The 551,670-nt window shown below is 43.4% G+C and overlaps 17 protein-coding genes and 2 long non-coding RNA genes across 47 annotated transcripts; 10 read left to right on the forward strand and 9 right to left on the reverse strand.

Annotated features, from left to right (window-relative positions):
• Positions 1–15,257: 15,257 nt before the first annotated feature.
• On the forward strand, positions 15,258–20,070 carry LOC309691742. Its single transcript, XR_014272104.1, has 3 exons — positions 15,258–15,393; positions 18,697–18,782; positions 18,918–20,070. It is a non-coding gene; the product is annotated as an uncharacterized lncRNA (long non-coding RNA).
• A 26,793-nt stretch (positions 20,071–46,863) lies between these two features.
• LOC309691956 (uncharacterized protein) lies at positions 46,864–53,211 on the forward strand. The gene is made up of 4 exons (XM_082510035.1): positions 46,864–46,964; positions 50,534–51,436; positions 51,986–52,080; positions 52,197–53,211. Exons 1-2 carry the CDS (start codon positions 46,927–46,929, stop codon positions 51,381–51,383), a joined length of 888 nt encoding a protein of 295 aa, XP_082366161.1. The 5' UTR covers positions 46,864–46,926; the 3' UTR covers positions 51,384–51,436; positions 51,986–52,080; positions 52,197–53,211.
• Positions 53,212–53,302: 91 nt separating this feature from the next.
• LOC309692709 (uncharacterized protein) lies at positions 53,303–65,384 on the reverse strand. Its single transcript, XM_082511472.1, has 15 exons — positions 65,024–65,384; positions 63,064–63,222; positions 62,804–62,845; positions 62,192–62,310; positions 61,820–61,994; positions 61,605–61,730; positions 61,240–61,283; positions 61,042–61,111; positions 60,684–60,898; positions 59,912–60,092; positions 59,659–59,742; positions 54,732–54,877; positions 54,369–54,610; positions 54,174–54,283; positions 53,303–53,966 (listed from the first exon to the last, which is right to left on the reverse strand). The coding sequence occupies exons 1-15, from the start codon at positions 65,150–65,152 to the stop codon at positions 53,817–53,819; spliced, it is 1,992 nt and encodes a 663-aa protein (XP_082367598.1). The 5' UTR covers positions 65,153–65,384; the 3' UTR covers positions 53,303–53,816.
• Positions 65,385–71,421: 6,037 nt separating this feature from the next.
• On the reverse strand, positions 71,422–94,622 carry hps3 (HPS3 biogenesis of lysosomal organelles complex 2 subunit 1). Of its 5 annotated transcripts, none has more exons than XM_082511460.1 (25): positions 94,538–94,622; positions 88,176–88,250; positions 88,012–88,083; positions 87,597–87,690; positions 87,333–87,406; positions 86,216–86,428; positions 85,468–85,528; positions 85,161–85,249; positions 84,828–84,942; positions 84,347–84,500; positions 84,184–84,266; positions 83,563–83,737; positions 83,229–83,310; positions 82,862–83,019; positions 82,572–82,673; positions 80,108–80,216; positions 79,787–80,004; positions 79,438–79,615; positions 78,939–79,172; positions 78,548–78,745; positions 78,226–78,414; positions 77,994–78,098; positions 74,367–74,573; positions 74,166–74,253; positions 71,422–73,265 (listed from the first exon to the last, which is right to left on the reverse strand). In XM_082511460.1, the coding sequence occupies exons 1-25, from the start codon at positions 94,607–94,609 to the stop codon at positions 73,138–73,140; spliced, it is 3,273 nt and encodes a 1,090-aa protein (XP_082367586.1). In that variant the 5' UTR covers positions 94,610–94,622; the 3' UTR covers positions 71,422–73,137. The 5 variants fall into 5 exon arrangements, with proteins under 5 accessions (XP_082367586.1, XP_082367585.1, XP_082367584.1 ...); XM_082511459.1 differs by having other exon boundaries at positions 84,347–84,497; positions 85,468–85,537; positions 94,538–94,621; XM_082511458.1 differs by having other exon boundaries at positions 85,468–85,537; positions 94,538–94,621.
• On the forward strand, positions 91,176–188,172 carry bcar3 (BCAR3 adaptor protein, NSP family member). 6 transcript variants are annotated; one of them, XM_082511467.1, is made up of 20 exons: positions 91,176–91,883; positions 92,003–92,208; positions 105,373–105,511; positions 121,661–121,775; positions 138,468–138,663; positions 138,770–139,024; positions 147,886–147,928; positions 172,023–172,151; positions 173,761–173,886; positions 173,983–174,099; positions 174,344–174,576; positions 175,234–175,334; positions 176,275–176,409; positions 177,906–178,130; positions 178,273–178,895; positions 180,979–181,094; positions 181,720–181,891; positions 182,167–182,278; positions 183,465–183,668; positions 183,772–188,172. In XM_082511467.1, exons 3-20 carry the CDS (start codon positions 105,422–105,424, stop codon positions 183,948–183,950), a joined length of 3,171 nt encoding a protein of 1,056 aa, XP_082367593.1. In that variant the 5' UTR covers positions 91,176–91,883; positions 92,003–92,208; positions 105,373–105,421; the 3' UTR covers positions 183,951–188,172. The 6 variants fall into 6 exon arrangements, with proteins under 6 accessions (XP_082367593.1, XP_082367592.1, XP_082367594.1 ...); XM_082511466.1 differs by having other exon boundaries at positions 91,176–92,208; XM_082511468.1 differs by lacking the exon at positions 92,003–92,208.
• LOC309692714 lies at positions 109,936–111,872 on the forward strand. Of its 3 annotated transcripts, none has more exons than XR_014272406.1 (4): positions 109,936–109,993; positions 110,077–110,239; positions 110,353–110,545; positions 111,858–111,872. It is a non-coding gene; the product is annotated as an uncharacterized lncRNA (long non-coding RNA). The 3 variants fall into 3 exon arrangements; XR_014272407.1 differs by lacking the exon at positions 111,858–111,872 and adding an exon at positions 110,832–111,006 and having other exon boundaries at positions 110,353–110,751; XR_014272408.1 differs by lacking the exon at positions 111,858–111,872 and having other exon boundaries at positions 110,353–110,822.
• LOC309692713 (uncharacterized protein) lies at positions 111,908–119,678 on the forward strand. The gene is made up of 13 exons (XM_082511486.1): positions 111,908–111,957; positions 112,852–112,923; positions 113,092–113,193; positions 114,069–114,140; positions 114,309–114,410; positions 115,299–115,370; positions 115,539–115,640; positions 116,526–116,597; positions 116,766–116,867; positions 117,080–117,185; positions 117,989–118,147; positions 118,229–118,282; positions 118,715–119,678. The coding sequence occupies exons 2-13, from the start codon at positions 112,867–112,869 to the stop codon at positions 118,960–118,962; spliced, it is 1,248 nt and encodes a 415-aa protein (XP_082367612.1). The 5' UTR covers positions 111,908–111,957; positions 112,852–112,866; the 3' UTR covers positions 118,963–119,678.
• fnbp1l (formin binding protein 1-like) lies at positions 185,789–238,759 on the reverse strand. 3 transcript variants are annotated; one of them, XM_082511475.1, is made up of 16 exons: positions 238,560–238,757; positions 207,918–208,033; positions 206,639–206,689; positions 201,387–201,534; positions 200,325–200,387; positions 199,183–199,287; positions 198,781–198,909; positions 198,025–198,171; positions 197,668–197,901; positions 195,988–196,155; positions 192,369–192,478; positions 192,045–192,177; positions 191,858–191,952; positions 191,136–191,311; positions 191,013–191,050; positions 185,789–190,914 (listed from the first exon to the last, which is right to left on the reverse strand). In XM_082511475.1, exons 1-16 carry the CDS (start codon positions 238,581–238,583, stop codon positions 190,774–190,776), a joined length of 1,878 nt encoding a protein of 625 aa, XP_082367601.1. In that variant the 5' UTR covers positions 238,584–238,757; the 3' UTR covers positions 185,789–190,773. The 3 variants fall into 3 exon arrangements, with proteins under 3 accessions (XP_082367601.1, XP_082367600.1, XP_082367599.1); XM_082511474.1 differs by lacking the exon at positions 195,988–196,155 and having other exon boundaries at positions 185,789–189,392; positions 190,794–190,914; positions 238,560–238,755; XM_082511473.1 differs by lacking the exon at positions 195,988–196,155 and having other exon boundaries at positions 238,560–238,759.
• LOC309692711 (putative methylcrotonoyl-CoA carboxylase beta chain, mitochondrial) lies at positions 238,046–249,451 on the forward strand. Of its 8 annotated transcripts, none has more exons than XM_082511479.1 (12): positions 238,046–238,156; positions 242,584–242,751; positions 242,975–243,171; positions 243,324–243,502; positions 243,628–243,708; positions 244,050–244,228; positions 244,314–244,521; positions 244,636–244,727; positions 245,328–245,484; positions 245,620–245,742; positions 247,308–247,538; positions 247,650–249,451. In XM_082511479.1, exons 2-12 carry the CDS (start codon positions 242,624–242,626, stop codon positions 247,734–247,736), a joined length of 1,662 nt encoding a protein of 553 aa, XP_082367605.1. In that variant the 5' UTR covers positions 238,046–238,156; positions 242,584–242,623; the 3' UTR covers positions 247,737–249,451. The 8 variants fall into 8 exon arrangements, with proteins under 8 accessions (XP_082367605.1, XP_082367607.1, XP_082367602.1 ...); XM_082511481.1 differs by having other exon boundaries at positions 242,587–242,751; XM_082511476.1 differs by lacking the exon at positions 238,046–238,156 and adding an exon at positions 241,212–241,371.
• On the reverse strand, positions 248,462–258,959 carry LOC309692712 (retinal Mueller cells isomerohydrolase-like). 2 transcript variants are annotated; one of them, XM_082511485.1, is made up of 15 exons: positions 258,842–258,959; positions 257,927–258,009; positions 255,781–255,931; positions 255,263–255,370; positions 254,202–254,343; positions 253,825–253,972; positions 253,327–253,408; positions 253,055–253,187; positions 252,635–252,777; positions 252,415–252,544; positions 250,962–251,076; positions 250,728–250,822; positions 250,511–250,622; positions 249,678–249,844; positions 248,462–248,622 (listed from the first exon to the last, which is right to left on the reverse strand). In XM_082511485.1, exons 1-14 carry the CDS (start codon positions 258,850–258,852, stop codon positions 249,699–249,701), a joined length of 1,599 nt encoding a protein of 532 aa, XP_082367611.1. In that variant the 5' UTR covers positions 258,853–258,959; the 3' UTR covers positions 248,462–248,622; positions 249,678–249,698. The 2 variants fall into 2 exon arrangements, with proteins under 2 accessions (XP_082367611.1, XP_082367610.1); XM_082511484.1 differs by having other exon boundaries at positions 248,462–249,844.
• A 2,060-nt stretch (positions 258,960–261,019) lies between these two features.
• On the reverse strand, positions 261,020–271,386 carry depdc1a (DEP domain containing 1a). Of its 2 annotated transcripts, XM_082509876.1 has the most exons (12): positions 271,092–271,386; positions 267,211–267,476; positions 266,939–267,083; positions 266,659–266,789; positions 266,419–266,549; positions 266,040–266,087; positions 265,731–265,868; positions 264,369–265,370; positions 263,651–263,823; positions 263,315–263,491; positions 262,887–263,093; positions 261,020–262,444 (listed from the first exon to the last, which is right to left on the reverse strand). In XM_082509876.1, the coding sequence occupies exons 1-12, from the start codon at positions 271,137–271,139 to the stop codon at positions 262,307–262,309; spliced, it is 2,604 nt and encodes an 867-aa protein (XP_082366002.1). In that variant the 5' UTR covers positions 271,140–271,386; the 3' UTR covers positions 261,020–262,306. The 2 variants fall into 2 exon arrangements, with proteins under 2 accessions (XP_082366002.1, XP_082366003.1); XM_082509877.1 differs by lacking the exon at positions 264,369–265,370 and having other exon boundaries at positions 271,092–271,376.
• A 3,464-nt stretch (positions 271,387–274,850) lies between these two features.
• aspm (assembly factor for spindle microtubules) lies at positions 274,851–306,151 on the forward strand. Its single transcript, XM_082510568.1, has 26 exons — positions 274,851–275,699; positions 275,832–275,975; positions 276,731–278,276; positions 278,989–279,084; positions 280,080–280,181; positions 280,285–280,431; positions 280,530–280,769; positions 280,844–280,911; positions 281,018–281,159; positions 282,151–282,281; positions 282,960–283,135; positions 283,808–283,953; positions 284,203–284,288; positions 284,381–284,593; positions 285,560–285,764; positions 286,118–286,266; positions 286,759–286,887; positions 288,565–288,759; positions 289,081–295,017; positions 295,186–295,335; positions 295,433–295,624; positions 299,476–299,668; positions 300,630–300,784; positions 304,270–304,446; positions 304,557–304,729; positions 304,816–306,151. Exons 1-26 carry the CDS (start codon positions 275,424–275,426, stop codon positions 304,916–304,918), a joined length of 11,271 nt encoding a protein of 3,756 aa, XP_082366694.1. The 5' UTR covers positions 274,851–275,423; the 3' UTR covers positions 304,919–306,151.
• An 843-nt stretch (positions 306,152–306,994) lies between these two features.
• LOC309692857 (complement factor H-related protein 1-like) lies at positions 306,995–311,691 on the reverse strand. Its single transcript, XM_082511698.1, has 5 exons — positions 311,527–311,691; positions 311,000–311,191; positions 310,723–310,908; positions 307,292–307,471; positions 306,995–307,197 (listed from the first exon to the last, which is right to left on the reverse strand). The coding sequence occupies exons 2-5, from the start codon at positions 311,103–311,105 to the stop codon at positions 307,010–307,012; spliced, it is 660 nt and encodes a 219-aa protein (XP_082367824.1). The 5' UTR covers positions 311,106–311,191; positions 311,527–311,691; the 3' UTR covers positions 306,995–307,009.
• Positions 311,692–316,334: 4,643 nt separating this feature from the next.
• LOC309692852 (complement factor H-like) lies at positions 316,335–335,506 on the reverse strand. Of its 6 annotated transcripts, XR_014272490.1 has the most exons (16): positions 335,228–335,506; positions 334,843–335,022; positions 334,309–334,414; positions 332,911–332,987; positions 331,501–331,680; positions 331,030–331,218; positions 330,633–330,818; positions 329,985–330,164; positions 328,378–329,534; positions 327,538–327,717; positions 324,807–324,986; positions 322,991–323,170; positions 320,799–320,996; positions 320,378–320,566; positions 316,958–320,270; positions 316,335–316,534 (listed from the first exon to the last, which is right to left on the reverse strand). XR_014272490.1 is itself a non-coding variant. In XM_082511692.1 (9 exons), exons 1-9 carry the CDS (start codon positions 335,295–335,297, stop codon positions 329,344–329,346), a joined length of 1,359 nt encoding a protein of 452 aa, XP_082367818.1. In that variant the 5' UTR covers positions 335,298–335,506; the 3' UTR covers positions 328,081–329,343. The 6 variants fall into 6 exon arrangements, 1 of the variants encoding a protein (XP_082367818.1); XR_014272489.1 differs by having other exon boundaries at positions 316,958–320,566; positions 330,015–330,164; XR_014272491.1 differs by having other exon boundaries at positions 316,958–320,566.
• Positions 335,507–379,637: 44,131 nt separating this feature from the next.
• LOC309692859 (uncharacterized protein) lies at positions 379,638–386,863 on the forward strand. Its single transcript, XM_082511700.1, has 2 exons — positions 379,638–381,546; positions 381,862–386,863. Exons 1-2 carry the CDS (start codon positions 381,465–381,467, stop codon positions 382,251–382,253), a joined length of 474 nt encoding a protein of 157 aa, XP_082367826.1. The 5' UTR covers positions 379,638–381,464; the 3' UTR covers positions 382,254–386,863.
• A 10,208-nt stretch (positions 386,864–397,071) lies between these two features.
• LOC309692849 (uncharacterized protein) lies at positions 397,072–404,822 on the forward strand. The gene is made up of 2 exons (XM_082511686.1): positions 397,072–398,444; positions 398,559–404,822. Exons 1-2 carry the CDS (start codon positions 397,793–397,795, stop codon positions 399,428–399,430), a joined length of 1,524 nt encoding a protein of 507 aa, XP_082367812.1. The 5' UTR covers positions 397,072–397,792; the 3' UTR covers positions 399,431–404,822.
• Positions 404,823–408,734: 3,912 nt separating this feature from the next.
• LOC309692842 (complement factor H-like) lies at positions 408,735–418,342 on the reverse strand. 2 transcript variants are annotated; one of them, XM_082511670.1, is made up of 17 exons: positions 418,151–418,342; positions 417,840–418,034; positions 417,461–417,566; positions 417,231–417,307; positions 416,919–417,110; positions 416,047–416,229; positions 415,713–415,907; positions 415,404–415,586; positions 414,672–414,839; positions 413,740–413,907; positions 413,213–413,404; positions 412,936–413,121; positions 412,391–412,552; positions 411,884–412,069; positions 411,281–411,460; positions 410,075–410,254; positions 408,735–409,057 (listed from the first exon to the last, which is right to left on the reverse strand). In XM_082511670.1, exons 1-17 carry the CDS (start codon positions 418,218–418,220, stop codon positions 408,867–408,869), a joined length of 2,814 nt encoding a protein of 937 aa, XP_082367796.1. In that variant the 5' UTR covers positions 418,221–418,342; the 3' UTR covers positions 408,735–408,866. The 2 variants fall into 2 exon arrangements, with proteins under 2 accessions (XP_082367796.1, XP_082367797.1); XM_082511671.1 differs by lacking the exon at positions 408,735–409,057 and having other exon boundaries at positions 410,169–410,254; positions 411,884–411,963.
• Positions 418,343–433,227: 14,885 nt separating this feature from the next.
• On the reverse strand, positions 433,228–436,604 carry LOC309693074 (uncharacterized protein; the record flags this gene model as incomplete). Its single annotated transcript, XM_082512050.1, has 2 exons — positions 433,228–434,399; positions 434,885–436,604. The coding sequence occupies 2 exons, from the start codon at positions 436,602–436,604 to the stop codon at positions 433,228–433,230; spliced, it is 2,892 nt and encodes a 963-aa protein (XP_082368176.1).
• Positions 436,605–496,467: 59,863 nt separating this feature from the next.
• On the forward strand, positions 496,468–497,382 carry LOC309693075 (cyclin-dependent kinase 3-like; the record flags this gene model as incomplete). Its single annotated transcript, XM_082512051.1, has 1 exon — positions 496,468–497,382. The coding sequence occupies one exon, from the start codon at positions 496,468–496,470 to the stop codon at positions 497,380–497,382; it is 915 nt and encodes a 304-aa protein (XP_082368177.1).
• Positions 497,383–551,670: the final 54,288 nt, after the last annotated feature.

Raw genomic sequence — 551,670 nt, forward strand, 5'->3', positions numbered from 1 at the left:
ATTAGGTGGCGCTTGGACCTGCATTGCTGTGTTGATGGCTTCAGCCAAACTATTATATACTTACTTAAAAGACTAAACTCAGAGTTGTATGAAGACACATAAATATTTTTAACTTTTTGGATTCACTGAATGAGCTACATTATAGATTATACATTATGTTTATTTGACAAGGAACTTGACTGAGGCAGGCGAATTTGGAAATATTAAAACCTTGACAAGTTAATGCGCAATTTCAGGCAGCAATACACAGTAAGGAAAAGTATGGTCATGCATTTTTATTTTTCCAAGCGAGACTAAGACAAAAGAGAAACACGAAAAACTCATACAGCATAATGTGTTCATACTCTGTCAGACCTGGAAGTGTTACGTAATGCAATAATGAAAGGTCACTGGCAACCTAATGCAGTTAACAAACGTGTCGCCAAGAGGGAAACTACTGTAGAAAAGCAGTCATCTCCTCTATGAATAACTCAATGGAGCGTGCTGGGAAAAAGTCAGTAGGTGGCACCATAGTTGCTCTTGTTGCAAAGGCCAATATCTTCCGTAATCTGGAAAGTCCTTCTTATTCTGCAAAACAGAAAATGAAAACAATATGCTTTAAGGTATCTTTATATTATCTCACTTGGCCTAAATAAATTGCCAATGTGTCATGTCTGAGTTGTTTTCCTGAATGGACACAAAATGCAGACACGATGTCTAAGTTCATTGTGTTTATTTATAGTGAATGATTTGCAAATAAAGACAATTGAAACTTCAGAACGTTAGTGGTAGCAGGCAACTCCAAGACGTCTGATCCTCAACCTCCCAGTTACAAAAGATACCCGTCAACACAATTGCTTCTTCCTTTCACTTTAGTAACTCATGCGTTTCATCTTTCAACAGTCTCAAGGAACTATGTAAAAATGTTATTACAACTGAGAGGATACTTAAGGAGCAATGGAAGCTGTGTAGTCACTGTTATACAAGTATGTTATGTAATATAAAAAATTCAGAAATGTGTTTATTGTAAACTAAATTGCCAATTACTTTCTGCATCCTGGAAAAAAAATCTCTCCAGAAGGTAACAACCATCTGCTCAGCAGCTCTTCTGTTGCTAGATGAGATAGATGAAAAGATCATCCACCTAAATCAACATCTTCCTCATTTTTGCCTAATTTACCTGAGAATTGTATACAGATCATCAAGTTGTGATCATAAGATATCCTTTGGAGACATGCAAGGCTTCCTTCTGCACAGCAGCGTGTTTTATATTAAATTTGCACTGCTGTTTTTTTTGCTAATTTTGCTCCAGCAGTATCTGTTGAACTTGCACTTTTTCTGCACTAAAAACTGAAAATAAAACACAAAATTAAATACATCAACCACGTAATCATGTTACAGAATTTGAGAAACCGGTCATGGATAACCAGTTAATGTAATTTATGTGTCATACTCATCACAGAGGTTTAAAGCCAAAGTTTTATGTTGATTTGACATTTCTGGAAAGCTATAATCAAACTCAAATTCTGTGGGTTTGCTGCTCACATGTGACTCTCCAAGCTCACAATAATAGCTTGATTAAAATGCTTATCATCTGAAGAACTGCCAGAAAGAGATGCCATTAGAGTTAAATATGAAGAGTAATCTTCATCATTAACACTCATGGTTAACCCTTTAAGACCTACCATAGAACCAAGTCCGCCAGAGCTTATATTATATTTTTACATGTTGTAGTGCCATTTTTGGGAGCATTTCAAGTTGCTATACATCAATACAACAATTATAGCCCAGATTTTAATAATATGTATTCATTAAGTGCATAGTAATTACATAAATTGCAAAAAAGTGCAATAAACTACAAAAAAACTGAAAATCGTTTTTGCTTTTTTAACATATATTTCTAGTTAGAGAAATTTAAGAGGCTTATCCCTCAAAACTGTAAATACAAGAAAGTTGCACAAAATAGTTTCCTACCACAGGAAATTTATTTTGAGTGTCTTCATAGTTCTATTTTTGAAATATACCAATTTTTATATACTGCAGGAAAAACGAAAATAAATATTATACTGCAAATTTGCAAAAAAAGCAGCATATGCATCAAAATAAACTATTTCTAGCAGTGCAATATGAGTCCTAAGCATCCCAGAAACGACACAGAAAGTCATAAAGTCAAAGATAACTCTTAAAAAGACCAGTATAGGCCCTCAGGCCCTGATGGTAAAAAGAACTACATTTCCGCGAAAATGACGTCACTTCCGGTTTCGGGCAGGTAATGGCGGACATGCAAAAGTTCGCACTGACGTCTATTCCAACGTAGGAAGTGTTATGAACAGCTGATCGGATCGGCAAAGCGTGTTTCTGGAATATTATGTTTTTGTTGCTGCAAGTGCTTTTTATGCAGTTTTTGCAAAGCTTTAAGTGGAAGGAAACCGTGACCGAGGACAAGCTGATGGCATAAGATGTAAGTACAACTCCTCCGGTTTCATATGCAAAAGAAATTATTGCGCTAGCTTACGTGGTTGCAGAGCTACCGGGATTTAAAAATAGTTACGCAAAACAGAGCGTGCCCGCTCCGACCGGCTCTAAAGGGTTAAAGGGCAGGGATAGCTCAGTAGGTAGAGTGGTGGCCCCATGATCGAAAGGTCAGGGTTTCGACTCCACTGAACGGCTACCCTGAGGTACCCCTGAGCAAGGTACCGTCCCTACACACTGCTCCTCGGGCGCTGCACTGGTGGTTGCCCACTGCTTCACTGGGTGAATGGGTTAAATGCAGAGAAACTATTTCACTATGGGGACTAACACATAACACATACACACATGGTAGGGATGTAATCACTTCTTGCCATGTAGGCTTGATCACAAATGCTGCTCCCATCACTTCCTTGCTTTGCTCTTCACCTTTTACCAACACTCCTGGCAATCCACTTGTTGCCAGTATCATTTTATTCATCACTGCTTGTGCCAGGGTCGTCACCTTTAACGTGACTTCTTCTGTTCAGTGTATCACAGACCTTAAAACGCTACTGGTGTATTTCATGTTTTAAATAATAATGATTTATATCTTTGGCTTCTTCATTTTGTAACACTCATTACACGAATACACACAGTATCAATAAACAATAGTATTTTGCTTGACATCCTCTCAAATGGGTTTAGCAAAGCTATCTTTGATGTGTTTCACGACAGTTTGGTTGTCCCAGGTCTTATGGAATTCAAAAGCACTGAGGATGTGCCCATGTTTGTGTAACCATGATTTTGAACCTTGTTTGCACACTACTTCCCATGATTGATTTGGAAATAGTGTTGTAAGTAAGCATTCTTGTTGAAATGGTCATGCTGCTGTTCCCTAGTTCTGAAATATAACTATTAGATATCATAAACAACACCAAGTGTCAACTAATAATGCTGAAATGCAGACAGCAGAACACTATCCAACCCTCTGCATGCAACACTTCCATAGACCAAATTGTTAGTTAGGTAAACAGAAGGGGTCATTTATGTATATAATTAAAAAAAGATTCCTCCCACAGTCCAAAGACATGCACTTTGTGGGGATAGGTTAATTGAACAATCTAAATTGCCCATAGGTGTGAATGCGGGAGTGAATGTGAGTGCGAATGGTTGTCTGTCTCTGTGTGTTAGCCCTGCGACAGACTGCCGACCTGTCCAGGGTGTACCCCGCCTCTCGCCCTATGACAGCTGAGATAGGCTCCAGCGCCCCCCGCGACCCTGAAAAGGATAAGCGGAAGCAAATGGATGGATGGATGGATGGATGGAAGATATATTCCCCTCTTACCCCTGCGGGCAGTCTATCCTTCAGGCTCAGGTCCTCTATCAGAGGCCTGGGAGCTTGAGCGTCCTGCACACTATCTTTACTGTTCCTAGGACTGCACTTTTCTGGACTGACAGCTCGGATGTTGTTTCCGGGATGTGCTGCAGCTACTTGCCTAGCTTGGGAGTCACTCCACCTAGTGCTCCAATTCATGTAACCTGTTCTGCTGGGGCTACTTGCCTAGTAGCATTCCAACAGCACCCTATTTTCGTCCCTTTGTCACAGCCCGTGGCTCGGCATCCAGGGAGCCGTGGGAGGCTGCGGTGGCCACACCCTTGGGCTGGGCCGCCTCCTAACCACCTGCGTCTCATCTGAGGCAATCACCGGAGGACTACTTCAGCCAGCTCTGACGGCTTCTCCTCGCCAGTCCGTAAGTCTCCTCCCAGTGTGACCAGCATTCGGCGTGGAAGCCTGTGGCCTGTCTGTCCTCCTGCCTGACTGCCTCCCTCCCTAGGATTCCCTTCACGGGCGCCTCTCCCCTCCAAGCTCCACGGTCCTGCTCTACCTGTAAGCCTCGGCAACTTATGAAGTCTAGCTGTTCATTTCTTGACAACCTGCGTGCTGTTAACTGTGTCTCCCCTTTCTGTTGCAGTTTCCCCACAGTCCCGATTACGGCGCTCCTGGGCTCCACGCTCCTCGTTTACCCCCGTGGCATGAGCCTTAGTTTTTCATTTCCTTAGCTATGTTAAAAATATTCCTCAGTTAAATAAAACTTGTACATAGTTCTGAGCTGCGGTGTGCTGAGTCCGCTTTTGGGGTCCTGTTACCTGAACACTCCGTGTTCTGTGACACTCTTCCCCATCTTGTTCCAGTAGTCCACTTCTCATCAGGGTGCCTTGGTTCCTCAACACCTGACATGAACCTTGTTAATCCGGGTGACGTCCGAGCCAGTATGGCTTCTTATTTATTTTAACATATTTACTATATGATGTAACCATGACATACAGTCTATTACTTGAATTGTTGCGGCAAGCGGATCAGACTCAGGCACAGACTAGAATCACAAGTTAAAAGTTCTTTTATTTACACAAAAACACCAGGTGCAGAACATAGGTGGGGGAAAGCCAGGGGTTCCAGTGGTCCACAGGAAAGATTCGAGGAAGAGAAACCGATCCTTCTCACTCGTTCGCTCTGTTTGAGAGATCCCACACATGCCACTTCAAACTGCCCAAATCCACGCTTAAGGTTCCAAGGTTCGGGGAGTCTAAGCACAGAGTCATGAATAGGTACACACATGAACATACTAGAATTCACCAAGCTGGATTTACACTAACGTATCAAAACTCAAAGTCCAGCTCAGAGCCAGTGCCTTAAGAAGTTGCCCGAGAACATGATGTATCACCGGTGTGTGATTATGAGCAGGAGCATGGGCCAAAGAAGCAGAAGATAACAGTGAGCACCACCCAGGCAGAGCAATGAGAGAGAGAGAGCAAAAACAAAACAAAACATGTAGCCTTGCAGAGCCACCCGGGTAGACACGGGGGCCATGACATAAAACATATGTTTACTTTTTCTTTACCGTCAACACATGTTCCACCATTTTGATTTCAGCCTATAAATCTACACTGTATCCTAAATATTAATATATGTTCTAACATGAATTATCAGTCCAATTTATTATTTACTTACAGTAAATTAATAAAATGAGTATTAGAAAAACAAGTTTAGAAACATTCATATAATTTGAGAAATAAGCACACCAGTTCACCAACTTTGTTTCAACTTCACATCGTGGATCAAACGCGAGTTTGATAAGACTGAAGTTGTCCCTGTCTGACCTTTCTCATCATAGCTGAGAGCCTTATGTGAATAAAAATGATCAAAGTGCTAAAACAGAGATTTTCCCTATTTTCCAATAATAAAGCATTTTTATTCTTAATGAAACGTGTATGTGTAACTGAAGTAAGAGTATTTAAACTAAATGAAACATGTAGTAAATTATTATCACGTCTGACCAAATGTTTAAATGTGGTGGAATTTTCTCTCTGTTATAGAAAAGATGCAACTTTAAAAAGTGAAGTGATTTTAAAGTTCAAGGTTTAAACTCTGTTTTAAATCACGTATGTGGAAAAAAGCTTTCTCTTCCCTTTTGTCTTCTGCGAAATCAGCAGTTCTGAAGCTTGGACTCAAGACATTGAAGGTTCCAGAGACACTAGACGGACTGACCCAGCCTGACCTTTGAACCTGCAAATTGGTTGCATGTTTTTCATTGTCCTCCCTGCTCATTTTTGCCATGTTAGATGGGGTTAACTCAGAAAGATTTACATTGTACTTTCACTGAATGCCCAGGGGATGCTGCTTTCCTGTTCTGTGATTGTAATCAACACAGTACATGGGGATAAGTGCATCTTCTGATCCAGTTGTGGTCATCCTTCCTCCGACCTCTCCTTACCAAAGATGAGAACAGAATCAGCATTAACTCAGAGTAGGTTAGTTAGATAAGTATAATTGAGGTGATTTGATCATTGTTTGTAGTTGAAGAGTCTGGGTGCTAAACTGGTTCACCAACTGAACACACTTGGCACATCACGGAATGAATGTAGCTATAAATAAAAGAAAACAGATAGAATTAACAAAGTTGATTGTAACAAACTTTCTATTTGATTAAAAGTCATTATGAAAGGAAAAATCCCAGCACACAATGAAAAACCTGTTTGACTGCCACACGAATAGCTTTAGTTGCTAACTGCAATGGCATTTTAGTTGGCTGACAGCACTAACACATTAACCCAGTTGTGCTTTCAAAATTCTGGGTTTAGGAATTAGCTTTAGCTGCATACTTTCAGTTTCATTTTATACCCACCCACCAGCAGTAAGGTCAAAATAAAACAACTAATTTGACTGCATGTACACAAACTGTTGGGATTTCTTAAATCTAATCTACAATTCACAATTTATATTCTTTTTTGTGTTACTAATTGTGTCTTTGTTAAATTCAAATACAACCCTTTGCCTATGACTCATAAACACTAAGTGATGTACTCCTACAGAGTGCTTCCATTCATAGCCTACAATAAGAATGAGAATTTTACTTAATAAGATCATGAAGACGCTACAAATCAGACACTACCAGATACGGCAAACTAAGTTAAACTTGTAGAGATTGTAGTGACATTAACTGTTGAAACTGGACTGCCACCCTGTGATGCTGCAAGGCCTATAGTGTAAGTGTGTGATAATATTAATAAATAATTAAAAAGTAAAAATGAATTTGTCCTACATTACACAGATATGTATTTTCCCGTGCACATACCTATTGTTTTCGGTTTCTATGAACGTTGTCTCTGTCACAAATCCTTAAACATTCCTTTGAATAGTGGAGGGAGGAGCATTTCATGATCTAAGTACAATGCACAATCAGACATAAAAACAGTCTGTGCTGAGAGCAGTGAGAAGTAACTACAACCATCATGGAAAGAAAAATTATTTGCTGGATAATACTGCTTGGACATTTTCATGCAGCACAGAGTAAGTAGTTATTACAAGTCATATCTGTATCATTGTTTGTGGGATAGTAAGAACTAAATTATATTTATTTTAAAGTAAATAAATGTTCCAGGATAACTGCATGCTTTCAGTGCATCCTCAAAAAATAATTAATATTCTCATAAAAACAAAATGTCAACTGTCCAGACGACTTCCATATTTATTCCATATTTCCACAAATAAGCTCAAACCTGGACTGAATTGTTGTTTAGCTGTTAGCCATTTCAAAGTACTGAGTAACGACAGGGTAAGTACATGCACTAGAGCTAGAAGAAAGTATCATACCCAATGCACATTTAGGTTACATGTATAAAATAATACAGTACCTTAGTAAATTGGGTCGGAGATGGATGGATCAACAGCTCTAGATTGCATTCTGGATAATACATTTTGGACAATATCCATGGAGACGAAAGGGAAGTGCAAAGAAAACCAAAAGATTCCATATAAATAAAATGGTAAAAAGACTGATCAGCATTGTTTAATATGACTGGTAGACAATTTCTTGTGGCATTTATACATTAAAATAAAATAAAGGAAGTAGTTAAAATTATACATGGAGCAAACATATCAAATTATAATATAGAGGGTATTATTAACCTTTTCACGCATAGTGGTCACTACCGTGAACAGCTATTCAAAGACTGTTTCCTTGTATTTGTGTTAGTGTTGAATGTATACATGCACATAAACTACTACATTGGACACTCATGTGTCACTCTATACCCTGCCACCCACTGGTCTTTCAACGTTATTTTCATTGCAATTATTGTTATTTAACCCTGTCATGGATGAATTATGACAACCTCCAGTAGCGGGTTGGCAGGGGATTTACTGGCTGGCTGGAGCAGCATCTAATAACCAACTCGCAAAATAAAACAAAATAAAAACAAACCAACAAACACGAAAACACCAGACATTATGATACAGACTTATAATTTGCACCGATGTTTTTTCGAAACTCTACAAAGTGAGCGCGAGAGCCCTCGGTGCGCCTGCTTGCTGCTGTGCTGAAGTCAAAGTAAACTTTATTGTCATCTCCGCTATAAACAGTACAGTATAAAGAGAGACAAGACGACGAGGCTCCAGTTACAACAGTGCGAGTAAATGTCACACAGTGGAAATCTGTGTTTTTATGTTTTATCAATCTGTGTACTGGTACATAGTGTTGATTTCATTTGCATGATTTGATTGTGATATTTATATTGCATGGTTTTATCCTCATATTTATATTATGTATTTTAGTGTTGTTGCACAATATTCTTCTAATCCACTGTGGACTAAGCAGACAATTGTAGGCACCTGTGAGGTGGGGGCGTTCCCCGAGGTGGCCTATCAGCCGCCAGGCTTACCTGTTAAAGGGGATAGTGAGTGCAGAGACAAAAGAACGACGCACAAAAGGTGAGCAGGAGAAAAAGAAACGTGTGTAAGCCCACACCTCACAGGTGCCTACAATTGTCTGCTTAGTCCACAGTTGGAGGAACTGCTGCCTGACTGTGGGGTGCAACGAGCCTTCGGTGATCCAGTCCCAGCGGCATACTATGCATACTCTCTCTCTTCATATATATATATATATATATATATATATATATATATATATATATATATATATATATATATATTAGGGGTGCAACGATACACAAAATTCACGCTTCGGTTCGGTTCGATACTTTGGTGTCACGGTTCGATATTTTTTCGATACAAAATAAAATGTTCATGCCTTTTTAATTTGTCATTTATTAAAATTATAAATATATATTTTAACTCAAAAGTACAGTTTTTAAATTTAACCCTAACCCTTGTGCGTGTTTTTTATTTTGACAGCGAATGCGCACCTGCGGACCACTTATGTGCACCCCTGGTTATTTAGCTCATCATATCGCAGCCACAGAAATTCTTTTGTCCATGAAACCATAAAGCTGCACTTTCTTTTTGCCTTATAGTCTGATTTGTCATAACTTTTCCGTTTTGTGGTAAGCTTTTCTTTGGCTGTCACTTCTTCACCCTGACCTGTCTTATTTGGCTCAGCATAACTGAAATATATATCCTGCTGCTTTTACACACGCACTCACATAAGCTCAGCGATTCTCTGCGCGATCAACCTCTCACATGTTTAAGCTTGCTGCGGGAGATTTCACTTGTCATATTTGCATAGTAAGCTAACGATTAATAAGATGATGTCAGAGGAATTGGTGCACAAATTATCATCACTCACCAATCAGTGCTGTCGCTCTCTATACACAGTTCACGCGATTGCAAAGTGAAAGCAAAAAAACAAGCGCAAATTCAAACGCGATTTCTATATGTCACATATTGACAGTGGCTCACCGATGCCAATGACATAGTTACCCAGCTGCATTTCTGAAAGAATGCAAAAGCATTGACATATATTTTTCCTTCCTACAATAGCCCGACGGGCAGGGCAGAGATAGATTTTGGTACCCGACTGGAAAAAATCGCTAGCCCCTGGACGTCGGGCTAGCGATATTGCGAGCCCTGTATCTGATTGAGGAATCACTCATCTTTGGAAAAGAGAGTTTATTACAGAGAAATGGCTCTTTCTAAAATAAAAGCTATACTATCCGCTTCTTCTGGGCTATATTCTCAGCAGCATATTAAACATATCAGGTCCCCATAAGGAGAATCATGTGCTAACGGCTGTCTAAATGACTCGGGTAAAGTTTGTAGCATGCTTGCTTGTTGTTTTTGTCTTTGCACTAGGATGATGTCGGCGTAAATGTGCAGTCATATTCGTTGTGTTCTCACTAGTGCTTTCAGGTTCACCTCGTTAAAATGACCTTAACGCCACAACACGGCAAATCTCCGTTAACGAGCTACCCCTGATAGCCCCGTGCATGGGGCTAGACGGCCAACACGTTAACGAGCTAACTGCGCTAACACACTAGCTCCCACCCATGTAATTGAGCATTGCGTGGCACATCCAACATACTGTTTTACTTTAGTCCATGACGCGCTTACCTTCAGGGTCATACGTCACATGAAAACCAAAATAATTCCAAACGCCAGATCTGAATGAGGGTGGGGGAGGTTCAATTTGCCATGTTGCAAGGAGAGCTTAACTTCTGTCTCGCTAGCTTGCCCTGCGCTCTTCCTTCTGACTATGCTGTCTGTGTGGAGCGCTCAGTGGATCTGCGCTCGACAGTGCAGCCTAGGCGGAGTAGTCGAATGCAGATTCACTGAGCGCTCCACACAGACAGCATCGTCAGAAGGAAAGTTGATAAAATAAATTACAAATGTTGTATTGTTCGAAACATATGCGTACCGAACCGAAAGCACTGTATTGAACGGTTCAATATCGATACGAATATCGTTGCACCCGTAATATATATGTATGTATATATATGTATGTGTGTGTGTGTGTGTGTATTTATGTTTATCTAGTTAAATTCAGTATGGTTCCAACCAAGGTTTTTACAGTAAAATATATTTTATATGTATGTGCAATCCTTAATATACATATATGGAGGTTGTCAGAATTAATGCATGAAAGGGATAATTAGTAAAGCGGTTCCATTGCTTTAGTCTACTATAATACGCACAGTACAACATGAAAACTGTAGTGATGAAGTAAAAGTTTGTGTTAGGGCTGGGAAGTCAAACTAATTTATGGCGCTCTTCAAAACTATTTAAAAAATAAGAATAAACTTTTGCATCAACAGTCATGACGACAGCACAAAGCACAACGCCAGCAACCACCACTACAACAGGAGCAACAAACACCACAACGGCACTACCAACAACTGCAAGTGGACATCCGACATCCACAACAACAACACCTCCAACTATGACAACAGAACTACCAACCACTACAACAGCATCGCCGACCACCACAACAACACCACCAACCACTACAACAGAACCTTCGACGACCACAACCACACCACAAACCACCACAACAGCCCCACAAACCACCACAACAGCACCACTGACCACCACAACAACACCATCAACTACAAACACAGGGCCTCTGACCACAACAACAGCACCACCAACCACCACAAAAGCACCAACAAGCACTACAACAGCATCACCGACCACCACAACGGCAGAACCAACTACAAACACAGAGCCTCTGACCACAACAACAGCACCACCAACCACTACATCAGCACCACCAACCACTACAACCAAAGCACCAACTACCACAACAGGACCTATGACCAGCACAACAACACCACCAACCACTACAACGGCACCTGCGACTACCACAGCGGCACCACAAATAACCATAACAGTACCTCTGACAACCACAATGACTACCCCAACCACTACAACTGTACCTCCAACCACTACAACAGCACCTCTGACCATTACAACAGCACCACAGACAACCACATTCACAACACCAACCACTACAACAACAGCTCCAACCGCCACGACACCACCACCAACTACAACAGCACCTCCGACCACCACAACAGCTCCACCAACCACAACAACAGCACCACTGACAACCACACTCACAACACCAAACACTACAACAGCAGTTCCGGCCACCACAACAGCACCACCAACAAGCACTACAACAGCACCACCGACCACCACAACCACAGCACAAACTACCACAACAGCACCTTTGACCAGCACAACAGCACCAATAACCACTACAACAGCACCTCCGACTACCACAGTGGCACCACAAACCACCACAACAACAACCACAACAACTGTACCTCCAACCACTACTACAGTACCTCCAGCCACTACAACAGCACTACCAACCACTACAACAGCACCACCGACAACGACAACAGCTCCACCAACCACTGCAACAGCATCTCCAACCACCACAACAGCACCTCCGACCACTACAACAGCACCACCAACAACCACACTCACAACACCAACCACTACAACAGCACCTCCAACCACCACAAAAGCACCAACAAGCACTACAACAGCATCACCGACCACCACAACGGCAGAACCAACTACAAACACAGAGCCTCTGACCACAACAACAGCACCACCAACCACTACATCAGCACCACCAACCACTACAACCAAAGCACCAACTACCACAACAGGACCTATGACCAGCACAACAACACCACCAACCACTACAACGGCACCTGCGACTACCACAGCGGCACCACAAATAACCATAACAGTACCTCTGACAACCACAATGACTACCCCAACCACTACAACTGTACCTCCAACCACTACAACAGCACCTCTGACCATTACAACAGCACCACAGACAACCACATTCACAACACCAACCACTACAACAACAGCTCCAACCGCCACGACACCACCACCAACTACAACAGCACCTCCGACCACCACAACAGCTCCACCAACCACAACAACAGCACCACTGACAACCACACTCACAACACCAAACACTACAACAGCAGTTCCGGCCACCACAACAGCACCACCAACAAGCACTACAACAGCACCACCGACCACCACAACCACAGCACAAACTACCACAACAGCACCTTTGACCAGCACAACAGCACCAATAACCACTACAACAGCACCTCCGACTACCACAGTGGCACCACAAACCACCACAACAACAACCACAACAACTGTACCTCCAACCACTACTACAGTACCTCCAGCCACTACAACAGCACTACCAACCACTACAACAGCACCACCGACAACGACAACAGCTCCACCAACCACTGCAACAGCATCTCCAACCACCACAACAGCACCTCCGACCACTACAACAGCACCACCAACAACCACACTCACAACACCAACCACTACAACAGCACCTCCAACCACCACAAAAGCACCAACAAGCACTACAACAGCATCACCGACCACCACAACGGCAGAACCAACTACAAACACAGAGCCTCTGACCACAACAACAGCACCACCAACCACTACATCAGCACCACCAACCACTACAACCAAAGCACCAACTACCACAACAGGACCTATGACCAGCACAACAACACCACCAACCACTACAACGGCACCTGCGACTACCACAGCGGCACCACAAATAACCATAACAGTACCTCTGACAACCACAATGACTACCCCAACCACTACAACTGTACCTCCAACCACTACAACAGCACCTCTGACCATTACAACAGCACCACAGACAACCACATTCACAACACCAACCACTACAACAACAGCTCCAACCGCCACGACACCACCACCAACTACAACAGCACCTCCGACCACCACAACAGCTCCACCAACCACAACAACAGCACCACTGACAACCACACTCACAACACCAAACACTACAACAGCAGTTCCGGCCACCACAACAGCACCACCAACAAGCACTACAACAGCACCACCGACCACCACAACCACAGCACAAACTACCACAACAGCACCTTTGACCAGCACAACAGCACCAATAACCACTACAACAGCACCTCCGACTACCACAGTGGCACCACAAACCACCACAACAACAACCACAACAACTGTACCTCCAACCACTACTACAGTACCTCCAGCCACTACAACAGCACTACCAACCACTACAACAGCACCACCGACAACGACAACAGCTCCACCAACCACTGCAACAGCATCTCCAACCACCACAACAGCACCTCCGACCACTACAACAGCACCACCAACAACCACACTCACAACACCAACCACTACAACAGCACCTTTGACCAGCACAAAAGCACCTCTGACTACCACAGTGGCACCACAAACCACCACAACAACCCCAACCACAACAACTGTACCTTCAACCACTACTACAGTACCTCCGGCCACTACAACAGCACTACCAACCACTACAACAGCACCACCGACAATGACAATAGCTCCACCAACCACTGCAACAGCATCTCCAACCACCACAACAGCACCTCCAACCACTACAACAGCACCACCAACAACCACACTCACAACACCAACCACTACAACAGCACCTCCAACCACCACAAAAGCACCAACAAGCACTACAACAGTGTCACTGAATACAACAACAACACCAGCAACCACTACAACAGCAACTCCACTCATCACTACAAATACACCACTAACCACTACTACAACACCAACCACTACAACATTAACAAACAACACTATAACAACACCACCAACCACTATAACACCACCAACAACCACTACAACCACCACTACAACCACCACTACAACAGCACCTCCAACCACTACAACAGCACCTTTGACCACGACAACGACATCACTAACCATTACAACAGCACCCCCAATCACCACTACAACAGCACCTCCAGCCACAACAACAACACCAACACCAACCACCACTATAACAACACCAACAACCAATAGAACAGCACCTCCAGCCACAACAACACCACCAACCACTACAACAACACCAACCACCATTACAACAACCAAGACAACAGCTCCACCAACCGCTACAACAACACCACCAACTACTACAAAATTACCAACCACCACTATAACAACACCACCAACCACGACAACAGCACCTCCAACCACCATTACAAGAACACCACCAACCACTACAACACCACCAACAACCACTACAACAGCACGTCCAACCACCACTACAACACAACCACCAACCGCTACAACAACACCAACAACCACTACAACAGCACCTCCAACCACCACTACAACAACACCCCCAACCACAACACCTGTACCACCAACCACTACAACAGCTCCTTCGACCACAACAACAACAACACAAACCATTATAACAGTACCTCCAACCACAACAAAACCACCAACCACTACAACACCACCACCAACCACCACTATAACAACACCACCAACCACTACAACACCACCACCAACCACTACAACAACACCAACCACCATTACAACAACTCCAACAACCACTATGACAACATCACCAACCACTACACCAGCACCACCAACCACCACTATAACACCACCACCAACCGCTACAACAGCACCTCCGACCACGACAACAACACCAACCACTACAACAACACCAACCACCAATACAACAACTCCAACAACCGCTACAACAGCACCTCCGACCACGACAACAACAACACCAACCACTACAACAGCACCTCCAACCACCGCTACAACAACACCACCAAGCACTACAACAGCACCATCAACCATTACAACAGCGAAAGGTGAGTCTAATTTCTTGGAAAAATATATAGCATATGATAATACACTGAGACTTAAACAGATACCATATGGCTGATTAGATCCTAATGTGTGTTAACACCATGCTTGTTAAATAAATGTCTAACATACCACACAGAGTGAATGGGTTAAATGCAGAGAGGAATTTCCCCACGGGGATCAATAAAGTATACATTATTATCATTATTAGAATTTCGATCCATAATCAAAGGAGCTTGCAAAGAAAAGCATCTGGACTTCTTTAAGTTACTTGAAGACGTTTCACCTCTTATCCTAGAAGCTTCTTCAGTTCTAAGGTCAAATGGTGGAGAGTCCCAGATATAAACCTAGTGGGAGTATCCCCCCACAGAGGGACAAAAGGACCCCCTGATGATCCTCTAATTGCCTGAGCCAAGGTGTGAAACTGGGTGTGGGTCCCAATCAGCCAGAGTTTCGGGTGAGTTCATTGTGAAACCTGGCCCCACCTTATCATGCGAATTCCTGAGATCAGATGGCCCAGGATGTGAGTGGGCGTTCAGGCGTCTGGGAAGGGAACTCAAAACTGGATTATAGATGGCAGAGAGTTGGTGTCGTAAACCACCGCCTCTGTTCAAAGATGGTCGCTCACAGTGGACATAGATGGCTTCTTTCACTCCTCTTTCAAACCATCTGTCCTCTCTGTCCAAAATGTGAACATTGGCATCCTCGAAAGAGTGTCCTTTATCCTTAAGATGCAGATGGACAGCTGAGTCTTGTCCTGTGGAGGTGGCTCTTCTTCTATGTTGTGCCATGCGCTTGTGAAGTGGCTGTTTGGTCTCTCCAATGTAGAGGTCTGGGCATTCCTCGCTGCACTGTACAGCATACACCACATTGTTAAGTCTGTGTTTTGGCGTTTTGTCTTTTGGGTGAACCAGTTTTTGTCTGAGCGTGTTGCTGGGTCTGAAATGCACAGGGATGTCATGCTTGGAGAAAACCCTCCTGAGTTTTTCTGATACACCGGCTACATAGGGGATGACAATGTTGTTGCATCAGTCCTTCTTATCCTCCCTCGCTGGTGTCTGATCTTCTTTTCTGTGCCTCTTTGGTGACTTTAAGAACGCCCATTTAGGATAGCCGCAAGTTTTGAGTGCTTCCTTTACATGTGTGTGTTCCTTCTTTTTTTCCTTCAGGCTTAGAGGGAACATGTTCTGCCCGGTGGTGTAGGGTCCTAATTACTCCAAGTTTGTGTTCCAGAGGGTGATGGGAGTCAAACAGGAGGTACTGGTCCATGTGTGTGGGCTTCCGGTAAACTTCGATGTTGAGGTTGCCATTCTCTTCAATGTGCACGGCGCAGTCCAGGAAAGGCAAACAGTTGTCCTTTGTGTCTTCCCTGGTGAACTTGATGTTTTTATCCACAGCGTTAATGTGCGCAATGAAGGATTCCACTTCTTGTGTCTTGATTTTGACCCAGGTGTCGTCTACATATCTGTACCAGTGGCTGGGTACTCTTCCTTTGAAAGAGCCAAGAGCCTTCCTGTCCACCACCTCCATGTAAAGGTTGGCTACAATAGGTGACACGGGGGAGTCCATGGCACAGCCATGTTTTTGTCTGTAAAAGCCTTCATTGTCTCCCTGGATTTTGAGGGGGACTGAGAAACATGGAGAAGCACTGCTTACTTCACATGTCCAAAGAAAGCTGTTAGTTGCAGCCTACCTCAATCTATAGCTACCACACTCGTGTCAGAGGCAGACCACTTTCAGACTGCCGTAACTGAAAGTCACTATGAAGTGGCAGCTGTAGTGGTAAGGGCATTAATGTGTTTACTTCATGTTCGCTGCTATAAAGTAATCAGTAACTAATTACTGATTACTTATTTTCAAAAGTAATTAATTACTTAGTTAGTTACTTTTTAAAAACACGATTTACAACCTGAAGAGGTGATAAAGTGGTAGATCTTTCAGCCCAATTCTACTTTTTCTGCATAATCCATTATACAAAATGTAACCAAATGGAAAAGTATCTTTTTTTAACTTGTTTTATCAGTTTTAATCTTTTAACTTTATGCATCAAGCAAAAATTAAATTATATGCACCATTCTTTGACTTGAATAAATTAGTTTAACATTTAAACCTATTTTCTGCACATTCCAGCCCATAAAATAAAATATTTTTTGTGTTTACACTCAGTCTTTCAAATAGATGCAAGTATAACACAGCAGAAAATAAATAAAGTCAAAGACTAACGGTCCTTTTGCTCTATTTTCACCTGTAAAGCAGGAGTGGGGTAGGCGGAGGTTTACCCTGGTGCAGGTGTGCTGCAGCGGTCAGTGGAAGAATCCGCGAGTTTCTCTGTGAATTTCCCATTACGGCGTAGCGCACGTGGTGCTTGTTTAGGGTTTTTTTTTTCGCTGTAAAAATAAGTTTTCTTCCCACGCACAACGAACACTAATGTTTTTGTCACTTTTTATGGAATCAAACTCAAAGTAAGGTCAGTACTTCCACACTTTAAACGCTGCACGCTTATACTCTCTCCCGCACTGATATATCCATTGTTGATCTGCACACAGCTGATCAACAATGGATCACGAACGTTGCACTCGCTTACGTCACTGTCATGAGACATTCTCGCAAAAAAATCACGGTTTTAGTAACGCAGTAACGCAGCGTTCCTATGGGAAAGTAACAGTAATCTAATTACCGTTGTTGCAATAGTAATCCCTTACTTTACTCGTTACTTGAAAAAAGTAATCAGATTACAGTAACAAGTAACGCATTACTGCCCATCTCTGGTGACTATAATGCAGCTGCTGGTCTATTTTTCTGTTGTATTACTGTTATATTGGTAACCAGGCTTACAGTACACAAGCTACTTAAGGTGTGTTGTTCTGCTAAGGTCGTTCCACTCACCAGCTAGTTAGAATTGGTGGAATGAGACAAATGTTTGTGAGGAAAACACAGGGAGGTGCATCCCATAGTGAGACGTCTCACTTATGCTACTCTGACAACTGAGGTTATGCAAGTAACATAAAGTTTTTACCAGTTTCAGCAACAGATTGAATGAGATTTTTAAAATGAAATTGTTACAAAAAAATACTTTATCTTTACATTGTCCTTTTGCCAATGGCAACACATTTGTTTCTTAAAATACAAAAATATATATGGGTTTCAGCTGTAAATTAAATCAGTACTTTCAGGTTATTAATTAATCATATTGTCCTAAAAGAACCAGAAGTGTGTCACAAAGTGAGACTGAATTGCATTTTAAAAATGTATATTCTTTATATTATTTTATTATTGACTTCTAAATGCAATGTTTTCAAACTCTAAAGCCCTGCAAGCACTGGCACATATGAAGATGAGGATAACTACCTACGGAGAGGTCAGCAATGCAACCATCATTAAACTTATTGAAGAGGTATGCCTATAAAATTATATTATTATATTCATATAATATATTTAAAATTTGTTTTCTTTGTGGATTATTTAAACTTGCTTTTGAAACTGAAGTAAATATTTAGATGTTTAGTCTTTGTGTTTTCTCTCTTTTTAGTTTTTTAGCAACCAGATCCTGAATGGAACAGCCCACAGTCTCTCTGTGACAAATATTCAACAAGTGAGAGTTGGCCCATAAAAGCTTTGCATGGACAGAAGTCAAAAGTGACTGAATAAAGACAACAATTCAAGGATGTATTTGGTTTAACATAATGTGAAGCAGCAGTATGACTGAACTGTCATACTGCCTCTTCACATGTCTTGAAATAAAGCAAGCCATCAATTTACAATTCAAGAAAAGAATTTCTGAGTAAAAAAGAAGATTAAATTACAACCAGCTTTGTAATTCCACACCTTTGCCTGTATTTTACATAAATATGAGAATTGGAAATGTGCTCTTGGTGTGAGTGTCAACTTGAAAAGTATAATAGAAATCTCAAACCAGGAAATTTGATTTGTCACAGATTTGTAAGAGGCGTTATCAGTTCTTCAGCTCGAGAAGCAGAGGTCACTCTGACAAGCCTGGTAACCAAAAACTGTAAAGCTGGCTTCTTGCTTATATAGACAAAGAAAAGTGAGTGAAGCATACCAAGTGCATGAATACTGTCCCTCAAATCGGGAAAATCAATTGTCTGTCAGATATTACTGGCAGAACTTGTTATTATGAGTGATTCTGTTGTACTCAAGGTCACCTTTCCAGTTCATTGGCAAGACAGAATTTGAAAGCATTCCTTTGTATTTTACTTTAAAGAATAACTAAAATTTGGAGGATGTACAACATACTGTGTGTTCAGAGAAACTCTGAGAAAGTTTCTGTCACAAGCATCAGGGATCACTGCAGTCTGGAGAGAATGGTCAAGAAAAATCCATCCTTCTTTTGATATAGGATAAATTTGAATAAAAATGAACTAATGCCTATGCGTGTGAGTAACTCCTCTTAGCTACAAAACCTCACGTTTAGTATAACTTATGAGAGGTTCACTCTGGGTATTCAGGATACAAAGTGCTGGCAACCTAATGCAGTTAACAAACGTGTCGCCAAGAGGGAAACTACTCGCTTGGCGACACAAAGCAGTCATCTCCTCTGTGAATAACTCAATGGAGGGTGCTGGGAAAAAGTCAGTAGGTGGCACCATAGTTGCTCTTGTTGCAAAGGCCAATATCTTCTGTAATTTGGAAAGTCCTTCTTATTCTGCAAAACAGAAAATGAAAACAATATGCTTTAAGGTATCTTTATATTATCTCATTTGGCCTAAATAAATTGCCAATGTGTCATGTCTGAGTTGTTTTCCTGAATGGACACAAAATGCAGACACGATGTCTAAGTTCATTGTGTTTATTTATAGTGAATGATTTGCAAATAAAGACAATTGAAACTTCAGAACGTTAGTGGTAGCAGGCAACTCCAAGCCGTCTGATCCTCAACCTCCCAGTTACAAAAGATACCCGTCAACACAATTGCTTCTTCCTTTCACTTTAGTAACTCATGCGTTTCATCTTTCAACAGTCTCAAGGAACTATGTAAAAATGTTATTACAACTGAGAGGATACTTAAGGAGCAATGGAAGCTGTGTAGTCACTGTTATACAAGTATGTTATGTAATATAAAAAATTCAGAAATGTGTTTATTGTAAACTAAATTGCCAATTACTTTCTGCATCCTGGAAAAAAAATCTCTCCAGAAGGTAACAACCATCTGCTCAGCAGCTCTTCTGTTGCTAGATGAGATAGATGAAAAGATCATCCACCTAAATCAACATCTTCCTCATTTTTGCCTATTTTATCTGAGAATTGTATACAGATCATCAAGTTGTGATCATAAGATATCCTTTGGAGACATGCAAGGCTTCCTTCTGCACAGCAGCGTGTTTTATACAGGGAGTGCAGAATTATTAGGCAAGTTGTATTTTTGAGGAATAATTTTATTATTGAACAACAACCATATTCTCAATGAACCCAAAAAAACTCATTAATATCAAAGCTGAATGTTTTTGGAAGTAGTTTTTAGTTTGTTTTTAGTTTTAGCTATTTTAGGGGGATATCTGTGTGTGCAGGTGACTATTACCGTGCATAATTATTAGGCAACTTAACAAAAAACAAATATATACCCATTTCAATTATTTATTTTTACCAGTGACACCAATATAACATTTCCACATTCACAAATATACATTTCTGACATTCAAAAATAAAACAAATCAGCGACCAATATAGCCACCTTTCTTTGCAAGGACACTCAAAAGCCTGCCATCCATGGATTCTGTCAGTGTTTTGATCTGTTCACCATCGTTCCACCACTTGACCTCCGTCAGACTCTCAGCCAGGTTCCCCATAGCACTCCTTTTATTGTGGTTACATGAATATGCATAGGGTCATTAACATATAACATCTTACATAGGTATACATGTGAACAAAGAATACTGTGTGTGTGTGTGTGTGTGGGGGGGGGGGGGGGGGGTGTCTGTGTGTGGGGGGGGGGGGGGGGGGGGTGTCAGAGTGTGGCCCCATAAACGACTTCCCTTAACCTGCTGGTCTGGAAAATCCAACAGTTCATCTATATGTAAAAAGGCGCTTAGACTAAAACTGACATAGCTACGTTAATCCTACCGTAAAACAATAAAACAAGGTACGACCTCTTCCCATGCTCCCAGGGTGTAGGTGTGCATTCCAGAGTGGAATGCACACAAAGTTTGCAGACTATTAAGGATCAAACCTCTACCAATCTAAAACTAATCATAAAACTCTAAGCATATATAAGTAGATATTTCTAAGCATAAATGACAATCGACAATACAAAACCTAACAGAAGGTGTCTTCCAGAAACTGGCAGTAGGACTGGGAGTTGAGCTTGACTCCATCCTCAACCCAAAAAGGCCCAACAAGCTCATCTTTGATGATACCAGCCCAAACCAGTACTCCACCTCCACCTTGCTGGCGTCTGAGTCGGACTGGAGCTCTCTGCCTTTACCAATCCAGCCACGGGCCCATCCATCTGGCCCATCAAGACTCACTCTCATGTCATCAGTCCATAAAACCTTAGAAAAACCAGTCTTGAGATATTTCTTGGCCCAGTCTTGACGTTTCAGCTTGTGTGTCTTGTTCAGTGGTGGTCGTCTTTCAGCCTTTCTTACCTTGGCCATGTCTCTGAGTATTGCACACCTTGTGCTTTTGGGCACTCCAGTGATGTTGCAGCTCTGAAATATGGCCAAACTGGTGGCAAGTGGCATCTTGGCAGCTGCACGCTTGACTTTTCTCAGTTCATGGGCAGTTATTTTGCACCTTGGTTTTTCCACACGCTTCCTGCGACCCTGTTGACTATTTTGAATGAAACACTTGATTGTTCGATGATCACGCTTCAGAAGCTTTGCAATTTTGAGACTGCTGCATCCCTCTGCAAGATATCTCACTATCTTTGACTTTTCTGTGCCTGTCAAGTCCTTCTTTTGACCCATTTTGCCAAGGGAAAGGAAGTTGCCTAAAAATTATGCACACCTGATATAGGGTGTTGATGTCATTAGACCACACCCCTTCTCATTACAGAGATGCACATCACCTAATATGCTTAATTGGTAGTAGGCTTTCGAGCCTATACAGCTTGGAGTAAGACAACATGCATGAAGAGGATGATGTGGACAAAATACTCATTTGCCTAATAATTCTGCACTTCCTGTATTAAATTTGCACTGCTGTTTTTTTGCTAATTTTGCTCCAGCAGTATCTGTTGAACTTGCACTTTTTCTGCACTAAAACCTGAAAATAAAACACAAAATTAAATACATCAACCACGTAATCATGTTACAGAATTTGAGAAACCGGTCATGGATAACCAGTTAATGCAATTTATGTGTCATACTCATCACAGAGGTTTAAAGCCAAAGTTTTATGTTGATTTGACATTTCTGGAAAGCTATAATCAAACTCAAATTCTGTGGGTTTGCTGCTCACATGTGACTCTCCAAGCTCACAATAATAGCTTGATTAAAATGCTTATCATCTGAATAACTGCCAGAAAGAGATGCCATTAGAGTTAAATATGAAGAGTAATCTTCATCATTAACACACATGGTAGGGATGTAATCACTTCTTGCCATGGCTTGATCACAAATGCTGCTCCCATCACTTCCTTGCTTTGCTCTTCACCTTTTACCAACACTCCTGGCAATCCACTTGGTGCCAGTATCATTTTATTCATCACTGCTTGTGCCAGGGTCGTCACCTTTAACGTGACTTCTTCTGTTCAGTGTATCACAGACCTTAAAACGCTACTGGTGTATTTCATGTTTTAAATAATAATGATTTATATCTTTGGCTTCTTCATTTTGTAACACTCATTACACGAATACACACAGTATCAATAAACAATAGTATTTTGCTTGACATCCTCTGGAATGGGTTCAGCAAAGCTATCCTTGATGTGTTTCACGACAGTTTGATTGTCCCAGGTCTTCTGGAATTCTTCCCCATCTTGTTCCAGTAGTCCACTTCTAATCAGGGTGCCTTGGTTCCTCAACACCTGACGTGGACCTTGTTAATCCAGGTGACGTCCAAGCCAGTATGGCTTCTTATTTATTTTAACATATTTACAATATGATGTAACCATGACATACAGTCTATTACTTGAATTGTTATGGCAAGTGGATCAGACTCAGGCACAGACTAGAATCACAAGTTAAAAGTCCTTTTATTTACACAAAAACACCAGGTGCAGAACATAGGTGGGGGAAAGCCAGGGGTTCCAGTGGTCCACAGGAAAGATTCAAGGAAGAGAAGAGTTCAAGGTTTAAACTCTGTTTTAAATCACGTATGTGGAAAAAAGCTTTCTCTTCCCTTTTGTCTTCTGTGAAATCAGCAGTTCTGAAGCTTGGACTCAAGACATTGAAAGTTCCAGAGACACTAGACGGACTGACCCAGCCTGACCTGTGAACCTGCAAATTGGTTGCATGTTTTTCATTGTCCTCTCTGCTCATTTTTACCATGTTAGATGGGGTTAACTCAGAAAGATTTACATTGTACTTTCACTGAATGCCCAGGGGATGCTGCTTTCCTGTTCTGTGATTGTAATCAACACAGTACATGGGGATAAGTGCATCTTCTGATCCAGTTGTGGTCATCCTTCCTCCGACCTCTCCTTACCAAAGATGAGAACAAAATCAGCATTAACTCAGAGTAGGTTAGTTAGATAAGTATAATTGAGTTTATTTGATCATTGTTTGTAGTTGAAGAGTCTGGGTGCTAAACTGGTCTGCATGCAGTCTACACCGTTCACCAACTGAACACACTTGGCACATCACGGAATGAATGTAGCTATAAATAAAAGAAAACAGATAGAATTAACAAAGTTGATTGTAACAAACTTTCTATTTGAGTAAAAATTATTATGAAGGGAGAAACTTCAGCACACAATGAAAAACCTGTTTGACTGCCACACGAATAGCTTTAGTTGCTAACTGCAATAGCATTTTAGTTGGCTGACAGCACTAACACATTAACCCAGTTGTGCTTTCAAAATTCTGGGTTTAGGAATTAGCTTTAGCTGCATACTTTCAGTTTCATTTTATACCCACCCACCAGCAGTAAGGTCAAAATAAAACAACTAATTTGACTGTATGTACACAAACTGTTGGCATTTCTTAAATCTAATCTACAATTCACAATTTATATTCTATGTTTTGTGTTACTAATTGTGTCTTTGTTAAATTCAAATACAACCCTTTTCCTATGACTCATAAACACTAAGTGATGTACTCCTACAGAGTGCTTCCATTCATAGCCTGCAATGAGAATAAGAATTTTACTTATTAAGATCACAAAGACATTACAAATCAGACACTACCAGATACGCTAAACTAAGTTAAACTTGTAGAGAGTGTAGTGATATTAACTGTTAAAAGTGAAAGGATGCCAATGTTTCTAAAGTGTGATGCATTTTACTATTAATAACAAAAAACAAAAAATTATTTGTTGTACATTACAAATACATGTATTTTCCCGTGCACATGCTTAGTTGTTTCAATCTAAATGAAACTGGTCTCTGATAATAATTGTTTAACTCTCCCTTTGAATAGTGGAGGGTGGAGCATTTCATGATCTAAGTACAATGCACAGTCACACCTAAAAACAGTCTGCGCTGAGAGTAACTACAACCACCATGGAAAGAAAAATGATTTGCTGGATAATACTGCTTGGACATTTTCATGCAGCACAGAGTAAGTATTTATTACAATGTGGGATTAATAATGAGCAAGAATAAATATTCAAAAGATAAAAAACACAGCTCTTTCAAATTGAACTGCGCTTTAGTTTCCTTTTTAGATACTGCTATCTTTTAAAAGATTATTTTACGTTCCATACAACAGCAGTTCCGACCACCACAAGTGCAATAACTATACCAACCACAATCAACATGACCTTTGCTACAAACATTATAGGAGAAAATATTTAACACTGTTATATACTAACAAAATGCATATTTACAGTACAAGAGAAACTTGTAGGCAAAGTGAGAATGATACAATAAATAATCATGTAAGGGTTGGAAAGTCAAACTGCTTAATAGTTATCTTCAAAACTGTATCAACAGTCATGACAACAGCACAAAGCACAAGTGGAGCATCAACCACCACAACTGCACCTCCAACAACAACTAATGCAGCTGCGACTACCACATCAGCAGCACCAACAATAGCTACAGCAACACCAAATAACGTGACCGCAGCACCAACCACCAAAACTGCAGTACCATTTATTACAACAACACCTCCGTCCATCACAACAGCAGCTCCAACCATCACAACTGCAGCTCCAACCACCACAACTGCTTTTTAACTTTATTGACAAACAACAGTAGCAGCGCAACGGAGGCTAGACCGTCCCATTACACAAGCCTCGCACTTCCGGCCTTAGCGGTCTTTGAGTACGCGGCCCTTGAGGATCGTTGAGGCTGTGTACTTTAAGGCTGCAGACCCTGAATTGGGATACAGCCTCTGTGTTTCATGTAGTCTGTGTTGCGTCGTCTGTGTTCCTACCCTCCATGTCCATCTCCCGGTCAGTCTGTACATCATCGTCATGGTTTTCTGAGTCTCCTTAGTTTATCAGTATCTGTTTCCCAGTTTAGTTTAGGTTCAGTTTAGTCACGGTGTTTCTGCTTTGTGTTGAGACCTGTCATCAGCCACAATAAAGGCTCGCTTTCAGTTTAAGTTTACTCCGGTCTACTCTCTTGTGTTCGCAGCTGGGTCCACCACACACACCCCCACAAGGTCTGTCCCCTCAGATCGTGACACCTCCGACCACCACAACTGCAGCACCAACCAATACAACTGCAATAACACTCATTACAGCATCAACTTCAGTTATCACAACTTCAGCACCACCAACAAAAACAACAGCCACAGAAGGTGATTCCAATATATTTGAAAAAACTATAGAGAGCATATTTATATATTAATATACATATTAATTAGAAAATTACTAGCAGCAGCCAGTAGTACGCCTCAGCCTAGCAGATGCAACTATGACATTAATTTCAAAATCCTACATTTTCTTGTTCTCGCGTTAATGGATTGACAAGGTTTTTAGAAAACTTGACCTCTGAACTCTAACCTTGAGGTTGAGGTAACTGAGATTTATACTCATGAGACTTTTAGTAGACACACCTGTGGCAATTTGCATCTCCTACATCCTACAAAATGGACGGAGGCACATCCCATAGTGAGACATCTCAGGCATGTTACTCTGAGAACTGGGGTTACGTAGGTAACCTAAACTTTGCATTTGTGTTAGCAATTGGTTGAATGAGGATTTTTAAAATGAAATTTTTACAAAAACATTTTTATCTTTAAGTTGTCCTATTGCCACTAGCAACAAGTTTGTTCTTGAAAACCAAAAGAAATATTCATCAGTTTCAGTTGCAAACTGAAAAATAACCATAAGTATGTGACAAAGGGAGACTAAATTGCATTTACAATATATTATATAGATAATTTGGCCACATGTTGTTGTAGTTTTTAAAGTGCAGGGCTCAAATACAAAGGCAAACCTCAAATTGATAGAAGTTTTCACTTGTAGATTTTGTTGTCTTTTCATATGTGAAAAGGGTTAGATATCAATTAAAAGTTCCACAATTATATGTTCTTTTATTCACTCCTAATTGTAGTGTTTTAAATCCTAAAGCCCTGCAAGCACTAGCACATATGAAGATGAGGACAACTTCCTATGGAGAGGTCAGCAATGCAACAATCATTAAACTTCTTGAAAAGGTATAACTATATAGAATTATCTCTTATTTACAAGTGAGTTTGGTTTCTGGATTCTTTAAACTTACTTTTAAGATAAAAATTATTTGTATTTTCTTTCTCTTCAGTTTTTTAGCAACCAGATCCTGCATGGAACAGCCCACAGTCTCTCTGTGACAAACATTCAACAAGTGAGAGTTGGCCCATAAATGCCTTGCATGGATCAAAGTCCATATGAAGACATAACATGTTTAGCTGCATGTTCCATAGCACGTTTAGCTGACCTTTCTTACTAAATTGTTGGCTGTCTGAGTGGAGTCCAAAGAACAATGTGGGCTTTATAGATGCTTGGTAAACTTTCTGGGGGAAAATGGGTCTTGTTAAAAGAGATGGTATCCATCTCACTTTGCATGGAGCAGCTCTCATTTCTATAAATCTGGCAAAATTTAATAAACCCTCAAAACGTGACTATCCAGAGTTGGGACCAGAAAGCAGAGTTGCAGTCTTACACACCTCATTGCAGCTTCTCTCCTCCCATTATTCCCCCAAAACCATAGCCTCTTAGAAACTATGCCAGCTCCCAAATAGACAAAAATAAAGTAAAAATCTGCAAAAAATGACTTAAACATAAAAGAATCACAAAGAAAGAACATCACAGTATCCACATCTGCACCAAATAGTAAAACAGCAAAATGTAGATTATTAAACTTTAGGTCTCTGTCTTATAAGTCCCAGTTAGTACATGAATTAATAATTCAACAAACTGCTTTACTCTACAGGAAACCTACAAATACCTGATAACAGCAGGATAATTATATTAGTTTAAATGAATCAACACCTCAAAATACAAAATCCCCGAAGTACAGGCCGAGGGTGTGTGTGCTAACAATCGTCTCACTAATCTAGAAGATCATCATTTACCTTGGAAAAATAGTTTGCTGCTTTATGAAAATAAGGCCTTTGGTGAAGCTAGAACATCTTACTATTTATTCATGAATTTCTTCACAAATAAAATTTTAACTATTAGAGCAACAATTACTCATAAACAGGCGTAACATTATGTTCAGCTACTTTCAGTAACATTAATATTCATGTAGAATCTTTTTCTCCAACTGATATTTCTGACTTACTAATTACTTCCTCCAAACCATCAACGTGTCTTTTAGACCCCATTCCTACAAAACTGCACAAAGAAGTCCTGCCATTAATTAATGCTTCAGTTGTAAATGTTATCAACCTATCTCTAATAATCGGCTATGTACCACAGGCCTTCAAGCTGGCTGTAGTTAAACCTTTACTAAAGCCATCTCTACACCCAGTGGTCTTAGCTAATTATAGGCCAGTCTCCAACATTCCTTTCATATCAAAAATGTGGACTCATCTCATCTCTGTGTTTATCCTGCTAGACCTCAGTGCAGCGTTCGATACTGTTGACCATTATATTATACTATTAGAATGATTAGAACATGCTTTAGTTATTACAGGTACTGCACTGCAGTGATTTGAATCGTATCTATCCTAGAGATTCCAATTTGTTCATGTAAATGGAGAGTCCTCTTCACACTCTAAGGCTTATTATGATGTTCCACTGAAAAGCCATCAGCTGATCCAAAATGCTGCAGCTACAGTACTGTCAGAGACTAGAAAGAGAAAGCATATTTCTCCCATACTGGTTTCCCTTCATTAGCTCAATCCAGAATCGCATTTAAAATACTGGTCCTCACATACAAGGTCTTTAATAATCAGGGCCATCTTATCTTAATGTCTTTATAGTAGCTACCGTATCACTCCATTACAATACTCTCAGACTGCTGGCTTAATTATGGTTTGCAGAGTATAAAAGTAGAATGGGAGGCAGAGCCTTCAGTTTGGATTCGGGAGACAGACACCCTCTCTGCTTCTAAGATTAGGCTTAAAACTTTCCTTTTTGAGTAAGCATACAGTTAGGACTCAATCAGGTGACCCTTAGTTATGCTGCAATAGCCCGAGGCTACTTGGGGATTCCCATGATGCATTGAGTGTTTCTTTTTCAGTCACCTTTTCTTTTGTTTCTTTTTTCTTTTTGTGGCGTGTCCCGTTTGGCTCTTTTGCCATCAGAATTATTGTCTAAAGGCGAAGAAAGATGCCCAACGGATTTACTTTACCAAATGGATCATCCCAGCCTTGCCATAATGGTCTATTTGATTCACCTTTTATTTTTTATTGTATTTTATTTTCACTTGCTAAATACGGGACAGACTTGACTGGGGAAAAGAAAGGGGAGAAAGAAAGAGGGAAAGAAAAACAGCGGAGAAGAGGGACAGGGATAAGGGGCAAAAAACAAAAACCAACAAAATAAGCAGACAAAAAATACATATATCAATCACCTGGATCACCTGTTGAGAAAGAAAAAAAGAGAAAACAAGCAGAAGAAAAAGAGAGCAATATAATAAACAACATCACGATGATCTATGGAAATATAACAGTAAATACTAAATATTAAACATTCAGTCACCTTTTCCACTCACATTTTTTGTTTGGTAACATATGTGTTCATACACCTCTCTGCATTTTATTATTAGTTATTACCTTTACCTTACCTAACAATTTAAAACGCTTTGAGACATCTTTTGTTGTGATTTTTTGCTAAATAAATAAAATAAATACATAAATAAAATGTGCTTTTTGGTTTGGTTTTGGATCTAAGACCAGGAAATTAGATCTGTCACAGATTTGTAAAAAGGTGTTTTTGGTTCTTCAGCTCGAGAAAAGCATGCTTCTTGCTCCCTCTTCTTTTTGTATAAACATGGAAATCACAGTGAGTGAAGTGTACCAACTGCATGAATATTGTCCCTCAAATTGGGGAAAACAATTGTCTGTAAGGTATCACTGACAAAACCTGTTATTATGAGTGATTCTGTTGTACTCATTAGCAAGACATTACTTTAAAGTACATGTATAACTAAAATTTGGATGAGGTCCAACACACTGTGTGTGCAGAAGAACTTGGAGGAAGTTTCTGTCATGATTGTTTAAACATCCTTTTTCAAACTTGCCTATCTTGCTATTCAAATATCAATTACATATTTATGTTGGGAAAACAGCTCCCTCTGCAGCTGGATCCTTAGCTTCCTGTCTGACAGACGCCAGGTGGTAAGACTGGGCAGCATCACCTCATCCCCCATCACACTGAACACTGGTGCTCCACAGGGGTGTGTACTGAGCCCTCTCCTGTACTCACTCTACACCAGGGGTGCCCAATCCCGGTCCTCGAGAGCTACTGTCCTGCAGCTTTTAGATGCATCCTTGTTCCCACACACCTGAATCAAATGAATGGCTTGTTATCAGGCCTTTGCCAAACATGATGGCATGCTGAAGAGATCAAACCATTTGATTCAGCTGTGTTGGAGTAGGGATGCATCTAAAAGCTGCAGGATAGTAGCTCTCGAGGACCGGGATTGGGCACCCCTGCTCTACACCTACGACTGCACAGCCACTAACAGCTCCAACATCATTGTGAAGTTTGCGGACGACACTACAGTGGTGGGTCTTATCACCAACGGTGATGAGACGGCTTACAGGGAGGAGGTCAGCACCCTGACCCACTGGTGTCAAGACAACCATCTCACCCTCAACGTCGCAAAGACAAAGGAGTTGATAGTGGACTTCCGGAGGTGCAGAGAAGTACACACCCCCATCACCATCAACGGCGCTGCTGTGGAGAGAGTGAGCAGCTTCCGGTTCCTTGGTGTACATCTGGCTGAGGATCTTACGTGGTCAGTACACACAAACAAAACAGTGAAGAAGGCGCAGCAGCGCCTCTTCTTTCTCAGGAGACTGAAAAGATTCGGCATGAGCCCCCGCATCCTCAGGACCTTCTATCACTGTGCCATTGAGAGCATCCTCACTGGATGCATCACCACGTGGTATGGCAACAGCACCGCCTACAACTGCAAAGCTCTCCAGAGAGTAGTGCGGTGCTCTGAACGGATAATTGGAGGTGAGCTTCCCTCCCTCCAAGACATCTACAGGAAGCGCTGCCTGAGGAAAGCGGGGAGGATCATCAAGGACTTCAGTCACCCCAGCCATAAACTGTTCAGACTGCTTCCATCAGGAAGGAGGTTCTGCAGCATCCGGTCCCGTACCAGCAGACTGAGAGACAGCTTCTTCCACCAGGCCATCAGACTGCTGAACACGTCATAGACACCTCAGCTTCACTACTGGAACTTTAACATTATGCACTCCACACTGTATATAAATGCCACTTGTTTTGCACATATTCAACTCTGTATATTTTATATATTTTATTATTATTATTATTATTATTATTATTATTATTATTTTTATTTTTTTTACTATTTAATTTGTAAAAATGTGTATACACACACACACACACACACACACACACACACACACACACACACGTAGGAAAATATTTAGTATACACATCCAGAAATGCATACACTATTATATATTGTACATATATTTATTAGTTTCAGGTTGGCCATTCTTGTATTTTGCTCGTTTGTGTTGTTGTGTTTGCACATCTCTGTTGCTTGTGGGGCTCGCACACAAGAATTTCACTCGCATGTGCTGTGCCAGTGTGCCTGCACATGTGATGTGACAATAAAAGTGATTTGATTTGATTTGATTTGTTGTTCTTCTTGTTTTATAGCTATAAGCCTATGCAATGTATATATTTTCTATTTAACCAAATTACTTTTATTCCTAATAATTTATGGAAGAAGATTTTATGGTTTAGTGTAAGTAACCCAAAACTGTCTTTAACATGTTCCCAAGTAATGTTTTACTGTAATCACATTACACTTTTCAGTAACATGGTCATACAATGTGTTACTGTGCTAAATTCAATAATCACAGTTACAATTGTGCCATTATTTGTGCTGCAAAGGTTCTTCCATTGTCTGCTTGAAGGACATATAAATAGAAAGCATCAAACATGGCTTTTTCTTCCCGTGCACTTGCACTGCCGTCACCTGATGTCAGTTAATGTGGCTGAAGGTATAATGAGATGACAGCCACTGACATCTCCTCAAAGAGAGTAAGCCACAGAAGGTCATTTTTAGGAAAGATGCCTGTTCACAGAGTGCTGTATCAAAGAATATGGAACCTTGACATCAACAATGGCTGCAGTCTGGAGAGGATTGTCAAGAAAAATCCATTCAAGAAGTGGATCTGAGGCCCATGTCAGTGCCACTGAACATAGATGCCACCAGGAAAGGACCTACAACTGTCACAATCCTAAGACCAAGCAACTCCTGAACCAGAGACAACACCTCAGCCCACATAAAAAATTAATATTCTGCAGAAAAATGTTCTCTCTAAGTGTTAAATGGATTAAGGTCGAGCTCATTTTAATACTTTCTATTCTGTTTAATTGGAGTAATATCTGTGTCCCTGAAATCACCTCATATCAGTTCAGTTGGCCTAGATTTATTTAGTTAAATTTATAGAGCAGCTGATTTAAAGTTTCAAGTTTTATTGTCATGTACAGATAAACAGTGTAGCCACATTTTAATTCTTTGGCTCGTGCTCCTCAGTTTTACATGAGCATACTGAAAGTGTGAAGATATATTAAGAAGAAAATAGCAGTAATAATAATGATAAAAGAGAAAAATAAATAAATATTTAGAGAATTTAAGACAAGTTGTGCAAGACGTGTGCAATGAGCACTTAAGTGGCATCTGTTGAGTGAGTCCTGTAATTGTAATGAGTGTGTAATAGTGTGTATGGAATGTCAGCAATTCAAAAGCCTGATGGCTTGTGGGTAAAAACTGTCTCTGTGTCTGGTAGTGCAGGGTTTAATGCTCCTGAACTGCCTGCCGGATGGCAGGAGTGTGAAAAGTCTGTGGCTGGGATCAAAGAGGATCCGCTGCGTCTTTCTCACACAGTGCTGTCTGTAGAGATCCTGCATGGCTGGTAGTTCGGTCCTGGTGACACGCTGTTCTGATCTCCCCACCCTCTGAAGAGCTTTGCGGTCCAGAACATTACAGCTGCTGTACCAGGTGGTAATGCAGCCAGTCAGAATACTCTCAATGGTGCATCGATAGAAGTTTCAAAATGGGACTGGAACTCAAAACACAGCTTTATTGCTGGCAAAACTTTTTCACAAAAGCAAAACTCAGAACAGAGGTGCTGGAAGACTGGACATAACAAACACACAGCATGTTGAGGATACAACACAACAGAGGGTAAAGGCAAACACAGGGCTTATATACACAGGGGAGTAATCAGGGAATGGGAAACAGGAGGGAGACACAGCTGGGAGAGATTAGGACTAACGAGACAGGGGCAGGTAAAACTGAATACACTGACATAGGACTAGGACTATCAAAATAAAACAGGAAATAAGAAACAAATCACAAAAATGCAAACTCGACACTGAGAGACAGACAGAAAGAATATAACACATAAAACAGAGAAGACAGTGACTTAACGTAAAGAGAACAAAACCAAGAATAACCCTTAATACAAAATCAAACCAGCACAACTCAAACCCCAAACAAATCATAATTTAGAAAAACACCAAAACAGAAACAGAAAAAGCTGGGTCAAGATGAGCCAGAACCGTGACAGCCAGATGGAAATGAAGGAATATAGTGTATAATCTGAGTTTGTTGTGAACTACATGTTTGAAAAACTGTTTGGCGACTTCACTAAGTGGCTTCCTGTTAAAGGCTTTTTACTAGGTACCATGACTTTTAAGCAGTGTTGGGACTGACGCGTTATTAAGTACAGTAACTACGTTATTATTATGGTAACGATCACGGTAACTAGTTATTATGCGAAAACCAGGAACGCGTTACTCGTTACTGGGATTTACATTGTTATTCGTTACTTTGTGTGGTGGTTATCGTGGAGCTTCCACAGATTCAATAACATTAGCAAGTGGTGGAGGCCAGCAGGTGGATGAGGGAAAGGGGAGGCAGGAGGGGGAGAGACCCGAGGCGGCCGCAGGTCCAAGTGTCAGGTGAACTGAACTTCAGGTAATAAGTTATGACCTGCAGTCTATCTGGGTCAGTTATAAACCAAGTTTAGGTGGAGTTTATTTTCGTTGTTCTGACTTTTTCGTACTGCGTACTAGCTAGCATAACGGAGTTTCTATACAGTTGGGTGGGTGCTATGTTACTGATCTTGAACTTTATTTTGTTCATAAGGTTAATTATTAGTGTTGCCAACCGTCCCGTAAAAAACGGAATCGTCTCGTATTCAAAGAAAATATTTCGCGTTTCGTATTGAGGTGAAAAGGAACACAGTTTGTTCAGCTACAATGAAAAAGACACAAAGCTGTAGTTATTCTGTGTTCACGCTGCACAGCTGCCTCTTCTCCTCTCATTCTCTCCTCCTCTCTCTCCTGTTTCTACTTCAATCATTAAACTGATCAATGATCAGCTGATCGGCTTTTCTCTCTTGTTTGTTTATCGCCCACTTTGCGCCAGAAAGAGGAAACCAGTCGCGCTAAACAACAGCAGCATGTTTAAGCTTGATCAGCTGTTGTTAGAATTTATTTAATATTAATTTCTAGTATCAGCTGATGTTTGCTGGAGCCACAGCTGTAAACCTGCTGGTCTTGATGTCGGTTTGGATATGTGGTGAGAGGGAAACATGAAGATGAAACCAGGAGACGTCCTTACTGAATCATCAGAGCTGAACAGTTGATGGAGAAACAGGTTTACCTTTTAGGTGACATGAATGAGTTGAAGGGAAGTTATGAACTGTTTCTGAGAGACAAATAACACCAGGATCCTTTTCTAAGTAGCTGACAGCTGGTAACTGTGCAGGGGTGGATCTAGGAAAGTTTTGCCAGGGGGGCAGGTAGGGCATTAACAGGGAAAGGTGGGGCACAAAGACATACTTTTCTTTCTTATTCTCATTTAAAATATCTAGCTTTTATTAAATAATTATCTAAATCTTACAACCAAAGTTTTTATCTGACGTAAAATGTATAGAAATCATACATATACCAACAAGACTGTGTACATATGGAAAAGATATATATAAATCTTATAAAGTTTGTATCTGTCTTGTGTGAAACTTGTATGAAAAGCATACAAGAGTAAAAACAGATATAAGATCCCTTGGAAAAATTATATAATGAAACTTGTATGTTTTGGATACTTACTAAAACAATATATCCCCTCGACTACAATTCGGACCTTTCCCAATCAAAAACCTTGGGTTGACTCTACTGTCAGGAGAGCTCTCAAAGCACGGACCACGGCCTACAATATGGGGCTCACATCGGGCGATATGACCAACTATAAAGCAGCTTCTTATGGTTTAAGGAAGACTGTGAAAGCGGCTAAAAGGCGTTACAAGGACAAGGTGGAGTCGCATTTCCAATATGGCGACTCCCGACATATATGGGACGGGCTACGAACAATCACAGATTATAAACCCAGCACTGTGAGATGTACGAAACCGGAATTAGCTGACGAACTCAATGCTTTTTTTGCGCGTTTTGAGGCGCCTCAGTTTCAATCTCAGAGCCCTGCACCCGCCCCCGCTGCTGAACCAGCACCACTGATACTCTCTGAGCATGATGTGAGGAAAGCTCTGAGGGCAACCAACTGCAGGAAGGCAGCGGGACCAGATAGCATACCGGGACGTGTGCTAAGAGTATGTGCAGATCAGCTAACTACAGTTTTCACTAACATCTTCAATGCCTCCCTGGCCCAGCAGGTAGTCCCCACCTGCTTTAAAACATCAGTGATTGTTCCGATCCCTAAGAACACCCGCCCAGCCAGCCTAGATGATTATCGCCCAGTGGCCCTAACATCTGTAGTGATGAAATGTTTTGAGAGGCTCATGAAACCCTTTATTAGTTCTTTCCTCCCTCCCGACTTGGACTCATTGCAGTTTGCATACCGGACAAATAGATCCACTGGAGATGCTGTAGCACAGGTCCTGCACACCACACTGAGCCATCTAGATGAGGGACGTGGGAACTATGTGAGAATGCTATTTATAGACTACAGCTCAGCGTTCAACACCATAGTGCCCCACATCCTTACGGATAAGCTCCGGGATCTGGGATTCAGCACATCCTTGTGCAGGTGGATTCACAGCTTTTTGACTGCGAGACCACAGTCGGTGAGAATAGGGGATGTGTACTCTCATACCCTTTCACTGAACATAGGGGCCCCCCAGGGATGTGTGCTTAGCCCTCTTCTTTATTCCCTCTACACCGCGGACTGCACGGCCAGATACCCCACTAACTCCATTGTGAAGTTCGCTGACGACACAGTGGTGGTAGGACTCATCTCCGGGAATGACGAGAGGGCCTACCGAAGCGAGGTGGACGGATTAGCAAAGTGGTGTGTGGCAAACCACCTCTCCATGAATATCAGCAAAACAAAGGAGATGGTGATTGATTTTAGGAGACAGAGAGGCGAGAAAACTCACACCCCAATTCAGATCAATGGAAACCCTGTGGAGAAAGTCTCTAATTTTAAATACCTCGGTGTTTATATCAACGAGGACCTTATTTGGAACACACATACGGACTTCCTCATCAGCAAAGGCAGACAGCGCCTCTATCATCTGAGGCGTTTAAAGAGGTTTAAGATCTCCAAGAACATCCAGAGGAGATTCTACACCGGGGTCATTGAGAGCATCCTGTGTAATAACATCACGGTGTGGTACGGGAACTGCACAGTACAGCAACAGAAAGCCCTGCAGAGGGTCGTGCGCACAGCTGAACGCACTATGGGAACATCTTTACCAACACTGCAGGACATCTACGCTGAAAGGTGCAGATCCCGGGCCATCAGGATCACTAACGACTCCAGCCATCCCGCTTACAAACTGTTCAGGCCACTGAAGTCAGGGAAACGCCTCTGTAGCCTGAAAACAAGAACTGAAAGGTTCAGGAGGAGTTTTTACCCACAAACAGTGAGACTCCTCAATCAAAACACAAATCGGACAACATGATGGACAATTCCATACACAGTATATAATTTTCCTTTGAGTTTTATCCTTATTTTTATTTGTATTTTATCATATACATCTGTATTTATGTAAATACGTACACTATAGCTCTTAACTATTACAGCGTAATATTTTGCACGATATTATACATTTTTATACTTTTATATAGATATTTTTTATTATAAGTTTAGTAAGATGCACAGTCGGGGGGGGAGTACTTTTTAGCCGGAAAAAACATTTCACTGTGTGTTGTACTAGTTATAACTACATGTGACAAATAAATAAAGAATTGAATTGAATTGAATTGAATATATGAAAGTAATGAGAAAGTGGCCACTTTCATGAGTAAATCATATAAGTTTTTACTATTTCTTTTCCATATGGGCACTGTCACAACAGCATTTGTTTTCATTCAAAGGCTTTATGGCTTTAATACCTGGTGGGCCGGTCTGTAGTCAAAATGCCCGATTTTCTGTCCCAGTCCAGCCCTGCAGGTTAATACTGGCAGTGTCACCATGCCAGCTGACTGTATTTCATCATCAGCCAGTGTTGTTCTTTATCAATATTACCAAAGTTTACCATAAGTCAGCATAGAAAGTATTTACTTGCTTTCAGGTTTTATTCAAATGTTAGTCTTTTCAGTTGTTTCCCCACTTTTTTCCTGTTTTAAAATCAAACACCAGTTTGTGAGAAGATTATCTTCTTTTTTTAACAGGCAGATAAAGTTTTACATTGGAACTGGCTAATTTGTCAATTGTTTGTTACAAATGTTCGTATTTTAATATTCAAAAATGCTTTTGCCCAAAACATATGTGCACTATATGTCAGTAAAAATACTATGCAAATATTGCTGTCCTTGAATGCTGAGAAAACACTGACAAAGCACTGATTGTATCTCTTGTACTTTATCAACGCAGTATCTAAAAACTTTGCACCGTAGTGGTTAAAATCTCATTCTAATAAGAGTTAAAAGCGCATTCGGTTATTAGGTTTATAGGATTATTGAATTATGGTTAACGGTTGGTAGAATTTTTTTTTAAACATTATCTGCCAATTACATCTGCCACCCTTCTCCAAATCTGTGCCCCTACCTGGCCCCCCCAACAAAGATTTTCTAGACACGCCACTGCTGGTGAGAGGGAAACATGAAGATGAAACCAGGAGATGTCCTTACTGAATCATCAGAGCTGAACAGGTGATGGAGAAACAGGTTTACCTTTTAGGTGACATGAATGAGTTGAAGGGAAGTTATGAACTGTTTCTGAGAGACAAATAACCCCAGGATCCTTTTTTAGGTAGCTGACAGCTGGTAACTGTGCAGGGGTGGGTCTAGCAAAGTGTTGCCAGGGGGCAGGTAGGTCATTAACAGGGAAAGGGGGGCACAAAGAAATACTTTTCTTTCTTATTCTCATTTAAAATGTCTAGCTTTTAAAAAATAATTATCTGAATCTTACAACAAACGATTGATAGATTGATGCATATATACCATCAAAACAGTGTACATCACTGTCACAACAGTGTTTATTTTCATTCAAAGGCTTCATGATTTTTCCTATAATGGTGGGCCGGTCTCTAGTCAAAATGCCCAGGACGATTTTTCGTCCCAGTCCAGCCCTGTATGCAGCTCATCTGCAGTCTGGTGTTGCCTACATCTTCCTATTCAAAAGGCAGAATTTCCGAGTTCTGAGTACAATCGAAAACACGACGACTGCAGTTTTTGTGTTGGATGTAAAAGGCACACATGACGCTGTGACGTAGGCTAGAATCATGGCAGCAGTCAATGACGGTCCAGGCGTGGGATTTCTCTCGTGAAAATATGCACATTATCTTTTCCTTTCTATTGGTAGGTGGCACAGTGCACTTGTGGCAAGTAAGCAAGCTAGAAGCCTGGCAAAGTTATGGAAGAAACACATTAACAAGAGAATTCTGAGTAAAACCAAAGTTACTTTCCCTAGTAACTAGTTACTTTGAAAGTAACGAGTAACTTGAAGTAACTGAGTTACTTTTGAGAGAAGTAACTAGTAATGTAAATAAGTTACTATTTTAAAGTAACTAACCCAACACTGTTGGTACCATAACGAGCGGCCCAACCTGTTCTATAGCCCCAACTACTGCAGCACCAACCACAACAACTGCAGCACCAACCACAACTACTGCAGCACCAACCACAACTACCGCAGCACCAACCACAACTACCACAGCACCAACCACAACTACTGCAGCACCAACCACAACTACCGCAGCACCAACCACAACAACTGCAGCACCAATCACAATAACTGCAGCACCAACCACAACAACAGCAGTTCCAACCGCTATAACAACAACAACAACCACAGAAGGTGATTACAAATTATTTGAAAAACATATAGCTAATGATTAACTACAGAGACTTAAAAAGATGCCTTAAATCTGAATAGATTCTTCGGTGGGTCAACACAAGTAAATCTAAAATTCACCCGGAGTCAGAAATCTTTTAAATAGTAGAAACTGGTGCTGCAGCTGACTGTGTAAAATAAAAATGAATAAAAGATTCTGTCATGGGTGTTGTTTAATCCAAAATTACACCAATTACTTTGCTTTTTCTTATATTTATCGACCCCCTGTGTATTCCTTAGAAGCAGTTTGCACTACTATGCAGTCATTATTCACACACCTCGTCTCACTTGGGGGCATTTCTCAGCCAGATATGGCTAGCTAGTCCAACTGTCCACTGGCAGGAGTGTTTAGCTAAGCTCTGTTGTCGGACACTACATGCTTTTTCTCATCTGAGCCTGAGTCTTCATCATAGATTGATGCATTGTACCATTAACCCTCCAGTAAGGTTTTTTTATTTGTACAGTTTAGGAGTTTATGTAGCACTTCCCTGTGGTCACTCCGGCAACCAAACTGACCTGTTGGGAACAGTTCTGCCCTCTGTTCCTCTTTCACCTCTTGTCCCAATGTGCTGCTCCAGTAGGGGAGGAGTAAACCAATGATGATCTCAGGCTGTGTTTCTCAGCCTCCCCTGGCACTGTCACCTGAACACAATGCACCACCTCCTCTGTAGCTGACCCACAAACCGCATACTCCTACTGCTTGACTAGCGAAGGCAAAGGGCCATTCCAACCTGATCTGAAAAAAGCAGCAGTGGTCCTCTGGAACAAGCCAAAGTTGGCCCCTCGCTGCCACCAGAAGGCTCAGCGCCTCTCCAAATAGAAGTAGCAGCCGCATATAAAAATATTGGAGAGCTCAAATGCAAACTTCTGTAGTTTTGAAAGACATGTAACACTTTTCACATGGAAGACTAACAACAAAATTCAGTTTTAAAATCGTATGCTCTTTTATTCACTTCTGATTGTAATGTTTTTAAAATCTAAAGCCCTGCAAGCACTAGCCCACATAGAGATGAGGATAACTACCTATGGAGAGGTCATCAATGCAACCATCATCAAAGTTCTTGAAAAGGTATGCCTATATAAAATTATATCTCATTTAAAATAAGTTTGCTTTGTGGATTCTTTAAACTTACTTTGAATAATAAGAAAGTGAGATAAACATTTAGATGTTTAGTCTTTGTGTTTTCTCTCTGTTTAGTTTTTTTAGAACCAGATCATGAATGGAACAGCCCACAGTCTCTCTGTGACAAACATTCAACGAAAGAGAGTTGGCCCATAAAAGCTCCACGTGGACAGAAGTCAAAAGTGTCTGAATGAAGACAACAATTCAAGGATGTCTTTGTTTTAACATAATGTGAAGCAGCAGTATGCCTCAGCTGTTTTATCAAATCTTGAAACAAGACAGTTGTAGACACCGGCTGTTTCCACAAGCCATCAGATTTACAAGTCAAGACAGTAATTTCTGAATGAAAAGAAATAACAAACAGTTTTGTAATTACAGACTTTTGGTTGTATTTTACATAAATGTGAGAACTGGAAATGTGCTTTGATCTGTCAGAGATTTGTAAGAGGCGTTTTTTTTTTTTCAGTTCTCCAGCTTGAGAAGCAGAGGTCCCTCTGACAACCCTGGTAACCAGAAAACGTTAAAGTTGGCTTCTTGCTTCCTCCTCCTTTCTATATTAAAAATAAGTAAAATTACAGTGAGTGAAGCATGCCAAGTGAACGAATACTGAACCTCAAAATGGGAAAATCAATTGTCTGTTAGGTATTACTGTTATTGTGACTGATTCTGTTATACTCAAGGTCACCTTTCCAGTTCATTGGCAAGAAAGAATTTGAAATCACCCCTTGTTTGCTGAAGGTTGTGTATTTTTACTTTAAAGTATAAATAAAATTTGGAGGAAGTCCAAAACATTGTGTGTGCAGAAGAAGTCTCAGGAAGCATCTCTTGCTATTGAAATGTCAGGTAGATATTAACTATAAGTCTCATGGGACCACCACTCTACCTACTGAGCTATCCCTGCCCCCAAAACTAAATACCAAACGAAATTTGTTTCTAAATATTTTTGCACTTTGTGGTGTAATATATACTGTATAATATAATGTATAATGCACTTTTGTATAACAATTTTGGGATTATAGTAGCAACATTCACTAAAAATGTCCTCTTCAACATGTCATTTGGGCCACTGTGGCCAGCCCACCTGGGCCCGACTGGGCAAGCCTCACATGTGCTTTTATTTGAGCCACCAAGTGGCTACTTTCGGCTACTTTCTTTTTCACATGGGATCACACCACAGTTGATGTGGTGACACCAAATGCCCTTCTTCACACAACCCACGATAGATTTATGTTTTATGGGGCGATCGTGGCTCAAGAGATGGGAGTTTGCCTTGTAATCGGAAGGTTGCCGGTTCGAGCCCCGGCTTGGACAGTCTCGGTCGTTGTGTCCTTGGGCAAGACACTTCACCCGTTGCCTACTGGTGGTGGTCAGAGGGCCCGGTGGCACCAGTGTCCGGCAGCCTCGCCTCTGTCAGTGCGCCCCAGGGTGGCTGTGGCTACAATGTAGCTTGCCATCACCAGTGTGTAACTGTGTGTGGAGTCATGTGTGGAGGTATTTCACCTCCACAAACACCCAAGACATGGTTTGCGATACATGTGGCAAGACAGTGAGGTGTTGTGGCAACACCACTAACCTCGTCAAAAACCTCAGAGTAAGTCATATCACAGAATATGACGAGCGTATGTTGAGGCGAACTGAAGAGGAGGAGAGGGACAGGTGCTGCTAGGGGGAGAGAGACGTCTCTTGCAGAGTCCTTCAGTGCGGCAGGCAACATGCTTCAACTTCAGGAGTTTTTATTCTATATGATTATTCTGCATTATTAAGCAATAAGAACAAGTCGTCTGATGTCCTGTAATCATTATGAAGCTATATTATTATATTATTATGACAATTACATAATACAATTATATATTGTATTATTTTGGTATCGATCTGATACCAAGTAAATACAGGAACAGTAATGACAATGACAATACTTTTATGTAATAAATTTATGTAGGGAAGAGCCGTGTATCATGACTCATGAGATTAATTATTAATTTACAAATTTCTAACACAATAACTAAATCACTGTTAATTAAACAAAACACACCTTTCAGCTTTTCGCGTAATTTGAAACTGGCTTTTTTGAAGACCTGGAAAGTAAATGTGTCTGTCTCTGAAGCTCTTTTGGTCAGCTCCTGTTCTTTTAATATGTTATACGCTATAAATAACATTGATGTGACAGTCAACACAAAAAGCTGACAAAAAGATTTTTCATTGTGCATGTTTGAGGTTCAAAAAAGTGATTCAACACAATTCAATATTGAACGTAGAAGAGAGAAACAAAGTATCAACCCTATTGTGCTAGTATAATGTCGATATCATTGATATTTGGATCGATTTGCTCAGCTTAAGCCAGGGCTCAAAGTCCAGTAAAGTGTCGGAATTGTAGATCAGAATTAATAATCACAAAATATATTAATAAATAAATGCAAAATACTAAAACACACTAGAAGTGACAACATGTTACAAGCATACATAAAATAATATTTACAATAACTATAATTGTTGGTCCATAAAACCTCATGTGCACAGAAGACTAAAGTAAAAGTATGAAAGCAACAATTCATGAGTGTGTTGGTGGATTTGTTTTAGCAAATGCGGAGCACCCGCTCACTTTATCACATCATGACATATATGTTTCATGTTGTGGCAATACAAGACATCAGCTGTGTTGCAGGGATCACAAAGTAACATCCACAACACACCAGATTGGTAGACTTAGTTTCCAAGTGTAAGAAAGTATTCCGACTACACAGAACATTAGATGATCTGATAAGTTTTATGATCATTTTGTGAAATTAACTTATGTTGGCTTATTATGGTTGTTTGTCATTTAAGTGTCAGCTTGCACAGTACATCAAGGATATTAAACCAGACAATCTGATCAAAGACCATTTGAAAGAGGTGTCATTAATACCATTGTTTTACTGCTATAAACGCACATCTCACTCTGAGAAGCCTGTCGACTAGGAAAATAAACTTCTCACTCACTCCTCGTCTAAACAAGGAAATTGACGGCTGTAATTTTAGTGTGGGGAGCATACCAAGTGTTTGAGTGTTGTATCTTGTACCTGTTGTATGACAAAAGGCCTCTGGAAATTTCATCCTGAACTATTATTCTACTATTCATCTTTCCAGTTCACTTGATGAACTTTAAAGCTCTCCCTGTTTGTTATTGTGTACTGTTTGTATTGTGCTTTGAAACACTATAACTAAATTTAGAGCTGGTCCAAGACATTGTGTGTGCAGGGGAACCTTTTATTATGCATCATTAGTTATAATTATAATTCTTATTTACATTTGTAGATACACTGGCACAGATATCCATATGACAATTTAAATCTGGCACACAAAAAACAAACACACAAAAAATAAAGAAAAATGCAAGTATAGCATTTTTCACACTTTTAAGTTATTGTTGAAATATTTATTCATGTTTCAAAGTTCCCTAGTTTTATAGTATAAATTATTTTAATTGTTCTGGCATAGAGCAAAATAAAAAATGTCATGCAGTTTGGGAAAATGGAGCAACAATTGCATATTTTTAGGAAAGTCGATGAGAATTTGTGATTTTTGTCCACAATTTGATACATGAGTAAATAAATCTTAATCTTTACCACAGTTGTCACATGACTGTAGGAACAGTAATGACAAAGCACAAGAGCAATGAATCCAGTCCAGGTGTGTATCCTTCTCAATGCTGCCACCTCCTGATGGAGCTGAGGAGGTGCAGGCTGAAGCCCTGGAAGGTTTCTTTGGACAGAGGCTCCAAAAAAAAAAACACGACAGATGGAGCTGACAGCAGAGACTGCACACAGGACCAGGAGCAAAACCATTTACAGAACAATGACTAAAAAAAAATAAACTAAAATTATATTTTTGTCAAACATCAACAAGTTTTTTTTAACTTTCCAAAAGCTAAATTAATAACTAACACAAACTCCTATGTTTAATGTTTTTTATTATTATTATTTCATTCATTTAGCAGCAGACTGGGTGCATTTCTGCTTTATTCAGTGCATGCTCATACTAAAAGACTACATTTGTCTAGTAATTACACTTTCATAACAAATACATTTTCATCGCTGCTTGCTTTTATACTTTTCTCAATTAAACTATTAAAAGCTCTTTTAATCAAAGGTGGGTGCCTTAACATGACTAAACATTTTAGCCAAGATATCTGTGCCTGTGTTACTCACTCTCACAGTTTACTGGTGCATTTTGCTAAGCAGGCTAACTAACATTAGAAAGAACTGAACTTGCATCACTTGAATACAGAGTTGTTACTCAAACTTTTTGGTGATAAGACTTAGATGAGGCATCATAGCAGAGCAAAGTTTAACGATGGTAGGAAGCTCATAATAACAGATGACGCACATGAACGCTTATAGACACGGATCTTTGAAGCCTACATGATAACATTATTCCAGCAACAATGTGGAGATCAACTTGTTTTTAGATCCAATTAAAATAAATTAACGTCGCACTTGCTTACGTCACTGTCGTGAGACATTCTCGCAAAAAAAATCACGGTTTTAGTAACGCAGTAACGCAGCGTTCCTACGGGAAAGTAATGGTAATCTAATTACTGTTTTTGCAATAGTAATCCCTTACTTTACTCGTTACTTGAAAAAAGTAATCGGATTACAGTAACGCGTTAATGCCCATCTCTGGTGGTGATGATGGTGAATTGGAGTCATGGCAGACATCCTGGCAGCTTTATGAGACCATAGATTGACATGCTTGATCTTTTCCAGATTGCCTGGTAGAGAACCATTGGTCATATCATCCCGTAAAAGTGCTGACATGGTAAGGAAAGTCTTCTGATGTTGTCCTGTTGGGATGCCAGCTTCGCCTTCATCATACTGTGTCTGACATGCCCTGTTATATGGAACTTGGCCTTTAATTTTGGAATAGAACTTGAGTCTTATTCCTTAATATCGCTGCAACTTGATTTTGTAGAACACCAGCTTGAAGATGTTCTATGCCATCTGTCAAATGTGGCACGCTTGGTGCAGACACCAACTGACAGCTGTAGCAGGGTCCATGCTTACAGATGCTGCTAATCAGACAACAGTCAGGCACCTGATTATCAGCACCTGGCGTACCAGAAACTCAGCACATACTTCACATGCAATTCAAGTAAATAAATTTGAGACTGGCACTATGCATAAATTTAGTCAATAAATACATACAAGTGGCAGCCCCTACAAACAAACAAATATGTCAAGCGATATATATGAAGTTTATTATACCAAGTGATAAGCAGCACACAGGAAAACTTAAATAAGAGTGTAAGATTGCCATACATCTCATAGGAAGAGTAATAGCATTTTAATATAATTACAAATGCTTTGAACCTGGCAACTGCTCTGCCAGGAAAAACAAAGTGACTGAATGAATTAAACTGTAAAGTGTTCAGTAATTACAGAGATTAGTGGTGGCTAAGGTGAAAAGCAGGATGACCAGAATAAAAGGTGAGCTACATTTTATAAAAAACTGGTTTGCCAACTTCTGTGACGATTTCCAGTAAGTCATACTATGACATAGGTTGACGTTTTTTAGTTTAGGTGAACTCACATGGCTGAAAGCACTGTACTTCCCTCTTGACCTCGGAAAGTTGCTTTTATATCCACTGTGTTGTTTGTGTGTGCTGTTTTTCTACAATTGTTAAACAATAAAAAGAAAGTGCAAGCTACACCTGTTGAAAACAAATGAATGGCAAGTACTGAGCAAATATATATAAATATCTTTTTGAAAACCCAATGTATTTCAGTTAATTCCACAGGAAGGAAAATAAGTTCATACTGAGCAGTTAACCATCAGGGTGCAATCAAGGATCTGGCTATTTGTTCTATTATGATGATTTGTAGTTCCTTTGAAGCTTTAAAGTGTTAGTCCTTACATACTGCATCAGTATTGTCATAACTCAGTCACTCAGATTTGGAGATTGGCAAAGCTGAAGAGAATTTCACAGCAAATCTATAGTAGAATATTAAAAAAAGAATACTTCAGTTCTCAAGCACTTCCAATATTAACTTGAAGTAAAACTAATTTCATCTATGCTTCCCCTGTTACTACACTTAACATACTTTTAATGAGGAAAAGCTCTCAGTATATGTACCAGTACTCCTATCATGCAATTAAACATTTAGTGACATTTACTCATTTTGAACTTTGTGGAGCATTTTTACTATTTAACTTGACCTGCATTATATAAAGATGTAAGTTTCAGTGCACATACCTTTGGTTTGTGGTTTTTCAGGTCATGTGACACTCTTTAATATTGGAGGGAGGAGCAAATCATGTCATCTAAGTAAAGTGTGCAGACACAGAAAACAAACAGTCAGAGTCTGAGACAATCTGGGAGTAGTGAGTAGTAGCAGAGTTCATCATGGATAAAAGAATACTTTGCTGGATATGTCTGCTGGCATATTTTCAGACATCTTTGGCACAAAGTAAGTGTTTATTGCAAGTTATAGCATTGTTTGTACTTTTTATATTAGACAGCTTTAGAGTGATTCAACAACAACAAATGTAGTACAATACTAAAACAAAATGATAATAGCACAGACTCCACAAAATATTAATAATCAGCTTTTTTTAAACTGTAGTACTGTGAGCAAAATTTTGGTTACCTCCAAGAACATACATCCTGGGATCACCGGAATGCACAAACTCCTGGAGAATGAAGACTTCAGTGATCCCATGTAACAATATGACTAGAGCATCCAAGGTGCTCTAGTCATATTGTTACAATTTAATAAACACAAATAAGTTGGGGAATTTGTGTTTATTAAATTGTAACAATATGACTAGAGCACCTTGGATGAGTAGGTTTAATGACAGTTTATTAAACTGTAACATTGGATTGGGTGTATGATATATGTAATGATATGGCATATAAAACCCATTTTCAGTTCATGTTTTTTATAAATCAAATTTTCTGTCTACAGATGGCTTCTTTGAAACTAAGTGAAGTTGAATATTTTCATGCTCTGCTGACCACACAGCACATATTCAAGATAAAGCTTAACATGTTCAATAAAGCTTACCTTAAGTTAGTGCTTCTAAGCTTATACAGTGGGTCAAAAAAGTATTTAGTCAGCCACCGATTGTGCAAGTTCCCCCACCTAAAATGATGACAGAAGTCAGTAATTTGCACTCTCAACTGTGAGAGACAGAATGTGAAAAAAAAAATCCATGAATCCACATGGTAGGATTTGTAAAGAATTTATTCGTAAATCAGGGTGGAAAATAAGTATTTGGTCAATAACAAAAATACAACTCAATACTTTGTAACATAACCTTTGTTGGCAATAACAGAGGTCAAACGTTTACTATAGGTCTTTACCAGGTTTGCACACACAGTAGCTGGTATTTTGGCCCATTCCTCCATGCAGATCTTCTCGAGAGCAGTGATGTTTTGGGGCTGTCGCCGAGCAACACGGACTTTCAACTCCCGCCACAGATTTTCTATGGGGTTGAGGTCTGGAGACTGGCTAGGCCACTCCAGGACTTTCAAATGCTTCTTACGGAGCCACTCCTTTGTTGCCCGGGCGGTGTGTTTTGGATCATTGTCATGTTGGAAGAGGGTGCATGGGAGTTTGCCCAACCAGTCTACATGTGTTTTGTGGACTTGGAGAAGGCATTCGACCGTGTCCCTCGGGGTGTCCTGTGGGAGGTGTTGCGGGAATATGGGGTGTCTGGCCCATTGCTACGGGCCATTCGATCCCTATACAACCGTTGCAAGAGCTTGGTTCGCATTGCCGGCAATAAGTCGGACTCATTCCCGGTGGGTGATGGGCTTCGCCAGGGCTGCCCTTTGTCTCCGGTTCTGTTCATAATTTTTATGGAGAGGATTTCTAGGCGCAGCCAAGTGGCGGAGGGCTTTCGCTTTGGTGGCCTCAGAATCTCATCTCTGATTTTTGCAGATGATGTGGTTCTGTTGGCTTCATCGGGTGAAGGCCTCCAGCTCGCACTGGAACGGTTCGGAGCCGAGTGTGAAGCAGCGGGAATGAGGATCAGCACCTCCAAATCTGAGGCCATGGTTCTCAGCCGGAAAAGGGTGGAGTGCCCACTCTGGGTCGGGGAGGAGTTCCTGCCCCAAGTGGAGGAGTTCAATTATCTCGGGGTCTTGTTCGCGAGTGATGGGAGAAGGGAGCCGGAGATCGACAGACGGATTGGGGCTGCAGCTGCAGTAATGCGGACGCTGCACCGGTCCGTCGTGGTGAAGAGGGAGCTGAGTGTAAAAGCGAAGCTCTCAATTTACCGGTCGATCTACGTCCCTACCCTCACCTATGGCCACGAGCTGTGGGTAGTGACCGAAAGAACGAGATCGCGGATACAAGCGGCAGAAATGAGCTTCCTCCGAAGGGTGGCTGGCCTCTCCCTTAGAGATAGGGTGAGAGGTTCGGCCATCCGGGAGGGGCTCAGAGTAGAGCAGCTGCTGCTCCACATCGAAAGGAGCCAGCTGAGGTGGTTCGGGCATCTGACAAGGATGCCCCCTGGGCGCCTCCTGGGTGAGGTGTTCCAGGCATGTCCCACCGGGAGGAGGTCCCGGGGCAGACCCAGGACACGCTGGAGAGATTATATCTCTCGGCTGGCCTGGGAACGCCTTGGTATTCCCCCGGACAAGATGGAGGAGGTGGCTGGGGAGAGGGAGGTCTGGGCCTCTTTGCTTAGGCTGCTGCCCCCGCGACCCGGCCCCGGACAAAGCGGAAGAAGATGGATGGATGGTCATGTTGGAAGACCCAGCCTCATTTCATCTTCAAAGTTCTCACTGATGGTAGGAGGTTTTGGCTCAAAATCTCACGATACATGGCCCCATTCATTCTGTCCTTAACACGGATCAGTCGTCCTGTCCCCTTGGCAGAAAAACAGCCCCATAGCATGATGTTTCCACCCCCATGCTTCACAGTAGGTATGGTGTTCTTGGGATGCAACTCAGTATTCTTCTTCCTCCAAACACGACGAGTTGAGTTTATACCAAAAAGTTCTACTTTGGTTTCATCTGACCACATGACATTCTCCCAATCCTCTGCTGTATCATCCATGTGCTCTCTGGCAAACTTCAGACGGGCCTGGACATGCACTGGCTTCAGCAGCGGAACACGTCTGGCACTGCGGGATTTGATTCCCTGCCGTTGTAGTGTGTTACTGATGGTGACCTTTGTTACTTTGGTCCCAGCTCTCTGCAGGTCATTCACCAGGTCCCCCCGTGTGGTTCTGGGATCTTTGCTCACCGTTCTCATGATCATTTTGACCCCACGGGATGAGATCTTGCGTGGAGCCCCAGATCGAGGGAGATTATCAGTGGTCTTGTATGTCTTCCATTTTCTGATGATTGCTCCCACAGTTGATTTTTTCACACCAAGCTGCTTGCCTATTGTAGATTCACTCTTCCCAGTCTGGTGCAGGTCTACAATACTTTTCCTGGTGTCCTTCGAAAGCTCTTTGGTCTTGGCCATGGCGGAGTTTGGAGTCCGACTGTTTGAGGCTGTGGACAGGTGTCTTTTATACAGATGATGAGTTTAAACAGGTGCCATTCATACAGGTAACGAGTGGGGGACAGAAAAGCTTCTTACAGAAGACGTTACAGGTCTGTGAGAGCCAGAGATTTTCCTTGTTTGAGGTGACCAAATACTTATTTTCCACCCTGATTTACGAATAAATTCTTTACAAATCCTACCATGTGGATTCATGGATTTTTTTTTCACATTCTGTCTCTCACAGTTGAAGTGTACCTCTGGTGCAAATTACTGACCTCTGTCATCATTTTAGGTGGGGGAACTTGCACAATCGGTGGCTGACTAAATACTTTTTTGCCCCACTGTACTTGAAACTCCTGTCAATATCAAATGATTGCATGGAATGACTTTGAGTTGCTACTAAGATTAGTAGACAGATTATTTTCTGTCGAGTTATTTGGAGAGGGGCCAGCAGTCTGTGGCTGTTACTGAAATTATGAATGAAAGTTTCATCGTGTTAAGTCATTCTAATCTGCGCTTAACTCACTGTCTTTAAGCAACCACAACTGCAGCACCAACCACAACAACTACAACTGCAGCACCAGCAACCATAACTGCAGCGCCAACCACTACAACTGCACCAACAACCACTACAACTGCAACGCTAACCGCAACTGCAGCACCAACCACACCTGCGTCACCAACAACCACTGCAGCACCAACAACCACTACAACTGCAGCACCAGCAACCATAACTGCAGCACCAACCACTACAACTGCACCAACAACCACTACAACTGCAACGCTAACCGCAACTGCAGCACCAACCACACCTGCATCACCAACAACCACTGCAGCACCAACAACCACTACAACTGCAGCACCAGCAACCATAACTGCAGCGCCATTCACTACAACTGCACCACCAACAACAACCACTACAGCTGCAGCACCGGCAACCATAACTGCAACAGTAACCACAACTACTGCACCAACAACCACAACACTAACCACCACTACAACTGCAGCACCAGCAACCATAACTGCAGCGCCATTCACTACAACTGCACCACCAACAACAACCACTACAGCTGCAGCACCGGCAACCATAACTGCAACAGTAACCACAACTACTGCACCAACAACCACAACACTAACCACCACTACAACTGCAGCACCAACCACCACTACAACTATAACACCAACCACAACTGCAGCACCGGCAACCACAACTGCAGCACCAACGAATACAACTACAGCAACAACCACAACTGCACTACCAACCACCACTACAACTACAGCACCAACCAACACAACTACAACACCAACCATAACTGCAGCACAAACCACTACAACTACAGCACCAACAACCACAACTGCAGCGCCAACTACTACAACTACAACTAAAACTGCAGCACAAAGCACCACAACCCCTACAGAAGGGTCAACCACCATTCAAAGTATGTGATTTAAATTAAAAGTACTTAATGTGTGCAACAGTTTCTCTTCCTACCTTCTGTTGTCCTTCCAACATTCACACTCTAATACTAGGGTGGGAAACTCCAGGCCTCAAGGGTTGAAGTCCTGCAGGTTTTAGATCTCACCCTGGGTCAACACACTGGAATCAAATGATTAGTTCATTACCAGGCCACTGCAGAATTTCAAGACATGGTGAGGAGGTAATTTAGCCATTTAAATTAGCTGCGGTGGTTCTAAAACCCGCAGGACACCAGCACTTGAGGCCTGGAGTTCCCCCACCCAGGGTTGGACTGGGACAAAAAAACGGCCTAAGCATTTTGACTAGAGACCAGCCCACAAAGTACTATAGGAAAAGCCATAAAGGCTCAAATGCTGTTGTGACTCCTGGTTTCATCTAAAAATCTAAAAATGTTATAGTGTAATTGTTTCAGTATTGAGGGAAATGTGCCTTATAGCAATAATCAAATGCATTTTATGATGTATAATTACTTTACACTTACCAATTATACTTTTATAATTCTTTTTTTCAGTTCCAACAGGCCCACAAGCACTTGCACATCTAAAGATAAAGATGACTACATACGGGCAGGTTAGCAATGCAACCATCATTGCCCTTCTTGAACAGGTATAGCTATATCTTAAAGTTTGCTTCATACATTCTTGACTTATCAGTAATTTCACACACACAAATCATGTGTTAAAAATTCAAATGTTTAATCTCTGTGTTTTCTTTCCATTTAGTTTAACACCAAGGTCCTGAATGGAATACCCCACATTCTCTCTGTGACAAACATTAAAAAAGTTGGAGCATAAAAATTGAATGTGGACACAAGTCAAAAATAAAAATATAAAGGCAAGAATTTAACAGTGAGTTAGTAGATTTGTTTCAACATGATCCGGAGCGGCAGTTTGCCTCAGTCGCTTCATCATATCCTGAATGATTAGTACGTTGGTGTGAGAAGGAGACATCAGCTGTGCTGCAGTGGTCGACAGCCAGATGGGCTTGGATTGCTCTGTGAATGTATGAAACCTAAACCTGGGTGAAAGCAGATCATATTTAAATATCAATCCCCTTACATGATCATTTCTGAAATTAAATCAAACTGCAGAAACACAATGCTGTAGTTCCCATGAATTACAAATGCGCTTTTGGTTTATCATCTTGAAAAGTACAATAGGCATCTCAAACCAGGCAGCTGGCTAATAATGTCAATACTTACTCACTCTGACAAAATGGTGACTAGGAAATCAAATAATTTATATGCTTTGAAACAAAAAAAATATTTTATTTATTGGTTACGTGTTTTAGTAATATCACTTTTGAGTCATTTAAAAGTACAGATCCGGAAAAGCATTAATTGTACTGCACACACAGCTAGGCCTCTGAGAAAGTGGGTGACACTCAGTGGGTGAGAATTCCACAGGTGTTAACTTACTGCTCACCGTGTCAATAGATTTTAATTAAATTTCCGTAACAGATTCTTGTTAACTCGGCTTTTCCACATGGAAAACAAGGAAAATTATTACTGTTGGTGCATAAATACTGCACCCTAATGAAGAAAATAAATCAGTTTTCAGATATTACTGACCAACAACACACTTTTTCCCCCTTTGTGGTATTAGAATCAAATCTGTTTTTCAGAATTTGTTTTTGTATGTCTGCTGATTTGTACTGTACTTTAAACTGTGACTAAATTTTACAAACTTGTCACTCCTGCTACTAAAGTCTCATATACACAGAAATATATCTGATTCTGATTATTCTGAATAAAGAGATATAACCATTTGTAATGGCCATTCTTTGTATCATTTATTCTTTCAGAATTCTTTTTAAATGAAACTTTATTCAACTTGTGAATTTAAAGCAGATTTATACCCATATACAGAATATCAAGAACAACAGCTGTTAGAAAATACAAGAGAAAGTGAAAACATAGATTGCTATTCAATGTTAAATGTGCTCTTCGTAAGTGCCATTTTAATAATTAATGAAAGAAAACACACACCTTATCTGCATCAACAAATAAACTCAACATGGATCCATCAACTCTGACTTGGCCCTGCCAAAAACATCTAAGACCTTGTGTGTTGAGTACCATTCCTTCCCGTTCTTTTAAAATACATGATTCTACTTATCAAAAAATGCGCACAGGTTCTATTATAAACACTACACGGTTTAAAACCATCAGACTGAGGTCTTTACAAAATACAAACACTGGTCTAATCTACAGCATCGTGTCACCAGCACCAAAGTGCACACAGAGCAAATTGCGTCCTTTTAGTCATGTTGTTAACATCACACAGAAACGTTTAATCTCCAGTGAGAGGGAATTCTCTTCATAATCTCATCATCACTTCTCTTCAGTTGTCCTCTCCGTCTCGCAGCACCTTGTGCACAGCTCTGTTTAACAGGGCCAGCAGGTCCACAGCCCCAGCCACTCCCCTTGGCAGGTAGAGCTCCAGAGAAGAGGAGGCGGCATGAGGCAGGCGCAAATCTTGCATGCTGGCATCCTGAGAGGGGAGGGGAGGGGAGGAGAAAAAAAAAAAAAAAAAAAAAAAAAAGGGAATAGTGAGGGAAATGTGACAAAGATTCATCTCTTGACAAAGGAAAAGGAGCTATATTTTATCACCTTGGATAGTTGATGCTGGTGGTGATTCTTGTGAATTTGAATCACAATTAAAGGCAGGATTTTAAGGATTTTTATGTTAAACACCAACCTGAGAGTAAAAACACAGAGAAATGAATCTGGGGAAGCCAAGAGGAGGCAAACGGTCAGCTCCTGTGATGAAGGTGAGGAGGTCTTCAAAGGAAAACTCTGCCTTGCCGTCTGATTGTGCAAACAGAGACATATTTTATCTAACCTGAAACACTAGAAGCATCTTTATTCTTTCCATCACACCCTCCAACCTTACCACGCACTAAAGTGAGGATTGTTTCCCAGTGTCCAGCTGTGGCCTCCTCATCTGCCCTCAGTTGGGCATCTGAAGTGCTAAAGCTGATGGTAAAAAGCTGCTTGAACTCTTCCAGACTCAGAGGCTGCTGCGGTGCACTCGTCATAACTGGGGCAAAAATTTCCCAGTGGGACTGAACCATGTTCCACAGCCCACCACAGCTATTCAGCCCCTCAGTAAACTGGGAGATCATTTTAGTCACCCTGAAGGACAGCAAGTGGATTAAATTTAACTTTTGTGTTTAGAAAGGGCAACATTTGCATGTAGCTCAAGTTGAAACTGTCGACACCATGTGTATGACGTATGCTTCTGTGTGTGCACTACCTGTCGTAGATGTAGTGTTTTACCAGGCGACTATAAATGGCTGGCATTTCATCAGAGTTGGCTGAACAGATCTCAGGGATCCCACAGCGTGACACCCAGTCGCACAGACTGGGAGACAGCAGCTTTACATCAGTACAACTATGTAGCTGTGAGAGCAGAGGAACATCATTTGTGTGCGGCACACAGAAGGCAATTATGTACACAGGACTGAGGGTTTAATACAGAGAAGAGTTTAAAGGTGAGGGGGGAAAAACTGCCATACAAACAGTTCATCATTCTACAGCTGAAGGCAGAAACAAGATGATGTTATTCAGCACTGTAATTATGCTACAGTCACATTAGGAAACCACTACAATTGCCATGGTATATGCAGTGATCTCACAATCTCATCGAAATGGTTACTTAAGACAGGGACCAGGTCTGTGACCTGTGTTCAAAGGGACTATCACACATCAGGAGGGTGATTGAATGGCAGTAAGATGCAGTCTGCTATCAGACTGTATTGAATAGGGTCATTTGGCAGTTACAAAGTCTTTTGTCATCCGTTGCTTTCTCTACTACACAGAAACTCACAGTTCCCAGTTATTTTTAGTGTCCAAGCAGAACCTCACAAATATGAAAAAGAAATTCCTTCACAAGTTGTTGCACAACCAACTTCTGGGCAACCAGTGGGTTGGTGCAGCTATGAGCAGTGCCGTAGCTCCGCAAACGCACATAACGCACACTGCGTAGGGCACCAAATGGCCGGTAGGGCACCAAAAAAATCAGGGTCGTAAAAAAAAAAGTAAACCATATTAATACTATAAATATCATATGCATTAATATGGTTAAACAATACAAAAGCAACATAAAACAATTTTCCCGAGAAAAGGGGTGAATCTGCTTTGTGCCCTGTCTCCAGTCTCCTCCTGGTGCCCCCCCACTCCCAGTGGTCTGTTCTATAATTGGTAAACACCTGTTTGAACATGGCCTCGAAACGGCAACAGGAGTCGGGAGCGGAGAAAAGAAAGAAGAAGAGGAAGCGTGATGAAACTCAGGCGTCGCTTGCCAGTAAGGCAATGTTTAAATAATAATAATAAAAAAAGTTCATTATTGTAGCCCTTGCTTGCACGCTCATGTCCGTCAACTCTGTGATAGCTCCTGTTAGCAGTGTTCATACTGTGTTAACAAATGTTGCAAATGATTGATGTTGGGTAGTTTGTTTACGTTGTGGATATGAATATAGAATGGACTACTAAAAGCAACTCATCATGGTCACTCAATTGACGGTTTTCAGATAACGTTAGCAATCGTGAGTCACGATTGCTAACGTTATCGTGATTCGTGAGACTAGCATTTCCCTCCTCAGGTTGCTAGCTGGCTAACGTCATGCATGCTACTGATTAACCTTAACTTTGGGATAGGTCAGTGATGCAGTCAAGTATTATTATCAGATTAGACAAGATTACTTTGTATGTTGCTGCATTTCAGGATATCTATAAAGACGCATATCTTATTTATGCCATTGACGTCTGAACACATAAATAGTTCTCGTCTTTCTTTAGGTTCATAGATCAAGGGCGACACCTGTTGGTGAAACTGTAATATGAAACCTATATCTTCCAGTAATATAGATTTCCTACTTGCGCATTTATATCAAATTATGTACAGCATGTTTATATTGCCATTTGCCATTATGAAAATCTATACATGTAAAATATAGTTAGTAATTTTTAAATGTACCAGTGACTTACTTAATTTATTAGTCTTATAATGCAATCTTTCGTAGGCCTACTGTAGATTCAAAATTGTATTTCTGTAAAATCCCTGAATATTTTCTCTTGTATGCAGGGTCAATGCTTAAATATGTTCAAGGAGGATCTCAAGGACAGGATGAACCATCCAGTAGTAGTGCCATCCCTGGACATCAACCACCAGCCATTGTAGACCCTGCAACAATCCCTAGCCAAGAAGAACAAGAACCATCAACCACCAGTTCAGGTACAGTTCCATACACAAGTACCACTGAGAGTCCTGTCACTGAGAGACTATCAGAAAGTGACACTGTGGAGACATGTGTGCCCCCTTCAACCGATCCTGCTCTTTGGCCAGCTCACATTGTAGATGCTGATCGTATTGAAATTGTGCGGAGAGGTCCTTTTAATGTCAGCTCTGATTTTAATTTTCCAAAGGGGCCTGATGGAAGAGCATTTCACACTAGCCTTAAGTTCAAAATTCTTCCCAATGGAGAAAAGGTTCACCGGAGCTGGTTAGTGTACTCACCGCAGAACAATGCTGTGTTCTGCTTTGCATGTAAGCTTTTCAGTGTGAAGGATATAAAGCTGAGTACAGAGGGCTTCAGTGACTGGTCGAACATCAACATCCGTTTGAGGGGTCATGAGTGTAGCCAAGACCACATACAGTGCATGCTTAAGTGGAGAGAACTGGACACACGGCTAAAGAAAAGCATGGCAATAGATCAACAGGAGTTGACCTTACTAGAGGCAGAAAGGAAAAAGTGGCGAGAGATTCTCAAACGATTACTCTCAATAACTCTCTCACTGGCTTCCAGAAATTTGTCTTTTAGGGGCTCTTCTGACTGTCTTTATGAGCCGGACAATGGCAACTTCTTGAAGGAAGTAGAGCTTATGGCAACATATGACCTTGTAATGGCAAATCACTTGGCCAACATAAAAGATGAAGGTTCCCACACACATTACCTCAGCCCTGAGACACAGAACGAACTAATTCAGATTATCTCTTCAGAAACATTTCGCGCCATTGTGAAGCAAATCCAGTTGGCAAAATACTTCTCCATCATTCTTGACTGTACTCCAGATGTGAGTCACACTGAACAAATGTCAGTCATAGTACGCATTGTTTGTTTCCAAGCACAACCAGATATTAAAGAATACTTTCTTGGCTATATAAATGTGGAGCAAACAACTGGCCTTAACCTGTCCAATGTTGTCCTTGACAAGTTGAAGGAGCTTGGCATTCCATTTGAAAACTGTCGAGGACAGGCCTATGACAATGGGGCCAACATGAAGGGGAAGAAGCAAGGTGTTCAGGCCAGACTGCTACAATTAAACCCGAGAGCATTGTTTGTGCCTTGTGGAGCTCACACGATGAATCTGGTCATAGCTGATGCTGCCAAGTCCTCTCCAGATGCAACTGGCTACTTTGGGTATTTGCAGAAGTTGTTCAATTTCTTTTCCAGTGCCACCCAGCGATGGGCCATTTTAACAAAACATGTGAAATTGACACTTAAATCTTGGAGTGACGTTAGATGGGAAAGCAGGCTTCAAAGTGTAACTGCTGTCCGGAGTCAGACAAAAGAAGTGAGGGATGCTCCCCTGGAGGCCAGAGAAGCTGTAAGTGATGCAGTCGCAAAGGTGGAGGCTCAAGTGCTTGCTGAGGAAGTAGCCTCATTTCGATTTTTGATTTGCTCCATCGTGTGGTGTGAACTTCTTACAATCACAAACCAGGTGAACAAGTTACTACAGTCCAGCTCCATGCAGCTCGATGTTGCTGTCAGGCTCATTGACACTGCCAAAAGTAACCTCTCTAAATACAGACAGTCTGGGTTTGATGAGGCTGTGTCAGCTGCCAAAGAACTCTGTGAGGCCCTGAACATAGAACCACAGTTGAAGGAGAAAAGGCTCAGGAGCACAAAAAGGCAGTTTGCATATGAAGCTGTTGATGAGCCCCTCCATGATGCCCTTAAAAAGCTTGAGGTCACATTTTTCAATTGTGTTGTGGACTCTGCTTTAATCTCCCTACAGGAGAGGTTTGAGACCATGAATCAAGTGAAGGAGAAATATGGAGTGCTGCTTGATTTCAGCAAAGTGAATGGGATGTCCAAGGAGGATTTAAAAAAACACTGCACTGAAGTACAGAAGACACTGACAGATAAGGGAGTAGCTGACATTGATGGACCTGAGATGATGCAGGAAATCATCAACCTTCCTCAGCTGCCACCACAGACGTCTGCTTTGGAAATGCTGTCATTTTTACATGACAATCAGCTTCAAGAGGTATATCCCAATCTGTGGATTGTTCTGCGTATTGCACTGACCCTGCCTGTCACAGTTGCCTCTGCTGAGCGAAGCTTTTCAAAGCTCAAACTCATTAAAACGTACCTGCGTTCATCAATGGGGCAGGAACGTTTAAGTGGTCTGGCTGTTATCAGCATCAATGGTGACGTGGCTCAGAAGCTATCATATGATGACCTTATAGCTGATTTTGCAACCAGAAAATGCAGGCGTGTGCCTCTCTAGGCCCTAGAGAGGCACACGCCTGCATTTTCTGGTTGTCAGAGTATGCCCTAGACTCTAGGGCATACTCTGACAACGAATTGTAAAAATGTTTAACATAGTTACTTAAGGAATGTGGCTTTTGTGTTCAAATTCTTATTTTTCTTATTTAAGTTTCTTATTTAAATTCTATTGTGAAACTATTTGTAAATATATTAATAATAATACTATTATATTATATATATTATTTTTTTATAAAAAAAATTACACATTATTGCCAGGCTCTTTGTTCTTGTTCCAATGTTCAATTTTTGTTCCAGTATTTATTTGTAACAGTATTTTTAACCTCCTTTAACCTTATTTATTTGTTTAACTGTCATGTTTGTTGTTATTTAATTAAACAAATTCCACTGAGAAATTCAAAAGTATTAATGTTTTTTTTTTTTTTTCAGTGGCGGGGGGGCACCATAAAGCATTTGTGCTTAGGGCACCCAAATGGCTAGCAACGGCCCTGGCTATGAGGTTACCATCCTATTTTTACTCCAGTGTGACCGATCCATCAATAAAATAACTGGTTTATATTAAGATCACCGTTATCCAAACTAACCATGTATAATAACACAGGTACAGCAGTATATCAAGTTTTTAAATATGTTACAATTAGAGTTGTGAGTTTTCTTCTTGTGTGCTACCTCTTTCAGTTGGATTTGGACTTCGGTATCAATAATGTCCCGCCAGTTGAAGTCTTCTAATGTTATACTGTGGCAACACATCACCTGTGACAGTAAAATAAGCCATACAGACAAAGATTGTGCTGGTAATACCTGACACAGCTACAGGGCATCAGAAAAAGTAATCTAATATCACATTCGCAAAGAATAGGCAATACTGTATGACAAATTCTTGTAGTGCCTACACTAGCACACATTCAGTTAAGGACTCTACCTGATACAATGCAGGGTGAAGGCAACAAAGTCCAGGCCCACCCTGAGCCAGCGACCAGCCAATGAGAACCCCAGCTTCATAGTACTTCCTCTCCTCAAGAGCTGTGAAGTTGCAGGTCATGAACAGACTTCCTGGAAGACCCTCAAACACACAGCTGTGCTGCAGCTCCAGCAGCATCAGCCTGCATGAGAAGAAATGTAGACATGAATTAACAAATGACACCTTTATGCTTTGGTGTTTTGGCAGAAACCTCTTTCAGAAGAACTGAACATTTCTCTCAGAATGGTGGAGCACCAAAACAAACAAAACAAAACGAAAACGAAACCTAGATGCCATTATTATGTCATTCATCAAAGAAAAAAAGAAAAATCAGCTGCTACCTTTCCATTTTGTATTGCTGTAAATACCATCTGTTCACATATTTGGGGTTTTGGACGGTTGATCAAACAACACAATCAGTTTTATTACCACACCGTCTTCTGGGATCCTGAACTATCATGATGAGCATTTGACACAATTTTCACATTGTTTACTGCAGCCCCAAAATGTATAGAATATGATCCTATTATAGACTACATGCTACCATGTGGAAATCTTTTTGTGAGCCAGTTTTCCAATTACAAAAAAAAGTGAATATTAAATCTTGATGAAATTCATACAGTCATGTTGGATCAGAGTTTGAATAAATTAGCTTCAGTATAGAAAACCATACAACTTATTTTATGCCTGAAGCCATCAGCTCCAGCAATAATTTCAGGGAAATGATGAGGACCTGAAAAACTCCCTGACAGGGGCCTCGTGGCTGTCGGGCTCTTCTCCACTGAAGGAGATAACAGGCGTCGCCCTGAAGCAGAAGTCGGGCCTCCTCACCACCTCCAGAGCGCCGTGGAGTAGATCTGTCCGCCTCACCTGGATGTGAGTTTTCAATCCTGGATCTACGTTCTCCTGTCTGAACGCTCTCAGGATGGTGTCCAGGTCAACAGTGGACTGCGCACAAAAGATGGAAGTTTAACAGGAGACAAAGATGATGATGATAATAATAATAATAATAATAATAATAATAATAATAATAATAATAAAACAAACTGAATTTAGGATTGACTTTTTTATCTTTTATCCTCCAAACTCACCTTCTTTGTATCCCTGCAGATGCTAGGCTTGATTATTAGCTCACTTTTACCATCTTGGCAGCTGTCTGTGCTGCTCCCCCCCCAAAAAAAAAAACAAAAAAAAAAAAAAAAAAAAAACCACACAAATTCAGATAATGCAGCTATTTAGTTTGTCACTAATCATTTCTAAATGTGTATTCACAGGAAATGTTTTCTTGCCTTTTTACCACAAGTGTCTCACTTGCTGACCCTTCAGATTCTGTCTGTAAGGAGAAGAGAACTTTATAAACTACAGACAAAATGGAGGCAGACTGAGCAAAGCTAAAGCAGATTGGAGAAATAAACGAAATAATTAAAGATCCCGTGTTCCCCGGTTCACAGGAACAAGGCGTCCAGGGGTCCATGAGCCATTTTAAACACTTGCTGTCGTTTCTGTTTTTTCACAGAAGCCAAATTATCTTTAAACTGAATCTTAACACACAAAGTTGTCTTTATGGCTTTTGAAATATAAAAATGTATCAGATCCAAGTCCTACTTTTATAATGATCACATCAGGGTATTAGTAATGAAGCAGCAGTAGTTACCTCTGAGTAGTCGTGGTGGCTCAGGATATATAAAGCACCATGTTCAGAGATCCTGAGGACCTGCTCTCCAGTCCAGCCCTCTGAAGGGGTGTCAGGGACAAACAGCACTCTGGAGCTCTGCACACACTGGAAACAACCACCACATTCAGCAATGTTCTGTGTACTAAAATGAACAGACTTTAAGACACCTCAGGCAGAACACATCTCACACCCACCTGCAGATATGTAAATGAAAACTTTTGTCCTGCCTGTTTTACAAAGTGCCCCTGAAAGAGCATCGCCAGTCGACCCTTCACCTGAGTGGCTGACCAGCTGCGGTCAATGGTGATGCGAGCAGTCATCATCATGGCTTCCAGAGCTGCTTGGTCTTTATTCTTTGGAACTATTTGTCTGGAAGAACAGAAAATAACATTTACTTCACTGAAAAATGTTATGAACAGTAGAGTAGATTCAAACAGAGCTATGTAAACACCTTTTATTGCCACAATCATCACTTTAGAAACAGTGGGAGCTACTCAAACATTCACTGACCTAAAATGGCATTTTGAATAAGATTTTATGGTATTCTTTCCTACATAAACACTCACCTGTCCAGCTGTGACATAGAGTGTCCTCTGGGTAAACAGACCACGTCTTTAACCACCAGGCTTTTCTTCTGAGGAATCAGTCTCTTCCATTTGAGATGACCAGCTTTGTTAGAATATGGCTGAAATACACAGAATAAACCCTCAGTGTTACATGTTGGATTCACGAACAGGAGAATATCCTAAAGTTATAATGGGGCAAAACTGTGCAGGAAATGGGAAATATGGTTTCCATTTTGGCAGAAAATAAAGTTTGAAAAAACTGATTGAACTTTGATTAAAAAGCTTAAATCGTTGATGATAAATAATGTGCTGGAGACTGAAGTCAACATTTTTCTGACACTGTGGAAGAAAGATGAACAGATTCATCAATATTAAGGTCAAGCCTACAATAAAAATATAAAGTAGTAGTAGTAATGTAGAAAGAAAAAGTTAATTCCAGTAGGGGAACTGGACCACTGCACCATATAGTTATATACTGTTTGCACTGCTCTCACTGTTTGTATGCAGCATCCCTGCTCTAGAGTCCAGGCTGCAAATCAAATGCCTGAGTCGGTGATATGTTATGAAGAGTCATGACATATCAGTAATGAATAAAGGATTCCCTGACTTTACCATTGCTGGATGACTCTTTGACTTTCTGATAGAAGGAATCACCTACAGGAAGGAAAAACAAGAAGGGTGAATAAAAACAAGAAATGTGAACTAAAAAAAAGGAATACAAATAAGATGAACATTGTAGAGAAGCAATAAAGTAAAGTAAAAACCCATTCCTGGAGGTCCTGACCAGCTATTTAGCATGGGATGTCTTTTTTTCTACTACAAATTTCTTACTTTCTTACCAAGTGGTTTATAACTTCTGCCTTATTACTAACCTCCAGCTCTATCTCTACTTCTTGTTTGCAGACCACAGCAGAGCAGTGAGGTTCTTCCTGGTCTGGGGAATCTGTTTCAGCCTGGTGTCTGGGTTGAGTTTGGACCTGCTGCTCAGGGGCTTCCTCGGAGTTGGAGAACAGAGGACTCGCCATGTATCGCTGTGTACAAGAGGAGGACAAGGAGCTGGCTTGTTATGTATGAGCACACGAATGATGCAACAAAAGAATATGTGAGTCCGCATCATTAACCATCAGGCAGCAAAACACCATTGTTGTTTTGAATACATGAGTTGTAGTTTCAACATTGTGGATCCACTACAACATCAGAACAATTCTACTCACTGCAATGATGAGAGCTGATTAATCACAGTGTTTTGAAATTATGGCTTTGGCTCTGGTTCAGTTGTCCTTTTGCTTGATTGAACAGTTTCAGTGATGTATCTGAAGCAACACTGATTGTTGGAATAACAACAATCAGTGATATTAGATCATGTTGTGGCTTGTAGTCTAACTTGGTGCTTTTTGCTTGACAGGTTTGACAGCAGATTGTTATTTAGCTGTACCAACAGAATTTCATCAATTTTATATCAGAAATTCTTGCGAGAGTAGTAGTAAAGCTAATCATCTACAGAGAAATGACTTATCTGAAGAGTTTCGGTCAGGTTTCAGAGCTCAGAGTACAGAAACAGCCTAAGCAATGGTTACAAATGGTGGCCTCTGACAGTGGCCTCATCTCTGTGCTTGTCCGGCTAGAACAGATTGATACTGTTGACCATAAGATTTTATTACACCAATGAGAACATGCAGTGGGTATTAAAGGTACTGCACTGCAGTGGAATCATATCTTTCTAACAAACTCAAATTTGTTCATTCCATTTACATTATACATGTTTCCTTTAGGCCAGAGGGCCACTTGCGTCTCACGTCATCCCTATATCGGCGTAAAGAAATATAATGCAGTTTGGCTCTTTAAGTTTTTGGTTTTTTTTGTTCAAGAGGATTTCTTTGTTGTTGAATGCAACATTAAAATAAGTTCTTTAAAAAGCAAAGAAATTATTTAATGATGGCAAACGCGTCGAGTGATTGTCTGTGTTAGTTCAGTGAGAGTTATTCGCAAAGAAAACAATTTTCACTTGCAGTCAATAACTAATGTTTGCATTATTATTTTGATAGATTCAAACAAAGTTATAGCAGAAGTGCTGCCATGTGTCTGGCCAGAAAGACAGTACCAATTTGTTTATTTGGCAGTTCAATGAAAGTCTTCAGTTTGTTAAGAGTGATTTTGCTCTGTATAAATAAAATTGAAGATGTCTTGTTGATGCTAGAGGTGAGAAAGCATATGGGCTACAGGAGCAAAAGTCCACACCAGGTGCCACTCTTATCAGCTAAGACCAGGAAACTGAGGCCACAATTTCCATGGTCTCAGAAAGATTCATGAACAGAAGATTGGAAAAATGTATGCATGTATGATGTAGGAGACATCTTCTAACACATTTGGTGCACTTGGTACCAACTGAGAAAATGCCACCAACTGGGATGTGGTAGAACAAGAGAGTGTAGCTGACAAATCTGCAGCAATTATGTTGTTGAAAAATGCCATGAAAGCAGTTCTAAATTGAAAAAGGGTTTCCATCCCAGTACCAGCAAGGTGCAAGTGAAAGTAAAGTCTGAATGGAAACGCAGAACAATATCTATACATCTACAGTTCTACATACAAAGTAAAACCAAACAGGTTTGGTGAGTATCTAAAGCAATACCTCTCTGTACTGTCTAGAAGTAGGACATCAACCCTTTAAGGTGTATTTATATGTTAGTTCTGAGGTTAGTCAAAAGATATTGGATCTGATTATGATATACCACCACTCTGCTCATCATGAGCTTCAAAAAGTTTCCTGATGGGGTCAGCACTATTTTTAAATCACACATAATGTCTTGCAGTGAAGTATTTAAAAAGACACACCTGGTGAACGCTGTATTCCTCCTCTTCCTCCTGTGTTATCAAGACCTTACAGGGCTCCTTGGAAGAAAACACTTTCATTTCAATGTTTTCTTTAATGACCAGTGACACTGGTTTCTTCCCACACGCCATCCTTCCTAAAATGACACCGTTTACGGTATCTAACCTTTGCTTGTTCTTTATTTTGTCCTTATTCTTATTACCTCTTTTTTGCAGGCTTCTTGTGACTCAAAGCTGATTTCATGCTAATTAAGTGTTCTCTTGCTTAGCTGAGAGGGAACCACCAAACATCTAAACAGGTGAAGTTTCATTACCTCAAGCTGCAACCTATCAGTCTAAAGCTGTAGTTGGCTCACAGTTGTGCTCTCAGGCTGTGATTGGTCGTGTGGATAATCTAGAAGCTGATATTTATGGGAGTTCTGTTCAAAAACAGTGTGACTTTTGAAAGGACGGTTTGTGTATAGGAAATGAATTACTGCTGTACCACGTGTGAAACAAAATAAAAAATGAAATGAAAAAAGCTCTGCCTGATTCAAAAGTAGCTTTAGAAGTACAACATGTGGCCCAATCAATGCAACTTTGTCTCTGTAGAGCTTGAAGGAGACTTGTCCTCAAGTTATAGACACTGTCATGAGAAAAGGTCACTAATCATGCTATCCTAAGAATTTCTTTCATCATAAGGCTGATTATTAAAATACTGCTCTTAAAGCTATCATACCATTATTAACAAAAACATTCATTTACCTTATTAAAATATGGACTGCAAGGAGAAAGTCTGTAACACATTATTTCAGAATCCATATTTTTATTTCCTTCTTTAAAATTATTATTCAGGCTTAATTTTCATTCACTTCAACTTTCCTGTTAAAAGTACTGCAAAAATTAATTGTTACAACATGTAAGTTTACAAGGAAGACATTTCAGGACCTTTGATTTGAAACAGTGTAAAATAACAGCTAAAAAATGATAAAGAAATGACTTAGGCTTAAGCGTGAGCTTTGGTAGCAGGTACTAGGAAACAATGATTCCATATCTAATTATGTTTATTCATTTCACTGAGACTGTGGCGAATAATAAAACCCCACACTGAACAGTCTTTAATCAGCAGGATCAAAAACTGAAAATTTACCATTTAATATCCTTCATGAGGTTCAAATGGATCCGATGAAATGTCACATGGATAAATCGAGTTAGTATCTTTGTGTATTTCTTAAAACTTAAATCAGGAAATTTATTTTTACATGGAAAGACCTGGTGTTGGATGCTTTCACCAACACCACCTTCTTTACGCTTTCCCCCTGATTCCTTCAATAATGTTTCACAGGGTCAGACAGTCAGAGCTCAGGGTCCTCTTGGTGGCACCCAAGTGTCCATCAACAGTCTGGTTCCCTACTCCCTGCAGGGTCTTGAACAGGGACCTGTGGCAGCTCAAAAGGAGAATGGACCTTAGCTGTAGAAATATTGGTATGGCATTCATCTCCAGGTTTTTTCCAGCCTTACAAATGCACTTGAAGGGAATCTGTCATTCTTGACTGACCTCAAGCCCTTAGTTTATCATACCATGCAGAATTTAAGTTCTTCTCCAACAAGGAGACCATGTCAGAGGCTCTGGGCTGCATTATCTTTGCAGTACAGAAACTGTGATTTGGATTTGCTATATCCACTCCAGTCATTGCATCTGAAAGTACAAGGGATAAGGCTCTGTTCAGACAGTGACTTTCTCACTGGCTTGGTGACACAATAAAACAAGAGTATGAAGCAGCACGTGTGCCTGCCCCCCAGGGGAAATCTGTGCAGTGGCATCCCAGACAACATTTTACATATTCACTAGGTTCTACTGTCTTAATGTGGCCTTTGGGTCCATGCTGTGATCAAGTGTTCTGCCATTAGCATTTCTTCCTATTGACACTGCTTTGTCCCATCATCACCTTTCAATTCTAAGGTTTTACATATAAAAATATAATAAAAATTGTCTGGTCTTTTTTTTTTTTTTTTTTTTTTTTAAACAATTGGGTAGATATAACCTCAGGTGAACAACATATGAATTAATGCGCTGTCATTATTTAAGAAAAGCTAAGCCAAATGCAGAAGGTGTAAGTGAATCGCTAAAAACACCTTACTGCTGCCATTAAAAAGGAAAGCAGCAGCCAGGTGCTTCTATTCGAATGCTTTTGGTTAACCGACTAATTTTCTAACTATTTAAAGTCCATGCTTGTGTAGTGAGATTCATTAGTGGAAAGACTTGCTAGTCCTCTCTGGAGTAGATCATCATTAGACTCAACCAGCTAAACATGTTAAATGTTTATTTTATTTTGCATTTTTGTTAAATAAACAATTAAACAGTGGAATCTGTTGTGTGCAATTTTACACCTGAGGTTATATTTAAATTATTTTAGAAGCTGCTAAAGACCAGATTATTTTTAAAAACCATGTTCTGATATTAAAAGAAAACTTTTAACTATGACTGCAAGCTATCCACTTTGTTTACTGCCACTTGCAATCAGGAGAGAAGGGAACAGAAATTATGATGGTGGTCCTGTGTTTCCTGATAATGGTGATTCGCGGCAGTCACTCCAAATGTCTTGGACAAGATTCTGAGAAGCCGGGTGTGAGCTACGACTTGGTATTTCTAATGTTACCTTTGTTTATCACATTATCTAACTTCCAAGAAGTCTTGTGCATTTCCTTTTCACTGTCATGGAATGCATACTGCTCCATGCACCATCGTTTTCCCTGAGATGACTGGAGGCTGATGTGTGTCACAAGTTTGTCCCAAAAAATTGATTCTGTTCATCTGGACGTAGCATTTTCAGTCGGAGAAACGTTTCGTAACTTTTCCAAGTTCTTCAGTCTCAGTTAACTGCAGGTTTTTCTTATAAACAGTACATTTGCATAATGACTGAAACTAGCACCACTGAATGAACAATGGGCTGTGAGGTCAGTTTCCTTGATGCAAATTGTCATGACCATTGAGCAACAACTACTGATCAATGGCCATGAGTACAATTCACAGAGAGTTGGGGAATGGCTGCAATCACAGCCTTGTAAGATGGCAAAAGATGGACCCTTTGGCCCCCTCCTCGATTGCCAGAGATGGTCTTTCCCTTTTCACATAAATGGCCTCCTTGACTCCCCATTCAAACCAGCGTTCCTCCCTGTCCAGGATGTGTACATCCTCATCATGGAAAGAGTGTCCACTGGCCTGTAGGTGTAAATAGACTGCAGAGTCCTGGCCTGACGAGGTAGCTCTTCTGTGTTGTGCCATCCGCTTCGCCAGAGGTTGTTTGGTTTCCCTGATGTATAAATCCTGGCAATCCCCATGCACTTAACAGCGTACACTATATTACTCTGTTTGTGTCAGGGGACCCGATCCTTGGGGTGGACCAATTTTTGGTGCAGTGTGTTTTGGGGTTTAAAGGCTACAAAGACACGGTGTTTAGAAAAAATGTGTCTCAACTGCTCTGATACTCCTGATACATACAGGATCACTACAGGTCTTCGCTTAGTCAGCGGTTGTCCTTCTCTCCTGGATCGGCTGGAGCTTTCTTTAGGTGCCTTTCCAGCTTTGACAAATGTCCAGATGGGATAACCACATTTACTCAGGACTTTCTTGATGCGATGTTCTTCTGCCTCCCGAACCGTTGTGTCCGATCTGTATGCGTAGGTTTACAGTACACGTCAGCTTTTAGATGTCCCCCATTACTGATGGAAATCTCACAGTCTAAGAAGGCTAACCTGCCACTTTTCATATCCTCCCTGGTGAATTTGATGTGTTGGTCCACTGAGTTAATGTGATCCGTGAAATGTGGTACGTCCTGAGATTTGACTTTCACACAGGTGTCATCCACATACCTGAACCAATGGCTTGGTGGTGTTCCAGGGTAGGATAGCAAGCCCTCTTTTCCACTTCTTCCATGTACAAATTGGACACGGTGGGTGAAACTGGGGAGCCCATGGCACACCCATGTTTCTGCCTGTAGAAATGACCCTTGAATGTGAAGTAGGTGGAATGAAGACACAGTTCCAAAAGCAAACACACTTGGTCGATGCTGAGAGTGGTCTTGTTGCTGAGGTTGGGGTCATCCTGTAATCTCTTAAGGACTACCTCCAACGCTTCTGTGACTGGGATGCAAGTGAAGAGAGATGTAACATCGTACAAGACCACGGTTTCATCTGCCTCCATAATGACATCTCTCACTTTCTCAACAAAATCCAGGGTGTTCTGGATGCAGTGTTCAGAGCTGCCTACCGAGGGGTTGAGGATCGAAGACCTCCTATCCCAGTGTTCCCTCAGTGGTGCTGGTTTCAGCCATTCTGCAAAAGTACTGTTTATAAGATTGGGGAAACCTGCAGTCAGCTGAGACTGAAGAAATCACTTGGATGAGTGACGAAATGTTTCTCCCACTGAAAACACTACATCCAGATGAACAGAATCAACTTTTTGGGGGATTTACTTACCAGGGTTATGATAATAATAATAATGGATTGCTTTTCGGGGCCCTCAAAGCGCTTTACAATTCCACTAGTCATTCATTCTCACATTCACACACTGGTGGAGGCAAGCTACAGTTGTAGCCACAGCTGCCCTGGGGCAGAAGCGAGGCTGCCATATCGCGCCATCGGCCCCTCTGGCCATCAGGTGAAGGCCAGTAGGTGAAGTGTCTTGCCCAAGGACACAACGACCGAGACTGTTCGAGCCGGGGCTCGAACCGGCAACCTTCCAGACACAAGACGAACTGTAACCGATAACGATCGCCCCGGGTTATGAGGAATCAGCTGTGTGAAGACAGATTCCTCATAACCCTCACTTGACTGCATTCCTCTGCTCAACATTTCCTCTTCCTTAACCTCCTAGGACCTGGTGTCCACATATGTGGACATCACATTTTGGGACGTCTAGACCAAAATACTTAATTTTAAAAAAAAAAAATTTCTACAAGGGCCTGATATTCACTTACGAGGACATTATACTGCCACTGTTCTATCAAAATTTGATACAAATGTCCTCATATGTGGATCTCATTTTTCTCAAAAACAAAAATTAGGTGTAAAAAAAAAAAAAAAAAATCTGGTAATTCTTTGTTTTTACATTCTTTAGGTCCCAATCAACCCAAATAGCAAAGAAAAATTAAAAATGCATGCAATGAAGGAGTTCGGGTCTTAGTTGTTGATTTACACGATGAAATATTCAAATAAGTTTTAAAAGGCGTTCAATGGAGAAGATGTAATTGATTATGATAAATGATTTTGTTCACAAAACCAATATTTGTTCTACTGTGCTTATTGTTTACCTGAATCCTAAAGTGTTTGCAGAACCCAACTACTTCACAAACACTTTCTGGCCGCTTCAGCTGTTCATGGAAAGTTAGCTGCTGCAATGGTAGACTGGTTGGCAGCTGCTTGGATACAGTATCTCTATATCTGCTGCATACTCAGATGATATGTAACACTTGTTTGTGACAAACAGGTTTAAACTTTCTGTGGCCAAAACTAAACTTTCACACTCTGTGACAATCCGATTGTTCAGTCTGACGTCACTAGCCTGTCTGGGTCTAAACTCCGCTGCAGGTCCATATATCAAACGATCACTATGGCATTACTGAGAGTTGAAAAACTGTCTAAAGTCTTTCATCTTTAATAAAATGATCAGCGTTCTGCTCTACCAGGTGTAACAATTGAGTTTAACATCCAGGCATCCATGAAAACGGAATTTATGACATTTAACGGAGTTAGAAGTTAGCAGGAAGTTAGCTCGCTAGCTTCTATCTAAATACAATATAACATGTCCTGACTGCGGGGTTTTGGAAACAAATTAAAACGTACAGCTCTGCTATCACTTCCAGCATAAATGAAGACAGAAAACTAAACAGCAGTGACGTTTGTAGGGTTACTGAAGTTGGGCTAGCTGGTATATAATGATGTGCTACGTGACCGCTAGCGACACAGCTATGTTAGCATAATATAAACAAGCTAACTTTTTTTCCACTCGATAAAAGTTAACGTGAGTGTTCTCGGTGGTCAGGAACAAATGTAATCGCATGGCAAGATGCTGTAAAAGGACCAAACTTCAGCCAGGAGAACAACTGAGATAATCCATCCACAATACGAGGTTAGTCATTCATATACTGCTGCATGGGCTGGGCTGTAGTTACATCCTAAGGTTTTAAAAACTGAGCTTAAATAAATGATTAGCGGTAATAAAAGCCGAGGGAGGTCAACAGTGATCACTGACTGTTTTAGGAGCTTTTTGAGATTAAATAGAAGAAAATACATAACATTAAACATGTTAACAACACAAAAGCCATATTAAACGCAGACTACTTTAGACCCGGAAGTAGGATTCGTCGCGTCATCACTGAACAACCAGATACACAGTAAATACAGCAGGAAGAAGACGCCGGTATGTGTTGAGGTATGTATTTACCGTTTATCTGAACAGCATTATCACTTAACAGACATCCATGCAATTGTTTAAAAAAAAAAAAAAAAATCAGTGGACAAATCAGTGCTCTAAGGTCACTCACTTCTAAATCTCCACACTTAAGAACTTTAGTTTTAAAAAAATAAATAAATTGAATGTTCCTCTGCAGTTCTAACAGTATTTTAAAGTGTTTCATAAACACATAGACTCAACAGCCACTTTGTTAGGTACACCTGTTCAATGCTAAGTACACTCTGATGAGAGAAGTAGCTCCAACTCAGTACTAGCAAGGTGTACCTAACAACGTGGCCAGTGATAGTAGATTATGAACGGGAAAACAAAACGATATCTACATATCGACAGTTCTGCAAACAACCCCACCCCGACTCCATAAAACCAGATAAACAGGCTTCAGCCCTGAGGAGGGACATTGCTAAAAGCTCTCCATGACCTAAAGGGGATACTATGAAGCAACTTCAGTGTAGGAAGGCTTTCTTTGCGTCGCTCAGACATATGAGATTGTTGATAACCTCTGTTACTAACAGAGCTTGATGTAGAAAACCTAGTGCAGCTTCACTAGTAATCTGGGCTTTCCACTTCAGGGTTGAGAAACTTTAATAACATACAAGAAAATATCATGCCAAAAAGCAAAATGAGTGAGGTGGAACAAATCCAGCAAAAGAGAAACCGTGCAGGAAAGTGTCTTAATGCCTGCTCAATCATCCAGGTACGTAAATCTCCAAAAGTTGATTCTGTTCATCTGGACGTAGCATTTTCAGTGGGAGAAACGTTTCGCCACTCATACCAGGACTGTGCAGTCTTTTTATACCTACAGGCCAGTGGATACTCTTTCCATGATGAGGATGTACACATCCTGATGAGGAAGGGATGCTGGTTTGAACGGGGAGTCAAGGAGGCCATTTACGTGAAAAGGGAAAGACCATCTCTGAATCGAGGAAGGGTACATCTTACAAATGCTGTGATTGCACCCATTCCCCAAATCTGAATTGTACTCATGGCCTTTGATCAGTGGTTGTTGAAGAAGCCTGACGAAACGTTTCTCCCACTGAAAACGAACAGAATCAACTTTTGCAGAGTGCAGAAAAGTGTTCTTTTCTTGTGAATTTATAACTGATTATCGGCAATTAAAAAAAACAACTGGTAAGTGACCAAACATAAAAGAATACCGTATGTGAACATTTGCTGCATCAGTAACCAAACACCTGTAAATTCCAGTGACAATGTGAGAGAGAAAGCATGAGTAACCTAACTGCATGGTTTAGGTTAAGTGGCGTTACTAACGTACCAACCAACAGGTCTGCATATATAAAGTTCTCTTGGGTAGTGATCTAACCATGGTGCGTGCTTTCATTAACAGAATTTATGATAATGGAACTGGTTTTAAACCTAAACTCTAAACACACCTCACTAAGCCATTAATCTCACATAGTACACCCCCGGCAGGCCTGTTCCTGTATTTGTTCAATCACATCAAATAGGAGATATGTCCACCATAGTACTCTAAAGCCTTTGAGTTTAGTTGCACAGTGCTTATAATACATGATTGCTTGATATCAAACAAATAGTTTAAATACTGCAAGTTGAGTCATCCACAGTGGCTGGCCAAAAAACACAACTCTGAGGACTCTTCTGAAATGTTTTCTCAGTATTCAGTGTGTGTGTGTGTATGCACACTTCAGGCCAGCACTTGTCTCTGGCTGCACGTCAACAGGTGTGGCAAGAAGTATGATGCTGTGCCATCATCAGGGATGAGCTCCAGGAATTCTGCGGGGCTCATCTCCATAGCAACTACGACAAGCGTCTCTGTTGACAAAAAACAAGTCTCATTAAACTCAAGTACACACACACAGGAGATGTTACTTCCTCATACTTCTAGTTTCTTTGCCAGTATCAGTAAGTAATTTCCTGATATTTCTTTAATTCCCATCATAATATATCCACTTAGAGAAGTGGCTTGGGGTGTGCCCAGTCTACCCAACCCTGCTACACCCTCAGAGTTCACTTTGTTTAATCATATTGTAATGAATTGCTATTCATTCCCCAGCACAGATATCCAACACTTTCCCAATGACAGCAATTTAGTTGCTGAAGTTACAATTTACTGATGTTCCCTGAACACATTTCATGCAGGCAGTCAATTTTGCTTTTGAAAAGAGGACGATTGACGGTGTCTGTTCAAAACATGACTACACAGAACAGACAGACAGGGGGTTTGGGCTTTCTTGAGAACCACTTTTTCAACCAAGATGAATGACTGAATGAAGTCGCTTGGCACACAAAAACAAAGACCAAATGGTAAAATAAAATTACATCCAGCTATTTTTTTAAGAACCAGTTTAAGTTTTAGACCATTAAACTGATTAAACTGTTGAAACTGTTTGAAGATCTGGACTAAGATGACTTCATTGCTTGTCATTTTAATATTGTATTCTACAGTTTAAATGATTCAAATCTGTTCCCTGAGCACGGAATCCATTATTAATTACAGGGTTCTGAATAGCTGAGGATGTGACTTAAAGTAGGGATTTAATGTGAATTCATTTCATGTCAAAAAAATTTTCAAACCTGCCAGACGGCTTTGCCGCGTAATAAAATTATAAGTCTGAACAATACAAGGTCATTAGTGAGTCATGACTGACGAAAGCACAGCAAATCCTAATTGTTTTAAACGAAAGTGAAAGCTCTTTGGAAAAATACCTCTACCTTTGAGAGCAGCCAGGAGGATGCTGTTGTCTGAGGCTGCTCTTGTGCGATCACAAAGCTCTGGGAGGAGCTTTTGCCACCAAAGTGCCTGCGGAGATTAGACATGTGATTGAGACGGGAGTTGAATTAGGTGCGAAATTAAAAATAAACTAAAAAGTGTAGCTACAGACTTCAAATGTAAGCCCCGTGATCAGTACAGACCATGTTTTTCTCCTGTAACTGGTGATTGGCGTAGGGTATGATCGCTTGAGGACATCTGTCCAGCAACTTCTCAATGCTCCTATCATACTGCCCCCTTCTGGTAGCGCAAAGGAGGTGCAGGCTGAAGCCCCATAAGGTTTCGTCTGACAGGCGCTCCAACAAAGGCACGACGGAGCCCACAGACAGAGATGGACCACACAGCAGAGACTGCACACACAAACAGGAACACTTAAAAATACAATTACAGAATAACAGCAGCTAGATTTTAAATTAAAGTCCACGAGAAGAAAAAGAAACATAAATAAACTGCTATATGTCACCAAGTCCACTACTGATAGCACAGATAAAATGTTTTCTCTTCAAATGTCACTGACCTACATATTTATTGCAACAAGTTCACAAGCCATGGAATGCATGATGGCCCCGTATTACTATAAGTTCCAGTAATGACCGTGAATAGGGCATCACCCTACGTGGAATGCAGCCATCAATTGTACACCTGTGCTTTGCCAGCTGAGACAAGTCAAACGTTTGTCACAAACAAAATGTATTTGTCACTGTGGCGGGGTGTTGTCTGCAGTGCCTCTGCAGGTGAGATGGACACACCTACGCGGCATTGGCAATCATGCCTCGCCGGCATAAAAGCAGTTCCTGACTGTCTTGTTGTAGTCGGTATGTAGTTGGCTGGTGGCTGAAAAGCTGCAGCTGTGTGTGTTTCAGAACAGCAACCGTGTGTGTTAGTAATAAAGATACTGAAAACCATTAAACTGTCAAAATTGTCACACACTGAAAGTCCCCGGGGGCTGAAAAGCGCAGTTACTTCAATGGCCAGTTGAAGATGGCTCCAAAAAACAGCTCCCAAATTTATAGCAGAAGGAAACATTTACAGCAACAAACAAAATAGATTTCCCTCTTCATAATGAATGCACTGGGGATATTTGTTTTGTTTTATAAAAAGGCATAAACCACAACTATCAGCACTTTCTCAACAGGAGTTTCATTTACTGCTGTAGGAGTACTGAGGGTTTTATTGTAAAAGCATTTAAGGGTTTTATTGTGAACAGGAAAAAAAGGGGTCTCTTCACAACCGAGTAGAAGAAATTGTGTTTCCTGCACAGGTTGGGCAGCAATTCAGTGATGTCTCAGTGGCTGCATTAGTCTGTTATACACTAAGGTCCAACTATATTTGGACAATGACAAAGTGTTTTTTCTTATTTTACCTGTTTACTGAAATATCTTCCAATTATAATTATATAATGGAGATCAATGGATTGCATTTGAGGATATCCACATTAAGATTGGATGAAGGGTTGAGGAGTTTTAGCTTGTTAACATGTTCCACCCTCTTTTTAAAGTAACCGGACAGTTAACTCAAATGCCATTTCATGGGCAGGTGTGGGCATTTTCTTTGTTATGTCATTATCAATTAAGCAGATCAAAGGCCTGGAGTTGATAGACCTGTTTTTTTTGCTGTAAACCGACAACATGCGGTCACAGGAGCTCTCTGTGCAGGTGAAACAAACCATCCTTAAGCTGCGTAAACAGAAAAAACCCATCTGAGAAAGTGGTACTATAGTAGTGATGGTGTGATGAAGCCCCGTGAATGTGTCAAATCTTTCCGGCCAATCGGTTCACCAAAAGGCAGATCACACAAAGCAACGTTTAACAGCTCATTTGGATGTGCTGACATCTGCTGGTCATTCCATGTACAGCAGCCCTACTGTGATAATGCAAGGGGCTGACATAACAGTCGATATATAAATGTAAAGATGTATCAATTGGAGAATACCGATATGAGGTCCTGTATAATATAAATATATACATACATACACACACACCTCTTACTAACTATCCTCTCTGAGACTGATTTAAGACTTATTATTGGGCTATAGCATGTCAAAATGCCCCCTAACTGCTAATATTATTTGACCTTTTCGGTTGCTCCATAATTCGCTAACAATCTCCGTGCGCTCTCGTGATGATCCTCGGAATCACCTCAGATCCAGTTCATGCAAAAAACTAATTTTCACCTCTTTTCAGCAGCTCCAATCACATAACAGGACACATCATTTCAGAGAGTCATTGGTCATTCGTCACGTGATATTCTGAAGAACCATACAGGCCTTGACATGGGCTTCATTTGGACACGTCCCCTTTACTCGGCAGTGCCGAGTGAGCTGTCAATGGCCATGAGTACCATTCACAGAGAGTTGGGGAATGGCTGCAATCATAGCATTGTAAGATGGTGAAAGATGGTGAATGGTACTCATGGCCATTGGTGGTCTTTGATCAGCGGGCCTTGATCAGTAGTTGTTGATCAATGATCATGAGAATTTGCATAATTATGATGAAGGAACTGACCTCACAGCCCATTGTTCCTACAGTGGTGCTAGTTTCAGTCATTATGCAAACGTACTATTTATAAGATTGGGGAAACCTGCAATTAACTGAGACTGAAGAAGTCACTTGGATGAGTGACGAAATGTTCCTCCCACTGAAAACGCTACATCCAGATGAACAGAATCAACTTTTGGAGAAAGAAAGCACTGCTGAACTCAGCAACGCTAAAAGACCTGAACACCCACAGGAGACAACAGTAGTGGATGATCACAGAATCATTTCCATGGTGATGAGAAAACCCTTTCACAACAGCCAACCAAGTGAACAACACTCTCCAGGAGGTCGGCGTATCGATGTCCAAGTCTACAGTAAAGAGAAGACTGCATGAAAGTAAATACAGAGGATTCACTGCGAGGTGCAAGCCACTCATAATCCTCAAAAATAGAAAGGCTACATTGGACTTTGATTTAAAAAAAAAAAACATCTAGAAAAGCCAGCCCAGTTCAGGAAAAACACTGTTTGGAAAACTGAAACCAAGATTAACCTCTACCAAAATGATGGAAAGAAAAATGTATGGAGAAGGTGTGAAACAGCTCATCATCCGAGGTAGTGTGATGGCTTGGACATGCATGGGTGTTAATGGGACAGTGACACTGGTGTTTATTGATGATGTGGCAAAGGACAGAAACAGCCAAATTAATTCTGAGGTATTCAGATACACACTGTCTGCTCCAATCCAAAAAAAAAAAATACAGCCAAAGCAACCCAGGAGTTCATTAAAGCAAAGAAGTGGAATATTCTTGAATGGAAAAGTCAGTTACTTAACCCAAGTGATCATGCATTTTACTTCTTGAAGACTAAACTTGGGACAGAAATCCCACAAACAAACAGCAGCTGCAGGGAAGGCCTGGAAGAGCATTAAAAAGGAGGAAACCCAGCATCTGGTGAAGTCCATGAATTCAAGACTGTCATTGACAGCAAAGGGTTTTCAAAAGGTTTTCAACCAAGTATTAGAAATTAACATTTTATTTTCAGTAACCTTTGAGCACCTGAAATGAAGGGATTGTGTTAAAAAACACTTTAGTTCCTCACATTTTTATACAATCTTTTTGTTCAACCCACTGAATTAAAGCTGAGAGTCTGCACTCCAGCTGCATCTGAGTTGTTTCATTTAAAATATATTGTTGTAACATAGAAGCAAAATTAGAAAAAAAGTTGCCTCTGTCTAAAAATTTATGGACTTAACTGTATTGAATCCATGCAGTCAAAGCAGACTTTAGAAAATACCTGCAGTTTGTGCAGCGCCTCCAAGTGTTGGGAACTGGTAATGTCTGTTGGACTTAGAAGAATGAGCCATGGATACAAAGCACCGTAATGAGAGCACGAGTTGACCTGGAACAGACACAAACATGGGAGCAGCTGATTGCATGAAACTCGTGTCTTTATAATCTGGTTATTGAACAAATTAAAAGAATTGGGGGGGGGTGGTTACTAAACAGAGACCACCAAGTAGCCGTACCAGGTCATCAGCACTTTTCAGTGACTTGCGCTTTGGAGCTGTGTGCTTTTCTGACTTTGTATTTGTTAGACGGTCGATGTAGACAGAAGCCAGCCGAAACAGAAGCTCCTGAATGACAGCGTCATTTGATGATGCCATGAGCATCGCCTCCCAGAAGTCGACCTGCAGGCTGTTTTCACAACGCAGCTCCTAAAAGCGTAGAAAGCATCAGATTCTGCAAAACTGAAATTAATTCTACATCCAAGTGTAGAAAGGCAGTAATACAAATCAGCGGGTTGATATACTATCCTCCAGGCACTGCACTTCCAGGTGCCAATAGTACCTTGAATATGTGATCAGCCTCTTCCAGCTTAACTTTGCTGTTCTCATGTAAAGCCACCATGGCAGCCACCAGCAGTCCAGGCTGAGAGTCGGCCATCTGGCGGGTTAAAGCTGTGGGATAAACACGTCTATGCTGGTTTGCACATCCACCATAGAGCAGCAGCCTCGGCTCCTCGATAAACCCGTACACTAGCAGCATCTACGCACAGAATGGAAAGGGACCAACTTTCTTTATTTTGGTCCATTTTGTGTGGAAAAGTATATAATATAAAAAAAAAAATATGGACATACAATTTAAAAAAAAAAAAAGAAGCAATATCATGTAGCAAACTTTGACCTTGCACTGCACCTTGAGCAGTTAGTACACCAAAGAAAACAAGTGAAATCCTGACCTCAGCGTGTCTCTCCATCAGCTGTGTGTACTGCTGCAGGTCACCCAAACGCAGCATCATGGTAGCCATGGTGATTGTCAGTGAAACCGACACGCCCACCGAGTCCTCCAGATTTTGTAAAATTTGCAGCGTCCGAGCAGGACTGACATTTATCATGCAGGGGCTGGTGCACATGCTTATGAGCATTACAGGCTCTGATTGGCTGAAAATGTCAATGACCTGATCAGCTGCTTCCTGCAGGGAAAGAAAGATTAAAAAGGTTCCCCGTCTCTTTTGATTCAATATTTTGTATTTTTTTGTTCCCTTACTAATTTCTTAAGGTTTGTTGTGCATATTTGTCATGTTTAAAACAAATTTTAATATTTGACAAAGACATTCTAAGTAATTACAAAATGGTTTAAAATCATTATTTAAATTATTAAGGGAAAAAAGCTGACCAGCTGTGTGAAAAAGTAATCTCCTCAACTTGTTAAATCATGCTCATTTAGATCTTGTGTACCTGACTGAGGGTCTGCTCTGAGTCTTCTAACAGGAAATGTTTCAGGTAAAACAGGAAGCCAGGGCCATAGGAGGAAGGGCTGCCCGGAAATGGCCGATTCCTGGACATGACCTCTGTGAGTGACAGACCAGACATCCTGTAGTACGGCAGAGCAAGGTGACACTCCCTCTGACCGCCCCTTAGAGAAAAGAAGAGATTAAAAGTTTTGCTGAAACAAATTTTAATAAAATAGCCAGAAAATACAAAAACTGAAGGTAAAGGTGTCCAACAGAGTAAAATCTCATTGACTGAACACATTTAAAAACCCATAAAATGTTATTATCAATACAGAATGTTGGTTGTGTGTTACCTGCTGAAACTGTCTCCCAGCTGGGCACAGTTCTCCCTCAGCGCCTCCTCCAGCACTTGTCGATCTGTCCTGTGATCTGCTGGGCCACCTGGGCCCGTCTGTTGCTCGTCTGATGCGTGTAGTAGAGCAGCACGCAGGAGGAGGTGAGCTTCGCTGAGGAGGTGTCGCAGACTCTGGGCCTGTGGGTTGGTCTCTGCATAACGCTGACTGTACTCAACCTGAAAAACACACAAATCACACACAGCAGATCTGTATTTGTTTACTTTTTCATATTCATCATCAACAGTTGCGCAACACACAATTTGGGCAAATGAGAGTTACCATCTCCTGGTAGAGAGTAAAGGGGGGGACGGTGTCCACAACATAGAGGTTCCATCCATGTCCCGCTGCACTGCTTTCTTTGGTAGAAGACACTGTCCACCTCCTGCTCCTGAGATCAAACATTACACAGCAACATATAGAAAAATTAGCAAAGATTTTGACCATTGAGTCACAACATACACAGGAAGAATCCTGTACTTATACCCACCTTTGTTGTGATCTGTTGTAGATATTTTAACTATTAAAAAAAAATTGCCTTTACAGGACATCAACAAGACAGTACAGACACAATTTTACAAATTCAAACAAACTGTTAAACTGGGCACACACTAAACAACTGTCAGAATGATCATGAGGACATAATCTAGCCTATAAGATCTGCTTCATTTGCTCTCAGTTTTTAGAACCAATTATTGCCTGTTCATCTTTAAACAGGTTTATCATTTGACACCAACGAGTACAATGGTAGCCTGTGAGACTGTAAGTGCCCCTGGCTCCTCGCTTAGTAACACTGCAGTAGGTCTAGATTGATACACCACTTTCCATTTAATTATTAGTTATTAATGATGTTTTTGTCCTGTCTTCCTCCCCTGCCATCTGGTAAACTGCAGATTATACCTAATTTTTTGGCACATTTAGATCACGTGAAGCTACAGATAGACAACTATGATCGTTTAGCTCTCTACATGCGCTGTGCTACATCAGTGGCTAACACTTCACAGCATAATTCAGCTGTTTGTTAAGTGTCTGCCCAGCTTTAACAAACAGTTAGTGAACAGGGTAACAGGAGCTTCATACCAAGGGTATGTTGAGGTGTTTGTTACACGGTGAGGGGCTTGTGTGTGTGCATCCGTGTCAGTCAAAGAGAAAGAGTTACAGGAATCCAGGAACCTCAGTGATAAAATTGTCTTTTTAGGTCAATTCTAACACGATTAGTTTGTGAGAAAAAAAAGACACAAACACACACCGAGGGCAGTTAGGCAGGTTACCATGGCTAGGTTTAGAAACTAAAACAGGAAGTGCTGTCTCTTTTAGACCAAGCTGCAAAACTCACACAAACACTTTAATCATTTGGTTTTTTGGGGCGATCGTGGCTCAAGAGTTGGGCGTTCGTCTTGTAATCGGAAGGTTGCCGGTTCGAGCCCCAGCTCCGACAGTCTCGGTCGTTGTGTCCTTGGGCGAGACATTTCACCCGTTGCCTACTGGTGGTGGTCAGAGGGCCCGGTGGCGTCAGTGTCCGGCAGCCTCGCCTCTGTCAGTGTGCCCCAGGGCGGCTGTGGCTACAATGTAGTTTGCCATCACCAGTGTGTGAATGGGTGGATGATTGTGTATAGTGTAAAGCGCTTTGGGGTCCTTAGGACCAAGTAAAGCGCTATACAAATACAGACCATTTACCATTTTTTAAACAGAAATGACTGACTGCATACTGTCACAGGGTTTCTGAACTTCTTCACAAAACATGCAACTTACTTGCTTAAGACCTTTTCTGCTAGTTCTTTATTTCTTATGAATCCAAAAAAAAGCGATTTTAAATTTTTATATAATTTTATATTTGCCTTTCTTTATTTTCTATATCAAACGGCATGATCACTAAGTTCTTATCAATGAAATAATATGTTGTCTGTGATTTTAGGTTATGCTTTTGGTATATTTGCATTTCTTTCTGTCTGTCAACACGATAGCTGGACAAGTTTTGAATGGATGCTGATAAAAGTTAGTAGAGTCGGGTCATGTTAACAATACGTTCAAATTCTGCCTTACATCCACCAAGGTCCTTAAAATCAACACCATGATTTATTGGTTGACAAAAAGCTTATAACTAAGAAACTATGATTCTTACAAGTGTGGTGTGTATTGTCAACATAAAGAAAGTACCGTATAAGTATTTAAAATATGTAAAATTTGACCTCTGACCTCTCTTCAATCAATAGATTGATCTGAAGGTTGCACGGCTTTAAAAAACTATGTTTCTTAAATAAACTTGTGATCAAAAATTAATTTTACTAAAAAATGAATTGAATCCCACACATGTCCTATATTAACATAAAAAAATAGGTTTCAGCAGGGCAAATAACAAACACCTTCACGCTTTGCTTATTTTTGCTGCACTGCAAACTCCTTAAAGTACGTTTAAAAAGAACAGAGATATACAAATGTACCGAAAATACAACACTATTACCTTAAAGAGTAAATACTGCTTAGAAAGTGACCTCCCTTGGTGGAGGTTTGTGTTCTTGGAGTCCTTTTAGTTTTTTAAAATGTTTTTAATGGAGTTCCTCTAACCTCTACACAGAAGCAAAGAAGAATCATTTAGTCTTGTAACATAAGATTAACAAGGGTTACAGAAGGGGACTTTATAAAGATTTCATTTGAGAACGAGAGTGTTTTGAGGGTCTCATCATTGCAGCTTGGCCTGAAAGTGAAAACAAGGACGGGGGTTGGATGGGTTTTGGGTTTGTCTTACAGTAAGGGGCGTGATAGAAGGCTCTCCAGAGCTGGCGTGGTTGCGGGATCAATTCCCACCGCCAGGAAAATACCAGTCAGCATGTTGTGTTCTTTCAACTCGCTATAATAACAACAACACACACGTACACACATACAGTAAACAGGCTCATAAATGTTCAAATGTTTGTGCGTACATGCATGCACATGCAAGTAACTGCAGGGAAGTATCTGAGGTCAAACCTGAAAAAGCCTTTAAAAATCAAAAGGTGTACAAATCAACATGGCGGCGTGTTTGTGCGTACAACTTACAGGCCCCTGCGCTGTGTGCCGCGTTCGGTCTCCTCCGGTGTCTCTGCGTCGGCGGCAGAGAGCAGGATGACATGGCGCCCGTACACGCACATCGACCGCAGGCCGATGAAGAGCTGCATCCTGAGCGCACAGACCTCCAGGCTGCAGGGTGGGCAGGCCTTACACACACACACACACACACACACACACACACACACACACACACACACACACACACATAAATGTTAAATGTGTTCTCATTTACGGACATGTAATAACAATCCATACAGATATTAGCGCCACCAACTGGATCTCTGCAGTGAGGGGAGCACTGAGGCTGAACTTTCTTTTAAATTAGCTTCGCTTATTGTAAATGCCAGGCTCATACCTTCATGGTCGTATCGATGTAGGGGTCTTCAATCCTGGCTGCTAGAGCTGCACATCGTACTGTAAAACACTGCAATGCACTCCTACCAGCCACACAGAGAAATGTACTTGTAATCCACAAAGAAAGTAAGAACCACAGATTAAAAAATACACACCAACTTTTCTATATTTGGGTATAATTGGAATATCATGGAAATAAGGCTTGATGGGTTTGATGAAAAAGGTAATCTATCTGATGTTTGGTGAACTGTTGAATTTAGAGCCCTATTTTTTTTAAACCCGTGTAAAATGTAAATACACACAGAATGCAGGCTCCTTCAAGGCTGCAGACATACTTTGTTATAACGTGCAACAGGTGGTCTGTTAGCGCCGCCTCCAGGACCTTCTCTGGATACTGATATGCTGACAGGAGCTCAACTCCACCCTTCAGACTGTACAGGTAGCCCGTGGTGGGGAGGGAGAAGAAGCAGAACACACATGTCGCTTCATCGGGAGACACTGACTGGTTACCTGGGGAGAGAGTAACAATCCCTCAAAAACAATGATTGGGCAAAAACGCACACAAGGACAAAAAGAAAAAGGATTATTTTTTACAACATGAGCAAACTGCACCGAAATGTGAAGGTGCTGTAGAAATACCACAGAGATATCTCTATAGCAATGAAGCTTTACATGCACTCATCACGGGCATGAATGTCATGGTATGACACTTCACTGAAATGCAATGTTTTTTTAAAGTCATTAAGGATGCGTGCTGTGCAGTCATTTCACACTAGAGCAAAACAAAGAGTTCAAAACATCATTAAAAGTCCAAAATTACCATGAAATTCATGCCTGTGATGACTGAATGTAAACTCCTGAACATACTACAAAGTCTCAGAAAAAAAAATTCCATTTCTCCTCATTTCAAAACAGATCATCTTCCACTGTTAACTCGACACTGATGTTGTACTCACCAGTGAAGAACGGGTAAAGCTGCAGGGAGTGAAGCTGCATCTCATCCATGCTGCATCCTTGGAAGAACTCTGGAGAAAAGTGCCTGCAGGACCGGAGGGAGTTCAGTCAAACCTCAGCTGGGAGAAATATTCTTAAGGAACAAACTCAGAAGTGCAGACACACCTGAAAAGAACGTAAGAAAGTGCATACTGCCTTCCTTCTTCCAGCCCGGTTTTTTCAATGCTAACTGGGATGTCGCAGTCTTTAGCTCGATCGCCAAGTAACTCCTGGTGTCTCGGAACAACCAGAAAGTCAGCCTGGTCTTCCAGATATTCTGCTGTGCATGCAGAAAGATCACAGATTGCATATCACAGGTCACTCCTACATTTGATAAAATGTCTCATGCTCTGCTGCATGTGGACAATTTCAAAGTATGAGCTTGAATGCATTTTTTATGTTGTTTTCTTAGTATTAAATCTGTAGAATAAAACCAAAAAGAATGCTTGAGAACTCTGTAAAAATGTCTAATTGACAGCTTCAGTAATGTAAGTCATATTCATAAAGGTCTCTGTACTCATCCCTTTCTAGTTAAATAGAAAAAAAAAAATCACCCCAAAGCCACGACTTAAAACACATTATAGAGCATTTACATGTGTGCCGTTACCGTTATTTGTGTCCAGTGGTTCCTCCAGGGTTTGGGGTTCAGAGGTTTCATCCAGTTTTAATATCAAGACTTCCAGCTCTCCTTGCACAGCCACATATGTGTCGCACAGTGCCACCTAGCGGTCAAAATATTTAGGAAAAAAAAAAAAACAAGGAAAAATGCTTAAGTTAGAAATTTCCCAGTACGACAGAAATTGTTCTCTTTCTCTCATTATGTAAATGCAAGCTATCCACTCAGAAAAGGCTTACATTTTTAAATATAAATAGGTGCAGTGAACATGGTTGATATAACAGTTTGACACAGTCACAGATAAAAATAAGTGAAGAAAAGCACCTGCTTAGGTGTGATTTTTGGAAGGTGCAGGATGACGGAGCGTTCAAAATCCAGGACGGAAAGATTCTGGCTGGAACTTGAAGACTGAGCTGTTGGTAGAAAACAGGCCTATTGAACAGAAGCTTTTTAGTCCTAATTCACATCTAATGTAAACTCTTTGCCATATGAAATAAAATACACACGGCTCATTGTAAGACATCCTTCTCTGATCAATGATCAGATGATGATTTGTAGATAGTTGTGATACAAAATGAGTGTTTGACTGAAAATATCTTAATAAATTAATAAATGTGTGTTTTTTAGTTACCTTGACTCTGACCGCAGCGCTGCCGAGTGTTTGGCCAGCTGCTCTGAAGACTCTGATTCTCCTGATTTTCCTCCCAAAGAAACAAACATTATTCCAGTGTAACATAGTGTGTAGGTTATCAGTGAGTCTGCTCATTTTCGATGAGAGACGTTACCACAACATTTGATCTTTTTACAGCCAGCTATTAAAATAAATGGTGTTAAGCTGCCACCTTAACAAAACCTTGTAAAGGTACTCATCATATTTGGAAAATACTTTAAAATCTTCTAAAAAAAGAGTGCAAGTTACCAACAGTATGTGCGGGAAAAAAATCTTTATGTCCAAGACGTCATATTATATTGAAGAGATATTATTTAAAGCAGGGATGTTAAACATAAGGCGTGGGGGCCTGAATTGGCCCATTAAAGACTCCCATCTGGCACACAAAGCACCATATCACAAATCAGTACCACAAAATGGTGTATTGAATAAATGCAGCATCCATTCTGTCCTGAGTCCAGCATGAGAGGAAGACCAAAGCCCAACGGAGATGCTTAAGAAGCACTGAAATTAATGTGGGAGGTATTGTGGAGCAGCAGACAAAGGTTGAAGCACCTTGAAATCGACCCTTATCACAAAAAAAGTAACAAAAACTTAAATAAACAGTCTTTAACAAATTAAAGACATTATTGAATTGTAAATTTAAATGCAGATAAACCCCATAACGTCAATAAAGCAGGTAAACTTTGATTAAGAATTGAGTTCTTACCAGGTTCTGCTGGTTGTGTTGTCTCAACGTAAAGAGAACCAGAGTGTTCTCAGAGCCAACCAGCAGGTCTCCTCTAACCGGGCAGCAAGACACGGCAATGGGCCGCTCTGACAGAGGGATCTCAATAATCTCCATCTGCACTCCACCCCACACAGATGCTCCACCCAGCAAGTGGCCCAACAAACGAACCCCAACGCGGGCTTTCTCCTCTGCCTGAACAGAGGGCAAATAAGGCATTAACATATTTCCCAGTGTGTAATTAGAAAACAGCAATATACATGACAGCTGCAGACTGCCTTTGGTGGAATATAATTTGCTTATTTCTTCTTGCTCTCAGCATAATTTATCCATAACTATGCACATGTTTAAACGCCCTTTATACCATTTGCTTTGACAGTCTGTCTCTAACATAGGTAAGCTTGGACATATGACCATTGAGACTAATTGAGGGTGCTCGTGACCTCAATTTGAAGGTTTGGTATAGTATACCGTGATATGAAGATAACAGGATGTACAGTTCAAATGAAGACAGCTAGCTAGAGAGCTAGAACAATCTGACAACAACATCTGACTACCAGTTTCAAAAAATTCACAGTTTAAATCTGAGAGATAGTTTTTTCTTACAAAAGCTTATTATATTCCTTAGTTTAATCACATTAAAGCAACATAAGATTTATGCATAGAACCATAATTAAACTAATTCACAATGAGCCGAGTCAAGTTTGCCATTCCAATGAAACACATTGGAGATGATCTGCATCCATTAGAGCAGACTGATAGACTGACTGACTGATTATGTGTTAGCATCTATCTGCATTCGTAATCTAGATGCTAGTTATTTACAAACCTTTGTGAGCTACGCTTTGTGAGACTGACCGCAGTCATTTCTAGGTGGACTGCAACTGCTTGGAGACAGGTTGCATACCACCAGAGTGAGGTAATCCTAGTTAAAGGTGGTGTGCATTCAACCTCTGGCCAACCAGTTGGTCACTGCAACTACTTGCAATCTGCCGCCGAATGAAAAATCACCTCGCAACCACTTTTTCCCCTAACCACAAGGAGGTTTCTGTCCTATTTTTACTCTTGGTGATTTGGACTCGAGATGGTTCTTGTGTACCTGGTAACGCCAGTTGGTGTATGCTCTCAGGTAGGTGGCATTGTTCTTTTCCTCAATGGTCACCAGGTAGTCTCCTAGAAGTGAGTGAGCACAGAGGAGGCAGTGATAAAACCCAAGATTTTTCAGTGTCTAGAGTCTTTATTTTTGATGCCTTTCCAGTTTACACTGTCATCACTTGAAGCCATTTTGCTCACATATGGGAGACAGACAGCAAAAAAGTGAATGTCAGTACAGAGGGTAGAGGAAGACAGGAAATGTCTTTACCTATCTTGCTATGCTGGATGCTCCTCACAGCGCCCATGGTGGAAAAGCGGCAGATGAGGGGGCAGCCCTCCACCTCCACATTGTACGCCTCCACCTGGATTCAGTTCAGCACAACAGTGTCAGGCTACTACAAAGGGTTAGTTACTAAATGCTTAAGTAAGATGAGGAAGACAAAGCATCAATAATAACCTTTGAGCATGATGTAATTCAAGTGGTCTGGAGCGAAATTAACTCGTCCCAGTGGAGTTAACGGGACTGATATGCCCTCAAATACCTTTGCACATCTGGTGGGAGAGGCTTAACACAAAGCTGACTATTTTATCTTATTTTTGCCTCGCTACCACCAAAGTCATTACTAAAATAAATACATTTTTAAAAAGGTCACAAACTGTAAACATAAGCACATTAAAGCAACCTTGCATCCTCCAGTCGCCACCACAAAAATAGCTCCACCTCCACAGCAGACCAGTCCGGGTTCCTTCTCCACCTGAGCCACAGAGTGGGAAAGCAGTGAAGACAAGAGCGTAGGTAATAAAACACGGCTGACACGGGATCAGCGTCAGTCAGGTTTCACTTTACCTGCACAATCTGCTGAGAGGAGAAAGGATGGCAGTTGTAGACGTGCACCATGTTTGGTCTTCTGGCAAAAGGACTCTGTACAAGGTGGAAATTTAAAACAAGAAAAAAAAAAACCAAAACATTAGTTAAGGTGCTTCATTCTTACTTTATCTGTGTTTCTCAGAGGCTTCATCCATCAGGGTAAACAGGACTACTACAAGAAAAGGGATGCACTTAGTCTCAGGCGCTGGATTGTTTATCGATGAGGACTGATGCCATCTGGAAAGTTTTTCCTTTATTTGACACATTGGGCTAATTTGCATACTTGCACATATAATTCTCGTGCAGTTTTTTTTTTTTTTTACTTTTTACACATAAACATCATATCACACACACATGAATTTCACACGAAAGTGTACTTCCTCCATTTCTTTGGTAGATATTTGTTGGCGTTTACTAGGAAAAGTTGTTGTTTTTTTACTGATCTGCAGGTCTGCGTCACAATTCAACTTACTTTTGACCAGTGAATTAGGCTAAAAACTCTTTCTGCAGACTTTCTCTCAAACTTTAACATCAGTCAGGGGGGGAAAGGCGAAACTATCGCAATTAAATCTCAGAGACCTGCGGGAACAACACGGTTGTAATAAAGGTAAAAAGAAAAAACACACTACAAACCTCTGCATTCAAGCCTGAATTTCTAGCCGTCCATGTGGGCCCGAAGCAGGGCTGTGGTCATCCCTGTGACTTATTTCTGTAATCGATATCACATGCAGCAGTCTTGTGAGCAGCAGCAGCCCCCGATTGTCTCACTTCACATCACATGAGCTCTTCGACCGACTATTTTCGTTCTTCTTACTTTTTTGACTTTCTACATAAAACATGCGACAGACGTTTTCCTTCGTGAAGTCGCTTTTCTCGCGGATTCTCCTCTCTTCCTACTTGAGCTTCGCTGCTGCAGTTTATTGATTTCACGCCGCAAAGAAAGAGGAAGTAAAACGTCAACCACAACAATCCAGCGCCCGCCCTTTTCTGGTTTTGATTGGCTTACGAGCCTGCTTGTATTGGTTCAATTTTTTTATTGGTTATCGAGCTGTCATAAAGTAAAGGGCTGGTTCTGTTTTGTCTTTTGTCTTAAATATTTGTTGACATTTTTCATATACTTTCGTGACTTCTTGTAACCCATTACCATTTTGCAGATAGTATGATATATCATAGTATCGCAGAGCAGTTTGCCTCCTCCATCCAGCTTAGAGTATGAGTCCTGAGAGACAGGGCACCACTAAGGAGGGCCAGGGGGGGCCACTGGCCACCCCTCAAAATTTGAGGGTCGCCCCGGTAAGATTGTCTTATGTTGGTAATAATTTTAATAAACGTGAGCACAAGAGAGAGGAAGGCACCCTGCAATGAGTTGAAACATTAACTTGTTATTTATTCCTGATTATACAATTTTTGTCATTCGGATTGTGTCACTTTGCATGTTCCTCACAATTTCCAGGCGTCACCCCCTCCCCTCTGCTGCACCCCTGCACTCTTCTGTTTTTGGTGTGCCAACCCAATATTTTTAGTGACCCCCCATATGGCCACCCCATTAAAAAAAATCTGGAGGCTGCCCTGCTGAGAGAGACATCTTACTTCAATAAAAGTAACAACTAAACGATTAAAGTAAAATAACAAATTAAAAATTAAAATTAAACTTTAACACTGCAGATTAGTCTTCACAAGTGATCCCTACTATTTTAACGTATCAAATACAGCACCTTCACCAAAGCTGGAATGTCGCTGTCTAAAGTGAGTCTAATTATACTGCGAATGTCACATCAGCACCAATTCACCCATCAGTCAAATGTGAAGCAACACTGGGGCTGATTTATGTGAAATTGTAACTCAGACCACTGGTTGAAAGAACATTACAAATGACACACTTTGTAATTATCAAGGATTTATTTTTACATTGGTGACAGAATTATTTTATTATGTATTTATTTTGTAACTTGTCAGATCAGATCAGTTTTATGTTGCCGTTTTAGGTGAATGGAAAGAATAAGGTGATGTTATATTTTATAGAATCAATAATCAACTTCCAAAGGATGAAAATTAAATAAAAGAAAACATTTAACAGATTTGAACATGACAGCAGATATCCAAAGGGGGGCTACCATCATATCTGCCCTCTAACCTCTGTATCTGTAGATAACCTACAAAGGGGCACCAGATATAGTGAATCAGTGATTGATTACCTCTGTGAAATAGTGACTGTATCTCTAAAGGGACAGCTGAAAATATTTCAGAAGTCTTTTGGCACCATTTTACCTGATAATACATACATTTTTCTATTTCCTCTCTGCCTACTCTTGAGAACTACTCGTGGTACACTATTAACTATTTATTCAAATTTCATCAGTTCAAAAGACTCAGAACAAAATAATTTCCACATATTTGGAAAAGCAGTTTTCCAGATGAAATACATAACATACAGTGCAGATTAGGACTGTATACCAATAATGTTTCTATAGCCATTTAAATATATGACTTTCAAAGCTCAACGTTAGTGGAGTAAAGGTAGTGCTACTTTGGAAAGAACCATTTCAATTTGTGGCTTTCCATTTTCCTCCACAAGATGGCATCGTCCCTTCTTAAATACTACACGATTATTCCCAGTTGTTGCCCAGTAATACCAGTACTTAGATGTTGTGATGCAAAGAGCCGTATGCGTTTTGGGATCAGCCCCTCTTGAGGGATTGTTGCTGATTCGCTTACGTTTCTTGATGAATTGATTTGCTATATTTTGTAACTTAAAAACCGTCAGATTTAGTTTCAATCAAAAAGTGTAACGTGAGGTGACAAATACAACAAACAAACAACAACGCAGAACAAAAACTCACGTATAAAGTTAAGTGGTTTTAGGTTTTAGTTCAGTCTTTATTTTGAAGACGGAAGTCTTTTATTTTGAAAGGAAGACAATTTCGCCAGAAAGTAGCAGACGAAACATGAAAGTTAGGGAGACCAGGTGGAAACGTACATTTAATTAAGTTATTAATTCTATTTTTCTTAAAAAAAAATAAAGTCTACAATGTGAACAAGGTATATACAACTTTAGAGTTGGCTAATGACTATTTGTGGGTTGATTTTGTTTCACCTTTTTTGTCCAGGTTTAAACCAATGACTATAGAAAACAGTTTTCTACAGTCATTGGTTTAAACTTAATTTGAAAAGGCGCCCGGTTGATTAGCATGTAAATTATCAGGATGTCTAAGCCGGAATGCTAACTAGCTACTGCGTTCGAAAGTTTTGTATCCGTTTAAATATTTTACTTTTAATTTTGCTTACCTTTGCTCTTGAAAATAAATACATCGCAAATGGTGCTAACTGTACCACCTGCAAGTGACTCAGTAATCAAGTCTGCAACCCAATGGCCATAATTAGATTTAACTTACACTCAAAACCCCGAAAAGTCTCGTGTAACCTAAACGTTTGATGATATTTTAATCGGGGGTTTATTTAGATCATAATTTAAAAGAAATGACGGTGCAGAGAAACAGAAACGCCTCTAGCCTTCACAGCGGATAACACGCAGACTCAGCACACGGGCTCCTTTTCTGACAGAGCAGGACACCCTTTAAGTCCTGCTCCTCCACCCTCCAAAGACAGTGCTGCCGGAGGGCTTTTCCAGCCAATTAGCACCACCTTGATTTGCATTTGCCCCGCCTGGTCCTGCCACAGCATCAGAAGGTAACTGTAAGGTAGCCAACGAAGCGCCACTTTTACATGCCTTTTAATTGGCACTAGAGAAATAAAACGAAGACGCGTACTGTAGTTCAATTTTTCGTTGTCTGCTGCGGTCCTGACAGATACTCCGGGGTCGGGGCTTTTCTCTGACTGTAGTAACTGAAATGGATGATACCATCTGCCCGCTAAGACTACACCGTCCCAAAACCAGGGTGCTGTAATCAGTACTCTGGCAGTGGGGGTCTCCTATCAGCTTTGCATTACATCCCCAGCAGATGTGCAGGCTGCAGGCAGCAGCCCGTCTGTGTCGCTCTGCAACTCTCTCAAGGTAAGACTGGTGTATGGGCACTTTTACCTTTAGGATTATTTGTTGCAAAAAAGCGAGAGAAATACGGTAAAGCTCCGGAGAGTCTTAACCATTTAAATCCCTTCTAATCGCTGCACTGAACTAGTGTGCATGTTTGAACTGCTAGGAGTTAAGACTTTGTGTGCTTGGAGGTGAAAGTGAAGCAGAACTGTTTTGCACTCACTTCTTTAACTTCTTTTACTGTTTTTCTAAATTGGCTTTTTAATGTAACTATTAAGTTACAATTATTGCAGGACACATTCAAGTTACATGGCATAAAAACTTCCTCACAAATATCCCTCAGACACTGGATGGTTTTGTTTTTTTAATAACATGCTGAGGACATTTTGCTGTATTTAGCAAGAAAGATGAAACTGCAGAACTGCTAAATTCCACACAAGTAATAACTAGCTGTAAATTATCCTGGGTACATATCTGCAGTCATGTTTTATAGGCTAGAAATCTGTTGGCTCAGAGCTCATGAAAGCATTTCAGAGATTCAACCAGGGGTGTAAAATTAAACCCAACACACACCTTTAAGCGTGAAACAACTCTTTATGATATTAATTCAAATCACATATCAATTGTTGTCAGTCAAGCTGTTATAAGTATTGTCTTTGAGGGAAAGAGTGCAGTGTAGGTGATCCTTTACTGGAAATTGTGTACTTTTATGGGCTTAAATTACACTAAGTATTTTCCTCTTTCCCTTGAGGGTTGTAAAGATGCTTGTATTTAAATACTCTAATAAATCAGTGTAAATTTGCATCCCATAAAACGCTGAAATCATCTTGGGAGAAGAGAATGAAAACTTTGAATGAAATGTAACTTTTGGAGGCAAAAATCCAAACCAAATGAAAGTTGCTGGTATTGTGGTGCAGTGTGATAGTAACTTTTCTCTTTGGACCAGGAGGACAGTGAAAGTCTTTCAGCGTTTCGTACAAATAAGATGTTTGCTGTTGTGTGGCTACTTAGCTGCAAGCCTGGCCTTGCTCGATATGCAGGTGTGTGTGATAACTTGATGACGTTGTTAAATTCACATATCCCCTTGGGCAGTGGTTTAGCGTCGGCACACATATACGCGTTCACAAAATCCTGGCAGCTGCCAAGCAGATTTAATTCTGTTTCTTTGAGACGGAACTGTAGAGCAAATGGATAGAAATGCATAGATGATGGTAGGGAGGACAGCTGGAAATGAAAAGGATGCACAAACATGACGTGAGGAGGATGAGGAAAACACAGATGATGAAAGAAAATGAAGAGAGGGGAAGTAGATGGAAAACAAGAAGTTTTTCTAAAAGAAAATAAAGTGAAAGGGGAGAGACTCAAAAGTATTTTTGCAGACTAAGAGGAGAACAAGCAACAAGAAAGCTTTTTTGATTTTGTCCTACTATGGTAACTCATTGACTTCTCCTCATCTGTTATATTTCTTCTGCTTCTATAGTTACTGTAACCTACAGATAAACATGTTTTGAAGGCGGCTTCAGACTTGTTCTTAAGGCGAGCACCCGACCACAGGGAGAAAATGATATTCCACATCATTCACATATTTATTTTCACACCTCTGAAGAGGTCGGGGAGTTTTTTGACTAACTATAATGTTGCCTGCATTTCAGTGCACAGTTCAAGTTTCAGTGAACACATTCAAAGCGAGTAAATTGGTGTTTATGGTGCTCACATTATAGATGTATGGTTTTTCTACTTGGTTTTTGATGTGCTGCAGACATTTATGCCAGGTAAGCCCTGCAAAGCCCAAGTATTGCAAATGTACCCTGCATTGAGCTGCAGTGATGCAAAGCAATGCTGGCAAGCAGCTGAGATCAGTAATGAAAAGATGCATGCGTGGTGTGTAATTTGAAATGGGGGGAATCAGTTCTGTTAGATGGCTGGATCTGCCATCTGTGATAATTTCCAGTTGCAAATGACTGCATGTTTGAGTTTACAATAAATACTGAAAGATGGGAGCTGCCTGGGTCCAACTGTTTGTCTTCCAGTAACGCATTACCATAACTAAGGGTAGGTGTTTTACAAATAGCACACCATATAGAAACAATATAAAAAATAAGGTTTTCTTTTCCTTTTTATAATAGCAAAAGTTTGTTTTAATACCTCATTATTATGATTATGTCTCTTGCTATGTATTGCTTCTATAAGTGGCCCCACCCTTTTTAAAAAAAACTAAAATTCCCCCAGTTGTTTTTGCATTTTTCCAGCTAATAGCATAGTAGCATAAAGAGTATGACATTTGAAAAATGTGCAAAGTGAGCTGAAATTGGTGGATGCGTTTCAGCAGACAAACGTGAAGAAACCTTACCTGCCACCTGGAATGTTGGCCTTTTGTTCTATGTGAGGGGAAAGCATCTTCTCTCTGCCCAGTGCCCTTCATTTAAAATAATCAAACACTTTGCTGCGATGCTGAGTAACAGGAGCTGGAATTGCCTTGGTGATGATGCTGATGTTATTTTTGCAGCTTAATTCAATTGGTTGGATTGTGTCAGTCTAATGTGATTGGCAAAATGGATGCCCTTGGAGTATAAAAGGCAGCCAATACAGGCTTTAGACAGTGGCTGGGGGGGAAAGGGAAATTGTCCTCTAATGCTGTCTTGGCTTCTCTGGCCTTTGAATTTGTTGTTTGCCATAGCTGCTTTGGTATTCGGTAAGTATCTATCAAATAGCCTGGCCTCTTTAGATCATACAGCAAGGGAGACTATTTATATGCTATAGTAAAAATGCATGCTGTGACAGCGCCCCAGAGAAATGTGGTCATGGGAAACAGCTGAGGTCAAACCAACAGGAAGTGGAGAGGAGAGGAAGAAGAACTCTCAAGGGACAGAGTGTAGTTTTCTTGATGGTGAACTTGTTGCCTGGTTCTACTGGAAATTCCAGTATGATTCTTTACTGCTCACTTTATTTGTACTCATGTGCTGGTTTCTTCTGAGCTTTTATGTTCTGGCAGCTCTATTGGGAATATGCTAGCAGATCCCATTCTTTGTATATTAAAGAAAAATGTAGAAAAGACATCCCAGAAATTTCTGATGAGACCTTTCTCTTTGCCCAGTTGTTGTCATCTCTATCGAACTGCCTTATGAAGGCAAGAAGGGCATGCAATATATGACGTTTTTCCCCAACTTATCCAACTCCCTTAAACCTCCACCACAGTTTTCAGATTTGTTCCTAGATTTTGGGATCATCTGGAAAGACTCTGTTATCTTCCAGCAGCCATGTGGAGCCTTGTAAAATCTTTATGAGATAAACCACTCGCAATATCTGGGAGAAGCCTCAACACTTTAAAATGATATACAGCTGTTCAATAGTCTACGCTACTCAGTTGTTACACGAAGCATCTGGCTGAAAGATGCAGTGAAAAGGTCTTGATATCAGTAGTAGACGGGGTGTGGCCAACACTGGTTCACTAGCATCCTTGTACTGCACAAGCTCCGTTAACCCAGTCATTAAATTTCCAAGACTGGATGGCAAATTTTTATAGTAACCACGTTACGTCGACCTTTCTCGATCTGTTAACAAGCGAAAGTGAAATGGACAGTTTGTGAACCTCACTTAGATCAATTTCTGTTTGTTCTTGCGAGTTGCTTCACATAAAGCATGCTAGAAAAGTAGATTAAAATTGAGAACAAATTTAAAAAGCTTATGCTAGTGATCTCATAATGTGGTTTTAGAAAAAAACCTCTCAACGAGTTTTAAGCCTCTGGATTGTCTGCTAATGTATCATAAACTGGATGACTGGACAGTAGTAATATACCTATAGCTTTTTTGCCCCCACCCCCACGGGCATTTCCCCCCCTCCCCTATCCCCCGCCGCGTCCATGTGCGTGTGCACGTGCGCGAGAACGGACTTTTTGCACGTGCATGTGGGTCCAGGGGTCATATGAGTTCACATGTGTTTAATAGCATATTATTTAATGAAACCATTATGTGTTTTAATTAAACTCTTTTTAAAGGATTGTATAGGTCTCAGAGTTCTGTTATTTAGACATAGATGATTTAATTGAACTACTTTAGGGGTATTTTAACTAGTTAGGAGCCTTTTGCATTTTCTTCAGTGCTATTTAGGAGCAAATAGTTTTCAAACAGAGGGCCGCAAATAACAGGTATCCCTTTAGAAATAAACAGTGATACTTCTAAAAACCGGGTATTCCCACACAGCATTTAATTTAGCTAGTTTAGGAAGATTTCACTTTTCTAATAGTTTCACAGGCTAGTAGTTTTTAAATAGAGCACCACAAACAACATGTATCCCTTTAGAAATAAACTGTGATACTTCTAAAAGTACATATTCACACTAGCGCTGTATCAACCTCAATGTGGCTTTAATGCAACTAGTCTTATAATTATCTACTAGTCTGCAACAGTTAGACTCGATGATTACACATAGATGATTTAACTACTTTAGAGGCATTTCACTTTTCTAAAAGTTTCACAGGCCAATAGTTTTAAATAGAGCACCGCAAACAACATGTATTCTTTTAGAAATAAACTGTGATACTTCTAAAAACACATATTCACACCTAGGCGCACTCTGTAACAGTTAGACAGAGGGGGTACAGTTAGGCTCCCAACAGTCTGTAAAAAGGGATGAAGCAACAAAAGAGGAGCCCTTATCAAGAGTATCCCAGCCCAAAGGTGTTTCTTCACAAACAGTTAATGGCTTTAATGCAACTAGTCTTATAATTATCTACTAGTCTGCAACAGTTAGACTCGATGATTACACATAGCTAATCAGAGGGGGTGCAGTTAGGTGCCCAACAGTCTACAAAGCAACAAAAGATGCTCCTTATCAAGAGCATCTCAGCCCAAAGATGTTTCTTAACAAACAGTTAATGGCTTTAATGCAACTAGTCTTATCATGTCAGAGGCCAACAGAAACCATGTCCAACAGAGTCTCCAAAGGCCTGCCACCTTTCTTCCTTACATCATGCTCTTTTATCTCTACATCTCAGAGGTCAACTGAAAGTAGCCCCACCTATATAAAAACACCCCATCAGACACACAGTATCTTCCACACTACTTCACAACTGCCGCAAGGTATATCATTTTAACTTTTTATTTTTTCACTCGAACGTGCGTTGGAGCCGACTTTGCTAACCACACAGAGCGTTTCTGGCAGTCGGGCGCTGCTTATACAATAGAGAAAAGCAACAATACAGAGTGTTTCTCTGCTCCAAGAAATCCGAGGGCCTTTCACAAGGTAAGCATGTCTGTTATACCCAGGACATAAATGTCTGTATGTCAGTGCTAATTATTCAAAACCTGTTTTAAAACGTGACACATATGTTGTCCGAAAACATTTCCTCTAAATTTGCAAAGTTACTGATTTAAAAAATATATATTTTCGAATTTTTAGTTCCATGTCAAACATATGATAGACTCTTGAGCATATTCGTATAGCTAAATTCACAATGGTATAACCGTGCTAAATAAAAGAGGCCCAAGCACCAATGCACTCTAATCCACTCCGCTAAACTGTATGTTGATAAGTACATGAAGCGTACCTCTACCTCTACAGCTGAAAACAGTTTGTATCCGCACTCTGAGGGTCTGCTGAATTGTTTTTAATACGAACAGCAGATGATGAAATCCTGTTTATTGTAGAAACTGTCCCTAAGCTATTGTTGCTCATACTTACTGAGGTCCCTAGCTACTTCCTTACTATGTCAGTAAACTTTTTTGAAAAGGAAGCTGTTGTAGATTTAAAGAAACATCTTAATTGAAGCAAAGGCAAAAAAAAAAACTGGAATGAATTTTATGTGACTGTTCATATTAAAGCCAACAACAAGTGAAAATCCCCCCCCCCCCTCTCTCTCTCTGTCTCTCTCTGTCTCTCTCTCTCTCTCTCTCTGTCTCTCTCTCTCTCTCTCTCTCTCTCTGTCTCTCTGTCTCTCTCTCTCTCTGTCTCTCTCTCTCTCTCTCTCTCTCTGTCTCTCTCTGTCTCTCTGTCTCTCTCTCTCTCTCTCTCTCTCTGTCTCTCTCTCTCTCTGTCTCTCTCTGTCTCTCTGTCTCTCTCTCTCTCTCTCTCTCTGTCTCTCTCTCTCTCTCTGTCTCTCTCTCTCTCTCTGTCTCTCTCTCTCTCTCTCTGTCTCTCACTCTCTCTGTCTCTCTCTCTCTCTCTGTCTCTCTCTCTCTCTGTCTCTCTCTGTCTCTCTGTCTCTCTCTCTCTCTCTCTCTCTCTCTCTCTCTCTGTCTCTCTCTCTCTCTCTCTCTCTCTCTGTCTCTCACTCTCTCTGTCTCTCTCTCTCTCTCTCTCTCTCTCTCTCTCTCTCTGTGTGTGAGTGTGAGTGAGTGTGTGCCCTCACAGAAGGAAGGTCACAGCAGGAGCTTTTCTCTAACGCATTACCAATCAGTTTTTCACAAGAAGTGTAGCTCATACAATGGTATAAGTGTATTCTTTGCGATACTTTATAAATATGAAGCTAAAGATTTTGAGTTCGTGCACATTGTGAAGCAAGAATCTAAATATCTGTGTCACAATGATTTCTATAAAAGCGTGTTGTTTATGGGGATAATGCAACAAATCTTTTGTGCGTCCTATTAATGATCAATGGTAATTGAAGAGGAACCCTGACTCAGGACATTTTCATGACAAGTGACAGCGCAGACAACTACTAACGAGAGAACATGTTTTATCATCATAAACACGATCATATGAAGCATCGTTAAAGTGTCACTTCAGTAATGTTGACTCATGCTTTTAATAATGACTTTAAAACACTAAACTCTAATTTCTGTGGTTTATTTTAAGTTTACAGAATATAACATGTGGTAAGACGACGAGTTTTACTTCTCACTGTCCGTGTTATGTGTATCTATTTATCATGTGTGCTACTTTGCTCTGTGGACTGTAAAATGTTTCATTGTGTTCATGAAATAAACCAGACTTTCACCGTCTGCATCTTTTACTGTTTTTCTGCTTTTGTTCACTCCAAGTTTGACAAAACCTACAGATATCCAGAGTTAACTCACTAACAATGTGGAGCAGTCACAGTGTATTTAGCTGCTTTTTCCCTGAACACAACCAACTGAGAGAAACGCCTGTAGGCCTCACTTTGGTCATTTGAACGCTGAAGGAGATTTGTTCCATAGACACATACTAGTGTTTCCTGCACTACTATGTTCTATTTAAATCCAGATTCCTTTTATAGTTTGCAGTGAAATTTGTTAAACCATTGCTTAATGGGACAGAAGTACAAGTCACTCTTTACTAACACATTTGTAGATACGTTTATTGCTGAACAACGCAGCTAGCAGTCTCACACACTCTTTAGGTTTTTCAAGTTATGTGTGTAAGGGTTTAGTCTATCAAACATTACCCTTTTTCCCCAGTATCACAACAGTATGACTCCCAAAGTACGGCTCAGTAAACAACCAATGATTCTAAAGCCAGAACAGAAAGATACAGTTGGAAGATGAATGATTGCGTTTTTATGATGCGTAGTAAAACGACCCCCTCTTCTTCTTCTCCGTGTTGTGTGTGTGTGTGTGTGTGTGTGTGTGTGTGTGTGTGTGGGCCTTAGAAGTCAAATAATACATTAGCCATACTTAAAAAAAACATCTGAATTTCATTTAGAACTGAGATTGTAAGTTGTAAGCAAAAATCCACAACCCCCAACAAATGGTTTGTTACACGCGGGTGTGAAGGGCAAGCTTTACTTACACAGCCTCACACACAGTAGATTTTTAAAGTTTTTGGGTACAGGGGTTTAGCCACAGATGCAACATCCACTTTTGATAAAGATCACTCCACCTGTTTATTTCTTAAGAAATTAAGCATCTTTATTAAGCTCTTATTTATAAATGTCTACACATTAATAGACACCGTGTGCTCTGTGACATTATAGTCTTCTACTTCTGCTTCCATCGGTTTGCATTTTAAACTCCCAGCCTTTCAGTTTGTTATGAACGACTTATATTTCTAACATTTTGTGATATAAAAGTGAACCATGCGACTTTTGTTATTTGGCATGACTTAAGACACGAGTTATTTAAACAATTCTAAATGACAGTGTGGTGGCCATAGTACTTTATGTGGGCCAAATGTGTTAAGGATAATGTTTATCAATGTAAAATTGCAAAGAATTTGTGGATAGAATATAACATTTTGTAAACAGTTACCTCAGAAGCTGTACTGGCAGTTCTATGTATGTAAGGTAAAACTGTCCACAGTACTTCCACTTAAGTAACTAAACACATAAAGTCACCTTTACCAGTAATCCGCTGCTCCTTGAAAAAAGTAGCACAAACAGACAACTGACTGAGCAATGATAAGTAGAACTACCCGAGGCCGATACTCAAGCAGAAGAAAATTAAAAGTTGTTGTTTTTGTGGCTCGAAAAATTAAAGAAAGTATGTTTAATAATTCAACAAGACCCGCACCTTCAACACATGTACATTCAAATTCTGGTACAGGCTCATCATTGCTGTTGTTCAATAGTTTTTATCCGTTCGAAAAAGTCATTTTACGGCTTTAATGTTTCCAGCTGATAAGGAGAATGAGCGCATTTCAAATGAGCGTCCAAAGGCTTTAAACATCCGCTTTGTCTGTAACGCCAGTATCAAACTACAGAGCATTGTTTTTACTAAAATTCAACATTTTCAGATGAAAATTTGGCTGCTTTTTGTTTTTTCACTGTAACACCCACCTCAACGCCGTTTTTAGGATATTCTTGGTGATCCCACCTTTTTCATATTTATGCTTTTGGCACTGAGGGTATCTAATACGCATGTTGTCACTGTGTTTTTGTACTACCAGCTGCGAGGGCTCTGCTTTGAGCAGTCTGTTTTTATTTTGTCTCGTGACTGTGTGGTTTTTTTTCAAACGAGATCCTCCTCAGTTTGATTTTGTTACCACAAACTTTGTGTGAAGTTCACAACAGAGGTAAAGAGATTTAAACACCCCAGTTTAAGGAGGCAGGCAGGGGTTGGACCACCTGCACAGGACAGGTGAAGCAGAGAGTGTCGGGGGAGATGTGCAACAGAAGCAGAGGGAACATTTTACAAGATGAGAAATGGCACATTTAGGTGATTAAGGACTGTTGACAAGATTAAAAGACACGTCCGTCAGAGTTCAACAACATTACAGTTTGATTAAATAAAAAGTTTTTAAACTACACAAGGGTCATTTTCTCCTCTGATAGTAAGCATATTAAACATCAAGAAAGAAAGAGTATAAAGAAAAATAGTAAATGTGTGTCTAATTAAACTCTTCCTATGAACCTTATATCATCCTTTAATATGTTTGGTGTTACAAACTTGAAGAAGCACAGAAAAGATCATCAGACATTAATCTAATCAGTTTTCAGCCTTCATTCATATTGAAATGTTGAAATCTTCCCTGCTAGACCCAAGTGCAGCGTTTAACACCGTTGGCCATAACATGTTATTACAGCTATTATTAAATGGAGAGTCCTCTTCACACACTGAGGTTAATTATGAAGCTCCACAGGCTTCTGTGCAAAGACCAGTTTTGTTTACATTATACGTGCTTTAGAAGGCATAGCATAGCATACATTTTCACTGCTATGCATATGATACCCGCTTTTATTGGTTAAACCGCCGGGATGTCTTAGACACATAATGAGCTTTAATTTTCTGCTTCTAAGTTCAGATAGAACTGAGGTTATTGTAACGGGGCGTAAAAATCTTAGAAACACTGTGGCTAACAAGATCCTTACTCTGGATGGCATCGTCTTGAGCCGCCTGTTGTAGTGATTTGGTACATTATAAGTAAAATTGAAACATACAATCCCATAGCACAACATCAACATTTATTTATATACAAAAATAAAAATGCTTTTCCAGAAAAGAATTGTAACTTCACAATTCATCACCGGTTACGTGGGTACATTTTCTTTTTAAATGCACTAAATGTAGAATACATGGTTTGGTAAAATGTTGGTTACACGTTCTAAGAATGAAAAAATCAGTCTTTCAGAGAAAAAATTAGCAGCCACCTTTGTAACACTCTGCGACCAACCGTAGCTGTCTGATTTTCACCATGTCCAACCCTACCAGTTTGGTGTATGCCTCGGCGATGGCGTCAAAGACTTTCCTTTCCAATTTCAGTTCGTGCAAGAGAGTTTCCGCCACCATGCAGACTTTGACGTCGTCAATTTTGATGTTGCGAGCAATCAGCAGCCGTTGAATGGATGGAATGAAACGAGGGGTGAGGAGTCTTTTTCTGATGCTGTAATAATTTTCAGCGTAAAAGTCATCCTCCAACACTCGCGTACACTCGTGCTGTTTCTGGCGGGGTTGATCGGACATACAACCGTTGCATTCGTCAGTGAGGTACTTGTTGATTACTAGGTTGACAAGATGATACACCGCGGTTTTCACGGTATCGATGAACAAAGAAGATGCCCAACCGTCAAGCTCGTCCGCTTGCTGCGGCTTTTCTAAGGGGCGATAGGAACCGCGCGTGTCAGGTAATATTGTGCCCTCGTCCGCAGAACTTTCCTCCTCCTCCGCAGGGTGGCGCAGGGCTGTAGAGGCCATACTTCTCTCTGTTGTTGAGCTAAAAAAAAAAGGTTTGAAGGAATGAGACGGCGGTCTTCTTTTTAAAATAACAGAAGGGGGGCGTGATCTGCAAGTGGGTTGATCTTAAAGGGTGCGGGTAGGTGTGGCAGCAATTTTCAAAAACCGTAGAGTGGGCCACTGTGTCTCTAGCAGCTGCAACTTTGGAAAAGAACGGTAATTCCCATCTGTTGGGCTTGAAATTCTCCATGAAAATGGCATCTTCCAGCCCTTCTGCTCAATCAACCATCAGAGTGACAGAACTTGGTACATATTTGGTACTTGGTACCAGGGATACTGAGCAATCTTTAGTCTCTGAAGATCCAGCCACGAACCCTACATTTGAAGATTGGAGTGAAGACGCACCGTATTCACCAGTGTCAGAGTGGAGCACACCCCCCTCACCACCACAACTGTGGACTATGGACACTGACAACGAGGAAGCTCTGCCATTTAGATAATTTGTTTGCTGTGTCTGTAGATGCTATAGGGCTACTTTGTGATACAAGTCCTTTACTGACTTTAATCATCATTAGTGTCTTGTTGCATTGTGTGGCACAGTTGTACTCATAAAATTGACTTGGAGTAATGTTTAGGAAAACAATACAGCTTGATGGATCAACTCACAAATAATGTACGGAGATTAGTTATATTAGTGTGTGTGTTTGCAGCGGCAGTATAATACCATAATGAAATTGGACAGTAAAGTGAATGACTGTGCATTTGTGTATGTATGTGCACTCACACACAGAGAGAGAATAGGTGAGCTTGCACAGAAATGCTTTCACTGTAAGTTAATGGCCATATAGAGAATTTTATATCCGGATCAAATAAGTATCGGCTAGTTTTATTGACAGCATTTTTTTTTATATGATGTTTGCACAAATGAAAAAATATACTCAGTGTTAACGTTTGCTGACGTATCCAAAAAGCCTTAAACGTACAATCAGTTGTTTTTGGAGTTTATTACCGTATTTTTGGACCATAAGGCGCATTAAGCGAATTAAAACAGTCAGATAAGTCAAACTTAAGTCAAACAGATAAGTCACATTCAAATAAACATAAATATTCTTGACATTGTTACTTACAGTTAATTACTGGTTGTCAGCAGATTAGAAATGCAACCCTCCTGTCTCCAGATAGCTGAATGAAGGTGAGGCAAATGTTTCTGAGCGTTAAATGTAGTGTTTATTTTTTTCTATCCCTTCAGTAGTTAACTTCCTTCAGTATCCAGATTAAGGAGGAGTGAATATTTTTTCTGATGCCTATAATATACACTGTGTAGAGTATGTACTGTATATATGCTGGTGAGTAATATACAGAGATTACTCTCTCAAATGACCTCTATTGGGCTGAACTGGAAATGGTGTTAGACACTGAATGGAGTCCCTATACTGCGTGACTGACTCTTATTCTCTAATCTATATAATGGCACACACAGGTTAGATTAATATGGATGATGGATCCCAGCATTGGTTGATGTTGGTAGGTTCTGACAACCTTTGGGGATGTCACTGATAAAATGTAAATCCTCATAACGTCACTTAATGTGATTGGTTGGGGTGGGTGGGGGTCGCTGCGTGTGCTCAGTCACTCCGTCGTTGCTTGACAAGCTGTTAGATGTTCTGTCTTTATATGTGACATGCCACCACTCACACACACAGACATGCATGAAACACAATACCACCCCATATGTACTCTGCCACCTACATGACACAATATATAAATAATATGATCACACAGATGATACACAATGATACTAGCTTTCAAAAAGAAAAAGCGTAATGATGTGCAGCAAAGAGAGCGATTACAGATTTGTTCATCAGTCAAATGTTTCCTATTGAGCTCTTGAGTTATTCTGAATTGAGTGATTCTGAACACAGGTTACCAAAAATGCTCCAAAATAAGAAAATGTGAAATCCAAGGGAAGCGAATACTTTCTGAATGCATTTTATTATGTTTGACTATATGTTTGACTTGTGCTCATGTGTGAATGTTAGCTTGGGCTTCCAGATAAAATGATGTGTGGTGGTAATCGGTAAGGGCGTTTTGGTTATATCAGCGTTATTCCCCAGTATCATGTTCATTTTTAAAAATGATTTCAGGGTGTATCTTGGCCCTGGCAGCACAGGCACAGACAGTTTGATTTGCATTATCAGTATCAGTTAAGATTGAGACATCATCGCTCTGGGGTGTCCTGTAGCGATACTGCTAACAGCTCATTAGACCGATAAAGAGTAAGACTGAAGAAAAGTTGTCAGTTTAATATCATACAGATACAGACGGATATCATCCAGGCACACACAGAAATTAGTCTGGGAAATATTTATCATAGTTTGCGAGTCTTTTGCACCATTCAGTCCAGCTCATAATTAACTGGCAAATTCCAGAGCCATTAGTTACACAAGGTCACTAAGCAGAGAAACACTGATTAATCTTAGTGTATGTGTGAGAAACTGCATACAGCACCAAATCCGACACTGAAATAGGCAACTTGTAGTGTTAAAATTTGCAACTTAATTGTATTATTGTATTATATGTTTAACTGCTCATTAAACACATATTCTCTCTCTCTCTCTCTCCCTCTCTCTCGATCTTTTTAAAAAAAAAATTGTGTTTCAGTCTCCGAAAGAGTCAACTCTGCCTGCATCTGTGTGGTTGATCTGTCACCATGAAGCATCAGTCTATTTCCCGATGGTTGAGTCAGCTGGGACTGCCACAGTACTGCACAGCACTGGAGCAGGAATATGATGGCGTAGAGGTAATACAAGTACATGTGCGCACACAGCAGCACAACCCACATGTTTTTTAGCATCCGAGTTTTTAAATGACTCGTGAAGCTGTTGTAAATTATATAAAACAACAAGCTTAGAGGAAAACCTCTTGAGGAAAATGATGTTTACTGGAAAGTAAACATCATTTTCTAGCGCTCAAGAAAAGGTTTTCTGTGGGTAGTTAACCTGCCAACGCTTTAGAAGTGTTTTAGTGTTGATTGTTAATCATTTTAACTATGGTATTCAGACATGGTATAAAAATGCCAAAAATGACTGAAATTGCTACCAATGAGAGCGCGGGATACCGCTGATTAGAGATCCGAATCGGTTACCTAGGCAACCAAATGGCAATCGGCTTCAAAGTAATGTGTGACAAGTGAATCCATTCCAGTATGAGCCAGCTTAAAGGACATATAATACTTTTATCATTTTTACGTATATATTTTTAGTTTTGGTAGGTCTTGTCCTAAGTTGGGTGAAAAAACAAACAAACAAATCAAATACAAGAAGAACCACAAAAGGACACCACTGATGATTTGGATAAACATTTTGAACTACAGAGGACATTTAAAAAAAAATTAAAAACAGTTGTTTGAGCAGATAATGAGATTTGCATGATCATATATCAGATGTTGAGTTAATTTAAGTTGGAAGATCTATACAGACCTATACAGAGGGCACAACATCTTTGTTTCTCTAGAGAAAGTGACATGATTGATAGTAATAATATAAAAGGTGTTTTATTGTCCCCGTGAGCTGTAAGTGATAAATACATTGTAATTTGAATGAACTGACCTTTTTAAGTAGTCACACAATGTTTGCATTCCAACAACTGAAATAGTGGTTGTTATTAAGGCAGTTTCCCACGACTGACTACTAAAGCAGCCTTATAAAACTTCATCACCGGCCTGAATGGACAGCGATGTGGAGGCTGTTCAGCCATTACCCAACTTCATGCTGAATGGTACACAGCCTTTGGCTAGGGGACAAGATTCATGAGCCAATAAGACATGAATTATTGCGTTACCTCTAGCTAATGTTTACCCAGAATGCATCTGTGCACAGTGAAGGCATAATAGAGAAAATACAAGAAAGCTTGCGCAAGAAAAGGCTATTCTAGTCACGTTTAAATGAAAGAGTGTAGATATAAGTTGTTATGTGAAATATTTTCTCAATATTAAATGGATGAAATTCTGAGCGTAGATCTACATGTAGCTAATGCTTTAGGATGTACACTGTGTATTTTTTTTTCAGTGTAAAGGAAAGTCTCTGTAAGGTCTGACATATATACTTAAGGTGATGGTGAGGAGTTGTTTGCACTTCTTGTTACACTGTAATTGCTGTTATGGGAGGATAAAACTAAGAACTATCCCCTACCTCTTTCTTGACCATCCTCCATTCATAATGAAGTCAGTGCAGTGTTGCTAACCTTCCTATTCATATTAGAACAACAACATGAGGTTCAGTGCCTCTGAGCCATCCATGCTTGTGAAAACAAACCTAACTAAACTAACATCATTAACACAGCCTTTGCCAGTGTTGGGGTCATTATTCCAAAAAAGTAATGTATTACATGCTACTTCTTACTGTTCTTGCAGTATGTTACTTAAAGAGAAAGTAATTTGTTACACTACTAGTTACATTACTTTCTCGTTACTCCGTGAATTGACCTAAAATGCATCGTCATGTAATTACCAGCTAATAACATAAAGGTTGGGTTACAGTTCCACACACCAACACAAATCTCTCTGCTAATGTAGACGCACATAGAGCTTTCTTTTAGGGTTTACATAAGAAGAAAGCTGACAACACAACATGAAAACATCCCTAATAGACTTTAAAGCCATTGTGATTCTACTTTAGAAACATGCACAGGTAGAAATGGAGAATGGAAGTCTGGCTGTATGTCAATGCCTTTGTTGAAGTTCAGCGTCTGGGTGCTGGACTGCGATTAGCATGAACTCAGCTTTATCGTCTTTCTGGGTTCTTTGCTATCTTTGTGTTAGCAATATAATGTGGTTGTTTCTGTACTTGATGTTGTTAGCACTTAACCGTCACACTCTTATCCTTTCTAAGTATGTACTTTGATTATAGTAACACGTTAAACCCAAAACTTCTTGCTGCAGTAATGTTTTTTTAAATATCTGCCTGGATGTTGGATGTTTGCTTGGGTTCTCACAGTCCAAAGACATGCAGTTAGTGGGGTTAGATTAACAGGTCATTCTAAATTGTCCATAGGTGTGAATGTGAGTGTGGATGGTTGTCTGTCTCTGTGTTGAGAGGATAAGAGGAAGAGAATGGATGCATGTATTATAGATTTTGAGGTGATGATGATTCTTGATTTCTCTTGATTATCCACAAAACTACAGTTAACAGTTAACGTACAGCATTTAGTTAGAGAACATGGATGTTGTCTTTCTCAGCCCCACCTTATAATTTAACCTGTGTCTCCACTGGAGATAGAAGTGCTGCTTTTTTAAAATTTTCTGCCACGTGATTCAAATGTCAAAGAGTTTGACATTTAAATTCAACAGGCCATTTTATTACCAAAAATATCGATTCATGCAGTATTTAAAAAAAATTCCAGATCACTGCGCCACAGTGAGATGTTTAATGTCTGGAAACATCCCCACGTCTCTGCTTGCCTTTTCATTTACTTGCACCTTCATTGTTGAAATAACATTTACGCTGGCAAAACCAACATCCACAAGTGCTATGTCAACTCTCCACAGGACTGGTATGGGAGTTCATATTGTTGTTCAGCTCTGCGTGATGTGGACAACAGAGAAAAAAGAAAACATGTCAACTTGCTGTTCCATGCAGACGGAGATGAGAAAGACAGGAGAGGGAGGGAGAGATTCTGAGATAGAGAGAGACAGACAGAAAGACTTATCTCTCTCTCTCGCTCCCCCTCATGCACACACCTTGAACTGTGTGTGTGTGTGATGAGCTGAACAAATGTAGTATCTTTCTTGACTTGCCAACATGTTATTATTGAGCTGTTTAGGCATGTTGAGCCCAGTGACCATCTGTCACATGTGTTGTACGCACCTTGATAAATTCAGGTTCATGTCTTGTAATTTTCTTTTATTCCCTTTTGTTTTTCGTGTGTGTGTGTGTGTGTGTGTGTGTGTGTGTGTGTGTGTGAGTGCGTCTATGTGGTATGGATTGACATTTGACCTGCGCTGTACCTGGGCTCCGGGGACATTTCGACTTTTTGCTGTGTATTCATGTGTCCCCCTAAAACATGACTTGTAAATGCATTTTTAAGTGTCTAAATAATAATTTTTTCTACTTCTTATGAGGTCATTATTTATCTTTTGACCTGTATTTGCTTAAACTGTAGTGTAAATTCATTTATTAAACTATAATTAAAAGATTTTCTGATTTTCTTAAAAGTCCACCTATACCCCCTCACCTGATTTTTGTGTATTCCAGTGTATTGCACAGCGACGTTTCGAGTTAGAGTGGATGTGTGTAGGTACTGCAATTTAATACACATTTTCAATACACACGGCCGGAAGTCATTGTGATTGGTAGGCTATATATATAGGCGGTACCTACAGGAAACGGCGCCACAACTTTCGCGCGCGTGCCCTTTAACAAGTGTATGTCGACGGCAATACGAAGACGGATTAAAAACACAAAGGTAAGCCTTTTTTAATGTAAAATGCACCATGACTTTAATACTATATGAAATTATAGGTGCACAGGCCTATATTAAACTGGTTTAATTTATGCTTTATGGACTGTTAGTGAGTCTTTGAAGAAGTAAAACGGCCCCAGCGTTTGTCATTGAGTAAATAAAATAGGGCTGACGACTAACCGCGTCAACGCGATAAAGCGGGCTAACCCGTGTTAGGATTTACTCGGTGTTAAAGCATTATTGTGGCTTAAACGTGTTAATGCCGACATCGCGACTAACGCGATTAACAATTAAACCAGCGCAGTCTGAGTCAAAATCCCTGATGTCGCTGTTAGCTAATTTCGGGCAGTTTGTCCAATGTCTGTCCATTCTGCTGACAGCCCTAAAATAAAAGCAAGGGTATAAGTGTATTTAGTCGTGTATTTATTTATATGCCTGAAGAAAAAACTTCTTACAGTTTTGATGCCTAAGCTTTCTCAGTACTTGTATCACTCTCTGCAGTCGCCATTACAGAAATGTCACATGTCGCCATTTTGAGTACTAGGCCTTTAACATTTTAAAAGAAGGCATAAATTAGCACTATGAATAAGTCAGCTGTGTTTATGCTGTAAACTACACTACTGCTAGTTCTGCTACTACTGATGATGATGACAATGATGACGATAATCGTAATACTTTATATGCTTTGGTAATACAGCCAATCAAAACGTACAGGAGAACATGCGAAGGAGACGCATTCCTCCACGGGAGGATGCAGTCTGCCATGTTTCTGCTGGAAGGGACAAACTGGGACTTGATATCCACTACATAAATGCCTTCAAAGGTAAGTTGGTCTTTAGTTTGGATTAGATTTGGAGTTTGTCACTTTGTCTTTTGTCACTCACTTGGTATGCCTCTGCAATTCAGGTCGGGGCATTTTCACGACTGTTCCATTCCAAAAAGGAGACTTTCTTTTGGAATACAGAGGTAAACTCATAACAAAAGAAGAATGTGAGCGGAGACACAGAGTTTATCATGACAGCCTGAAGGTGTTCATGTTTGAATTCAAGTTTGATGGAAAACTCTGGTGGTGCGTATTATATCAGTGTAGTTTGATTAAGATTAAATTACACATTGCTTTTGATTTATGAAAAAAAAGCTTCCTAACTAGTTAAGCTAATACTTTTTTGCCTAACCCCACAGTGTGGATGCATCTCAAGAAGATGGGTCATTAGGCAGACTTGTCAACGACAACCACATCAGTCCAAGTGCTAAGATGAAAATATTAAATATCAATGGAAAGCCCCATCTATGCTTATTTGCAAGCAGAGACATAAGTCCAGGTGAAGAAATAGACTATAATTATGGTGACTCGGATTGGCTCTGGAGATGCAAGGTATTTCTACAATTGTACTTTTTGGAACTGATAAATTGCATACCCTAAGCCATTTTTACATTTGTACCTACTCAAATTGGCTTAACGTGACTTACGGCATCTAGTTTTTCACTGAAATTGAGTATCACCTACTGTGCCTGGGGTAACTATAGCAATGCAGCCGAGCATCCAGTGATATAAATGCCACAGCAAGCATGGACGTCAAGGTGACAAAATGCCTGCTGCTCAGTCTATACTTTAGTGTTCAATTCAGGGATCACGCTGTTAATTTTGGTCGCTATTTCAGAGTTTCAAAAATGATGGCTTGGATTTTCACGAAGGAGGCGCACTCATAACTTATCGAGTGACACCATTGACCAGCCACCTGGTGGCATTCAGTCTATGTCAAATTTTCTGATCACTTTGGATCACTTGGAACCTTGGTGCAGTAGTTACTGAAAAACTACATGGTACTATAACCTACTGGAAAAACAGGGGTATGTACTAATGGAAAACAGGCAATTTTGATGGCTGCCACATCAAAGCCCTCTAAAAGCACTAAAAAAATATCAGCAGGTATGCAGAAATAAAAAATGGCTTTCGGTTTCTAAATTTTAACAGTGATTGATGTTTAATGTGATTCTACACAGCAAAATCTCCAGTGTTAAATTAACACTGGAGAGTGTCTATAAGGGTCCACACCTCTGAGTGTTAAATACAACACTGTTGAGTGTTAAATTAACACTTTTGACAGTGTTATATGTTTAAAAGTAACCTAGTCAGTTTTGAAGATTAACAATGGCTAACACTGAGCAGTGCTGATTTTCTAACACTGGAAAATAACTCAAAATGTTAGAAATATTCCAGTGTTAGAAAATCAGCACTGCTCAGTGTTAGTCTTTGTTAATCTTCAAAACTGACTAGGTTACTTTTAAACATATAACACTGTCAAAAGTGTTAATTCAACACTCAACAGTGTTGTGTGGACCCATATAGACACTCTCTAGTGTTAATTTAACACTGGAGATTTTGCTGTGTAGCCTCTTTAGTTAGATTCATTTTAAATTTTGTCCCTCGAAGATAAATGGGCCCTAGTGACAGTTCGTTGCTGCTACAGGTGATTGTTTTACTCCTTTAGCAATGGCTTAAAAAATAAAGAAATCACACTGACTATTTGTCTCTTAATCATAGGGCCTTAAATTCTCTATACATGACAGTGAATATTTTAAAGACAATAGCTTGAAACTTATCTTTCTCATACAGTTTATTTAATGTTTCAAAATCCTCTTCAAAAATGCACTGTATATTCATTTTCTATCTGTTACACACGAAGACGGAGACCAGCCAGATTCAGAAGACTGAGCTGCCTAAAGCCGCAACCAAACAGCTTTCCAAACAATGATCTGGACCTGAAACATCCAGAGCCTGAAAGGGTAAATATAATCCAGTGTACCACTTAATGAACTAATAATTTAATCTATCATCATTCCTTATGGATGCTGTGTGTGTGTGTGTTTGGCTGTCACCTGGGTGTGATGTGATTTACATGGACCGTGGCTTGTAGGTCCTTTTCATTGTTTCAAAGTGCAAGTCTGGATAACATCTGAGTGTGTGTGTGTGTGTGTGTTAACCACCCAAATGTGACTTAGGAGGACCACACTGTTATTGGGGGACTCCGTCAAAGTTTGCTTCATGGTGACATCACTCTGGTTTTAGGAGGGGTCTTCTCGTATGTCTTGACAGTTTGACCTACAGCATGCAGAACTGACTGCATGTGCTTTGTTTCTATGTTGAAATTTTTTGAAACTCAGGCTTGAACATTAAGATAGATAGTACTATACAACTTCTTAACTTGTTTTAGGCACTTTTTACTGCTTTAGTGCATGGGCTCTCTCTGGCTGTGTACTCTGGCTTCTTCCCACAGTCCAAAGATGTAGCTTATGGGGTTAGGTTAACTGGTGATTCAAAACTGCCCTTTGGTGTGAATGCAAATGCTTGTCCTTCCATGTTAGACTGGTGATCTGTCCAGGTTGTACTGCCCTATGGTAGCTGGTATAGGCCCCAAAACTGCTACCCCACAATCCTGATAAGGATAAGTGGAAGAGGATGGATGATTGCAAAGGAATCAGTTGTTAATTATTGTAGCCAGTATTTTTTTCAGAAGAAAACATTTCTTGAGTGGAAAGCCCCCCCCCCCCCCCCCCCCCCCCCACACACACACACACACACACACACATGCAAATTAAAAACAGAAGCACAGGCCTGCCCAGTACAGTTGCAAGAAGAGCACTTGGTCTAATCTTTGTGCCATCTTTTCTTTGTTGCAGGATCTTGATGAAGAAATGCCTCAGCAAGGCTCAGAAGCCATGCATTCTTCTTCAGTGCAAGATTTTGAAGAGGTAACATTGACCTAGGACAGATTTTAATGAATGTTTCTCATGCACGATGTGTACCTTACGCTATTTGCCGATAGTGAAATGGTTTATTCATCCTCTTGAGTGATGCATTTTTAGTAACTGTCAGATTACTGTTCTTTTGTCTTCATTCTCTATCTGTTACACACGAAGACTGAGACCAGCCAGATTCAGAAGACTGTGAGCTGCCTAAAGCTGCAACCAAACAGCTTTCCAAACAATGATCTGGACCTGAAACATCCAGAGCCTGAAAGGGTAAATATAATCCAGTGTACCACTTAATGAACTAATAATTTAATCTATCATCATTCTTTATGGATGCTGTGTGTGTGTGTGTTTGGCAGTCACCTGGGTGTGATGTGATTTACATGGACCGTGGCTTGTAGGTCCTTTTCATTGTTTCAAAGTGCAAGTCTGGATAACATCTGAGTGTGTGTGTGTTAACCACCCAAATGTGACTTAGGAGGACCACACTGTTATTGGGGGACTCCGTCAAAGTTTGCTTCATGGTGACATCACTCTGGTTTTAGGAGGGGTCTTCTCGTATGTCTTGACAGTTTGACCTACAGCATGCAGAGCTGACTGCATGTGCTTTGTTTCTATGTTGAAATTTTTTGAAACTCAGGCTTGAACATTAAGATAGATAGTACTATACAACTTCTTAACTTGTTTTAGGCACTTTTTACTGCTTTAGTGCATGGGCTCTCTCTGGCTGTGTACTCTGGCTTCTTCCCACAGTCCAAAGATGTAGCTTATGGGGTTAGGTTAACTGGTGATTCAAAACTGCCCTTTGGTGTGAATGCAAATGCTTGTCCTTCCATGTTAGACTGGTGATCTGTCCAGGTTGTACTGCCCTATGGTAGCTGGTATAGGCCCCAAAACTGCTACCCCACAATCCTGATAAGGATAAGTGGAAGAGGATGGATGATTGCAAAGGAATCAGTTGTTAATTATTGTAGCCAGTATTTTTTTCAGAAGAAAACATTTCTTGAGTGGAAAGCCCCCCCCCCCCCCCCACACACACACACACACACACACATGCAAATTAAAAACAGAAGCACAGGCCTGCCCAGTACAGTTGCAAGAAGAGCACTTGGTCTAATCTTTGTGCCATCTTTTCTTTGTTGCAGGATCTTGATGAAGAAATGCCTCAGCAAGGCTCAGAAGCCATGCATTCTTCTTCAGTGCAAGATTTTGAAGAGGTAACATTGACCTAGGACAGATTTTAATGAATGTTTCTCATGCACGATGTGTACCTTACGCTATTTGCCGATAGTGAAATGGTCTATTCATCCTCTTGAGTGATGCATTTTTAGTAACTGTCAGATTACTGTTCTTTTGTCTTCATTCTCTATCTGTTACACACGAAGACTGAGACCAGCCAGATTCAGAAGACTGTGAGCTGCCTAAAGCCGCAACCAAACAGCTTTCCAAACAATGATCTGGACCTGAAACATCCAGAGCCTGAAAGGGTAAATATAATCCAGTGTACCACTTAATGAACTAATAATTTAATCTATCATCATTCTTTATGGATGCTGTGTGTGTGTGTGTTTGGCTGTCACCTGGGTGTGATGTGATTTACATGGACCGTGGCTTGTAGGTCCTTTTCATTGTTTCAAAGTGCAAGTCTGGATAACATCTGAGTGTGTGTGTGTGTGTGTGTTAACCACCCAAATGTGACTTAGGAGGACCACACTGTTATTGGGGGACTCCGTCAAAGTTTGCTTCATGGTGACATCACTCTGGTTTTAGGAGGGGTCTTCTCGTATGTCTTGACAGTTTGACCTACAGCATGCAGAACTGACTGCATGTGCTTTGTTTCTATGTTGAAATTTTTTGAAACTCAGGCTTGAACATTAAGATAGATAGTACTATACAACTTCTTAACTTGTTTTAGGCACTTTTTACTGCTTTAGTGCATGGGCTCTCTCTGGCTGTGTACTCTGGCTTCTTCCCACAGTCCAAAGATGTAGCTTATGGGGTTAGGTTAACTGGTGATTCAAAACTGCCCTTTGGTGTGAATGCAAATGCTCGTCCTTCCATGTTAGACTGGTGATCTGTCCAGGTTGTACTGCCCTATGGTAGCTGGTATAGGCCCCAAAACTGCTACCCCACAATCCTGATAAGGATAAGTGGAAGAGGATGGATGATTGCAAAGGAATCAGTTGTTAATTATTGTAGCCAGTATTTTTTTCAGAAGAAAACATTTCTTGAGTGGAAAGCCCCCCCCCCCCCACACACACACACACACACACACACACACACATGCAAATTAAAAACAGAAGCACAGGCCTGCCCAGTACAGTTGCAAGAAGAGCACTTGGTCTAATCTTTGTGCCATCTTTTCTTTGTTGCAGGATCTTGATGAAGAAATGCCTCAGCAAGGCTCAGAAGCCATGCATTCTTCTTCAGTACAAGATTTTGAAGAGGTAACATTGACCTAGGACAGATTTTAATGAATGTTTCTCATGCACGATGTGTACCTTACGCTATTTGCCGATAGTGAAATGGTTTATTCATCCTCTTGAGTGATGCATTTTTAGTAACTGTCAGATTACTGTTCTTTTGTCTTCATTCTCTATCTGTTACACACGAAGACTGAGACCAGCCAGATTCAGAAGACTGTGAGCTGCCTAAAGCCGCAACCAAACAGCTTTCCAAACAATGATCTGGACCTGAAACATCCAGAGCCTGAAAGGGTAAATATAATCCAGTGTACCACTTAATGAACTAATAATTTAATCTATCATCATTCTTTATGGATGCTGTGTGTGTGTGTGTTTGGCTGTCACCTGGGTGTGATGTGATTTACATGGACCGTGGCTTGTAGGTCCTTTTCATTGTTTCAAAGTGCAAGTCTGGATAACATCTGAGTGTGTGTGTGTGTGTGTGTTAACCACCCAAATGTGACTTAGGAGGACCACACTGTTATTGGGGGACTCCGTCAAAGTTTGCTTCATGGTGACATCACTCTGGTTTTAGGAGGGGTCTTCTCGTATGTCTTGACAGTTTGACCTACAGCATGCAGAACTGACTGCATGTGCTTTGTTTCTATGTTGAAATTTTTTGAAACTCAGGCTTGAACATTAAGATAGATAGTACTATACAACTTCTTAACTTGTTTTAGGCACTTTTTACTGCTTTAGTGCATGGGCTCTCTCTGGCTGTGTACTCTGGCTTCTTCCCACAGTCCAAAGATGTAGCTTATGGGGTTAGGTTAACTGGTGATTCAAAACTGCCCTTTGGTGTGAATGCAAATGCTTGTCCTTCCATGTTAGACTGGTGATCTGTCCAGGTTGTACTGCCCTATGGTAGCTGGTATAGGCCCCAAAACTGCTACCCCACAATCCTGATAAGGATAAGTGGAAGAGGATGGATGATTGCAAAGGAATCAGTTGTTAATTATTGTAGCCAGTATTTTTTTCAGAAGAAAACATTTCTTGAGTGGAAAGCCCCCCCCCCCCCCCCCCCCCCCCACACACACACACACACATGCAAATTAAAAACAGAAGCACAGGCCTGCCCAGTACAGTTGCAAGAAGAGCACTTGGTCTAATCTTTGTGCCATCTTTTCTTTGTTGCAGGATCTTGATGAAGAAATGCCTCAGCAAGGCTCAGAAGCCATGCATTCTTCTTCAGTGCAAGATTTTGAAGAGGTAACATTGACCTAGGACAGATTTTAATGAATGTTTCTCATGCACGATGTGTACCTTACGCTATTTGCCGATAGTGAAATGGTTTATTCATCCTCTTGAGTGATGCATTTTTAGTAACTGTCAGATTACTGTTCTTTTGTCTTCATTCTCTATCTGTTACACACGAAGACTGAGACCAGCCAGATTCAGAAGACTGTGAGCTGCCTAAAGCCGCAACCAAACAGCTTTCCAAACAATGATCTGGACCTGAAACATCCAGAGCCTGAAAGGGTAAATATAATCCAGTGTACCACTTAATGAACTAATAATTTAATCTATCATCATTCTTTATGGATGCTGTGTGTGTGTGTGTTTGGCAGTCACCTGGGTGTGATGTGATTTACATGGACGAAGTTTATTAGTTGATATCTGCAACTGAATTGAAAACACCTCACCTTTCCAACTGTCCAAAACAAATAAATGTTGCAATATTTTGCTAACAGTGTCACAATCATCGTCTGGTGTGCACAACAATATCATCTTTGGACAAGTGCATTCAGTGTGTGGGACTGGTTTCCTCCCTCAAGTGGCTTGGCTATAAGTGCAAAGGTGAGACATTTAGTGAATAGGTACATTATATAGTAAAAAGCATTAATGGAGTTCAACAAGTTAAGACTAGCTGAAATGAACACTGCTCCCTTTTTAATTAATGGGTGGTCACGTCTAATTAAAGAAATGTAGTATTACCTCATTGGTGCAGGACCTTGTAAAAATGGTATACTTGGGATTGTCCTCAATTCCCCATTCCATAACATAAACTGCTCAAAATAATAAAGGGAACACTTAAACAATGCGATGTTACTCCAAGTCAGTCACACTTCTGTTATATCAAACTGTTCACTTAGGAAGTAACACTGACAACCAGTTTCACATGCTGTTTTGCAAATAGAGTAGACAACAAGTGGAAATTATAGTCAATTCACCATAATAAAGGACTGGTTCTGCAGGTGGTGACCACAGACCACTTCTCAGCACTTATTCTTTCTGGCTGATGTTATGGTCACTTTTGAATGCTGGCGGTGATTTCATTTTAGTGGTAGCATGAGACAGTCTACAACCCACACAAGTGGCTCAGGTAGTGCAGCTCATCTAGCGTAGCACATCAATGTGAGCTGTGGCAAGAAGGTTTGCTGTGTCTGTTAGTGTAGTGTCCAGAGCATGGAGGTGCTACCTGGATGTGGAGTAGGCCATAGGAGGGCAACAACCCAGCAGCAGGCCTTAAATAGTAAAACTATGTACTATAATTTCCAGTATTTGCTCTGTTTTTTGTCATATCTCGTTGTTAATGTGAGGTTTTTGGGGGGGTTGTATGTGTTTGGTTTTTTTGGTTTTTTTCCCCCACAATTTCTCAGATGAAATTGCATTAAGTGATGCTGAAACAAAGGACAGTGAGAGTGAATCAGATGATGATGACACATCACTCACAATGTCGGCGTGTGGCACCAGTGAGCCTGTACATGCAGTAGCTGATTCCACAAACACAGCGCAGCCCCAAGACACTGTAGATTGTGGTAAGTTACCACTAGCTTGGTTTCTGTGGATAAAATGTTTGTTACAAATATTAAAACTTAATCAAATTGTGTAATCAGCAGATGAAGGACTACTCACAATGCCTGCAGCAAGTGAGACTGCTGCTCCCTCTGAAGGTAAGGGGTGCAGTTGGTTCTCGAAGCTTATTATTGTTTCATCACTTTGCAACATATGGCAAACTGCAGAGTGGTGGCAAAAAGTCACTTGGATGAGTGACAAAATGTTTCTCCCACTGAAAACGCTACGTCCAGATTAACAGAATCAACGTTTTGGGATTTACTTACCTGGATGATTGAGCATGCATCAAGAGACTTTTATTCAACTTTTTATTCAGTCTTTTATTCACAGCGGAACACTAAATGTTGTCTCATTTTAGAAATTTGATAAATTTTCAAACAGAATTTTAGCTCGTTTTGATATTGATGGTAGCAACACATTTCAGAAGTTAGTACAGGGTAGCATCCATTCTTTTAACAAGCAAATGTTTTTTGTTTTTTTTGTTTGGTTTTTTGTTTGTTTTAACTACTACTACTTTATATATCTTCCAGAGAAAAATGCTGCTCAATCCCACAATTCCCGAAGAGCTCCCAAAAACATGTGGTCCAAGGCTGAGGTTGCTGCAGTGATGAGGCATTTGAAAGACCACATAAACGAAGGGAAACTAGCCACCAAAAATGAATGCAGTCATTGCAAATTGGTAGAAGATCCGGTGTTGGCAGGAAGAACAGTTCAAAACATAAGAGATTTTGTAAGAAACAGAGGATTAACTGCAAAAAGGCAGAAAAAAATGAACTAAAATAACTGTTTAGAGAGCTGTGGTTTTACATCTTGGTCAGATTGCCAATTGTTGTTAACACTGATGTTCTGTTTAAAGAAAAAAAAGTTCTTGTTAAATACAGAAGTAGTTTGTATTTCATAATTTTTACATTTAATTTATTTAGGGTTTTTTTTGACGGGTTATATTTAAAATAAAAAATTATAAATGCATATTTTCTCCCCTTAATATTTACCTTTAAACTATTAAAATTCATTTTAAATGTTTTTAATTTTTCTGTTTTCTATATTTTTATATTTCTGTGGGAAGCGTGGGCATTTTTGTCCATAGATTTCTTTTTTTATTTATGGTTAAAATTAATGTTCAGATCCAAGAACACTAATAAAATGATGTTCCAGTAATCCTGTGTCCTGTCAGATGTGTATTCATGGTAATGATGAGCTATTTAAATATTACATCATTGTCCCTTTAAAGACCCAATATTGCTTTTTTTGGACCTCATAAAACACATTGTTGTCAAGTGGACAATGTCTCCAGAAAACACAATAGAGTCTGGTTGGTGTGTATCAGTGTATCTAGACTTCTATAGGGAGTGTATGAGGTCTGAAGTGACCCAAATTTTTTTCAGATTTTTTCGAACACTTTAACCTCGCTCCCTTGGCTCTAAGTCCTTTCAAAAGGGTAGTCCACTTAAACCACCACCGGGCGGATTGACGTAGTATAGTCCCGCCATACCACATAGACCCGTGTGTGTGTGTGTGTGTGTGTGTGTGTGTTTTTTCCCATTCAGGGTTATTTTTTTTAAACCGTTTCCTCCTTTGTGTGCACTTTTGTGCACGGATGAGGCAGAGTTTGTTTGTGTGCATGTATTTGGCTACTTGTGGATGCAGGTGAGCAGTTTCTTACTTGCAGTGTGCTTGTGCGCCCTTTCACTGTGATTTTAATTTGTCTGTGTGTGTTTACATTCATGGGTGCCCACTGCATGCTCAGAGTCTAAATAGAGCAGTGTTTGTCATGAGCCATGAGAATAGTCATATTGTTGAGCAATCAGAACAAAAAGCCCTTGGTCTGAGTCAGCAGCGTGTGATGACACACTGTGTCACATGTACATGTCTGTGTGTGTTGTGGGGGTTTTTTGGGTGGGTTTCTTTTTTCCGTTTGGTTACAAGCGTACTATAGAAGGTTGGGTTATGGTTCAAAGATTTGGTAGGTCTCTACTTCAAAGGTCATGTAAGTTAATAACACAGCGAGTGTGGAAGTGTGGCAGGGTGTGTGTTAAGACAGTGTAATGACAGCAGCAGGATGAGAGGTGGAGATGACACTTTGGAAGATAAGAGGTCACTTGTGGTCTCAGCCTTTTTATTATGCACTGCTTTCTGAAAATCTTGTGAATGCCATAACTCAAGATGGAAGTCATCTAGGATCTTCAAATATATATCATACGTGCATCTATTAGTAGGCTGAGGGGCAGCACTGGTGCCTGCCAGTATTTTTGTATTTATTGCTCTTGATGTGTTTTATTCTTGTTGTTGGGCTTAACAAGCACCTGAGTGCAAAATACAATTTCACCTCATGCGAATATTTGCTGGAATGACAATAAGAGCCTTTAAATAAGTATTGGAATAGTTAAAATCCAGTTAAAAGTGGCAGAAATGGTTTTGCTTTTTGACTTTTCTCTAACAGACAAAAGGATCAAAATATTACAGACTGTAAAAATACTGCTGCTCAGTACCCCAGCACCACCCACTATGACCTCAGTAAAACCACAAGTAGAATTGTTGCGGCAGGGAAGGCGGACGCACCTGCACGGCATCACAGTCACGCCTCGCCAGCTTGGTGTAGGGTCCTGTCATGTTGTCTTTGTGGGTATGTGTGGCTGGCAGCTAGGGAGCTGCAGCCGTGGAAGTGTGTTAGAACGCAACCGTAAAAAAAATATGTTGGAGAATGCAGAATTGTGGTCACGCCATGCCTCATTCCTGCCACAGTTGCCTTTTTCACAATGTTGACCAAAAAAATGACAATGTAGGAGATTCATTTCAGAATTGACGGCAGGTCTGTTAGATTGGTTTGGATGCATTAACTGGGAATTATATTTTTGCGTTAATGGTATGCTGCAGGTATGTTGTAGCCCAACCCAGCAAAAACCATGTTTGTCTTCTATCTGAAAATGAAACTCTGTTCAAACTGAGATGAAATTTTAGTTGTGTGAGGGTCCAATGAGTCCTCTAGACTCAGTTTATGCAAAACCTGTGTTTTAAAAAGTGTAAATATCAGTAAAACCATAAGTCAATGCTTTACTGTAGGCTGGGACACAGCTTATTTGAACCCAATATGTAACTGATACGATACAGGGACAACATAGTATATTTTTAAACTGTTATTTTTATTTGAAAAAATGAATTCACATCTATGATCCAGACATCATCTCACAGTAAAACATGCAGACTATTTAACTTCACGATGGTTAAATGCAGCTTTGTTTGTTTTGTACACCTTGAATTAAAGGATGCAGTTTCTAGGGTTAATTTGCCCCAACAACAAACTGAAACGCTGAGCAGAAAGTTGCTGAAAGCTGTCGACTGCTCCACAGAACTTCGTAGCCTGTGGTAGTTTGAAACATTTCAGCGGTTTAGTATTTATTTTTAAGATACAGTATCCAACACTATTTCTAGAGCAGGTTGATTTTACATGCACGTTTTTGTTTGCTTATATTTTCCAGGATCTGCTTCACCTCACAGAGTATGACCTCTTGGTGCTTGGAGTCCACAATCACCTCCACCGCCTGCACCTTCTTACTTCTCTACGCCTCCTTCAAGAGCGAGAGAGGAGGAGAGGTACTCTTGCACTCCAACACGCTGCCGGATGCCTAAACACTTTTTATCTTACCTGATCTTTTCCATCAAGTTGTTGATTCTGGATCTGTGTTTGATTTGATTCCTGGTGTGCCCAGCGACTAGACAGAGACAGAAGCATTAGTGTCATGTAAAGACTTGCTTGTGCCTGGGGGTCGCTGGTGGAGGGGGTTATCTTACTCAGGATAATGCTGTCTCTCTCTCTCGCACACACACACACACACACACACACACACACACACACACACACACACACACACACACAAAGCATGTGAACCAAAACTGTCAGCAACTAGGGAGAAGAGTGCTGAGGCCTGCACTCCTGCTGGGTTTAATCACTTTTGGAGGTGTGCATGTATGCATGCGTGGATGTGCTTTTTAGTGTGTTCGTGACAGACTGCTTTGTTTGCTCTGGTTCCCATGCATTATAAAGTGAAATCTAGCTGTTGTCTTGGTGACTGCTGTATAAGTAAAGTCACTAAATAATTGTAGTGGATCTTGTTGGCTGTTGCTACATGTTATCATACATGCACAACAGCAGGCATAATCAGAAGATGCAAACTTGGGGCAAAATAGCCACTTTGTGATCAACACACTGCGCCCGCTGCATCACTTACAAAAAAAAAAACAACCCACAGTGTCTTTCTTGGCTGAACTTCTGAACATTTTTCAGGAGCCAGACTTTCTGAAGTTGTTAAGAGGAAGCAGGGACTATAAAGAGTCTCCTCCTGTCTCATAGTAAACCTAGCAATTTGCAAACCCATCTGGTATGAAGTGTCTAAAAAACAAAACACGCAAACAAAGAGACCTCAAGTTACAGTAAGTATAAAAACATTTGACTTTCTGCATCTGGTTTGGCATAATTTAGGTTTTGTGGAAGTTTGGTTTTACTGCTGGTCATTTAGCAGTAAGGTATTTCTTTTTCCTTTTTCAGTATGTTTTACTATGCATATCTGTTGTGTTGCCTGGGTTTATTTTGAAAATGTGCATGAATGAGGATGGATGACCTACTAACTGCAGACCAAATCTACAAACGGGTACAAAGAAAGTAACTTGAAACTGGACTCTGTACAGTCCTGTGAAATGTGCTTCCACAGGAATTAAGAGGGAATCTAGCAGCCAGGTGCCTTATGAAGACAGAGGCTTTGGTAGTTTGCTGGTCTGGACCATATAACTGTGTGTTAACACAATGTTCAGGTCAAAACATGAAATGCTCAGAGAAATTGCAAAAAACCCAAGAGCAACATTTCAGACTGTGAGGCCTCAGTTAACATGTTAAAGTTCATGATGGCACAGTTGGAAAAAGACTGAAAAAGTCTGGCTTGTTTGAAAGTGTGTCCATCAGAAAACCTCTTCTTTCTAAAAGAAACATGGCAGCATCGTATAGGTTTTCAAAATGAACCACAAGACTGAAACAATGGGCCTCATTTACTAACAGCGCGTGGGCACAAATCTGTGTATAATTCATGCCTATGAAAAATTAATGTACAAATCAGTGATTTACCAAAACATCTGTACCTGAATTTATGTGTACTTACAAACAAACATGACAAACAATATGACTAATAAACAACAACAAAACAGTACCTCTCACCATGTGCATGAATAGTAATAACACCAATAATAAGGATATTTCCTTTTTGTCATCATTCGTTTTCCCAAAAATATTATAAGCCACAAAATGCTCAGGATCACTGAATTACAAATAAATACATTTTTAAAAGTTAAATTGCAACGAAAGAAAACGAAATACTGATGGAAAAGCTGTGGACTTTAATGTTTTAATTTAAACATATTCCAGTATTCCTTACCTCATTATATGAATTATAACTATCATTGCTAGATTTCATGACTTATATTTACAAATAGTGGAAACTCTTTTTTTTTATTATCATTATTATTATTATTTTATTTTATTCATTGACAAGTTGTCATTACCTGTGAGTGAAACTGGAGCACTGATGCCAGATATGTAGACGAGGCATATAATGAGCAGTTTACCTATCATTACAGCTCACCCCTTATAAAAACATTTATTTTCACATTCCTGGGATCACTGCGTGACCACTGTTGGAGACCTGGCCTACAGGCTGACGACTGCTGCTGAGATAAATGGCCTCTGGTGGAAATCACTCAGTCACCAACTACTGTGGTATTATTTGTCTGCCTGGCAGGCTGCCAAGCTTATCATTATCACAGAGTCCAGTTTTGTTCAGCTAATAGCATCTCTCTTACACACACAGACACACACACACTGCGTTTTCATATCTTAGTGGGACATCTAATTGACATAGTGCCTTCCTTAGCCGCTTACTCTAACCCTTAGGTTACGGTCAGGTTTAGCCTAACTGTAACCTTGACACTAAAACTACATTTTGGGTCTCAAAAATGCCTTTAAATTCGTGGGCACGAGCATTTTGTCCTCATAAGGGCTGTTAGTTGGTATAGCAACATTCCAATTTTTGGTCCCAACAGAGATACATAATTTTTTTTTCTTAAGAATATAACGTGAACTCACAGACTGCATTCAGGCATATATTAATTTCATCATATTACTTTTTTATTGGTGTGTGTGTGTGTGTGTGTGTGTGTGTGTGTGTGTGTGTGTGTGTGTGTGTGTGTGTGTGTGTGTGTGTGTGTGTGCACCCACCCACAGGCATGTGTGCAGCAGGTACTTTCCTTAACAGCAGGTATTAAAAAGCAGTGGAGAAGAAGAGATGTTCTAATTAGAGCATTTAGAGGGTGAAATAGGAGGCATCAGTAAAACCCCCACATGCATGCTCATGCCTCACATATTTGAGGCATTTTATTTTGAGGCACTGTTTTGTTACAGCTGTTTGTGTCATTGAGGCTATTCTGTGTATGCTGTGTTAAAATTCCATGTTTAAATACCTGAGCTCGGTAGTTGCTTGAGAGGTTTTTTGGGGTTTTGTTTTTTTCTTTGCATATAGGTTTAATTTCAGTTTATAACCACATTCATTAGCATTATGTGATAATACCGTGGCATCAGCATGGGAAGCATCAAGGTGTACATAAGCACATATTAATGAATACTTTTATATTCCTTTCAGGACTGTGGTTTACAGCACTCAGGTTTATCGAATCAGCGCTGTACTCTGAAAGTAACAGGACTGTGTGTGCTCTTTTCATCTTTCAAGTTCAAATTCCAGTCATGTGCTAAATATTTTCAAGGTGATGCACTTGAACACGCTCAATGTGTACCTAGCTGCATGGATGGTTTTACATAATGAGTCGCCATCTTTGAGCTTCCTCGCCCTACCTGGTCACTACTTGCCAAATAAGCAGCAACAAAAGTAGAGGCTGTACTGTAAACACTACAACCAAATATTTGAAATGTGACTGTTGATGCAGCAGTGTCTGACAGTAGATCTATTACGTCCTCTGAATCAGGCTGTTTTTTCGTGTGCCTCACCTCGCTGTTCACTCCTGTCAGGACTACCTGTCTTGGACTATTTGTCATGTTCCTCTGTGCATTTATAAGCAACTTTAGTTGTGTTGCAGACACTGTCTTGTTTTGGGAGGCTGCTGAAGGGAGCATTGATGCTTCAGGGGTTAGTTTGGACAGCAACGTATGCAGCTGGTGTGCATCAAAGTAACATCCTCATGGTAAGAGACATAGTTCTAGACGGACATGTAATGTTAGCGTAAATGAGATTTCACTTTGTTTGCTGCTGCTTTTTGTATTTGATCACAATGAGAGAGAGGAAGGGACAGCATGAATGTGACTTAATGAGACTTGACCTCGATTTACAATTTGGAAGAAACTGTGACTTTGTTACGAACAGCAGGGAGTAGAACAAGAACCAAATCAAGTCTTTTTAAACAGAATCTGGCGCAGTTCGCAGTGGAGACCTGCAGATTCTCAGTGCACATCACATACAGTTTATGTAAAAACACAAGATGCGTGCACTGAGTTTACCTCACAGACATTCTTCGTACTAAATATTAGATAATTCTCGGTGCCGGGCTTCAGGCTGGTTAATCTCCCTTGTGAAGGTGATAGACTCATCAACATGACCTTCAGTTAATACTAAGTGTACTATAAACATCTTCCTGTTTCTGTCTGCATGTGTCAGTAACACAAACTCAGCTGTCAACAATTCTGCTCTTATCTCACAAATGTCAAAACAGGGAATATCTAGCTCCCAGATTTATCCAAATGGTCGAATTCTTGGAGAAAAAGTAAACTTTAAAATGTTCCTTATGTACTTCTGGAATCTGTCCAACACTGCTGCTATATGCTTCCATGTCAGTGTCACGTTGTGAAAACCGCTCGAGGTCCTGTGAAATTAAACATTCACTATTTTAACCATCTTAACAAATGACCATGTTTGTCCTTTTCTGAAAAACAAAGCCACTCTTCATTTCTTTATATTTTGCGAGGAGAACTAGGATTTATTCTGCAAACTTTTTTGGAATTGCACTATATAAAGGAAAAAATGGCGTTTGTACAGCTAGATCAGTGTTTGGTATGAACATCTTTATTCAACTCTGCCCGAACTTTCTTAGGCAAGCTTTCTCCTAATTTCTGTATTTACTCTTCAGGAATAGTTCTCCAGGCTTCTTGAAGGGCATTTCAAAGTTCCTCTTTGGGTGTTGGCTCCCTCCTCTGTGTATGTTCGTGACGATTTGAACTAAACATTTTAAATGTGGATCCATCACTACATAAGGGCTGTTGAAACTGAGTTTCAGTCCAGTTCTTGTGTAATTTGGCATACCTCAGCCTTTTCTCTCCATTTCCCTTCCTCAGTAATGGCTTCTTGACAGCCACCCTTCCACTGAGACTGTTTCTGATGAGGTGAGTAGCAGGGGAATGGAAAGAGCACATGCATCGCTCAGGTCCTGTGTCAGGTCTTTGCTGGATTATTTCCTGTTTTTTAAGGACATGATGTTCAGATACTGTTCATTTCATGTAGATGGTTTTTAGGTCTGTCACTTCTCCTTTTGCCATTTTTGTAGCTTCAACTAAAGGATTTGTTTTATTTATTTGTTTGTTTGTTTTTTCTTTTGTGATAGCCTGCTCGTAACACAGTACACAAAGATGGCCCTATATACAATTTAACATAAGTTCTTTAAGTTGTCTGTTATGTATAGACGGCACTGGTTTATTCTTTGAGTTAGGTGTGTTTTATTATGATTGAATGAATCATAGATCAATGTCATTGTAACTATGACAGTGTGAATAACACTGTATTTGGTCCTTTTTTATGAACACATTCAATAAATGACTAAAGATTGCACGTAGCAATCTTTATGGAACACATTATACATAAATGTGTTTGCAGATGACACCACTGTCATTGGCCACATTCAGGATGGTGATGAGTCCACATACCAGCAGGAAGTTGAGCGGCTGGTACTCTGGTGCAGTCAGCACAATCTGAAGCTGAACACTCTTAAGACTGTAGAGATGACAGTGGACTTCAGGAGACATCCCTCAACTCTGCGCCCCCTCACCATATCAGACAGCCCTGTGTCGACTGTGAAGATCTTCAAGTTCCTGGGTACAACCATCTCCCAGGACCTGAAGTGGGAGACCAACATCAACTCCATCCTCAGAAAGACCCAGAAGAGGATTTACTTCCTGAGACAACCCCTAACCCTACAGTCTTCCAAAGGAGCTGCTAATCCAGTTCTACACTGTGGTCATTGAGTCCGTCCTGTGCTCCTCCATCACAGTCTGGTATGGAGCAGCCACTAAACAGGACAGGAGCAGACTGCAGCGGACTGTACGGGCAGCAGAAAGGATCATCGGCGCCCCCCTGCCCTCCGTCCAGGATCTGTACCTCTCAAGAACCAGGAAACGGGCAGGGAAAATCATCACAGACCCCTCACACCCTGGACAGAGACTTTTTGATCTGCTGCCCTCTGGCAGACGGTATAGAAGACTGCAGTCCAGGACCACCCAACAGTTTCTTTCCCCTCGCCATCTCCCTCCTAAACAGTTGACCTGTCACACTGCTCCCACTGCCAGACTACAACTGCACCTTATGTACATTCTGTAGTATTCATTCCACCTCATTTCATTTCTGTCATCCTGTATTCTATGTATATAAGTTTAGATTGGTTATTTATGGTTGGTTTACACAGTTTGTGTGTGTGTGTGTGTGTGTGTGTGTGTGTGTGTGTGTGTGTGTGTGTGTGTGTGTGTGTGTGTGCGTAATTTACATTGCTGTGCTTGAGAGTCACCATCTACCGGAACCAAATTCCTTGTATGTGTCTGCACATATACATGGCCAATAAACACGATTCTGATTCTGATGAGCTGCTGTAATTGACGTATTGACTGACGTAGCTGTTCCACAGAAACCATGACTGCATAAGTCAGAAACCAGCAGATTTAATTCTACCTGAACTGATTCTTCAGCCAAAGACCTGCCTTTTCTTTTTTCCTTCTTTTTTTTTTTTTTTTTTTTAAGACCCTGAGGCTGCAACGGAGGAATGAGGAGTGGCATTAACAGAGAAATGTTTACTGATCAGAAATACACACATGGAAAGACAAGCATCTGTAAACAGAGCTATAAGAAAAATAAAGGAGCAGCAAGGAATAAGGAGCTGATGGAGAGAAAAGTAAAAATGGAACAAAGGTTGAAATCTATGCTTGATTTTTCTTTACTTCAGAGCTTCCTATTGAGAAGCAAGAGGAATACCACAGAATGAGGGACGTGACTGTAATAAACTTGTAATAGCAGATCCTGTTCTTTGCAGGAAGCAGCTTCAGTTGGGAGTGACGCCAAGCCCATCTACTTAATGGTTTACTTGCACCCTGGTGTGTATGGGTGGAAAAACGGTGCCAACCTCAAAGTGCCAGCAAGGCTTTGTTCCAGTGTGCTACCTTAGTGTCCATGTGTCAAAGGAGGGTTTGGGCTAAGGACTAACACCAACAGGAAGTGCAGGAAATGGCTGTTATGGTGTGGTAATCTCCAAACATTTTTTTTAAAAAAATCTAGTTATGTAAACAGTTTGTTTCTCCACTTTTCTAAAAGATAAAGCTTTGATGTTGCACGCTTCCTAATATTTAAGCAATCAAAAACAAGAAGAAACAGCAAATTCAATCAAACTTCAAACAGCAGGAAATCACTGGTGCTTTGTAGACATTGTAGTGCTAATTTAATCTGTTTTGCTTTAGAGTGACATTTCAGCCCCAAACTCCAAGTATGTCGTGGTGTTTCAAATTGGTAAAACAACTTTACCTCATCAAAGTTTACAAGACTTGTGACTCTTTTTTTTCCATTGCATTATTGCCACATACTCATTTACCGTAAACTATAGATGCACCTCTGTGTGGGCTTAGATGAAAGGGTGGTTGCGTTTTCATCACAAAGACATGTGCCACTCAGTTTGGAAGGATAATGCTTCTGCTCCTCACTCCAGGCCCTCACATTTTGGGAAGCTCAGGTGATTCAGGAGATGATGACAGATTATACTTCTGACTCACCGTGCTGCTTTCTGGAAATACCACCCTTGCGTACAACATGCCAAGAATTTTTACATGCCTTTGTGAAAAGGCACTTTAAAACAAAATCTGCTTCAGATGCATTTAGCTTTTACTTCCAAATAGCACTCCACGCAGGCAGGAGTCCAGGAGCAGCTTCTAGGCTTTGGCCTCTAACATTCACAGTGTGCTCTCTGTTCATCGTCAAGAAGAGGCCAAGAAGTAAGTTTCGTTTCTTTTTTTTAATTTAAGGAGATAATTTGTTAGTGACCAGATTTACTCAATATTTGTGGTGTTTTTTTTAAGAAATGCAAATCTTTAACTAGTTGTGCTGCCTCACTGCAAATACTGCTAACAGGCAAAATCAAAATAGAGGATAAAATGCAAATGTAATTTGGCTTGGTCTTTCAGTTTCTCTATAGCTCCTTCCCCAGGTTATAGAAATCACTTGATCCCTTTATAGTAAAGGAGTCACAGAGCTAAATGTAAAAATGTTCATTGTTTTGTTTATCATTCTTATGGTTTATGACCAAATTTTACTAGAAGGCATGATCAGACACAGACAGGAACAAATTATTTAAATCACTTAGAAATCAAACCAGAAGATTTGGTACCTGAAATTTTTGTGTGTGTCCTCGTTTTTATTTCAAACCTGAAAAGTCAGGCGCAACTTCTTATAAAAGTACAAACTGAAAGTTAGTGCCTTTCTTCCTGCTGGGCGATAATGTCGTGTCCCCAAATGTTGGAACATTAATGAATACCTAAAACCTCTGAACTGCAGGTAAAAGAGAAATTAAAAACAATATTCAGGTTCCTCAGTTTTGACAAATGTAGTGTGAACAACTTGAGATCAAAACACATGCATGTATGTAGCATTTTTGTGTGTGTGTCTAATGTGGGTCATCTGATCATCCTGGCTTTCACCGCAGCAGGATGGGCTTATTGTATTGTCTGACAGGAAACGCACACACTCACACATAAACATGCATGTGTGCACGTGTCTGTGTGTTATCACCTCTAGACAATACAGAGGAACAGGAGCACAAAGACAGGAGAGTGTTGTCCTGAGGGCTGGCGAGCAGAGCCGCACACACATTCAAACAACACGGGCTAAAAATGAGCTCATACCTGATGTAATGACACAAGGAGAGCTCTTCTTCTTGCTTCTTCTCTTTCACAGATGAAATTTAATCATTCTTGCCAGCATTCCTGTTAAAAGAATGCACCAAAGTAGACTCTAAACTCGACTCAGTGTCAGCTGAAACATAAATCAGTAAAGTGCTTAAAGTCCATGAGGCTTGAGAGCGCCTTAGGTTGCTCAAACGTGCAACATTCATGCCAAGACCACATTTTTCAGCCTCTCTGCAAATAGCAACATTAGGTCACCTCTAAATCTTCTTTAAGTACCAGACTAGTTGGTGGTGTTGGTGTCAGAGGTACCAAAGAAAAAGGTTGAGAGCATGAAATATGAGGCTGTGAAGGCAATACGGAGGAGGGGGAGATGGAGGAGAGGAGGGTATGTGGGAGTTTTCTTCTGTGCTGGGGGGTAGAAGACAACTCTGCTAAAAGAGAAAGAAAACTCCTCCCAAACACAGAAGTGCATGAAAGGCGGGGCTGAGAGCTCACAAATCACTCCCCAAAGAGAGGAGGAGGAGGGCAGAGTTTGTGACAATGCTGCGCTACTTGTTGTTGCCCATCCAAAGGAGCCGGTCAGCAATTTTTAGCTAGTCAGTCATTCAAATTATGAAAGTCAATAAGTTTGTGAAGTGAGAGAAAAGAGCAGCGATCACACACTGAGGAGGAGCTCACACTTGCAGGTAGGAATGAGAAGTTTGTAGGAGCACACTTGTATGCAGTGGGGTGTAGGAATGTGTATGTGGGGAAGTTGACAGCAGAGGAGACGGAGCTGAGGCAGCTATCTTTATGATCGTCTTCTGAATGCAATTTTTTTCCCCCGTTTGTCTGTTTTTCTACTTGTTACTTTCTTTCTCTGGCTGCTGTTTATCTCCCTACGCCGCTGTGCTTTCCCTTCATCTCACAGCTGTCTGTCCGTCCATCCCTCTTGGTTTGCTTGTTTACAGCTCCCAGTGAGTAAAATTTACTCTGGGATTTTTTTTTTTGAGCAATAAGTTGCCATCCCAAGGCGCTGGGTGTAACTGCGGTTGCTGGGATTGGTGGTGTTAGCTGTGGAAAACCCAGCAGGAAATAATTACACGAAATATGAAAGATAAGACCAACGGCATTTCTTTCATCATTTTCTTTTTCTTGTTAGGCTCGCTCACTTAAGCATTTGCTTATCCTGACTCGATGTGATAAATGACTCAAAAATCTGGCTGCTTGTCAGAGATGGCGTTGCTTAACACTTTACAACACCTAAAATTAGTCGTTGCTAAATACGAAGATGATGAATATGTGTTTGTGACATATGACTTAAAAGATTTGTGAGTTTAAAACAAAACTGTAAATTAAAAGCTCTTATCAGACAGCGCTTTGCTGTTTTGCTCACGATCACTTTGACAGGTCGAGGCTGAAACTCGTGATCTCATAACTGAGAGGTCAATCTTTAAACAGCAAGCCACCAACTAAATGATGACAGAGTCAGGCATGTGTGTCTGTGTGGTGTTGATGTTGGGGGGGGAACACATGTATGCAGCAGGTTGCTTCAGACATTAGTCAGTGTCATGTCTGAACTTCTCAGTGGAGTTGGAGTAAACCAATGAGATTCAGCCTTTAATGCTAAAATGTGTCTGTGTCAGATGCAAGGAGCACAGATTTGTGACGGTTGTGTGTTTCCAGGGTCAGTATTGTATGTGTAGTGTTGTGTTACTTGGATTCCTTGTGGTGTCAGTTGTTTGGTATTCCAGTAAGCCATCAGCACTATACAACCTACTAATCTTTGCAAAGACAGAGACCCTGCATAGCTGGAAAAGGGGGAAAAACAGATATTTATGGTCTTCATTTAAGTACATTGCTGCATTACTTGGTCATCACCAATATGTGGTACTTTAAATCTGAAGAAAATATTGTACATTTTCTTCTAATGCTTGCATCCGATGCCCAGAAGACTTTAGAGAGACACAAACATGTGACAAATACAGAGAGTACGATCCAGATTTATCCATCCAGCAGTATACTAAATAATATAGTTGGGAACTTTGAAGCATCTGGGCTAGACACAGCATCTTCAACATCAGTGATGTGGATTGTGTCAAAGAGGCTAAGTATTTTTGAATTAAACTTAGAACCTGCAATTTTTCTTTATTAAAGCAGTAAGACAGATGACGTGGAAATATGGACAAAAACAGCACAATGGTACCTTTCTACTATGCACATTACATGATGTTTAATGACATTTTAAAAAAGCTTTACAAGATTTGAAATGGTGTTACAGGTACCCCTCGTCCTTATGCTAAGCTCACATCATTATCCTCTAGCTCTGACCTTTCCTTATTGTTGTACAGACAAGTATGAAAAGGCTTGAAGTGGGATCAGTCTTGCCATCGAACTGTCAGAGAGAAGGCAAATGGGTCTGTTACCCAAAATGTCAAACACTGATTTAGTCATTTATGTGAAGAAGTGTTGGGTGGCTGCGCTTCAGGAGGTAGAGGAGATCATCTACTAATCAGAAGCTTGGTGGTTTGATCACTGGCTTTTTGGCAAGAGACTGAATGTCGAGTTGCTCCGATACAACCATTGGAGTGTGAATGCTAGGTGTGAAACACTTGGACACAGAAATAAGCCCTTGTATGAATGTGCGTGTAAATGGGTAATTGGGGCTTGTTGTAAGAAGCGGTTGGGGTGATCAAATTAAGTATGTAAGTACCAATCAATTTACATTTAGAGTAACATATTTAGCAGGTTTTTTGTTTGTTTTTTCCTGCTTCATATCGATCCATTTGGGATCCTTTTGAGTCCACATGTAGTTAATGTAGTGGGTATGTGCTACCTTACCTTACTTAACCTGTTTCCTGTTTTTGTTCTGCCTGTTTTCTCAACAAAAGCTTGAGTAAATGAAACCAATCACTGTCCTGGTGATTTTCCTTTTGGAGATAAGCCAGAATTTGTTATACAGCCTGGCTTGCACTATCCGTGCTTCCTTGTAAGTAGCATAGCTTTAGTTGTGAAATAACAATAAGATGACAGTGATAACACTAACCAATGCTTCAGGCATATATAGCCTTTAATTTGATCAATTTAACAAATAATTAAATATATCAGCTTTTTAATTCAATTGTTTACACATGAGAAGATGTCAGAAGTGCATCCCACAATGCAGTGCAATCTTTGTAGTTCAAACATCATTTGAAACTTGGTTTCAGATTTAAGGTTGCAGGTTCTTCCTGACAGTTCACTCTGCATCTTTTACTGAAGTGAAAATCTACAAGCTCCATTCATCACCTACTCAGCTGCCACTTCGTGCAACTGTCTGACAGTGTGGTGTACAGTGACTGTACAGTTAAGACTGATGCGTAAATGTACAAAATGAGTGCACATGCTGAGGGGAAGTTAGGTGTGACTGTCTGACAGAGTGAGAGATGTGCACAAAGGTTTAGAAGTATGAAATGGCAGCTACTGCTGTGGGATTTAATAAGAGCCTCATTAATATGTTAAACACATCTCTCACACACACACACACTCTTTCACACACACACACACACACACACACACACACTGGTGAGCCCACGCACTGAAGAGCGCAGTAGGACACCTCTCCCTCTCTCTAACAAAGACTGGCTCTACACAGTGGTCATGTGACAGTTGTTCCCATTGTTCACTTCTGGCCAGGGGTGGTTTTCCTAATGTGTGTGTGTGTGCATGCGCATGAGTATTTGCGTGCATGTTAAAGCAGGAAGACACTTTAAGCCAGCCAGAGGAAATCCCTCATTCCCAAGCATGTTGATGTTTGCGCTCGTCCTCCCGGTTGTGTGTATGCTCGTGTGTAATGACAGACCACCTCTGCAGCATCTGAAGCTTAATGTTAAAACCCTACTTTATTTTTGAAGCATTTTATCGAGTGTGTTTTTTAATCTAGACGCTCGGTTTGTGTTTTGTAAACCATCTGTCCATGGTACCAAAGGACTAAAAGAGATTCGCGGAACTCTCTTAAAGACTCCTGATGTTCCCCAAAAAGGCCAATATTTTAAAACCACTACTTGAGTGGATTAGCCAAAGAGCTCTCTGCCTCCTGGCTGATGTGTTGGGTTGGCTGGAGAGATGCTGAGAGAGCTCACCATCAAAACATTTGACTAAATTGAATTGAACCGATTGCAAAAGTAGTGTCCTTCAGATGGAAATGGCTCAAGAGATACTCTGTGAAAAGGAGGAAGGCATATTTGTTTTATTGATAGTAATTCTTTATAATGAACTGCTGTCCTCTAAATGTTTATACTGCCATTTCCTCTTCCCGTTAACCTACACGTCCCCCCCCCCCCCCCCCCCCCCCCCCCTCCAAGGTCTTGTGCACAAATGTTATTGTTCCAAACCCAAGGCCTTCACTAGTGTTGGTGACAAACCAAATCTCACTTGAGGATGTTTTGTCTGTTACATGGCTAAAGAATAAAACTTTTTATTGGCTGGCAGACCTTTATGAACATGTGAAACTGTGTGAATTTCCCTTTTAACCATTTATTTTGGAATTGTCTAGCTACCCAATCTTACTGGGTTGAGGTAATAACAAAAATTTTACTTGTACTCAGCTTTGGGCTACCATATGTTTAGGTAAGATAGCATAAATACCTTCTTAAAATATTCCTCATAACCAGTTTAAATACAATAACAATGTGACAGTTGAATAAGGATCCACCAATTGCAGGGGAATGATTGGGCATTTTGAAGGATATTTATTAAATGAACCTGAGGAATAAAAACTGAAACTTTATGACTGTTTTTCCTCTTTGTAACCGTCTACATTGCACTGTTAGTATATGAACATGAGTACGTTTGTAAACATGAAATATGTAAACATAGTTATTTCTTGTTGTTTCTGAAGGTAAGACTGCATCAAGTTTCTGATATGTTGATTTTTCTTACTGCTGTTTCATTTTAGTTTAGTTTTGATTTAAAAAATAATAATAAATTTATAAGCAAAAACTTTTTTTTCCCTCCAGCTCTTAGAATGAATAATTTATCATTATCTTGAAATGTTCATTCCTGTGTGTTTGTACGAAAGCACATTATTTAAAACAAACAGTTTTTCTGTAAAACAACAAGCGAAAATTGATACCAGTTGAAATGTGGGTCAAAATTGTAGAAATAATGACTCAGCATTCTTGATATTTTTTTTGTTGATACCCCTATCTTTTCTGCCGTATACTGATTATATTGTCACTTGTGCTTCTGAGGGATTATGTTATGAGCGCTAGTATTAACCGTTACGATACTGATTTTAAGAAGTTTTTACGTTACTTAACGTGCACACACCTTGTACATGAAAAAAAGGCACTAGCAAGTGTCACTCAAACCTAATGTGAAGTTAAAACTTGCTGGTATAAAACACAAATTCTTTGGCATGGATGTCTTTTCAAATCTGTCTGACCCACTATAGCGTATACTGTCCATACATAGGAAATAATAGACTTGGTATAGGAAGCACTTGCACTCATTTGCAGAGTTATAACTACTGGTTGAACAGCTGTGGAGAAGAGAGGGTGAACCAGGGACAAAGATAAAAGTGGTGGGGAACTAGACGAGTCCATTATTATAAGAGGTAAAAGGATAAAGAAAAGGGAGAAGGACAAGTCTGGGAGCTGCCATGATGGACAGGCAGGGAGGAAGGGAGGGAGGGCATGTCTGTGTGGAGGAGGGTGTGAGACTACAAGAGAAAGGGGGAAGATGGATGAGTAGGGACCAGTGAGAGAAGAGTGAAATAATGCAGAAAAAAATAAATGGTTGGAAAAGAATAGGCAAATGTACAGGACAAGAGTGTAGCTGTAGCTCTCAGAATCAATTGTTTATGTATTAGTTAAACGGACCCAGTATACGGGAGTAAGTGCTAAATGTTTGTGTTTTCAATCAGTGAGAGTCAGTCAATTCTCTTCTGCAGGAGAGTGTGTGTCTGTGTCTGGCAGATGGTCAGGGCCACACACACACAAATACACATACAGCTGACCGTCCCCAAGGGTCGTATAATAGCTTCTCCTGTTGTAGTCGTTCTACCCTTCAGAGGAATCCACTCTCTCTGACCCGGCATGCCTTAGAAGGACTTTTACTGTGTACACTGAAGAGTCCTGAACCAGCCAGCTGTTCCTTTCTCTAAACCATTATTTGCATTTTTATTGATATTCATGATTACAAGCTGGTGGCTCAGTGACCCCCTGCTGGAGTTAAGTTTTAGCATTTAGTTCCAGTTTAAGGCGGTCCTGGTTTATTTATAGGAGTGACCAAACTCCAAGAACCTACTGAAAGGTTGTGTCCTCTCGTTTGTAGCCTTCTCCTTTGAGCTGGTGTTAACTCTAGCGTTTGCCATTTAATGTGACAGCAAACAACAGCCGTAGATGAGAAACTATGCGAGTATTTTTGCCAAAAGACCAAAAAAGTGCTACTAAACACAAATCTTGGAGACATCACACAGGGTATCAATCATCTCAGTCATTGAGCATACTTTAGCACAGCCCTGGAAGCGGGGAAATTGACTTCTGTGGCTGTAATGCTGCTCCAACAAGTGCTCCAATTTATGCTTTCACATATTTTTAAGCGCTAGTTCTGTTCGCATTGGCAGAAGTCTAAACAAAAATGCTACAAAGACATTTTATCATTTCGGCTTGCTATCAAAGTATTAAATGTAAGACAGTTTGCTGCTAGGAGGCACGTTTCTGTACTGTACACATGGTCTGAAATGATGTCCGTCTGAGCTGTTAGTTTTTGTTGTTTGTTGCGGATCATCTTTTTTGTTATTATCATGCACATGTAAAAGTGGTCCAGCAGCATTTTTCTGCAGTTACTGCAGGTCAGTTGAACACCGGTCAGTTTGATTATGTTCCTTCAGCTTGTGTTCTCTGATCATAATCAGGCTGTTTAACAATAGCAAACACGGGCTCAGTTGTTCAGATCAGATTCTTAGGTTTGAGATTAGAGAGCGGGTCAGTTGAATCCAGTCTGCTACCGTGTTATTTTAGTTTGTACAGTATGACTAACTGCTGTGCTGTGAGTGATTCAGAGCGGATAAAGCTGTGCTGTTCACTCATCGTCACACAGCAGGGGAATTTCTCTGTCCTGTGTTTTAGTTCCCTGTCATCCTATCGGTCATGTTCATCATGCTGTATTTATAACTGTGTCTGTCTGTTCATTACACAAGATCTAGCTAATGGGCAAAAATAAAGTTGGGTGCAGTGCTGCTCTCTTTTCTTTTTTTCTGTTTTCCCTTTTTTTAAGTATCTGGTGTATGAATCAGTTTTTAAGGAGATTACTGGAATACAAAGTATTTTGAAAATGTCCTAGTGTTATACTGATACTGATACTCAGAGGTTGTTGCTAAAAATATCACATAACACTGAGGCACACAGGGTCAGACCTCTATTCTGTTCTCATATCCACTAACAGAGGGCTGAAGTCAGCCTTCAGTCTGGTGTGGGAGAAAAGAAAACGTGGCTCCGATCCAACTATTGTATAAAAATTGGCTCAGGCGAAATTCTCAAACACATCTACTTTACTTTAATCTTCCCCTCTTCAGTGGAAATATTAAATTGTTATCCATTTGCTAACTTATGTGGATTTTATTGGCTTCGTTTTCAGACACAGTGTAGCTACAGATTTTGTTTCAGAGTGTGCACATGAAATTTTTTGTTTTTTAAAAAAAAAGGGGGGGGGGGAATCCATTAAATAGAGATGGGGTGTTATTCAGAGGTCAGATTAACTTGCTGCATCTACTAAACATTAGCGAAAAGTGCTAGTAAGTATTTCTGTATGTATGAACACTTGAAAGAGAGTGAGAATGATGGCTTTGTGTCTCCATTAAAGAGAGACAACTACTGTATACTGGCTGTGTGCGCCATTTCATCTCAGTCAGTGCTTCATGTCAGCCATTGTTACACAAATGTATAGCTGAGATTACTGTTCGTTATAACACACCTGAAGACAGCTAATTTGTTTGATTCATTCACTTAGTTTCCTTTATATTTGCAGGAACTCAGTAAAGTTCTTAATCTTTATTAAGTAATCCAAAGTCATGGTGTATGTCATTACTGTTTAACAGTAAATGTCTGTATGTGTTTTGTTTCCAGAGTTGAGGATGATGGCAGAGGGGCGTTTTGCTAGTCTGCCCAGGTCTCTTCAAGCACACCACACCCTGGGAGGAGGCACAGGCCACTCTGGAGTACCCAGCAGCCCTCTTGGTGCCCCAAGCAATAATACCTGCTCCTCCAGGAGGCACCAGGCCTCTCTCACATCCTCCATGGATCTTCTCAGCTCCAGACCTGGGTAAGCTGTGTAACCATCATAAGCTCACTGCTGTTGAGTCATTTATTAGAAATCAGCAATAGTAACATTTCCCAGTGTGAGTAACTGTTTGCTTTTTGTCCTGCAGTCTCCATCCAGGCCAGTGTGGCAGCCTATCAGAAAAGCCAGCTGCCACCTACCAGCCAATCTCTATTCATGGGACTCTGCCTCGGCGCAAAAGAGGAGGGGTCAACCTCACACATGGAAACTACACCTGGGACCCCAAAGCCAATCACACAGAGCCTTTAATTTATGAGAATGCATTACTGACTGCTGAGTACCCTCATCAGTCCATGACCTCTTCACTGGTCCAAAATATCGCTGATGACTTCCATGGTTACAGGTAAACATGTTCACAAACACAGACAAACATGGATAATGCTTCTGGATGTTTATAGTTTCATTTTCATTCTGCGGTTTGTTCTTGCACATTCTGGGCAAATGACAGTCTTCATCACAAGTACGACTGTTGCTTATCTTTATATCTGTCAGATGTTTGTGTAGGGAAACCATCTTTCAGAAGAAGCACCTTTTGTTCAGTACTATCATGATAAAAGGTGATTGTTGCAGGGGTGTCTTGTCATTCTGAAGGCTGGCAATGTTTGATGATCAGAGACTGTTAGTGCTCTCGAGAAAACACTGCTCCTCTTCAGACTGGAGAGTGAGACAGTGTGGAGTTGGATGGAGAAAAGTGAGGTTGTATAGAGACCCCTGAGGGGGTGTAGTGATTAGCTCAACTTCAGAGGGAGCACACACACACACACACACAAACCCACACACATCTCATCCCTCATCATGTCCTCCACCTTTCTATCTCTAGTGTAGAGTTACAACAGACTGTATCTGATGTAGCCAGCTTTGTGTGTGCATGTGATGTGCGTCTGTGGGCGCATTCGTGTAGCCCCCAGCAGTTGGGTTACCTTTGTTGGTCAGGGTGTGGCGTGGCAGATCAGAGACTACTGTGAAGTCTTTGTCTCTACTTTTTATCTGTCTGCCTCCATGCCGGATAGATTTCATAGACCGCTGACATACAGTGGGACAATTTGTCCAGGTCAAATTCAGCCTGTACAGGTGGCAAAATAATGAGTAGCATATTGTTCTTTTTTTTGTGTTCTTTCACAACGTTAGTACAACTTCATGGGTATTTTCTTGTTCTTTTAAACAGCTAGCACAGAAAGTGCCAGCTTTTACACCTTTCATGCATAAATGAGCCTTTTGACTGATTAAAGTTCATGAAAATTCAGCCATTACCTGATGATAAAGTTCATCAAGAAAGCATATTTCTAAAGTTTTGGCATGTCGGTTCTCATCCACCCAGGGGCGTAATTTCCAGGGGGGTTAAGGGGGTTATGACCCCCCCCCCCCCCCCCCCCCCCCCTCAATAATCAGACCCAGCCAATATAACCCCCCCAGTAAAATTATGAATTATCTTGCATAAATAGGCTGCTAATTGTCTTTACTCATTTTGAATGTGAAATAGTTGCATGTTTAATCATCTGGGAATTTACCCAGATTTATTTATTTATTTAGACAGAGATCTTGACACCCACCCCCACCCCCCACCCCCCCACCCCCAGCCTTACTTCAAGTTAAGACTGTGAGAATCAGGCAAAAGTTGCTTTTGATTATTCCTTCAGATTACCTGTGCAGGTTTGAACCATTCAGATGTTGAGTCCAAATATCGAGACTACAGATAATTAAACATATCTTTTTAAAATATCTACATACTCAGGAAACAAATACGATTATTAGGTTACTGGGTAAAGAGGGAACGGAAGGAAAGTGAGCATGCTGTTGTGTAGAAAAACACGAAAACACAGTCTTATCTTTTGCTCAGCATGAAACTGGAGATAAACAAACCACCAGGGACCTGCTGTGATAGCTTGATAACCTGGTCGTTTCAGTGATGAATCAGCGCAGTTGAGTTTTTAAACTTATCCATCTACTGACTCAAATCCAGAGTATTTCCAAATAAGGCTCAGTTAGTATATTTGTCTCTCTCATGTTGTGAACTCTCTGTCGTCATTACCACTCAGTTGTTGAATTATTCCAGGCCAAAACTCACAGCCCCACTGGGGCGAGGCACCTTGAGGAGACTGTTGTTGTGATTTGGCGTTATACAAATAAAATTGAGCTGAATAACTTCAGGTGATATAACACAGTTTTGCATTCTGAGCTACTTTTCATTTTTTAAAAACGTGTCTAATTTGATTTAGATTGTTTGCCATTAACTCCACTTTAGGCTGACAGCAAAGAATGTCAATAGTGTTCCCTTTAAGCAGTCAGAGCAGATCCAAAATTATTGCAACTTTAAGTAATAAACTTTGGATCTCGATGCCTTTGAAATGGTTGCTTCAAAGACGAGGACCAGGTTTGCACCCACTCAGTCAATTGCTGTCGTCAGATTGATTACAGTGTGTTGGCAAGCTGCAAGTCTGCATTTATGAATTAGACTGCAATAATTTGCTTGCGCACTCCAATCTGTCGCAGTGTGGTCGCAGTCAAGCCAAGTTGGGCCACAGTTTTTGTAGCCATGTGCTTTCTGCACCCAGGCAAACCTTGTGATTGAAAGTGATCACCCTGAGGTTGAGGACATGTGCAACCATGACAACCACCTAGTCACACGCTCTTCTATTTTGACTCTAGGGTGACTGAGCCATAATGTAAGGATGGCAGCTAATGACCTGACAGAAAGGAAAGTATCTTATTCAAGTCCACATCCTCAAATTTAAAGTTTCCTGTTCAATTATGCTGGTTCTTCTTAGTTTTTATGAGTTGACACAAATTCTTTTTCCTATTCAAACTAAAACATTCAAACTTTTTATTTTTCTAGTGCACATATAGATTGCTCTTAACACTCCCAGAAATTTTCCAAATTCCAGAGTTTCCTCCCACCTCTGGTCATTTGGTTTCAAACTACAAACAATTCACAGCAGAGATTTCTATAAAATGATGAGTATGTCTTTATGGAATGTAACCACTGACTGTCCATTGCTGGCCTATGACCCCTAACCTTATGTCACACTATCTTCCCATTGGTCCATGTGTCTTTGTGTTGACCTTTGAGGGCAGCTCTAGGACCACCAAGAAAGGAGGGGGAGGAGGAAACTGAGCAGACAGAGTTCAGAGTTGGAGGGAGTATAGATGGACAATAACAGTCTGGTGATATCTGAAACTTTTCTTTTTATTTGTATAGTGTAAATGAAATTCTGAATTCCCCACCCGCTAACAATAACTCACTAACAAGTACTTTATGTAAGGTTTGTTCATATAGTGCTTTTTAAGAGCCAGAAAGTGCTTTACTGTATAAAATAAGATGCAACAAATTGTATAAATGGATAAAACGAAGCAAACGCAATCGTGCACGGATCTCAAGTCCAAGGAAAGCAAATTCTACACAAACAGATATCAAACATTTCTTTAGAACAATAGTTCAGTGTTTAATTTTAAACATTATGCTACCTTGGATACCTTGGATGCACTATAAAATGCATACCAGTAAACAGATCATCATTGATCATCAAGAACAAAATGGACTTCCTTTTTCCAAATGCACTCAATATTATTGTTTTTTTTTTTTTGTAGTTTTGTGAAAGCTGAATCATTACAAAAGGTTCACTAAAAATGTCCTTTTGTAGGCTAAACTCAACAGATTGTCCTGGAAAGGGGATGATTCAGAGTAAATCTGCTATCTACAGCAGTGCAAATGACATTTAGCCTTGTATTTTACCTGTTTGTACTGAAAAGATGTTGTATCTGAAAAGATGCCAGGTGTCAGAGCCGTTCTTATTCTAATTTATTCTAATTTATCAGTTTATTTAGTTTTTGTTACTCCGTTTCATTTCTGCTTTGCATTGTAGGACAACTGTCTGCCAACAGAGCTAGTGTGTTTTTCAGCATATTGTACGAAACTAAGATCAAATGCCTTTTGGGAATTAATTAATGCCATTTATTTTAGAATAACTGTTCAGCCTGTGGTATTAAAACTAGAATGCATAGAAATCAGCTAAGATAAACACAAACTGACAGTAAATTGAGACTTTTCACTTTCTAATGGAAGCACACTGACCTCTGTAGGCTGCCTTCAGACTCTGCATGCTGCCATCAACTTTTTCCATTTCTCCCTATCCTTGTCTGTCTCTCTCTCTCTCTCTGTCTTAGCCTCCCTTCAACACACTCTCTCTCCCACACACACAAATATAGTGTAGTTCCTAACTTAAGCCAGTTGTGGCCTTGCTGAGTATTGTGCGGTGAAGCGCAAAGAACAACAGTAGCCAGAAAAAGATTGTGGCGAGTGCTGCCTCGCAGTGGTCAGCTCGTGTCCCCTGGAATGCTTCGCTATCGCACATCCATCATGCTCTGTTTAAATTCTTTTAACGCTGTAGCCAGGATGAGTAAACATTGCTAACCTAGCACACAAGGAGTGACACCGAATCTCTGTTTGCTCCGGGGCTATCACTCTGTTTGTGAGCCTGACCTTTGACCTGCCTGAGGGGAATTTTCAAAAAAGGGAATTTCCCTCCCTCAATTTTGGCACTTTTAACCCAGGAGGATGTAGATGGGTGTTGTCTGTCTGCATTGAACCCACCTAATCCTGGAGATCCAGGCTGAGGTTACAAGGGGCAAGTGGTTGGAGTGGTAAAAAACTTTGGTCCCATCAAAGGTCCAGCAAACCACTGACCTCGGAGAAGCAACACACATGGATACAGAAAATGTTCAGTGAGTTTCTGATTTTAGTTCAGATTTCAAACCACAGAAATTCCTCTACTGCTTCTATGTCCTTTATCTTCAGCGTTGAATATCAAGCACTAATCAGTGTATGCCAAACATAATGCATTACCTGCAGCAGGTGCTTTTATAACATAGGACAGAGGCTCTGCAGCCACTCACAGCTCTTTTCCCATTGGTAGAAGCTTCCCATTGCTTTGATATAGAGTATCACCAGCAGTTCACATTTTAAATTTTGTCAGCATGTCAGCAGTGCAGTGGTTAGCACTGTCATCTCACGGCAAGAAGGTCTCTGGCTATTTATAGCTTCCTCCCACAATCCAAAGACATGTGTTAGATTAACTGGTGACTTTTAAAATTGAATTTAGGTACAAATGTAAGCATAAATGTTTGTGTCTCTATTACCCTGCAGTAGACTGGTGACCTGTCCAGGGTGTACACAACCTATCAGACAGCTGGGATAGGCGCCATCCCCACTGTGACCCCTATATTGGATAAGTGAAAGAGGATGGATGGAGTAAAAGAAAGCTATATCTATCGCTTGGTGCTTCATCCTGTAATTTTGGAATAGCGGGGGAGAGCATGGATGCATACACATACCCATCTAGTTTTTTATTCCTCATAGTTGTATATTTTACTTTTTTTTAAAAAAAAGCAAAGGAAAATTGAGAATTTAACAGCAGGCAAACAGATTCGTTTGCTGTCTCTGCTAATACCTGAAACTTGTCTTGTCTTACTTCTGTAAATGGTCTACAGTGAAAAAAAAATAACCCCAAAAATGTGAAAAGACGTTTCAGGAATGAGCACACGGCATCTGTATGGGAATGAATGAAAGGGAGCAATTTCGGAAATGCTGTGGAAAGTAGAGTAGATCGAAAGCACTTGATCACATCTTCAAACTCGATGCTGCTGCTAGTTTTGTGGCAGTTTAGGAGGTGAGGCAAGGGGGCGGTTCAGAGCGTGAATTCCTGAAAGAGCGCCCCATTCTTAGGCTTCAAAAAACTTTCACAACATTACATTCGATACTGTTGACCATAATATCCTATTAGAGCGATTAGAACATGCTGTAGGTATTACAGGTACTGCACTGCAGTGGTTTGTATCATATCTATCTAATAGACTCCAGTTTGTTCATGTAAATGGAGAGTCCTCTTCACACACTGAGGTTAATTATGGAGTTCCACAGGGTTCAGTGCTAGGACCAATTCTGTTTACATTATACATGCTTCCCTTGGGCAGCATCATTAGAAGACATAGCATACAGTTTCACTGCTATGCAGATGACACCCAGCTCTCTGTCCATGAAGCCAGATAACACACACCAATTAGTTAAACTGCAGGAATGTCTTAAAGACATAAAGACCTGGATGGCCGCTAACTTTCTGCTTCTTAATTCAGATAAAACTGAGGTTATTGTACTCGGCCCTGAAAAGCCTAGAAATATGGTATCTAACCAGATTCTTACTCTGGATGGCATTACCTTGGCCTCCAGTAACACTGTGAGGAACCTTGGAGTCATTTTTGACCAGGACATGTCCTTCAATGCACATATTAAACAAATATGTAAGACTGCGTTCTTCCATTTGCGCAACATCTCTAAAATTAGAAATATCCTGTCTCAGAGTGACGCTGAAAAACTAGTTCATGCATTTATTACTTCCAGGCTGGACTACTGCAATTCATTATTATCAGGATGTCCAAAAAACTCACTGAAAAGCCTTCAGCTGATCCAAAATGCTGCAGCAAGAGTCCTGACAGGGACTAGAAAGAGAGAGCATATTTCTCCTGTTTTCAGGCCCCTCTTCTGTGGAACCAGCTTCCAGTTTGGATTCAGGAGACAGACACTATCTCTACTTTCAAGATTAGGCTTAAAACTTTCCTTTTTGCTAAAGCATATAGTTAGGGCTGGACCAGGTGATCCTGAATCCTCCCTTAGTTATGCTGCAATAGACATAGGCTGCCGGGGGATTCCCATGATGGTAATGGCCTGCATTTGTATAGCGCTTTTCTAGTCCATAGGACCCCAAAGCGCTTTACACTACATTCAGTCATTCACCCATTCACACACACATTCACACACTGGCGATAGCAAGCTACATTGTAGCCACAGCTGCCCTGGGGCGCACTGACAGAGGCGAGGCTGCGGGACACTGGCGCCACCGGGCCCTCTGACCACCACCAGTAGGCAAACACGGGGTTAGTATCTTGCCCAAGGATATTTGGCATGCAGCCAGGATGCAGCCTGGGATCGACCCACCGACCTTCTGATTAGTGGCTGACCTGCTCTGCCACCTGAGCTACAGCCACCCCTTTGAGTTTTTCCTTTCCAGTCACCTTTCTCGCTCACTATGTATTAACAGACCTCTCTGCATTGAATCATATCTGTTATTAACCTCTGTCTCTCTTCCACAGCATGTCTTTTATCCTGTCTTCCTTCTCTCACCCCAACCGGTCGCAGCAGATGGCCGCCCCTCCCTGAGCCTGGTTCTGCCGGAGGTTTCTTCCTGTTAAAAGGGAGTTTTTCCTTCCCACTGTTGCCAAAGTGCTTGCTCATAGGGGGTCATATGATTGTTGGGTTTTTCTCTGTATCTATGAAGCGCCTTGAGGCGACTTATGTTGTGATTTGGCGCTATATAAATAAAATTGAATTGAATTGAATTTATGGCGCTTTTTCCAAATACAGTGATGGACTGAGTCATACAATCGTCAAATAAACCTCACAAAGAAATTAGTTCAGCTCCAGTATAGTCAAGTGCTTTAAGTTTTACTTTATAATACATTTAATTTGATTTATTTTGTACTCAGGTATGCATGCATACATTTATAGATCTGTTTCTAAATAGGACTACACATGCTAATGGATGTTGTTTTCATCTGTTTGGCAATTTTGAAGTTTTGTTGGTAATCATTCTGTCATAATGTCATAAATGCAACACACACATATACGGTATTATTGCAATGGCTGAATGTTTAGTGTATAGTATAGGGGTTTACACTGGTGAAGGATGCCCAGTTTGATTTTAGGTGACAATACAAAACAAAACAAAAAATCAACCTGGCGGAGCGACCTACTGTAGCGACTCCTTGTGGTGCAGCTGAAAGTTCTTTCTCTCAGCACCTTCAGGAAGTTCCTGATTGTGTCAGACACAGCCACTGAGAGGAAACCTCGGTGCAGATTTCATCTGTAAGCCCTGACAATCTGCCAGATGACTGATCTGTGCACCTAAAATAGAATCAGGTTTAATATGCTGCATTTCATCGGTTCTGCAAACTCATTAAGGGTAAGAGTGATCTGAACACCTTCCATGAATGATGACTATACATTGTTGTGAATGGGGGCTTCTGTTCAGTTACATAACTAAATCCCACTCATTATTTGGGGCCATGTTTAAACTGCGAGGGCTTAGAGCTGCACATATTTGGTTTGGTAAGTAATGGACTGTGCTAATATTCCCGTGGGAAAACCAATGCAGGCCTAAGGGATTTAAACTACCAACCTTGGTAATGTAGCCACGGATTTGAGCTAATTACCCCTTTCACTGAGCCCCTGGTTGTAAGCCTCCTGTCGAGACTGAGCTGCAACTCGAGTACCAATGTTCAACGCAGAGATGGAGAGCACAGAAAGAGTTTTGTTAAGGGATAAAATGTGACAAGCTAACATTGGCGGAAAAAACAAACGGAGAACAAAAATACGAAGACTGAAAATGAGTAATCTGATCTTTAAACAATTGATAAACAAAAGTGATTAAAAAAGCAGATAAAACTGCAGCGCGTGTAAGCTGAGATTAGGAAGATGGACAAAAGCATTTTTTTGTGAATAAGAGAATTACAGAAAAATGCAAAAAGAGGAAATTAGAAAAGTGTGTGTTTGTGTGTGTGCTCTAACCTCTCTGTGAAATTGTCAGTGGACTCTGAATGGCAGGCGTGTGGCTGTGATGTGTTATGATGGGGGAGGAGAGAGAGAGAGAAAGAGAGAGAGAGGCCAAGTCAGACAGGCAGTAAGGGAACATGTTTACCACTAAAAGAAAGGGAGTGAAAGTCAGGCAGCGAAACCGGGAAAACAGGAGACTTAAGGCAGTGTAGTGCAAACTTTGGTTCCACTTGATTCTTTTTTCTTTTCTTTGAGAAACCCACTCCCAAGTGGGACCTACAGTAGTAGATGTGGATTAACTCTGCGTTGCCACAAGAATCAGCCCTCTGCTTTAGAGCGCAGGTTTGGCTTCTTATCATACAGGCACTTGTTTGGATCACCCTGTTAGACCTTTAAAGAAAAAGTGCCACACCTCCACACCTATAATTCATCTCCTACGGAGTGACGAGGGCTGAATACCCATCTTCAGCACTAGTCAGCAAGCGGCCTTGACTGTGCAGTTTATTTGTAATAGGAGCTATAAGGAGGACCTAAAGGTCCCATCTGGGTCCTTTTGGCAGGATGTGTTCTCTAAATCGGACCTTGTCTCTGTCTGTGTTCCCCAGGGAGCCTGCAGCCGGGCCCGACGCCACAGTGGACTACGTTAAGGTAGGAAAAGCAGTGGTGCTATATTGTTTGTCTGCTGTTGCTGAAAATAAGCGGTTCCATGATAATCAATGTAAATATTTTGTTTACTGAAAATATGGCTGCTTATTACTGCCTATAACGCATAAAACAGTATTTAAAAAGACTGATTGTAAAATGGTAAAACACACAGAAGTAAAATAAGATGTACGACCCCGCCAGGCTTAATTTAGTTTAGCAGACTAAAGTGGAAGCTTGTTGTGTGTATTATAGTAGGAAGGAAAAAGTTATACTAGCAGTTATGTAAAACCTCAGACCTCCCACCCTGCTGTGAAAATACTGCAGTACTAAAGTAAAGACATTTTGCAAGGGGGAATAAAAGTAAAACATTTAGTAAAGCCCACCAATAAAGGATTACATCTAACGGGACACATCTGCCACTGGATATGAAACACCAGCTGTTTCTGCAGACTGAGGTGTAAACATCACTCTTAGGTGAGGTTAATCTAATTGCACCTCGACTACTTGGATAATGTGCCTTTAAATCATACGCTCAGTTTTGTTGCTGTCACACAGCATTAAATCATTTTCGTACCACCTGCACCGCAGTTTTCAGTCAAAGACAGATGACGACCGAGATGCGATGGCTCTGTTAACACAGTTCTTTGCCTTTCTTATTTTTGGCTCCTGTCTGCTCGGTTGTTAAGAAATTTGTATTATTAAGACCATCAAACAAAATACAAACCTTCTGTACTGCACATTTAGTGGAGAAAAGGCAGGGTATCTAATCTAAATACATTTTGAGCAGCAACCAAATTGAGTGCTGAAGCTGACATTGCCTTATTTAAATCATAATTATGCCTGTATTTTTGCAGGTTTCTTAGAACAACAGTGTTAAACAGACACTGACATGATTGCATTACTGGGAAAGAGTCTGTATTTTTATGTTTTGTTTTGGTTTTAAATCAATGAATGAAATTAAACAGGAACGATTTTCCGATTCCCACGCTTGCAACTGTGTGGCTAGAGAAGAGACAAGTAAACAAATAAACCAGCAAAAATTAAATTGTATTATGAGGCAAAGGCGTGGGAGGAAAAAGCGCAGCAGATAATCAGGCCTGTAGTCACAGACAGCTGTTCATATATCAGCACAGCTCATCGTAGACGGCTCGTCTGTACCTTCTGTTCATAAAGAAATGCGCAGGTTTGTGGACGATTTACACTCAACTTCATTATTTATCAAAATAAATAATTCTGTCATTTTCCTAAATGATATTTGTTTGTGTGAAAATGGTAAACTTTCTTTCCTTGAATGGGGGAAAAAACTGTTTTTATACCTCACAATAAAAAACAAACAAATTACTCAATCCCTGCATCTCTGTCATAGATTGTAGACGTAGGCAAGAAACAGTGGAAATCAGAGAGAGGAGGGTGGCATGCAAATATGTCCTGAGCTGGAGTCATGCATGAAGTTTGCATTATGTGGTGTCCACACCGACGCTTTGGCCCTCATGACACTGACCTATGTGATCTAATTTTGTCCTGTGAACAGCGACATCATTAGTTTCTTTCAGATCTTTGCAGATGTCATAACATTTACTGCAAACTACTAGATTTTACTGTAAATAAAGCCTGTCATTACATACAAACCCGCAGTGGTTTCTCCACTTTTCTTTTTCCCAACATTTTCTTTCAAATCAGTTCTTTTTCTCTGCGTACGACCACGTCCCAACTACTCCTCTCTCCTCCATCTGTTGGCTCATATGTTTGGATGCTAACACCCCATTGTAAAAAGCAAACTCTGTCCTTCCCATGCGAGCGGGTCACACATGTGGGAGCTAACCTCACAGAACACTTATGGGCTCAAAATGTGGTCATAAATATTTTGTACTTGTAAATCAGGATTTGTATGTGTAAACAGAATTTGTGTGTGTGTAAAAAAAGATTTGTGTGTGTAAAAGAAGATTTGTGTGTGGACTTAGCCAAAAAGAACCCTGCAAGTTACAAGTACAAATTTTGACCCTATTTTTCTTCCTTTCATCTGATTGGCCAATGTCATGTCAATCACAAATGTAACTATCCAATCAGAGAACAGATGGGTTTGGCTGTCGGAGGGGTGCTTTTTTGGACTGCAGGTCCTTGAAGGGTAATACAGTTTGAAGCTGGAGGATCTCTATATAAATATCTGATAGCAGTTAGGTGCCCTAACTTTCAGCAGCTGTTGAAAGGATAAAGTTGTGGTATATCAGTGGTTAGAAATACCATTATTACTTTAGGATTAGTTTAACGCAAAGTCAGGGCTGACCCGGGACCATGGCTGTGAGTCACAGTGCGCAGCATAAAGGTCCTTTCACATCGGATGCAGGGGAAAGCGCATCAAATCCGACTTCTTTGACCCTCTGCGACTCATCTATCCGATCATGGTGTGACGGTGTGAACGACACAAATTCAATATTTTCAAATCCGATCTGGGTCACTTTCGTATGTGGTGCTGAATCCGATACATATCTGATTTTTTAGAAAGCGACTGCTGTTTGATGGTCATGTTGCATTAAATCCGTCTTCTACGTCACTGACACAAGACAGACGCCAACTATCAGCGCCCGACATGGTGAACGCTCCTATCCAGTGAAACTGTTGGGAAGACAACGTTGGAGAAACGTGAACATTTTATTTGTACTGTATAATCTGCAGATTCTGACAGAAATCTGCAGCTAGAAGCAGCGCTCCTCTAAAACAGCAGTAAGGATCATTATTAGGCCAAATGTAAATAACAAAACTTTATAACTTAAAGCAAAACTGGGAAACGTAAAGTCTGAAGTCTTTACATTAAGGGCCATCAGTCACACAATACTGCTTGCTCTGGGTCTAAACAGAGCGCGTTGTGTGTGACGTCTTCTTTTGCGCATGCGGCCGCTCTGAGCGTTCACACTAGAGCGCGTTTGCTGTCGCATTTTAATTGTAGTGTGAACAAGCAGACAAAAAAATCTGATTTGATCAAAAAATCGGAATTGAGCATCAAGACCTGCAGAGTGAACGTAGCCTAAGACTGTTTTTTGATTTTTACAGTTAGGAATATGGCTCTCTGTCTACAATGTGCCGTCTCTCAAGACAGTCAAAACCCTTTAACTGGAACTTGATCAGTCAGGCTAAAATCAAAAGTACTGATATCATCAGGACATTTTCACACTGAGCCAACACCTCTCTGTTACAGAGCTGAGGATGCCTTTGTGCCAAATATCTAGAATAAATATCTACATTTAACCTACAATGACAAAACCAACTCAAAGTGCTCTGACTAAATAGTTTGTGCGATTGTCTCTACATTGTGATTGATGAGACTACAAACCATTATACACATTTAACAATTAAATGTTCTGACAAACACATTTGTTTCGTTTTCTGCTCATTTTATTTCCAAATTAAGAAGCAAATTATGTGAGTGATTTAGAGTGTCCGATCAAAGTGCATGTCTGCACTGTGAGAGGCCCCACAGAGCCGCTGCTGCTCACTCTGTCACTCTGTTTCTGATTCGCTGCTCATGCAGCAACTGAACAGCCTCCTCAAAGATCTACAAAAAGAAGCGAGGGCCCTAACGATACAGTTTCTCGGCCTGTCTTTCTGGGAACCTGTGGATCCATATTGTACCTTGTCCTCACTAGCAGATTGTTGCGTTTTGTTCTCACTGGCTGGAGAAATGCTTTTGTCACTTTCTAAACGTCTCGGCGCGTGACTGGAGCCACTCAATGCTTTTAGCTCCGCTTTTAATAGCTCCACAACGGCTGCTACAAAAGTCGCGTAACCCTTTTCCATCACAAACTGAAGCACGTATTTGGATCCAAATTTGCGACACAGGTCTTTGTACATTATGATGTACAAGTTTTTTACAGTTTTTAGAGGAGTCAAGTCTCCCCCAATCTTCTCTCTTATATCAGTCACTATCTGCTGAAAATTCAGCTTTACAGCAGTTGTTTGTGTTTTCTCAGAAACGTGAGCGACTAAATTTGCAAGACACAAAGTGAGAAAGGTATCGGTCTCTGCAGGCGTAGGAAGCGTCCCAGACGAACACTGCGGGGCGTCGCTACATTTTTCTTCACTCTCTGAACTCTCACGGTCAAGATTTTGGACATCGGTGATTTGAAATATATCACTGTTGACCTCGCTACCCAAATCTCCCTCACCTACACAAGCTTGAGTCTGTGTGCTTTTACAAGTCTCTACAGACTCTGGTTTAAAGTCGTCATCTTCCTCAGTTTGGCGATTCAACAATGCTGTAGCTGCGACTCTCACCATCTACAAAAGCGGGAGCTAAGGTCTTTGCACAGTCCTTTAAAATGTTCACTACACTGTAAACCATCCCAACAAAGTTTGTTGGGGATGTGGATCTATCTGATTGCAAGGATGTGGACCCTGTGATACGACTCAGGGCTGAGTTTACGTTCTTTGCAATCGACACTGAAAATAAAGTCAGTAGTTTGTCAGTAGACCGCCGTTGCCCAAAACCCAAGACCCAACCGAAGCAGTAATGAAAGATGTTTCTGAGGCTGGCCTGAATATCATCCTCTGTCACCCTGCAGTAACTGCACCCATCAAGCAGAGGTTCAACGTTCATCCTGAAAAGGGAGAGAAGAGAAATGTAATAATAATAATAATAATAATGGATACTTTATTGATCCCCATGGGGAAATTACTTGTTTTTCTCTGCATTTGACCCATTCACTCAGTGAAGCAGTGGGCAGCCCACTAAGCAGGCGCCCGGGGAGCAGTGTGTAGGGACGGTACCTTGCTCAGGGGTACCTCAGGGTAGCCGTTAAGTGGATTCGAACCGCCGACCTTCCGATCATGGGGCGACCACTTTACCTACTGAGCTATCGTTGCCCCCAGTCAGTCATTTTCCAACACTATCACTGTTTTGTCCAAATCTACAGGCGTCATTAAAATAAACCACATTGATGACTTCACACGTGATGTAAACGAAGCAATGCTGTGTCCTCTGAAAAACCCCTCCGTCACCAGGATTACCCGATGAACCATCTCACGTAAAACGTCTAAGAAGAAGAAAGACTGAATGAAACTGTTTAATAAAGCAAGCTTTAGATTTACCGGTCAGCGGAGCTTTCTTTGTCTCCACGATCATGATTATGTGGGCAGCATGAAACCTGTCGGCGTATGACTTTATACACTACGGTGCTAATGTGCCCTATGAGTGCTCGGCACATCTCGGTCAGCAGATCGACGACATCCGAGGAGATGTCATCAGTGGCTAATGCCGTCCACTGTCTGAAAGAAAAACATTGAGAATGGTTGAGCGAAACAAACCTGTAACCAGTGAATATGTCTGTATATGCTGATAACTGTCTCGCTGACTTTGAGCTTGTGACTTACCTGAGCGATAAATCGTCTAAATAGTTTCTGAGGCATCGTTCAATGTCTCCAAATCTGAACAGAGGCACGCTGAGATGACTGCACCTCGGTTCAGCATGTTCATCTAATGGGATCTAGAAAGAACAGACAGATGTCAGTGAGCAGGCTTTACACATCCAAAATAATAAGAATTAGACCAGCAGCCAATGTAAGGTTTTTGTCACAGCTGCACTAAATAAACAGTATTGGTGCCTCATTTTGGATGTTTCTGTAACAGTTAGTCCACCAGTACCACTAAGCTTCTCACATTTTGCCGGTCCAAGCCCGGATAAAGGTGCAGGGTTGGAATTGTGACATTCCCCCCTCCAGGGGCGGGGGCACCTAGACCCGGTTTGTAGAGTACGCTTGGGGAGTGTGATCGTGTGTACAGTGTCTCTTTATGTCTGTCTCCACGTTGGTTGAGTGTGGAGTAAGTGCATATGAGAGCATGAGGGTGGGAATGGATGTTTGTATCTGTGTGTGCCTGTATGTCTGTGTCTATATGTCAGGTTGGGTGTCAGGCGCCACCTCTCTGGGGACATCTCAGGCCCTCCAAGGTTTGGAGGCCTATCTCCCCCTACCACCACTTCCCCTGCCAGTGGCGGACTCCCTCAGACATCGGTGCGTTGGTGGTTCTTTGTGTCCGGGGATGGGCGGGCGTCCAGGTACACACCGGCTCACTCCTTGGCGGCCGCTTATCAGGGCCTGGAGCCTGGGGCTCGCTCGGGCCACTTCGGAGGTGGGGTGCCCCTGGCCTCTCGGCCTGGGGCTCGGTCACTCAGGCACAGCTGGCTGCCGGCGGAGCTCACGGGCGCGTCACTGCAACTCCCCCTGGCTTCTGCTCCGCGGCTGCTGAGTGAGCCCTCATCTGGGACTCTCCTCAGCTCTTTCTGGGACAGTGGCGCGGCTGCCCCTCTGTTGGTCTTCCTTGGTCTCTTGTGTTCTGGGGGCCTCTGGATGTCTGGAGTTTTGATCTCCTCCACACCTGCTTCACGCCCTGGAGGACAGGGCTGTGGCCCCCCCACACCCTCTAGCAGATTATTACATGAAGGAACCTTTTAAAAAACAAAAAACAAGCGCGTCCATGCTCACAGGTGTACACACGGGTGATCACACCCACAAACTACACCCTTTTTGGCTCCTACCTCAAAGCACACTGTGTTCTGTTGATCTTACGTGCTGCACAATAATGTTTAACATTTAGTATTTACTGTCATATTCCCATATATCATTGTGATGTTGTTTATTCTATTACTCTTGTTCTCTTCTGCTTGCTTTCTTTTTTCTTTCTCAGCAGGTGATCCAGGTGATCGATATATGCATTTTTTTTTCTGCCCGTTCTGTTGGTTTTTGTCTTTTGCCCTTCTCCCCCGTCCCTCTTCTCAGCTGTTTCTCTTTCCCTCTTTCTTTCTCCCCTTCTTTCCCCCAGTCAAGTCTGTCCCGTATTCAGTAAGTGAAAATAAAATAAACAATAAAAGGTGAATCAAATGGACCATTACGGCAAGGCTGGGATGGTCAGTTTGGTAAAGTAAATCCGTTGGGCATCTTTCTTTGCCTTTAGACAACAATTCTGATGGCAAAAGAGCCAAACGGGACAGGCAAAAAAAAAAAAAGAAAAAAAAGAAAAAAAAGAAAAAAAGAAATAAAGAACATGTTAACTTAAAAAAAAAAAAAAAAAAAAAAAAAAAGGAATTGTGACATTAAAAAAAAATTGCTAAAAATTTAATTTGTAGTTCTAAATAAATTCTAAATGCATTTAGGAAAATTTTTTACTCAATTTATGTCTCTTCCACGGTTTTATTTCTCTCTCCAACAACGTAGGTTACAATTACATTAGCATGACCAATTATGCAAATTAGGCGATGACATCATTTGGCGACTTCTAGCGACTTTTAGGACAACCAATAGCGATTTTCCTTACTGAGGAGTTGGCAACACTGCATGGAGGCAGCATATGCCGCTAATGCTAACTGCTAGCTAAAGGCCAAGGATCCAGAATTTGTTGCGCTGGCTGCTGAGCTCTGTGGGGTTTTGCGGCAGCTCTACCTGTACTAGATTCACCTGCTCCTTGTAGTTTCTATCTCTGACTTTATGTCCTCTACAAGAGTTTCTGTTTTTTTATCTTCAAATGTTCAATAAAAACGTATTGCTAATTCAAAATGAAGAAGGCTTTGTAACTATCCCCACTAGTGAAGACTGTGCCATTTCCACAACACTGCCCCCTCTCCCGAGGTCCGCAGCGCTGTTGAAAAGGCTCTGGAGGTCCCTGTATTAAGCACGTAAACCTGTGACACAAAAATCACCAAACTCGGGCCACCACAGACTGTTTTTCTTCGTGGTGATGAAGGAAAACGCTGGGTTGGCATGTAAAAGGGCATTTATTCCCTTCAAAGACCTGCAGTTCAAAAAAGCGCCCCTCCGACAGCCAAACCCATCTGTTCTGATTGGATTGTTACATTTGTGATTGACATGACATTGACCAATCAGATGAAAGGAAGAAAAATAGGGTCAGAATTCGTACTTGTAACTTGCAGGTTTTTTTTGGCTAAGTCCACACACAAATCTTTTTACACATACAAATCCTGATTTACAAGTACAAAATATTTATGACCACATTTTGAGCCCATAAACACTCTCAAACCTGTGAGCCCACATGCACAAATAGTACTTTGTGTGCATTTCTTTGGTCACACACATGGTGTATCAACAGAGTGCGTAGCCTATTTTGTGTGTGTCTGCGTGCTGACCGCATATGTGGCCTACTGTATTCCAGGTATTATATAATATGTGTGAAAGCCTAGCTGTCAGCTCTGCTTCTGTGCTGCTCCAGGTGTGTTTGCATTTCCACTGTGGATGAAAACACACACATAGACCGTACAGGTACAGTACAGGTGTTGTGTGGCATATGCTTTGGAAACTGTTTTTTTACAAACAGTTGTCAGTACAGTGAGTGTTGCATTGTTCTCTGTGATTATGTCAAGTAGATGTGAGCAGAATGGGTGTTTGTTGGGAAGGAAGTCTCTGTGGAAAACAATAGTTTTAATATATTCTCAACTTCACCACCTTATGGCCAGTTTCTCTTCTCGTTGACAGCCTCTGTTTGATGTTCGTCACTAAGCATCCAATCAGCTTGTTTCCTTCTCTAGAAATAGACATAACATGAAGAAGAAGTCTAGTACCCTGTCTTCCAAATTTAAAGACAATGGAACCTGATTTTGCTAAATGTACTAGGTTCTTCCTTTAATCATGCTCCACCTATTGACCAGATTAAAAGAAAACCAACAAGGTGTTGTTTAGTAATCGTGCTGACAAAGAGGCAAAAGCACTGGTGAAGGAATGAAGTCAAATTGAAGTGTCTCTTTCTCACAGAAAGTAAAATTTACTGAGGATTATAAAGTAGGTATCAAGATAAGTACTGTATAACTTTACTGAGTAGAAAGTAATAGGAGCAGATTGTTGATTTTACTATGACTTGGCCAGACTTAATAGTATAATACAGCACGATCTCTGTATTATTTGATGACAAATTAAATGATAGAGAGGAAAAGAAAGACCCTCAGTGATTCAGTGTGAACACAACTCTTCTTCTACTAAGCCTTTGCTAAAAGACTCTTTTGCACTCTTTTATTCCCACACAATGAGTTGAAAGTTGCTGTAAACCCTCATGAGAGAGCTTTAGGAAACAATAATGCTCTGTGTGTGTGTGCGTGCGTGTGTGCGTGTGTGTGTGTGTGTGTGTGTGTGGTCTTGGGTTGCAGTAGCTATTAACTCTGTGTGGATGACACTTGTATAGAGCACACACACATACTGAAGGCACCAGTTTAAAACTGTGCTTTGCTAATAATAAAGATAAAAGAGCAGTAACTGTTTGAATTCACTTACAAACAGCTATTCATGCATTTGTTGAGTTTTAGAGGAGTGCACCATCTGCTGGCCAAACTGAGGAAAGGGACTGTCAGACCCGAAAGTAGAAATGTCGCTGTAGATGGATGTTGTTGTGAATGTTTGTTAATTAGAAGTCCAAACAATAGTGTGACTTTCATACCAGTCTGTCAGTGAGCCAGCATGACTTCAACAGCAAGCAGCCAGCCACGCTCGGCACCCCACCAACCATCTTGGTTTGTCTCTCTGCTCGTCCATGAACTGGACACCCAGTCAGTTATTCAGTTTGTCAGCCTATAAGTGGAACAGGCAGCTGGCCAGTAACCCCCACCAGCTTGCTACAGAATATCATCAGTAATAATTTTCCTGTTAATTCATCAGTGGCTGTTCAGTCTCCAGATTTTCTCAGTGATGATTTTGAGCAAGTGTGGTCAGGTTACAGAAATCGTGATCATACGCTCTATGCTCAAGGGAAAAAGCAAGTAACATCAAGGTTTGTCTTTGTCATCTTATATTCAGATTTACCTAAAAAAACATTAAAACTTTTGGGTAATAATCTAGACACGGATATTTTTTTTCTCCTTTATTGAAGCTATCGCCCGTTTTTAAACAGTTGTAGCTCAAGCTGAGTAATTGTCTGTTTTTAGATTTGGGTCAAACCATATGAGCCAGTTTCTCAGACATGGATTTAATCTAAATCTGGGCTAAAGAGAGAGTCACAGAAGAATCGTACTGAAGAAAATAGTCTAGAACCAGTCTTCGTGTCATGAAAATGGAAGTCACGTTGCTCATATGTATGGATGTATTAATGTTAAAATACTTGTCTTTCATGTTATATTAAATTGTCTGCACTGTAAATAAAAGATGAAAAATTTTCCAGTGTTCAAACCAAATATCAGATGCTTCTTGCATTAACTGTGAAGCTGATCTTCTCTTTGTAAAATTGTTATGTTTGTATTCTTGTTTTTCAAGTATACAATAAAGTAAATAAGTATGAGTAGTAGTTTGTATTTTTAATTGTAGTTTATGGAACTTTGGTGCTCCAGTGTACTTTACAAAAGCAAATACACCAACAAATTAGTTTCTCTTTTGACCCACATAAGATGTATTGTAGCCTCTTACTGCATGCGCTTTCACTGACTATATAAGGATCACGTTGAACCAATCAGTACGGCTCGACACCAGTCTATTATATTATTGATCACTCAGTCACCAACACCTCATATACGCACACAGTCTGCACATGTGTGCATGTGACAGACTCACCCAGAGGGTGAATAGAAGTGTCACTGATTTTATTGATGCATTAGGGGATGAGGAAGCGTGATGAATGCTGCCTAACTGGTACAGAAGGACAGTGAAGCTTCGATTGTGGTGTGATATCATACTGCACCGTAGAATCCAATTTCTGCCAACCAAGCTTGCAGCCACTGTCAGGAAATGTAAAACCTGTACCTACTGCATGTCTCCTTTACTGTATTTATCATTGAGACTGTTGGGAATCGTGACCTTGTAAATGGATGTGTAGTACATTTGGACATGAATTCTTTATTAGGTTTACTACCTAATGCAATTTGATGCAGATTGTATGAGATGTGTTTATAGAACAAATGCAAACTGAAAGATGAATCACTTGTATTTGTTCGTTCTCGTAGAAAGCACTTCTCATCTTTATATTTTGCTACTGTTCTGATCAGTTTTGTATATTGGTGGCAGTTCAGGCTTACATTAGCATCCCATTGTCCTATTGTACTTTGGCCAGTTAAGCTGCATTATGGGAAATTTAGGGGCCTTGTATGTCTTTAGGTACTTCAATTCAGGCTTTGACAATAGAAGTTAAAATAAATCCTAGGATGAGTGGAATATTCTGTTAACACATCATGAAAAGAGAAAAGATCCTTTACTTTCAACATCATTGACTGCATATAGTTTCTCTCAGTCCCCCCGGACAGTAAAATATACATCCTGAAATAAAACTACATATTTAAGCCAATTTTTACATAGAAAATAGCCCTCTTTCATCCCCAATTTTCCATTTTATTATATTTCATGTAATTAGCTTAGGTTGCTGAAACAGCACAGTCTCTCGTATTTGACAGAACCAACAAACAGATAGAAATAGAAAACATAGAACCTCAGCGCCCCAATTTCTGTCCTTCACTGTTTTTCCAAAGCATTCCTGGAGCGACGGATGTGTGTATTTTAAGGTGGACGTTTAGCCTAGCTGGTGATTTGGGGCTTCTGTGGTCGCCAGTCGTGTGTGTGTGTGTGTGTGTGCGTGTGTTTGTGTGGGAGTGTGTGCGCCTCTATGTGGTGCCTTAGGGAATGTTCTACATGTATTTCCTTCATGGGTCCTCATGAGAGTTCACACTGTAATTAGTGGCTCAGTTTCCTGCGACCGAATATTCCCTTCAACTTGTTGCTGCTGGCGTGTCACCCTCAGTGTGTGTCTAGTCTTTGTGTGCATGTGGCTGTTCTTATGGTAAATGGCCTGTATTTGTATAGCGCTTTTCTAGTCCCTAAGGACCCCAAAGCGCTTTACACAACCAGTCATCCACCCATTCGCACACACATTCACACAATGGTGATGGCAAGCTACATTGTAGATGGTAGTGTTTGTGCTGTATACTCATGGTTATTTCTTTATTTTCTGTCTTTGTACGCTGCCATGTACACTCTGGATCTAGTTACGTTTGTCCAACCGTTTTCCTCACTTTCTTCCCTGAAGAAGTTGATAAGTTTTACTGGCCTGAAACATGCCAATATACTTTTTTCACTTTCCTGCTTTGGGGCCAGTTTCCTTATGTCAGATGTCAGTATGGGTCTGTGTGTGAACTGGTGTGAAAGCTAAGAGTTTCACCAGTGTGTGGGCGTAATTGCTCAACAAGCATTAAGTAACACAAGTGGCCAGCATCAGTCCACAGCACACATGCGCACTCACTCTTAGCAGACCCTTCCCTTTGTCTCCAAGTGGATTATTTAGTACACAACACTGGTTGAACAGCAGCTATTTCCTATTGAAACTTTCTTTGTGACTCATAGCTGTTTTCTTAAAATACTTACTGCCAACTGTGGAAGTGATATACTTTTAGGTTTTTTTGTTTTTTTTCTGTGATGTGTTTTCTGTTCTCAAACTGCTGGTTTGAGCAGTTGGAAGAGCCACAATTCCAACCATGGCTTTACACCAAAAAAGAGCATCTCTTATGGAAACGTTAACATCGTCTATATGAGACTGAAAGACAGTCGCACAAGGGCTGGACATTGTTTTTGATAGGCAGATAAACCTAAAGTAGTAATGCAGAAACTCCACAGCTGTGAGTACTCAGAAAGAAAAGGCATACATAATTATTTGGCCAGTATTTTGGTCAAACTGTCACTTTAGAGACTAAATTGAGTAACAAACCAATCAGCACAATCAGTGCAAACTCTGAAAAAATGATTTTGAGTCAGAGGGAAACAATAGCAACAGTTTAGGTTTGAAGTGTCATACTGAATGCATGCAGAGGATGCAAAGCCGATGTACACAGCTTTCTTTCCATTGCCCATGTGTTTGCAGTGAGAGCAGGCGGGAGACTCTGCCTTTGGGTCACTCCTAGTTTATCAACACTTGATTGGTGCAAACCACCTCACATGGGTCTTTCTCTCTCCCATATATGGAGCTTAGGGGGGCAGGGCAAAAGGGAAATTTAAAGAAAAAATGTGTGAGAAAGTGGAGGGCTCACTCTGCGGGGACTGTGGAGGAGAGAGGCAGAGACGACAGAATGTTAGTAACAGTTATCCCAGGGGAGATGTTCACTCCTTAGTCTGAGAGACTGGAAAAATTCTGACTTGTGATATTGATCCAGCTGCAGAGTTAGTACTCGACCATCTGTGTAACTCTTAATGAAGGTTTTACTGGAAGAGGCAAATGGGAATCATTGGGAACTTGTCGTTCAAGTTGTTCTTCAGTCACCTTGACCGCAGATCTAACTGAGCTGGCCGAAGGCAGCATTTGTTACCCCGTTAGTGTCGGCAGATAGAGTCGATAATGTCGGAGAGATGCAACCTCAAAGCCCTGACAGCAGCTCTGTGTTGCTTCTACCACAAGAATTCTGTCATCGGCGCAAAGGTGAGGAAACACAGGAGAGTGTGTGTGAGAATGTGTCCATGTTACCTATTTTATCATTGAATTCATCTTCATGTTTTGTACTTTTGCTTTGTGTAAAATTCATCATACAAGGTGTTACTGTAAGTGCCCATGTGCAGGTGTTTTGTGAATGCTTGCATGCTACAGACTTTATGCTGGTGTTGTCCATCATGAGATGATCTTAGTCCAGGGGTAGATTAAAAAGTAAGAGGTTTGTTTGCCTTTAAAGTATTAATAGCATGCAACTTCAGAAACATTCTTTAATGCAAGCGTGCTTTTCAAGGCTCGTTTCATCCTGTTGTTTCAAGGAGATGGTGGAAAGAAAACAACATATTGCCCTGCAGAAAACAGTCTGAAAAGTGCGTGGTAACACTTCCAGCCTGAGCAAAATCTAATCAGCCTAAATAGTCCTTCTCTTTCCCATCGCTCTCACTGTGAACACTGGGCTTTTATTAGTCAGACCAGACACTCTCATAAATGGCCAACTGTGCGACTGTCTGTCTGAGGGTGTGATTGTGAGATATATGCTGGCTTCATCCATAACTAGTGCTGGCAGACAGATAAGGCTGTGTGTGAAGGAAGTGGTGAGATGGTTAGACAGTTAACAGGACAGGGGTAGTAGTCCTCATGTGAATGATAAATTACCAGCTTGTGCTAGTTTGTCTTCTTTATGACATCAGTAAATTGTATGAATGTCATTACTTGATTGGATGCAGCGAGCAGCAGTGGGGCAGGAGGCTGAGGTGGGGTGGTGTGTCCCTCTGTGGATCAGCCTGTACATTTCCATCTGCTGCTAAAATGCACTTTGTGCCTGGATAAAGTCTGTTTACAGGTCTTTATATGTATCTTCTAAGAGCACACACTGATCTCACCACAAAGTATGCCAAGAAGTTGTTCTGAAGTTTTCAGCATATTGCATCTTCATCAGACTATATTTTTGTGTGCATTTTCTCCGGTCAACTCTCAACCTTGCCGTGCTGATGTTGCAGCGTGCTGTCATCAGCACGCTGCAACACTTAAAATCCATTTCTCTTCAAATGGAAAGCTGTCAAAGAGGGGGAAAAGTATTACTCTGTGCTCTCAAACCAATCCAAACCATCCAGGAAAACTTGGATTCCTACTTAATGCATATGGCAGTTCATCAGCACTTCCTCTCACTAAGAGTTGCCTCTAATGGCTGTTGTTGTTGTGTGCAGTCTATCCAGACCTTCTGTTTCAGAGAGAAAATAAATGACCAATAGTTACATTACTGCTCATTTAGAAATTGAATGAATAAAACCTGAGATGTTCTGTCTGTCACTCTCTTGGTTATTTTAAGAATCCTCCAGTCTGTTCATTTAAATGATGCTTCGATGCAATGTGAACTTGTTATCCTTATTTGATATCTTTGTTGTTTTCTCAAGAACCAGAACTGCACAGCACCGCTCCCATCCATCTCATGCTCTTCTGTCTCTTTTGTGAGTTTTCCCCCAGCTCATCCTCATCCTCTTCATTAGTGCTTTTCTATTTTCTCTCTGTCTCTCTGTGTCTTTACTTTTGACTCCATATTGCCTGGGGTTTTGTTCCATTCCCCTTTTCATTCTCCCCTCCATCTGTTTCTCTGGGAGGTCGCCATTTATCCACAGAGGCCCTGCTTCCTGTTTCTGTGCCTGCTGAGATTCAGGCTTACTTGTGCTGGTATCCTTAGCTATTAGATCACATCATTGACACTTTTTCGTTTTTTTTTTTGTTTGCATTAGCTGCCATGATCCAACATAGCTGGGTTGTATGCATAGTTAGATTGCTTCTGTGCGTACATTTGCTGTAAAACGATGCATTAAAAAGTTCTTTTTATCTTAATCCCGTTGCATGATAAGGTTCTTTCTCTATCGTTGTATAGCAGAAACCATTATTCATCTTTAGCTCTTAAAACATGATGCTCTAAAACTTAAAAACCCTCAGTTGCTGTTTCAGGCTTAGCTCATTGGTGGAGATCAATCCTTTCTACTGTTTCTAAAAAATCTTTTTACATCACTAAGCATGAATCTCATCTGTATCTTTGAGGCAGTCGACCTCAGTTATCGCTGTAGGATTTGAATCTGGAAGCAATCCTCTTTTGACTTTCACAGTATATGACGAACAGGCTATAGCCATTCAGTCGTTGTTCATACAGGTTCAGGAACCTAGCTGCAGAGATTTGTTCCCACTCTTCCACAAGAGCATTAGTGAGGCACCGATGCTGGTGCTGAGATTGTGGCTTACAGAACAAATTAAGATGGCACTGACGATGAACCCTCTTTGGCTGCCCCAGGCTGACCAATCAGATGCTCTCTGGCCTAAACACAGGAAGATGTTTGTATTTAGTTGTGTGTAAACAGGAAAGGAAGGGACCTTTTTGATGACGAAGACAACACGCAGAGATAGAAAATCAAAACATCAACAGCTATTAGGTTTTATCAACTGTCCTCAGCGGTAATGATGCCCATTCAATTCAATGTTAGAGTCAAACACAGTGTTGTTGTCAGGCCCTAAAAAGCTAAACTGAAGCTCTGAGGAAAAGCATTTGGATACTGCATGACTGTTCAGCAGGAATATTCTCATTAAGCCCACCTCAATTCTACATGTATTCTTGACACAACCTGCACTGCTGTTTGCATTCATGTATTCACTTTTTAAAGCTTTGTGACTTGATTGGGGATGCATACTATGCAGCATGTAGACACAGTGGGAAATGGTAGCATGAAGAGAGGGAGGAGGAAAAAACTGAAATTGTTAAGAGAGATGAAAAGAAAAGGAAATGCCAGAAATACAGCAGACCAAAGAGTTGTTATTTTAATGATGATTGCCCCAGTGAAACCCATTTGATGGGTATCCCAACTCTCATTTAAGCATTTTGTTTGTTGAACTTTCAAAACTTTTGCCTTTAGCAACTCAAGACTTTCATAATACTAATTGGTTGCATTCTAAAAATAGAAATAAAGAAGATGAAAAGCTGCATAGCCTGACTTCACCTCTAAAATGATCTCAGACGTCACCATAATTGTAATGATGTGTCTGTTATGGTGCTGCGTTGCTTGTATACTGTTGCAGTGGTCATAATCCCACTGTACAGTGTAGCATCACAGATAAAGATTATTTTGAGACCCAACCAGAGACCAGGGCAATAGTTTTTATTGTTTCTTCTTGAAAGAAATGTGTTGCAACTGAGGCAGCAGAAGAGTTTCCTCTATGGTCTTCTACGGTGTTTTAGTTGGTGTTTGAAGAATTGTTAATATACTGACTCCGCTGCATATTTGAACATGATTCAAATGGAGCTGCTTCTTCTAGTCAGTCTTCAGGGTTTTTTGTTATCTGCAATCCTGCAGGCTGGCGGTATCAACTAAGAATCTCAGGTTCACTGCTTTATTTCAGCTCATAAGCCGCATAAGTTGAGGTAAGGTGAGGATTATAACGTCATCTAATGTATTTGTAACTTTACATGTGTGTAAGGTGATGAGGGATCAGAGTTATGATGTTAAAAGGTTGTTTGCCTTTTGTGTTCAGTGAAGTGAGGACAAGCAGCTTACCCAGGTGGCCGCTGCTTCTGAATGGTTGCCACACACGACTGGATTATTACAGAAATGTATCATCGTCACCATATATAGAGAAACCTTTAAAGGGTTAAAAGTACCTTCAATCTTCAAATCCATGAAATCAGAAGAAAATCCAATCACTGCAGAGATCCTTTTTAACAGTACCTTTGTTTTTAGTTGGAGATTATTTTCTGTGGCATGTCAGATTTTTTTTTTTTTAAGCTGCTTAACACTGAGCTATGAAATCACAAAACATAACCAACTCGAGGGATGAATCACTGTTGTCTACACATAACAGATGACAAAGAATCAATTTTTAGGTGCCTTGTTACAAGCAGTCTGTTGTAAAAACACATCATTTGTTCATCTTGATGCATGCTCATCCAGGTAAGTAAATCCCAAAAGTTGATTCTGTTCATCTGGATGCAGCGTTTTCAGTGGGAGAAACATTTCTTCACTCATCCAAGTGACTTCTTCAGTCTCTGCTGACTGCAGGTTTCCCCAATCTTATAAACAGTACATTTGCACAATGACTGAAACCAGGCCACTTAATAAACAATGGGCTTTGAGGTCAGATCCCTTGATCATTAATATGCAAATTGTCATGACCATTGATCAACAACCACTGATCAAAGACCATTGATCCATGGCCATGAGTACCATTCACAGAGAGTTGGGGAATGGTTGCAATCACAGCATTGTAAGATGGCAAAGATGTACCCTTAGGCCCCCTTTAAAAGTTGATGTGTACCGTAAACCTACGCATATGGATCAGTATTAAGGGACTGATCCAGTCAGGTTTGACTCTCATCATCCACTGGATCACAAATTGTGTGTCATCAGCACGCTGCAACACAGAGCGAACACCATCCCCACAGACACAACGGCCAGGGAAGCAGAAGAACATCACGTCAAGAAGGCCCTGAGTAAATGTGGTTATCCAGGCTGGACATTCGTCAAAGCTGGGAAGGCGCCAAAAGAAAGCTCCAGCCGATCCAGGAGAGAAGGACAACCGATACCTAAGCGAAAACCCTTAGTGATCCTGTATGTGTCAGGAGTATCAGAACAGCTGAGATGCATTTTTTTCTAAACACCGTGTCTCTGTGGCTTTTAAACCCCAAAACACGCTGTGCTGTTGTTTATCAATGGTCACCTCACCTCACAGCCCGTTGTTCATTCAGTGGGCTAGTTTCAGTCATTGTGCAAATGTACAGTTTGTTACCGTTTGCTGCAGGGTCTACCTTACCATATAAAGCACCTTGAGGCGACTTTTGCTGTCATTTGGCGCTGTATAAATAAAACTGAACTGACTAAGGTTGTGGAAACCTGCAGTCGGCTGAGACTAAAGAAGTCACTTGGATGAGTGACGAAACGTTTCTCCCACTGAAAACATTACGTCCAGATGAACAGAATCATCCTTTTGGGACATCATTTATTCCCATTTCTTTAGTTTAAGCTATGAAAAATACCAAAGATAACAGTTGAACAGGCATAAAATAGGATTTTTCCAACAACAAGGAGGCTCCCAAAATGCTGTTAGCTGAAAACTTGGTGCATGGTGTGCAGTGTATCCTCATTAGAAACGGTCTCAGTGGCTGTTACGAAATCATTCTTAATGAAAGGACTGAGAAAAGGCTGAATTACACAAGAACTGGACCGAAATTCACTGAATCCAAAATTTAATGATTTGATACAAATTATCATTAATTTGTATGGGGAATGTCAGGAGGTTTTGCTAATTTAAGAAGAACGTTTACCTTAATGCATGGGTTTTATTTTGATTTCAATGTGTGTTTCAACGGTAAGCATCACCATGGGATAACGCTGAGCAAGTTTTGCAGTTCATATGAAATGAAGCTTGGCGTCAGTGTATTGTTTATCCCATATTTTGTCACAACTGAAGTCATTCACACTAGAAGGAAAGGCTGTAGGCCATGAAGCAGGCCAGTCCAGTTCACTGTACTTCACTGCTGTGTTGTGGTCCACACACAGGCTGGTACGGTATAAATGTAGCCACTCTCTGAGGATGACATCATATTGCAGGATCTTATTAAAGGCCAGGCTATTAAACAAAACCTCACATCCAATATATCCATCTCCTCCCTCCTATTTCCTTCTCTGCTTCCTTCCTCTTATTCCTTCAGTTTCTCTTCAATTTTTCTTTCTGTGCTCTTTCACTCTTCTGTTAATTTGCATTAACCATGTATCCCCATCTCCATTAATCACTGTTCAACTTTATATGTACATGTCATCCTTGCCGCTGCCGTGCATCCCTCTTCTCACCAGCTCTCCCGCGCTTTCATTCATCAGTCTGTTGGCACTGAGACTGCAGACGTAAAAGCAACGTATTATGTCTTTTGAAATAAATGTGAGAATCACAAATGCGAGTGGAGTCGGTAACAAATCCAGATAAGCTGGGAATAATACAAACCAGCAGCCGTCGTGTTTTCAGTTATTACAGTTGATCATGTGCATTTTAAAATTGTTGCGCAATGCCCGTACAACCGGAAAAACATGCTGCAAGCCGTGCGTTATGGGTGTAGTGTATCCTGTTTTAACACATCACAGCACCTAAGGAAAGAAAATGATTAAAAGCAAAACAAAAAGTGAAACAAAAGAAAGGTGCATGAATTTGGAGTTGTAGTTTGGTCCCAGCCTATCTCTGTCCACGTGTTGTCCCTGTCGGAGACATATCCAAATAGCTATGGATGATCTATAAGTAAATATAACAACAAAAAGTGCATCTATGAGCAAATGTTTGTCTGTCAGTCAGATGTTAGAAAGACAGATGTTAGATAGACCATTAGCTTACTCCAATGGCACCAACTGTTAATGTTGATTGATAAGAGAAAGCTCCAATAAAATGATCGTGTAATTCAGACTGTCTGCTATCATTTACTTACTCATTGAATCTTTTGTTTAAAAAATGGCAGGAAAAAAACACGAGCCCAGGAGACTTAGTGACAGCACAATTACACCGCCCCAAGTATTTTCCACTGCTACACACACACATACACAGTGTTTCTGGTTCAAACTGGAAATAAAGTAAATTGTTGGATGTGCACCATGGTGCCAAGCCAGTGATCAGTTTAATATTTGCTGTAATGTGACACTTTGATTTTCTGTCATGTATGGAGACTCGGGGCAGGGGGTCTATTCTAATGACTTTAGAGAGGAAGAGAGCTAGTGTAGCCGCAGAGAGATAAAAATGGCACAGATATGATATTCCAAGTTTCCTGCATGGACATGGATTAGTAATTCCTGTTTGTGTGAGCGTGTTTGCTTTTTTCCTCAGTGTTCTACCTCAAACCTCTTCTTCTTCTTCTTCTTGGATCAAAGCCTTCTTCTGAGAGCTTGTCCATGACGACCTTCAGTCTTCAGACTTTTAGCTGAAGACTGTCAGTTGAAACTTTACCTGTAACTGTACCTGAACCTGAGCCAGTACTGTTACCCCAGAGGCTGTGAGACATGTAAATATGTATTTATCATCATCATAACAGTTGCCTAACTTCGGTCATCATCATCATCATCATTACATTGGCAGTGTTTGTCATGCTAAAAAATCTGATGATTCTTTTCTACATTTATTCAATTGTAACAATATCCCCGGCACCACAAACGCATCCCAAACCCTGACAGATCCTCCATCGTGTTTTAAAGATGGAGGTAGACGCTCCTTGTGGTACCTCTCTCCTTTTTTCGGACCACGTTGACAGCAATTTTAACTAAAAGTTGCCAATTTGGATCCATCGCTCTACAAGTCTTGTTGCCACAGACTTTCAGTCCAGTTCTTGTGTAATTTGGCAAAACCTCAGCCCTAATCTCCCTGTTTCCCTCAGTTAATAAGGACTTTCTGACAGCCACAGAGACCATTTCTGATGAGGCTTCGGTGAACAGTAGATCAACTTAAAGGGCCAGTTGCTTCTCTTAGGGGCTTTGCTGTTTCCCCCTACTTCTTAAGTAGAATAGAATAGAATAGAATGCCTTTATTGTCAATATACAGTTGTACAATGAGATACAGAGCATCTCCTACTCAGTGCAAACATGAAGGGGGGGGCTGTGTTATCGGTGCATGTGTGAGTTCAGGGTGGTTATGGCTTTGGGGAGGGAACTGTTTTTGAGTCTGTGGGTTTTTGTGTTGATGCACCTGTAGCGCTTCTCTGAGGGAAGCAGGCTGAACATGTTGAAACCAGGGTGGGAGCTGTCCTTGATGATGTTTGCTGCTCTGCTGAGACAGCGGGAGGAATAAATGTCCATCAGGGAGGGGAGAGGGCAGCCGATGATCTTCTGTGCTGTCTTGACCACACTCTGAAGCCTCACTCTATCCGCCTTGGTGCAGCTGCCGTACCATACCGTGATGCAGTAGGTTAGCAGGCTCTCAATGGATGAGCAGTAGAAGGTCAGCAGCAGGTTGGAGTTCAGCTTGTACTTCCTGAGGACTCTCAGGGAGTGCAGCCGCTGTTGGGCCTTCTTGATGACCGCTGAGATGTTGTCTGTCCAGGAGATGTCAGCAGAGATGAGGACACCAAGGAACTGGAAGGTGTGGACCCTCTCCACACATCCACACACTCCCCGTTGATGTAAACGGGGGCCAAGTCAGTGCTGTGTCTCCTGAAGTCAACAATGAGCTCTTTGGTTTTCTTAGTGTTCAGTGCCAGGTTGTTTTCTGAACACCAGGCTGCCAACTTCAGGACTTCCTCTCTGTACTCTGCCTCGTCTGCCTTTGAGATGAGTCCGACTACCGTGGTGTCATCAGCAAACTTGATGATGAGATTGTTGTTGTGGGTTGGACTGCAGTCGTGGGTGTAGAGAGAATACAGGAGGGGGCTCAGCACACAGCCCTGTGGGGAGCCGGTGCTCAGTGTGCGAGTGGAGGAGAGATGAGGGCCAGGTCTTACAGTTTGGGGCCGGTTTGTGAGAAAGTCCTTTATCCAGGCACATGTGAGAGGAGGGAGGCCAAGAGTGACCAGTTTGGTGATGAGGATGTCCGGGATGATTGTATTAAAGGCTGAGCTGTAGTCCACGAAGAGCATTCGGACGTAGCTCTGCCGCTGCTCTAGGTGACTCAGCACAGCGTGGAGGGCTGTGGCGATGGCGTCTTCTGTGGATCTGTTTGTGCGGTATGCAAACTGGTGGGGGTCGAATTCTGGGGGGAGGTAATCCTTGATGTGCTGAAGGACTAGTCTCTCGAAGCATTTCATGATTACCGGTGTGAGGGCGGTAATCATTCAGGCTGGAGATGGGAGACTTCTTTGGCACTGGGATGATTGTGGCTGATTTTAGACAGGATGGGATGGCTGCCTGATCCAGTGAGAGGTTGAAGAGTCTGGTGAAGATGAGGGTGAGCTGGTGGGCACATGCTCTTAGTACCTTGCCAGGTACTCCGTCTGGACCGGCCACAAGTAGTACTTTACTTGCGGCCGTACAAGTAGCACCGCAAGTCATGTACTTTCAGTATCTGAAAGTACATGACTTTCAGATACTGTTCATGCTGTAGGGAATTTTTAGGCTTTACACTTTTTTATGTTCCATTTTTCCTAACATTTTTTTTTTCATGGACATGCTGCACAACATGCCAAGACATTCCATGTTTTCAGCATATAACCCTTTGGGAATCACCTGTTGGTATGAAAATACAATTTTAATACTAACCTGTGTTAGAAGCAGTTTGACAAACATACAACCAGCATAAAACCAGTGTTATGTCTACACAGCCAGTGTTGTTTAGACACAACACTGGTTTGTCCATACAGTTAGGTGTTTTATGCTCAAATGATGCAGGTCAGTGAGGTCAGTGACGGATACAAGGACTAGAGCAGCGGTCCCCAACCCCCGGGCCTGGGACCAGTACCGGTCCGTGAGTCGTTTGGTACCGGGCCGCGAGAGTTGAGGCTCAGGTGTGAAATGTATAGTTTTCAGGGTTTTTATCGGTTTTCAGCTTTATTTTGTTATCATTTTTATCGTTAACTCGGTTTTCCTTGGTCTTTTCACGTGTGTTATGAATAAATCTTCTTTTTTTTCGGTACCGGTACTAGTTTTATTTTGTTGTATTTATCCGCGACACCTTAAAGGCTGGTCCGTGAAAATATTGTCGGGCATAAACCGGTCGGTGGCGCAAAAAAGGTTGGAGACCGCTGGACTAGAGTGCAAATGAGTGAAAAAGCAGCCAATGTCCAAAGAACCATTTGGAAATCCCTTCAGAACGTCTGGAGGAATATTGCTCTGGGCCATTTGAAAAAAATTATAATAAAGTCCTGCTGCTTGGATAAATAAATAGCTCAAGACATTTGTACTGACATTTAAATGATTGAAATGCAAAAGTATAGAATAAACTGACTGAGTGTAGCAGTAATGGGTTAAAAAGAAAAAAGGTTTAGTTTAGATAAGTTTATGCGTCACTCAGAGGTGTGTGTGTCTGTGGGTGCGTGTGCGTGCGTGTACTTGTCTACGTTAGGTGAAGGTGTGCATAGAGGCCGGTCTGGGTAGCTGGGCGGTGTCAGGATGATGACATTTCTTTGAATGACTCTGGACGAAGGCAAGAAAGGAAGTGATAAAGGAGAAAATCACAGAGGAGGCAGACGCAGACAGAGGCTGTGTGCGGGCTTGTTGTTTGAGCAAACAGAAGAGACTTAACTATAGTGTGCGTGAGTTTTAATGTGTCTGCTATGAAGTTTGTTATTGAAGATCAGAGAAAGGTGGCAGGATGGAGAGACCAAGCAGCTGTCATGTAAGTGTGTGTGTGGTGTTTGGGGTGTGTGTGTTGTGGTTCAGGTGGTTGTGTTGACTCGACATCCCGTCAGGGTTAACAGAGCTGTCTGTCCTTTACTTTCCATTTAGGCAACCTTTTTGGGCTTTGCTGGGATTAAAGTGGCTGATCAATAGTTTCAGTAATCTCACTGGAATTAGATTACAGTCCTGGTTTCTACCTATCCCGGCTCTGCGGTGTTTTATTTGGTGTTGTTTTACTGTAGAACAGCAGAGGCGACTTTAAACAAATCAGTCAAAAGTTTCCTATTTTTTCCTGCTTCCTTTTTTACTTTGTTGAAATAAATAAATTAATTAAATATGTGGATGTTGAATTTCTGTCATCTGTCTTTGGGTTTCTCAGCTATGCAGGATAAAGTTACAAAATCAGCTTTTTCTGCTTTTATTCCAGTTCTCCAGAGATCAGTTCATCCTGGACTGTCCTTCAGAGAAACTTCGCAAGGAGCTCGAGGAAGAACTGAAGATGGACTGCGAGGAGCCGAGAAGTCACGCGTGGTACCACGGATCGATTCCCAGACAGGTAACACTGCTCGCACACAAATCTGAGTCACAAGTCCCTCCTTTTAAAAGCCAGGTTAGAAACTTGTTGAACCAGATTACCTATTATTAGTCTTCCATGCTACACACATGGTGCTTACAGGAAGACTGTTGCGTAAAGAGTGGCCCCTGCAGCAGCGCTGACAGAAAGAAAGGCTTCATTCTGTATGGTGTGTTTATGTGTGTTGTGTGTGCGCGCATATGTGAGAGAGAGATCTTGTGTGTTCCCCTGAAAACCAGCACTGAGATGTAATCTTTTTAATAAGCTGCTTCCCTTGGCTAAACTAAACCACCGTTCTAACTTATACAAACATTTGCTTAATTAAAGTCTGAAACTGTGGATGACAGAGAGTGTATGTGTTCGAGAAGAGCGAGCGAGAACCAATAAATGTAACAAGGCAGGGAAATAAAGAGCACTGCATGTGTAAACGGTCAAAGAAATATCGTTTTTTTTTTAATCATATAATAAATGAAAGTCAAATTTATTTTTAAAGTGCATTTAACAGTGCTTTATAATACTTTATAACACATCCAACAGTTGACACTGGCCAAGGTGCTCTTTAAAAGACAGAATGGATAAAAATAAGTAAAATACATGCTAGTAGGTGGTAAATATAAACAGTCATGGCTTACATAGGCACATATAATGACCATAAGAATCAAAAGCCAATAAATAAATATATGTGTTCAGTCTAGTTTTATCAGTCATTTGAAGGAAATGCTGTTCCACAGTTCAGGGGCAAACACAGAGAGTAGACTGAGCTGGAAGGAGCTAAAACAGGTGAAATATGATCTCTTTTTTTCTTCTTCTTCTTCTTCTTCGGGTGCCTGTGAGGAGCCTACAACTGACTGAGACCCGTGTAAAGTGATTTGCAGTAGTCCAGGAGGAGGAGATTAGGTCATGAATGACAATCTTGAGATCTCTTATGGAAAGAAAAGGCTTAATTTTCTTTCCATAAGAGAAGGCTAATTTTTTAACCACCGAGTTACTTTGATAATAGGTCTCATTTTTTCTGTGGTAAATGATAAACAGGGATCAAGCTTGTCAAAAATGTTGTCATTTGACTTGTGCATTGATAGATGCACAAAAACACTGAAAAGTTTTCTGGATTAAAGCTTTATTATTTTGATTTCCCATATAAAGGTTTTAGCGTGAAATGAATGTGATTCTACATGAAACTGTCCCTTAAGCGTCTAGGTCACTAACTGGATAAATTGGAATGGTCCTCGTGTCTTACATAACCATCACTAAGCTCGCAAAGCTGGTACTAGCCTACCATTAAACGTTTGTATTGTAAACAATCACTGTGGGCCACTGTAGGTGTTCGTGTGTGTGTGGGCCGGTTATTATGGGCTCCTAAATCTGTTTGAACAGTCACGTGATGCAGGCTGGGCTTTCTCAGGGGCCAACATCATCTATGAATTTTCAGGTTAGGACATGTCTTAAGGTTAAGGTAAGGGTAACGGTTAGGCATGTAGTTGTTATCGTTAACGGTAAGTCACCAGGAAGTGAGTGAGACAACGTAAAGTCCTCTAATGTCATGGCTGCGTAAAGTTGAGTGTGCCCGTGTGTCACTTATTTCTTTTTGCAGGTTGCAGAAAACCTGGTGCAGCGAGATGGAGACTTCCTGATCCGTGATTCGCTGTCTTTACCAGGAAGTTACGTTCTCACATGCCAATGGCGAAACACTGCTCAGCACTTTAAAATTAACAAGAAGGTACATATGAGCTTCCAGCTACACTGAGGTGAATATTTGACTAGAGTATATAAAAGGTACAATAGCTAGGTCTGTTATTTTGCCTGTCGCCTTCAGGTCGTGATGCTGAATGAAGCTTACTCCAGAGTTGAGTACCGCCTAGACAGAGAAGGGTTCGACAGCATCCCTGCACTCATCAGATACTATGTTGGCAACAGAAAACCTGTCTCACAGGTGGGTTTAGTCACTATTTTTCTTTTAATTAATCTTGCTTCAAAGTTTATTTTATACTGTTATTGTTCTGGTTGGTGGTTTTCCTCATTATAGCACATAAAAGAAAAACTTTTGGTAGTTAATAGTAAGTTGTGTTTAAGTGCTAAGAGTTTCAAGCTTGTGAGATAAATATAGTCGCAGATAAATAAAATATGTTGAGGTTTCTTTAGGTCACCTTATCTGTTCTTCCGCCCACACATTGAAGGTGGTAGGGGCCATCATCTTCCAGCCAATCAACCGGGGGCTGCCGCTGCGCTGCTTAGAGGAAAAGCACGGACTGTCGAGCAGTCACCGGGAGAGGCTGATGTCGCAGGAGAGGCGGAACCAGAAACGCCTCAGCCTCAATATTACCAACGGACACACATACGACAACACACAGGCCATGCACGACAGCACACACTGCCAGGACAATGGCATTGCCCGAGGCAGCCAGCTCAGGTTTGCACTCTAGAAACACACGCAAACACACTAATTAACACCTGAACACTGTAATTCCTCGCTGGCTCTCATAACGTGGTTGTTGTTCCACTGAGCATGTGAGATTTCTTGGATTTGATTAATATAAGCCTATTACTGCAAGTGGATAGTGGGCTACAGACCAAATACCAATCTGTCTGCTGTGTTTGAATAGTAGAGACCCACCTTTGCACAGTCTCCACCTCCACACATCGTTCTGCTTTTAAGGTTTTACTCTTTGCACTGAGCTGTTTACATTCAATCGTTCTGACTGAAGTTCGCACATACACATGTCCCATACACATCATACGTCCTCTGTAAATGAAGAGCTGTTGTCTGTGTGCAATTTCAATGCACACAGACATTAAACAGGGTTCTGTATCTATCTGAGAGAGGTCAGACCAGCTGTGAGGGGATAATAAATACAGAACACAGAGATGAACAAGAGGATATATGGACAGAGAAAAGGCTTTTTAAAAAGTCAAAGAAGGGATGAAAGGATTAGTGTTTATAACGTGATTTACTTTTTTTTGAATACTAATGGTACCTTTTTATTATTATATTGGAAATATTTGTAAGAGGTTTATCCGATGCCCATGTGTGAGTGGGATGTTTTTATCGCCCTTCCTCCTCTTTCAGGTTGAAGGATCGCTGCGGCAGCCAACCAGCAAGTCTCAATCAAGTCCAGGAGCGGCGACACCCACTCAAGGCGCACCAATCAGAAAGCTTCCTTCCTCTTGGTAAGTAAAAGCTAGGAGGTTCTGAAAAGCTGTGTGACCTTTGAGGAGAGGCTGAAAGTTTTTATTATAATTACACATCTGTATAATAAACACTCAGAGAGAGCTGAGTGTAAAAGCGAAGCTGTCGATTTACCACTCGACCCAAACTCCTCAGCTCTGGTAGAGACCGAAAGAATGAGGTCATGGACACGAGCAGCAGAAATGAACTTTCTCCAAAGGGCAGCCGTGCTCTCTGTAAGTCAGAGGTCAGCAACCTGCAGCTCACGAGCCACGGATTAGGATTACATCTCTCCAATTAACTCTAAAAAGTTTAATACATAAACTATATGTACTAATTTATGCTCTTCCAATTACATCTGTTATACACTCGCATCCACAGTCACACGTGTCTGCCGGTTGTTTTGGGGGGTTTTTCTCGCCACCGCTCCTCCACATCAAAAGGAGCCCATTGAGGTGGTTTGAGTGTCTGACAAGGATGCCTCCTAAGTGAGGTGTTTGGGGCATGTTCTGCTGGGAGGATGTCTCAGGGCAGGACGTCCAGACATGCTGCAGAGATGATAAGCTAGGGGGGTCTGGGGAGAGAGCGGTCTGGGTTTCTCTGCTTAGGCTGCTGCCTCCATGAATCGGTTAAGTGGAAGAAAATGAGATTAATAGATCTTAGTGGCTTGAAGTATTTTGAATCCTTTATTTTTCTCTGTATCTGTTGTATCTAATTTTTACAAACTGATCTAATGTATATGAGACCTCAAAAACAAAAGTGGGAATTCTAATCAACTCAGTGCCTTTTTTTAAAAATTATTTCCTTTCCTCCCCACCTCCACCTCATCTTTTCCTTTTTTTTTGTAACCTTTTTTTTAATTTATTTCTATTTACCCACTGTCTCATTATCTTCTCTTTCATCTCTTTAACTCCATCTTCTGTAATTTTGTTCCGTCTTCAGGATCCAAACCGCAGCCCCTGCAGACACCTGACTCGCTCCTTCCCAGCCCAAACTCCAAGTCGCCGGTGTTTCGGACAGGCAGCGAGCCACTGCTGAGCCCCTCTTTCCCACGGAAATCAGCAGAGCCTCTAGCAGGTATACAAATATTTTGGTGGAGAAGAACCTGCAGTATACAGATGAGTTTCTTCAGCGATCATTGCGTTTATACAGACGAATCCCTGAAGACTTTTACGTATAGTGGTTCATATAATAGAAAATGGTAAATGGCCTGTATTTGTACAGTGCTTTACTAGTCCCTAAGGACCCCAAAGCGCTTTACACATTCAGTCATTCGCCCATTCACACACATTCACACACTGGTGATGGCAAGCTACATTGTAGCCACAGCCACCCTGGGGCGCACTGACAGAGGCGAGGCTGCCGGACACTGGCGCCACCGGGCCCTCTGACCACCACCAGTAAGCAACGGGTGAAGTGTCTTGCCCAAGGACACAACGACCGAGACTGTCGAAGCCGGGGCTCGAACCAGCAACCTTCCGATTACAAGACGAACTGACAATTCTTGAGCCACGATCGCCCCTAATAGAGTCTATTAAGCCTAACAATTGCAAGACATGTGATACAAATAGGTGTTTGGCTTTATTTGTAGTATTACTGTCCTCTTTATCAGTATTAACTTTTAATCTTAACTGTAAAATAGATTAAAATAGATTTGCTTGGTCATAGTGCATAAAATGTACAGTATAGAGCAGCACTCATGCTAGACACAGAGCTACAAACAGAACAATTGAGAAAAAACTGCAATTAACAAAAGCAGCCTGAGCGCCCACAGCTCTGCCAAGACTAAAAGTTCCCTATACAGGTTGTATAAATCAAGTCCCAAAGGACAAGGATGGCCTGATCCAGGGATTGAGTTTGATATTTTGTTGAGAACATCATGATGATGTCTCCAATTTTTGTTTTGGTATGAATTTATAAAGATTAGATGCAAGATGACAAGTTTGCCCTGCGTCATAATGACGGTTTATGGACAAATCCAAAATGTACTGACTTCTAAATGTTGGTACTTTTCACCTCTTTCTTTATTTTTAATCCTGCAAACAAAACCACTTTATCACTTTGATGGAGGAAAAAATGACAAGAATAGCAATCGAGGATGAAATAAAGTAGCCTTGGTCCAGGCATCTGAACGGTATAGAAATAATGAAGCTAAACAAAGTGGCAGTTTGGACTGATTATCAGGCTAAAAATAACTGTGTGGTGCTTGCTAGGAGCCAATAAAAGCCCACGTGGGGGTTTTAAAATTAATCAGCCGTTGTGCCTTCCTAAGTATGTGGGTGTAATATAATACACTCTCCCTGGCTGCTCCTGCCATTGCTTGAATGTTAGACAATGAATTTTCCTCCTGTTCTGCTGGGGCTCTGTGCTCTAATTCACAATCTGATAATATAGCTGAAATCTGAGTGTGATGCATGCTTTTCATTGTATTTGAATTTAAATAATAATATCTTAAACATGTTAAAAAGTCAGAGGGGTTGTAATATTAGATACTTAAAAACGTTCCAAGTCTTTATATGTATAAAAGCCAAAACAGCTTTTGTGTAACTTTTACGGCACTCGTGTTCCTCCAGGCCAAGCGATCCGGGGCTCTGACAGCCAGCTGTGTCCTAAACCGCCTCCCAAACCCAGCAAGGTTCCTCTGGCTAGGCTGGCTCACTCCTCTTGTCCTCAGGCTAGAGTTCCCTCCTCCAGCTCCTCAAACCTCACAGACACCTCCTGTGTCTCTCCCAGACTGGCTGCACCTCCACAGGAGCCCAGACGTGTAGAAACCCCTGATTCTTCCTGGGCGGGTGGAGGTATCCTTTTATTTTATATATCTTTTTTAAATATATTTATGCAAAGTTATTTGATTATTATTGGATGGTAAACATCTGTTTACATCAATATTGACTTTTATTTTCAAATGCATTATAGATGGATGTGTTTGTTATTCCACAGCCACTGCAGGCCCTCCTGTTCCTCCAGTGAAGCCCCTGAAATTGCAACATCTACGGCTGCCTGCAGACTCCTGCTGCTCCTCTGGGTCTCTAGTTTCACCTGCTGATGCTGCTAAGTGTCCCAATTCAGAGACAATAACAGGACAGGGTGAAAGACTGCAGCCCAGCCCTGCAGACCTGAGGTCCTGCAGCCCTCTGGAGTGGGAATCGTCAAACTCTGCTAACCCCATCACAGAGCACAGCCGTGAAGCTCAGCTAACACTCTGCAGCTATGTGGAGAGACTGAAGAGAGAAGGGGAGATGGAGAAAGAGGAGGAGGAGGTGTCAGGAGACAGAAGCTCCTACCATCATGCTATCGCAGCCTTGGAAAACACCAGTGAAGAAGAGGATGAAGATGCAGGGAAAGACGAGGAGAAGGATAAGAGGAGGAAAAAAGAGAGGAGTAGTTTTCAGCGGCCTGTCATAGAGACGGAGTCCATGTTCAGGCCAGCAGAGTTCGACTCGCGACTTCTGCCTCTAGAAAACAAACCACTGGAGATGGCGGTTCTGAAGAGAGCAAAGGAGCTGGTGCTCAGCCACAATCACCACAGCCTAGCCAGACACCTGCTGATGGCTGACTGCCAGGTATACATACACTCTCTCTAAACCTAAATATAACAACCGTAATTTATTTTTCACATGGTTATATCCTCCTCTGCAAAGTCATTATCTTTCGTCTTCCTGATTTTTTTCTTTTTATAGACTGATTTTCTGGATGCTTTAGAGCTTTTCTTTTTTTAATTAGTTAGTTGGTCGTGACTACTATATATATATATATATATATATATATATATATATATATATATATATATATATATATATATATATATATATATATATATAAACAAAAACAAAGGAAGCTTGTTATGAAACAACTACTTAAGTAGAAAGTGAGCAGTGAAAAAGAAGGAAAATAAAAGAATATTTCTATTTTCTGTTGCCTGCGTTGTTGACTGTGAGTAGGGAAGAGGTTAAAGTGGGATTGAGCGTGTGGTGAAACTCTAACATCAGCTGTCGTCGCTCAGCGTGGAGAAAAGAATCACAATTTCTATTGAGGGCTGCAGTGAGTTTCTTTGTGTACAGGCTGTGATCAGCTGATCTGGGCTACTGCTCTGAGGTTTTCTGCCCTTTGTGGATTTACACACCTCAATTTAAGATGTAAGCAGATGTTTTATGAGTTGTCCTGTTCCATCCTCTACACTGTTTGTACTGTCTTTATATTAGACAGTATAAAGTTGGTGAAGGTGGAATTTGATGAATAAATCTCAGCATCATTAGCTTAACTTCAAATTCATCTGTGCTGTACCTGATATAATCTAACTCTGACCATGAAACACAGCCACTGTGCACCAGTCACACACTGTTCTTTACTTTTAATCCATCACAGTACAGCAAACTAACCTGTTTTTATCTTCACTACCTGCAGAGGATCTTCATCCAATTCTTAAAAAACAGTCTGCCTCAGTTTGATTAGCAGTAGTTTCGCATTATGATAAAGCGTAATGTGACATGTGCACACATAATATTTGGGTTAAAACATGAGGATTTATATTAAAGCTTTTCCAGTATATCAAATCCCACTGAGCATGCTTACCTTTACATCTAACCTGTTCTTCCTCTCCTGTCCTGTCTTATCTTTCTCCATCTCTGGGTGAGCTCTTTCTTTTCTCTCCTTGTGAAATACAGCAGCTGGACCTTTAGCTAGCAACACAATGTGCAACATACTGCACACAAGCAGTTTGTGTGCTTGCTGATGTTTGTTAAGCTGATAGAATTATTTAAAAAAGATACTCGTTTTGCTCCTCTCACTCTTCGTTCCTCCTTTGTAGCACTTGTGCACACCTGCAGTCGTTCTGGTGTCGTGCCCAAAAAGCACAAAACAAAAAAACTCACCCCAAAACACCAGCCCACTTTAATTCCCGACTATGGTACATGATTTTACCTCTTTCGTCTTTTTATACAACCTCGTGATTAATACACAAACAGAATTGTCTTTCACGTGTTACTGTTTAGGCTCAAATTGGTTTGATGGAGTGACGTAAAAAAAGGTTTGCCTCACACCTCAAAATGCATCAAACCAATAGTAACGAGCCTGTTTTGAAAATGTAAGGAGAAGAAAGTACAGATTTTTATTTAAGAGAGTAAAAATAAAAAGTTGTCAGAAAGATAAATAGTCAAGATACCTGAAAATTCTACTGAAGTACAGAAACTAAGTATTTGTACTTCATTACTTCCCACCTCTGGCAGTAACTGATGGTTTTAGAATTTAGTAAATGTACTAGTGCTGCAAAGACCCGGTATGATTCATTGTTAATAATAACATATCAGAAAGTGCTGCAAACAGCATCACCGTGCTGGGAAAATGAAAACTGACACTGACGCGTGCATTTAATCTGCAGGTAAACATGTTTACTGCTGCTGTGACACACAGATCCTCTCTGTGTGTGTGTGTGTGTGTTTGTGCACTATAGAGAATTAGATTTCCACCCTGCACCTGATGATGCTGCTGCAGAACAAAAATGATCTTCATGATGCAGAGACACAACCAAATAAAATGTTTTGCCTCATCCAAACACATGCGCTAGGCACATCCAATGAAGCAGGGTGACAAACTATAACAGAAAACTGTTCTAACAGCTACTTGTAAAATTTCTTTTCTTCCCACCAGGTTGCCAGGATACTGGGAGTGACTCCAGAGCTTAAAGGTCAAATGAGCGTGTCCTCCGGTCTGGAGCTGGTGACATTGCCGCATGGTCGTCAGCTGAGGCTGGACCTGATGGAAAGGTAAATACACTGTATTGGTTAGCTCTTTTGGGGTAGTAGCAGACACAATTCAATTCTCTTCTGTTTTGATTGTATAGAACCAAATCACAACAGCAGCCGCCTCAAGGGGCTCTATACTTTAAGATAAAGATCCTACAATAAAACAGTCAAATGACCCAGTACGAGCAAACACTTGGCGACACTGGCAAGCAAAAAGTCCCTTTTAACAGGAAGAAACCTCCAGCAGACTCAAGGAGGACAGCCATGACCAGTTCTGGGTGAGGGGAGGAAGACCGGACAAAGACGAGATGTGGGCGAGAGCCAGAGATTAATAACAACTAATGATTAATTGCAGAGAGGTGTATAAAGACATGGAGAGTGATGAACAAAGCTCAGTGCATCATGAGAAGCCCGCAGCATGACTAAGGGACTAGTTGTTAGAAGTTTGAACTGAAGCTGATATACCACCATTAAACATGGTGGTATATCAGTATATCGTACAGGGGAACCCATCGTGGAACTCGCCCCTCCAGGCAGTGAGGTCTGTAGTTAGACTACTGCACCGCTGGACGATCAGATAAGGAACAAAAGACATTGCTGTTGGGGGCTGTTTGTAATCCACCCATCTCCTCCATCTGTCTCCTAGGCACCACACCATGGCAATAGCTGTTGCTGTGGATATTCTGGGATGTACGGGTAGCGTGGAGGAGCGGGCTTCCACTTTAAATCGCCTCATTCTGGTTGCTATAGAGCTGAAGGACACGGTTGGGGACCTGTTTGCTTTCACAGCCCTGATGAAAGCTCTGGACCTGCCTCAGGTAATGAATGCCTAGCCCTAAACCCTAAGCATAACCCAATCGTAACAATGACACTAAAGCCACATTTTGAGTCTCAAAAATGCCTTCAAACTTGTGGGAACTGGATTTTGGTCCCCATAAATTTAGTAAACTTCCAATTTATGGTCCCCACAATGATATGAATAGACACACACACGAATATGACAACTAGAATCTCTCTATCATGTAAAAAAACAAAAAGGAGAGATTTAATTGTAGTTTGAAACTCTTAAAGTTGATGTTTGTTGTTGATGTAGATCAGTCGTTTGGAGGAAACATGGACGACTCTACGAAGGAATTTCACACAGACCGCTATCAGCTACGAGAAAACACTCAAGCCTTTCTACAAGAATCTGTACGAAGGCACCGGTAAGAGGACAAACACAGCCTATAGCCACTGATAACAGCTTAAATATATAATATGTATTATTTCCCAAAAAGAGAAAAGAAATTACATCAAATCATCATTTAGACTTACAGGAAGTGTGAGGCTGTGTTTTTGGGACTCTCTGAAAATGTAGCATCCAGGTTACATGGTCTCCATCTCTGTGTTAGTCAGGGCTGTATTAAGGGTATCGAGGATGTGCATGTCACTTAGAATCCAGACACCACACGACTGACTTCATAGTTTTCATCAACAACCTTTGTTTTTCCTGGTGAAAGTAAGATGATGAGCAGGTCTGGACTGGGACAAAAGATTGCCACGGCATTTTTGCTCCAGGCAGCCCACCTCACTCTCCGCTAGCAACAGCAGCCTCCTGTGACTGTGAGGGTTGTTGTTGATGCTACTGTTAACGGTACAGCAGCCCGATAACTAAGGTGTCAGCTAATTTGACACATTTTGGTGCATATGTTTTTGCTTTATTTTTATTTTTCTCTCTTAGTTTTGCCCCTAAATCTTTTCACTTTTCTTTGGCCAGCAACCAATTCTTCCACACTTAACTTTAATCTGCATGAACACACAAGGAAGGTAGGGGAAGGGCCGGTTGCCAAGTTGATCGTAGCCTGTATGACTATATCGAAAAGAACAAAATGTATATATTATAACAACAAACATGTCGTGTTCGAAGTCACTTAAATAACCTCGCTTCCCCATTTTAAAGTTCAAATTAAACTTCAGCAGGTCGCCTTGACCACGTCTACATGACTAAATGCATCAAGTTGCTGCCATGTGATTGGCTGATTAGACATTTGTGTAAAGGAGCAGTTGAACAGGTGTGCCTGATACAGTTGCTGGTGAATGTGAGAATTTGGATGATAGCATTACTGTAATTTAAAATATATATATCCTATTGTTCATAAATGAAACATCATCAAATAAATTGAGTATATTTTGTTTCGTCTTTTTAATAAAATACATGGGGTAAGTAGATCCTAAGCATTGTCTTATAAAAGGGTTACTGTTGCTATAAAAAACCCTTTTGTTCAAATTCAGCCAGTAAGGATGAACATTGCATTATTTTTTTTTTCTATATTTACAGTTTAAAAAAAGCAAAAGTCAGTGTTTATGTTTTTTATGGCGCTCATAAACTCTACTAACCTCACTCTGCTGCAGCCTCCTCTCCTCCGGTGGTCTGTGTGCCCCTCCTCCTGCCATTCCTCACGCTGATGGAGCGTCCTTCAATTGCACCTGACGGGGTGGAGCTCTGGGAGACCAGCGACCAGGGCTGTGACATCATGCTGCGCCACCTGGAGGCTGCACGCAACGTTGCACGCAATGCGCACGGCTACACTGCCAATGCACAGAAGATCTTACAAGGTAAACACCAGAAGAGTCCACCAAATTCTACCAAAAACGGGCGTTACGTGTTCCTTTAAAAACAAATGAATAAATAAAATCCACCTGTGTGTTTGTTCTTTAGGGTTTCAGTGTGACGACGATCTGCTCGAAGTGTTTAAGACAGACTTTCAGCTGCGACTGCTCTGGGGAAGTCGCGGAGCTACGGTCAACCAATCAGATCGCTACAACAAATTCAACCTCATCCTCACTGCGTTGTCACGGAAACTGGAGCCTCCATCTACAACACCAACCATAATCTGACTTCTTCTACGCGAACACAGCAGAACAGAAAAGACAGGAAGTGATTAGTGAGCCAATCAGGATCATCAGGAGGATCACTGTTCTCTGAAGGCGCTCAGCAGCACAGCAGGCGGGAACGTTCACCTTCAGGTCAATGTGCTCTGATGGAATGTGAACCAAAGCCGGGCTCATTTCATTCATGAAAAGCTTCAGAACATCTGTGAAAACTGAACTCCTTTTTTTCAGTCCAGATGTTCACTGTCCCGTCAGGTCAGCTTTAATTATGTAGCCCAATATTACACATCCCAGGTTTGCCTGATGGCTTTTTAGAGTGAAACAGCTTCTGATTCCCTTTGTCTGAGAAAAGGATTAAGGGGAATAAATACAAATTTTAGGAAGGAGAAAGAATGAATTTACAGTACGGACAATCACCAGAAAAAAACCTTTACAGCTAAGTAGTTTCAGTCAAATAAAACACTGGAAAGCTCAAAAAATATTACCGCTGTCATGACACACTAGACTGAAAAGTGATGTCTGCACCCAAACCCCTCAGACACATCTCGCTTTTAACTTTTTTAATCAGACTGATGCAGTGGAAGCTATTTCAGGAAGTGATGTGAACACTGATCCACTTTTAAATTGATAAGTTAATATCACATGGTTGTGTTTAACTTTGCAACAGTGGATTTGAGACTAACTTAGGTAAACTGATTCATACTCATTCATGTTCGTTCATTTTCAGTGGAACAGCTGTCCATCGTTTCCAGCTGTTTTAGTCGGTCTATATCACTGTTTTGAAAATCAGGGTGTAGAGGGGGTAACAAGAAAAGGGTCTGTGTACTGTCTGTACACAAATCACTTGTGCGTCTAATTAGAATGACTGATGAGCAGCAGCACGGTGGTGCGGGTGTCATCTCACAGCAGGTGGGCCTTTGCGTGTGGAGTTTGCATGATCTCCCTGTGCTTGCATGGGTTTCCTTGCACAGTCCCAAGACATGCACTTCAGGTGAAATGGTCTTTCTACACTGACTGTAGGTGTGGTTGTCTCTCTGTGTTCAGGGTTTAAATGGCCTGGTAAAAAAATAAATAACGCCACATTGTCGTTCTCATACTGTACATTGCTCCAGCAGCTGTTTTTAGCCTTTGTCTGCAGTGCTCTCTTTAAGATGACTAACGTGTGTGTGTGTGTGTGGTCATTTCTGTCAGATGATGTTGCTCGATGTCGTCAGTGTACATTAGCAGGTTGAAAAATGTCACACCTGCGGCACCTGAACAAGTGATAGAGAAAAAGGACGGACGATTTCCAACAGTGTCAGAATTGTATTTTTGTTCTGTTTTCTGTTAGCCTCATTAGCTTTGCACTATTATGCTGGTATGTTACATAACAAATATATATAATAATCAGGGCACTTTAAATCTATGTGGCCATTTACTACAAACACCGCTCACCCAGCAATAAAAGAGGTAAATATCTGAGATGATGAATTCTTCCACTCAGCAGGCGACAGAAGGAATCAGCAGGTAATCATTTTTTGCAAGCAGAAAGTCATGATCTGTGTGCCTGAGTAATGTGTTTGTACAGACACACACGCAGAAATAATGGAAATATGTTAATAAGCAAGACATTAAAGCTGTACATATTTAAAGCATGTTAATAATAGACTGTAAATACTTTCTGTAGATGACTGTTTAAGAAAAAAAAACGTGCTGATAAATTTTAATGTTTATATTATTATGAACTACTGTGGTAAGATTAAATGCCATAAGCACGATCTGGAGAAGTTGAGCGTGTTACCATTGAATGTTTGCACTGTCATTGTTCTAAAATCTTCCACAAACTTCCACTGAAACAACTCCACTTCTTTTCAATGCTGCTTATTTTATTAGAACAATATTCTGAGAGAAGAAAAAAAGCATTTTGTTCACAAAGTGTCCAAAGACATTCAAAGTAAAAAGATGTGCACAACAATACGAAAAGAGAAGTACTGCAATTGGTTACAACATGGTAGAAACACAGATTTACATGTTAACATCCTGCTAAAGCACCTTGTACCTGCTGTTCTTGTATTTCTTTCTGATTTTAAATAAAAAGTTTAAACAGCTGGAAAGTATCTTTACATGGTTGCTGGATACAAAGTTTCCACAGGACAAAAACAGGAATGTGGAGAACATGTGGTTTTTGCTGGGTAGTGAACAGCACCACGCTCACAGTGTTATTAAAAAACAAACCGTTTGTACATAAAACTTACTGCAGATTTAGTATAGCGTCAAAGCTCAATTGTTATTTAGTACTTTTGCATTATATTCAGAGTTACAGCACAGTGTCCATTAGAATACACAGTTTTATGCATATATTTGGAGTCTGGTGTGTTTTCTCACTTGCAAACTGCTGCATCACTCAGCAGCTCTATAGGGACGGCACGCTCCAAACGGGCCTTGAGCCAAACCAAAGTGTAGCAGTCACATTTAAAGCATCACATCTAGTTAAGGGTTTGCATGAAATGCTCACCATTCTAAATGCTCTGCAACATAAATGTCAGCAAAATTTTAATCGTATTCCTGTTGGAAGTTTATCACACTCACAACATGATTTCGCTGTCTGACAATAATGGCCTGAAGGTTATGGTGGGGTAAGTTTGAATGCTGAAACAATCAGTGGAACATTCAAGCTTCTCATATGTGAAGCTAACTGGAAGTCATATCTTGCAGTTTGTTGCAACTCGTTCATAATTGTTACACTTGACTGTCCGGCGATTAAAAACTATTTGCTGTGGTCTTCACTGCTTTAAAGCAGAAACTGGATGACCTGATATGACTGCATTAACACTGGAACAAAAAGTCATATGTACACATAAGAAAAATCACTGATGAAGCTTGGTGACGTCTTTGCAAATCAAATCAAATGTACACTGAACAAGTCCTGGAAGTATCAGTTGTAGTCCTAGATGAAGAGGGCGGGGCGAAAAGTTCAAGTAACAACATCTACAGCATTGTTCTGCACGGTTCACAGCTTCATCAAAGAAACACAGATTACAACGAAAGCATGGCCACCTGCTGTTTACACTTACGTCACGTGAGATGAATCGTTGGCGGCTTTTTACGTTAAGTAGTAGGTGTATAATTTTGTTAGTCTAACAGAAGATCAAGTGGGCCATTAAAAAAAAAACTAACTGGTGAATGAATTCAAAGACTACAAAATCATGCACAAAAAAAAAAGCCTCTTTGCTCAAAATGAGATACAAAAAGAGTATAAAACAGTCAAGAGAAATTACTCACGCTTATTTGTTTGGTTTCTCACGTCTGCACAGGGGTCATTCAGATAGTTCACGTGTCTCTCACCTTCATTCATTCATTCATCTAGTCACTGTTTGTCAGATTTAAATGCTGTAGTACTTTCGGACAAAGTGCATCGGTTCAATTCAAAACATGTCTCTCATAAAAATGGCCGATAAACCTAAAAACAATCACCACGGAAACACATTCAACATGACAGATGTTAATATGTACAAATCATTCAATGGTTAAAAACTAACAAAAACGCACATGTGCACAAATTAACATGTTCACATGTATGGAAAGCCTATTAAGCCGGGGGGCAGGGAGGGGACAAAAAACTCATTGGTATGTGTAAATGTTTGGCCTTCCGTACACGAGTACATGTCGCTGATGCATGCGTGCTTGTCATCACATTCACATGTACAACCTATTAAATGGGAAACCTCTTCAGTCGCCCGATAGAGGTCAGGTCAGCCCAGTTGGCCGATGGGAGATGTAGTCAGGCGGAAAAGCAGACGCATCGTTTTATGCTTGTGAGAAAAATCCATCCACAGGAAAACAAGGTGAAGTTTTAAGGCAGTCTTAATTGCAAAGACACCGGAGCTCCTCCTCCTCTTTCTTAGTTTGGTGTTCAGGCACAGTCCGGAGCGAGCAGAGCTGCGGTTTGGTGAGGGAAGGCCGCCATCTGCTGGTCAACTGGTGGAATCGCAACCCAACGAGGAAAAGGAGAAGAAAGAAAAACGGAAAGAGGGGAGAGAGGGCCTGTATTTCCCCGATAGTCCTGCTATCTGTCTAATGAGCCGCACGGAGACATTAAACCGAACAAAATCCCATTCATGCTGGAACATCATGGCATTCGACACACACAGAGCTGGAGTCACATATGCACAGTCACAGGTGGAAGGAAAGAAAGAAAACTCGCACAGGATCATAGCTGAGACACATTTATGACACTTTTTTTTTTTTTTTTTAAAAACAAACAAAAACCCCACATGCGACTGTAAGAGAGTGAAGGCAGGCAACGAGGAGCAGAGTGGCTCAGGCAGGCAGACACCAACACAGCACAGATAAGGATGAGGAGTGAGCAGGAGCGGGACAGGACTGACTGTTGTTAGTGGCAGCAAATGCTGGATGAGCACCTGACCCTGAAAGATAAGAAAACCCTGGCGTGGACTCTGACGTCTGCTGTTATTTTTAATTTATTTATTTAAATCTTGCCACAAGCTGGACGCAAAGTCTGGGAGAAAGTGTGTGTATGTGTGTGTGTGTGAGAGAGAGATACACTTTAAAAAATATGGTGAGAAATTTTTAAATAAATAAACCAGCAAGGTGGGAACAAGTTGTACTTGTGGGGCACTTATAAAAAACAACTTTGTTATTATAGGAGAAAAATTTTAAGACTTGCCCCCAAACAGTGTGTCCAGCAGATACAGAGAGTAATGTAATTTATAGAAGGGATAAGCTGATATTTAACACTAAAAGATAAATTCAAGAAATGTAAAACTAATCAGTTTATTAGGTTCACCAAGCAGAAGTGGTCCTAACCTACCTTTAAAATCCATTTCTTATATTTAGTCACATTTGTACGTGATACAGGTGACCCATCGATACAAGGTCAGAACCGGGCAGCTCGACATGAAGGCCCACAAAGTGAGCAGCGTGGCACAGAAATAAAAGATCGATGCTCAGATTTTACTGAAGCTGCTTATGATGGTTTAACAGGAAGTAGTTGGTAAAATCCGGAGCTTTCTGTAGTTTCAACATAAAGTCTTTACAATTCTCACTTAATGTCAGGACTGCATGCAGCTGAGCTTGGTGTAGCTAATAAACTGCTGTGGTTGCTACTTCCTACCCTGAAAGACAAAAATGGTCCACAGCTCAGAGGTCAGTTTGGATCTCATGTGAAGATATTAAATCCTTTATTGCTTGTTCGTGGCTTTGGCATCATCTCTTCTACCTCCCTCCTCTGAAAGCCCAGAATGCTTTGCTGCTTATGGACACGTGAGCATGCAGACATGCAAACCTCCCCGGCAGCTCGCCTAATCTCCGACCTCCTCCACCTCCCTCTCTCCCTTTTCCGCTCTCTCTCTTTCTTAGTCACCCTCCCCAGCACCAATAATCAGCAATCAGCACGAGCCCTCCACCAGCCAATCAAACCGCCCGGCCACTCTGCGGCCCCTCAGGAACCTGCAGTCACATAGAGGAGAAGAGACCGTTAACAGAAAAGCACACACGAGCTGAACCTGCTCACACTCAGCTCAAGTTGAGGATGCTCGCGTTTCGGACACAGTAGAAAAGTTCAAATGGCGAATGGAAATGAAGGATGATGTGGCGCCCTTTGCTGCGATAAACACTCTTCAGACACGACTTGCTTCAGCTTGCACAGACGCCGTTAATACCTGCGCTGCTTGGTTTTTATCCTCATGGATAGCGGTGGAAACACTGAGGGTCAGGCCAGGTTTCAATCAGTGACTCAAACAACAAACCAGGTCTACACATCTTAGTCTCCTGGGCCTAAAAAAGCTCTATAACCGGTTTAAAAACAATTAGGCTCACTAACTGCAACTCTTAATTTGTGTTGATCCTACATAAGACCCTCTGATAGAATTATAGCACATAAAAGCGCTATCCTGATTCAAAAAGGACAAAACAGTGACTAATAATTTTAATTTACTGCTTTGCTTTGCTACAAACTACAGCCTTTAATTTAAAAAAAAGATACATTATTCATTGTGGTCTGTTGTCTCAGTTAGTCCTAATCTAAAAGGCTGGACTGGACTGAAAGTTTACAGAATGTGGGTGTTCAAGCATCCTTCAATAACCTGAGAATTTGACCCACATGAGGAACAAGAATTCCTGCCTCGTCTGATGAACATGCACCAGAGCAGGCGACTCCTGTAACAACATGCACTGCCCACTCTGCAAAACTAATAGGTAGAGATTTTATCCAGATCCTTTACAGAGATAACTGATAAATCGGCATTACAATGGCACAAAAATGCACACACACACACACACACACACACACACACACACACACACACACACACAGAAATCAGACAGAAAGGCAAAGTAAATGCAGCATATTTCATTTCAATAAACACAGACATGTCAAGAGCTTAAAATCAAGAATTTGATCATCTCCAGTTAAAAATAACATAGACAGTAAAATAATTAGAATACATGTTAAAATAAAAATAAAGTCTTTCTAACGTATAATATAAAACAATCTTAATTCATTTGATCTAGGAGAAGAGGTGTAGCTTACATACAGAGGTGGATGCGCACACGAATGCCTCATATATTACACACAAATCGCTCAGACACCGCACGATGCGTCCTTCCTGTTTGTGCTTAGAAACATCGCAGGTATGAGAGGAAGACGAGTGATTATGGGGTTAAAAGAATGAGCGGGCGTGCAGGATGAAGGGATGGGATGGAAACGAGGCAAACAAGACGACAGGAGTCCATGCAGATGTTTCACAGTGATGTCTCTTTTCCTTTTAGTGGTGTTACACTGAGAAGCAGGCAGACATGGAGAGCATGACAGACAGAGGACAGCGGAGCCTCAGATGTAGGTGACGGCACCTTTGCTGTTTTTCTCCAGCGTGATTTCTACGTAGGAAGTGGGAACGTAGCCCTCCTCCCCGCTCTGCTTCCTCGCCCGCGTCCACCCATCGCCTTTGTCCTCCTCGATGATGTACAACACCTGCGGGCAGGCAGACAGTCAGGACGTCACGCTCTCCCACGACTCACCGGAGACGAGTTTTCAAATTGCACCATTCAAATCAAACTCAAGAGTCTCACCTCGTCTTCTGCCATCACTAGCGTGCCCTCGTTCTGACCTGAGAGTCAAACAAAAACAGGACACTTAGACCACATCAGGCTTGATACTCTGTAACCAGCTCAGTTCAGACTGCATGTGCTTACCGTCAAACGAGTAGAGCGCTTTGCAGTGTCCGATGACAGGCAGAGGGTCGTCGTCGTCGAACTCGTCGTCGAACTCGTGTGGGTCGGGGTTGGGATGTCGAGGCTGCGCTGGACCGGGCCGGTGATGAGGCGTTTGATGCTCCTGGCTGGTGTCGTCTGTGTAACTGCCCTCAGGGCTGACAGGAAACAGGCGTGAGCTTAGTGTGCACGGGACTGGTCACACTTATATTTGATTTAGAAGATAAACAAGAACCAGCGAGAGTACACATGGAAAAATGGTGACCAAAAAAGGGAAAAGGCTTTACTTTGGCCCATGAAACATTTGTACTGCTTTGAGGCAACTGTTGTTGTGATTTGGAGCTATATAAAGAAAACTGAATAAAGTTGTAGAAAATATGCTGGACAGAAAAATGAAAGGACGTGGGGGCGAGACCAGCCGCTGAATACCAATTTAAGCTGCCGCAATTAAATTCAGCAAAGTGGACAAGCTTGCTGCATCAGTTTTCTTTGATTTGATTTTTGGGCTATCTCTGAAATCTGCCCTTTCATTTCCATCCAAAGATGTGGCATCTTTTCATCCTTTAAGTCCTAACTCTGGTGCATGATTGAGATCTGATGTGTTTTCAATCTGTTTCTTTAACTTTTCTGAACAGTGAAAAACAAAGGTCCATTTTCAGTGAGGAACATAAGTCCTCCAAAGAAAAGACGGGAACATTTGATACCTCTCTCTGCCTTGAGGACCATGGTGATGGTTATCAGCGCTGTGCCTTCTGTCTCCTCTGGAGCTTTGCTTTCCCTCCACCTCAGACAACCACGTCTGTCAGTGACACGGTTCATTAGTATACATTTCAACAGGTGGCCAGAAGCTGCATGTAGATAATGACTGAGACCTTGTTGTCCCATCTTTACCTCATTTTTGTGGATTTCGGAGCGCAGTTTCTCCATGTTACAAATGGTCTCTGATATTTTGGGCTGCAGGCTGTTGGGGTCTCCCATCTGAGGATTCTTCTCATACACGTCCTTCATCTTGTTCAGAGCATCTCTGACAGAAACACACAAGCAAACAAGCGAAGCTTATAGAGCAGACTGATGGCGATAAACAGTTCGAGGGCCATAAAAGCGAAACTGGATCCTGGATGGAAATATCTGACAGTGACATCATTTAACAGTTGTAAGATCCAGAGCAGGTTTCCTACAATCTTGCTGGTTTGGATGGCTTGGCCAGTGTCTTACCTCTGATCCATCTCTTTCTGGAGCTCTCTGTTGAGTTCATCAATCCTCTGCTGCAGTCGCTTCCTCCTCTGCTCAGGAGGTAAGTGGCTGAAATCCTCCAGAGACGGTGCCTGGGGCAGGAAAAAACAAAACAAAAACAGGATTAGACTCTGTCGCGGAATTGATTAACTTTAGATGAGTGATGCCAGAGAATGATCCCCAGAAAGCACAACAAAAGCAACAAAGCTTATTGCATTTGCTTTTTTGTTAAGATGCAATTACACCAGCGACTCATTTCCATTAGGAGCCCAGATGATGCAGCGTGAGCTGGTTTGTTGTGGAAATAAGCGGCTCAAATGTTAGAGGTGAAAGAAACAGCAGCTTTTCTAGAGCCTCTGATCCAGAAACTGTCAAAAGAGCTTCATCAGCAATTCATTTGTTCGGTTGTCATGGAAATGTTCACATTGCTGTTTTCCCTTTCTCTGAATTTTAAAGAAGACCACCAAATCAAACCTTTGATCTTCAGTAGTAAATATCCATCTAGAGTGCTTTGATGCGAGTCGCCTCATTCTTGAGACATCAGCTGGAGAGATGTGTGCCTTAATTTGAAAAAAGGGGAACTAATCAACGTGACTTTTCCACAACGCTCAAAAAAAATATACATTAAAGAAAAAAAAAAACATTTTCTTCCACAAAGCATGACCTAGCTAGTGAAAATAACAACACAAACAAACCTTCCTATCCATGCACCACCAGCCTTATCAGTGTGCCTCCGCCTGTGACGCGGGCTCGTGACGGTATGCAAATACTGAACTGTAACGCTAGCTAGCTGCATGCTTCACTTGCTTAGCTGGGCGACTCACACCAAAATAATCTGCAGGGATAAACAGCAGCACAGTGTAGAGGGAAAACATGAAGACTGGATTAATGTGAGCTCAAAGGGACAGCTCACACACTGTGCTGGCCTTAAAGTCCACTCATGGTGTGATGAGTCTGCTTCATCAATTCCATAGCAGAAAATATATAAAGCATGATAATAATATAAATAATTTATATATAGCCTAATAAACAGCTCTGAATGCAGCTGACAGGAACAACAGCTGTTCCTCTAAAACTGAGGAAGTCTGTATTCGTGAGGATCCACATGTACTGTTTGTACTGACAGAAAACAGGAAATCTATTCTACCTGGAGAGGAAGTGGCCAGCTAACACTACTGGGCTGTGCACTGTGTGTTGGACACTATGGGAGTCCTACATGGTGAGGTTAGATGCACTGGCACCTACATGGCCGAGTCTTCTCAACAGCACTAGTCTACACACTCACGCAGACTCACTTACCATCTTCACTGACCACTGAGCCGTCACACATTAACAAAAAAAGAAAGAACAACAGTGGATGCTGTTAGTTGTCAGAAGAGTGTTCACACTGGTTACTGGATGTGTTTACTGTGTGCGTTCTCAGTGTGGTCCAGCACCTCGTGTTTACTAAACACAGCAGCAGCGTGTGTGTCCCCCCCCCCACCGTGAAACTTCCCGCTGATTGTGTTTTACGCTTTCACAGGTACACACCACTCCTGCTTGTTTTTGGTGCAAAGTTACAGCACTTTCCATAACTCAGGAGATTCTCATGGTGGGAAGATTTCTTGCTGATTCATTAAGGGACAAAGGAAAACACAAAACTAACAGAGAGCAACAAACGTACTGGTAAACTAGTTAAAAACATGTTCTTGCATCAAATAACAACATCCCAACTACCCAATGTGTGGGCAGTGACAGCCTGCAGAGCGTTTGAGTCACAGTTCACATTTAAAGGAATGTCTTGTAAAGTACTGCATCCTGCTGCTGGCTTTGTGCTACTCTGCTCTTTGACAGCAGGTGGCAGCACAACAGTCACTGATGCACAGTTCATTCTCCACATAAAGCCGGGCTTGCTGCTGCTGCTGCTGCTGCCATCTTGCTCAGGGAGGTCTGACTACAGGCTCTGACCCAGTCCTATAAAATGTCATATGCTGTGCTGCTAAATGGCTCATCGGCAGCTTCCTAACCAAGTCAAGCTCTCTTCCACAATGTGTCTTCAGTCTTGTCTCCCATCCCTCACCCCCAATCGGTCGCTGCATATGGCTGCCTCTCCCTGAGCCTGGTTCTGCTGGAGGTTTTCTTCCTGTTAAAAAAACATTTTCCTTCCCACTGTCGCCAAGAGGTTGCTCAATAAATAAAAATTAATCGTATTGACTTGATCCTGTCCTGTTTTACATTTCACGGCAGAGCCTCACAATAAAAGCAGCTGCAGAATAATATGGACCTTGCACAATATTTTATAAAACTCATACTAGGTCTACAAAAACAAGCATTTTCTAACTGAAATTTTTCATTTTAAAATGTCCTCACATCATCTGTAAAAGTAGAATGAACACCGTGCTCCACATTCAGCAGCATAAGATTTCTTTCTTTCTTTTTTTTTAAATCCTCTGTCCTCGTTCATACATGGCCCAGGCATGGCTGCACCTGAGCAATAACACAGGAGCGCAGATGCATTTTTTCAAAGATCAGCAGCGAGCAGTGTGTGTTATATTCACAGGCACAGTACCTGTGAGTGAAGATGGCAGATTCATGCTGGCAGACATGGAGGTAAACAAAGTACGATCCAATAACAGGGCTTCAAATTGCAAGATATTATCACGTTCCATACTGGTACTTCAACTATCCATATATCCATGAATCTACTGTTAACAGTATACTGCTTTGTTTTTACTCTGTCCAAGAAGAATAAAGCGGCTCAAAGAGATGCACTCAAAATGAATCCATTATCATAAACACTTGCTAAAATATGCCACCTTGCACATTTGTTTAAACTCTCAGATTGCATCAAATTTAGTAGACCAAACAAAAAGCCGCCAATCACAGATGAAGCTGACAGACCTGAAAGGAATAAAAGCCAATTAAAGCAGAGGACTGAAACGGAGTCTGAATGTTATTCACATGTTTGTGTTAAAACTGTGAGAGAGCAAAAAGCTCTGTTTGACAGCTGAATGAAGCCATTAGCAGAGCGACACACACACACACACACACACACACACACAGCCTCAGACCAACATCTGCACAACACGTCTGATGTTGGCATCTCTGTTTTTATTTTGTATGCCTCCCACAAACACAACACTGCAGCCACAATGCCAAAAATACCCTCTGAATCCCTCGCACACCGACACACCGTCAATCACCAAGGATCCTCCGTCTTGGGATTAGAGCAAAATTCCATCTTATACATGAAGGAAGCAAAATAATCACACCAAGAGAAAAAAGAACGAGAGATAAAAAGAAAAGCAGAGGGTGGAGGATATGGGAGGAAGGGAAAACAGGAAAAAAAGGAGAAATGAGAAGAAGAAATTATATTTTAGGGTGTCTGCAAGTTTCTCAAGTCAAATGACAATGTATGGGCTCGATGTATTCATCAATCAAGGACAAAAGTAGTTAAACGATCCAGGTCAAAACTGAAATTGTGCTTTTTGTGCTCATTGTGTAAGTCAAGATTGTTATCGTCCACAGAGGGCCTGCAGACAGCCTGTAGAAGAATCGAAAACCAAAAAACACATCAACCTGTCTCACTCGAACACACTACAGGCACTACTGTTTGTCTCACCCCTCTCCTCAGGCTCCGCAAATTTCGCGGGATTCTGGGAACTGTAGTCTTTATCTCAGATAGGTAGTGGCTGACGAGGTCAGAACTAAACCGGCGTGCAAGGAATAACTGGGAGGTGGACCAGGGACGAGAGGAGGAAGGTGGTGGAGGAGGGGAACAGGCGGGGGACTGGGTGGGGGGCAGGAAGAGAGGACAGAGCCAGAGGTCAGGATGACTTATTGGATTCACGGTGCAGTGTTTCTCCTGACGGCAGGTCGTTTTAGATCAGGATGAAATTCTGGGTTTTAACGATCGCTGGAACTTCTACATTTAATTCGCCGAGCCCTTTAAACCTAATAAACTTTGAAAATAAAACAGGAAGTAAGTTTATGACGCTGATTTGTTCAAAAAAAGTGACACATACACAAATACATATTCAGTTTATCTGATGGGAATGCAAACAATCCAGATGAAAAGGGTGCTTTCCCCACTCTGCTGGTACGAGCTCTGCATGCGAGTCCTTTAGTGGTTCAGCCATCATAATCCATCCACAGTCGAATCCTCTAACTCAGCACATTTTTGTTGTAGAGATCTACCAAAAACCTCCACATGCAACTCATCAAATCTCCTGAAAAATCTATCTCAATCAGCTTCTTCACATGATCGCTGGAGCCCGGCGTGGACACTGTTTATTCCAAACTGAGATCAGTTTCACTTTAACATTTTTCTGTCAACGTGGATCGGGGGAGCTCTCTGTTGAAAAGAAGTGATGTCAAATCTAAGCCACACAGTCTTTAAAAAGAAATGATGACGCTCAGATGAACCAACAGCAGGCAGTTAATGATTGATCAATACGGTCTTTATGGAGAGGGGCAAGGTCCAAGGAGTGTGTTGGAGGAAGCATTTGAGGGTGTTGTTATTGGAAAGGTGACAAAAAAAAAAAGCTGCAGCTCAACGCGAGCTGAGAATACAAGCTTGATCCAGAGGAAGTGATTAAATATGGGGGAATAACATTAATAATATCTGAAAATATGCAAAAAAATGACTCTGTAAGAGAAAAATGTATGATGGAAAAGGGCAGGGACGGTTAAAATCAAATGAGCTCCTAATAAAGCTGTCTGACTGTATGTATGAAGTCTGCTAAAGAACACGCTCTAGTGCAATGTAGGTATGTAGGTCACTATGGAGAGCCCTTATAAAGATCCTACTGAGTGATAAACATCTAAGGATTATGGGTAAATAACTGCAAATTCACCTGCAAACAGAAATTTTCAGATCTTTTCTGGATGTTTTACGTTATGACACTATTATTTTTTTAGGTCTATATTTTGATTAGGGGCGATCGTGGCTCAAGAGTTGGGCGTTCGTCTTGTAATCGGAAGGTTGCCGGTTCAAGCCCCGGCTGTGACAGTCTCGGTCGTTGTGTCCTTGGGCAAGACACTTCACCCGTTGCCTACTGGTGGTGGTCAGAGGGCCCGGTGGCGCCAGTGTCCGGCAGCCTCACCTCTGTCAGTGCGCCCCAGGGTGGCTGTGGCTACAATGTAGCTTGCCATCACCAGTGTGTGAATGTGTGTGTGAATGGGTGGATGACTGTGTATAGTGTAAAGCGCTATACAAATACAGACCATTTGATAGACTAACATGAACAGGTCCACAAGGGTGAATTATTCAACAACAAGAAGCATTCATCACTTCCTGTACCTTTGGTTTCTTCCCAAACAGCCAGAGCTTGTTCTTGGTTCTGCTCATGGGGTGTTTCGGATCAGATCGTGGCCCCGGTGCCCCGTCTCGCTCTCTGTCTCTGTCTCCTTTGGGCGTGTTGCTGATGGTACCATCTGAGCCCGTTCTGCTCAAATTCTGACTGAAGTCCTCGAAGGGGAAGTCAGCAGGAGGTTCAAAGCCAGATTTGAATGACTCCACAACTATTGCTGAATCCTGGGAAGTGAGGAGGAAAATAAGTTTTCCTATCTTTATCCAAACACCAACCCCACGTCTAGACAGACAGATTTCTGAAGATGCTAGCAATAACCGCTCTTTTTCCTTTCTTCCTACACTTACCCTTCGCTCGTCTACAGCCTTGGCAGCTGAAACCATTCCCTCTAGACATTTGGAGATGATGGGAATAACTCTCCGCTCTGCCTCAGCAAAGCTTCGATATGTCTCTCCAAGCTTTACCGTCCGACGTTCATCCATGTTCTGCAGATTCTGTTACACAGAGCACAGGAAATGGAATCAACACTAGGAAGTAGCCAAGTACTACACACACATAGACACACACACACAGACACACGTGCAAACCCCTGCAAGCAGATCCTTTTAATGACAAACACTGATACCTGGTTAGAAGATCAGTTAAAGCCATGTGTTAAACATTTAATGGGTCACTAACACAGAGCACTATGCTTTCACTGAAATGGAAACCTTTATACAAAGTCATTGAAAAACAATGAAAAAGAATCAGTGAGATTGTGTCCGTAAATAACAACGTGGACTTGAAGGTACAATTCCCTTCAAATCGTTTCAGTTTTATTTATATTGAGCCAAATAACAACAACAACCTCTTCAAGGTCCTTTATATTGTAAGGTAAAGACCCCTCAATAAAATCAAATGACCCCCCAACACCCAACCCAACCCACCCCCTTCCTCCATGAGCACGCACTTGGCGACAGTGGGATGGAAAATCTCCCTTTTAACAGGAAGAAACCTCCAGGTTCACGGAGGAGGGACTATGTGTTGTGACAGGTTCTGTGTGAGGGGAGGAAGGTGTGCTGTAGAGAGAGAGCCAGAGCTACAGTTCAACATGTCTGAGTTACCTTAAAGATCTGTGGTATGGCACTGTGGAAATGTTTCCACTGCTCTGCATTGAAGCTCTGGAGCTGAGCGGCGTACTCGTTCTTGCTCTCATCAGCCGCGTGAGTGCGCATGTAGAACTGGGCTTTGGCCTGAACAGATCATACACACCAACACAACATCAACAGTCACTGATGTCCCACCAACCTCCAGTCTGTCCACATTATAAATCACATGCATCACGGTGCTACGACTAATTCTGAAGCCATAACAAATTCAAATACTGTGTTTTCCAATTTTCAAAAGGAGGGAAAAGTCACGTCATTGCATAGATCCCACAGTGCAAACAAGCCGAGGAGACTGCTACCACAGCATCTTACAGTTTAAGGCACATAACGGTGTTATTACAGGTGGGGGCTTCCTACCTTCTCCACCTCTGATTTGGTGGCGTTGATGTCATTATCTAGCCGCTCGTAGGTGATCTGGGACTTCTCTGCTTCTTTGCACTCTCTTTCAAATTTCTTTTTACTCTGAAAGGGAGAAAATAAACGCACAATTTTAAATAAATTGAGTAATCAAAAGATTATATAACATTTTCGCAGCCTCTCCATTTCATGTCTCAATAAAAAAAAATGTAAAAATAAAAAAATATGTGAATGAGAGGGAGATGAATCAGAGAGGAGGATAGTTTATTTCCTGCCAAGCCATCTGGGTTACATTACCAGTGAAGGAAACGCAGCGAATAGCTGAGACATTACAGTTCAGTCACCAGGTAGTCACCATTAAAGTCACGCAGCCCACACACTGAAACACTCGAATGGTTGTGCAGCACTGAACTCAACTAATGGGCCTCGGGCCAGGAAATGTGAAAAGATAAGAGTTATTAACTTTTTTATTTACGTTTATTTTGGAGTTGTTGTGATTACAGAGAGGTCTTGTAATGAGCACTGGTGTAAAATAACTCAGCTCACGCAAGTGAATGATCTCAGATGAACAAATGCAGTCTCTCGCTCCTTCTTTCTCTCTCTTGAGCCCGTAAAGAGCCAAAAAGCAAGCCTGTCAGGGGCCAAATGCGGCACATGGGCCTTGCCTTGCTGTGGGAGGGGTTGGTCTGCACCGAGGTCTCTGTGTATGTGTGTTTTTTCAGTGTGTTTCCTGGTCTTGGCCCCTGTCTTCAGTCCCTGCAGACTGGGAAGTTTGCCAGGAAGAAGAAAGGAACCCAGCTGTCTTTTCACACTCAGAAACATGTGCTTTAATATTACAATATTACATATACATACATACATATATATGTGTTTATATATATAAATTAGCACAGATAGTGAAATGCTAAAATCAAATGCAAGTACCCTGAAATTGCATATTTCATTCTTGTATAAATAATGTAACGTGTGAAAGTGGGGGATAAAGTGGATCCTATTTGTCCTTCTGTTACCTTTGTTAACATATCTTACATTCCTCATGCAAACAAGTATGAGATGAATAAAGCCGGCTGTCCTGAGCAGATGATATTTACACTAAACAGTACATTTTTCTACTCAAACCTCCTCCTTCTCGCCTCACTTACATTGTCCATCTGTTTCCAGCAGTGATCCAAATGCTGCTGGGCCTTTCTGCCCTCCTGTAGATGCTGCTCATTTATGCACACACACAAACACACACAACGAGACACATTTACACAGAAGCAGAAAATACATATAAATATGTGCACAAATACAAAATTACTGGACTCTGTGTCACAGTCACATATATAACAACAATTACTTGAAGGAAGAGTTCAGTTCAGTTACTAAAGCAGTAAATGTCCTCAGCTGTACCAGACGCCTTAGTTTGTGCGATTGTCATGGAAATGAATCTGTTGACATGCATATTGAGAACTATGTGATGCACTTAAAAGTTTATAAGACTAATACTGCAGTGGCTGTTCAGCTGGGATTGTTGCCACACTGATATTAGTATATTTGTGATAATATATTATAAACGAAAGAATGGACAGCACTTCTCTGCCAGCATTAGAATCTATGCCAACCTTTCATGCTTTTCAATCCTAAATGTACAGTTACTCTGTTCAAAGATTATATTATAGATGGGAAAGACTTGAGCTGCTACGAAGGATATCACGAAGTCTCTCTAGCTGCAGCCCCACCCACCTGCTATTAAAACGTCCTGATCCTAAACCTATATGTAGTCTTTAAACATCTAAATACAAACAAAAACCACTATCATGTTGGTGTAATCCTAAGATACTACTGTCCCTACAAGAATGAGTGTTGGATTGCTATAGAGCACAAAACCAGCAGAGGGCGCTGTTTTCCCCCAAACACATGGCTTTTAGCCTTTCACTTTTTGCCATCAGCAGATGGTGGAAAAGACAGATGGTTAACATTACATCCAACATATTTATCCTCTTAAGTAAAGCCAAGCAGAACACAAATTCATATGAAGGCGACACAGCGGATGTTAAGGGCAACAGCAACATCCGTTTTATGACGGGAAGCAACAGTTTCTTTGACAAATGTGATCTAACAGCGAATGAGCTGAAAACAGACAGAAAAGAAAGCACATGTTTGGCTTTTGTTCAGTGGCACGCAGCGGGAGCAGTGAAGTATGAACATGTTAATGTACTCACATGCTTCCTCTCAGCTTTCAGGTCCTGGCTGTACCTCATCAGCTCGCCATAAACCCTGTGAGCCATCTCCTCCGCCACCACCTCCCTCTGACCGGCATAGTCATTAAGCTCATTGAGTATGGAGTAGAAAGACAGACATGACGTGAACCTGCAGGAGAGACACATAATTAACACGTGATTAAGACATAACATGTCCCGTGTCTTCTAGTGTACTACACGCATATGCACAAAAACAAACTCTAAGCCAGGGACATCAAACTCATTTTACATCATGGGTGCATCTCCCTTTGATCTTAAGTGGGCCGGATCAGTGAAACTCCCTTTGTTTTTTTATAGTGTAAAGAAGTTTATCTACACATTTAGTCCTGAAATATCTTAATATAAGAAAAAGAAGTGAAACTGCAACAGCATGTCTCAGTTTTGAAAAACAAAAAAATATACGGCAGTAGTAAATGAAAGAAATGGGCCAGCACTGCTCTTTAGGCTTAAATTGTAAGAAATAAATGTGTAAAATTACAGGAAAGGATCTGGTAGCTCAATGGACATATTTAGATAGTGAAATACAGGAACCTTTCAGTCATTCCATTGTTTAATCTATTACTTAATTACATTGGTGTATTATTAATGGCCATGTGGAAGGTCTTTATCGCCTAAATGTATGAAAATGCAGTTACAACTCCAAAATTTATGCTCTTCTTTACATTTTCCATAGCTGTCCAGTGGGCCCGACTGGAGTCTTTGCTAGGCTGATTCTGATCCCTGGGCTTCAAGTTTGACACCCCGCTCCAAACAAACTACTAGAGATGGCACGATACCACTTTTTTATGTCCGATACCGATATCATAAATTTGGATATCTGCCGATACCGATATGAATCCGATATAGTGTTTTTTAATCAACAAAACTGTTTTTTTAAATATCTTGCTGCATTTTGTATAAGTTCATACTCAAGTTTAAAACAACAACTACACTAAAGCTATTCTGTTATACCTGTATGCAAAAAAAAAATATTTCATAGTTCAGCAATACTGATCAATCTAATAAACTTAAACCTACACCATCCTCCCTATTCTGGTATTTTAAAGAGTACTTAGCATAAATATTAAGCAGCCTAACTAATAGGGTACCAACTCCCAGCAACAACAAAAATAAATAAATAAAAAATAGGGAACCACCCCTCACGCTCCACCTCATGATGCTTAATCGACGTAACCAACCTTAATTTGATGCAGTGTGGAAAAAAAATACACAGAAATCAATTATTTTTCAAGAAATATTAAATAGATTCAACATCTTTCTTCAACAAAATTGCAGACTGCACAGATGGTACCTTCCCAAAGGAAAAAGTACTATAGCTTACTAGGGTATATATTAGACTTAATAGTTACTATATACAGTAATTGACTTCTATTCATTTTACATCAAATTAAAACTTTGGGTGTCAGATAATTATTTATTAAAAGCTTGACATTTTAAATGAGAATAAGAAAGAAAAGTATGTCTTTGTGCCCCCTTTTCCCAGTTAATGCCCTATCGGCCCCCCTGGCTAAACTTTGCTAGATCCGCCCCTGCACAGTTACCAGCGTCAGCTACGTAGAAAAAGATCCTCGAGTAGAAAGTAATATTAAATACATTCTAACAACAGCTGATCAAGCTTAAACGTGCTGCTGTTGTTCAGCCGCTGGTTTCCTCTTTCTGGTGCAAAGTGGGCCAAAAACAAACTAGAGACACGGACTCGCGACAGAAAAGCTGATCAGCTGATCGTTAACCAGTTTCATGATTGAAGTAGCAGCAGGAGAGGCAGTCGCTCCATATATCGCCTGTTAAGCTTAACGCAGGAATGCTTTACAAACATTCAGAGATGGACTTACACACTTGCTTTACTTCTCTCGGGGATAACTTTGTCGGAGATGAAATGCCGGGTTGCTAGCGAAGCTCCAAATGCTATCCAGACCACCGACAGGTCCCGCATGCCACAGCCGCTCTATCACGTGATGCATACTGCTCCGACGTGCTAACGTTCTGAGGTGAGTTACGGCGTGTTGCAAGTTTTGTGAGGTGCTTTCGTGATATTTAATGGATCGGATTACATTTTTTATTTTTCTCCGATATCTGATCCAGTAATTTAGGTCAGTATCGGACCGATACCGATACGTAATATCAGATCGGTCCATCTCTACAAACTACATCCAAACATTCTGCACTGCTTTATTTAGTTTTTTTTATTTGTGTCATATTCTTTAGTTACATATAAATGACACTCAAACTGGTGTGGAACTCATTTTAACGTATCCCGCTGCAGTTAGAAGCTTACATACATTCATCATGGAGGTGAATGTTTTGTTAATACTAGCCTTTCAATTATTTCTGTGAACTGTTGTTGTTTTGAGGCTGAATGATTACACTGCAAACATCATTTAAATCACAGCTTTAATTTTTGCAGAAATAAATACAGGGTATACATACTTTACATGCAGCGCACCTGATTTAAAAAAAACAAAGTGACTCTCAGGAAGCTGCACCTTTACCAGGTGCTTCTGGCGTCAACAAGTTTCTGGCACAATTTCTGGTTGTTCTTCTAGGAAGGATTAGTGGAGTTAAATTGAAATGGTTGTTTTCCTGGCAACTGACTTTTAGTTGTTTTATATATTTCAGAGGCAGCCTTAATGTGTGACTGAGGTCACTGCCCAGCTGAGTCCAAGCTTCAAATGGCAGTTTGAGGTTATGCTGAGGCAGTCTACCTTCTTCATTATCATGGGTACAGTGCTCTCGTTCCTCACTTTTACACCTACAAAACAAAGTTGCATCTAAAGGTGTGACTCATCTGACCATTTAATTTCCAGAAGCTCTCAGTACTAGAGAACATGCATCTTTCTTGGACAACAGCCTATCAGTCCATGGCGATGTGAAGCTTCTTCACAGCAGACTGTGACATTGATGTTTCACTGATGTCTTGGAGGATTTTTTTTTTTTCCTTCTGACCATCTGAACCAACTCATCTCAGGGTGACAGCCAGCCTCTCTTTCAGACCTAAGCTAAATGGATATCCTCCCTAGCAACTTGTACTTTTCACCTGATGTTCTGCAAACATTAAACTCTGGAGCTCTCAGGCACATGGGCCCAGAAACCAGTTGGCAACCCGCTGGTCACGTCATGTCCCAAGGGAAAAATGTGTCGTTTCTGAAGGCTGTAAGCTGGGTGAAATTAGAGAGTCGCAGAGAAGCTGGTTTCTTCTACACAAACTACGGACAGCTGTGGCAATCTGCTCTTGCTAGGAGGTTTTCACTGCAGCATGATATACCTCTAAGACCAATTTCACCAACAACCTTCCACAACCGTTCACCAACCATTCAGGGAATGCACATTGTTCCCCAGTGTCCTGTGGCTACCAGGCAGTCACTGACCAGTCTCTTGGCCTGCATAACTGGAGCTTTAACAAGAGATTTCCCGACAACTGCCAGGAACCATCAACAGCCACTCACAACTGGTCAAATTATACTCATTCTTCCACAGTGCCCAGTGGTTGCCAGGCAGTTGCCAACTGGTCTCTAGGTCTGTGTGACTGGGGCCTTAGAAATGGCTCCAAGAAACATTATAGACGCGTGTGAATCTACAGTTCTCCTCTTCAGATCTGAACTGAGCACCCTGGACTTTTTTACTGTTCTTGGTCAGAACGACGAGTGCTGTGAAAAGAAAATCTATAAGAAAAGAAGCTGCAGCATTCTCCACTGCAACCACTGAACATCCAAGGTATGGACATTGAGGCTGTGGACAGCTACAGGTACCTTGGTGTTCATCTGAACAATAGACTGGACTGGACTCATAACTCAGACGCCCTCTACAGGAAAGGGCAGAGCAGGCTGTACCTGCTGCGGAGACTCAGGTCGTTTGGAGTGGAGGGCCCACTCCTGAAGACCTTCTATGACTCTGTGGTGGCTTCTGCTATCTTTTATGGCGTGGTCTGCTGGGGCGGCAGCATCTCTGCTGGGGACAGGAAGAGACTGAACAGGGTGATCCGAAGGGCCAGCTCTGTTCTAGGATGCCCTCTGGACCCAGTGGAGGTGGTGAGTGACAGGAGAACGGCGGCTAAGCTGTCATCCCTGATGGACAACATCTCCCACCCCATGCAGCAGACTGTGACAGCACTGAGCAGCTCCTTCAGTGGGAGACTGCAGCACCCACGGTGTGGGACGGAGAGATTTCGCAGGTCTTTCCTCCCCACTGCTGTCAGACTCCATAATAAAGACTTTAACTGATCAAGCACACACATCCAAACATATGCAATAATACTAAGTGCAATAATCCTTTCTGTCATCGTTGTATTTTTACTCAGTTGTATATAGTATTTGTATTTGTATTCTATTTTTATCTTATTGTATATTTATTTTATTTTATTCTACTGTATATAGTATTTTATTTTATTCTATTCTGTACAGCTGTGTACTGTATTTATTCTTATTGTATTCTAAATTTTGCCTCATAACTTTTGCACTGTCCACTTCCTGCTGTGACAAAACAAATTTCCCACGTGTGGGACTAATAAAGGTTATCTTATCTTATCTTATCAGCTGTGATCAGTCAGGATCACTCACAGGAATTGTGAGTGCCTTGTCAACACATTTTGAAACTTTTAGTACCTCTGAAAGACAGTGCAAGTATATTGTTGGCTATGTATATTAAATTTCAACTTAAAACATATTTTAGGAAACACATAATAAATTCCTGAGTCATTTGCATGTTATGCATCTAGTCCAGCATTAAAAAAAAAAAAAAAAAAGCAGTTCACAGAATTTACTGAAACCCAAGATAGCGAAAATATTTACATCCATGATGAGTGTGTGGCAACTTTCTAAAGAAACTGTGTCTCCAAACCTTCAAACAAAGAAACAAAGAATCCACATTCTCAGACTTTTGTTTGTAAGACATCAGCCTTCACAAACTCGCAGCTTAATGGTGTATTATCCTTTTCTACTTAATGAAAATCAAAAATCAGTCATGTGATTCGGCTGTGGCTTTTGCTTACAATTAAAGAACAGAAAAACAAAGACTGAACAGTTTTGACATTTTTAGTAATTTTTTTTATTTTTTATTTTTTTAGCACACATATGCCATGGCATCAAAGCCAGCGTCTGGGTCCTTCCAACGGACAAACAGTATTTATAAAGTGTCCCACAGGCCTTTTCCGCTCTTACCGTCTGCAGACATCCGACAAGTAAACAAAAGCAGAAACACAGACACTTAAGGTTACTCACCTCGGCTCCTCATCTTTGGAGCGCTTTGGACAATATTTCTTCACCAAGTTCCTGACAGACAAAAGACACAGAGAAGCAGACTTGTGTAAGACATTTTAACTGTGGTAGAGAGACACACACATGTATACACACACACACACACACACATATAGAAAATAGGCATCATAGTTTATTATTAGAGATGAATAACACATTTAAACATCAAAGTCTCTGCCTGTCCATTCCCTCAGGCTCTGCTAGCACAAACTACAGTTACAGTGTGATTTAATTATTTAGCTAGAGTGCAGAGGAATGTGTGTGTGCAACAAACTCTATGTGTGTGTGTGTGCGCACGCACACACGCATGCATGCGAGTTGTCTTGCTATCAGTGACAAAATAAGGAGTTTCTGCCTGATTTCCTGGAAACATGTTTCATGCAGACCTTTGATCACTCTTCACAAATCCTCAGCGGTGTGCGTCTTTTTTTTCATCTATTCACAAGAGATATCCCCCCCTTTGAAATCCCAAATGCGCCGCCAGTGGGACTCTACTGGTTTTTAAATGTGAGTTACTAGGTCCGTGCCCGGTGAGTTTTGAAAAAGGTTGAATCAACAGACACAGTGAATAAACACACGAGGCACTGTGCTGATGCTGTTATAGCTCAGACTTTGAGCATGCTGGAGACAAAGACAGGCTGCTGTTAAATACATATATTTACCCTTCTTTTAGTTTTACATCATTTCATCTCATGTCTTCATTCCTATTGTCAGTGCATTGCTTTAGACTGTTTTTTAAGTGTGCTACATGTAACTATGGCAAAAAAAAGCAAAAAACAAAACAAGCAGCGCTTCATCTCTGACCTTCTTCATCTTCCATACATTACTAGAATAAAACTTTTATACTACTCTCAGTATATTGCATTTTTTGTCTTGAAGAAAGGCTTTTTGCTGTTGGTGTGTTACTGCTCTTAATGAACCCAACAGTGCACACGCAGCTGTATTATACCAAAGGATATAAATATTCATTTGGGATTCAGTCCCAGGAGTGGCAGCATTTACATTAGCCTGATCAAATGCACAAAAAAAGCTTCAATATAGAATCTTCAGCATCAAAGGATTACCCAGTATGTATATGAAGGAAAAGACAACACCATCACACTTAATCTGTGTCTCATAAAGCTGCATTTTATGCTTTTTTTTGTCTTAAAGTATATCAATATAACTTTCTGTATTTGACATTTTGAATGTGTGTGTGTGTGTGTGTGTGTGTGTGTGTGTGTGTGTGTGTGTGTGTACGTACCGTAGCTGCTTGGCATAGTTTTGCTCTATCTCCAGTCTCTCCTTGACAAACTTTGCATAGCGCTCAAGAAAGTCAATCCCCCATTGAGTGTGTTTGTCCAGATTCTCGAACTGGTCCTAAAGACAAAAACACAGTAAGACAGAAAAAGACACATTTAATAAGGACTTTCAGGACACGGTGAACAAAGGGTTCAAATTCAAAGATTAGTCAGCAGTCCATGTGGAATGACTCTGAACATACAAATGAGATACACATTTCCTTCTGCTGGCTCAGCTCTAAAAAGTATTAGTGAGCTGTGTACATCTCATGCATCCCTGATTTAAACCACCACATGTGGACAAATCACAATAAATCAGCTGCAGACTCGACATCAGAAGCAGCAAAATTAAGATCAGCATGAGGACGGAATAATGATTGATTCGTACAAATTACATATGACATACTGTTTCAGACTTGAGTATTATTGGTGGTTTGATGAGGAACCCAAAGGCCAGTGAAATCAGTGTCTGTGGCCACATGCCCACATTCGATCCATTCTCATTGAAATCCATCCAGCTGAAGGTTTTCGGGCCAACTGTTTACATTTATTGTGAGTGAACAAGGCATTTTCATGTCCAGATGAGTTGAATCAGCATGATGCATGCAACAACTGTCAAATATGTCCTGCATCATTCTTTTTCATGGGCTACCAATCATCTGTTCACTGCAGTAGTTGCAGTTATTGTCCTGCTCCTGCAGTCAAAGGTTTCTGACTCTCCAGAGGGGATCAGTTCAGCTTGGAAGAGGAGATGTTAACATCTCCATGCGCTTACACAGACGGAGGATACGCATGCAAAGAATGGAGACAGAAAGCAGCCAGGGCGAACATTTACATCCCAGAAATGCTCTTTATAGTCCATCCCTCTCAAACTGATGGAAGCTTCATTGGGTTTGGGTTCTGGTTGCTTTGCTTGAGGTGTTTTTTGAAAAGGAAACCAAGACTTCACTGTCAACTGGTGGTGCAACAATTTTAAACTTTATAATTTAATATATTAGCTTTTTTTGTTTTGTTTTTTGTTGCATTGTAGATTATTCTTTTTCTATCCACAGTGCACTGCCTCATGGCGGTAAACGATCAAGCATCCTGCTCCACAATCACCCTCATCAAACACAATCAACCCTGGACCCTGCCCAGGACAAACACTCTTATCTATAGCCCACATTGGTGGTTGCTGGTCACTTAATTGTTTTGCGTAAGGCCACCACAATGGCTGTAGATTTGCTAATGGCTGTAGCAATTCTTCAGCTGGAACCAGCTTGCACTGTTACTGCTTTTATAGTGGATCTTACTCTGCCTTTTTCACTCAAATACTGAACATCCTTGTCACTTCTGTCAACTCAGATGAACACCATGACTTTTTCAAAGTACTGAAAGCTCTCCATTAAGACAAAATCAAACCAAAAAGGTGGAAATATGTCAACTACTGTGGACACTGACATCAAAATACCCATCAAGTGAGCCACATGAGCTACTGCTCTGTGTGCTTTAGGCTGCATGTGGGTGTGTGAGCGTGTGTGTGTCAACATGAAGCTTGAACTGGAGAAAAAGAAGGTCACAGAGGCAAACATGAAACAGCCAACCCTTGCTTGTCCAGTTATTACTTTCTTCAAACACAAAGAGAACAAAAGGAAGCCGAAACAATACTGCAATTTACCTTGCTGTGTACATAGAACAGCAGTGTCAGCAGCAACTGATACCCATACTTAAATGCCAAGTATGGTCTTAAAATCATTAGCAATATGTTCAGAAGTTAACTGCCAGAGTTCTCACCCACCCTAAGCCTTGGCAGCACATCACCCCCACCCTTATGCATCTTCACTGGCTCCTGGTTAAGTTCTGTATCTCCTACAAAATCCCCCTCCTCACCAACAGATCCCTACACAGCACTCTAGGACGTCCTCCTTCCCTTCACATCATCCTGGAATCGGATTTCCACCAACAGGGATCTACTGTTCACCCCACACACCAGCCTGCCATCCTAAATTTGGCAATGCCCCTCTCTGGCAATTTCAAAAAGCAATTATTATAATAATTATTATTATTATAACCTCAGTTCACACACAGAAACAGCTTCTCTAAATCATATTTCTCTAACCAATGTGGAAAAAACTGCATGTTACTAAAAATGACAGGCATTTTTCCCTCCTGCTATACTTGAATTCAATGTATCACTCTACTATTCTGCCACGTTTTCCTCCCCACTGTCCACTGAGGTCCATAATAAGTGCTTCACTAAAGCTTGTAACATCGTGTTTCCACTGTGAAGTGTGGAAGAAATTCTGTCTGGTTCAAGACAAAAACTGCAAACAAGAGGGGGGGCTGCAGTCCAAAAGCAGCCATCAGTCAAAGAATATGCTCACTAATTACAACCAGTGAGATAAACAAAGCGACCCCAGCATGTTCACACAAGCAGCAGGATGAAACACAGAGTTCCCATTGGTCTCTATGGAGCGTGCTGGCAGTTTCCTCTAAGTGAGAAATAAACTGCAAAAGGGCACATTTTCTTATTCAAGCATAAAGATTTCACCCAAAACCGAGCAGCCAAAGACAAAACAAGAAGCCGAGCAGCAGGGTGAAAAAACAAAAATCAAAGAACGGCAATCTGCATGTTTTGGTGGAGCTTTTGGATCAATATTTTCTGCATCCCGTCTGTCTGGCTGCATCTGGTTAATGCGTACCGGCCCTGTTTCTTGCCAGCCTGTCTGGCTCGTTTTAGCAGCATGTCTGGCTGTGGTTGCGTCAGCCTCTGTGACGGTGCCTATGAATAAGTAATACGAGTATGAGCTCATCCTGTAGTTTGTGGCAAGCTGAGCACAGGCTGCCTCACTGGGGAAATGACAGCATCTTCCCGGTCTTCTCTGGGATGAAAATAACGCTGGCTGAAGAGTTGCAGCCTAAATCTGGGATTTGCAATGTGGCTTGGTCTCAGTAAAGGCACCTGCACCACTCACACTTTCTCTGCAGGGAGTCAAATATCAGTTTTTGGACATCTAGTATTCCTCATAACTACGGTAAGTACTAAGTAACAAGACCAGCAATAGTTTTTTTAACCTGTGTATCCAGTCCCGTGTTAAGCCAGTCAGCCGTTATCAGAGTTAGACTGCAGTCTAAGAAGAGAAACTCAGGCATCCCCAGCAACCTCTTCCAACTAGTTCAGGGGAACACCAAGGGTTCCAAAGCCAGCTGAGAGATCTCATTTCTCCGGAGTTTGTCCCAGGTTCTCTTCCCTCACAGAGGAGACATCCAGGAGGCAACCAGTCTCCAAACAGCTGCAGTCTGACTGCAATCACTCTCAGACAGATTGGTGAAGGTTTGCAAATAACTGCCGTCCAATTTGTAGATGGAGACAGACTGCCTACACAATTAATTAGAGTCAGTCTGCACCAGTGATCATCATTTTGCAGCTGAGGACGTGCAGGTCTGCAGACTGAGTAGTGGAGACAGTGGATGAGAGGTTGGGTTTTTGTTTTTTTACAATAATTTATTAAAACGTCTTTCTCATTTTGATGTAGACAGCCATGTGGTCAGATTTAAAATGCAAGCAGTGAGTGGTTCAGTGTTTCGCAGCGTATACACAGTGTATTTTAGCCCAACTCGATCCAAAATTCATTGTGAACTTTTCAATGATGATATTCTACAATGAATTACTGAGATGTGTTATGTGTGTTACTTGTTATACTCTTTGCTCTTTAATACATTTTACCCATTATGACCTGTAATTAATTATCAGAATTTTATTTTTTATTTTTTTGTTAAACAAATACAACCACTAAAATTGAATCTTAAATGCTTATTTTGTTCATTCTAACTTGTATTTGGAAAAATTTGCTGGAAATTCACAACTTAACTTTTTTCAGGAAATGACTTCTTTATCACTAATGCTGTTGTTCCAGGACGGGGTCAAACTTTTCCCTGCAGTATCGAAAATGGTATTGAGTAGCAAGTATTTTCCTCAGTATCGAGTTTGAAATTCTAGTATATTGACAACTCTAGTATTAACACGAGCAGAGGGAGCTCATTTCTGTCGTTTGTATCCGTGATCTCTTCTTTTTTCCACTGCCCAAAGCCTGCAGACACAGGTGAGGACAGGCAGGTAGACTGACCAGTAAATCAATAGCTTCAGTTTCACACTCAGTTTTCTCTTCACTGCAACATCTACCAATCTCTCCATTTCTTGTGAACAAGACCCCAGGGTACTTAAACTCCTCTACTTGAGGCAGTAACGGTGGTGCCAATTATCATCTCCGCAACTTCACACTGGGCTTCAAACCTCCCCAGTATGAGCTGGAGGTCACCATCTAATGAGCCAAAAGAACTACATCATCCACGGAAAACAGAGTGCTGCTTGGCTGTGCCTATCAACTAATCAACTAAGTTTAATATTTAAACTGCTGGTACATTGATCCAAAACAATGTTCATATGTACAAATGAAATATTAAAATGATAAACATACACCTTGGGATTTGATTTCACTGTTTCTGTTTGTATACTATGTGATATTTAAAAAGACTAGCTCACAAAATAACACACATCATACGAGCTGAACCCTCAAAGCAGCAGAAAGGTGAACTAACAGCAATATTATCATCAGCAGGAACACAACATCCTGTCACACAATCCCCACATAATCACAGGAAGAGGTGCCTCCACAAACACAGCAGTAACACTAGACCCCTCCATCACAATGCATTTGGACTGTTGTACAGTGTGTGCTGGGGATAAAAATACTTGCACTGAAAGCGATATCATTTAGCCAGAGCGAAAAATACTTTAACTGAAAATCTTTTAACAAAATAAATAAACCATGCTATTTTTTTGGTTTTAAAGTCTAAACTTTAAAAAAAAAAAACAGAAAAATTAGAGGAAATATTTTTTTTAAGTCTCTCCACCCAAACTAGCATAGATAGCATATCAAAAATAAATTAATGTTGACCTTTGGCTTCATGCACAATCCCAGCTCAGGTAAATGTCCTCTGCTTAACCCATTATGCCCATTAGCCCATTATAACAAAATTCCGGACCAGAGAAGGTGTAACAGTGTAAGTTCCCTATCAGTTAATTACAATATGATGAAAGATTATTACAGATTTTTTTTTCTGTCTAGTCAAATCATAACACACTCCACTTTTATGACTCACTAGTGGAAAAAAAGATTGTCATTATCTTTATATAACCCAGACTGAGAATCATAGATGACATCAATGCTGCAGTAATGCTTTTGAACATTAACACACATGAACATTTCACTATAAGGAAACTAGGGAGCAAAAAATAAAAATAATGACAATCAATTCCAGTTAGCCTTTATTTCTGCTGGGAGATACAGATACAGGTCCTAGTGAACAGTCTGAACACAGCTGGTCGATTGGTAAATTCATAACATCAGTAAATGTGAAGCTTCATGCTGTCCTTACACTGTACTTTTAAGATAGCTCCAAGGTGGACAAGCTTATATAGCCAAGGCTTGTTTGCTGATTGAAAATGTTCATAAAGTCGTTGCAATCTTAAAAAAATCTTAAAAAAACAAAACAAAACAAAACCAAGTACACCCTCGCTGTTCCATAGGAACTGAGCGGTAGTCAGGTTATGAACACTTGAATAATTGATCATAAGCAACTGTGAGAACTTCTATAAAAGCAGATGCAGCGATCTTAAAGAAGCAATTTTTGTTGGCCATCAAGCTAGGAAGCTTGTTTTAAGTCCACTTCCAAACAATTTTCCAATCTTTCCACAGTTAAAAACAGAATTCACAAATGGAAAACATGGAAGATAGTCTTTCCAGGAGTGGATGTCCCAGCAAATTCACCACAAGATCAGATAGTCAGACTTTACAGGCCTCCGTTTGCATGTTAAATGTTCATGATGGATTCATGATAATGCACTTAGAAAAAGACCGAACAAGTATGGCTTAGTTGGATGGGTTGCCTTGCTTCTTCTCTCTTAAAACATCGCAGCACAGCTTTCGGTTTGCATGAAAAATATACTAAACTTCTGGGACAAAGTCATTTGTACAGCCGAGGCCAATGTGAAGCTGTCTGGCTATAATGCACAGCACCACAAAAACCCCAAACACAGCATATCAGCACAAATAGAGGAGTGCGATATGACCAAAAATATTTATCACGATATACATTTGAAAATTTGCGATAACGATATAACTGACAATATAATTGCCACTAGACAAAATACTTTACAACTCCACAACTAGTGCAAAAAAAAAAAAAAAAAACAAACCCATCAATGTATTTTCACTTAAACAAGCAGCTGTTTTTTTATGTGCATTAAAGTCATAAAAATTTAACAGTGCAAATGCAAATTCCTTGCTGACAGTTGAACCAAAAGGCATTTCCAGTGGAAATTGGCCGACATATCCTCAGCATAACCATGTATAATATCCACAAAACTTAAAAAGAGGTTATACACACACAATACGGTAGAAGCACAGTATGTATCACTCCGCGAGGCTCCTGCCTACGATAGCCGCAATGCTCCGACAATCCACGAAGCGGTGCGGCTTTGTAGCTTAGCAAAGTCGTACTGAAACATTTGACAGATTTTCAAGCGCCGTGTACGACATAAAATCGTTTCGAGGTCAGTAAACACAACCAGAATTCATACATAAGGCCCGCGGGATTATAAGGGGCACTGTCGATTTTCAGAAAAATCAAAGGATGGATTTTAAGTGTGCTGTACTTTCCAAAAAACACGGTAATAACGACGGCCCGCTAGCACGCTCTACCAAAAATAGTACTTTGTTGTATATCTGACGGACGAAAGCTAACCCAGTTCCACACCACTGAAGTTGCAGCATTTTTACAAACCAGTTCTGGTTCATCCGTTTCATTTAACGACCCGCTTTCGCCCTTCTCATTCTCCGTCATGTGCGTATGAAAACAACGGCACTGCGCATGCGCGTTTTACCCATATTCTATCGCGATATTTCATTTTCTTATCCTTGCCCAAAATTATACCGGTATTGCTGTGAACGGTATCATATGGCCCAGCCCTACTCACAAACACTTCATACAAACTGGTGGAGGGGTGATGATTTGGGTTTGTGTTGCAGTCACAGGACTTGGGCAAAGTATTTTAGAGTCAAATGTGATTCCATACAAAGAAAAATGTCAGCCAATATATCAGAGTCAGTGTTCAGGTGAGGCCATTAAAACTAGTGTTTAACTTTTAGGCTGACACATGACTAATTGGACACATGACACTGTAGCTGGTATATGGTGAAATCTCTAAAAAAAAAAATGGCTCACAGCATGATAAAAATGGGTCACAAATCTACTTTGGCTGAGATTCTCTCTAACAAAGCACTGCTCTGCTTTAATGAACTTAAATCTCAGGGTGAGAGAATAAATTAGTCATTTAGCTCCCAGTTGCGAGGGGCTAAAGATTCTTTGTGTGCAGATTATATAGCAAATACACCTCCTGCTAACCAATCAGACGGCCACACGGCACTTCCAAAGCCAATCAGATACTCAGCCAGCCTGGGAGCATTCAACGGGATAACGCGAGGTTAATTAGCATAGAGAATACTACTAAGACAATAGACTAATTACACACTGTTTCCTTCAAGAGCGTGGTGCGCACACGCACAAACACACAGACACACTGGTGTGCACAAGGCAGACACTGGGTGGGAAATGTCAACTTGTCTGAAATACTGGCATCACACTGAAGACCCTCAGGCTATGTCTGCACTGTGTGTATGTGTGTGTGTGTTTACTGTGTCTATCGGCGCTCACGCTACCCAAAAACCAAAAAAAGAAAAAAGAAATTTCTACCAGGAATGTGGTGGGGAGATGACAGAAATGTGTGTGTTGGAGGCTGAAGAAGGAGCGTGAGGGAGGAGAGGCCTGGAGAGAGAGAGGAGGTAAGAAAAACAAGTGGATAACAGGAGGAAGATTGGTGCATGAGCCCTGTTTGAGATAATTATTTTGTCTAAGTCTGCATACAGGGACGCAGACGGTGAGCCATGACACAACCACAGCCCAGCAAAAGAAGCCTGAGCCATAAGCAGATTTTAGATTTATTGAGGATACTGATCAAGTCAAATACTTAAAAAACAAAAAAAAACAAAAACAAAAAAAAACAGGACAGCAAAATGTTTTTTTGTCTTTTATGTTGTTTTTATCTCCATCAAAAATAAAAGTGGGTTCATTTTGAGCGTAAAACTCCTGGCTACCTTCAGCCCTGTTAGAGAGCAAGAGGTAAAAACACATAGTGTGTGTGTACCTGAATGTTACACAAACACACACACATTGCTTTTTCCCTTGATGTGAGCATGTGGATTTGAATAGACTTGGGTTTGTTGCTGTAAGGTTGTTGGGTTGAACAGCATCCAATTGCCATCTAAGGGCAAAGCAGAAGGGGGCTCTGGCATGCCGTCGACTTTACCTCCTTAACTGTGCTGCAGACAGCAGGAACAGCCAGCTTCTTGAACCCATTTCACTCTCTGCTACAGGTGTTATTCAGTTTTTCGAACTGACTCCCCAGAGAGCGCTCAGAGAGCTCTTCTATCCCATTAGTATGATTCTGTGGTGGAGGGTTTACTAAATGCTTAAGTACTCCACACAGCACTGCACGTTCTTTCACCTGTTCTCGTACGCAGCTTCTAGCTTTCAAACCAGCAACAAAAATACAGTACGGGGGGTTAAGGTATTTAACCTTAGATTTGTGTTGTTTGGATAGATCTCAGTGTGCCAGGTTGAAAAGTTAATTGAGATAGTTAATTGAGCGTTTTCACACACTGTAAACACATGCGCAAAAACACACACCTATACATCTACTACTATTTGTTTTGCCTTGCAGGCCTCATTCTTTGCCCAGCAGAAATAGAAACCAGTGCATGCATCACTGTGACCCTGCACAAACAAACCTGCCTATCCACACAAACCTTAAAGGAACTCTGTGATTCACAGGTGTCCAAATTATAGACCATTTTGGTGGATTAAAACAAATCGGTGAGTCTTGTGGATTACACTCTGCTCTGAGTCAGTGAGCTGCTTCAGGCCTGCAGACACACACTGAGACTGTTTTCCCATGTAAACCCGCTAAGCTCTTGTCCAGTCAGGGTGTGTGTTTTTGTTTACCACTGCAAATGGTTCGGTTGAGGTGAGCACACGGGTGTTTCCTCTCATGTGATAGTCAGAGCATTTGTTTTTCAGTCTGCGTGTTTACTGTCAGATTTGAGGATTATCTCCAAGAGTTCACAGATGTGTGCAGTTATTACAGAGGAAACTATTAATTGATTTCACATGACTGCAACCATGACTTGGCATCTGCGGAGGTTCAAAGCAAAGAAATTGGATTGTAACTGAGAATATTATTAACTAGGGCTGGGTATCGTCACTGATTTCTAGAATCGATTCAATTCCGATTCACAAGGTCCCGAATCGATTCGATCCACGATTCGATTTAATTCGATTCGATTCGATTTAAATCTGGGAAATTTTGACAGTCAGAGATATAATTCAGATCAGGACATTTACATATTTTTGTATCTATAAAAAGGAAGCTGACACTCTCAAGACTTTATCCAAGGTGTGAGCATCACAGCAGATGCCTTTGTGTCAAAGTAGCTGAAGATAAAACACAGAAAAACATGTAGGTGATTTTCCTGGCCTGGGATTTTATAAAAATATTCTGCAGTACATCAAAAACGAAAGAAAACCATTAATTAATCAACATTACCTCTGACGTTACAGCGGTTTTATTAGACACACGGCTAAGCATTTTGCATTTTGAATAATTTTAAAAAGTTTCAATTTGTTCAGTATTGAACAGCAGAAATGAGGTTTTCTTTTCGGAAGAATGTAAAAGGGGAAAAAACAGCGGCCGACAGCGCTGTAAGCAACAGTAGACTTGTGTAACAAGCAAGCGAATAATGAAGAAAGCAAAACTGTTCGAGAGAGGGGGGGGGGGGGGGGGGGGGGAGAGAGGGGGGGAGGAGAGAGGGAGAGAGAGAGAGCTGCGCATCGCAATGGAAGCAAAACAGTAAAAGAGTGAATTCATGACGATGTTTATGTGAAGCGTTTGGATCTTCTTTTGCTGCTGGTTCGGTCAATATTGTTTGGAGAGAGATCAAACTAACAGCTTTAGAATCAGCGCATAAAGGGCGTGAACACAAAGCGCGGACCCGGATCAGCGAGCTGTCGGCTTTCAGCCCCGACTGTGAGAAAGGCGACATCTAACTGATTCTGATCCACGGGTCGCGCTGTGTGTTTAAGTCTATGTGCAGAATCCCTGTACCTGCTCTCATTTACTGTTTGGTGGTTCTTGAAATTTTGTGAGATGTCACCAGAGATTCTGGCATTTCGGACAAAATAAATTTATATTAAAAAATCGATTCAGGATTTTAATGAATCGATTTTACGTTATCCAAGCCAGAATCGATTTTAATCGATGAATCGATTATAAAAACCCACCCCTATTATTAACCATTGTCAACAGATACTTCTCTAGCATAGGTCATACATTTTTGGCCCATCATTGGTCCTGGACCCCCTTTAATAGAAACCAGCATTTGCTGTGTTCCAGCAACTGTGACTTTGAGGAAAACATCTAGAAAGAAAAAAAGCTTTACAGATGCTTAAAAAGAAAAACTCACTATAAACACAGATGTTTTAACACAAACTGAAAAATGGAAAGTTGGAACAGATGCTGGTTGAAAACACTGTACTTTTACAAGTAAAAATGCAACAGTGCAACAGTGGATGTTCACCTGTTTCCAAGCACGTTAAGAGGTCATCAAATACAAGATCAACGTCCATTAACCCATAATATATAAATTAGGGGTGCAACAATACTCGTATCGATATTGAACCGTTCGATACAGTGCTTTCGGTTCGGTGCGCATATGTATCGAACAATACAAAATTTTTAATTTATTTTATCAACTTTCTTTCTGACGATGCTGTCTGTGTTAAGCGCTCAGTGGATCTGCGCTCGACAGTGCAGCCTAGGTGGAGCAGTCGAACGCAGATTCACTGAGCGCAGGGTAAGCTAGCGAGACAGAAGTTAAGCTCTCCTTGCAACATGGCAAATTGAATCTCCCCGACCCTCATTCAGATGTGACGTTTGGAACTATTTTGGTTTTCATGTGAAGTATGACCTTGAAGGTAAGCACGTCATGGACTAAAGTAAAACAGTATGTCGGATGTGCCACGCAATGCTCAATTACATTGGTGGGAACTAGTGCGTTAGCGCAGTTTGCTTGTTAACGTGTTGGCCATCCAGCCCCACCCACGTCGCGATCCGCGGTAGCTCGTTAACGGAGATTTGCCGTGTTGTGGCGTTAACGTCATTTCAACGAGATTAACGCTGACAGCACTAGTGGGAACACAACGAATATGACTGCACATTTACTCCGACATCATCCTAGTGCAAAGACAAGTGGAAGCAGACAAAAACAACAAGCAGGCATGCTACAAACTTTACCCGAGTCATTTAGACAGCCGTTAGCACATGATTCTCCTTATGGGGACCTGATATGTTTAATATGCTGCTGAGAATATAGCCCAGAAGAAGTGTATAGTATAGCTTTTATTTTGGAAAGAGCCATTTCTCTGTAATAAACTCTCTTTTCCAAAGATGAGTGATTTCTCGATCAGATAGATTTATTTTTTTTATTACTTTGTTGTTTCAGCAACATTAAATTTAAAAACTGTACTTTTGAGTTAAAATATATATTTATAATTTTAATAAATGACATATTAAAAAAGGCATGAACATTTTTTTGTATCGAAAAAATATCGAACCGTGACACTAAAGTCTCGAACCAAACTGAACCGTGAATTTTGTGTATCGTTGCACCCCTAATATAAATATATCAAGAGGTTACCTTACACGTGTAGGAACACCTTTACCGTATTTTTGGGACCATAAGACGCAAAGGATTATAAGGCGCACTGCCGATGTACGAGTCTGTTTTCATACATAAGGCGCACCGGATTATAAGGGGCAAAGCAAAACAGTCAGATAAGTCAAAATTTACTCAACTCATTCTTCTTGCTTCCTCCACTTCTGTACCATTAATGCTGAAATCTCTCGCAGCTGCTCTATTCCATGTTGTTGCAGTATATTAATGACTAACCTCGTATTGTGAATGGATTATCTCAGTTGTTCTCCTGACTGAAGTTTGGTCCGTTTACAGCATCCTGCCATGGGATTGCATTTGTCCCTGACCATTGGGAACCCTTGCCTTAACTTTTACCGAGTGGAAAACAGTTGGCGTTCATCCTCCAGCTTCACTGTGTTTATGTTATGCTAACATAGCTGTGTCGCTAGCGATCATGTAGCACATCATTATATACCAGCTAGCCAAACTTCAGTAACCCTAAAAACATCACTGCTGTTTAGTTTTCTGTCTTTGTCAACATCATCATCCGAAGCCCCTCTCTCTTCCAAAATCAATTGGATGGCCCTCGCAGCAGATAATCTTTTGCCATCTTGATCAGTTGTGATAAAGAACCACACTGGCAAATTCTTATTTATAGTATTATGCCCCTAATTTGCAGGTGGGACAGGGTATGAGAAAATAAAATTTGGATCCCTCAAGAAAGAGGGTAAAATGTGTGGGAATGTAAGAGCAGACGGTGTTGATGGTTGAATTTTCAACAATGTTGCAACTTTGTGCGGGAGCAGGAGGGGAAGAAAACACTATCAGCAGCACCAGAAAGGAGGAAGGCAGAGTGTGGGAACACAGGACCTACACTTTCAACACTTTTATTAGACCTGGGTCCAGTGGACCCGAACACCTTGTATGTAATGTAAATGCGTGGGGGGAGGTACAGTATGAGGTCATTGAAAATTAGTTCGGATTTATGTTCTTCACAGAAAATAAGCCAAAGCCAATGAATTTCAGGTTGAAAAAAGAATTAATTGTTTAATTTTTCTTTTGAGAAAAACTGAAAACGGGTCTCACAGACCCGAACACCATACAAGGGTTAAGTACATTGCTAAAAAGCTTGAACTAAGATAAAACCCAATTTTAAAACTACAGCTTTGAGACTAGCTAGCCTAGAACCTTGTAATTTCCACTCAAACTATGACCACAGCAATGTGCTAGTGAAATCACAAAAAGGGTTTTGCCAACTAGTTAAAGGAATACACATTTTTCCCGTAGCGACAAGTGCTCGCCAAGGTGTCACTGACCAGTCTGTAGGCCTGTATGACTGGGGGCTTAGCAGTCATTTTCTCAACAAAAGCCATCAACTTCCAACTGATCGAGTAATACTTGTTTATTACTTCATGACTGATGCTTGCCAGATAGTTGCAGAGGACTCCAGCCTCTGTGACTGGGTTCTTAAACAGTCCAAAGAAATAATGAAGAATAAAAACGACTGCACACCAGCTACACTTGAGCTAGTGAGCCATTTCAGATAGAACATTGAGATGTGTTTAAACATTAACCAAATGCTTCCCTGCCACAGAAGAACACCCCGGCGTGTATTACCCCTGCATCAGTAATTTAGCCACTGTTAACTCCAGCAAATAATGACTTAAAAAACACCTAAAAACAAACAAAACTACGTATTTAGTGTCTTTTTATAAACTCATGTAGTGCACTTTTTCTAATTTTTCTTGTTCTTGATTCTTAAATCCACATGTTTTCTGGTCATGTCAAAGAAAAGCTGCCTCCCCCTCTGCCATTACAATCCAACCATAAATCACTAACAGTTACACTTTAACCACATCAGACTTACTCAGTGCATAACAAGCTTTTGTTGCTGACAGATGAAAAAATATTATACTAGTTTAAGCAGAGTGCACGTGTGTGTCATATGCTGATCATAAACATGGATGGATGATGCTAATCATCTGATCACATTTACCACGATACACACTCACACACTGTTTTCCTGTGTTCTTTCCATATCAGCAGAACAATATATGAATATCTTTGTGCCAATGTGCCCCATGAAAAAACAACAATCCCTGTAACTTATTTTCTTTTAACTAAAATAAAATAATAATAAAAAATAAAATAATGTCTCTTCTTTAAATTTTCATTTATAGGCCATTGTTAAAGCTAAAACTGATAGATAGCCTAGTCTAGTAGACTGTGTGACTTGTAAAAAAATGTTGCTTAAATTCAAAGATATATAAAGTAACATTTTCATAGTTGCATATTTTTACTATGAAATTACACATTCATCGTCTGTAGCTACACACAAAAATGCTAACAAACAAAATAAACCTCGCATTTTGTTGCAACAAAAAAAGAATGAACAAACACACGAGGCAACATTTAACAATACCAAATAAGTTATGGCCTTTGGTCAATGTTGAATGAAACTATTTACAGCTGGTATAGATAACTGATAACGCAACCACCCACTCATTTTAATTCCAAACACTGTGGTTTTGCTCTTACACGTCATTCATGTTATATTTAATACCTGTACGAGCAAAACAAACTTATACCTGGGCACTCCTGCATGGGCCTATCTAGTCTGGTTTCATTGCAACCTGATCCCTACCATTGTCTAGCTACCCTGCTGCCACGCATACACACCCTGATAGACTAGTTAGACCAGAGAGAGTGAGAGAGTGAGAGAGAGAGATGTGATAGATAGACATGAATCTAATGATATGATTGTGTTCTAGCAAGTTCTGGTTATAGCACATTTTTAAAAATTTAACCATGTTACCAATACAAGTAACATAGTCCATGGCTATTCTAACCAGTCTTTCAATGTCAACTGAAAACATGCAGATATGATGATGCTGTGACAGATCGTAGTAGTGTTTCACAGGAGACGACAGAAACTTTATCCCTTTTTTTTGGGAGGGGAAAGGACCGCTGTTTAATTTTGAACATCTTGTTGGTCAACTTCAGGTAATTTGCTTTAAAAAAAACAAAAAAAAAAAACAAAACTAAATAATTCACAATCAGTTCACAGAGCAAGCAGATGTGCAAAAAGACATTTTTTTGCACGTGATAGGATGGACTGAATATTTTTACAATTTGAAGCCACCAACAGTTACACAGTCTTTCTATACATGTTCTCCCTCAGCCCACAAAAATATTATAGTGGTTTTCTTGTGTGGTTTAACTCTTTCCCACAAAAAAGACAACATTTGATGAGCTCCCCTGTACCCTTAATGATGACTTTTGAGACTTCCTTACATCAGTTAAAATGTTGATATATGTTGCGTCGTTGATGACCATTAGAACAGGTTCTGAGTTTTTCCAAGGTTTCCTCTGGTAAGCTGATCATCCTCATTAATTTCTGATCCATCCTCAATTTGTCAATGAAATATGACAGAAACCATTCAGTTCAGAAAAGAAAAACAAGGGTTACCCTTAATTCAAGGTTTTCAGTGTTGCACATACATGTATGTATGTGGGTACTCAAATCCTGGGTTGATTTCAATCTGATGAAACATGACTATTACAAAGCTTGAACAGTTATTGGGCTCATTACGTTGTCTTTTTAAGGCTTCTGTAATTTGTTATATTGAATATGAACAAATATAACCCACACAGAACAAAAATGGGAAAACTTTAAGCAAGTGCTTATTTTACATGAGCATGCATCTCAGACTTAAGTCTCACATCATTACTCATGATTTGCTCATCGAAACAGCTCCTTTTCCATTTTTCCAGTTCAGCATAATTAAAATAATTCTGTATGAATCAAGTAAATGTAATGTTACATTAAAAAAAAGGCAAAGGGCCAACTTCCATGAGTAAATCATGAGACATACAAGTCTTAAGAGACGGTTATGACTTATACCGCATGAACATGGACTCCAGAAGCTCTCCCAATATATACATCCCGGTGAGCTGAAATTCAGACTGAATTGGGGAAGAAAGGTGATTTAAGTGACACAATTGTTGATACCAGAATGGCTGTTTTGAGTATTTCATGAAGTTCGAGTAGATCAGAAGTCACCACCCAGTAGGGAGGGTAATGGTTTTGGCAAAAAAACATTTTTCTTAAAATGGTCCAAAGACAAATTTTAAAAAGCATTCACTGGAGATCTACTGCTAAAGACCACTGTAAAACAGCAGTCCCCAACCTTTTTTGTGCTGCGGACCGGCCTTTAACCCTCTCGAGGCAGGCGTTGCCGATTTGCAACAGTTAAAAACTAACAACCTGATTACCCCACATACATATTTTATGAGTTTTATTTACTCAGAAGTACCACTGCAGGACTTGGTTGTGCATTAGCAACAAAAAGTTTAATTTGAGCTTGAGAGGGTTAAGGTGTCGCGGATGAATACAACAAAATGAAACCAGTACGAGTGAGTTAACGATTAAAAAAAACAAAAAAAAACAATTGCGATAAAAAATGATAAAACCCCTGAAAACCATAAATTTTTCACCCTAGCCTCAACTCTCACGGCCCAGCACCAAACGACTCAAAGACCGGTACCGGACTTTTGTTCAGTACTGAAGCTTCAGGTTAGCTCAGAACAGCTGAAAGCATTGTGTTTATCGTTTTCTGCACTACTGAGACGGTAAAAGTTTACAACTTGGAATATATTAAGCATATCAGTCCATCTGTTTTGCTAAATTTGTTGTCAGCATCTTTAACTAGTGCCACAGCACATTAGTGGTATCTCTATTACAAAGAGTAAAAATACAGATTTTTGACAGCTCTTTTAATACCAACACGCCTTCTCTCAACTGAAACTACTACCAATCCCTTTAGGTGATGACTATTCTATATCCAAGTTGTAGCCTCCTAGTATATATTAGTCATATCAGATAGAGTTAATGGTTAAACCACATGATCCACATTCAGTGGGCTGGCCTACACAAGTTGTCCTTTCAACATGTAAACACCAAAGGGAAAAAAAACCTGTTCACAGTCACATGATGAGTGCAATCATGCTCAGACACTCCCTAAAGAAGGGCATTTCTGCATGCTTATGCATACCAGGGTAAAGAGTTATCTGAGGAGATGTTTCCACTGAAGGCATGCACTTTCTGAGTTAAAAAGCTATTTAAGGAAATTTTCCACTGGCTATACGGGAACACTGTGGTATCATTGTAAGGAATATTCCAATGATACTGCTATGTGAGGCGCTCTTCATTTGCGAGGCACACACAGATTTAAACATTTGTTAAAGTCTTGTCTGAGACTTTGAACTGTTTTGCTGAAAGGAATGGGTCATAATTTTGTCTAGCATTTTTTTAAGACAAGAGCTGCATAAATAATCGACCCAATCCTTGATAGTAACTCTGTTATTCACATTTCAACAGAGGTAAAAAAACACAAGCATTTTCCCATATCAATAAAAATAATTGTTTTTTTTTAGATTTGAGTCGATTTAAACCGATGTGATGTGTTTGTTGTCTAAAGAAAAAACATGCCCGCTCTCAGCACCCAAAACAAGCGTCATAACCTGCAGTCATCCACATTAACCAGTATGTATCCTGTGTTGGGTAGGTGTCATGATCATTACACACATTCTACCACACACACGCACACAGCTGGACCCTCATGTTGAACCCTGACTGTGATATTAAGGCACTTTGCAGTTAGCGGTTGGATAAATTGAGCATGCTTGAGCTTTTTTTTCCAGAGATGAATGAGCTGTTTGTTTGTGATTGTACACACAGGCCTGATGACACAACTCAGTGGACTGCTGAACAGATTTAGTAATTATCACATCCTGCACTTTCATATTGTGGACACACACACACACACACACACACACACACACACACACACACACACACACACACACACACACACACACACACACACACAGGATGTGTGGTGGTTAATGTGAATAACCACTGAAACTCACTGTGCGGAAGTCGTGCGCGCCTGTGTGTGTATATAGATACTCAGATTTGTTTTTACTTTTTTTACTCTTTATCAAGTACTTAGGCTATAGATAAAAGACTTTAGGCTGTTCTGTGGTTGGTGGGCAGTACCTGTTCTCAGTCACATACTCTTTATGATGCAAGGAAAACCCCACTATGTAACACAGACAAGTAAATTGTTGACTTCTCTTTAGAGAAATGGTTGCATCACTTTTTTTTTTAGGAGAATTTCCCGTGAGTAAATTGACTGACATATCAGCTCAATGACTGTTTTATTGAGCTCTTTTCAAGAAATCACTCCAGGAATTTTGGTCTGGCAACAAAAGCATTTGTGCAGTGCTTTCTGATGACGTATCTATCCGGCCTGTACTACACCTTTTTGCCAATAGCCAGCTAAGACATGCTCCAAATCCTCTGTCCAAACCCTCTACAGAATAAGGGTATGGCATGCGCTTTAATGGCCAACTAAATGTCAGTAACTGAACCACTTTTTTAGTTGACCAAGCTAAATGGCCAGTTGAACATGAGTCAATCAGAAGATTAGGCTGGAAAATTTCAGTGTGTGAGCCTGTGGTGGTGACATGAAGCGTCTGCAGGCAGATTTCAATTTAAAAACATGAACAGTCTGGATTTAGCCACAGTCTTATTATTACAGTTGAAAATTTCACTCAATTGTAGGACGGCGTTAAAAATGTAACTTGGAACACTTTTTATCCGACCTTTATCCAGACTAGTGACTAGGAAACCATTTCATTTTTGCTAGGGAGTAACAATATAGTACATGTTCATATTAAGTGCTTGCATTATAAATAAAAGGTAATGTTAAAACATTTCATTGATACTTTTGGTATCATACAATGAATTTTAATAGCACTGGTAGCAACAAAGAATGGTTCGGATGCCTTCCTAGTTAGTACTAAGACCATTACTAGCTTTACTGCATCTCTTTTTTTTTAACCTTTTTAACATTGTTTGTCTGGCCAAGAGGGTTTAAATGAACAATGGAGAGTCTAGACTAAATCAGAATAAAGTAGTGTTTGTTGAAGACTGCCTTGAGACAATACAGGGTCACAAATGGCTTTAAATTGGTTCACAAATGGCTTCAGTAATATGAATCCTGTTTGGAGGCTATTGTTGTCATCTACCTAGACTGGGTTTCACACAATATCAAGTACTAGATAGAAAAAGGCTGTCAGGAAAAAAAAGAGAGCTACAGTAAGTATATTTCCCACTTTTCAAAGAAAGAATAACAGGTCTTTTACATGCTCTCATATCATGTTTCCTGAATTTGGAGGTAGGCTGCTACTCTCAGCAGTCTGACTACCTGATATATTATGGTCTGGGGTGCCTGCTGTAACCAGGAGGTACTTGGTAGACAGGTTACCAAGGTAACCAGCAACCCTCCATGCTGAGCAGCTAGTGCGAGTATGTGCAAATGAGCAGCTCACAGTGTAGCAACACAGCATTTTTATGGGCCTCTGAAACTTCATTGGCCAAATAAAAAGCCTGGGAAAACTCTTGCTGCTAGAATGAGCATTGTTTCCTCATATGCAAGCAGGCTGTATGTTGGGCACGGGAGGGGGGGTGAAAGAAAAGAAAGACAGGAAAGGGGAGAGGGGCCTGTCCTAGTTTCACTCGAGCCATGTATATGCATTCTCTCAATATGTCACTATATTTAGGGTATGCAAAATATGGCAAACCTCTGACAAAGGCCAGTGATTCCCATACATGCTACGTCACAACAAGAAATACCCCACAAATACGTCCACTGTATTTTTCCCATGCAATGTGAGCAGCAAGCTAAACAATCAGGATTCATAGAAATCACTGAGAGGTTTCTTGTAAACCACAGCTGATATCAGACCTGTGGGACTGACATCCAGTTGATGACTTTGCTCAACATATCAAAATTTCAGGCATTTCTCACAATTTCCTGACTTTACACATGGACCAGTAAAACCAAATAAGCAGCATTTTGTTGTCTCTTTCGCATACTTTACTCACACCAGGATTTCATCCAGTTTAACTCAAACAGACAGAAAGAAAAACATCTTCCCACATGCAGCCCATGGGAGAAAACTTCTTTGAAAAGCGTTTCACCATCACTAAAGTCTATTTGAGGCTCTGTGACATTAAACCATTTTGAAAGACTTCCTATTTTATCTTGGCCCGTGGGAAACCCCTTACCAAAAGTATCTGTGCTGGAATTGTCCAAACATGATCCCGGGACAGAAGAGGATGGGTTGGATTAAGTTCTTTAGCATAAGAATGGAGAAGAATGGAGTCATTACAATTACAGTACAAACCAATCAGCCATGAGATGACAACATTCTGTCTCCAAATTTTACCATTTAATCCACACCTTCGATGCCATAACTTGACTGTGAAGTTGGAATTTCCATAACAGTTCATCTTTTTATCTTCTTAGAGCACCAGAAACCCCTCCCCATTTGTTGCTTTGCTTGCCGTAGCAACATCATCACACAGTTGTGTCTATTTATGCCAGCCGTTAAGGCATCATAAGCTTGCTGCGGTATTCTCCTGAACAATATTTGTCACCACTCAGACAATACTGCCACATACGTGTTGATGTAGGAAGAAAATATCTCAACAATGGAAGCAAAGACTTTGCCAAGTGTTTCCTCCTTACATAGTCTCAAGTTTTCAAACTGTTGCAACCTCTCCCTCTGTATATAGAGGTAAAAAACCAGCATGATCCTGCACCTGTGTCTTTAACCCAGCTGCAGCGGCAGGTTGCAAAAATCGAGAGGCCCACGACCGACCGAAGTACAACAAAGATTATGCCACACAGCACATGATGTAACGTCAAACTCAGCAAGCGCCATGCTTGCATGACAACCATAAAAACACCATTAGAAGTTCCTCCTTCTGTAATCAGGGATTACAGTTATGGATTGGTGAATAGTAAGTTTCCCACATTCATCACTTGATTGCTAAATCAAGTCTCAGCCTGCCATAAATCACTCAAGGTGAAGACGCCTTTAGGGAAAACACTGAGAAAGATCACTAAACTTGAAACTGAGGACAATGAGCGCCTCGATGTTGTTCTTGTGAAACACTGCAAGTCCCGGTGTTTTGTTTTTAAGTCTGTAGCGATTTGGTATCATGTCCAGCCGCACAGCAGATATCATCAGTCCAGCAGGTGAGCAAGTTTAGCCGGCACCTGACATGTTTAGTACACAACAAGCAAAGGACATCAGCTGGAGGGCATTTATCATCTATGAAGCGCTCTTGCATGGTCTATCAGGCTCACCAAAGACTCCACAGCCTAATAAAACCTTGCTTGGATCTATTTTAATCGAATTTATCAAAGCATGCTGCTTCTATGTAAAGGCAATAATATAATTATATAAAATACTATATTAAATGAAATAGTAGTAGTGGCTTCTGTGTAATCCATAGAGTGGTATACTGAAAAATAAAAACCATGTCATCACAGTGATGTAAACAGGATGTTGATAAAAAGGACTCTGCTCACTAACTTGCAACTGAGCTGTTTCCCTAACAGGTAGATGATCTGCTAATTATTTTGTTGATTTAATATTTAATAACAATAAGAAAGAAAGAAACCCAGAAACACCACACAAGCAAATATATTTTGAAAATTAATAAATAAAAAATAAATAAAACCCTGATTTACAAAGATAAAAAAAACACGTTATAATATGACTAATTGCAGGGGGCTTATTCCATTAAAGAGAATTTCAGCTTGAAGGTTGGTACACTAAAATAAGGAGGTAACAAGTCGAGTTTTTACAGCACACAAAAAAAATGTATACTGTAAGTAAAAGAAAAGAAGCAGTACCCAACTTCGTGTATTTTACAGGAAATAAGAACTAATTAGAAGGTAGTGAATGAGTCATTGTAAGTTGAGTAAGTAGTATTTTAGAGAAAAGGAGAAAATACAAGAAGCAAGTAGTTTTAAATACTGTGTAATCTCATGGTAACTAATAATATTTTCCCATCACACACTGTATTTTTGGGGTCCAGGCTGTATTATGAAGTGGCTTAACCTTGCCTAACTTCCAGGTATTTTGCAGGACATGGGACCCTCCCTTCCTGTACACCAAGTTATGTTTGGACAGTGATGGTGAAAGAAAAAAAAAGGTTAGACTGCATCTTCATAAAGTTGCACAGGCCTGCAAATGTTGATGCCATTTATTTTTTCTTAAGTTGGTAAGGGAGAACAGTCCTCATTAAATTCATATTAGTAGACTGTAAGGACAGTTGAATCACAGAACATTTCATACTTGCAGTATAATCATTTCTTTGCTTCCTTTAAAAACTGGATTTTTCGCTCCCTTATTCTAGAACATTGAAATTCTGTTGAATGACAGGGGAATTATGCCCTTGGTTGGGGACAGTATTATAAAGTGTGACCTAAAATGCTTATATTTAATAAGTAAATCGATTATTTGACCTAATTTTACACACAGCTATAAATAATGTAGCATACACTAATAAGCGGGCACAGTTATAGGATTTGCTCTGAAAAGGTAATACAATATTAATTATTAACAAGTAATGGGTTCCTTATTCCTTTTTTAAACTTTATTTATTAAAATTATTCACATTTTTTAATATACTTTTTTTTTTTTTTTTTTTAAAGGAATAGGCCATAGCATGCTCAATACCATACTTCAACCAGGCAGGCTTCAAATACACTGATGGAAACCCTGCATGTCATGGCCATAGACCCCCACCGACTTTAGACTCTCCATGTTAAAGATTCAACATGTTGCACTGTGTTTTGTTTTTTATCAAACAAAGTTACAAAATTCAGTAAAGAAAACAGCAGCTGTTGCACACTGTAAACTGTGTTTTGTCACATAAGACCACTTAAATTCTCCAAAAGGTGATGCTGTAAGGCTTGGCATTTTAATCCGAGTCCGTGGGGTTTAACTTGCTTTTAAAGTCAGCCTCAGGTGGCTTTGTGAAGAAACTGCAGTTTTCAAATCTTCTATGCTGTCTTCATTTTTCAGCCCCTGTGGGTTCCACTTGGTTGTAAGTGCCAAATTCTAAGATGTTATATTGATAATTTCAGCAAGCTTAATTCCTTTAAATTGATGGACTGTTTAAGATAAAGTCAAAATATTGCAAACAAAGACCTAATCAAACCAAATATGCACATATATTAAAGAGATACATGGATATAATAGTATTTGAAGCTGTATTTTCTTAAAGACTAGTTGTGATAATTAATTAAAAGAGAATTAATATAAAATTTACCATTGTCTGTTTTCATGTTACACAAGCAGAGATTGACAGCAGCCAGACATTCAGCAGAGGTTTAGTGTAATGACTGGTTTGGAGTTCTAGGGAAAATTCACCAGAAAAATTCCCAACAGCTTCCAATTTTCCACATGTCCTAAAGCAGCATTTTTATCCACTGGCTAATAAAGTAACTGACTAATAAACAGTTGACAGACTGACTGACTCCTGGAAGACAGCGCAACACTGAACCCAGCTGCAGCTCTGACAAGTCGTGACTCTAAGCTCCAAGGTCTAAAACTGGTTCTGTCTGTGGTGAATCACTTTATACTTCCTGAAAATAAATCAGAATAAATGATGAAACATCAAAATGTATAAATAGTAAGATGTTATGTTTATGATTAGTATGAGGAAACACAGCTAATGAGTTAAAGTCAAAAATCTAAAATGCATCTAAAAATAGGCCAAACGTCACTCGCCAAATTCCCAAATAGGAACCAGTACGGAAATTCCAGGAGACTTGTAACCACAATTAGTCCCCTGGCTAAAGAACAAACAGTAATAACAATCCCAAAGTTTAAAAAAGAACAACTTTAATGTCAAATAAAGGTACTGTTTACAGCAACAATAATTTCTGACACAGCTAGGTCATGTAGCACACATTGACCCATGTAGACAGATGGGACAAGGGTTCATCCTGGGTCACAGTGCTGGTATGAAAGGGGCACAGGTGTCCTGTGGTCTGAACTCAAGAGGAGCTTGACTGCTAAACAGCTGGGAGGATGGATGCAGCTGTGATCGAATCCAGAGGGAGGCAATAGGAGGATAAGAGGAAGGAAGAGAAGAAGGGACGAGTGGAACAGTGGAGATAAATTCTGTAAAAATGCCAAGAGGAAGGAGGCTCTGTGTTTGTGTGTGTGTGTGTGTGTACTAGCCTGCAGGAATGAAATTAGGTGGGATGGTGATTCTGTAATTCATTTTCTTCTTTTTGTAGCCAACTGTTTCATTTCACCGTCTCCCTTTCCTTGTCTACGGCATCCCTGACATTGCTGGCACAATTCAAACGCACAGATTTAGATTAAATCTCACCATTACGTCGGGGATAGGGTGTGCTAAAATCACTTTCCAGAGAGACTAGTTGATTACTAATTGAAACATTGTCTTTCTGAGCTCTTCAAAGCTCTGTACACCCGACAGGTGTTTTCAATGAGTCTGCTTATATGCTGTGTTTTGGAATTTCAGGAAATCTGTCAGCAACGTAGACAGATGCATGTGAGAGACACATTAGTAAATTGAAGCCTTCAGCTGAGCATTTAGGTCACTGTACTGATGGATGTGGACTCCAAATCGGACATTATTACAACAGCATGACTTGAAACTATCAACCAAGGTTAAAAACTTCTCAGGAAATTTTCTTCTGAGGTCACATAGTGAGCGAGCTAATGCCAATTTTCTCAAAGACTTAACACATGCAGAATTATTTTTGCAACCAAATTCATCACTCCCTGGTGGCCAACAGAACATATGCATGTTTAAGGTAAGTATTTTCAACCCTGCAAGCTGCATCAATTTTGTGTAGGTGTGCCTCAGAGGAGGCAGAGCAGGTTGTGTGTGTGTGTGTGTGTGTGTGTGTACGCTAGAAAGCAGAAAAAGTTGCTTGTACGAATCAAAATTTAGTCCATTATTATCCTTTATGTCCAGCATGTGATGAGGTAACCAAATTTAAAGACCTGGAATAAGGCCTTGATTACAACTTCCACTTCCATGAGTCTCAACAAAATTTTGGCATTGGACATTGAGCGTAAGGGTCTCTATGGCTGTTTCTTACCACCACGCAAATCATTCACACTAGCTGTGTGTATGTCCCAGGTGGCAAACGCAAATACGTTTAATGGAAATGACTACCTGGTTGTTTCTCCAGCTCTCTGTGTTCACAGTGGAGACCTTTAAATATGGTCTAAAATGTCCAGTTTAAGTAAGAGCTCTCAAACCATGCACAAAACAACTCTTCTGGGCGCTTTGAGTGCTCGGAAGAGTAGAAAAGCGCTATATAAGAACCAGTCCATGTATATACGTGATGAGAGAAGTTGTAAAACTTCAGCAGGAAGTATTTTATCATTACAAGGTAGGTTTGTGATTTCTGGGACTATCACAGTTCATAATACCCATCATAGTCCTCCATGCTCAGTGGCTGACAATCACAAGTAATTTCTGCTTTCTCTACCAACCAAAAGACAGCGAGCAAAGTGGCTACATTCATATTTCAGACCGTATAAGCTCTGATATAACTAATGTAATCCATAAACTAATGAATAACCTAAATCGCAGCACCAAAAAACAGACACAAGTAACAGCAACACTCTTAACAGCGCCCACTTCTGACTGACATCTACTGAGCCATGCTGGCATCTCTTCATTAGAAAATTAGATGTTCCAGTCATTGAATCCAAATATTTCGATAGACACAAACGTGAGACTAAAATTTTCACCCGGACGTTTGAGAGAAAAACAAAGAGAAAAAGACAGCTTTGTAGGGTAATTTCCACTGCCATTCAGCAAAATTGATTAATGTTTGGATCCGTTTATCTAAACTCATTATGCTCTGCTTTGACCCACTACATCCTATTCATACTTGATGTACCCTGTCTCTAATGATTTTCCCACTAGGATGATTAGAGTTGCATCTCACCCATTAAGTCTTTAAAATCTACTTGCTACGCAATCCATCCGCCTTCATCTATTCACCTCCTACCACCCAAAACCTCCCTCTTCTCTCATCATTAACCTCCTCCCTCTGCAGCGTTTCTTCTCTCACACTTCCTTCATTCCTGTCCACCTTCATCATCATCCCTGTCTTTAGTAAATGTGTGTTGGCACAGCTTCAGTTAATTAAGAAAGACATCCACCCTAACAAGCAGGATGTCCACGAAGCAATGTGGGCGTCAAGCATCAGTCGCGTCACACATCCAGAGCTGAAAACAACGTGCCTCTCACTAGCACCTACAAAAACACCCCCTCCACATTCATGCAATGTGTTGACAAGCTTGGCCAGGCCTGACTGTAACAGCTTGTCATGTCCAGGCCACTGCCCTTGGCTTCAACATGACATCATTCGCACCCGCTGTGACCTGCAACGAACCGGACCACTGCCCGGTTAAACAGTAGGAACCTTCTTAAAAGACCTTCCGCTATCAAAGTGGAAGACAAAGAGAAGACACTGCCCATAAAAGCCTGAGATTTGTTCTCTGTTTATGCTACACAGACAGTCACACAGAGCTGTCAAAATATTTTACACATTCAGAAACTAAAGCTAAGAACTCCCCATAAAATTTGAATAATTACTCTGCATGCTGCAAACCAGATGTACTCTTAAGTTATCAGTTTTATATCATCATAAGAATAACAGACCCTGGGCTACAGTCAACGGAAACTGGAAGCAGACATTATCAGAAGTCTGTGGACATCAGACTAAAACCAGGCACAGCCTCAATGGGAGAAGGAGTGAGGAGAACTCTGGAAAATGATCGAGGGACTTGTTGTTTTTTAAAGATTCAGACTGAAATGGCCCAATAATACCACTGCAACAAAGTCAGAAAACAATAGAGGACAAAATGTAGCATACGTACACAATACAGCACATCCTCAGAGCTGCACATTGATAACACATCACAACTGCCAACTACACAAGTGTAAATCCTGACTAAAAATTGAGTGACATCAATTGTACAAAAGAAAATGGTGAAAAAACCTCCAACGGTTCAGAAAAACATGCCTGGTAAGGGGGGGGGGGTAATACTCTGGAAAGAAGAGGAATGAAAGTCACTAGAAGAAAGACAAAAAACGTGTGTGCAACTGACACTTAGACAGGTGGAAAGGTAAACAGAGATAGTGAAGATAGGAGCAGCGATACTGAGGGTCGATACATGGGTTTAAACATCCAAAGCAACAGACAATGTACAGGAGTGGATAAGAAGAGAGCGCACACAGGGTGGAGCAGCTGGAGATGAGTGTCAGAGGGATTTGTTAGAGAAGCATAGCAACAAGATTGAAAGGAAAGTTTTATAAGATGGTAGTGAGTCCTGCTGGTTTGGTTTGGAGATGGTGGCACTGACAAAAAGACAGGAGGCCAAGCTAGAGATGTTAAGATTTTCACTAGTCGTGACCAAAGTGGACAAGATTAGAAATTAGCACATCAGAGGGACAGCTCAGGCTGATTGATTTGGAGACAAATTCATAGAAAAAAGGCTGGACATGTTCTGGGGAGGAATAGTGGATATATTGGAGCTGCCAGGCAGGAGGAAAGGGGGGAAGACCACAGAGAAGATTCATGTAGTGAAGGAAAATGCAGAGGGTTGGTGTGACAGAGGAGGGACAGGGTGAGATGCTGAAAGAAGAAAAAGATGATGATGAAACAAAAAAAAAAAAAGAACAAATAAAAGCTGCAAATGTGAGGTGTTTGGTGGCAAATCGATAGCTGAATGGCTGCAAAAGACAACAAACAGGAGCAGCTTCCAGCTGTCAGCACCGAGTCTCAGGTTTAATTCCAGCCTGGGTAAAATGTATAGCCCTGTTCAATTTCCCAATGATTTTTGTCTTTCTCTAATAATGGCACAATGCCATATAGTAAGTATACTTTTTACTACTACTGTATACAACATTATTCAAAAGTATCTAATCTTTTGCATAAAAGACACAAAAAGACCTGAAAGCAGCAAGAATAGTGCCATAAAAATAGATGACGCTAGACTCTGACATACTGCAGGCCAGTCTATAAATATCACCAACACGAGCAATGATAACAAACACCCTTGTATGAGTCTGAAGGCCACCTGATGCCAAGAACGCAAACAATCCTCTTGCTAAATGCATGAAATCATTTACACGTAACCCCCACTACCCTGCACAGCACCTCCCGTGTGACATGTGAAGAATCAAAATAGCGAGTCTTTTCTGACAATGTGCACGACAGATGAAGGAAAGAGCACCAAAGTCCTGTGAGCCTTTGTGCATGAAGCTAAAACCAGGTCGCTGTTCTGAATCTGAGCCTCGACAATCAGTCTCCTTTCCATCGGACAGCCTTTTAAGTGAAATCATGTCCAGCCTGTCCTTTCTCCAACTACCCCACACCTTCCCATTCTCGATCCCCTTATCCTAGTCTTTCGGTTTGGCCGATCAGCAGAGACGACCGCCCGTCAGCCTCTTGTCCTTCAGTCAGACTTGGCTGCTCCACTGTGCTGGCCTCCAACTCACCTCGTCCAGAGAGACCAAAGCACAGCATGGCAGCATCCTGGCACTAACGCACACACTCATACAACACACAGAAGAGCTTTAATTCAGACAAACGCTTCCTACTTCACGAGTGTGTGTCGGACGGCAGGAAGCCAGCGAGGTAATAGGATGTTCCTTGCTCGCTTTGTAGCGTCTCAAAGAGCTGGGCTAAAGCCAAAGAGTGGAGTAAAAGCACAAAGCCGCACTGAAAACGACGCTGGCTTCCCTTCTTCCCGTTTCATTTAGGGACGACACCTAAGAAGGTGATACAGGGTGAAATGCAAACAAACAAACTGCGATTGGGGTGACTTAGTGTTAAATTCTGCCGCCCAAATGTGAGAATTTCATTTTTTTTTAATCTGATTGAGTTTTGAACTGCTCACATTAGAATATAGCAAAATGTAGCCAGTATCTTAATAGGTGAAGCAGCCACTTACCCAACTGTACATAGAATAACAGTTTTTTAAGCCAACTGTAATCTTTTAGTTGGACACAGTTTTATTGTTATTGTTATTCTCAGACTTTTATTTGAAATCAGAGACTTCAATTTTAGAATAAAACAAAAACAGAAAATAAAAGCACACTTCCTGACATTAGAGGGGCAGTCATCTGTAAAGCACAACAGCCAATCAACAGTTTTATGTGGTGTCTTGTGGAGGATAAGCCCTAATCTGACATCAGACAGCCAACACATTAATCCCATCAGCGGACTCGGGGATTATGACGGTGTGTGTCAGCCAGCGTCTACAGTCAGCATATCGGAAGCGCTTCACTGATGGTATACAGACTGGAGCATGTGACAGCGTATCTCATCATTCATAATTTTCTGTTACTCATATACAGTACACTGCTTGGGCTGTGGTAAACACAAGACACAGAGCATTTCATGTAAAACCCCCACACAGACTTATGCTTTCCTTTGTTTATATCAATGCATTTCTGCAGCTCACAAACTCATCACAACCACAACATTAGCACAGTGGATCACCATTCATTCACATCTCTTTGTGATTTTGATCCACAGAAGAAAAACTGAATGGGAAACTCTCAAAGCAGACGCGAGGCCAACAAACCCCTGACAAATCATATGTGAGTCCATGTGTGCTTTATTTCCCAAGTCTTTCCCCCCCCCTTTTTTTCTTTTGCATCTCAGGCAACCAAACAGATCTCTCTTTGTGGGTAGCAGATGATCGGGTTACATGTGAGGGCTGAGCAAGAAAAAAGAAAAAGAAAAGGAAAAAAATATGAATTTATTTTAAAATGCAGATAATAATCACTGAGGTCAGCCGGAGGAGTATCATCTTGGGGAGATGAAGTGCTCCCTCCTCCTCCTCCTGCACACACACATATACAGAGAGAGGGGGGGGGGGGGGGGAGTGCTTCTGGTAGCCTTTCTGGTTACACAGCTCGTAATGGCCAACACCCAAAAAAAATACAGGATGGAGCCCCACCGCAAGATTAATTTAAGCTAAAATCTGCATACACTGCAACTAAGAAACACTATTTTGAGAAAGGGATGGTAAAAAAAAATCATCTTCTAATATCGGCTGCAGCTCGTGTTTGACACACTTGTAACATTTAAATGTTACTCACATTTTAGCCATGATTTCACTATAAAGGTAGGACACACACGGCGTGAGGTCCACATGTAACGCCGTATGTGTGTCTATAATAACCATGTGTTCCTTCCAGTAACATGGAAGTTGGGACAAAAGGCTGGAGAGCTGGCAACAAAGGGAAGCGTTATGCCAATTAGTAAGTGAATCAAACGGCTGTGAAGTTGCGATTCGTTTAAAAGGAGACCGAGCAGGACAGTGGGCTCTCTCCCCTCCACCCTCCAGCCGGGAGTCCCTGCCAGAAACTGGGTGTAACACATGTAAGAAAACCGTCAACATCCAACTTAGTAAGTTGCCAGACAAACAAACAATTTTTTAAAATCAATTTACCACCACAGATATTATTAAAGCTGGCAAATAGCCGGGTGGTGGAGGCAGCGTGACCCGCACCCCGGCTCGCTGTCGTGGCCGTGTGTCTGCAGCCGTGCCTGCCTATTGTTTCCTCCGCTGTCACAGCCGTTAAGGTGCGCCTCGGATTAGCTTTAGCTTTAGCCTCGCCGGCTACAGCACCGCAGCCGACCAGGCTAGCACCAGCGCCTAGCCGCTCTCCGCGACACAAAGCTAAAAAGGTAACACGGCACCTTTCTTCCGCTCTATTGCCCCAAAGTCGCGGCGGTGTCCGGGCCGAAACACAAAGAAAACAAGCCCAGCACTTTCTCACAAGCACACTTAAAAAGAGTTGAAACGTACCCAGAGCTCCGTTCCCCAACTCATTGCGAAATCCTCTTTCTGAGTTCTCCAGTACTGGAAGCAGTTTTCCCCCCGCTCAGACTCTCCAAACGGCCGCCGGGATTCGGTCCTTCCGACTGTCTGCCGACTGAACTCACACTCCACCTCCTTCACCTCCTCCTCCTGAATCAGCAGGGACGCCCTTCCAGGGGCCCTGGACCACAGACAATCTACAAAGAGAAAAACGGATTTATGTTCAGTGAACATTTTAATCAGGTCTTTCATATTAAGTGTATTTACCTGTAACCAACAATAAAGAAAGAACAGAGTAAAGCAAAAATACAAATAAAAAAAGACACATTTTCAGCAGCTCAGTTTAATTCAAACACTGATTAAATGTATGAACTGGATACAAACTCGAGTATAGAAATGGAATGAATTATTTAGTCGGCATAATACGAAATGCTGCAGGAAAAAATTACAAAAACAGATTTTATGGTATGACAATGTAATACATTTTAATTTCAGTCATTTTCATATTTCACGAAGCTCTCTTTTGGCGCATTTGTTGACTGGTTATTTAAAATTAATTAAAATAAGAAGTAATTTACATTGTCCCATTTTACTGGCCAATAAAACAAATATTTAGATAAATATTTTAATTTCGTTTGTCTTTGGTGTATTTTAATTCTTATTTTTTATTTTTTTATTTGTCCTGATCTCTTACCATATTTCCATCATTACACATCATTTCTATAAAGCCGGTTGTTATTGGTGTTAATAATAAATTAATTTATAATTCATTATAGTTCCCTTTATTTCAAAAAGTCATGTTTAAAGCTACGTGTTTGGATAGCTTTATTTTTGTTTTGTTTTGCTATTTTGACATCAGCGCGTATATTAAAAGTTCGTACGAGGCAAAATATTTATTTGAAAAGTGTTGAAAAGTATCAGAAAAGTATTTCTGATGACCTAGAGCATTAAAAACGCTTTAAATATAATCCGTTTACAGTTTCTTTAATAATGATTTAGTGGTTCCCTCTAGCGGCCAAGATGAATGATTACAGATCTTGATTTATATATAATTAATAAATAAATATTGTAAATTTTTGCAAGTTGAACCTGGAAATAATCCAAAAGGTTGAAGAATTTAAATACTACGTTTAAAATTAAAAATAAATGTTTTTAATTCTGCTCCATTCCTGTCTACATAGTTGCAAATTCTGCTGCATTAGACTGGCTCTTCACAGGTTTGTTGCCATAAATCAGCTTGATTTATCATATTTATTTGCTGTTAAATTTGATAGTAACTCACGTTTCCACCTGAAAACTTTGTATTATGTAGGCATTAAGTTTAAACTGCTGGCTTGAATCTTTCTGTAGAAGATTAATACCGCAGCAGGACAAACTGCACCACAGAGCTTGGCAAGAACTAAAGGCCAGTGAAAACTAAAAATTACTGACCTCAGCATGAGGCCTCCTTATAATTATATTGCTTACACGGATACAGTGGATATAAAAAAAAAAGTCTACACAACCCTGTTTAAATGCATCATTTTTGCGATGTTAAAAAATGTGATCACAATGATTCAAAAGTTTTCCCACTTTAATGTGACCTGTAATAATTCAACTGATGAACAAATGTGTTAGGAGAAAATAATAATTTTAATAACAAAAAATGTTTTTTAAGGTGTATTTTTGTCAGAAAACACTTCTGTCCTGCAACCCTATCACATAATTTCGACATATGGAAATACATGACATTGTTGCCACGTGTAATACACATCTAGTGCATGGCGAGTCCCCTGGCAGCCTCACTGACCAGTATTCATCTTGGCTTTTAATCAGTTTTGGGGGGCATCCAGGTTTTTCGTCCCATGTTTTCTCCACTGGGTTCCACAGTATATCCAATGCTGTGGAAATTTTTTGTACCCTTCTCCTGCCTGATACATTTAAACAATGAGATCCTTTGATGCTTTTTAAATCCCTGCTTGCCCTGCAGGGGGTCTTTGTTTATCCTTCAAGCTCCCAGTTTGGGGGTCCCTCCTGAGTGCTCCATTTACCACGGGGATCACTATTGCCTTCACCCTCCACATCTTCTCTAAGTCCTGTGTGTTTCTCAAGCTTCTTGCGTGAGTTCTCTCCAGGTACATAGGCCCATAGGAGTGAATGTGAGCATGAATGGTTGTCTGTTTCTATGCTAGCCCTGTAACAGCCTGGGGACTTGTCGTACTCTGCTTCTCAGCTTTGGAAGCTGAGATAGGCTCCACTGCGTCCCTGTTTCTTTGCTCAAATACTGCAGTAATTTAAGACCAGCAAAAGCAACAAATGATCAAATATGAAATGTTTTATTGACACTGCACAATACATGAAACATTGCTAAGGCAAGAGGCAAAACAAATTTCCCATGTCTAGTCATAAACCTAATTCAGTAGCATAAAGGCACAAATTACACTTATAGTAAAAGTAGTAATTATGGGAGCTGCTGGGTGAGTTTTTAATAATACCGCATGATATTTTTTACACCTGCAAAATAATAAGAAACTAAAGCTTTGAAATGAACGGAAGAGAGTAGAGTAGGTAGATTTTATTTGCCTCCAAATTATTTTGGAGTGGAAGTAGCAGCATTACCGTCTAATCCAAACTCCGTAGCGGTTGGTGGCGGAATTGCGCCACCCTACAGTATACCGCGAGGAAGAAGAAGAAGAAGAAGCAGCAGCAGCATCTGGAGGGGGATTGAGTTTCTGTTTGGTTCTGATTGGCAATGCACTTACGAACAATTAAATAATCTGGAATTTATTTGTATGACAGATATGCACCGCTACACTGCAAGGTAAGAGGTGTTTATATGTCCCCCAACTGTCATTTATCAGCAGACTGACCTTTGGCACACTTTGCAACTGCTGAGCTCTGGTGGTGCGTTAATTTCTGATAAAAAACAAAACAAAAACACAACTGTTGGCACATAGAGGTTAACGCTTCAGCAACACTTTGCCGTTTAATCAAATTTGTTCAAGCTCGTAATTATACAGACTTATTTTATTTCTTTTTTGCATTGGGGGGTAAAAGTTCCAAAGCAGCCAATCATATACATGCTAACGCATGGGCCAATCATCGTCCCTGGCAAAGGAAAACCTGGCTGATGTCAGGTTTCAGTGTAAATTAGGGGGCTCAAATTTGCGGCCCGTATGTTGACGTGAAGAAATATGCAATTTGGCCCTTGAAGTTACTTTTTGTTTTGTTGTTGACTGAAATGTTAAAATAAGTTCTTTAAAAAGCAACAAATTATTAATGAGCAGGAAGTACAAACATGTTGAGGGATTGGCTGTGTTAGTTCAGTGAGAGTTATTTGTAAAGAAAACAATTTAAGTAGCAGTTAAAAACTAATGTGCACACTTATGTCTGCATTTTTATTTTGTTAAATACAAAGAAAGTTATAGCAGAAGTGCTGCCACATGTGTGGCCAGGAAGAGAGCACTAATTTGTTTATTTGGTAGTTCAATGAAAGGCTTCAGTTAGTTAAGAGCAAGAAGAACAATAATTGACAAGAACTAGAATCAGCAAATCTAAGCTGATGTGACCAAATGAGGGAGAACCCAGTCTATGTACCATTACAGCTTTGCCCCCTCCAGGAGCAAAAAAACCCCCAAACACTACTGCAGGGGTGTCCAACTCCAGGCCTCGAGAGCCAGTGTCCTGCAGGTTTTAGATGTCCTTGATCCATCACAGCTGATTTAAATGGCTAAATTACCTCCTAAACATTTCTTGAGGTTTTCCGGGGGCCTGGTAATGATCTAATCATTTGATTCAGGCGTGCTGACCCAGGGTGATATCTAAAACCTGCAGGACTTCAACCCTTGAGGCCTGGAGTTGGCACTACTGCATACAAAATCCTGGAATTAAAACAGTAATTTGAACTCTTCAGTGTACTGTTGGACAATAATTTACTCTCCAGATTTTCATAATCTTTTTTTGCAGTTCTCTCTTCTTTTGTTGTCATGTTGCAAATAAGTCTTTAAATGTTTTTTCCCTGATTCTTGTTTAGCAGGTTTGTTGAGCGGTACTGGCAGCGTTCAGTCTGCGGTATGAGCTCTGTTGCAGGGAGGAGGAGAGCCCTGCCGAGTGCCTTCCCTGTGCTGGACCTGCCCCTTCTGCCCATCCACAAACACATTTATGAAGCAAACCTCAGAAATAGCAACGCCTGGTGTAAGAAGTAGGTTTTGCTCACACATTTGCTCTCACATTTCCTAGTGTATTAGTATGTGCTTTGTTGCAATTTGGTGTTTCTAATCAACTATTTTAGATTTATTAAGTGGATTTTTGTTTGTTTGTTTTTTTAATCTCAAAATAAATTCCCTGCTTGTTTGTGTGTGACAGTGTGTTGCCAGATCTGCACTTGTTGTCATTCATTATCCCTGGTTATCTCCATTTATTAGGTACACAGAGTTTAGTGAGAAGGTGATGGAAGGGGGAGGGGAGAGGGCCATAGCCAGACACACTCAGAGAAACAGGAAGTTGCTGGTCAGAGACAGGCTTCGCCTCCTATTGGATGACGAGGACTTTCTGGAGCTGTCACTATTTGCTGGTTTGGGTCTTCCGTACGGGGACATACCTTCAGCCGGCAGTATGACTGGTCAGAAACGACTACAGATTAGTGTGACCGCAGCTAAATACCCTCATTTAATTTCTTTATTTCAGATTGTCTTCTGTTTACTCCACATCTTCTGGGATCCGAGTGTGACACTTTATGCATTTTTTTTATTCGTCTGTACAAACATCATTCAGGCATCGGCAGGATCAACGGTCTGTGGTGTGTGTTTGTTGCCAGCGACGCTACGGTGAAAGGAGGCACATCGTATCCTATCACGGTAAAGAAGAATCTCCGAGCGCAGGAAATAGCAATCAAAAATCGTTTGCCTTGCGTGTACCTGGTCGACTCCGGTGGAGCGTTCCTGCCGCTGCAGGTTAGCGCACGCACACATAAGCACATCTCCGATTTAATATGCGTAAGGGTTCTACCTTTAGAGTAAGTGAATGCTAGTGGAATTTATACTGACTGCTGTTTCCTCGTCTGTGTATAAATGTCCAGTCAGAGATTTTTCCTGATAAGAATCACGGAGGAAGGACGTTTTACAATGAAGCCATCATGTCTGCCATGAAGATCCCCCAGGTAAGGATGAGCTAGAAGGCTTTGGTCTTTACATAGATTATCATTCCTGTTTATAAGCTACACTTTGCCTTTAAAATGTTTCATATGCACACACTTGTTTTCTAAAACATTCTCATAATTTGTGAACTGTTGTGCCCCTCCAGGGAGACCATAATCTGAAGACCGTGACTCTATTTAAAATTTTGGCATAATTAATCTCCACAGGCAGAGAATTTTTAAGTCTAAAAATGAAGAGAGAACAAGTTACCATTGTTAAGTTCTCATTGTTTTCTTTGTTTTTGCTTTTGGTTTTTTCACTATTTCAAATTGCAGTTCTGATATGAAAATTGATCATCCTAAAGGTAGCTGTTGTGTGCGGGTCATGCACGGCGGGTGGAGCTTACATGCCCACTATGGCGGAGGAAGCTGTAATGGTGCACAGAATAGGAACCATATTCCTGGGCGGACCGCCACTTGTGAAAGCTGCCACTGGAGAGGAGGTGACGCCAGAGGACCTGGGAGGGGCCAGGCTCCATGCTGAGTATGTGTGTAAATCTAATCAGTCCTGAATAGTATCAGAAGAATTAGTTCATATCATCATGTATCAAGTTACCATCTTGTTCCAGAGTGAGTGGCTGCGTGGATCACTTTGCCTGGGAGGAGAAGGAGGCTTTTGATTACACTAGAAACATTATATCAACCCTCAACTTCCTGCTGCCTGAGGAAGAGGAGGAGACAAAGAAGAGGAACGCAGAGGAGGAGCCACTGCACAGTCTGGAAGAGCTTTTAGGACTCGCCCCTAAGAGTTACAACTACAGCCTGGATGTTAAGATGGTACAATGTGACGGACACAAATGCACAAAGTGCTCTAGTCGGATGAGTTTGTTACTCTTATGCTGAGTTGCGGCTCTGTGACCTTTAGTTGGTTGTTTCTGTTGTTCTGCCCAGGTAGTCAGTCGACTGGTAGATGGGAGCCGCTTTCTGGAATTTAAAGCTCGCTATGGAACCTCACTCGTCACTGGCTTTGCAAAGATACATGGGTAAAAGATATAAACACAACCAATACGCTCACTGAAGTCTTCTTGTAGCACATAAACTCTGATTGTTGACATTGTGTTCCTAATGTTTTTTGTAATACTGAGGACACAATTTACATTTACTGCAGTCCTGCTTTTTATTCTTGGACTCAACTAGAGTAGCTCTGCATGATTATCTAAAATAATCCTTATTTATCCCATACGGGCCACGATGGAGCTTCTCATTTCACCCACTGCCTGAAACAAGCACTTGCCGTTCCTTTCTCTTCCCTTTAAACCAGCTTTCCTCTGATTGGCTGCCCCTTGTGTGCAGTAGGTGGATTGATCTGTTGTGTATGTTATAGCCAGAGTTGTGCGCTTGAGAGGGCCAGATTAGGGAAATTGGCTCACACTGACATCAAACTGAAACAGTAGCAACATTTTCTTTTAAAAGCGTTTACAGTAGCCTGAAACCCGAGCTTTCATCTAGTAGCTTTGCTAATATAATTTTGGTTTCACTTTAAAATATGATGTTACACCTGTTACATGTGGCTGATAATGAATACCTTAAGTAATACTTCACCTAAACTTAAGGTAATTCTTTCTTTGTGTTCACTGCGTCAGTCACCTAGTTGGAATTTTAGCGAATGATGGACAGCTGTCATATGAGGCCACACTGAAAGGAAGCCATTTTGTCCAGTTGTGCAACCAGAGAGACGTCCCACTCCTCTTCCTCCAGAACACGGCACCCACTGCAGCACTGACACTGTCCACAAAACAGGTATTCACTCTCACTTCATTCTCACTAAAAACAAATGCACAGGGACTCAAGTTTGGGAGAGTTTAGAATCACTTTGAGTCCCCAGTAAGTGTAAAAAACCATCCCAAGTACCATTTATTCATGTGTGTCTCCCAGGCAGAGATGAACAGTAACCATCTAAAAGCTCAGGGTTCAATGATGTCAGCAGTAGCATCCGCCTCTGTCCCCAAGATCACTGTGGTGATTGGTGGTTGCCATGGTGCAGACAGCTATGCTATGGTGAGCGAATCAATTTATTTTTCAGTCTAAAGTTTGTACATGACCATTTTCAGATCATTTTTCTGTTTGTTAAACCATGTAACACTGATCGATGAATCAAACGTGATATAAAAGGCACCTAAATTAAGGGATGAACCAGTGTTGTTCCCATATAACAGACAACCTGGCAAAGAGTCCATTTTTAATGTGCCAGTGGGTTTCTGGTCGCCTCTGCAAAAACAAGTGACGCAGTTTCACAGGCATAAAATAGTATTTTTACAGGAAGAAGGTGCTTCCTAAAGAACTTTTAAACAAAAACTTGGAATATCTAAGCTTGGCGTGAGGTGTGTTCTTAAAAAAAATCTGAAGTGAAGGACAAAATAAGTGACATGCCTGGAAAAAAACTAGAAGATAAACAAATGTCATAGTTTGAGAATACATATCCGGAAGTGATGTTAGGGATAACAATGATCCCAAACATGCTGCCATTACAGTAAAAGCATTTCTGGATAGGAAAGCAAGCAATGAAACTCTATCAGTCATGTCATGGACTGACCTGCCAGGAGCTCTGACCGCAACATGACTAAAGCCGTGCAGGATCATCTTGACAGTGAACAGAATAAAAGGCAGCCAACTTCCAAAAAGATTTGAATGTCCTTCAACTATTCCTTAAGACTGCTTAAAGACACAAGACAGCCTCAAGTCTCTACCGCAGAGAGTTTAGAGAAGATATTAGTGGTGCAACGGATCACAGTTGATCCGTAATCCGAACCGATCCCACTCCACGGTTTGGCACGCACGTGATTCGAAAAAGAAGAAAAAAAGTATGTGTATAAAAGCTATTGGGGTGTTTAGCTGCAGACGGGAGGCCGTTTTCCGTTGTGCAAAACAAGGGTTTTAAACTAGTCAACGCGTTAGTTGACGCATTGACGCCGTGCAGCCCCACGCACGGGGCGATAACTAGTTAACAGAGATTTGCCGCATTAATGCAGTTATGGCATTAACATCATTTTAACGAGATTTACTCTGACAGCACTAGTTTAAACTATGATGAACGTGCTTGAGCCACGCTATGATATCCCGTCGCGCGTCCACTTCAGTGACAAGATCGCTCCAAGCATGTATGAGCAGGAAAAGTTTAAAGTTATAACTGAACTGTCCCAGGCATCTTCTGTTACAAACGGGTGGACCTCCAGGGCAACGGAAAGCTACGTGACCGCTCATTATATCACAGCGGAGTGGGAGATAGAAAGCCCTGTACTGCCCTATATTGCATCTTAATTTGTTTTTATATAATTGCGTGGAATGAGTCTTGAGTGGAATGCTTTTTAATAGGCAAAAAATACTTAAATAAGTAAATGGCGAGTTAAATTTTTGTCTTCTTCTTTTTTTCTGCTGATCCGAAAATTGATCCAATCCGTGACGAAAAAAAACGTGATCCGAACCGTGAGACTTTTGATCCGTTGCACCACTAGAAGATATGCAAAAAAACCCCAGAAATTGCACATAATGATAATTCTTACCGATTCATTGTAATCTTGTAGAATGTGGCTTACAGTAATAATTCCTTCTTCGTTCCTCACCAGTGTGGCCGAGCATTTGATCCTAATTTCTTGTTCCTGTGGCCCAATGCCAAAGTTTCTATTGCCCCTCCGGGTCACATTGGCTCTCTGCTTCCCCTTGATGGTGAGCAAGAAGGAGAGCAGAAGAAGCAGGAAGAGGAACTAAACAGGATGTTGGTGGAAGAGAGTTCAGCTTTCTTCTCCTCCAGCAGGATGTGGGATGATGGAGTCATTCTGCCGCAGAACACCCGGAAGGTAAAAATGACCCATTTTTAAGGGATTATCTGTGTCTTTGGGAACATTCGAGAGCACATTTAAGAACGCTTCTTTTTTGTTGTTGTTGTATTTATTGCTTTTTGGTTTCAGGTTCTTAGAGACGTTTTGGACATCATCAAACAGCAGCGGTATCAGCTGTCTACAGAGACTCTGCAATCGATACCTCTGCGTATGTAGAGGCTTCTGTCCCCATCAGATTTAACTGCTCCTGTTGGACTCACAACAATCCCGTTTTCACTTGTAATGGAAGAAGCTTCTCTGTAAATTTGTTGAGGTCACCACAACAAATATGTAATCAATCCTGTGTACTGTAAATGTAGGCGCTAGGTCAAACCACTCTGGAGAGAGGGATTTAAATCCTGCACAGTTCCTCATCAGGTTTTGATTGTCAGCACTTTCAGACCAAGTTGCAGAACAAAATATTTCTCTGGGATGTTTACACACAGCAGCCTAGTGGTGGATCATTCCTCACACAGAATGCCTGACAGCGAGTTGATCTATAAGCGATTCAATCAGTTCAGTTGTTTGTTCTTTACAACACAAAGCATGAACAGCAGTGCATTGGCTCCTTTTACCTGTAGCCTTACATGTAAAAGAATGATTTCCAGTTTCTTTCTCACAGTGAGGATTAATGCTTATTAATATAACATGAGCATCACTTTGGTACTTAAGCTACGTATCTGCATTGGATCAGAACTGGAAAAGTTGGATCAGTGCAGCCTGCATTTTGGTTTAAAATTAGTTTCTTCCTAAAAAAAAAAAACAGTTGCCTAGAAACCCAGTTTAGAAAAAAAATTATAATGTAACTATTGTAGTACAGTTTTTAGTTTAATTATCATGGATTTTAACATTTTGTGTAGTCATTTGTTTGTAATGTTTTGAGGAAGAACACAGAACACAAGTTTTGTTTTTTGTTTTTTTTATTAACCAAAAAGTGAAATTACACATTCACATAAAATTTAAAAAACTCATCTTATATCAATTAAAAAACTACATGTAATATGAGACCAGAAGACACGTACATGTCGTTGGTCAGTGGGAGTGCTGATGCCAGGGTGGTATGCTGCTGAATAAACAGAGATCTGCTTTAGTTTAATAACCCAACATTTGACCTGCTTGTGCAAGCTGTGGACCTGCAGCCAGCTTTATTTCCAATCGTAGAAAAATAGTACTGCTTTTATTTGCATCTACATTTTTTTCTTCTAAATTCAACAATATAATTGGCTTATAAACAGTGCTGCATATACATGAAGGTCAACGATAAACAGCTAGCTTTCACAAAGCACTGTGGAAGTTTGATTATACTCCATATTTACTGTATTTGGTGCCAAACTAAGTTGTAACAACCACAGTGTGTACACAGAAACAAGTTTAGGAACATGTATGTATAAAGTACAGTTAATCCACAACTATTCATCTGGTATTATAACATGCTGTTGATTTTCTAAAAAGATGTTGAAATCTGAAGTTTGAATGCAATGAAGAGTCAAATTTAAAGTGATATCAAAAGTCCATACGCAACAAGCAATGGTGCTTAATCCAAATGACATGGATGCACCAATATATAACTCTTTTCTAATATCATGTTAATCTCAGTTTTGGATTTTTAGTACGTGGTCAGACCCATATCCTGCTCATCATATAATTTTACTGGATTGGTAGGATTACATGTTTTTATAGCTCACATTTCCAAATGTTGCCTCAATTTTGTGATGAGTGATGAATGTATGCACAGATTTATTTTTACAACATGTGTTGTCAAAACAAATACACATTAACAGTTTTTGTATTTGACCAAAATTGTTTCAAATACCTGTAGCAAAAATACCGTCTGTGTACATTTGTGGATTTACAACAACAATTACATAAACATAAACTGATTATGCAGTAAATGTGGTTGATGTAATGCTTCGCTGGGCTTCTTCTCACCACCAGCTACAGCTACAGGAAAAATAGAACCAACATGCATTGTGTGGCCAGGTAACATATGACAGAGACTGCTGAAGATTTTTTTTTTTTTTTTAGCAGCATTGTAAAGCAATGATGGGGTTTCATTTCCATAAGAAAACTCGTCTATGGTGGGAGAAAAGAGCCAGACTGGTGTATTTCATGAAGCACCTGTTTGGAAGAAACGCAGCTTCATGGCTTGTAAGTCCCATGCAGGGTGATGGGGATGATAGTGTTGACCTCTGCCCTGGCGAGCTCTGTCAGGTTTCTGGCATCCAGCACCAGGAGGGAACCTGGTCTCTGCGCACCTGGCTTTACCACAATGCTCAGCAACACACCTGTAAAACCCAGACACGGGAGGCAACTGCTTGCGTGTTCTACAGCAAACGTTCATAAGGAAAAACGCAAAAAAGTTGTTTCAAATGAGCGTAATGTGTCTACAGTTAGAGTTTGGGTGTGTAAAGATGATAAAATATGTATATTTGATGCTGAATGAATGAAAGAAAGGATACGTTTGCATCCCATATTTAGGTTGTGTCATCTGTGCTAGGCAGAGATTTATGTAGCGCTAATAAAAACTTTGGTTTGAAACATACATTACACAAAATCGACTTGTATATCAAACACTTGCCAATGTGTGAATGACTGCAGTGTAGCTTAAAATGTAGCTTTACTCATCTAATTTTCCATGAAAACTTAAAGCATTTACAGGAGTTCCACTTACTGGACATAGAAAATAATGCGCCTTTGGATGATAAACTGTATATAAAAACATGGAGGCGGTCACTTTACCCATTGAGCATATTCTAGATGATCCTTGTTCGTTTGTTTTTTTTTTACTTAATATAATGACAACAACAAAAATGATAAGCATCTAATAAAGAAGACAATAATTTAATAAATTAATTTCATGCTTGATTCAATATGATCTGAAAGCCACAAACACCCTGAAGACCAGTGTTAGTGTGTAATTCTGTGGGCTAAGATGTGAGAATGTGTCCTACCATCATCCTCCTCTGTAGCTCCGGGTGACGGCACAAACAGTGGCTCTGATGGGTAACTGTCCTCCTCCTGCCACACCCAGGTCTCTTTGGTCTGCACATTCAGCTTGACGATCTAAAGCAGCAACCAGTTGCTTTTAATGTCTTGTGGAGTTAGCTAACGTCACGGGCCCTGCAACTGTCCTCGTCTCCTGATGTGTTCAATGAAAACCCTTCTTACCCTGTCAGGAATGAAGTGGTTGAGTCCCAGGCCATAGGCGAAGGAGTACTTCTTCCCACAGCACTTTGAATAGTTGATCTGTGGAAACTCGAAAGCTGAGAGAGTGACACAGAGAAAAGAAATGAATATGGGCACATATTTAATATGTTATAACAATCAGTGTATTATGTACCCTTCAGGATACACATATTGGAATATACAGAGAACATGTAAACTATAGTGTATATGTGATACCCTGTCTTGGTCCAGAAAACAGCACTTCAGGTTCGAGCCAGATAGTACCGTCGCTGTGAAGAACGGCGGTCGCTGTAGTGTACGACAGAGATACCAGATTCTTCCCCCGATCCTCCTGAAAACACACACAAAGTTGTGTACAGAATACCGTGGAGCTTAAAGATAAAGAGATATCATTCCTAGGTTACAGTAAATGTTTTGGCTTCATGCAGGGGTTTTTTTTAGGGTTGAATAAATATGGAACGACAGAACATTTTGTTGTCACAAATTAAAATTATTTGTGATGCTGCACAATTTTCTCAGATCTCAGATCTTGTATGTCATATTACAACTAGATTTTTATTTGGGCTATTTTGTTACTTCCTGATATGACAAACAAGCTAACTAATTGATCAGTCCAATGTTGTAAATCCAGCTCTATGGGAACCATTACAGTAAGGATCTAATAAAAGCAATACAAAGTAAAAATACAATTTTATTTATATAGCACTTTTAAAGGTAAATATCTCAAACTGCCACACAACAAAATGCTGAAAATACAAAGATAAAATTTGCCCCAAAGCAAGTTTTAGCCTTTCAAAACAGATCCCATTATTTCATTATTTTCTGATTCATGAATGTCTAATACCGCTCTCACAGTTTTGATGAAGAGTTTAACGGGTGAAACAAAAGGTATTTAAATACATTATTAAGTTTTTAAGTACATTTTCGGTTACACAGAGAGGCTAATGATTGTTATTCCCAATTATACTATGATATAATATAATAATAATAATATAATATTGCATCTAATATAAGTAGATTTAATTTAACTTGACCTATATTCAGATAAACAGGTACACATAAATAACAGTGACAACACCTTTTCCACTTATACTGTAGTAGCAAAAATTAGCTTTAGAGGCTGTGAGCTGAGCAATTAAAACTGATATGAAGAAACGATTCCATGAGTCCATTAATCACTATTTGTCATTTACAATGTTTCTGATCAATCCTATGACATATTAGATTAAAAAACTGGTAACACTTTATAATACGACCTGTGTATTAGGTGTAAGTACCCTGTAATTATATGCAATTTGCAGGCCAGCGTTTGGAGGAAACAATGACACTGTAAGACCCACGACAAAGGTGCAAGTGTCCTGTACTTATGTGGAATTTGCAAGCAACAAGTCAGGTTTTTGTAGGACAAGCCAGGACCCTTACTGGATACTCGGTGGGAATTGAGCTTGCAACTCTCGCTCTAAAGGTTTGTAGTCTTACCACTACACCATCTAGCTGCTACAATACCTAATACTGTGTTGTTATAAAGAATTTTCTTCTGCATTTTAAAAAATGTGGCCTGCCTAATCAGTATGATGGATCCTGTTACAGTGCTAAATAATCACTATTAATGATCAAACATATAACTGATGACATAAATAACTTGCACTATCTCTGTGTGTAGACTCACTCTGTGAATATCCAGTGGAAGGACATATCGTCTGACCTCAGGCTGTGGAGCTCGTGCAGCTGCTTTCTTCACCTCCTCCCACTCCTCTTTCACATTAGCCAGGTACAGGTAGTTATACACAAATTCATGACTGTAAAGAAACACAGAGAGAGTGAGAGAGAGAGAGATGTCACATAATTGCATGTAAGACACTTGCACATACACACAGCTTTACACTTACCCTTTCCACGCGCAGAGATCGACAACGATGAATCCTTCGTCTTCATAGGCGTTAATATGGTGAAAGAGGTTGAATGCTGATGTTCTGAACTTGTGACTACTCAGATAACCCGCTGGCTCTTTACTGGCCAAGTGGAACCATGTCTGCAGCACACAAACACACATACTCACTGACCAGATGATACCAAGCAGACACACATGACCAATCAATTAACTTTTTCCCAGGAGAAGGCTCAGAAACTTGGAGCAAGCAGGTGACTTTAGTAAATAGCACAGCTGTGTGGCTTTTAGTGAAATTAATGCAAAAGAGTCCAAAAGATCTAATATAAATTATATTCAGATATTGCAGGTGTTTGTAACTCCAGCATTCAAGAACAGACTGGATTCCAGGGGCCTTCTTTAATGCCTGTGCCCTGCCTACCCCCATGCTGGCGTTGGGCTCAAAGCAGTCCATGTATGTGGCTCCTCTGAAGCTCCAAGCTGACAAGAACTTGAGCAGGTTGATCTTCACCGGCTGCTCCACGAATACAAAATAGTTGTCTGTCATACCGAAGCTGGAGACAGATAAGCAAAACAGTGAAAGACACTCAGAGGCAAAGCACAGTTCATCTTAATGGTAAAACGTCAAATACAAAGAGAAAGGAACGAAAACAAAAACCAGGCTTTGTGTACATGTATGAGATAACTCTGTACCTGTGTACGTAGGAGGGTTTAAGCCTCTCACTGCTTGGCAGCTGGACCAACACTTGGGACTTCTCTATGGGGTCTGATTTATCTGGAATCACAGAGATACAAACATATACATTGTTCCTGACAATTTTATTTGAATTCTCTGCATTCTGCTTGCTTCAACTTTTCTTTTAAACCTTTTTCTTTTTTTAAATCTTTCTCCTTTTTTCTGTTATCCACCGTTTTCTTCTATCCTGTTCGCTCCCTTTTTATCTATCATATTCTTCTTTTTTCTTGACAGTCTATCGTCGCGGTAACAAACAGTCAGTGCTTAAAAGCTTATCTGGAAAACTCAGGCATGATACTCCTTTCAAACCCAAATCTCTATAAGATAAAAATTTACAATATAATTTAAAGGTCAATAAACATCAATAAACATAATAATAATAAAATAATAAAATAATAATCAATTAAAACATATCCATTGATAGTCATTGAGAGTATTGTGTATAATGAACTCACCTTTCGGAACAGGTGGGATCTTAACAATGTTATAAGCCAGACTCATGTTCTTGCCAAAGCAGTTGCCAATGTTGTAGAGCGTGCCATCTCGTTCAGTGTGGGGGTGGGCGGTCACCCCATTCACTGAGAGGTACTTACAAAGATCCACCTATTGCAAATTGGAAGACATTCAAGTTGAAAGCTAAATATGTAAAATCACAACCGGAAACAGTCATAGATGCTGCAAGGAAAGAATAATAAAGCAACTGAAAATGCAGCAATGTTGAAAACTAGAACTCTTCCTTCTGGCATATTTGGGGAGGGTATAGGTTTCATAACGCTACCAGAAAATGACGATGGCTCTAGCTTACTGTAAATTTAAACCAATCAGCTCCCACCTTTTTTAATGTCTCCAGTGAATCAGGGTCAACTTTGGTAATGTAGTTGGTCTCAGTGACTGCGTAGAAGTCTTCACCAATCGGGTAGACGTTCACTAAACAGTTATCAGTCACTTCAATGCCTCTGAAGTAAGTAAAGAACCTGAAATTACAAGCACGAGGAAAACTTTATATTAAACCAACCGTTTCCCTAAACCCATAGTAATAATACAACAACACAGGCACAACATGATAAGATCAGTGTATGTGAACCAAAAGCTCAAGTTTGACACTGTTTTACTCCTGGGATTTGTAAAGCATCAAAGAGGGAGGATACCTTAATATGGTCATCTCAGGAACCCCAACCCACCTACTGGTAAAACTACCTGTTTCTGATGAAGGTTGAGTTACAAGGAGGGAGCTAAATGGATTGTTTACAGTGTATGAGCTGAGAGGATGCACCAAGGCTCATTATAATATAACATGGATATTTATTAGAATATTGATAGTTATTCATAACTATGACTCATGAAAACTACTATATGAAGTTCCAGAATAAAAATATAGCCTGGGAATGAGCACGGTTCATTTAAGAACACTGAAAGGGGATATGTGGAACATAAATGACAAACACTAAGGATTTTTTTTTAAATCTATAAATAGATCTTGAAAAAAAAAACCCCAACAGGTTTCTCCATTTGAACGCTTTCAACATCGTGCACTTCACAACCACAGGAATGTTGGACGCTTCCAGTCTAACTGTTCAGTACAGTCTCCTGGCCTCAGCTTCGCGCCAAATGAAAGGTTTTATCTTCTTATCTTGTTTTTTTGCAATACATCAATAAACCAATAATAAAGAAATAACCGTACATTGACAATTGATTAAATGGAAAATCAAATGAGAAAAGCACGTTTAAATGCAATCAAGGAAGCACAATAATTTAAGTCATATAAATAAAATGTTTTTTAATTGAATTGCATATTAAGTTATTTATTTATTGAGCTATTTGTTTTAATTCGACAGCTTTTGTACAGTGTAATGTTCCTTTTGTGTGCATTTTAGGGCATGGGTTTGGGATTACCTTGAGAAGATGTTTTTGCAGGGGTCTGGGTAGGCTGCCGTGCCAAACTCAGTGATGACAACTCTGTTCTCTGTCATGGCCCGAACATAAGCATCTGTCCTAATAAACCTGAGCACAAACATCAACTAGTATGTCAGCTGTTTTTGAATCCCACTCATATTACTTTAAAAATTTTCATTGTGACACGTGACTGAAATCTTTGAAACACAAAAAGCCTTCTTCATTCGTTGCCTGTTTCATTGCAACATCCCACTTTTCCTCAGCTGCAAAGAACTCCAAACCAAAATCAGATGTCATAAAAACCCACAACTGGAGCTTGGAGCTGCTGGGAATATGAGAACCAGATTTTCTTCTTCTTCTTTTTCTTTTGTGATTTAAGAAAAAATGCCTTAACGTCCTGATGTCAGTACAGCTAGAAATGTACGTTCTTAAAAGGTATTTCCTCAGAATACTGCAACTTGAAATATGAAATATAAAAATAATGTGCTCTGCTTTTGTAGATTAATCCGTTTTCTTACTTCCGGTAATAAGTCACCTGACCGTTTTTCAGGTCAAACTTGTGGATGAGAGCCTGTCCATCAAACAGGTGCTGGAAATGTTCATCTCCCACCTCGAAGAGACCTGGACCCATCCTCAGAAGACTTCCCCCCAGCCATGACGGGATAACACCTGCAGTGATAAAACCATCAAACGAAGCCGTGCACATCCTGACCACATGATGCCACATTCTGCTGTCTAAAAACTCAGACTATAGGATTCTGTCTACACTTGTTTTCACACTATGCACATCAAGTGGTTAGTATCAAACTTTACCCATTTCTAACACCCCAGTGTCACTTATAACACTACAGTATTTTTATCCACAAGACTGATCCTGGCAGTAACACCAAAAATGCATTTTGCGTAGATGGGTGAACAGGTCAGGCCTGAAGCTGAGTATATCTCAGACTAAGTCAGACTAATGTCTTCTCTCTATTTTCCTTGCATCAAAGGATTTACTTTCACAGTAGCCTTTATGTTAACCAATGTACAACATTTAGTTCAATCAAAAACCATTACACTCCATGAGGCAGTACATATACATGCCACACATATACATATTTATATTTATTCGTATATGTTACATAATAATGTTATTATAAATCCTAACTATTGATTTTCTTAAGTATTATGTTCATTTTATTATCCTTCTGTGATAGCAATGTTTGTGTCTTTCGCGTGTCATGTTCAATGTACGTTACCTGTGAGTAACCTAATGGTCACCAAAGGAGTTTTATTTGAGTAAACACTAAATACAGAACTAACAAATAACTATACGTAATTTAAAAAAGCACACTTGTGTAGTGATAATGCTGGCCAGTGTATTTTCAGGCGTTATGCTACTATGCCGTACATATTTATTTTAGTGTATATTAGATGATTGCGTTAATATAATCCGCTAACTTGTGTTTATTGTTTCACTATGACTTTGAAATAGGCAGTGCACTTGTGGATGTCATAGGAGAAATGCCTTTTGCAGATGTTTCCATTTGACATTTCAGATGATAAAAAAATAGGAGAAACCGCACGCTTGTGATGAAATTTAGTTGTTATATCAATGCAACCATCAGTGGAAGTTTTCAAGAGAGGGGTTAGAAAACCATAAATGTAGATTCCATGTGAGGAAACACAGCCAGTGTAAAATGCTTTAGCCCTGCATGCAATCTGAAGGCCACCAGATGGGGATAGCTGTGGTTACTGAAAGTGTTCAGGTCCCACAGCAGTCTATGGGAAAAGTCTTCCCGCATTCCCCTGTGTTAACCCTTTCCTGAGTTTATGGGCTCAGTCACTTATTTCATGAAGAACAGTGAAGTCTATTTTGTAAATCTTGGTTATACTATGTTTCAGAATGACATGTCAATTTGTTGATGACTTGTGATTGACAAGTAGTTAGGGAGAGAGCAATCACACCTGCCCGTGTTTGTCGCACCTGCTTAAATTTTTGGTGACAATGAAAACACCAATCATGACGTTTCAAAACTGCACTTTAGAAATCAACAGATGACATTGTGACAGTAGCTGTATGTCCAGTTTTTATACTGTGCATGGCCTGGATCCTTCCCCTCCCCCTTTCCTACAGTCCATCATTGTAAACATATGCAGTGACATGACCTGAAAGTTGTTGCGCAAGTTATAAAAGCAAACCAATATACTTTTAAGTTTAGAAAAATGGGCTCCCCCTTGTATACCTGCCATTACCTGCCACCTTCACACTGCAAATGTGAACATATAATAGAAGAGTGTGGCACATTGTTCTTTGCTTCTGCCACTCATAAGTAATAGTCATCAGATCATAGATGCAAGTTTACGGAGACAGGAGATCTGTCACAGCTAAATGTTCCTCAGCAAAATAAAGAATTTCTAATTTCCCACATGTGATCCTTGATTTGTTCATAATTGCCCAACCTGTAATGATAAATCTTTAGAGGACTCTCATAATATCTAAAGCATATTTAACTGCAGATTATTCATTACCACTAAATCAGAAATCTCATGAACACTGGTACTGGAGGAAATTTCAGGTGATTCGCTGTCTTGGAACCATAAATATTAGTGATTAAAGCCACACTGCCATCGACACAGCCATGCATTGCTACTTGTTTTTTGTCAGTCGCTCTTTCCTACCAGTGATAACTGCTGGTATGGGTTCATTCAGCTCCTCCACAGACTCAAAGATCTTCTTGTAGCTGGCAGCAGGATGCTCCACGCTGCAAACAAAATACAAAAAGTTTTTCTTTTTTGGACTTCAGAAATAATGAAATATGTCTACAAGTTTTCTCAACTGCTTGTTCCTTGTTTGTCTTGTTAACAGCCAGTTCGTTTGTTGGATATCTTACCCATTGTCCTCCCCTCAAAGGGAGGAAGTATGTAATTGATTCCATTTGTTTGTTTGCAGTCTAGCATCCATAGCTGTCAAGATATCATTTCCACATTTTCTCAGACGGTAGATACCAACAACAGCTCGAGCTGATTTACTTTTTGTGAAAATCAGGTCAAAGTCCAGGTCACACTGCATTATATTTCCTCAGCTGTCTTCAAACTTCACAGAAGTACAGTGGGCCTCCTCTGGGGGTTCTGAGTGGTCTTGTTTTGTCATGTATTATTATTTTTGTGTTTTCTTACATTTCTCTATTCCTTTTAAAATCAACATTCTTTCTCACAGTTTTGTTTTGCTTTGTTGCATTTGTGTAGAAGCAGGGCTGAAATTCTTCCTCAGTTACTGGGCCAAGATTCCTTCAGAGTACATACATCAGCTTTTCTAAGCTTTTCTAAGATCCATCGAGTATTTTACTACAGCACCAGTGACTTACTGTGAAATTTCAGGTTGAAACTCCCGAGGTAAACTGTTTGAAATCTGCTCCGATGACTCATCATCAGATCATTTCGAGCAGAGCAGAACAAAGCACGTCTGCCAGCTGCTTTCTGTTATGTTGTTGGGGAAAACCAGCAAAACCCAACCTTGAAAAGTCATTTTCAACCTTTCAAGCTTTTGTCTTCACTGCCATGCATCTGAGAAACTAAAGAGAAGGTGTTACTCACCGGCTGACCATGCTGCTACGCTCTTCACACACTTTCACACAAGCTGCTTACAAAAGAGGCTCTGGCTGGTATTTAAACCCTGCACAGATTTCCTGTGGTAAGCAATGGAAACGGTGCCCCATCCACCCTCCTCTCCTTCTCCCCTCCCCTTTTCCATCCCTCCTCGCTCCCCGTCCTCTTCTCCTCCTCCTCTCCTCCTCCTATTTTCCCTTCATGCCTTTTGCTCCCCCTTTTCAGCACCCCTTCCCAAACCTCTTCCACCTCCCCCCAAGTCTTAACCAGAGCTGAACAAGCCAGCTTTGTGTCCTCTCCTTTCAGACGCCAGGCCCCCGGCTCTTTGCAGAACTTTCTCCGGCCCACCTAAACAAGGTCTGGGAACACAAACACTCACCAGTGATGTGGGTCAAACTAGCAAATTCAGCCTTTAAAAGCAGTGTGTTTGAAGGTGGATATGCTTGCAGAAAGAATCTTATCTAATTAGTTCCAGACAGCTTTGACAAAGGCTGAGAAACTATTTTAATTAGCTACTCAGTGAGGAAGGAGAGTAACACACACACACACACACACACACACACACACACACACACACACACACACACACACACACACACACACACACACACACACACACACACACACACACACACAAATGGGCTGCATTTCATCCTGCAACAGGTGGAATTCTTATTGGTTTGAGATGCTTTCCCTACCACCTGCGGCTTGCAGTATCACAAGAAATGAAGGTGGGTAAGTCAAGGAACCGTATCAAAGTGTTTCTTTGTTTGTTTCCTAAAAGCTGATAGCTATCTAGACAAGACTTTTGGGTCTTGACTGCGATCGTAGTGTTGCTGTCTACTGGAGCGCGTTCAGTTGCATAATCTGACAAACATTAAGACACAAAACAACCATTTATTTTGTGATTCAGATTTAGTGAATTTAATTCTAGTATTTTAATAATCTGTTGGCACAAATTATCAGGCATTTAGCAACTTATTGTCACATCTAAATATCTCTGCTTCTGGATCACAAAATCCAACAAGACAGCAGCCAAAATGCTATAACCTACGTTTTTAAGGCAGAATCCAGAAATCAATCGGAAATCATACTGTGTCCATCCTTTAGATACATGATACTTCTTCCATGGCATAATAATATGGTTGTTATTATGATGCCATGGAAGAAGTATCGTGTAAATATTGGATCACAAGAAAGATCACGGAGGTAATAGAGGACAATAAAAATATGAAATCATGAAGCCCGCCAGTTTACACATTTGCAAATAATAAACTTTGTGGTTTAATTCTGACTGGCTACACTCAGATTATAGTTACTTCTAACAAGTAACAAAAAGTTGAGAAACTTCGGGCACACTGAACGAGCTTCTTTAGCAGCGGCCTGGCTGCCCGTGTTTGTTCTGCCTGCTGCTTTGTGAAGCAGCTTTTAGGTTTAAGGAATATTCAGGATATTAAATGCATCTAAGTGATTCTCTATTATAATCTTCCCACCAGGAGCATCAGAGTAACGTAAAAAGAAGTAGGTAATATTACCTAACTGGTGGCCAGGCAGATGTAATCGTGTACCTTTATTGCTGTCCTGTCAGTACAAACACTACTGAAATACTGGACAGCTACACAAGTTTATTCCCAGGACTTTGCAATGGAAACAATGTAGGTACAAAACACCGATGATGAATGCATGTGTGGTTAAACATGCACACGCCATCTGATCTGAGGTAAGCTCAAACATATCAGGGGAGAAGTAATACTTCATGCAGCTTAAGATAAATAAAAAAGGAGAGTTTGACACTTGGGAGTTGAATTTGTTGAGATTTTTTCAGATACTTGAGACAGGTTGTGTAATTCACCCCAGCGTACACCTGTCAGCATGAAACACTGGAATAAATGGATGCTGTTTTTTTAGAAACAAGAAGTCACATGGTACTGCCCGCTAATATAAAACTGTGAAGCTGCTTTTAGGTTTAAACAGTCTCCAGGATACAAAATGCATTTAGGGGTTGCTCGATTATAATTTAAAATCAGTGCAAAAATCTCTCCAACACAAACATCAATTTAATATCAAAGGGAAAAAAATCCTGCCAGGTAGATGTTCAACACCAGAAATAATAATAATAATAATAATAATGTTCTAAATAAAGCTGTCACTTCAATACAAACACCACTGAAACACTGAACAGCTAAAAACAATTTATTTCCCAGGACTTTGCATAGTAAACAATGTAGAGGAACAGTTGTAGAACACCGATGATGAGTGCGTGTGCGGTTAAACATGCATGCACCATCTGATCTGAGGTAAACACAAACATACCAGGGTAGAAGTAATACTTCATGTAGCTTAAGATAAATAAAAGAGCGTTTGACACCATTTGAATATTAAGATTTCTTCAGACACTTGACATGAGTTGTGTAATTCCCCTCAGTTTACCAAATACCTGTCAGCATGCAGCACTGAAATGAATGGATGCGCATTCAGGTCAAGCTCTCACAAGGCACTACCCATACCAAGGGCATATCAGGTGTCTGATGGAAAAACTTGGTTTGGGAAGTCTAATAAGTGTGTATAAATGACCACACTGGTGATTGACATAAGCATGCTGGCCTAGCTCCAAGTGCAAACAATCCACTAAACAAAGCAGGGATGAGACACACAAGCTCAAGAAGTAAAAAGAAACTGGAAAGATTAACGCGATTTAAATAACTGAGCTAGATATGAAAAAGCTGGCATCCTGAAAAAAGATCACCAAGAAATAAAACTAAGATTTCAAAAAGAGTTTTAAAAACTCCATACTTGACAGAGGGAAAAATAAGATGAGGGCAAAGAAAGAAAATGCTCAACATCAGGCCTGACAAATAGTTTCAAATAAAACTTAAGCATCTATGATAGAAAATATTGAAACTTCAAAAAAACATCAACATAACAAAAAACAAACAACAACTAGCACTCCCTCCTGCTGTCGACATTCATATAAATTAAGAAATCTAATTGCTCCCATATTGACCAGTGATCTTAGAATTGCATATTTTTTTCCCAATTGCCTTTTGGAGCTTGCTTCTTACTTGAAGTGACGCGCACGCACGCACGCACGCACGCACGCACGATACAAATAGAAAAGAAAAGTGAGGGGACAACAGGTAAAGTACCTTTCTTCATAAAACATGTAAATGGTATGAGCGACTCTGTAGAGCTACGGTCACAAGCCTTCATCTAAGTCAGCACACAAAACTCAATACAAATATACACAACACATGAATACACAAATCAACTCCTGTTAAAATCATCCAGTCTACATTTACTTACAATAAACACAACAGTAAAAACAGCATTTCCAATGTAACACACTGCTTTTGGCTGCCATGGGAAAAACGACTTCTCAATTGTCCTGCCAGGAGTGTGATATCAGTGCAGCGATCACGACGTAAGCGGCGAGAGCGCGCCTCCTGCAGTCGTTCAGTTCCTGATGCTGAAAGCTTTGGTCTTCTTGATGTTGAGGAGTGGAGGTTTAATCTTTGGTTTGTTGTCAGTCTTGCTCTCTCGGTCTGGGGAGGGGAATCGTTGCCTGTAGATGTCTGGGTACTGCTTCTGAAACTTAGGAGAACAATAAGAAAATTACACTTTGCTGAGTCTGCAGATTTCCAGCATTTTTGAGGATATGAAGTGACTTGTTATATCCTTGTGTGAACTTCAGGAATCTGAAGGCTACTGAAAATAGCTTTCAAGTTGAAAACACTGCAAATTGACTCAAAACCAAATATGTGTGAGTGTGTATCAAAGACAGCCACTGTTACCTCTCCCATAAGTAAGTGGGAGACTGTTTAAAACCATGGGGTTTGGCATGTTAGCTACCACTGTTACAGTTTAAAACATCACGCCATACTGAAGGAAATTTGAAACTTGATGAGAAACTCATTGGTCAAGTACTAGGGTTACAAATCAAGACAGGAAGAGGGACACTTCTTTATTCACTTTGCATCTGTGTGCAAACAGAACCAGACTTGAGGCATCGCCTGGACTTTCAGTAGACCGTTACCTGTTTCAGTTTCTTGCGTCTGTCCTTCTCACTGATGTTTTGATCTGTCACCAGGATCTCTAGCAGCTCCTCCATGGCCTTCTGAGAAGACTCCAGTTTTTGCTGTTCAAACTCAGCGCCACTGATCTGATGGCAGAACGTGTAGACCGGCAATGGAGGGCAAACCGGATCGCTTTTGTCAGTCTTTGAAACAGAGTCAATTGGGACCTGAAATCAGGACAGTACAAACATGAAGAAATCAACATGTTAACAGATTTTAAAGCTCCCAATGAAGCTGGCAGGTTCCTCCAGCAGCATGAAAAGGTGTCTTTTGAGCATTCACAGCTATCAGCTTGCTTCTGCAGTTGTATTTGAACAGACATGCAGGGTATCACTTACTCTGCTTCTTTAAGAATTAGTTGGTTGTGGTTTACAGTTTGAAGGTATACCTGTGATGTTCGTAGGTACTGTATATGGTCACTGATGGCACCAAGCAGGTACTCTGGGACTGAGAGGATGCTTTGCTGATGATCCATTAAAAATGACACCAGCCTGGTTGCTAACAGCTCATCCAAATCACACTCTTCAGCACTGCCCAGGACACAGCCTGAAAATGTGTGAACCATCTGAAATCCACGACAAACATCCAGATACACAAGTGAATAAAAGGTAAACAAACAGGGACATCATGATAAAAGAACATGACATACATGTCTGTGCTCACACTTCTTTAGGGAATGTTCAGAGTATTAGACAGGAACAAAAAATATTTGCTAGCTCCTTACCAATGTCCGGGTGCCGATAGCAGGGTGGAGGCGAGGCATGTCTACATTCTGGCTGATGCGTGACGCCATCCTCATGAGCAGCTGCAACTTCCTGCGGGAGGCGGGTGGAAGGAGGAGGGTGCAGAGCTGCAGGGCCTCGATGGCTACACGTTCACACTGAGGCTGGAGAACGCCTACATACAGGAACACCGTTAGAAAGTCACGCACACGCAAGTAAGTGTTTTCAGTCAAACTGAAGAACCACACTTCAGCACCACATTCATCCATTGCTACGTCACACTTGCTAGACTACACAATGAATGGATGAATGAGAAAATGAATCGACTACAGCTATGGTGTGAATTGAGGCAGGTAAAGCTTGTGAACATGACACTGCAGCACGACTGTCATCCAGGAATGAAGGACTCCTATGCCATCTTCCTTTTAGACTGTTTCTATAGATTTTAATGAAATCTGGGGGTCTGTATGAGAAAACAAGCACTATTTATCTGGCTAAACTGTGCTGCAGCTACATGATCTGTGAAACAGACTTTTGCCTTTTTCCTGTTGTTAAATGTTAAAGGTCAACTGCTGAATACAAAAACAGAGGCCATTTTCTGGAACTGGCCTTCCTGCTTTGAGTGAGGGAACAAACTGGAGCTAGTAGGGGTGAGATGTTAGATGAGGTTAATTTGATTAGACATAGACACAGAGACAGGTAGAGGTGAGAGGGTCTTACTGTGCTCATTTTGGTTTTTGGGGGGTTGGGAGTTGCCGGCGGACACAGACACAGGCGCTTTGAGCAGTGAAACAGGTTGTGACAGGTGGGACACTTCCAGAGAACTGAGGCAGCGGCGAACAGCAGCAGGTGCAGGAAGCGTCCAAAGGTTAGAGGTGCTGGAGGCCGGTCTGGGTCCTGTAGCAGCATTAGACCCTTGTGCTTTGGTTGCAGCAGATGAGAAAGAAGAAGGGAAAGGACGAAAGGAGGAAGAGAAGGGATGACAGGAAGATAGTGATGGAGGATGTGAAGCTGAGGAAGCCTGACACTGACTGGAAGGAGAGTTTACACTGAGGCAGCTTGCTGCTCGACCCTGCCACTTAAGCTCTTTGACATCTTCCTCCCTGGTCTCTATGACGATGTCCAGGCAGCTGCTGAAGCTGTGAGGCCGTAAGGAACGAGACCTGTGTGAAGCTGACAGTCCAGCCAAGGGTATGACAGACAGCCTGTTTCTGGCTGTAACTCCTGGAGCGTTTTCAGAAGTAATGGGTGCTGGTTTGGACACAGATGTCCCGAATGAACGAGTGTGAGGTGTTGTGATGGAAGAGCTGTCGTCCTGGCTCCTGCTGCTATAGGCAAAGGATGCCAGGCTGTCACTGGACTGAAACAGCTGTTGTCTAGTAAGAGGGGCAGAGTCATCCAGGATTGTTTCCAGGGACCAACTCCTTGTTTGAGGTCTTGTGGGAACAACTGTACTGAGGCTGATGCAGCTGCCTCCTAATGGGCCGTCATCGGCACCGCCGCCTCCTTTCAGTGCTGCCAGCCGGGACTGAAGTTTCCCACCAATTACCTCCCTCATGGGGGATTCTGTCTCGTCGCATGTCCCCTGTCTGAGCAGCGACAGGAGGAGACACTCCGTGGAGCGAAAAGACGACTTGGCTGGAGGGGGGACTGCAGGAAGGTCTGATTTCTTGCGCTTCAAATGCTGGCGCATAGAAGGCGCTGCAACGTAGCCGCAGAACACTGAAAGTGAATGAAGACATGGAGAAGGGGGGCAGAGAAAGCCAAGGGGGCAGGCAGGGTGTCAGTGCAAGCAGACAGCAAAGGGGAAGGAGAAGGTTTAGTTAGTTCAAACCATTACTGTTCATACAGCTGATCAGGCACAACAAAAACAAAAAGTGCAGCAGCTCACATCACAGTTAGGATTCCACAAACAACCGAAACTTCTGTTAGGGGGTCACAAAGCACTGTTAGAGCTCAAACACTCAACTCACATTGGAGACAACATGTCAGAAGAGACCTGCAGCCGAATTTGATCCTAACACAACACCAACATGTAGATTCTGCAAGGCCTAAAAGATTAACAGGAAGCAGCAAACCCACCTAGAACATTGATAAACAGCTCATACAGTTCATATGTGAGCAGTGGCTGTGGGAGGCTGTAGAAGTAATCGGACACTGTTTTGAAGACATCTCTTTCAAAGCCAGGATAGGATTGTTGTGTGCCGTTGTACTTTGGCCCTGGAAATAAACACCATGTTACTGCAACTGTAACAACACTGAATAATATCTTCAGTAAATAGATCCATTAAACCACATAAAAAAAATCTATTAAAAAAATAATAATAATAAAAAAAAAAAAGCTTTTTCCTTTTAAAACTGTTAATGCAGGACATAGTTGCAGCTACTCACAATTGGCCAGGCTCCTCATGGCAGACAGAACCCAGTCTGGAAGGTCATCTATGGAGGCAGTTCTAATGTTAGACTCTTTGTTGGTTTACAGTATAATGAGTCAAACTCATTTAAGTTCGAGACCTCTGGATTAAATTATGTCCAGACTTTTTGGTTCAAAATTGCCCAGAAACACCACATTTTCACAGACACTTTTACCTGAAGAAAAAAAAATGTATTATGTTGTTTTGGCCTTTTACACTGGAGAATGGCACTTCTAGGACTTTAGTATGTGGTTCAAAGCACATCCTTATGGTAAAAAGTATTTTTTCAAAGATGAGGTCTTTATACATAAACTATCCTGTACATTTTTTTCCTTTATACTGGTGTGTGAACCTACTGGTCTTGTCGTCCAGTGTGACCACTCCGTGTTTGTTGACTTTGGTCATATTGTGGATGATGTTCTGTGGATTCACATAACGATGGTCTAAAACCTCGTCAAGAGATGGAACATCCAGAATCCTCTGAAGACTGAAACACATACACAAGTTTTAGATATACATGGAAGTCTTTCTCATTTTTTTTAAATTTTTTTTTGCACAGAATGGTTTTTTGGGGGGTTAGATTTGTGTGTTTATACTGGGTCAGCGTGATGTCTCTCCAGATCTCCTGTTCATCCTCCACTGTCAGCTCTCGTCTCTGTTTCTGCTGCTCTTCTTCTGGCTGATTGTCGCCTTCCTGCTGTATTCGGAGTGCAGGATCCACATTTTCCTGAAACACATGTACGGAACAAGGACCAACATCACAGAGTGAATCTTATTTTTTTTTCTATTAGTGCAAAACTGCATCTATGAACTTGTTTTTCTCTCAAATGCAACATATTATTGTTTTAAATTGAAACAGTGATAAATCTAACTCACCTGGGTTTCTTTCTCCTGCCTTCTTGTGCTTCTAAACCTGAAGAAACCTTCTTTGTCCTTGAATGAAGGTCTCTTTTTTATGGATCTGGACTCTGAGGCTGGAGCTGAACAGGGGATGGGTTTCAGAGGAGAAGTGGAAGGAAACCTGTGGACAAAGAAAACAAAACCAAAAAAAAAAAACAGACTGCTTGATGCTGTGTGGAGCACAATCAACATATTAAGCCCCGTTTTGTTAAATAATCCCCAAAAGCACATTTCTGCCAACAGATTACCTGTACAGCACATTGTTGTCCTCCAGGTCCTCTGTTCCCCAGCGTCCCTTTACATCTTCAATCACATGGTTCTTCAGAAACTTCTTTAGAAGCTGAACTGTCTGTTGCCTGGTAACGTCGGGGCCAAAGTTGCTGTTGTTACAGAGCAGCTGGTGCAGCCAATCAACAGCAGCAGAAGCAGTGAAACAGGAAGCATAGTGCCTGAAGTTCTGGCGATGTTTCCTGAGGGGCATGCCAGCCCGAAACAAACGTGTCACCTCATTCCACTGAAACAGGACACGCACAGTTCAAGCAAGGAAACAAGATAACAATGTGTCATACGGTACAGAATTGCTCCATTGGAAAGCTGATAAAAGTGCACAACAATATAATGACAATTGACCGTGAGAAGTAACAGTGGGTAAGACAGGACGCTTCTACTATAGAGAAGATCGCTAAGCTGTAATTAAGCCAGCACAGGATCTGCTGATTCAGATGCTGGCAGATATAGCCAAGCGTTGGTACACATTTCATCAACTGGTAGCTCATTATGCACAAAATTCAAAAAGCATGTGCAGCGTTAAGACCAGTTTTACTTTAAAACAAACTATTTTGGTTTCTGCAGGCATATTGCAGATTCAGGAATCACAAGACCAATGACCTGCAGAAGTCACTTAAGTTGTGAAATAAATTCCTGCACTGATGGACTGGAGGTTTGACAGCAACCGGATTGACAGGTGATCTATCCTTTAGGTCCACCATTAAAGGTGAATGTTAAATGGTCTGTATTTGTATAGCGCTTTACTAGTCCGTAAGGATCCCAAAGCGCTTTACACATTCAGTCATCCACCCATTCACACACTGGTGATGGTAAGCTACATTGTAGCCACAGCCACCCTGGGGCGCACTGACAGAGGCGAGGCTGCCGGTGTTCCAGATCTACTGGCGTTTAGATCAACTGGCGTTGGTCGAACAGATGTGTGGCAGTCTTGCGTTTCAGGAGCTGCTACCGACAAACCAGCAAAAAAACGCCAAATGTGTCATCTGTGACACTTGTGAGGTTGTCTCAAACACACTCCGTCAGTCTTGACGCTGTTGAACAACAAAATGTTTAAAAATGTGGCGAGTTCACCTGGTGATATCCTCATGCGCGACGCGATCGCGAAAACAGCAAACAAGTAACACCACGCCGTTGTTGTTCACAGGACACAAAGAGTAAACGATCGGGAGACTCTTGTCGTCGTCATCGTTCCCCTCGCACGGTTTATTCCTCCGAATTCAGCGTTTTTGCTTCACAACTACAGCGTGCTGTTTACTTTGTGCACTAACATGGAGTCGAGTCAACCAGCGCCACCTCTGGCCAAGTGCCACAGCCTACAGCCAGATCAACCTGTGACACACATCTGCACCACGTTTGAATTCGTGTCATGCACATTTGTACCTTTCAATTGTGTCTGTTTGTGCGTCATGCAAACAAACCTTTGAAATGAATGAAATGATATCATATATTTATTATCAGCCTACATTTGTACAAAATGCCAAATGACATACACATAAGAATCACCATCCTGATATCAATACTTTTGCCCATACGAAAAATGTCGTGAACACACTAATATTTCACCAGTGTTGTAACATCACATGTCGTTAGCGTAGTCTGTCTGTGTCTGCCCTCTGCAAACAAACATGTTAGAGTTGGTTGTGATATACAGTCTGCATAAGTGTGGTCAATCTAATAAACATTTGTAAGGAGATGGCAGTTACTGTGAATGTACAGCAGGTGATTAGTAATAAACAGCCAGACAATGACTCTGACAATCTCATTCAATCTTGCAGATTGCACCTTCTGTGGAAAGTGGTACCACACGGTGTGTGTGGACTTCCCTTGTGCAGAAGGCGACTACAAATGTTGTGGGTGCTAAATAAACAGAAAAAAGTGATCCCTGTTGTCTTTGCTTACTGATTGTTTTTAGTGTTGACAATCCACATTGCTGGCATTGCATCTTTCAACATGTTTGTGGGCAGATTTGGATGTACCAGGGGTAAGTGCAGCCACTCAGCCTCTACTCACTGTGATCATAGCAGCAGGTGCAGATGTGTCACAAGTTAATCTAGTAGTGGCCTATGGTCATGTGTTAGTGGTGGGAACAGTCATATCCACTCACTCTCACTGGCTGTTTATTACTAATCACTGTGTAACTGCTGTGAATTCACAGTAACTGCCGTCTCCTTACAAATGTTCATTAGATTAACCACACTTATACAGACTGTATATAACTCCAGCCATGTTGATGAATTGCCTATATTGGCTGGAAATATTCATTTTCAGGGAAAAGACACAGACAGACTATGCTAGCGACATGTGATGTTACAACACTAATGAAATATTGATGTGTCATATTTGTCCAAGGCGTATTTCATTGTTATGGAAAAAGAGAATATCAAAATCATGATGACCAATTGGAGTGGTGATTTCTATGACTTTGTGTATATAATTTGGAATTTTGTACAAATGTAGGCCAATAAGGAATATATGATATCATTTCATTCTTTTCAAAGGTTTATTTGCATGACGCACAAACAGACACAATTGAAAGGTACAAATGTGCATGACACGAATTCAAACGTGGTGCAGATGTGTGTCACAGGTTGATCTGGCTGTAGGCTGTGGCACTTGGCCAGAGGTGGCGCTGGTTGACTCGACTCCATGTTAGTGCACAAAGTAAACAGCACGCTGTAGTTGTGAAGCAAAAACGCTGAATTCGGAGAAATAAACCGTGCGAGGGGAACGATGACGACGACAAGAGTCTCCCGATCGTTTACTCTTTGTGTCCTGTGAACAACAACGGCGTGGTGTTACTTGTTTGCTGTTTTCGCGATCGCGTCGCGCATGAGGATATCACCAGGTAAACTCGCCACATTTTTAAGCATTTTGTTGTTCAACAGCATCAAGACTGACGGAGTGTGTTTGAGACAACCTCACAAATGTCACAGATGACACATTTGGCGTTTTTTTGCTGGTTTGTCGGTAGCAGCTCCTGAAACGCAAGACTGACACACATCTGTTCGACCAACGCCAGTTGATCTAAACGCCAGTAGATCTGGAACACCGGACACTGGCGCCACCGGGCCCTCTGACCACCACCAGTAGACAACGGGTTTAGTGTCTTTCCCAAGGATACAACGACCGAGACTGTCCAAGACGGAACTCGAACCGGCAACCTTCCGATTACGAGCGATCGTGAATTTTCTTTTTTAAAAACATATAAACACAGTTTCTTTAAGAACCATATTTGTCAGCCCTATGACACCTGCGCATCTGTTACACTTATACAATAACAGAGTAATCGAGCAGCCATGGGACGTTAATTGCAAACATTATTGGTTTAGGATAAGGATTGATCTTAATGAATGAACTAATATTTGTAAACAGAATTGCTCTAAATATTCCAATTCCACCATCCCAGTGAATTTCTTTTATTAGAAACTCAAATATGTGAGTGTCTATAGCTCACTGAACAAAGGTTGTTGACATATATATTTAAAAGACATCACCGCATATATTGGATTAAAATCACATCAGTGTCGTTAATGAAAATTCGTACTTTGAGGTCCAGTTTTCAAACGCCATGTAACCTAATCGGTCTCGTTAGCTGGATTACAGGTGACGTTTGTTGCTGAAACAAAGTCATGAAGATGATATTAAATCAGAGAGAGCCACAATTTTGCAACGCTGAAACACAGAGAGGATACTTTACTGTGAATTTCTTGCAGTATTGCTTTTAGAGAAGCCGGCAAAACGCGTGTGTTTAAAAGCAGCTGCAGCTCAGTTTAGCGCTTCCGTTGATGACGATCTTACACTGGGTAGCTAGGTATTAGCTAGCTCGTGAACTTTAACTTACCAATTTCGTGGCTCGGTACGGTCCAGGGCTGATAACATGAGAACTCATATTTATCACGGAAGGGCAGCGCTAAGGGTTTCCTTCATTCGCTGTAGCGACGGATACTATCCATCACTCGAAGAAATATTTACGCATTTCTCGCTACAACCTTTAGTTTAGTTACGGAGAAACTCTCCACAGCCTGGCAGCTCCCCATCTGTTCAAAATTACGAGCCCTGTGCTTCTGCCACCGGATTGGATGGACGTTCTGGTCACGTGACCAGCCTCTAACGGAAGAGGGTGGAGGATCAAAACAAAAAGTGGACTGTGGGGTATTTGGTAGTATGGCTATTTGAAAATTCTCCCAGTTGACACTAAATTTAGGTCTACAGTTAGTTACAGCTGTGTCAGCTGTAGAAAATGACTGTATTGCTATATGCTGAAAGGCCATGCAGGTGTATTTCCTCGTGTGCTACGGTACCCTTTTCTTCAGTTTTCGTTACATTGCGCATTCTTATATAATAATATTCATTAAATCACCGGCACGTAAGCTGTTAAAGTTAATTCCAGGAATTTCCCACCTCTATCATACGCTGTATTTGTGTTTTAGACCTGAAGATTCAGTAATTATAAGCCAGTGGTATAATGCATTTGTTATCTAGATGCCAATTTAAGATTTGTATAATTATACTTGTAAACCAATGCAACATCTAAAAGTATGCCTTTGACTGTTGCACTCTGATGGCTCTTAAAAACCTCATTAATCTTTGCTTTTAAACACACTGGATGCTCCTCCTCAACCAAAAACTCAAACATATTTGACTACAAAGCCCAGCTACAGAACCAGGCTCATCACCAGAGCCTATATTTAAACTTCATGCTCTTTGCACATGGGTTTCTATTTAAAAGGTTTCTAATAAAAATAATTAATAATTATACATTTTATATAAAGATGTGAGTGTTTTACTGTTCGGACTATCCTTCTGTTCCAGCCTGTCTTAAGTGAAGGAGCAAGTCCTCCTGGGGAGGCCTTTTGCATTCACTGAGGCATGGAATTTACATTAGCATATCTTTAAAAGCACTCTGTAGGGGAAATCATTTACAGCCACAAAGAGATGAAAGACAAAAAAGACAGTGGGTGTTAGAGACAATTCTAAAGGGATAGATACCAGGAGGATGTGGTTGACTCTGCCCACACAGTAATGATTCCTTCCACTTGCCTCCGAAGTTGGGAGTTGGAAGTGACATGAGTCCTAGACTGAATGCTTGGCTTTCTATCCTAATGATAGAGCCTAATGCTCTGCGATTGGCTCATTTAGCGAGTCACAAAAGCTCAATAGTAGCAGTACATATTGAAGCTTTTACAGTTTTACTGATGTTTACTTGAAATATCACCATCTTGGTTTGTTAAGTTGGGGTTGGTGGAGCTGCTCCAATTTTCTGAGTGGCAAGATATTTCCTATTTTATGCACCCTTGTATTTTTACAGTTGCATTTTTTCTATTGGTATTTGACATTGAAAATATCTGTGGCTCATTTGATGGATTATGAGATGATAACTTTTATTCCCCAGTGGTTCCCAAACAAGATTTCCAGACAATAATTCCCCCCCCCCCCCCCAATCCTCTCACACTTTTTTCATGCGTTATCTGCTATCCAGATGTTCAGGCCACAAAGGCCCTAAAAGATGGGCTCCATAGATCAAGTCAGCAGACTAACTGAGGAAATCAGAGACTGAGATATAATTTGTCTTGGTTCCCCTTGAAGGAAGCCAGTCTGCAACTGTAACCCACCTTTGATGCACAAAGTAGGCAAAACTAACATCATATGGATGAGTTACAACAGTAAAATGCTGCTTTTGGATTGCTGCATAAGTGAACATAGCTACAGCGAGGGCCTTGAGCCACTCAGGGAGAGCTGGGTCAGGAAGGGCATTCGGCATAAAAATGCCAAATAAAATGCATAGATCACTAAAATGCATCAGTGAAGGCAATCTACAGTAATGTCATATATAACAATACTTGATAGGGGTCCTTTTCAATCATTTTTAAGATTTAAGTTAGAATTCTGGGTCTGCTGTGTATGTGCTGAAAAGTGTAATATCGAGTTTCTGCTTATCATTATAGTTATTATTTAAAAAACTGAAAACGTTTCATTCACTGCGTAATGAACTGATTTAATTCATTCCCAGCCGAGAAGACTGTATTTGTGTCTTTACTGTATGACTTGAACGGAAATCGACAAGCTGTTGCTGAAATAATGAGAAAGGCTGCCCCCAGCTGGGCACAATAGGGAACTACTGCATTTTTGGAAACCTAGCCACTCTTTGGTAATTTCAGTATTTTTGTTTTTACGCTTGTTTAAGATAAGAGATAAGATAAGATAGAACTTTATTAATCCCTCGGGTGGGTTCCTCTGGGAATTTCGATTTCCAAAAAGCACAGCACCGACAGAAGTTACAGTTACAGAATGTTATATATATATATATATATATACACACACACACACACACACATATATAAATACAGAGACAAATATAAATAAAATATACAAAGGGGATAAATAGAATAAATAGGAATAAAAATAAAAATAAAAATACAAGTGAATTGCACATTTCAAGTATTGAGTCTATTGCACTGTTGACTATTTACAAAAAGTATTGCACAAGGTATTGCACAGTGAGGTGAAGAGGCACTACAGCTTAGTTGTTTCCCCCTCCTTTGTCCTCCTGTTTCCCCTCCCTCTCCCCTCCAGAGAGGAGTTAAACAGTCTGATGGCGTGTGGGACAAAGGAGTTTTTAAGTCTGTTAGTTCTTGTCTTTGGGAGAAGCAACCTGTCACTGAACAGACTCTTCTGATTGTTTATGGCCGTGTGCAGAGGATGCCTGGCATTGTTCATAATGTCCATCAGTTTCTTTAATGTCCTTCTCTCTGCCACTGTCACCAGAGTGTCCAGCTTCATGCCGACCACAGAGCTAGCCCTCCTGATCAGTTTCTCTAGCCTGGATGAGTCCTTCTTTGCTGTGCTGCTCCCCCAGCACACCACAGCATAGAAAAGTACTCCAGCAACCACCGACTGGTAAAACATCCTCAGGAGCTTCCTGCAGATGTTAAAAGACCTCAGCCTCCTGAGGAAGTACAGTCGGCTTTGGGCTTTTTTATACAGGTGCTCTGTGTTGCATGACCAGTCCAGTTTATTGTCCACCCACAGCCCGAGGTACTTGTACTTGTTGACCACCTCCTCCCCCTCTATCTGAACCGGCAGTGGACCTTCTCTGGACCTCCCGAAGTCCACAACCAGTTTATATGTCACAAAGACAAACGGGAATATTTTGGGGTATGCACTCGTCACTATAGTATTTGATTTTATTCTGTACAGTTGTGTACTGTATTTATTCTTATTATATTCAAATTTTTGCTACATAACTTTTGCACTGTCCACTTCCTGCTGTGACAAAACAAATTTAGTTTTGTAATAAAGGTTATCTTATCTTATCGTATCTTAGAGAGCGAATAAAGATCTTACAAGTGTTAAGGACGACAGCCAAAGTGCTAGTTAAAGTTGGTTTCCAATTACAATTCAGTTATGTTTTTTTTACTTCCTAGTTCAGAAATAACTTAAAATATGTCTGATCCGACAGGATTTGTGTTACTTTTTTTTTAAATAATATTTTTTGCAGGGAAAAATCTGCCGTGACCCGGATTCGAACCGGGGTTGCTGCGGCCACAACGCAGAGTACTAACCACTATACGATCACGGCGAGCTATCCGTGGGATGAGAAGCACGAGTCGTTGACAGAACCCCTATGCTCGCATAGTGGTGAAACACTAAAATCCTATTAATTATGGCCAATACGGGACCAACAGAAAAGTCATTTAGAAATTCGAATTACAGTTTTTATCAGACTTTGCTGAGCGAGCAGCAAGTTACTTCTAAAACGGTGAGAGACACGTTTGCGGTCTGTTTGCTTATGGCTCTACTTTCTTCACGTAGTAGAGTGGACATATTTTCTGTGCCTCGTGGTGTGGGCGTAGCCTACGGCGTTTTAAAAACGTATTCGCTTGCTGATTGGTCAACCGTCGTGTATTCATACGGATTCAATGCATTCTCTTTACCCATTGGTTACGGGGTCGTTATCTCTCGTTTATCATTGGTTCAATAAACAAGACGTCCGAATTTCAAACTAGATTGTCTGTCAGTGTGTTGTCGAAGGAAGCGAGAGTGAACGTTTGCTAGCTAACAAGTGTTGGGTCTAAACGGCCATTTGGAAACAGTTAACATGTAATTAATGTTAACTAAGCTGTTTTTTTCTAATTCATTTTATAAGCTACAAGATTGACTTTATTAATTACAAATGGCACAAGGCGTACATTCGGGACAGAGAGGATTTTTGGACTTCAGTCCAACAAGGAGAGACTACACAGACAAAGAGAACGATGTTCCTGTCCTGAGTTTGATCCAGTTTTCAAAGGCTCCTTTCGTAACCTTTGGGTCGGTTAAGCTGGGTACCTCCAAGTCGGCTGTTCTGAGGATTGAGAACCCTACAGAGTATGCTGCAGCGGAGGTTTCTGTTGATAAGATCCCCTCAAGTAAAGGCTTTTCAGTGGACTGCAGCACGTTCAAAATCCAGGTATGTTTTAGCTTATACAGAAAATACACGAGTACCCATTCACACACCAGATTCCAAAATCCACGGGGATTTTCATATCATTAAATACACTCTTAAAGATTTCTGCTTATAAGAGTCGGTCCTTGTTTCCAGCCTGGGGGCTCATTCACTCTGGTGGTGACCTGGACGCCAACCGAAGAAGGTGGGATCAGAGAGCTAATCGTCTTAAATGCCAGTGGTGTCCTCAAACACCAGGCTGTCCTGCTGGGGAGAGCAGAGGCACCAAAAAGGAAAAAGGTAAGCATCCACAGCTTTACACGGAGGCTCTTACAGCTAATGTTACTCTCAGATAGCTGAAGTTTTTTTTTCCGCCTTCACTTTGCAGTATGTTTTGATGAGCAGCTGCCAAGTAAGAAAGCAGCAGTGAAGACATTATTTATTCCAAAATACACTGTTAATCATCGGAGGTTATGTCAGTCACTAAACAGAAGTGAAACCATGTGAAAAGTAAAACAAAAGCATTTTTAGATCAAGACAAGTTGTTGGATATGAAATATGGTCATTGATCTGTAAATTGTAATGTGCACGTAATGACAGACTCAGTGAAAACTGAGATATATTTATATCAGGATGTTCATCATTGTGTTGTGTCTGGCTTCAGCTTTTTTTATTTTTTTTTTTAATTTTAATGTTGCCTATTGTAACAGTGTTTTTTAACATACATTGCATCCACTGGCCTGTCTCACTTGAGGTTAAGTTAGGCTCTATGTGAATGAATGACTTTAAGCTATTTTAGGTAAAGAATATCACATTTGACCTCAAATGAGAAAATGCCTTGCCTTTTTTGTACCAACAGTAAGATACAAAAGTAAGGCTTTTGGTGATATTTGGTGAGTTCAGTGCAGTTGTGATGTGTGCTTTCAGTAATAACTGGTATGACTCTTTAGTCTGATTATTATGAGGCAGTTATAGCCTTAACTGGAGGCCTAGCTTATATGATTTGTTTTGTAGGCTGCAACTTTACACATCATTGAAAATGTGTGTGTTTTCAGAAGACCTTATGGGACACAATCAAAAGCAAGAGAGAGGGTGAAAAAATGACAACACTCAGAAGGAAGGTCGAGCACCCCCCTCTCAAGATGGCTGCCAATAAAACCTTCCAAGTGTCTCGAAATCCACAGTACAAACGAGACAAGCCACGCAGCCCGCTCGCTTCACTTAACGAGGGCAAAGGTGCCATAGAGAGGTCCCTAATCAAGCACAGCCCCGCTGGGGATCGCTGCCTGAAATCAGACAAGCAGAAAGCCTTAAATCTGAGCCAGGAGCAACAGTCTCTGGTCTTGCCAGAAAAGGAGAACGTCCAACAACTTAATAGGAACTCTCCGCTGGTTTTGCTTGTCCCGGCTGCACAGGTGGTAGACTCTGGTAGCATGTCCGCGAGCCCAGATGTCCTTGCAGGAAAACCTGAAAACAAAGATCTTACCAAAATCCTCAACAGGACGCTGTCGCCAATTGGGACGCCAGAGAGGTTTAAGAAGCTCATGCCTTGGATTGAGTCAGAAATCCCACTCCCTGCTACTGCAAAGTCTGCAGCTGCTGCTGCTGACAGTGAGTTACCTAGAAGCCCCCTCCCGTCTTTGAAAGAGGCCCTGTTTCTCATCGACTCTGATCTGATCGATGTTAACACCAGCCCTCCAGATAATAATTCGAGCTGTAACTTTTCAGATTCGCTCGAATCTAACAGTGAAAAACACGGCTGTCGACCTGACACAGATGTCCTCAAAGCGTCATCTGGTAGCCCTGAGCTGTCAGAGTCCAGCGAGCCCAGACTTACTTTCTTTGTCAGCAAAAAAGCAGAGAAAGTGAGAGAGCTGTGTGTTTCGGAGGCTGATAAACTTCCTGAAGGGACAAAAAAAGGTTCTTTCACCTCTGCCACAGTGACAAAGGGTAAGGCACCGGTGGAGGCAAATGGTTCAAGTGGAAGGAAAATAAAGAAGTCACGACGAAGGCTCCTGCAGAATACGCTGGAGCTGTCTGATGGCAGCTGTCCGTGTGAGTCAGGTCCAGAAAGTCCTAGCCTTCCTGTCATCGACTCGGACAAAGGAATCAGCCCGTGTGATGACAAACCTCAGGTCCCAGAGTTTATCTTCTCCAGCACCAGCCCGAGGCTCGCTGCCTCACCTGCACCCATCACCTTCCCTGTCTCCTCCCCTCCACCTGTGGCTCCTTCTCGCTTTTCTTTCTCAGTAACGTCCCCACCTCATTCAGTCCTTGCTCCTGTTGCTTTTACCGTCGCCTCTCCAACACCTGTGAGCTCATCTTCTCCTCATCATCATGACCTTTTGTCAAAATCTAAAGTGTACGAGCAGCCCCTAGCAGTTTTTACACCTCCTCATGTTCAGGAAGACTTGTTTCCCGTTAACGTAGTAGCGAAGAGCAAGAAGAGGAAGAGTGAGGAATTTCTGAAAACTGATGGGAAGAGTGAAGATGACAGGAAAACCAAGCAGGTAAAAAGGAGCAAGGTAGTTCCTGGGAAAACCGAGCCCTCCCGATCAGTCCAGGAGAGGAGAGGTGCATCACAAAGGCAGAGAACATCAGGTGAGCCTCCTTCAAGAAGGTTGTTCATGTCTTTGTTGAGTTGGAGGCTGTAGCTTGTGTGTCTGCTGTTTTAGATATGCTTTATACTAACAGCTCTATTATGTTCAGAGAGAGGAGGAATAAAAAAATCTAGACTATATCTCCACAAACTTTAAATCAGCTCCTTTTGAATTGTTTAAGCTACTTATGCTCAACACATTTGTTTTCTTTTTGTATCACATATTTATTTATTTATTTATTTCACTTTCAATAAAAGGGTTGCTGGTGATAGTGATATATGGCTCATGCCAGTATCGGTTGATGTTGGTATCAGCCGATGTTGTCCTTGCTGACTGATTATTAGTGGATGTCACTGGCGGATATTTATCTGTCACATCAGTTTTGCAAACTGGCTACAAAACCAGAGACAGTTCAGTTGATTTTAAAAAGATTTCATTCCCTAAACAAAGGGCTAAATGACAGACAGAAAAAATTAAATTTAGCCATCCATCATGGGAAGCTGGAGTTTCTCTCAGTCTGTCACAGGGTTATAAAATAAGAACGGAAAAGATATCGTTATTTTAAACTTTGGTGCTGGACTCGGAGCACGGGGTGTTATTTTCAGGCCATGTTTGTAATATTGGCAGTTTGAAGGTGAATAACCTGCTGACGGTTAATGTCCTTATATTGTGGATTTATTGAAGTCTGATGCAATTTCTATCCCTCCCCGTAGGCTCAGTTTGCTCAGTGACCGCATCATCTCTAAGGACTATGAAGTCTGCAGTTCCCGCCCAGGCTAAGCTACCACACTCCAAAGCAGTCTCACAAGGTATACAGGAATATGTTGAAAAATTGGGGTTAAATAATGCTTATAATCCTTTCTGCACTGTTACAAAAATGGATATTCGTACAGCTCAGGGCTAAAGTTTTAAGTAATAAGTTAGCTTGCATACAAGTCATTCGTACGAGCTAAAAACTCTTTTCCTTGACTTTGATAGGAAATGTACCATTGGTGGGGAAAAAACAAAACAGCTTAATTAAAAGGATTGGAAAAGAGTGTGTTTAGCCTATAAAGTGACATGAAGTGCTATCATCTATCTTAATCACTTATCCAGTTCAGGGTTGCAGGGGATGGACGTAGTCCTGCTGTCACAGGGTGAATGCCAGGCTGACAGGTTGCCAGTCAATCATTTAGCTTTTTCTTATTATGGTTATCAGAGATGCTTTGAGTCACTTCATTCAATAAGCATCCTCCTTAAAGAAAATTGACTACTCCATCACAGCCATAAGACCAACACAGATTATTTTGATCTGTGTGAGTCCAAAGATAAAAGTATGGAGCTGGAAAAGGGCATAATATAACACATATAACATAATATATGTTTAACTGCAGCAAAGAACCAAATACTTCATGTGATTGTGTGCCAAGAGTGGAACTGTGGTCATTTATGTGGGAGTCAGGAGTCAAAGTGAAGTATGTGAGGGTGGTGCAAGACATGTATGAAGACATGTAGGAATTTCAGGGTGGCTGAAAGGTATGGTCAGATAGGAGTCTCTTCAACTATCTTTACCCATCACACGACTCACTATGAGCAAGGATTTGGTGACAGTGGGAAGGAAAAACTCCCCTTTAACAGGAAGAACTTTAACTCGGCGATCTGCTGCGATTAGTTGAGGGAAGGAAGAAGAGTGAAAGTCAGTGGAAGTGTGATAGAACATACGTGTGTGTGAATGAAGGATGATACCCTGTTACGACTCATAAAGGGAGCAGCTGATGATGATGAGGATAATGGCGTCAATAACAGTTCCTTCTGTTGTTCACAGGTGCTCCATCTCGAAAGGCACCTGGTGCTCCCTCTATGACGACAGCAAAAGTAATCGCTGTGGCACAGTCGAAGCTGAGCTTTATTAAGCCTGCACAAACAGGTGTGTGAACATTGGAAGAATCATAAACACTGTGAAATGAGCTTTGTGATTTGCTTTTATCTTTAATTTGTTTGTTTTTTGTTTTTGTACTATTTTCTTTCAGCTCTACCCAGACACCCGATGCCGTTTGCTGCCAAGAACATGTTTTACGACGAGAGGTGGATAGAGAAGCAGGAGAGGGGTTTCACATGGTGGATCAACTACGTCCTCACCCCAGATGACTTTAAGGTCAACACCGAAGTCGCCAAAGGTAACAGGCAGCAGGCTCAAACATGAGAAGATCATGGTAACACCTTAAATATCTCTAACCTCTTAAATCTGTACCCTCCTCTTGTGTGTCTCGTGTAGTAAATGCTGTGTCCCTTGCTATGGGCGGTGACGACAAGTATAGTGTGCCCAAAGCTCCCACCAAAGAGGAGATGTCCTTCAGCACTTACACAGCCAGACGCAAGCTAAATCGCCTCCGTCGCTCCGCCTGCCAGCTGTTCACATCTGACGCCATGGTCAAGGCCATTCAGAGGCTCGAACTGGAGGTGGAGGCCCGGCGACTGCTTGTCAGGAAGGACCGCCACCTTTGGAAGGACATAGGTAAGAGTCCTGCTTAATGAAAGCTCAATGCTCTGAGATTCCTGTCACTAAGGCCTGTTCGTGTCATCTTTCAGGTGAACGTAAAAAAGTCCTCAACTGGCTCCTCTCGTACAACCCTCTGTGGTTACGGATCGGACTTGAGGTATTCTGACACATGTGTTTTCTTCTAATGTTCAGCGTTTGCCATTTCCAACAATGTTGTTATTATTTATTTATTTATTTTTACCCTGAATATTGCTCATCTTCAGACGATCTACGGAGAGCTGATCTCACTGGAAAGCAACAGCGACACCTTGGGCCTGGCTGTGTTCATCCTCCAGCGACTGCTGTGGAACCCGGACATTGCTGCAGAGTTCAGACACCCCCGAGTGCCCCACCTTTACAAAGATGGTAATTTGAGAGGATGTTGGGTCAGCGTCAGAGCTAATAGAAATACCAGGAGAGCCGAGACTTTTAGTTTAATTGAATTCAAAGTAATTAAAAATGGGGCATTGTTTGTGTGTTGATCAGCCCAGGTTTGCTTTTGAATTTCCCACTTGAGCTGTAGCACAAGTCTTGGTTTGCCTTTATCATCACCAGACAGAAACACTTTATTATAGAAAATTAACAACTTGGGCACGAGTGCAACCTTAATTAACCGACTTCTTGTTATTCCTTCGCTGACTCAAACTTTTAATTTCCTTCTAACAACACAACAACAATGACATTTTGCACTGGAATAGATGTGCTTTATATTATTAGACCGAGAAAAAAAAGAAGTAAAATAGATGAGGAAATGGACAGCACAACCAAATAAATATAACTAAATAATAAATATAGATGCAGTGTGCATGATGCTCAATGTTATGCTGCCAGATCTATAACTGTCTGAAATGTGCAGCTGCAGTTGCTTCAGTTGATGTGATGATTATTGGATGATCATGATTATTCAAATGTTCCAAACACAAACATAATTGATTAACACTCAGGTGAAAAACAGGATGTTTCACTTTTTCTTTTCCCCTCTTCACTTTGAGTAACCGATTACTTTTTGAATGTGATTAGTTCTCATGAGGCTTAAAGATCACTTTGGATTCACTGGATTAATGTCCCAAAACCTCTAATGTTGTTTTATTCCTAAAATTAATCTGGGAACATAATGCTGAAGAGCCCAAGACAGATGACAGAGCAAAGGATGAAGGAAATACTTTCCTGATTTTGTAGATGTTTGGAACTCCTTTTTAATCCCACTTGCAATTAAATAATTCAAACAACTTGGGAGTGTAAAGACTACTTTTTAAAACAAGGATATCTTGTGATCAAAATAAGAAGATTTCCTTTGTAAACTGGAAATTGTCTTGATTGTCACTGTATGAATGCCTGTTTACCTTTTCTCGGTTAGGCCACGAGGAGGCGCTGTCCCGCTTCACTTTGAAGAAGCTGCTGCTGCTCGTGTGTTTCCTGGACAAAGCCAAAGAGTCCCGGCTCATTGAACACGACCCCTGTCTGTTCTGTGTTGATGCTGAGTTCAAGGTACGCCAGAGACACAATGTGTCACCAACAAACATTTGTGGAAAATTACAATTTTTGTACATTGAATAAAAGCTTAAGATAGTTACTCTTTTCTTGGTATTGAATGGGAGAGCATATGATGTCATTGTGCTTTTGGAATGATGATAAAGAAAAAAAAGCTTAAATAGGTTAAAAAGATGAGTCTTGAACTGCTTTTTGAGTATACTGAGCTCATGGATCAAAGAATCGAGGAGAGAGATTTCAAGAGTAAGGGTCACGATTGCAAAGGCTCAGTTAGCTTTAATTAGTTTTTCTTCTAGATTTAGGGATGGATAATAAGCTCTGATCAGGCGCCCCAAGAGTCCTGGTGAAAAGTTAATCTCTGTACAGATATGCTTCACCATGAAGAGGCCTGAAGATAAAAACTAGAGGTTTGAATTGAATTCGAAATTTAATGGGGAGCCAGCACAGTGAGATCTGCAGAGGTGTGACGTTAGAGGTCTCGAAGGATGTGGTAACGAGCCTCGCAGCAGCATTTTGCACAAGCTGGAGACGATCCAGGGAGGTTTTACTGAGGGAGGCGAAGAGTGACTGAAATAAAAGCATGAAAAACAGTTTCCCCTCTTCTGGTCTTTTTGGCTTGTGTTAACCTCTGTCGTGCTATGTACTGCTCAATTTTTTTACATTTTTATTTAACAGGCAAGTAAAGACCTGCTGCTGGCCTTCTCAAGGGACTTCCTGAGCGGAGAGGGGATCCTCCCGCGGCACCTCAGCTACCTCGGGTTACCCGTCTCCCACGTTCAGACGCCCCTGGACGAGTTCGACTTCGCTGTGAAGAATTTGGCAGTTGACTTAAAATGTGGCGTTCGTCTAGTGTGAGTGTGTCGGCATGAATTTTAATGCGATGCTCGGATCCCAGATGCGTGTGTGCTTCTCTCAGAGGTCAGGCTCAGATAGGCAAGGGAATTGGGAGCTAAGGACTCTCAGACAAGGTGGTTTCAGACAGGGGATTTCCTTCCTTGATTTCTCACTGAAGGATTGGCTCTTTGACAGCCCTGACAGTGGTTCAGTTTGTGTCTGTGAGTCTGTTAAATAAATTTTTTTTTTTTTTCAGAGCAAATCTTTGACTCCATTTTATTTGTGTCAGGTTCCCTACAGGTTATGATGCAATTTAATGTTACATATTTTTCTGTTTTGTAATTACATGGGTATTTTTTTTTTTAAATATCCTGTATTTCAAGTGGGTATGTTGCCCCTAATGTTGTCCTGTACTCTGATTGGCCAACATGTAGTTAGGGTTATAACAGCATTTAATTAAATGTATTTAAAGAATTCAAATTGACATGAGCCAGATTTAAATTGGCAAAAGCTGGATTTGACCTTGACTAGCCCTGTATGTGTGGATCAGGTTCTCATTAGATACTCGTTTATGTTTAGCTGCTGCTGCTGTGGGATTTAAATGTGTGACATAAACATTTCATTGCATGACAAATCAGTTGAAGCGATGATGATGATGATGGAAGCTAAGGATCATCTTTTTGCTTTAGGAGAGTGATGGAGCTCCTTGTCCAGGACTGGACTTTATCTGTGAAGCTCCGCCTCCCGGCCATCAGCCGCCTGCAGAAGGTCCACAACGTCGATGTCGCTCTACAAGTTCTCAAAAGCAAAGGGATCGACCTGAAGGACGAACGTGGTAATTAATCAATTTCTGAAAATCAAATTTGTATATACTGTTTAAGATATGAACATATTCGTTGTGTTTTATATTCAGACACTTTCTTTGGAAATCTCACTGCTATAGTTTTGCCTTGAGTGTAAACAAGTTCTATATCACCTTGTAGTCTGCTGACTTTCTTTCTTACTAAACTTTATTGAGCTTACATGAAAAGAAAATTCAGAACTTTGCTTTGATGGTATTTAAATGTTTTGTTTTTATTTTCAGGCTCAACCATTGATTCAAGAGACATTGTGGATGGACACAGAGAAAAGACGCTGAGCCTGCTGTGGAAAATCATCTTTGCATTTCATGTGTGTATGCCTTTGTTTCCCCCATTTGAGAACCCCCATCCCAATAAGTGAAGAGAGTTGATTGATATGGTGTTACTGCATCATATGTTCAGGTGGAGGTGATTCTGAATGAGGATCAGCTCAAGCAGGAGATTGGCTTTCTGAAGAAAACCCTGAGGACTAAACGGAGGCTAGCATCTCTGAAGGCCGATCGGGGTCTTCGGCAGACGCCTGCAAAAACCAGAGTCCCGTACGAACATGGCAGCACCAAAGTTACCCTGCTTATGGACTGGGTCCGTTCCGTTTGTGACTTTTACAACCTGCAGGTGAGACTAAATAGTTTAATTTTAGCTAAGAAACCAAAGAAAATAGTTTCACATTCAGAATTAAACTGATTTAATTGAGGCTTGTTTAAGTTTTATCTCTTTTACTGGTTGCTTTTACACTTTGCCCACTAACTACATTTTTTTTTTTTTTAACTTGAGGTTGATGCACACTAAATAAAACGTTACCTTGATCTTACAAAGCTGTAATACAGTAGATTTTGGTCATTGTTTTGTGTCGCTTTTAGATTATATCTACACACTTTTCCTCATTGCTTATCATCTTCATCTTTTTATAATCTTTGCAGCTTCTTGTTTGCATTTTTTTTTATAAAGAAAATAAATAAATAAATTATCTACTTTAGGCTACTAAATCTCAGTTTATTTGCAATGCATGTATTCTAACTCCTTTGCAAAGACCGCATCATGATTTAGACACAGATTTTAAGAACATGGAAGATAACCTTGTGCATTCACGTGACTTACTTTATACAATGTTACAAAGATATATTTTCACCCAGGCAGTGTAGGCGTTTACCCATTTCAATGTGCGTTGTAGGCAAGTTATCCAAACAAGGATACATTTAGCTGAACCATGGAATTCGTGGTGGGCTACATTGCTAGAGCACCCAAAACCCGCAAATTTTGGATGTGGTTGAAAAACGTCTTTCAATGTCTATTTTTTTTTTTCTTTTTTTTTCTTTTTTTTTATAGCTTAAACCCTAAATATGCTTTTCGGTGGCATCTCAGGGCTTTCAGAAGAACAAAACGAAACAACACTGTAAATATAAATGATATTTGTGTGATGCAAAATGACAGGTTTGTTGGTTTTTGCTGACCTTTGGAATTATCATATTTGCCACAAAACGCAACCTTGACATTGTAATATATAGATATAGAGAGAGAAATTTTCAGAAAACTCTAGTTGGAAACGATAAATAAAGTCTCTCTCTGCCTGTGTGTGTGCAGGTGGAGAACTTCACCGTGACGTTCTCGGATGGCCGCGTCCTGTGCTACCTTATCCACCACTACCACCCGGGTCTCCTGCCAGAAGCGTCTGTCAGTCACCGCACCACTCAGACTGTCGAGTGCTCACCAAGAGGCCGACTGGAGCTCAGCTGCTCAGCCAGCGACTCCGACAGCTCCTTTGAGTCCCTGCTTACAGGCCCAAACGGTATGTCAGCTGTGTGCTGCAACCTTAGTGCAACCATCTGTGCCGGGGGGGATTTAAAGAGGAAAAAAAAAAGTTCACTTGGATGTTTGTACCTCAGACATTTGTAGTCTGTCAGAACATGAAAACGGTGAATATGAAAGGAACTCTGAATTATTTAAAAAAAAAAAAAAAAGAAGAAGAAAAAAAAAGAAATGTAACAAATAAATAACACAGTATGTTTATTACATTACATCTTAATTTTTAAATTTTTTTTTAAGTTACGGTTACCTCAGCTTCGTGATGTCATAACATCAAAATACATACACAATACAAAAGAGAGTTGTTACTGACAGTATCTATTTATTCGCCAACAGGACCTGATTCTCCATCGCTGGAGTTTAAAGAGCTACTGAAGAACGAGAAAAGCAACTTCAAACTGGTCAACAGTGCGGTGTCTTTTCTGGGCGGTGTGCCCGCTATGATCAACCCGGCCGACATGTCCAACACTATCCCCAATGAGAAGGTGAGACCAGGTCATAGCTTGCAGGAACACAGAACATTGTTTTTGGTGAAATTCATAACAACTGATTATTAATCCACATTCAGTGTGTTTTATATGTACTTAACAAAGAGAAACACATTCCCAACACTACACTAAGCTTATTCCCCCGCTAATTCCCTGCCTGCAGTCTTGTGCTACAGATGTATAAATGATCATGTGTAAAAACAATAATACAAATGTAGCTTTCTGATTCAGTAGCTCTGTGACAGATGTTGGCTTTTAAATGAATTAAGCTCACTTTACAGGAGTTGGCTGACTTTGTGGCTGCCTCACCCATGTAACCTGACTAAATTTCCGCCCTCATGAGGACAAACTCTCTTGCAATCATTTGTCTTTAAAATCTCAGGATTTGGTAAAATAAGGCTTTTAACGCCTCAATTGTAAAGATATTTAATGTACCAAAATGTGAGAGAGAATGCAGCACTGTCTTCATCCACGTAAACTGACTTGCAGGTGGTGATGTTGTACTTGTCCTTCCTGTGCGCTCGCCTGTTGGACCTACGGGACGAAACCAGAGCTGCGCGGGTCATACAGGGAGCCTGGAGGAAATACAAGCTCAAGAAAGATTTAGAACTCTACAAGGTTTGTGGTTTTTACTTATTTATCATTTAAATTAAACTCACAGTTAAGTCAAGTGTTAATGAGACCCTTTAGCCCTTTATGTCTGATACTGGCCTAATATTGGTCATGGGTAACTATGGGTGTTTGAGGTGTACTTGTCAATAAATGAACCTTGAAGACGTTGGTGGATGTAAGTCACACGTTAAAGGATCGTTAACTCTACACCCATCATGTTTGCAGACTGATACGCTTACAAAATGCTACCAAAAAAGTAACCTCTGTAGAGAAGGTTATAATGTGTTTAATGTAGAGCTGGGCGATATAACGATATGTATCGCGATATAACTTTTACTCGATAGAGAAATTAAACTATCGCGATAGACTTCGCCGCTCTTGTCCTCTTAAAAAAAAAAAAGGTCAGCCAATCCAAATTAAGTAGCGCAGAGCCGAACCAATGACAGCCGCAACGTCGCGTGACTTGTAACGTACAGCACAAGTGCCAAGCCGCACGTGTGTTTGTTTGGGAAGCAGCCAGCGCGTAATGGAGGAAATGAGTGTGCCGACTAGAAAAATCAACCGAGCGTGACCGAAGAGAAAACAGATGATGGTTCCAACGCCGGAGAGATTGTCGAACGGAAGAGCCATAGAAGTTCCGTAGTGTGAAGGTATTTCGGCTATTTCAAGTCTGACAAAAAACAGAGTAGCGTGCACTGTAAATTGTGCCGAAAGCAAGTCTGGAAATACAATAAACTGGTGCATGCGTCACACTGTGCGCCGCGTTATTGTTTCGGTGAAATGAATTTCTACAATACTGTTACTGTTAATTCTACTCTCTGCAGTGTTTAAATGCTTACATATACACACAGTTACTGTCCCTCCACACTTACGACTCGGTTCTGCTTCTATGCCCCAGCTTTGTTTACTTTTTCCCACCGAGGCGTCTAGACTTCTGATTGGCCAACATTTCTGCACGGTTAGGAATTTAGCGCCACCTGCTGCTTTGGCATGTTCATAGCAGCGTTTTCCTTCATTTCTGCCTTTATGTGTGGACGGGATTATTTTTTAAAACGAAAACGGAAAATCTCAGTTTTCAAAAATACCCGTGTACGTGTGGACGTAGCCTCAGTCTCTGACTGGAAGCGCTAATTCGTCATTCGGCTTTTGTCAGACTAAAGTAACTGTTAAAACTGTTTGAAAAGCTCAGCTATACAACAAGGAGAGATTGAGAATTTCCTTTTAGTTCTCAGTTTATTTGATATTGACAAAAGTTAGTCAGTTTTGTCTGTTCTTCTGTAAAACAAACTAAGATTTATTTTTAGAATTAATATTTTGTTTCTAAGTGGAATTGACAATTTAGTCTGTTTCGTTTGTTCTATTTTGAAACTTAAACGCTTTAGCGGCTGCCTTTTGTGTAGTTTGTAATATTTGCCTTTATTTATCTGAAAAAGTCTCATGTTCCTTAAGTACATCTACCCTGTTGAACTTATTATGGGAAATAAATATTTAAATAAAAACAAGCTGCTGATTATTTCACATTTTACTTGTGAGCAACGGCACATTTAAATCTTACAAATATAGTTATTTGGCTTATATCGTGATAGATATCGTTATCGCCTGAAATGAAAAAAACATATCGTGATATGAAAAAATCTCATATCGCCCAGCTCTAGTTTAATGTTGCTTCTTGTTTCCATGCAGGAAAGAAACATGGCTGCCATGAAAATCCAAGTATTTGTGAGGAATTTTCTTCAGAGGCGCAGAGCTAAGAGGCAGAACCAGGCTGCTGTTGTCATCCAGACCTCATGGAGAGGTTATGCAGCCCGCAAAAAGCTGCGACTTAGAAAACAGGCTCAACTTCGGGCTATGCAGCATGAAGCAGCAACCGTCATCCAGGTGTGTATGTGCGTTATATATCTGAGGGTTAGAAGTGGTGTTTGACAAAGTCACATATGGCTTTGGCTTTTTGAATCTAACTAGATTCAGCTTCTCAGGTGATGGTTAATCTGACTTTGTTTCTAGTTGTGAATGACTTTGTTCAAGGACATTTTGATGTTCATGATCATCTATTAATGTGCTGTCTAGTAAACACTGTGATTACACTTCTTTTTTTTGGATAATTTTACTGTTTTGTCATATCAAGGATAAATCCAGCATAATGAAGCTACCACGTGTTTTTGTTCTTTGAATTAAATGGGTCTTATCTTGTCCTTGCAGGCTCAGTGGAGGATGTTTTCAACTATGAGGGCTTACCAGTGCCTCAGATATCATACCATTGTTGTCCAAGCACAATGGCGAATGAGGAGGGCGGCCTCCGCTTATGGGAAAATCTACTGGGCGACGACAGTCATTCAGAAGTACTCACGAGCATGGGCCATCTCAAAAAGAGACAGAGCACATTATCTCTTACTAAGGAGCGCTGTGGTAAAAATACAAAGAGGCTATAGAAGATGGAAAGCTCAGAAAATACAAAAGGAAAACTGTGCGGTCAGAGTGATACAAGCTGCTTTTAAGAAATGGTACGGAAGAAAAATGTCCCAAAGAACTGCCGCTGCTGTGAGAATCCAGTCCTGGTACAGGATGCAAAAGTGTCTCAATCAGTACAGAAAGATCAAGGGAAGTGCTTTCCTCATTCAGGCTCAGTACAGAGGCCTTGCACAGAGGCGCCTTTTTCTCACATTAAAACTGCAGCACCACTCAGCTGTTGTCATCCAGAGTGCCTTCAGAGGGCACGCTGTCAGAAAAGAAGTGTCGGAAATGAGGTGTGCTGCAGTCGTAATCCAGCGCTGGTGCAGAGCTTCCATGACAAGAGACGCGGAGAGGAAAAAGTTTGTCAGGATGAAACGCGCGGCCGTTACCATACAGGCAGCGTATCGTGGGAAAGTGGCTCGAGACTCTCTGAAAAAACAGGACAGGGCAGCAGCTGTGATCCAGGCAGCTTTTAGGAAGCACGCTGCCCGTAGGCGCTACCTGATCTTGAAAAGAGCTGCAGTTCTAATACAGCAAAAGTACAGAGCAACACTTTTGAGTCGCAAGACAAATAATGAATATAACTCTCTGAGGGCCGCTGTGCTCACTGTGCAAGCTAACTGGAGAGGCAGAGTGGACAGGAAGAGGATAGAAAAGTGGCATCAGTGTGCATCTTTTATACAGGCTTGTTATCGTCGGCACAAAGTGCAAGCAGAGTACAGAGCCAAGAGGGCAGCAGCTGTGGTTCTACAGAGCCATTACAGAGCTTATTTGGCTGGAAGGAAGATGAGGAGAGGATACCTAGAAAAGAAAGCGGCATCCATTACTCTCCAAGCTGCATTCAGAGGGATGAGAGTTAGGGCAGAGTTGAAGAAAAAGCACCAGGCAGCGACTGTCATTCAGGCTTTAGCCAGGATGTTTTTATGTAGGAAACGTTATCTTCTGCTTCACAGTGCAGCGATTGTCATCCAGAGCCGATACAGAGCTCTTTTGCTGTGCAGGGTGCAGCTAAATGAATTCAGAAAACTTAAGCAGGCGACTGTTAAGATACAAGCTGTGTTTCGGGGATTTAGAGAAAGGCGGGACTTGAAGAGGCAACATAAAGCATCCAGAGCAATCCAAGCTCACTTCAGGATGCACAGAATGCGTGTGGCTTACCTTGCCCTTAAGTGTGCCTCCATCATTATTCAGGAAAGGTACAGGGCCAAACGGCTCATGGATCAACAGATGCAGAGTTACAGAACAATGAAACATGCAGTCATAGTAATCCAAGCAGCATACCGTGGCCACAAGGCCAGGAGAAAGATTGCAAACATGCACCAAGCTGCTTCAGTCATTCAGAGAAAGTTTCTGGCCATCCGGGATAGAAAAAACTTCCTGGCTGTCAGAGTGGCAGTTTTGGCCTGTCAGCAGAGGTACAGAGCAGTAACCCTGGCAAGAAAAGCACGGCTGGACTATCTCTCAAAGAGAAGGGCAGTAGTTTGTCTACAAGCAGCTTACAGAGGATATGTAGTTCGAAAGCGGCTGTGTATTGAGCACATGGCAGCTGTAACAATTCAGTCTCAGTATAGAATGTACCAGCAGAAAAACAACTACAAGAGACTCTGCTGGGCAGCCACTGTATTGCAAACACGCTACAGAGCTAACAAAAAGATGAGAGCAGAGGTGCATGCCCTGAGTGTTAAGAAAAATGCAGCTGTTGTCTTACAAGCTGCCTTCCGTGGAATGAAATTAAGACAGATGATCAAACTACAGCATCAAGCTGCCAGTGTTATCCAGAGAGCTTACAGAGCTCACTGCGAACACAGGGAGTATCTCACTCTGAAATCCTCTGTCCTGACTCTTCAGAGAAGATATCGAGCCTCTGTAGCAGCAAAGAAACAGTTGCAAACATATCAGAAACTGCACAGAGCTGCTGTTGTTCTTCAGGCAGCGTACAGAGGGCAGCAGGTCAGACAGGAAGTTGCTCGTTGGCATCAAGCTGCTACTGTGATCCAGTCTGCCTTCAGAAAACACAGAGAAGTCGTCAAATTCCAGGCCATGCGTCTATCTGCCATCATCATCCAGAGACGTTATCGGGCTCGTGTTCTTCAGAGGCAAGAAAGGGAAAACTTCCTAAGAATGAGACATTCTGCTGTGGTCCTACAAGCAGCTTTCAGAGGTCATCGTGTCAGGTCTGACATTGCCAAGATGCACAGAGCAGCTACTGTCATTCAAGCAAACTTCAGGAGATATAAACTTCAATCAGAGTTCAGGCGACAACGCTGGGCAACCTGTGTCTTACAGCAGAGGTTCAGAGCTCAAAGAACCAGAAACCTTGTGGTGAAACATTATCAAGAGGTTAGAAAAGCTGCCATCATTCTACAGGCTGCATATCGTAGAATGAAATCCAGACAGATGATCAAACTACAGCATCAAGCTGCCAGTGTTATCCAGAGAGCTTACAGAGCTCACTGCGAACACAGAGAGTATCTCACTCTGAAATCCTCTGTCCTGACTCTTCAGAGAAGATATCGAGCCTCTGTAGCAGCAAAGAAACAGTTGCAAACATATCAGAAACTGCGCAGAGCTGCTGTTGTTCTTCAGGCAGCGTACAGAGGGCAGCAGGTCAGACAGGAAGTTGCTCGTTGGCATCAAGCTGCTACTGTGATCCAGTCTGCCTTCAGAAAACACAGAGAAGTCGTCAAATTCCAGGCCATGCGTCTATCTGCCATCATCATCCAGAGACGTCATCGGGCTCGTGTTCTTCAGAGGCAAGAAAGGGAAAACTTCCTAAGAATGAGACATTCTGCTGTGGTCCTACAAGCAGCTTTCAGAGGTCATTGTGTCAGGTCTGACATTGCCAAGATGCACAGAGCAGCTACTGTCATTCAAGCAAACTTCAGGAGATATAAACTTCAATCAGAGTTCAGGCGACAACGCTGGGCAACCTGTGTCTTACAGCAGAGGTTCAGAGCTCAAAGAACCAGAAACCTTGTGGTGAAACATTATCAAGAGGTTAGAAAAGCTGCCATCATTCTACAGGCTGCATATCGTGGAATGAAATCCAGACAAATGATCAAACAAAAGCATCAAGCTGCCAGTGTTATCCAGAGAGCTTACAGAGCTCACTGCGAACACAGAGAGTATCTCACTCTGAAATCCTCTGTCCTGACTCTTCAGAGAAGATATCGAGCCTCTGTAGCAGCAAAGAAACAGTTGCAAACATATCAGAAACTGCACAGAGCTGCTGTTGTTCTTCAGGCAGCGTACAGAGGGCAGCAGGTCAGACAGGAAGTTGCTCGTTGGCATCAAGCTGCTACTGTGATCCAGTCTGCCTTCAGAAAACACAGAGAAGTCGTCAAATTCCAGGCCATGCGTCTATCTGCCATCATCATCCAGAGACGTTATCGGGCTCGTGTTCTTCAGAGGCAAGAAAGGGAAAACTTCCTAAGAATGAGACATTCTGCTGTGGTCCTACAAGCAGCTTTCAGAGGTCATCGTGTCAGGTCTGACATTGCCAAGATGCACAGAGCAGCTACTGTCATTCAAGCAAACTTCAGGAGATATAAACTTCAATCAGAGTTCAGGCGACAACGCTGGGCAACCTGTGTCTTACAGCAGAGGTTCAGAGCTCAAAGAACCAGAAACCTTGTGGTGAAACATTATCAAGAGGTTAGAAAAGCTGCCATCATTCTACAGGCTGCATATCGTGGAATGAAATCCAGACAGATGATCAAACTACAGCATCAAGCTGCCAGTGTTATCCAGAGAGCTTACAGAGCTCACTGCGAACACAGAGAGTATCTCACTCTGAAATCCTCTGTCCTGACTCTTCAGAGAAGATATCGAGCCTCTGTAGCAGCAAAGAAACAGTTGCAAACATGTCAAAAACTGCGCAGAGCTGCTGTTGTTCTTCAGGCAGCGTACAGAGGGCAGCAGGTCAGACAGGAAGTTGCTCGTTGGCATCAAGCTGCTACTGTGATCCAGTCTGCCTTCAGAAAACACAGAGAAGTCGTCAAATTCCAGGCCATGCGTCTATCTGCCATCATCATCCAGAGACGTTATCGGGCTCGTGTTCTTCAGAGGCAAGAAAGGGAAAACTTCCTAAGAATGAGACATTCTGCTGTGGTCCTACAAGCAGCTTTCAGAGGTCATCGTGTCAGGTCTGACATTGCCAAGATGCACAGAGCAGCTACTGTCATTCAAGCAAACTTCAGGAGATATAAACTTCAAGCAGAGTTCAGGCGACAACGCTGGGCAACCTGTGTCTTACAGCAGAGGTTCAGAGCTCAAAGAACCAGAAACCTTGTGGTGAAACATTATCAAGAGGTTAGAAAAGCTGCCATCATTCTACAGGCTGCATATCGTGGAATGAAATCCAGACAGATGATCAAACTGCAGCATCAAGCTGCCAGTGTTATCCAGAGAGCTTACAGAGCTCACTGCGAACACAGAGAGTATCTCACTCTGAAATCCTCTGTCCTGACTCTTCAGAGAAGATATCGAGCCTCTGTAGCAGCAAAGAAACAGTTGCAAACATATCAGAAACTGCACAGAGCTGCTGTTGTTCTTCAGGCAGCGTACAGAGGGCAGCAGGTCAGACAGGAAGTTGCTCGTTGGCATCAAGCTGCTACTGTGATCCAGTCTGCCTTCAGAAAACACAGAGAAGTCGTCAAATTCCAGGCCATGCGTCTATCTGCCATCATCATCCAGAGACGTTATCGGGCTCGTGTTCTTCAGAGGCAAGAAAGGGAAAACTTCCTAAGAATGAGACATTCTGCTGTGGTCCTACAAGCAGCTTTCAGAGGTCATCGTGTCAGGTCTGACATTGCCAAGATGCACAGAGCAGCTACTGTCATTCAAGCAAACTTCAGGAGATATAAACTTCAATCAGAGTTCAGGCGACAACGCTGGGCAACCTGTGTCTTACAGCAGAGGTTCAGAGCTCAAAGAACCAGAAACCTTGTGGTGAAACATTATCAAGAGGTTAGAAAAGCTGCCATCATTCTACAGGCTGCATATCGTAGAATGAAATCCAGACAGATGATCAAACTGCAGCATCAAGCTGCCAGTGTTATCCAGAGAGCTTACAGAGCTCACTGCGAACACAGAGAGTATCTCACTCTGAAATCCTCTGTCCTGACTCTTCAGAGAAGATATCGAGCCTCTGTAGCAGCAAAGAAACAGTTGCAAACATATCAGAAACTGCGCAGAGCTGCTGTTGTTCTTCAGGCAGCGTACAGAGGGCAGCAGGTCAGACAGGAAGTTGCTCGTTGGCATCAAGCTGCTACTGTGATCCAGTCTGCCTTCAGAAAACACAGAGAAGTCGTCAAATTCCAGGCCATGCGTCTATCTGCCATCATCATCCAGAGACGTCATCGGGCTCGTGTTCTTCAGAGGCAAGAAAGAGCAAAGTTTTTGAAGTTGAAACAATCCGCCATAGTTCTCCAGGCAGCACTGAGAGGCTGGCGCGTCAGGAGGGATGTTAGCCTACAAAATCATGCTGCTGTTGTAATCCAGTCATACTGGAAATGTTTGGTGGAACGACGTATCTTCCAAAGAAAGAAAGATGCAGCTGTGAAACTTCAGCAGAGGATTCGAGCAGTGCAGCTCGGCAGGCAGGAGAGAAGCAAATACATCCAAGTGAGGCAAGCTGCCATCACACTTCAGAAACACTGGCAAGCCTGGATTGCAAGACAGCAGGTAAAGTTCATTTGCAGTACAAAAATAAACAGAGTACCGTAATTAAGAGGAACTGCAGCTTGTTTGGAGTCTCACAGTGTTGAAATGTGATTTGTAGTAAGCAGTCTCAATGTGTTATGTGGAGGGGAAAAAAAAGTTGCTGGTTAAATGTAAGCCAATGTTTTTCAGGTACTAAAGGCCGCTCGTGCAGAGAGGAGGCTACGTTTTACGTCGGCCATATTTCACCATCTCAGTGCCATAAAGATCCAACGAGCACTCAGAGCTCACTGGGCTTTGGAGTCCGCTAAAAGACAGATCCATTCTGTTATCACCATACAGGTAGAGTCACAAAACATCCACAGTGCTACATCTATTGAAGAGTACAACAGTTTTTACAAATGGCATCTTGACTTTTTTTTTTTTTTTTTTTTTAAAGCGACTGGTGAGAGCGAGGCAACAGAGAAGACGCTATCTGGAGTACAAGCTGAAGGTGGCTACAGCTCAGAGAGCAGTCAGGCACTGGCTAGCTCGTCGCCACAAGGCTGCGACTGTCATCCAGCAGGCTGTCTGGAAATTCCTCCTCCTCAGGCGTCAGAAGAGGGTTCAGCAGGGTATTCTCAAGGCCCAGGTACCGTAGTCAGTGCTGAGTGTGGTAAAGATGTTGCCTGTAATTCTAAAGGGGAGAGTCGCAGATTTCCAATTCAGTCTATATTTAGGTGTCCAAAGTTCATTCAACCCTCAGTCACCTCAGTTAGAACAGCCCATTAAAGATTTGCTAAATCTTTTCTTTCTACAATGATCAGTCCATGACATTATAACTGGGAAACAATTTCAGGAGGAGGACTGTTTTTAACATCTGACTGTTGCGAACATGGCCTAATTTTACAAAGAAAATATAGGTAACACTTTATATGACAACCCATAGGTAAGCAAAGAAAGGGATGCACAGAACTCCCCTGTCCCCAGCCACCTCTTCCAGTTCATCTGAGAAACACAGAGATGTTCTCAGGCCAGGCAAGAGATATAAACTCTACAATATCTTCTGAGTCTGCCACGGGGCCTCGTCCTGGTGGGACAGACCTAGAACACCTTATCCAGGAGGCATTCTTATCTGCCTCCTGGATAAGAATGCCTCCTGGATAAGGCACCTCAACTGGCTCCTTTTACTGTAGAGGGTATAGCGGCTCTACAGTAACATTATTTCTAAGTAAAAAGGCCACCCATCATTCCAAGAAAGCTCATTTCTGACACTTGTATTCCTGATCTCATTCTTTAGGCCATTACCCAGAGCTTGTGACTAGGGCTGGGTGATATGGCCTAAAATCCATATCGCGATATAATTTGAAGCACGTGCGGTAACGATATATATCGCAATATATTCTTTTCTTCTGTATAACGTATTTTCCACACTATAAGGCACACATAAAATCCTTTCATTTTCTCCAAAATCGAGAGTGTGCCTTATGTATGAATTCTGGTTGTGCTTACTGACCTCAAACCGATTTGGGCGTGCAGAAATCTGTTAAAAAATGTTTTAGTACAACTTTGGTAAGCCGCACTGCTTGATGGATTGTCAGAGCATTACGGCTGCCATAGTGAGGAGCTTCGCGGAGTAATCTGGGTCCAAAACTCCTTCTGCTTCAGGTCCCAAAGTCAAATGAACACTGAGCGTTAAAAACGGTCTAAATTCTTTCATCTTTAATAAAATCATCAGCGTTGCTGCTTTACCAGGTGTAACAATTAAGTTTAACATCCAGGCTTCCATGAAAACAGAATTTCTTAAATTTAACGGAGTTAGAAGTTAACAGGAAGTTAGCTCGCTAGTTTCCACCTAAACATTTCATACCATGTTCTGACAGAGATTTTTGAAACTAATTAAAACGTACAGCTCTGCTACCACTTCCAACATAAATGAAGACAGAAAACTAAACAGCAGTGGCGTTTGCAGGGTTACTGAAGTTGGACTACCTGGTGTTTAATGTTGTGCTACGTGATTGCTAGCGACACAGCTATGTTAGCATAACATTAGCACAGTGAAGCTGGAGGATGAACGCCAACTTTTTTTCCACTCGATAAAAGTTAACGTGAGGGATTCTGGTGGTCAGGGACGAATGCAATCGCATGGCAGGATGCTATACACGGGCCAAACTTCAGTCAGGAGAACAACTGAGACTTTTCATCCACAATAGGTTAGTTATTAATATACTGCAACAACATGGGGATAGGAACAGCTGTGAGAGAATTCAACATAAATGAATCAAATTTACGGAAGTGGAGGACGCGCAGTTTTTGGCTTTCCCCATATTTCAAAAGTGCTTCATCTCTTTGCTATGACTGTCGCCTGGCATAATTTGCAGATGATAATGGTTGTAGCTGCTGCGATGCTTTCAACCAAAACAGGCATCATCAACATGCGGTAGAGCGGTATAGTCAAAATCTCTATCGTTGGCCAAATTTATATTGTTTCTATCGTATATCGTTTCTATCGCCCACCCCTACTTGTGACCATAGATGAGAGTAGGGACGTAGATTGACTGGTAAATCGAGAGTTTCACTTTTACTCTCAGCTCTCTGTTCAGCACAACGGATCGGTTCAGCATCACTGCAACCATAGACCCGTCCGTCTCCCGCTCCCCTCAGTCATGAACAAGAGCCCAAGATGCTTGGGCCATGGCCTCAGACTTGGAGGTGCTGATTCTCATTCCCACCACTTTATACTTGGCCAGTGTCAGCTGGAGGCGACAGACCTGATCAAGTCAAAAGAACAACATAATCAATGAAAAGCAGAGATTCTGGGACCACAAAAGTGAAAGCCTCCTGCCACTTTGCTATGCCTACAAATTCTGTCTATAAAAATTATAAACAGAATTGGTGACAAAGGGCACCCTTGGAAGAATCCAATACCCACTGGGAATGAATCTAACTTATTGCCAGTAATGTGGACCAAGCTCTTGCAACGGTTGTATAAGGGCCGAATGGCTCATATTAACAAGCAACACACCAAGGAATCAAACCCTCTCGTCTACCGGGGGAAAAAAACTCCAATATACAGGCAGCCAGCCAAGGACATGCCAAGATACCGCTTGTCACCAAAAGCAACTTCTAGCTGGGACAGAGTCCAGCCCCTGTCCAGGAGGCTGGTTCCAGAGCTCAAGCTGTGTATTGAGGTGAGCCCGGTTATATCTCTTTGGTACCTTTCAACCTCACACACCAGCTCATGCTCCTCCTCCACCAGAAAGTTGACGTTTCACCAGCCTCAGTAGCTTGGGATCAGCCCACCAGGGTCCACCAGGGTCTCCCTTGACTGGCACCTGTCACACACTGCACCCAACTCCTATAGCACCCAACCCTCTCCTGTGGATGGTGGGCCTACAGGAGGAAATGCTCATTTGCCTTCTCCAGGTTGCGTCCGGTCAGGCCTCCAGGCCACCAGGGGCTCTCCTTCAGGTACCCTCCCCAGACCTGGCTCCAGGGCAGAGCTCCACTAACCTTATCCCAGGCAGGGTGAACTGTTCCCTTGATTGTGTACACATAACGGTCTTCTAAACAGCTCTTTGTCTGGTTCCTCACCCAGGACCAATTTACCATGGGAGATCCTACCAGGGGCAAAAGGCCTTTCGAGTGCATAGCCCCTGGAATTCTTGGGACACACAAACCCCTTGACTACAATAATATAGCAAATTACAGAGGAGAATTTATGTAATGCATAAGTAACGTTAATAATTTTATAACTTAAGGTATTTTATAGGAAAAAAGACAATTTATACTTTTAAGTACTGCCCAATTTCACGGAAATTTTATGGACAAGCAATTTCCCAATTTTACATCATAAATAAACTGTACTGTTCTATGGACATGTCATAGTATGGAGTAGATTAATTGTGCCTTTGTATATTATTATTATTATTATTATTATTATTATTATTTTTTTTTTTTTTTTACATCTTTTCTTAATATTCATCATGTTTGTGAGTATGACAGATCTTTTAAAAATAAAATTGATTTCTCCCAACCCCTGAGTTTTTGTAGGTAACTATAATGACATTGTTATTAAAAGAAAAATAAATTGAAATTCAATTTAATGATGGAGGAATCACTCCCTTAGTTGCAGGCTGTGTTTTAAAGTGTTACCAAAATTAAAAGCAACAACTTGTTATCCAGTCTTTACTTTATCCTCATCATTTTGATATTTGTTGACAATGTAGTCAGCAAAATGTTGTTACAACCTACAAAGTAAGGCAGTAACAGCCTTGCTGGGATCATTTCTTTAATTTTGCTGTTAATATTTAATACTTCTAATAACAGTTTACACTAGCAAAATGTTTGCTATGAATTGATGGAAATCAAATAATTTTATACACATTTTGCCCTGAAAATTGTTAACTTATTTAGTTTTCCAACAGTTTGAAACTAATGTGAGTTTTTGTTTTGTTTGTTTGTTTTTAATTTAATTTAATTTTAACCACTTTCTCCTTCTAGGCTCTGTGGAGAGGACACTGCTCCCGCAGATTGAATGACAATCCCAAGATTGTAAAGCTGAGGCACCGCTTACGTGTGGTCACTGCCAGTGTCCGAGAGGAAGACAAACTGTGCAATAAAACTTCATGTGCACTGGACTACCTTCTTCGTTATAAACACTTCTCGTACATTCTGGAGGCCTTGAAAAATCTTGGTAAGGCTTTTTGTTGTCTACTCGTTTCCCCTCATGCTGAGTACAAAAATGGAAAAATAGTTTTAAACAGCATTTTCCCTGCAAGTCATCCCACAGCTTTAGATGTGGCAACTTATGTAACACTAAACAGCTTAATGACAATATCTTTGGCTCACCCCACCACAGCACTGAACAAACGCCATGCAAGTTATAGTTTACTCAGCTTACGATCAGACATTATTTTCAACTGAGTGAATGAGCACACGTGAGCCATGACGAATTAATGACGAATTATTTCACATATCATTATGAGAGGCAGAAGATGCATGTAGTTCCTACCAAACATTTAGATGGTCCCAGTAATATAGTTACTTTTCACTGTGAAGTAACAGTGATTTCTGGAAGTGTTCCTGGGCCCAGGCAATGATTTCATGACACAGCCATGCTTGGTTTTAAAGCAGTGTTGCCTGAGGGCCCAAAGATGGCAGATATTCAATACTGATTTGTACTTGTGCCTCTTGCATGCTGATATTTCTCCTCATTCTAATAATCTTTAGATGAGATATTCTGTGCAATTTAACATTGAGGACCATTATAAATGAGTGAATGGACAACTCGAGAATGAGTATTTAAATTGATACCATAGACGTATCTACTAGAAATTCTTCTGAGAAACTGCCTCTTTAAAACGCTTCAGCATTTCTGGAGCATTTCTTTGTGTTTCTTGTCTTTCTAATGTGTGATGTGTAGAATCAAAACCCACTTCTGGTCTTTGAATTATGGTGGGTAATATTTTAGGGACTATTTCTACAATCACTCCCAAATCTATTAAATATTTTATAGTTTAAAATGTGTAAATATATATGTGCCTAATTGGCCAAAATGCATACTTCTTATTCATGTAAGAGTGCATCTTATGATTTGTCCTGACTGAAATCTCTTTGTGCGTGCCTCTGTGTTTGCATGTTGCATTCGTGTGCAGAAACCGCCACCAGGCTGTCCCCAGAGTGCTGCGAGCGGCTTGTGGAGAGCGGAGCCACTAACGTCATCTTCACACTAATCCGTTGCTGTAACAGGAGCGTCCCCTGCATGGACGTCATCACCTTCTCCATTCAGATACTTCTCAACCTTTCCAAGGTACTGCAGACACAGAACAGCACTTTGTATTTTATGCTTCCTCATGAAGTAATCCGGTACTCTCAGGTTATAAACATAAAAGGTAAACCGGTTAATTAGTTTAGTGTGACATTAAAGCTGAAGGTAGACAGTTGATAATTTTTTGTTTTTGTTTTCCTACAGGCCCAACATTAGATTAAGCTGTTTTAACTGTCTGTAGACACATGAAATGGAGGAGATGTTTTAGCTTATATTTTGCTATCTCCACCTCCTCCACTCCTCAGTTCCAGCATATTTAACAATGTCAGTGTCAGATTTCACCTAAGACTAAGGGTAGGACAGCAACCTCCTTGTGACTAGAAAGAAATTATAGTTTCCCATTGGTTGCATTGAATTTCTTCACATTAGGCAAAAGTTAACAAGTATTTCCACCTAGGTGTGTCATGATACTGGACATTAGTAGTCGGTACAAACAGCAGTAGAACTGAACAATTCTCACAGCCCAATTCGATACCAAAACAGAAATGATCTGAAGTGACATCTCGCATACTCGACCATAAACTGCCTCATTAAAGTCATTTTTAAAACACTGGCAGATCATTTATTTAAAATGTTAACATTGTATAGCCTACTAATGTTATGCTAGTGTAATATAAGCATTTAATGTTAGCCATTGCAAACATTTTAGCCAGTGGAACAAAGCTGATTTCACAGCTTTGTTGGTAATTTACATTTTGGCATAATAAAAGCAGGATAATGGTTTGGATGTTTGTAATGTTAATTGAAAAGCATTCACGCTGATCTATTCAAACTGATCTGGGAGCTATTCTTTTAGTTCACTTAGGCCACACAATTTCAGTACAGTACAGTAACATGCTTGCATACGGCTTTTTGGGAAATCAGTCCTTACTCACATTTTCAGAATTTTGGTAGGAAGTGATACAACACATATTGGTTCTGGTGACATCCCTAGTTACAGCAACCAACCTATCACACACTTACACAATGGTTTTGGGCCAGCCATTGTTTTCCTTAGTGTGACTGTAATATAAGGTGGTAACAAATACTTATTTATGTACAGATATATTAAATGCAGAGTACTTTTATACAGTATTCTCATGGCTAGACATTTTGTGTCATCATATAAAGGTACATAAAAGTATATAAAAGTTGGTGCTGCATCACTATCCAGTATTTCTTAAATTCAGCAGTATTTTTGGTTGCATTATTTTAAACAGTAACTTGCAAGAACACAGAGAAGATGCATTTAAAGAGCTCTATCACTTAACTCTGGTTGTCTGAAAATATCAGAACTAAAGTGTTATCAAGCTTTCCTGTTTTCTCTAAAAGCATTTCCCGTATATAGATCTGACCCTCTGTCAGACTGTTTGCTGTTATCGATTTCTCTCTTCTCGCTGTGAACTTTGTTCTTCTTGCAACATAATCTGCCTGACTGTGACGGGAACATGTTGGCGTGGTAGACCCAGACATCTTACTTATTTGTTTTGAATCTTCTGGCTGGAAAGGGATTGTTTAGACAAGTGGGGGTTGAATAAACCTGTAATCTGTATACTGTCGATGGTAAATGACCGTCAGCACACCCGTGCTTTTGAGAAGCTTACACTGCTGTGGATGAGGGCAGCAGCAAAACATTTGTATGGGAATGTAAGGCTTTTGGATCCAAATATGTTCCCTCACAAAAGCCACCAGACTCATTTGACAAAAACAGGTTAATTTGTACCGTTCTAAAACATCAAACAATAGGACAAACTAATCCCTGCTTAGTTTTGAGAAATTACACCTCCCATCATTCTGTGCAGTGTTTAACTTGGTAGAACCTGGGACCATTTCGTGGCCTTTCCGTTTTTTAATTCCACGCCATTTCCACTGTGTTTAATGGAGTATAGCCAAATTTTCAAACATGTATTTTTTTCCCATTTTATTTTAAAATTTCAGTCTGAGTTTTTTAAATGAGCTTAAATGGCTGAATAAAAGGCATACATCCACTATCGAACCTCGTGGCCGATTTGTGCCCCATTGAAACCCATTATAAACGCTATTTTTCACTGTACAATTATTACCATTAACGTCTTGGCGATGGCTTAACTTTCACTTTCATTCTGGACTCAGGGCCTTAGAATTGTAATTTTTTATTTGGCCACCGGGTGGCGCCCTTGTTCCACATGTGACGCCTGCTGGAACATACACACCTTCTCCAGCGGCCTGCTCGAGACAGATACCCGGAAAAGGCAGACTAATTTCCCGCGTGCAGCAGCAGCTTGGCCCGCTGCTCGTTCCGGACCATTTTCTGACCTTAGGATCGTTTGAGGGTGCATTAATTTTTTTTAATCAACAGGAAATGACGTATTTGTTTTCACGTGGTAGCGGAAGTGTGTGCTGCAGACACGGGAACCGAACCATATGCTCCGGCGCTGCGCGAAACACACCCGCGGCAGAGGCACTCCTCCCCGGGGGAGCAGGAGCAGCAGCGCCGCCTGGGGACATTTTCGGCTTCTGCAAAAAAAATTAAAAACGGATCGAAATTAATGTTCGTGCCAATCTTTTGTCCATCTAAAGGCCTAATTATAATAACAATAAAATATTACTTCAAATGTTTTTTTTGGAAAATATTTTATGTTTTATGTTTTTGGGGCAAAAAAAGCAGTGCGCTCATGTGACGAAACCGGGATATAAAGGGTAAAATCCGCGAAATGTAATTAAAACTTGACATGAATATTTCAAGGAGAAGTAGGTCTAAAAGATTGGCTAATTTAAAGTGGAATAAAATATTAATATATAAATTTTTTATAGCACTTTTTGGGCGTGGTTGATAGTGTGCATTTTATGAAATGCGCTCCTGGAAAAAAAAAAAAAGGCGATCGAAATGACTGTTGGTGCCAATCTTTAGTCCATCTAAAGGCCTAATTATAATAACAAACAAATATTACTTCAAATGTTTTTTTTGGAAAATATTTAGTTTTTTTTGTTTTTTGGGGCTAAAAAAACAGGGCGCTCATGTAATAAAACTGGGATTTAAAGGGTTAAAACAATGAAAATATAATTAAAACTTGACATGGATATTTTAAGCAGAAGTAGTTTTAAAAGATTGACTAATTTAAAGTAGAAAAAAATATTGATATAACATTTTTAGAGCACTTTTGGGGCGGGACCATTTTTGGTCCCGAGGTTCACGAAAGGATGGGATTTTGAGGTTCTACCAAAGGTTAAGGCCTTACATGTCATCTACAATCTATAAGAAACTGCTTTCTGTAAAGCTAATTTAACTGCAAAGTGACCATTTATGTGGATATGTAGCAGATAAAACATGTATTATGTTCACTTTTTTGTGTGTGCGTGAAGCATTAAATATGAAGAACAAAGTGGACGAGGGTGGTGTTTATTTTTGAGTGTTTCTGTCTTTTTCAGCCAAAATAGAACATGCAACAGTGGATGCGTTAGTGTTGTTTAAGTGTGCAGGACTAATATCGTCTCCCCTCCCTCCTCAGTACCACAAGACCATTGAGGCGGTGTATTCAGTGGAAAACTCTGTGGAGACGCTGCTGGACCTGCTGCAGAGATACCGGGAGAAGGCAGGGGATAAAGTGGCAGAAAAGGGTGGAAGCATCTTCACTAAGGCCTGTTTCCTTGTTGCGCTCCTGCTGCAGGACAAGCAACGCACTGAGGTCCGTAGACACTGTAACAAACAGATAACACGAGTGCATAAATACCAATATCAATGATATTTTTACACAAGAGAAAATGCTAACTATTTTGCTTACTGTATTTTCTTTAGGAGGTCAAAAAGCTACCCAAGGTCTTGGATAGGATCCACAGTATTTACCGCCTCACTGCTCGCAAACACAAGATGGACACAGAAAGAACAATCATCAAGCAGAAGATGAGCGCGTCGATCAACGGGAGCTTCTTCGTTCCAGTGACGCCTCGTAAATCCCGCGCTGCACCAAAGTATGGATATTCCTGAGTTACATAATATACTGAAAGTGTGCTTGTATGTTTCCAGAGATAACTAAAAGTTTTTTGTTTTCTTTCAGGTTTGCACCAGATTGGGTTCTCAGGCGAGATAAGCTCAAAGACATTGTAGACCCCCTCAGGGCCATTCAGATGGTGGCGAACACACTGTCCATTGTGCTGTAAATAAACATGCTCATATATATATATTTTTTTTTAATCCATGATCTTCTTTTTAAAAACTTAAGAAAAGTATTGCCGTCTTATTTTTATTTTTTGTAAACCAATTCATTTTTATGTATATAATAAAATGGATTTGTCTATTAAATTGTTTCTTCTGGATCTACTACAGTGGGGAGAGGCATGCAAGGTTAACCTGTAACAGCACATGTCAGGATCGCCATTACTCCCAAAATGGCAGTTTTTACTAAAATCCCTTTTGATGTAATACCGGCCTGTGCAAACAAGAAGACAGTATGAACAGATGGGCGCAGGAGTGTGTCATTGGCTGCTGACTTGTGATTAACAAGTCCTGTGATAATCCTCCACTCACACTTAGAATGACTGAAATTTACAAAATGGACTACAGTAGGGGTTAATGGTTAAGGTGTGACAGTGGGTAAAAATGAGCCACACCCTGTTAGGTAATCATAAGCAACAGTCATTATGTGACAATAACCACTGAAGAGTTGAAAGAGCAGTAAGCAAACTAGACCAGTGAAAATTATTTTTGTCATGTTCATATAAGTTCATTTAAGGCAGCGGTCCCCAACCTTTTTTCCGCCACGGACCAAAATTTAACGGACCGGCCTTTAAGGTGTCGCGGATAAATACATCAACAACAAAAAAACTAGTATTGGTACCGAAAAAAAGATTTATTCATAACACACGTGAAAAGACCCAGAAAAACCGATTTGGCGATTAAAAACAATAACAAAATAACGCTAAAAACCGATAAAAATCCTGAAAACCTGAATGCCATAAATGTCATCAATTAGGCTGGAATAATTTGTTTCTAGTGGCTTCTATTGTAAGTGCTTTACATTTCAGCATGACATCCTGTATGTGTCCTACAATGAGGACACTTGAAGCTGGTCATTTTCTTAGAATGGAGCTAAAGATAAAACCAAAACAAAACCAAACTTTCATAAGAAATCTTTATTCTGCAGTAAGGGACATTAAAAACCTAATAATGTTATCATTAAAAATATTAAAATGTGAAGTAAGAGCAAAATGTATGTTTGATACATTCAGTCATGAGTATTTTATACTCTTATTATTCCTGTTAAGAGTATCTGGAATATGCACTTCTTACAGTGGCCATGTTACACAGTACTCTGCTCAAATGTAGGTAATGTTAGACATGAGTCTCCTGGAATTAGACCTCAGTACTGTTAAAGTTGATTTACTGACCCGTTGCTGTGTCAATAAAAGTGCAAAAAATAAGAGTGCTTCTGGTGTCTTGCTTTAAGATAAAGTCCCATATTTTTTTTGTTGTAGCTTTTTGAACAGATGGTGTCTTATTCTCAGCGATTTTTTCTAATTATTGTTCTCAGAGTTAAGATTTAATTCTTATATTTAACTCAATCAAGAAAGAAACAATTCAGTCTCTTTCCTTGTAATAAGTCAAATTTTCTTCATTTAAGCATAAATTTTAGACAGTTTTGTCTAGTTAAAAGGCATCGATTAATTTCTAGTTTTAACAATTCTAGTCAAGCAACTTTTGCTCACCACAATGGCAGATTTTTTTTCTTCTCAAAACAAGAAACTTTTGTCAGATTTAAGAATATTTGGCCTGTTTCAAGTATAACTGTTTATGCAGTGCCGGATCTCAGTGGGGGGTACACTGCGAAAACTCAAAATCTTATCAAGTATATTTGTCTTGTTTCTAGTCAAAATTTCTAATCACACTTAAAATACGAGAAATCAGCTACAGAGCAACATTTCAGTGAGATATAGGAACTTGTGAAAAAGTCTTGAAAACATATTGTTTTATTTTATTGTTTTATTTTTTGTACCTTTTTAACATTTCACAAAGTAAACTTGTTTTGTATTATGAACACATGTTTTTGTTGGCTGGTTAGAGTTACTTTAATAAATGCACGACATCTTGCATTACTTAAGAGTGCTTGTGGATTAGATTTATACATTTTAACTTAACATATGAGTTTTACTTCTAGTGTGAAGTAGAAGAAAGCAGAAAACGGACCAAATCAGACAATCTGTGATTTATTATTCCACATCTGAAAACAGAGGATCAGAAATCATTTCAACTTTTCACTCTCGGCATGTGGGTAGGACTAACACACCACTATTACATCTCTGACGCATTGCCACAGTACCAGTAGATAATCCTCTGGTACACCTGAACTCTATTATTTCATCATGAACTAAATACTTAGTGCCACTTGATTTCAAGGTGATGTTATGCTGTCTCATTTCATCTTCATTCACAATGCAAGGCCCTGCAAGAGACAAAGATATAAGAATATTATGATAAAGATGTAAAAGAATATTATGATAAAATTATTCTTAATATTGGGGAGAACTGTAACTTACTGAGGCATCTCATGTGTCCAGTCCATTCACCATAGAGGCAGGTTTTGTAAGGTTCTCCCTCCATAATGTAGTGACTCTGACACATGTATTCAATAGTTTCATTATGGCTGTAATGCTCTTTGATGGCAGTCTTGGTGTCTCCATCCTCAAGAGCTGGAGGTATCCCACAGGGTGGAATTTCTGAAAATAAGTGAAGAGCCAAGATTGACAAAAAGATGATCACGTGGCGCAGCTGTGATACTTTCAGGAACGTTGGTATGCTGGCTTTTGAGGAAATGCTGTTCAATTATGTTTTTTCCTTCAATGAAAAATGCCTCAAAACCTTAGAAAGAAACATGTAGCTGTATTTGTTTTCCTGAGTAACTAATATTATTTTCTCATATTTATTCTATATATCGTTTACTGAAGGACATGAATAATTAAGTAAATGTCTAAAACATGCATTTGCTAATAATAAGCATTAAAAGTTTTCTTAACCATTCATTAATTTACTTAAGAAACTGTTCCCTTAATCACAAGTAGCAGATCTGAGTTTTTTTTCTTTTTGACATTTTTCAGGGAATTGAATTCATATGATGCTATAATAAGTGAATTCATTTGAAATTGAACACAGTTTCACAAATTTAGTATTTGTATCCATTCTTGCCGGGGGAGCTAGATGATTTTTGTGGGGGTGGCCAGCCTGAAAATATGATTTACACATGATTTTAAATTCAAAATCCAGAAACTCACAATTCACTTACTGTTCTGTACTACTACAAAACACTGTGTGGCTACAACACGCAACTCAATGATGTGGTCGTACATGCTACTTGCAAACTGTAATAGTAGTAAAAGAAAAAGCCAATTTTCGCCTCTTGTATCCTCGATCTTGTTCTTTCAGTCACTACCCACAGCTTGTGACCATAGGTGAGGGTAGGGACGTAGATCAACTGGTAAATCAAGAGCTTCTCTTTTACACTCAGATCTCTCTTGAACAAGATGGACCAGTATACCGCATCACCAATCCATTTGTGGATCTCCTGCTCTCTTCTCCCCTCAGTTGTGAACAAGACCCCGAGATACTTAAACTCCGAGAAACACTTGGGGCAGGAACTCATCCCTGACCTGGAGTGGGCACTCCACCCTTTTCCAGCTGAAGACCATAGCGTCAGATCTGGAGGTGGTGATTCTCATTCCCACCGCTTCACAGTCAGCTCCGAACTGTTCCAGTGCAAACTGGAGGCTTGCCTAGATTATTTTGTGCACTGGAATTTAATAGTACAATTTTAAATAGTATATTACTAATAGTAAGAAAGTAAGTAAGTAAAATTTATTCATATAGCACTTTTCACAGATAAAAATCACAAAGTGCTTTACAACACAGGAAATGGAAATATAAAAACAATATAACAGTAAATAAAACAATGTAAAACAATAAAACTATAAAAACAGCATAAGAAGAAATTAATCAAATGCTTTTCTAAATAAAAATGTCTTCAGCTGTTTCTTAAAAGAATCAATGGAGTCCGTGCAGCGAAGAGACAGTGGGAGAGAATTCCCCAACCGTGGTGCCACAGTCTGAAAAGCCCGATCACCACGAGTTTTAAAACGAGTGTGCGGTACCACCAGCAGTCTCTGATCTAATGACCTTAAAGCCCGAGAAGATGTATGTGGTTTCAGCAGGTCAGATAAATATTGAGGAGCTTGACCATGTAGGGCCCTAAAGGTTAGAACTAAAATTTTAAAATGAAACCTAAAATTTACAGGCAACCAGTGAAGGGAGGCCAAGACTGGAGTGATATGCGATCTTCTCTTGGTGCCTGTTAAGAGACGTGCTGCAGCATTCTGCACAGTCGGAAGACGATTTAAGGCTGATTGGTTAAAACAAGTAAAAAGGCCATTACAATAGTCTAAACGAGAAGAAATAAAAGCATGAATAATCATCTCACGTTCAAGCTTTGATACCATTAGTCTGAGTTTAGAAATATTCCGTAAATGATAAAAACAGTTTCGGACCAGCTGCTTAGAATGCTGCTCGAGCGACATCGAGCTGTCAAATATGGCACCGAGGTTTCTAAGGGTTGATTTTACAGAAGGGTCTAAGAAGCTGATATGCTGTCTAATTTCTGGGACCATGTGGTCTGGAGCAATAATTAGAGTTTCTGTTTTATCAGAGTTTAGTTGGAGAAAATTATCATTTAACCATTTGTTGATTTCTGTCAGGCAATTACTTAAATTAGACAATTTATAAAACTCAGACATTTTGAAGGAACAGTATAGTTGGATGTTGTCAGCATAGAGATGATAGGAGATATATTTATAGCGCTTAATAATTTGGCCTAGGGGAAATACATAAAGTAAAAAGAGAATTGGACCCAGGACAGATCCCTGAGGTACCCCACACGGCAAAACTGTTGATTCTGATGTGACATGATTCATGCAAACAGTAAAAGATCTCTCAGACAGATTTGATATAAACCATTTTAAAACAACACCAGTAATCCCAAACAAGTTCTTGAGTCTGTTTATCATGATACTGTGATCTACTGTGTCAAGAGCAGAGCTGAGATCCAACAGGACCAGCACTGTATATTCTCCAGAGTCTGCTGCCATCAAGATATCACTAGATACTCTAAGTAAGGCCGTTTCAGTGGAATGCAATTTACGAAAACCAGACTGGAACAGCATTTTTAACGGCATTTTTATCCAGAAAATAGTTAAGTTGTTCTACTACTGCTTTTTCTAAAATTTTCGATATAAAAGGCAATTTGCATATTGGCCTATAACTGTTAGGAAGAGATGGATCCAGCTGGGGTTTCTTTCATTTTGGCTCAACAATAGCTTGTTTAAAGAAGCTGGGGACTGAGCCAGTATGAAGAGAAGTATTTATCATTTCCACAATATAGGGGCCAATTGAATCAAACACACTAGTGAAAAATGAAGATGGAAGGACATCAAGGGGGCTTGAAGTCTGTTTTATATGACAAAGCAGGCATCTGATGTCTTGTAATGTAAAAGGAGTAAAAGAGGACCAAGTATCAGAGGAGAGCAAGTTGAAAGTTTGATATTGAGAAGATGATGGAGAGAGTAGTATAGTATAAATAGTATAGAATAGAATAGTATAAAATGTTGTGTGTGTGCGTCTGCTGTTTGTGAGCTGGAAAGGTGCCAGTGTCCCTGAGACATTTTCACAGCATGCACATAATCATGTGGTAAAAGATTTCAGTCTGTGTAACTGTAATAAAGAAAACAAAATCAAAAATTTTCTGTGTTAAAAATAGTACAGGATACTCCCAATACCTAGCTTCCAAACACTCACTGCTTTTTAACCATTTCCAGTTTCTCATTGCTGCAGTGAAACTGAAATTAATGCCCAGTTCTTACAGGTTTTTTTTGATGATGTAAAGTATTTGCCCCACCATTTTTATTTATTTATGTCATGTACGTACGTAAACACTTAATGGCGAGCTCCTCCCATTCCCCAGCTATGCAGTTAATCGTAGCTTTTCCTTCCATAATGTAATTGTCAAAGCACTGATAGGTTACTTCAGAGCGAGATGGGTATTGCTTCCGATAACGAGTTGTAATAACAGCATTTTCAACTTTGGGTGGAGGGCTGCAGTTATCATGATTAGCTGTAAGACATCACAACATGTACACTATTAATTTACACTCTGTAATCTTTTCATAAAAACATGCATCAAAATAATGGTTGAGGTGACTCACATTTACAGATATCATCAAGTGATCCATTTAAATCCCATTGTCCGTCACGACAGGTTAATTCCTCAATCTTAGCAGAGTATCCTTCATTGCAATCAATGAACATCATTTCTTGGGTCTGTCCGTGTCGTTCAGTACTCCCTAGTATTCCTTCCCCATTAGGAATCTCAGGAGCTTGTCGACACCTTTGTTCCTCTAAAGTGGATATGAAAACAAACAATTATGCAAAATATTACAGATGGATGAAATCCATTTCCATATTTAAAAATGTGATCAGAATAAGCAGTGGAAGAAACTCTGTATGAATGCACTTATTGTAAGATATTACAGAAAATATTTTCACACCAGTTTTCTTAAACATAACTGCAGATAAAACTCAAATGTTAAAAAGATGTTTAAAACAGATTTCAAAACTTATATTTTTCTACCTAAACATCTTATACTCCCCATCTTGACATTGGTATTGAACAAGTCACTGTGTTTGCTTCAAGCTAATAACAGAAGATACTTTAATTAGAAACTTTAATTACCAATACAGCTTTCAACTCCAGACCAAACACCGTGCACACATGTGGCTTCACCCCACCAGCCTTTGCTGAGAGGTTTGTAACCATCCTCACACCTGAAGTAAAGTTTGTCACCATGTTGCCAAACTTTAAGTCTGCGGTCAAAGCTCGTTGTTGGACATCCTGTTATAGCTATCAGAAAGACAGATATTACATTTAGATATTATCAAAGAGCAGTCAGAATACATTCTTGTGTTATTAGTAGTGATTCATAGATAACATTATTCAACTATCTTTGGACTAGGCTTAAATATCCTTAATACTATTGAATAGACTGTGTAATGTCTGTTATTAAGTGACTAGCATTGAATCCTGCTGACTTTGGCAAACCTCCATTTCGTGTGGTTTTTGATTGTCTTTACGTGAGATGTTTGGATGAAATTTGGTTCATGACTGTCACTACTATTAGACTTTCAGACTGCAGCTTTAGATTCTTACCAAAACAGCAAAAACCTCAGCCACAAGTGAGACTGAGCTTTCAACTTGCATTTGACTTTTACCACTGCCATCTTAATGGATGGGTTCACCCGGGTCTACGCCTTTAACAAACTAGTGAACTCAGTAGGCATTAACAAACATACTTCTCTTTTGTATTTACCACCCCAATATCAAATTTTTTGAGATGCAGTACAAAAGGTAAATGAAAAGATACAGAAATGATTTGCAAATGTCATAAACTGAAAAATACACAATTTTAGGATTTTTTTTTTTTAATTTGATGCTAGCGACACATCTGAAAGAAGTTGACAAGGAAAGAGTCATCCTTTCTACTAGCATCCCTTCTTATATATTAGAATTGAAGAAATCAGGTGCTGGACCTTTGGGACAGCCGCCCTGTGGAATAGGCTTTTAGTTGCGCAAAGCCTTCCCATGATGTGTCAGATGTTAGTGAGCGAGGACCCAAAATGCAGACTCAGGGAAGCAGAGGGAGCTAAACAAAACAAGAGCTGGTGATTTCAACTGATAAACAGACACAAATCAAATAATAATTTTTTTTATATTTGCGGTTCTATTTCTTACAGGAGCATGTGTAACAGAAAACAATACCTCATCTCATTATTATTATTTTTGTTGTGTATGGTAAAGATCAATATAGACTATCCAGTCACTTATACACTGCAATCCAAAGTGTAATTAAAGAAATATTATATAAATAATACATAAATATCTTATTCGAATGGTTACTGTCATGAGTGAAAGTTAGAAAGTCAGCCACTGGAGTTGGAGCTCCATTCACTCATATCAGCAAGGAGAGAATGGCACAATGTACTGTAAATTCATTAAGATCAAACAGCCTCTGTTTTAATAAAACAGACTTTTACAGCTATGACTCCATCTGTTCTCTGTAAAATGTTATTTACTGCATTAACTGACTTCATGGTCAGTATATAACGTTACTCATATACTGCACTGACATAAGGAATATATATATACCTGAAAATTAAATGTTAGAAAAACAAATTCATTAATTAGAGGCGACCTACTTCTTAACAGTTTTTTTTTTAAATTCTCACTGATGCTTCTGGTGTGAATCTCTCATAAAGAACAGCAGGAGGTTCGCTATGACAAAAACTCCAGACCCTGAGTAAAACATCATGCCCATTATCATGATATGGCAATAGCCAAACTGGCCTCCAGGTGTCACTTTGGAGATTTCAGATTGAGGAAAAAAGATGAATGAAGCAAAACCAGAAGCAAAACATAAGGAACACAAACTCTCAAAATAAAACAGGAAGTGAGATATCACAGAAGACACATAAATGAACTAAATAAAAGGAAGACGACACAAGCATGGAAGACTAAAGGAGGAATCAAACTAATAGAAGTGGGAATTAGGAATAGAAGTAAATGTGAACGCTAAACAAAAAAAGGATTCAAACAGATACTTAAGCCAAGGTTAAAGTCGGATGCAGACATGGACAACCGGAGACCCAAAGGCCCAGTTATTATTCTGTGTTAAACTTCTTTGATGTCTGCTCGACGTCTACCACCAGGTGCAATACCATACAAATTCTTTTTGGATAAGTTAGCTCCGTCAAAAAAAAAATCAGTACCTTGGCACGAAACCTCGCTCTAACCATCTGATGACAAAATTTACGGCACTGGGATCCGAATGAGCCCCAAGCAGATTTGTATGTGTGGAAAGTATAACCTTTTCTTTATTTTCAGGGCAAGAAATCCCAGAAAAAGATGGACAAGGCGATGACATCATTGTCAAGGAAAATGCATGTTACTCTTTGATAAGAGTAACATGCATTGCTTCACAAAAGAAAAATGAGAAAGTATGTAACGCATTTTCATGGCAAGGACCACTCCTTGCCATGTCCCTCTCCATATGTGGATATGGAGAGGGACAGAGGGCCACGAATGGAAACTCGAGTCCGACGCAAACTGCGGGAATATAGAAGAGACTACTAAATATGAATGACAAGGAGGATAGGAGCTACACTCACAGGCAAGCAGTCTAAATAAGAAGGTAATATGCTCTATTTGGTTTCATTGTGTCCAAGTCGGTATGTTGATAGTTCAGTTGATCAGATTTATAAGTTACCATATATGTTGGACTCATCTAGTGTAAGTGGGATATACCAGTTGGACAGTCGCCACAACACTAGGGAAAGCCCCCACCGTATGGTGGGTCCTTTCTCTCCTCTCTCCAACAGGGACCTAAAGGGGTCGAATGATCCTGAGTATATGGACGACTCTATATTGGTTCTATTGTTTTTGTGTACTAATCTTAGTTTTGTGTTAACAGTGGGGGCACAATGTTTTATTTCAGTGACATTTGGAATGCACATTCATGGTTCTGTCTGGCGGTATAATAAAGCCAAATGTTAAAGGTACTCTCACTTAACGTAAATGGACTCCAAAGCCCGACAAAGCAGGGAAAAATTCTTAGTAAACCGAAAAGAGAGGATATTGATGTGGCATTTCTACAAGAGACACATTTGGTGGGCCTTGAGCACGAGACACTTAAGAGACAAGGTTTCAAGCACGCTTATTACTCTTCAAATGGTTTAAGACATACAAGAGGAGGGGGGTTATTTTAATATCAGGGAAGGTCATTCTTGAACACTTTGCTACAATTAGGGATAGAGAAGGCAGATTTATCCTGGTACAGGGCAAATTGGATGGGGAATTGATCACGTTCTATAATGTTTATATTCCTCCAGGTTCCACATTTGATTTCTATATGCAAGTACTCGAGAAAGTAGTGACAGAGGCACAGGGATTACTTGTCTGCGGAGGAGACCTTAATATTACATTAAAACCACATCTGGACGCATCGGGGAAGAGAATATCTCAATCACAAAAACTAACTAGAAAACTGAACCTTCTGATAGAGGAGATGGGATTGGTGGATACTTGGAGGCGTCTTAATCCAACGGCAAGGAACTATACTTACTATTCATCTCCACATGCAACTTATTTGAGAATAGACTACTTCCTCACTTTTGGTACTGATATGAACAAAATACACGAGTACCATATTGGGCCAATGGACCTTTCAATCATTGCCCTCAATATTTATCTTTAAACTCTACTCAAAGGAGAAAAATAACCAACTGGAAATTAAATTCTAGTATACTGAACGAACGGACATGTGAACAGTTGACAAAAGACATTGCTGAATACCTGGACTTCAATGATAATAATAATAATGGATTGAATTTATATAGCGCTTTTCAAGGCACCCAAAGCACTTTACAATGCCACTATTCATTCACTCTCGCATTCATACACTGGTGGAGGCAAGCTACGGTTGTAGCCACAGCTGCCCTGGGGCAGACTGACAGAAGTGAGGCTGCCATTTCGCGCCATCGGCCCCTCTGGCCATCACCAGTAGGCAAGTAGGGTAAAGTGTCTTGCCCAAGGACACAACGACCAGGACAGAGAGCCCAGGGATCGAACCGGTGACCTTCCGGTTACAGATACACTTCCCAACCCCCTGAGCCACGGCCACGGTCGCCACGCCTGATAAAGATGAGTTACCCCCACCGATTTTGTGGGATGCGTGCAAAGCAGTGATGAGAGGAAAAGTTATTGCTATAACCTCCAATATTAAAAAATCCAAAGTTGCAAGATTCCAGAAGTTGCAGTTGGAACTATTGTAATTAGAGGCCACACATAAAAATACTATTTTTTTTTAAAGTTCAAACTCTTCTATGGTTCGTGTGTGCTCATCAGGTTCTCACATTTCCTCTGACATGTCCATAGCATGTTGTATTTCCCTGTTCCTCCATGTAACCCATGTTAACTGGTGATGAAATGTGTGATGTCTGTGGCAATGATAGAGGGCCACTTAAAAACACTGAAATCGTGAAAAGGCAAACCTGACATTAAATCTCTCAAAGTGTGACTCAAAGACTGCAATAGTGTATCTAGGAGAAGTAGTGGGTGGTGAACAAGTGAAACCCATCCACTTAAGAACTGAAGCCATTGTGATGTTCTCAGAGCTGCAGCACAGTTTGGGGATGGTGGGTTATTACAGAGGTTTCTAAAAAAACGAATTCTTCTTGTTCGTATTAATATTATTATTTAATGATATAACTGCAACTAACCCTGAAGTCTACATTGTGGTGTGTTCAGGTATAATCTTAAATGCACCACATTTCAAACAGTTTTGAGCTACTGTCTGTGTTAGTGAAAACAACTTTTCAGCGTCACACTTAACCAACTTCTCAGATTTAATAAACTTGTCAAACTGGTTCCAGCGGCCCTCCACTGGCTGTTTGTTTACTTAGAACATATTTAAAAACTTTGTGTGCAACAAAAGGGAAATGTAACTCACGGCGGCATCTCATCTCTCCAACCCAATCACCATCGACACAGGTTTTGAACGGCCCACCCTCCATGCCGTAGTCTCTGTCACACACATATTCGACCTTTTCATTGTGTCTGTACGTGTTTCTAGTCGCTGTTTTGGTCTGTCCACCTGAAAGACGTGGTGCCGTCCTACATTGCTGGGCAGCTAAAAATTGTGGGCAATAACAGAGGAAAAACCAACATTAGATAATATTTTGTCACAATAATCACATTTTCACTCTGACCTGCTGTCATGCATCATTTTTCATTTGAAGTGAAATATTTGTCATACACCCTGTGCATCACTCTCCTTTACCTTAACACTGTGTGGCCATGTGTGACAAAGAATTAACCAGAAACAATGTTCACACAAACTAATTAGCACAAGAGCAGATCAGGCAGAGGACATTTTACTGATAACCTGAAATGTGTTTTTGCCTCAAAACAAACTATTAATTTCTGGTTTAAAGTGTGTGTAACTTACACTCATACACACGACACCCCAAGAAATACCAAAAACAGCAATAGCAATCTTTTTCCATCCTTTGTACTGATAAACAGTAAGATCACAAGAGGACAAGTGTTGTACCTTCACATGTGGGACGAGGATTGCTCCACTGTCCATTTTCCAAACATTCAAGCGTTGCGTTCCCTTTGATGATGTGATTCCTGTTTTCACAAGCAAATGTTAAATGTTGTCCTTTTTTCATTTGATCGTCTGTTACATCTGTGGTGATTGTTAGACCTGCTGGTGTTTCAGGGACTCTACATTTCTCTGTTTTGAAAAAGAGAATCTGTTTTATTGTGAGGTTTACATTATAAACATGAAACCAAATCAGATTCAAAGTAATAAGACACTTTCTCACTACATTTTCAAACTAAGCAAGTTTTCCCTTTAAATATTTATTATTAATAGGCATTCAGTTTCTCATTGCTGTAATGGAGATGTAATCAATGTCCAGTCTTTTAAGAAGTCAGAAAAGAATGGCAATTCTACCCTTAACCAAGTGTAGAGAAAAAAAGATGAATACAGATGAAATATGTCAGCAGGCAGAATGACAGCCAGCAGTGTTTTTAACTTGACTCCAGTTTTAAATCTTATTCACAGCAATAGTTTATTTTGATGTACTATAGTGAGCTCTTTTTTTCATAGGTATTGTTTAGCTGAGTTGACGAATAACTGTTCAATTGCTGGGAAGTATATGTTAACACACACTGAATGATCCAGATGAACAAACTACCAAAACATCTGTGTTTATAGCAGTGCTAATGATTGCTGACAATCTGTTTAATGTAGTGAATTTAATTAGCAGCACCTGGCAGAAAAATACAACCTTAATTCCTATAAAAGTTCTTCACACTTGAATCTTCTAATGTGGACAATAGTTGCCCATTATTTCCTTTAAGCAGGGCAGACTGATCAACAGTGAATGAAATGATATCTCGGCGGAGAAAATTCCCTATTGTTGACAGATATTGATAACCACAGCTATCAGTCATTGGATATCATTCGAAACTGAATAGTTTTGAACAAAAACCCGATATTCTAATTTCATTCTAGTTTCAGTGTGCATTTTTGCCTTAGACAACTAAGCTTTCAAATCCCCTTGTTAATTTTAGATTAAAATGGTATCAAGCTTCAATCATTTACATTAAACCTCAACAAATCTCCTTTAGCTACAGCATAACAGGGAGAACAAAACTAGCAAATATATATTTTAAACTGGCACCTTAAACTGGTGGGTACTTAAGGGACTGAACATTTCTGTGTTTTGAAGAAGAGAATCTGTTTTACTATGAGATTTACAGTATGAACAAGAAACCAAATGTGATGCAAATATCTGAATAAATCAGCATTACATTTTCAATATATAAAAAAAACTTGAAAGTAAAAGATTTCAGTATAAAAAATACGTTCATGAAGAGACATTTTCCAAATAGACAGGTGTCTCTTTCTTAAAATGATTAGGAAAGGTTAAAAAGATGAAAACTGGAAAATGTATCCAGTTCAGTAATATTTATGTGATGCTAGTTCACAACAGCCGTTATCTCAAGAACCTACAATATTAGACATAAACAGCAGATCAAAAATATAGGATTAGGATTAGAATACTTCCTATGATGACTTTGACCTTACAGGGTTCATCAGGATCATTATATTAATGATTTATGTCAGAGGTGTGGACTCGAGTCACATGACTTGGACTTGAGTCAGACTCGAGTCATTAATTTTATGACTTTAGACTTGACTTGAAAAAATGTTGTAAGACTTGTGACTTGACTTGGACTTTTACACCAATGACTTGGGACTTGAATTGGACTTGAACCGGTTTACTTGAAAAGACTTGATATTTTACCCCAAATATAAAATTTAACATGCATATTATATAGAGATTGAAAATGTGACGTCATTCACGGGTAGAACCGCAAAGGATTCTGGGAACTCGTGGCAAGCGGTAGTAGCGCACGCAGGCTTTCAATTAAAATCAGTCACACAGCGATAAAAAGAAACACAAAAATGTCAAGAAGCTGTTGTATTATTAACTGCAATAGCCGGTCGCATGACAGCCACGGGAAGCCGACGGGTAAAGAGATCGGTTGTTATCGGATTACGTCGTGGAAGAGAAATTGTTCCAGCCATGTTTCCGAAGTAACAAAGAGGCGACTGGATTGCAGCCATTCAAAGACCAAATATAACGTCCCAGAACACTCCAGCTCACAGGTTAGTCTGCTCCAAGCATTTACACAAAGGTCAGTCTGCTGTTGTAGTTAATACGTCATTTTCATAACATAATTGGTGATATAGGTTACAAGCAAGTCTGGCGCTGAACAGAAATTGTCGCGCTATGCTCCTTTATTTATTGTGCATAAATAGTAAATTGTCCTGACACAATATTGCGTTTCGCTTCTGTTATTATGGTACATTGACAGAAACATGTACTTTTATTCACAGGATAAAACAGGTTTTTTGTATCACTAATTGCCCAGTACGATTACAGCATACAATATTATTGTCACTGCTACATTTCTGTAACGCGTACCAGAAATTATTTCCACTACTAATTAATTACCGTTGAGCTCAAAGGTTATATTAATAAACGGTTAATGAATGTGTATTTATGACGACGATTTGTGAGACTGGTAAACTTATGATACGTACGATGGTCTTTACTTTCTACACGGTGCATTTCAAGGTCCTGCACCCATCCGTCGGTAAACTGTACCTGGGCTTGTTGCAGTGACCGGAAGTTACTAAACTTCATGAGTGTATGCACTCACTCCAAGAACCGTATGATTATAAATATGCATATAAATATGCTACGATGAGATAGCTGACTTCATCTAACTAGCAAATGTTGTCCAGGCTACGTTGGTGATACAGTTTTTTTTAATGTGTATGATATTTTTGTCATGCGATTTTAAAGCTGGTCCTACAACCGCATCCAAGAATAACATGCAGCGTATCTCAGAACTGTCGGTGAAAATTATTCTTGGAGCTAGGTTTAATTGAGCTGCATTTTAAAGAGGTGCAATTTCACAATTTGTGTATATTTTCTAAGTTCACTATTTTGTATGTGTTGAGAAAAACACAGATTTTAAAATTACATGGTCTAATATTTACATTTAGCATATAACTGCAACATTATTTTTTCGTTTGTTTTTTTTAAAGACTCGAAAGGACTTGAAATTCAAAGTTTCAGACTTGTGACTTTACTCGGACTTTTACACCAGTGACTTGAGACTCGACTCTGACTTGCCTGACATTACTTGAGACTTGACTTGAGACTTGAGGATAAAGACTTGAGACTTACTTGAGACTTGCAAAGCAATGACTTGGTCCCACCTCTGAATTATGTGATACAAGGGCAACAACACAACTGCTACAGAATGCTGATGTTTTCCTGCAATACAAAATTGCTCCTAACAGCAACTTAAAACAGAAACCCTTATCATAGTCACAGCTCATTTCTGTTACCTCACGTCATTGTGGTAATAAAAGTACACATACCAGAGCAAGAAGGAAAGGGGGAATTCCATTGTCCATTTTCTAAACACTCAATTTCTGTAGACCCAATTAGTACACGTGTATTGCTGCAAAGAAAACGCAATTTATGTCCAGTCGCCATTATTTCATTTGATGGTGGTAATCCAGCTACGTAGAGATGAGGATCCATAACACCGATTTTACAAGATCGATCTGAAAAAAGCAAAATATGTAGAATATATGTGAGTTTATGTAACAAAGCTGCAAAGAGCAAGCAAGAGAGTAGTTGGTTTTAGTGAACACCAGAAGAGCGGAAAAAATCATGAAATCTTATTGGATATTTAAATTATGCTTCAAAATACACAAAGATCAAACCTGAACTATTGCCATATTGTTTAAACAGGCATTGCATTTTGTCAGTAAAGGGATTTAAACATGTTCTTACCTATGCAAGTCGGGAATGGATTATTCCATTGTCCGTCTTCTCCACATATCAGCACAGAAATTCCATTCAGATACTTCCCAGGACCATCACAGCTGAATGTGAGGATGTGATTGGGACGTATGGGAATACAATTTTCTGGTAAACCTTTCACTGTTAACCCTTGAACTGTAGGAGGAGGGTCACATCTGGAAGATGAAACTAAGGTAGAAGAAGAAGAAAAAAAACAGTTCAAAAGGCAAGATTCAGATGTAGAAATCACTGGCCAGAATCTTTATATTTGCTGCAGTTTTTATATTTGCCAGATCATGTCAGAATCCATTTTGCCAGGTTTCAATGTGTGTCTGTATTTGTGCTGGAGACACGAAGGTTCAGACCAGTGGAGATAAACCACTGTCAAAACTACAGCTGTGGTCAAAAGTTTTACAATCATCACGGATCAACATGGATACCATTGTAATTTTGGGCTTTGAATGATTGTTGAAATCCTGTTTTTAAGTGTGGAATGACTGATTTAACATTGAGCACTCAATTTTTTTTAAAAAGATGTATGACATGCAATCATTCCACCCTGGAATGGAAAACGTTTATCTAATTTCCAGGCAAATAGTTTCAAAATATCTGCCCTTTGCAAACTGTTTACAAGGACAACCTGTGTAAGCAAACCATCTGCTGTGTCAGTTTAACACGCTAAGATTTAATTCATTAACCCTATAAGTTCCCTTATGTAGGGTGGCTAACTTTAACTCTAGCCTATATTTTGGTGAAAGAAAAAATACAATGCTTCTGGAAAAAATGTGAATAGTTTTTGACCTGTCAGTAAGTCTGACTTTTCTGTCACAGTCTGGCTGAGGCAGACTGTATGTGTTGTGAAAAAGGACTCAAGTGCAAACCAAAAACTATGAAACGTGATGTGGATTAACAAAAAACAAGCAGTTTATTAAGGCTTGCAAAATAAATACAAACAAAGGGCATGGGTGAAACTAAACAATAACCTAAACTGGGTGAACTAAAAATTTAACATGAAAAAACCTTAAACATGGAGAACTGACATGATACCTAAAGACATGGTGTGGACGAGCAGACGACCTGAAGGAATGACTGAAAACACATGGCACAAATAATTTGTGTGCTTTCTTATTTGTTGCAGATCACCTGATTGTTCTGTAAATAGATTTAAACGGTTATATGCCTGAGGCATTGGCTGCATTTTTAGTTAAATAGTACCATATAACTTTCTTTGCAAAACTTGTGCATAATATTTAGAAATGTACAATTTCTATTTGCATTTCAAGTTATGAAAATGATTCGTTAAACATGTTTGTGGGTTTTACAGTAAAAAAATATAACTTTTTTCTACTCGGATTTTGAATTTTTTCTCTGAATTTAGATCAACTATGGTAATATAGTATGCCAAAATGAAAAAATAACTCAAATTTCAGATATTTCAGGTTGTGCTGAAAATAATGATACCAAACAAGTAGTCAAAAATGGCCAATTATACCCTGGACCCCAGAGGGTTAAACTGATCTTTCTGACATCGAGATGCTGGGTCATATTTCATAATTACTTGACAGAAACATTGTTGAATAAAATGATGACTGATGTGAATTCAAATATATTTGGAGTCTGATCTGACATGACAAAGTCTCTACATATTAAAAATCATTTAGAATTAAATTCTGATTTTGCCTGTGTGCAGGAAAAATATATATAGAAATAAAGACCGTCATAGCAGTCTTAATGAAGGCAGGACACATCTGAGTAAATGAGATTATATGTCCAAGGAGATAATACCAAATGAAGTTCATACGTAAGTTCAATAAGAACAATCTGTAGTCACACATTTCTGCTTCCCTGGTGTTTGTTGGCTAATCTAAGCTTTACATCATTTCCACTTTCCCATGCTGTGAAGCTAATTGTGCAATCACTGGTCTAGCCCAATCAGATTTCTGCTGGCTGTCTTCCGGCCAATCAGTCTCCACTCCATGTACTTTAAATCTCACTGCTCATCGGTCATTCTCCCAGGCTTCCATTCAAGCCTCAATCTTCATTTCCAGAGTGTAATCACCAACAACCTAAATTGAATTCTATAGATCAATAAATTATGTTAAATTCATTTTAATGATCTCTGCTTATTGAACTGTAGTCATTCACATGAGAGTGAGAGAAGAAAAGAAAACTTTTGAACTCACGGTAGCACGACCCCCTTTGGAGTGGCTGCCAGCCCTCAGTTGTACATACGTATTTGATGGTGAGAGCTGATGTATAGCCAGGTTCGCAAGCAAAATGTATCATGTGTCCTGCTTGATACTGAGATGTTCTTGTCTCTTGTGTTACTTGGGCATGGGGAACATCTGGAAGCGTTGAACATGCTAATACACAAAACAATATAAAATGGGAAAAGAAGAGAAAAATACACAAAGATTGAAAACATACTGAGTGACTAAGCCAAGATATACATGTGTGTATAAGGAAATGACTACCCGTCATTGCTACGAACGATAGTAATGCCAGTAATGTGCAGTTGTGTTAGGACAGGCAACCTGCGGCTCCGGATACGCATGCGGCTCTTTTGTCTTTATACTGCGGCTCCAGGTGGTTTGGGAAAATAAATTAGAAGTATTTAGCTGAAGTGTATTTTTTGTATTAGTTCTTTTTAAACTTGTAGTTCTAAATTGGAAGATTATTGTGACATTGAAATATAAAAATAGAATTATATTTTATTTTTCATCGCTCAAAATAAGCGTCACACTCGCGGAAGCCGGTATACCCGCCGAAACGCCGTGCATTTATCGAGACTTTCAACCCCAGGTAGGCCAATTATGGATCTTCAGATCCACATTATGTCACCAGCTGTTCTCCTCCGTGAACTATGTTAAAACAAACACCGCTCACGCCTCACAGATGACAGCTTACAGTCCTGCGTAAAGATGAAAGTGACTTCGTACAGCCCCGATTTGCAGACGCTGTGCGCAGAGGTTCAGGAGCAGAAGTCCCATTGTAAACATATCACAGCAGACCCGACGATGTTTCCATGGACACGCTTTTCAGCATCTCTTTATTGACCACTCTTCACACACGGTTGCTGTAAGCATACAGCCGGCTGTAGCTTTTCAGCTCACAGTCCGACAACACAAGAGCAGAGAGAGCACAGACTGTAAGTAGACGAGGCGTGATTGCGGGTCCCGCTCAGGTGCGTCCGACTCCCATGCAGTGGCGCTGCAGACCACGCCTCGCCACACACATTAACCAGGTAAAATACATATTTAGGCAGAATTTTGCAAATATCTATTTTTCATTTTTTAGCAGCATAGTGCTGTATATATTGTAAAAAAACAATATATACAGTGTTATTTTCATTTTTGATGTCAACAAGTATTTGCGGCTCCCAGTGTTTTCTTTTGCGTGGAAACCGGGTCCAAGTGGCTCTTTGGGTGTTAAAGGTTGCTGACCCCTGTTTTAGGTCAAGGGTTGTTGAGGCTGGCTGAGCTCTGCTGGCCATCACCAAATTTGAGCAGAGGAACATGGGTAATCATGCTTTGGAACAATCTTTCTGATGTGATACTTTTTTACTTTTATAACCAGGCCTATTGTGTGCCTCCAGAAAATGTACCTATTTAGCTCTAAACCCAACGCCTTACCTGACGTGTAATGGGTCGATCCTATGAAAATCCATTTATTAATGCTGCTCTTGGTATGCTTTACAACTTTGTGTTTCATTTTTTTAGCTTTTCACGTGACATTTTTTGGGGGTACATAGCATGTAGTATGGTTGGGTTAGAGTAAGAGTCAGGGTAATGCTGTCATTAATGAACCCTAACAAAAACAAAATATGCACTCTGTAATATACATAATTGAGGTATTCATACACTTTTCATGACTGTAGAGTTTTTGACGATTTAGTAATATAAGAAAAAAAAACACATTTACATGAGTTATTACATCCACAGTGCAGCAATAGCACAAGTTTAGTTAGTGATGATAAAAACATGAAGCCATGCAACTTACAGTAGCACTTTCCCTGATGGACAACCAGCCAACCATCAGCTGTGCATACAAATTTCGAGATCTGATCTGATATGTAACCAGATTCACAAGAAAAATGTATCACATCTCCTTCCTGGTACACAGCTTTGCTGGTTCCTTCTGACACATGAGCGTGAGGAACATTTGGGAGCTCTGAACACACTAAAAGAGAAAAAGTTACAATTCGTCACATATAAAGTTGTTAAAAAACAATGACTGAAGCTCTACAAGGAAAACAGTTACAAAATCAAAGTATGTCTACTGTCACGGTCCGCTGTGACGGACCGAGTGGAGAGTGCGTGGAGGACTCAGGTGCAGACACGAGTGATAAGGAAGTGAACTTAAACAAAAGCGAGCCTTTTATTGTGGCTGATGAATACAAAAGAAGCAAACCAGAATAAGGGCAGCACAAGAGCAATAACTAAACAGAAACCTAAACTGGGAATAAACTAAGGTAAGGCTATGACTTGGAATACAATAGACCGGGCATGGAAACACGGAGGGTGGGAACACAGACGACGCGACACAGACTGTACGAAACACAGAGACTAAATACACATGAGGGATGATCAGGGGAAGTGGATGCACATGGGGAACACAGGTGACACTGATAATCATAACAAGACACGGCAGGAGTGAACGTAACACTGATGGGAGATGGGCAAAGTAAAGCAGGAAGTACACAGAGGTTCAAACAGGAGGAGAGAGAGCACGGGGAGAACGCAGACATAACGGGCTGGGGAAAACATAGAATAAAGCACAAAGAGAGACGAGGGCTCATAAATACACAGAGGGGCACACAGGGGGTAAGAGTCACGAAGGGAAAACACATAAGGAACAACGTAACAGATCAACCCAGGAAGCATGGCCTAAATAAAGAACAAAATACAAAAATACATGAAAACTAAGAATACTGGGCCCACATGGCCCAGGACCATGACACCACCCCCCCCTAAAGGGCTGGCTCCCGACAGCCCAAACCCGAGAAACAAAACACAAGCGAAACAGAAAACACCCCACCCAGGGCGGGAGGCGGGGGACCAGGACGGAGGGAACAAAACGAACCAAAAACAAGGAGCACGAGAACAAAACTGAGTCCACAAATACACAAAAGAGTCCAGAACAGGAAGGCGAATGTCCAAAGAGGCCCGAAGGCCAACCCGAGAGGCGACAACACAAAAGTCCAGTCCAACCGTTCCGGAGGCCGGCCACGGGAAAGGTGGCCACGGTGACAGAACAGATCCGGAGGCCGACCGCGCGGAAGGCATGCGGCTCTTTTGTCTTTATACTGCGGCTCCAGGTGGTTTGGGAAAATAAATTAGAAGTATTTAGCTGAAGTGTATTTTTTGTATTAGTTCTTTTTAAACTTGTAGTTCTAAATTGGAAGATTATTGTGACATTGAAATATAAAAATAGAATTATATTTTATTTTTCATCGCTCAAAATAAGCGTCACACTCGCGGAAGCCGGTATACCCGCCGAAACGCCGTGCATTTATCGAGACTTTCAACCCCAGGTAGGCCAATTATGGATCTTCGGATCCACATTATGTCAGCAGCTGTTCTCCTCCGTGAACTATGTTAAAACAAACACCGCTCACGCCTCACAGATGACAGCTTACAGTCCTGCGTAAAGATGAAAGTGACTTCGTACAGCCCCGATTTGCAGACGCTGTGCGCAGAGGTTCAGGAGCAGAAGTCTCATTGTAAACATATCACAGCAGACCCGACGATGTTTCCATGGACATGCTTTTCAGCATCTCTTTATTGACCACTCTTCACACACGGTTGCTGTAAGCATACAGCCGGCTGTAGCTTTTCAGCTCACAGTCCGACAACACAAGAGCAGAGAGAGCACAGACTTTAAGTAGACGAGGCGTGATTGCGGGTCCCGCTCAGGTGCGTCCGACTCCCATGCAGTGGCGCTGCAGACCACGCCTCGCCACACACATTAACCAGGTAAAATACATATTTAGGCAGAATTTTGCAAATATCTATTTTTCATTTTTTAGCAGCATAGTGCTGTATATATTGTAAAAAAACAATATATACAGTGTTATTTTCATTTTTGATGTCAACAAGTATTTGCGGCTCCCAGTGTTTTCTTTTGCGTGGAAACCGGGTCCAAGTGGCTCTTTGGGTGTTAAAGGTTGCTGACCCCTGTTTTAGGTCAAGGGTTGTTGAGGCTGGCTGAGCTCTGCTGGCCATCACCAAATTTGAGCAGAGGAACATGGGTAATCATGCTTTGGAACAATCTTTCTGATGTGATACTTTTTTACTTTTATAACCAGGCCTATTGTGTGCCTCCAGAAAATGTACCTATTTAGCTCTAAACCCAACGCCTTACCTGACGTGTAATGGGTCGATCCTATGAAAATCCATTTATTAATGCTGCTCTTGGTATGCTTTACAACTTTGTGTTTCATTTTTTTAGCTTTTCACGTGACATTTTTTGGGGGTACATAGCATGTAGTATGGTTGGGTTAGAGTAAGAGTCAGGGTAATGCTGTCATTAATGAACCCTAACAAAAACAAAATATGCACTCTGTAATATACATAATTGAGGTATTCATACACTTTTCATGGCTGTAGAGTTTTTGACGATTTAGTAATATAAGAAAAAAAAACACATTTACATGAGTTATTACATCCACAGTGCAGCAATAGCACAAGTTTAGTTAGTGATGATAAAAACATGAAGCCATGCAACTTACAGTAGCACTTTCCCTGATGGACAACCAGCCAACCATCAGCTGTGCATACAAATTTCGAGATCTGATCTGATATGTAACCAGATTCACAAGAAAAATGTATCACATCTCCTTCCTGGTACACAGCTTTGCTGGTTCCTTCTGACACATGAGCGTGAGGAACATTTGGGAGCTCTGAACACACTAAAAGAGAAAAAGTTACAATTTGTCACATATAAAGTTGTTAAAAAACAATGACTGAAGCTCTACAAGGAAAACAGTTACAAAATCAAAGTATGTCTACAACCATTCTCCTAAATGGTTAAGACCACAAAACAGTTGCATCTACATAATTTGTGGATATACTTCACCTAATAACACAGATAGCAGGATTTATGTTTGACATACATAATTAAAGAGTAATATAAGAAATGTACCATTAATTACCATTAATGGTAAAGGGAAAAAATAAGTATAAGTATAAAATTACTAGAGCCCCCCCCCCCCCCCCTTCAAAGAAAACCCCCAAAATAAAACAAAAACAAGCAAAAAAACCCATAGCAAGTAGTAAAATCATCTATAATTACTATTTTGTCCTACATTATATTACTACCATATATATGTATGTTAACACAAAAATATACATATTTTAGGGTTGTGTGAATGCATGTAAATTCAAATAGTTGTAATAGTGTAAAAATAAGACAATTACATTCATACTGTGCTTTTCCCCCTGCTGTAAGTAAATACCTGTGATGACCACACGCAGTGTATATGTCACTCTTCTTAAAGTCTAACTGCCTTTCCACAAAGGTAAAACATGTGATTTTAGGTACACTGAAAAACGATAATAGATCACTTTACCGTTTTGTGACAAAGAAACTTCCACACACCCCCACAGCTGGAGAAACAGAAGGATTAAAGACAGCTTCATGTTCTTTTGACGAATGCTTTCTGAGGAGAATTTCAGTAGCTTCATTGTTCAGTGACCTCCCCCAGCTCGAACTCCACCCAGAGAGATCAGGTCACAGCACAGACTGTCCAGTGGCTCTGTCCAAATGTCTCTATTTAAATACAACCTTGGACTCCTGTTGTACAAGTGCTACGGAGAAGGACTGGATAGGTGGTTAGGTGTACAAAGCACAGGACTTTCAAATGTACTTTGCTAGCGTTTACAAAGAATTTTCAGAAAAAGAGAAGATATCCAGTGATGCGCAGTTTTCTTGCTGATAGAGCCTCGCTGATGCCAGGGGTTAAGGGAGAATGGCCAGAATGCATCGAGTTGGTGGGAAGGCAAAAGTAACTCAACTTAAATGATAAGTGGATGCTGGACTCCAGGCCTAAAAAGACTGTGGAAAAGGGGTTGTTTCATTGTTAGGCCATGAAACCCAAAGCCCCAAGACTTTCAGCAGAGTTAAACTTATGTAAGAATTAAAACAGACCCCGTGATGCTTTTATTAAAATAACATTACATGCAATTACTGTTACATGTGTGTACATGTGTGTGCTCATCTAGGTTACAAAAACACTTTAATAGCAGGTATGATCTCCTGCCAAAGGGAGGGAGTTTGTTATTTTATTTATTTTTTACTTCTTTTTGTTATCTTTATTTAATCAGAATATGTTCAGACTGGAAAGATAGGGCCACCATTTTGTGTATTTGTCCACAAAGGATTTATGAATGACTTTGATTTTACACAAAAAAAAAAGATGTACTGGAAGAACACAGACTGAGTACATAGGCTTTTATTAAAATGACCACACACATCAGTGCACTAATCATTTATAGATTTGCGTGCTCATGCTCATCGTATCCAATAGACAGAAATGTTACTGGCATGTGGGCAGATGCATTACGCCTTCAATGCACGTCTGACGCATTTCCAAACTGCCAACACGTCTTCCCCTGCTACATATGAACTCAATTACATCATTATGTTCTGAATACAGCTTATCATCGCTGACATATCTGAATTGAATATTGTGTTTGCTCATGTCTTCTCTTTTTACAGTGCAGGGTTCTGTAAGAGTTAAGAGAAAAGATTTTGTTAATGTCAGTACAGTACACCAATGCAGGAATGCACAACATATATCATATATAACTATTCAAGTCTTGATTACAAAGGCACAGTGCTTAAAACCAAGCAAGTCTGATAAAATGCAATCTGTATCTGTATCAAAACTCCAGATATAGTACAGACCTCACACAATATCAAATTATGAAAGTCTAATGTTAAATTGTCTTAATTTTCCCATTTTTTTAAATAACATAAAACAGAGCGCATCTAAGAACATGAAGCCCCCAAATTCTGCATCCTTTCTCAAATAAATTATGTCAACAGCTTGAAAGGCTGATTCCTGTGTAAACTCAATTTTCTCTAAATTTAAGAGTAAAAAAAACTTGGGACCCCTAAAATACTTTTACATATGCAGAATCTTAGAAAATACAACATAATATAGCTATAACTTACTGAGGCATCTCATCTGTCCAGTCCATTTACCATTTTCACAGGTTTTATATGGTGTACCTTCCATTTTGTAGTAATTTTGACAGATATACTCAACCCTTTCTCCATGGCTGTATTGCCTTTTAGTACTGATTTTGGTGTCTCCATCTGAGAGTGGTTGTGGTTTCCCACAACCCACAGGATCTTAAATAAATATAGACAAAAAACAAACAAAAAACTTGAAATTGTTAATATAACATTTTTTAATATCTACTCACAATACTATTAGTACCATTATGCAACATCTTACAGTAAATTTTTGTGTAAATCTTTTAGAGATTCAACTCTCCAAATTACTGGGGGTTTATTCCGACTTCTCTTTTTTATATTTACAGCTGTTATTAACATGAGCAGCTTATCTGGGCGCTTATTACTGACTGGGCTTCGCATATGTACATGACATTTCCTACACAGTGATTGTAATTAGGATCAACCGCAAGACTTGTCCAAAAACATTTCCCGTGTAATTTTTGCCTGAGTAAAAGTAACCGTAACTGTTTTGGGGATTAAAAAATGTGATTAAAGCCTCCTGAAATTGCAGTGCACTGTGACTGGATGATCTTTTCTTGTCACATATTACGGGTGAGTTGACATAGAAAAAAACTGGCTTACCTCCGCATGTTGGAAACGGATCGCTCCACTGTCCATTTGCCAAACATTCAACTGTTTTATTGCCTTGCATAAAGTGGTTACGTCTAAGGCAAGTAAAGGTTAGCTTTTGTCCTTTCTTTAGCCGATTGCCTTGTATGTGTGATGTGATTCTTACACTGTCTGATATTCTTGTGACTTTGCATTCATCTGTTTTAAAGAAGACAGTCTTTTAATCTTTCAGTTTAAAGTGTAATGCAGCAGTAGTCTAGACCCAAAGGAACCAAATAAAATGTAAATCTTAATCGTTATATAAGTTTAACAAATGAAATATAATGATTACATAATTGTTACACAAATATATGGACATTTAAAAAACATGTCAAATCACGTCAGCTTTTCTCAGTTAAAGTAAACCTACCAGAGCAGGATGGAAAGGAAGCATTCCAGTACCCAATTTCTAAACACTCGATTACTTCAGAACCTTCCAGTTTATACTGATCAGCACAACGAAAATGTAATGTGTCCCCAGTCCTTATCGCTTCATTCCCTTGTGGTAATCCAGTTACCTGCAGATTAGGGTCCATTACTCCAACTGCACAAGGGATTCCTGAAAACAATAAGTAAAAGTCATTATTGCGATTGTAGACATAATAAAGTTTTTTTTATTATGCCCTGTGAATGCTACTATTAAACATGGAGAAGCTTATTTAAAGATAACCAAACATGCATTTTGAGAGTTAAACACGAGCAAGGATACTTCCTTTATACTATTTTTATAGTTTTGCACATAGCGGCTGCAAAATGGCTCCATAGTGCTCCCCTCTGAATTGCAAGAAAGCAGAATGCAAAGAATGGACTATGCAGAAATATAAAGAGATCTACATCTTACTGAGGCATCTCATCTCTCCAGTCCATTGACCATTTACACAGGTTTTGTACGGCCCACCCTCCATTCTGTAGTAATCCTGGCAGATGTACTCAACCCTTTCACTATGACTGTACTGCAGTCTGGAACTTTCCTTCGGGTCTCCATTTGAAAGATGTGGTGGTTTCTCACAACCCTCGGCAGCTACAAATATGGGCAACAAAAATAGAAGTTTAAAAATGTTTTCATCACAATAATCACATTTCACCATGAGTGACACATCACTGACCTTGATCAATTAAATTAAATTAATTACGTTTTATTCATATACCAAGAATTCATAAAAAATGTTTTTGCAAGATGCTTCATAATGTAAGGTGAAGACGCAAGAGCACAAAAAGATAAGGAAAGATAAATAAACTATATGAGAAAGAAGCAAGTCACAAATAAATAGAGGGGAGTGAAGAAGAAGTGCTAAAAGTATGAACCTCTAGTAGCATAACCTGAATGCCTGATAACAGCAAAAAGATGTACTGAGGTACTGGACTGTAAGTATATGTTCATGAGTTCAAGGTTCATGTAAGAAAAAAGCCGAAAGGTGTATTAGGTGTCCTAAGTCAGTGTTTCCCAACCTTTGGGAGCCACGGAACATATTTCACATTCGAAAAAACATCACCAAACAAAAATGCCACAAAAGTATATTGATAATTTTTACCTGCACACCAAGCATAGCAGAATTGGTTTGATCTGCTCCCAGTATACCCTTTTTGCTTTCTTCTGACCACTACTCATGCTAGGGCCTCCATCTGGGTCAGAATTTTCCCCAGGACCAGGTCAGACTGATTACTTTTTCTTTTCAAATATTTATCTGTTGCTATTACGTGCTCCATTGTTTTACAGCATGAGTATTATGTAATTTCTTCTTTGTCTTCTTCTGTTTTAATGGCAGTTGGCAACCCATTTAATTAGAGCAGGTAGTTGTACTACCCTCTATTGGAAGAGAATGAAATTGTTCTGCCCATTACACCGATCGCTTAGAGTAGTAATCAGGTGGAATCAGATAATCTTCCATGGCACACTTGATCATTGCTCACAGCACACCTATGTGCTGCGACACAGTGGTTGGTAAACACTGTCCTAAGTGACTGGTTGGGTTATATACAAGCACCAGTTCTTGCTTTATATGTCATGTGATACCATCGCAGGTGCAATATGGATCCACAGGAATTGGTACAAATCTTGAGCAATATATATTTAAAATGTAGTACACAGGGTATATACAGCAAGCTCATTTCTCATACCTAACAGGACGACTGAAATTTTCACATTTTTCGAGTGTAAGCAGAGGACCTTATAAATATACACTGTTAAGCTAGTTCAAACTACAAATGTCGATAAAAGTAACATTGCTGGTGTGTTGACTGAAAGACTTACTTTCACATACTGGCACAGTACTACTCCATCCGTCCAACTGACAAGTTCGGGTGCCATCGCTATCTCCCATTGTATACCTGCAATTACAACTCATATCTCATTTTGTATTTTCACCCACACACTAAAATTTATAGAGTACTTGAGCAATCATTTTGCTTCCAAGTAACCATTTTACAGGATGAGTTCCTGCCCCAAGTGGAGGAGTTCAAGTATCTCGGGGTCTTGTTCGCGAGTGATGGGAGAAGGGAGCCGGAGATCGACAGACTGATTGGGGCTGCAGCTGCAGTAATGCGGACGCTGCACCGGTCCGTCGTGGTGAAGAGGGAGCTGAGTGTAAAAGCGAAGCTCTCAATTCACCGGTCGATCTACGTCCCTACCCTCACCTATGGCCACGAGCTGTGGGTAGTGACCGAAAGAACGAGATCGCGGATACAAGCGGCAGAAATGAGCTTCCTCCGAAGGGTGGCTGGCCTCTCCCTTAGAGATAGGGTGAGAAGTTCGGCCATCCGGGAGGGGCTCAGAGTAGAGCAGCTGCTGCTCCACATCGAAAGGAGCCAGCTGAGGTGGTTCGGGCATCTGACAAGGATGCCCCCTGGGCGCCTCTTGGGTGAGGTGTTCCAGGCATGTCCCACCGGGAGGAGGTCCCGGGGCAGACCCAGGACACGCTGGAGAGATTATATCTCTCGGCTGGCCTGGGAACGCCTTGGTATTCCCCCGGATAAGCTGGAGGAGGTGGCTGGGGAGAGGGAGGTCTGGGCCTCTTTGCTTAGGCTGCTGCCCCCGCGACCCGGCCCCGGACAAAGCGGATGAAGATGGATGGATGGATGGTAACCATTTTAAGTTGTCTTGAGATCGGACATCAGTGATTGGACACTGAATTATTTTTAGGTTTTCCCTTGTACCTAAACCACTTAACACTGTTGATCATCTGCTGTTCACTTAAGCCTCATCGGAAAAGACCTGAGTGGAAGTGTGGCCATTCTTCAGGAAGGGAAACTGGGAGAAAAGACTGAGGTATGTCAACCTAACACAAGAAGTACAGCAAAAATCAGCAGAAACAGATCTTGGAACTCACTTTCACAGTGAGTTCTAAATTTATGTTTAAACATTTTTAAAAATAAGCCTGAACTCTCTTATGCAAGCTTTCTTGTAATTTCTTTAATGCAGTCTTAGGAATAATGTAGTTAATGTAGTCTGCCAGGCTTCTTCAAAGCTCCTTTGAATAACGGCTTCCTTTTATCCCATTCTTGTTGACATTTTCCAAACAGCATTGTTGTACGGGACTTTTGTCTTAAAACAACTTGAAGAGTTTCTGTTTTAACACACAAATATAAGCAATCCTCATGGGACTTTCAGAGCGTGTACATTATGTCACTGAATTATTATAGATCCACATACCCTAGATTGCAAAAGTATTTGATAGCTGTTCCAAAAACGAGCTCTTCTCCGCGGATAATTTCATAATAGCCATTGGGAACGTCCTCAGGGAGTTCACATGGCTTTACTGAAAAAAAAGAAAAGAGAATATTTTTCATGAGTAAGTATGAATTAGACCTTATTCTTCTCTTATTATTGCTTATTTTTAATTGAAATCAGGTGCTTGCCGACAGTGACATAAATTTTTTACAAAACTCTTTGTTAATAACAGTGTTGAAGTGTGGGTACAATGTTATTGATGCAGGGATTTGAGGAAGCGATTTGCTATTTTCATACAATAGATTACTGTTAGCAGCATACTGCAGCAGTTTTACAACTGTCTCAGTACAACTCTTTCTAATTCCAAAAAACTAAAGTTTTGGGATAAAACTTTGGTAATTGATATTTTGTGAAATGTTATGAATTGCATCTTAGAAGGGATTAAGGATTATTTGTAACCCTATAAATACAGTCATAAGAGTAACAGCAAAATAGCAGGCAAACCATTTAACTTACAGTTGCATTTTCCCTGACGCAAACTCTCCCAGCCAGTATTTGTGCATATATATCTGAGGGTTGGACCAGATATATAACCAGTCTCGCATGTGAAATGTATCACATCTCCTTCGCGGTACTCAACTTTTTTAGTATTTTCTGACACATAGGAGTGAGGAACATTTGGAAGCCTTGAACATACTGAAAAAAACAACATGGAAAGAGACATATACATAGATTGACCAAGGATTCCAAAATTACATCTACATTTATATTACATATAAATGTTGATGTAATTTTGGAAGAGATAGTAGAACAAATAAAAAAGAGGGTAAGTAGAAGTACAAGAAATGTCTTCTCTTTTAAACTAAACAAAGAACACAGCATTTAAAAAAGTCTGACTTACCGTTTTCTGAGAAAGAAACTTCCACATGTCCCCATAGATGGAGAAACAGAAGGATTAATGACAGTCGCATTCTGTCAAGTGGACTGCAAACCAAATTTTCACTGTGCACAAATCCTTTGACAAACTGTGCGTTTTCTGTGCAGAACTGCTGTGTGTTTATCACAGTATTTGAGGCCAATGGTTAAAATATGGACTTCCCTACTGGAATTGCACAAGCCTCAAAATGACATATCGCAAACAACAAGTTTCACTGAACACGCCAGAGGAGTTCACAGACAACAATTCACAAACCTCACCCTATAATAATTTATAGACTTTATAGAGTTGATTTCTTTCATTGCCTATAAAATAATTTCTAACATTTTACAAAAGAAGGTTTGTGTCCTCTTTCAAACATCATATAAATTAATCCGTCTATTTTTATAATTAAATTAAAATATGAGATTAATTAGTCCTGAAAATATAGACTGGTGTATGATGCTCAAAACAAGTTTGCAAAATGTAACAGATGTTATATCTTATTTTGTGATAGAATGATTAGTGTTCGCTGAAAAGGCTACTGTGCAGTTTAATCACCACGACTAGTAAGTCATAAATGGAGATGGTACTGAGGTACAAAGTCCATTGTAAAAGTCAGCCAGAGATTCAGGTCGGTAAATAGTTTTAAAGAAGTTGTTGTTTAAGAGAACATCTTTAAATTCAAACATAACCAATATCTATGCCCAGGGGTCGGCAACCTGCGGCTCTTTAGTCCTTATAGTGCGGCTCCGCGTGGTTTGGGAAAATAAATTAGAAGTATTTAGCTGAAGTGTAATTTATTTATGTTAGTTCTTTTTTAACTTGTAGTTCTAAATTGGAAGATTATTGTGATATTGAAATATACAAATAAAATTATATTTTATTATTTTTTCATGCTCAAAATAAGCGTCACACTCCAGGAGACCGGTATACCTGCCAAAACGCCGTGCATTTATCGAGACTTTCAACCCCAGGTAGGCCAATTATGGATCTTCGGATCCACATTATGTCAGCAGCTATTCTCCTCCGTGAACGATGTTAAAAACAAACACTGCTCACGCCTCACAGATGACAGCTTACAGTCCTGCGTAAAGATGAAAGTGACTTCGTACAGCATTTGCAGACGCTGTGCGCAGAGGTTCAGGAGCAGAAGTTCCATTGTAAACATACCACAGCAGACCCGACGATGTTTCCGTGAACATGCTTTTCAGCATCTCTTTATTGACCACTTTTCACACACGGTTGCTGTACGCATACAGCCGGCTGTAGCTTTTCAGCTCACAGCCCAACACATACCAACACAACAGCATAGATAGCACAGACATTAAGGCGGTGAGGCGTGATTGCTGGTGCCTCTCAGATGCTTCCGCCTCCCCTGCAGCGGCGCTGCAGACCACGCCTCGCCACACACATTAACCAGGTAACATACATAATTAGGCAGAATTTTGCAAATATCTAGTTTTCATCTTTCAGCAGCATAGTGCTTTTTTTCCAATTATTTTTTAAAAGCCAGGTCAAGGCTCCAAAAGCTCAAAGGCGACATAAGGGTGGCGGCACACAACAGTTTTTGTTTGCTACATGGATCATCTTAGTTCAGGTTGGTGTCTTTCCTTTTGTAATATTTCTTTAAGAGTTCAAAATGTGTTAATTACATAAATGTAATTTTCTCTGTAGCAGCTAAGTTGTTCACACAAAGCATAAAAGTAAAAAACAATATATACAGTGTTATCTTAATTTTAGATGTCAAAAAGTATTTGCGGCTCCCAGTGTTTTCTTTTGCATGGAAACCGGGTCCAAATGGCTCTTTGGGTGTTAAAGGTTGCTGACTCCTGTCTCTTTTAGAGAAATTTTCAACCAAGATGAAATTTAGTTTTGAAAATTTGAAAGAACTTTTGTCATATTTGAATTTTTAGGAACATAACACAGGACATTATATATCTTCAGCCTCTGCTTGTCGTTCACCTTTACCATATGATTTTCAATGACTCCATGTAATGAATACATGGTTTTTCATTAAACTCCTTCATGTAAAATCTTACACATCATATACAGAGTCATTACATGATGAAATACAAAAATATAAACATATTTTAGTGTTGTATCATACTGAGACATTTCATTGATTTGGTCTATTCACCATTATTGCAGGTTTTGAATGGCTCACCTTCCATAGTATAGCAGTAGTTTTGACAGACGTACTCAGCCTTTTCATTATTTCATTGTTCATGATTTTCATTATTATGCATGGACCTTATGCAGTGCATGGGCACTGCTCTTTCTCCTATGAGGCCACATAGTCAGTGTGTCATGTTTAGACTCTGGGCTTGTGTCTGAATGTCAAAAAGTGACGGAGTGGAGAGTCCAACTGCAGGTGGTACCACTTCGGGAGGGTGGAAGTTGACCTTATTGTCTCCAGGGAGACAACACATCGCCACCTGTTCTTCTTCCTGGAAAACGGCAACTCTCCACTGGTGTTGGTCCACAGGGATTGGTGCAGGTTGCTGCTGTACGGGAATTGGTCTTCCTTTGATCCAACCCTGCTTTTCTTCCAGAGGCTCTGTCAAATGCCACCTATCCCAGTCAGCTGACCTATGGACAGCTCCCACTCAGGGCTGGGACTGGGTGACAGCTCAGCTTTGTGCCATGTTGGTGTACGTCAGCATAGTTGGGAAGGTTATTTTTTTTTTTTTATGTATTCATTTATGCAAGTTTCAAAATTTTTACACATTCACAAACAGCGGGACTGAGGAACACAGACAATAAAGACAATAACAACAAAAAAAAAAAATCAAAAACAAAACAGGAGCAAACAAACAAAAAAACAAAAACAAAAAAAAAACAGAGCAACAAACCCCACAACAGGGTACACGGCCAGCACTTATTAAAAACAGCAGAGAAGAAAAAAAAGCAACTGGTATACATGTCAAACAACTCACAATCTAGTGAGTCCAATCCACAAAATCAAATCCAAAGATCGCTAGGAGGAGCTGATAACAATTATGCAATAACAGTTATGGGCAACAGCTCAGAATGAAAGCAGTTAAAACAACGTGGTCAGGACCCAGGGCGTGGACTGTCCTTCTTAATGTGGTCTATAAAGGGCCCCCATATCTTCCTGAACTTCTCCATGGAATCAGACGTAGAGAACCGAATTTCTTCCAGGTATAAACAGGAGACCATCTCCTCGAGCCACCTCTTGAAGCAGGGAGGGGAGGCAGATTTCCACTCCCCCAGAATCAGACGTTTGGCAATCACCATACCAAACATGAGGGCCTGTTGAACAGCAAAGGGAAGTGCCAAGGAGTCGCCGGAGCAGCCCAGGATCACCATAAGACAGTCAGGATACAGTTGCCTATCATAAACAGTGCTATAGAAACTAAAAATACTAGTCCAAAAGGCTGTAAGCGTAGAACAGGACCAAAAAAGATGGCCAAGAGTACCGTCCAAAAGTTTACATTTATCACATTTGGGGGAAACGTTAGGAAAAATCTTGTTCAATTTGGTTTTGGAATAGTGCAGTCTATGGACAACCTTAAATTGAATTAACTGAAGCCGGGCGTTAACAGAACATAGTTTTATCCGGCTTAACACTTCAGCCCATAAATCGTCAGTGATAACCAAACCAGTGTCCCTTGTCCAAGCCTCTTTAATATGGCAAGAGGGGGCTGCCGAAGAAAAAGGTTAACAAGCCGAGAAATTAAGTGTTTTGAGGTGGGAGGTTCGTTCATTATATTGTAAAAGACATGCTGTATGGGGATGGTATCTAAATTTGAGAATGCTTGCTTGACATAATTCCTAATTTGTAAGTACCGAAAAAAATGACTTGTAGGGAGATTGTACTTTGTCTGAAGCTGAGCAAAAGAGGCAAAATGATTGTCAATATAAAGATCCTTTATAGCAATTAACCCTTTGACAGGCCATTGTTTGAAAGCAGCATCCATTGTACTAGGCGTAAAGCTAGGATTGTGGCAGATCGGGGCAAAAGTTGACACTACCGGGAGGTTCAAGATTCTCTTAATTTGATTCAATATTTTTATGGAGTTGCAGGGAAGGTTACTTTTAAAATAAATTCCACTACTGGTTACAGAATACATGCCTTAAAATGTAGTCTGTAATGTATTCCATTAAGTTCCTAAATGGAAGTAAGGTATTCTGAATATTTTGGATTACTTATTATATTGTAATGCTTTTAAAAACTACATGAATGTACTATTGCTGTGTGATTTATTACTGTTACTGAAGGCTACTGCTTTTCAGAACTGCACATGATTAATGCTAGCCATCAAATCTAACAGCCTGCAGTCTATGAACTAACCTCAGCTAACGCCAGCTAACAATGTTAGCTTGGTGGCAAGTAGTTTTCAGTAATAGCAATAAATCACACAGCAATAGTACATCAAAGATGCTGAAGTGGCACATAACCCAGGTAGCTACCACAACTAAAACTAGGTAGTAGCAGTAGGCTAATGTTAGCTTTTAAGAAAGAACTTACTTCCAGATGTTTCTTTAGCTTGGAGGTGGAGTCTTTTGACGCTGAGAGCAGCTTGGTTGCTGGCAAACAGACTTTGCATTGCACTGGTCAGATTTCGCCCATCCCTTTCTTCTCTAAATGTGAAGTGGTGTTGGAATTTCCAAGTAAGAAACGCTTTCGAGCCAGCACAACTGTTGACTCTGTTGTGCTGGCTCCGGGTCAATTGTGTAACTGACACCACCAGCATTATTAAGACGCTTACATTAGAGCCTCTTATTGCGTGTTTTGTTTTGGTTTCTGGCAATGTATGGAATTACCAGAATTAGAGAGGGGATAGCCTAACATACGAAACAGGAAAAGACTGTCGTGCAATCCATTAATTTCAACAAAGTAACTGTATTCTAATTATCACCTTTTTAAATGGTAACTAACGGAATTGACACTATAATCAAACGATGTGTCCAAACAACAGTCGGAGGTTCTGAAACGGGACTTTACTGGATTATTAAATACTGTAAACTCTCTGAATGCAGCTGTATTCATCAGTGGACCTGTACTGCCCGTCAGAAGAGGAAGCGAGAGATTCAGCAGGTTGTTTGCACTAAATAAATGGCTTATATCAGCATGTACTGACCACTCAGTGCATTTTATCAACAATTTTAATAATTTTTGGGTATGCAGGCATCTGTTTAAAGCAAATGGATTAAATTTTAACAAGTCAGGGATGAAACTGTTCACCTCCAACTTGTTTTATTCCATATGTCATCCATCTGTGCTTGGTGCCAAGGCTGAGATAAACGAGGAGTTATCTCATAAAGAGGAACAAACAATACTCCAAAAACAGACAAAGCCCAGCAGAAATCTTGAGGAGGAGCCTCATCTGCCCCCACCCCGGAAGAGCTTCAGAAAGGAGAGACATCAGAGGCAAGAAGAGGGGTCCCTTTTTGCCTCCAACTCTCTCAACAACACCAATGACCAGGACCAGGGACCACGACCTCCTCCAGTCCCCCAAACCCCTGACAGGCCATCACCCTCCTCACCCTCCCTTTCTCCCTCCTCCCCACACCTGAAATTCACTGAGGAGATGATGGAGCGGGTCAATGCTGGGCTCAGATCTACCCCCCGGCCCAATCCCTTTTTGTCCCCCATAAACCCCCCACCAGAGCAGCCAAAGGTTTGCCATAGAGCCCCACCCTCAACAGAGCAATCGAAGTTACTTTGCCCAGCCTCGCCCCCCTTAGTTCCTCCTTACCACCTTCATGCTCTGTCTCCGCAGTCTGATGTGTGATGTGTGAAGGGTCTGGGCTGCGAGGATTATGGCAGTGGTGACTTTTCCCAGGATAAGCTGGGACCCTGTTTACTAGAAGGTTTTAAAATTTCTGTAATTTTAGGTGACAGAAGGAGACATGTGGCCTGGTCAAAACACAGAGAGCTGCACCCTAAAAGATCTTTATATATAGTAAACATACCTTGTGTGCCACAGACTGCTCCCAAACACGAGGGGGCAAATAATACCTCTAAAACACTTACGTTGGCTTTATTAAACGTTAGATCTTTAGCTGGGAAAACATTTTTAATTAATGATTTAATCACTGAGCACAGTCTTGATTTTATGTTTTTAACTGAAACTTGGTTGGACCAAAGTAACAGTGGAGCTGTTCTCATCGAGATGACCCCTCCTAACTACAGTTTTATCAGTGAGGCCAGGGTGAGCAGGAGAGGAGGGGGGGTTGCTGTCTTATTTAATGAATCATTTCAATGTAAGCAGCTATCTCCTGGAAGTTTTCAGTCTTTTGAATATGTGGCTTCACAGCTGAAAGCCCCATCCAAAGTTGTGTTTCTTAATGTTTACAGGCCTCCCAAATACTGCACAGACTTTTTTAATGACCTCAGTGAACTGCTGTCTGTGATCTGTGTTGATTTCGACTGTGTAATTATTGTTGGGGATTTTAACATCCATGTGGACAACCCTCAGGACAAAGGGACTAAAGACCTGAGTAACACTCTGGGCAACTTTGGGCTGACTCAGCATGTAACAGAGGCCACACATAATAGAGGACACACTCTTGACCTACTGATCTCCAAAGGCCTGAGCATTTCAAAGGTTACTGTGTCTGATGTGGGCCTGTCTGATCATTACTGTGTTTTCTTTGAAAGTAAAATTTCAGCCCAGAGTGATCACAAAACGGTGTATAACTGAAAACAGTAGTGAGACCTTTAACCAGGTCTTCCCATTAACACTTGGCCTGTCCAGAGGTTCAGTCAATGAGCTCGTCAATAGCTTCAATGCTAAAATGTTAAATGTAATGGACACCATTGCTCCCGTTAAGGTGAAGGTTATCTCTGGAAGGAAAAAGTCTCCATGGAGAAACTCCACACTAGTGAAAAATGAAAAAAGAGAGTGTAGGAAAGCTGAGCGCAGATGGAGAAAAACAAACCTCCAGGTTCATTATGACATTTATAAAGAGAAACTTCACAATTATAATTTACAACTGAGGAATGCAAGGAGGTCCTACTTCTCTGATATCATCATCAAAAACAGTCATAATGCTCGTGTCTTATTTTCTACAGTTGACAGGCTAACAAACCCTCCTGTGTCAGTGGCAGCTGAACTTCATTCGACCATGGCCTGCAATGACTTTGCCAAATTCTTCACAGACAAAATCCAAAAGATTAGACAAGCAATTGGTACATCAACAGCAGATTCAGGATATGTACTGTGTCCACCGAAAAACTGTTTAAACACCATCAAACAGTTTCACCCTATTAACAGCAAAGACCTGGAGGACATCTTAGGTCAACTGAACTCCTCCTCTTGCTGTCCTGCCAACATTTTTTTTTCAAAAAGGTCTCAAAGACTTTAGAGTCAGACCTGTTACAGATCGTCAACTTTTCTTTAATGTCAGGTGTGTTTCCAGAACCACTAAAAGCTGCTTTAATTAAACCTATACTGAAAAAGGACAATCTTGACAAGACACAAATGAAAAACTACAGGCCAATCTCAAATCTCCCATTTTTAAGTAAGACCATTGAAAAGCAGTTTCTCAACAGCTCAGTTACTTCTTAAAACAGAATAATTGCTACGATGCCTTCCAGTCAGGTTTTAGACAGAACCACAGCACTGAAACCGCTCTGACCAAAGTGATTAATGACATATGTCTGAATACAGACAGTGGAAAAATGTCAGTCTTAGTTTTGCTGGATCTCAGTGCAGCATTTGATACAGTTGACCACAACATATTACTCAAACGACTGGAGAACTGGGCAGATATTTCAGGAACTGTACTAAACTGGTTCAAAACATACTTAGAAAACAGGAAATACTTTGTATCAATAGGTTACTTCACATCTGAGCAGACTAGTATCACATGTGGAGTTCCCCAAGGTTCCATCTTGGGACTCCTTCTGTTTAACATTTACATGTTCCCACTGGCACAGATTATAAAGAACAACAAAATAAACTATCACAGCTATGCAGATGACACACAAATATGTATCACAATGTCACCAGGAGACCGAGGCCCTGTACAGGCTCTTGGTAAATGCATTGAGAAAATTAATGACTGGTTGTGCCACAATTTTCTCCAGCTAAACAAAAACAAAACTGAGGTAATAGTCTTTGGTGCCAAAGAAAAACAATTACAGGTCACCAGAGAACTTCAATCTATACATCTAAAAACCACAAACGAGGCGAGAAATTTGGGTGTAGTGATGGATGCAGACCTAAACTTAGAAAAACACATTAAGACAATAACAAAGTCAGCTTACTATCACCTCAAGAATATTTCAAGGATAAAAGATCTGATGTCTCAACAGGACCTGGAAAAACTAGTCCATGCATTCATCTTTAGTAGGCTTGATTACTGTAACAGCATCTTTACAGGTCTACCTAAAAAATCAGTCAGACAACTACAGCTCATTCAGAACTCTGCTGCTCGAGTCCTCACTAAGACCAAAAAAGTGGACAACATCAGTCCAGCTCTGAGGTCTTTACACTGGCTGCCTGTCCGTCAGAGGATAGACTTTAAAGTTCCGATGCTGGTCTATAAAGCTCTGAATGGTTTAGGACCAAAATACATCAGTGACCTCCTGACCTAGTATGAACCTTCCAGATCCCTCAGGTCAGGTTTTTTATCAGTTCCCAGAGTCAGAACCAGACACGGAGAAGCTGCATTCATCTTTTATGCTCCATATATCTGGAACAAACTCCCAGAAAGCCTCAGATCAGCTGAAACACTCAGTTTATTTAAATCCAGTTGAAGACTCACCTATTCTCAGCTGCATTTGAGTAAAACACCAAATCCACACTTTTAAGCTTAAATTTCAAAACTTACATTTTAACTACTGATTTTATCTACTGTTTTTTAAATCAATTTTAAATCATGCTTTTTATTTGTTTTTGTTTTTTAATGTCTCTGTAAAGCACTTTGAATAACCTTGTTGTTAAATTCTGCTATATAAATAAACTTGCCTTGCCTTACATACTGCCCTCTCGCACCTGGAGAAGAGAGACACGTATGTGAGAATGCTGTTTGTAGATTACAGCTCATCATTCAATACCATCGTTCCCTCAAAGCTGGAAGGAAACTGCAGGAAACTGAGACACTGGTGCCAAGACAACTAGCTCACCCTCAATGTCACGAAGACAAAGGAGTTGATAATGGACTTCCGGAGGTGTAGGGAAGCACACACCCCCATCACCATCAACAGTGCTGCTGTGGGGAGAGTGAGTATCTTTCGTTTCCTAGGCGTACATGTGGCGGAGGATCTCACATGGTCATTACACACAAACAAAACAGTGAAGAAGGCACAGCAACACATCTTCTTTCTCAGGAGACTGAGAGATTTAGCATGAGCCCCCGCATCCTCAGGACCTTCTACCGCTATGACACTGAGAGCATATCTCACCACGTGGTATGGCAACAGCACCGCCTACAACTGCAAAGCTCTCCAGAGAGCGGTGTGGTGTTCCAAAAGGATAATTGGAGGTGAGCTTCCCTCCCTCCAGGACATCTACAAGAAGCGGTGCCTGAGGAAAGTGGGGAGGATCATCAAAGATTCTAGTCACCCCGGCCATAAACTGTTCAAACTACTTCCGTCAGGCAGAAAGTACTGCAGTATCCGGTCCCAAACCAGCAGACTGGCCACCATCAGGCCACCAGACTGCTGAACACTGACCACTAACACTTCATAGACACCTCACTCTCATCTGCCGGAACCTGAACACTATGCACTTCATAGTGCATAGTGTCGCCGGGGCGATCGTGGCTCAAGAGTTGGGAGTTCGCCTTGTAATCGGAAGGTTGCCGGTTCGAGCCCCGGCTTGGACAGTCTCGGTCGTTGTGTCCTTGGGCAAGACACTTCACCCGTTGCCTACTGGTGGTGGTCAGAGGGCCCGGTGGCGCCAGTGTCCGGCAGCCTCGCCTCTGTCAGTGCGCCCCAGGGTGGCTGTGGCTACATTGTAGCTTGCCATCACCAGTGTGTGAATGGGTGGATGACAGGTTGTGTAAAGCGCTTTGGGGTCCTTAGGGACTAGAAAAAAGTGCTATACAAATACAGGCCATTTACCATTCATATTCTACATATATGCTATTTCTTTTGCACAGTATTTAAACTGCTGACCTCTGTATATTTTACACACACACACACGCACACACACACACACACACACATATGTATGTATATATATATATACATATATATATATATATATATGTATATATATATATATATATATATATATATATAGACGCACACATACAGTGGGGCAAAAAAGTATTTAGTCAGCCACCGATTGTGCAAGTTCCCCCACTTAAAATGATGACAGAGGTCAGTAATTTGTACCAGAGGTACACTTCAACTGTGAGAGACAGAATGTGAAAAAAAAAAAATCCATGAATCCACATGGTAGGATTTGTAAAGAATTGATTCGTAAATCAGGGTGGAAAATAAGTATTTGGTCAATAACAAAAATACAACTCAATACTTTGTAACATAACCTTTGTTGGCAATAACAGAGGTCAAACGTTTACTATAGGTCTTTACCAGGTTTGCACACACAGTAGCTGGTATTTTGGCCCATTCCTCCATGCAGATCTTCTCGAGAGCAGTGATGTTTTGGGGCTGTCGCCGAGCAACACGGACTTTCAACTCCCGCCACAGATTTTCTATGGGGTTGAGGTCTGGAGACTGGCTAGGCCACTCCAGGACTTTCAAATGCTTCTTACGGAGCCACTCCTTTGTTGCCCGGGCGGTGTGTTTTGGATCATTGTCATGTTGGAAGACCCAGCCTCGTTTCATCTTCAAAGTTCTCACTGATGGAAGGAGGTTTTGGCTCAAAATCTCACGATACATGGCCCCATTCATTCTGTCCTTAACACGGATCAGTCGTCCTGTCCCCTTGGCAGAAAAACAGCCCCATAGCATGATGTTTCCACCCCCATGCTTCACAGTAGGTATGGTGTTCTTGGGATGCACCTCAGTATTCTTCTTCCTCCAAACACGACGAGTTGAGTTTATACCAAAAAGTTCTACTTTGGTTTCATCTGACCACATGACATTCTCCCAATCCTCTGCTGTATCATCCATGTGCTCTCTGGCAAACTTCAGACGGGCCTGGACATGCACTGGCTTCAGCAGCGGAACACGTCTGGCACTGCGGGATTTGATTCCCTGCCGTTGTAGTGTGTTACTGATGGTGACCTTTGTTACTTTGGTCCCAGCTCTCTGCAGGTCATTCACCAGGTCCCCCCGTGTGGTTCTGGGATCTTTGCTCACCGTTCTCATGATCATTTTGACCCCACGGGATGAGATCTTGCGTGGAGCCCCAGATCGAGGGAGATTATCAGTGGTCTTGTATGTCTTCCATTTTCTGATGATTGCTCCCACAGTTGATTTTTTCACACCAAGCTGCTTGCCTATTGCAGATTCACTCTTCCCAGTCTGGTGCAGGTCTACAATACTTTTCCTGGTGTCCTTCGAAAGCTCTTTGGTCTTGGCCATGGCGGAGTTTGGAGTCTGACTGTTTGAGGCTGTGGACAGGTGTCTTTTATACAGATGATGAGTTCAAACAGGTGCCATTCATACAGGTAACGAGTGGGGGACAGAAAAGCTTCTTACAGAAGACGTTACAGGTCTGTGAGAGCCAGAGATTTTCCTTGTTTGAGGTGACCAAATACTTATTTTCCACCCTAATTTACGAATAAATTCTTTACAAATCCTACCATGTGAATTCATGGATTTTTTTTTCACATTCTGTCTCTCACAGTTGAAGTGTACCTCTGGTGCAAATTACTGACCTCTGTCATCATTTTAAGTGGGGGAACTTGCACAATCGGTGGCTGACTAAATACTTTTTTGCCCCACTGTATATAGATGCATACATATACAAGAATCACACTCGCATCTGCTGTACCAGTGTAACAGTAATGTGACGTGACAATAAAAGTGATATGATTTGATTTGGAATACAGTTACTCATATTTTGTATTTTAAATACATCACAGTGGTAAATGAATCCCATTACTCCCCAACACTGTACATCAGCCTTCCATACATATTGAAAATGTAAGGGAGTGCAGAGATCTTGAGTATCTCAGAGTATCTTGGCACAGCATGCATGCAAGATAGAGTTCACTTAGTAAACATGTAAAGGTAGAAAACAGACTCAGTCAGCTTATATGCTTTTATTAAAATGACTTCAGTGATCTAATTATTCACTCAGAATAATTACTGATAAGTTCGTAGACCCATTTCTATCTAATTTAGTACAAAAACACCATTACTGGCAAGTTGGCAACTGTATCACACCCTCGACCACCTCTGACGCATTCCCACTGCCCCAACATGTCTTCCTTTGGTACACACAAACTCAGTTTTATTATTTTCTCAATACAGTTTATCAACACTAAAATATCGAAACTGAATATTATGTCTGTTCACGTCTTCTCTGTTCACAGTGCAGGTTTCTGTAAGACAAAAAAAAGAAAGGCCTTTTAATGTTAATAAAATACAGGAATGCACAGAATATTGTGTTCTTTAAGGGACATTATGGGTATGATTTATTTTTTAGTTTATTTTTTCCTGCCTAACTATAAATGTCATTATCTTGTTTTTCTATGGCTATTTTACATGCCATCTCTAACATAGATTTCTGTACTGAAATTTTGAAGAATAAGAAATGTTTAAAAGTCACATTTGGATTTAAACTGAGCTTTCTCTAAATAAGTGGGCCAGTTATTTAATTTATGTACTTATTTATTTTTGGATTTTAGAGCAGAGTTATTTGTTAGACAAATATTCAGAATTTTAAGTCAGAAATTTGCACACCTGTATGGCTGCGGTGCTGTAATGTCAGCCATTCTTAAACTCTCTGTGAATTGTACTCATGACCATTGATCAATGACCATTTGTATATTATTGATCATGAAATTTACCTAACAGGCCACTGTTAGTCAGTGGTGCTAGTTTCAGGTTGAAAAAACCTGCGTTTAGTTGAGACTGAAGAAGTCACTTGGATGAGTGATTAATTATTTCGACCACTGAAAACACTACATCCACATGAATAGAATCAATCTTTTGGGACATCCTGCTACTTCTATCAGCAGTCACATCGTCAGTAAACACTGGTGACCCAGTTCATCTGACAGCCATACATGTTCATGCCATAATATTACCTCCACCACATTTCAAGTGTCAAGTGGCTTTTTTTGTTATTTCAACCATGTACAGTGGTACAGTACAGAGTGAAACAAGACAACGTTCCTCCGAGACCACGGTGCTACATATGACATGTAACAGACAATCAACACAGGACTACGTAAAGTGCAATCTGCAAATACTGCAAAAAAAACGGGTGGACACAAAGGAATTTGCTGCTCTTGACAACCTCCACAGAGCATCCATCAATGTTAAGTTTTACAGTGATCTCTGCTCTCCTGAAGTCAACAATCATTTCTTAAACAGGTTGTTGGTTATACACCAGTCCGTTAGCTATGCTGGCTTGTCGTTCTTGCTGATGAAATCCACTACAGTCATGTCATTGGCAAACTTGATGATGCATTGCTGCACAGTTGTGAGTCAGCAGAGTGAACAGCAGTGGGCTGAGCACACTGCCCTGAGGGGCTCCAGTGCTCAGTGTGGTGGTGCTGGAGATGCTGTCGCCGATCCGAACTGTCTTTCTGTCAGAAAGTCCAGGATCCAGTTGCAGAGGAAGGTGTTCAGATCCAGTAGGCTCACTTTTCCGATCAGGTGCTGAGAAATGATTGTGTCTATGAACAGCATTCGTACACTACTTCCTTATTATCCAGGTGGGAGAGGCCGAGATGTAGAGTGGTGGCGATGGCATCATGATGGTGACAGGCGAACTGCAGTGGATCCAGTGTGGGTAGCAGCAGGGTCTTAATGCGCCTCATGATGAGGTTCTCAAAGCACTTCATCATGATGGGTGTGACTGCAATAGGATGGTAGCCGTTGAGGCAGGACACTGGGGACTTCTTTGGCACAGGAACCATGGTGGTGGCCTTGAGGCACCTCAGGGAAAGGTTGACGATGTCAGTGAGGACATCTGTCAGCTGGTCTGCATATTCTCTGAGTAGTCTTCCAGGAATGTTATCTGGACCAGCAGCTTTCTTTGGGTTAACTCTGCGAAGAGTCTTCCCCACATGAGCAGAGGTCAGACACAGAACCTGGTTGTTGTGAGGATCGGAGGACTTCCTCACCAACACATCATTCTGTGCGTCAAACTGTGCATAGAAGTTGTTTAGTGTGTCTGGTAAGGAGGAGTCACAATCGCAGGCAGGTGTTGTCTTTCTGTAGCTTGTGATGGCCTGGATGCCCTGCCACATGCGTGGCGTGTCACTGCTGTCTTGGAAGTGGCTGTGGGTTCTTCTGCCATGCGTGTGCTTCGCTGCTCTGATGGCTCAAGACATGGAAATATTTGTGTAAACAAGATCCAGCGCGTTTTCCCCCCTTCTCGCGATGTCCATGTGTTGATGAAATTTCAGAAGCACTGACTTGAGATTTGTGTGGTTGAAATCTCTGGCGATAATAAACAATCCATTGGGATGTGCATTCTGGAGCTCGCTGATCGCTGATATTTGATAGTTCATATATTATCAAATGTAATATGCTTCAGATAATGCTTTTTCTCTCATTCTACATACTCTTCTTCATCATTCTATTACACATTAATCTTTGTTTCATCTCTACAAAGGAAAAAATATCTGAACTGTGCTGGCTCTTTTAGAGGTTTTGTGACAAAGTCTAGTCTGGCCTTCTTGTTGTTGGTATTTTTGTACTTGAGTGGACCAGCTGTAATCTATCAGTTTTTAAATTCATGAAGCATCTCCTGATTTTGACAGTGATATTCCTATCTCCTCAAGATTCTCGGGTAGATGTTGTGAAGTTGAAAGCATTCTGTGATTATCCACCCTATTTCTGACCTGGTTTTGTTTATCAAAATAAAACAATTTCTCAGATTATTGATTTGGTCTCTCCCAAGGTTTTCTGTGTTTCTTTCAAGTCTAATGATGACCTTCACTTGCATCAACATCTCTTTGGTCCTCATATTAAGAATGAAAAGACAACAAATGCAAACTCAAGATTCAGAATAAACTTCAAATCTTTTCTTCTTTTTCTGTATTTAATAAAATAAAAAGGGAACATATAAAAGGAACTGTAATTTACCGAGGCATCTAATCTCTCCAGTCCATTCACCATCGATACAGGTTTTGAATGGTCCACCATCCATGAGCAAGAATTGCTGACAGACATATTCAACTCCTTCATTATGTTGGTACTCTTGTTTAGTAGTTATTTTGGTGTCTCCATTTGAAAGAGGTGGTGGCTTCCCACAACCACAACATTTTATACTATTAGTAATATATTTTTTAGAATTGTATTATTAAAATCCAAAATTCTAGTTGATTTTTGTGAAAATAGCTATTCAGACTTATTACTGTATGAAATGATTGTTTTTTTTAAATGAAATGTTTTAAATATTAGTATAGGTATACTGAAATATTAATATAAGTATTAAAGATATTGGCTCACACAGAATGATTCTGCAAGTTTTATGTGATTTGTTTACCGTTTTCTTCTTGTCATTCATTTACATGTTTGTTCAGGCAGCTTGTGTCACTTCCAGTTAAGGAAAAAAGCTTTATTGGCAAGAGGACAAGGTCATTACATCAATAAATAACCAAAAGGAAACAAAAAGACTCAAACTAGCACAACCATTATGAAATGTTCAGTGGTCTAGGCCAGCGGTCCCCAACCTTTTTTGCGCCACGGACCGGTTTATGCCCGACAATATTTTTACGGACCGGCCTTTAAGGTGTCGCGGATAAATACAACAAAATAAAACTAGTACCGGTACCGAAAAAAGAAGATTTATTCATAACACACGTGAAAAGACCCAGGAAAACCGAGTAAATGATAAAAACGATAACAAAATAACCCTGAAAACCGATAAAAACCCTGAAAACTATACATTTCACACCTGAGCCTCAACTCTCATGGCCCGGTACCAAACGACTCACGGACCGGTACTGGTCCGAGGCCCGGGGGTTGGGGACCGCTGGTGACATCATTATGATTTTTATATTTTATGATATATAATATAAAATATATAATATCGTAATTATCTCATAAGAGAAGCAGCAATTAGGAGAGCAGCAGTAAGAGAAAATAGCTTGATGTATTAATATAGTTTTTTAGGAAAGGCAACTGTGGCCAATTGCTACTGTTTTCTTGGATTTTGTGAAGCACTTTGGTGTACCTCTGGTTTTAAATGTGCAATACAAATAAAGTTGTATTGTATTGTATTGTATTGTATTGTACAGTGTCCAGACTTAAACCCCGTAGAGTTTGGGATGGACTGGACAGAGTGAAAGCAAAGTAATCTGCAAGTGCTACACATTTATGGGAACATCTGTAACAGATGTGGGAAGAACTCTCTGAAGAATATTTGATTTCTATTGTAGAAAGAATGCCACAGGTTTGTTCAGCTGTTATATCTGCCGAAGGTGCTACTTTGATAAGTCAAAAGTTTAAAAAATACATTTTGGTCTTTAAATTAATTCCATGATTTCTCTTTCAACTCCAATTGCTTTTTTTGTACTATACTTTCATTTTAGAGTGCAATGAGACAATAAACAGCATAATTTTCAATAATAAACTAGAAAATTGGGGTGTTCTAAACCTTTAGACCTGCTGTGTACATAAGGTATGTATAAAGGGGCCATGAAAAGGGAAATATGCTGTGTAAAAAGAAGATTATGCAATTCTTGTACACGGTTTTCATGCTTCATATAATAGCTTCCTCCGTGAATGGAAATCTTAAATATTACTGGCATAAAGTATATAATTTTTTTACTTACCTTAAATGAAAGGTTAATTTACTTTTGTTTGTCTGTGACCATTATCAGATTCATCTTAATCCAGTCACGTCAGCTTAGGATTCATGTGCTGATTTAGCTGCATTACATTCAGTCTGTATTTAGATCAAATGGGGAAGTGACAACCAGATTGAATCAGCTTCCATATGAGTGAGGAGGTGGAATAAATGACTAACTTTTTGTCTCTGCTTCCCATTGCAATCAAATTCATTTCCAAATGAGGTTTGTGGTCTGTTTATTGTGCCACTTACGTAAATGTGTAACGTTCACATGTTCAGGACTGTGAAAATCTGGAAAAGGTGAGGAAGAGTCTAAGGTAGAGATTTATAAAAACCAAAACATATTGATGTATGAGGATTTTAAGGAAGAGTTTGTGCATGTACAATTTTACTACAAAGGTTTCAAAAGGATGCAAAGTGCATTAATAAAGTATGGATGACATATAAGAGTACAATACACTAGATTTAAAAAAACATACTCAAAAGAAAAAATCTGATTGCCTAAAGGAAAACAAAGTACAAAAATGCCTGATATGGTTTCTTTAATTGCTATTCCTAAAAGCACACAACTCTCCAAAATCACCAGACCCCTTACATGAAAGTTAAGTTGCTCTACAGTTTATTCCAGATTCAAATGTTTATACTCCATGCATATAGTGTGTTTGCAATCGATCATTCCAGGTGTATGAAGACAGTCTGTTGCAGGTCGGGTCAATAAAGTCCAATAAATAAATAAATATTTTTTTATTCTCCCTTTCTCTTTCTACCGTATTCACCCAGTGGAGTGAATCTTATATCAATATGAATATTATGTCACAGTCCTCCATTCCTCTCTGTGTTGTCTAGGTTTGTGTTTTTCTATCTCTCTTTTACACACTCCTCTCCTCCTGGGTGTTACTCATTTACAGGGTCCTTGACCAACACACTTGAAGGCAGCTGGCTTACCTGTAATTCATTGTCCTGGATTACCCTGCCTACTACTTAAGGTGATGGCAGAGTGATATTCTCCGCTGGATTGTTGTACTTACCTCTGTTAGTGTCAGCTGGCCTTGTGATTCCTGTTTTCTCTCTACATGTTTCCTTTCCATGTACAGAACTTCCTGGACCCTTCCCTGTTTCCCTCCGAACCCCCATCGAGTGAGTGTGAGTGGACCTCTGTGGATTGTGAAGTGCTAGTGTGAAGAGGAGTTTAATTGTGTTTGCCTTTTTCCCCTTGTACCTCCTTGGATTCCCTGGAGCCCCTCTCACCCCCAACACTGTATATATTTATATATCTCACCTGGTGGCATTGTGTAAATAAACCTCTTTTGATTGCACTATTTAGAGTCCTGTGTTTGATTCCTGCCTTTGTGATTGTGACACATTAAAAGTTATACAAGAGGAGAGTCGGATTAGCCAGGATTAACAAATGTTCACAATCAGTCTTCTTTATGTAAAGTAATGACATGCCTTTCAACAATGCCCATATTGAGGCCATTTTCTCCATTCCTGTCTTGGCCTGGTCAGAGAGCTCATAGAGGCAGGGCCACTTTCTTTTCTCCTGGCTAAGCAGAAGAACAGATCACAGACTGAACATTTTTTCAGCTCTTTCAGGTAGAAAAATGTTAAAAGTATCAATTAATTATTATATAAAATCAAAAGATGTATATATGACTTTTATGTCAGAAGAGAATGCAGTTGCTGTCCACCTAACAGCGTACTTGGATAAACATAACATCTATGACCGTTTCTGTTTCAAATGCTGCACTAATGAATTAGACCAACTATTCACTTTAGCTAAAGTTATTAAGTTAGCTAAAGAGTTGGGATGCTGTGTAAGACATAAATAAAGCTAAAATACAAAGGTTTGGACACTGTTTTGCATGTTTCCCTACTCTAGGGGTTTCTACAAGCATACAGGGCTCTGAGAGGGTACAATATGACAACTCTGGAATTCTACTAGAAACAGTTGATCATATTTGTTTGTCGAAGCTGAATTCAGCTAAATTAGCATTTTTAGCTAACAGCTACAATAAGCATAAAAGTTACTGTATGGCTATCATTTGTTAACATGACGCTTGTTCTTATACATGTAATACATTTATTACCAACCTGAGAGTTTATCCGCTGGTCATTCGACATGACGAATGACTTCTGAAGTCCGTGCCCCCCAGCTTTGTGGAGTCTTTGATAAACTTTTCATGATGCCAACAGACTCAATAAATATAAATAATAAATATCTCATAATTAGCTTCACATATTTGTGTTTTATACTTTATTGCACATAGTTAATCATTGTAGAGTAGTATTAGAAGTAGATTGCTACACTCAGATACTAACAGACACAAATAGAGAGGAGCTCCCTTCTCTAACGAATTTGCGGGTTAGGGTCTGTCTCACTAGTGAAGGCACCAGAAGGTAAACATGGTCATAAATTTTGGGATTGGAGAAGCTCTTTCTCTCTTTCTGCAAGTCTGACCGAAAGCCACTTGAAGTGGCATCTCCAAATAAGGAGATGCTCAGAAAATTACAGAAGAAGAAATGTGAGCTGACATCAGACCTAAGGCCACCCTAAACTGTTTCGACCAATCATGTTAACATTATCCTTATCAAACATAATGAAAAAATGTTTACTGCCTGGGTGCAGCAGCCTTTTGTCTCTGTGCCGGAGAGAGGAGGTCTATAGCGCCATGTAAAACCAGTTTTTGATAATAAATTGCGAAAACTTATAATTGGAGCATATTTGTCTTCTCTCTCACAAAAACCTCTACACATAGTAACCTATACTCGATGGTCACGATAAAGCCATTTTAACCACTGTACGTGGAAAAACTCACAATACATTGGACTAGTCATTAAATTTTCCTAGAAAAACAGTGAGCGGCTGCCTAACTAATCAATTGGTGTTAGCTGCAACGGCGGCCTCTGGAAATTACAGCAAGGACTGCACTGGATTCAAGGTTGGAGACTTCGTTCTACAGTTTGCAGCTGCCTGGGAGGAGGCTTACTGCATTTCTTCCTGTGTGACAGACAGTGCGGCAGGGAAGAGGACTCCTCTTGGATTTGACCAGATTCCTCCTCAGAAGAGAGGCGCCAGTTTATACTTTTTTTTCAGGGCCACTGGCTCCCCCGACCACAGCGATCCAGGCCTGCAACCATATCGGACGTGGCGATTCTGGGTTGGTTTGTGTGTGTCTGTGTGTGTGGTGGTGGCCCATTAAACTAAAGTGGTGAATTAAATCACAAGTTACTTTGGGACTTTATTCTACTTATTCTATTTTCGAAACTGAAGGTGACTAATTGATTTAATTATTTTTTTTGCTGGTTACTCAGTTAACAAATTTAATTCAACTTGAAGATCTTGTTGCAATTGAATGTTTCCTATTCCCAGATAAGTTTTTAGTAAGTAGTTATTGTGTGATTAGAGTGGGAAAAGGGAAACACTAAACTTCCAAGCAAAGTGAGAAAAGCTTCTGAAAAGAAAGGGAACGCCTAAAAAAATTATATGTATATAGAAACAGGAACCGATAACAAAATTAGCAGGTAAGATATAGCGATGGGAATTCCGGCTCGTTTTAGAGAACCGGCTCTTTTTAGTGAGCCGGTTCTCTAAAAAGAGCCAGATGTAACAGTGTTGGCTTCTTAGGGCTCCCAAGCGGCTCTTCAGGTTGTTTTGTTGTTTTAATTAATTTATTATCAACAACAATAGAATATTATGCACAAAATGAATTACTAATGTAAAAATGTTTTTTGTTTATTTATATATGTTTATTATATAAATATGCTTTTATTTATTTACTCCACATAACATAATGAAATACAAAAAACAACTATCCATCCATCCATTCGCTTCCGCTTATCCTTTTCAGGGTCGTGGGGGGCGCTGGAGCCTATCCCAGCTGTCATAGGGCGAAAGGCGGGGTACACCCTGGACAGGTCGCCAGTCTGTCGCAGGGCTAACACATAGGGACAGACAACCATTCACACTCACATTCACACCTAGTGACAATTTGGATTAATCAATTAACCTATCCCCACAAGCTGCATGTCTTTGGACGGTGGGAGGAAGCCGGAGTACCCGGAGAGAACCCACGCAAACACGGGGAGAACATGCAAACTCCACACAGAAAGACCCCGGCCTGATGTTGGAATTGAACTCAGGACCTTCTTGCTGTGCGGCAACAGTGCTAACCACCGTGCCACCGTGCTGCCCCAAAAAACAACTATTTACAGTTAAACTTTGAACTATTTAAATTTTCAGCTTTTTCTTTTAAACAAATTTAAAGTGAAACAACACAAAACACTGGAAACCACAACACAATAAAATATAGATTAAATTATGCAAAGCAAAAAGAAAAAAACTGAAGACCCAGATCTTTAATTTAGGTAAAGGTTTGCATTCAGATGCATGATGCTGTAGATACTGCAGCAGAAGCAGCAGCAGCAGCAGCAGCAGTTGCAGTAGACACACTGGCACCTTCATTAATATCACACTCAACTGACTGTGTTTTATCTTCCCATTGCACTGATGGGTGGACAGTTCTCAGGTACCTGTGCAGTTTGTTTGTGAAGCCTATATGATATTCTTTTCTTGTAGACTCTACACTCTGCCTTTGTAATGTCAGTAGAATTGAAATGGTTCCAGATTTTGCATCACTCATTTTCTTTACTATACCTTTCTAATATTGTTTCTTGTTGTTGCCTCTGGCTCTCTCTCTCCCTCTGTTCATGTGCTAATGCTGCTGTTAGTGTAACTATCGCCCCTCCCCCCTCTGCTCAGCACAAACAAAAAAACAAACACATATTGATCAGTGTGGCATGAAGCGAAAAAAGTGTGAGAGAAAGAAAAAAATAAAGCAGTTCCAAAATCCGTTTTGTTCGCGACCGACCCATCACTAGTAAGATAAAGTAAAACGAACTCTAGGCGGGCCTAGCTACTTCAGGGTTGCTACATTAGGATGATTGGTTTTTGCTCTAGATTAAAGAATGGCAGTTGATCAAATTAATTTTCATCAATAATGCTTTTACCTCATCATTTGCATCAAACATTTGTTTTATCATTTACTGCACATAGTTATGTTTAGACTGCTACCCTCACCCACTAACAGGCATAAACAGAGAGAAGCCTTCTTTTCTGTGGAATGTGTGATGAGCAAGGTCTGCCTGAACTGGTGATGGCACCAGAAGGTACAAAACCTTGAGGCCCACTCTGCTAGAGGAAACTCGGCTGTTAATTTCTGTGGTTAGAGAAGCTCTTTCTCTCCCTTTTCTTTTCCTCGCTCCCTTCGCTATCTCTTTATGTAGATCTGAGCAGAGGGTAAGAGGTGGTTGCCATGGTAAAGGGAGCGTTGCCTGCAAGAGAGTCATCTCTAAATAAGGAGATCCAGAGAGGTGCAAAAGAAGAAACACAAGCTCATATCAGACCACCCTCAACTGTTCAGACCTAGGGTTGCCAACTCCCCGAAAAATAAATAAGGGACACCTCGTGGCCAGGGCCGGGCGACCCAGTTGTCTTCACCCTTCCCAGTGTGGTGAATTTTTAGCTCTTTTTTTGTGTGAAATTATTTTTTTAACCATTTGACTTGAAGTTGATTTAAGTAGATGCATATTCTATTCTTTGTGATATGACCATATGGGAAACAAGTGATCATTTAGCCATTTATTTTTAGCTCAAAATGACAACATTAACACAGTAAAACAGGTCTCTTTCTTAAACTGTCATGCTTAACTTTTGAGAATATAAGTAAATCTTTCTTTAAAAGAACTCTGTCCTGCTTAACTTAAAATAATAGAAAACAATAGAAAGAAAAACATTCTTGTAACAGTGCACATTTAGTGCATTTAGTACAATTGGCTTCAGTTGAGGTATTATTTCAGACGCTCATCAGCTGCTCCTGTTTCTAAACCCGCTTGTTCCCATGATTATGCATCTTAACTCATCATCATTATTCATCTATGTATTACTTTTATGTATTAGTGATCTATTTGTTGTAATCATCTATCCTTGCAGTTGTTTATTACACAAAATAAGTTATATTATCACACTTCTGGCCACATAGCGCTGATATTCACTGCACATGCCCATATTAACTTTTTCCAGCCAGGTGTTTTCCTTTTCCCATTCTTCCCTTTCTCTGAGGGGAACAAACATTGCTGCTCTAATGCTGGGCTCACACTGTGCGATTTTTGGCCCATTTTGAGCCGATTTTTGAGTCGTGCGACTGTTTTGGTGATCGGACCGATTTTGGCCTTCATCGTGCATCGTGTAGTATACGTGGGGTAACGAGAAGTGATTAACACCTCACAACCAGCTCCCGATCATCAATCGCTCGTGAGGGTCTCACCGACTGCAGCCGCTCAAACTGCTCACGCGCAAACACGTAAACGTCGGTGAAAAACACGAAATAGCACAGCAGTGCAGCGTGTGATCTGGACACAAGCGATGGAGGCACAACTTGTAGAACTTTGGAAAGCTCATCCGAGCCTTTTCGATGTGGCATCACAAAATTATCACGACCACAACAACCGTGAAAATAGTTGGATCTACACTGCTGCTCAATCACAGCTGCCTGATCAATGTTTTTCATTAGCAATTTAGCAAAGTTGATGGTGGTGGTGTGCGTGTGTGTGTGAGTGAAAGACAGAGAGAGAGAGAGCGAGAGACAGATCTTCTGTTATAACCTTCATGTTATGGACGCACAGTGTGAGCTCTCAGGTCGCATCAGAGCATCGGGCGGTATAGTGTGAGACCCTGCATCGTGACCTACCAACTTCTAACCCCTGCGAGTCAATCGTGCAGTTTGAGCAGGAGCTGAATAACGTGACTGAAAAAAATCGCACAGTGTTTGCCCAGCATTAGGTTTACTGTCATCCGAGACTTGCACCGCAGTGTCGGCGTTGGTTTCCCTGTTGGCCATGCTTCTTGTTGTGGTCATCTGTTGTCTTCCGGTATTTTCTCCGCAAGCGACCTTTCCTCGACCAATGAGATGAGCGGTAATCTGAATTGTCATACTCAAATTGTCATAAGTGTGCTGTCAGCTCATTGGTCACAAAGCAGGAGAGGGGCTGGGAATTATGTTTTCAAACAAAGCGTTAATTCCATTAACATTTATAGACTACTTTTGATTCTCACTGTATTACGGGACAAAGTGCGTCCCTTATTAGCTCAATACGGGACGTGTACTTTTGTTTCTAAATACGGGACGATTCCGTTTTTTAAGGGACGGTTGGCAACCCTATTCAGACCGGTCACATGATGTTAACCTGATGTTTCTGTGACATGCAATAAAAGTCTTTACATCCTGGGTGCTTTGTCTCTAAACCTCTTTGTCTCTAATAAAAAGTGAAATCTAATTATTTTGAGCATATTTGTCCTCACTCATGGAAAAAACCCAACACAACTGGAATAAGTGATCCTTTCTTATATTTATTTTTCTAAAGAATTAATGAGGATTTTTGACCTGTTTTAAAAAGCCTCTGTATAAATTGTATAATATTTAAGTAAGACTTTGAATTGGAAAATGATTTGCACTGTTTAGATTCTATTTGGTGTTATTTGGCAAGGTTTTGATGTGGGTCTAGTGGTATTTCCGTAGTTAAGGACAGATTTTATGTAACTGAATATGTTAATTGTTTAATAATTTATTATTGTTTAATAAAACATACATTAAACCCACAAATAAATGCAAAGTGGAAGCTAAAAATAACGAGAACGTCTGTCTCTAACAGTTTCTTTTCTCGGCTCTTGTAGTTATTATCGGTGCCATGATTTTCATTTCAAGCAGACTGTGCTGCTACTAATATGCTGATCATAAAATGACACACTGTCTCATCTCAGTGGAGTATGTGAGGAATAAAGAGCATGCGATACTACACAAACAGCTTGTATTGACATGCGTTATAACCTCAGGATAAAAATGCTCGGAAACTCAAGTGCCAGTTTTAGGACGTTTACTGACCACTTTTAGAAACAACCACAACTAGTCGCACACATACAGGAAAACTGTCCCACCCATAACAATCCGGCAGGGAGAACCCTGAAAAACCTCTGAAGGTTCCAGGGTGCAACGCCCCCAAACATACATTAACAGCAACACTGTCTATAACAACATGAATGCTCTTAAAGTGAAGTAATTTACTAGCCATCTCATGATAACTGGTTTTGTTGGGTCTGCCTATTTTGCAAACGCTCATATGGGTTGTATTTGACTGTAGGAAAAAATCTTTGTTTGGACCAGAAAACCTGTTAAATTAAAATTCCTGATATATTATAGAGGAAAGTACACGTCAGGTGGATTTTTTTCCTTGTCTGAATGATTCTACATACAGTGACCCAGAGAGAAGTTATGGAAACTCCAGAACGATCAAAAGGTTTTTATGACTGAACAAACATCAGCCAAGTCATGTTTTTATACAGATCATTTGATAACTCTTTAAATCAGATAGTTAGTATTCAAAATTCAGTTGCTGGGCAACCTTTATTAAATCATAAAATTCTCAGGCTAAGCCAAGTGAGGCATATAGGTTGTGAATTTGTGTTAGAAGATTTATGCAAGATAGATTTCACTCAGAAAACACGTAGTCGCTGAAAACAGACTCAGTCAGCATTTATTAGCTTTTCTAGTCTTGTACAAAAAAGCATTATTGGCAAGTCGGCAAATGTATCACACCATGTTCACACTTCTGACGCATTCCCAGTGTCCCAACGGGTCTTCCTCTGGTACACATAAACTCGATTTCATCATCATGTTTATCATCTCTTGAAAATCTGAACTGAATATTATGTCTGTTCATGTCGTCTCTATTCACAGTGCAGGCTTCTGTAAGACATAAAAGATAAACAGTTTTTTAACGTTAGTAAAATACATGAATGTACAGAATATTGTGTTCTGTAAAGGACTCTGTGGCTACAAATAAAATTGATTTTCTCCTGCCTAATTCTAAATTGTGGTCAAATGCTGGAATGGTACACAGATGATCTACTGTTGCTGTTGCTCTTGTGGGGTGATTACATTCACTGTTAATTTTATGTAATATTTCTGTGACTATTTTACATGCTGAAGTCCTGTCCATCCCAGCCTGACTCCTCTCAGCCTCACTACAGTACTAGACACTTTAATACCCACCTGCACAATGTACATTTTTCAGATGTTTCAATTTGAAATTTCCAGATTGTCTTATTTTATTTAATTCACTTTTATGGTTATATGTATATATGTTCTCTCTTTTTGCATGTACATAATGTTCTCTCTCTCTTTTTGCACAGTTGAGGAGCGTGTCAGGATACATTTCACTGCGTGGTGTGCTCGTATAACTATGCGTGTGACAAGGGCTCTGTACTATAATTCAACTTCATCATGTCTATTTTATAATATCACCTGAAGTCAACAGGAAAAAAATTAAAGAAGGTCTTACTGGAGCTCATCATGGAAAAACATAAAAAATGTTTGTCAGTAAACTTCAGACCCTACTATCCACACAGTGAGAAATGATTTTGTACCTGTTGATTTCTTATGTCAAACACAACATGCTCCAAAAAATCTATCACAGTGTTTTAAATGCGTGCGGTGTACACCACCACAGTGGACTTTAAACTGAACATTTAAGATGTTTATTGAAGGGCTTCAACAAAGTAATGCATTCACTGTTTGTGAGTAACATATTTAATTTCATATTTTATACATAGTTTCTCATCTTGAGAGGCTCACAAGCAGTCGTGTATATTTGTGTATATATGGGTCACACCTCTGGAATTAAACAAAATTAAAAAACAAAAACCAAAATGACTTTTTACGTTTCTCTTCACACAATGTAACATGAAAAATATAAAGAAAACTTTTACTTACGGAGGCATCTAATCTCTCCAGTCCATTCACCATCATTACATGTTTTGAACGGTCCACCCTTCATGACATAATAACGCTGACAGATATATTCAACCTTTTCATTATGTTGGTACAGCTGTTTAGTACTTGTTTTGGTGTCTCCATCTGAAAGAGGTGGTGGCCTCCCACAACCCTGGGCACCTGCAAAAGTGTGAGCAATGGAGAAAAAAAAAGTTTAGACAACATTTAGTCACAAAAATCTTTTAGTCACGTTTTTATGTTCATATACCGTCACATATTATTTTACATTTCAGGTGAAGTTTTCATCATGCAATCCGAGTGCAGATCACAGCCTTTAAGACTGCTTTGTCATCCTATATATTAGGGCTGCTCAATTAATCGAATTTTAATCACGATTACGATCTGGGCTTTCAACGATCATTAAAAATGACTGAGCCGATTATTAGCCCCTCCCTCATTTATCCGCGACACCTTATAAACCGGTCCGTGGCGCAAAAAAGGTTGGAGACCGCTGATTAAGAGGACCCGAGGAAAGCTCGGAAAGCTAAGCAGAAGTTATTTGGAGAGGAGAGTGACTGCCGTTGGTTGAAAAGAGAGGTAAAAAAAAACTTCAGTGGTGTTGCACACTATTTTATATTATTTTTTAAAGTCATTATTCAATACATTGTTATTGTTAACCCTTTAGCCAGTCAGAGCTGCACGCTCCGTTTTGTGTAACTATTTTTAAATCCCTGTAGAACCTGAACCGTGTAAGCTAGCGCAATATTTTGTTTTGCATATGAAACCAGAGGAGTTGTACTTACATCTTATGCCATCAGCTTGTCCTTGGTCACAGTTTCCTTCCACATAAAGCTTTGCAAAAATTGCATAAAAAGCGTTTGCAGGAACAAAAACATATAATATTCCAGAAACAGGCTTTGCTGATCCGATCAGCTGTTCCTAACACTTCCCACAGTGAAACAGAGGTCAGCGCGAACTATGGCATGTCCGCCATTTCCTGCCCGAAACCGGAAGTGATGTCATTTTCGTGGAAAATGTAGTTTTTTACTTGTAGGCCTTAAAAGCCTATACTGGTCATGTTTGACTTTTCTGAATAGTTTCTGGGATGCTTAGAACTCGAATTGCACTGCTGGAAATAGTTTATTTTGATGCACCTGCTGTTTTCTTTGCAAATTTGCATCATAGGATTGTTTTTTTGTTTTTCCTGCAGTATATAAAAATTGCTGTATCGCCAAAATAAAACTATGAAGACACTCAAAATAAATTTCCTGTTGTTGTAAACTATTTTTTGCAACTTTTTTGTATTTAAAGTTTTGAGGGATAAGCCTCTTAAATTTCTCCAAGTAGAAATATATGTAAAAAAAACAAAAACGATTTTCAATTTTTTCGTAGTTTATTGCACTTTTTTGCAATTAATGTAGTTACTATGGACTTAATGCATACATATTATTAAAATATGGGCTATAACAGTTGTATAGCAACTTGAAATGCTCCCACAAATGGCACTACAACATGTAAAAAAATAATATAAGCTCTGGCGGACTTGGTTCTATAGTAGGTCTTAAAGGGTTAAATAAATATCGTCAAATAATCGAGATCTCAATTTCAGTGAAAATAATCGTGATTATCATTTTTGCCATAATCGAGCAGCCCTACTATATATGTAGTTCTGTTATGCTTAGAAAGTGGTCAGCACTCTTTGTAACTAATGATAAACTGTGTTGTACTGGTATCAAACTCATGTTGCTGTTGAAATGATCTGCTTCTTTGATATATTCATCTACTGCCTTCTCCCACATCTTACAGATCCTATCCTTTTAATTGTTTTAATCATTTTATTGTGAAAAAACAAAAAAAATTTTTAAAGTTCAAACTCTTCTATGGTTCGTGTGTGCTCATCAGGTTCTCACATTTCCTCTGACATGTCCATAGCATGTTGTATTTCCTTGTTCCTCCATGTAACCCATGTTAACTGGTGATGAAATGTGTGATGTCTGTGGCAATGATAGAGGGCCACTTAAAAACACTGAAATCGTGGAAAAGCAAACCTGACATTAAAGTGTGACTTTGGGCAGACTGCAATAGTGTATCTAGGAGAAGTAGTGGGTGGTGAACAAGTGAAACCCATCCACTTAAGAACTGAAGCCATTGTGATGTTCTCAGAGCTGCAGCACAGTTTGGGGATGGTGGGTTATTACAGAGGTTTCTAAAAAAACGAATTCTTCTTGTTTGTATTAATATTATTATTATTTAATGATATAACTGCAACTAACCCTGAAGTCTACATTGTGGTGTGTTCAGGTATAATCTTAAATGCACCACATTTCAAACAGTTTTGAGCTACTGTCTGTGTTAGTGAAAACAACTTTTCAGCGTCACACTTAACCAACTTCTCAGATTTAATAAACTTCTCAAACTGGTTCCAGCGTCCCTCCACTGGCTGTTTGTTTACTTAGAACATATTTAAAAACTTTGTGTGCAACAAAAGGGAAATGTAACTCACGGCGGCATCTCATCTCTCCAACCCAATCACCATCGACACAGGTTTTGAACGGCCCACCCTCCATGCCGTAGTCTCTGTCACACACATATTCGACCTTTTCATTGTGTCTGTACATGTTTCTAGTCGCTGTTTTGGTCTGTCCACCTGAAAGACGTGGTGGCGTCCTACATTGCTGGGCAGCTAAAAATTGTGGGCAATAACAGAGGAAAAACCAACATTAGATAATATTTTGTCACAATAATCACATTTTCACTCTGACCTGCTGTCATGCATCATTTTTCATTTGAAGTGAAATATTTGTCATACACCCTGTGCATCACTCTCCTTTACCTTAACACTGTGTGGCCATGTGTGACAAAGAATTAACCAGAAACAATGTTCACACAAACTAATTAGCACAAGAGCAGATCAGGCAGAGGACATTTTACTGATAACCTGAAATGTGTTTTTGCCTCAAAACCAACTATTAATTTCTGGTTTAAAGTGTGTGTAACTTACACTCCTACACACGACACCCCAAGAAATACCAAAAACAGCAATAGCAATCTTTTTCCATCCTTTGTACTGATAAACAGTAAGATCACAAGAGGACAAGTGTTGTACCTTCACATGTGGGAAGAGGATTGCTCCACTGTCCATTTCCCAAACATTCAAGCGTTGCGTTCCCTTTGATGATGTGATTACTGCTTTTACAAGCAAATGTTAGATGTTGTCCTTTTTTCATTTGATCGTCTGTTACATCTGTGGTGATTGTTAGACCTGCTGGTGTTTCAGGGACTCTACATTTCTCTGTTTTGAAAAAGAGAATCTGTTTTATTGTGAGGTTTACATTATAAACATGAAACCAAATCAGATTCAAAGTAATAAGACACTTTCTCACTACATTTTCAAACTAAGCAAGTTTTTCTTTAAATATTTACTATTAATAGGCATTCAGTTTCTCATTGCTGTAATGGAGATGTAATCAATGTCCAGTCTTTTAAATAACTCTTTATTGTCATTGCAGAGTCATACTAAGTACAGCACTACAATGAAATTGGAAATCTGTCCTATGTCGGCACTAAATATAACACAACACGATACGATACAAAACATCACAGCGCAACACAAACAACACAACACAGTAACTTAACTTAGTAATAAAAAATGAAGAAAAAGTGTATGTGTATTGCACACTGTTATTATTGCACATTAATTATTATTGCACCTTGTTATAAATATAATTATTATTACTGTTATTGTTTTTACTGTATAACAGTATATTTAAGGTTAGTTAAAGATTGTGTCTTTGGTACAATGTTGCATTATATTATTTCCATTGTTTTATCCCTCAAAGCAGGACTATATTCTTTCTCTACCCTTAACCAAGGGTGGGGAAAGAAAGATGACTAAAGATGAAATATGCCAGCATGCAGAATGACAGCCAGCAGTGTTTTTAACTTTTAAGACTCCAGTTTTAAAGCTTATTCACTGCAATAGTTTATTTTCATGTACGTACGTATACACTGAATATTGAGCTTCTTCCATTTCTCAGCTGTGCATTTAATCAAGGCTTGTCCTTCTAGTTAAGCACTGATAAGTTACTTTACAGTCAGATTCAGTATTCCCTATAATAAGGAGTTAGTAGTAACTCAATGGTCATAAACGTATTTGTCCCTTGTATTCATGATCCAAGCTCTAGTGCTGTGTAAAAGTAAATATAAACAGAATGCAATGATTTAAAAATTTCATAAACCCAGATTTTTTCACAATAAAACATAAAACATTTGTCTTAGATATCCTATACAATCTTCCTTTAAGACTGCTTTGTCAAACAAACTGCCAATTCTGATTCAAACAGCCCACTGAACAACTGATATTACTTATGATCTCTCCTTTTGATATATATCCTGCTGTTATGCTCAGAAAGTGGTTAGCACTCATTGTAACTAATGATAAACTGTGTTGGACAGGTATCAAATTTATGTTTGAGATTTCTAATTAATTCCCTCCTCACAAAGGAAACGTTGCTGCTGCAATTATCTGCTTTATTTTAGGACGGAAGTGACGGACAAGGTAAGCGACTCATGTTGTAACTGACGTCAGACGCCGGAGATTTTGGCGGAAAATTAAAGCAAATGGTAGTTTAGATTTGAACAAATTCATTTAAGCTTCAGCATTACCAAATACACTTATCAATTGTCTTATAACTAACACTATTTGTCTAAATAATCTCCAACACCCTGGAGAACAACGAGGAGAGTTTAGAGACTCTCCAAGATTATATTGATCAGTGCTTTCAGGATCTCGTGATGAAGAAGACCCCGTGTGCAGCTTCCCCGGCCAAACCTGAGACGCCGTCGTCGAAAAGACAACGCCCGGCAGATTCCCCCGGCTCAACATCGCCAGCCGGCAAAGATATTGCCGACATATTGGAGTCAATCGACAAGCGATTGTCCAGTTTCGACGCAAGGCTGTCCTTGGTGGAGATTCTTCACCGAGAATTTAAATGCTTGCGAGAATCCCTGGAGTACAGCCAGCAGCAGGTGGAAACGCTTGCTGCTGAAAATGCCACGCTAAGGGAGTCGGTGAAATGTCTCACAGATAATGTTACCCAGCTCAATAGAGAAAATAAAAAAATAAAAGAAACAGTTATCGATCTACAAGCTCGTAGCATGCGTGATAATCTGGTATTTTCTGGTATTCCAGAAGCCGCTGGAGAGGACGCGGAGACCACGGTAAAAAGCTTCATCAAAACCCACCTGAAGCTGCCGGAGGACACTGTGAAGAACATCGTCTTCGATCGGGTACATCGCCTCGGCCCCATTCGGGCTACGGCCGGGAGACCACGTCCTATCGTGGCCAAATTCGGCCACTTCAAACAAAAGCAACATGTGAAAAGCCGCGGCAGGGAATTAAAAGGAACGGACTTCAGCGTGAACGACCAGTTCCCCAAAGAGATCTTGGAACGACGCAGGGTCCTCTTCCCAATCCGACGCGGCTTCATCCAGAAGGGCTCCCGCGCTGTCATCGCTGTGGACCGGCTGTACGTGGACGGACAGCTCCACCGCGACCCCAACATCACTCCGTGGCTGTATTAACCTCACACCAGATAAGAATCAGCTGCACCATTTCCCTATCCACTCACACTAACTTGCATTAACATCTGTTTAACTTACCAGCATCAAATCGCATCTTAAAGTGTGATTTCATAGCAGAATTAACACCGTCACTCTCCGTCAGTGATTTAATTGGAATGTTTACGTTTTGTTTTGTGTTTTTTTTTTCTTCTCGTTTTTTTCCCTCTCTTTCCCCCCCTCTTGGTTTTATACTGCTCACCCCTGTCCTTGGTTTCTTTCTTTATTCCTTTCACTGCCTCGATCACCTGCTACGACACTCATCCACAAACATCCTTTATTTCGACACATACGCACCATGCGCTCAACGGCAGCACATTTACATCAGTCAGACAGCGCACACAGTCGTTTAGGATACACACACTTAAGCCAAGCCTACTCATATTAGTAACTATGCATACACAAAGTCAGACTCAGGGAGCATCTCGCCACACATTTTTTCTCTCTCTCCTTCTCTTTATTTATGAACAAGTGACATATTCTCTCCACCTGTCTAAGCGACGCACACAGCATACATCCCTAGTTATACACAAACATCTATGGGTACACTGAGGTTCATTACATGGAATATAAATGGAGCTGGCTCCAGAGTAAAGAGGTTAAAAATATTTAACCAACTCAAAAAACTACAGGCAGATGTTGTCCTTTTACAAGAGACCCACAGACCTCTTAGAGGTTCGAATGAACTTAAAACACCTGAGTTTCCTAATGTGTTCTCAGCTTGTTATAATTCTAGACAAAGGGGAGTAGCAATTTTAATACATAAAAATATTAATTTCACAGTACTCGATACAGTTATAGATCCAGAGGGCAGATTCTTAATCATTAAACTATCTATACTTGATAAAAAAAAAGCTATGTATTGTAAGTGTATATGGTCCAAATGTTGATGATCCCTCATTCTTTCACGGTTTTTTCAGTGCACTCTCTGAACACTTAGATGGCACACTTGTTCTTGGAGGCGACCTCAACCTTGGACTAAATGAAGACATGGATAGGCTCAATACAGCGGGAACTCAGCGTAATTGGCAGTCCACAAATATAATCAAACAGTATATGAGCGACTTTGGTCTTTGCGATGCATGGCGCTCCCTTCACCCCACCAGTAAGGAATATACTTTTTTCTCACATGTCCATCACTCTTACTCTCGTCTGGATTATTTTTTGGTCAGCAGCTCACTGCTGAACGACATTTCAGACACTGAGATTCATCCTATAGCTGTCAGCGATCATGCTCCTGTATCTTTAACACTAATGCACAAGAATAATACTACGCCAAGAAAAAACTGGAGATTTAATATATCACTACTTAAAGATGAAGACTTTATTAAATATTTTAAAAAAGAGTGGACTTCATATTTGGACTATAATGACACTCCCGAAACATCAGCTTCTGTTCTATGGGAAGCAGGGAAAGCTGTGATGAGGTAAAATAATTTCTTTCTCATCACATAAAAAGAAAAAAGAAAACAAAAATATTCAGGAATTAGAAAAAAACATCAAATCACTAGAAGAGGCCTACGCATCCCACCAAGATCAGGAAACATTGAACAAAATACGCAAAACAAAACTAGAATTAAATGAGATAATTGATAAAAAAACAAAATTCTTAGTACAAAGACTACGCCTACAAAATTATGAACATGGTAATAAATCCGGTCAATTTCTAGCAAACCAGCTAAAAATAAATAAAGAAAAAACAACTATATGTGCTGTTCAAGATTCATCTGGGAACACAATATATGATCCGATACAAATAAACAACATTTTCAGGGATTTCTATAAAACGTTGTATTCACCACAAATAAACCCAAAAAGAAATTGATCAGTTTTTGGACAACATAACTCTTCCAAAATTATTGGACACTCAAGCAATGGCACTGGATTCACCATTGACACCAGGTGAACTCCAGGAAGCTCTGATAAGTATGCCCAATAATAAGGCTCCAGGTCCAGACGGCTTTCCTGCAGAATTCTACAAAGAATTCTGGTCGATTCTAGCACCAGTTTTCTACAGAACGTTGTTGGAAATTAAAGAAAAGGGCAGACCATCAAATATGAATTCTGCAAACATTAATCTCCTGCTAAAACCAGGCAAAGACCCTGTATATCCCTCAAGCTATCGTCCAATATCCCTTATAAACGTAGACCTTAAAATAATCTGCAAAGCTCTCTCAAAGAGACTGGAGAAAATAACCCCCCTCTTAATTCATCCTGACCAAACTGGTTTCATAAAAGGTAGGCACTCATCAACAAATACACGTAGATTACTTAATTTGATAGACTACTCATACAGTAAAAACCTAGAAACTACAATATTCTCTTTAGACGCAGAAAAAGCATTCGACAGAGTTAACTGGAAATTTCTATTTGCAACTTTACACAAATTTGGTTTTGGATCCTCTTTCATAAACTGGTTAAAAATATTATATAATTCCCCAACAGCTTGTGTTAGAACAAATGACCAGACATCCTCCAGCTTCTGTCTCTTGAGGGGCACCAGGCAGGGATGCCCACTCTCCCCTTCACTGTTTGCAATTTTTATTGAACCACTAGCAGCAGCAATTAGACAGAATTCAGTAATTAAGGGCATAAAATGCAAGAACGTGGAACATAAAATCAGCCTTTATGCGGATGATGTGTTACTCTTTCTCCAAAATTCACAAACCAATATCTCTGGGGTGATTGAATTGATAAACTCTTTTGCAAGAATATCAGATTACTCAATTAACTGGTCAAAATCTACAGTTCTACCGATTAATTGCTCCCTCCATAATTCCTCTTCTACACCACTGCAATCGGGAAATATAAAATATTTAGGTATTAATGTTTCTCCCAAGCTTGCAGATCTAACTAAATTAAACCATATCCCACTTTTAAAGAAGGTAGAAGATGATCTGGCTAGATGGAAATGTCTACCCATATCACTCATGGGAAGGGTTGCCGCTATAAAAATGATGGTCTTACCAAAAATAAATTATTTATTCTCAATGATCCCAACTAAACCGCCACAAGATTGGTTCAGATCTCTAGATTCATGTATGTCCAAATTCCTTTGGAAAAATAAACCCCCACATATAAGCTTAAAAACACTACAAAAGACCAAGGATAAAGGAGGACTAGAACTGCCTAACTTTCAGCACTACTTCTTAGCCAACAGGCTTCAGTTTATCTCAGGATGGCTAAAACATACCCTCTTAGATGAACCTTGGCTAGATGTAGAACAAGCACTTTGCAATAATCTAGAGATCTCAGACCTACCATTTATCAGCTCAAACATCCAACGACATGAATGCTTTAAAAGCATCAACATCAGCGCTTCTCTGACAGCATGGTGGGAGTTTCTAAAATTGACAGCGTCTTCATTAATCCCATGCAAACGTACACCTATCTGGAACAACCCTGACATATTACAAAACAATAATATGATAAACTTTTCAGATTGGAGTGGTAAAGGAATCAAATATTTAGAACATATACTAGAAGGAACAGAATTTATTTCATTTGACAGACTAGTTACACAATATGGGATCAACAAGAAAAGATTTTTAGAATATCAACAAATTAAATCCATAGTAAAAAAGAAATTTAAACCGGGTCAAGTTGAACTACAAACACCACCAAGTGTGGTTCAATTTCTTACTCTTAAAACCCCCAAATTACTATCCAAAATATACAGAATGCTTTCTAAAACAGATGAATCAATATCACTTCCTATTGCAAAATGGGAAGCGGATTTATCAGTTAACTTAGACCTAAACTTCTGGTCTCAGATTTGCTTAAAAACCTTTCATCTAATTAGAAATCCCAGTCTTCAATTAATTCAATACAAAATATTACATAGAGTGCACTATACAGGTCATCGGATGTTCAAGATGGGCTTTACGTCTACCAACAACTGCTCACACTGCCAAACCAATTCACCGGACAATTATATCCACGCTCTTTGGTTCTGTCCACCAGTTCAGAAGTTTTGGCGCGAGATATGTGAAGACTTATCGAAGTGTCTGAAATGTAACATTCCAACTTCCCCCTTAGTGTGTTTGTTGGGCAGCTTAGATAATGTCACTTCAGAAAAGAATATTGCCCATATGGTTTTCACTGCCCTATGCATAGCCAAGAAAACAGTCCTCATGAACTGGAAAAATAAAAATAATCTTAACTCTAACCAATATAGAAATTATCTATTAGATTACATTAGTCTTGATACAGCCTCTGCCACCACATCAGATCAATTGCTCTGGGCTCCTTTGATCAGCTCCATCACCTAGTGGGGGTGGGGGGTCATAGTTTGGTCCCGCCTTCACTGTTGTGATTGGTGTGGGGGTAGGGACAGGCTTAGGGCGTCGGGGGGTTCCCCGGAGGCATTTTCCTTGGGGGGCTTAACCCGGGGTAGCGGTCATGTCCTGTTAGGGGCTCTGTTGGCTCTCAGGTGACTGTTTCCTCGCGGCTGCGTGCAGCGGGACTAGGGGAGGGTCTGTGCTGACGGACGTGGGTTACTGACCTGGTAGCCTGGCTGCCCCTGGGTGGGTCCGGGATGGGCGTGAGGTTCTGGGGGCGCTCCGTCTCTGGGCCGGGGCCCGGGCCGGGCCTCGGGGGCTTGGGTCCTGGTTGGTGTGTTGCCGGGGTTGTGGGCGGGTGGGTGCATGGGGGCCCAGCCCTGGAGCAGGGTGCCGCCGGTGCATCGAGCCACCTGGGGGGCTCTTCAACTGGTGGGGAAGATTGTCACATCTTGCAGGAGCTTTCCTCTCCTCAGGGGCTCTCTCTACAGGAGGGGGAGATACAGGAGAGGTGGAGGAAGATCTCAGCCTGGGTGTTTATTGTCTTATGTAGTCTGGAAGAAGAGTGGATGGTGGGGTGGGTGCAGTTTTCTCTGTGGTGGGGTTGGGTAGACTGTCCTGGGCTCTGTGGGGCCGGGAGGCGCTGCTGCGCTGGGCCCCGGTCTGGATGGGCCTGGGCCCCCTTTCCCTGGTGGGTCGCGGAGTATGGGGGTACCTACTGGGGTCAGCGGGGGAGCTGGCCCCAGGGAGGGGTCACTTGCCCCTCCCTTCCTTCCCTCCCCATCTCCAGCTGCCTCCCTCTTCCCGCTCCATCACAACCACCCACATGCAGGACCTTGGAGGACCTTGGAGTAGGGGTATGTCACCAGGGTGCAGAGGAGGCCACCCCCGTCCCCTTCTGGCTGCCCCTGCCTCAATTTTATCCCACAACTTAGACATTGACATTACTCACACTCTCATTACACATACATATAGGATCTTGGGGGTGGGCACGATACACGGAATCCAAAGTACCATCAGGGTGTACACCCCACCCCTGGCGTCGTTGCCCACCTCTCAATGTTAAATACACGTAGACATTGAGGGCCAGCAGGAGGGACCATGCGCTTACCTGCTGCTCTCTGGCAGGTAGCTCCATGCCCTCCTGGGTTTTAAATGCACCTTAGAACACACATGCATCAACACTACAATGAGCGGGTGGAGGGAGGTTTGGAGTCTTCTCTCACCCCCATTCTCTGCGACCTGCTGGAGCAGGGGGGCTAGGAGGAGGAGTTGGCCGTCCGACTGCGGTCTGGAGTGTGGGGCCTCCCTGCTGCTGCGGAGTCGGGGCGGTCTGCCTCCCCCCACCGCAGGGAAAAGGGTAACACCACCTGGGTCTGGGTGCAGTTCCCCCCCTCCAGGGGCAAGGGTACCTAGACCCGGTTTGTAGAGTACGCTTGGGGAGTGTGATCGTGTGTACAGCGTCTCTTTATGTCTGTCTTCACGTTGGTTGAGTGTGGAGTAAGTGTATATGAGAGCATGAGGGTGGGAATGGATGTTTGTATATGTGTGTGCCTGTATTTCTGTGTCTATATGTCAGGTTGGGTGTCAGGCGCCACCTCTCTGGGGACATCTTAGGCCCTCCAAGGTATGGAGGCCTATCTCCCCCTACCACCACTTCCCCTGCCAGTGGCGGACTCCCTCAGACGTCGGTGCGTTGGTGGTTCTTTGTGTCCGGGGATGGGCGTCCAGGTACACACCAGCTCACTCCTTGGCGGCCGCTTATCGGGGCCTGCAGCCTGGGGCTCGCTCGGGCCACTTCGGAGGTGGGGTGCCCCCGGCCTCTCGGCCTGGGGCTCGGTCACTCAGGCATGGCTGGCTGCCGGCGGAGCTCACGGGCGCGTCACTGCAACTCCCCCTGGCTTCTGCTCCGCGGCTGCTGAGTGAGCCCTCATCTGGGAATCTCCTCAGCTCTTTCTGGGACAGTGGCGCGGCTGCCCCTCTGTTGGTCTTCCTTGGTCTCTTGTGTTCTGGGGGCCTCTGGATGTCTGGAGTTTTGATCTCCTCCATACCTGCTTCATGCCCTGGAGGACGGGGCTGTGGCCCCCCACACCCTCTAGCAGATCATTACATGAAGGAACCTTTTAAAAACAAGCGCGTCCATGCTCACAGGTGTACACACAGGTGATCACACCCACAAACTACACCCTTTTTGGCTCCTACCTCAAAGCACACTGTGTTCTGTTGATCTTATGTGCTGCACAATAATGTTTAATATTTAGTATTTACTGTCATATTCCCATATATCATTGTGATGTTGTTTATTCTATTACTCTTGTTCTCTTCTGCTTGTTTTCTTTTTTCTTTCTCAGCAGGTGATCCAGGTGATTGATATATGCATTTTTTATTTCTTTTTTTCTTTTTTTCTGCTCATTCTGTTGGTTTTTGTTTTTTGCCCTTCTCCCCCGTCCCTCTTCTCAGCTGTTTCTCTTTCCCTCTTTCTTTCTCCCCTTCTTTCCCCCAGTCAAGTCTGTCCCGTATTCAGTAAGTGAAAATAAAATAAACAATAAAAGGTGAATCAAATGGACCATTACGGCAAGGCTGGGATGGTCAATTTGGTAAAGTAAATCCGTTGGGCATCTTTCTTTGCCTTTAGACAACAATTCTGATGGCAAAAGAGCCAAACGGGACAGGCCAAAAAAAAATAAAAATAATAATATCTGCTTTATTTGTTTATTCAAATACTGCCATCTCCCACATCTAACTCATTCAAATCCCATTCTTCTAATTCTTCTTATTTTTATTATGAATAATAATTCCTAATGATGTTTTTTTTGTTCAAGGTCAGCTAAGTAAAAGCTGCGGTGCCCTTGTGCTCGAACACCGAATAAATAGTCCCTACCTTGCAACAATTAGCTTTATCAAGAAAAGCAGTATATCACAAATGAATGTGAACAATCACATTTATCCTGAACATTCTTACCTCTACATTCGTTAGAGCCATGCAGGCCATCTTCCCTAAAGATTGGAGTGAAACTTCCTTCAGAACCTCTCTTGCATTTATACTGGACACTATTATCTTTCTTTTATCCCAACTAAATTTTCACAATAATATTGTGAGTAGACTGGCTCTAATATGGTGCATTTCTTCTCTATGTGAGCACTCAGTATACTTAATATAACATGCATCGTTCATTTATTGACAGACAAGTTTTGAAAAGATGTGCAGTTATTCACAAGATTTTTTAAATTATATTTTTGCAAATACATGAAATGAAAGAAATAAAAGCAGAATTTGAAGAAAAACAAGCTACACCTCATAATACCTTGACAAAGTGGATTTGGTTTCCATCCATCTCTGGTGCATGTGGCCCAGGGAGCGCCATCTGTACTCCTGTAGTCTGATCCACATGTGTAACTGACAGAGTCGCCCAGTCTTTGTTGTTGCCCAGAATCACCCCAGTAATCCAAATACAGAGCTTGTGGATGGCTACATGTAACCTCTAGAAAGAGATATAGACTAACTAATAGGGGCAGATCATCTTCATGTATAAATGAACCGCTGCAAAGCAAGAAACCTTAACCTTGAAATATGTGTATAAAGCAGATGCAGTTTTATACCTTCACACACTGGTCTGATAGTCCAGTCTCCGTCATTTTTGCAAGTAGTCTCAGCGAAGGTGGTCTGAGTGTTCAGAATCCAGTATGCCTCCCCACATGTAACTCTTATCTTCTCACCGGGAGAAAACACACTTCTATAAGCAGGTTCATATGTGGTTCCTCTGAGTGGTGGAAGTGTCAGTTGACATTTTATTTCTGAAATTGTTGAAAGATGAGGCATTTTGACCATTAGTATGTTATAATAAAAGATGCAGTTTGTTAAATGAGATTTGAAGGGCAATTGTGAGTGTGACAGGAACAAACACACAGACACACACACACACACACACGCACAATATAAACAAATTCCCCTCTTGCCCCCACGGTCATCTACTAAAGGCCTGGGTACTTGAGGGTCCTGCTCAGTGTCTTAGCTGTTCCTAGGACTGCGCGCTTCTAGACAGAGATCTCAGATGTTGTTCCTTGGATATGCTTGAGCCACTCGGCCAGCTATGGGGTCACTGCAGTGAGTGCTCTGATTACCGCTGGGACCACTGTTACCTTCACCCTCCACATCTTCTTGAGCTCTTCTCTGAGACCTCAGTACTTCTCCATCTACTTGTGTTCTTTCTTCTTGATGTTGCTGTCGTTCGGTATAGCTACATCTATTACTACAGCCGTCTTTCTCTGATTGTCCACTGCTACTATATCTGGTTGGTTAGCCATCACTAGTTTGTCTGTCTGTATCTGGAGGTCCCAGAAGCAGCTGGTTCATTTGTGCTGCCAGATGCTCATGGAGTGCCGTCAGCTTTTTCAGCAAGTAGGCATGAATCATGTTGGGGCCTGGTGAAGTCCAACTCTTCATTCTGGAGTTCTTCTCATGGATATTTACCTCTGTAATGATTACTGGACCCTGTTCAAGGAGGTTGCTGTGGTCTGTTCTTAGATCCACTAGCCACTGAGCATTGCTGTTATGGGTTGCATCTTGCTCCCATATGCTCTTCCAGTACTGCTTTCTATCTCTCGGTTATGATTCTTCTGGCCAACACTGTGAACTTGGCAGTTCCCAAGGCCTCCTGTCTGCCACAAGAAAGATGATCACATCACATGCCTGAAACCTCCAGGGTGTGTCGCTCCTCCTGTCGCCCACCTGGAAACAGTGTTTACATTGCAATCTGCCTTTCATGGCTCTTTGGCCAGCATCTGTGACATTCAGTAGTAGCCTCATTGTTTTGACACACAAAACAAAACAAATAGCAGCAACCACACTACACACTCTAAACACATTAAATATTAAAAAACTGTTAAAATTGCTGTTCTCTCATTCACTGGCAAAAATGATTTATTATAATTCTGGTTTTACTTGGCCGATCAACACATTTTAAAAATTGGTATGCAGTTTGAAGTCCTCGCTTTTGACACAGGGTGAAATAAAAACTCAGCAATTGTGGGTCTTGCTGCCATATATTCTTAAATCAATCATGTGATTTAGACGCACCAGCATGTCTGGCAACTAGTGGGTTAAATGACTAAAATCCTTCCAGGTTTTCATGAGTTTTGCTTTCAGCCTTTTTCTCCATGGAGGCCGGCGTCTACATGAAAGTTTTATGTGGTTCTATTAAATTAAATAACGTGCATCGCCACTTTTGATTATAAATATTAAACATAAACAATAAAAATAAGAATCTATGTCAGCTGTATGATGTGATGACGTCTTTCATTTTGCATAAAACTATTCTTAAACAAATGTTGTTTCTGACACAACTCCAAAAAGGATTTGTGTCTTCTCCTGGGAGAGCTGAGTGAATGTGCAAAGCACTGCATTAAAATGAATAAATGTGTCATTGACTAATTAAAAGGCTGATTTCAATCCACTGTTTAAACATCTGTTTGTTACTGTAAACTATTATTAAGACAGAAACTAGTAATAAGACTTTCTTACCATTCTGCTGTAAAGATTCATTTGGATTCAGCCACAGGAGAAAAAGCCAAGAAAGGCCAAAGAGTCTCATTATTCAAATCAGGGATTGCTGTGTTCAGGAAATACTGCCTAAGAAGTCATTCACCTCCACACTTACACAGACTGAACTTTTTTACCACATGAATATGTGCATGCTGTGAAACTTACTCAGGGACACTGGCATTTAACCCTTCCACCTGACACACACACACACACACGCACGCATGCACGCACACACACACACACACACACACACACACACACACACACACACACACAGTGTATTGTTAAAATCAATTATTCAGATTTATGTCTGTTTTCAATTGTTGGGTATAAATATAAGTATACTAAAATGTTTAATATTTATATCAATAAGTATTAGACAAAGTTATAGCACACTGCTGGCACACACAGAGTTGTTCTGCAATTTTTATGTGATTTGTTTACCATTGTCCTTGTCATTCATTTACATGTTTGTTCACGCAGCTCATGTCACTTCCAGTTAAGAAAAATCTTTAGTGGAAAGAGGACAAGGTGATTACATCAATAAATTTCCAAAAGAAAAGAGAAAAAAGACACATGCTCCATCCTCCTACTTTTTATTATATGGAAAATAATAATAATTATTTTTCAAAATAAATAATTGACAATTCAAATAATGAAACTGGCATTTAAACGGTTAAAATCCTGAAATACTGACTGAATGGTTTATCATTTGATAAGGGGTCAACTTTATTAGGTGAAGCAGAAAAGATATTGATCTATGAGTATTTTATGGCAGATTTTGTATAGATCTGCGTGAGGATAGAGCCAGAGATTTGAATGTGTTTTTCAACAGATTTGACACTGCAGTGAATGCTTACCCCTTCTGACTTACCTGTAGCCAGCCTACAATCCACAGGTACACTACACTCTCCCTCTCTCCACCTTGCACCATAGCCTCCTGTGAAAGTCCTGAGACCCCTCCCCCACCTATCACTTTCACTCATGCCCAGGTTTAAAGACAAATGAGAAGACTCCACTCAGGCAAGTCTAAGTAGGGTGAGTCCCTGTGTGCTCACGGCCCGTGCCCCCCAGCTTTGTGGAGTCTTTGATAAACTTTTCATGATGCCAACAGACTCAATAAATATAAATAATAAATATCTCATAATTAGCTTCACATATTTGTGTTTTATACTTTATTGCACATAGTTAATCATTGTAGAGTAGTATTAGAAGTAGATTGCTACACTCAGATACTAACAGACACAAATAGAGAGGAGCTCCCTTCTCTAACGAATTTGCGGGTTAGGGTCTGTCTCACTAGTGAAGGCGCCAGAAGGTAAAGATGGTCATAAATTTTGGGATTGGAGAAGCTCTTTCTCTCTTTCTGCAAGTCTGACCGAAAGCCACTTGAAGTGGCATCTCCAAATAAGGAGATGCTCAGAAAATTGCAGAAGAAGAAATGTGAGCCGACATCAGACCTAAGGCCACCCTAAACTGTTTCGACCAATCATGTTAACATTATCCTTATCAAACATAATAAAAAAATGTTTACTGCCTGGGTGCAGCAGCCCTTTGTCTCTGAGCCGGAGAGAGGAGGTCTATAGCGCCATGTAAAACCAGTTTTTGATAATAAATTGCGAAAACTTATAATTGGAGCATATTTGTCTTCTCTCTCACAAAAACCTCTACACATAGTAACCTATACTCGATGGTCACGATAAAGCCATTTTAACCACTGTACGTGGAAAAACTCACAATACATTGGACTAGTCATTAAATTTTCCTAGAAAAACAGTGAGCGGCTGCCTAACTAATCAATTGGTGTTAGCTGCAACGGCGGCCTCTGGAAATTACAACAAGGACTGCACTGGATTCAAGGTTGGAGACTTCGTTCTACAGTTTGCAGCTGCCTGGGAGGAGGCTTGCTGCTTTTCTTCCTGTGTGACAGACAGTGCGGCAGGGAAGAGGACTCCTCTTGGATTTGACCAGATTCCTCCTCAGAAGAGAGGTGCCAGTTTATAATTTTTTTTCAGGGCCACTGGCTCCCCCGACCACAGCGATCCAGGCCTGCAACCATATCGGACGTGGCGATTCTGGGTTGGTTTGTGTGTGTCTGTGTGTGTGGTGGTGGCCCATTAAACTAAAGTGGTGAATTAAATCACAAGTTACTTTGGGACTTTATTCTACTTATTCTATTTTCGAAACTGAAGGTGACTAATTGATTTAATTATTTTTTTGCTTTTTACTCAGTTAACAAATTTAATTCAACTTGAAGATCTTGTTTCAATTGAATGTTTCCTATTCCCAGATAAGTTTTTAGTAAGTAGTTATTGTGTGATTAGAGTGGGAAAAGGGAAACACTGAACTTCCAAGCAAAGTGAGAAAAGCTTCTGAAAAGAAAGGCAACGCCTAAAAAAATTATATGTATATAGAAACAGGAACCGATAACAAAATTAGCAGGTAAGATATAGCGATGGGAATTCCGGCTCGTTTTAGAGAACCGGCTCTTTTTAGTGAGCCGGTTCTCTAAAAAGAGCCAGATGTAACAGTGTTGGCTTCTTAGGGCTCCCAAGCGGCTCTTCAGGTTGTTTTGTTGTTTTAATTAATTTATTATCAACAATAGAATATTATGCACAAAATGAATTACTAATGTAAAAATGTTTTTTATTTATTTATATATGTTTATTATATAAATATGCTTTTATTTATTTACTCCACATAACATAATGAAATACAAAAAACAACTATTTACAGTTAAACTTTGAACTATTTAAATTTTCAGCTTTTTCTTTTAAACAAATTTAAAGTGAAACAACACAAAACACTGGAAACCACAACACAATAAAATATAGATTAAATTATGCAAAGCAAAAAGAAAAAACTGAAGACCCAGATCTTTAATTTAGGTAAAGGTTTGCATTCAGATGCATGATGCTGTAGATACTGCAGCAGAAGCAGCAGCAGCAGCAGCAGTTGCAGTAGACACACTGGCACCTTCATTAATATCACACTCAACTGACTGTGTTTTATCTTCCCATTGCACTGATGGGTGGACAGTTCTCAGGTACCTGTGCAGTTTGTTTGTGAAGCCTATATGATATTCTTTTCTTGTAGACTCTACACTCTGCCTTTGTAATGTCAGCAGAATTGAAATGGTTCCAGATTTTGCATCACTCATTTTCTTTACTATACCTTTCTAATTTAACTCTTCCGGCGCCCCCCGTGTGCGGCAGCCTGTTACAGCAGCTCTGCTCATTCTGAGTTTCTTTCTTTCTTATCTTTTCTTCTCGTAATTTTTTATAACTAACGTATCAGTAATTAGACTCTGCAACCATGTTCTACCGTTTTGTGCTAGTTCTGGTCGTTTTTCTTAGTTTATTTCTACTTTTTTCACGCGTGTCTGGGGACCCAGAGCAGGGATCCTTTGTTTACAGTAAGGATCAGCTGTTAGCGCTGCGTCCCGCAGCAGTACTGCCGGCGGACAGACCCGACATTCCCAGCGAGCTGAGGAGGAAAAGACGGGGGTGTCGTGCTGGGAAGGAGCGCCGTCGCCCGAGAAGGAGACGTTATCGACCATCTCTTCCTTCTGTAATCATTGGAAACGTAAGATCTTTGCCCAATAAGATGGATGAGCTCACGTCGCTAACCTGGTCACAGAGGGAGTACCGGCAATGTAGCATCATGATGCTAACGGAGTCGTGGCTAACACCGCTAACTCCGGACACAAGCGTGACACTACCGGGATTTCAGATGCTGCGAGCGGACAGGACGAGAGAGAGCGGTAAGAGGAAAGGAAAGAGAAAAATCCACCCTCCTCTTTCTTTCTTCTCAACATGTAGCCAGATAGAAGTGACGGAAGGGAACGGTAAGTGACGGAAGTGATGTTGTAGGTGACGTCAGACGCCGGAGATTTTGGCGGAGAAAAAGCAAATGGTAGCATAGAGTTTAACAAAGGTTTTCCAAGCTTCAGTATTACCAAATATACTAATCAATTGTCATATAACTAACAACATCTGTTTTATCATCTCTAACACCCTGGAGGACAACGGGGAGAGTTTAGACGCTCTCCAAGATTACATCGACCGCTGTTTTCAAGATTTAGTAATGCATAAGGCCCAGAGTGCATCTTCCCCGGCCAAAATCGAGACGCCGTCATCGAAGAGAAGTCGCCAGGCAGACTCCCCCGGTACAACATCGCCTGCCGGCAAAGACATCGCAGAAATCCTGGAGTCAATCGACAAGCGATTGTCCAGTTTCGATGCGAGGCTGTCCCTGGTGGAGATTTTACACCGGGAATTTAAATCTCTGAGAGAATCCCTGGAATTCAGCCAGCGGCAGGTGGAAACGCTTGCCGCTGAAAATGCCACGCTACGGGAGTCGGTTAAATCTCTCACCGATAACGTGACCCAGCTAAACATTGAAAATAAAAAAATAAAAGAGTCCGTTATCGATCTACAAGCCCGTAGCATGAGAGATAATCTTGTGTTTTCTGGTATTCCAGAAACTGCCGGAGAGGACGCAGAGGCAACGGTGAAAAACTTCATTAAAATCCACCTGAAGCTGCCGGAGGACACCGTAAAGAACATCGACTTCGATAGAGTACATCGCTTGGGGGGCGCGCGGTCGCGGACCGGGAGACCACGGCCTATTGTGGCCAAATTCAGTCAATTCAAACAGAAGGAACAGGTGAAGAGTCGCGGCAGAGAGCTGAAAGGAACGGACTTCAGCGTGAACGACCAGTTCCCCAAAGAGATCCTGGAACGACGCAAGGTCCTGTTCCCAGTTCGACGTAGCTTCATCCAGAAAGGCTCCCGTGCTGTCATCGCCGTGGACCGGCTCTACGTGGACGGACAGCTTTACCGCGACCTCGGCACCACACCGTGGTTATACTGACTGCACTCCAGATAAGAACCCGCTACACTCTTTTCTTATTCATTCACACTCTCTCCTTTAACATGAGTTTAAGCTAGTAATATCAATATGATGTCATAGCAGATATAACACCGTCACCCTCCGTCATTGCTTTAATTGGAATGTTTCCGTTTCGTTTCTTTTTTTTTTGTTGTCGCTCACAGTTCATGTGGTTTCTTTCTTTCTCTTGTCTTTCACTGCTGTGGTCACCTACTTCCCCACTCACCTACAAACAACACCCTCTATTTCTCCATATTTTCACAACACGATCACGCAAACACATCAGCTCAACGGCAGCACATTCACAACAACCTCACAGCACGCACAGACTTGCAGGACACATAAGCAACCCACGCTTGTTCATATTAGTGAATATTCACACACATAGTCAGACTTATGGAATCTCTCACCACACTTCTTTTTCTCTTTCTATTTACAAACAAGGGATGTTTCCATATTCTCTCCACCTGTCTAAACGAAACACCCAGCATACATCATTAGACATACACGCACAATTAAGGGCATGCTGAGGTTTGTCACATGGAATGTAAATGGAGCTGGCACCAGAGGAAAGAGGTTAAAAATATTTAACCAGCTTAAAAAACTACAGGCAGATGTTGTTTTATTACAAGAAACTCACAAACCTGTCACAGGTTTAAATGAACTTAAAACACCTGAGTTTCCTAACGTGTTTGCAGCCGGTTATAATTCTAGACAACGGGGAGTAGCAATTTTAATACATAAAAATGTTAATTTTACAGTACTCGATACAGTTATAGATCCAGAGGGTAGATTTCTAATTATTAAACTATCAATATTGAACAAAAAACTATGTATTGTTAGTATATATGGTCCAAATGTTGATGAACCCTCATTCTTCCACGTTTTTTTTAGTGCACTCTCTGAACACCTTGATTGCACACTCATTCTTGGCGGTGACCTCAACCTTGGACTAAATGAAGAAATGGATAGGCTCAACACAACAGGAACTCAGCGTAATTGGCAGTGCACAAATATAATCAAACAGTATATGAACGACTTTGGTCTTTGCGATGCATGGCGCTCTCTTCACCCCACCAGTAAGGAATATACTTTTTTCTCGCATGTTCATCACTCTTACTCTCGTCTGGATTATTTTTTGGTCAGCAGCTCACTGCTGTGTGACATTTCAGACACTGAGATTCATCCTATAGCTGTCAGCGATCATGCTCCTGTATCTTTAACACTAATGCACAAGAATAATACTACGCCAAGTAAAAACTGGAGATTTAATATATCACTACTTAAAGATGAAGACTTTATTAAATACTTTAAAAAGGAATGGACTTCATATTTAGACTTTAATGACACTCCCGGAATATCTGCTTCTGTTCTATGGGAAGCAGGGAAAGCTGTGATGAGAGGTAAAATAATTTCTTTCTCATCACACAAAAAGAAAGAAGAAAACAAAAATATTCAGGAATTAGAAAAAAACATCAAATCACTAGAAGAAGCCTACGCGTCCCACCAAGATCAGGAAACATTGAACAAAATATGCAAAACAAAACTAGAATTAAATGAAACTATTAATAAAAAAACACAATTCCTTATACAAAGACTTCGCTTGGAGAATTTTGAACACAGTAACAAATCAGGTCGATTTCTAGCTAACCAGCTAAAAATAAATAAAGAAAAAACAACTATATGTGCTGCTAAAGATTTATCGGGGAACACAATATATGATCCTGGAAGAATAAACAACATTTTTAGGGACTTCTATGAAACTTTATACTCACCACAAATAAACCCATCTAAAAATGAAATTGATCTGTTTCTTGACAACGTAACTCTTCCAAAATTACTAGACAGTCAAGCAATGGAACTGGATTCGCCACTGACGCCAAGTGAACTCCAGGAAGCCCTGATAAGTATGCCCAATAATAAGGCTCCAGGTCCAGACGGCTTCCCTGCAGAATTCTACAAAGAATTCTGGACAATTTTGGCACCAGTATTCCACAGCATGTTGCAGGAAATCGAGGAAAAGGGCAGACTACCACCAAATATGAATTCTGCCAACATTAGTCTCCTGCTAAAACCAGGCAAAGACCCTTTATTTCCCTCAAGCTATCGTCCAATTTCTCTTTTAAATGTAGACCTTAAAATAATCTGCAAAGCTCTCTCAAAGAGATTAGAGAAAATGACCCCCCTCTTAATTCATCCTGACCAAACTGGTTTCATAAAAGGTCGGCACTCCTCAACAAACACTCGTAGATTACTTAATTTAATAGACTACTCATACGATAAAAACATCGAAACCATAATATTATCTCTAGATGCAGAAAAAGCATTTGACAGAGTTAATTGGAAATTTTTATTCGCAACTTTACACAAATTTGGTTTTGGAAACTCTTTCATAAACTGGATAAGAATATTATACAATTCCCCAACGGCTCGTATCAGAACAAATGACCAGACATCCTCCAGCTTCTGTCTCCTTAGGGGCACCAGACAGGGATGCCCACTCTCCCCTTCACTTTTTGCAATTTTTATCGAACCTCTAGCAGCAGCATTTAGACAGGCTACAACAATTAAGGGCATAAAATGTAAGAACATAGAACATAAAATCAGTCTCTATGGGGATGATGTGTTGCTTTTTCTGCAAAACACACAAACCAACCTCTCTGAGGTAATTACTTTAATAAACTGGTTTTCAAGAGTTTCAGATTATTCAATTAACTGGCCAAAATCTACAGTTCTCCCCATTAACTGCTCCTTCCATAATTCTTCCTCTGCCCCACTGCAATCCGGAAATATTAAATATTTAGGTATTAATGTCTCTCCTAAGCTTTCAGACTTAACTAAACTAAACCACATCCCACTTCTAAAGAAAGTAGAAGGCGATCTGACTAGATGGAAATCTTTACCCATATCACTCATGGGAAGGGTCGCCACAATAAAAATGATGATCTTGCCAAAAATAAATTACTTATTTTTGATGATCCCTAACAAACCATCACAAGATTGGTTCAGATCTCTGGATTCATATATTTCCAAATTCCTTTGGAAAGATAAACCCCCGCGTATTAGCTTAAAAACGCTACAAAGAACCAAGGATAGAGGAGGATTAGATCTGCCTAATTTTCACCAATACTTCTTAGCCAACAGGCTTCAGTTCATCTCAGAATGGTTAAAACATACCTTCTTAGTTGAGCCCTGGCTAGATGTTGAACAGGCACTATGCAAGGATCTAGAGATTTCAGACCTACCATTTATTAGCTCAAACATCAAAAGACATGAATGCTTTAAAAGTATCAACATCAGCTTTTCTCTAACAGCATGGTGGGAGTTTCTAAAAATAACGGAGTCTTCATTAATCCCATGCAAACGTACACCTATCTGGAATAACCCTGACATATTACAAAACAATAATATGATTAATTTCCCAGAATGGAGTTGTAAAGCAATTAAATACTTAGAACATATATTAGAGGGAACAGAATTTATTCCATTTGACAGACTAGTTGAACAATATGGGATCAACAAGACAAGGTTTTTAGAATATCAACAAATTAAATCCATAGTAAAAAAGAAATTTAACCTCAGTCAAGTTAAATTACAAACACCACTAAGTGCGGCACATTTTCTTACTCTTAAATCCCCCAAATTATTATCTAAAATATACAGAACACTTTTTAAATTAGATGAATCAATATCCCTTCCTACTGCAAAGTGGGAAGCAGATTTATCAGTCAACCTAGACCAAAACTTCTGGTCTCAGATTTGCTTAAAAACTTTTAAATTAATTAAAAATCCCAGTCTGCAATTAATACAATACAAAATACTTCATAGAGTGCACTATACAGGTCATCGGATGTTCAAGATGGGCTTTACATCTTCCAACAACTGCTCACACTGTCAAGGCAATACACCAGACAATTACATCCACGCTCTTTGGTTCTGTCCACCAGTGCAAAGGTTTTGGCGCGAGATATGTGAAGACTTATCAAAGTGTCTGAAATGTAACATTCCAACTTCCCCCTTAGTGTGTTTGTTGGGCAGCTTAGATAATGTCACTTCAGAAAAGAATATAGCCCATATGATCTTCACTGCCCTATGCATAGCCAAGAAAACAGTCCTCATGAACTGGAAAAATAAAAATAATCTTAATTCTAACCAATATAGAAATTATCTATTAGATTACATTAGTCTTGACACAGCCTCTGCCACCACATTAGATCAATTGCTCTGGGCCCCTTTTATCAGCTCCATCACCTAGTGGGGGTGGGGGGTCATAGTTTGGTCCCGCCTTCACTGTTGTGATTGGTGAGGGGGTAGGGACAGGCTTAGGGCGTCGGGGGGTTCCCCGGAGGCATCTTCCTTGGGGGGCTCAACCCGGGGTAGCGGTCACGTCCGGTTGGGGGCTCTGTTGGCTCTCAGGTGACTGTTTCCTCGCGGCTGCGTGCAGCGGGGCTAGGGGAGGGTCTGTGCTGACGGACGTGGGTTACTGACCTGGCAACCTGGCTGCCCCTGGGTGGGTCCGGGATGGGCGTGAGGTTCTGGGGGCGCTCCGTCTCTGGGCTGGGGCCCGGGCCGGGCCTCGGGGGCTTGGGTCCTGGTTGGTGTGTTGCCGGGGTTGTGGGCGGGTGGGTGCATGGGGGCCCGGCCCTGGAGCAGGGTGCCGCCGGTGCGTCGAGCCGCCTGGGGGGCTCTTCAACTGGTGGGGGGGATGGTCACATCTTGCAGGAGCTTTCTTCTCTTCAGGAACTCTCTGCAGGAGGGGGAGATACAGGAGAGGTGGAGGAAGATCTCAGCCTGGGCGTTTACCGTCTTATGTAGTCTGGAAGATGTGTGGATGGTGGGGTGGGTGCAGTTTTCTCTGTGGTGGGGTTGGGTGGACTGTCCAGGGCTCTGTGGAGCCGGAGGGCGCTACTGCACTGGGCCCCGGTCTGATGGGCCTGGGCCCCCCTTCCCTGGCGGGTCGCGAAGGGTGGGAGTGCCTACTGGGGTCAGCGGGGGAGCTGGCCCCAGGGAGGGGTTACCTGCCCCTCCCTTCCTTCCCTCCCCATCTCCAGCTGCCTCCCTCTTCCCGCTCCTCCACAACCACTCACACATGCAGGGCCTTGGAGTGGGGGTATGTCACCAGGGTGCAGAGGAGGCTACCCCCCCCTGTCCCCTTCTGGCTGCCTCTGCCTCAATTTTATCCCACAACTTAGACATTCACATTATTCACACTCTCATTACACATACATATAGGATCTTGGGGGTGGGCACAATCACGGAGTCCAAATTACCATCAGGGTGTATACCTCACCCCTGACGTCGTTGCCCACCTCTCAATTTTAAATACACTTAGTCATTGAGGGCTAGCAGGAGGGACTATGCGCTTACCTGCTGCTCCTTGGCAGGTAGCTCCATGCCCTCCTGGGTTTTAATTGCACCTTAGAACACATATGCATCAACACTACAATGAGCGGGTGGAGGGAGGTTTGGAGTCTTCTCCCACCCCCATTCTCTGCGGCCTGCTGGAGCGGGAGGGCTAGTAGGAGGAGTTGGCCGTCCGACTGCGGTCTGGGGTGTGGGGCCTCCCTGCTGCTGCGGAGTCGGGGTGGTCTGCCTCTCCCCACCGCAGGGAAAAGGGTAACACCACCTGGGTCTGGGTGCAATTCCCCCCTCCAGGGGCAAGGGTACCTAGACCCGGTTTGTAGAGTACGCTTGGGGAGTGTGATTGTGTGTACAGCGTCTCTTTATGTCTGTCTCCACGTTGGTTGAGTGTGGAGTGAGTGCATATGAGAGCATGAGGGTGGGAATGGATGTTTGTGTCTGTGTGTGCCCGTATGTCTGTGTCTATATGTCAGGTTGGGTATCAGACGCCACCTCTCTGGGGACACCTCAGGCCCTCCAAGGTTTGGAGGCCTATCTCCACCCACCACCACTTCCCCTGCCGGTGGCGGACTCCCTCAGGTGTCGGTGTGTTGGTGGTTCTTTGTATCTGGGGGTGGGCGTCCGGGTACACACCGGCTCACTCCTTGGCGGCCGCTTGTCGGGGCCTGGGGCCTGGGGCTCGCTCGGGCCCCTTTGGAGGTGGGGTGCCCCCGGCCTCTCGGCCTGGGGCTCGGTCACTCAGACACAGCTGGGGGCCGGCGGAGCTCACGGGCGCGTCACTGCAACTCCCCCTGACTTCTGCTCCGCGGCTGCTGGGCGAGCCCTCATCTGGGACTCTCCTCAGCTCTTACTGGAACAGTGGCGCGGCTGCCCCTCTGTTGGTCTTCCATGGTCTCTTGTATTCTGGGGGCCTCTGGATGTCTGGAGTTTTGATCTCCTCCATACCCACTTCACACCCTGGAGGACGGGGCTGTGGCCCCCCCACACTCCCTAGCAGATCATTACATGGAGAAACTTTTGGAATGCAAGCATGCTGATCCACACAGGTATGCACACATGGGTATTCACAGACGCGGACTAAAGCTTTCTTGGCTGCTGCCTCAAAGCACACTGTGCGCTGTCTATCTTGCGTGCTGCACAATATCGTTTATTATTTAGTAAATATTGATATCTATGACTAGCTAGTTTATTGTGATGGTGCTTTGTTTTCTCTATTATTATGTTGCTCTTTGTTGTTTGCTGTCTCCTCTGTTTGTTTTTTTTGTTTGTTTTTTTTTTTTCTCCATACAGGTGACCCAGGAGTTCTTTTTTTTTTCTCTCTCTTCCCCCCCCTTCTCACCGTCTCTTCTCCCCTTTGGTTTTCTTTCTTTCTCTCCCCCTCTTTCTCTCATTCATTCCCCCTGTCCTATTTATTAAAAAAAAAAAAAAAAAAATGACAAAGGATGAACTGAAGCTCTGCCATCACGTAATGTCGCATACTGCTGTTTCTGATGTCATTTAAAAAAAAAAAAAAAAAAAAAAAAAAGAGGAAAGGAGGGGGACTGGCAGTTTTTGTGAACGACAGATGGTGTAACCCTGGGCACATCACTGTGAAAGAACAACTCTGCAGCAGAGACATTGAGCTGTTAGCCGTTAGCATGCGTCCGTACTATCTGCCCCGGGAATTCTCGCATGTTATCGCAATAACAGCGTATGTCCCCCCCTCAGCCAACGCGGATGCAGCCTGTGACACTCTTCACTCAGTGGTCTGCAGACTGCAAACACAATCTCCGAGAGCCCTTCTCATAATATCAGGGGACTTCAATCATGCCTCTTTGGACTCCACACTGCCCACCTTCACCCAGTATGTGACCTGCTCAACCAGAGACAATAAAACACTGGACTTACTGTATGCCAATGCTGAAGAGGCATACAGTTCATCACCTCTCCCTCCACTGGGCAAATCTGACCACAACCTGGTGCACCTTGTCCCTGTGTATGAGCCCTTAGTGCGCAGGGTGCCACCAGCCACCCGCACAGTGCAGAGATGGTCAGAGGAGAGCGAGGAGGCTCTTAAGGACTGTTTTGAGTCGACTGTGTGGGAGGTGATCTGTGACGACCATGGGGAGGACATCGACAGCCTTACTACATGCATTACTGACTATATTAATTTCTGTGTGGATAACACCGTACCTACCAGGACTGTACGGTGTTTCTCCAACAACAAACCTTGGATTACCCCAGAAATTAAAGCTGTCCTCAAGCAGAAGAGGAGGGCCTTCAAATCCAAAGACAAAGAGGAGTTGAAAAGGGTGCAGAGAGAGTTGAGGGGACTGATAAGGAATGGGAAGGACAGCTACAGGCAGAAGATGGAGAACCAGCTTCAACAAAACAACGTTGGTGAAGTCTGGAGAGGCCTCAGAACCATCTCAGGCCACAAACAGCAGAACTCTCTGCCTGGGAGGGATGTGAGGTGGGCAAATGAACTGAATCATTTCTTCAACAGATTTGATTCAGCCATGAGGCAGTCTGCAACATCGGCTGCAGACTCACCCACCCCCACTGCTGCTGTTCCACCTCTGACACCTCAGACACTTCACACCTCCTCTATTCACCCTGCTCACTCCTCCCCACCCCCAACAACAGCATCCAATACACACTCAACACAAGGCTCCAGCCTGTCTCTCTCAACGACCCAGGTTAGGAGGGAACTGAGGAGGATTAATGGCAAGAAGGCAGCGGGTCCAGATGGCATCAGCTCGAGGGTCATCAGGTCCTGCGCGGACCAACTGTGTGGGGTGATGGAGCACCTCTTCAACCTGAGCCTGAGGTTGGGAAGAGTCCCACAGCTCTGGAAAACCTCCTGTGTTGTACCAGTGCCAAAGACTTCACGCCCCAAGGACCTCAACAGCTACAGGCCGGTGGCTCTGACATCCCACCTGATGAAGACCCTGGAGCGGTTGGTCCTGGCTCAGCTTCGGCGCCTAACAAGCTCATCACTGGACCCACTTCAGTTTGCCTACCAGCCTGGCATTGGAGCGGATGATGCCGTCATTCACCTCCTACATCGTTCCCTCGCTCACCTGGAGACCGCTGGAAGCACTGTGAGAATCATGTTCTTTGATTTCTCCAGTGCCTTCAACACCATTCTTCCCTCGGTTCTGAAGGACAAGCTGGAGAACTCTGGAGTGGACCATCACCTCACTACCTGGATTTTGGACTACCTCACCGACCGACCACAGTATGTGAGGACTCAGGGCTGTGTGTCGGACAGGGTCGTCTGCAGTACGGGGGCCCCACAGGGAACGGTTCTGGCTCCGTTCCTCTTCACCATCTACACTGCAGACTTCTCCCACAATTCCACCCAGTGCTTCCTGCAGAAGTTCTCTGATGACTCTGCAATAGTCGGCCTCATCACTGATGGGGACGACAAGGAGTACAGAGGACTGACTCAAGACTTTGTGGACTGGTGCCAGCTGAACTACCTCCAGATCAACGCCAGTAAAACCAAGGAGCTGGTGGTAGACTTCCGCAGGCACAAGCATTCTCCACTGCAACCACTGAACATCCAGGGTATGGACATTGAGGCTGTGGACAGCTACAGGTACCTTGGTGTTCATCTGAACAACAGACTGGACTGGACTCATAACTCAGACGCCCTCTACAGGAAAGGGCAGAGCAGGTTGTACCTGCTGCGGAGACTCAGGTCGTTTGGGGTGGAGGGCCCACTCCTGAAGACCTTCTATGACTCTGTGGTGGCTTCTGCTATCTTTTATGGTGTGGTCTGCTGGGGCGGCAGCATCTCTGCTGGGGACAGGAAGAGACTGAACAGGGTGATCCGAAGGGCCAGCTCTGTTCTAGGATGCCCTCTGGACCCAGTGGAGGTGGTGAGTGACAGGAGAACGGCGGCTAAGCTGTCATCCCTGTTGGACAACGTCTCCCACCCCATGCAGCAGACTGTGACAGCACTGAGCAGCTCCTTCAGTGGGAGACTGCGGCACCCACGGTGTGGGACGGAGAGATTTCGCAGGTCTTTCCTCCCCACTGCTGTCAGACTCCACAACAAAGACTTTAACTGAACAAACACACACATCCACACATGTGCAATAACACTAAGTGCAATAATCCTTTCTGGCATCGTTGTATTTTTACTCAGTTGTATATAGCATTCGTATTCTATTTTTATCTTATTGTATATTTTTATTCTATTTTATTCTACTGTATATAGTATATTATTTTATTCTATTCTGTACAGCTGTGTACTGTATTTATTCTTATTGTATTCTAATTTTTGCGTCATAACTTTTGCACTGTCCACTTCCTGCTGTGACAAAACAAATTTCCCACGTGTGGGACTAATAAAGGTTATCTTATCTTATCTTAATATTGTTTCTTGTTGTTGCCTCTGGCTCTCTCTCTCCCTCTGTTCATGTGCTAATGCTGCTGTTAGTGTAACTATCGCCCCTCCCCCCTCTGCTCAGCACAAACAAAAAAACAAACACATATTGATCAGTGTGGCATGAAGCGAAAAAAAGTGTGAGAGAAAGAAAAAAATAAAGCAGTTCCAAAAGCCGTTTTGTTCGCGACCGACCCATCACTAGTAAGATAAAGTAAAACGTACTCTAGGTGGGCCTAGCTACTTCAGGGTCGCTACATTAGGATGATTGGTTTTTGCTCTAGATTAAAGAATGGCAGTTGATCAAATTAATTTTCATCAATAATGCTTTTACCTCATCATTTGCATCAAACATTTGTTTTATCATTTACTGCACATAGTTATGTTTAGACTTCTACCCTCACCCACTAACAGGCATAAACAGAGAGAAGCCTTCTTTTCTGTGGAATGTGTGATGAGCAAGGTCTGCCTGAACTGGTGATGGCACCAGAAGGTACAAAACCTTGAGGCCCACTCTGCTAGAGGAAACTCGGCTGTTAATTTCTGTGGTTAGAGAAGCTCTTTCTCTCCCTTTTCTTTTCCTCGCTCCCTTCGCTATCTCTTTATGCAGATCTGAGCAGAGGGTAAGAGGTGGTTGCCATGGTAAAGGGAGCGTTGCCTGCAAGAGAGTCATCTCTAAATAAGGAGATCCAGAGAGGCGCAAAAGAAGAAACACAAGCTCATATCAGACCACCCTCAACTAGGGTTGCCAACTCCCCGAAAAATAAATAAGGGACACCTCGTGGCCAGGGCCGGGCGTCCCAGTTGTCTTCACCCTTCCCAGTGTGGTGAATTTTCTAGCTCTTTTTTTGTGTGTGAAATTATTTTTTTAACCATTTGACTTGAAGTTGATTTAAGTAGATGCATATTCTATTCTTTATGATATGACCATATGGGAAACAAATGATCATTTAGCCATTTATTTTTAGCTCAAAATGACAACATTAACACAGTAAAACAGGTCTCTTTCTTAAACAGAATCAGAATCAGAATCAGAAAGGGGTTTATTGCCAAATGTTGAGCAGGTTTACAACATTAGGAAATTGCTGCGGTGCTTCAGTGCAAACATAGTGTCATAAATAGCACTTAAATAGACATGAAAAAATAAAAGTAGGAATAAGAATTAAAGTGCTACGTAGAAAGATATGTGCATGAGATATACATGAGATATAAGATAAGATAAGATAAGATAGAACTTTATTAATCCCTCGGGTGGGTTCCTCTGGGAAATTCGACTTCCAAAAAAAGCACAGCAACGACCAAAGTTACAGTTACAGAACTGTTATATATATATATATATACACACACACACACACACACATATATAAATACAGAGACAAATATAAATAAAATATACAAAGGGGATAAATAGAATAAATAGGAATAAAAAATAAAAATACAAGTGAATTGCACATTTCAAGTATTGAGTCTATTGCACTGTTGACTATTTACAAAAAGTATTGCACAAGGTATTGTACAGTGAGGTGCAGAGGCACTACAGCTTAGTTGTTCCCCCCTCCTTTGTCCTCCTGTTTCCCCTCCCTCTCCCCTCCAGAGAGGAGTTAAACAGTCTGATGGCGTGTGGGACAAAGGAGTTTTTAAGTCTGTTAGTTCTTGTCTTGGGGAGAAGCAACCTGTCACTGAACAGACTCTTCTGGTTGTTTATGGCCGTGTGCAGAGGATGCCCAGCATTGTCCATAATGTCCATCAGTTTCTTTAATGTCCTTTTCTCTGCCACTGTCACCAGAGTGTCCAGTTTCATGAGAATAAGAATTAAGAGTGCTACGTAGAAAGATATATACATGAGTGCAGGTGGTGATCAGTGCCAAACATGGAATGATGCAGTGAACACAGCGTAGGGTCATGTGTTAGTGGCGGGGACAGTCATATGGTTATTGTTCTTGTGTCCAACAGCAGAGGGGAAGAAACTGTTCTTATGGCGAGAGGTTCTGGTGCGAATGGACCGGAGCCTCCTGCCTGAGGGTAGCAGGTCAAACAGACTGTGTCCAGGGTGAGAAGGGTCAGCTGAGATCCGAGCTGCACGCCGCAATGTCCTGGAGGTGTACAGGTCCTGCAAAGATGGGAGTCTGCAGCCAATCACCTTCTCAGCAGAGCGCACAACACGCTGCAGTCTCTGTTTGTCCCTGATAGTGGCTCCAGCGTACCACACGGTGATGGAGGAGGTGAGGATGGACTCGATGATTGCAGTGTAGAATTGCATCATCGTCCGTGTTGGCAGGTTGAATTTCTTCAGTTGCCTCAGGAAGTACATCCTCTGCTGGGCTTTCTTGATGACGGCTTTCTCTTCCCCCTCCTGCCCCCCCCCCCCCCCTCTTTCTTAAATAGATAACTATCATATCTGATATCATATCTCACAGTACAATAATATTGAATGGGTTGCATTGTTGTATTTTGTCATGTTTCTCAGGTCTTTGTCTGAATTTCTACGAACATTATTGCTAAGGATTGTCTTATTGCATTGGAGTCACACTGGGTTAAATATGTACACTTGGGTTTTAAGGGGTATTTATTATTTTCTTCTTTTTTTTGGGTTGTATGGAAGCCCCAAACGCAATTTCATTGTTCTTGACAATGACAATAAATAAATAAATACTAAATACTAAATAGGTGATGGTGGGCTCCCACTTCAGGTCCTGGGTGATGGTGGTACCCAGGAAGCGGAATGAGTCCACAGAGGTGATGGGGGTGTCAGTCAGGATGATGGGGGGGGAGTGGGGCTGTGTGCTTCCTGAAGTCCACAATAATCTCCACTGTCTTCTGGGCATTCAGCACCAGGTTGTTGTGGCTGCACCAGGACACCAGACGTTCAACCTCCCTCCTGTAGGCAGACTCATCCCCGTCCGAGATGAGCCCAATAACGGTGGTGTCATCTGCAAACTTGATTAGCTTGACAGACTGGTGGGTGGAGGTGCAGCAGTTGGTGTACAGGGAGAAGAGCAGAGGAGAAAGAACACAGCCCTGAGGGGAGCCGGTGCTGATGGTCCGGGAGTCCGAGACATTCTTTCCCAGCCTCACATGCTGCTTCCTGTCCGTCAGGAAGTCAGTGATCCACCGGCAGATGGGATCAGGCACATTCATCTGGGAAAGCTTGCCTCGGAGATGGTCTGGAAGGATGGTGTTGAAGGCAGAGCTGAAGTCCACAAACAGGATCCTGGCGTAGGTTCCTGGGGAGTCCAGATGCTGCAGGATGAAGTGTAGGGCCATGTTGATGGCGTCGTCTACAGACCTGTTGGCTCTATATGCAAACTGCAGGGGGTCCAGGAGGGGGGCCATGAGGGTCTTGAGATGGGAGAGAACTAGGCGCTCAAATGACTTCATGACCACAGATGTCAGAGCCACGGGTCTGTAGTCATTTAGTCCAGTGATCCTAGGTTTCTTGGGGACAGGGATTATGGTAGAGGACTTGAAGCAGGCAGGCACATGACATGTCTGCAGTGTGGAGTTGAAAATGCCAGAAAACACTGGGGCCAGCTCGTTTGCACAGTGTCTGAGGGTGGCAGGAGACACGCCGTCTGGGCCAGGAGCTTTCCGAGCATTCAGGTTCTTAAACTGCTTCCTCACATCTGCTTCATGAATATGAAGAGTTGTGGTGGGAGGAGGTGGTGTGAAATCCTCTTTTGTGTGGGGTGAGGAGGGGGGTGTTGTAGGTGAACAGTTTGAAGGTGGTGGTGGCTCTATGGAGGGGGGAGAGGTGGGGGAATTAGTGTCCAAAGTGCCTCTATTGTTGGGGCCGTTGGAGGTGTGAAGGCTGCCTGATGGCTCGTCAAAACGGCAGTAGAAGTCGTTAAGGGTGTTGGCTAAGAGCAAGTCATCAGTGGAGTGGGGGGTTTTAGGCTTGTAGTTTGTGATATTCCTAAAACCTTTCCACACAGAGGCCGAGTCATTCTCTGAGATCTGCTGCTGCATCTTCTCAGAGTGCTGATGTTTAGCAGTGTCCACTTCTTTAGTGAACCTGTACTTGGCCTCTCTGTAGCAGTCCCTGTCTCCGCTTCTGAACGCCTTTCTCTTTTCCAGCCACAGCTTTTTGAGTTTAGGAGTAAACCAGGGTTTGTCATTGTTATAACTCACCCTGGTGCGTGATGGCACAATGCTGTCCTCACAGAAGTGGATATAGGAGGTGACAGTGTCTGTAAACTCGTCCAAGCTGTTAGAAGCAGCCTTCAATGTGTCCCAGTCTGTGGTCTCCAAACACGTGCGAAGCTCCTCCACAGCCTCGTTGCTCCACAGTTTTTTAGTCCTCACGACAGGTTTGGAGAGCTTCAGCCTCTGTCTGTACGCGGGGATTAGGTGGATCATAGACAGTGGTCTAATGTCCTCTCCTCTCTGGTCGGGCATTTAATATACTGCTTGTATTTGGGAAGCTCATGGCTCAGATTGGCTTTGTTAAAGTCCCCAAGAGCAATGATGAGAGAGTCCGGGAATGTCCGCTCCATGTGGAGAATCTGCTCCGCGAGTGCGCTCTGAGCTGCCTGCGCATCTGCGTCTGGCGGGATGTAAACAGCGGCCAGGATGAATGAAGCAAACTCCCGCGGAGAATAAAACGGTTTGCAGTGGATAAAAAGATATTCCAGAGAGGAAGAGCAGTGCTGAGCAATCACTGTCACATCTGTGCACCAGCCACTATTGATGTAGAAGCAGACACCTCCACCTTTGGACTTACCGGAGAGAGCGGCCTGCCGGTCCGCGCGCAGCAGATGGAAGCCCTCCAGCTTGAGCGCGCAGTCTGGGATGTTCTCACTGAGCCACGACTCCGTAAAACATAAGACACAGGAGGAGGCAAAGTCTCTGTTCATGCTTCTCATCAGGGCCAGTTCGTCAATCTTATTCCCGAGTGAGCGTACATTAGAAAGGAAGATCCCAGGAAGAGCAGTACGCAGTCCGCGTCTCCTCAAACGCACGAGTGCGCCGGCTCGCTTCCCTCTCTTTCGGCGTCTCGCTTTCCTGGTCAGAGTCAGCAGTAAATCTGCCACAGATGCGACAAATATTGGAAATAAATCCACAGGCGTTGTAGTCCTGTAGTTAAGGAGCTCTTCTCTGGTGTAAGAGTATCCAGAGGAGTGCCCAAACACAGAAGAAATGCACAAAAGCAAAACAAAAGTAACGCACTGAAGCACCAGGGCATCCATACGCGGCGCCATCTTGGTTCAAACCAAGAAGCCTGTCATGCTTAACTTTTGAGAATATAAGTAAATCTTTCTTTAAAAGAACTCTGTCCTGCTTAACTTAAAATAATAGAAAATAATAGAAAGAAAAATATTCTTGTAACAGTGCACATATAGTGCATTTAGTACAATTGGCTTCAGTTGAGGTATTATTTCAGACGCTCATCAGCTGCTCCTGTTTCTAAACCCGCTTGTTCCCATGATTACGCATCTTAACTCATCATCATTATTCATCTATGTATTACTTTCTGCTCCTCCCCCTTTGTGAGTGTGGACGCTTCATCTCTTTGCTCTTGAATGCTTTGCTTCTTATATTGATTTTTATTGATTTTTATGCTGATTTTTTCCCTTTTTTCCGTGTGAGCTTACCTGCGATAACTTCTGGACACTTGTAGATCATTAGGACTAGAGTGTTCTTAACAGAAACAGCAACATTTTATGGTTACCTCAGCGCTCCGTGTGTCTGTGGCCTAGACACAGCTGAAGCCTGATTACAGCGTCTGGGCACCGAGCAGCCTCAATAGCCTGGAAAGGTGCTAACCGCTAGGCTAACTAGCAACAAGATGCCTTCCCTCTCCACAGATGACTACCACAGCCTCCTGCAGAAGATTGCAGTACTGGAGACAAAAATTCATCGCTTAGAAGTAAACGTGGAGGTAAATGGACTGTGTGGAAATGAAACAACCTTGCCTTTGATTCAAAACAATGGCGATGAGCAAGCTAGTACACAGCTAAGGAGCACAGATAACATGACCAAGAAAGGAGACTCTGTGCATTATCATAAATCCTCAAGTGATAATCCCCCCTTAGACTGTCTTGGTGCAAAACCAAGACATAAATCATGTCTCCTGGAAGGGGGAGGACGTATCACAGGCAGGGCACAGCGAGCTGAAATCTCTGAAACCGACTGGCCTTCACTTCCTACGAGACAGAGAAGCTCTTCTACCCCTGTATACGGGAGGAAACAGGACTGGACAACCGTGAATAGGAAGGTTAACAACAAACCTCCAAAACAACTGAATGTGAAACTGCAGAACAGATTTGCTCCACTATCAAAGGACCCTGGATCTATATCGGACAACCATCCATCTAAAAGCAGCGAAATAAGGTCTGAAAATCTGTTGAAAAGTGAAAGGCCACAGGGAAAGCTAAAGGCTAGGCCTGAAACTCTGATTGTGGGTGACTCTGCCGTAAAGGATGTACAAAGGATGTGCGGTAAGAACACTAAAGTCCTCTGCTTTCCTAACGATATGGTCAACAACCTGAAGGAGAGAATTCTTCAAATTGCAGATGAATATCCAACTGTGACAAACATTGTTCTGCATACAGGGTCAAACGATGTGTCCAAACAACAGTCGGAGGTTCTGAAACGGGACTTTACTGGATTATTAAATACTGTAAACTCTCTGAATGCAGCTGTATTCATCAGTGGACCTGTACCGCCGGTCAGAGGAGGAGACGAGAGATTCAGCAGGTTGTTTACACTGAATAAATGGCTTATATCAGCATGTGCTGACCACTCAGTGCATTTTATCGACAACTTTAATATTTTTTGGGAACGCAGGCATCTGTTCAAAGCAAATGGATTTAATTTTAACAAGTCAGGGGTGAAACTGTTCACCTCCAACTTGTTTTATTCCATACGTCATCCATCCGTGCTTGGTGCCAAGGCTGAGATAAACGAGGAGTTATCTCATAAAGAGGAACAAACAGTACTCCAAGAACAGACAAAGCCCAGCAGAAACCTTGAGGAGGAGCTCCATTTGCCCCCACCCGGGAAGAGCCTCAGAAAGGAGAGACATCCATGGCATCTGAGGAAGAGCCTCAGAAAGGAGAGACATCTAAGGCAAGAAGAGGGGTCCCTATTTGCCTCCAACTCTCTCAACAACACCAACGACCAGGACAAGGGACCACGACCTTCCCCAGTCCCCCAAACCCCTGACAGGCCATCACCCTCCTCCCCCTCCCTTTCCCCCTCCTCCCCACACCTGAAATTCACTGAGGAGATGATGGAGCGGGTCAATGCTGGGCTCAGATCTACCCCCTGTCCCAATCCCTTTTTGTCCCCCATAAACCCCCCACCAGAGCGGCCAAAGGTTCGCCATCGAGCCCCACCCTCAACAGAGCAATCGAAGTCACATTGCCCAGCCTCGCCCCCCTTAGTTCCTCTTCATGCCCTGTCTCCGCAGTCTGATGCGTGATGTGTGAAGGGTCCGGGCTGTGAGGATTATGGCAGTGATGACTTTTCCCAGGAGAAGCTGGGACCCTGTTTACTAGAAGGTTTTAAAATTTCTGTACTTTTAGGTGACAGGAGACATGTGGCCTGGTCAAAACACAGAGAGCTGCACTCTAAAAGATCTTTAAACATAGTAAACATACCTTGTGTGCCACAGACTGCTCCCAAACATGAGGGGACAAGTAATACCTCTAAAACACTTAAGTTGGCTTTATTAAACATTAGATCTCTAGCTGGGAAAACATTTTTAATTAATGATTTAATCACTGAGCACAGCCTTGATTTTATGTTTTTAACTGAAACTTAGTTGGACCAAAGTAACAGTGGAGCTGTTCTCATCGAGACGACCCCTCCTAACTACAGTTTTATCAGTGAGGTCAGGGCGAGCAGGAGAGGAGGAGGGGTTGCTGTCTTATTTAATGAATCATTTCAATGTAAGCAGCTATCTCCTGGAAGTTTTCAGTCTTTTGAATATGTGGCTTTACAGCTGAAGGCCCCATCCAAAGTTGTGTTTCTTAATGTTTACAGGCCTCCCAAATACTGCACAGACTTTTTTAATGACCTCAGTGAACTGCTGTCTGTGATCTGTGTTGATTTTGACTGTGTAATTATTGCTGGGGATTTTAACATTCATGTGGACAACCCTCAGGACAAAGGGACTAAAGACCTGAGTAACACTCTGGGCAACTTTGGGCTGACTCAGCATGTAACAGAGGCCACACATAATAGAGGACACACTCTTGACCTACTGATCTCCAAAGGCCTGAGCATTTCAAAGGTTACTGTGTCTGATGTGGGCCTGTCTGATCATTACTGTGTTTTCTTTGAAAGTAAAATCTCAGCCCACACAAATATATCAACAACAGTGATCACAAAACGGTGTATAACTGAACACAGTAGTGCAATTTTTAACCAGGTCTTCCCATTAACACCTGACCTGTCCAGAGGGTCAGTCAATGAGCTCGTCAATAGCTTCAATGCTAACATGTTAAATGTAATGGACACTATTGCTCCCATTAAGGTGAAGGTTATCTCTGGAAGGAAAAAGTCTCCATGGAGAAACTCCACACTGGTGAAAAATGAAAAAAGAGAGTGTAGGAAAGCTGAGCGCAGATGGAGAAAAACAAACCTCCAGGTTCATTATGACATTTATAAAGAGAAACTTCACAATTATAATTTACAACTGAGGAATGCAAGGAGGTCCTACTTCTCTGACATCATCACTAAAAACAGCCATAATGCTCGTGTCTTATTTTCTACAGTTGACAGGCTAACAAACCCCCCTGTGTCAGTGGCAGCTGAACTTCATTCGACCATGGCCTGCAATGACTTTGCCAAATTCTTCACTGAAAAAATCCAAAAAATTAGACAAGCAATTGGTACATCAACAGCAGATCCAGGATATGTACTGTGTCCACCAAAAAACTGTTTAAACACCATGAAACAGTTTCAACCTATTAACAGCAAAGACCTGGAGGACATCTTAGGTCAACTGAACTCCTCCTCCTGCTGTTTAGATGTCCTGCCAACAAGTTTTTTCAAAAAGGTCTCAAAGACTTTAGAGTCAGACCTGTTACAGATCGTCAACTTTTCTTTATTATCAGGTGTGTTTCCAGAATCACTAAAAACTGCTGTAATCAAACCTATACTGAAAAAGGACAATCTTGACAAGACACAAATGAACAACTACAGGCCGATCTCAAATCTCCCGTTTTTAAGTAAGATCATTGAAAAAGCAGTTTCTCAACAGCTCAGTTACTTCTTAAAACAGAATAATTTCTACGATGCCTTCCAGTCAGGTTTTAGACAGAACCACAGCACTGAAACCGCTCTGACCAAAGTGTTTAATGACATATGTCTGAATACAGACAGTGGAAAAATGTCAGTCCTAGTTTTACTGGATCTCAGTGCAGCATTTGATACAGTTGACCACAACATATTACTCAAACGACTGGAGAACTTGACAGGTCTTTCAGGAACTGTACTAAACTGGTTCAAAACATACGTAGAAAACAGGAAATACTTTGTATCAATAGGTAACTTCACATCTGAGCAGACAAGTATCACATGTGGAGTTCCCCAAGGTTCCATCTTGGGACCCCTTCTGTTTAACATCTACATGCTCCCACTGGCACAGATTATAAACAACAACAAAATAAACTATCACAGCTATGCAGATGACACACAAATATATATCACAATGTCACCAGGAGACCGAGGCCCTGTACAGGCTCTTGGTAAATGCATTGAGGAAATCAATGACTGGTTGTGCCACAATTTTCTCCAGCTAAACAAAAACAAAACTGAGGTAATAGTCTTTGGCGCCAAAGAAAAACGATTACAGGTCACCAGAGAACTTCAATCTATACATCTAAAAACCACAAACCAGGCGAGAAATTTGGGTGTAGTGATGGATGCAGACCTAAACTTAGAAAAACACATTAAGACAATAACAAAGTCAGCTTACTATCACCTCAAGAATATATCAAGGATAAAAGATCTGATGTCTCAACAGGACCTGGAAAAACTAGTCCATGCATTCATCTTTAGTAGGCTTGATTACTGTAACAGCATCTTTACAGGTCTACCTAAAAAATCAGTCAGACAACTACAGCTCATTCAGAACTCTGCTGCTCGAGTCCTCACTAAGACCAAAAAAGTGGACAACATCAGTCCAGCTCTGAGGTCTTTACACTGGCTGCCTGTCCGTCAGAGGATAGACTTTAAAGTTCTGATGCTGGCCTATAAAGCTCTGAATGGTTTAGGACCAAAATACATCAATGACCTCCTGACCCAGTATGAACCATCCAGATCCCTCAGGTCATCTGGATCCGGTCTTTTATCAGTTCCCAGAGTCAGAACCAGACATATCTGGAACAAACTCCCACAAACTCCCAGAAAGCCTCAGATCAGCTGAAACACTCAGTTTATTTAAATCCAGGTTGAAGACTCACCTGTTCTCAGCTGCATTTGAATAAAGCACCAAATCCACACTTTAAGCTTAAATTTCAAAACTTACATTTAACTACTGATTTTATCTACTGTTCTGATTTTATCTGTTTTGATTTTATATACTGTTGTTTGTTTGTTAATTAGTTAGTTAGTTTATTTGCTTGTTTTAATCAATTTTAAATCATGCTTTTTATTTGTTCTTGTTTCTAATGTCTCTGTAAAGCACTTTGAATCACCTTGTTGTTGAATTGTGCTATACAAATAAACTTGCCTTGCCTTGCCTTGCCTTACTTTTATGTATTAGTGATCTATTTGTTGTAATCATCTATCCTTGCAGTTGCTTATTACACAAAATAAGTTATATTATCACACTTCTGGCCACATAGCGCTGATATTCACTGCACATGCCCATATTAACTTTTTCCAGCCAGGTGTTTTCCTTTTCCCATTCTTCCCTTTCTCTGAGGGGAACAAACATTGCTGCTCTAATGCTGGGCTTACACTGTGCAATTTTTGGCCCATTTTTGAGTCGTGCGACTGTTTTGGTGATCGGACCGATTTTGGCCTTCATCGTGCATCGTGTAGTATACGTGGGGTAACGAGAAGTGATTAACACCTCACAACCAGCTCCCGATCATCAATCGCTCGTGAGGGTCTCACCGCAGCAGTGGCGTGTCTAGAAAATTTTTGTTGGGGGGGCCAGGTAGGGGCACAGATTTGGAGAGGGGTGGCAGATGTAATTGGCAGATAATGTTTAAAAAAAATTCTACCAACCGTTAACCATAATTCAACAATCCTATAAACCTAATAACCGAATGCGCTTTTAACTCTTATTAGAATGAGATTTTAACCATTACGGTGCAAAGTTTTTAGATACTGCGTTGATAAAGTACAAGAGATACAATCAGTGCTTTGTCAGTGTTTTCTCAGCATTCAAGGACAGCGATATTTGCATAGTATTTTTACTGACATATAGTGCACATATGTTTTGGGCAAAAACATTTTTTAATATTAAAATACGAACATTTGTAACAAACAATTGACAAATTAGCCAGTTCCAATGTAAAACTTTATCTGCCTGTTAAAAAAAGAAGATAATCTCACAAACTGGTGTTTGATTTTGAAACAGGAAAAAGTGGAGAAACAACTGAAAAGACTAACATTTGAATAAAACCTGAAAGCAAGTAAATACTTTCTATGCTGACTTCTGGTCAACTTTGGTAATATTGATAAAGAACAACACTGGCTGATGATGAAATACAGTCAGCTGGCATGGTGACACTGCCAGTATTAACCTGCAGGGCTGGACTGGGACAGAAAATTGGGCATTTTGACTAGAGACCGGCCCACCAGGTAGTAAAGCCATAAAGACTTTGAATGAAAACAAATGCTGTTGTGACAGTGATGTACAGTCTTGTTGGTATATGTATGATTTCTATACATTTTACGTCAGATAAAAACTTTGGTTGTAAGATTTAGATAATTATTTAATAAAAGCTAGATATTTTAAATGAGAATAAGAAAGAAAAGTATTTCTTTTTGCCCACCTTTCCCTGTTAATGCTCTACCTGCCCCCTGGCAAAACTTTCCTAGATCCACCCCTGCACAGTTACCAGCTGTCAGCTGCTTAGAAAAGGATGCTGGTGTTATTTGTCTCTCAGAAACAGTTCATAACTTCCCTTCAACTCATTCATGTGACCTAAAAGGTAAACCTGTTTCTCCATCGCCTGTTCAGCTCTGATGATTCAGTAAGGACATCTCCTGGTTTCATCTTCATGTTTCCCTCTCACCACATATCCAAACCGACATCAAGACCAGCAGCTTTACAGCTGTGGCTCCAGCAAACATCAGCTGATACTAGAAATTAATATTAAATAAATTCTAACAAAAGCTGATCAAGCTTAAACGTGCTGCTGTTGTTTAGCGTGACATCTGCTGGTTTCCTCTTTCTGGCGCAAAGGGGGCGATAAATAAACAAGAGAGAAAAGCCGATCATTGAAGTAGCAACAGGAGAGGCAGGGAAGAGAATGAGAGAAGAAGAGGCATCTGTGCAGCATAACCACAGAATAATTCCTTTGTGTCTTTTTTTCATTATAGCGAAAGTCCGGGACAAACTGCGTCTCTTCTCAGCTCAATACCAAACGTGTAATATTTTCTCTGAATGAGGGACCATTCCATTTTTTTAAGGAGCCGTTGGCAACTCTACTAACCTTAAGAATAAAATAACGTTCACTATCAGTAACATCATAGCACCCACCCAGCTGTATCGAAACTCCGTCAAGCTGGCTAGAACCCAGTACGAGTTATTGCAACTGACAGTAAAAAGTCAGCACAACGAAAATAAACTCCACCTAAACTTGGTTTATATCTGACCCAGATAGACTGCAGGTCATAACTTCTTACCTGAAGTTCAGTTCACCTGACACTCGGACAGGCGGCCGCCTCGGGTCTCTGCTCCTCCTGCCTCCCCTTCCCTCATCCACCTGCTGGCCTCTGTGGAAGCCCCGCCATAGCCACCACCAAACAACTGAGTTATTTTTACACATCGACCTGCATCTGGCCAATCCACCACCTCTCATTGTTCATGCCATTACAAAAAAAAATAAAAAATAAGTCACCGGGCATATGCCCGGTATGCCCGATGGCCAGTCCAGCTATGTTAACCTGCAACCAAATCTGCAGCTCCATACAGCAATGTTACGACTTAGATTATATCTTATAACTCATAACTCTTATGTTAGCTCCCCTCAGTAGCATACTGTCTGAAATATTCGATGGCTGCAATAATTCTTCAAGTGTTATTTTTTCCTTGGTATTCTAATTTCACCGAAGTTTACTAAATTCAACAAACTTAATATTACTTACCGGGACATTTATTCTGTCCTCATTTTCTTTCACCGAAAAATTGTTTCCTGCAGTGCCGTCTTTCGTGCTTGGCTCTCCTACCTTTGCTAGGTGATGCACATAGCGCAGAAGCCGATGCTGCATTCACTTACACTCGGATATCTGAGCTTCACCGTGAAAACATAATCGTACATTTGATATTTGATTGAATTTTATTGTTTTGCCTTTGGGGTGGCACCTGGGGTGGCCAGTCTGGTTGGAGGGGTGGCCTGTGCACCCCCAGGCCACCCCGCTGGACACGCCACTGCACTGCAGCCGCTCAAACTGCTCACACGCAAACACGTAAACGTTGGTGAAAAAGACAGAATAGCACAGCAGTGCAGCGTGTGATCTGGACACAAGCGATGGAGGCACAACTTGTAGAACTTTGGAAAGCTCATCCGAGCCTTTTCGATGTGGCATCACAAAATTATCACGACCACAACAACCGTGAAAATAGTTGGATCTACACTGCTGCTCAATCACAGCTGCCTGATCAGTGTTGTTTTAAAAAGCCTCTGTATAAATTGTATAATATTTAAGTAAGACTTTGAATTGGAAAATGATTTGCACTGTTTAGATTCTATTTGGTGTTATTTGGCAAGGTTTTGATGTGGGTCTAGTGGTATTTCCGTAGTTAAGGACAGATTTTATGTAACTGAATATGTTAATTGTTTAATAATTTATTATTGTTTAATAAAACATACATTAAACCCACAAATAAATGCAAAGTGGAAGCTAAAAATAACGAGAACGTCTGTCTCTAACAGTTTCTTTTCTCGGCTCTTGTAGTTATTCAATCAATCAATCAATCTTTATTTATAAAGCACTTTTCATACAGAAAAAATGTAGCACAAAGTGCTTTACATAGTTAAAAGCAGCCCACCCCACCCTCCAACTCACTCCCCACACTCTCAATACACATATATCCCCCCACCCCCACCCACACACACATACACACACGCGCACACTTAAAGAGTAAAAATTGGGCTGGGCTCGCATGAGCCAAGTGAGGAAACATTATAACAGGGAGCCGTCTGCACCGGGAGCCGGTCACAGACCGCAGCCTCCGGGCTGGGCACACAGCAGGAGGGAGGCCAAGGAGCCCCCCAACCAGGCTGAGAGGACCCCAGAGACCCAGCAGCCACGGTCAATAACAGCCCCGGTGCAGAGAGCGCCCTCCGAGGAAACACTGGAGATATGACGCAATACGATATATACAGGGTAAAATGATAAAATAAATAAGAACAGGATACAATATAAATATAAATATAAATAGAGTAAGAAGATTAAAAAATGAATAAGAATAAAATCAAAAAATATTAGGTAAATCCTAAATTAATAATAGAATAACAGGATAGAATAAATAAGCATAAAAAATAAATAAACGCTAAGTAAAAGCTAAATTAAAAAGGTGGGTCTTGAGCCTGTTCTTAAAAACATGTACGTTCTCTGCGGCCCTGAGCTCCTCCGGCAGGCTGTTCCACAGACGAGGACCATACCACTGAAAAGCTGCCTCTCCGTGAGTATGTGTCCTGACTTTAGGGACAATCAAAAGGCCAGTACCAGAGGACCTCAGGGTCCGCGAGGGTTCGTATGGTAAAAGCAGATCTGAGAGATAAGAAGGCCCAAGACCATTAAGACATTTAAAAACCAATAAAAGAACTTTAAAATAGATCCTGAAACACACGGGGAGCCAGTGCAGCGATTCTAAAACCGGTGTAATGTGGGCCCGCCCTCTGGTCTTTGTCAGCACACGAGCTGCCGAGTTTTGCAAGAGTTGTAAAGTTGAAATATTCTTCTTAGGAAGACCAGAGAGCAGGGCATTACAGTAATCAATGCGACTGGTAATAAAAGCATGCATCAGCATCTCCGTGTTGGCCCGAGAGAGAATAGGGCGGACTCTGGCTATATTTTTTAGATGATAAAATCCAATTTTGGTTACATGTTTAACATGTGGGATAAAACCAAGCTCAGAGTCAAAAATAACACCCAGGTTTTTCACTTGTAGCGAAGGACATAGTGAAAATGCCTCTAATTTAGACAAGAGTTTCTCTCTCTGAGCCTCATGACCGACAATTAAAACTTCAGTTTTGTCCTGGTTAAGCTGTAAAAAGTTTTCTGCCATCCAAGATCTTATATCCAAGATACAGTTAAAAAGGGCATCCATTGGTCTGGTGTCATCAGGAGACACGGAGATGTACAGCTGCGTGTCATCAGCGTAACTGTGGAAGTTCACTCCATGCCTCCTGATGACACTGCCGAGAGGCAGCATATACAAATTAAAAAGTACAGGGCCTAGAACCGACCCTTGAGGCACACCACATGTCATTTTATGGATCTTAGAGGAGCATGTATCCATACTCACCATAAAAGTTCTGTCAGAGAGATATGAAGTGAACCAGTTGTGTACAGCACCAGAGAGGCCCACCATGTGTTTCAGTCTGTTTAAAAGAATAGCGTGGTCTACTGTATCAAAGGCTGCGCTTAGATCCAGTAGCACCAGGACTGAGAGCTTTTGGGAGTCCCATTATTATCGGTGCCATGATTTTCATTTCAAGCAGACTGTGCTGTTACTAATATGCTGATCATAAAATGACACACTGTCTCATCTCAGTGGAGTATGTGAGGAATAAAGAGCATGCGATACTACACAAACAGCTTGTATTGACATGTGTTATAACCTCAGGATAAAAATGCTCAGAAACTCAAGTGCCAGTTTTAGGACGTTTACTGACCACTTTTAGAAACAACCACAGCTAGTCGCACACATACAGGAAAACTGTCCCACCCATAACAATCCGGCAGGGAGAACCCTGAAAAACCTCTGAAGGTTCCAGGGTGCAACGCCCCCAAACATACATTAACAGCAACACTGTCTATAACAACATGAATGCTCTTAAAGTGAAGTAATTTATTAGCCATCTCATGATAACTGGTTTTGTTGGGTCTGCCTATTTTGCAAACGCTCATATGGGTTGTATTTGACTGTAGGAAAAAATCTTTGTTTGAACCAGAAAACCTGTTAAATTAAAATTCCTGAAATAAATATAACTGAATTTTATTTTACAGCTCCAAACAATAACAGATTACAGCTTATATTATAGAGGAAAGTACACGTCAGGTGGATTTTTTTCCTTGTCTGAATGATTCTACATACAGTGACCCAGAGAGAAGTTATGGAAACTCCAGAACGATCAAAAGGTTTTTATGACTGAACAAACATCAGCCAAGTCATGTTTTTATACAGATCATTTGATAACTCTTTAAATCAGATAGTTAGTATTCAAAATTCAGTTGCTGGGCAACCTTTATTAAATCATAAAATTCTCAGGCTAAGCCAAGTGAGGCATATAGGTTGTGAATTTGTGTTAGAAGATTTATGTAAGATAGATTTCACTCAGAAAACACGTAGTCGCTGAAAACAGACTCAGTCAGCATTTATTAGCTTTTATTGAAATGACCACATACAGCACTGGTACTTCACTGGTCTAAGTCTTTATTCTGCTCTTCAATTATTGACACATTAGTGCCCTCGTGTTTATCTAGTCTTGTACATAAAAGCATTATTGGCAAGTCGGCAAATGTATCACACCATGTTCACACTTCTGACGCATTCTCAGTGTCCCAACGGGTCCTCCTCTGGTACACGTAAACTCGATTTCATCACCATGTTCTGAATACAGTTTATCATCTCTTGAATATCTGAACCGAATATTATGTCTGTTCATGTCGTCTCTATTCACAGTGCAGGCTTCTGTAAGACATAAAAGATAAACAGTCTTTTAATGTTAGTAAAATACATGAATGTACAGAATATTGTGTTCTGTAAAGGACTCTGTGGCTACAAATAAAATTGATTTTCTCCTGCCTAATTCTAAATTGTGGTCAAACGCTGGAATGGTACACAGATGATCTACTGTTGCTGTTGCTCTTGTGGGGTGATTACATTCACTGTTAATTTTATGTAATATTTCTGTGACTATTTTACATGCTGAAGTCCTGTCCATCCCAGCCTGACTCCTCTCAGCCTCACTACAGTACTAGACACTTTAATACCCACCTGCACAATGTACATTTTTCAGATGTTTCAATTTGAAATTTCCAGATTGTCTTATTTTATTTAATTCACTTTTATGGTTATATGTATATATGTTCTCTCTTTTTGCATGTACATAATGTTCTCTCTCTCTTTTTGCACAGTTGAGGAGCGTGTCAGGATACATTTCACTGCGTGGTGTGCTCGTATAACCATGCGTGTGACAAGGGCTCTGTACTATAATTCAACTTCATCATGTCTATTTTATAATATCACCTGAAGTCAACAGGAAAAAAATTAAAGAAGGTCTTACTGGAGCTCATCATGGAAAAACATAAAAAATGTTTGTCAGTAAACTTCAGACCCTACTATCCACACAGTGAGAAATGATTTTGTACCTGTTGATTTCTTATGTCAAACACAACATGCTCCAAAAAATCTATCACAGTGTTTTAAATGCGTGCGGTGTACACCACCACAGTGGACTTTAAACTGAACATTTAAGATGTTTATTGAAGGGCTTCAACAAAGTAATGCATTCACTGTTTGTGAGTAACATATTTAATTTCATATTTTATACATAGTTTCTCATCTTGAGAGGCTCACAAGCAGTCGTGTATATTTGTGTATATATGGGTCACACCTCTGGAATTAAACAAAATTAAAAAACAGAAACCAAAATGACTTTTTACGTTTCTCTTCACAGAATGAAATATAAAGAAAACTTTTACTTACGGAGGCATCTAATCTCTCCAGTCCATTCACCATGATTACATGTTTTGAACGGTCCACCCTTCATGACGTAATAACGCTGACAGATATATTCAACCTTTTCATTATGTTGGTACAGCTGTTTAGTACTTGTTTTGGTGTCTCCATCTGAAAGAGGTGGTGGCCTCCCACAACCCTGGGCACCTGCAAAAGTGTGAGCAATGGAGAAAAAAAAAAGTTTAGACAACATTTAGTCACAAAAATTTTTTAGTCACGTTTTTATGTTCATATACCGTCACATATTATTTTACATTTCAGGTGAAGTTTTCATCATGCAATCCGAGTGCAGATCACAGCCTTTAAGACTGCTTTGTCATCCTATATATGTAGTTCTGTTATGCTTAGAAAGCGGTCAGCACTCTTTGTAACTAATGATAAACTGTGTTGTACTGGTACCAAACTCATGTTGCTGTTGAAATGATCTGCTTCTTTGATATATTCATCTACTACCCTCTCCCACATCTTACAGATCCTATCCTTTTAATTGTTTTAATCATTTTATTGTGAAAAAACAATTTTTTTTTTTTAAAGTTCAAACTCTTCTATGGTTCGTGTGTGCTCATCAGGTTCTCACATTTCCTCTGACATGTCCATAGCATGTTGTATTTCCCTGTTCCTCCATGTAACCCATGTTAACTGGTGATGAAATGTGTGATGTCTGTGGCAATGATAGAGGGCCACTTAAAAACACTGAAATCGTGAAAAGGCAAACCTGACATTAAATCTCTCAAAGTGTGACTCAAAGACTGCAATAGTGTATCTAGGAGAAGTAGTGGGTGGTGAACAAGTGAAACCCATCCACTTAAGAACTGAAGCCATTGTGATGTTCTCAGAGCTGCAGCACAGTTTGGGGATGGTGGGTTATTACAGAGGTTTCTATAAAAACGAATTCTTCTTGTTCGTATTAATATTATTATTTAATGATATAACTGCAACTAACCCTGAAGTCTACATTGTGGTGTGTTCAGGTATAATCTTAAATGCACCACATTTCAAACAGTTTTGAGCTACTGTCTGTGTTAGTGAAAACAACTTTTCAGCGTCACACTTAACCAACTTCTCAGATTTAATAAACTTGTCAAACTGGTTCCAGCGGCCCTCCACTGGCTGTTTGTTTACTTAGAACATATTTAAAAACTTTGTGTGCAACAAAAGGGAAATGTAACTCACGGCGGCATCTCATCTCTCCAACCCAATCACCATCGACACAGGTTTTGAATGGCCCACCCTCCATGCCGTAGTCTCTGTCACACACATATTCGACCTTTTCATTGTGTCTGTACGTGTTTCTAGTCGCTGTTTTGGTCTGTCCACCTGAAAGACGTGGTGGCGTCCTACATTGCTGGGCAGCTAAAAATTGTGGGCAATAACAGAGGAAAAACCAACATTAGATAATATTTTGTCACAATAATCACATTTTCACTCTGACCTGCTGTCATGCATCATTTTTCATTTGAAGTGAAATATTTGTCATACACCCTGTGCATCACTCTCCTTTACCTTAACACTGTGTGGCCATGTGTGACAAAGAATTAACCAGAAACAATGTTCACACAAACTAATTAGCACAAGAGCAGATCAGGCAGAGGACATTTTACTGATAACCTGAAATGTGTTTTTGCCTCAAAACAAACTATTAATTTCTGGTTTAAAGTGTGTGTAACTTACACTCATACACACGACACCCCAAGAAATACCAAAAACAGCAATAGCAATCTTTTTCCATCCTTTGTACTGATAAACAGTAAGATCACAAGAGGACAAGTGTTGTACCTTCACATGTGGGACGAGGATTGCTCCACTGTCCATTTTCCAAACATTCAAGCGTTGCATTCCCTTTGATGATGTGATTCCTGTTTTCACAAGCAAATGTTAAACGTTGTCCTTTTTTCATTTGATCGTCTGTTACATCTGTGGTGATTGTTAGACCTGCTGGTGTTTCAGGGACTCTACATTTCTCTGTTTTGAAAAAGAGAATCTGTTTTATTGTGAGGTTTACATTATAAACATGAAACCAAATCAGATTCAAAGTAATAAGACACTTTCTCACTACATTTTCAAACTAAGCAAGTTTTCCCTTTAAATATTTATTATTAATAGGCATTCAGTTTCTCATTGCTGTAATTAAGAAGTAATAAATGTCCAGTCTTTTAAGAAGTCAGAAAAGAATGGTAATTATTTTAAAAGTGATTAAAGGGAAGAATAATTGTCTAAACCTACAAACTGCACCACATGGGGGTGTTTGTATGAAAACTGCATTTTTTTTTTATGTCTCCTTACCTTCACATTCTATTGCTTTAGCCCACTTGCCATGTTGGCACGTTGCAGTGCCAATAATTCCTGCTCTATTCTTACACTGATATTCAATGATCTCTCCAGTCATGTATTTCTCTTTCTCTGCTCTGAAGTCCAGAGAGTCATCCATAAGCTGGTCACAGTACACTGAAAATACATAATAGTATTGTCAATATTATATACATTGTTACATACATTATTGATTTGACCAATAGTGCTGAAAATGAAGATAACGGCAGGTGTGTAAACCGAGGTACACATGCAGACTGTTCTAAGGCAAAAAAACAAAAACCAAACTAAAACAGTATATTTAAGGTTAGTTAAAGATTGTGCCTTTGGTACAATGTTGGGTTATATTATTTCCATTGTTTCGTCCCTCAAAGGACTACAGTCTTTCTCTACCCTTAATGAAGGGTGGGGAAAGAAAGATGAATAAAGATGAAATATGTCAGCAGGCAGAATGACAGACAGCAGTGTTTTTAACAGTTTTAAAGCTTATTCACAGCAATATTTTATTTTTATGTACGTACGTATACACTGAATATTGAGCTCCTTCCATTCCCCAGCTGTGCATTTAAGTGTGGCGTTCCCCTCTATTGTGTACTTATCACGACACTGATAAGTTACTTCAGAGCCAGATGGGTATTGCTTCCGATAACAAGTTGTAATAACAGCATTTTCAACTTTGGGTGGAGGGCTGCAGTTATCATGATTAGCTGTAAGACATCACAACATGTACACTATTAATTTACACTCTGTAATCTTTTCATAAAAACATGCATCAAAATAATGCTTGAGGTGACTCACATTTACAGATATCATCAAGTGATCCATTTAAATCCCATCGTCCGTCACGACAGGTTAATTCCTCAATCTTAGCAGAGTATCCTTCATTGCAATCAATGAATATCATTTCTTGGGTCTGTCCGTGTTGTTCAGTATTCCCTAGTATTCCTTCCCCATTAGGAATCTCAGGAGCTTCTCGACACTTTTGTTCCTCTAAGGTGGATATGAAAACAAACAATTATGCAAAAATTTGCAGATGGATGAAATCCATTCCTCCATTTAAAAATGTGATCAGAATAAGCAATGGAAGAAACTCTGTATGAATGCACTTATTGTAAGATATTACAGAAAATATTTTCACACCAGTTTTCTTAAACATAACTGCAGATAAAACTCAAATGTTAAAAAGATGTTTAAAACAGATTTCAAAACTTATATTTTTCTACCTAAACATCTTATACTCCCCATCTTGACATTGGTATTGAACAAGTCACTGTGTTTGCTTCAAGCTAATAACAGAAGATACTTTAATTAGAAACTTTAATTACCAATACAGCTTTCAACTCCAGACCAAACACCGTGCACACATGTGGCTTCACCCCACCAGCCTTTGCTGAGAGGTTTGTAACCATCCTCACACCTGAAGTAAAGTTTGTCACCATGTTGCCAAACTTTAAGTCTGCGGTCAAAACTCGTTGTTGGACATCCTGTTATAGCTATCAGAAAGACAGATATTACATTTAGATATTATCACAGAGCAGTCAGAATACATTCTTGTGTTATTAGTAGTGATTCATAGATAACATTATTCAACTATCTTTGGACTAGGCTTAAATATCCTTAATACTACTGAATAGACTGTGTAATGTCTGTTATTAAGTGACTAGCATTGAATCCTGCTGACTTTGGCAAACCTCCATTTCGTGTGCAGACTCAGGGAAGCAGAGGGAGCTCTTTGATAAGAGTAACATGCATTGCTTCACAAAAGAAAAATGTTTGTGGAGCTCATCAAGGAATCTAAAGACAAAGATAGACTAAAGATAGACTTCTGTCAGAGGGCCCGGTGGCGCCAGTGTCCGGCAGCCTCGCCTCTGTCAGTGCGCCCCAGGGTGGCTGTGGCTACAATGTAGGTTGCAATCACCAGTGTGTGAATGTGTGTGTGAATGGGTGGATGACTGAATGTGTAAAGTGCTTTGGGATCCTTACGGACTAGTAAAGCGCTATACAAATACAGATCATTTACCATTCTGTAAAACCAGATGCTTTTCTGCAAGTTCCCCGATTTGAGAGAATTCATGTTGACTGAACTTTCATATTAGCTTCACTTTTCAGTCCTGAAAGCAATGCTCACCTTTTATATACAGTTTATACATTTGTCTTTTGTCATCAGTTGTTTACAACATTTATATTTGTCATGAAAAACAGTAGTCCTTGAATAACTGAATAAATGTATCCTTTTAAGTTTATTGCATTTTCTTACCTGTACATTCATTAGACCTATGCCAGCCATCTTCTCTACAGGTTAGAGTGAAACTTCCTTCATAACCTCTCCTGCAGTTATACTGGACACGATCGTTGTACCTGTATTCAGCCTGAATTTTTCCAGTAATATCTGCATTATTAAACTGTTGCCTCCTGCATTTTATCTCTGAAAGGAACAAAACCACATTTATTAAGCTTCTGCATTTACTTTGATTCAGATAATTTTGTCATGTAAAACATTCAGATACTTTCATATAATCTTTTAAGTAAAAGCAGCAGCTCCCCAGTGTAAATGTGATTCCATTTAACAGTTCTGTATTTTATATTTGAATATGTTCAGTCAAAGGACAAGAAAAGTGTTCAGTTGTGGATTCAACATCCAGCTGAAAGTTGTTGTGGCAGTAGAAATGTTTCTTGCAGTTTGTACAGAAAATAGTATCCAGTGAGTATTTGTACACTCTTTCGGTTAGTGCTTGGTTAGTACACAAATAAACAAAAAAATGAATGTTATTACCATTTTCTCTCACTATGAACTATCACACAGAGTCTCTAAAATTTATATTGCTGGTTTGTAAGATTTTACTCTATGACTGAATGATCCTTTGAGGCTTCTGTTTGACCAAAGACATTCTGCATTTCTCTCCTGTTTTCTCAAATATGGACTAATATTAAAGAAATTAAAAACGATCATGTCAGAATTAGAAGAAAAGTGAACTAAACTCCACCATACCTTCACAAAGTGGATTTGGTTCCCATCCATCTCTGGTGCATGTGGCCCGAGTGACTCCATCTTTCCTCTTGTATCCTGATATACATGTGTACCTGACAGTATCACCCAATTTCTTTGTCTCATCACGCCAAGACGCCTCCCAGCGGGACAAAAGTCTATCTTGTGGACGGATACATGTAACCTCTGTAAAGAAAGAAAGACTGGATAATCTTCAAAAAATTGTTCATCATCCTCATGGCTGATTGAACTACATGAAAGCAAAGAACAGTGAGCTTAGAATATGTGTCTAAAGCTTTTGTAGTTTTATACCTTGACATACTGGTCTAACAGACCACTGTCCATCATCATTGCAAGTAGTCTCAACTGAGCGCGTGCGGGTTCTCCAAATCCAGTATCTCTCCTCACATGTAACTGTTACCTTTTCACCAGGTGAAAACCTACTTCTATAAGCAGGTTCATATGTGGTTCCTTGGAGTGGTGGCAGTGTCAGCTCACATTTTATTTCTGCATATGATGGGAAATGCAGCACATGAGTTAGTGTGTTGTACCAAGACAGAGCAATACCATAACATCCAAACATCCAGCTCCAGATCTCACTAGTCAGTGGCATTTAATGTATAAACTGTATGTAATTTATGTTTACCTTCACATTCAGGTGTGGGGATCCACTCTGCTCTGTCTCCTGTCTTTGTGCACCTTGAAGGTAATTCTTGAGCACGTTTATGTTGAAGATTGCATTCAAAGTTTAGGATTTCACGTTCATTGTACTCTTTGATATCTCCAAGTACAAAACCATTTTCAATCCTCGGTGGTTCACATTTTACAACTGTTGAAGGATAAAGTCAGAGTCAGGAATAAAACTACAGCAACTGCTCATAGAAAGGTACATAAAAGGTAACTGCTGATTAACCTGTTGTGAAAGGAAGCTTTTTTGATGAAGTAGAAAAGTGAAAGTGATCAAACAAGCAAAGCAGCTGCAATGTTTTTCTCATTAATTACAATTGTAGGCCAATTTTATGATGTTGTTCGTGTTTTTTTGTTTTAGTTTGAAGCTGATATTTTTGGACTTACTATGTCCATAGCAGTGGTGCCTTTATTTTAACCAAATAGGCAAATATTCCCCCAAACTATCTAAACTTAAGTACAAAAATTGTTTTGTTTTTTTTGCCCTAAATGTATTCTGTTTTCATTTTCTATTCCTGTACCTTTAGTACAAATAAACTAATTTTGTATGCAAGTGATAATTATTTAATTCTAAATTTTGACCTAAATAAAATACAGCATTACACATGGCACATACATTTGTGTGACACATTTAACACCATTTTAGTTATAAAATAGTGTTAAATATGTCACAACTATTACGAAACTAATTGTTTCATAATAGCTCAAAATTGAATATACAATATAGAGTTGCTCCTCTATTCTCTTTTAGGGGGTTGGTGATTTGGGTGTTACTACCTAATTACTCGAGAACAAAGTAATAGTAACAATAGTAAGCCAGCTTCACTTTACCTTCACATGTTGGATTGCCGTCCTCCAAACCTTTCCAGTCTCCATTTTCATCACAATAAATTTCTCTTGCCCCTTTCATAATGTGATTGCTGGACTTGCAGCTAAATCGAACTACATTGCCGTAGGTAGCTTCTTCTGCATCTCCCATCACGTTCACATTGTTGGGAACATTAATTGATGGACACTGCTGAGCTGGAGTGAAAAACATTAGGAAAAAACCCCTCAAAGTGAGACAAAAACATAAACACAGGTTGCTATTTCTTTCTACGTGTATATTACTGATTGCATAATTTCATTTATATCAGCTCCTACCTTCACAGACGGGGATAACACCATCCCAGCCTTCTGCCATACAACGTCGGAAGTTTGTCCGACTGACCATTTGAAATCTGAATCAGGTTTATAATAGAGAATTCATGAAGATGACTAAAAGAAAAGCCAAATGTACAGATAATATGCACAGAGCATGCATAATTATTCAGATTAAGAAACACAAAACAAATAAAATCACAAGGAAAATGTGATTAAAATTATTATGATACCCTTTGTGGCAGGTGTATACAACTTCTGAGCCAAAGACAAAATCGTCCCCCTTTCTAAGTTGAAAATCGGCAAACTGGGCATCGCCAGGATGACCACATGATCTCGCTTAAAGCAAATAAGACAAAATGTGGGTAAAAGTACAACAGAGAAAAGTGGAATTTGCTGTACATTTCATAAAAGTACACTACATATTGTTCAGCATTGCAGTCTGTGATATGAATTTTCGAGCAATAACTCAAACAAGCTAATGATGTTTATGCTGCTTTGGTAAGGCAAGTTCGAGTAAGCAAAACATATGCAAATACAGCAAGACATATATGCAAGTGTTAACTGGTTATACTGGAAAAAGATGATATTCATAAGTGAATGTTAACTTACGTTGACAATTAGTGCCTCTGTGTTGCCATTTTCCCTCTACACAGATCAGCTTGAAAAAGCCACTGTAGCCCACATTGCAGCCCACTTTCACTTGTCTCCCACCTGGGTAACTGGCCTGCATACCACTTATGTCAAAATTGCCATCGTAGAGATGATACTTTTTAAAATCTTCAAGGGTACATGCTCCTGGATTATCTGGATAGCGGTAAATAAAAATCAGCATACATGATTTTTGTGTTTATTTCAACATCAAAATATTGTGTAATTAAAATGAGAAGATCATAGAAATCACCCGAAGTACTGGGTCTTACCTTGGCTTTTCACAAAGGTCAGTGTATGCATCCACAAAAGTAGGATACAGCTTGTGGTTGTTACATGCATTTTATCTTCGCTAGCCTCATTCACCAAACAGAACTAAAGACTGGAGACTCAAAGGCTGTTGTACACTAGAGGAGCTTGGATTTCACAGGGAAAGAAGAGATTGCTCAATGATTTACAAAAGGCTGTCCTTGCCTCCAAATATGACCATACCCATACGGAAAAGAAATAGTAAAAACTTATATGTGATTACTCATGAAAGTGGCCACTTTCATGAGTAAATCATATAAGGCTTACATGATTTACTCATGAAAGTGGCCACTTTCGCATTACTTTCATACATTGTTTTAGTAAGTATCCAAAACATACAAGTTTCATTATATAATTTTTCAAGGGATCTTATATCTGTTTTCACACTTATATGCTTGTCATACAAGTTTCACACAAGACAGATACAAACTTTATAAGATTTATATATATCTTTTCCATATGGGTAGGCTCGCTGGGAAAAAACCCCAAAAACAAACAAACACTTAAACCCCCCCCCCCCCCCCCCCCCCCCCCCCACACACACACACACACACAGGAAGTGATTACATATAACTACTTTCATGACACAATTGATGTTTAACATCTTCATCACCAACTTTAAGGGCATTTATTTGCAGCAAAATAATTTCATGGCCTTGTGTGGTTACCATGTTTATCGTACAGTGACAAACCAAAGAACAAACAAACTTTTACGGGAATATTCACTTTCTTTTGCTTTCCTGTTAATCATTTGCGTGAATCAATAAGGCAAACAAAGTATGTTGCATCTTGGCAAGACAAATACAAAGTGAACTGTATTTTTCATTTCAAAAGCAGATCAATACATCATTTTTTACTCACCAAACTGTGAACTGAACCTAATTTTTGTGTGCACATGAATACAATTGTTGTAACCATGAAAAAAAAAATACACGCACACAAAAACTAGTTTTGTATGGGAGGAGAGAACTGCCAAAAAATCTGGCAAAAGAAAAAAAGAAAGGCAGCCTGACTTTGTTTTGCAAACTACTGAAACAAAATGTAGCTGTTGAGCAATATTGGATTTGCCCTCATTTCTCTCCATAGCTTCATGTTACTCACTTCTGAACGTACATTACATGTGCCACTCTACAAATGCATTTCTTGGACCATACAGTATGGCTTTGTTATGATTTTCAATAAGCAAGTGGCATCTGTGAGTCAGAAAGTAAACAAACACTTTATACAATATGTATTTTTCCATTTTTCACCAGCAGACCAACTATTATTCCCTAACATGGGAATTTTAACATTTCTGTCTGACGTTTTGCATAAAGCTGAATTTCCTCCAACACTGTGAAACTATTTCTACTGACTGAGAATCACGGGTACTGTTTGCTATGCAAACTACCTCCCTGCCTGCCCCACTGCTGACAAAGCAGAAAGAGCGAGAGCAATGTGGATTGATGGTCAAATGATTAAACCTTTTAAAGAATCTAGCTGTAAGAAGCAGATATTTTGTGTGCTCACATCAACTATTATTATCTTCAAATGTGAATAGTATGATGATGAAATGTTAACTTGTTCATTCTCCAGGTTTCTATCAGATTGAAAAAGACTGTGTTGTGGAATATACACAGCTGGAGGTCATAAAGAAAACATTCTTGTGTTTAAAATGTAATATGGAATAACATTTACAAGAAAGTTTTACAACTAACTATTATTGAAAAACATTCCTGATAAATCAATTGACGTAGGTGTGCAAAGGGTACCTTCAGCAACCATTACCCCATATCGCAATAGCACATTGTGCAAGTTTAGCATGTTAAAAGACTGACTGATCTTTAGATAAACAGTTGCTTTCATCCAGCTGCAAACTGGCTGATTTGGCTAGATGAACTTCTGGATCATTAAATGGAGCAAGAAATGACCAAATACCTAGATTTCACACCTGCAGTTTTCACTTAATAAACATTTATGCTAGGACTTTGGTCAGATTTGCATTCTTTTGGCATTAAAATGTGTTTTTGGGATTCATTAAAAAGGCACAAAAAAAAGTGACTACCCACATAGCAATCTGGTCTGGCCCAGATCTGGTATCAAGCCGGGACTGCTGGCTGACTTCTGGCATGGTAAGTGGTATGTCATCCAGATATGGGCCAGGCCTGGCATAGATGGCACTGTCTATGTAATGGCATGCCATATCAGTTTTGTTGCAGTTTGGTGTATGTGGCCCAGGCCCATAGAAAACAGGTCTAGCCCTGATCTGGAATCAAGCTGGCACTTCTGACTAGGTTTGACAGGTTTGTGAGTGTACACTCTATCCAATACCTAGTGACGGTTTACACATCTTTGCCTGTAGGTGCTGTAGCTCAGCAGGTAGCGCAAGTCAGCTACTGATCAGAAGATTAGTGGTTCAATCCCTAGTTCATCCAGTCTGCATGTCAAGAGTGAGAATGTGTATGAATGTAGCTAGAAAGCACTCAGTTTAGAGAAACTGTGTGAATGTGGCATGTTGTACAGAGCGCTTTGAATAACCTGGAAGAGTAGAAAAGCACTATATAAGAATCAGTGTCTGAACAGTTCGGTCATGTTACTTTTGCACTATTATGTCCTGGTGCATGTTGTTATTACATGACTTGATTAACCCTTTAAGACCTACCATAGAACCAAGTCCGCCAGAGCTTATATTATATTTTTACATGTTGTAGTGCCATTTTTGGGAGCATTTCAAGTTGATATACATCAATACATCCATTATATCCCAAATTTTAATAATATATATGCATTAAGTGCATAGTAATTACATAAATTGCAAAAAAGTGCAATAAACTACAAAAAAATTGAAAATCGTTTTTGTTTTTTTAACATATATTTCTAGTTAGAGAAATGTAAGAGGCTTATCCCTCAAAACTGTAAATACAAAAAAGTTGCACAAAATAGTTTTCCCACCAAAGGAAATTTATTTTAAGTGTCTTCATAGTTTTATTTTTGAGATACACCAATTTTCATATACTGCAGGAAAAACGAAAAAAGATATTATAGTGCAAATTTGCAAAAAAACAGCATATGCATCAAAATAAACTATTTCTAGCAGTGCAATATGAGTCCTAAGCATCCCAGAAACGACACAGAAAGTCATAAAGTCAAACATAACTTTTAAGAACACAAGTATAGACTCATAAGGCCACGATGGTAAAAAACTACATTTCCGCAAAATCACGTCACTTCCGGTTTCGGGCAGGTCATGCCGGACATGTGATAGTTCGCGCTGATGGACGTAGGAAGTGTTACAAACAGCTGATCGGATCGGCAAAGCGTGTTTCTGGAATATTATGTTTTTGCTGCTGCAAGTGCTTTTTATGCAGTTTTTGCAAAGCTATATGTGGAAGGAAACCGTGACCTAGGACAAGCTGATGGCATAAGATGTAAGTACAACTCCTCTGGTTTCATATGCAAAAAAAATTATTGCGCTAGCTTACGTGGTTGCAGAGCTACCGGGATTTAAAAATAGTTACGCAAAATGGAGCGTGTCTGCTCCGATCGGCTTTAAAGGATTAAAAGTAAAATATTAAGTTTTAAAAACCCCAACTATACAGTAAAAACTCGATTTTGATATAGAAGATTCGAAAGGCTTATTAACAACTATTTTTCAGAGAGCTTGTCTTATTCTATTAGGGGTGCCAGGTGTTAAACTCATTTTACATTGTGGGCTACGTACAGCCCATTTTGATCTTAAGTCAGCCGGACCAGCAAAATTCCTTTTTGTGTAAAGAAGTTTAATCACACATTTAATCCCTGAGATATTTTAATACAAGAAAAAGAAGAGTAATTTAAGCAATAGATCTCAGTTTTCTACATAAATGCTGCTTTGGGTTTAAATTATAATAATAATAATGGATACTTTATTGATCCCCATGGGGAAATTACTTGTTTTTCTCTGCATTTGACCCATTCACTCAGTGAAGCAGTGGGCAGCCCACTAAGCAGGCGCCCGGGGAGCAGTGTGTAGGGACGGTACCTTGCTCAGGGGTACCTCAGGGTAGCCGTTAAGTGGATTCGAACCGCCGACCTTCCGATCATGGGGCGACCACTTTACCTACTGAGCTATCCCTGCCCATAATCTGTAACTTTACATAAAAAGTTGCTCATTTCTCCATTTATAAAATGTAAAATGTGTGTTAACAGGCAGAATATATTTTTTCTTCTGTTCATTTAAAAATATCATACATTTCTATAGATAGATCTTGGAATAAACAGGAACTTTGTCATTATAGTATTACTTATTTACTTGTGTAACATGAATGGTCATGGAGGAGGTGTTTTATTTAGTTGTAAAATTTGTAAAATTTGTTAAAAGTCAAAAAAGCATGCCCTGTTTACAGTTTCCAAAGCCATCCAAACCCCTGGTTTAACTATTTTAGGAAGAGAAGCTTTTGATCCAATGGCCCATCCCCCCCCCGGGTAACTCACATTAAATGAGCCTCTTGGTTCAACAGTGGTTCTTTATGCTTGCAAGACTGTACTGCTGCCAAAAACAGAGCACTCTACTGTAATGCACTCTGTAGGTTAACCCTTTAAAGCCGGTTGGAGCGGACACGCTCCATTTTGCGTAACTATTTTTAAATCCCGGTAGCACTGCAACCACGTAAGCTAGCGCAATAATTTTTTTTGCATATGAAACCGGAGGAGTTGTACTTACATCTTATGCCATCAGCTTGTCCTAGGTCAGAGTTCCCTTCCACATATAGCTTTGCAAAAACTGCATAAAAAGCACTTGCAGCAACAAAAACATAATATTCCAGAAACACGCTTTGCCGATCCGATCAGCTGTTTGTAACACTTCCTACGTCCATCAGCGCGAACTATCGCATGTCCGCCATGACCTGCCCGAAACCGGAAGTGACGTCATTTTGCGGAAATGTAGTTTTTTTTTTTTTTACCATCAGGGCCTTATGAGCCTATACTTGTGTTTTTAAAAGTTATGTTTGACTTTATGACTTTCTGTGTCGTTTCTGGGATGCTTAGGACTCATATTGCACTGATGGATATAGTTTATTTTGATGCATATGCTGTTATTTTGCAAATTTGCATTATAATATTTATTTTCATTTTTGCTGCAGTATGTGAAAATTGGTGTATTTCAAAAATAAAACTATGAAGACACTTAAAATAAATTTCCTGTGGTGGGAAACTATTTTGTGCAACTTTTTTGTATTTACAGTTTTGAGGGATAAGCCTCTTAAATTTCTCTAACTACAAATATATGTTAAAAAAAAATCAAAAACGATTTTCAATTTTTTTGTAGTTTATTGCACTTTTTTGCAATTTATGTAATTACTATGCACTTAATGCATATATATTATTAAAATTTGGGCTATAATGGTTGTATTGATGTATATCAACTTGAAATGCTCCCAAAAATGGCTACACAGCATGTAAAAATATAATATAAGCTCTGGCGGACTTGGTTCTATGGTAGGTCTTAAAGGGTTAAACAGCTCATACTGAGACATACAGTGGGGCAAAAAAGTATTTAGTCAGCCACCGATTGTGCAAGTTCCCCCACTTAAAATGATGACAGAGGTCAGTAATTTGCACCAGAGGTACACTTCAACTGTGAGAGACAGAATGTGAAAAAAAATCCATGAATCCACATGGTAGGATTTGTAAAGAATTTATTTGTAAATCAGGGTGGAAAATAAGTATTTGGTCAATAACAAAAATACAACTCAATACTTTGTAACATAACCTTTGTTGGCAATAACAGAGGTCAAACGTTTACTATAGGTCTTTACCAGGTTTGCACACACAGTAGCTGGTATTTTGGCCCATTCCTCCATGCAGATCTTCTCGAGAGCAGTGATGTTTTGGGGCTGTCGCCGAGCAACACGGACTTTCAACTCCCGCCACAGATTTTCTATGGGGTTGAGGTCTGGAGACTGGCTAGGCCACTCCAGGACTTTCAAATGCTTCTTACGGAGCCACTCCTTTGTTGCCCGGGCGGTGTGTTTTGGATCATTGTCATGTTGGAAGACCCAGTCTCATTTCATCTTCAAAGTTCTCACTGATGGAAGGAGGTTTTGGCTCAAAATCTCACGATACACGGCCCCATTCATTCTGTCCTTAACACGGATCAGTCGTCCTGTCCCCTTGGCAGAAAAACAGCCCCATAGCATGTTTCCACCCCCATGCTTCACAGTAGGTATGGTGTTCTTTGGATGCAACTCAGTATTCGTCTTCCTCCAAACACGACGAGTTGAGTTTATACCAAAAAGTTCTACTTTGGTTTCATCTGACCACATGACATTCTCCCAATCCTCTGCTGTATCATCCATGTGCTCTCTGGCAAACTTCAGACGGGCCTGGACATGCACTGGCTTCAGCAGCGGAACACGTCTGGCACTGCGGGATTTGATTGATTCCTGCCGTTGTAGTGTGTTACTGATGGTGACCTTTGTTACTTTGGTCCCAGCTCTCTGCAGGTCATTCACCAGGTCCCCCCGTGTGGTTCTGGGATCTTTGCTCACCGTTCTCATGATCATTTTGACCCCACGGGATGAGATCTTGCGTGGAGCCCCAGATCGAGGGAGATTATCAGTGGTCTTGTATGTCTTCCATTTTCTGATGATTGCTCCCACAGTTGATTTTTTCACACCAAGCTGCTTGCCTATTGTAGATTCACTCTTCCCAGTCTGGTGCAGGTCTACAATACTTTTCCTGGTGTCCTTCGAAAGCTCTTTGGTCTTGGCCATGGCGGAGTTTGGAGTCTGACTGTTTGAGGCTGTGGACAGGTGTCTTTTATACAGATGATGAGTTCAAACAGGTGCCATTCATACAGGTAATGAGTGGGGGACAGAAAAGCTTCTTACAGAAGACGTTACAGGTCTGTGAGAGCCAGAGATTTTCCTTGTTTGAGGTGACCAAATACTTATTTTCCACCCTGATTTACGAATAAATTCTTTACAAATCCTACCATGTGAATTCATGGATTTTTTTTTCACATTCTGTCTCTCACAGTTGAAGTGTACCTCTGGTGCAAATTACTGACCTCTGTCATCATTTTAAGTGGGGGAACTTGCACAATCGGTGGCTGACTAAATACTTTTTTGCCCCACTGTAAATACCCATTCATACATAATGAACTTGTTTTCAATAAGTATCACTGAATACACATTCTCTTGTCACTAAAGCTCAGTTCCAGGCATTTGGTGTATGTGAAATTAATGACAGAGATAACTCAGCAAAGTACATGAAGGGCTGGGGTACCTGGCAGTGTCATTCCTTCTTATTTATGTGTACACTTCGGGTTATCTCTACAAATGAATGCCTAACAGTTCTGTCGCCTAACCAGAACCCTGCCTGTCAATATTCAAGTCATCACCCTCCTCTCATACACTGGCTCAAATAAAGCTAGTGCAAGTTAAGCTATTATAACTGCAATAGAAACTTAGAATGTTCTGAATGAGTAGTAATGAGGGGACCGACTCATGGCGGGGGTTAACTACCAAAAGGAAGTTACCTCCCACCCAAAAGCAAACAAAAAACTGACCACTGTCCACAGAGAGCCTGGGTCACCTATAGCTCTCAGCCTTGCATGATGGACAGCCAGCAGGCCCTGATCACATAACCCTTATGGGGTTTATAGTTTATAGTTTTATATTATTTATTTAGTATTTATAGTTCTTGGTTTCTTTCTAGTCCTTGTGTGTTACCCAGTAGCTCGATAGCTAGCCAGCTCACTAGAGCCAGAGAGAACAGTGAACTCCTGGCACATCGTTTTCAAACCCCCAGCAGTCTTTTACTACTCAGGTAAACATGAAATATTAGTCACTTAGATAGGTTAAAAATGTTATTGTTTGGGTTTTTTCAGTGTTTTATTTGTTTGTGACTAAATCGGTTTGGCTGAGACTACCTCTGAATAGATGTCAAACAGAAAAATGATTAAACAGAAGTGTGAGATGGTCAGTCTGAAGACTAGACTGTCCAATTTCACAGTCGCTCACTTCCGGCCTACCCGGCCTTCAAAAGACCTTTGCCCACGTAGACCGTGAAGGCCGGGTCCTCAGGAGGATCCAGCCTCTGAATTTGGACACAGCTATAGTGTTTGTTTCCTTCTGTCCTTTTCTATATTCCTCATGTTCTTTAGTTTAGCCTTACCCAGTCTACGTTTTATTAGTGTTTTAAATTCTCCCCTTCGTTGTTGACTTGTAGTGTTTTTGTTCAGCCAATAATAAAGGCTTGTCTTTTGTTAATGTCCACCTCATTCCCGTGTGTCTGCATTCGGGCCCTCTTCCTCTCATCTTGACACGGTTTGCCTAGCTAACGATGACCGTTTTAAACTTACATGTTAGTGTATCTTAAATTGTTTACAAGATTGCAGTCTTACACTTTCAAAACCATGCAGTTCTGATGTGATGTAGGCAATTCTGAATAACTTTTTTTTTAAATTTGTTGACCTTGTGATGCAATTTGACTCTTGTATGAATTTCAGCTAGACTTAACCAAAGACTTTACAGTAACTATTGTATCTTGACACATTTCCCCCCCTATTTTTAAAACCATTTAAAATAACTTTCATGAATAGCAGACATTAAAGCACTACCCACATTTTTTATCCATTTAATGTTTAATTAAATGGATAAAATGAATGAATGTTATTAATTTCTTTAAAAGTCCCGTTTCCTAAAGTGACTGGTTTACAGTGTTTGTGTTGGGAAGATGCCGGATAACCGAGGGGAGACTTGGTGTCTAATCTCATAATTTTATTGTTTGTAACTGTTCACAGTATTTTTGATGTATAAACATATATGTATATTAACACATTTGTGTCCTGTTCAGATTTGTGCAGAGTGGTTTACGAAATTTCCCACTCGTGGGACTAATAAAGGTATCTTATCTTATCTTATCTTATCTCAACAAAACAGAACAACAACACTAGTAAATAAGGAATATTGGATCTATTCTTACTACATACATGCCTGTACACTCATAAACAGCTGATTCAGAAGTTGCTCAGCAGTGCCCTCTTGAGGTACTGCATAGGTGTTGCTAAATGAGAGGACATTAAAAATGGGCAACTGTTTCATGTGTAACAAAAAGCATTCTGAGAGCTCCACCAATAGTAAGCATTTTGTATATATTCATTTTGTTTCTTGTGCTCTTTTTAAACTTCAAGAAGTTTGCAGTGCAGTAGAAACAAGTGAAAAGTGCAGGTTTTTGTTATTTGCCCCATTGAAACCCATTTTAATATCCATCCATCCATCCATTCGCTTATCCTTTTCAGGGTCGCGGGGAGCGCTGGAGCCTATCCCAGCTGTCATAGGGTGAGAGGCAGGGTACACCCTGGTCAGGTCGCCAGTCTGTCGCAGGGCCAACACACACGGACAGACAACCATTCGCACTCTCATTCACTCGCACATTCACACCTAGTGGCAATTTGGATTATCCGATTAACCTATCCCCACAAGCTGCATGTCTTTGGACGGTGGGAGGAAGCCGGAGTACCCGGAGAGAACCCACGCAAACACGGGGAGAACATGCAAACTCCACACAGAAAGACCCCGGCCTGATGGTGGAATTGAACTCAGGACCTTCTTGCTGTGCGGCAACAGTGCTAACCACCGTGCCGCCCTTATTGCAATTATTTCCCATTTTAATATACTAGATATAATTTTCAGTGCAATTATTACTTGTTTTTATTGTGGCTATAGTAGTTGTGTAGCATTAATTTTGTTGTTTAGTAAAATTTTTTAAAATGTTCAGTAATAAATATGAAGTGAAAAAGTTTTTTATCTGAAGTTTATTTTATTTCAAATTGTTTTATATTGAAACAGTCATGACCTGTTAATTTATTAATCGCATAATAAAATAGTTAAATAGATATTTGGAATAACACTCTCTATACGGCTATCTGTTGTCAGCACAAAGTATTGCAGCATGAAACATAGTTCTAATAAATCGCTCTATATAGCATTATTATCACTTTGACCTTCATATCAATCTGCTGATGAGTCTGTTTCTAAGTTATAATGGTTGCTCTTAATTGTTGACAAATAAATCATTATGCTGACCTTGACAAATTTAGTCTATGTAACACAAATTTTAATGGACCGATAACCTGACCCCACTCTACACCTAGTTTTATAAGAAATTATTTTATTGACACACATGCAAATGCTTCCAAAAACATGTCTTCCCTTTGCCAGAGGAAATGAAATAATAACACGAACACATTATAAAAAAAGACTCACCTTACAGTATTTAGACCTAATTATACATCAGTCACCCACAAAGCCTCAAATTGTTGCAAATTAATTCATACCTTTTAATAATAATAATGGATTGGATTTATATAGCGCTTTTCAAGGCACCCAAAGCGCTTTACAATGCCACTATTCATTCACTCTCACATTCACACACTGGTGGAGGCAAGCTACAGTTGTAACCACAGCTGCCCTGGGGCAGACTGACAGAAGCGAGGCTGCCATATCGCGCCATCGGCCCCTCTGGCCAACACCAGTAGGCGGTAGGGTAAAGTGTCTTGCCCAAGGACACAACGACCAGGACAGAGAGCCCGGGATCGAACCAGCGACCTTCCGGTTACAGATACGTTTCCCAACCCCCTGAGCCACTTCACAATTTTTATCTAGTTATATGAAGCCATTTTAGTCACTTTGTGGATTACAAGGAAAAATAGATCCATCGACCCACGTTATTTTATGAGACACCCACAGTCCTTTCTTTACCTCTGCTCAGGAATGTCTTTAGAAAAATCTGCCCGTTATCCATCTGCTTACTTGCCTTTCCCACTTTTGCTCTCCTGCTGGGAAATAATCTGCTTCACAGAAGTGAATCACTGTCACAGGCAAGGACAAAAGCAGGGTTATAAGAACTTTGTTGCCTGCCTTCTCAGGAAACAGAGCTCAAGCCACAGAGTGCCCAGATCAAAGACTGTGAACCTTTCTGTATCCTTTGTGTCTCACTAACAATTTTAAATCTAGGTGGCATTTCTGTTTGTTCATGAACCTGCAAACACTTATCTTCTAAGAATTTCGGTTATTTCTTTTTCTGCTTGCATACCTTGCAAATCCACCTCTACCCTGCTAAATAAACAATTTCTTTACTGATATTGAAGTTCAGTAAACTTTCTGTCATGTCCTGTGCCAAAATCATTTACATAACCTTGGCAGTTTCTCTCTTATTCACACGTCCTTCTCATAACATAAAAGGCATAGCCTTCAACGTTTAGGCCCCTCTTCTGTGAACCAGCTTCCACTTCAGGTTCAGGACACAGATACCCTCTCTACTTTTAAGATTAGGGTTAAATCTGTCCCTTTTGATAAAGTCTACAGTTAGGGCTGGATATGGTGACCCTAAATCCACCCTTATTTTTGCTGCATTAGACCTGGGCTGCTGGAGGCTTCTCATGATGTGCTGAGCAATTCTCCTTCTCTTACCTCTTTTTACTCACCATGTGTTTATACACCACTCTGCATTTAAATATCAGTTGTTATTAATTTCTTGCTCTCTTCCACAGCAATTCTTTTGTCCTCTCCCCCACTCTCACCTCTAACTAGTAGCAGCACATGGCTGCACCTCCCTGAACCTGGTTCTGCTGAAGGTTTCTTCCTGTTAAAAAGGCATTTTTCCACGGCTGCCAAAGTGCTTGCTCATAGGTCATCGTCTGACTCTTTCTTGAGGTGACTGTTGTTGTGATTGGTGCTATCTGAATAAAATTTATTTGTTATCTCTCTTGCTGCTACTAGTTTTCATTCTCCTTCTTTCCAGAGCATACCTCCACCTCATTGGGCTCCCTTCATGTGCTCCCTGCTCTTGCTCACAAAGTCACCTGCAAATATCAAAGTCTATGGAGATGATGAGCTCATGTCGTAACCAATGTTCCCTCTAATTTTTCATGTGTCTGAGCGAACACACAAACTCCCTGAGCGGTCCCTTGGACCACTGTAAGCAACAGCAGACGTGCGCACTGTGGTCACTGTGGTTGTTCATGACCTGTGCAGTATGTTAACACTATTGGAAGTAAAAATAACTTGAACTCCAATTTTGAAAACACAACTTTCTTTCTTTCTTTTTTTATAAAGCTCTGACTTGTATTATGAGTATGAGTCTGTGGTCTGGGAGAGAGTCCTGTAACTCTCTGTCTGCAAAATACAGTATATAATGACGATTGTTGGGCAATTAATTATATAGTTACTTCTTCAAAAAAGTAACTGAGTTATGCAAACAACAAAGTTTTTTGCAGCTGTTTACCTAAAAATGCAGCCAAGGCGTTTTTTAAATAAATATTTCAAGCTATTTACAGAACAATCAGGTGTTCTGCATCAAATCTGATGCCACACAAATTATTTTTGCCACTCCAAAAAATCATTTCTGTCCAATATGAGATAAAGGAGAATAACAGCCTGATACCTGCAGGCCTGACAACAGGAGATGTATCGCTCCTGTAACCAGTGGCGGTCCTAGCCTGTTTAGTGTCATGGTCCTGGGTCGTGCGACTCGGTGTTTTGTGTTTAGTCTATTTTGATGTTTATTGATTGTTTAGGTTCATTAAGGTAGTCCAGCCATTTGTATATATCACCCTTGCATTACGTCTCCCTTGCCCTTCGTGTGTTTATGTCTGTGCGTCTTGTACTGTCAAGTTCATGCTGTCAGTATTGTCACCTCCCCCTGTACTACGTTACGTCTCCCCGGTTCATGTCTCATGTTTCCTGTTTTACTTTGAAGGCCTGCATTCACTGTCAGTGTATTCAGTTTCACTCCTCCTGTCCTGTCGTTAAGTTCATGTGTGTCAGCTGCGTTCCCATGTGTGGCCACTTCCCCTGATCATCCCTCATGTGTATTTAGTCTCTGTGTTTCTTACAGTCTGTGTCGAGTCGTCTGTGTTCCCACCCTCCGTGTTTCCATGCCCGGTCTGTTGTATTCTAAGTCATAGCCTTACCTTAGTTCATTCCCAGTTTAGTTTTCTGTAGTGATGGCCAAATGAAGCTTTCTGAAGCACTGAAGCTTGTATTGAAAAACGGTTCATTACTCGAAGCTTTTCAACACAGTCCTCTCTGGTGACATCTGGTGGCCAAAAATACAAAGAGCAGCTTGAATCCACAAAATAAAACCAACTGCTTCATTACGATTGCCCACTCTACACAGTGGAGTTTTGTCTGATATTGGGCCGCTGTTGTGTTGCTTTGAACGTGTATTTTTTTGGTGGTTAAAAACTCTCCTTGTTTAAACATGCACCATGGTGTGGTCTTCCTTTGCTTGTGACTTCTTGATGTTGGTAAATACAATAATTGAAAAATACCACGTTACATATAATATATACATATGATAATGTACAACACATTATGGAGTATGCTTCTGCTGTGAGGTCCTGCCTCAATGCACTTATGCAATTAATCGCTAGACGGGTATATTTATAAATAATATTATATTAGGGAAATTTTCCCAGACATATTTTTGACCTGGGGGCAGAATTGATTGTGAAATGGAAAGGAAAAATGTTTATGAAATTGCAAATTAAAAACATGATGCGTTTAACCCTTTTTCATTTTTATTTAAAAAGAGAATTTGTCCTAATGTGCGATGGCCGAACCTGTTCCTTTTCGTGGAGATCATTTATCCTGCCTTAAGGAAAATCCCCTCACATGGCCCAGAGGAGGCTGGAGTGCAGAGAAACTGGTAGAGATGCAGTTATACAGCTAAAGAGAATAAATAAATTCAATTGCTGCACATTTGGCAGACTAACATTTTCAGATTAATTAAACAATAAAATATATATTTTTACAACATTACATGTAAAGAGTCAAGTGGAAGTTTTTCTAAAGTTATTTAATGATATTTATATTATGGAAGCAGATTTTTGACATTTTACCTTTTCCCCGTTGTCAGATATAATAAACACGCACAAAACAAAAGTAAACAGCCAGAACACAAAGCTGGAAAACCCACCCGATTGACAAAAATCAACTCAAAACACTCCCACACAACAGAACCTCCTCTATTCCTAGTGGCTCCAAATCTCTCAGTGGAATGATCAGTGGTTCGCTATCTGTCACCATCAAAACACTCCACAAATCCCGTGAATGATTCGCTTCTGATTCCACTGAATCAGATATCGAAGCAGTTCGGTTCTAAATGAAGCTTCGGACGTCCCCGATCACGTGATTCTGGCCAAACGAATCAAGCTTCGATACAGTGCTTCTGAAGCAGTGTGTTGATTTTTTTGACACACGCACCGGAGCTTCAGCTTCAAGTGGACCATCACTAGTTTTCTGTTTAGTTATTGCTTTTGTGCTCCTCTTATTCTTGTTTGTTTCTCTTGTGTTACCAGCCACAATAAAAGGCTCGCCTTCTGTTAACCCTTGTGCGCCCGCCTGTTCTCGGGGCGTGGGTCGTGGTGACCCCCCGAGGTGTGTGTGTGTGTGTGTGTGTGTGTGTGTGTGTGTGTGTGTGTGTGTGTGTGTGTGTGATGATGATGATGATGATGGTGTGTGTGTGTGTGTGTGTGTGTGTGTGTGTGTGTGTGTGATGATGATGATGATCCTGATGATGGTGTTGGTGGCGATGGGGGGTCTTGGTAACCCCCTGGGGGGGGGGGGATATGTGTGTTTTATGATGATTAGGGTGGGGGTCCTAGCGACCCCCTCGGGCATATGTGATGATGATGATGATGATGATGATTGATAGGTTTGGGGTCACTAGGACCCCCCGGGGGGCATATGTGATGATGATGATGATGATGATGATGATGATAGGTTTGGGGTCACTAGGACCCCCCCCGGGGGGCATATGTGATGATGATGATGATGATGATGATGATGATGATGATAGGTTTGGGGTCACTAGGACCCCCCCGGGGGGCATATGTGATGATGATGATGATGATGATGATGATGATGATGATGGGTTTGGGGTCACTAGGACCCCCCGGGGGGCATATATTGTGTGATGATGATGATGATGATGATGATGATGATGATGATGATGATAGGGTGGGGTGGGGGTGGGTCGCTAGGGGACCACCGTTGGGGCGCTTGTGTTATCACGGCGTCGGTGGCGTCCGGGGAGCTGCATCGCGGGAAGAAGAAGAAGAAGAAGAAGCGGCGCAGTTGGGACAGTACGTGACGGCGCAGTTTGTACACACGTGCGCTCGGCACTCGCGGCACAGGATCTTGGTCTTGACGTCTTTGCTCCTGGGACACACGCGGCACCTTCGCCTCTTGACCGGAGAGGAGTCGCGTGGCGTAGCGTTGTTAGAGGCTGCCTCGGCGGTAGCGCCTCGGGCCGCGACTCTGCCTCCTCCTCCTCCTCCTCCTCCCGGTCCTCGCGCTAAAGCCGCCCTGGCTTCGAGCATGGGGCGCGCGAGCGCTTTGCCCAGTCGCTCGAGGAAGAGCCGTCGTCTGTTGAGCTTGCCCGGCATCCAGTCGGGGTGAATTTCCCTCCACAGCACGAACGCGTTGTAGGCCGCCACGTCGACCATGTTGTGGAAAAGGGCCACGGGCCACCTGCGGGTCTTTCTCCTGCAGCTGTACGTGCTCACGACCTTGTCCAGGTTGTCCACTCCTCCCTTGGTGCGGTTGTAATGCAGCACCAAGGGCGGTTTCGCGCCGCTTCTGTTGCTGCTGCCGCCGCTGCTGTTGCCGCTGCTGCTGTTGCTGATGCGGCGGCTAGGCCGGGGCTCGGGGCCGGAGCGATGGTGGTAATAACGAGGAGCTGTGGTGAGGAGCAGCACGTTCTTGTTCTTCTTGGCCACGTAGGAGAGGATGATCGTGTCGGGCCCTCCTCCTCCTCCTCCTCCTCCTCCTTCTCGTCCTCCTCTTCCTCCCCCTCGTCCCGCGGAGCCGCCGAGTACCACGGATTCGACGGAGCCCACGGCCCTGCCCTTGACGCAGCGCAGCTCTCTGGGGATCTCGGGTCTGTTCGACCGCAGAGTGCCCAGCACGGTGTGGCCTCTCTCGCGATAGAGCCTATCGGCGAGCTCGCGCGAGGTGAAAAAGTTGTCGCACGTGACGTTGCGTCCCGGAGTCAGTCCCTCGGTGAGGTCCACGACCACTCGAGTGGCCAGGTGCTTTTCGGGAGGGCCGCGCTTGTCGGGCTTGCCGGTGTAGACTTGCATCTTCCACGCGTAGCTGGAACGCGCGTCGCACGCCACCCATATCTTGATCCCGTACCTGGCCGGCTTGCTGGGCATGTACTGTCTGAACGGACACCGTCCTGATGGATGGATGGAGAGAGAGAGAGAGAGAGAGAGAGAGAGAGAGAGAGAGAGAGAGAGAGAGAGAGAGAGAGAGATGTGGGAAAGTGTGGGGGGAGATTGGGGCAGAAACGCAAGGAGAAGACATTCAATTCAATTCAATTTTATTTATATAGCGCCAAATCACAACAAAAGTCGCCTCAAGGCGCTTCATAGATACAAAGACATAAAGAGTCATAGACTTCATAGCTTCATAGCTTCATAGACATAAAGACATAAAGAGTCATAGACTTCATAGCTTCATAGCTTCATAGACATAAAGAGTCATGCGAAAGCACCACAAACGCGGAACCCAACACGAGTATGCAACAGAGCAGCGAGCTAGCCCGTTTTCGTCATTCCCGCTCCTATTCCTCCTCCCAGTCACACACACACACACACACACACACACACACACACACACACACACACACACACACACACACACCACATAGTACGTACGTACCTCTGAACGGCACCAGTCTCTCGTCGACGGTGACCTCCGGTCCCGGGCGGTACATGGCGGGCAACCTCGCGCACCACTCGTCCCACACGGCTCTGATGGGGGCCAGTTTGTCGTAGCAGCTATCGCCGCCCTCGCCCTCGCCCTCGCCTTCGCCTCGCCCGGCCCTTCTGGTCTCCCTGTCGTCGAAGCGCAGCGCGCTCGAGTAGGCTCGAAAGGTCTTGAGCGGCATCGTGGCTCTGAACACGGACCTGCCGCTCTCGGCGTCCCACAGGCTCTCGCAGGCCTCTCCCCGGGACCTGTACACGCCGGCGAGCACGAGCAGCCCCAGGTAGGCTCGGAACTCGACGCGGCCCATGGGCTTCCATCCGTCGATGGCGGGCCTGCGCCTGCCCGCTTCCAGGTTGGTCATGGCGATCACCGAGTCCTCTATCTCCGGCGGAAAGTAGGCCATGAACGCGGAGGCCTCGTCTCGCGCCGCCGCCACGGCCTCTTCGGTGGGGCCTCGTCCCGGCGGGTCGAGGTCGTCGTCTTCTTCTTCTAATTCTAATTCTTCTTCTTCTTCTTCTTCTTCTTCTTCTTCTTCTTCTTCTTCTTCTTCATAGTCTTTGTCTTCTTCATCGTCATCGTTATAATCATCAGCGAGGACGTCTTCTTCTTCTTCTTCATCATCATTGGCGAGGATGTCTTCTTTTTCTTCTTCATAGTCTTTGTCTTTGTCTTCTTCTTCTTCTTCTTCTTCTTCTTTTTCTTCTTCTTCTTCTTCTTCATCATCATTGGCGAGGATGTCTTCTTTTTCTTCTTCTTCTTCTTCTTCTTCTTCATTGTCTTTGTCTTCTTCTTCATCATCATTGGCGAGGATGTCTTCTTCTTCTTCTTCATAGTCTTTGTCTTCTTCTTTTTCTTCTTCTTCATCATCATCATCATCATCATCGGCGAGGACGTCTTCTTCTTCTTCTTCTTCTTCTTCTTCTTCCTCTTCTTCTTCTTCTTCTTCATAGTCTTTGTCTTCTTCGTCATCGTCGTAGTCGTAATCGTCGGCTACATCAGCGTCGCGAGTTTCACCGACAGCGCCGCGGCCGCGATCGCGCCCAGGATCATGAACGCCACCTGCAGCGCGGCCGGCGTCGTCCTCTTGCCAAATCTCCCGAGTCCCCCGCCCCGGTGGGTCGGCGCCTGCTTCTTCTTCCTCTCCCTCTCGGCGGTTCGACTCGCCTTGCGAGCCGCCGTCCTGGCAGAGTTGCGACGCCATTTCGTAACCGCGATCGTCTTCCTCGCAACTACCCACCCCATCGTTTTCGTCCTCCTGATCCTCCGAGTGGCTCTCCTCCTCCTCGTCGTCTGCGAGCGTTCGGGCCGTCGGGTCGTCGTTGTCGTCCCCCTCGGCCTCTTGCTCCTCTTCCTTGCTCTCGTCCTCCTCCAAGTTCTCCTGTAGCTGCTGCTGCTGCTGCTGCTGCTGCTGCTGCTGCTGCTGCTGCCGCTGCTGCCGCTGCTCTTGGTCTTCCTCGACCCCTAGCCCTCGATAGCGAAACGTGGCCGGTCGCAACAACGGAGCCACCGGAGCCGACCACGCAGCGTACGCCAAATGCGATGGCGATGGCGACGGTGATGGTGAGCGGGAGGAGGAGGAGGAGGAGGAGGAGGAGGAGGACACCGCTGGCGATTGCGATCCGCCTGTACCGACCTTAGTGCTCTTTGGCTCCCACGGTCTAGTGCGTGACATTATCTTCTTCTTCTTCTTCTTCGTCTTCTTCTGCTTTCGCCGGGGTGTTTCTCGACCACCTTTTTACAAGACTTTATATCTCTCTCTCTCTCTCTCTCTCTCTCTCTCTCTCTCTCTCTCTCTCTCTCTCTCTCTCCAATCACATCCCATCCAATCCCCATCCCATCCCATCCCCATCCCATCGGGGGGGGGGGGGGGATCTCGCGACCCCAACCTCCTCCCTCCCTCCCTCCCTCCCTCGGCGGGGGACCCGCATCCCCCGAGCCCGCCATCCCATCCCATCCCATCCCCATCCCATCGGGGGGGGATCTCGCGACCCCAACCTCCTCCCTCCCTCCCTCCCTCCCTCCGTGGGGGACCCGCATCCCCCGAGCCCGCCATCCCATCCCATCCCCATCCCATCGGGGGGGATCTCGCGACCCCAACCTCCTCCCTCCCTCCCTCCCTCCCTCGGCGGGGGACCCGCATCCCCCGAGCCCGCCATCCCATCCCCATCCCCATCCCATCGGGGGGATCTCGCGACCCCAACCTCCTCCCTCCCTCCCTCCCTCCCTCCGTGGGGGACCCGCATCCCCCGACCCCGCCGCTCTCCCCCTGGCGGGTGCATCAGGGTTAACAGCGGCCTCCGTTGGCCGCGCGCCATAGAGCCTGCGCGAAAACGCTCTTATTTCAGCGAGGAGGATCGCGGTCGCAGACGGAAAGGTGGGGCTCGCGGGGGATACCTGGGGATACCCGGGGATACCCGGGGTATCTGGACCACGGACCTGCTTGGCGCTAGTGGGATTCGATCGGGGTTACTAGCATGTCAATCGCACTGATGTTGTGCGTTGTGTGCGACCATTTCTGTGCATCTCTCGATGCGGCGCTCGGTCGACAGAGACACTAACTTGTGTGACAGACAAAAAAAAAACAACGCATGGTAGAACGATATCTTTGCATCCACTGCTCTTTATTCCTCGTCATCATCACATTATATTCTATTGGAAGGTAGCAAATGGTACGAGACAGATAACGACACAGACAACGGTGCACTCTCGATTGACATAAGACATTACTCCACGTCCGCTGTCTCGTTCCACCGCCTTGGCGAAGTGCTTTGTTGGGGATAGCTGCGACTGTTCATTGATCGTGATGGTGGTTACTTGGTTGCGGTGGATCGAAAATCCATTCGTAGTGCTGGAATACGAGTCTCGCCGTGTTTGTTCTGCGCCGTGCCATTTCGTGGGCTACGTCGGGAGCGTAGCGGGCGCTGTTTGCAGCATTACAAGCGGCACATGTGCACGTCTTGTCGAACGGAGCCACGGCTTGAACCGCTGCATTTCTTTTGTATCTGTCCCAGTACTTCTCGGGTGAACCCTGCACTGGTTCGAGGCGCTCTGTTGTTCCCGGTGTCGATCGCACCTCCTGTACATGCTCTTCGAGCGTACCGTGGTCTGCTTGGGAGAGGCGAATCCTCTTCTTCTTCTTCTTCTTCTTCTTCTTCTTCTTCTTCTTGTCGTTGCGATCGAACGACTCCATCGTGAGCCACGTATGTCGTCGTGCGGAACGGGGAAAAGGGGCTGGCTAGTAGTCAGACTTTGACGCTTGGTCTTCATTGTGTCAGTACATGAGTTTTCCTCTAAGGTCGTTCTCTTTCACTAAAAGACATCGAGCGGTTGAGCGTTGTTTGACCACGATTACTTTCGGATAGGTGGCCCCGATGATGGCTGTAGAACCAGCGCTCGGACGCGACAACTTAGGAACGGGCTGGATCGCTTACTGCGTACACCAGGTTCGCCATTGTCGATACCATCACCGTTGTGAATAGCGCTAGAAAAGCTGGGATGCGTGTCGCGTTTTGTACCGCAGCCGTACGTCTACACGACACACGGTGCCAGTACAACAGCACGCATAGCACATATAATACAGGTCGGTGGCCGCCTGGGTTGTTCTTCGCTGTTTCACCCCTACTGAGAACGGTATTATTATAACCTGGACAGATTCACAACTGCCATCAGACGCTTTGAGACGAAGGGTGACAGCGGCCGTGTGTAACGGAGACACAGATACTGTCATGTCGCAGGTCTACAGCGTACGTTTGGTGCACCCAAGGACGGGGCTCCCGGACAGCGAGATACGCCGCGTGTGGTTCCTGTGCCGCCCTTGGGCTGAAGACATCATGAAAACACACATGTTATCTGCTAACACGTTGGACAGGATCAAATGCCCGGAAGAGTTGGATGCGATGGCACCCCGTCACATTGCCCTCATGGACCTGGAAGACATGAGCGACATGTGCTTAGACGGCTTTCACATGGTGGACTTTTGGTTTCATTGTAAACTCGAGTCGTTCATGGCCGGATGGGCTCGTTGGTACGTGCACGTGGATCGGGTGACTGGTGTGGGATGGAGTATGACCCTGCTGCTAGATGGCGAGGGCAAAACGGTGGCGGACGCAGAGGTCCTCTCGAGGAAGCTATGGCTTGCTTACAAGACATACTTTAAATGGCAATGGGTTGTCAAGCAACCTGGGCGGCCGGGGGATACGCGTAAACCCGACATCATGTATGGGGAACACGAATACGAAAACCGACGGGATAAACTGCTGTGTGTCTCCATCGAGGGCGAGCGAGGCGACTTTGGGCGAGTGGTTGACGATCGGATGACCGTGATGCCGCGTATGGGCGAGGTTTATCGGACCGAACGACACGAAGGAGAGTGTCTTCTGTGGTGTCACACCAACGACGCTGATGACAAGCGAAAGGCGTCGACGATTAGGCTGTGGTACCCGCAAACAGTAGAAGAATCGACAGATTAGACCGCGGCTAGTGTGCCGGGCAGCCTATCGTCGTGTCACACTCTCTGCTTTACGCTTAATTGTATTGCTGTTGTGTTTTTTCATCGTATCCAAATGCTGACTGTAATAAAAACCTGACCTGATGTGTGTCTTTTTCTGATCGCACCACAATGTTGATAGCAATATAACAAACGACCTGATGTTTTTGGAAGCCACGTAAAGGATTGCGGTGGACTGAGGGCTGTCACAAATGTTACTGTGTGCATTGTATCACCATTGCTGACCGTAATAAACTAAATGGAATGTTACATTCTGGTTGTTCTGCGTGTGATCCTCTGTGTTTGGTCTCTGTGTTCTCTCATACATCGGCTACAAATTCAAGCGCATTCTATGTCATCTGAACGTAAGCTCATTTTGGTACGGGGGCAGGTACAATAAGAGCTGACATTCGACCGGTACTGCTTATGTGTGGGTATGTATAGTTCACTGCTTCTGAGACTGTCAGGGCCGTTCCTCGCTTTCGCCGCCTGCGGTTACGTTCTGTATCAAATACAGACATCCAGAGACCTGCGATCGTGATGCCTTTGGTGATTCAATACCCACCGAAACCAAGGAGAGCGTGCTACATTGGACACCCGTGCGACGAGAAGGACGCGTCTGAGACGGCATCTTATCCCCGACCTGTGTAGGTGTCGAGCTGTGGGATGCTATATAAGCTGTATGGATGTGATTGCAAGACAGTGAAGCTAACTCTGTGACAGTGTCGGTGTATAACGCAGCAGCAGCAGCAGCAGCAGCAGCAGAGCAAAGCCGGTGATGCAGCAAGTGCACAGCATACGTTTAACACACCCGAGGTTGGTGTTCCCCGACGGAGAAATGGCAAAGCCTTGGACGGTGTATAACGGTTGGGCCGACGAGATCCTGAAGATACACATGTTGTCTGGCAAGATGTTACAGAGGATCAAGTACCCGGAGGAATGGGGCGAAATGGCGCCCAATTGCGTAGACTTTATGGACCTAGAAGACCTGAGTGTGCTGTGCCTTGACGGATTTCACATGGTGCAGTTTTGGCTCGATTGCAAGATCAAGGCTTTGCTGGTCGGATGGACTCGTTGGTACGTGTATGTGGACAGAGTGGCCGCGGTGGGATCACGTATAACACTGCTGTTAGAAGGCGACGGCAAGGTGGCGGCGGACACTGAAGCGCTTGCTGAACAGCTGTGGCTTGCTTACAAGGATTACTTTGGATCGAGATGGGTCGTCGAGCAGCCTGGCTTGCGGGGTGACCAGCGCAAGCCCGAGACCACATATGACGACTGCCAATATGAAGTCGAGGAGGGGAAGCTTATGCTTTTCACTTGGTACGTGTACGTGGACAAAGAGGATGAACGCGGTGCTTTTGGACGGCTGGTCGACGAGCTGATGGCCGCGATGCCGCGTATGGGAGAGGTCTTTCGGACGGAACCCAACGGCAGCGATTGTCTTCTGTGGTGCAAGACCAATGACACGGATGCGAGGCGAAAGGCCGCAACTCTTAGGCTGTGGTACCCCGAATAGTAGAACGGGGGCAAAGTGTTCACTGTATTGTATTGTATCGGCTTGTTATCACACTGCTTGTAATAATAAACCTACATGAAATGTTACATGTTGTTGTTATGCGTGGGCCTCTCAAGGTCCCAGATTCAGTGTTCTATCAGTTATTCTGTTTGAGTGTGTTACGACACAACATTAAACTTTGTTTTCAACTGAACACGGCTTGTTTCTTTTCTAACTTGTACATTAGCAGAGGAAAACGTAACGGTTGGGGGTCCTGAGGACCGAATGAATCTCGGATGGCTAACAACATCGGACGACATGTGTGTGTTTTACGGTGGTGTTGGTAATAAACAAACGTACACTGTGATCTTGTACGGGGGTTTTCATTTGACATTTGGTGTATAAAGGAATCAAACCCAGCTCAGTGTATGATTGAGTTTTCAACGCAAATGAAACAGTGTAAAACACCACACAATAACAGTATGTCTCAGCTTTTATTTGTGCTGCACAGATGCCACATGGTTTACAACACAAGGACAGAAAACAGAGGCATTTGTCTAACATCAACATGTTGTAGATCCACACGGTTAAGAAAACCGATTCTCAGCACACTGTCTTCATAAGCAGCTCTGTCAAAAACAATCTTGTGTGTGATGGTAACCCAACTAATATAGGTAGCCTACCTAACTGAACATGGCCACAGAACAATTAAACTGAGAGTACCCAATCGCCCCACCGATCCCCATTAGCACGTAAGAGGACAAGTATGCTCCTGCTCCAAATAATCCCAGAGACGTAAGACCGAAGAATCTACACCATTCCCCTTGTCTTAATAATGTCTTCGTGCTCTTTTCGCATTTGGTCTTGCTCTTTCCTCTTCCGCTCCCTGTCTCTTTCGAGTTTCTTCTGCGCTGCCTTGTACATATCGTTGCTGTAGTGCTCACCTCCGTTGAATTCTACCATGTCCTCTATTTTACTCAACAGAGTATCCACTTGGGTTTGGTTTACTCTCTGAGTGTTGCTCAGCGTGTGGTACCTTCCGCCACACTGGTTTATCACTCTTTGTAGCTCTTTGCTTTCCTTCACGTAGTCTCTCACCGATTTACCCTTTAGCAAGTCACCATGTGTAAACAAGACCAATCAGTTGACAGCACACGACGACAATCACAAAGGGTAGCGCGACGTGGGTGTTATACGGAAAGAAGTGTTGTGAGGCCTTGGACTGTGAGGAATGCAATGTGTGGTGTTTTTCACTTTCTCCTCTTGCGGGCAATGCGATCTCACCGACTGACGTACATCTGTCTCCGACTGAGAGTGAGAGTGTCCGACTGAGGCACATCGTTTCGACGCGATGGTTTTATATTGACACCCAACGTGTTCATAATATTACGATTGGCAATGTATTGGCAATATATTACATGCGACACGCTGTAAGCACTACGAGTGTATATGTCTCGAATAAACACAGACACTGTACGGGAACTGTTATGGTTTAAGGTTGTCTTTATTTTTACGAGAACATGAAAAATCATGTAAACTAGACAGTGGCATCACAAAAAAAACCATCATCGGCATCATTATCATTATCATTATCATCATTATCATTATCATCATTATCATTATCATCATTATCATAGTAAGAAGGAGTATTCCGGTTAGTCAGAGTCGTCGTATCCGCAGTCTGCGTCGCTGTCATCCACCACGGACAATTCCGCAGGTGCAGAACGTTCTGTCTCACCGTAGCTATCGAGGGCCGCGTTGCTAGCCGAAACGTGTGCAATCTTGCTACTCTTGTTACCGCCGGAGAGCGAGTTGGCGGGTTCTTCCTCTTCCCTGTCCTTTCTCTTCAAGGAATAGTCCGCCCGACGGTTGTCGTTTCGATCGGCCTCATCCCGTGCCTGTGTCGATGTCTGCGACGCAGGCGACGGGCTCGGCTTCTTGGCTGAAGCCGAGGGCAGCGAAACCAGACCGGTCACTTGGATGTTTTTCTTCTCAATAGCGCAGATCAAAGACTCAAAGTCCTCCGCTCTCAAATCCACCGCCAACATTCGTACCCGGTTGATGTCTATGCGAGGCACCGTGAAAGATACCTCCTTCGCGATGCTTTCCATCACTTCGTCCACTGTGCTTTGCGTGGGTCGCATCAAACACTGGAGTTCCAACGAGTCGTCTCGGTGATACAGCTGTGTCTTTATGCAAGTATTGCTAAACACGTTGACCAGGTAGTAGCCGCCCTTGTTGGAAAATTTACAAGCGGCGTAGCTCTTGGTGTTGTTGGTGAACAACCTCATGTTACACATCGCCATCAGAGGGGCATTCACCATACCCTTTTCGTTTTCGTACAACTGCGTCATGCTCATTCTACTATTGTCGCTGAGGAACACGACCCTGTTGTACGACATGTTCTTGTCTCTCATGATCTGTTCCACTTGCTGCCTGGTGTCCCCCAACATGTTCAGCGACGTGCGCAAGTATTCGGGCAGCCTGTAGTCTTTGGCGTCAAGCCACTCCAACGCGTTGAGATCGAGGCGTGCTCTGTTCGAGGAATTGCCGAACATGGGACCTGTCACCTTCAAGAGTTCGCCGAAAGGGGTTTTGAGCGTGTTGAGTGTTTCCTGGTCGTCGCTTTTAGGCAGCTTGAATTTACAGGACATGCTCAGCGCTGTGATGCTCCTGCATACGGTCATCATGTCGCCGGACTTGGTCCCGTAGATGCACCGCGCTATCTCCGCGCACAGAAAGCCAGTCACCATTATCATCGTCTGTCTGACGGTAAGCGCCAGCGTTAGCCCGCACATGGGCAAGGCGCCGTGCACCGCGGTGACCTTGTACTTGCTGTTTGGCGTCAGAGTCGTCTCCATGACCATATTGGCCTGAGGGGAATCCTTTGCGGGTTTCACATGTGCAACTTCGGTGAATTCCCCCGAGTTCAGCCTGTGATGATATCTAGCGTACATGTACACGTCTGTCACGGTGTCGGCGCGGCGAGGCACTGGTTTGTACGGCGAGGCCAACGTAGCACGAACACCTTTGTTGGCGGGGGGCGGTTGGAGACTGTACGCAGCGAACAGCATGTTACTCATCATGGTCTCTCCCGTTCCTAGGACTACGGAGGTGAATGTCCCGTAGGACCCCTGGCCCTGGAGTCTCTTCTCTTCGGATCCGGTGAACACTCGGCCGAAATGAAGGACCGCTCCGCTGTCTTGCCCCGCAAACCCAACGCCCGTGACGCAAAGACAGCTCTTGGTGCGCGTACGCAGTTTGGACCACAGGTTTCTGCTCTGATGTCGTATGGCCTCGGATAACTTGGTCATGGAAAAGTTGACCGTGGCCATGACAGGTTCGTCGAACTCACTGTTGGCGTGACAAGGTAACATGTTACGCAAGGTGCCGATGACGCTCGACTGCATGTAGGCCATGACATTGTCGCACACCAGGCATTCTGCTATCTTGACGGCCTTCTCGCCGATTTGCCCCCCCATCAACTGCAAGGCCTCGGTTTTGATCATTGTAACCCTGTCGCCCATCTGAGGCGCCACGAACCACAGTTTCCTGTTGTCACGTTCTTGCAGCTTCCAGCCCTGCACGCGGTTCAGAATGCTGCGCTCCGTCCATTCCAGATCACCGGAAGTCGACACGTCCTCGCCCTTGTCGTTCAACACGTACCCCGTGAACAACCTGTAACAGGCAACTCTGGGTGCGCCCTCGGCGAGCGGTTTGCCGTCTGCCTTTTTCTTCGGCCTGCTGGATTGCTGCTGGTAGTAAGGGACGAACATGGGCTTCAACAGCGTAGCTGCGCACAGGGGGTGACAGAGGTTCGTCTCGAGAAACACAGACGATGCCACGCTCATAATAGTAGCCAGGTCGGTCTCAGGCATTTGGCTACTCACGAACACCACCATGAGCTGGATGAGATACAAGAATAGCATGTGTTCGGGTTCGTGTCCGGGAGTATGAGGTATCTCTTCGACGAGGTCGGTCTTGTTGAACAAAGACAGAAGGCCTCGCAGTAGAGCCAGAACGTTTTGTTTTGCTGTACTTTTAGTGAAAGAGGCAAACACGCGAGGGGGTTCGCCGGCGTCATTTTCACAGTCCTCCAGTCGTTGACCGCAAGGTAGACCCTCCGGGTCACAGGGAGGATCCCCTACGGTCTGGGCGTACACTTCAAGGACCCTCTCGCTGGTGAACAGTCGACACAGCCCGTGGAAGAGCGTGCTCTCCAGATCGTCGTTGACTTTGGGTATACTCTGCAAAGCTAAGAAGTGTCCCAGGTGTTCGGCGTGTATCTTCAACACTTCATCGGGGAACAGGACCGGCAGGTACAGATGGAAGACGACGGGAGAATCGAGGATCACCGGCGCAAAAGAACTGACCTTGCAAGGGTACCCGATCCCGTCGTCGTGTGGTCCGGTCGGTATGCAAAAGGGATCCTGCTGCAGGCGTACCTCGAGTGTCTCAGTTTGGCGTGCCATTATAAGCAAAAGGAGACAGGTCCCCCCTCTACGTTAAGATCCGAGCTTGTAAAATGTTTGTCCGCTAAATCTAACGTCCCTCTCGCGGACGAAGTCAAGACCGTTTGCCTGTCTTTGTGGCGTACTCTGTCGCGCAGCCTGGTCGAGTGTACGGGCGAGTCCTCCTTATCGGACGAATCCGCGGTGGTGCAACTGGCCGGGTACGAGGGTGTGCTACGCTTAGCGCTGCTCGCCGATTTCTACAGTTTTCAAAAGCAAGTGTTATATTTCGATCAGGAACGAGCCGAACACAAACTCGGGCTCGTGACAGTCGAGGCTTTAAAGTTTCTGGCCAGCCGGGGATGGTGCGGGACTCCGCCTCCCGGACTACATCGGCCGCCTCCGATCGAGCAGCCGGAACGGGCTGCGGGCAATACAGCCCCACGCGCAAACGCCACAAAGGGACACCGTGACGCGCAGGATATTAGCTTTCGTACAGCCGAGCCCGTTTACCGCGGGGCGGACTACCGAGACCGAAGAACCAACGAATTGCACGAGGACCGCGGCCACGAAGAAGCCAGCCTGATAAAATGGTCCAAGCTCGTGTACTCCGCGACGAGAAAGTCCTATCACACCAAGTTGATAAACGCCTTTCAGGTAGTTAAGACTCTGGGGCATCCGACGCTAACGTTAGCGTCCGAGTGGGAGCTGAGTTGTTATTACAAACTCGCGCTCGCGTACACGACGGACACCCCGTTGGAAACGGCAGCGGGCTGCATACCCAAGCTGCGCGAAAGCGTCGAGGCTTTTCACCTCGAGCGATTTCAACGGCTGAGGCAACTGCCCCCGGAATCGCAGATGCTCCTGTATGCCGTGTTAAACTGCCACATCAATTGGGTCGACCACAACCACAAGCAGATACTCCTCATCCCCGGAGCGCCCACGCCTTCCGTGCAGCCAAGAGTCGAAGGCGATCTCAGGTGTTCCAAGTGTCTGAAAAACCAAACGTTTCATTCCTCCGAAGTGAAAGGCAATCCCAGGAATATAGACGTCGAATACGACTTTGAGTGCATGTCGTTCGGGTCCTCGTGTTGCGCGGCTCCAATGTTCAATGTGCCGCTTAGCACCAGAGACGTCAACACGTGCACGTTCACCGAGATGAAACAAATGTACATAGCCTGCCCCAAATGTACGCAACCGATTTTTTCTGAAGTACTAGTGGATATCGAAACGCTGTACCCCCAGTGCGTAAGCTGCCAAACACTCGCTCGCGCGCCTAAGACATGGCCACAACGATGGAAACTAACCACGCCGTAATGAAAGCCGTCACAGGCATGCTGTACACCGAGCTTCTGGACGCAATAGGGAGACATTACCCAGACATGTTCGACGTGAGGGCCTGGGAAATGGATTGTACTCTGCAGGGCTTAGGTGCACAAAACAATTTGATGTTGTACCTAACCGTTATAAACACCATGGGTGTCAAGGACGAGTTTATCAATGAACTGATGAAAGTAGCATCACAGCAACAAGAAGGATTAGGTTCCTCCGCTGGCACAGTGAGCACCATAGCGTGTGTAGATGACTACGACCTAGAATCCGATTCCACGTACATGATGAGTTTGGCCTGCAACACTACACGGAGCTGCGTATTTGATCTCGAACGCGAGGATGGTGAGGACGACGGAGACGACAGCAATGTCCCCGCGGTGTCTGATAATACAACACAGGAAGAATCCAAAGCGTCTGAGGCCCTGGATGTGTTAGATGTGACAAGCGAGCCATCTGTAAAAGACAAGGAGATGGACTCTCCCGGGCAGGAATGCCCAGACTCAGCCGAACGGGGCTTAGAGACTCTGACACCCGCATCTATCGCAGAGCAGGCTTCCGAACAGGGCTTAGAGACTCTGACACCCGCATGTATCATAAAGACTCTGACACCCGCATCTATCGCAGAGCAGGCTTCCGAACAGGGCTTAGAGACTCTGACACCCGCATGTATCATAAAGATCGTCAGTGAAGAAGGACCAAAGACTGTCATGGATGATGATGATGATCGATGATGATGATGATGATTATGATTATGATGATTATGATCGATGATGATTATGATCGATGATGATCACTGTCATGTGTTTGTTATAGACTGTGTGTGATCCCATTTGCAGGTATTATATCTCCCGTTGTTGGTGTTGCTTTTGTTTCACTGTACATACAATAAACTGTTTTTGTGTGATACCAAGCGCGTGTGATTATTGTACAACTTATGCTTTGTGTATCACGCACAACACGCCACGCTATTCCTTCACACATGGCATTGTCAGCGTTGTGTAGTTGCAACAAACATGGATCCGAGTCAAGTGGGCGACTGGAGCGGAGCGTATCATTTGACGGTGCGTTTGGCCCAACACACCTCTAACGTGCAACTCGTAGAATATTTTTGGTCGCACACGGTCAACATCGAGAAAGTGATACCAACAGCGGTTATTCTCACAGAGCCGGGTGAGGATGGTCTCTATCGTATCCCACTGACCAAGGCGCAGTCCAGAGTCGGCAACTGTCTAATTATTCGGGTCGCGTACGCAGAGAGCAGCAAACAGGACGATCGCGGTCTTGTTACGGCCAAACACCTCACCGGCATGTACACGAACTCTAAGGGCCACGAAGTAAGGACGGTGAGCATCCTAGCAAGAGCACCGTTCGCGTGGGTGAAACCGCACGTCCCGTCACACGTAATCGCAAATCCGTTTTTCGGGGACGCGATCGACGGTCATCGCCCGGAGTCGATCGTATCTAGGATATACTCCGCCGTGGATATGGAATTTCGGAACTTGCTATTTCACGTAACTGGCGAGGACAAAGACACGTGCATAGCAGGACTTGTCAGAGATACGCTGTCTAGGCTGGCGGCTCCTTTGGCGTTCAAAGTCGTGTACGAGCAAAGCAGACTGACCCTAGAGCACCTGCGCCGCGAAACGTCGCGAGGCGCCGACGGTGCTTCTTTCATCGAGCCCGACAGGGACCTGTGGGGCACATCCGTGTTGTGGACACTGTCTAGCGACACAACACCCGTGGCATGTACGACTGTTAACCAACACGACCTACGGCCCATGCGTGCAGCTAGACAGTCCGCTAAACGATCCGCTCTAGCTTGGGTGGAAGTGGAACTGACACGTACTGGTCTAGCTATATCGAAGCGCGTATCGCAAGCCGTCACCCGGGAGGTCATAGACGCTCCGTACTGGGCCGTGATACTCACGGCCTTGTGCTGCGGAGCGCTCGACGGTTGGTGCAGTGCGACGGAAAAACTGTTGGGTAGCCTTAAGGTCGACGCGAAACAGTACGGTCGCGTTAAAGAGCTCTGTCAACGGTGCGGGCACGACTACCGCGATATGCCAATAGCCTGCCCCGCAGAACCCAAGAGAGTTTTGGCCGTGACGCAGATTGACAAAGTGCTCTTTGGCGACCTGTGTACGTCTCTGTGCGCCAGAGTGTTTCCGACACGCTCGTCTTCCGAAAATGGACACGCGTGCGCGAGAACCCAAGGACCGGGACGATGCCTTAATCACAAGCGCCCCTACACCACGAGCCTCGAGGAGGAATGGGAAAACGAGCACCGCGGCCACCGAAGTGCAGCAGGAGAGAGAGGATCATCAACGACGCAAAAGCAAGTCGAATTCACGTCGGACCAAGAAGACAATCCAGACCTCCGCTGTGGACACGGCGGCGACACGTCAACAACACGCGGGCCACAGAACAGCGAGCGAGGCGAGTGCCACGGCCACGAGCAAACGTACCCGTGCGCGAAAAGACAGAAAAGACAGAACAAGCCGCCAAAGAACGAGCCCGACCCGGGCTGGTGGATGTGGCAAAAACGGCACCGAGACCACGCGCACGGACGAACAGGAGGCGTCCGTGCGCGAAAACACAGAGTCTGGGACCTGTACAGGGAAAGCTGGGAAGCCGCACAAGAGTCGAGTGAACAATCGACCTCAGTTCAGTGCTGGCGAAGATTCTCGTGTCGATCTGTTGGATATCATGTCAAGACTCTTCCATTTGGACACCCAGACGGACCCCTCGCCATCTGAGGAGACTGTCCGTGTCACACAAAAGCCTTCGCCGGCAAACACGATAACGGGTACGCTTAGGGGAATGACAGAGACTTTTGCCGAGTTGACTAGATGGTTAGAGTCATTCGAAACAACCGATGCTCGTGAGATTATAGGCTTCGATTTGGCCATGGAAATATGCGGTTGTTACGACATGACGATCCGCAGATTAGAGAGCTGTGTAACAACGGGCTTGTTCTCGGAGTGTAGGCACATGAAGAGTTTAGCTGATATACCGCTGGCGGACAACGTAATAGCTTGTTGCACAAGACTGTGTGCAGAAAATATAGCCATCGAGACCACGGATTTGAACGCCATCACCGAGCATGTCCGTAAGAACGATGGCAATCTCAGTGAGAAATTGTTGTCAATCGTGCAACGATTGAAACCCGTCCCGTCGCAAAATATGCCCGACACCAGTGTTAAGTTGACAGAGCGCTTTCAAGCGCTGGTAGAGTTGGTAATCCAGCTCACGGCTGTCATCGTAAACACTGCCGACGAACTCACGCGTAAAACGGCGACATGCGAACAACTACGGGCCGAGAAAACAAATCTAGACAACGCGTTATCGGCAAAAGAGGAAGAGCGCCAGTCGCAAGCCGAAGCGCACAACCTGACCTCGGCTAGGCGAATCCGGGATCTGGCCGAGGAACTCGACGAACAGAAACGCACGATTCAGAAGCTGACGGCCACACACGAAAAGTACAAGCGTACGCGCGAAGACGATAGACGGAGGCTTGTGCAGGAATTAGAAAAAGCTAAAAAAGAGACCCATGACGCTAAAAAAGAGTTCATTTTATTCCAAGAAGACAGTGAGCAAGATAAAGCTTGTCACAAGGCGTCGATAGATCAGCTCAGCCACAAGTTAGAGAAACTTGTAGTCGACAACAAACAGTCACTGCAGAAGAGCGAGAGTGAAATCCAAACCCTCTCTCAGGAACGCGAGTCACTGCAGGCCAGCCTGGTCGCTTTGACAAACCTGAACGGCACACTGCACAGAGAGCTAACAGAGAAAGACAAACACATTTCCAATCTCGAGAGTGCACTCGAGAGCGCAAAGGCCGAGGTTGACCACATGGAAGCTAAAGTAACTGAAATGAACACATTGGCGGCGTCGATCCGCGCGTTGTCTACCGCACTAGATGTGGACCTACGAGGCATGCAGCCAGATGGCATACTGCCTGTGATCCGCGACAAGACCGAGGCGTCGGCATTGCGGCTAGGAGATGTGCTGAAGCAAACTTGTGTCGCCCGCGAAGATGCAAGAGACAAAATCGCGCATGAGACACATGACACCGACATAGTGTTTGAGTTATATGAGAGTGTGGTAGCAGCAGCGATTCGGTCGCTTGGTACGGAACAAGCTCCCATGGATGTCAGCGAGAGTAGCAGGCCCCGACTGAAACGTAAGAAGAAGAAGGCCTGTGTCACCGTAAAACACGACAAGCAAAGGAAACGTGAACCATCGCCCCAACCACTAAAGCTCAAGACCGAATCGACGAGTTATGACTTTACAAACGTTGGGTCTGATTTAAAGACCGAAACAACATTATCCAATCCCACTACGTGGAGCCTTTGTAAAGCTGAGAGAAAGAGTACAGGTTTCACACTGGAAAACTGTGGCCGACTCAAGAAAAAGTACATCGGTGTACCGAGTTGCATAGTACGAAAGGTGTTGCGTTCTTCGTATACTAGGGTCATACTTGTGAACTTGGGATCGGACTCGCCGCTATCGCGACTTTACGAGATGCTGACACCTGACGACCAACGCCGTGACACTCCCAGTCAAACCGCATCGTGTCATTGCGCACAATTCGCTTCCCTGGTAGAAACATACCAGGTCGGTGTGCTGGTATGCTGGTCTCCCTGTGGCATCTACGAACTATACGGTGTGGATTACATGAGCGAGGGTATGTATGTAATAGTGGTCGAAAGCAGCAACCCAGGCCTGGATCCAAGCCTCAATCTTGTGAAAAGTTATTACATTATGGCCGGAGGAAACAACATGGACAAATACACTTATAACCTAGTGGACATGGGGTCCCTGACTACAGACTTACCGGCGAACCGTCGCTTTATACATGACAGCAGCAAGGCGTGCGTGGTGGGACCGGTCAATGTGGCTATCGAGCGTCATGGCGAAAACACAGATGTTATGACGGTTACAACCTCTGATATCACGTTGGATTGATCTGAATGAAATGCACGCAGACAGTTTGTATGTACACATGGTTGGTTTATTGCTGAATAAAACATTACCTGAGTTGTGTCTACAATAAAAGTGTAAATCTCTATTGTGTTATTCGTGTCATTTTATTCCACGCTCAAAACACACAACACCGATAGCTTGGACAGCACGGTATTATTTAGCATGGGGGTGGGGGGTTAAGGGTCACGGTTGGTGAGGGGGTGTCTTTAAATTGAATCGTTTCAGGGTCGGTGGCTACAAGCTTGGTGTGGTACTACTACAAAGGTTGCAATCCAGCTCGGCTGTTACGCATCACAGACATACAAGGCGTTAGTGTTAACAAGGAAGAGTATGGACAAGCCGCTGCCGTTCGTCGACTATTTTCCAGACATATATCCCCAGCGTAGAAGCGTCGACATCGATTGCGAACCGACAGTAGTCGGAGTGCTACTGAAGTCGATATTTTATCACAAAGAGTCATTGCTGTGCAGGGGACTGGTGATTCGGTCACAATGCGAAACCGTGCCACTGTACACCACTGTCAATTTGGAAGTGACCGACATGGCACCCGTGGTGGGTTACGACCTGGAGATGGATGCGGATGACGGCGAAAATTGGAACGCTGTGAAAGCTACATGGTCCAGGCATTTTGCAGCAGAGCCGATTTTCATCAGCGTCTCGCACGAAGACATCAAGCGGACAGTGAACGCCGCTGTCTTTCCTTTGAAATCCGTGGCGCGGGCATCTGCGTACATGAAACTTGTACGAGGCGCGCTGACGTTTGGGGATTTCAGTCCCGACAAGGGCTACTACCTAGCCAGGGATGGCAACACGCCGGCGCTTTGCTCAGATGTAATGTTTGGAAGAATGTATTACATTCCGGTCGGCAAACTTAATCGCACCGTGTCCCCGAGAGATCTCGTCTACGACCACCGAGCTTCGGAGATCGAGGCTAGAGCGTTCGACGCCTCTCACGTGAATCATTTCTACAAAGCGGCGTGTCTGGACATCGAAACCGTGTTCGCCGGGGCTCACCGGGATCCTGCGGTCCGATCGAACTCGTTCGCGTACAGGTTCCCTTACTGCACAGAGGGTACGGTGGACGACATGACTACATGCCGCAATAGGATGGTGTCGAATCTGAAGGAACAGCAAAAACAGTTTCCCAAACACGTTAAACGCGTGTCAATCCCCAGCCTGCCTTCGGACATGCCGGGGCAACAGCACGAGATAACGTGCGTTTCCATTGTGGTCCTGAACTCACACATGCCCAAGGCGTACGGGGGTCACAGGAAAAAGTTACTGGTGGCATACAACAAAGAGAAAGCCGCGCTCTGTCCTCACCCCGAACTCGACCTCGACATAGCCAAAACCGCCGGTATAGACGATGTGCGTCGCGTGGAGTTTCACGCTTGCGGAGGGGAACTAGCGCTGTTGGAGAGAACGATATCAATATTACGAACCCACCGCATCGAACTGTTGTACGTGTACAACGCCGAGTTCGACATACGCGTGCTGAACCAACGCGTGCACTTCTACGCGGACCCCTGTTACCTGAAAACGCTAGAGCCGACCGCTAGACAGCGATGTGAGAAACTGAAACGAATGTGGACAGGCCTGTTTGTCACGAGAGCTCTCAGCGCAGACGCTGAGCCCGTGTTTCAGTTTGAAAACGTGCGGTTTCTGGACATGTACAGGGAGATGTTGAAAAACGTGGGTTCCGTGCTTTCCAGCGGCACGTTGACCGAATACAAGCTGAGACAGATAGCGACGCACGTGGAAACGTTCAACAAAGACAAAGCCAAACTGGGCCACTTCAAAATGAACAGCTGTGGCATGAACGTGATCGACCTGTACAGAATGGCCGGCACGAGGGATATCAAGTACGCGTGTACCAGCATGAAACTCAACGACGTCGCGCCGTACGTCGTCGCCAAAGTCAGAGAGATACACAAGAAACCCGCCAAAGACCCGAGAAAACTGTACAAGGTGGCAGACGTGAGCTACGACAAAATGGACGAGATGATAAGCATGGGCGGCAAAAGCCTGTTCGCGGTGCTCGTGTACAACTTGGTCGATTCGCAGTTGTGCTGTAGACTGGCCAAGGTGCTCAAACCGGTGTCCGCTCTGTTCCATCGATGCAGGACTACGCTCAACATAGACGTCGTAGTTCACGGCAGAGGGGACATGTTTAGCGGTTTCGTACAGAGTATCCACTCGGTGCAAATGCCACAACTGAAGTTCACGCTCGACACTCTCAGAGCGAAAGCGGGGCCGGTCGGCGGCGAACACCAAGCGAGACTGAGATGGGACCCCAAATCGCAAGTGCCCGACGGAGACTGCGAGACCTGGAAAGGAGGCGCCGTGTGCGAACCTCTCACCGGCCTGCATTACTCGGGTCCGGGTATGGGATTGGAGTTGTCCTTTGACTTTGCGGGCATGTACCCTTCCATCATGTGCGCGCTCAACATATCGCCCGAAACGACCATACCGTGGCCCCCGGTCGATTTCCCTCACGATCTGTCGGGTTGGATTTGCTACAGCTGGGAAGCCGAAGGGCACGAGTACGCGTCTCTGATTCTCAAGTACGACGAGCGCACCGGCTCGTACATCAGGGCGCCTGGGGTGTTCGCCTCGTCGGTGGAGTATTACCTGAACCAACGCTCGGCGTTCAAAGCGAAACTTAAGGACCCCGCGGTCGGCGATGCAGAGCGAATATACTTCAAGTTGCAAGAGGGAGAGTGCAAGGTTATGGCCAATTCCTTTTACGGAACCGCTCCGTACCCCTGCGGGCCTCTGATATCGGGCCACGGAAGGCAACAGATCGCGGTCGTAAACAACTGCGTGTCGGAGTTCTACCGTCACAAATGCCCCGTGGTGTACGGCGACACGGATAGCGTGATGGTAGCGGTGGGTTACGGACCCGGGGACTCGGTCGAGATCGACGTGCCGGACGCCGTGCGCGACAGAGAAATGAACTCTCAGCAACAGAAGGCCTCGCTTCGACAGTTTGCCTACAAGGCCCAGGAAGCCATACGTTCGAAGCTGAAGCGAGTCGGAGAGCAAGTGCCCGATTTCCTGCAGTACGTACACGTGGCGCTGGTGGAAGATGTTTTGAAGCGAATGTACGTCATCGGCCGCGACAACAAGCACGAAAAGCTCCACCGCGACCCGCAGGGTAATCTCACCGACGAAGGTTACCCCGTGTATCTCGCAAGAGTCCCCGGTGCAGGCGCTCGCGTTCCTGTCACCGAGGCGTTTGTGAAAGACAGACGGGTGAAACTAGAATACGAAAACAGTTGCTCCATATATTGTCACGTTGCAAAGAAGACATATCTGGCCTTGACGCACACGGTGGACTGTTTGGGTGAGCAACTCTCCTCTATCTCGGTTAAGGTGAGGGGACTGGCCGCCTTCAAAAGCATGCGATCCCCCTGCGACTCTGCCGTCACGGATACGTTCATATCGTGCGTAATGAAAGGGGACTGCGTCAAATTGGAAACCGATCGAGTGTCGTGTTTTTCAACCGCACCGTGGCATCGGCTTCGAGCCGGAGACGTGATACTGTACGTGAAAGAGGAGCCTACGTTTGACGACGAGTCGAGCAGATGGGCCGAACTCAGTCAGGCCTCGTCGTTTCTGACGCCACACAGAGTCGTATCTGTCGACACGCTCCAGTTGACGGGGGGTCAGAGTGCGGTCTTGGTCAAGCTGGAGAACGCGCAGCTCGAGGACGCGAGACGCAGCGTGTACCGTTTGAGTTTGTACAAGGACGGGGTTTACTGCATGAATCACATGTTTTCCAGAAAGGAAAGTATCCTGAGAGACCTGCTTGCTGCTAGGGCGTCCGAAATGATCGCATCTAAAATGGGCTTAGGGTTGTTCCCCTGGAGCACCCTGATCAAATGCGCTAAAAACAAACACTTTAGCCAACACACGCTGGCTCGCCTGAAAGTCGGCAACTCCAACGTCAAAACGACGTACGTCGAGCTCACTAGGACCTGGCTGCAGCGCATCACCGGCCTCGCTGTGAAACCGGTAGAATGCTACGAGTTCCACAAGTGCAACCCGTGCGAAGCCACGTTTTACAGATACCCGGTGGCTTTGCGGGCCACGTCGGGCTGTTTGACAGTCATGTTTGGCGGTTCCCTGTTGTGCGAAAGCGCCGCCGGTGCCGCAGAGTCTTCTCTACGAGATGACAATGACGACGACGACGACGACGACACTCAAACGGGTTCCCCGTCTCCGCGCACGGATCCAGGGTCTAGCGCCGACAGTTGCTTGATCGACCATCCCTACCAGCTGGGTAACAAATGCTACGCCGACTCAAAAGTCATGCTGGCCCATTCGGCCGATCGGTCTTTGGTGAATCGGGCGGCGAAACTGATTGCGCACTGCATAATAGACTTTTGTCTACCTAGACACATGTACAGCGACAACTCGGAAAAGCAGGTGGCGGAAGACTGCAAGACCCGGTTGCTTCTGTCGATTTGCTGTATCAAGGACCGCCTGAAAAGGGCCAACGCTGCCTTCAACTGTATCATGAACACCTGCCCCGAGCACATGATACCGGCGTGCGGAGAGCACGAACTGGACAGGATCATGTTAAACCGGCAGCACGTGAGCCGGCTTCGGGGTGAAAAACTGACGGCGTGCGTGAACGTCGTGGTCGGCGACATGACGCTCCGTCCGGCGGCCGTGTACGGCGACTTGTGCCGCAAGCTGGGAGAGTCGTTGTCCACGCTGATGAGACAAGGTGCGATTTCGACTACGCGCACGCAAACCCACGCCGGTGAGAAGATATCGATATCGCTACCCGTTGCCATGCTACGCGAAGCGGGGATCTCGTCTGAGACAGGAGAACTGCACGTGTCGAGGAACGAGTTACACGAAAGACCCCTGGTCGACCTAGCGGGTCTTCTCTACCAAACCACGCTCATGCTGCAGATACTGAATCCCGGTGCATTCACGCGGTCCACTGACACACTATACCCATCGAACACTCTCTGCATCATGCCGTACTCCATGGCAGACGAGACGGCCATGGCGATGTGGATCGACGAATTCAAAAAGACACAGTGGCTCACTGTGAAAACCCTCGACTGGAGCGACAGACGACCGGGTGTGCCGTTTGAGACCAAACAGGTCTCGTACCACTGTACGGGCTGTAAAAATTTCTACAGGGACCTGTTGGCCAACGACGTGCCCGTGCATGCGGTCTTTGCTCACGTGTACGGTCCGGACAAGACGCGTAAGATTGGGCGCTGTGTGAACGAAAAGCCTTGGCTTCTGACGCAGAAGCGCGACACGCCGTGATCGATCGGAGCCACGGTGGACTCAAGTGCACCACGTCAGCATAGCCGATTGTATTATATATACAGTATCGCCGCCACGCGCGGTCACATTATATACCTCGGGGGCCAGCGAGACCTTAAAGACATCGGCGTCATGGCGTTCAGCCACACCGACTACGTTTTCTCCCACACTATGAAGAACCGCACCGATGCCAACCAGCCGGCCGTCTTCACCGTCGATCTGGCGGACCTGATTCAGCTCGGCGGTCACAGTGCTCTGTTCACGATCGACTCGATGACCGTTACGGCATACAGTCAAGGGGATTGGAAGAAGGTGCCTGTGAAATTTGCAGTGTTAAACGGAAACAAGACAAGGGTCATCACGTACGATCCCAACAGGCATTCGTCTAAGTGGCTCGTAGACCTCGGTGCGCAAGAAGCCTCCGGCGTAAACAAGGACCACTCCGACGGTCGGCGTTGCGTCAAGATAGCCGGGACCGACCGCGAACCGTTCAGTCGTGCGCTATCTGTCTACGATGATGAGAATAAACAGGCCGCTCTAAACGTATTACGATTCATGATGTCGGAGAGTCTTTGGGTCGCGGATAAAGCCCGGGGGGCTTTAGACATCTTAATGGCCTCAGCTGCTAACGAGTTCAACGTGCATTGTGACTTATGTGGTCGCCGAAGCGTAGTGTACACTCAAAACGACTCGGGATCGTCGTTTGCATTTCCGGAGTGCGAAGACACATACGTTTGCATGCCCTCGGCTCGAAATGTGCAGGATCGCACGTATCGAGCTTTGTGCGACATCATGACCCTGATCCGATGCGCTTGCGCCGACAATCTGAGCATTCTGACGGAGCTAACTAGATCGGACTGCGGACTGCCTGACGGTCCGTTCTCGACTGACTTTCCACCTAGGGACCGCTACCAAGGAAGAATTGTGATTCCGCATTCGCTCATGAAATACTTGACGGCTCTGTACGAAGCCATGAGCGACTACGCGGACAGTTTCGCGATAGTGGACAGCGTGACGCCTAACGTCAAGGTGCTACTGGAGAGCCCCTGTGCGAACATCGGCCTGGTGTCCGGATCTATCGGCGTTACGACGATATACGGCTCCACCGTTCGCGAAGTGTACAACGGACTGTTGACACAGCACCAGTCGGCCGACGTGACAGAAGACGAAGCTCAACATTACGGTCTAGTCGACGGTGCCCCGCTCATTCCCCAGCTCATTCCCCAGCTCATTCCCCAGGTGTTGTTGAGACGAGCGCCCTTGACGTTCGACATGCGTGGTGACATGGACCTGCACACGTGGAAGACTTTCTTTTACAGACGACCCTCTGCATTGTATCGTCAGTGAAACCGAGGACTTACTTTGGTGTTGTTTATGTTGAACGAATCACACACACAGTTTACACATTATTATTATTATTATGTTCACATATGTTTATTGTCACATGAGAGCGGTTGTGTAGTAGGTTTTATATATCAAATAAAACAAATACACGTGTCAATGAACAGTGTGGTCTCTCTTTCTCTTTCTTTAGTTCTTTCGTTGTAACGCATTGCTTTATTTGACACTGTCAGTCTAGAAACAGCTCGGTCTCGCTCACAAACGATACGTGTTGATATCTCTGCACGTAAGACATAAGGGAGTCCATGGCCCGAAAAAACATGCTGGGCCCATCGTTGGTTAGCACATAACCCAGGTGTTGACTAAATGTCACAAACCGTGTTCTCTCCGCCGTAACTATGTCAAATAGGTAGCCGGGTATGTTCCTGCTTAGGTTATACACAACAGCCCCGGCTCGCGGATCGGTTTGCCGTAGGTTGCCTACGATGCAGTCTGGCGTAACACAATCTGTCTCTTCTCCATACGCCAGCCGAAACCATATCGGCGAATCCGTTAGGCTCCTCATGTCTTCGATCATCCTTGTCAGGGAGACGGGTCGATACGGAAGGTCCTCCAGCCAACAGTCGGAGGTCTCGCGACACGGCGCCCCGAACAACCTGACCGGCAACTTACGGTCAGCTCGGCTGCGTGTAGTCGACACCGGCGACGAGGGTCGGGCGTCGTTGAGGCCGTTAGGTCGTGCCAGTATAACGGGGCGGGTTACGGTCGAGACAATGCGATGCACGCACGTTATGAGAGATGAAAATGTCTCATTAGGGACTGTGTCACATTGAAATCTGCAACCGGAGAGAACGACGTTATGGGTGACCATGGCAGGGAATGCTCGCACGGTCACAGAGCACACAATCCCCGGGTCGCTCGATAGCGCAGCCGTGATAGCGATGTCGCCGTCCGCACCGAAATCCATGCAGGATGCGACCGTGGACACACAGACATCGCCCCACCAGCCCTCGTCGACGTATGTTAGGAAGGCATGCCACGTTTCAGCGAGCAATGTCCACGGTCTCACAGTCCTGTTGCGCTGTGGGTCGAGCCGCTCGTCGCCGTCGACGGGCAAGTATTTGTTGTAGTCCGCCTGCGCCTGTTCGTGGTAGGCTGAGCTCTCGCCGAGGGCTTCGTCGTCAAACTCGAGGGACGGGCGTGCCTGGCAGCGGTCCGTCTGTCCGTGGTAGTCCGGGATACCGATGGGGGCTTCCTCCTCCTCGACAAACTCGAGGACAATTTGTTCGCGACACACCACGTCCTCCGCTTGTTCTCGGTGCGCACAGCCGGGCTCCTTTTCGCCGCTGCAGCACACAACAGGTGAACCTGGTTGCTCCGGTGAACCTGGTTGCTCCGGTAGTTGTGACACGTCCACGTAAATGGTCGGGCGTACGCCGCGATCGCACCTATCGCAAACGGCACCGCGTGTCGACTTTGTGCATAACACCGGTTCGTAGTGACAGCCGTCGTTATTGAGATAAATAGCCCCCTTCCACATTCCCTTGTGGCAAGTTCTTAGCCACCGACCTTGGTAATAGGTATATATTCTCGTAGATAACATGGCTGCCAATGCTTCTATCTCAACCTCGGTAGCCCACACGCCGACGCGATCCATGCCGCTCTCTTGGACATACTCGGCGTTTGTCAGTCGCATGTCTGACACGAGCGCCGCTCTAATCGTCTCGTGGTTTTCTTCGGTGCCCGAAAGAACTTGACTGATGGCCCGAAAGAAACAATTGCCGTCGCTTGTTACGGCCATACGTTTGCAGGGTTGGCCAAGGGGTAGTATGTCGATGGCCTGTGGTACCGTGGCATTCTTCACGTTAGTGATCCAAAGCTTCTTATTGCACATAAACTGCTTAGCAAATGGATGGAGGGGATGGAAAACAAACGGATCTGCAGCTGTAACGCTGACAACTTCACATTCGTCCTCCGACGGATCTGCAGCTGTAACGCTGACAACTTCACATTCGTCCTCCGCGCTACTTGTAGCACCCGCACCTTCGTAATCGTCCATCGTGCTACACGTAGTAACACCCACGACTTCGCAATCGGCGTCCATGGTGATTCCTATGCACGGCATGTGGTTCTTCCAATGTTAATGCTGATAGTAAATACACTGGATTATACTGAGTGGCCTCGACCAGGTTTGTCACAGTAATACAGACGTCGTGTCATTGGCCTGTGTGATATGTAAAATAAAGAGACGTTTGACAACTGTACAAACACTGTGTATCATTCCTTTTTTATTTCTTGCAAGCATTACAACGTGTACATCACAACACATCACATTCAGTGCTTTGACACAACGGCAGATATGAAATCGGAAACCGAGTCTCCAGTGGATCTCCCGGCGCTAGCTTGCGCGACACTGGCGTAACCGGCCTGTTGCTTCGCGGTCACCAGAGAATGATCCCCAACGACCGCGGACTGTGCGGCTTGGCTAGTGTTTTCAGCTTCCATGGCGACAGTCTGATTGTCAGGGCTGCGGTTTTGATTGGCGGTGTTTGGATTGCCGAGGTTCGTTTTCGGTTTATCGGCTACTACAGCACGTCTGGCGGAGAGCTCTTTAGTCAGTTCCCTCAGTTCGCGGAGTTCGCGCAAAAGCCCCGCCACGTCGTTGTCGTCGTCGGTCGACTCGGAACTCCGAGTGTGGTTGACACGCTTGTACGGCGTATCCTTTGCTAACATCCTGAGCGTGTCGTATTGTTCGCTCTGGGACTCCGTCGATGCGGATTTGGACATCTGGTCTTTCAGGGCGTCTTTTATGCTGGCTTTGATGGACTCCAACATCCTTTCTTGTTCCTTTTGCGCAACGGCCTGTTTTTCCGCTTCCTCTCGATTGTACGCCATGGCTATTTTCCGTCTCTGTTCCTGAGTCAGACTATCGTAATCCATCGGGCTTTCGGAGCGGGGAAACGCAGCCTTGGGGTTTGCGTCGGGCAGCCCAGCGTCTCCGTATCGTCGGTGGAACGCGGTTGGGTTGTGGGGCTGCACAGCTGCAGGATACGGAAGGTAGACTGGATTGGGTTGCGTTTGATTGTGAAAGGCATAGAGTTGAGCGTGTTGCATGTCTTGCTGTTGTTGAGGAGGCTGTTGTTGCCGGTGTTGGTTTTGCAGGAGCTTGAGTATCTCGTCCACCTGACTTTGCGTCGCGGCCATCTCGCCGGCGTTACGAGCGTCCGACGTCTGTTCGGGTTCTCGGTCAAGGGGTTTCTCGTCAGTAGTGTCACCTGCGCAGAGTTTGGTTCCCGTGCCTGTTCGCCTACTGAATTCCCTGGCCCCTCGTAGAGTGAACAAGGCGTCTTCGTCCGGTCCCCTTAGCAAACGAGTAAATAGGTTATTCTGAACCTTCACGGCCTCTAACGCGTCTTTCAGTAGGCGCATTTCGGCCGTCTGATCCGCCACCATCTTTCGCAGAGCCTCCGCGTCTTGCTGGCCCACTCGCTCTGCAGATGTCAGAGTCTCTGGGGCGCAGAGGGTAGTAGATAGGCCGAGGGGCTTTTCGCCAGCGTCCAGTGCGGCGTCTTTCGAGCAGGAGAACCCCATTCTAGTCATCGTCGACGGCAAGTCCTTTGCCGACACCACCACGCAAAAACAACCCGGTCTCATGGGCCAAGAGACCAAACTGCACTCTTCCGTGACGGGCCCCTTTGCGTTATCCCCGACTGTACCTAAGCTAAAACCCGTACTGGTTTCTGGTTGCACGACGCCCGCCGCGTACTCCGTATCGGCCCTCGCCACGCAGCAATACAGAAAGGTTTTGTTTGTCGATCGGCTGTGCACGTGCCAGTAGCATTTGACCGAGCCGATCTCCTTCTCGGTCTTGTGCATGAACAAGGCCCTGCCCGGTTGAGGGTGACAAGCTCCGGAGAAAGACAAGTCGTTTGGCACAATGTATTCCAGCCTAGAATCCGGGTATATCTCGCCCGAGGCTACGCCGTACACGCTGCACATGCCCACGATGAACGTGTCCGCGCCAGAAGACTTTATAGCCTGCAGCGCGCCGTTGTATTGTGCGTCGTGTGTGCCGTAGCATTCTTTGCAAAAGATAGGAACGAACAGAGATCGGTCGCACCGCACGGGTTCGTCCGGGTATTGTTCCGGAGTCGCGTAGTCCACTAGGGTCATCGTCGATAAGTCGACGACAGCGCGCACGCTGTCGTCCTTGCGAACCTTAATGTACGCCCGCCGGTCCTTGGTTGCAAATACGGGACCGAGTCTCGATCCCATGGCTCCCGCCACGGCCTCGTCCATCGCGGCGAAGCGCACCGACGTCGGAGTCAACCTAGGCGAGCCTTCGTGTTAAACGTCACGTTGTCACCCCAGACAAATTCGTCGTCGAAGGCCAGTAATATCGTAAGAGCCACGCTCGATATATGCCGCACGTCAGCGACCGTACAGTACGGAGGGGTTCCTGTTACGGGGACGTCGCGGTGGTCGAGGGTTGCTCCTTGCGTCTTTGTCAACTCTGCGATCAACTCCGTTAATCTAGCGGCTTCCGACACTCTGATCTGAAACAGCCGTCCGAGATACGCACCGGTGTAAAGGCCGCCGCCGAGTCTGTCGCGCGTGCCTCGAACAGAACCGGTTTTGCACCATTTACAATGTTCGCTATGTACTATAGCTATTACGTTCTCGCCGGCCGAATCTCGATGTAAGCAGATGCCGCCGGTCCGAAAGCGATCGCAACAAACCGACAGCAATCCACCCGACACCGTGAGCCTGTCACACTGTATGCGCCCGACCACGCCGCACTCCTCGACTTGCGAAGATGAGCAACCGTCCGCACGGCGATTCACCGCCACTAACTCGGCCGAGGAGGTCTGAACACTGGACATCCTCCTCCGACCGCGCTCACCGAGCACGTTCTATAACCGCGACGACAACAACGACTAGTCGCCCCGCGGAACATTCTTCGTCGGGCGTCCGACCCTCTATTAGTAGATCTAACTCCTCGACGCAGCGAGGTTCCACGGAAGAAAACAGGCCTCGTGCAACCGCACCACGAGATCCAGGGTATTCCGTCGCTATGGCTTCAGATCCCGTGTTCAGCTTGTTTCCAGAGCCGTCGGACCAGGGCGTTCTCGAGTGTCAGCAAAACGGGGATGTCGATCGCTTCATGCAGAAGCAATATCCGATGTTATACGTCAAGTTAAACACGGACCAGCAGCCCGGTATCGTGGACGTCGAACTCTGCCCCCAAAAACAGTGTCGTCTATGCGAACTGGACCAAAACACCGCGGATGCGATCAAGGTACTCAAACCTCACGAAGTCAGGTCGTTTTTGGTGTCGTGCGGACAAAGGTTTACAACCGAAGAGGTCAACGTTCATCTGGGTCACACCGTAACGTCGGACGAAAACACGATCGGCGTACTGCAGAACATGTCGATAGACTTGATAGCCCGCTCGTACACATTAGCGAACCGTACTTCGCTACACATCATGAACCGCGTGACTACCCATATGGGTAAGGCGATACTGGTACCGGATCAGGACGTGGCCAAGATTCACAACGACGCAGTGAAACAATTCATCGGACTCACGGCCATGTGCCGAACTCTACTAAAACACCGGCCCGTAGATTCAAACGACAAGGGAGGGTCGCATCCTCTGCTATGACGCTGTGCAGCTGATGCTATCAGAGCGCCCTCCGTAGCTTTACCTCGTAAGCGGCACATTCGTCGTGACACCATGATCGCCGCATTCGCTCTGTGTGTGGGTTTGTTGTTGCCTTTCGCGGCATGCAGCCCCGTGGTGTACGACAACAACAACAACAACAAAAACAACAAAAACAACAGAATCGCCAAGCCGTACGGATACGCTCCGTACGTCTGGATATCGGTTCTGAGATGCGCTGCGGGGACCAGCTGGTGTCAAGGTTACAGCAAAGGAAGCTTCGCCTTGACGGTTGACATCGCGGGGCGCGAGGATCCGAGTGACCAAACGTGTACACATTACTGCTCCGGGAAAATTTACGCGAGCTGGAGACCCGACAGGAGTGCTAGTGGCGATCTGAGTAGATACGAACGTCAAGGTGTTATGCTAGGCGCGTACGTGCTGAAGCTGGACAGAGACTCGTGCGTAGAAATACCAGGAAAGTTCCCGTGCGCAGATCGCGTGGTATCTTCAATTCCCATCAACAAGGTATCCGTAATGCTGCACGCCAATGAGAGAAACAGAGAGTATTTCTTCGGCGACGATCCCGCGGCGCAGTGCGACCCCGATCCCCAGTGCGCAACCTACAAATTGTTGAGAAGGACCTTATACGCAACCGAAGGGAATAGGACTTGGCCCGACACCGACGACGTGCTGAGCATAAGAAACTCTCCGTACGCTTGCGTGTTATCGTACGTGGGCCTGGGCGACAGCGAGTCGATAGGCCTGTGCTACACTCAACTGGGCGACAACTGTTTTCGCTCAAACGGAAACACGTTCTGCATAGGACGAACCGATACCAACAGCGTGGGCATAACCAACGCCGACGAAGACGCCTCGGCCCCTATCGCTATGTGCGAAATATCTAGTGCGGCGGAGCTGCTGCGGAGAGATGTGCTATCGCGACCCACTACCGGTGAAATCGAAGCCTTCATCGCCTCCTCGTCCTGCGACGCTACCATAGTATCGGCGGACAACGCGACGTACGCCTCGGATCATCTGTCCCTGGACGTGGACATCGACAGGTTCCACGCGTTGAGCGAATTCGGGCACGTTATTCTCAGGATACCGCTGGACAGGTGCGTGGTCCCCGTGGCTTCCACAGACGGTGGGTACGCCTCGACGATGCAGAACATAGCTAAGACCCTGCACAAAACGGCGATTGCCACGTACGCGAGCGCCATCATGCTGGACGCCAGCGCGTGGGGCGGCGCATCCGCTTGCTCTCGGGTCAACGCAGATTCCGAGGTGAGCAAAGTGGCGAGCGACGTGGCGCGGGCGATAACTGAGCTACGGGCAACCAAGCTATTCCTTCGTTTACCGAGAGATGTGAGACGTGTGAAGACCATGAACTTTGCGAGCCTTGGAACGTTCGAGGCCTTTGTCACCCCCCGACTGTTCGTTAACATGACCGAACCCAAAGACTGCCAGAACATGTGGACGAAAAAAGGGGGTTCGATCAAGGGCATCGTGCCGTACGTGCTGGCTGTATTACGCGGTGGCGTCAAGGCTAACAAGCTGATAGCTACGTTGTCGCTAACCGGGGGGCTGACGATTACACCCGTGGAGAACAACAACGTGACGGACGTCTCGAATAAAACCACGACCGAACTCACATTGGCCGACATGGAAAGTAATAACATTTTGAGATGCGAGGAAGACATGAACACGAAATGTTGCTCCGGATCGACGACGACCATGTGGGGCAGAAACGCGTTAGTCAACGCGACGTACACGTCTACGTCCCTCGAAACCCTCAAGCAGTACCCCGAATTGATAGCGGTCGCGTTTGGTATCAACCAATTTGTGATCTCCCCCGTGGACTCGGATTTCAAGCGAAAGGTGCGCGCTAACACCCCCGCTATATCGAGCGTGACGTCCGCAGTCCACAGGCTTAGGGACTGGCGCAGACAACAGGCTGTGGCGGGGGTGTCGAGCGACACCGCATCCCGTGCCAGCGTGAGGAACAGGCGCTCCGCAAACTCAGTCGTGGGAACGGATTCCACGGAAGCTATCGCCGTCCCTAGAGAATACAAGGACCCTGCGTCGGGATCCAAAAATTGCCTCGACCCGCAGTATCAAGTCGGTCTCAGCAACAGACTCGTGTGTCCGGGGCTTATAATTTTGAACGGGGCCTTGGGGGTGTTCAAAGAGCCGTACAAGGAGATGTACAAGACAAGCTACGATAACATGTACATCGTGAACGTGCACACGCTGCAATCTTGCACGCCCGGCGAACCGAAACGCGAGGCCCTACTGTCCAGCACCCCGCCGCAGACCGCGATCAACATACACACGCTAGTACCCACCACGGACAGCAGTCACTACATGGTGGGTATACTGGACACCGCTACCGTGGTGGAGTACAAGCCTCCGGTTAACAAAGTGTGTAACGCCTACAACGACGGAGAGACCATCCACAATATGAACGTGGTGGCCGTGGACGACGGCTACACGGTGGATAAGCCGACGATCGAGGCCGAGCACGGATTGATAGTCAAGCCGGCCGAAGCGTTGTATTTCGTATCGAACTTTACCCACGGCATAGATTACATAAATATGGACGTGCGGTGTATCGATTACGACGTGAGCGCCATGCAACCGTGTCTAATAGCGATATGCGGAGGGGACGACAGTTGTCGAAGGAATTACGGCAGGCTGTGCAATTCCGCTCACGAGATAGTAAACGACGCACGCAGAGCCAGTGAATTTGTGCAACAGGGGCTGCGAGAGCTGGCCATGCAGGAACGGAAAGCGAGGATGTACGAACTACCGGACTCGGCGCCGTTTCCCTGGCTGGACAGGCCGCCTAAACCCCGCGGCAGAAAGAAACGTTTCGTGGCCACGGGCATGGCGACCGCGGCGTTGGGGTTGGCCTGGCACACGTCGAACAGAGTTGATAAATTGGAAGAGCAGACGGACCTTTTGAAAAACAACTATGTCAAAATCTCTCAGGACATGGTCGAAGTCAGCAGGAAGCTCGATGATAATATAGCATTGGTGAATGGACGCCTAGACGAGCAGGAGATACAAATGCAGCGCAATACTGAGAAGGCCAACAAAAACTTTGCCCTGCTCAAAGAGACTATGATGAAAAACAGGGAAGCCTTGATGCGTGACATCAACGTCAAATTCTCCGTCACCATTAGCTACCAGATGTGGTACGCTCAGATGCAGAGCGTCACGCATCAAATGATGCAGGCGGCCATGCAGGTGAGGTTCATGGCCAGAGGGATCGAGAACTGTCTCAGGCAAATCGCATCGAAGCGATCCGGCAGTTGCCCGAGCGGCATGTCTGTGATACAGGAACACCCCGGATTGTCCGAATTCCCGACGGTCGCCACCGCTCTGTACAAAGACAGGAAACTGTTCATAGTGCATTCTTTGCCCAACACGGTGGAGAAAACCACAATCAGGGGTGTTATACCCATGCCCAAAATGAGCACCGACGGCATCCCATGTTGGCCCGATTACAAGGTGTGGCTGATAAACGGCAAATATTACGAGCCTTCGGAATGTCACGGAAGGTACTGCCGTGCACCCGAGCCTCATCACACGTACCTAAGATGCCTGGAAAATCCCAAGGACTGTAAGACCGTGTGCGCGCCGTGTCACAAAGGCGTATGCTATCAGAAGAACCAAGTCACTTGGATGGAAGGTGTCGCGACCGTGGAAATAGAATCGCCCCCCCTTAAACCCTTTTCCCGGACGCATATATCGCAAGGCCCGGTGTCCTTTGCGGATCTGTTAGAGGACAACGCGGCAGGAGGGCCTGAATTGGAGCTACTTACGAATATAAACACAAGCATAAAACTCATTAGTCTCCACGGTGAACTTGACAACATAAGCAGAAACATAGAAGCGTTTGATAAACGCTACGATGAGATAACCGCTAGCAGGGTCACATTCGGAGGATGGCTTTCAGGTTTTGCCAGCGATGCCGCGCTGTGGACTTGTGTTGCTGTACTCATGGCATGGTGTACCGGCCTTTCTGCTGGGATAGCCTATACGATGTTTTGTGGAGGAGGAGGCTGCGGCGGCGGAGGTATTTCGCGGCCGGTTGGCGTGAAGCCTCGCTTTCGCCGAAGACCTAAGCTGCTATGAAAGGGTTGTCTGTTTCAAGACAACACGAACCCACTGCTTTCACGTCGGGGTATTGTAATTGTAATGCAATTGTCAGTGTCATACCTGTACGTTGTACATTGTTTGTGTGTGTGTGTGTGTATATATATGTATGTAATAAAAGTAAAAGAACTGGACTGTGTGGTGGCGTATGTATGTAATCCATTGTCTTGTGAAAGACAAACCCAAAACCGACCACCCCCCCCCCCCCCCCGTTCGTCGCAGAGCTGTATAGCTGTTGTGCTTTCGGTCAATATAAATTAGGACCAGGGTACAGTTTGCGCTTTCGTACTCGTAGTCTAACCAGAGTGTTGTTGATGATTTCTTCAGTGAGCCGGGAAAGCGGTGTGCGGTACATGCACCACGTTGCCCTCTGCGGGGAGGTGAAAGAAAAGCATCGTTAGACTTTGACATTTTCTACTGCTGTACTGCGATGGATACGCAGGGAGAGGACTGGGTTTACACTCTAGGTGCAACCGATGGGGTTTTCGTAAAGTGTGCTGTGACTTTAGTTCACACTGCCACACAACCCAACATAGTACGATGTAAGACTTCCAACTTTGGAGTTCTACGGCCATTGCCTGGTCGCAACATCAACTTTGAGATGATATGCGAAGCTCTGAGGTTTATGTTGACAGCACCAGCCGCGCCACACCTTTTGGGCTTCACTATTCGGTGTCAACGCGTGTTGTGGGTAAAGACATTTTTTGTCACTCTCGTCTGCGACGAACCAGGCACCGTGCGGGAAACTGCAAAGATGCAGCCTTGGTTGATTAGAATTATGGGCCAGACTCTACTGCTTCATTTCTATCACGAGAGAGTGTTAACCCACATACTCGTAACTCACAAGGATCATACGCAAAAGATATCTAGAGAGCACGTAGGATGGATACCGTGTTTTACGGATCTCAAAGACGTGGCCGACGTGGATAGCGGGAGTTGCGTTTGTTCTACGCTTCGTGGACTGTGGACTGTCACAGACAGACATGCGTACTTTCGACAACGTGTGATGCCGACTATTACACAGAGACTAACGCGTTGCACTCGCGATGTTGCCGATACCGGTTATCGAGAATTACTACTGAACATCGCCCGACACGCGGGTTGGATATTGCAAGGATATAACACCAGATTGCAGGAGGTTGAGACGGTACACATCCTATCGATGCTGCTGGTGAATATGGGCCGTGATGTGCGACGCGTGTACCCAGTGCAATCTATGTACAGATTAACGGACTGCCAAGGCGAGTCGCGTGCAGAGATGTATACGTGCCAGGCGAACGAAGAGCCTATGGCGTTCGTGTATAATCTAAAACAATGGCTCTCCTGGGTAGATGAAACTCCTGAGCTACACGGGGTGCAAGGGCACGTCTCCGACTGAGATGCAACGGTCACAGTGCCCTGCAACAGCCGTGTCGCGTCCCAACCGATGTCTGGGTCCACCGTATCATATATGTTATTATCGTCAACATCTAATGTGTTTTGTTGTGACTCTGCGTACCCATGTTTTTAGAATGCTGTATGTGGCTCGTACCAACGTGTTAGAATGCTGTATGTGACGACACAATAATAAAGACATTTGTATCATTCTACCATCGTGTTGTTTATTTTGTACATTGCACACAGATCAACAGAAAACAGGCAATCTACACTATGTGCACAGGACAATTCGGTTCAGGCGGTCTTCCGTATGCGTTACACGCTTCTTGGACCGTGACCTTGGTCACAGGCTCCCTGGCGTCATCCAAGTCCCTTTGTATGGCCAGAGTGAGCACTTGCTTGTTTATGTATTCCGAAGCATTGAGTTGCAGTCCCACGTTGTCCGACAATGTTTTAACTGCAGGAATCAGCCGCCGAACATCGAGTCTTCCTCTCAGAGCTCTGAGTAAATAGCGCAGACGCTGTCTCTCCAGCTCAGCCGAGTCCAGCTCTTTCTTGAGGTTCTGATACTCCTCCGTGTGATCCGCGACGAGCGCCGTCGCGGTGCTGTCTTTGAGCAGAGCGATGTTTGCGTCTAAACTCGATATGTCTCGCGACACCGTGTGTATCGCCACGTCGAGGTGCGCCTCCTCTTTCTTTCTCATGAGCACGAGAATATTTTCTTGTTCCATCGGATGCATGTATAACGAAGTGAAAAAGTTCACTCCGCAAGAGAGCAGCGCATCCGTCAAACAGCACACGGCCTCGGTCAGCCTATCCGACACTCCGGTCCGCCAGCGAGGCATTGCGAGCGCAGCGCGATACCATTGTTTGTTTTTTTATGGGGGGGGGGGGGGTTATTTGGTTTTTTTTCCACCTCGGACGTTGGCTAGCACTGTAGCATGCGCGAGTATCGCGTACTCTCAAATATGCGGTTGAATATAGGAGTGATGAGCCGGTACGCGCTGTGAACCGGGGTGTTAGCAAACAGCCCCGTGCCGCTGATTCTAGGAGCCAGTCGATCGACCAGATTGCTCGTCGTTTCGTCGCTGACAAACTTGAGTTTCTTATCCGACGTGAGGCCCACGCCGTAAGTACCACAGAAAGCCACTCCTAATTCCTTGTGCATGATGTCCGTAATCCGTTTGTTTCCGCTGGCTCTGTCGACCGTGTCCTTGAAGGGGTCGTGCACGGCGTCCAATACGCCTTTGTCTAAGTCTACGACGTGCTGGGTTTTACAGAAAAGTCTCAGGTTGCTCTCCTCGCTACCTCTGCTCCGAGAATGCGATTTGGGCTTTACGGCGTGCACCGAAGTGAAAGGGTGAAGCAAGGTGGGTATGCAACTGTAACCTTCCGTCCGCATCCTCGGATCACGCGTCAACGAGGAGGTCAGTCTCTCCGAACGACCGGTCGTGAAAATGTAAGGTCTGCGGCCGCCGCAGGAAGTGTCGGATTCGGGGCAGAAGCCGTTAAACGCGTCCGCTACCACCACGTCGTACGGACCTTGCGTGTCGATGTGAACGTCTCCTCCTCGCAAGTCTTTCATGTACATGTTAGAAATGTATAATCCCGGGGAGTCCATCGTATCTGGGATGATCGTCGATTCGCAGTACTGGTTGACGGATAGCAGTTGATGAGTGTTGTGGCTGGTGGGTTTGCATATTACCCCTGTGCCCAAGGTGTACAGCATGGACTTCTGCGGCATGAGCGATATCCCGCAACCGGTAAATCGCAGACCTCGGAACATCAGATACGACAACCCCGAATAATACTTGGTGTCGTAGTGGTCCTGTATGACCCGGCGAGTCAACAGAGTGCTATAGTGTACTCCCAAGAGGAATTTGGCAAGGTAGTTGGTGACGCCGGTAAGTTTGTGTATCCTGACGGCCCACATGTACGTGACGATCGACGTGGGGTGAAAGCTCGCGTCGCTGCTCTCCGAGAACCCCGCGGTGGGAACGAAGACGTCTGTCGCGTCCTCGTAGCCTGCTCCCGGTGTCGTCTTTGAAAAGAAACACACACCGGTGATCTGGGGGACCGTGGGCATCTCACTGTTGGTCAGATTCAACTCGTTCTCTAGCCTGACAAGGTCCCCGTCCCGCACTACGGGGACGTGTCGGACGTCGCGATCGCGATCCCGTGACTCTGTAGTCCTATACACCCTAGCTCCCATAGCAGGCAACACTACCCAGTACATGATGTTGCAGTAGTCGATCTCGTTGGCGGTGAACGACGTCGGGTAACCGTGGTTGTCTTCTTCGTGTCCATTTGAAAGGTTGAACGCGACCATGTAGGGGAGCACCGAGTTGGTTCTTTCGCCGACGATTGCGTGAAATAGGAACAGCACGCCGTTTATGAGATCCTCCAATTGTACCAAGATCGTACGCTCCTGAGATGTAAATTCAGAGCTCCCTTCTTTAGCCAAAAGCCGTCTGTGCAGCGCGATCGTGCAGATGGGATCGGTTAACAGGGACCAGTACTTTCTGGATGTCGGCCACTCCGCTTCGCTCATCAGCGCGGTTAGCGTGAAGGTGTTCGCGAACGCCTCGTTTCTGACTGTCAACATGGCCTGGATGCCGGGGCTGTGTAGTAGCGCGTGGTCGATAAACTCCAAGCCCGAGGTTACGCTTTGCGCTTGCGTGGTTTTGCCAAAACGTGCGAGCAACTCGCTTCCAATTTGGGCTATTTCGTTCTCGATGGAGTTCATGCCCGAGGAGTTGAACAGCGCGAACCTAGGTCTCACGAGCCACCGGTCGTCTTGCGGTATCACCATGTGTCGCGTGTCGAACTCCAAGAGAGACGCCGGGTTGTTGGTCTTCGCGTACCAGTCTCTAGTCTTCGCCAACGCGATCATCGTCGCTCTGGTGATCCGTGTGCGTTCTCCGCCGGTCATCAGAGAATCCACCTCGGTTTGCAGAAATCTCCTTCGCTCGGCGGTGAACAGTTCCTTGGGGTTCCCTCTGGCGTGAAGACTACGAAGCGTGACTTCTACCACCGCCCCGTCGTATCTGTGCAGGAAGGTGGACGACGGCGACCTCTGCGCCACGTGTTTGAAGTTGAGCTCGTCCGCGTCTTTGGTGTCGAGCAAAGTGTACGGATTCAATTGCGCGACGGCGGGAGCGGTGCACCCCACCGTGAAATACTCCCACTTAAAACCCTCTGAATTGGAGAAGGCTTTGTGCTCGGTGGAAGTGTTCCTACTCACGCCGTGTTCCATTTGCACGCCGTCCACGCGTACGATGGGTATCTTGTCGGTCGGTCCGCCGCCTGCCATTATGTAATTCACCTTGGTGGACTCTTGAGACAGAGACCCCTCCACGAAAGGCAGGCCCGTTCCCAGAGAGCTGTGGTGCGCTACTTCTTTCATTACAAATTGGTGACCGTCGGACGCGTTGACCGTTTCGTTGTCCATGGTGTACACCGCAAACTCCGGCGAGAGGACGGTGTCCTCTGTAACTATGTGAGACCTCGAGGAGCCGGAGTGCTGCTGGGACACTATTCTAAATAAGCTCTCGCCCATAATCAGAACCTCTGGGCTTTCGCTCTCTAACACTCTCCTGGCGTTTTCCAAAGCGCAAACGAACGTGTCGGGCTGTATGTTCACCATGCCACACGTGAGCTCGGCCATGGTCAACACGTAGTCGAGCCGTTCGGCACGGCCTGCCGTTTTGGTCTGCCGGGCGATTCTGTCGATTAGCGTGGGCTGAGCCGCGCAGTATTGCAAGACTTCGCACGTTCTCGTCAGTTCCCAGGCCGTGCTGGCCATCTCCAGCTCTCTCGTGATGAGGTCGACGGCGACCGACGGCACCGTCACGCTCAGCAGACTACCGAATTGCATGGTCACAACTTTGGACGTGGGCCTGAATTCCTCGCTGTGCACGGTGGTCTGCACTCCGTTGGTTATTGTGTCGTACGTGCCATGCTGAGCTTCTCGTTGATCCGTGATTCTGTACTTTCGGAAGAATTTCGTGCCCGTGGGCACCTTGTCGTCCGGGATTAACATTTTGTAAACGAACCCCCCCAGCAAACGGCTCGTTTCTCGCTGTTGTCGAAACAGAGTCACTCCCATGTGAGCCTGGGACATCAACAGAGTTACGTCCGTGACCACGCTCGTGTTGGCAGCGGAGGATCTGATCACTTTGTCGACAATGTACTCGGCAAATTCACTATTTGGGTTTCTGAGAAACCCGGGGGCTCCGATCAATCTGGCCACAGCTTCCACCGGTTTCAGCTTGTAGCTGCCCGGGTCCATCACTACGATGTTCATGATTGCTTGTTTCTTTGTAAGATCCACTGCGGTACTGTACTACACTACGAATGCTCTAGATTTCACACGGGAAGAGCGACCGATCGCCTTGATCTGTGTCCTGCGCGGTCCAAGGGGGAGTCGCTGTAGAGCCTTGGACATTTCATGGGAGCACTCGTCGTAGTACATTAGTAAACTCGAATCACCCCCGTGTCGCTTCAGCAGTCTGTCCGCAACGAGCGCATCCGCGGTGGCCTCTATCGCGTCTCGCTTGAGTCTAGACAACTTCAACGCTCTCCGCCGAAATTCCTTCTGGTTACTTGAGTCGTCGTCGTCCTTGTCCTCGTCCTCGTCCTCGTCGTCATCTTCGCTGTCCTCGAATTCCTGATAATACTCGCCGCCGCCGCCCATGTAGCCGCGCACAGTGTCCCTGTTTTGACACAGGCAGCAAAGCGCTCTGAATAACATCCACACCATCCCGAACCGACAGTAGGCAAACGGTCACACGCTCGTATTAAAAAGCAGGTGATAATAAGTATATTTGAGGATAGAATTGTTAACCGGACTACATACTGTGGTAAAGATTAGAGGGGCTGGGAATTCAAGCCATTGTCATGGCGTCGGAACGTGCGCTGGTGGAGAAACAGTTAGCGGAGGTGGCGTTGAGAGACAGGCCGTGTTCGCACGACCTTTACAGGTTTAGAAGGAACGAGCAGCAGTGTAAACGAGATGCGTCCCGCCTCGTCGACTACAGAGATTACGGGTTGATACCGATTCATCGCGACGTAGAGTCTTGGATTTACGTGGCCGAGGATCCTCAGTTGGCCGTAGCCGTGGAAGAGATTGTCAACACGTTCAATCCAAATCTGTCCATAGAGTTGTTGTTGTACAACGTGTTGGGGAGCAACAACGAGAGTGCCACGTGCTTAGTTCGGTACTTGGTGAACTATTACTCCTCGAATCGCGTGTGCGAGCACATCAAGAACACGTTGCGCAATATGATCCGTTGGACTGTATTGGCGGGGTTCGTGCCGTGCATTTTTGTCCCGTGGCAAAGGATAAGGAAGATAGGCGTGGGACCTTCGAGCAGAGCGAGTCTGAATGCTTTGGTGTCCTCGGACGTGAGGACGCTCAACAGACGTAGGCAATCCGACCGGTACTGTTCCTGTGCTCCGCGACTGGACAAGCGGCATTGCAAAAGGTCCCTTTTCACCAGCGTGTACGACACGCTGAGTCCCCGCGAGGCCGTGGCCGAATCCGTCCAAGAGCTCCGTGCGCACGAGCGAGCCCTGCCTTCCGTTTTACACGTGCCGCTCGACAAACTGACCGCCGCCCTTGAGCTGCTAATGAGCAATTGCGTTCCACAGCCCCAAGTGTCGGTGGTGTGTAAAATCGTAGGAGATTGGATAGATTGCGACGCCGGGCTGAGACGCAATCCCATAAAGGAAACAGAGCTTAAGATGGCCACCGTCGGGCTGTGGGGTGTGATGAAGACGTTCGAACACGGTAGATGTCCCGTCGTTCCCGAATGCAAGGCCTCGTCGTGCGTGGCTTTCTTCGACGTCGAGACCGGCCTCGTCACAGCTGCGGTAGACGGCATTTTGTATCGGCACATACCGATGTGGGAAAGCTCTTGGACGGCCGGGGCGGACGGTTCCACGCTAGCCAAAAGGGTACACGAGACGGTCAAATGTTGGGCCGCTCTTTTCCGTAACATCATAGCCGGGTTAATGAAGGCGTCGGGCCGACAGGTTTATACCAGCGGGGGAGCGGATCGATCTTCGTTGACACACTTGGCAGATGCCATTCTCTCAGGTAGAGCAGACCAGACGCTGGCGACGGGCGTTTCCGTCAACGGAAACGCATCGGGGAGACCGCTCCTGGACAACTTGTCTCGCTTCATGACCGCCAACAACAGCACGGACATGTTCGGGTTACCGGCGTCCGAGTTGCCCGACTTCTTACTGCGATCCGGAGTCGGCGGTACGGTCTCGGAACACAAGTCAGCCAGCGTGGCGCACAGCTTGAGTAAGATGATGGCGACCATGATCTCCGAAGGACAAGAGATTCTGGTGGTGAGAAAGTTTTTGGAAGAAGTGACACGGCGGCCTCGCGCGGCGGTGGACGAATTGAAAAAGGTGTGTAAAAATAGTAAGTTGCTTCAAACGGCCGATCTCATAGCGAGAAAGCTCGAGCGTGACGCCGACGGGCAGCAGGAACAGGGACCCGTCACGGAGCTTGGGTCGGACGTCAAACTGGTGTGCAGCTACCCGTCCGCGGTGAGCGTCGCTCACTTGGAGGAGACGTTGAGTATGTGGACAAATTTCTGGCGGAGCGCACTATCCGGCTTCAATCAATTCAGCAGAAGACATAACACGATACAGTACAATAACAGAGACACGGTTCGGGAGTTGGAATCAGGGTCCCCCGTTCACACTTTCCACTCGATGCTGGTGACGCTTTTGAACACGTCAGGCTTAGTGTTTGCGGACAGCTTGTCCGGACGAAAACCTGACTCTTCGCTCACGGTGAACGACGTTATGCTCACGCGGGACTCGCTCCATCCCGTAGCGTATGGGCTATTGTTGGCCAACAAACTGGGACTGAGGCCTTCCGACGTGAGATGCGAACATCACGTTAGCCCACCCGAGAACCTGGACTTGTTTACATCACCAGGCACCTACGCCGCATCCCCTGAGACGGATGCGATGCAAGCTGGGTTCGTTCGTCAGCGGGATCATCGGGGGGGACCGGCGACCGAGAGTCTCGCAAAGGCGCACGCCGATCCACGGTCACGGTCGCCAACGAGACAAAAGAGGGATCTCGGGGAACGTCTCCGCCGAGATCGACACGGTGAACGGAAGGGGAACTTCCGCGAGACGGCTCGTCCTGTGTGACGATCGCATCGCACGCAGGATCGTCCGCTGTGTCGGCCGGCAAGGCCGAAGGCGTCTCCGGTCGTGCCATGTCGCTGGAGGCGACGAGCGAGACCTCAGATGTGTCAATCCTTGTCCTGTTACGTGTTTTGTATCTGTGTACATTTCTGTTTTTCACATTAAACTTTGGCGTAACATCACGTCGTCTGTGTTGCTTCTCTCCGTGTATCGGTGTGTCACAGCAAAGGGGTTTGGGCTTTTTGCAGACGGCGACACTGTCCGTGTCTTGTGAAGCGAGAGTACGCTTTCGTTTGAGGGTTTCAGTTGGAGGCGAACGCGGCGGCGAGCCTTTGGGCGCCTGCTGTCGCCGGGAAGGTTCGTCGTCGCGATGGGTTTGCGCCGTTTGCTCCCGTGCGCACGAGTCGACCAGTAGCGCAGTGTCGGGATCCAGCGTCGTGTTCGCCAGCGCTCTGTCGTCGATCGCGATGGCGATGCATTGCTGTTTGCCGAATAGCTGGACTACCCCTCTTATCATCCACAGAGGTTCTAGGCTAAGTTCCTTTAGCTCTGATAGAGGAATCCGTAGCCATAAGGTTCGCTGGTTAGATTCCGCGACGGTGCATATAGCGGCTTCCAGCGACACGCCGTTATCGCGTAAGGTTTGGATGAACATGTTTGTCTGATGAACGGGGGATATTTTAGTCCCCGCGCAGCGTTTGTGTTTCTCGGTGGGCTTGTATTGAACGAAGGCGTATGCTCCGTTTATCTGCGTCACTCCTATCAAATAGTCCAACGTGACCACGTCGTCTTCCATCGCCTCGAGAAATCTATCCGACTCGGATGGGGTTATCCGGTCGGTGCCTCGGGCTGGTGGTTTGTAGGTGTAGGAGAGCATGTTCAGGACGTCAATTCTTTCTCCAAGTATTGGAACGTAGCGTCCAACGCGGACGAGAAGTCTCGATCCGATAGAAAGTGCGGAAGGTTTAACTCGCCGAGGCTTTGTCCGATCTCGCACATGCCTCTCGCATCTCGGGGTCTGTAAATAGGGTCCCTCCAACCCGAAGCGCGATCCACGACCCATCTGGGTTTATTGTCGTCGCGATCCACCACTTGCCACGCCGTAACGCTGTTCCCCCTGGACGCGATTTCAAAAAGAGCGTGCTTCCAAAACACGGTACTGTCAAAAGAGACCTGACAGCAAGGGCACAGCGACGCACACCCGCCGTCGGCTCGCACGTGTGGCTCCCCATCGACAGCCCCCGCCTCGTCCAATACGTCTAGGGGAACGGTGAACGCGGCCGCTCGACGAGAACCGGTGTCAGGGTCCGGGTCCTCGTGAGCCGTAACGCTCTCGGGCATCATCTTCAGATAACCAAACACATTCCCCGTCGACAAGTACAGAAAATGCCAGTCCCCCGTCAGCGCATCGCATCGAGACGCAGACGCCAGTTGGTCTTGTGCGTCGCGACCTTCAAGTCTCTGAAGTTCGTGTATGTAGTCCTCTATCGCGTTCAGGCGTTTGACACAGTTCTCGACAACGTCTCGCAAATCGGCCACTTGCGATTTTATCTCGGTCTTCGCTCTAGTCACAGCGTCCGATCTGCCAGCCGAAACCAGTGCCGATTCAAAGTGTCGATTGATCATGCCCCACACTTTTAGCACGTCGTCAGAAGCGACACTCGGCGGGGGGTTCGTCGCGTTGCATCGGTCGGCCATGGGAAGCGATGTTCGGTGTTAGCGTAGCGCCCACACACACACACACACACACACACACACACACACACACACACAATAAACCTTACGGGCTAGTAACCGTAAGACGGCTCTTTACAGGTCCGTTTCGTTGTAGGGCCGTATCACTTTAGACAGTCTAGCGTTTCTTATCGCCCTGATCAAAGTTTGCGACGTGTATCCCAATTCACGGAAGTCCACGTCCTGCAGAGACGGGAATCCCTCGGGCGCGCGTCTGCCGGGGTTTCGTTCGATACCGACAGCGACCGTGGCGATCAATTCCACTCTCGCTGTGACTTTGCGTTCGAGGCTGAGGTAGGCTTCGTGCGACGTTAACAGCTTGGCGTGCAGTGGACTAGGGTTGTCGAGTAGCCAGGGTACAATGTGGATGAATTCTGGGTTTTTCAAATGATAATTGGTCAGGACCTTGTCCTGGAAAGAGGTCAGTTTACTCCGGTGTTGCTTGACGAAGGCGCCCTTGACCGAGGCCCTGTACTCGCTCCAGTGTCTCGGGTGGCTGCGATCCGTCACGTCGACGAAATGCAATTCCGTGAGGTACACCAAACAGAGTTTCTCTTTAGCGGTCAGCATTCCGCGTCGCTCTTGGGATAGCTCGCAGCACAGCCTGTTGAGATGAACGTGGATCTCGAGCAGTTTGGCCACTGTGTCCAGCGCGTGGGGCAGGTCCTCGGTCACATCTTTGACTTTCTGCGAATTGATAGACATGGAGGAAAACAGCTGATGTCTGTTTTTCTCGCCGGCCACGTTGACGGAGGAGAAGAAGAAAGGCGTGTGGAAATGCGTCTTTGTGTTTTTCATGCGTATCACCACCGTGAGCGGGTTGGCCGCGCCGTATATGTAGCAAGTCAGATTCTCGTTGCTGACCGTGAACGGTTTGGTCGACGTGACGCACGTTCCCAGCATCAGCGAGACGGTATCGAAAACGCCTCGGAAATAGGACTGGAGCAGATACTTTGCGTTAGACGTGTAGTTGGCGCTTCGGCTCGGATTCGACGAAAACTCTATCCTGGTGTTTTTGTACCCGTGTTGAGAAGACAATCTCTTCTTGTCCGAGACGAAGCGCAACCTGCTGAGCCTCCTGGTCTTCGTGGTGTTAGACTGCAATTGTCCGTATCGTCTGTGCCTCTCGGAGAACACCGTGGCGTTGAACTTTTGATTGCCCACGGTGTTGACGTGTAACACGTGCAGAAGTACCCCGTTTGCCAATTGTACTACGCAGCTCCCCGTTGTTCTCAGAGTAGCGTTGGCGCATTCGCTTAGACGACTGTCGCCAGCAGAGACGTTTTGCCATTCACAGTGTTCCTCGAGGGTCGTCGCCAGAGCGTTCGGACTGGGCTCTGTACGGCTCAGGTTTGCGAAGCCAGCGGCAAAAGGTCTCGTTGCACTCGAAGTCCAAAAGCCACAGGGCCCCGAGCCAGCAGAGTCGCGATAATCGGGATTCGTATAAGCTGTTGTTGAGCGTATGTTGTCTGCTGCGCTTATTACGGTGGTGCTCGGTCTGCCGAGGTGACACCGGACACGTCGTCCGTCGCGATACGTGTTCTCTGCGGTATCGGTCATGGCGCTTGGAGATGGGGTCGTGTCGCCCGTGTGCGAATAGAGCCGCGCGCAGTTCCACGGGGCACAGGGCGAAAGAGTTTTGCGGCGTGGTGAAGAATCGTTCGACGTTGTGCAGCAAAAGCCGTCTATTCCCCGAGTACACCAAGACCAAATGAGACCAAAGTAATTCCACCGCTACCTTTGTGTCCACCGAAACGTCGGGCGACCTAGCTACGTCTCCCCATTCTCGAGGCGGGGAAGCCGAAAGGTTGTCGATCAAATATTCCGCCGCTCTGAGCTCGTACGCCAGCGTGGGGTCCGGTGGGCAACTAGCCACGCGTCGCAGGCGCGATAACAGCGATCGAGCCGTACAGCCGGCTCGATCGTGACAGTCGGCCGCGAAACACAGCTTACAGTAAAGCGGCAGCAACGCGTCGACGTACTTGACAACACACGGGCCCTTTGGCACTAGGGCGGAGAAGTGCCCGTGCCTAGCTTCTTGGAAAGGGAGGTACGATCGGGCTAGAGGCGACCACACGTACGGACCGTTTGTCAATTCCCTGTGCTTTACCAGACATTCTATTAAGGCTTCGTCGCACAGGCGAATTTCACGCTCGGTCGCACGTTCCAGCTCGTCCACCAAGTATCTCAGAAAGCCGTCGTATTTCAGAATGCTCACGTGTCCTGCGGGCCGACGTCGGCCCGGATCCGACAAAGGTGCGCCCGAACAGTTCTTCGTCGCCACGGCCATTAAAGCTTGCTACGGCAAATTGTCAGATTGCGTGGAGCTCGAACGACCGACCGAACACGATGCCAAGCGACCTAGGGTGGACGCTCTGCCCTCGAACGCACAGGCCGAGCGCGACGGGACCACCGCTCTCGACGCGGAATACAGGCGTGTGTATTATGAGCTAAGGACTAGAGCGCTCGGGGATATGCGAACGTTGGTGAGAGAATACGTAGAACGTATGAGCACACCCTCTGCCTCTTACGACTTCATGAACATATACGGCATATGTGCGTTCAATCCGCCCGTCGCGCTTAAACAGAACCCGTCCGAGAAGCCCGTGTGTAAGTTCACGCGTGCTCAAGCGGGCCAGCAGCAGCACGACCGGCTAGTCTCCGTCACCGGGATACTCAATCCGCTCGTGGCGTCCAGAGTCCAACACGGGGAGTTGAGCCTGAGTCCTTGTCAGGAGGCCGATTATCACAGAGCCTTGGAGGAATACAGCAGAATAACCCCGCGCGCCAAGATGCGACTACCGAGGGTGTCGCACTCGAATCTGGGCAGTACATTGGGCAGCCTGGAACAACAGTTTATCTTTACGACGCGAGAGGACCTGCACACTTTGGGCTGTGCGTATCGTAGGATCGTACTCATGGTAGAACTGTTGCATCTCAACACACTTCATTTCCTTCACGCTTGAGAGAGAGAGAGAGCGATGCGAATAAGCACACTCGTGTCCGAGAAGTATTGAGTTTATTTCATTTAGGTGTACCACAGTCCCCTCAGCTACTCGTCCATCGTCGCCCATGAGACGGTTGTGATGTGCATCAAGTCCACATTGCGCATAATCTGATTGCGTGCGCATGTGCGCACCACATCTCGGAGATATATAAGCAGTTACCCTGTGCACTATCATTATTAATTCTTTGTGAATCACCTGGAACCTACACGTGTGATCGACCATGGAAACTTTGCTCTCCACCGATCCTCAAACGTTGTACACGGAAGAATGCGCCGCTCTGGCGCTCAATCTACCCGGTACTCTCGCAGACGACCCCTGCGCAAGCACTGTGTGGAATCGAACGAGGACCACGTTGACGTTCGCTGCCTGCTATCCACGTTTGCTAGCTTCTACGAATGAGTTCGACAACGCTGCTCGCGACATGCTAACAACGGCCGGGGTATGGGGCGACTTCAGAGACGCCTGTAAAGCCGCAATATCGTTGGTACACGCTGACAAATTTCCGGACACCGACGTAAAGGCGTGCCGTACGTATGTGTGCGAATGTTTCCCCGAGCGAGCTGAGCGCCAGACGGTAGACTGGCTTACCCGCGAGACGTGTCAGATGAAGGAGACGTACACGTTGTGTCGCACATTCTACTTTGGAACAGAGAATGAGAAAATGCCCGCCGCCCGCAAGATCGTCGACGCAATTTCGGTTCAGCCATACACAAAGTCACGGTTGTTGAAGGAACTCGTCCGAGCGATGATGGTTTTGGCTCACATTCCGATGTCCTTCGGTCGTCTGAAGGGTATTTTCCTCAAAACCGTCGCGATGTGGTCCAAGCTCACCGCAAGATTAGAATCGTGCGCGAAAGTGACCCTGAAACTGTGCGGTAACGTGAAGCCGTACCTGAGGGTGAAACTCATGGCTTCGCTTCTCAGGGAGGTGTGGACGGCCGGTGGGATCACGCCGAACGAATTCCATCTCGACGACGAAAATCTACTGCTTTTGCAACCTGACCTGAGCTGTGACAATGTTTATTTTGCTCCAGACATAACTTTGGTGTGTAACCTGAAGAAACAATGTGTTGGAGTTGTACACAAACAAAGCCACTCCGATACCAAAGAAATGGAGACCGGCTATTTCAACATGTTGGCGTACGCTGTCATGGAAGCGGCCAGGAGAACAAACGAGCGTAACGATTCCCCCACCGCTTCTTCGAGCAAAGCGACGACGTCGCAATCGGCATTCAGACTCAAGTATGTGAAAGTGGACGGCGTGCCCGCCGACAAAGATGATGTGTCAGACTACATGGAAATATGCACCTTGAGCGCTACACCGGCTAATGTGTACGGTTTCGCCATCTGGAACGAAACGCTCTGGAGAGAAACACGCCAAAGGCTCGAACGTTCCGACTCTAGCGGCTATTGAGAACAAACACTCGTGTGGCGGCCGCAATGCCACAGATTGGAGCGACTAACGATAGTGGGATATTGCAACATGCTGTATGTGACATGATGATTGTGTATGTCCTGAATAAAAAGAGAAACTCGATGGAACCTGTTCTTTTTCAACGTGTCTTTATTTATCACAAGCACAGTACACCGAACATACGGCAACAACCAAAATATCAAATCAAACACGACACTCCACTAGAACGAGTGTGGGGTTTTTTCGCTCTCAGTCCCCTGACCGAGAGCGAGAGTCCCCAATTGACAGTCCTTATTCCAAAGATTTGGGATCCAACCCATACACCTCTGGTTGTAGGCAAACAACCCGTCCGACGGGGGTCCGCGGACTACGAAGGGTCCGTTGGCGACAAAGTGTCCAAAGAGGGTCATCGTTCGTCACACTCCCCGCAACATAGAGGAGGCCTTGGTGTAATAGCCTCAATGTGCATGCTGGTGACTATAATGGCAGTCTAGAAATGTAGTATACAGTTTTCGATGTCTTGTGTTTTGTATTATACTGAGTGGGACTTTATTATTGTGTGTAAGAAACCAATAAACTCTCTTGGGGTCTATAAATCACTTTATTGTATTATGCGTGATTAATAATAGTACATACAAGAATGATTAATAGTAGTACATACAAGAATGATTAATAGTACATACAAGAATGATTAATAGTACGTACGTTCAAGAAGATAAAGGACGATGCTCATATACAAGATATATAAGATGCGCATATACAAGATACACAATCCATGACAGCATGCAAAAGCTACTCTGAAACCCCCAACCCCCCCCAAAAAAAAAACCAAAAACATAAACCACTACCAAGGAATATAAAGTCACTGCATTGTAGTATGCGTAATATAACCACATACAACACATAAACCAACCCAACAAAACAAAAAAAAATACACCATAAATGAAACCCCCATAAACCAACCCCAGAAAACAAAACATACACCAATACCAAGGAATATAAAAAAAAATCACTGCATTGTAGTATGCGTAATATAAAAGACCGCATTCAACATAAATGACCATGCGTGTGAACAAATATGTAATACAACATCAATGGCATTACACATAGACTAAACGTCAACATACCCCGTACTGCGGCACGTAAGGCAATAAGCACCTACTATCTCCTCTGTGGGAGTTGTAGGCGCATGAAAAACAAAATAAGTACCCACAGTGGGAAGTTAGTGGGCACATCAGGTTGAAGTTAGTAGACACATTCGTTTACTGACAAACATCATTGTTTGGATAGAGCTCAACAGGTAAAAATGCCGCCCCGTCACTGCTTGCCAGTTTGCACACAAAAAGGGTACCCAAATGCTCTTTCTTTACCGGGTTGATTGTTAGCATACTGGCAACACCTACGCCCAATGCGGATTTGGCGATTGAGGACGGAACAGTTGTCTCATACAGGGATGAGTCGTTCCATGGTAAGAACTTTGGTTCATTGGAGCCTAACCGTGTCAACCAAAATGCCTCCCCCATGATACCAGACACCTGGCCGTCACAAAGTATGGTCGTCGGCTTACCAACGCATACGGGCTGTCTGACAGTACTACGCTCAAAACGCAACACTGGCCGTATAAACATTGGCTTTGGTGGGTTGATGTAAATGCCATACACCTTCTTTTGACCATCAAGTTCAGTGCCAACGCGGAGTCCAGATGCACGCTCGCCCTCTTCTGTTATAGAACACTTGTAGTTGCACGCCATTCGGGATGGGTTGGTGACTGCATCCGCTGCCAGAATTCCGTTACCAACGAAGAATGGTTCAGGCTAGAAAAAAGGTAAATGGTCAAACCCAAACAAGTGACAATGTTACACACACAGCAGCGGGAATGTAAATGTCACCAAAGCCGATGCATAAGGTGGTATATTACCTTGTAAGCCGTTGTCCAAGTCAAAGGGGTCCATTGTTCCTTGGTGCAGTTGACACCTTTCCACTCAGCTTTATCCGCACAGGGAACCAAACATAGTGTGCCGTGTCGGCAATAGTTTATATCACCATCCTTCTGATCAGCCGGAATTTCATCGATGACACTGAGCAGGAGAGCGGCTGTTCTGTTGGAGACTTCACAACGGTACTCCTGTGCGGCGGCACCACCCATGCGAGGAAACACCAACAGACGAGCCGTCATTATGACGTTAGCCTGACCAGAAACCACGGTCCATGTCACAGGAGACCCCTCAATTGGACACTGTAACTCGACGTACGCATCGCGCTGCACAGTCACTTTCCTAGTTACGTCTGCTGACTTCAGAGGTCTTGGAGGCGCAGGGACAGGAATGGGTCCTGGAGTTGCAGGGGTTTCAGGTTTCTGAGCAGGCGCAGGGACAGGAATGGGTCCTGGAGTCGCAGGGGTTTCAGGTTTCTGAGCATTCAGGACTTTTTGAGGATTCAGGGCTACGGCTTGCCTCGCTGCCCAGAGGCCCAGTCGCACAACATAGTCCTTGTTAATTCCTCCCTCTAAAGGTGGTGGGTCCTCTAGAGCAGCTGATCCCGCTATAGCAGCTCCCTCTATAGCTGAGGTGCACAACAGGGCAGTTGCGATCCTGAGAACCCACATGAGGCCAGGCATCATGTCGAATGGGTCTCAAGCACTAAGACTTTGTGAAAGTCAACCAGTTAACAACACTGCTATTTATGCATATGCACACGAGTTGAGTTCGAGGCCAGCGAGTCCCGACCTACAGGTCGGCTGGCTCCGTGCTGCAGGTCGGCCGGGTAATGTAGCCAGGTCGGCGGCTCCCGACCCGCGGGTCGGCTGGGTAATGTAGCCAGGTCGGCGGCTCCCGACCCCCCGGGTCGGCCGGGTAATGTAGCCAGGTCGGCGGCTCCCGACCCCCGGGTCGGCCGGGTAATGTAGCCAGGTCGGCGGCTCCCGACCCGCGGGTCGGCCGGGTAATGTAGCCAGGTCGGCTGTGTTTTATGCGCATTCTGCGACCGTGCGCTGGGTCGGTGAGTGTTCCAGGTCAGGGAGCTTTTTGCGCTGGGTCGGCACGGCTGACAAAATGCTCTGAGTCGGCCGACAAAATGCTCTGAGTCGGCGGTGTCTGTTTGTTTTTCCAGAGCATCCACAGTCCCAGAACAAGCCGGATCGACCGTAACCAACCAACCTACGCACACAAACACTACCATTGAAGATTGTGTGTTTTTTTTTTATGTGAGGAGAATTGTGATTATTGGAAATGCGCACACTAAACGTGGTGCACAATGTGCTATACTGTGGTGTGTCTTTGTATGATGTGAAAGAGGAGAGAAAGCAGACTCAATAAAAAGAAAGATCCCAAATCGCTCTGTCAACTGCATTTATTTTAATTAAGGCTCATTTGAGGTCTTAGGATGAGAACATACACACAACATAGGGGCACAACTTGAGATATACTGTAGGTAAAAAAACGATACACACACGAGTATTACGTGGCCGTGGGTAACATATACAACAAAGCAATAAACAATGAAATCCTGGGTTGTTGTTGTTGGTGGTGGTGGTGGTGGTGGAGACCGACGTTAGTCTTCAAACACAACACCGGTCGCTTTTCCAAACGACATCCAAGGCCCAGGGTCGTACCAAAAGCCGGTGCCGTCACCCTGGTCCTCGAAGGCCATGCCTCTGTTCCGGTAGTACGAGACCTCGTCCTCGGAGTAGTACATCAGAGCCGGATCGCAGCAGAACGGGTCGTTACACTGGCCTTCGTCGTGACTGTCGGCATCGGTCTCACTCGCGTCGTCGCTCTCACACGCGTCGTCGGAGTCACTGGTGTCGTCGCCACAAGAACAACCCTCTTCGTGCACATAATTTTCATCTGTGTCAGACTCGCACAAAGACCCGGAGTTCGATCGAAGCGATGTGGCTTCGGGGGCGCGCTCGTCTATTTGCGCAGAAGGCGAACCTCCACCGTGGCCTACTTGACACCACGTGACTTGCGGCTCACCGCTTAGACTCGTCGAGACGTACGTCTTGGTGTCGGTCGTCAGGGTTGATGTGGAAAGCGACATATTCGGATGGCCGTAGTGAGACATTCTATTCGTGTCAGACGCATATGCTGTGTGGAGCGTTGGTGGTATGCACGAAGCCAGGCGGTCTCATTTATACACACATGCCCACCAGAACTCCGCCTTGTGTTTTTAGGAGTGTTCGAACGAAGCGCCCTCTGTGTGTGTGTGTGTGTGTGTGTGTGTGTGTGTGTGTGTAAGATTCCGAGCGATGTCATCCCAGGACCTCGTAGACCAAATTATTGCCACGCAAGCCTGTGGCGTTCGTTAAAACAGCTGCGGTTTGGTGCGGTAGTGGTCGGGACTAGCTCGGCGAACCGTGGCACGTTCGCCTGCCTCCGGGTCGACAGCCTTCTGGTACGTTGCGCGCTGGCCGCAGCACCGATCCCCCATTGTTTGTGCTCGACTTCTCATCACGGGTTCCTCGGTCGTCATGGCCCTTAAGACTTTAGGCGCGCCCCGGTCGTTTGTTCGGCCGCGGCCCCGGGAAAAGTCCTTGTGCGTCGCCTCTGGCGTTGTCCCGGGCGGCACCTCGCGCAGGCCCTTAATGCAGGTGCGAGCGCGGTAGGTGTTGTACACCAACTTTGTGTGATCGAAAATGCAATCCCAAGATGCGCCCCACTGCGACAATGTCCAAGCTGATGTCTGAAGAAAGGCATTGTATGACATGCCCTGCAAGTGTTCGGCCAGAGCGTAGCACTTGTGTTTGTCTAGGAAGGTTCGGATGAAGTGTGACATTGACTCGGTCGCCATTTCGACGCGCCTGGTATGAAAAGGTGTAAAGCGTATTTTTATAGCTTGGGGTGGATGGTTAGTATGTGAGTGGACACCATCCACTAATACCCTACATGCGTTTTTTTTAATGTAGTAGCAGCTGACTCTCGTCCAGTAACGCGTGACACCTAGTATCGTGTCGTCTTCATCGTCCTACTGTCCCATCCACATGCCTTCTTCCCCTGACGCCTGAGATGTAGCGTAATCGACGTGGTTGTGCGGTGGGTTCGTCTGACTCCTTCCGATTAAAGCGTCACAAGTGTCAGAGTTGAAGTACATTTCACTAGCTTCGGGTGGGTTCGTCGGACTCCTTCCGATTAAAGCGTCACAAGTGTCTGAGTTGAAGTACATCATTTCACTAGCTTCGCCGAACGCGTGAAATGTAGTCTCATCGCCGGAGCCGAAGTACAACGCGTGAAATGTAGTCTCATCGCCGGAGCTGAACACGTTGTTAGTGTTGCGTAACACGTAGGGTATAGTGTCATCGTCTTCATAGAGCCGGTCCTCCGCACTCCCTTGCCTTAACTCGTGTGGCGTGATGCTGTTAGCCCCCTCGTCCTCGTTGCCATCATCATCATCATCATCATCATCATCATCATCACCATCACCAACGACACCGTCGTCGTCGTCGTCGTCCTCGCCCTTGTCAATTAAGTCCCGTGAGTCCGCATAGTGGTCCAGAATGTAGTTGACGAGGAGCCGATGGCGTCTGGCGAACACATTTCCGTATCTGTTTGCTTCACTTTGACTCATCTTGAGAAGTTCACGTAGTCTCACGTTCAAACTTTCCGGAACATCACCCAACCAACCACTGACCAACTTGTAAACTGTCTGATCGACCACCGGGCGCCCTGTGCGGGCGTTAACCCGCGACATTCTAGCACAGTCCTCGGTTGCCGTAGTGTACTACTTCAACCTTTAATAGTTTGCCTCGCCTCATGCGAAAGCTATCGCGCTAGACCCATTTTGTGCTGTCTTCTGTATACCTTAAGTAAGTGTTACAACACTGCGCCCGGTCGGTGGGTCGGTCGGAGAAAGACCCGACCGACCCACCGACCGGACCCTGCGAAGGGCAGTACAAAAGCAGCGGCGGTGGAGCGCCAATGCTACACACTGTCACCATGGCACCTCGGAGGCGTGGGAGCGAAACTCGTCTGCAGATCCACGTTACCAAAATGCTGACGATAATGCGCCACACTGAACCGGAACATGTTCAAGGCGCCTTGAAGGGGTTGCGGGCTCAACATGAAACTCAGACCTCGGTGCGCAGATTCTACGACGCGCTGCACGTCCTGCAGGCCCTCAAAGTCGTGCCTGTGATGGAGATATGTAACCGACACAAGAAAAACCGAGATTGTCGTCTGCTGCACTACACCGAGGTGGTGTATCGGCACGTGCACAGTAATCCCGGACCCTATGTCCCTAGGAGTCTCTCCGTGACACTGAACGTCAAAGAAAGAAGGGTGTACGATATTTTAAATGTGTTACACGCAATCGGTCTGGTGTACCATGACATAAGACGCTACGTTCTGACACCCTGGCTCGACGAAAGCGCAGCTTATTGGTGGGGCCGCCTGTGTGAGTACTGGGGAGAGGTGGATCGCACGATGTTAATTCATCGTCAAGTGATTATTGCAGCCGCAAACGCCGGGGAGAGAAGGAACGCTACGCCCAAGAAGCGCACGAGCTCCGGTGGTGCGCTTCACGTCACGTCAGCTGTACCAGAGGATGTATTACTGGACTCAGACCCTATGTTGGACAGTGTAAATGTGCACACGGGTCACGAGTGTGTCTACGACGAATGGGATGTGTTGACAAGTTGGCTTTCGTCTAACCTAGAAGAACCCTATTCCGGAGACCAAACGTCGACTTTCGACCTCACACTGGAACTGGAACCGTTCGAAGTCACGGGGTTTGGGGCTGAGATGTGATATGTTTGTAGGTTGTGATGGTGATGGTGCATGTTCCCCATGTACATTGCGCAGTGTAAGCATGGAAAGAAGACATGTACCAAGTGTGTGTGTGTGTGTGTGTGTGTAAGTATTTATTATCTTGTATCACAGTAAAACTGACAATAAACCGAATCCCACACCAAGCAAAAGCAGCTTTCCTTCCGTTGACAGCCACGGCCGTTGGTGTACTCGGTCGAAGGTGTCCACGAATCCGTCCTGAAAAGAGCAACACGTGACAACAGATGTGAGGGTTGTTGTGTCCATCATTGTAAATGCTTAAAAGTGTCTACTAGGCAAAAGTGACGAAAAAAAAACAGTAAAGAAAGAACATACCCAACCATCGGTGCCAGCGAGCCAATCCATGTGATTGTCTGTAATGTAAGCCGCTATCGACACGCCGATCGCGTAAGCGCACTCGGGTCCCAAGGTTGACTTCGACGCTTGCAGTAACACTGTGCCGTAAGCCACAAGGCTTACTATGCGTCCCCAGTTTATAATGCCGTCTGAAAACAAGGTGCGTGCCACACGTGTGACCATTGGCACTTCGGCGGCGGTGGTCTGCAGTGAGAGCATGCCTGTGTGGACGTGCGTGTGGTTATTACAATTGCAAGTTTTTCAAAGTACACTACGTTGCTGTCCGCCAACGACACTATTGCAGATAGTCGTCGTGGAGAAACACCCAACACTTACCGCAGTATTCCGTTCTTTGCGTCCACAACACATCACGGACTGCACGTTTCAACACCCTAAATGCTCGCCCTTTATTAGCGACACACTGCTGGGTACGGTGTGTTATCGTTCCATCTATTACGGTCAAGAGCAGCGTGTCTACGCTATCTTGATAAGCAACCGAGGGGTTGTGTTCTGTCATGGCGTCTGCAACCCTGCGCTACAGTAGTGTGAGTGGTGGTGGAAAAAGAAGAGGCAGAAACAGAAACAAAAACAATACTAGGTTTTCCACAGAAAGATTGTTTATTGTGAACACGGTCCCTTAGTACAACAATCCGCTACACTCTATCGAGAGCTAAACGAGAGCACATGAAAACATAGGGAGGGGGGGTGATATCAACTTGTGTAACATATGAGGTGCGAAGCGCACAGACATATATCAAATTGTAGAGGAAGAAAATGAACCGTGTTGTCTTTAGGATTTACACGAGTCGCAGATTTTCCAGTTTATTCTCCAAGGCCTTTTTCATATCACAGCACCAGGCATCATGACCAAGCGAAGGCAGATACTTTTCCTGTAAAGTGGTAACTCCACACACTAGGCATCGTTCCAGATCGGCCACGGAGCTGTAGCCCCGCTCGGCTGTGAGTACGCGACTCGGGAAGGCGAGTAGTCCTCTCCGGGAACGTTGCCGTCCGAGTTCGTAGAGTATCTCGTCTCTGCTGTATCTCGCGTCGATATACGGACAACGCTTACCTTCGTTGTATATGTAATAGATGTGCTCGCCCACAAAGGTGTCTCCTACCACAAAGCTCTGGAGAAACAAATCACAAGCAGCGCATTGGTGTTTGTCCCGAGTCCATGGCAGATGTTCCATGTTCGCCTTATCGCCTAACTCCGAGAAATCGCGAACGGTGCGAATGGCGGATGCGTCGGATTCCCATATATCGCCCAGTGCATAATAGTCTACGGTCCCAGGAACCGCCGCTTTGGTGAACAACGGCGCTCCCGCGGGCCTTGTCGCCAGAGTTGTCTTGATGAGAAACTGTTTCAACTCCGACGCCATGTCGGCACATGCTGGATGGTGAACGTCTCCCCTTTTCTGCGAGCACAGCACGCAATACCAGCACCCCGCCAGTATCATGTACTGCTCTTTTGCGAGCAGCAGGTGCAACGGGAAAGCAACTCGACCTTCCTGGAAGCGTAGCAGGCCTTCCAACAGCCGCAGTTCGTTCTCGCGTCGTTTGAACTTAGCCTTTAGGTAACGGCATCGGTGCCCTGTGGCAGCGTTACGAAGGACGTGCTCGTTTAGGCTTCTGTCGGCCTTTTTGTATCCCGACAAGACTATGTTGCAGTCTACGCATTTGTACGTGTCGTACGACCCTGCGATGTGAATCATGCCCGTGGCGTCTGCCATCCAACCGGATCCGAAGGTGGGGGGGTCGTTGAGATGCCGGACACTTTGGCTCAACCCGTCAGAGACGATAACACGTGGACCCGATGCGTCTATGTTCAGCCAGCACGGTCTCACCACGCGCTCTGAGGTCCGCGGTTGTGGCATCTCATCAAGGTCTCTTGAGTTACTGGCCATGGTGTTCTAGCGGTTGTAAGCGATGAATTCCTGGGTGTTAATCAGTGTCTTTGGTTGTCATCGCCGACCGTTTGTGTTCAGCTGAGAGTGCACTCCACAGAGTTTATAATAAACCGGTATCTGGCATTTCACAGTTTGTTGCCATTCACAGTGATGCGCAATGCCATTCACAGTGATGCGCAATGCCATTCACCGCGATGTCCATTCACAGCGACTCAGGGCATTCGTCCGCCGGCTCAGAGCATTCGTCCACCAACCCGGAGCATTCGTCCGCCGACTCAGAGCGTTCGTGCGCCGACTCAGCGCATTCGTCCGCCGACGCAGAGCAATCGTCCGCCTACTCAGCTCATTCGTCCGCCGACCCAGAGCATTAGTCTGCCGACCCACAGGATTCGTCCGCCGACCCAGAGGATTCGTCCGCCGACCAAGAGGATTCATCCACCGACTCGAACCATTCGTCCGCCTTCCCAGAGCATAAGTCCGCCCGCCGACTCAGAGCGTTCATTCGCCGAGGTTCACACAAAGCCGGTAACAACGCTTTGCAGCACAACCACACGACACTTGTTGTCGATCGCTGGGAGTGGACAAGGAGCAAACCTGTGGTCATCTACTCTGTGTAAATTACACAACAACAACAACAACAAAAAACCCCAAATATGAATACCGCCGTGGAACTACGAGCGAACAATGGTGAAACCGAGCTGGTGGTCACACAGACGATCGTCAAAACCCGTGTGTACACGCGGGACCGCCGTAGGCGCCCCGATCAAAACCCGTTGGGCAGGTGCTTGTGCCCCAAACGTTTCTTCGACTTAAAAGGGGCTATTTTCGAAACAAATATCTCGACCGGCCTAGATGCGCTGATTAAAGCGGGGATCCTAGCTCGACCTCTTCGCGTGTATTGCATTGGAGAACACATCGAGGTGACATATACTACGAACTCAGGATCGGTCTCGAGGGTATGGCTGTGCACAAACGAGACCCCCGCGGTGATACTAGCGTGGGCCTCACCGACTGAAGCCTGGTGTTGTGACAGCAGAATCAAAGAAGCCGTCCGGGATCGTAGCGGCACCGGGCAAATACGGGACGTGGAACCTACAAGAGACGGGCGAGGCAACGAAGTCGGCACGATTCCTCTTGTGTTACACGCCAACGACTATGGATGTAGTTAGTGATGAACGTGCCATTCGAACGATCTTTTTTTTTGCTTGTTCATCCATGTGCATAATGTGTGAATGTAACAAGGAAAATGTGTTTATGTTCCAACCACAAATAAAGAAAACATACAGTCTGATAAAATGCGTTTGTTTATTTGTTTTCACAATGTGTATACATGACACAAACGCTTTGTACAGCAATGTCATCCGACCAGTTCTTTACAACCGCAGCACGATGAAGCTGACAATGTTCGCAATGCTCTCTCTGCACAAGCGGTCGTCACAAATGGACCGGTGCACACCACGCAGTCCTCCGGCGCCAGTAGACTAGCCATGTCATTTAGCTCTTGTTCACTCACGCCCTGACAGTTCATGTCCAGAAGCAGATCTATCACAGTCAGCCGTAATGTTTTTGCGTTGACGGGTGCAATGTCTAACGTCTTGGTCATGGCCATTAGGCAACACGCTGCCATGCAGCGGACAGGCTTATATTTAAGCAGTTCTACGGCCAGGGCTCGTCGTGCGTACAATTTCATGGCTAAAGACCGTATACGCGGCTCCGTTGCGAATGCATCTCGATTCGCCGTCTCACCCACATGCTCTAGAAGCATGTACTTGCAAAGCACGCTGATCGCAGTCTCTGTGTGCGTGGGGAATAGGCTGCCTTTTAGTGTCACTGTTATCTCTTGCAGTTTTCGCCGTACACCGTCCACTGTAGTACATTGCTCGTCGTCCTCGTCACAGTTGGGGTCCGCGGTAACCGCTTTCACAGGCCAGCGATACGCGAGACACACATGCTGCAACCCCACGGTCCTGAAAACGCAGTGCATGTGACACGAAAGCATCAAGCATGCCGCACGTGTAGATCTAATCTCGCGCAACAGGTCCTGGAGCTCGATGCCGTTTTGCAGTGACGTTACCACATGTCTGTCCAACAGATCGAGTGTGGCCGAAACCACCGTGTGCACATCCGCGGATGTGCAGAGTGGTACGATGTATGCAAACCACGACACCGCGGCCAGTCTGTAATTGTTGTACCTCTCCAGGTTTATGCCATGCAGGCCTTGGGCGTGCACCAAAGCCGCTGGTGCGTGGACACGGTGTAGACGAACTTGGCTCACGGCGGCCTTCTTCACATCCTCCATGGTCATCGACTGTAAGCCGAATTCCATGTCTGGCGTGGGAATGACAAGTTGGTCGTCGGTGTTCGCCGCACAGTCGGCCTTGTTCAGATCCTCCTTAGTCATCGACTGTAAGCCTAATTCCATGTCTGGCGTGGGAATGACAAGTTGGTCGTCGGTGTTCGCCGCACAGTCGGAGTTGCCACGAAGAACACATGTGTCAGCTGGTTGATTTACAGGGGCGCAAGAACCTAGTTTCCTCTTTCTGGACAACAGTCCCACAACCCGCTCTGGGGGCCCTTTGTTGCGATCCATTGTAACAAAAAGTAACAGCATAGGTCAATAGCTCACAACATGCACCACATCAATGTGCTCAACCTCAACTCAATACAAAACGGTCGCTGTAGGTCGGGAGAGTTGGAACTGCAGGTCGGGGGCTTTGGAACTGCAGGTCGGGGGCTTTGGAACTGCAGGTCGGGAGCTTTGGAACTGCAGGTCGGGGGGCTTTGGAACTGCAGGTCGGGGGGCTTTGGAACTGCAGGTCGGGGGGCTTTGGAACTGCAGGTCGGGGGGCTTTGGAACTGCAGGTCGGGAGCTTTGGAACTGCAGCATGTACGTGGACGTAGAGTGGCGGAACGACGAAAACGCTCTATCTTTTCAGAGAGATTCGAAGGTGTTTCAGGAACAAGAGCTGTCAACTAAAGGTTCCTGCCTCGTACGAAGATGGAACCGTGACCGCGAGAGCTAGATGGACACCCGGGATCCCAATGGCAGTTCAGAAATACTGGAGCGACTGGAGTGACACTATCACCTGGTCTCTAGGCTGAAGGTGGCGATGGTTGTCTTTTATTTGAATAATGTAATCAAAAAATTGTGTACATATGAATAACAATAAAGTCTTCAATGTCACAATGAACCCAATGTCATTTGTATTTCTTTTGTCATATCAGGGTTTCGGTTATTGTTACATTACACACAGACGCAATAAAAAGGCAGTACACAGCCAATAAGTGTCCAGCAGGCAAGCCGGCGGGCATTATATATCGTCGACCTGTGGGGACGGCGGGCAGTAACGTGCCGTGCTGTGTTGCCTTGTGTTTGTTGATCATACACAGGGACGGCATGAGGGTTACATTACCCTACAAACGATGAGATACTACCTAAACCGCTTTAGATTCACTACACCTATATACTCAGAGAGCTTCACAAAGGACTTATTGGAACGACTCAGGGACAAGGCGTTGGTTTCGTATTCCACGGTGATCAGATCTACGGGCGACCAGACGCTTAGTGGTTTTGTTTATTTAAGAACGCAAGGTACTATCAACAGTGTGGACACGTACTTAAATAGCATAGCATCAAACTGCCGAGTAGAAGTAACACCAATTCCTCAGCGTGAGTCCGCCAACACCTTGCTCCGGGAGTACTCCGCGCTTGTGCAGCACGGCGGCGGTGTGCTCGAACAGCAACACGGAGAGGAATTCGATATCAGAGCGGTGACAAGGTATACGTTTGCCGCAACAGGCTACACTTCCACGGATCTATCGTGTCTGGTGGCCGACCTGGAGACATCCAACTACGTGTCGTGCATAGTATTATTGCAGGAAGATAGTACCGTGTGTGGGTTCATACATGCGAAAGATGCCAAGTGCTCGCGGCTCATTAGGAAATCATTAAGCGGCAACCTGATTATCGACCCAGTCGACGCGGGCACAACTGACGGGGACGCCATTGACTTCTACAAGTCTATAGTGTCCAACGGAAACGCTGCCGTTCTATGTGCGAAAGACCAAAGAACGGACGACGTGAACAACGTAATCGCTCCGACACACAGCTCCACTTCGACGGGGGAGTCTAAGTTGCTGGTTCGAAGATATCAGGTGGAAAACAAACCCGGGTGTTCTGATGTCATTGTTATACGCGATCCGCCAGCAGGCACACCGATACTCGAGCAACCAGAGTCGCAGTTGCTCGCTGTGATTTCCGAGACTCAGAAAGCCGAACCTGTATCGGCGAGCACTCTAGCTCGCCGCGCAACGGCTACAAGAAGAGCTAAACGATCAGCGGTCCGCCGCAGTTCCAATTCCAACAGTCGTCGATGGAACAGTGTGTTTTGCAGAGAAATTAACTGGTTGGCACGCCGTAAGCGTGCCACCGAATTACAGCCCATTACCTCGGCCGACATCAACACGTGCGAAACCACCAAGGCTCTGTTAAACATCAACACCTGCGAAGTGCTTCTGCGGTTGTACCACCGCCATCGCTCTTTTGTCACTGTAGCGGATTACATGCGTCTCGCGTGACCGCCATGGACAAGTACGAGATTGTTGCACAGGTAGGCGAAGGGGCATATGGTGTTGTGTACCACGTTAAGTGTCGCGTTACCGATCAACGCTATGCGTTGAAGTGCCACCGCAATTACGAAAACGGCACTATGACGGACTCCACCGTCCGGGAACTGTCTTGTCTATCGGCTTTGAGAGGCCATCCTAATATAGTGGAGACGCTGGACTGTTTTCTTCACGATGGCGAGATAGCAACGCTCATGCCCTACCTCCCTTTAACGCTGTTTGAGGTGATCTACCAGGGTCGCTATCACTCGGGCCTGTTGCCGATTACGTTTATCGGCCGTTTCTCTCTGGAGATCGCCGACGCTCTGGCTTACATGCACGGGCTTAACATGATACACAGAGATCTGACACCCGCTAATGTGTTGCTCACAGCGGACACGCTAACCGTGAAGGTGGCAGATATGGGCCTTTCTAGGTATGCTGCGAAGTCCATGAGTTCTGGGTTGGTAACGGAGTCCTACAGAGCCCCGGAATTATTTGACACAAAGAAGGAGGGTATCGCGCAGTACACCTGCGCTATCGACATGTGGAGCCTGGGCGTGCTGATAGTAGATGCCATGGAGGCGACGATGACCTTTCACAGTAAAAACTTTCCAACGTATAAAATCATCAATGAAACTCTCGGTCGCGACGACCACGACGACGAAAGCATCTGGAATCCCATGTGTGTAATGCCCACCCTGATGCGGTGTACAGAGGTGAAGAGAATCGCGTTGGCATTGCTTCAGTACGACCCGAAGCGCAGACTCACTGCGCGGACGTTACTGGATGACAGTAGATGGAAACGGATCGCCGCCGCGATCACCGATGTTGATATTGACCGTGTGAAACGTTACGCTGGCATTCAGCGCACAGCCTGTAAATCACACTAGTGTGCATTTATGTTGCGATGTGAGGACGCTCATATGTATGTGTATGTGTATGTTTGTGCATTCATACAATAAAGCATCTCACTCCCTTTGTCATTGTGCTGTCATGTTTGTTTTTATTTGCGTGGAAGACAAGATTGTTATGCATACAACCAGAGTCCATATAATACCACATGTTGACACTGAGCAGACCCCAACAGCGTCGTTGTTCATATGTAGAGACGCGCAAACAGTGGCAGGAGCAACACTTTTGCGTCGAGTCCTCCGTTGCGGCTGGCGTCGGAACGGCAAACGTTGACTTTGTTGATCGTGGCTTCTATCCTGTCAACTGTGAACATATACCATGGTAATTAACACGTAGTTTATATATTACACAAACATACACACGTGTGGCATTCGGCGGGCTTACGTTTGGCTAAAATGGCATACAGCTGCACCTTGGTGGTGTCCACGGGCTGCAGGGGGACCAATTTGGGTATGGCAATGCGGCAGTCGTCTGTGCACACTAAGGATGAAAAGAGTGCATTGTTATTTTTTTTTTTTACTCGACACCCCATCCAACAACCGTGTCGATATCGTGATATCGCAGAGGGGGGGGGGGGGGGGAATATGTGCTTACTACGTACAGCGAGTGGTAGTCTGCGGTGTCATGTGCTCGGGTTCCTCTGCCGTGCTCCCAGTGGCAGGATCATCGATTGGATCAGCGTCGTCCGGATTACCGTCGAGAGACCGACTGACTTGTGAACAGGACTGATCCGCTTCAGCACTTTGCCGTGTGTAAATGAAATACTTGTAGTTTACATTGCCGCGCCCCACAAACGTCGTACCGTTTGGGGTTATAAAACAGCCACCGGTCAGCCTTTGTGTTGGGCTCATAGTGTGGTTCCATATCTCTATTACACGCCAGATGTCGGGAGTCTCAACGTGAAACTTGTAAATTGCGCCGACTCCATCTAGCGGAGCGATAACTGCTGTGCTGTCTGTTACGCTACACGGCGTCCTTCCCGTTCCACAGCGCGCCTTTGACGTGTAATAATATATACCTCGATCGATTGGGTTTGCGATGACAGTGAATCTCGCCCCGCCTAACACATATTGCCCTTCGTCATTGCAAGTAAGAAATCGAATGGTGACCTGGTACCCCAATCTAGTGTGTGTCACTTCATACAGATGGTGGCTAGCTGGCCTGACGACCTGACCGTTTTTTCGAAAGACAGAAGTAGGACTTTCCAAATAGCCAGGTAATGAGAGCGAATAAGACAGTTTCCCAAATACAGCTACTTGTTCTTGGCCAGCGTAGCCAATCGCACTTTGGTTGCAACACTCCAGCCAAAGTGCTAGCAGGCTGACTAGCACTCGAACGCAAGCTTTTGACTGCCACATGTTTTCCAGCAAACCCACTTGCAATCGACGAACACACCGGTAGTCTTGGGGCTTTATACTCTTGTGAAAGGGTTCGGTGAGTGTGAGTCGGACCGACTGAGAACGAGCAACCGCCGACCTAGAATGCTGACAGAGACAGAGTTTTTGTTCGGTACACACCGTTCTGGTTTTTTTCCCCACTGAACATGGTGTATAGTATATGCATTTTGTGTATGCTGCGTACTTTATACATCAAGTGGTACATATGTTGGTCGGTACACTGATGCTTGTGTGTGTTTTTGTGTACCATGTTTTTACAGACGGCCGTAAGACTGGCCGACCTAGACGTCGGGGGCGACCGACCTAGACGTTGGGAGCGACCGACCTAGACGTAGGGGGCGGCCGACCTAGACGTCGGGAGCGGCCGACCTAGACGTCGGGAGCGGCCGACCTAGACGTCGGGAGCGGCCGACCTAGACGTCGGGAGCGGCCGACCTAGACGTAGGGGGCGGCCGACCTAGACGTCGGGAGCGGCCGACCTACACGTCGGGAGCGGCCGACCTAGACGCCGGAAGACTGGCCGACCTAGACGCCGGAAGACTGGCCGACCTAGACGCCGGAAGACTGGCCGACCTAGGAATATGCTGGCTGCACGTATGGAACACGAGGACGACTTACGGTGCACTTGCTCCGAGACCCAGCTCGCAACTATGGAGAAGAATGACACCCGGTCGGTTTGGGTTTCACCTACACAATGTGCTCACGGTGACCATGTGTCGCTTTGCGACGGCATTGCAATCAGCCGCAAATACCCCGATGAGAAGCATCCTTCTAATCGGTGGAAGAGAATATGCGGTAGCGTAGCAGCTTTGCTGAGAACCACCCCGGTGCGTTTCGAACACGGAGCCGGCTGCCTGTCTAGCTTGATCACCGAGGCCAAGGGGATCAGATTCCCCACCATACCTGAGATACTGTCGGTGGAAAGCCGTTCCGGCGTAACGGATTACTACATAGCACACAAGCTATTTGCCGCAAAGGTGGTGCATCTCACAGATGCGAAACCTTCCAACGATTTGGTCGAAGCACTGTCTTGTCGCGATGCGGTTCTTCGCTACAAGGGTGCATCGGGTCTCATGTTCACGTACCCTAGCATCATGTCGGATGAGTACGAAGGTCTGATCGCCAGGTTTCGCGGAGACTATATAATTTACACGGGCGACTTGCATTTCACCGGACACGCGACGACTCCAACTGAGCTGCTGAAACAAATCACCTGGTGTTTCACCGAGCTCATACGTGTCAGCTTCGCAGGCTGGCGTGGGACATCGCACCCAGGGCATCTGGTGCTTTACACGAGAAGGAAACTACACTAAGTCCCTCCGTTAAGAGTTGTGTGCCTCTGTTGCTGGCGGACCGCAGAATGTCACATGTTTCTCTGTGCTATAATACGTTGTTACGTGTAACCTCTCGAATAAAGCCGTTGAGATGTGTGTACAATGTGGACCGTGTCATTGTTTCAGGCCTTATTTTCATTTTGACTTTGATACATTGAGTCGTGATGATATGGTTATACTTTTGCAGGTGGACAAATGTAGACAAGCACCCAAGTACTCGTGCTTAACCTAACATCTAGCTGTCACATAATGTACGAGTCACACGTCAGTTACCAGACGCGTGTGGTTTGAACAGCACACGAATAAATAAAGATGGGACATTCCACACGTTGTTCCACGGTGGTCGTTTATTATCAAATGTGATACAAAAACACAAAGCATGCATCCACCACGGTGGTCGTTTATTATCAAATGTGATACAAAAACACAAAGCATGCAAATTTCATCGTTCGCAGGTCAGTGTCAGCACAGAATCATCGACACACATAATCACTTGCGAGACACACTAGACGGGTTCCGTTTGGCATTTATTTGGAGGACAGTTTGCGGTCTTCTTCGGAATGGCTTTCGTGTCTCCCCAACTTGGGGAGCCCTGCGGTGTGATCTCACCGCGGCACTTTTTCCTCAGTCGCGATACGCCGCCAACCACTCGTACTCGTCGCTGCCAGTCCACTCGGGCCTTGATACCCCACGTTCTCCGGCAGACCGTCTCGGTGGCGGATAAGGATAGCCTTCCTCTAGTTCACGAGTACCTGTCGGGGGCTTTAACTCTCTGCGAACAACGGGACGATCCCCGTGCGTCTCGCGCGCGACCCGGTTCACGCCGGGTTTAGTGTTCCTGTTGACAGGAGGCGGTGGCGGCAACACCAAAGGTCGTCCGCCGTCGTAGGAAGCAGCCTCGCGGTCTGACGTTACTCGTAAGTCTCCCATCATATCGCAGATTCCTTGAGGATACGAGGCCTCTCGGTCGGCCGTTTCCAAGCCTCTGATCATGTCGTAGTGATCTTTATCTACCGCGCGCTCGGTCGCCTGCTTTCTGCAATACAGCGTGAGCGACTCCATGTTCGGAAACACAAAGCGATCGGGGGGTTCGATGCCAGAAGACAAGACATACTCCACGCATTTTCCGTCTGGATCTCGAAACACAATCCGAGCGGTGGACCCACTGCCAGAAGACAAGACGTACTCCGTGCACGTCTCGTCTGGGCCGACTGTGTATTTCCAGATGCACCCCTTGCCTTTAGTGAACAACTCGAACGTGGCTAGGTCGCCGTCGGGGCCGTGCGTCAGGGCAACATACCCCGGTCCCGGCTTAGACATCGCAGAAAAGCATTGGGTTCTGCTTGGGAAGTAGGGAGTCGCACCGGCAACGACGGCACTTCGCCAAGTGGCAAAGACGCACCTGTCACGTTCTCGCATCTCAATCCTCAAGGCTCCTTTTCGGTTAAGCTGCTCCGCCATGGTGTGAAGCTAGATATATATATATATATATATATATATATGTCCACCGTGGATACACTGAGTTTGTAGGATGTGCACGACTAGTTGTCCGATGAGTGTTAGTACTGTTTCATCGGTACGTGCGGTCTAGCCTACATGGCGGACATTAACATCGTGACTCTGATGCACATTCTTGTGAACCAGTTGTGTTTTACACGCAAGGTGAACAGCGTTTCGTTGCGATCGTGTTCCACCAACCATCGAGCCCCAAGCGACTCCACTCGATCCCGTAGGTCAACGGCGTTGTTCTGGTCCGTTATAAAGTCAAAGTATTTCTCATAGATCGGACTGAGGTACACCAACAGCTGATCCCCGTCGCGAATCTCAATGCCGCACACGTCCCTTTCCTCACACACGTGTAGCTCGCAGCCAGCGAGTTCGTCCGGTTCACCCTGCACGGGCAGCGGGTAGTTGGCATACAGATTATAGAACCTCCCGTTGCTAGACACGCTAGCGCGTTCGCATATGCGGATGAGGTTAGAATAGGCCGACGCGGACTCCCTCATCGTTTGACCACACAGCTCCGGATTGCTGGTCCACAGCGATAGTGCCACGCTGCGGTTTCTAGCTCTGATCGACCGGAATTTCATGTCCTCCGAACTACTTGTCACGTACACCAAATTGCCTTCGCTGGTTAACCAAAAGGCCCTGAGCGCCTCGTGTCGCCGATCGCACCGGCGTTCGAGATCCACGTCGTTGGGCAGCTCGCTCGTCATCATAAGTCTGTTTCGTTCGACCAAATCTCTATCGGTTAATGCATCCCCTCCGTTGGTGAAAATGTAGCCGTTGTCGGTAGGTGTACCCGAAAACAACCAGCAGTATCTGAAGTATATTTTATTCGGAAGGACAAACTGCATCAGAGAGGCCTTGGTGGGACACCTCAGTTCTTTTTCCGTGTGACACAACGCAGGACTATTTGCGAGAAGTCGAGCGGGACAGAGTTCCGCGCCGTCGCCGTGGACGAAATAATTGTCGCTTCCGTCCGCTCGACACTCTCCGGCTGTGGCGATGTTGCACCGCGGTGCGCTGTCCCCGTGCGCGGAGGATACCCAGTGGCTGTTGACAGAGTTCACCAGGGATCCCATCGTTACATCTCAAGTGGCTCCGATCGGGGTGTCGGTGGACTGTATCCGAATCAGACTGTCCAAGATGACGAGAGACAGCGAGAAGGACAGGGAACACACCGAAACGATGGCCGAGTACACGCAGTTGCTCACGAACCGCACAGCGCAAGCCCTTTTGATACAGCGGCTCGGCTTAGAAGGAGCTCGGGCGAGGATGCGGACTTTGCAAACGACCGACGCCCTTAGTAAGCAGGACTCGCATTCTGTCATGTGCAGATTCGGCCGCATGATCGACCGGGTGTTTGAATATTTCCGAGTCAAAGACATGAGATTGGAACCCTTTCAAATTGAACTCCTGCGAGGTGTGGTGTTAGGTGTTACGCTCACCCAACTGGGCGACAATCTCTACAAGTACAAACACGCATTACTGTCCAAACTCGGACTGGCTCCCCTGGGATCCGAGGCGTACGACCACGCGAAACCCACGCAAAGTCACTGGTATCACATAGAGAAGGACTTTCGGCGTTACGCAAATCCGTACACGCTTTGCCTAGCGCCGAGGCAGTGCGGCAAGAGTCTGATGATGAGACTGCTCCTAGCGTCTGTGTTGTTGCACTTGGACATCAACGTTATGGTCCAGGCTCAAAATAACCACATGTGCACTACGTTGAGATTGGGTGTAGAATCTGCCATGGAAGAACTGCAGAGGTTGCCGTCGTTCAAGGAGGAAGAGAAACCAGTCGGTGTGTACGGCAGTCCCGAGAATAGGATCTACAGATTTCGCGATGGATACAAGGGCTCGGCTTTTATCCACTTCCTCGCTTCTAGTAACGACGTACGTATCGCCGTGTTGGTTTCGACGTCTTGTCAACTTGACCTCGTTTTCTGTTTCTTAAAGCTTTTTTTTCTTGTTCTTCTTTTTGTTCTTCTTCTTCTAATTCTTCTTCTTCACACACCCACACGTGCATATATGTATAAAAAACCGGGTAAGTGGCGTACACACGGTAAGTGCTATATGTTGCTACAGTTTCTGCACAAACATAACCTTCCAGCGCACCGATGGACATGGACGCCGAGCCCGCTGTTGCGAACCAGACGACACCTAGTCTACAGGAACACTGCTTCTTGACAAGAGGAGCGGAGGCCGATGTGTGGCACCTGTGGAATTCGTCTCGTTCGGCCTTAGCCTTACGCAAAGACGACATCGCCCGCGTCCACGCGGTGAGGTCGGACATGGAACGTACCACGTTCTGTCAACTACGTATCGTGCGAGACGTGGCGGTGCCCGGGTTGAAGGATCGTCGGTGTGTGGCAGGCCATGACATAGAGCTCCAAGAACCTCTCGCCGATGTCTCGCTTGCTGCCGCTGACAGCGAGCTGGTACGAATGTGTATGTCGAAGGGAATAAAATGTGCTGCGTTCCTGGAGCATTACGTTAAACGCGCTGACACCGAGGAACTTGACCTGGGCGAACGCATGCATTCGCTGTTTGTTTGCGCGACACGAGAAATGCTGACCAGGAAGTACGATATTATGCACCATTACCCACTTTTCAACCGGATGATGAGCATCTACTATGTGGAGAAGGACACCACAGCCCCCCCTTCGCTTCAAGATGTAATCGACCACGGAGGGCTGTTGGACAAGAGTGTTGGTGAACACGAGTCCTTACACGGACTTTCGGTCACGGGCCTGGACCACCTAGCCTTCAAACGTTGGAATTACCCTTACGTGAAGGACAACTCGCTAGACGTGACCTGTGGCGAAGACGAACCAGCTGAACCGGCTCAGGTTATTACACCGGAGCTAAAGTTCGAACTGCAGTCCGATCCCAAGTCCGAGTCGCTTACGTCCGACCGCACCTTTGTGAACAGAGATTCGGTGGCGGAACGGGAAGTCAAACCGACCGATGGGGTACACCAACGCCCCACAACCCCCGGTTCACCGTTTCTAACGACGCACGCGCCCTCTCACACCGCGCCTTCGCAGCAGCGGGTGGAACACGACGGCACGATACACTGGTTCAATAACCACCCGGGGACTTTGACGGACAGACCCGCGGCGTTCCCTTGCAGGTTCGCCGTGCACGTGGGACAAGGTGTCACGTTCAACGATCTGATCCAGTACTGCGTGACGCGAGAACCTCAGGCTCAGATTGGATCGCTGCCGTCGCGTAGAGAATGGGGCTCTGTGAACCCAGTGCTGCTTATGGAGGACAATGTCGATCCTGCTACCGGGAAGACTGCGCATTCTTACGTCGTAACATCCAGAGGACACCTCAGCGAGCTGACGACTCGGCCTTGTTACAATGAGGTCTTTCTGCCCGGAAGACCAGTGACTCGGTTGAATCTCGATGTGGACATGAAGTGCTGCGCGTCGTGTCACGCACGGTACACGGTGAAGGCCAACTGCGCGACGAGACGCAAGGTTAGCCGAGCGATGGCGAGTAGTTTGTTGTTGGTGGTAGCCGAGTCGTTACTGTCCATGGTGAACGCAACGCCAACGGCGCAAAGGGCCCAACGGCCCAATAGCCCCCCTGATGGCGTAAGCCTGAAGGAGCTCACGAGAGCAATCGGTAAAGTGGCCGTGTACATCAGATCGTCGTCCGTGCAATCTAAGTTGAGCCTTAGGATGCTGTGGTATCTGCCCGTGGAACTGTGCAGTGTCCGTGGCATAGAGGCGTACAGGCCGTTATTGCAAGAAATGGAGAAGGTTTCTCTGCGCTACCTGTTGCTTTCGTACCCAGAGGAGACACGGGCCTGCAGCCTGTGCGATCTGAGCAAGGCGATATCGCAGAGCGCCTCAAAGAACGACGTTCGCTGTTTGCGACTGAGCGCAGACGCGCCTCGCAAAACGACAAGGCGTTCGGCCATCGACAGGGCTCCGTATGCCTTCAGAAAATCAGTGCGATTGCCCAACTGTTACAAACAGGGCACCGGATTCGAATACGTAGAAACGTTCAACGATCAGATCAATCTCCCCGGGTCCGGGTTCGACCATCATCTTTCTCTTTCTGTGGGACTTTCCTCCAATCCCATCGCCGACGACGTCACGTTTCTGGGTGACCGATTCGCGGACTTACTGAAAGAACGCCAGGGGTTGCCTGCAATCCAATTCGACGCCGAAGAAGACAGCCCCGACGGCGAACGGGTGGAGAATGAGGCTAAACGACTTATGGATTTGTGGGGGGTGCCTGTGACTGTTAGGCAAACTGGAACGGGGTTGTTCTGCGTGCAAGCCACGGAGAAGTCGACGACGTACCCGTGCCCCAAACATAACAGAGTGCACTCTACCTCTAAACTCAGCGCTCTCGTGTTTGCTACACAAACCAAACACAAATGTTTTGTCACTTAACAGTAATAATGCGTTTGGTGTTTGTTATGTATGTACAACAAATAAAGAATCCACTGTGGAAACACTCGTGTTTGCTGTTATTGAGTACGTGTCTGAAAGCAATAATAAGTAAGAGAGACACACCGTGATATTACTACAAAATATACAGTTTATTCAATTCAGGAAACACAACAAAGGTACACGCATACATTGATCACAAAGTAGTACATCATTGACATTAGAAAATATGCTCTCAGCACAGATCATAAAACAAAATAAGTAACACGGTAAGTGACAGGGCCGATGCTATCGTCGTAACCGCATACTCAAGCAGTACGAGGAAGATGTGGCATTAAAGCCCTAATGAGTCTAACGTCAGTGTAACATGAGCAAATGGGACGATGACGATATACAACAAAGCCGACAACAGGCAGAAGTAGTAGGCCGACGACGACAGCTACGATCGCGTAGATCCTGGCTCCATCTGCTGATGTAGAAAAAGCAACAAGGTCACCGCAAACACATACACACACACACACAAAGCGACCAACTGTGAATTGTACACAGAAAGGTCTGAGTGTTGTTCTTTTCTGAGTGTTCTCACCGTTTGTTGGAGTAGTGTCTCGATGATCTGCAGTTGTTAGAGTTTGCAGCGGTGCCTCTGTTGTCGAGTTTCTGACAAACGTCAGCGGTGCCTCTGTTGTCGAGTTTCTGACAAACGTCAAATCTAAACGACAAAAAAAAACAAAGAGTCAACGCTCGTCATCACACTGTAGCCTGTGTGAGTGAGCTTGGCACCACACAACACCTTCTTCACCACCAACAACAACAACAACAACAAAAAAGAACATTTGCTCTCACCGACTAAAAGTTCGACGATCGCAAATTTCACCCGACTCTGTAGCTTTGGTACAAAACAGCGGTATCTGCCTGCGTCTCCCTCGGACACATTCGTGATCTGGAGGGAAATGTTCCCGTGTTTCATGGCGTCCGCGAACAACTGCGTCCTCTTGAGGTACGACGCGATCTTCATGTCGGGAACATCGTTCTTGTCTCTGTATAGGTGAACGTACCCCACTCGGCTGAGCCGGTCGGACGGGTCAGGTTTGAGGTCGGGTCTGGACCACTCCACCGTCAAACCCCGGACGTCGAACGCGGGCTCCAGGTGACACGGCAGCACCACGGTGTCACCCAGAGCGGCTACGGTGGGATTCGAACCAACCACCAGAATCTCACCTGGACAGAGACAGAAAAGCATACACCGTAAACTAACAGCTACACAGCTCCCCTGTGTTTAAGTCTTCGCAAGGTTACGTTTAGCGACATTGTAGACATAACCGGGGTCCTGATATTATAACACACGCTTTGTGTTGTCGTGAATGAATAAAAAAATGCCGTTGATCAACCAGCATTCGCTTGTTGTCGCTGCTTCACAATAAAGAAGAAGACCACGCTCAATGAGTACAGGTTTCTTTTTTATTTGGTTCACATGTGGAAAACACAATATCAAGATGTACTACAGCATTCAGACGGAGTGCACAGAACACCGCGGACACACAACATTAGATCAGGCCCCTCACGATACACATAAACGACCATTACATGAACGAAACGGCCGTTAGAACTTGTGCATCTTGCCACGCCTGATGTTCTGTGGCGGTCCGGTGAATCGAGCCGGCGGCTGGGGCGTTTCGCATTCAGTGAAATGGTAGACCCTCTCGGCACAACGCGCCAGAGGTCCGATGGGTAACTCCATCCACGCCGGATCGTCGGAGTTCAACATGGGACTTCTGTATTTTACGTCGATAAGCAGTCCCTTTGTCCCACGCACGTTGCCTGTGGTGCAAATGTACTTCTGTCCTTTACGCCCACATCTATTCAAATCACGGAGATAGAACGCAGTGAGATTGCCGCCGAGTTTCCGCAGCTGGGTTTCGTCTGTCACAATGACATTCATGATAGCGCAGGCACTTGTTAGGGTGATCACGGGACACAGTCTGGGTTCGTGCTCTGCAGACTTCAACAACGCAGCGTAATGTAACCTGTGTACCTCGCCAGCCACGGTAACGTCGGAAGACTCTATGTCGTTTCTACTGTAACTCACAATGGCGCGCGCCGTGTGTTTCACCGGGGCGTCGGGCGGCGGCGGTCTGTCGATTACATCGACGTGGGACACTGCGGCACTCTCTGTGTCGTCGCGGCTAGCGTTGTAGCGCGCGATGATATCGCGAAGGCCCTTGCTGACCTCTGCTGTGTCATTGGCAATTGCAACCAAGCTGTTTTCCGTTGCCGCGATGATGTCGCGAAGTTCCCTGCTGACTTCTGCTGTGTCATTGGCAATTGCAACCAAGCTGTTTTCCGTTGCCGCGATGATGTCGCGAAGTTCCCTGCTGACTTCTGCTGTGTCATTGGCAATTGGAACCAAGTTGGTCTTCGTTCGATTAATTTGCTCTTCCACTTTGGCAACTAGGGTTAAAGTGTGCAAATCTAGACCTAATGTGGATGTTATCGCAGCCAAGCCCGGGGAACGTTTCTTCCTATCCGTGCGTTTTGACGGCGCGTCGGCCTCGGCGATGTAGTCGTAGTCATCGGTCTCCGACGGGTGTTGTAGGCTTACGTTGTACCAGGACGCGTGCATGTCCACAATCAGTCTATTGCCCGCAGTCCAAGCGCACCAGGATACGTTGACGTCCCTGTACTTTTCCGCTTCTGAGACGTCTATCTTCAAATCCAACGAAAACATTACATCTTTAGAATTTAGGGTAACGTACAACACGTCGTCGTACCAAGACGATGCAATCACGCCAGACCCGGAGTACTCCCCGGACATCTGTACGGCTTTCGCTAACCCTAAGCCCGCCAGGCTTAGTAGAGTTGGCTCTGCTGCGAAAGGTGTCGCCGTGACGTTTCTGCTGAACGGTGGGGGTTTCTGTGGAAGCACGGTGTTTTCGGGATCGACAATCGTGTAGCCTAAGAGCCACGTTCCGTTCTCCGCTCCTACGGGGAGAGGGCCTTTGCACGTGGTGGTTAAATCTCCTCTGTTGAATACGCAGGGAAATGTACCCGACCAATGCTGAGTGGTGTACTCCGAGCAGTTGTCCGATTTCATGGAGATCTGAGTCTCGTCCACGGCGTAATCACCTACGATATGGGCTGTCATCCTCCAGTCGCATCTCGGAGGACTAGGCCCCAAACGCCACCTAACGATCGACTTGTGTGGATCGTACACTGTCACCTGTCGCATGGTAGGGTGTGAGTTCAGACCTTCGAGCATGGCGGCGTGCAGGGATCCTCGGTCGACGATCCCGCCACATGCTCCGGCGATGGCAAGCGCAAGAAGCGCTACGGTAAAGTGTAAGCGTGTCATCTGTGTTCGAGTGGTCCTAATCAAAACCTTGTGCGCTTATCCCCTAGGTAGCCTGTGAATTGACCCTGAAGTGTTTTCGCCTCGGTTGGGAAGGGTTTATCTATACCGCAGCTGGGGGGGGGGGGGAGATCTACAGCCTGTGGCGGCTAGGTTTGTGCTGTAGGTCGGCGGCTCCAAACCCGCAGGTCGGCGGATCCAAACCCGTAGGTCGGCGGCTCCAAACCCACAGGTCGGCGGCTCCAAACCCGCAGGTCGGCGGCTCCAAACCCGCAGGTCGGCGGCTCCAAACCCGTAGGTCGGCGGCTCCAAACCCGCAGGTCGGCGGCTCCAAACCCGCAGGTCGGCGGCTCCAAACCCACAGGTCGGCGGATCCAAACCCGTAGGTCGGCGGATCCAAACCCACAGGTCGGCGGCTCCAAACCCGTAGGTCGGCGGCTCCAAACCCGCAGGTCGGCGGCTCCAAACCCGTAGGTCGGCGGTTCCAAACCTGCGGGTTGGCCAACCTAACGATTACACAGAAGAGCTGTGTGTAGTGTTACAATAAATCTAATCGTGTGTAGTGTTACAATAAATCACGCTGTGTAATTGTGGTGTCTTTCAACAAATGAATAAAAATAAAGACAACTTTCACTTACAACTCACCATGCCTCAAAGGTTCTTTATTTGTTTGTTTTTTTTTTTACATGCACAATACACAGCTCAACATGAAATAAAAAAAAAGACAACGATACACAGACGTACGAGACAAAGGGTTGCATCTATTGCATCTATCGTCCATTCACAGTATCCCACTTTGGCTCCGCTTTCGCCTTGTGTACGCCGTCCCTAGTGCGTGAGGGCGAAGAGTCGACGTGTCGGAAAATAACCTCGACCAAATCCGCAGGATAAGCGTGGAGCTGATCGCGAGTATGGTACCGTTTTCCCGGTGCACCAGGCGACGCTTTAGTATGAGCCCTCGGGCCTCTCTGGGCCACTTCTACATGTCTTCCTCCCACCATGCTAGCACACCTCCCGTTGCACATCAAGCCCGCGAAGGGGTTGTTGGTCATCAGTCTCGTTCGCTTCCTGTACTTGGCCTTGTACTGACAATAATCAAGCCGCATCACATGTTTGTCTCCACGAGACACCTTCGCGACATTAGCTGTCAGCTTCCACTGACTGACTTTCCTGTTCTTGCGGAGCATTGCAGCGGTCACGCTCTTTGGGTGTTTGCCCACGTCATGGTACAGCCTGTGAGAGACCCATCGTTTCCACACCATGCTCGAGTCAGGGTTCTCCACAAAGTACTGTAGCGAGCGGTTTCTTTTGTGGAAATAGTCGATTATCTCCGTGGTTTTAGCCACCAGCGAATCGGCCAACGTCAGATTCCGCGGCGTCTTAGCCGTACTTCTGGCCATGCTGTATTGCTCGCACGGCGGACCTGCGAATATCACATCGGGAGGTGGTCCGGACCAGTCCTTGGACGGATCCCAGTCCAAGATATCCACAACGATGTCAGCGCCGTGTCGACCGTCGACGTCTAGCCTCCGCACCAGCCACCCGTTATCCACGAACGGTTTACATATACTACCAGTGCCATCGAACAGACTCAACAGTGTCCGACGAGGGGAAACGCTAGGCATTGTGGAGTAGACATTGTCTTTTTTACTAATCCGTTTACGTTAACCAAACGATTTGTCGTGGTGCGTGAGTGAAAGTGCACGGCGATGGCTCTGTTCTCGCTCGCGTTCGTCGTCCGCTTGACCATGTTGGCCGTACTGTCGACGGCCCACGAGAGAGCTGCGTATGTAGTACCCGCTGCGTCTAATTTGAGCACCTGTACGCATAACGCCGTCGGCTGTCCAAACCCGACGCATGTCATACTCCACTGCGACAACACCAGGAGGCCGATCTGCAGATATCGGTGTCCGCTGGGGCGACCTCTTCTGCTTGAGGGATGTGGGGACGCGTGCCCTAACGGTTATCACGTTAGGGCGGCCGACCGCCAAGATACCCTCATCCAAACATGCGCCCTGCACAAAACGTGTCCTTCGAACCAGCAAGTCATCCTTCCCGGTTCCCTCTGGCACGATACGATATGCGGCCAGCCGGACGATTACACACCTATGCGCACGTTAGTCGAACCCCCCGCGTCGACGGCATTAGTCGACACCTTGAACGAGCTGACTAAACTCTGGATGGCGGGTCTGACCGAGGAAGAGTTTATGAAACTACGCAAGTACTTTTCACCGTCTACGATATCCGACAAGATCGTCGCGGACCGTTTGTTTGCCGATGGGTCGAGGGTCGCCGAACATCTGTACTCTGCCCTAAACGCATTGTCTTTGCTCGACGCGGCAGCTAGAATGCACAAAGACATATTGAAACCGTTTATGTCACCCGGACTGGATCCTACCGGAGTTAAAATTGAATCGACACACGAAGACCCTTTAGCGGTGGATGTTTCCGGCGACACGCTAATCGTACAGGCCCGCGCAACCGTACCGCTGGGCGGTGAGCGCATTTTCAGATCCGCGGACGTCATGTGGTACGGAGTGCAACGTGTCTCGCCTATGAAAACGACAGCCCCTCTATTGGTGTCCGCGACCGACTCGACCGTAAACCGCGTGGATCGCAGATGTGATATCGCCAAGGGTGCCGAGTGGAATAAGGACTACGCGCGGGGCTTCTTTGTCTACGCGTTTGACATTTCGTTGATCGTCAAGTCTCCGTCTCTCCACGTATTTAGACACTTGGAAGTGGAGTTGTGGTACGACCGGGTTGGCCCTGACGGCAACGTTACAGAAAGTGTAATCACACGAGGAATACATCTGAAATATGTTTGGAAACACAAACGGCACGCCGATTGCCATTGCGCGAACACGGCGGACTACACGGACCGCGACGGGCCTTGTTCACCCAGCTGTGTGCCGTTCTCGCGCGTGATCTCAGGCCTGCCCGGCACCAACAACGATTGGAAGCTAGAGGTTTTTTACAATCATGCAGAATCTACGCTGGGACGGAGCAGAGTCGTACACGGATCCGTCAAACCAAACACCGAGATCTTCTGCGTCGTGACACCGGCGGTTTTTTCATCTTGGCAAGGACCGACCGCAGAAGCACCCTCCGCTCCCTTGGACTTGATGCGATGCGATGTCACGCTGCTAGAATTTAACATTCTCACAATCGGGGGGGACGCGACCGTGCTGCCCACGGACCAAGACAGCGTTGCGAGGGCATCATCTAAGTGCACCCGTGTACCGGTGAGGTCGCTCGAGGGGGCTCTGGCGAACGGCGAGCTGTGTGTTCCTAGCGCGGTTAAGCACGCTATTGCGATCATCGATCGCCAAAGGTGGAGGACTGAAATCGGAGTGAAACTCCGATTTCACAACGGCAGTAACGCTCTGACGACCCCAACCCAGGAAGAACTGTCCGGTGCGCTAGACTGGCTGGCGCTCTCGAGGAGCGACGTTCAGATTGTCGTGATCGACGCGAGCTTGGAGGAAGGCGCGCTTCTCGACTTGGATCTCGTCAGCACAACGTACGGATCTAGGTTTGACGTGAAACCGGGATTGACCTCTAGCGCATTGGCAGAACTAATGCTCGCCAGGGGTATTCACGCCGAACTGCTCGCAGGACTGACGCCCAGGCAGACCTCCGCGGAAAACACGTTACGGACGCTGGGACGTGTGGTGTCCCGACACGGTGCGTTTTTAGATCTGACCAACGTGCGCGTCCCATTCGAAAAGCGCTGCTGCGATACGCTCAATCCCCAGATATGGCGAGCCGAAGGGTATTCCGACGAGCACGAGCTCATCGTCGACGTGTCGGACGTTAGGCGTCTGCAACTGTCGGGCCTCTATGTCTTCGACGAGCTGAGCAGACGCTCGAACAATCGAGGCGGCATAATAGTATCTCTGCCGTCTTCTGCGTACGAACTGGGACCCGATTGCGTAGAACCGCCGAATCCGACAAACAGATACAACGCACGCTCGGCGAACGCGTTGATGTACAGCGAACAAGAACTCTCTGTGCTCGCACTAGACATGGCCAGATGGGGTGTCTCTCGGTATGGCTTAGGCTACCTCGACTATACGTTCGCTAGGGCTAGTAGCGTGCCGCTGTTCACCGTGCTGGCCAACGCGGTCGAGGTAGCCGCCACCCGTTTCAGGACGTTACACTACCGCTACACGAGGAACCTCGCGTTTGGCGACGGGGGGTTTTCGTCCGTAGAAGTCAACGGCGTGTACAAGCTAGAGGCAGGAATGTTTTTTAGACGCGTATCGGACAAAAGTCCTCGAGTGAAAAGCTTCGTGTCGATGCCCGGTGTGCCCGAGTTGGAATTCGGGCTGTCTTCCGATATGAACGTAGGCTCCACTTTGCCTATCAGCAAACTCGCAATGGCCAGCGCCGCACGAGAAATGAGCTACATACCGTACGGGGCAAAGACGGTCCTTGTGAATCGGAGCGGAGTTGTCGTGTTTGTGGACACAGACAGGGATGTCATATGTTACCACGTTCCACCACCGACAACACCGGGGGCAGCGCTTCGAACGTTGCCCTTTGGCGTCGCCGTCAAACACGCGGAGCGCAATCTACTGGGCGTCGGGTGCGTTCAAAGCGTACCCGGCGACCGTCGGCACACTAGGCTCGCGGTGACATTGCCCGCGCGGACCGAAACGGAGAAAGAGACGCTACTTGAAAACATACGGCTTATACGCCGATCGATGAGCGAGCCCGTTTTGTCGCTCGAAGACACGATGTGGTTGTCTCACGCGGCCGACATTGAACAGCAGCGCAGCTCTGTCGAGTCAAAGCGAGAGGCTGGTGCGGTGGCGGAAACGCACGCGATTTCCCTCGTCCTTCAATGTCTGCAGCGCTCCAGCTCGTGCCTCGCGCTGGCTAACGTGGTCGAGAACGGTTGGCCTCAAGGTGGAACCGGGTACCCCGTAGACGTTCGGGGGTTTGAGGTGGAAGCGGGAGTGGTGCTAAAAATGATCGTCGTCGCGAACCACGGAGCGCTCACAGTTACTTTGTCCTGCGACCTGAAGCCGTTCGCCTTCGGTTCTCACGACACCAGGGTCAACAGACAAGCGAGCGGATACTACCGACGCGAACGCAGACCGTTGCTCGATCGGGTCGCATCCGAGATCGGAAAGATACAATCGATCAACACACGCGTTTCACGCGTCATTACAGAAGGGTTGTGTCACAATGAGACGTGTGGCGATGATGCCGGATCTCGTGGGGGTTATGCGATGTGGGCGAAGGACTGTGTTTCTGCAACGGAACGGCTCGCCGCTGAGGCGAACGCCACGGTGGTGGCCTTTGGTAAAGTTTCGTACGAGGCTGAGGCGCGCTTACGAAGCAACGTGCCTCGTGTGGCTGCCGCCAAGAGTCGCGTCGCAGCGCTCTCTTTGGTTGCTACTGTACTGGCTTTATTAATCAACGTGGTGTGCATCGTGATGCTATATTGTGTGTACTCGGGCCCTCGAGCCAGAGAACACCGATATAGAAAATTACAATGACGGCGAACGATGCAATCGCCTTACTATGCTTCTGCGCGCTGGTGCGCGTTTGCTGCAGCGGCACCGACGGAATCGCACCCAACGCCACAACCGATGCTCACACAACTACGGATGAGGAGGAGCACAGGGTCGTATTGACTCCCGCTCAGTGGAAGATACGAAGAAGCGACCCGCCTATATACGTAACGTACAACTTCGATTTGGGTCCGGCGGATCTCTCAAAGTCGCGAATCGCACACCCTTCGTGTGCACAGATCGCGTGCGAAGGACTTGTCGAATATCACACGGGATGCAACTCGTTGTGTTTGAGTGGAACCTGGAATCAGGTCGACGCGCTTCTCCGGACCGCGCTCCTCGGATACGACCGCGCGGTAGAGTCCTTGGACGCCAGTTACAATGACCTAGCCGCGATACTGGATACTCACATCGTGAACAGGATGCCGGATCACACGGCCGAGTCGCGAACGCACGCCGCCGTAGGCTCGCAGCAGTACAACTCACCGAGAATCATAGATGTCTTGGAATATTACAGGGCCGCGATACAAGGAGGCCTGAGCGAGATCGCCAAAGTTCTACCTGCAAAGCAAACCGACACGGCGTCGCGTTTCAGCAACAACAGTACTCGCCTGTCACACATGTTGGAAACGTGGAAGATCGGAGTGTACACGCTTTCCACGCAGCTGACCACCATGGTCACAATCATCCAAGCGGCCGAACGGCGGCTGATACTGTGCGCCGAAGGCGTAGTGCGATCGGATATGACCGGCTGTGAGCCGAACCTGAGCGTAAAGTTTCACACGGACACTCCGGTGGCGAGCAAATCGGTGTCTGCGTCCAAACTGACTTTGGTCACACACCGGGAAACCTGGGAGCCTTTGTCGTTATCCAGGTGGTACATGTCGTTCGTTGACACCTCGCAAAACAACAGAGTGTGTTGGTTGACTAGTTCCGTGATTACGGACGGCAGCAAAAACTACAAAATGCCTTACTGCGATTCGAGGGGATTGTGCGACCCGTTGCAACTTGACGAGACCACGATCCCCTCGTGTGAGGTCTCTGTCGCCGGTACGCTAGATTTGCTGTGTCCGATACAATGCGGAGCACGTTGCAACGGACCGGTGTGTTACGATACGCACACGGAGACGTACAGTCTTCTTACATCCCAGGAAACGTCAGCCTCCGAGCACGGCTTCAGTCGCACCGCAAAGCCCAGATTGCTCACCCGAGCGCACTCCCTTTCGAACGCAGACCTACGCCAGACCCTCGCCTACATCCACGACATAACAGTGGACACGTCGAGTCTGTGGCAGCGAGCTCAGGATGTGCACGGTCTTATCGAAGACACAAAAACTCAAAGCCTCAAGTATATGGACAAAGTGGACCGAGCTATGCGGTCTCACTGCGAACAGCTGACAGTCGATTACCAGCAGTCCTTCGCACGTCTGAACGTTATGGCTTCTCTATCTGTCGCATTGTCAATTCTGACATGTCCGTTGTTGATTCTCATTTGCACAAGAATGAGGTCCTCGGTCGAACTTACCATCACGAGACGCAGGGATATCGCGGAATTCCCGCTGCTGTAACGTGCACACGTATGCGCGTGCACGACTATTGCTTCACACCCACCCAGCACTCTATATATTAGCCTCGCATACCGTTGGACGAATCACAATCTCACGACCAGCGAGGGTTACCATGGCAAGCGTTGTGCTGAACACACTGGCGGTTGTGCTGTTTCTCGACCTCACGCTGTGTCGAGGCTCGCCCTTGGAATCACGTAGACCTTCGGCCAACGTAACGGCTAACACCCTCGAGTCCGTTGTTTCTGGAAAAGAGGAGCTCGCGCTGACAACAGCGGTCACGTCCCGGGCTGCAAGCGCTGGCGACGAGGAGCTCGCGCTGACAACAGCGGTCACGTCCCGGCCTGCCAGCGCTGGCGACGAGGAGCTCGCGCTGACAACAGCGGTCACGTCCCGGCCTGCCAGCGCTGGCGACGAGGAGCTCGCGCTGACTACAGCGGTCACGTCCCGGCCTGCCAGCGCTGGCGACGAGGAGGTCGCGACCATCGATTACGGACAGCCAACTCAGGCGAGAGACAATGCTACATGGGTACGGCTGGCGTGTCCTACCGACAACGCGGACCATTTCGCGACTACTTCTTGGTATACATGCTCGAACAACGATGTGTTTCGAGGGATCTATCGCATTGACAACGGCGGAAACCTGGCTACATATTCCACACATCATTCGCTAGCGGGGAAGTACAATATCACAAATAGCACTGCTTTCAGTGTAACTGAGCGTGAGGCGTGCTCACAGGACCGGGTCTATGTGTGTCGACGCTGGGCGAAGGTCGGCTGGCAGAACCAATGTTGGCTCTTTAAAATAAAGAACTGTACTGTGGAAATGTCCCCATCCTCCCCGTGCCGGTGCACGTCGCCGAGGTCTACTGTAACAACGATTGAATCTAGCAACAAGTCGCCTTCTTTCACAGCTTGTGGTCTGGCGTGGTTAATGTCCATTACCACCTTAATTATCAACATGTAACGCGACGCACACTCTGTCTCTGTTGCACTGTACGCCACTGGCAATATTGTATTGTGGACAACCCGTGGTGTCGCCAAACCGACCGTCCAGGCGCACAACAGCCAAATTCACATTAGCGGGCACCATCTACCAAGTCGCCTTCCTCCGTGGACGATACACTGTGTTATCATCGCCAATATTAACTATTAACATGTAACCCATACTATACTCTCAACATCAATGCCCGTTGCGCGCAGCTAGAACACATTGTCTCCGGACGCGCCATGTCGTCAAGAAAAACAACCACTCCGCGACCCAGGACAGCCAAAGGTACATCGGCCGCCACGGCACCGGTCGATAAGCCCTCACCGACGCCGGCGAGCCAGGCGAAAGGAGCCACGCGAGGCAGAGCTGGACAACTTCCAGCTCCCCTCATCCCCGAAAGGCTTGCGTATGTCTACGACCAGGCGCTTATGAAGGAGCACTACAACAAGCTGTTGCAGATCTCCAAGGCGCACCGTATGAAGTTCGAACCCGTCACGAACGAGCGCGGTTACCAAACCGCCAATTTAGTAACCCTCATATGCAGGTTACTCGAGAAGCGCCACGGCGCGGATGAATGCGAAGACGCCGTGAAAGCCTGTCTGCCTATACGAGAACATCATGTGGCGCTCCTAACGCACACCATGTTCGTGACCATGGTCGGAACTATAGTGGCCAGAGCCTTGGAGCAAGCCAGCGTCGGCGTCGCAGACAGTCCCTGGTCGGATCTACTGGCCGACAGATACTACGTGAGAGACCTACTGATTCACGACTCCAGTAAGACGAGCGGCATAGAATCCGCCGCCTACTCGGGTATCATGGCGTACTTCATGGAGGCGGAAGCGGGTTGCGACCAGCATGCCCACGTCGACGAAAAAACGGTTCTCACCAAAATGGCGAACCAGGGATTCTATCACCACTACGCTCGCAATCCTCATCACCCAGAGCACAAAGGCGGCGCGGAAATGAACGAGCCGGCTGTCATAGAGGCCGTCGTGGACGGGTTGGCCTGTATACTGGAAAGGGGAAAGCAAGAGGATCTCAACACTGCTGTAGAATGGCTCGGTAGGTACAAAACCATCCGTTTTCCCTGTGAGAGCAACCGCACGTTCGCAGGGTGCGTGCTCAACGCTCTCAAACAGTACATCACCGATACCGACTTCAAGCTGTTGATGGACTTTCGCCGCGCCGTCCACGCTCTAACGGGCACATATGTAGCCTGGGCGCCTATTACCATGGATAAGGCTATACCGTCGTGCTGCCCAGACGTGAAATCCCTCGCAAGAGGCCTTCGTAAGCTTGCAGTGTGAGCCGGTGAACAGCAAAACACGATAAAGGCCATGTGATTGTAACCAATGTGTCGTCCCACACGATTTGGGAGGTTTTGTTTGTTTTTTTTTATTTTTACGCGATCTTGTTGTTGAGTGCAACCTACGATATTATTTTTTTTATTTTCTTTCATTGTGCCCATCAAGGCTGTATGTTCATTTCTGTTTTCTTCTATTACGCCTTCAAGGCTGTATAATCATTTGAGATGTGAAGGTTTTTACGCGATCTTGTTGTTGAGTGTAACCCACGATATTGTTTTCCAAAACACAAAATCACCGAGTTCTGTTTTCTTCTATTACGCCTTCAAGGCTGTATAATCATTTGAGATGTGAAGGTTTTTACGCGATCTTGTTGTTGAGTGTAACCCACGATATTGTTTTCCAAAACACAAAATCACCGAGTCGCGGACTCGGGAACATGACACACGATGTGTTGGCTGTGTTGTGTGCCATTGTTGCTTTACTCTTGTCACCCTACATGTTTTCCAGTTGTACAGTGTGCAAGTTATGCAGTGAATAAAAAGTCTCATCGCTTCATATATTTCCATTGTGTGTTGATCTTTTCTTTTAGTGTCTACAAGCTCAATTGGTTTATTTTGATTCAAATGCGGGAACATGACACACGATGTGTTGGCTGTGTTGTGTGCCATTGTTGCTTTACTCTTGTCACCCTACATGTTTTCCAGTTGTACAGTGTGCAAGTTATGCAGTGAATAAAAAGTCTCATCGCTTCATATATTTCCATTGTGTGTTGATCTTTTTTTTTAGTGTCTACAAGCTCAATTGGTTTATTTTGATTCAAATGCGTCAAAGGCTCTTGCGTGTGGACACTCGGGTCTCAGCCACCGCCTGTGTATGTATGCAATATCGGAGGTCACTAGCGGTGTGTAAAAAAAAAACAACAAAGTGGTGTTAGCTGTTTTCTGGATACCGATGCCATCACCGGCATCGACATCACGGCTCCAGCGATCGGAGGTCCTCATTTCTAGACTGACAGCAACACGCTACTAAACAGATTTTGGTATCTCAGCGTTGTAAGCACGACAAGGTCTCTAAGTACTAGTTGTTTGGTCGGCGGTTAGGCTGAGTCACACGCAGTGCTTGGCGAGAGTGGTGCGACTATGGCAATCGCGACTGTGCATCAACTGGAAAGGGAAATCCCAGGCCTGGAGTCTCAAACGGAACCCCTTGTGTCACAACCAACGTTCGGCCCAACGTTGTTCGCCTGCGCATTCCACAAAGACACGTTTGGCCTCGGCTGGGACGAACGAGGGTTGTCCGCGCAGGAGATTGCCCAGAAACGGGCCGGAGAGCGCGCGTACGCTGCCAACGCTCCACATGCGCCTCGCGTTCAAATAATACAAGGGGAACCCGTTGTGGTAACGCACACGGATAGTAACCGGTGGTACAACAATCCATCGGAGGAACAGATACTGGCGGACGGTGCCATAATGACACCGGTGCCCCACAGCTACGACACGTACAAATGTAATGACTGTGATGTGATTCTCGCAGGATACAAGAGTGGCGCAGTGAATTTGGAAGAGCACATATGGAAGGGGTCCGCTCGGTGTCGATACATTAAAGCTAAATTCAGAGGTCGAGAGAACCACTTGATCGACTTGCACGGAGGTGTGCGATTCAACAAGGGTCTCGTGGCACTGCCGCAATATCTCCTGTGCTCGAACCAGGGCTATGTCACCGTTGCCGGTCGCAGGCACTGCGTAATATGTTCGATGGCCGAAACGACCAAGTATACCTTTGGGAACGGACATTTCTTAAATTGCAGCACCCTGGCCGAGATGATGACCCGAAAGGCTAAAACTTTAGCTCTCGATGAATCCGGCACCGACGGCCCCGTGTTCCGTCACACGCGAACCGGGGAATTTAAACCCACGCGTGAATCTGCATCCTGGACGGACTGCGTGTTCCAGGCGGACCCCGCCAATATGCGTCACGTATCGGGCACCGTGGAAGATCGCCAGTGCGACGCGTGCGGCATACGAGTAAAGGACTTTGTTGAAAACGACACGCTGCTAGGCGAGCACATCTACCATGTGTACAACGAGAGCGGTTTTTGTCCTTACATCGAGGATAGATTCCGAGGGAAGTGGGCCAACCTACGTCTCATCCTAGGCTACGAGCGTTACAGGAGAGGCCAGATCGCGTTCCCTGAGGCACTGGCTAAGAACAGCTACGGTTTCGTCGAACTAAACGGCCGTTATCGCTGTGTCATTTGTGCAGCGACCGCTGACTACGGGGCACACTACACCTCGAACCAACAACATAGGATTAATTGCAATGAGATCAAGGATTGCGTACTGATGAAGCTGCGTTATTGTAAACTGACCATGTAGAGCTAAATCAAATGTTGTGTATTTTGTATATATATATATATATATATCTGTGATTAAACACGGTGTTGTATATCCACTTGTGTGTGTACGTGTTATGTGTTCCTGAACTTTGTTCATTCGACATTTCATGGACTTTGTGGACACTAAAGGCAGTGGTAAACATAACAATGCAAGTCGAACCAGTTAGTTGCTGGTATAACGCGTACAGGTGGTGGGTAGCACAAAGGAAAAAAAAAAAGAACAACAGCGTGGCAGATTGCTTACGATTTACTTTTTATTTCAAGATACACAAAAACACATTTATGGTTGGTGTAGGTACACAGTGATGTAGCTACTGCAGGATTTTTGATTTAACACTGCAAATATGCATCGATATAAGGTTACACACATGTGAATTACCACCAGCCCTTAAAATGCAATAAACACAGGACGGATGTCGTGTAGTTGACCCTCCAAGTCGTAGCTTTGCGCGTAAACCAGAGGACCGACCTGAGGTCCGTCGGACGCGGGACTTTCTAGACACTCTTCAGCATCGTAGACCCTCTGTGCGCATTGTGATAGTGTGTACATAGGCAGTTCGACCCACGCCGGATCGTTGCGATTGAGTACAGAGGCTCTGTAGTTTACATTCAGCAGTCCTTTGGTCCCCAGTACATTCCCGGCAATGTAGAAGTGATCAGAATCCCTATTAGCAGACGTGAGGTAAAAGCCTGTTATGTTACCGAGCCGCTCCTTGTCTGTCTCGGCCAAATTGCTAGCGATGCTACACGCCGTGGCCAGCGTGAGAACCGGACACAGTCGAGGCTCCATGGCAGACGATCGTCCGTGTTCGTTAGACCTGTACTTGTAGACGTTACCGTCTATTGTGATGTCTGAGGACGTCAGATCGTTTGCGCTGTAGCTTACGCTTTTGCGAGTGCCACGCATTGCGTCTGCGGCTTGTGTGTCAGGCGGGGTAGGTACGACGGCAACTTCGTCGACGTACAGCATGTCCACTATCAATTTGTCGCCCTGGACCCAAGCGTACCATGACAAGCGAGTCTCCTGAGATCCGTTAGCTGTAAATGCGTTGTCGAACGCAAAGTCCATGCCAAAGTAAAGCTCCGGACACTCGCCGCCGACGTGAACGTCACCGCCGTACCAACTCGACTCTAGTTTGACAGACCCAGAGTACACCCCGGTGCACTGTATTGTTTTAGCTAAACCCAGCCCGCCTAGACTGTCGAGCGTCGGCTCTGCTGTGAAGGGGGTTGCCACGATGGGTCTCGGCGATGGCGCGGGGCTACGGGGGACCTTGATGTTTTGGGGTTCTATGATAAGGGCTCCGACTTGCCATTGCTGCTGACTCGTGCCCCGTGGTAGCGGGCCGTTGCATGTGGTAGTCAGAGTTTCTCTGTCAAACACACATGGGAATGTCTCAGCCCAGTCGGACTCGTTGTACCGGCCGCAGTCATCGGTTGTCATGTGCACAACGCTGTTGTCGGCGTCGTAGTCTCCAACGACCAGAGCTCTCATGGTCCATCTACAGCTTCTGCGACGCGAAGGCTTTTTCCGGCCAGGTACATGTTTCGGTCGAACACCCCTGCGCAGCTCCGGTGAACCGATAGTGACCTTACGCACACTTGGGTGCTTTTGCAGAGTATCGACTAGGGCATCTTGTAAGGGGCCCCGGATCGCTACGCTTGCATATGCCGCTGAAAGGGCGATGATCAGAACTGCCGCTGCAAATCCAGCATGTGCCATTGTCGCTTGCTTGCTTGCTTGTGTTCGCCGAAAGTTATAAGCACGCAGCCTAATAAACTTTCGGCCCAGGTCGGCCAACGTTTGTCTGCAAGTCGGTAGGCTTTTGGGGCCAGGTTGGCCAACGTTTGAGCGTGAGAGCACACACTGCTGGCAGTCCGGCTCCTTGTTGAGTGTGAGGCAAATGTAAAATGTAATCTTTGTGTCATATCAATGGGCCCAAACGGCTAACATTCTAACGCCGTGTATGTCGCGAGACAGATTGCAGAATAAAACTCAAAAGAACACGACTCCTTTGTGTATTGTTGTTTGTGTGTGTTTATTTGACATAACAACCAGTTGATTATACAGCATATCGTACAACAACATGCATTCACAGGTTCATTTCCACGACGCGTGGGTGCGGTGGTAGAAGAACTGCAAATAACTAACTACACGTACTACAACAGTGTACGATGATCTGCACTGTTTACGCATTAGGGCGAAGCCACAGTAGTCTGTGCGCACAGACCATATGCACAACAGAATAGAGAGACATGGCCGTAAAGTCGCTTTGTTTTCTACTGAAAACCTCCGGTGTTCATCGCGCGGCGTCGAACAATGGCCGAGTCATGAGGACTCCGCAGGACGACTGGCATGACGACGTGATATGTCCGACCGTGAGTTTACGCGGTGGCTGTAACAACTTGGCTATGGGGACCATCCATTTCAAGCACGTCGCGTCCCAGATCATGGACGGCGTTTCCTCGCGGCCCAAGGTTGGAGACGTGTGTGTGAGGTTCATGCCGGTCACACCCGGGGACGGGCGGCACTGCGGTATCGTGGACCTGTACAACAGTAACGTCGCGGAACCCAGCAGCGTGATGGCAAAAAGGTTGATGAGCGGGTACGTCGGTATGGAAGAGCTGTACATTCCCGCTATGCCGATACACTTACTGGTGTCAGAATGGAACAAATCGTTGGGTCGCTTCCACGAAATGATCAGATGCGACGACGCTTCCCGCTCAGCTCGCTCTCTGGAAATCCGCAGAGCTGCGGTGATGCGTAACGTGATGAGCATGGCATACAAAAACGTTCCGGTGTCAAGCGAACACCTTTGGTTTGCAATACACTGTATTGTAGCTAGGCCGCATTTGGTGAAAGAGGTGCTACAGCTGGTAGGTTCGATCGGATCCGTCCTCGGCGATATGTGTCACACGGGCGAGGTTCAGGCTACGACCGTGCCCCGCGACAAGGGCGCTCCGTCGGCTGTAAAATTGTACCTGGTGGCCAAATCGTCTTCTTCTTCGGGGAAGCGCGTTCTCCTAGAAGACCACGCGGGTGTCACCCTCGCTCTCGTGTGGGCAGTAGACGAGGACGAACTCCTTTGCGATTACCTTCGAGATAGCGGACGATGCTACTACGTGCACATCGGGACCGAACACGGCCATACCTTCCGATGCAACGGATCTTGCGTGTGGCGTTACTCAGATCACGTAGGATTCCAGACGATGGTCGCTGTAGCTGATACTGCGGTATCCCGCTGCCAGGACTCTGAGTTATCCGGCAACACAGCAGATTCCGCTAGACTCTTAAGGCATGCCTGTTGATTGCGGTCAACGCGGTATTAATTCACGGTGATAACGCCCCCCCAAAAAAAAAAAACGTACATTGCGAGAACGACCATGCTTCCCAGAGCGCATTTGCCCGATCAGGAGTTAGTGCTATCTGTCGTACTGAATAAAAACATGACGACTTCGGCCATTCATCCGTTATACCTCCCTCCCGTGGTGTGTTGGATAAATAACACGCACGAACAGGTCCGCTTTTGGAAGCTGAAGTTGTACATGGCCTTACGGTTACTTTCGACATGTCTTATTCTTATCACTACAGTGGCCCACGCTCTGCGTTTGTACAGTTGGGAGTCGCTGAGCGGAGTAGCTGCCATCTGGTCGCTATCGGTGTGCACGACCCTGATTTGGGGTTTGTACATCGGTGCCACGTGCGCCTCGAGACGAACCGACTACGACCACAGTAAAGGCCGCTTGTATCCCGATTTCGGCGTATCTAAGACATCTTCGTTTGCACTGTGCTTTCAATTGATGGTGGCCTACATGTGCACGTGGCTGCATTCGAGGACCCGCCACGAAGGCGAATCTACTCCCGCAGACGCAGCGGAGTCACACCTGTACGCGTGGACGATCGGCGTGTTTGTGTGGATTAACGCGGTTGGCTTCGTCCGGCTGTTTAGGCACATATAACGTGCGTTACGCACAGAAAAACGACAAGAGAGCACGATAATGGGAGTTAAGGTAAAAATGCAAATGTGCGCCATCGGATTATGCAGCCTGCATGCCTTGTGGACATTGGCAACCGCTCCAGCATTGGACGACTGGTACTACGGATATAGGATACTATTTCTTCTAGCGGAACTGAAAGCCGTGTGGTCCTACTGCACCGTGGAACTCAAGGTGCTAAGCGAGACGCTCAGGCAATTGCAGTACTCTGCCGTAGCGACGACGGGCAACGCGGAGGTGTTAGCACTTTGCAGAGAAGCTCGTGCATTGCACACCACTTTCGACGACCGACGTGAGCACGACGCATTTGGTAGACAAAAGGAGATACCGATAATAAATCGACACCAGCACAATCAGGCCCCTCTCGGTTGGGTTATCCTATCGCTGCTCCTACTGCTTTACAATACGGCTCATCTGGTGTTTAATCCAGTGACAGATTCATCCGCCCTGTTGTTCGGGATCCCAGCGATTGCTATGTACGTGGTGCTCATCAGATTCACGCAGATAGTACTACTACTACAATGAAACCGCCCGGATAACGTGTGATCTGAAGCCTGCGCTCACGAGGACCGCGGAGCAGCTCTTGGATTACACTACATTAACTCTGCGGGCCCCTGGTGTGGGCGTCGAGTACTTTTTCTGCGAGTACGTGCTTACAGATCGCCGCCCGGCACCATGGCCAGTGGCATTCGAAAGTGCAACAAGGAGACCCTGTTGGATTTGGTAGCATTAACTCTGCGTGCCCTGGTATTGGCGAATACTATGCTGTGGTTCGGTAAGTGCTATCTGTACGTACGTGCGTTCAGAGCGACACCAGCGTCATGACCGGTGGCGCGCAGAAAGGCAGGTGGCGCCTGGGCATCACTCCCCCCTGCCGCAACTGCGGCGCATTCACTGGACTACGATGCAGGCCCACCATATTGGACGACAACGACGAAACCGTACCCTGGGACCTAAATCCCTGGTATTCTAAGACCCCGAAAGACAAAGTGCGATTACACCGCCGGGGTTTCGCGACGCAACCGCCGACATCTCGATGGTTACAAGCGTTACACACAGAGGACACAAAAGGCCGTCGAGGGGATCTGCGGAGCAGCAGTAGCAGCAGCGGCAGAGAACCCTCAGAGGATTCCGAACTCGGCGGGCCAAAGAACACAATCGAAGAGGATACCCCAGGCGACTCGGAGCGCCGAGAACCCCCAGAGCAAACGGTGGTGACAAAGGACAGGTCTGTGGAACACCGCCTGAAACAGAAATTGAAAAGCCATCGCAAAACCCTACAAGCTGATCGGCTGTCTCACGGTCATCCTTATCGACTCGACCCAACTTACGTCAAGAAGTACTCGCACAGTTCAAATGACTTGCCACGCTAAGTGGATGGTGTATCTCGCAATGTGAATAAAGTACACTCAACACATGTGGGTTGTTTTCATGTCGTTTATTCTTGAGATCAACACACACACACACACGCACACACACATACATACATTTATATTGGTACTGCACAAACGCGTTTGTCACGAAAGCCAACGGTTTACATTCAGCTGTGCGCAGAACCTCTCCCCGGTATGAATAGGACTAGTTGTGTATCCTTTACAAGCTCTAATAACTTGTCCGCAGGCAAACCCCTGGACGCTTTCCACTATGGTCAGGGCATGGCGTATCACAGTTCTCAGATATTGTTTTACGTGACCGTCGTCGATAACTGCTTCAACGTTCGTCTGGTTGAGTTCTCCGTTCGCGGCGTCCGCTGCATTCGCACGACACAGGTCTGGTACACGCTGGTAGCCACCTCCGTTGGCTACCAGGGTAAGCATCGATAGCGTGCTATTTGGCGTGTAAGGCGACATGAGCTCGAACACGTCGAACGCCTCGTCGTCCTTTATAGCGCGTAGCAACTCTTCGACGCAGTCTCCTCCGGTTTCGGTGTTCACCCGCCTAGTGGCCAGCAATCCTCCCCATATGCCCTTATTGACGTGCAGATCATACCCGGGGTCCAAGGGCGCTTCTAACTGAGCGGCCCTGTCGCGTTGGTTTGGTAGCTGAACGGTGAATCGGTCGCCTTGTTGCAATTGCTCGTGGCCCGTGTTGATCAGTTCGACTTCGTACATGTGAGGAGCGTTGAGAAACGGCCTACTGGCCATGGAACTGTTGGCGGAGCACACGGCCACATCCTTTAGAGTTTGAATGTATTCCGCGTTCAGTCCGTGTAGCGTAGGCACATATAGGTCTCCGTCGCGAACAAAGTGGAATAACCCCCCGGGCAAGTCGTTGTTTGCTGAATTGTATTTGTAACTGCCGAAAGGAACATCCTTGGAGGGGTTTTTCCGCTCAGTGAGACCGTGCGTGTAGATCCGTATAGGTCGATGTACTCGCGTGGACGACATGGCTTGCTAGCGCTTATTCGTGGACACTTCAATCTTTGAATAGCAACCTCTTAGCCAGAGTGCGATCGCAGCTGTGCGGTCGCTGTGTAAGGTTAGGCCGAGTCAATACGATTGCCACCGCAGTAAGTATTTCTAGTGCAGTCGTACTGTTGCGACACTTTGACGATCTGAGCAATTTGACCGCGAGCGTGTTCATGTCACAATCAGACAGAGGTCCAAACGACCGAGAGAACCAAGGGCACCAACGAGCAACTATGTACGTCTCCAAGTCATCTTGTGCCAACCGCTTAGGTGGTGTGTTGTTAGCCGCGAAGAGCCGGTCGGTGTGAACCGTGTTATCGGCGCCAGTGTTTCCCCGCGAGCCGGTCGAACATGTCAGGAGTATCATTTCTTCCAACGTCAGTCTGTGCCAACAATCTCCATCCATCTCGGCCTTGTAAAAAAAAAAAAACCAAAAAACCCCCACACAAGCACCCTTTCAGCACGAGTAGTTCATCTCCACTCTCTTACGATACATCACCAGGTTGTCGTTATAAAAATCAACACGTCCCACCTTGTTAGCAAAGTTACAGTTTGTCATCCGTAGGTTTTCTCGGTTCACCACCCTGGTCAACACCACATACACCGAGGGTTTAATAGGTGAACTCGCAAAGTACTTAGGGGGGTGGTACAGCACCTGACCGTGAACTGTACAGCCTTGACAGTCGTATGTGTTCATGGCCAACAAACACGCCAGCGGGTGGGTGGCCACCACCCAGTTGTGACAGCGCCACTCGGAGGGACTCACTCTGTAGACCGTGCCGCTCTGTGTTCCCCTCACGTGAAACACGTTGAATCCCTCACTCGTTTTTAATTTAATGTCGACTATCACGCCCTCGGTGTCGCTGGCTTTTGCCTCGTTCGCCTGTCGCAGAGACTCTTTGGAAGGCAGAAGAGAGCTGGGCCTTCGGCCACTTGCTATTTGTATCCCGTTCGAATCCATGTGCCATATCAGCCTCACTCTACAGCCGATCCAGAGTCGATCCACGGTGAGATAATCCCTCTCCGTGGGCCGAACACCCGGGCGGTACGGCGGTAGCGAGAACAGTTTCGGCAGTGCCTGAGCGGCCTGTTTCAGAACGTCGTACCAGGCTCTTGGGCCTTCGCGCGAGGCGCCGCAACGTGTAACCTTGAGAAACCTGTCTCCGGTACGTACGTCTTTCGTGTAATGCTTGATGTACGCCGCCGTGTACTCCCTCTGCTGTTTATCCTGATGAAATACACGCAGCCTGTCCGGGTGGTACGTGGGGTCCATCGTGTCTCGTTCGCTGACAGTCGCTTGGCTAGCGAATATCCGTTTGGATTGCTCTGTCACAGTGTTGAATTGAAGATATGTCACAGCCTCGGCGTACTCGGGGTCTTGGAACTGCCTCCTGTTGACAAACAGCGGCGTGCGGTGCGCTAACAACGTCTCGAATCGGCCGTCTTCCCATATCCGTGCAGAAGAACCCACCGGCTGTAGCTGCGAAACGCTACCCGAGAAAATAACCAACGGTCCCTTTCCCGGTCCGTAAAACAACTCCATGCAACGTAACGTACGTTCCAACAGGTCCGCGGTCATCAGGCCGTATTCGTCCACCACGATAACATTGACACCGAGAAACGGAGGGGCGTCTTGCATGGGAGCCTGCTCAGAAGGCTTGGTCGACACCCTTAGTTTTTGAAACAAAGCACTGCAGGTCGCACACGATTCGGGGCTCGCTGTGACGCACGAGTGTCGTTCGTTCAGGTGTTTGTCTTCCATTAGCTTAGAGCGGTACACTTTCGTAAACTTTGCTAGTGCGACGCAGTGCAGTTCCCGGTACGTCTCGGTGAACCGCTCCAGCGACAGGTTGTTATCCAGTAGTCCTTTTCGAAATCCCATGAGCTTGTGTAACGTATACACGTCCTTGATAGAACACATTTCCCCTAGGGTTCCCGCGGCCTTGTTCGTCAGGGCGCTAACGGCCACGCTCACGTTCATCTTGTTCAGCTGCGCGATCAGCAGCGAAATTGCATACGATTTGCCACACCCGGCGTCACCGCTGAGCAACGCCACTGTCAGCGCGCGTCCTCGACACATGTGCAAGCGTGTCATAGCCCTGACCCATTGTTCTTGGCAATATCTAGAAAGCGCTAACATGGCCGCGCGTCTGTTATTATCCACATCACTTTGCTCCGATTCCACGCGTTGTCTTTTCCGAGACGGCTCGCCTGCAGCGTTGCCCGCGGGTCGATTGTCGGCCATGCTATTTGTTGCGATTACGGCCACGGCGAATCGAACACCACCCGTTTGTGTACTCTGGCCGCACTTTCCTGTTGAGACTTATATGCGAGAGCTTGTTGGCTGGTAAATGCAGGGACCCGCCCTGCTTTGCCTTGGTCGTTCACCCGGCTCTTGCGTCTGAGAAAATCCGACAGCGAGTCACCTACTCTGAAGGGGTCGTCTGCGTGTTTTACACCATCCGCAGCGGGGTTGTTCACGTGAGAAGGGGCCTCTATGCCTTCGATGACCGATCGCAAGGCCCTACTACGGACGACCTGCGAGGATGACGACTGCGCGTCGAGATCGCGGCCCAATCCTGCAGTCAGAGACATGTACAACACACCTTGCTCCTTTCGAACCTTGTAAGCCCTGTCTCGCACGCGCTCGAATCGCTCAAAGGCCTTAGACACGGTGTCGCGGAACAAGACGACGTACGCCGTGTACATGGACTTGCCTGTGCACAGAGCCGCGGTTGTCACGCCGCCTTTACCTGTGCTGCTCAACACAGTCTGAAGCCCGGCTAACACTTCGACGAGCGGGGCGTGTGCCCCGTACTCAAACAGCAGCCAGGCGAATTCGTCCGCGTCTATCCTGTCCGCGGAGATGTAGTCGTTTCCGTGGGTGCGGGTTCCGGAGCGAAAACCAAAGTGTTTCGCGTACCACTGCGGGTCCGTGTGCGAGAGCATAATGTTTATATTTTCCAGCAGCACGGTGAACCCGGTGGCCAGTCTACTACCCATTCTTATCTCGTACAGTTTGTGCAAGACCCCCGCCGGAGTAACGGGCTCTCCCGGTTTGAACATGTGGTCTTCGGGAAGAGTCACCGCTAGATAATGGCTGCCTACCCAGTCCAAGCGAAGCAGGGCTTCGAGGTCCGCTTTGTTTTCGGCGTCTTCGGTAGCCGACGATGATGCCGTTTGAACTGTCGACAGTTGGACCCTAAGGGCCTCCCGTTCTTCGCACGCCTCGTCTAAAGCTTGCCTGGTTGCCGCTAGTTCCTTCTTACACAATTCAAGGTCGGCTGCCAGTCGGTGGGATTGGTGCGGCACATTGGGTCTGTTTGACGTTGACTCGGACTCGCGCGCATCTCGCTCCCGGCGTTGCGTACGCTCCAACTCCAAGGTGTTTTGAAGCTCTAGCAGTTCACGTTTCAGGCTGTTGATTACCCGCGTGTGACACCGATCGCTCTTCTCGCTCGAGTCGTCTTCCCGCTGTCCTGGCGGCCCGCATAAAGCTCGACTTCGCCTTACGGACATTCTCGGTTTCGATGTTGGTAATGGTGACGAAAGGCCTCGAAACCGACATGCGCTGCGTAAAGCTGCACAATCACAATAATAATAATAATAATAATAAAAATAAATCACACCCAGAGGCCTTTAGGTTTGGACATTGAGTATATCTAAAATGTATGAATCGCAAGTTGAACATTTTCGCTGGCGTAGAGTTCTATGAACAAATAGCACCAACTCCGCGAAAGTCGAGAAAGCCGTAAAGTTCATTGAAGTCTTTCATGTCAGACAGAAAAGTTGTCATAGAATCTGAAAATGTCACACACACACACACACACACACACACACACACACACACACACACTGGAACAGGCATAGTTCAACATTTGTCACTGTTGTAAAGTTGTAAAAAAAAACAAAAAGCACCAACATCGCCAAAGTGGAGAAAGCCATAACGTTTATTGGGGTCTTTCATGTCAGACAGACAAGTACTCGTGAAATGTGAAAATGTCACAGACACTGGAACTCAGGCATAGCAGTTGACAACATCAAGCAATATGTTCGAATTTTATCTAACACCGCGCAAAGACAAAAGGAAAGGACATTAAGATTCATCGCATTATTACTACTATTCAGCGGCACAAAAAGTCACGGTGACACATCAAATCGTTCAAAGAAGTTCTTAGTCTTGTCTTCTCGTAAAACGGCAAGTTGTTGTTCTTTTACATCAGCAGTTCCCTCTGCGTGTATCTGACAGGAATGACGATGGAGGTACAGTTGGTACACGTGTGGTCTTCCGTGTCATTTTGGGTTACCGCTCCGTATTTCTCGTCCGGGGTAACAAATGATAGACTCGCAACTCTGGTCCGTGTGACAGGAGAGTAAAGCCACCAAGGCATTCATGTGATGATAATGTGTTAACTTCAAGTCCATTGGCCTCTTGACAACGGTTCCTTTTACTCCCATCGTCTCTCCATTTTTAGTTTTTACACTCGACACACGAGCGTGCCGTTCGAGTGAGTCCCTTTCGTGCGCCGTAAAAGTCCTGTCTTTCAAATGCACCCCGTCGTACCAATCCATGTCAAGTCCGCGTATATGCACGGAGTCTGTAGAGAGGGCTCTTTTGCAACTATGTGCGCGTTGTAATGTACGAAACCCCTCCCTGGGACTCGAGAATCACAAACGTAGCTGTCGCTTGTATCATTTTTGCCTAACTCTCATCACCACTGATAATCATCATGACAATCAATGTGTGACACAGACTCCCCGGCACTGTTAATTTTTAGACTTCTGCCATTTTCTGGGTAAGACACGCGCTTTGCACCGAGATACGCTCGGTGCACGTGTGTATCTAATACGCGGTGTTTTCCCCATGTTATGTCCACCATCTAAGGTGCTCTGTCCTGGGTTGCTGCATGTATCCTCTCTTGAAGAAACATTGTTTCCACGTGCTCTATCGCTCGCCACTGTGTGATGCATGTCTGCTGCATGTCTGCTGGTAGTTAAAAGACAAAGTGTAAGAGACACCTTGTCCTGTACGACCGCTCCACATGATATTATACGTTTCTTGCCTCAGCGTCACCAGGATAATAAACCCTGACCATTCTGCCCAGCTGTTGTGCATGTCCACTGAGGGGGGGTTAGAGGCAAGCGGATATTATCGTGCTGGGAAAGGTGAGCTACTGTAGGCGCACACGCTGAACATCTCGTGAGTTGGTCCGATGTGCAAAACAAAAAAAAACATATTGGTAGAATGATTATATTATGGGCCGTTCATATGTGATAACGTTCCTTTTCACCGCTTGTTTGCAGCATAAACAGAAACGAGAGTCGCAAGTTGGAGTGCCTGCACGCACAGCCAATCCGTAAACCACCCCCACCTACCCCTACCCCTACAACTACCCGATGGTTAAACAGAATACATAAAACCGAACCCCTGCTTCTATGTTCACCGGCATTCGAACAAGTCACACCGTCACCCAAGACGTAGGAACTTTGCAGAGGATAGCAACATAATACAAATACACCGAGATGAACCCGACCGCCCAGCTAGTGCTCTTGGACGGTGCGCAATCGTCTGCGACTTCTACCGCAAAACGGCAGGTCTACTTGGACACGTTTGCAGAGTTCGCCAAGACGGTCGAGCCATTTACTTTAACATTCAAGGTCATGATGTCTAACATGTCTCTGTATAGACACTCGCTGAGTGCTACGGGGAACAACAGCTGGTGTCTGGCTATGCTCCGTCACGTGCACGAACACCCCGTCGACCACGCCGATTACGTCAAGGATTTGTATGTCACCGCCAGGACAATAGCAAGGTTTGTGGACAAGTTACACGAGGCTTCGGGCGATCCCAAATGCGCAGGCCACGACAACAATGTGGGCTTGTCCGAGGACGATTACGAAATGTGGTTCACTCTTGAAATGGACCACGACTTCACGGTGAGAGTCAAGGTCGAGCCTACTGCTAAGTGTCCCAGCGAGACCGCTCGCGTCTTGAGACGAGGCGTTGTGGACATCGACCCGGTCTGGAATATCATGGCGGAGGTAACGGGCTATATCTGCCTATACGCTCTGGGCGCAGAGCTAATGGCCTCCGATTCGGCCGACAATGCTGAGAATCAAGCTGCCTCCCGGAGCACGGGCGCCGCAGGCGACCCGGCCATCGCCGAGCCCGACGACACCAACGCATTGCAGCTGAACCAAGCTGCCTCTCAGAGCACCGTTACTGCTGACAAGCCAGCCGTCGTCGCTGAACCCGACGACATCAACGTATTGCAGCTGAGGAATCGCAAAGTCCTCAGAACGCCCGCTGAACCCGACGACATCAACGTATTGCAGCTGAGGAATCGCAAAGTCCTCAGAACGCCGGCTAAAGCGAGACGCGGCGCTCTGCATTAACCTCCTCTCTAGCATAACCTTGTTCACCGAGCGTACAAACAACCCACATACAATGTTGCAGTCTTTGTTTATTGTCAACAATAAAACAATCATGAACAGAAGCATGCAGCATTAGTCCCTTCTTCTGTGTACGTTGTGTTAGTGTGTACATTCAGTCAACATACCGTGGGATGTAAGGGCGGCCTCTGCCGGCCGTGCACCATATCAGCATACCCGGGGACTGTACCAAGGTTTGCGCCGAGGTACTCGTTGGTATCATGTATCAAAATAAAGACGCTGCACAGAAATGTATAATGGTGTTTTTGTTTATTGTGAAATACAGGTAATCACACATCACTCTTTATACACAGTCATAATCTTAAACCTCATGTCTACACAACCGAAGCCCCCACTGAGGGAATAGACACAATCTCCAACAAGCTATAAGGGTCGTCGGTGAAGATACCAAAGACGTCCAGGTTGTACACGGCCAGAATCAGCGAGATGCTGGCCTTGGTGTCGTCGGGTACCGTGGGGCATCCAAAGAGGTATCTGAGTGCACGCACCTTCCCCGCGGTGGTTTTATATATGTGATATAGCATATATTGTTCATCGGGTAAGATCAGCCGTTCCTCAACCATGATCTCGACTGCGTCGTCAACAGTCGTGATTTTGTCCAGGAAGCTGCCTTCTCTGACTGCACGCCGGAAGCTCGGCAACGTCGAGCCGATCATGCGCTCTGCAGCGTCGGTTAACTTCAATTGTGTCAGTTTTCGTTCTGCGGAGATATACACATGAGTATACGAGCAAAAAAAAAAAGTGTTTTGTCGGACACGATGGTACTTTGAAAAGAAGTACAGTACCTGTCTTCCCCCTTGGTCCCCGTTCCGCCAAGTCCTGGTACAGGCGGGGATCAATGTGACCGACCAATGACAGTAACACTTTGGCTCGGACCTCATCCTCCATGCAGTATTCGACTAGGGCTTGGAGGCGATGCACGTAGTTTGGTATATCCGTCATATCTGGTGTGTCTGGGAGCTCCCTCGTGTATCTTTCGAAAATACTTTCGGTTAGGTAAACGCACCGCTCTGCAATGTCATGTTGCCACGACTTCAGTCGTTCCACAGCCATAACGGTACCTTATGTGGCGATAGGAGTGTTTATACGTGAGTGGTAATGGGATGACTATATCAATAGCTGTTCTCGATTACTCGTACAACTTTAGGACAGCTTTATCCGACAATGAAAGGGGTTATAACCAGATCCACACAGTGGCCGACCTAGACGCAGGAGCCAGCCGACCTGCAGTTCCAAAGCTCCCGACCTGCAGTTCCAAAGCCCCCGACCTGCAGTTCCAAAGCCCCCGACCTGCAGTTCCAAAGCCCCCGACCTGCAGTTCCAACGTTCCCGACCTGTAGTTCCAACGTTCCCGACCTGCAGTTCCAAAGCCCCCGACCTGCAGTTCCAAAGCCCCCCGACCTGCAGTTCCAACGTTCCCGACCTGTAGTTCCAACGTTCCCGACCTGCAGTTCCAAAGCTCCCGACCTGCAGTTCCAAAGCCCCCGACCTGCAGTTCCAAAGCCCCCGACCTGCAGTTCCAACGTTCCCGACCTGCAGTTCCAACGCTCCCGACCTGCAGTTCCAAAGCCCCCGACCTGCAGTTCCAACGTTCCCGACCTGTAGTTCCAACGTTCCCGACCTGCAGTTCCAACGCTCCCGACCTGCAGTTCCAAAGCCCCCGACCTGCAGTTCCAACGTTCCCGACCTGTAGTTCCAACGTTCCCGACCTGCAGTTCCAAAGCTCCCGACCTGCAGTTCCAAAGCTCCCGACCTGCAGCACGGAGCAGCCGACATAGCCACGAGTCCAACTGACAACTGCTCTCCCATAAGTACACCGCGCAATAATAGAGCAAACCTAGCATTCTAAAGCATATCCACATTTGGGTTGGTAGCAATGAGCGTGGACAAACTGCAAGCGCACAGGCACAGCATCATCGACAGTTGCTGCTTTGAACCTGTAATATACAAGGAGTTCATTCGTCGTTACCCGGACACCGAGCTATCCAGGTCCCTCGAGACCACGGACCCCGTAACGCGAATCCGGGTACTTGTGGATTACTGTCTTGACAACGATGAGCGTGCCGAGGCGTTGCTTAGTATACTACAGACTCACTGCATGCATTTGTATGCCTTGCTAGAAGCATAGGACCCCGCATGTAATAACATAGCAAACCTAGCATTCTAAAGCGTATCCACATTCGGGTTGATGACAATGAGCGTGTACAAACTGCAATCGTACAGGCACGACATCATCGAAGGTTGCTGGTGCTATGAACCTGTAATATACAAGGAGTTCTTTTATCGTTACCCGGACACCGAGCTATTCATGGCCCTCGAGACCCCGAACGCCATGAGGCGAATCCGGACACTCGTGGACTACTGTCTGGACAACGATGAGCACGCCGAGGCGTTGCTTCGTATAGTACGGACTCACTGCAAGCATTTATACGCCTGGCTAGAAGAAAACGGCCCGAAAGGCCCCCTAGGTACCATTGACAAACGCACAACTTAAAGAAACTGGAGACGGTCTGTTGGTGTTGTATGTGTTTCATTTTGTATCATGTCTTACGTTTTATTTTTGTTTTGTTTTGTTTTTCACTAGAGCGAACCAAAACCACTCACACCTTGACCCCTGCAGCGATGCTTGCCTTGGGGTGGAAAGGGAAGGGACTCAACGGCGCCGAACTAATGGAGGACATGGAACTACACCAGTTGTTATCCAGAGTCACCACAATCCAGGACGCCGTTGAGGACATGTGGGCAGAAGGCGTGATCCTGACCGAGGAATACGAAGAGCTTGTTCTCGCAACCAAGATGTCGTGTCAGGAAAACACAATTCGCAAGATGCTTAGTGATCCAGACATACCAGTTGCTACAAAGCACAGTATTGGCCTGATACTCATGTCACATAACATGCACATATACGGACTGACGGACGAATGGAAAGGCTATAAAGTGTTTCGAGCTACAGACTCGTAGACTGCGCACCGTAACCAGTGAAATGTATATGTGTCGCTCCCGATGTTATTGTGAATGTGAATGTTGGCAACAGCAAATAAAATCAAGGTGACACACACAGGGTTTGTGTGGTTTCTTTTTATTAGTGTGGTCCGATGTTTATGTTCACAAGTCATGTAGGTACACTGCATGTTACACAAAGGACATTCTTAGTAGGTTTATCATCGCTTCCACAAGCACCGTAGCCGGTATGTTACACACAGCACAGCTCAATTGTGGACACGCCTCACTGAATCCCATTTCATCTCTGTCGTTCTGGATACCAAAACAAAAAGGTGTTCCACTTCAAGGCGTCTTGGTTGGTGTCACACCACAGCAGGCAAGTAGCTTGCTGCGATTCCGTCTCACGGAAAACATCACCTAAACGAGGCACCACACTAAAGCGGTCATCCACCAACTCCCGTAGGTCTTTGTCGATCGCCGCGCTTACGAGTTTCCAGCGGTTGTCTTCAAACCGGCAGTCGGTGTGTCGATCTGCCTCTCCTGGTATCCAGCTGAGCGTGAAGTATTCTTTGTAAGCTTTCCACAACTGCTCAGTGAAGCGCTCTATATCCATCGTGTCGTCTTCCATCAAAAGGGTCAACGTCCACCCTAAGTCAGCGGTGCGATCCACTTGCACGTACCACGGCCAGCACAGGTAATCCCTGTTCGTGTAATATCTCGACCAAAACTGACACAGCTGAAACCCGTCCGTGCTCAGCGCACCCAGGTCTTCCACCTCCAAAAGCTTTATATACGGCAGTAACGTGTGCAGTTTAGGCTTCTCGTCCGCGGTCATCTTGGTCGTCATTGAGCTCGAGAGCACGTGCCTTTTCATAATTTTGTCTAGCCTGGGGCTGTAGAGTCTAGAGAGTTTGTCGATCTTAGAGTCGGGGAACGCCACCCTGGGATGGCGTACGGTGAGTCGATGAGTACCTGGCATTGTAACGACGGTATGCATGTAGTGCGATGTGTGTGGTGACAGTGTCTGTGTAATATATACCTCGCAGGAAACATAAACAACACATTTGAAATCCGGCGGTGACACGGGAGACGTACGCACCATCGGAAGGCTACCGACACACACCTGGGCTGTCAGATACTATAAAAGCTCAACTTGTTTAGAAAGGAGACTCACAGATCCATTCGATCCACCAGAACACAATGCCCTCAGCTTACCACATTACCACTCTCCCACACGGAGGCCGTATGGCCTGGAAAGGTGGACGCCGTATCTCGATTCACAAAAAAAGGGTCAGACGACATAATGGCATTACACGTTTTACACACCGAGATCAGAGAGAAATTCACGGGTGAGGAGCTACGCTTTTGCCAAGGAGGTCATTACATTGACTACGTTTTGGACGTGGCCGATTTGAACACCGAGAGCCTGCTCGGGTTCCACATGGCGGAGTTCTGGATGAACAATCGCATCAGCTGCACTCCGGATTGGGGCCGGTGGTATATGCAGGTGGACCGAGGTCCCAATAGCTGTTGGCGGCTCCACGTGATGCTGGCAGATGCCGACAAGACCGAGGTCGACGCGGAGCGTTTCGTGGAGACCTTGTGGCGAGCCTACAAGGACTACTTTGGTCGCAGCTGGTTACCCCGAGGCGTCACGAAGACCGCGGCGTACGATGTGACACGACTGTACGAGGACCGGGAGTTCGAGGATAGCAGGGTGCAACTGATCCGTAAACACCCGGAGGAGTTTGACAATGTCATAGAGGGTCATTTGGGCAAACTACCCGCTCTGGGCGATGTGTATCGTGCCCAGTTACAGCACGAAGAATGCATGCTCTGGTGTGACACCAACGATCCTCGTTACACAGCGCCCGCATCTCGCCTGTGGCGTACGATGCTGGTGATCTAGTCTGACTGTATTTGACAGCTTGCTTTTTCTGAATGTATGCTACAAAATTGTGTATGCCGTCGACGGCAACAGCAAACCCCAATAAACTTTAATGTCAACTCTGATTTCTGCCCAAGTTTTTTGTCTATGTGTCTGATCTGATTCTAGCAGTTATTACATTGAATGATATTAGCAAGCAGGAGATAGGAGACGATGCGATGTTGCACACATTCTCTTTATTTATCCGGTTACCCAATTACACACACAAAAAAGACACTGAAACACTGTTAAGTGAATACTAGTATGGCCAAGCAAGTAAATTGAAATCATCATCATTATCATCATCATCATCATCGTCATCAACATCACATTTTACAAGTGAGCCGTTGCTCTGTCATATACCGCTGTAGGTGACCGTATTCATGGCCGCAACTTCGTCGTCCGTCAAATGTACCCAGTGTACAGCACAATTGAACTGTGTGTATTCGTAACCAGCTTCCTTTGTGGGCTGTGGAACGAGTGTTATACGATCAGGTACTTTACAGCGCACCACAAGACCTTGCGCTTTGTGGTCCATGTCTTCCAACCACGTGTGTATAACGGTTATCAGTGTTGGTAGTTGCTCGCTGTGACACAAGGGAAACACAGACTCATCGGTGGGATCGTCGTCCCCTGTGTCATCGGACTGAATGTCATAGTCCTCCTCTTCTTCTTCTTCTTCTTCACCGTACTGTATGCCACTGTCGTCTTCTTCGTCGTACCGTATGTCACTGTCGTCTTCTTCGTCGTACTGCATGCCACAACGGTCTGCATCGCCGCATTCAAGATCGCAGTCGCGCTCGGCTATCAGTTCACAACGGTCTTCCTCAAAAAACCCAGAGTCTTCGCAGGCCTGAGCGTCACCCACGAGCGGCTTTAGCACTGGATCTTCGATTGCAGCATTCTCCCCGTACTCTAGCGACTCGTCCTCCCGGTCAACCCATGTGTCACTGCTGATGAACACCGGGCCTTTAGGTTGCTTGTACACGCCCCAGTATCCGGTTACACTCCGTGAGATATCGCCGTGTCTCGCCGAGATGTTCATGTGCTCCGGGACCATCATACCAGTTAACCTACAGGCAATTGCCGCTAGGTTAAAGTAACATCCGTCACTGTGCATATCGGGTTTAGGGAAAGCGGCGTCGTAACCAACGCAGTCGACCAACTCTATATTCCCTGTTAGGAGCACATGTAGTAAATCCAACACACCTCTCAGGGGCATGCATAGCACTTTTGCAAAATACCCCAGGGGCGCCTCGGCGTGCACTTTGCAAGGCCAACTCTCCGAGACGGACTCCGTGAGGGAGGTGAATTTCAGACACGGCACACCAATTGTCGGTGTGATGTACTGAACGGTGAAAGAATGTCCGATCTTCCACTCCCTCGGTCCTATATCGACATATACCCACGGGTGCCGGTCGACGGTCTCCGGGGGATCTTGCTGTGTTTTCTGTCGTTTCGGAGCTGCGATAACCGATGAGGGCACCTCGTCGTCGATGGTGCGTTTTAATGTCGCCATGTCGAACCTCTAGTGCGGTCTGGTGGTAATCTCTGTTGTATGTGCAGATAGATATCCGTGTGTGTGTGTGTGTGTGTGTGTGTGTGTTTTCAGAAAGAACGCTTTGACATATATATAATAAACTTAGACCGCTCGTATGACAAGGTAACACAAAGAAACAGTGTAGAGTTGAATGTGTTTTATTTCATTTTTTAGATACAGAAAAAAACAGTGTAAACATTGAAGCGGTGATGAGTATTCCTAATACACAGCTCTTATTGTTGCCGACACCGGCATCGCATTTCATTTCAATATCTCCTATGTTCAAGGACGCGGACAATGTCTCTTGCTGTGAGGACACTCGATCATTGCGTTTCGGCATATACCGTACTGTGGTTCCACGGACACAACTGTATCCTCGTACGAGGTGTGCCACATATCCTTTGGGTTGGAGAGAAGGGGCCAGTACTGGTCCATGCTGGCGAGGGTATACCGATAACCCAGCGCTTCAATGGGCGTGGGTATTAGCGTCATGTTGCTCGGCACGTTGCATGTGACTAATAGGCCCAGTTTCTGGTAGTCTGTTTCCAACCACTTGTGAACAACAGCCACCAGCCCAGGTAGTTGTTCCGTGTGGCATAACGGAAACACATACTCCAGCTCAACATACTCTGTGGCCATCACGGTTGTCTTCTCTCCGTCGTCAGTTTCGATGCCCCAGCCACTGGTAGAAATAAAGATTGGACCTTCGGGTTGTCTGACTATGGTACAATCTATACCTGGAGTCCCAGTGAACCGTAAGTGCTCCTTGGACACTTCTGGGATCTTAGGCGATGTGTTATTGTTACCGGTGGCATCCTGAAGCTTGGGGGCAGCAGTATCACCGTCCTCGAATACCAGCAACGTGTGGTAACACCCTGCATCTGCACACAAAGCAGCAGGCATACCCTTTACCACTTCTCCGGGGTCCTCTTTGCTAGGAAACACATCCGAGTAAAGGTCCTGGTATTTATCTTCATTGTGCGTGAGAACCATGTGCACTAAATCCAGAAAGACCCTGAGTGGAATGACTATTCGGTCGGCGAACACTTGGTTGTTCTGGGTATTATCCGTAAGCTTAACTTTCTGTCCTGGCTTCACTGTTGGATGTGTACTCACCAGCACCACACAAGGAAGATCGTGTGTGACATCATAATTGATAGTAAAGGCGTTTCCCGTGTCCCAATCCCGTCGACCTAACGTTGCTGTTCGCAAGGTTTTCTTGGGCGGCAACGGGCCCCCGGTCATGTCGTCCACGGGCTGTGCATTTGCGCGCTTACGGTTTGCCATATTCAAAGACATGGTCGCTTCAGTAGCCTGCTCGATCTATAGGTCCTTTTGGTCCACCTAAGCACTCTGAATGAACATATCACAGCTCAATTGCGTTTTTGTGACTATATGATGTGCTAGCAGGGATTGTATTTAGTGCTGCTTGAATTGCTGTGTCCGAGCAATTAATATAGTGTATGTGTGTATTTAGAAACCACGCTACGAAATAAAAGACAGTGAAACCACAGGTCGGCAAGCGCCGACCCACAGGTCGGGAAGCGCCGACCCACAGGTCGGCAGGCGCCGACTCACAGGTCGGGAAGCGCCGACCCACAGGTCGGCAGGCGCCGACCCACAGGTCGGCAAGCTCCGACCCACAGGTCGGCAGGCGCCGACCCCACGTCCCCCGTGGGGATGATTCGTCTTTCTCAGTGGTTGTTTATATTGAGACTTAAGTGTGTTAGCCGTGTGTGTGTCTGTGTGTTTTCAGAAAGAACGCTTTGACATATATATATAATAAACTTAGACCGCGCGTATGACAAGGTAACACAAAGAAACAGTGTAGAGTTGAATGTGTTTTATTTTATTTTTACATACAGAAAAACAGCGTAAACATTGAAGCGGTGATGAGTATTCCTAATACACAGCTCTTATTGTTGCCGACACCGGCATCGCATTTCAATATCTCCTATGTTCAAGGACGCGGACGCTTCTTGTTGGGACAATGTCTCTTGCTGTGAGGACACTCGATCATTGCGTTTCGGCATATACCGTACTGTGGTTCCACGGACACAACTGTATCCTCGTACGAGGTGTGCCACATATCCTTTGGGTTGGAGAGAAGGGGCCAGTACTGGTCCATGCTGGCGAGGGTATACTGATAATCCAGCGCTTCAATGGGCGTGGGTATTAGCGTCATGTGGCTCGGCACGTTGCATGTGACTAATAGGCCCAGTTTCTGGTAGTCTGTTTCCAACCACTTGTGAACAACAGCCACCAGCCCAGGTAGTTGTTCCGTGTGGCATAACGGAAACACATACTCGGTCTCCTCGCAGTCCCCGGGCATCATGGTTGTTTTCTCTCCATCCTCGGTTCGAATGTGCCAGCGACTGGTGGTGAGAAAGAGTGGACCTTTAGGTTGTCTGACTATAGTGCAACATACGCCTGGAACACCGGTGTATCTTAAGTGTTCCTTTGACACTTCGGGGATCTTGGGCCAGTTGTTGTCATTCCCCTCTTCATCCTGAGGCATGCGTATGCGATCGGCGATGTTGCCGTCGGGGTCTTCTTCCTCCTCATCGTCGTGCTCATCCTCCTCCTCATCCTCCTCGTCGTCCTCAGCAGGACCATTTATTACCACCGTGTGGTAACAACCTGCATCTTTATATATAGCAGCAGGCATGTTCTTTACAACTTCGTCGGGGTTTTCCGTACTAGGAAAGGCATCGGTGTACAAGTACAGATATTTGTCTTCATTATGCGTGAGATGCATATGCAGTAAATCCAGAAAGACCCTGAGCGGGATGACCACTTTATCGGCAAACAGCTGCTCACCAGCGCTGTCAACCGTGAGTAGAACCTTATGGTCAGACTTCACGGTTGGCCATGTACTCATGAAAGTCACACAGGGGAGACCTCTCGTGACATCGTAAGTGATAGTAAAGGCATTTCCAGTGTCCCAATCCCGTCTGCCCAACGTCGCTCTTCGCCACTTTTTCTTGGGTGGCAACAGACTCCCGGTCATGTCGTCCACGGGCTGCGCGTTTGCGCGCTTACGGTTTGCGATATTCAAAGACATGGTCGCTTCAGTTGCCTGCTCTATCTATAGGTCCTTTTGGTCGGTCCACCTAAGCACTCTGAATGAACGTATCACAGCTCAATTGCGTTTTGTGACTATATGATGTGCTAGCAGGGATTGTATTTAGTGCTGTTTGAATTGCTGTGTCCGAGCCATTAATATAATGTATGTGTGAATTTAGAAACCACGCTGCGAAATAAAAGACAGTGAAACCACAGGTCGGCAAGCGCCGACCCACAGGTCGGGAAGCGCCGACCCACGGGTCGGCAGGCTCCGACTCACAGGTCGGCAAGCTCCGACTCACAGGTCGGCAAGCTCCGACCCACAGGTCGGGAAGCGCCGACTCACAGGTCGGTGGTGTCGAACCCACAGGTCGGCAAGCGCCGACTCACAGGTCGGCAGGCGCCGACCCACAGGTCGGGAAGCGCCGACTCACAGGTCGGTGGTGTCGAACCCACAGGTCGGCAAGCGCCGACTCACAGGTCGGCAGGCGCCGACTCACAGGTCGGCAGGCGCCGACCCACAGGTCGGGAAGCGCCGACTCACAGGTCGGTGGTGTCGAACCCACAGGTCGGCAAGCGCCGACTCACAGGTCGGCAGGCGCCGACTCACAGGTCGGTGGTGTCGAACCCACAGGTCGGCAAGCGCCGACTCACAGGTCGGCAGGCGCCGACCCCACGTCCCCCGTGGGGACGATTCGTCTTTCTCAGTGGTTGTTATATTGAGACTTAAGTGTGTTAGCCACTACATAGAAAGAGAGGAGCACAGCGTGAACCTGGAAAGTTCTGGAGTAACTGGAGCGATTATGCAACTTGGATTCCTATAACAACCAGATGTGGAAGATGATCCAACTGATCCACTTGTGTTTTACCTCTACTGTATAACGCTATATAACGCAGCAGTATACATGTGTTGTGTCTACAATAAAAGTGTAAATCTCTATTGTGTTATTCGTGTCATTTATTCTACGCTCAAAAACACACACCGATAGCTTGGACAGCACGGTATTATTTAGCATGGGGGTGGTACACGTACACTGTTGTTGGATTGATGTGAATGAAATGCACGCAGACAGTTTGTATGTACACATGGTTGGTTTATTGCTGAATAAAACATTACCTGATACACGTACACTGTTGTTGGATTGATGTGAATGAAATGCACGCAGACAGTTTGTATGTACACATGGTTGGTCTATTGCTGAATAAAACATCACCTGATACACGTACACTGTTGTTGGATTGATGTGAATGAAATACACGCAGACAGTTTGTATGTACACATGGTTGGTCTATTGCTGAATAAATCATCACCTGATACACGTACACCAAGGCTTCTTTGCTGTGAGTACCTTCCACGGCGATCCACGTACAACTCTGTGTGGGCAATAACCGATAACCGGATCATCCAAGCAAGCAATGCTACATGTACATTCTGAGAACTTTTTTAACACAGCGGGCACAGACTTTACAGGTAGTATCACAAGAAACACAGCACACATGACCGCAATCCGACAGCCAACACTTGTCCTTTCCACACGATGTGCAAGTCCTGGAGGTTACGCCTGCGGTTGTAATGGTTTTTTTGCCAACGTGTTGCTTGCAAAGAGGACATGTAATCAGCATGGCCTCTTTGTTTCCCAAAGAGGTTATGCACGCTTGGCAACAAAGGTGGCCACACTCTAGGTAGACGTCGCTTTCCTCTCGGCAGACCGTGCATTCGTAAGGGTATGTGAACACGTGATCCTCATCAGGTGGGGGAGTTGTTGTACCTACCGAGCACACGAAACAACTGTAAGCGACTATGACACAGACACACACACACACACAGACACACACACACACACACACACACACACAGTGTCTTACCCACAATGCACAGCTGATTGTGCTGCCACTGACAAATGGGCGACTCTCCCGAAATGGCGACATCAGCTGCGTGCACGTTATGGCCGTCATCGTAAGATGCGGCGAGTCGACAATCAGCGAGAAACCGACCGTCGTTCCTCAGCACATCGGCGATCGTGGACAGCGGGTCGCTGTAATATAACACGGTGGGTAAGGTTGGGTTGGAGTCCTCTTGGGTTAGACCATCGTCCAGGAGCGACGCGCCTCTCGGTACATTCTGCGGTGTCGTATGTATAGAGTACGGCTTGTTTTTCATGGTGCGGTGCTTTGTGCGAACTTTCAGGTGTTTCATGCGATGATCGAACGTGTCCTTAGCCCCCGCTGTGAACCGGCCAGTTATCATACCTGGAGTGGCCTCCGTGTAGATGAGGTCCATGCCATGGTCAGTCAAGGCTATACAGGGAGAGTTGGATGACAGGGACATGGTGTCGTTCCACACCGTATCACAATGTATGTCGTATCTCTTCAGCAGGTCTCGGATGCACATAGGTTCATCGCATCGGATTTGCAGCAACTTAGTATCGCCCGAGTGGCTTTTGACGAGAAGAGTCACGCTATGGGGCTCCTGCACAGGGGGATACATTGTAATTATTATTATTATTATTATTATTATTATTATTATTATTATTATTATTATTATCATTATCATCATTGTTGTTATTATGTAGACACACATAGCTTACAGTGGGTCAACAGCACCACGACACAAAATAAAACCACCTTACATGTTTACAATGCAGCTGGAAGATAGTGTGAGAATCACAGGCGGTTGTTTTGGCATCCTTCTTCCAACCCTTAGCAGCGACAAGGGCATTGCAGTCATTCACGTGTCTGTAGAACGACGAGCCGGAGCACGGAGTCGTCAGTGTAGTGTAGGTATGTGACACTGTTTTGCTTGCGTCTACATAGGAGTCGAGGATTGTATCAAACCAACCCTCCGTCATAACGACACAACTAGGGTCTACCCACAGATTTTTTGCTCGGCGTAGCAGTTGTTTCTTGATGGCATTAGCCGACAGGGTGTCGATTTGCATGCACACTATCGTCAAATGTTGAGTTGGCAGTTGATAGGCTTCTGCTTCCCATCTTGTCAGGCTCCACTTTCTAACACCTGAATCCTCGGGCGACCACACATTAATGTGAGCTTTAGGTTCCCAGCACCATCGAATGGCCAACGTTATGTACTCCATGGTTGTCAGCCAGCTATAAGTGGGGAAACAGCCTGTGGTAGTGTTTGGGTTTGTTGCACTACAAAAGAGTCTAGCTGAAAACACACTGTGTTACCTCTAAGCTACGAAACTTAAATGTATCTGGGGTTGAGCAGACTCCAAGCGATCTGGTTATATTAGCAGGGATCCAGCCGACCTGGCTACACTATCCAGCCGACCTGGCTACACTATCCAGCCGACCTGGCTACACTATCCAGCCGACCTGGCTACACTATCCAGCCGACCTGGCTACACTGTGGTGTTTGGGTTTGTTGCACTACAAAAGAGTCTAGCTGAAAACACACTGTGTTACCTCTAAGCTACGAAACTTAAATGTATCTGGGGTTGAGCAGACTCCAAGCGATCTGGTTATATTAGCACGGGTCCAGCCGACCTGGCTGCACTATCCAGCCGACCTGGCTACACTATCCAGCCGACCTGGCTGCACTATCCAGCCGACCTGGCTGCACTATCCAGCCGACCTGGCTGCACTATCCAGCCGACCTGGCTGCACTATCCAGCCGACCTGGCTGCACTATCCAGCCGACCTGGCTGCATTTTCCAGCCGACCTGGCTACACTATCCAGCCGACCTGGCTACACTATCCAGCCGACCTGGCTACACTATCCAGCCGACCTGGCTGCACTATCCAGCCGACCTGGCTGCACTATCCAGCCGACCTGGCTACACTATCCAGCCGACCTGGCTACACTATCCAGCCGACCTGGCTGCACTATCCAGCCGACCTGGATGCATTTTCCAGCCGACCTGGCTGCATTTTCCAGCCGACCTGGCTACACTATCCAGCCGACCTGGCTGCATTTTCCAGCCGACCTGGCTGCATTTTCCAGCCGACCTGGCTACACTATCCAGCCGACCTGGCTGCACTATCCAGCCGACCTGGCTGCATTTTCCAGCCGACCTGGCTGCACTATCCAGCCGACCTGGGGTATAATCTCATTGTGAAGAACGTGTGATGATCGCATTGGACATTCTCGGTGGATCACTGAGAAAATATGGCCATGTTAAGCTGGTTGTCCTTGTGTGTGTTGTGCACTCCAATAATGTCTTTGTCTCTTGACTCAAAAGGTTTGTAGTCACTCCTAAAACACTATTGTTGACGTGCATGTTTGTGAACTCGCTTGAACGCCGTTTGTTTCCTGGATGAAAGACATTGTACATTGTACATAGAACGAACGTAGTGTTGTAACCTTTATGCGAATAACTAACCAAATGCGTTTCTCTCGTTTAGCTGACACATACGTAACGGCGATATGTGGACAAGACGTGGTTCTTCGCTGTCAGGATACTACAGCGAGTCCAGTTACCCTGGTGGAGTGGCGGAAATCAACCGTATCCAGTTGTTACCTGTACTTCTTTCGAAATCTACGTTTGTACGACGACTACCAATGTGACATGTTTAAAGGCCGAGTGAAGCTGCTCGAGCCGTCCGTGGGAAACGCAAACTGGTCTGTGATTCTAAGGAACGTCAGTGTAGCCGACACAGGGCTATATACGTGTGAGCTTACAGCCAAAAACACAACAACTGGCCAGATTGACGTAGAGTCCGAGGGACGTGTCAACCTCACAGTCTCAGAGCTCACAACGGCTCCTTTTTCACACTCTCCACAACCTAGAGGCCGCCCTGGTATAATAGCAGCCCTGATCCTGTTGCTGACCGTCATCGCCGTGTTGTGTGGTGTAGTGTGGATCCGCGCAAACCAAAAACACAAGACCCCTGAGGGCGAAACGTGTTCCAATGTATGAGTCTGACCACGTAATGAAATGTATCTGTACCAAGGGTTTTGCAGAGGTACTTGTTGGTATCATGTATAAAAAAAAATAAAGACACTGTGCTGCAATGTGTAATGGTTGTTATTTTATTTGTCAAATACAGTCAAACACCACGCTTCACACTCGTGCTGACACACCACATGTCTACACAACCAAAGCCCCCGCTTGGGGGGTTACAGTCTCCAACCAGCGTTCTGGGAAGATACCGAAGGCGTGTAGGTTGTACACGGCCAGAATCAACGATATGCTGGCCTTCGCCTCGTCGGGTAGTTGTGGGCATTCAAAGAGGCATCTGAGCGCACCCACCTTCCCCTCGGTGGTTTCATACATGTGATATAGCATATATTCTTCATCGGGTAAGATCAGCTGTTCTTGAACCATGAGGTCGACTGCGTCATCTACAGTCGTGATTTTGTCCAGGAAGCTGCGTTCTCTGACTGCACGTTGGAACCTCGGCAGCGACGAGCCGATCATCTGCTCGACAGCGCCGGTTAACTTGAACTGTGTCAGTTTTCGTTCTGCGGAGATATAGACATAAGTATACAAGCAACAAGGTGTTCGTTCAACACAATGTTTTTTTTTTTATTTGCAACGAAAAGAAATACAGTACCTGTCTTTCCCTGCGGTCCCCGGTCCACCAAGTCCTGGTAAAAGTAGGGATTGAGTTCATGGACCGCTGACAGTAACACTTTGGCTCGGACCTCATCCTGCAAGCTGTATTCGACAAGGGCACGTAGGCGATGCACATGGTTTGGTATTTTCGTCATAGCAGTTGCATCTAGGTCCTGGTCCCCGTCAGTGTATCTGTCAAAAATACTTTCGGTTATGTGAGTGCACCGCTCTGCAATGTCATGCTTCCACGACCTGAGTTGTTCCACAGCCATAACTGTATCGTACGTGGGGTGGCGGTGTATGTATATACGCGGATGGTTATTCGAGAGATATAGCAATAGCTGGCTACACTATCCAGCCGACCTGGCTACACTATCCAGCCGACCTGGCTACATTTTCCAGCCGACCTGGCTACACTATCCAGCCGACCTGGCTACACTATCCAGCCGACCTGGCTACACTATCCAGCCGACCTGGCTACACTTTCCAGCCGACCTGGCTACACTATCCAGCCGACCTGGCTACATTTTCCAGCCGACCTGGCTACACTATCCAGCCGACCTGGTTACATTTTCCAGCCGACCTGGCTACACTATCCAGCCGACCTGGTTACATTTTCCAGCCGACCTGGCTACACTTTCCAGCCGACCTGGCTACATTTTCCAGCCGACCTGGCTACACTTTCCAGCCGACCTGGCTACACTTTCCAGCCGACCTGGCTGCATTTTCCAGCCGACCTGGCTACATTTTCCAGCCGACCCAGGGTTCCAGGCAACCTGTAACTCTGGGCTGGCCTACCCAGAACAAGAGCTTATTTAACAGAACAGCACAGGGTAGCAGACTTGTGCTGTGTCTACAGTCATGTCCTTGGCAAATAAGCACATCATAGCCGGCATTGTACGCCCCACAACCCCGGACGCCAAGCGGGCACTACCGCGGGCCGTGTACATGAAGCGTTTCCATGTAAGCAAATGGAAATGCGTACAGGATCAGCAAACCAAGACGCTGGCGGTGGTGCACGCATTGGTGCCCGAAAGGAAGCTATTTGCTTACTGCCAAAGGGTACAAAGAACCTTCCTCTCCTGGTTACCACCGTACAACAAGAATTTGTGTTCAAAGTTATCGCTTCAAGACATTCTGGACTGCGAACTCGATTGCGGGGCCGTTTACTTTATCAACACCGTAGACTTCACCGGCCCCGATCCGAGTGATAGGGATTACGCCGAAAGGTCTTGCACCGAGCCTACATTCGGCTTACAGATCCAAAGCTACAATGGAACCGTGCCCACTGGACGTCCTAACTCGTGGGAGACCACGCGTGCACCTGTCATGGACGATCACACCCGACGTGAAATGGGGCTACCTCCCCGCCTTGTGTCTTCTGCTACAGTGCCCGCCGCGGCACAAAGACCTGGGCCTGGGAGCTACAGGGCGGATGGGCCGTCCGTGTCGCAGGAGGTAATAATCGACGTGGACGGACCATCCGTGCAGGAGGCAATCGACGTGGACGGACCGTCCGCGTTGCAGGCGACAATCGACGCATCTTTCAACGAACCCCAACGGTCAACGTCCTCTACGCCTTCTGTGTCAATCGGAAGACCTACGGACCTATACACGTGTCCCTGTTGTTACGAACGGACACACATGTGTGTGTTTAACTGTGGACACGTTGCATGTGAGAATTGCATCCTGAAAAGCGTGACAGTGTCAGGGTTGCGAAGGTGTTTCTACTGTAAAAGCCGGTGGACGTGGTACCGGTTCGTCCGTATGAGTAGCGTGTCACAGGATGTAATCTGTTCGGATTGTGCTAAGGCTAAGATGTACATCAAGCCTTGCGGTCACGCTAGCTGCGAATGTCCTAATCCTGTTTGTTCAGAATGTGTACGCGGAGAAACGGTCAGGTTGTATCTTTAAGTGTAACATGTGTCACGCTTAGACATAGTCTTGCGCACCTGTACTCTACAACGTTTTAGCAAGAGAATGGGCGTGTGTTTGCTTGCATTGTGATGTTTGTACATGTATGTGTTGACATTGTAATCACCATTTGTCAAATAAAACAAAAAAAACCCCAAAAAACCCACAAAGGTGTCATCGGCTATGTATGAGTACGTGTGCTGTGTAATACCAAAACGTTCACAGACTCAGTTTATAGTACGTACAAGACAAAACTTTATTTGGTTTTATGTACAGTCTGCGGTAGTAACAACAGATGTGATCTTTGTCTTTGGTGTGTCTTTGGACATTTTACAATTTGAACTTGATCTACAACACTGTGATTGATATTAAACCAACAACAATAAAAAGAGACTTTGGTATCCTACACAGGCGTGAATCTTTATTGCTGTTTTTTTTTGCACACTACAACAACAACAACAACAGAATAGCACTACATCATATAACCAGTTGGTGAATTGTACAGGTTTGAATTTCTGGTGACATATTCCCGCGGCACTGCCATGTTGGTCACAACGTCCGTCATATCCGAGGGGTCAGAGTCACTGTGTTCTTTTTCGTGTTTCCCTCGCAGTACGGATGCCGTAAGTATCATGGTGACCACGTACATCGCGTATATGATGATGTTGAACACCGCAATAGCACATTCGACGTTATGCGACCTATGCTCGTTACTGGTGAGGGGA

Source organism: Aulonocara stuartgranti (assembly GCF_965226115.1).
Source record: "Aulonocara stuartgranti genome assembly, chromosome: 17".
In the NCBI taxonomy this organism is placed as follows: domain Eukaryota; kingdom Metazoa; phylum Chordata; class Actinopteri; order Cichliformes; family Cichlidae; genus Aulonocara; species Aulonocara stuartgranti.

Coding starts and splice junctions, on each gene's coding strand:
- LOC309691956 (XM_082510035.1), top strand. CDS start 46,927: ATGTCTGCTGGCATATTTTCAGACATCTTTGGCACAAA. Junction 46,965..50,533: donor TCAGACATCTTTGGCACAAA/GTAAGTGTTTAT, acceptor ACTGTCTTTAAG/CAACCACAACTGCAGCACCA.
- LOC309692709 (XM_082511472.1), bottom strand. CDS start 65,152: ATGGCGTGTGGGAAGAAACCAGTGTCACTGGTCATTAAAGAAAACATT. Junction 61,731..61,819: donor TTTCATTTACATATCTGCAG/GTGGGTGTGAGA, acceptor GGTTGTTTCCAG/TGTGTGCAGAGCTCCAGAGT. Junction 61,112..61,239: donor GAGACACTTGTGGTAAAAAG/GCAAGAAAACAT, acceptor GGGGGGGAGCAG/CACAGACAGCTGCCAAGATG.
- hps3 (XM_082511458.1), bottom strand. CDS start 94,609: ATGAAGGGCACTGGGCAGAGAGAAGATGCTTTCCCCTCACATAGAACA. Junction 86,429..87,332: donor ACACCAACTGGCGTTACCAG/GTACACAAGAAC, acceptor CCCTCTGTTCAG/GCAGAGGAGAAAGCCCGCGT. Junction 85,250..85,467: donor GCGCTGCGGTCAGAGTCAAG/GTAACTAAAAAA, acceptor TTCTACCAACAG/CTCAGTCTTCAAGTTCCAGC.
- bcar3 (XM_082511466.1), top strand. CDS start 105,422: ATGAAGCATCAGTCTATTTCCCGATGGTTGAGTCAGCTGGGACTGCCA. Junction 172,152..173,760: donor ACGGATCGATTCCCAGACAG/GTAACACTGCTC, acceptor TTCTTTTTGCAG/GTTGCAGAAAACCTGGTGCA. Junction 181,095..181,719: donor AGGCTGGACCTGATGGAAAG/GTAAATACACTG, acceptor TCTGTCTCCTAG/GCACCACACCATGGCAATAG.
- LOC309692713 (XM_082511486.1), top strand. CDS start 112,867: ATGCCTCAGCAAGGCTCAGAAGCCATGCATTCTTCTTCAGTGCAAGAT. Junction 114,141..114,308: donor CAGTGCAAGATTTTGAAGAG/GTAACATTGACC, acceptor TTACACACGAAG/ACTGAGACCAGCCAGATTCA. Junction 117,186..117,988: donor GCTTGGCTATAAGTGCAAAG/GTGAGACATTTA, acceptor ACAATTTCTCAG/ATGAAATTGCATTAAGTGAT.
- fnbp1l (XM_082511475.1), bottom strand. CDS start 238,583: ATGAGTTGGGGAACGGAGCTCTGG. Junction 191,312..191,857: donor GGTCCTCAAGGCAGAGAGAG/GTATCAAATGTT, acceptor GTTTCCTGTCAG/CCCTGAGGGCAGTTACACAG. Junction 190,915..191,012: donor TAGTGATGGCAGAAGACGAG/GTGAGACTCTTG, acceptor GCCTGCCCGCAG/GTGTTGTACATCATCGAGGA.
- LOC309692711 (XM_082511476.1), top strand. CDS start 241,343: ATGACAGATATGCACCGCTACACTGCAAG. Junction 244,728..245,327: donor GGCTTTGCAAAGATACATGG/GTAAAAGATATA, acceptor TCACTGCGTCAG/TCACCTAGTTGGAATTTTAG. Junction 247,539..247,649: donor TGCCGCAGAACACCCGGAAG/GTAAAAATGACC, acceptor TTTTGGTTTCAG/GTTCTTAGAGACGTTTTGGA.
- LOC309692712 (XM_082511485.1), bottom strand. Junction 253,409..253,824: donor GATCCCACCTGTTCCGAAAG/GTGAGTTCATTA, acceptor CTGTGATTCCAG/ATAAATCAGACCCCATAGAG. Junction 250,623..250,727: donor ACCACTTCATTCCTGACAGG/GTAAGAAGGGTT, acceptor TTGCTGCTTTAG/ATCGTCAAGCTGAATGTGCA.
- depdc1a (XM_082509876.1), bottom strand. CDS start 271,139: ATGAGTTCTCATGTTATCAGCCCTGGACCGTACCGAGCCACGAAATTG. Junction 266,088..266,418: donor CACACTGGACGACAAGACCA/GTAGGTTCACAC, acceptor CTGCCTCCATAG/ATGACCTTCCAGACTGGGTT. Junction 262,445..262,886: donor GACGCAAGAAACTGAAACAG/GTAACGGTCTAC, acceptor TGTTCTCCTAAG/TTTCAGAAGCAGTACCCAGA.
- aspm (XM_082510568.1), top strand. CDS start 275,424: ATGGCACAAGGCGTACATTCGGGACAGAGAGGATTTTTGGACTTCAGT. Junction 280,770..280,843: donor CCACCTTTGGAAGGACATAG/GTAAGAGTCCTG, acceptor GTCATCTTTCAG/GTGAACGTAAAAAAGTCCTC. Junction 304,730..304,815: donor AAATCCCGCGCTGCACCAAA/GTATGGATATTC, acceptor GTTTTCTTTCAG/GTTTGCACCAGATTGGGTTC.
- LOC309692857 (XM_082511698.1), bottom strand. CDS start 311,105: ATGATGTTCATTGATTGCAATGAAGGATACTCTGCTAAGATTGAGGAA. Junction 310,909..310,999: donor ACTTGATGATATCTGTAAAT/GTGAGTCACCTC, acceptor GATGTCTTACAG/CTAATCATGATAACTGCAGC. Junction 307,198..307,291: donor TGGACACATGAGATGCCTCA/GTAAGTTACAGT, acceptor TGTCTCTTGCAG/GGCCTTGCATTGTGAATGAA.
- LOC309692852 (XM_082511692.1), bottom strand. CDS start 335,297: ATGCGACTGTCATTAATCCTTCTGTTTCTCCATCTATGGGGACATGTG. Junction 331,681..332,910: donor TACTGTGCCAGTATGTGAAA/GTAAGTCTTTCA, acceptor CCATATTTGTAG/CTGCCGAGGGTTGTGAGAAA. Junction 330,165..330,632: donor TCCGTTTCCAACATGCGGAG/GTAAGCCAGTTT, acceptor TATTTATTTAAG/ATCCTGTGGGTTGTGGGAAA.
- LOC309692859 (XM_082511700.1), top strand. CDS start 381,465: ATGCATAAGGCCCAGAGTGCATCTTCCCCGGCCAAAATCGAGACGCCG. Junction 381,547..381,861: donor TCGCCAGGCAGACTCCCCCG/GTACAACATCGC, acceptor CTGGTATTCCAG/AAACTGCCGGAGAGGACGCA.
- LOC309692849 (XM_082511686.1), top strand. CDS start 397,793: ATGCCTTCCCTCTCCACAGATGACTACCACAGCCTCCTGCAGAAGATT. Junction 398,445..398,558: donor GGATGTACAAAGGATGTGCG/GTAAGAACACTA, acceptor TTCTGCATACAG/GGTCAAACGATGTGTCCAAA.
- LOC309692842 (XM_082511670.1), bottom strand. CDS start 418,220: ATGCATGTAACAACCACAAGCTGTATCCTACTTTTGTGGATGCATACA. Junction 417,567..417,839: donor CAGAGGCACTAATTGTCAAC/GTAAGTTAACAT, acceptor ATTTGCTTTAAG/CGAGATCATGTGGTCATCCT. Junction 414,840..415,403: donor ACCAAATCCACTTTGTGAAG/GTATGGTGGAGT, acceptor TGTTCCTTTCAG/AGATAAAATGCAGGAGGCAA.